This window comes from Amblyomma mixtum, chromosome 8 (genome assembly GCF_055824585.1).
Source record: "Amblyomma mixtum isolate Tamu chromosome 8, ASM5582458v1, whole genome shotgun sequence".
Classification (NCBI taxonomy): Eukaryota; Metazoa; Arthropoda; class Arachnida; order Ixodida; family Ixodidae; genus Amblyomma; species Amblyomma mixtum.
The window spans coordinates 123,913,429-124,490,144 of record NC_143019.1 but is presented as its reverse complement, the minus strand read 5'-3'; the positions used below and the strand labels follow the sequence as shown (position 1 = coordinate 124,490,144).

Sequence of the window (576,716 nt, the reverse complement as noted above, 5' to 3'; positions counted from 1 at the left end):
CCGAACACCGGGTAGGTTCGAAAATCACATCCGCTGTGATTGGATTGTCAGACTTGGCATGCACCCAAGTTGCCGCACCCGGTGGCAGAGTCACGGCGGTCGCCACAGTCACGGTAGTGACGTCGACTGGCTTGACTCGACAGGGCCACTTCGTTCCGAGGTAGCGCACAGATCCTGAAGCACGCTTGGTCGCCGACACCAGGGACTGCCACAGGGTGACACCGAGGCTGGAAATCCAGCTAAGCCAACCCGGCCCACACAGAGTTTGGCTCGCACGTGGTTCTGTGGTGGTAAAATTGAGAACGACTCCGGCTTGCTGGCACCACCCGCACCCGAGGACCACTGGCCAAATAGGGCTGTCCGCGACAACAAACTCGGTGGAGATGGTCTTTCCGAGTGCTGTCAGGTTGACGGTAACACGTCCGACTTGCTCCACCGGGGCGCCGTTAAAAGCTACGAGCCGGGTTTTGGCGACTGGAAGGAGCAGGTGGGGCGCGTTGACAATAAGCGATTTGTCGAGCACCAAGGCCGCTACGTGCCTATCAAGCAGGGCGACGTCAACGAGCACGTAGGGAGCTTCAGTTGTCATCGAAGCCGACGAAAGAAGGGGACGCGGCGAACTAAGGAGTGCGGGGACGGACTTTATCCGGGGGCACCGTTCCACCGAATCGTTTTCCGACGTCGGAGGGCCAGCACAGTCCCTCGCCTAGTGTCCCCTCAGGCCGCAGCGGAAGCAGGTCGTGCGGGTGTCATTACGCCTGCGTCGGGTAGAGGCCGCTGTGGGGACTGAGAATCGAGGAGCCTGCACCGGGACGCTGTGCTCGGGCGACGGTGGCGACCCCCGCGTGGCCAGCAAAGTCAATTCCACCTCGACGGCGAGCGCCATGGCGGCGCGGACGGACTCAGGACGCTCAGAGCGGACCAAGCGCTGCACCTCAGTGAGTCGGATGGCGTCGACGAATGCCTCGGTGCCGACCAGGGCCACGGCGTTCTGAGGCGCCCCCGGCAACGACTGCAGAGCCAGGCGCTCAATGGCGGCGGCGAGGTCCTGGTATGTCTCCCCGAGCTCTTGACGGCGGGTTCGCAGGCGACGGTACTGCACACGGGGGTGACCTGAGGCACTGTAGTGGTCGGCGAGGAGGCCCGCCAGGACAGTATAAGAGCCCAGCTGGTCGGGCGGCACGTTCTGCAGCAGCTCAGTCGCGCGGCCTCTCAGTTTGGCGACGAGCATCCGTGCCTTCATCTGCTCGTCCCAGCCTCTCGCCGCCGCAATACTGTCCAGCTGGATGCGGTGAGCATCCCACGAAATGGTGCCGTCGAACGTGGGCAACTCCACGACGTCCAATGATGCGCCCGCGCCGAGCACGCTATTGGCAGCTACGACCGCAGGTACAGCGACGGCAGAGCCGGGTACAGCGGCGGCGGGGACGTCCAGGGGCACCGGACCCGTGTTCGGCTCGACTGGCAGAAGGCGACGGAAGTCGCGCCGGATCGCCTCCATCTCCCCAGCCTGGGCAGTCAGACAGCCAGGCTTGCGCTGCGCGAGGACTGCACCGAGGCCGACGCCGCTGGCATCGGTGTGGAGTTCCGTCGAAGAACGAGGGTCGAAATGACGCAGAATTGGCGGAGTGGTCAAGAGGCGACGGAGTGTCGTGAAGGCTTCATCACAGGCTGGCGACCAGGCCGCAAGGTCGTGGCCGGAAAGGAGCTTGGTCAGAGGGTCGATGATAGTGGCGAAGTTGCGGACAAAGAGGCGGAAATAGGAGCAGAGGCCCACGAAGCTGCGGAGGTCTTTTACAGAAGTTGGTTTGGGAAATTCTGCTACAGCTCGCAGCTTTGCCGGGTCCGGGAGAACGCCATCCTTGGACACGACATGTCCGAGAATGGTGAGCTGCCGGCTCCGAAGCGGCACTTTTTTAAATTGAGTTGGAGGCCAGCGTCAGCCAGGCAGCGAAGAACAGTCTCAAGGCGCTGGAGGTGAGACGAAAAATCCAGCGAAAATATCACAACGTCATCTAAGTAACAAAGGCATATGCGCCACTTAAGCCCACGGAGTAGGTTGTCCATCATGCGCTCGAATGTGGCGGGGGCATTTCAGAGGCCGAAGGGCATGACATTAAATTCATATAGCCCGTCGGGTATGACGAATGCAGTTTTTGGGCGATCGGCCTCTGCCATAGGCACCTGCCAGTAACTAGAGTGCAAGTCCAATGTGTAGTGTGCCAAGTGTGACAGGTTCCGCTACCACCATGCGCCGACACTGCGCTGCGCCTGACGACGACGAAGTTATGCGCCGACACTACGCTGCGCCTGACGACGACGAAGTTCCCTCGCTCTCTTCTCTCTTGGTGCTGGCTACGCCCGTCTACGCTGCCAGATCCTGCACAGCGGTTCGGTCTCTTGAGGACGCCTAATAAACGCACCCCTACAATTCGTGGAGGTGCTGGGTTCGTCCCCTACCAACCTGGAACTCCGGAGCCGTACGCTGCCGCCTGTGTCAACCATGCCAAATGAGACTGCCCCAACACCGGCGGCCAGTTCAACCACCGTCATTTGTTCTGGCGCCATCCGGCAGCGTGACCCTGCCCTCTTCAGTGGCACTGCCGACCAAGATGTTGACGACTGGTTGTCATCGTATGAGCGAGTGAGCAGCTACAACAAATGGGATGACACTATCAAGCTGAGTAACGTCATCTTTTATCTCACGGACGTGGCGAACCTCTGGTTTCGAAACCATGAGGCGGACCTACCCACTTGGTCCGTATTTAAGAAGAGTTTTGCGGAAGTATTCGGCCGCCCTGCGGTGCGCAAGCTCCGTGCCGAACAGCGCTTACGGGACCGCGCTCAACACACCGACGAGACCTTCACAAGTTACATTGAGGACATCGTTGACCTCTGCAAACGTGTCAACGCCGCCATGCCAGAAGCGGACAAGATCCACCACATCCTCAAAGGCATCGCTGACGACGCATTTCAGATGCTCCTCGCGAAAAATCCTACCACCGTCAGTGAGGTTATTAAGCTTTGCCAGAGCTACGACGAGCTCCGCAAGCAGCGCGCTTCCACACGGCGTGCCGGTGTCTGCGACGAGGCCCTCTCTACACTGGCCCTGGGCGGTACTTCTCCTGAGGACTCCCCTCTTCTCAACCAAATCAAAGCCTTCGTTCGTGAAGAGGTTGCTCGCCAGCTGTCCCTCATATCACATTTTCAAGACCCCGCCCGCCAAGTTCCTGACACGACCCCGTCTTTGGCTCCTACCATTCGCCGTGTCGTGCAAGACCAAGTCGCTGACCTGCTACAGTCAAGCCCTGTGCTCCCGCCTGTGACAGCACCCCTGACGTACGCCCAAGCAGTGGCCAGGCCACGACATACGCCGGCATCCGATTCCTACCAGGCCGCCCCTTCTTTCCGTCCGCCGCCGCCGTCTGAGCCCCCGTCTCAAGCTCCGTTCTCAAGAGTTCGCCCACATCCTACGAATCCCTGGCGTACTGCGGACAACCGACCCATCTGTTACGCCTGTGGTCGGCCCGGCCATGTCGCGCGGCTTTGCCGCCAGCGCCTTCCGCCTTCTCGACCTGATCTGCGCTCCTACCCGTACGATGCCGAACTATCCTCGCCGAGAAGTCCACCTGGTCCCCCCTTTGTTTCCCCTGATCGCCAAATTTACACCACTCGCCGATCGCCTTCCCCTCGACGCCGTTCCCCTTCTCCGATGCTGCGAAGTTCTAGCTCCGCACTTGAGGGAAACTAACAGCCGCAGTTCCGGGGGCAAGAACTGCGCTTGTTTCGAACTCCTCAAGTCCTCCGAGTCGTCCCGCTAATGTAATCGTAGTGTTCGTGGAAGGTGCCAAGGTTCTCGCCCTCGTCGACACGGGCGCTGCAGTATCTGTTATAAGTGAAGCTCTCTGCCGCCCACTACGCAAAGTGACTACCCCACTTTCTGACTTTTCGCTTCGCACCGCCTCATCACAGCGCATTCATCCCTCAGCCGCATGTACGGCCCGTGTCCTCATTCAAGATGTTTTGTACACCATCGAGTTTATTGTGCTGTCTCACTGCTCACACGATATCATCCTGAAATGTGACTTCCTTTCGACCCATCGTGCCGTTATTGACTGCGCTCGAGCTGAAATCGCCTTTTCTCCGCTGTGTGACGCTCCCTTTTGCGACGTGCCTACGCAGTCTGCCAAACTTGTGGTCGCGACTGATACCGACATTCCTCCGTTTTCTGCTGCCCTCGTACCCCTCTCCTGTGCCGGCGTCACTCATTCAACTGTTTTCTTCACGCCTTCCGAAACCGCTTCCCGCCATCCCTGCCTCCTGCTTCCCTTTGCTGTTCTGACGATCGACCATGGACAAAGTGCAATTTACGTCTCGAACCCATCTTCGTGCCCGTCAGCAGTGCTCCGAGGTGAATGCCTCGGGCGTATTGAAGAACTTGATTCCTGCCTTCCCTACCCTATTCTTGATACCACCGCTTCCTTCGATGTCGATGTGCTCAGCTCCTGTGATGTTAAGAATGATCCACCTCCCTCCGACGTCTTCCACCGTGCCATTGACGCTGACCTTCCACCCGCGCTACGTGATCAACTCGTCGCCCTCCTCCAGCGCTTCAGGTCTTCTTTCGATCTTCCTCAGACTGCCTTGGGCCGTACGTCTGTCGTTGCGCACACCATCGACACCGGTACACACGCCCCTCTTCGCCAGCGCCCCTATCGTGTCTCGGCTTCTGAGCGCCGCGTCATTTCTGATCACGTGGACGACATGCTCCGTCGGGGTGTCATACAGCCCTCTCACAGTCCCTGGGCGTCTCCTGTTGTGTTGGTAAAAAAGAAAGATGGTTCCATCAGGTTCTGTGTTGATTACCGCCGGCTCAACAACATCACACGCAAGGACGTCTATCCCCTGCCACGAATCGATGACGCCCTGGACTGCTTGCAAGGAGCTGAGTATTTCTCCTCGCTGGATTTGAGGTCAGGTTACTGGCAGGTGCCTATGGCTGACACTGATCGCTCAAAAACTGCCTTCATAACACCTGACGGCTTATATGAGTTCAACGTCATGCCGTTTGGCCTTTGCAACGCCCCGGCAACTTTCGAACGCCTAATGGACACCATCCTTAGTGGACTCAAGTGGGAGAGTTGTCTTTGCTATCTCGATGACATCGTCGTCTTTTCTGCGGACTTTTCTTCTCATCTCATCCGCCTGGAGCGCGTTCTGACTTTTCTTACTGACGCTGGGCTCCAGATGAATTTGAAAAAGTGCCGCTTTACTGCCCGACAACTCACCATTTTAGGACATGTAGTCTCTAAAGACGGCATTCTTCCGGACCCCGCCAAACTTCGTGCAGTTGCCGAATTTCCGAAGCCCACCTCACTGAAGCAGCTCCGTAGCTTCGTTGGCCTTTGCTCGTACTTCCGTCGCTTCATCTTAAATTTCGCCTCGATCATCGCTCCTCTGACCCAGCTACTCGCAGGCAGCTCCAACCTCTCCGCTTGGACGCCTGCTTGCGATGACGCCTTCGACACCTTGCGCCGCCTTTTGGTTTCGCCTCCTATCCTGCGCCACTTTGACCCGACTGCGCCTACTGAGATCCACACTGACGCCAGCGGTATTGGACTGGGTGCCGTTCTCACCCAACGCAAACCTGGCTTCCGTGAATATGTGGTCGCCTACGCCAGTCGGACCTTGAGCAAAGCGGAGGCCAACTATTCTGTTACCGAACGAGAATGTTTGGCCATCATTTGGGCCATTGGAAAATTTCGTCCCTATGTCTACGGTCGCCCGTTCTGTATAGTAATCGACCACCATGCCCTGTGCTGGCTGGCCTCTTTCAAAGACCCGTCAGGCCGCCTAGCTCGCTGGGCTCTGCGATTGCAGGAGTATGACATTCATGTCATTTACCGCTCCGGCCTCAAGCATAATGACGCGGACGCTCTTTCCCGCTCGCCGCTACCTAGTGCTTCATCGCCTGCTCCTGTGTCTGCTTACGACTTGTCCTCGCTTGCCACTGCCGACATGTCAACCGAGCAGCAGAAAGACCCTTGGATCGCTAGTCTTATTAACTTCCTTTCGAGTCCTACGACTGATAATTCGTCCCGTTCTCTCTTACGTCAAGCCCGTCACTTTTCTATTCGGGACGGTCTCCTCTACCGTCGCAATTACCTGTTCGACGGACGCAAATGGCTCCTAGTGATCCCCCGCCATCTACGCACCGACATTTGCGCCGCTTTTCATGCGGACCCGCAGTGTGCCCACGGCGGCGTGTTGAAAACCTACACGCGTCTGCGTCTTGGATTCTACTGGCGTGGCATGTACCGCTTTGTTCGCCACTTTGTGCGATCTTGCCCATCCTGTCAACGGCGTAAATGTCCGCCTCACACCTCGCCTGCACCACTGCAACCGTTACCCTGCCCTGCCCGCCCGTTTGACCGCGTTGGCATAGACCTCTACGGCCCCCTCCCTCCCACTCCCGCTGGTCACCGCTGGATTATCGTGGCCGTGGATCATCTCACACGTTATGCTGAAACGTCTCCATTACCATCTGCCTCCGCCCGCGACGTGGCTTCCTTTCTTCTAAAGAACCTGATTCTTCGCCATGGTGCTCCTCAAGAACTGCTCAGCGACCGTGGACGCGTATTCCTGTCTGACGCTCTTGAGGCCCTCCTCAAGGAATGCCGCATTATCCATCGAACCGCTTCGTCTTACCACCCTCAGACCAACGGCCTGACCGAGCGTTTCAACCGAACCCTCAGTGACATGCTGTCCATGTACGTCGACGCCAACCACTCCAACTGGGACCAAGTTCTTCCCTTCGTCACCTACGCATATAACACTGCGACACAAACCACCACTGGATTCTCTCCCTTCTTTCTTCTGTACGGCCGCGAGCCCCCCTGCACGATGGATACTCTTCTTCGCTACCGACCCGACATTTCCGAGTCCACGCCACTGTCCGACGCTGCCAGGTACGCCGAAGAATGCCGCCAGCTTGCTCGCTCGTTTACCACGCAGACCCAGTGGCAGCACAAACATGACCGCGACACTTCCGCGGCCTCTACCTCCTACCCTGCCGACTCCCTTGTGTGGCTCTGGGTGCCTCCCACAACTCCCGGCCTTCCGCGGAAACTGCTGCATCGCTATCATGGTCTCTACCGGGTTCTCAAGCAAACATCTCCGGTCAATTATATTGTTGAGCCTGTTGCACCCGCTGCGGACTTGCGTCGCCGTGGCCGCGAAACCGTCCACGTCGACCGACTGAAGCCGTACTACGACCCCTCTGTTCTTCCTTCCCCTTAAGACGCCAGGATGGCTCCTTTTCACCCGGGGGAAACTGTAGTGTGCCAAGTGTGACAGGTTCCGCTACCACCATGCGCCGACACTGCGCTGCGCCTGACGACGACGAAGTTCCCCCGCTCTCTTCTCTCTTGGTGCTGGCTACGCCCGTCTACGCTGCCAGACCCTGCACAGCGGTTCGGTCTCTTGAGGACGCCTAATAAACGCACCCCTACAAATGAAGAGAACTCAGCGCCCTGCAGGCAGTCGAGGGCGTCGTCGATACGAGGGAGAGGGTAAACGTCCTTGCGTGTAATCTTGTTCAGACGACGGTAGTCAACGCAGAACCGGATGGAACCGTCTTTTTTCTTGGCAAGGACCACCGGCGATGCCCACGGGCTTTGCGACGGCTGTATCACGTGGCGCTTGAGCATGTCGGTAACCTGTTCGTCAATGATTCGGCGCTCAGCGCTGACACGCGGTACGGACGTTGGCGCAAAGGGGCATGTGTGCCAGTGTCAATACAGTGGGTAACGGTGGTTGCGCGGCCCAATGATGTTTGCTGGTAGTCAAACCAAGCTGCAAAACGGTGCAGGACGGCGACAAGTTCGGCCCTTTGGGTAGGCGTCAGGGCGGCGTCGACGGAACGGTGAAAAACATCGAGAGGAGACGGATTGGCGACGGAAACAGGCGTAATGGCACTGACGTGAAGGTCGGCCGAGCTATAGACGAGGAGGTATGCTGAGGAGGGATCGAGCACGGCAACACTACCAAAGCGATTGGCCACGGAGCAAAGTGGTAGGGTAGGAGAACGGGTTAGACACATAGAGCTGGAGCCACAAATAGTTGTCAGCACGGCATGAGGCAGCAAAACAGATTTCTGGTCAGCGCATCGTAAAGAGGGCGTATATGCGACAGTTGCGTCGGAGAGAGCAGCACAAGAAAGAGGCACGAGCACTGAAGAAATGGGCGGAACGTCAGTGTCCTGTGAGACGATCACAGTAGCGGCAGCAGCGTCGGGCACGTCCAAGGGAGCGTCACTGAAGGGCGATAACTCAAGCTGAGCACGGGCGCAGTCAATAACAGCGTGATGAGTGGAAAGAAAGTCCGAACCCAGGATGACGTCGTGAGATGAGCGGGCCAGGACGATGAACTCTATTGTGTAGGGGACGTTCTCGATAAGCAGGCGGGCGGTGCAGGCGGCTAATGGGCGAATGTCCTGTGCGCTGGCGGTTCGGAGAGAAACGGCGGGAAGAGGCGTCGTCACTTTTTTGAGTCTGCGACAAGAAACGGCTGCGCCCGTGTCAACAAGTGCTTCGACGGCGACTCCCTCAACGAACACGGTGATAATGTTGGCTGGCACGGATACAGGGCTTGAGCGAGTCGCTGGCGGCGCAGTTCTTGCCTCCGGAACTGCGGCCGTTAGTTTTCCGCCTGCGGGGCGGGTGGGCGGCGGAGCATCGGAGAGCGGGAACGTCGGCCAGGGGACGGCGAGCGGTGAGAGCGGAAACGGTAGCTAGACGAAGACGGATCGGGAGGCAGCTCATGTGACACAGGCGAGGAGGTCGGGGATAGATCGTAAGTCGGCTCACGCCTATAAATATACGGACGATAGTCGCGACTGCGGCACAAGCGAGCCACGTGGCCAGCGACTCCGCAGGCGTAGCAAATAGGGCGGTTGTCTTGCTTACGCCAGGGGTTGAGAGGCTGCGGCTGCGGTCTTGGGCGGGCAACCGGACGATAAGCGGTTGGTGCAGGTCGCTGGGGCTCGAACAGGTGATGGGGAGGCCCGTAGGCAGGAGCAGCAGGCGAAGGCCACGGTCGCGCCACAGCATCCGCGTACGTCAAAGGAGCCGTGATCAGTGGCAGCTGAGGAGGTGGAGGAGGGCAGGGCAGTACCTCGGCGACCTGCTCCAGTATGACACGCTGGATGTTGGGAGTGAGCGGCGGCGCAGGAGTAGGTGGGCTGGTCGACAAGCACAGCTGGCGGGCGACTTCCTCACGGACGAACTGCTGAATGTGCTGGAGGAGCAACTGATGGTCCAGAGCACCGTCCCGGGAAAGAGCCAAGCTGGAAATATTTGCCTCTTGAAAGCCGGCTCGGCGGGTCGAAAGGCGCTGTTTGCGCAGCTCATCGAAGCTTTGGCAGTGGCTTATCACGTCGGAGGCAGACTGGGGATTCTTCGCGACGAGCATCTGAAAGGCGTCATCATCAATGCCTTTCAGAATATTTCGGATCTTGTCTGCCTCGCTCATGGAAGCGTTGATGCGTTAGCAGAGATCGACTACATCTTCGATGTAGCTGGTAAAGTTTTCGCCGCTTTGTTGTGCTCGACTGCGCAAGCGTTGCTCGGCACGAAGCTTACGCACAGCGGGACGGCCGAAGACCTCCGTGAGGCTGGTTTTCAGATCCGCCCAGCTGGAGATGTCCGCTTCGTGGTTGCGGAACCATAGATTGGCAACGTCGCTTAAATAAAATATAACGTTGGTGAGCTTGACGCTGTCGTCCCACTTGTTATACGCGCTTACGCGTTCATAGGAGGCCATCTAATCCTCCACATCGGTTTCATCCGTGCCGCTGAAGATCGTGGGGTCGCGCTGACGGACGGCACCAGAACAGATGACAGCAGGGCCAGCAGGCTGGGCAGGTTGGGCCGGGCGGTTGGGCACCGTGGTAGAGCCTGGAAGCCTGGGCATGGTGGCGTATCTCGATGGTGAGAACAGACGGCACCTCCACCAAGTGTAATGTAGGACGTCTACGAAGGCGCTGCGTCGCGAACGGCTAGCGGTACGTCTCGGCTCAGTCCAGAGGCAGCGATCAGCTCACACGCACGAGCATCGGCGCCGCTGTCTTCGTCCTCTTCTTCCTCACGCCAGCCGCCCAAGGTTCGGGAGCCGAAGGCCTGTCTTACATTATAACCAATTACTTAAGTACTTGTTCTCAACTTCCTAGCAGCCTTACATAACATCCATCTTTCAATGCATACTTCCGCCTCGCTTGTTGGAGGTGCGGGGTTCGATCCCAAGTGTGGCCAGGGACCCACTGGTGATGAAATGGCTACAACAATTCTTTTGGCTAGGGCGCCGTGGTGGCACAGTCGTTATGACGCTCAGGTGCTGACCTGAAAGACGCGGGTTCGATCCCGGCCGCGGCGGTCGAATTTCGGTGGAGGCGAAATTCAAGAGGCTCGTCTACAGTGCGATGTCAGTGCACGTTAAAGAAATCCAGCTGGTCGAAATTTCCGGAGCCCGGCACTGCGCGTTCCTCATAGCCTGAGTCGTTTGGTACGTTCAACCCCACAAACCAAACTTTCTTCTTTGCGTGAAATGCTTGAGGAACGGGTCGTCGACACCACCTTGATTAGACGAACACAACCTGCGCCGTAAGGAATTTTTTCAACAGATGCCCTTGCGTCATTAAAATTGATAAGCATCACCATCATTGCACATATCTGGATAGTTTCTCATTACGTAAAAGAATACTATTTCGTAATGTCCGCGTTTACCGCTTCGAAAAACGTGACGACCAAGCGAATACAAATTACATGCTAAAAAAATAGGGAGCTGTAGTTCCGCATTCGGACCCACTCGGCGGCACAAGGATTGTTACTTCAGCACTCTCAGGATATGGCATGAGCCACAGCACGCCCTTTCGCTGCGAAGCTTGAACCACACTACACCCCGTCTCCTCACTGTCGTCAACGTGGAATTACTGCCGACGCAATACACACAACCTTGCTTCTGCTTTGCCCTTACGAATCCGTTATCCAAGGCACCTATTTCAATGTGTTTTTCGACCTCGCTACTAGCTTTTTCGTAGCCACGGAGTTTAAAAGACACGCATCCACCGTACTGTGCGCGGTATTTGTCATCCAGTAATTTAGAGTTCATTAACCCTGAATATCGCATACCTCTTGCCAACTTGAAAACAGCCGCTAAAATGCCTAAGCTTGCATTCAAAGGCTAAGTTGAGAGATGCGGGTTTTGTTGGCATGAGCCTTCTGCAAACCTCCACTGCAGGGGCAATCGTAAAAAGCACGTGCGAATAAAAGAAAACGACGAATACTTCAGGCGAGTGAACAAACACTTTAACAGGCAATGGTGTTCACACTGTTTGAAGAAGTCCTTAAAGAGGAGGGAGTATATGGATAAGGAAGAAAGAAGACGAATCAAACCAAAGTACAAGAGCGTATCTCTAGGAAAAGATAACATGCATCATCAGCCCGCTAGGGTAGGCGTGTTCAAACATTTTATGTCCATGGCAGGACAAAGGTCTCTAGTAATCGGCCACCAGTTAATTCCCTCCAGTCCCGCTGCCTGCAAGCTTACTTATCTCACTGATCTTAGAGTTCACCCCGTTAATCAAAAAGTCAATTGGTTACCATATCTTCGCACTCCATATCCCGCTTATGATCATTTCTGGCTGGTATCTCTAAGCCCTAAGCCTAAGACAATTATCTCGCGTTTGCGCAGAATGCACAATGTTATTTTCCTCTCTGTTTGCGCTACCTCTACTAAGTTTTTTTTTTTTCGTTCGGTAGCTTTAATGCCCCCATTCACCAATTTCACCGATAGCTGCCTGAAACCCTGCGTGACATTAATTGTAATGAACTGGAATAAAACACTCTACGGCCGCGAGTGGGTTTCGAAACCGCGGCGGTGCGAACAGATCAGCTTCGTCGGGCACTACATTGGACCACAACGCCATCGCCGCTGCAGACCACATCCAGCCTGCTTAGTGCCAGTCACTCGCGCTGTGCTTTTGATGTCATCGTCATCAACTTCCATTCGTGCGCAGTGGCTCTGAACACCGAAACTGAAGTGAAAACCGAAATTCCAGCGCACTTAATTCGCATATAGCCTAACTGCGCTAATTGCCACTTTTTGATGCAATAATAATCTCCGTGCCCCCCAATTGAAGCTGAAACCTTTAAGTCAATGTCCATGTTTCTACCATTCACGTGAATAATAGCGAGTTACAGCGAAAATTTACTTTCCTACTGGGGAAAATTTGTAAGCTGCCATTCATTATCTGTTAGTACCTGCCGAGTGTAGCGCTCTTTATTGTTATCATTCTATTTCAGTCTCATTACCTGGACCTGCAGTCATTACCTGCAATAAGTAGTTCTCTCTGTTTTCAGTCGATCGTCACTTGTCGTTGCGACTCTGCTGATCATTAAATTAGACCCACCATTAGGCTTAGAGTATTTTGTCCCTGAATCCTGTGCAGCCATTATACATGACAGGACAGTGTCGCCAGTATATCTAAATAAAATTAGTAGTCGTTGGGTAATATTTCTTCGTGGCTCTTCCTGATCCAGACCATTAGCTATCTTACAAATTCGCTCCCAATAACTGTAGAAACATTTTGACATCTTGCCTGATGCCGCGGCTGACTGGTAAGCCGCTGAGTGGGAAGAATAGGCTAGGGAGCAGTACGGGTCTGGAGTCTGCACCAGTCGGAGGCCTCGGTTAGGGTTAGAGAGGGAGCCGCGGTGCGTAAATGCGCCGGGTATCTCGGTAGTGGGTAAGGGTATCTCTGAATTTAAGCAGACGCTCCCGGGATGGTGGAGGGGTCCAACTCCAGCCCGTAAAGTGAGGCCTCGAGCGAGGAAGTAGACTGTTGTATCGTAAGAAAGGTTAATAAGAAATTAAACATTACACGCAGCATACGGACGAGCCTATCTGTATTCTCTTCCTTTCATCTTTATCACATAGACCTCCTCGTTACCCGGGGGGCCTGCGTGTGCGGGGGTCCAGATTAGGGTTACAAGGCGGGTGGGGTGCCAGAAGCGTAGAAGCCAAGCCGCGGTGCGGGATATCAGGCCTTTAGCGAAATTGGATAGGGCTGATTTCGAGTCGGAGAGAATTTTGGTGGCAGAGCCCATAAGCTCGTCGAATTCCATATCCTGTGCAGTCGCCATTTAAGCGAGAGGCGAGTGCTGAGTGAGGGAGAGCAGCGCCGAAAGCGAGCGAACGTCATCGGCTGACCCAAAGGGGCATGCCAGGGCGAAATATCCATGATTCGACCAATATAAAAACATAATACTAATAACTATAATATAAATAATAATTTATTGTGCCAAAAATTTTCAAAATACAAAAATTCACCCTGCCAAAGCCTCATTAGGCTTGAGTGGCAGAGCCCGACAGGCAGCGGAACCGCGCAGACATACACAAAGGCATAAAAGCACAATAAAAATTACGGAATATCAAATTAGTACCGTGGCGAAATAAAAATAGACAGAATACTCATGTTATATGCAAAAAAACCTCATCAGAGTAAATTACGAGGACCAAAAGTCATAATGTCATGACAATACCTCAGATCAATGCAAGAAATACAGCAGTAACCAATGAAATCACAGGATTAACTTTACAGCTGGTGTACAAAGTCGTAAACTCACTACTTATTTGGTAGTACTTAGTGTATCGCAGCATCGTTTTTATTTTATATTTAGTTTTTCCCCGGCGAACACTTCGAGGTAACCTGTGAAAGTAAAAGGGAACGTAATAATCCCTTACTCGTTTTCAATATTTGTAGACCGTCGGGGAATACAAAAAGGGTCCTTCGGTCGAAGAGGAACATACGGAATCTTATAGTCACAAAACCAAAAATTTTTCAGGACAATCGTTTCCATCAAAAGGCGATCAAAATCAGGTAGCGAAAATACCATAAAGACATCACAATTGGAATGAACGCCTAAATCATAGCCAATATTTTTTAAACAAAGACCGCAGGAGAGATCTAATCCTGCACTTCCAGTGAACTGCACAGTGACCATAAATCGTTATGTCATAACGCACTACGCTATAACCAAGAGCGTTTACAATAACTTTGCGTATTGAAAGCGGCATGTAGTACCTAATGTTGTAAAGCACACAGGATACGGTTCGGAGCTTTTTACAAACGTGGGAGAAGTGATCATTCAATGAAAGAGCACTGTAAGAGTATACTCCGAGGTATTTCACTGTAGTTGTATAGCTGAGGGGTACACATTGACATCAGAGAACAATCAGATCCGTGCAAGAACAGCTGATGGTTTAAATCTACCTTCTTCATCTGGCTGTGAAAGGATGCAAGTTGAGTCTTAGAGCTGTTAACTTTAGGTTGTGTGAGAACCAGTCCATAGCAATTGTTGCTGCAGCTTGAAGAGAAGAAAGTGAGTCAAAGTAGTTCGCCACTGGGATACGAGGGCAGTATCGTCAGCGCACTGATACAGGCCTACAGACACAGCTTTTCAAAGGTCAATCACGTAGATATTAAATAACTGGGGACTAATTATGAAACCTTCAGGAACGCTAGCTTTAATTAGCAAAGAACCACTCTTTGCCCGCCGAGACGAGACGTATTGCGTTCTCTGCTGTAAAAAAATGTTCCAAAAGTGAAAGAAACACTCCACGGAAGCCTAACCTGGACAATTTACACAATACAAACTATGGCACACGCTGTCAAAAGCCTTGCTCACATCCAGAAACAGCGCACACACCACTTGGTTACGCTCAAAAGATCGATTTAACATGTGAGAAAAGTCCTCCAAAAGCTTTTCCATCCCTTTACCTTGTACAAAACTGTACTGACGCAGTGACAGGATTGTGTGCTTATCTAAAAACTTGTCATGATTATTGTCAAAATAATCATAAGCGAGCCATAAAGAGAGTTACGGTAAAACTAAGCGCAAATGCTGCAGATTTCATGCATGAAATCATGAGGGAGCCACTAATGCCAGCCAAAGTAAAATCAGTTGGCACAACTTTCAGGCAATACGGCACAGCTGAAGTGAAGACCATCAAATAGAAAACCATCAGCATCAAACCGCGTTCTTCTAACGCAGTTCATCGCATCGGACCATATGAGCGTCTGTGTATTTTTATGTGTAGCATATTGCAGTCACTCAGTTCAGCACTTGGGCAGCCACCAAACCACATGACGTGACGTCACGTGGTCACGTCACATGGTGACGTCACCAAACCACGTGAAAAAAAAGAAAAGAGGAAGAAAAGGAAGGAAAAGAAAAAAAAAGACGGCTGAGCATGGTGGCGGTTGCCACCGCCCCGTTTCAAAGGGGGCGCTCCTATCCATCCATCCATCTATCCATCCATATGTCACGGAGGAAAAGCTGCTGAGAAAATCGAGTGCCGCCAAGCAATACCTCGCGCAAAAAGACCGCGCAATATGCAACGCATTCTTGGCTTAACCAAGCTAAGCCTGGGCATCTTTTTTTTCTTACGCATAGTATCGACGACAGTAAAATAAATTGTATGTACACGAACTGTTTACAAAAGCCTAACAAAGCAAGAACAAAACCATTTCAGAGCAAAACATTCCCAGGCAGTAAATCAGTGCATGGCAGGCAAGGCTGACCCTGCCACCAGGCAAGAATGCCACTCCCTCGACTATATGCGCCAAGGAGGGTTTCCTTACATTTATACTTGTTGTAATAAAAGCTTATTCCTTTTCACCATGCTGATTCTGCTGTGTTCCAACTCATACAGGGGGTGAAACACTTTGTTCAATATGCGCTTGCTCATTACAGAGGCTACATTTCGGCAAACAAATAATGCCATCCGGCCAGGCCGACGCCGACTGCCACAGCGCATTTCTCCTGCTGTTCTTTTATGCGAAGCATATTAACGTAGGTTTCGGGCCTTCGCGCGACGTCCGGCGGTGGCCACCATTGACCTCCAAGTGACCTTCAAGTAGGTCACGTGACATGACGTCACGTGATGACGTCACACCGGCCGCAGATGGAGCCTCATATCGCGCCGTCGGTCGCCTCCCGGCGGTGGCCACCATTCACCTTGAAGTGAGATCACATGATGTGACGTCACGTGATGACGTCACACCGGCTGCAGATGGGGCCTCATATCGCGCCGACAGACGTCGCCCGGCGGAGGCCTCCACGCTTCGGTTCGCGCCGTCGCGCGCGACGCGGCGGCGGCGCCACCATCGCTGCATCGCGTGATATGTGACGTCACGCCAGGGATGAGGCGGCGCGCGCCCGCCGTCGCGTCAGTCTCTGTGCCCGCAACCGCGCCAGAGTCTTTGCGCCGGGCGTGTATGCGGTCAAGATGCCTCCAAACGCTAAGGACATGCTTCGCATCCACTGGGCTTAACTTTGATAGCCTCCAATTTTTTTTTTTCATTTTTTTTCAAATGGGTGTCCGTTGTGATAGCTAAAGCAGGTGAGAATAATTTCGACTCCCAGCAACTGCGCCTCGCGTCGCCAGGGTACCCCGATGGCCTGGTACGACGCTTCGTGGGAGCGCCTCCTATTTGAGTGGTCGTGGCAGTGGGTCAAGAAAGGAGCAGCCAAAAAAGCCACATGTCGCCGTCATCCCATATGTACAGCCTTTGTCAAAAGTTTGGAGCCCAGGAGGTTTTCTTCTGAAGCACACTGTCTGGTCCGTAATGCATCTCCAGCGCTCCAAATTTGCTGAAGGTAAGAAGATTTCTGGTCCTGCCTCCAATGGGTAGGGCTACCACGAATGTTACAGGAGTCCCACTGCGAGGCTTAGAAGCAAACCCCCTGGGCTCTAAACTTTTGACAAAGACTGTACATTCCAGCTCTCATAAGCTGAATAAATTGGGCGAGACCCTAGGAGCAGTCGTCCGGCGGCGTCGTCGTCATCGGAGGCGGCATATCAGCAAGGCAAGTACCCCGCTTGCAGCCTAAGTCACATGACCTTGTGACGTCATCAAAGCCTCTCCACCGTGGCAGGTGGCTGCTATATTAAAGATTGGTCGTGAGTGTTTGCTCGAGAAGGGCAGTCTGCGTCTCACAAGCTCCCCCGCTGGCTGTGTTTGAAACAGCTGCCTGTCAGACTAGCGGCGCATCACTTATCCGCTGAATCCCTGCGGAAGGAGTGGTATGAGGACTTTTCGATCCATGACTGTAAAGCAGAGGATGGCCAAATCCACATATACGGTCATTAACCCATTGATGCTATCACGTCATACCCTTAGGGCGGATCTGAAGTGTCCCCACCGGTTTTACGCGACAGCGGACAGAGCTTGTTCGGTCTAAAAGCCGTCGCCGTGACACAGGATTGACATGAAGGCCTCAGAAACGTCACGGAAATATTCCCAGAAGTTTCGAATTAAAAAAGAAATTCGCCAGCTTCGGGTTTCAAACCCAGGCCATCTGCGTGCCAGGTGGGCAAGCAACGCAAATGTCAGAAAGGGTTTTTTTTTTCTTTACTGCCTGGCTTTGACACATAACATGCAACAAAACAGACTATCAACAAAGCACATTAAACGCTATGTACATACACACGGCGCTAGCGTGGTCAGCCAGCGTGAATCTGGCTTCGTCAGATTAAAATTCACGCAAATTGCACAGCTGGTCTAGTCTCGAGAGCCACTCCGGAGGCACCGCAGCGGCTCTCTGGCTGGCTAGAAAGCAGTCCACGCTTTCCCGAAAATAAGTTCGGGCAGCTCTTGCGTCGTCGTCACAATGATAGCCTGCCATTCTGGAGCGCCATTTAAAGTGCAGGCCTAACGACATTATTGAGTCAAACGGTACCCCATCCTCATTTTCTACAGATAAGTACCGGATGCCACACGGGTCAAGTGGTAATTCTTTCTTTAGGGTTCGCTGCAATACATCTCAAAAATAAACCCCTCCCCAACAGTGTAAAAACACGTGGTCAATTGTTTCCGGCTTTCTGCAAATTAAACAGTGAGATCCCCAGGGTAAAAACTATTCCTTTCCTTCCAAAAATTTTTTAACCGCTAAGGTGCCAGTGTGCAGCTTAAAAAAGAAGGTTTTTGTTCCTGGCGGCACCTGCCTTTTTTTAACCCTCTTTAATACATCTCTGCCCGGCCCTCCACTGTACAAGGCTCTGTACAAGGGAACTGGGAAAACTATATCCCACAAAGCACGGTACAGTTTCTTCCGTGTCACAGTCGACAGAAAATCATTTAAAAACAGCGCGGAAAGGAATCTCACACTCGCTACAATTTCCCGGTAAGAGCCGCTGATCCTAAAGTCAACCTACGTAGTAGAGAAAACATACTCCGGCAGCATGCGCAGCAGCCCAACTTGGCAAATGATGCGCAAAAACGGGTCTCTTGTGTCCCGAAAAAGAAAGAACGATTGACCAGCTGCCGCAAAAACAAACGCCTATAGTGGTTAGCATAGCTGCCTTTCAATGTCAGAAAGAGTTGTTTTGAAGCGAAAAGCTTCACTAGGCTCGTCAACACCGCGCTTCGCGTGAGCCGGAGGCCAGATTTGCCACTTCTGCGCATGCGCGAAACTGAGCGACGTCACGCGCAGCGCACGTGGCCGCCGACTCCGTAATAAAAACAAGAATAAAAATAAGCATCAGAAACGATAATAAAAAAGAAATGAAAGAAAAAAAATGTCAGAAACAAAAAATAAATAAAAGACAAACACTGCTCCAGAAAACTCTCATATCTCGGTGGACACGCGAACCGCGCCGTAAGGGAAGGAAAATGAAAAGAAAGTTGGTTTTTAGGAAAGGAAACGACGCCTGTCTCGCTCATATCTCGGTGGGTACCCGAACCGCGCCGTAAGAGCCTTAAGGAAAATGAAATGAAAATTGGTTTTAAGGTCTCTCATATCTTGATGTACACCCGAAAGAAATGGACACCGCAGTACATATCTCTAAAGCAACCATCTAAAAAGCACCGTATTCACTGCACGCGCGTCTCCTCCTCCGCCTCCGTACAGGCAGTGTGTGGACGGCCGAACGCCTCCACCATTATTGTGGTGCTCCCAGTGCATTGTGCGCGAACTGCGACAGCCATGACGTCAAACCAAGCGTAACTGAACCTTTTCGCTTTTATATCCAGGCTTAACCGCAGCTAAGCCACTTCCATTTTTTTTTTCCTGGTATGTATTACGCTTACGTAATGGATTGGTTTATTGGGGTTTAACGTCCAGAAGCAACTCAGGCTATGAGGGACGCCGGAGTGAAGGGCTTCGGAAATTTCGACCACCTGGGGTTCTTTAACGTGCACTGAAATCACACAGCACACGGGCTTCTAGAATTTCGCCTTCATCGAAATTCGACCGCGGCTGTCGGGATCGAACCATCTTCTTTCGGGTCATCAGCCGTACGCCGTAACCACTGAGCCACCGCGCGGGGCAGTTGAGTAATCTTCTAAGCACATGAAATATGTACAAACCATGAAGAAAACAGTCGCAAATCAACACGATGCATAATACGACACATCTAAACTAACCACGAGAAACGGCGCAAAACAAGGTGCATCAATGCTACATCATGATACGATACACCTAGGCAACGATTGTGGGGATGCATTCGCCCCCCCCCCCCCCCCCTGGTTCGCTTTCTCGCAATGCACCCCAACTGTGGGTAGGTCCCCCGCAACGCACTCTTCTCAGTTGGGTTACTTTAACTAACAGGGGAGGCCGCTCGCGTCGCAGCGACACTAGCGCCACGGATGGCGTTTTCCTGCGCGCTCGCGGGGGAGAGCCGGTTCGCTTTTGCTCGGGACCGGGAAACGCGCGTGGACGGTCACGTGTAAGGACCAGAATACATGGAGCGTTCTTACCGCGGCGAGTGCGCGATTTTCGCCCGACGGCGCATATTTGATGCCCGACGTCGAGAAAAACTCCCGCCGCCGCCGCCGATCAGGACCGGCTAGATTTTTACGCGCGGCGTCTGGTGAGACCGGAAGCGGCGGCTAAAGCGAGCCAATAGCAGCGCAGAAAGCCCGCTCTTCCGGTCCTCTGCCTGCCGTCGCCAACATGGCCGCCGTGGCCGCCGAGCTACGCAGTGTTTTTGGCACGGAAATGTTATTGTCGTGAAAATAAACGCTTCATCAGACTTCAAATGTCGTTTTTTTGGAGAACACGGCCGAATCTTGGATAGGAATGCCTGCGCTGCCTTCCTGAAGCGAACGTGTCGAAGACAACCGCAGCCGCTGGTGTCCGCGGCTGAGCGGGCGTCGGAAGGTACGCGACGGCATGCATTCTAGCACGCAAATCTTTACAGATACTTAAGCGCGCGTGCTAAAATTTGTGCAATGGTGTCGTAGTGAAACTTTCCTGATTTTAACAGAATGGTCAGCGTCGCCGCTCTCACAGACCTCCTTGCACAGTGGTGTTTGCCACTTGTTGATCACATTTGCTTTCGCGTCGAGGGACACGCGGTGGCGCGCCGCCGCTTCAACGCTCTTGTATCTCAAGCCGGGCGTCGCGCGGCCTTGACGTTTTCTGACGCTCGAATTTGGTCGAAAAAAACGTCGCATATATCCCGGCCTTAACGCTCCGCTCTTCGCCGGCGGGCGCCCTCGTGTGGAAACATGTTCCCCTCAGCTCGTCCCGTCCGGCCTCGGAGTTTTTCCCGTGCCCTACCGTGGGCGAACGTTCGCTCGTAACCGTGCTGGTGAGTCGGACATCCTCGATTCCTCAGTGTATTTTGGTTGCTAGCTGGCGTTATTGTTGTTATAGCAATAAATGCCTTGTTTGTTTCAGCCAGCGTGTCGTTCCTTTGTTCCCGCAGAGCAAGGCCCGCCGTGGTCGGCGTGCGTTCGGTAGCGCTCGCGACCACGGGTTGGGGTCCGCGCGGTTTTGAACTGGGTCTGCCGCGGTTAAACGGGGAGAACGTATTTATCATCCCCAATTCAACCCCACACGATGCACCATAAAAATGGCCATTAAGAGCACAGCCCTAGGAGTGGGTGCCACTCCGATCCAAATTATTTCTGGGCATACAATTCCTTTAGATGAAAAATCAGTCTACTCAAGTGGCCTTTGAAGAAACGACAGATTCACAATGTCGGTCCATCATGCGCGTTTTCCAGAGGCTGCGTTGTCCAATCAGAAAGAACATCTCTAAGATCTCATCAACAAATAGCAGTGATGTGAGTTATCGTACACGATGCGGTTTCAAATTAAGTCTTTTTTTTAAATATTTTTTGCAAAATATACCAAAACAGCATTGCAGCTTTGCATTCGATGAGACAATGCTCAATCATTTCTGTATCATCACAAAGCAGAAATTTACCATGGGCACAAAAATATCCTTTTTTCCTAGCCATCCTTTAACCGGAAGTGTCTCGCTCTCTAGCTAGTAGAAAAATGTTTTGGTAGGTCGCGAGAGGGGCATTTTACGTACTCTTTTGAGTACGTACTGTACCGATATACGAAAATACGTAGAATGGCAAATGGGCGCGGGGAAGAGCATACAGATTAAATCCTTGTACAACCGTTTCCTCGACACTGAATACAGGAACTCAGGGGAGAAACGAACAAGCAGGAAAAGAACAGCCAAATACACATCTTACATAAAGCTCCAAAAACACTGGCAATCAGAAACATTACAAGACACAATGAGGTTTGGTAAAACATGAACTACCGCAAAATTCCAAGTAAGCGCCCACCTAAAATTGGGAGATAATCGCGAAACATTAGGGGATGGGCGCTTGTTCTAAACAGGTTCAGGCGTGACAATGCAGAACGGGGACATGGTAGAATATGGCGTGAATATTGAGTGGTATTGCGTGAACACAACAAATGGGAGAGGACAATATTGTAACAGTTTATTAGAAGAGATCAAATACCGAGCGATTAAAACACAGCTAATCTTTGTCGCTGAATCCGTCGAACAACTCTTCTGACACCGAACAAAACACTAGTTCCGAGCACTCGTCGGTAAGCGTGCCGCGATCTTCAGGCACGGATGGCGATCCCATTCCCGCTAAATGTTGATGAAGCGCTCAGTCCTCGCTGCCGTTCAGGCAAGTGGTAATGCCGTAGCCCTATAAGTATTCCCGTATCACATCTTCCATACTGGTGCTCACACTCTGGACACGAAGTTCAAGACATCTTGCCACGACAGCTCCCGTCGGATCCATTTATTGGCATCCCTTCGAAACTGCTTCACCTAGAGATTTGGTGCCTCGTCTGAAAGAACTTAATGCCGCTTTCACACCCCTATATGACTTTTAGCTATAAGCGGTGCAAATATACCAAATAATGGGCACTTGATTTACCGTTACGGTGTTTTTATGAGAAGCATATTACTAGAGCTACACTACAGCCCGTCGAGCGCGGCGGTGGAGCTACCATTGACCTTTAGCGTGACCACGTGACGTTTAGCGTGACCACGTGACATCACGTGACAACATGACGTCACAGCAAAAGAGGGATGGGCTGCCGGCTCGCGCGGTCGGCCGCGGCGGTGGAGGCTCCACATCAGAGGCGCTGCAGCTGACCACGTGACGCTGCAGCAGCGGTATAAAGCTGAGCTTGCCTCGCTCTCCGGGCACTTACGAGGCGGCCAGGTGTTGGGATGCCGCCTAGAAGCAGGGCTGATTTGAACGAGAAGCGAAAGCTTCAGCGTGCCACAGAGACCGATGAAGAGCGGGATGAACGTCTGGCTGAGCGGCGTGCTCAATATGCGGCTCGGCGACAAAGTTCTACAACAACTGAAGAACAAAGCGAGGAACTTTACCAAGCCTAGCCATCATGCTTCGCATCTGACTAAGCTTAACCTTAGCTAAGCCTCAGCCATTTTTGAACTGCTCCTGGATGCGGGACATAATCGCATGGACGCTTGCTCGGTTCTTCAGGAAAATTCAATTTTCATATTACGGTAAATTGGCTTACAAGAATGCGCGAACTATTTAGTGTGTACATGAAAAACATGAAGCGTGAAAATATGGGCGGACGTACACATACAGGAGGATTAAAACAATGCCGCCAGCGCTTACAGGCCAGAAAATGTTATCGCGCCTCATAGATTCAAAAGACGAATCCCACACAAAAGTGGCGAAAGCCCTGTGAAAACACTGGATATCAAGCTTGTACAATTAATATTTTGAAGTACACAAAGGGTCATTAGTTCAAGCGTGTTAGAGGAGCACCAAATGAACGCGTTATAGTGTGCATGAGAATAAATCGTGTGGGTATGTGTACTGATGCTCTAGTAAACAAAAAAATTTAAAAGAATGAAAGGGCGCTTTCGAGTCTAGAAGCTTAAGCATTTTCCTAATCTTTTTTTTCAGCAACGGTCAATGCAATGCCACTCTGTAAAAAAAAAAAAAGCGCCGTTGCCTGCATGAAGGAACCTGACTGCGGACCTGCGGATGCGGACTGGCAAGAAAGCATTTGCAACATTCCATTGTCTCGCCGACGACCATACGTGTGCCGTACTGGCAGATGCGACAATGATCGGCTTGCAGAACATCAGCGCTTGGTACGGTCTGGTACTGGCAGCCAGCTAGGCGTTAATTGTGCGAGATGTAAAAAAAAAAGGAATGTAAGTCACTTTTCGGGCTCTTGTAAATCACGAAACACCACTGCAACGTGAAAAGACCAGAAATCATAGAAGCATTCGCCATTAAAAAAAAAAGGGGGGGGGGGGGGGGAGGCATACCTGTTTGAGCAAACCAGCGATATTTCTGCTACTGGTCGAAAATCGCCTTCCTTGACGGCTGACCCGTACTTCACTATTTCAGCCCTTTTTATGCTTTTTTCTGTTTTTTTTTCTTTTTAATACGTGCGCGCGCACGCGTGATAAGTTTGCTAACAAAATCGTCCACGCCCTACAAGCGCCGGGGTTGTGTTAAATGTTTGTTTTTGTTCAGTTTTCTCTGCCTAAGCCCTGCTGGTGCATAGTGAGGAGATAAGATACTAATCAATTTGTATGTCACATCACCTAGTGGGTGTGCGAGTTCACGCTGAAGTGCAAATCGGGGATCACCCGCTTCACAAGCCGCCCCGCAACGCAGCCTTTTTCATGTGGTATATAACAGAAGTCTTGAAACTCTGAAGGAGCATACCTGTTCATAGCTTATAATTTTTAATAGCCTACACGAATCACTTTCTACATATAATTAGGCGTGCAGACAACCCCCGATGTGCACGTGGTCACGGGGACGCGGATGTATCTCATCTGCTACTGGAGTGCCAAAAGCATGGCAGTTTTCTGAAGAGAGGCTTGCCTTTCCTTGATAGGCCTTTCAGTGTTCAAAAGGTATTAGGTTAATGGCGGACGCATACGCTACAGAAACGGGCAATCATAGAACTGAAATCTTTCCTCGAGGGTAGTGGCATCCTGGGGGCATATTAGATATTGCTTGCGTAAATTTCCAGTGTCCTGGCAATCATTTATATGTGTTTCTATTACGGATTTAATATATGTGATATCGTATTGTTGCAGCTAATTGTTTCTCTTTCATTTCCTTGATTTGACGATTTTGTACCGTTTATTGTGATTGGTGCACATCATTTTTTATAGTATATCACGATTTTATGTTTTTAGGTAGTATGATTTCTTCTAGTGTATATTTTCTCTAAGCATTGCTGGCGTGTCCGTTCTATGATTTGTCTTGTATATTGTGCTTGCTGTAGGTATGATTTCTTCAGCTTTATGTCACCATTTCAAGTGTTCTTCTCTCGTTATGTGCGAAGGAGTAGCCGGCGCCACAATCAAGCACCAACATCAACTTTTATGTCCATGTCAGTAACAAAAAATAGCAGTCAAAAGAAAGTAGCTTCGGTCTGACAATATGTCCCTTTTCATCAGAAATATGAAGATTCGTAAGCAGTGAAGCTACTGAGCGGAAAGAAAGCACGAATTCCTGCTAAAGCTAGGGCGTAAGTCTTCGGATATTGCGATAGCAGAGTAGAATGCGCGCTCCGGCGCCATGATCCCCTCCCGGTAGAAGCCGTGCCCACGGTACTAATGCAGCGGTAAGATGGTGTCCGGTATGTAAAGGTCAACACTGAGATCTCTGGCACGCTGTTTTCGTCCGCAGCTTTGCTTTGTGGAATGGGGCTGTGGATGTTCTTTTCGTTGCAATAAAGGGACACTAAAAGAATACAGATTCATGCCCAACATTCCTGGACAAAAGATTTGAAATATTTGGAAATTGTAAAAGTTCTATTATGGAAAAGGTAGTGGATCATTCTTGCGATGTGTAGCGAATTATCTTAGTTTTATTGCGAAAGCAATAATACGCCAGGTCCAACCGCTCGTAGCGTGGTCCGTGGACCTCCCTGCTCCTCGAGGAGCTGCCGCAGCGCATAACAGATGGTGTGACGTCAGCCTCTCCGTTGCTATGGCGAAGCGTGACGTCAGCTTGCTCTCTCCACCGCAGCCAGGAGGAGCCGGTTGGCGGCGCTTCTCGAGGAGTCTCGCCATGGAAGTCACCGACGAAGAGTCTATATATGAATCTATACTCCGTTTCATACATCAGGTGCAACGCTGTCAAAGCTAGCGCTCTTTTTTGCGCAACCTGCATCCGTGACAGAAAATAGTGCGCTGCTTGTGGTGAGCGAAAAATAACAAATGCTTTGCCGACAGGCTTCGTGGATAATACATTTGTCATCAGCGTGACAAAAAAGTATGTTATTGCGAGCGAATCGGTCGAGATCTGTGATTTTGTATTTTGCGTTTGTCGTCTTTTTCCATTTCACGTTTTCGCTGTCCCCGGTGACTGTCGTGTTTACTTTTTCCGTCCGCCTCCCTTTCACTTTTGAGAAAATGGCGTCCAGCTCAGCCAAGCAAGTAATTGCGAATGTGTTCTACCGCATCAGGATCCGTTTTCCGGAGAAGTCTGTTCGGGAAGTACTGAGTGCTGTGAGCGAGGACGCCGGAGTATCTCCCCGTAGCGTTGCCAAAATCAAGGCGGAGCCTCTGTGCGGGCCTGTGGCGTCTCCGAAGAAAAGACCTCGCGACGTGAAGATTTCAAGCTCACGAATAGTCAAGAATGAGAGCTTCACAGTCCATGCCATCCGTCTGAAAGTGCACAGTATGTACGCGAAGAGGGAAGTCCCAACACTGGGCAGTGTGCTAAAGGCTGGCAGTGAGGACGACGACCTGCCGAACTTCAAGAAAACCTCATTGTGGAGGTTGATGAAGGACATCGGATTCACATTTCATAAAAGAAAACGGAATCTTGCACTGATCGAGCGAAGTGACATCATTGCCTGGCGTCGCAGGTACCTGCGGGCGATCAAGGAATTCCGAGGACAGGGCAGGTACGGGTCGTTCCTTGCTTATTTTCTTACGCAGCACGTTTAGACTGGCTTCACATAGAGCTTGATGTTAGCTTTGCAACCTCGTAGTCGGAACAGTGAGTGTTGCTTCAGGATAACACATTTAGAAGAAATCGTCTTAACCACGTTGCTGTTGCCGACCTTTTGCGTAGTGGTGATGTTTCACGGCCAGTTTTGCGCAACGTTTCGGTGGGGAACGTGTCTGCATGGGTCAGATTAAATCGCTAAATCCCAATTGGTGCGGCAAGCAAAAACAGCAAAACTGCCAAAAATGTAGCACTGCAATGGGTAGTACCACCTCGTCGTCACCGTAGGAACGAATGGACACGTACCCACTGTACACTGCCAGTTGCTCCGGTGGTGCGAGTTACTGGCGCTACTGCTGCGAACGTTGGCAATTTTTGTTCGCAGTCGCCGCGAGTGAAGAGATTTCAAACGCTGTGGAATTCGTCAAGTACCCCATGCAAACATACAGTGAATATAAACTGGCTACTAAATGCCGTCTGGGCGTGAAATATAAGCCCGAACAAGGGAGTAATTAAGCTGAGATAATCCTTTTTCTCGAGTGTCTTTGAGCGGCTGTTTGTGAGACAGGGGTCATCAGTGCGTTTGTTGCAGTGCATTGCCTACTTACATGCTGCAGCGTGTTTGTTTAGCGCTTTGTGTCTCGTCCTTGTCTTTTCGTGGTCTGCATGCTCTGGCGCTATTTTCTTCAATTCAAGTATGCACCAACTCGCCCAAGAAGAAGTGTTAATGTGTTTGTTTACTTACAAGCATTGACTCGTGTACTCGGTTGTTTTGCATTTACAGGTGCATCGTCTACCTAGATGAAACCTGGGTCAACGCAGGGCACACAAAAGAATACGTCTGGCAGGACAAGACTGTAAAGTCATCTCAGGATGCCTTCCTGAAAGGTTTAACAACGGGATTGGCTGCGCCTTCGGGCAAATGGGCCCGTTTGATCCTTGTACATGGTGGGAGCAGTGCAAAAAGATTCGTAGAAGACACTGCTGACTTCTTCAGAGCAAAAAAGAGAAACCACGCTGACTACCACTCTGAGATGGATGGCAACTACTTTGAGAAGTGGTTCACCGACAAGTTTTTTCCCAAACATTCCGGCCAATAGCATTGTCGTCATGGGCAATGCTCCATATCATAGCGTGTCTCTTGAAAAAGCACCACTGGCTGTTTTCAGAATAAACCACTTCTCGCAAACACTGCAGGGTCAGCATTCTTTATTGTCCTGTCCCATTTATAGTTTGCTCTCTCGAAATATTTTTACCTAGCTTTGTACAAATTTTCTGCATTCTTAATTGACGCTCCCACAGCTTGGAACTCTTTTTACCTGGCTGCACAAAAATCCTGTCTGAGCAGCTTCTGCTCTTCTAGGAGAGGAGGGAAATCGAGACAAGCTGACTTGCCCCTGTATTGCCTTCATATACATTTGTGCACGACAACAAATCTAACTCTTGAGGCAGTACTATTTTCTCTCACTGTGTGGATCAACACTATGTTCTAAATTTAACACTTAACACTTGAAAACAGGCCGTATCGAGGTGGTGTGTGTAAAAATAATTTGACCCGAAAGTTGCAGACGGCCACTTGTTTATCGGGCCACGGCGGAGCACTCACCACTGTGCTATGCTTATTAATTAAACCCTACGAATGAGCGTCATCTTTCGCACAAACCTCTCGCTTGCATCTAAAAAGTATAGTCGCAATGCTACAGAATCGGGAAGAAAACCGCTTCTGGTGACCAAAAGCCGGTGCGAGCTCATTGACAACGAATTTCAGACAGCTGACATTAACGCGGTATGCATGAAATGAACAGATGCATGCAGTTCATTTCAGAACACGCCATAATATTCAAGTGATTCTGAACAAAACGAGTGTTCTCATTCAAGTCACGCGAAATTCAACTTGCGATGAAAAAAAAATTGTGCGAAAAAAAAGTTTCACCATCCGGGATTTGAACCCACCCTTGATGCGAGAAGTTGGCGCGCAGATGTCGAGCAAGTGCGTCATAATATGCTGCCTCTCAAAGAACTGCGAGAAGCGCATAACATTATATAGATATAGTGCTCCAGAACCCAGTGATGTATGGCGCGATAAAGAAAATTCTTTTTTAAATGAACAAAAGCGCTACTACGCGGCTTCAAAGCAAGCACTTTAAGGCGTCTACTAGTATGCCGACGCCCACCCCGGAGGCGGAGTGAGTGTAACGTCAAAGTGCCTCATTATTTACCAGCCGCCGCGGTGGTTCAGTGGTTATGGCGCTTGGCTGCTGATCCAAAAGACGCGGGTTCGGTCCCGGCCGCGGCGGTCGAATTTCGATGGAGGCGAAATTCTAGAGCCCCGTGTACTATGCGACGTCAGTGCACGTTAAAGAACCCCAGGGGGTCGAAATTTCCGGAGCCCTTCACTACGGCGTCCCTCATAGTCTGAGTCGCTTTGGGACCTTCAGCTCCATAAAACAAACATTATTTACCTCGACCGACATTTTCGGCCCGCGCTGTCTTCTCGTTGGGCTTTTTCGCGCATATTAGTATGCCGGCGTTTGATGCAGGCTTATTATTAAGCCGCCATTTTCTCTACATTACTACATCGCAAGCTTTGGTGAGGGACGCGGGGAATACGCGTGCCAATGAGGTCGACGAGCAGCTGTTGGCTCTGACGTCGTACGGAGAAACACAGCTGAGGGTGTTAGCGCCGAGGGTTGCGCCTTCGAAATCGCCGTTACTGCGACACGGCTGCTGATGTGTGCCTAGAAAAGAAAAAGTAGCTCTGTTCTTATCGAAAAATGAGCGAGGGCAGGCTGCCGTGCATGATGTCTACAAACAGCCCGCTAAGGCGCAACGATGTTCTGTATCTGAACTATCTCGACATGTACACTGATGACAAAGAATTTTGAAGCTTATTATTGTTTCCTATTTTTCCAGTTATCTGCCACGGCGTACTGTGGAACAACCTGTCGCTGTTGCTTCAATCATTCTTAGAACGAGATTAGAACTGCTCCGCAGGAGTCCAATTGTGCGCTGGTAATTTCGTCCACTTTCAGTATTACTATTTGCGTGGCATAAAAAACTGATGCAATTAAATAAGCTATGTTTTGCTAGGGTCTGAAATTTGCATTTCTTCCCTGGACAAAAAAAAAGTAGAGAATCATATCCAAAATGCGACAAAAGGTTTTAGTGCGCAAGCCCTGATGACCTCTCAACATGGCGAATGCCGATGTGTGGTGAAGCCTCTGAGCTTGATCACGTGACGCGGAAAATGGCGAGAAGTAAGCGAGTCTTTGAATGCGGGCAGCCTTTGCCACCCTAGCAAAATAAAGCAAGAATTGCCGCGACTGATTTCGAACCAGCGCCGGCGCGAACAGATCAGCTCCCAGCAAACCAAAAACCTAGACGTCTCTGAGAGGTTTTTGGTTTGCTGGGCTTCACTGGCCACTGCACGAGAGCACTACGCTATCTCTGCATCCTATCACTTCGTGTTAAACTGCAACACACCCTCTACTTGTGCATTGCAAATCATCGCCTTTATCAACTTCCATCTGTGCACAAGTGTCTACAGGAAAGAAAGCACGCTTTCAAACGCGCTTTCACATACGTGGTGTTGGTGTTCATCTACTAAAATCTGCTTTCCGGCAATATAATTTTGTCGCAACGACAGTTTTTTTTTTGTAGCGTTGTCCTATTTCTCTGTAGTCCTGTCGCTACGAGGGAGAAAATAACGCTACAGGAAACTCGGTTGTACCTGCAAAATTTCCTTTTTATACAAGACAAGTTCATTGCCAAAAATAATACAAAAATCGGTTGTAAGGACGGAAAATTTACTATTTTTTTTTTCAATACAGTCGAGGTACAAGAAAAGAAACTCAGAGCCTGAATCGCTTTCGGACGTTAAACCCCAATAAACCAAATCACACTTTGTTATGCCAACGCAAACAACATTTCGCCGTATACACGAAGTCTTCCTTCGAAGAACAGCTTTTGCCAACGTGCAAACGAGGCACCACAGGAAATGACAAGAGGCTTCCGCTCTATATACGCTTGCCAGAGATATACAATATTCTCCCGCTATTTACAATATCTTGATTTCACTTCCAGAGACTCGCTGGCCTTTTCTTCACGTCTTTTTAGATGTACGTTCTAGCTGTTTGACCTTTCGAGCTTCAGCCAGCTTGGTGCGCGCTCTTAAAGCGTTTCATCACTTGTAAAGCCGAGAATAACGAAGCTGTCGCCATATCGCACTCTACTGTTGCCACCTGTTTTCTTGAAATCCGCGTCGCGCTGACAGCTGCAGACATTTGCGGTCTGGGGTCATCGAATTTCTCGACGCTCGTAGCACGCCAACTGCTTGAGGCGTAGAGTAGAGATAGTCTGTGCAAGTATTCATGATTACCAACGGTGGGAGACGGATCTTGAGCAGTTCTACATTGCCGTTGTGATGGCTGAGAAACAAACTACAATGTGTTTAGACCACCGACACAGCTTCCAATACCAAAGGTAAAGTGGTTTGTGTGTTCCGAACAATTCCTTATTTATGTAATAGAACAGGTAACTTCTGCGATTACTTGTTGGTTTCTGGGCTGCGGTTGAACTGCTTTTTCGGAACAGTGAGCCCACAGCCTGGCGTCTTTTTTTTTAAGTAACAGCTGCTCCTAATGCAGAAGATACGTACAATACGGTGCTTTTCAGAACGCAGTTGCTGACTTCCTACACAGATCATAGGAGTGATATCAAACAGTAAATAGGTAAGGGGGCTTCATTGAAGGATAAGCGGATTTAATGACTTTTGCACGAAAGCAAATTTAAGATGTCATTTGCAAAAATAGGTACAGTTTTACGACTTCGCAAATGCTTTAGCTGGACGCAATATATTATGTTGGCTCTTGACAGACGCTGTGAAAACCGAAGCCAATTTGTTTATCACATTCGTAAAACTGAAGCCGCGTGTAGAGGCGAGAAATCCATGAATAAAATCCAAACATCGATCTAATAATCTAGCTGCTATCGCCCCTCGGTAATCTCTTACGTGCATTAAATACACGAATGGCTAATGTTCTTATGATACCTGCGTTTCCTAAGCAAGGTTTGGGAAGAACGTTGAACACTAGCGTTAGTCTTCGCTCCTACAGAAAAACTGCTTTACTTGCCGTGCCTGAGTTTTCTTACGGACAAGATCAGGGGCGCATATGTAACAGTGATGGTTGCCGTTCTGAGTCCGGGTAGGAACGCATCCGACGTGCACATCCTCTTTTGTTAAGATCAGAGTGATTTGAAACGTGGAACTAAGGTAGCCTCCGTCCTGGATTCTTTGTATCCAGTTTTAATTCTGATACAGCCGAGGAATATTGTAAGGCACCCTTATGGCAGTATTGAAGGTAATCGTCTACTTTTTCGATGTATAAAAAATTATTTTAAAGTGTGCCCATCGCTCTTATCGAGTGGTTAAGACTCCCATAAAAAACCAAAGGGGAAGATTTCTGACTGTAGCAAAAATAATAACACCGAAAAAGCGCAAGCATGTCGAGGGAAAATCTGTGAATCTATTGATAGTTTTAATAGAATCTTAGATATATTAAAAATTTGCGTCTATGAACAACTTGTCGCTGGAAAATGTATTTGCACAGAACTTCTGCGTGTGTGTGTGTGTTGTCTTTTACAGCATGCATATCCACCTTACGGCGTTCTGCCTGTTGTGACAACGGTTGCATTCATTTCTGTGAAGCGACGCGTTCTCAGCGCCGCACTCTAGCATTCGCGATATTAACGCATGCAATGCCTGCAGCTGACGCTGCTGTGAATGGATTGTCCTTGTTTAGTAGAACAGTTAGCACCGGTTATAACATTGCGGTTAGATGTAAAATCCAACATGTTCTTGTATTGATATACAAATCTGCTCTCCCGCTATCTTCCACTGCTCCTCCGAGTTCACATTACCTAATTCTTCGTTTTATATTACTTACTTGAGTCTTCTTTATCCCTAATCTCCGATGTTGTCTTATTTCTTTGTAATTGGGCAGCCACATAGTTACAATACATTTCACTACCAACATGGCGGTTCAGCAAATGTCCTCCACCTAATAATTTTCTTGTGTATTTTATCTGAACACCCCTACGCTCCACATCACGTAGTAACGGTGCCCCTTAGTCACTTTTTCCTCTTTTTTGCAAGAATGCGAATTTTGAAGGGAAAATTTACGCTTCACATCGCTTCTCACGCAATCGCTTTATGACATTTTTAAGCGGAATTCATATTCTCTCTCGCGTATTCCGAATCTTTGCTGGCTAACCACTCAGGCAAGGGTAAGCACTTTGTTTCTTGCAAACTTAAAAAACGCTGCGGCCAGCTTTTTCTTCATCAGCAGTATTTGAGGTAAGACCAGCTTCAATTGTATTATAAATTATCTGCTGATCTATTCACTCACCTAATTTAAAGTGATGCTAGCTCAGTTGGGCGTAAGCAAAAAAAAAGCGTAGAAGTGTAATCTCTGTTAGAGAAGTAAGCGCCCTTGTCGGTGCCTGTGAACTGTTATTTAATCATTTACTGGACGAGTTGTTCACGCTTGCACTTCTTCCAGCCTTACATCACGAGCATTTCACTGGTTCGTGTGGATTGCTGTCGTCGCATACGCAATGGGTCACTTTGCCACCAGCGAAGTGAGTAAGTCCTTGATTACCTTTCGACCTTTCACTGAGCTAATAGTTAGCCTATAATGAGCTTGGCGAACTGTGTGGAATGTGTGGAACTGTGTGAGCGGTTAGAAACAAAACCGGTGGTCGAATTTCTATGCAGGCGAAATTCTAGAGGCCCGTGTGCTGTGCGATGTCAGTGCGCGTTAAAGAACCCCAGGTGGTCGAAATTTCCGGAGCCCTTCACTACCGCGTCCCTCAGAGCCTGAATCGTTTTGGGACGTTCGACTCCCATAAACAATAAGCCGAAATACGGCAGTTATAGGAATGAACTCGTGTTTTCTTTCATTGTAGAGCGCATGAAAACTGCAGGAGTCGTACACAGAGGTCCTGATTGAGTAAACAGTAGATGTCGTACTTTTGAACTATTTTTAGTGCGAAAGCGCTTGAAGCCGCACTCCTCGAGTTTCAACTGTGTGTGTGAAGCCTCTAAGTAGCCCGCGTAACTGGCTCACTGGGTCTGTGGACAGTCACGCTGTGAGTAGGCGGTGGCTTCCACCTACAAATTTAGGCAATTATGCGCCTTTTCTTTTCTCAGCTCCAGCGTAAGTTTTAAATTCCGTTTATTTTGAGGAAAGGAAAGGGACATAAGAGGCTCGGGGCGTCAGTGGTCACCGCAATCACCCTTTGAGGTACGTGGTGTGTGTGTCCACCTGCAAAAGCCGTTCTTTCGCACATTATTTCGTGCTTAGCAATGCTAAACCGCCAGCCATGTTTTTTACACGTTAATTTTACTGCTCATGAGTTTGAGCAACACGAAAGCAGCAGCAGGTCGGCAGCGGACGACCAATCGCCGGCACGGTGAGTCTGGTCGCCGCACAGCCACTAGCCATCCTACTGTGCTGCATAGGCTCCAATGGATGTTGTAGGCTCCTGCTGAGTCGCAGAGATCATTTTGAGCCAATTTGTTGCTCTGCCACAGCAAAGCTGCTTTTCCGAAACGAGATTAGCGCCGATAAAGCTCTTCAGACGTACGAAGTTCGCCATCATCCTCCTGTACGATATAGACATGGGGCACGTTTATACGTACAAGTTAGTGGCACCGTTGGAGTTATCCTGTTGGGGAGGAGGAATAACCGCAAACTTGACAGGACTGAAGATCGAGACGAGGACAGGACGAGCGGTAACTAGCAACTGAAGTTTATTGAAAAAAGACATGTTGCAGCAAAGGTTGCATCTGCGCATAGCGTACGGGAACTAAGATAGTGACACGTGGAACACACAAGCTAATTAATGATATACATCGAAACGAACAAGAAACGAACAAAAAACAACAAAGAAATGCCCGTCACAGACTTAACAGAAACCGGGTCTCTTTATCTAAAAGCGCCACAGAAGGCTCACTCACACACATATCAAGCCCAAGTTTGCGCATGTGTGCCGCTTCTAAAATCTCTCTTTCGAGCCTCGACCTGCCCCTTCCGATGATGGTGGCTTTGTTGAACTGTGGGTAGCAGCCATCGCATTCCCTGCAGTGCCACCATCATCGGAAGGGGCAGGTCGAGGCTCGAAAGAGAGATTTTAGAAGCGGCACACATGCGCAAACTTGGGCTTGATATGTGTGTGAGTGAGCCTTCTGTGGCGCTTTTAGATAAAGAGACCCGGTTTCTGTTAAACCTGTGACGGGCATTTCTTTGTTGTTTTTTGTTCATTTCTTGTTCGTTTTGATGTATATCATTAATTATCTTGTGTGTTCCACGTGTCACTATCTTAGTTCCCCTACGCTATGCGCAGATACAACCTTTGCTGCAACATGTCTTTTTTCAATAAACTTCAGTTGCTAGTTACCGCTCGTCCTGTCCTCTTCTCGATCTTCAGTCCTGTCAAGTTTGCGGTTATTCCTCCTCCCCAACATGTCTGACCAACTGGCCCAAAGCTTCCCCTTGTTGAGTTATCCTGCTGCGACCAGCATCACGTCACTCATCATGTGCAACCATCGAAAGACGAAAAACTGAAGAGAGAACGAAAATAATTCTTACACAAACGGTCCCAGCTTTATTCTTTTTATCACAAGGATAGTGGAGCCCGCGGCTCGTGCTATTTGACCCTCTTCTGCTGCCAGTATGGTTGGCCGTGCCGCAAGCCCCGTGAAACCGCCACTGCTTACATCGTAAAGAGATGCTGAGGCCGTAGACCTTCTATATACTTTCCCCATAAATTACATTTCTGAGTTCTAAGAAGCAGCTCGTAGCTTTTCAAGCGTGTCTACGTGCGTTTTAACAATACGAACACGCGTTCGATGAATCCATTTCATTTATAGCGTTCACGACGCAGCGATGACATCAGTGTGACGTCGTTACAAACCTCAACAAGTACTTATATTTTTTGTTAATAAAATCAGGCTGCAGTGATGCTCGCGTCAATAGCGGCATGAATACTTGATGCTGTGATTCCACTCAGTTCAATATGAATAAAATTACATGTGAAGTAACACTGCGTCAGTTTAAATATTTTAGAACAGGACCGGTGTCATTCATAGAAGCTTCTATTTGTTTGTTTGAAAACATGATGTCTCTAATGCACGGCTCAGTGACATCGAGTTGGCGTCTTTGTAGAACACGGAGACTAAACTGAGACTCTGTTCACTATCCCTAGACGTGCAGTTGACGAAAACTGAACGGTACTTGTCGAAAATAATGGGTCCTTGATAAATGGTAACGAACCCATCCCACAAGCTGTGCAGAAGACGGCTTGAGTAGGCAGGTCATCATAAAGTGACGGATAAGGCAGAGTTTCAAGCAACAGAATTCATTTAAATATACAAACAGAAAGAAAACATGGGAAACCAGATGGCAGCGACATCGCGTGGGTACGGAATATCTGCAATCATAATACGCGACAACCCTCTGACCTTTCGGTAACCATACAATCACGCAACCACAATTAAATATGCATAAAATGCATGTTTGCCAGAGCTTGGACGAAGACCTAAGGAATAGCTAGTTATTTCACGTCCGCCCAAAGATTGGTCCGCATGTTCTTATGTCTTAACGGATGATTTCTGGTCGCGCTAATTATATTTATTCCTTTATTCAAGAACCTCACCGGTTCCACGCATAGAACTTTGTCTGAGGGGAGGGGTTGCAGTTTTTTGAGGCCAAGAGATGGTACAAAAGTGTACAAGTGCAAAAGTAAACAATATATACAATTTGAACAGCAAGCAGTTTTAAAAGATTAAAGAAAAACGTCTCATCTTGAGACAAAAAGAAACAGTAAACAATAAATAGCAGCGCTCCGGGGACTGAACTTGCACATCGTGATCGCATAATACCTAATCTATCATAACTGCATAATCAAAGTATAATAGATAAAAACGCTATTCCCTCTTGCTAAATAAACACCAGTGCTCATTGGAGCGCTACATGGAGCCAGAACCGTTCACCGGGGTGAGTTCGTCGACTGACCAATGCAGGCACCGGGCTGCTTCTAGCGATTCCTTCAGAGGATGTCACGAATCCGCGTTGACTACAAATAAGTTTCAAAAGCGGGCTGGTCTAGTTGATGAAGCGAACGAAGAACGGGAGGTACGTCTGGACAACCAGCGGCACAGACAACAAGAGTATCAAGCGGATGCTGCCAACGTCTCCGCTTCGACATCGGCCGCTGTTTCGGTTGTCTTTCGCTCCATATAACCTGGCTGAGCCGAGTTGAACCACAGCCATCTTGTTTAATGTCGAATTGTCGTGGGGTGGCGCACAACAAAGTCATGGCGTACCCGTCTGGCTCCAAGATAGGAGCTGGCCGCTGTCTAATTGAACCACGACACCGGAATATTAGATAGCTTTAGCGTACTGTGCACCCTGCTACCTTTGCTGTTACCGAATCACCGGGAGCCCGCAAACAGTTTTAGCATACCACAGTCTGGTACCGTAACACCGGGAGCCTTAGCAACAACAAGAGCGCCACCTTTTCGCGGACGGCGCCGAGTACGCCGTCGCAGCGTTGATGCTGACAGTACATTATTAATCTAACCCTAATAAAATGGTTCGAAAGAAGAAAGGAAAAGGCCCAGCCGGCGTTTTCTTTTTTGTTTTTGCATTTCTAAAATGAATAGCAGCGCTGAAAAAAGGAAGAAAGCATAGAAAGAAAAAACATATGATAACACATGCGTCGAACGGCTGACCTTTGCGCAGTAGATGCCAGTAGACGGAGGCCCAACCCCTTGACTAAGGCAGCATCTTTGTACGAACACGGAATTAATTGCACGCGTTTATGTTCTGGAACAAGAAATACACAAAAAATATTTACAAAGTACCGAGCTAGTTCCTGCGCTACAGGAGCCCAAGGAAAAACACAACTAAACACAGCTACCAAAGCTAAAAATTTAGAAACAGCACTTCTAAAAACGAACACAATCCGGCGTAAACTCACTTTCATCGTAAATCTCCTTCAGCTGCAGCATCATCTGCCGAAAGTACTTTAAGCAGGAAACGACAGGCTCAGCATTCCGGTCCATCATGCACGTTTTCCGCGGGTTGTGAAGTCCATGCAGGAAATTCACGTCATAGGGTTCGTGGTCATGTTTAATTACCCTAAAATACCGCTCACTGAGGGAACTTAAAACAAATTATTTCTTTAGGCTCTTCTCTAGTACGTCCCAAAACAAAATGGCACCTTTGCAGTGAATAAAGCAGCGTTCGATAGTTTCCGATGCAACGCATAGACGACCATTTACAGCAGAGAATTTTTTTTTCAATGCCGCCACATTTAACAGGCACAGCTTCTGTGTGCAGTTTAAAGAAAAACGTCTTAGGTCAGCACGAAACCCGTATTTTACGCACTCGTGTCAACATATCATAACCCTTGATAGCAAAGGAGAGTTCGTGATACGCTGGTGAAACAGCATCGTTATTAACTCCTTGTACAAGAGAGTATTGTGCGAAACAGAGTGTCAGTATACTCAGTAGAGAAGAGAACTGTCAAAAAAAAACACACCGAAGCAGAAACCTCCTGCATGAAGCCAGGTAAAGAGGGACATTAGGTAAAATTATAAGACAGCACTAAGTTGCAATGAAGGTTCACAAAGTTAATTTGGAAGAATGATCTGATAAAAGGATGGGAACTGTCACGAAAAACAATGAAATAACGTACATTAAATTGTCTCACATAAACGTGCACCAAACGTGGAAACCTCCTACATAAAACCAAGTAAAAGAGGGCATTTGGTAAAATTATAAGGCACCACTAAATTGAGATGCAGGTCCACAAAGTTGATTTGGAAGAATTATCTGATAAAGGGATGGGAAGTGTCCCGAAAAATTGAAGTAACGTGCTTTAAATTGCCTCACATAAAGGTGCACCAAACGTGGAAATCTGCTGCATAAAACAAACTATGAACATTGAGAGAACCATGCAATTTTATGTGGACTTTTCAGTTGGCTAGTAAGATGACGGGAAATATACTGCACGCATAGAACATAATGTACGCGTAGCGCCCTCGAGATCCTCGCAAATGCTCTTATAAGCCTCACACAGCCAAGTCGAACTTTATCATAGGTGAGGAGTCTTGTCTCAGCGATCAAGGGTGCAACTTGTTGTTTTTCTTAGAAAAAACACGGACGATCTATCAACGTTCCTGCCGTCCGCTGCCCTGTTCCTTTCAGACACAAGCCTTCCACAGAAGTTGTCCTACCGGTTCCGTTACCAGCAAGGCAGAAGCCCGTACTACGGTGTCACGAGGAAATGGGTAAGTATACTTCAGGTGATCGGAGGTATATATCAGTTATTCTGTTCAGTCCAGCTCAAACAGCTCATCTCAAGTATCTGCATAGAAACTGTAGTCTGACTTCGCTTCGCCGTACGAAGAATGCAGCTGTGAATGGCGGCTAAAAAATTCTTTTCGCGAACGTGGCCGTATTTCTCGTGAGTTGACAGTTTGAAATTATTCAATTCAAATTATTCAGTATTTTTGTGAATTAGAAACAACTTTACTAAGGACAGCCGACAGCCCTGAAAGATTGCAGTGTGGCATGAAACTCAAAAGAAAGTATACTAATAGACGCCACGTTCGTTTCACAATCCCTACACGTACCACATCCTAGCCGGGTGCAGTAGAAAATCGCCATGTTGAATATAATAGAGCCTGGTCGGCAGTATCCACTTCACTTTTCTAATTGAAACTCCCATTGAGAAAGGTGTTTAACTTGCTTGCACTTTAATGCGCGACTATGAATCGAACACTGGCTGTGTTTATGCAGGACCTTTCCGATCGAGAGTGGAGACATGGGCGGCGCTTCATCTTATCGGCTTGGCCCTGGATGGTGCTGCACTCCGTCGTTGGCCGAGCAATCGCCCACTCAGTACCGTCGGTAAGCGATCTAGAACTTCGGTCGACTAGACCATATTCCCAGCGTAAATTGTTTCCTAGCCATGTGGTGATCACACCCTGCAAAGCTGACTGCGGCAGCTTCGCATCAGTATTGAGACAAAATTTTCAGAGAGAAAAGAATGCGCTGCCTAAGAAAATTCTTAGAAAAGCAGCTTCCTGTAGGGCTATTCTATAAAGGTCAATTTCCTTTGAAAGCAAATGCAGACAAATAGTCAAATCACTACCGCGTGGCCTGGCTTCTCCCACATCTCTCACAAACAAACCACTACCAAACGGCAACGTTTGCTGTATTAAAGCCTTCTACCATTTTCCTTCACTCCATTGCAGCATCAGCCCCAAGACTGTATGGAAAAGATTTACCTTTACTACCTCCATTCTGCGGCTCGTTTCATAGCGAATTAACAGAAAACATGTACTCGCCAAATGTTGCACGAAAAAGAAAACCCGTGTGCTTTTCGGCACCCGTACGGGTGCCTCAGTAACAAGAAAAAAAGGACTGTACGATGCATCATATAGAGAAAACTTTTGTAAAGCAGTGGATACAGCTCCTAGAACGGAACAGAAGAAAAATTGCTGGTGCTTTAACATCGCTCAGCACGAAATATTGCGCGAAACCACAATTGTTGGTAGATGGGCACCACCGCCGAGTACCTGAAAGCGTGATTGAGATTTCCTCTGACCCAGAGAGGCAGTTATGCGCGTCTTCAACTTTTTCATCGCCAGTGCCAACTTAGCTGATGTACGGTGGCAGCCTATGCTCTAGTGCCGTGTTTTTGCCTTAATTAATCACCTAATTGGCGTAATTATTAGCCTAACTAATTAATTTGACTCTGATTACACCCCTTCATACATCCCTTCACATCAATGTCACACTTTGATTTTCACATTTAGCGCCAACGCCGCTTTTTCTTCCACTCACTATATCCCCGTCCAGCCTGTTCAACCGTCCGATGGTATTTCTGATAATTAATCAACTAATTAATCTATGCCAAACTTTTTGTTAGATTAATTATCACTCATCAAATACACTTCCATTCATTTCAAAATTCATTTTCACTCATTTGCCTATTTGTCCACTATTTTGCCGTCCACGGCTGTTTTTCCGTCCACTCACTATACCGACGTCCGCGCTATTTCGAAGGTTTTTCAACATTTCTGGCTCTAATTGATATCTAATCATCCCACTGACATCAAATTTTTTTCGCATCATTCGTATGATTCTACCTCTTCTGAGAACGAAACAACAGCTGCGGACACGTTTTGGGGACACAACCTCGCCGACACAACCTAGGCACGCTTTTGCATTAATGATTTTCTGTGCAAAGAGCGAGCCGGCTGAAGTACCAAACGTGTTCAACTGCCCAAAGCACGGAATTAAAATTCTAGTCGCGATAATCTTCAGGATTACGGTTACCTTTTCAACGCTCCAATGGTGGGTGCGCCCTGTCGACAATGTTTGTAAAAACTTCTCTTCGATTGCAGGAGTGTTGTTACAATGTGGGTGGCTCCTTCCAAGTCGGGTACTAACTCAAACTTATCACCACTCTCCCTTTGCTTGTCCTGAATAACTGCAACTTAATTCAGGTGACCACCGTAAAAATGAATATAGCGAGTGCACGGGTTCTTCAGAAGATAATGAACCGCTATATATTGTTAATATTCCTTATCTCCCCACGCCGCAACTGCTTTAAAAAAATGTCATTGAAATATGCATGTTTTTAGAATTTTGCGCTCGCTTGGCTAGTCGCCTCCTGCTTTCAAGGATTCATTAATAAGTACTGCACATTTGAGATCCGCATCAAACGTACTGAGCAGCAGCAACGCCGATATCCGGTTGATTTCATACTTTCGATATTGTTAGAAATTCAAACACTACCGCTTAGCATCTGCGGCTGACACAGGACAGGGTTTATTGGAGAGATATGGGAAAGGCCTTTGTTGTGCAGTGGGCGAAATCATGCTGATGTTGACAATGAATGTTATTGCAAGTGCGCCTAAAATGTATTTTATTAATATATACCTAAGCTGTATGTCTTTGTTACACACATAAGCACATTCAACGTTTGTTTGAATCTTGTATCACTTCTTTTCCTCATATGCTATCTTAAGATAGGACCTGTTTCCTCCATTTTGGCTCGCGTAACTGAGGCATGTGCACATTTTTGCACAGGCCTGGATGTACGTTGTTAATGCTTTGGATGTGCGTTACACATGCTCTGGATGTACGTTGATAAAGCATAGAAATAAGAAAAAGCACTACATTATAAAATTAAAAATGTGGCAAAATCACGGGTTCGAAGCCACAGAGTTGAAACCAAATAATTATGAAAAATAAAATCGATACAGTACATAACAGAAGCGCACAATGGAATTACAAAGCGCCTAAATAACCTAGCAATGCTGCTTGGAATTATGGCAGCATCTTCTGCAAATACAAATAAAAAGTTTATTTTTTCACCTTATTTAACTGTTTGAAGGGGATAAAAACATACGGATTTTAAGGTAGGCCGCTAGTGTGATGTTTGTATCTGTTATTAAAAACCTTTGCAACAAAGTGACCTCATACCTTAAAAGCGTTTCCTAGTTGACATAAGAAGAGTATCAAGATAGGTACACAGCACAATAGCTCCAAGCGAAGCACTTGAGTCACTAACCTTGTTATATCAGGTATCAGTTCTTGCGAACACCTAAAATCGGTACTCACGCGTAACAGCGTCTTTAACTCCTTGTGCAATGTCTGGCTTGTACGCAGCTGCTGCCGCACTACCACGTTGCCTTCTCACTGCTCTTCGTGTCGTTCAAGTTGAGTTGGATGACCGCCGCCTACTTCGTCGCCGAGCACGCCGTCTTTTTCGTACTCGCCTGGATGCGAGTGCCGGCACTGTGCTACGGACTGGCTCTACTTCTGGTGTCACACTACGACGTCTTTCAGCTGGACCTACTCAAAGTAAGTAATCCGACGAAAAGACATGCAGCTCCTCTGATGATTACTCAGGATATTTAACGCACGTACCAAGTACTACGTGCATGGATTTCATAGACAATTTTACTGTGGGCCCCACGTACCGTGAGGCAATAAATACTAAAAGAAACAGTACGTGTTGCTCAAATGTTCTTAAGGGTTGCATGGAAAATGAGTGTTTTGGAGACTGGAAAACGAGATATTACTCCACTAGAGTTCGTCTTTTGGCGACACTTTTTGAATCAAAATTTCAGCGCTTGGAGACGCTCATCAGATTTTATTCGGAAGGTTCGAGCACACTGGCATCTCCAAGACAGGTCATGTACCGCTAGTATTTTTTTCTGAATAGGTAGCATAATTGTATTTTTCGTTCGGGAGAGAGCTTAGGAAATAATTTCTGCATTTTCTACTAACTTAGTGAGGTGGCAGCCCCAGACGGTGCCCCTGCATGTTTATGGCGAGGAATAGTTTTCTGACTCCTTAGAAAGACGGCTGCAACGCGGATCCCTGTACGGGAAGACTGGTTCCTGGAGGTCCATTGTACACCGTCTCCACGGTCACCACCTGTCTACTTTCAACTTTTCTTGAGCCCTTGCTAGAAGTGAAAGCGCAAAGTGAAAATTCAGCTGAGACACTTAGGAGCGTTTAGTGTGAGAGTGCGAATGAATTAAACTGCTGAGTCATGCTACGCTGGAGAATGACTATTACTCATGGCTATGACTACGAGATATGACCATGCATAGTTTGTACAAAATCTATGCACGTCACATTATTACATTATATTCCTTTAAAGGGCTGAGTCATGCTAGTTTGCAAAAGTGAAGTGCTGAGTCATGCGTCATGACCAGATATGCATATTTTGTACACACTGTATACACCTCACACTACGTTTCTTGCAAAGGACTCAGCAATGATAAGTTGCATAATGACTACGATTCATGACTACGACTGCGAGTCATGACTTTCATTGGTCATAGTGCGTTAAGTTTCATCATTACTGACTATACATGTTCCCTAACATGGGGCATCGTACACCGGCGTCGTGACGACACCCGAATTTCGTGCCATAGACGGCGATAGGCGGCGGCTTTTTTGCTAATGCGACATATAATGTTTCCGCATTAAGAGCTCTAGATTTAGCTCGTATTGCGGCAATTCACAAGAGAGATGGAACATGTAATTCGCACGATGAAGGCCAGAGGAACGGAGAAAAAATTGCCGAGGATTACGCTAATTCCTACTGCGAAATTCGAGCGTAGCACATCAGCTGTTCCAGCCTTTCGATCGACCGAGGCAATCAATTTGAGCAAGAAATGTATGTACAATTACAGAAAACTTGATAATGTGACATATATTCCTTCTTCAAGAAACACTCCACTAATAGCTCTTGACTGTCACGAAGGGAGCTTTGTGGACAGAGAAATAGATCGATATATGCTCGACTTGCTGCACCAATGCCTGGTTCTGCGCTGCGCGGCGGAGAGATAGCAGCTACTTACTGATGCCGCTGACGCTGCTAGCGAGTGCTAGAGCACTGCACGGTGCTCAATTTGAGGCCCAAGCCCGGCCCGGGCCCGAGACCGGAAGCCCGAGCCCGGCACAGGCCCGCGGCTTCAAGCCCGGGCCCGGCCCAGGCCCGCTTAATTATCGCTCTAGCGAGCCCGGCCCGGTCCGTGAATCCCGGAGTGAAGCCCAGCCCGGGCCCGGCCAGGGCCCGGCCCGGCCCGTCTCACAGTAACGCTTGAGGCATACTCCTCACTCTGAGCAAATAGACTGCTACTAGACCGATAAGAAACTGGCCGACAAAGGTTCTGAAACCACAGTTTGGCTTGCAGAAAGTTGGTTCTTTTTGACCCAGAAGGAAGTGATTAAGAGTAGTGCTCGCCAGGCCCTCTATTGGACACTGTTCTCGTGTAGGTGCGCAAAGATAAACTCGAAGGTGACGAGAGCCAAATAAAAAGGGCTGCATACGCGCGTAATGGACTACTTTGCATTCTCCCATGATTTTAATCAGTTATATTTTGCCGCCCGCGAAGTATAAACATAAAAGCCGCCTAGCAAGCAGTAAGATGACATTTTTTTAGTGAACGCGATCTCACAGGTTGAAATCCTAGCCGAACTGGTCGCCTTTCAGCAGAAACGAAAAGCTAAAAGGCTTGAGTATTTCACGGTGTGTGTTTTAAAGACTATAAGCGTCCTAAACTAATATGTCTTTCCCGAATGCATTTCTAATACTGTTTAGGTATGTTTTGGGATGACGAACGTCAATGGCCAATTAAGACCGATTAAACTTTACTCTTGTTGGTGGAGCAGAAGATAACGCGCGAACCACGTGATAACTTACAGGGGAAAACATTTCTCATGTCAACCAGGCTGAAGAAGCAAGTAGGAATAGATGTGGTTATGTGACGAGATTCACAAACTCTCGCGAGCTTTTGTGGCTATTTCATGTACGAGACGTTCCGGTCAGCTGATCAAAAAGAAAACCAAACGCGCTTTAGTTTGTGAATTTTCTCACATGAGAAAATACAGCTATAAAATAAAAGCTATGTCTTGGGGGCTTAAGGGCCCAAGGGGAGTCAGGCTGTGAGAGACACCGAAGCAGAGGGCTCCGTATCATTCCGACTACCCGGGTTTCTGCAACGAGCAATTATACTACAAAGTACATGGCTGTCATGCTTGCCGCCTAAATAGCATTGCGGCCGCCGAGGCTAGGAGCAAACCCTGGTTCCCCGGCTCAGTAATCAAGCGCTTTGACCACTAAGCACCGCGGCGTGGAAATAAGGAAATAAATAAGTCAATGAATAAAGCTTAATTTTTTTCTCAGCGCGTACTATAACCCATAGCTCATCCGCGTCGCTGCTCCTATGCCGCAGTTGTGTACTACACTCTGCAGTAGTGAATGAATAGTCGGACACCAGCCGTTTCTATACGGACCCAAGCCCGGCTGGGGTCCGCAGCTTTAAGCCCGAGCCCGGCCCAGGCCCGCCAAAACAGATCATGTCCCGGCCCGGCACGGCCCGCGGGCTTTTTGGCCGGCCCGAGCCCGTGCAGTGCACTAAGCGAGTCAATTGAAGTTGGTTCGGCCTTTCGGCTTGGGATGCACGCACCGTGATCCGCTGATGCCGAAACGGCGCTTCGGCAACCGGAGAACACCACGCGCTATCGCGCGGTCGTCGCGACGGAGGAAGAGGGCGGGAAAGGGGGGGGGGGGGTTGCACGAAGTGGCGAACGGCTTGGGCGGCTTTGGCTTGGGCGTACGGGAGAAATGGCGCCAGGAGCGCACGCAGCAAGAGCGGCGCGCTGTCCCGGCTGCGGAGCTGGTTACCAGGGACAACGGCGACGCCGCGAAACCCAGGAACGGGCGCCAAAGAACTGCGCTATAAAATGCAGTCTTTAATGAGGTACTATAAAATGCACTGTTTACGCCCTCAAACAGTCAACACCAGGCGTACCGGAGCAAAAGGGCAGGTTGCCGTTTTCTCCCTTTCACTCCTGCCCACCGAGACAGGTGGTCGCCACATGCCACGATTGGCAGGTGGCTGTTGAATTAAATAAATATAAATGTATAAACAAAAATGTCATATTTAGGATACTTTCAGTTAATTCAATCAGTAATTAAAGGTCTTACGGCTGACGCTGTAGATTTCATGGTTGAACGCAGAGCTATATAACTAAGGCAAATCTATAACAGCTTTAGCTGAAGAAACATCACATATCAGAGAGAAAGTCTATTTCCGCTTTCTATATCACAAATGGGGTTTCGCGTAGTCGTCCGCACGGCTCGCCCATATTAACACGGACAGTCGATACAAGCGTAGGTAATTGTCCGCAATAGCCGGAGTTCCAGGGTTCGAACCCGGCCGCGGCAGCCACGTTTCGAAGGAAAGGCACCCATGGGCTCTGCGATGTCAGTGCACGTTAAAGATCCCCAGGTGGTCGAAATTATTCTGGAGGCCTTCACCACGGCACCGCTTTCTTGCTTTCGTTCATTCCTTCCTTCCTTCTCTCTTCCTTTCTTTCTTTTTCTTCCTTTCATTCTTTCTTTCTTTTTACCTTCTTGATTTATGACTTCCTTTCTTCGTTTTTTCTTTTTTCTTTCCAATCGTTCTTCATTCCCTCACGGCGTGGTTGAGGTGTCCAACATAGTCACAGCGCCATTTGCTTTCCTCAAGGGACAAAGTAAAGTAAGAACCCAAATTCAGAAAAAAAATACGCTAACCTAACGACCAGTAAATAGCACTTCATATAGGAACTTACGGCCGATTTATCTTTCTCTTCCAAATGCCAAGCATGCGCTCCAGCTCGTCGCGTTTTATTCCTTTCGTTTCGAGGCTAGGGTTCCAAGTTCAGGCTTGAAGCAAATTTCGGCGAAATCGTTATTGCAGTCATTAGTGGTAGCGGTCTATAAAATTGTGGGAGCGCTTAACGAACCTTATGAGGGCACTGCGATAGGAGTGTGCTGTCGATCCATTGGCCACGGGTGGATGCTGCTGATGTCGACGATATGCTCAAGTGAATAGCAGTTAAACACGAGGCGTGATCGGCTGTGGCGTAAGCATACTGCTCTCGTGCAGTGGCCAGCGGAACTGATCTGTTCTCGGCGCCGCGGGTTCAATTCCCACGCATGGCGCAGTCGCGTCCATATTTATATTATTAAGGCGAAAGCCTTTAATGTCTCATCGTTGTAAGCAGCAGTTGTCGACAGAGAATGTCACGCTTTTCAGTTGGTCGAAATGGTCGTGACGTAACAGTGCGCCAATTTCAAACGGGGCCAATTGTACTTTCGCTAGTAACCATGCAACCAATTGAAGGGATCATATAGTGATCCTCCAAATAAGTGGGACTGAGCTTAGTTAATTACCTAATTACCCAATTAGCCTAATTTACTTTTATAGTCAGGCCATATAAATAAATAAAAACGCGTACGAAATTGGTCGAGCTCGGGAATCGAACCCCGGCCTTCGGAGTGCGAGACGAGCATGCTATCCACATCGCCATGCTAGCTCCATGGTTTGGAATGAACAAAGGCGCGTCTAGTGAATACGGTGTCTTCGCTCACTCCCATCCTCCTCCCTTTCCTTCCGGAGAGGTTTAGGTGTCCACCGAGATATGAGAGACTCATACATTTTCTTTCCTCAAAAACCAATTTACCGACGAGCGAGGCGTAGAACCGAATGGGCGATGGCGTTCTGTGGACTCCCCGGCAGCGTTGCAAGACGCTGTCGCGTTCTACTCTTAGAGGCGAAGCTTAACATCTTAACCACACATCAGTGACCACACTTTAGGTCACAAAAGTGCACCCTCCTTGAATTTTGACCGAGATAACAGAGAATTACTGCGCCATTTCCTTTCCTCAAAAAGCGTTGCGTTCAAAGGCCAAGGCATCGCGCCGAACGGGTGGTGGCGTTCCGTGGACTCCCTGGCAGCGCTACAACACGCTGTCGCGTTCCACTCCTAAAGGCGAAGCTTAAGCATTAATTAGCAGTTAATTAGTATTCAGGCATTAATCAGTAATTAACCATTAATTAGTGATTTGAAATCACTTAGCAATTAGTACCCAATTACATGTGACGCCACCAGTGCCACAGAAGCAGTCAAAGTGGTGCGGAAAACACTTTCGCCTCTACGCACTTTAGACAGTCAAAGTGCCCCCTGAATTTTTTATTCTGGTCTAGTTGGCTTTAGGCACTAGAACAGACAATGCTTTTTTTTAAGATTAGAATCCTTAGTTCTAGAGCATTGAGGCTTTCAATCTCCCGATATCTTCCAATATGGCAGTGGACGGAGGAGATGGTCGCGTAGTGTCGGATTACAGTAAAAAAAACGATGGTAAAGGTGAAACTGGAAGCTTTTTTCTGGGACGAGCGCTGTTTATCACTTTATGGCATCGAACATTTATTAATAAATGCACACCAACATGCAACGACATTGTTTTCAGAGGTGATGGTTTTTGGTTTGGTTTTTTATTGGGTTTAACGTCCCAAAGTGACTGAGGCCATGAGGGATATCGTAGTGCAGGGCTCCGGATAATTTCGACCACATATAGTTCACAGTACATGGGCCACTAGCATTTCGTCTCCATCGAAATGCGACCGCCGTGGCCGGGATCGAAACCCCGACTTTCGGGTCAGCAGCCGAGCATCATAACCACTGAGCGGCGGCGGATGATGTTTTTTACAGCATGCAGACAATCGCTACTAAGAAAAAGCCCTCAGTTCACCGAGCTCGCCGAGTGCAGTCAGAAAGAATACAGACATGGACGTTCCTTAGCCACTTATTGGATTGTGTGGCAACGTCTGGTAGCTGCGGCAGTATTAACGCAGCGCGAAACTAACAGCAAAGGTTACAGGCCGATTACACATTCGTGTTAATACCGACAATGAGCAAACAGGTTTTCCGTTGTGCTTTTGCGGTTACTGGATCTTGCCCTCTTTACGGGTGCTTGGAAATCACGCGCTAGCACCTCGAAACTTGCGCGCTCCTTGCGCTTGGCCTCGGCCCATTTCTTCACCATGAACGTTCATGTGAACGCCCTGTGCCGCGCTTGCGTCTCAATCCGCTTTCGAGCCTTAGCTATTCGTTTCCGTGACGCGTCGTACACCCGAAAATCCGCCCGACGTGTTTCCATCATGCGTCTCACGCGAGCTTCAACCGCACATGCCAACTCCGAGAATAGCAGCGAAACGTTAGTGTTCCCCGCTTCATTGGACCCGCTTTGTCGAGGAACATCGAAAGTAATGTTCAATCGTCTCCGAAGGGAACAACCGTTCAGATAGGCGCCGAGGTGACGGGGCAGGTAGTGACTGCTCATTCGTTCCCCGACAATGGAAATAACTAGAAGAGTAACGACGTGGTGGAGTGAATTTGGAAGGTGCCCTCCGGTCATGACTAGCAGCTTTACAGTATCCTTAGTAATAAAAGTATGCAAAAGCTGCATCTCGCATGTACTAACTCATAGAGCAGAACGTGGAGGCTGATGAAAACAGTTTATCTAAACATACGACACTGCAGCGAGCTATGGAAAATAAAATGATAAGTGTAACATTTAACGATAATAAGAGAGCATAGAGTAAGTAAACAAGCGAGAATGAAGGATATCCTAGTCGCAATCAAGAAGAAATTGGCATGGGCAGTGCGCGTAATGGGAATGGTTCATTAAAGGGATATGGGAGGCATATGTGTGTGCGTAATGAGGACGTGGTTGATTGTAGGGATATGGGAGAGGCCTTTGTCCTGCACTGGACATAATGCCGATGTCGAGGTAGACTTGCTGCTCTTCAGGCCGAGCGGTTGACAGGTCATCTGCGTACGCTCCGCGTCCTTCGCTCTTCCTCGCATTTCCTCCTGAGCTCCGGCCGGCGTATACTGCGGACGTTTGATGTTGACTGCCACTACTGCGAATAGGCCGGGAACATACACGAGCTGGCGGTCTAAAAAAGAATAAAACGTTCATCTGAGAGGGTTGGGACAGGACTCGGATACCAACTCAACAAATAGCATTACTCCCCCTTTACCCTTCTACCTTCTATTTATTATTTTATTTATTTACAAATACTGCAGGTCCTTCTCGGGCCTTTGCAGGAGGGGATACAAACGATACAATACAAGGGGAACAAGTTAGGTACATATGAAATACAAAATAAGAATTCATCATCATAGAGCATCGTGGTGGTAATGATGCCAATTTAGGGAACGATAATAGCGGGTTCAGCACGGAAACAAGTATAGTTACAAAAAATACAAAGTGAAAGTCAGCATCATAGTTTTTTCGCGGTTTTATCAGCTTCTGTGTGGTAAACTACTCTTCATTAAACGGAGTAACCCATGCTCAAAGTTACTGCATCATTACCAGCCCTCTTCATCTCTGACTCGGTTTCTTTTCCTCTCTCCCCTTTATGTCCGCTCCTCTCTTTCATCCACGTGTAAGCTAGTAGACTGGTACCCCCTTTTGATTAAGCTCCCCGCCTTTCCTTCGCAACCCTCCCTCTTGCTTCCTCTTGGCCTTAATTGAAAGCTCCCGTTCTCAACTACTGCCTAAACAGAATGTTTGCCAAATGGGTCTGAGTAGAAGAGGACATGTGGACAGGACAATGCGCGTCCTCGAGACTGAGCAACCTGAGGAGAGGAAGGAGAACGAGGTCCATGTTGTCGATCCTAGCCTGGTACTGTGTAGATTCATGGGAACCAGAGATGTGGCGGATGCAGCCATTTTGGCCACATCTTCATCTCGGACTTCTTTCACACAGGCATCGCTACATCAAGAATATTTACCAGACACTATGGAATAACATTTCCAGTCATTGAAGATGGCTATAAAAATAGTTTGCCGCCCCGCCGTGGTGGCTCAGTGGTTTTGGCGCTCGGCTGCTGGCCCGAAAGACGCGGGTTCGATCCCGGCCGCGGCGGCTGAATTTCGATTGAGGCGAAATTCTAGAGGCCCGTGTACAGTGCGATGTCAGTGCGCGTTAAAGAACCCCAGGAGGTCGAAATTTCCGGAGCCCTTAACTACGGCATCCCTCATAGCCTGAGTCTCTTTGGGATGTGAAACCCTCATGAAGCCAAACCAAACCAAAATAGTTTGCAATTCTTCGTGAGTCTTGTTACTCGAGTTGACGACCAGTTGCTCTTGCCCCTTTCAGGTTCTCTTCGATAACCAGGGTGGCCACTGCTATTTCATTAGCGTGGTGGCCTTCTACTGGATGGTTCTCCGTTGCACGAGCTTCTGCTTGGACCATATGTCCCGAGCCAAGGAAGAGACAAGCGCCGGAAATTGGCCCGACTACTGGAAGACACTTTCGTATGCAGTCTACCTGCCTCCGCTCTTTTTGGGACCGGTCCAGAACTACGAAGACTTCATCACGTCGGTGCGATGCCTTTGGGTATTCTAGAGGTGGTATGGTTGCTAACAACCCCTTGAAACAATGCAAGAGCGGGGGCTAGTTGGTGCTTCATACTGATAATTTCGCGCTAAAAGGCACAGACACACGAAAACACAAACGGACGAAGCGCGTGCTTCGTCCGTTTGTGTTTTCGTGTGTCTGTGCCTTTTAGCGCGAAATGATCAGAAGGAACCCTTTGAAGTAGCGACCATTTATGGAGGAAGTTTCCTGTACAAAATATTTAGGCACAGTGTACACCGCTAATATTGTATAGAAGCATTGCCATGGCACACCTTTGACTGTGCAACTTTAACACCCGAATGCTAGAAATTTTGGCCGCGTTTCAAGGAAAATAAATCAAGGACAAAACTTTCTCTACTTATTTTGAAAGTGGTCATCATATTGCATCTACTTGTATTGCCGTTACTGCGAGACGCTTTCATATCAATAGGCAAGCAAATGTGTTATGGCATTGGAAATGGCGGTTAAATTCGCAAGAATTGAGTACATCCTTGACGCTCCGCGCTCGTTTTCAGATGTTTGCCCCGGCTCGTTTCGAGACAAAGCGGCTCCCTAATGAAGTCTCAGGAGTATGCCGTCAAAAAGTTTTTACGAGACCAACACTGAAAATCTCTTACCTTTTGTGTTAAAACTGCAGCACGGGAGGACGACTCTAAGCTTAAACAATAAATGTGAATCAGGGCGGAATAGTCGTACGAGGAGGTCCTCGCCAGATTCTTAAGCGTGGTGTAACGCAAACAACTCGGATCGTATTCAATGGCATACTCACTGAAATCCTTGCATCTCAAAGAAATAATTAGCTGAAATACGAATATCGTTCTTGTTCTCTCCCATTACGGGCCATGGTATTAAAGCAGAGTAGTCTCATTTGCGAGACTTGTAAATCGCTATGATGCCAGCAGGTCCCATTACATCTCATGTTGCTTTTTAGAAAATCTTATTTAATGACTTCTATCGATGATTGACAGATTTGCTTGAAAGGGTTGGGTGTGTTCAGATAAGTACGGTAATCTAGGTCCCATGACAATTTTTTTTCTCAATGAAATTTTTATGTACGGAGGGCAAATGTACCGACACAAAGGAATCTTACTTAGATTTTCAAGAAACGCTGCAAATTGTTTTGAAAAAATCGTGTATCACACTAGGTGCAAAAAGTACATTTTCAGATTTCGCAAAATCGCTAGTTTGGATTCCTGCAGAAACTAAAATAAACCTTTTTGGACCCTGATTTTTTCTTCAGCACTTTTATGAAAACATTTCTTTTGGAAGCAATTCAACAATGGTTCGTCGTTCCTATAATTTTGCAGCAAAAAAATTACAGAAATTGCTGTAAAAGTTAGGCATTCCAATAAGGGCAGCTTTTAGGACGAAAAGGGAGCAAGAAGAGTACGAACATCAGGCTCAAATTTTTTCTCGATATTAACCCGTTCATTTGCTGTCGCCGGACAAAACTTATACTTCTAGAATGTGAATACGATTTTAAATACTGCTGAAATTTTTGAGAATTCGAACATTTCGAGAAAGCCCGACTTATAGTATCGTAGTAGACTCGCAATCCGGAAGTCAGAGTTTTGAATTCGGGAAACTGAAAGTTTTTGCATTTATTTTTTAGCCTTTAAAAATATCGCCCCGTAGAGTTTGGCTGCGAGCGATTGCTCTTATCCTTCGGGCCCTGCCTTTCTGGTCCAGCAACCAATGCACTCAATCTAGGCTCATAATCACGACTGCTAAAGCTTTTGTTTGTTTCGTATGGTGGCATTTATTAAAAGAATTAAAAATAAAGCGCCCCGGAACGTCATTTTCGCAAAGACGAAAATATTGAAGTAAAATGACAAAGTAACCGAGCTGTACTCACTAAAGAAGGAGAGTGAGAAGGAAAGAGGGCCCTGTCTGCAGGATGTTTTGCAGGTTGTCTCGCTAATGTGGCATGGTTGGCCATGAGTTAGACAGGCAGAGCAGAACGGAGGGGCTAAAAGTTAACATGCAGAAAATCAAAGGAATATCCAACAGTCTAGCAAGAGAACAGCAGTTCGCAATTAGTGGCGAGGTGCTGGGAGTAGTAAGAGAATATGTCTACTTAGGCCAGGTATTGACGGCTGATCCGGATCATGAGAGGGAATTAACTAGAAAATAAGAATGGGGTGGAGCGCATAGGGCAGGTTCTCTCAGATCATGAATGGCAGTTTACCAATATCCCTCGAGAGAAAAGTATACAACAGTTGTATCTTACCTCTACTCACCTATGGGGCAGAAACGTGGAGGCTAACAAAAAGGGTTCAACTTAAGTTAAGGACAACGCAGCGAGCTATGGAAAGAAAAATGATAAATACGTTAAGAGATCGGAAGAGGGAGGAGTGGGTGAGGAAACAAACGCGGGTTAATGACATCCTCGTCGAAATCATGAGGAAGAAGTGGGTTTGGGCAGGGGATGTAATGCGAAGGCAAGATAACCGCTGATCCTTAAGGGTAACGGTGTGGATTTCAAGAGAATGCAAGCGTAGCAGGGGTCGGCAGAAAGTTAGGTGGGAGGATGAGATTAAGAAGTCTGAGGGAATGTGCTGGCCGCAACTGGCGAAGGACAAGGTTAAATGCAGAGACGTGGGAGAGGCGTTTGCACTGCAGTGGGCGTAGTCAGGCTGATGATGATGATGATGACCAACAAACTGTCGTGCGAGCGAGACGGCGCCGAAGCGGACGATCGGCCGACTATTTACGTCAGCACAATGTGACAGAGACGCAGACATCACGTCGCCACTGATTAATAGACAGAATCGTCGTGGTGTCGTGCTCGTGTGGCAGCCCCTATAGGGAAACCAAATAGAAAGTACACTAGTGACAAGGACGCGTGATGAGTAGACTAAGCGTGAAGTGCTCAATGTCGATCTTGTACTGTACGTCATATCTTGTTTTTGCTAATAAGGTAGCTGAGCACTATTTCTGTTTTTTTTTTCATATGTTTTTGTTCATACGTGGTGTAAATATTTATTTTTTTCAATATTATGAACAACCATTCTGCATGAGATGTGTATATACATGGGGTCACATAGTTTGGCATACTCTTTTGGATGTAATGCAATGTGCTTAAAGCCGCCGCGGTGGCTCACCGGTTATGGTGCTCGGCTGCTGACCCAAAAGACGCGGGTTCGATCCCGGCCGCGGCGGCTAGAATTTCTTGGGGGGAGAAATTCTAGAGGCCCGTGTACTGTGCGATGTCAGTGCACGTTAAAGAACCCCAGGTGGTCGAAATTTCCGGAGCCCTCCACTACGGCGTCTCTCATAGCCTTAGTCGCTTTGGGACGTTAAACCCCATAAACTAAACTAAACTAGTGTGCTTAAATCCAAAAAAGGACCAATATTTCGCATTTAACTGAAGTTTTAGAGCTGATTCCGCTCTCAGAGCTAAAGTAAATGGATGGTTTGGTTTGGTTTGGTTTGGTTTGGTTTATGGGGTTTAACGTCCCAGAGCGACTAAGGCTATGAGAGACGCCGTTGTGAAGGGCTCCGGAAATTTCGACCACCTGGGGTTCTTTAACGTGCACTGACATCGCACAGTACACGGGCGCGGGTTCGATCCCGGCCGCGGCGGTTGAATTTCTTTGGAGGATAAATTCTAAAGTAAATGGAGGGAAGAACGCAGGCATGACAGTCCGAGGAGCCGATTCCTGTAAAGTGCACTAGTTGCCAGTCGCCCGTAAGGGCTAGGTTTCGCTCGCCGCAATTTTCGCATGCTCGCCTTAAAAGTGCAATGAATCAAATGTTGGTTCAAGAAAATTAATGTTGACCTGAACGAGTGCTGCTTCTCATGAGTTCCCTGCTCACTAGACATGATCCCTGCACGCACCGTACACTGGTGCTCTTTCAAAAACCGGCACAGCTTAAGTTACGTAAACCATGCATTGGCTGCAACGACCGCCATCTTACACGGGTGACCACGAGAAGGCAGGGCAGGGCTTATGGGCCTCGGGTCACGTTCTGACTGACCTAAATTGTGGAGAGCCTGCAGCCATAGATTTTCTTTAAATTATGCAGAGTGTTAAGGACGAGGTAGCAGCATCCCACCGCTGCCACCAGTTTGTTACGGACGAGGTAGCATGGTCGTGTGCCGGAGAGGGAATGAGGGACGTCTGAGACGAGGCTGCTGGAAAAAGACAATGAAGACTTTATACAGGAATATTTACAAGTGAGCTGCAGGAACGCTGCATCACGACAGCTCATCGGAAGACCATGATGACAAAAAAACTCTTCGGCCGTGCCGCTGCCGGCTTTTTAAGAGTTCCCTTCCCTAGGGTCCCTAGATGGGGGCCGGGTTTCACTGGCACCAATCACAGACACGCACGCACTCACTCACTCCCGAGAGATCACGCCGTCGTCACGCGCTGGGAGAGGGGAACGATGCCATCCACGTAGCGCAGACGCCGGAATGTCCATGAGCGGCGTTCGCGCGCATTTCGAACGCGCGTTCACACTCGGTGTACGGGAAACGCTCGCTCAACCGGGCAGACGGACGCGGCTTCCGTGGCAATCCAGGCGCTCACCCAACGCGCGTCTCGGGGTTTGTCGGCCTTTCGGTGCTGCCATGTCGTTGTCTTCCCCACGACGAAGGCGAGACGTAACAGACTGCCCCGCCGGGCGAAGGAGATCCCGATGGACAGGGGACAGCATCCGCTGTCCGGAGGGATGTCGCTTGAGGCTGGTCTCAACCGGAGTCAGTTGTCTCTCGGCGGTTCTGGAGCTCAGCGCACCCCGAAGTCTTCCTTCGCATGTGCAGGTTCCCAAAGGGCACTGCAAAGTGACTCGTGCTCCGCTAGCGTTAGAACCACGCCGAAAACCCAACCGCTCAGTCAGCAAGCACGACACAATCCCCACTAAGCGATGCCAGGCTCTTTCCTCCTTACAAACCCAATCAATCCCTGGGAGTAGTTCCGCAGCACTGTGAAAATGCCCACAAATCGGCACATTACACCACAAAGCGCATCTCAAATTTAAAACAATAAACAAAACCAATCGGTTCAAAATCCTGCATCAGGAAGAAAAACCACCAGTAAACTGCAACTATGATGCTGACTCTTGCTCTAGGGACCTCAATTTAAGCTATCGGCATTACCTTTGAGACTCCCCTTTTTGTGCTGTATTCCGATTCGTAATGACCACAACATTTCATTCTGCATAGCAGCATACTGCCGTCACCTTGCATATCCCCGCAAAGATTCGCTCAACATGGGAGCCAAAGTCACCTTAATTTCCCAAATTCCAAAAACATCAAGCGACTCCAGGCGCTTATGCTAGTGGCCTAAATGGCCCGTCTGGCTGGCACTTCGCGTTTTAACGGACGCTGCTACACATGGGCACCACTAGTGCATGTTTCGAAGAAACTTTATCAAAATAAACGCTTACAATGTAAACAACGCATCAGAAACCTATTCCTGCTCAAAACTTTTTTTTTTCTGCAAATCTTTTTGTCTGCAGGAATGGTTTAAAAAAGAAAAAGCAAACAGCAGAGACATCCTCGGAATCCGCTGCTAACGAGCCGCGCCGCGGCTCAAAGGGGTCGCCTATTCTTCAACCGCGCCCTGCGCGGTCGCACACCAACAGTGGCTTTAGCAACCGAAAATTCACAAAATTCGAAGGGCTTAACTGCGCTTCGACACCTGCGAGCCTCAGACGCCACGCGACATTGATTTGTTCCGCACCCCGGCCGCGCGTCTCCAACACCTGAGCCGCGTCTGAACAGTTGAAAGCGGGGTGTTAACGGTCGCGCATGAAGGAAACGCCTACGAGAACTCCTTTCTTGATTCGGCAATGTCCTTCGTCTGGAGCGCGTTCTGCGGCGTTTTTTCGTGCGGTAGCTGTGCGTGCTCCTCTGTGGCCCGCAGCGAGTTTTACGCGTCCTGCTACCGCAGCGTCCCCACAGTTCGTCAGGTGGCTTTCGCGCTGTCTGTACACGCCGAGCTAGCCTTGCCTTTGTACGGCGCTTATCGCATCTGGCGTGCCGCGATGACAGTCTTGGAGCATTACATGGTTGACCGGCCTTCACCCTTACGATGCTTTGGGCCCGTCCTTTGTCCTTTCTGTCCAGACTGCCCTTTCGCATGGCTCTCCTTGCGCGTGGTCGCCTTCCGGAAACTTTCTTAGCTGTTCCGTCCTGCGCGTCTCCCTTTCTCGCGGGGCACTCAGCCTTCTCATCAGCTTTTTGACTCAGCAGCGAGCCGCCTTTTCTACTAGAATTCGAACTATCGGCTCGCTCTTTCGATGAGTCACTGCGTGTCGCAGCACTTAAGTGTCCCGACTGCCCTTCAATTTCGGCTGGGCATAACTTGCTACCCTGAGGCTTGCTAATCGATCCTAATACCCTAAAGCTCTTTCCCGGAACTTGAACTATGAGACGTTGTTCGGCTAACGTAGCGTTATTGTCCTGGGTACTACCTTCTCGATCGCAGCAATCAGCCTCCTTCCCGAAAAGTGCATGCTTCTCTGGGCTCAAAACCAACGCATTGTCCCTTTCCTTATTTTTAGCAGTGCCTACATTATCGCCCGAGCCCTCATGGCTGGCGGATCTGCACTCTTCCTCGTTGCTAGCCTTAGTGCCTACATTATCGCCCGAGCCCTCACGGCTGGCGGATCTGCACTCTTCCTCATTGCTAGCCTTAGTGCCTATATTATCCTCCGAGCCCTCATGGCTGGCGGATCCGCACTCTTCCTCATTACTAGCCTTAGTGCCTACATTATCCCCCGAGCCCTCACGGCTTGTGGATCTGCACTCTTCGCTAGCTTTTAGACCGAACTCATCGGTCCTCGCTGCCGAAGTGGCCTTTCTTTCCGGGACCAAACCTGTCCTATGTCGCCACTTCTGAACAGCACTCGTGTCATCCGGCGACTGAGCGGAGCTTCTAACTCGGTCCCTGACACTATCGCGGTGTAGCTTACCACCGTCAATTTGGCCTTCCAAATCTGCCTCCGCGGGAATTCGAAAGTATCGGAGGAGCGCACTTTTGGTTATCGCATAGTTGTGGGCATCCTCGTCAGACAACCTCGCCCAGACATTACAAGGTTCACATGGGAGGAATCCCATCAACACAATTGGCCAATAATCCTCGTCTAGCTGCTCCTCCATGCAAATTCTTTCAAAATTTTCTAGAAAAGTTCTGAAATTTTCCCCTGTTCTGAAAACTCTTAAGCGAGATCGCGTTCTCATACTCCTGATCGCGTTAAGTTCACGCGTGAGTTCCAGCATCTCTCTTTCGTATTCCTGTTTGCGCAGCTCTCTTTCGCGTTCCTGTTCGCGCAGATCTCTTTCGCGTTCGATCTCTATGTCAAGACGCTTCATTTCCGAAGCGTATTGACGCTCGCGTTCCTCTTTCTCTTGTTCTCTTTTTGCCAATTCTCTCTCCTCAATGGTCTCAAGGCATTCCGCAAGCTCGTCATCTTCAGCCTCTAACGCAAGAATAGCCTTCAGCAGTTCTGGTTTTCTGAGTTTGTCTGATACCTCCAGACCCAACTCTTTCGCAAGCTCCAGTAACTTTGGTTTGCGCAGCGTCTTCAAATCCATGGCTGCTCCGAGTGCTGCTTCTCTATCCGCTATTGTCTTGCTGCAACTAACCCAGCAGCAACGACAACCCAATTACCAGCTCTGTTTCTGACACTAACAAAAGCCTGGCAAAACTCAGCAGAAGAAAGTCCCGCACTCACCAAACCTCGCAGTCAAGAATCCAGCGCAGTCGTTCCGCTGCAGGCAACCAGTCATCACAAAGGGCTGTTGCACTGCCCCCGACTCGCCGTTCTGCTGCTCAGCGTCCCGTTGTCCGCAACTCTCCGCTGGCGTCCGATGTTTCGCGTCCCACCGCTGCCAACCAGTTTGTTAAGGACGAGGTAGCAGCATCCCACCGCTGCCACCAGTTTGTTACGGACGAGGTAGCATGGTCGTGTGCCGGAGAGGGAATGAGGGACGTCTGAGACGAGGCTGCTGGAAAAAGACAATGAAGAGGACTTTATACAGGAATATTTACAAGTGAGCTGCAGGAACGCTGCATCACGACAGCTCATCGGAAGACCATGATGACAAAAAAACTCTTCGGCCGTGCCGCTGCCGGCTTTTTAAGAGTTCCCTTCCCTAGGGTCCCTAGATGGGGGCCGGGTTTCACTGGCACCAATCACAGACACGCACGCACTCACTCACTCCCGAGAGATCACGCCGTCGTCACGCGCTGGGAGAGGGGAACGATGCCATCCACGTAGCGCAGACGCCGAAATGTCCATGAGCGGCGTTCGCGCGCATTTCGAACGCGCGTTCACACTCGGTGTACGGGAAACGCTCGCTCAACCGGGCAGACGGACGCGGCTTCCGTGGCAATCCAGGCGCTCACCCAACGCGCGTCTCGGGGTTTGTCGGCCTTTCGGTGCTGCCATGTCGTTGTCTTCCCCACGACGAAGGCGAGACGTAACAAGAGGTAAACGGGAGTGCTACTGTCTGCGTGAGCTCCCAAAGAGGGATTGATCAACCACAGGAATTCCGCGTCCGTGTATATCTCCTGTGGCGCATCTAACATTATTTGCACACAAAGGGGCACCTCTAAGCAGAAACACGACTGCGCTTTAAATCTGGTTATAATACATTTGAACTCACATTACTTGCTGTGAAAAAAAGGGGCTCGTGTAGTCAGGAAAACATATAACTCTTAGTGTAGGCCTCTGAATTCGGCAAGAAATGAATCTTTGGTACCTTTGTGCGTCAATTAAAATGAAACAAAGCGTAGCTTTTTCAAAAAATTATATTTTAGGCTAGCAAAACGTTTACACTTTGCTCACTAAAATTCTGTTTGCACTTGTTTGGGGTCTCCTGCGACGTAAACAATGCTCCTGGAGACGAATAGTTCGTTTCAGCAATGTTGTAGAAAAGTTAAACATAAGCTTAACACTGCCCCAGACTGGCCTTATGGATGAACAATTCATGCGGAAGTTTTTCGTCCCGGGAAATAGTCATAACTGTGCAGGTTGCAGCCACACTGACAGTCCCATGAAAGTTGTCTGACATTCCTTCGTACGCTTTCGACAATCTCAGGCAGAAAAGCCGAAGCCACCAATCACGCGGCGTGAGGTTTTCACCTGCGTTGCTGTCCTGTTGCGTTCAGCTGCCCACCTCCTGCTCATGGACCTCATGTGTCACTACTTCTACAGGTAAACTATATCACTGGCTAGTTTTCAAAACCGAGGTGATATTAGTAATAGTAAACCTTCAAATGTGGTTATCAATTCAAAGCTTCTTTTCCGGGCCTCGACGCCTCCGAAAATGAGCGAAAAGGAACACTTTGTGTTCTCTAAACATAGCAAAGCATTTGCAAACAATTAGAGCGCCACAAGGAGCTTTCAGTTAAGCTGCTTTTTTTAGAAGTGAACGTAAAATTCTATAGTTGGTTTCCTTCGGCGTTTTGAGAACTGTGCCCAAAATTAAAACCAAAAGAAAACTCGCTGCGTCATGTAGCATGCATCCTATGGGCGATGTATTTTTCCAACCAATCCTCGTTGTAATATAATAACTACGTGAGTGTGAATAAAGAGGTGGCCTACGCTATGCTACGCCTATTGAAGATCAGCATCCCTCGCCAAAAAGGGAGGAGCGCGGTCTGTACTTCAGAATACTGATGCTGCGTAACCAGTAATGAAATCGATGAGGCGGCAGTGATGTATTCCTGAATGTATGTTATTTTTAGATCACCTTTTTTATCGTAGTCTTGGCTCCGGGGAGCACAGTTTGATGGTTTCTTAGCACGCTATAGTACAAGGCTTCCTCTTGCTTTCTAGATATTCCGAGTATTTATTTATTTATTTATTTAACTTTTTATTTATTTATTTATTTATTTATTTATTTTATGATGCTGTCAATCCTTCAAAGATTTTTACTTGAGTTGGTTAGAAAGGCTTTCAGGCATTGAGTCAAGGAGGCATTCACATAATTTGCAATAATGGAACTAGGTTAACAGCATATAATCGGACAGATACTGCATAATCAACTAAGCTTCCTATTATGTACAGCGAAAAAGAAAGACAAGAACTTGAGTACAAAAAATAACATCATTCACTGATTCACACTATATTGTCGATGCCATTGACTTCGTACCACACAATGTTGTACGTATGTTGTCGGGCTTCTCCTTGAGACTACGAACCTTCGTGGTACAACCAATAGTATATCAAACGACAATGCGCCGATGTGTTGACAACACGAAACAGTCAGAAATCGTCAGAGAGTAAGCAAGGCTGTGGGTGCTTCTCTAATAGTTTTTATTCCGAAAAAATGATGTTACAGTTTGCAAGTTTCTGAAAGTTCGAATCAACGGAAGCGACTTGCATGATGGAGTGCAGAGGATCTCCTCCTTGACCGTCGTCGCTATCCTATATTTAGCAATTTAGCTAATTTTAAACATGTATTTGCGTTATTTGGGCCCCTTGCTCTGGCTAACTGTATTATCATCGCTATGCATTATGGCTTGTGTTATGAGTATTTCTAAATGATCTTATGCCTTAACACTACCTTGTATAGTTTGTAGTGCAGCAGCCGTGCTTGCTACACTCGCTACAGAAGCTTTGTTTCTCAAACCTAAAGGTTTCTTCACGCTTCATACTTTTTTTGGAATATTGTTTAGTTTGCATTTTCCTAACTTCGAAATCTTGTGTAGTGGTGCTGCTAAATACACGCGTTAGCTATTGTATTAAATAACACGTTGTGATATCATTTTGTACGAATTTGTAACCCCTCACTCACTTCTCTAATGCCCTGTCAAGGGCCATGAAGGAACCTGATATAAATAAATAAATAATTAAATAAATAAATAAAATGAACCTTCTGTGGAGCAGAAAGACTCCGCTTGAATAACGGTCGTAACACATTACACAAGTTCCTGAGCAGTACATTTCCAATATAGCAGTTCAGTCACTGTGCCATATTTTTTGCTGAGCGCTGTCTTGTTGCACGCAGTTCGGCGTTGAATGCGGCTCCTTACTTGGTAGCAAAACTGGACAATACGAGCCTGCTGGGCTACGGAGCCACACTGAACGTGATGTTCTTCCTGAAGTACCTCATCCAGTACGGCGTGGGTGGCGGATGTGCCCGAATAGAGGGCATTCACCTCCCGGCTCCTCCGAAATGTGTCGCAAGAGGCCACCTCTGTTCGCATTTCTGGAGGTGAGTTCCCCGCAGAGGAAACGTCCTTAAAACTGATGTCGCAGGAGGGCGACCCATCCTGCGTCTTAACAGGACGCACGTCTTTAATCGAGCTTTCCTCCTTCATTGTATATAATGCTTAAAACTGAGTTTTTTACAGCAACTACAACAATTCTACAACAATTTAGTTTTTTTACGATTCTGTTTTGTATTTCATAATACTTGCGCTGTTTTCATGAAAAAAATTTCCGCGGTAAAAAAGATCATCTGTTTATCCTGTTTCAACATAGTTCAGGGATCAAAATTAAACTTGTTAATTGTATGTCGTGTCCGGTCGCTGTGTTGAATGCAGCGAAAGACGCACACGGTACTTTAAGACTTCGTTTATTTAAAGCCGATGAGGGTGCGACCAGCGTCGACCGAGGCAGGAGCCGAACTGGCCGCCCGAAGAAAGGAGGGAGTGGAGAAGCGTCCACGGCAGGGAGTGGCTTCCCAGAACAGGAGGAGGGTGCGGGGGCGCACCGTGGGGGGGCATCCGGCGACAGCGTGCGACGAGGGGCAAGCGGTCGTTAGGAGGGGATGCGAGTGGTCGTTAGGAGGAGGATGCGAACTGTCGTTAGGAGGGGAATGCGAGTGGTCGTTAGGAGGGGGCGCACACACACAAAAGCAATAAGGGGACACAACACTTCCTTCCCCCTTAGAAAGTTGCCTGGTATCGTGCAGGGGGTCGGCGCTCACGCGTGGAGGCGCGCTGGCTTTGTGCGCTCGGGGGAGAAACACTTGTAGGCTGGCTGTTGTTCGCTGTGTCTCCTAGGTCTGTCCTGGGCGAAGTCTCTTCTTCCGGGAAGAGGTGCCAGGCTATGTGGGAAGATGGTGCACGTGTTCTCTCCGCTGGCGGACAGCTCTCAGACGGCGTCGTAAATCTACGCAGCTGGTTGAGATGTCGGCGTGCTACTGTGCCATGTATGTTGACGAGCCAAGAGCGCAGGCCTATGCGTCTGACAATTGTAGCTTCCTCCCAGCGTGGCTTTTTCAGAAACTGACGGGCGAGGACGCTCTGCCCCTCATTAAGCGTGCCGCAGCGCGGAATTGCTTTTTCTTCCCGGAACGTCTCTGCCTTTGGCTCGGGGAGGATGGCTGTGAGCTGGGTTCGCATTTCACGCTCGAACATCATTTTCGAGGGGGTCTCGCCTGTTGTGCTCTGAACCGTCGTGTGCTGCTTGAAGAGAAAGCGCGCAAGGCGGCGCTGCAGCGAGCCTGTCTGATCTCTTTCAAGGGCGCGTTTTAGCTCGGCTACGTAGCGCTCGGCTTGTCCGTTTGTCGCTGGGTGGTAGGGGGCCGATGTGACTGAGGAGATCCCGTTGTCGCGATAAAACTTGAGAATCTCTGCAGACACAAACGGTGTTCCGTTGTCCGACACTACCTTGCGCGGCAGGCCGAACGTTGCAAATAGTGATCGGAGGTTGTCAATGACTGCTGCCGAAGTCGTCTGTCCCATTTGCCTTATCTCAAGCCACTTTGTGTAGGCATCTACGACCACAAGGAAAGTGCAGCCCTCAATTGGTCCTGCAAAATCAATGTGCAGTGTGTGCCATGGTGTGTCTGGCTTTTCCCATTCTGGGACAGGAGCTTTCGGCGGGGCGCTCCGGCTGCTCTGGCAAGGCTTGCATTCTCGCACCACTGTTTCGATGTCGTTGTCAATGCCAGGCCACCACATGTAGCTTCTGGCACACTTTTTCATTGCAACGATGCCCCGATGTCCGGCGTGGATGAGAGACATAGCTTGTGCGCGTAGTTCTCTCGGCATCACAACTCGGGACCCAAATATGATGCAGCCGCGATGGGTGCTCAACTCTGTAGCTCGCCTGCGGTAAGCGTCGAAGTTGCCCCCTTTGAGTTTATGCACGTTGCCTTGTTGAACAGCTGTGTAAACTAGCCGGAGAGCTGCGCACTTCTGCGTAGATGCTGCAACTGTGCCTGCTGTAAGCGGAGGTTCTGGCAGTGCTTCGAACATCAGAACGTCTCCTGGTGGAAATGGTTCGTCAACAGTTGCGTCTAGTGGCAGACGGCTTAGCGCATCGGCGTTTTGATGTTTACTAACCATGTTCTGGCTCGGCGTCTGGTGTATGCCGCATATCATCACGCCTAGTGGAGAAAACCAGTTTCTCCCTAGAAGGCTTGATCCTGTGCCCTTCACAACAAGCAGAGGTAGCGTATGGGTCTGGCCGTTGTAGTTAACCTGCACGTTGGCAGAGCCCAATAGTGGCAGATTCTGTCCTGACCACGTTCGCAGGTGCGTGTCGTCTTGTTGCAGGGCGGGTGCGTCAGATGGCCATGAAGTTCGGAACGTGTCCTCACTGATCAGAGTACAGGCTGCGCCGGAGTCCACCTCGAACTTAATCAGCTGGTGATGTACGCTTACTTCTGTAAAAATCTTCGGTCGCGTGCCGAGATTCATGGTGTTCAGGTCGTACAACACAGATGGTGTTGCTGATGTTGTTCCATGGAGATCAGATAGCGGCGTATTCTCTGAGGCGTTGACGCTGTGATTAGGCTGGGAAGGTGACTTTATCTTGGCAAGTCTCCGTTTCGTAATGCATGCTCTTTCGATATGCCCTCGCTTGTGGCAAAAATTACACGTGGCTGACTGGAATCGACATCCCTGGGGGTTGTGTTGGTCGTCACACCGCCAGCAGCGTTGTGCCTTTTTGACCGATTTTACAACAACAGAAGGCTTGCGCACCTGGTTGCTTGTCTGGTGTACCGGCTCGGTGTTCCGGCGAATCCCTCTCTGCTGGTGACCGGCGCTCTCCGCTCGAACGGCGATGTCGTAAGCTTTGCTGAATGTGAGGTCCTTCTCAGCGAACAGGCGCTGCTGCAGTGACTCGTCACTCAGTCCGCACACAAATCTGTCGCGTAACATCACGTCCAAGGGAAGCATGGTGGTGTTAGCAGAAGAAGCTGCGTCTCCCTCCTGCCCGGTAGCTGTTGTCGACAGCGTTCCAAAATTGCAGCCGGCAGCGAGCTTCTTGAGCGCGGCTACGTAGGCGCTCACAGTTTCTCCTCCCAGTTGATCTCGTCGTTGGAAGCGAGCCCGGCTGTAGACCTCGGATGGCCTTGGGTCGTAGTGCTTTTGCAGCGCTTTTACGATGTCGTCGTAAGACACTGCCGCTGGTGTGCTTGGCTGAATAAGGGCGCAGACAGTATCGTAGGTCTGCTCCCCGCACAGCGTCAGCAGGTTGGCCCTCTTCAAGGCTGGGTCTGTGATGTTGTTAGCTTCAAAGTAGAACTGAAGGCGTCCAACCCACGATGACCACGATGAGCCGTTGAATTCTGGTATCTGATTGGGAAACTCTCGCGTAGCCATGGCTTGTCAATAGCGTTGCGTAGCGCGGGTCGAATCCACTTTCTCGTCGCCACTGTCGTGTCCGGTCGCTGTGTTGAATGCAGCGAAAGACGCACACGGTACTTTAAGACTTCGTTTATTTAAAGCCGATGAGGGTGCGACCAGCGTCGACCGAGGCAGGAGCCGAACTGGCCGCCCGAAGAAAGGAGGGAGTGGAGAAGCGTCCACGGCAGGGAGTGGCTTCCCAGAACAGGAGGAGGGTGCGGGGGCGCACCGTGGGGGGGCATCCGGCGACAGCGTGCGACGAGGGGCAAGCGGTCGTTAGGAGGGGATGCGAGTGGTCGTTAGGAGGAGGATGCGAACTGTCGTTAGGAGGGGAATGCGAGTGGTCGTTAGGAGGGGGCGCACACACACAAAAGCAATAAGGGGACACAACATTGTACCAATCGATCGCAAAATCAGGGCGCTATGTGAGGCGCCATACCTGATACAATTGGACAGAAAGCGAAAGGTATGACGGATAGCCGCTGAACTTGCTCGCAGGAGGCGGAGAAAGGAAGCCTAAAATGATTTACAGAGTGAATGTACTACCCACTGTCGTATGAGTATACGGCCTCTGCGCGAGCTCATCGAAAAAATTTCTGACGCTTTTGAAATCGCGAGAGCAAGAAAAAGTAGTATGCTTTAGTTACAGAAGAATCTACCAAGAAGATAGGGAAAAATAAACATGGTGAATAAGAACTCGGAATCTGTAGTAGAGCTTCTACAAGAATAAGGGGGATCTACAACAAGAAACTGTCGAATTTGTAGAAGAAAATATAACCTGCGCGGAGATGAACACCGTCTTCTCTGATATGCCAGAACGGAAAATTCACTCGCGTATTCATGATTGGCAAAACGAAACAAAACGTACAGGCCTTTTCAAATATGTGAAAATTTCTGCATTGCGAGGGTGCATACGTTTCAAAGACTCTGAAGAATACTGAGCACATCACCATGTCGTCTAGTGTTTCGCTATATTTGAAGAAAGAATTTGTGTTTTTCCTATATTTGACAAATCTCTAAATTTGTCACGAAGAAACTGTGAGCAGGTCAGGAGAACTGTATAGAGTCGAGCTCTTAGCGCTATGGCTATATAGAAGAGATATCTCATTTAAAGGCCAACTACGGGTGTGTTTTGAAATTTTTCAGTTGAAAATCACATCGCATTCATTACTCCGGTACAAAAAACTGGTTTCCAAAATACCAAGTAGAAATATTTCAACAAAACCAGCAAGCCGAAACTCTGTATCGGCCGTTCGATCACCTCGAGACACTCGCTCGAAACACGGTGCTGAAAGCTCGCAGCTCTCCCGTTGGCCACGCAATACAGACGATAGCGCCAGACTCCCCTTTAGTCAGAATCTTGCCGTAGTGGGCGGGTACTATGGCTTCCTTGCCTCTGTGGTAACGGAGGACTGTATTATGCAGGCGCGGGAGCAGGAAAGCGTACGCAGGCAGCGGTGCTATCGCAGTCCCTAAGCGTCTCGCTGTACTGTTCACCGTTTCGAAGGTTGCGAGCACAAAAACAAATGCTATCGCAGTTATTCCTGCACGTCATCACTAACCCATGGAGGAACAACCCGCTGAAGTAACCAGCGCCGCAAAGCTAGGAATAGCGCCGGGATTTTCACGCCGAAAACATACAAACTAAACTGTGCAAAGCATTAGGTATATTGAGAAAAGTACATTTTTTACCTGTCCCCAAAAACTAATGCTCTATAACACGCTTTTTGCACCTCATATCTTATATTGTCATCTTGTTTGGGGTACTGGCACCAAGAAATCACTAAATAGATTAGTTACATTACAAAAAAAATGCAGTTAGAGCCATTTCAAACTCTCCATATAATGCCCACACTTCCGACCTATTCCTTAAATACAAGATTACTAAAATTTCCACGCTTTATGAGCGCAGTTGATGGCATCTTTGAAATCTGAAATCCATAAAAATATAACAACATTACGAGCCGTTGCAAACTTGCAGATTAACATGTCATCTCGCTCCAGCCGCCACCATGAACATTGGCACGTTCCGCGATCACGTACTAGCTACGGTCTCCAGATGCTTCGAAACAGGCTGCCTAGTACACTTAACAAATATAAGCTAACGGAAGAGCAGCTGCGGGTTCTAACCAAGAAAAAATTATTCGACATTATTAACTAACCTGTACTGTAAGATTTGATTGTATTTTTTAACTAATGCACTCATTCACTGTTTTTGCACTTATCTTGTTCGTATGTTTTTTTTCCATTTGTTCCTTGTTATTCTTCCCATCATATATATTTTATGTACTTCTGAACTGCCGTGCTTGCTGCCATGTTGTCCGGGGAGACGGGGCCAGTCAAGCTGCCCTTGACGCAGCTTTTATCCCGTCACCCTCGCCACACCTCGTTAATGCCCTGTACTTGTTGTGGGAAATAAACTGAAACTGATACTGAAACTGAAAAACAGGGCCGATGCTGCACACGAAACAAGCGAGCGCGACATACGGCTCTTACAACGTATCGAGCTGCTAGAAAATTCAGGAACGATAGAGAGAGATGCTCTTACACTTTCAGTACCTTCTCGCTCTCTACAAAAGCCCCCGAATGAGAGAAGTTCCCCTGTTTAGTCGGGAAAGCAATGGCTCGCGCTTTCCATCCGGTGCCTGAAACATGAGGCGCAGCAGTTTAAATAGAAATAAAATCGATACCCGAGAGTATAAAATCTAAAATAATGAACACGAACTAAAGCTAGCGTAAAGATCAAAGCTGCAAGACGGAAACCGCATTACGATATGCCACAGGCATATAGCAGGTGGGGTTTTAACTGGGAAGGGAAATACGTTTTCCCCGTTTAAGCACGGCTGACACATTTCAAAACCGCCCACACCCCAACCCGTGATCGCGCACGCGAGGGCACGCCGACCACGGCGGGCCTTGCTCTGCGGGAACAAAGGAACGACACTCTGGCTGACACAGACAAGGCAGTTATTGCTACAACAACAATAATACCAGCTAGCAACGAAATACGCTAAGGGATCGAGGTGATCGAACTCACCAGCAGGGTTATGAGTAACTGTTCGCCCATGCTATAGGGGATACTCCGCGGGCGGGTGAGACGAGATGCGGGAGAACATTCCTCCCCACGAGGCTTCGCCCCGCTGACGAAGAGCGGAGAGCCGCGCCGACACGCCCGTACACGACTATCCCCAGCCGAAGAACCCAAGGGGCACAGCTAATCGGCCCAATACAGGAAACGTATTCGTAAAGGCCGGTCATACAAGGGGTCAGAGTGAAACCGTTCATTTGCAATATTGGTACGATTACCCGTGCTGCTTGGGAGAGAGCTCTCCCCCCGCGCGCTCGAGCATCAAGCACTCCGTGACGCTCGTGTCTCTGCGACGCTAGCGCCCTCCCTCGTAAGTTTACGAAATATTACTAGAACCAATTCCAATGGTTTCACCAGCGCTGAGTTAAGGTAACTAACTGGGGAAAGCGCATGGCGGGAAAGCAAACCACAGGGGACGAGCGGGCAAGGTCCCCACAAGTCAACAATTAAATCAACTTGCAACCATTTCAAACACAATTCAATTATGGCGCAGAAATTTAATAGAAACGGCGGCAGTAGTGAAATCGTTCAGGAGTGCCTTTACAAAATCTGGCACAGCCAAAACGTAACGGCATGCTTCGAAGCATAAATTGTATTGTCACTGAATTATACCACGGTGCTTTACACTCGCCGGTGCACTGCCCATGCACGACATTCTAGCGATATTGTTTCAGCCACAGTAAATTAAAAGCCCTAAAATCCACGCACGTGCTTACGCAGAGGTCTCATGAAACGTTATTGCACTCAAGGCGTCCACTCCTGCCGTTTTAATGGCGGTCTACAATTTAGATACAGAGGCACCAGCGTAAACATTCAGGCACTAAGGGTCCGGCGAGCAATCTAGTTGCCATCTTTTGCGTGTTTATTCAGCTTTGACTGCAGCAAGTGCTTTCCCTGACTGCTGATTATATATAGAATGTTTCACCTGACATAATCCAGGCTTTTAAGAAATGACAAGGTTCTGTAAGAAGGTCACACTATACCGCAGTTCTCTTGTTCACGACACCGTGATTGTAGTTGCCGCTGACTTGGTAATTAATTAATATAACTCAGCTAAGTTTTTAATTTTTAAATCCAGTAGAATTTTTTCAATATGAAATTTGTAGAGAAAATTATGAAATATCGATCTGAATCGTTTTCTTACAAATAACTTTCGCGTATAGTTTCGTTTTTCGAGCATAAATTAATTCCGCAAAGTTTAAACTTGTAACGGAGCTAGGCGCTCCCGCATCGGGATGCTACAAGCCTGAAACGTGCACCCACGGAACAAGCACGATTATACGAAGCCGCAATGAATGAGCGATGAGCGCAGGCGCCTCATTTTGTTGAGAGCCGCCGCGGTGGCTCAGTGGTTATGACGCTCGGCTGCTGACCCGTGGGACACGGGTTCCATCCCGGACGCGGTGGTCGAATTTCAATGGAGGAAAAATGCTAGAGGCCCGTGTGCTGTGTGATGCCAGTGCACATTAAAGAACCCCAAGCGGTCTTTATTTCCGGAGCCCTACGGCGTCCCTCATAGCCTTAGTCGCTTTGGGACATTAAACCCCATAAATCAAACCAATCAATTTGTTGTGATCACTATGCAGTTCGAGGTGCGCATCAACACCGGTGCCGTAGCAGGGCACATCATAAATAATTTCATCCACTCAAGCAAGGTGGCGCCTACGCTGCAGCATCATAATTCCAGCAAAGCGAAGCGCCCATGCTGATCTCTGAACCGTCACTGTGGCCAGGGGCCTTACATTCGTTTCGGCTGTCTAATCGGTTTGTTCCAACGGAACAAGCACGGAACAAGGTGTTTGCTCACCTAACAGTTCTTATATTTTGTGGGCTTATATTCAAGGTCGCAAAAACAAACCTATCTTAAGTCACGTGCAAGAAAGCAACTGAAATCGATAATTCTCAACTCGTTTTAAAAATTTAGATCAATAGATTTGCTCTATATTTTGTGACTGTAAAATTAGCTAATTTATTTAGGGTCACTAGCAAGCTAGGATCTCTTAAAAATGTGCTTACCTGCTCAGAACATCTGCCTATAAGCAGCCACCAGTCGAATGTCTGTAGAGCAAGTTGTCAAGTATTAGAGCTTGGTACAGGACAACTGGAACACGCTGTACATATGTTCAGTTCTGTGTTCTTGAATTCAGTTCGACATTTCTAACATCTGCGAACGCACAATCACGGCGACAAAGTAACGGTCAATCGTACTCTTTTTCAGGTATTTCGACCATGGCCTTCACCTGTGGATCAAAAAGTATGTTGTCTGTTTGCTTTAATTCAATAGTGGCAGTAAAATTACAGACCTTAGTAGTCAGTGAAGGAATGAAATATTTTTGGCAGGTGATAAAAAGATTGCGCTTTCTGAACAGAACCTTTCCGGCTTGTAATGTTTTTCTTTTTCATCTTCGTGCTCGCTTTCCAGTCCGAAAGCATTCTGCTAGTGTCGCAGCTATAGTCTCGTAATGAGAAGTGGTAGTCATGAAAAATTATTGAACAGCTGTCGTTACTATTCAAGTTAGAAATTTATACTCAGCTTTAATTATGCGTCTATTGTGAACTACACGTCCTGAATCGACCACAGAGTGAGTGAATGGTATCAGATAACATAAATTAAAGATTGAGGGAGAATGGAGGGGGGGGGGGGGGGGTCTGCGGAGGCCTGGCTGTTCCAAAAAGCAGCAGGAGTGCGCATGTGCACACTACAGGGAGTTGAACAGTAAATACACCCCGTGTAAAATATTTGGAGTTCCGGACAGGAGCTGCATAAATGCAGGTTCGAACTCTTCAGCGTATGGAGCCTACCCCAAGCTCTACTCGTTAAGCTCGAGTGACTTGAGAGTTCTCCGCTTGGCGGGACGTCTCTGCCTTGATCATACACCCTCTCTCTTAATGGTTGTAATAACACAGGATGCTTCATGCGCCCGTATTTTATACATTGCCTTACTCTCTTCACTTCTCCATTCAAGCGCTTCTTCCCTCTTCAACGTAGACAACGATATATCCCCTCTGCCTTACCAACCTGCCTTCCAATATTTTATTCGCTATTCTTTCTCGCTACCCTAGCTGGGTAAACGTTTCTCTTCGTTCTACCCTGCAGTCGTCGCTTCTACCCACGTGCTACCCACGCTTCTACCCATGATGATAGGAATGCCTTTGCGCTCGTGTATGTGTACGTGTTTCTCCCTCCGTCTTGTGTCATTCTGCGCAAATTTTTCTTGAATATGCCTTCATTAGCTTTGCTATTTTGAAATGGAGATTTTTATTTGACCACAGTTTCTCCTTTGGCATGTTCGTCAGTTCAAAATTGCTCAATCTTCGCAGGTACGTCTACCTGCCCGTCGTGGGGGCAGAGAGGACTGCCATGCGGAGGTTGATGGCAATCGCTATGTCTTTCGGATGCGTCTGGGTCTGGCACAGCATGACCACCGCCGTCACTTTTTGGGCGGCGCTGAGCTTCGCTGGCATCGCACTCGAGGTGGTGCTAGAACAAATCAAAAGACTCGACTGCTGCAAGAGATTTGATGTACGTAAGCTGGTGCTTGTGGAAACATTCCAAAAGAGTACACTTGTAATGCCAGTGCGTTAAGGAATGAATGTATATAAATCAATGGCTGACATTTTCTTCCGAGAGTGTAACGTCTTCTACAGCCGATTTCGCCGCATTAATTTGACGTGAAACTGCAAAAGACATTGCTTACGTAAGCCATTCTGTTTTGGTAACAAAACATCCCACCCATCAGCGGTCGCATGTGATGGACGAGTCAGCGCCTGTGCTATTTAGTCTCAATGAATGCTGTGGTCCTTTCGAATATTTTTTTTCTAAGGTTGTTGGGATCCATTAAGGTATTCGAGCCCGTGCTCAAAAGTTTCGATCTAAGAAATGGTTCTTGATCTACTACTTACACTGTGGGCATGTTACTGCCGGCGAAGATGTAGCCAACCAGCCAGAGCGACTCGAAATGCCATTTCAGCTTGGCACTCCACGCCTTTTTTGTTTTAAGAAAATCGCGCAGTTATCATAGTAGCAGTCGTTGTAGTAGTAGTGATGGTGGTCGTAGTAGTAGTGGCGGTGGTGTTCGTAGTACTGTAGTAATGATGGTAGTAGGTTGCTTTATGATTGGTTTATGAGACTTTAACGTCCCAAAGCAACTCAGGTTATGAGGGACGCCTTAGTGAAGGGCTCCGGAAATTTCAACCACTTGGGGTTTTTTAACGTGCACTGACATCGTACAGTACACTAGGGGTCTGGAATTTAGCCTCCATAGAAATCCGAGCGCCACGGCCGGGATTGAACTCGCGTCTTTCGGGTCAGCAGCCGAGCGCCACAACCACTAAGCCACCGCAGCGGCTAATGGTGGCAGTAGGAGCAGTAGTAGTAGTAGTAGTGGTGGTAGTAGTAGCAGTAGTAGTAGTAGTGGTGGTGGTCGTCGTAGTAGCACTAGCAGTAGTAGTAGTAGTAGTAGTAGTGGTGGTGGTGGTCGTAGCACTTGGTCGTAGTACCAGTCGTAGTAGGAGTAGCGATCGTAGTAGCAATAGTAGTACTAGTAGTAGGGGTCGTAGTAGCAGTATTAGTAGTAGTGGTGGTAGTAGTAGCAGTGGCAGTAGTGGTGGTGGTCGTCGTGGTCATGGTGGTGGTGGTAGTAGTAGTAGTTGCAGCAGCAGCAGCACCTGTGTTTGTTTTATCACAAGAAATCTAGGAAGACGGTTACCACCTGCAGCGCGAATACAGTCGACAGCCTACTGGGCAGCTGTACAAAACGGGTTCTCCCTGAACTTCGTATTGAAGGCCGCGGTCGTAGTAGCAGTAGTAGTAGTAGTGGTGGCGTTCGTCGTCGTCGTCGTAGTAGTAGTAGTAGTAGTAGTAGTAGTAGTAGTAGTAGTAGTAGTAGTAGTAGTAGTAGTAGTAGTAGTAGTAGTAGTAGTAGTAGTAGTAGTGGTGGTGGTCGTAGTAGTAGTAGTACCAGTAGCAGTGGTGGTGGTGGTGGTAGTAGTATCAGTAGCAGTGGCAGTAGTAGTGATGGTCACGGTCATAGTAGCAGTAGTAGTACTGTTGGTCGTAATAGCAGTACTAGCAGTAGTTGTAGTAGTAGTAGCAGCAGCAGCAGTTGTAGTAGTAGTGGTGGCGGTGGTCGTAGTAGCAGTAGTAGTAGCAGTAGCAGTATTAGTGGTGGCGGCCGTGGTCGCGGTCGTAGTAGTAGTAGTGGTGGTGGTGGTGGTGGTCGTGGTGGTAATGACATTAGTAATAGTGGTGGTGGTCGTGATAGCAGTACTAGTAGCATTGGTGGTGGTCGTCGTAGTATTGGCATTATAGTAGTTGTAGTAATAGTAGTAGTAGTAGTAGTAGTAGTGGTGGTATTGGTAGCAGTAGTAGTAGTAGTAGTATTAGTAGTAGTAGTAGTAGTAGTAGTAGTAGTAGTAGTAGTAGTAGTAGTAGTAGTAGTATAGTAGTAGCAGCAGCAGCTGTATTTGTTTTATTAGCAGAAATATATGAAGACGGTTACCACCTGCAGCGCAAACATAGGCGACAGCCTACCGGGCAACTGTACAAGACGGGTTCTCACTCAATTTCGCAGTGAAGGGCTTTGTACCTACTTCTTCTGCTTGCCTTTGACACCGTCTCAGCTCCACATCGGTGGCACGCACTGAAACCTTTCTAGTAGGCAGGGAAGTATGGAAAGGCACAAAAAAGCAGGCAGCGAGCTGCTATCGAAGCTATTTTAACATCTGTCTAATGTGGCCACTCGGGCGTGTTGGTACGTGTCTTGGCGACTGGAGCACAAATAAGAACAGCACGGGGATAGTCAACCACGGGCTTCGTCTTGGATTATTTGTCCTTTTTTGTTTTTAGCCTGCGTTGTTTGTCTTCAAGTAGTGCGCGGATTCTGCCGCCATACACAAAAGTTCTCGGAGGAGTGATCAATTTTTAAACTTCGACTAAATATTTCGTCTTTATCACTGTCATTACTCTCATGGGCACGGTTAAGAATATCAAGAACAACAGTCTTCCTCAATAGGCTTAATATCCCACTCCTCATCCAGCCACATTCTTACTATCCGTGCCGATTTGTGAACCCTATTTAATATCTCTATTTCACCTTCCGTTACCTGTTTATCGCCTTGATACCCAATAATGCAATAGGCCGCCGTTCAGACGCTTCATTCCTTTATTTCCAGCTTTTCTGTCTTTGAGTAACATTTCTTGGCAATGCCTGTAACACTTTTTCCAGAACCACGGCCCCACAACTGTGCAGTTTTTGGCCTCAAACTAAGTTTCAAAATAAACACTAGTTACCGCCTCAATAATGAGAACCAAATTCCTTTTATGCATCTTCTTCGATGGACATCCTCAAGCTGTGATTCATTGCTTTGGGTGCCCCTAAATGCTCATCGATCGACTACAATTTTCAATAACATTTTCCTATGTCGTTCACATTCATACTCACTGCTGTTTCGAAAGTTCGCTTACATCTAACACCTTGCTAGCGGCGCAAACTTTATTTTTCGCTAGGCTGTTTCTAGAACCTCACTTGAGATTTTTCTCAACAATGTCACTAACACTTCTTGTTGATGTCCCCACTGGTCCGTTCTAATTTACATGCTTATCGAAGCATCACCGATTAATTGAGCATCCTGTGTTGTTATCCTACATGCCATTGCCTTAACAAATCGCTCATTCTCGTAGGTCAAGTATCTGAACCCCGGCTTGGCCAGATTTCTCAAGGCCGTCATTGGATCACCCCACTACCTGCTCACCATATTCGCCTGCATGTTCTACCTCACCAACATGGAGATAACCACAATATTCTTCAAAAGAGCCATCCTGGGTAAGATACGTTTTAATTTCTTAAAAAAGAAAGTTTGTATACTGAACGAGAAAGCTTGGGTGAGCAAGGCTTAATGTGAGCATCACTTGTGTTCCTAAATTGTTGTGTACGTCAAGAGAAAGCCTTCCGTCGATGCTTGTTTTCTTGCTGGCGATTGATTTTTGGCGCTTTTATTAAAATTAGCACACACTTCCTTAATAGAGCGAAAGCTGCATTGGCTTTGTGCAAGGCATTTAGGGGGTACAACGGCAGTCGTAACGCGTTACGCATTATGCATTACCCGTAACGCTTTTTAGGTTGAGGTGTCCACCGTGAAGCGAGAGTTACTGCGCCGTTCGTTTGCTCACAATTAACCAGCGGCTCTCACTCCGGCCGTTTACTCTCTCCAGTTAACGGGAAAGAGTGAAAGCACACCGGTGCATTTGATCCACCACGGTGGGCGGAGACCAAAAACACTGTGTGGTTGAAAAAATTTATTTGACATTCACAAAGGGAAAGAGCAGTAACGAGACGCAAGAACCACGAAAGTACAGAACATTAAACAGTTTACACATGAGGCCTGAGAACACGAAAACATCACACCAGTAAAACACAGAATATGTCGCTATTTACATGCTAGTCGCTAGTCATAAAAATTATATACAAAAAGCCCAATGAAGACAGCAGTGATAAGCATGAAAGTATATGCAGTGCATAGTAGGAATGAATACATATACAGTGATTGACATCAAAAAATCGTAATAATCAATAATACACGGTAATTGCGACCTGGATGCACGAATCAGGCCGGTCGCAAAACGTCCCTTACGCGCCCGTCCGAAACGATCACGGAAGGGCAGGACCGCTGCCGATGGTACCCTACCTCTCCAAGCAAAAGCATCTCTTCTGAAAGGAAGCTTAAGAGACCCCATGAAGGCGCCCCATGAGCGGAAAAAGTGCAGGGCGACTGCGTTCCGACGCAACGGCCTCACAACCTCACAGAAGAATAATTCTTCCAGTCTGGTAATTGCCAGGAACATCGCAGCTATCAAAACACTATAGAACAGATGCTAAAGATGGACCTATGATTTCCCAGAACGTCAAGTAAAATTCGACCGGCAGACCATCTGCGCCAGGCGCTGATCCCCGTTTCATTGCATTCAGGGCAGTCTTCACTTCCTTCAAAGTCGGAGGGGAGCAAAGCGAGGCATGTAACGTCAGGAGTAACTTGGGGCAGCGCGGTCAACAAAGACAGAGAGAAATGAACTTTTTTTTTGAATGAGAGGAAAAGCTGGAGGGCTCGGCGCGCTCAACAAGAAATGTGCTACAGCAGCCGCTTCATCTGCAGCGATTGCTAATTGCGCCATAGCCTCAAAATGCGCCAGAAACCGACCACAATCTCGAATCTCGAATCGAAGGAAAAAACCTGAACGCTTTTCTCACATTTTTTTAATTTTGTTTTACTGTGGTTTGCTTAGTTGTACGTAGGCATTTCGTGCAGCACTGGTTTTGTTGACAGGCTTTGTGTTGCAGCGTCTCTTGTTTAGCGTGTATTATAAATGTCCTTTTCTGGATGCCACGCTTGCAATGTTCTTTCAATCTGTCTGAGCGTTATCTTTGAGATCCGTGAGAAGAGTATGTCAATGTGTGCCACTTATTCTCATAGAATGTTTTGGGAAAAAGTGTGTTCATTATGTGAACATATCCGGTACCACATATTTTGTTGTCATAATACCTGTAGACTTTCCTGTCCTCTCTTCGGTCTCTCACTCTCTTACATTGTGACAGCTTTGCTGATACAAGTAATAACTGAGCTTGATGGCTCGAAATTTTTAGAACGCAGCGTTTTCTAAAGAGCCTCTTGTTTTTGTCTTTTCGTCATCAGGTTTTCCCATGCCGCTGATTCCTCTGCTGGTCTCCCTGTACTTCGGTGCTTATGCCTCGCAAGATGTCATGGAGTGGGAGTCATCAGCTGCTGAAAAAAGCAGAGAGCCGAAGCGAGCTAGCTAGCACGAAGTGTATTCTGTGCCACCAAAGGCGTGCGATGTGTACATTCATACAAAGTACTTCTGACTCCAATATGAGGACATAACTTACCTGTATAGAAAATTAAGCAAGTGAAGATTTAAAACACATCACGCATATTCATAGTATATCTGGGCAGTTAAGTGTGTAAATGTAATGCCTTTTTTTTATAGTTACTATCGTTAAGTACTGGCGACAAAAGAATTTAAAAAACGAATGAGGAACACGAAGCGAAGAAGGAGGGCTTTCGCTGTGGGGTGGTCAACATGCGACTAGCAGTGCAGCGTGGGGCTAGAAGTTACATGTTTACACGTCGCGCCAATAAAGCTCCCTGAAGACATTTCATTTGCCAAATGAATTCGACATGTTCGGGCTGGCCATGACTTGCTTTTCTCTCTACTAAATGGCATTGGAAAGCCGATGTAGAGGACGATGCAACTGCCTGTGAAGCGCATTGGGCTAAATATTTGTGAAAATAAAAGCGCTGAGGGAAGCAAAAAGTCTAGACGCTTTCTTTCGCTGAGGTCACAAATGTGCTTTAGTAGAAAACATAAGACAGCTGATATGATCTGCGAGTAGTGGACATCGGGACGGCTAGAATTTTTGTGCCGTGCGCGAGTTAAGCTCACTGTGAGTGGAAAACACAGTGAGTAGTAGTGTACATATATTTCAAACAGGAAGACATGGACAATGATAGCGTAAAAGATGTGGAGATAAGGTAAAACTCCTCAAAGTTAGAGTATATATTCTGCTGAAGATCCCAAATTAGGTACGCCTGCAGCCATGTATGCAAGAACAAAGGCACCGTGAGCGTAATACCGGGTGGACTGGAGGTGTCCTCATTTTGGACACTTCCAGTAGGCAAACAGAACGCGTGTATACTGGGGTATGACAACCGTTTTTAGTCCTGTAGACTGTGTCTCGAAGTTTTCTGCTTCTTTTAGGCCTATGTGGACCGCCCATAAAGCGAAGAGAATTAAATATCATTTATTAGCTGTTAGAATTACAGTCGCTTTACTTTCTTGCACAACAAATTTCGACATTGAACGCAGAAAAATCATTTTCGCGCGAGATTGCTGCCGCTGGAAGAAATCAAAGTTTGGAGCAATGTGTCTGGGTGATCACCGAGATGTCAACTCGTCGCATCCAAATATTGCAGGGCAGCTTACTGACGAGTTTTAAGAAGTGCCGTCCGCATCAGAACCACATGCAGCCGAAGAAGGACTTCTTGAAGGACTAAAGTTTCAGGATGTGACCAACGTGTAAACAATAAAAATGAGACCAGGCAATGAGGAAATACCTACAAAACACGATGTTTTTACGTTTGCATCCAGCATCCTCCCAGACTCCGTGATAGAGGCTACATGAAACTTCAACTTTTAGGCAATATATACCGAATCCACGACGCTGATTGAAGTGCTAGCAGTACGGCCACAGTACTCAGAGCTGCTGGAAGGAACTAAAATGATCAAAGCGTGCTTCCCATGAGCATGACTCGGAGAACTTTGGAGTTCAACCACAACTGTGTGTCAGTTCTGAAGGCAGCCATCCTGTGTACTCACGCCTATGCCCAGTTTGGATACAAGAGAAGGAGATGGTTACAGTCAAAGTAAGAGAAAACATAACCTTCAAGTAACCACGGTAACGAGTTTGGTTGATGCACAAACCTGGCTACTCCGTTGTGGTGCAAAAGGGCGCAGCATCACAACGGCCTTCGGGGCCTGCCCAGGCCACACATAATCAGGCTGGAACAGGGCCACCCGTGTGCCAGCAGCTAGCTCTGCGCCACCACCCACAGCCTGCGCGGACCACCAGGTTAGCGGACCCCAAAGCCTCTCCCCACGCGGCGAGTGCAAGCAGAAACATACCCGCGCGTTGTGCACGGACGTGCAGCAATTCGAGGATGCGATGGACACAAGCAAAGGCAGTCCTGTGCCGTCGACGTCGGATGAACGGCGCGGCTCGGCACAGGAGAGAAGCCCCGAGTCACGTGGCCTGTGAACAAAACCTAGTTCTTTCACTCCACTAAATAATGCAAGATGCCTTTCATACACTAGAATTGCAGGGGATTTGTAAACAACCTAAATGGCATAAAAGACATACTAGCCACACTCCCACCTGTGGCCTTGTGCTTACAATAGAAAAACTTAGGTTCTAAACACAGACTAGGCAAGCAGACTCTCAGGTGGCGTTGCCATCATAGTTAGGAATGTAATTGCAGCTCGAGAATGTTGTTTAAAAGAAGACGAAGCTGGCAGTGGCGCGGGACGGAGCGCTCGCGCTAGGCCAGCGGCCACTAAATCACCTCTTGTCCATCGTTCATCACGCCTCATTCTTAGGCTGGCCGCCACGTAACAATATAAGTTTAAAACATGATTAGAAGCCGTGGCGGCCACCCTACACAGATTGAAAACAATTACGGTGTGTTGCGTATATCAAGAGCCACATCTTACAGTAACCATCCTTCAAATAGATCTTTTAGAGCAGCTACCAGAGCCGTTTTTGAAAGTCGGAGATCTTAACGTGCACTCATCTTTTGTGGAAGTGACAAAACCGACACGTGAGGACAAGTTATTGAGGTTCTTATATTGTGTAATAACCTGTGTCTACTAAACAGCAGAAAACCAATGTATTGCTCCCCTAGCTCAGGAAGAATTACCTGTGCAGATTTCTCTTTTAGTTCGTCCTCAATTTTTAAACATTCAAAATGGGATGTCTTAGACAACCCATATGGAAGCGATCATCTACCTGCACTCATCAGCGTAACATCTTCACCGGAAGTCTTAGCATATTCACCAACAAAACAACGATTTTGGAAGCTTCACCCATATGAAAATGGGTTATGTCTTTCTGGTTCCGCCTTAATGTTTTCCTTTTGAGCACAAGGAACTCAACAGAAACCCAATAGCTGCTGCCTTTTAGCGTCAGTCTAAAACCCTATGTTCAGTTGACATTTCACACCCTTTTTTATTGTCTTGAAAAATCTAAGAAATTTCTTTCGAGCTGCTAATGTTAGAACACGGCGTGAAAAGTCAACAGAAAGTCCGGTGTGTTTTCTCCATCATATATGGCCATTCATAGTGATCGCACTATGTGTTTCAGCTTGCAACACGTGAAACCGGAGCAGTTCATTACGGAAAGAAAATATTAGCAGCGAATATTGCATGCAATGCATGTGCATCACTATTACTGCTTGGTGATTTCTGGATAATAGACGTACATAATTAAGAAAGTATATATCCCCTCAAAATATATTTTCAAAATAGTTGTGGGAATGCCGCATGCTCTTGCATTTATACAATGCAGGCAGGTGACTTGCAATAACTGAAATCGTGCTTTGGTTTGGTTTATGGGGTTTAACGTCCCAAAGCGACTAAGGCTATGAGAGACGCCGTAGTGGAGGGCTCCGGAAATTTCGACCACCTGGGATTCTTTAACGTGCACTGGCATCGCACAGTACACGGGCCTTTAGAATTTCTCCTCCATGGAAATTCAACCGCCGCGGCCGGGATCGAAACCGCGTCTTTCGGGTCAGCAGCCGAGCACCATAACCACTGAGCCACCGCGGCGGCAAACGGTGTTTTGCGTTCGAAACTAAGAACTAATGCTTTGTCCAATGGGGATTTGCACTTTCATTTGCACGTGTGTCTACAGAGTAATCACTGAAAAGGAAACGAATGATCTTACCTGCGAGAAGAAAAGCAGATCTAAAATGTTAACAATCAAACTTTACCCTTCATGTAACAAGACCATAACAAACGAAACTAAACAAAACTGAACAATACAGCAGCATAATTCAGGACTAGTTAGGCTTCCTTTAACACGTCATTCAGCTAATTGTACTTGTACACTGCTAATGTTAAACAGTGATATCTCTTACAAACAAACTATGGCAAACATGGAGTTAAGGGACACTGTCCGCTGTGGACAGAACTGAGAACGCCACCAGCATCGTGCTTGACGAAATGTAAACTACATAAGCAGAAAGATGACACTGCTCACTTTACAGTAGAAAAATTATTGCAGAACAACTTTTTCAAGTCGATATTATCAGAGTTAACTGCACTGAAAAACAAGAGCGTCCTTAGTGACCTTCACTTGTCTTTGTGAAATGGAACCCTATTTCAGGAAATATGTTTTAACCAACGCTCATTAATTTCACGTGGCTAATACAGCGCACTAATGCTTAGATTAGGCTTCTGCTCTCCCTACTTACCTTTATTCTACACTGTACTACGTCACTGGTACGTATGCGACTTCTCTGCTGCAGCCGAATGAGAAAGCTCGCAGCGTCTGCAATCCGAAAGTATCTCGTGGCTGTGTCGTCTGCAAATCGTCTTTGCCGGGCCCAGCTTCGTCCACAATAAGCGAGGAATTTTTCGCTTCATATTGTATATACGTTCTCCACGCTGTCCGCATTCCCCAGCATTCCGTTCACGGGCTTACTTTTCTTTCTTCGGTTGCTGTCGCCCGCCTGAGGCCAGTTTAAAGGAGTATAGTCACCTAACTTTTGGGTGCGTGTTTTCTTCATTGTAATGAGGCGTAAGGCATTATTATACACGGATTACCATGTGGTATCCTCTTGCGACGGCTAAATAACTTATTTCTTTCTCGTGCTGTTTTGGTTTCGGTTTCAACAAGCGAACAAAGGCTGTGACGTCAGAGGTAATAGGTCACGTGAGGTATAAAAACTGCAATATAATCAGTTATTCTACATACTTTGCATTTCCGGCTCTTGAGGAAGGCTGGCTTCAGCAGGGTAGTGAATTAAAACGATGAAGCAGCGATTATTTTCCAGCTTTTTTCATGCCTCACGTGACCTAAAACATCTCTTTGACGTCACAAGCCATCGTTTGGCTGTTCAAACCAAAACTTAAACAACATGACAGAAAAAATTCGATTTTAAATACTTAGTGATCGTAGCCGAATACCACATGGTGATTCCTGCATACTAGTGTCTTGCGCATGATTATATAGAAGAAAACGTGCGACCAAAATGAGATGTCTATGCACCTTTAAATAATCCTCGCCGCCATGTCCCTGGCTAGTTGTCATCATGGACTGTTATCATCGAACAAGTTTTAGTGAGGGAAACTGGGTTACATGATGTAATATTACGATTCTCGGAGCAGTGTTTCCCTACAGCCTGCCTCGTCGAAATCCGAGGCGCTTCTTCTCAACTTGGTACCCGTAACTAAAGAGCCCAACTCGATCCCAGGTCCTTCGCTATGGTGGATAGACCATACCTTCGCTTTTCGTCCTCCTTACGTCTTCCTTCTCCCCTTCTTAGATCGCGTAATTTCCCCTTGCTGGCTCTAGGAGTGCGAAGGTAGTAGGGGATGGACGTATGCGCCAGCACCACCCAGTCAAAAAAGAATGAAAATCTCAATTGGAACCGATTGCACATTCCAAATGGTTCCATTTGCTTCCCGTTGTTTTTTTAGCCACCCGACCAATTGGACCGATTAAGTCTTCGGCAGTTGTTGCATTGAGAAAATATTCACAAAATCTCTAAAATACAAAATGTGAGAAATATTTCTACGACTTAAAATATTATTAATATGCCAAACGAAAACTGTAATGCACCCAAGGAAAACTGATTTGTTAGGACTGCAAGGAGAACTCTATCTGCCTGGTGCCAATCAACATTTTTACAAGTGAATATCACATGCTTTTATGGAAATCAAGGCCAATAGACACGCATACATCATACACAATAAATACGACACAAACACTAATAGCATACATAACCTCAATATGAACATCCAGAGAACACACTTCCGCTCCATTTATGTACCCATTTATTAGACTCATGCATGAGGCCAATGACTCTTGCCCACTGAACGTAATTATTTAATTTCGACCGCAGTGACAGTGCAAATGATGAATACAATTTTTCAAAGCTTAAGCTAGCTGACAGCTATCATAAGAGCCATAAATCTGCTGTGTTTGGCGAATATGCAAATGCTCACACGGATACACGGCTGCAGTTGAACAGATCAATTGGATGCAAGTGGTAAAACAAACTGGGCTCACCAGTTGGCAACTCGATTAATCCAAAAGGTTAGTCCATTAAGACTATCCGTATCCCAGGTAGCGCCAAAACATTAGAACGATGTTACATTACATTTATGTTTTGGTGAAACATTGTTAGAATGTTGTTAAGGTCCTTAATTTTTGTCACATACGTTTTTGTAATGTTACAAATAAATGTTGAAATAATACTTTCTAATATTAATTAAGCATTTAAACAACATAAAAAGCAGTGAAGCAACCCTGCGCGTGCATGCAGGCCCGCCACTGTATAGGTACACAGTTTCATCAACGCTTTGCAAACACCGGCAACGATGGCGACACTTCATCACCACAATATGGCACAACTCGTGCACGGCGTACACTCACCTCCGAGAGGATATATGCATTGGAGTCAAGCTATACATCCATTACGTATGGTTGTGTCATGAGTTATAGAGACGAACAGGTAATGAAAGCAAAGTTTTATAACAAAATAATGGGGCTGTGCATGCGTTCTATACGGTGGGCACTGTCTAAGAGGTTTAGTTTAAGTACTGCTAGTTGAAAAACATGCTCGCTGTAAGAACGCTAGGAAAAGATCTGGGACCCAGTGCTCCAAGAATATTTCTTTGTTTTATTGCTATGATCCAAACTTGTTAATAAAGTTCAGAAGGATAGATATTAAAACAATGTTCACTTTCTATTTTAAACAACTCTTTCAGATGTAATATATGCCAACTTTTAACATTATTATAACATGCCAATATATATCCTGTTGCTGCAACTTACATAACATTTTTATAACACTATGTGTACTATGCGATGTTAGTGCAGGTTAAAGAACCCCAGGTGGTCGTAATTTCCGGAGCCTTTCACAACGGCGTCCCTTATAGCCTGAGTCGCTTTGGGTCGTTAAAACCCATACACCAATCAACCTATTGTAATGTTCGATGCTACCTGGGATAGAACTCGTTCCAATTAGAGTCAGTTAAAAACTCAGTTGGTCCAATTGGAACCAGCTGTAAATCCAATTGGTTTTTTTGATTGGGCACGGAGTGCGGTCACACAGACATTGTAATCTCTTAAGAAGGTCCGCAGGGCCACCTCTGTATCCAATATTCGCTTTTTATCTTAGTCTCTTGAGCGGGCAGCTCGTGCCAGTCCCAGAAATGACTTCCTTTCAGGATCCGCGGATATAAATTGAAGATTGTTTTTTTTTTTTGAGGAAAGGATATTACGCATTGATTGTCTCACATCTCGCCGGACACCCGAACCGCGCCCGCGGGCTCTGCACGGGTACCAAGGTACGACGGCGCAACTTGCGGACACTTTGTGCGACAGGTATCTCTGCCGCACAAATGACCCGGTTGGGCCCGAGTACACGTACTCCGGCAAGCCAAATCAGCATTTAGACGCCCCTTTTGAGTTGCATGACCTTAAGGCGGCCCTGGCTAAAATGCGCCGAGGTGGGGCACCGGGTCGGGATCGCGTAACAGTGAAACTGTTGGCGGACCTCTCCGACTCTGCATACCTCCATTTGCTACAATACATAAATCAGATCTGGGATGGGTGTCCACTCCCACTCGAATGGAAAACATCGCTGTAACGTTCATCCCCAAAGCAGGTAAAGCCATGACTACGGACAACTTGAGACCCATCTCATTGACCTCGTGCGTGGGAAAGCTCATGGAGACGATGGTTCGGGATCGCCTCTCTCCATACATGGAGGGTAAGGGCCTCTTTGCAGACACTATGTTCGGGTTCCGCCCGCACATGTCTGCACAGGATGTCCTACTCCAACTACACAGGGACATAATACGACCCACAGCCATGCAACAAAACGACAAGGCCATTCTCGCCCTTAATGTTAAACATGGCACCATACTCTCTTACTTGAATACCACTAACTGCGGGGCGAAGGTCTTCGCCTGTCAGAGGCTTCCTCTCTGCGCGTCAGGCACTCCTCCGGATCGAGGACGAGGAATACGGCCCGTACTCTATGGGTACACGAGGTACACCACAGGGGGCGGTGTTATCACCGCTACTTTTCAACATCGCCATGATGCACCTGCCCGGCCGACTGGCTCAGGTGGAGGGCATAAAACACGCACTCTACGCAGACGATATTACAATATGGACCACCGAGGGGAGCCTTGGGGAGATGGAGGATGGCCTTCAGCAGGCCGCCTCCATAGTCGATGCATATGCTGCCGACTGTGGTCTCCAATGTGCTCCCGCGAAATTAGAGGTTCTACACGTCAGGACAAACCACAAGGACAGCACGTCTCTACAGATATCTCTGTCGGGCGGTCCCATCAGAGAAGTGGCAGAGCTCCGGATCCTGGGTCTGTTCATCAATAACAAAATTAGGCTGGACTCTACTATAGCGAAACTCAAGAGCATAGGTGAACAGGTAGGGAGCATGATCCACCGTGTTTCCAACAAGCGGGGTGGTCTGCGGGGCAGGGACGCGCTACGGCTCGCCCGTGCCTTCGTGACCAGCCGGATCCTTTACGCCGTGCCGTACCTACGCACCATCAAACAACAAGACGAGCGCATTGACGCCATCATCAGGAAGGCAACAAAGCGAGCACTGGACCTCCCGGTGGCTACCTCCAACGCCAAACTGAAGGCGTTGGGAGTGGTAAACTCCTATCAGGAGTTGCGGGAGGCCCACCTCGTGAACCAATATACGCGGCTATCGCAGACGGTTCCTGGGCGCCGCCTGCTAAACCGCTTACACATCCAACACACATGCATACCAGAGGGGACGGAGAACATCCCGGTGCTGTGGCGCCACATGCTCTGGGTCGCTCCGCTCCCGCGTAACATGAACATGGCTTCACATGAAGGCAGACCACAAGCGCGGGTTCGCACGCTTGAGAGGCAATATGGATATAAAGAGGGCGTCTACTACGTGGACATCACAGGGCCGTCGCCCTGCGGGATTCTTCACGGCTGCCGTAGTCCACCGGGGAATTAATGTCGACGGGCTGTCTTTTCGGGCCCCAAATTCAACACGAGCGGAGGAAGTCGCAATAGCTCTCGCTGCCGCCGATCCAAAATCGAGAACGGTTATCACAGACTCTCGCCGGGCCTCTGAACATTATCTTGCAGGCGAAAAAAATTCGCTGTGGCTTAGCTCGGTTAAGCCCGGTAATTGCGAAAGCAATATCCGTACGTACGCCATGGTACAGCTGGTAGTGTAGCTGGTGGTGGTGCTTGTGGTTAGGCTTGTGGTGATGCATCGGTTATATAATCCAATTCAATCCAATCCAATCACATGCAATCCAATCCATTCAAATCAAATCCAATCCACTCCTATCTAATCCAATCCAATGTAATCTAATGTAATCTAATCCAATCCAATAAAATCCAGTCCAGTTCAGTCCAATCCCGTCCAATCCAATCTAATCTAATGCAATCAAGGTCAAATGAAGGTCAATGGTGGTCACCGCCGCGGCACCGTGGTGGTCACCGGCCGCGGCACGGCAAAGGCGTGAAAGCTAGTGCAAGTAGTATTGCTTTCGCAATAATGTCACCTCTTGCCTCCCAAATTCTAAGACGCGCTCCCGCCGATCCAACTCGCACAAAAGTGATCTGGGCTCCTGGCCACCAGGGTCTACGAGGGAATGAGGCCGCTGATGCGGCCGCCCGAGCGCTCACACACCGGGCTCCTCATCCTAGCTCTCCTGGCTCAGAAGCTCATAAACCGCTTCTGCGGTTCCGCGAAATCCTAATTCATTATTGCGACAGCCACCGTCTCTACCCGGCACTTGCCAAGGGGCTGAGTAAGGCGGAGGAGCGAACTCTGCGGCGCCTGCAGACAGGAACTCTTCTCTGTCCTGCCATAGCAAAACACTTCGATCCGGACACAGATGGGCGCCCTCCGCACTGTGGAGAGATCTGCGATATCTTTCACATGGTGTGGGCATGTACTCAGAATCCTCACCTTCCCCCTTCCCCCACCCCCAGCCGAGAGGCATGGGAGACTGCCCTCCTCAACTGCTCCACAGTCTCAAAGGGCTCTAGTAAAGCGGGCGCGAGACGGGGCCTCGTCGTGCGGTGTCCCGGGCTAAGGATACCGACCATGCAGCAGGGTTTTTTGACCCTCAAACTCTCTTTGAATATTAAAGTTTTTCACCACCACCACCACCGCCCTAAGGGAAGGGAGGAAACGGCGCAATTCGGGTGTCCCCTGACTAGTTTTGGTTGATTCGTTGCGGTCGCTGGACTTATCTGAGATTAAAACGCGTCGCATATGACTTCCACAACCCGTCGGTGAACGTGCCTTTACACGCGCGCTAGAGCTAGGTTGGCGAATTTTCATGCAGTAAGCTCACACTTGGGCATCAACCACACTGAGGACAAAGCACGTTCTTCTCTCGATCTTGATTGCCTATGAGCGCGTTCCCTCAGTGTGGGGAAAACACTTTGTCCCTTAGACACAACGGGCCGTTTTATCTGACGAACCGTACACTTCAAACTTGCAAACTTCTGAAGTTTACGAATCCGATCTATCACGAAAGAAAGATGTGCTTTGCGTGTATTCTCAGAACGACGCTCTTCTTCGCCTACACGCATCCTGGCCACAGTGTTGTCCCTCTGCCCCTTTCCGGACCGATTAGCTAAGGATAGTCTCCTTACAGGCGCTGCAGTCACGCCTACTTACCACCTTTCAACTCTTAAATGGGGCACTGTGGTACACGCCGATGATATATTTGCGAGCGCCCCAGGGTGGCTGCGGTTTTCGATTAATTAATTAATTGGTTTTGGAGGAATGGTGCAGTATCTTTCTCACACCTCGGCGGACACCTAGTGATAGAAGAAAGAGGTGCCGTAGTGGAGGGCTCCGGAATAATTTCGACCACCTGGAAATCTTGAACGTGCGCTGCCATCGCACACCACACGGGCGTTTTTTGTGTTTCACCTCCATCGAAACGCGGCCGCCGCAGCTGGGTTCGAACCAGGGAACTCCGGCTCCGTCCGCGGTACAGTTTTCTATTATAAATACGCTGGCCGAAGCTAATACCGATTGAGAACTATTGTTACACCAGCCTGTCTCTAGAGCCGAAATAAATTTGATCGAAGCGGTTAGCATATCGCTTATTTTTTTCCCCGGACACATATGAGACCATTCGGCCGCTGGAAACGAAACCGAAACGCATAAAAAGACGGCCAGTCACATAATATCTAGCAGGCATAAACCAAACCCAAATTCTACGCGGCAATTTATGTTTTAAAATATTGCGCATAAACGTGTACATAATTTAAATTTTTTATCTGCGCTGCCTTTTGTGACTTTTAGGAATTAACGAAGTACTAAACACCGCCGTGGCTGGTGCTGCTTTCCTACGAAGGAGTCTACAAGGGAGTGGGCAGAGTAGGCAGGCTTTTTGTCACAGGATGGCGACTGGCGGGCGAGGCGCGTAGACAGTGATGCCAACCCTAGAGATTTATCCCTAGATCTAGGGGTTTTTTGTTTGTTTTAGGGATCTAGCGTCTTTTTTGTGAAATCTAGGGATTTTGAGAGGCCGTAGAATTGCTACTCTAAGCGGCTTAATGGCAGGTGTATCCGATTATTTTGCACTTGGAACAGAAAAAAAATGAAAAATGCTAATGACTACTCCTTTATTTTTAGTATTCTGCTGAACCGAGAGAGGGCGAAAGCAGTTCTGCAACGCGAAATTATCGACTGCTGCACAGGGAGGAAAAACGAAACCATGTGAATTTCAAACTGTTTAACGCGCGTGCCATCTCTGGCGCTTCGAGTGACTGCTCCTCTACGAAAGACTATGGGTGCGTTCCAATTCTCCCGAGTAGACGTCTACTTAGACGTCTTGCCGGACAGCCGCCATTTTGAGACGCGTTCCATTTCTCACAAAGCCGTCTAAGAAGACTGCTTCGCCGAAGTCAACATCGATGCAGGCTAACTTCCTGTCTAAAGATGGCGGAGCATTTGGTGCAGTCAGAGCTGAGTGAGCCGTGCTCTTGGCGGGCAGTGGAGGCCCGGAGACGCACCATCTTTCAAGTGTCAGTCATTCCGTTAAGTTGATTTTTATAGGAACTGGCGGCAAATGAAGCCGTCTTTGTGGACCTACGATTATATTTGTGAATCGCGCGAGAGGAAATCGTGCGGGTGAGATCGTCTGCTATGCAGGTGAGATCGTCCGCTGAAGCGGTAGCGATGAACGCACCATTATTGCAGAAAAAAAAATAAAATAAGAACTAGCAAACTACTAACAGAGCGTTTTTAACTTGTTTTATTAAGAATTTTAAAGAACATAGGGGTGCAACTATTCGCAAATGTTAGTTCAGTTTATATGCCGCAAGGCGGCGCGTGAAGTAGACACGTTCCAATATGTAGACATGTAGACGGTTTCCTAGACGTCACACTAGACGTCTTGTTGGACGTCTAGAGAATTGGAACGCACCCGAAGTTGAATTTTGACTTGTAGTGCCTGGATCAACGCGCTACGTTTACGCTCACCGCTTACCTTTACCAAAAAGTGCCACAATTCACATTCTTCACGTGTGCTAGACCACTTGATTTAAACGTGCTATTCAACCAAAAACACATTCAAAGTTATAAGGAATCACTTTCTGATTTTGTAATTACGAATCTTACGTCTGTATATTGCTGTGTAACTATAACAAGGCTACATTTTTGGTTATGTCAGTTTCTCGGGACGTCAATCCTTAGTAGATCCAAAACTATTTGACGGTCTTTGATTGGGACTATGATTAATAAATAACTGTGCGGTGAAATACGCCATTTCACCGCTTCTGAATATTCTCTATGAGGCGAGAAGGGGTCTTTCATTAATTCAAACATTTTCGTCTTTCTCCCCCGTATTCACAAACCACACTTGCCCTTATCTTTAGCGCCCCTTCACTTTTCTGCTCCTTAACGCGTTTCAGAAACAGACCTTACCCTTAACGGTCCCCTTTAGCCCAACTTAAAATTCAGGTAAAGGGAGCCATTTAAGGTGCCAACCCAGGCACCTTAAACTGCTCCTTACCACAATTCAACATGGCGGCGTGCTACGATGACGACTTCAGTGATGCTGAATTCCAATGGCAGATCGAGACCGCTCCGTCGGATCGCATACGGAGCGCGTAGATTTGCCACCTCCCATTTTGCGATTGGAATGCTAGTACTCCCTCGATGGATGGATGGATGGATGGATAGGAGCGCCCCCTTTGAAACGGGGTGGTGGCAATTGCCACCATGCTCAGCTTTTCTTTATTTATTATTTTTTTTGTTTACTGTGTTGGCAATTCTCATTAAGATTCTCCATCAACTTTGCCTACGGTTTCCTACTATTCTAACCTTATGCCACATCTCTGCTTTTCAGCCACCAATCCTCCAATCGCTTTTTGCTGACTTCCACTGCAGATTTATTTACATGACCATTGTTATCTTTAAACCCTAGGGCCTCAGAAAGAGTGACTGTGCCTGCATCGACATCCGGATGGATACCATCACATTTGATTATGAGGTGTTCAATTGTTTCCACAGATCTACCACACACTGCACATGTGTCATCTTCTTCGTTAAATTTCTTTTTGTAGCTGCGCGTTCTAAGACACCCTGATCTAGCTTCAAAAAGTAGGGCACTGCCTCTTGAGTTATCATAGAAAAATTCTTTCCTGATCTGCCTTTTCCAGAATCGATATAGTTCTACACTATGTTTCTTTTCCATTGAATTCATCCAATTTTTAACTTCCGCGTTTTTAACCTGTCGTTTAATGCTCTTTCTTTCTCCGTCCTCATGACCGGCATACTTACTGGTTAGTTTTCTAGTTCTTTTCCGCCACTGTGAGTCAACGTTCTTTCTGTATAAATATTTAAATACCTTAGCTGCCCATCTGTTATCGTCCAATTTCCTCAGGCGTTCTTCATATAGTATTTTACTCTTAGCTTCCCGTGCCTCGAATGATGCCCAGCCCATATCCCCTTGTACTGCCTCGTTTGTGGTTTTGCCGTGGGCACCTAGTGCTAATCTTCCAACAGCTCTCTGATTTACGTCTAATCTCGACTGAACTTCTGCCCTTAAGCACAGAACCGCATTGCCGAAAGTAAGTCCCGGCACCATTATTCCTTTCCAAATACCTCTTAGTACTTCATATTTGTTGTACCCCCATAATGCCCTATGTTTCATTATCCCGGCGTCTCTTCGTCCTTTTGCCCTAAGAGCCTGTTCATGCTTTTCCGTGTATATCTGCCCTTCGTTTAGCCATATCCCGAGGTATTTGTATTCGGCCACTTTGGGTATTTCGTGGCCTTGTATTGTAAGCACCTGATCAGTTGTATCGTTAAAAATCATCACACCTGATTTAGTTGCGCTAAAACTGAATCCTAGAGCGTCTCCTTCGTCTCCACAGCAATTAACCAAAGTTTGTAAATCTTCCTGGCTATCTGCTAACAGTACAATATCGTCCGCATACATTAAACCCGGGAGTCGCTGCTCAACTACATTTCCGCCTAATCTGTACGATAGATTATAACCCAGATTACTTTCTTCTAGCCTTCTTTCCATATTTATCACGTAAAGCATGAACAGCAGCGGTGATAGAGGGCAACCTTGCCTTAATCCTTTGTGCACCCCTACAGTTGTGGTACTTTTTTTCCCTTCCCATGTAATTTCAACTTCATTATCTCGGTAGATTTCCTGTAGAAAATCAATTACCTCATCACCAATACCTAAATCTTTCAATATGCTCCACAGGAGTTCCCTGTTCACGTTATCGTATGCACCGCTTATGTCTAGAAAGGCTATAAACAGAGGTCTATTTTCCGCCTTAGCTATTTCTATGCATTGGGTAAGCACGAACAGGCTATCATCTAACCGCCTACCCCTTCTGAACCCATTCTGAAGTTCTCCGAGTATCCTATTCCCTTCTACCCATGACTGCATTTTTAATTTCACCGCCTGCATTGCCAGCCTGTACATAACAGATGTTATCGTAATCGGACGGAAGGATTTTACGTTCATCTTATCTCCTTTCCCTTTATAAATGAAATTCATTTTACTCTGTCTCCAGCTGTGCGGAATTTGCTGATTTGTTATGACTGCCTCCAATGCTTTTATCAGCGCGTCCTTGCTTCTTGGGCCAAGTTCATTAATCAGCTTAATTGGAATTTCGTCTATCCCTGCGGAAGTGGTTTTAGGGATATTCGCTTCCGCCTTTTCCCAGTTAAGACTAGTCTCTCTAAGACTAGTCGGTCTTCGGGAGCGGGACGCCAGCGCCGCAGCGGCGAGCCGCGGAAACTAGGCGCGCCGCCGGAGCGGACGCCCTGCTAGCTTCGTGTTCGAGTGCGACAGGAGTTGCGCGAGGCGCGATCTCCGCGTTGACAGACGCCGTCTCGGCGAAACAAAAAGGAGGTAGTACGAAGGCCGTAATGTAAAACCAAAGCGTATGTACAGGATGGTCCACTCTCCGTGAACACGCGAGTGTGCGGCCGCGGTCTTCGGAGAGCCAGTGAGTCTGTCCCTACCGTTCACGAAAGAAGTGGCGGACGACGCGCAGGCAAGTTGCTCGCTGCTCGATTTTCCAGCCTTGCGACTGCGAGACGCAAGCCGCTGAACCAATCAGCGAGACAGTCGAGCTTTCGGCAACGACGCCGCCCGCGGACACGCCGAGCGACGAACTGCCGAGCGACGAACTGCGCTGCCCCCCCGGCAAACGTTTCTCCCTGGCTGCCGTAGTCGTCGCTAAGCCTAACTGTTTTTCATCGATGCCGCAGCTGAGGGCGCTTCGGAATTGGTCAGCGTCCAGAGACCTTGTAAACGTGTCGCAGCCGACAGCTTCCCGGATTGTAACTCGATTTTCGAACATGATTGTCGAATCGACGTCGAGAAGCAAACACTCGCAAATAGGCGGGCGACGTGAAATCAACAAGAACATTATTGTGACGGCTACACTACAGGGTGGCCTGCAAAAGAAGAAAAAATGTCAAAATTGGAAAATTGTTTGCCTAAAATCTCTCATGCTTACTTGCAAGCGTGCTAGGAGAAATTTTTATTCACTTTTTGTCGTAGGAATAAATTATACGTGTATCTCCAGATGATTCCAACATAAAAACGCGAGTAGCCTCGCTCCCATATCACCAACATTTTCGGATAGGAGCCCCTTTTCGTAAGGCGCCCTTAAAATCGCGTAAGGTTGGTTTTTGAGGCTGACTTCAGCCTTATCTTACGTTTCAACTTAGGCCGTCCTTGCCGAAGGCCCACTTAACGCTTTAAGGAAAGGAACATTTGTGAATACGGGGGTGTGTGCCTCTTAAAACAATCCTTAAAACAACCCTTAATGGTGTCTGAATAAAATACTTTCATGTGTTGACGGGGCTTAGCAGAAAATGCCAGATCTTTCAACTCGGTATCAACTGCATTCATTTTTCAAAGGGCTGCATAGGTTCTTTGCGCGTAAAGATAAGCCGGCTGAAGGAGCAGCTCAAAAGCCGGTGCGGTGAAACGGGAGCCGTCTGCTCGTGAGCGTCGTTGCTCACTATCTTACTCTCCAGTGACCACACGGCTCTGTAAAAGCTGGCGCCATCTGTGGGCCCTCTATGTAAGGTAAATCTACAAAAAAAAAGGTGCAATTGTGGCTAACACGCTTTTATTCATGTCTGACAAAATGTATAACCAATAGACGAAACAGTGAACGGCGCTGAGACTTTGTTAAAGCTCAAATGGTCGCATTAACAATTAAACCATTATAGGCTAGGGATTTTTCTTCAATCTAGGGATTTTTGAGGGTTCGATCTAGGGATAAAACGTTGACCTGAGTTGGCATCACTGCGCGTAGATCATTTGCTGCTAGCGTTGCATGCACGTGTTGTCGCAGTTCACTTTTTGAGCGAAAAAGTTCGTGCAGCACAGCCTTTACATGGCAGCTGCCTCTGCATGTTCAGACTACCGTGAAAGCAGGGTGAAGCTTGCTAGAATGTTTGTGTTTGCCGGTGCTTTGTTGGTGTTGGACGCTGTGTAAGAACCGCAGATAAACATGGTACTCTGCTCTTCAGTGTTCGTGACAAAGACATCACTTTGCCGCACAAGTCCATGTGTTTGCCGGTGCTTTGTTGGAGTTGGGCGCAGTGTAAACCGCAGAGAAACGTGGTACTCTGCTCTTCAGTGTTCGTGACAAAGACATCACTTTGCCACTTTGGTTGTCACTGCTGAAAATGGAGCCTCCGTGAGGCGAAGTCCAGGTAAGTGCTAATGCTTGCTGCCTGCGATACAGACAAAATGCTTGGTCAAGTGTGGCAGCGCCTCTCGCTAACTTTAAGGAACTTTTTCAGGCGCTTCGTTATACAGCTGCCGTAAATATTACTGCGACGCTGTTTTCCGCAGGATTCACCTTTGGTCGTGGGAATTATTTTTGTCAAATCGCCGCTCATTACGGTACTTGCATTGCGTTCCAAGCTTTTATTGCCGGAATTGTGTTCTTCAGCAAAGCAACGTTCCTTAGGCGGAGATAGGAGTGAGGGCACTGCGGCCGGCTTTAGACGCCAGGTAAACGGTTGGCCGCTTTTATAACTTGTGCATTACCATTATATTCTCTCCACCCATTTATGAACGCTTGCGTTTGCAAAAGTGTTTTCATCTTCCACAGCCATGTTAGCAAGCCTGGCACAGAAGCGGCTAATATTGGTAATGAAAACATGCTAGCATTGTTTTTAGCAGAGCAATGTTTGCATAAGCGTGTAAGCTGCACCAGAAAGTGATGGCTGTGGTGGGGGTGAAGCACCGAGGAACCAAAACGCTCTCTGGTCGAGTGGTACGAAAAGGAAACGACGCAGACAAGCGCTAACTCACAACTGGGGTTTATTGCTGAAACACACAGTTTATAGGTGTCACTTTAAAAACACAAAAACATAAGCACGCAGCCCCGCCTCGGAAGCCCAAGTCAGAGCAAAAAAAAGAATTGTAAGCATCAGGCGCCACTCATCGCTGTGGAAGAATCAGTTAAAAAATCCGTTATCAAAAAGTATGTCAGTGCAATGCTGAGGCTAAGAAATCGATTTCACAGTCCTGCCATGTTAACAGAGGGCTCGCTGATACGTAGATTCTGACATTTCCTAATATGATATGCCTCCATTATCTCGCGTACGCGCTGATCGCGGTGTCTGAAAATGCGATTTCTTTTCAGACATCGTGATCAGCGCGTACGCGAGATAATGGAGGCATATTACATTAGAAAATGTCAGAATCTATGTGTCAGTGAGCCCTCTGTTAACATGGCAGGGCTGTGAAATCGATTTCTTAGCCTCAGCATTGCATTGATATACTTTTTGATAACGGATTTTTTAACTGATTTTTCTACAGCGATGACTGGCGCCTGATGCTTACAATTCTTTTTTTTCCTCTGACTTGGGCTCCGAGGCGGGGCTGCGTGCTTATGTTTTTGTGTTTTTAAAGTGACATCTATAAACTGTGTGTTTCAGCAATAGACCCCAGTTGTGAGTTAGCGCTTTAGCACTATTGTTACATCATGAACGTTATCTAACTTGCCCAACTTTTGGCTTTGCTTAGTTTTCAAACCCCCTTTGATTCACTAGTTTTAACTGAGGTAAAGCCGAAAGTTCAGTGAGTTGGTACACGATGATGTAAAAAATAGCAGAAAGGAAACACGAAAGTTTGACAGGACGCAGACTGAAGTCATGACTAGTGTCAGTCGCTGGTCGCCTTGATCGATCACACCCGTTCCAACTGAACACGTTTATTCAAGGCAATTCTCGGATACATGATCTCCATCACATGACGGTCGGAGTCGCTCTCCCTGCTGCTCCCCTCTTTCTCTCTGCCGCCCTCTCTCCAGTCCCGTCTCCGTTTTCACGCGGCCGCTCAGGTCACGCGCGCGCGCCGATCCAGGTGGCCGTGGTTCTCACCTTCTAGCTCTCGTGCCAGCTAGGCGTCCGGAGATAGTGGGAGAGTCGAATGCTTACACTAGGCAGTTCTAGTGTCGAATTTGTGTGGTCGTTTGTTGAAAGTGTAGGCTATACTTAGGTCTAGGCCAGTTGTCAGCATGTATGGCTTATGAGGGTTTAACGTCCCAAAGCGACTCAAGCTATTAGGGACGCCGTAATGAAAGGCTCCGGAAATTTCGACCACCTTGCGGTCTTTAATGTGCACTGACATCGCACAGTACACGGGCCTCTAGCATTTCGCCTCCATCGAAATGCGATTGCCGCGGCCGGCATCGAACCCACGTCTTTCGGGTCAGTAGCCCAGCGCCATAACCATTGAGCCGCCGTGGTGGCAGTCGTCAATGTATTTAAGCTATCTGCTGTCTAGCACTTGTGATAAGCAGTTGATGGGGCTTTCGATCAAAATAAAAATTTAATTTTGTGACTTTGATAGGGGGCTGCTGGAAAGTGGCTTTAGCATTGCGCATTGGTGCATTTAGGGGTGGTGGCGAAGCGAACCTCACTGTGACTGCTGTTACTTTTTCATTACCAGCTGTTGATTTCCTTTTCACTGCAGTAGCTGGTGCTTCGACTGTGTGTACTTGGCCCCCCGCGGTACATTAGTGGAGCGGGAGAGGTTGTCTTTTACAACCTCACACTATATTCTGTGTGTACTTGGGAGCGAATGTATTCGTGTCAGTAAGACATGGTGCAGACACATTGTTCAACGAGCGTGTGCTGACAATCTAGCGCTCAAACTGGAGTGGTTTTTCGTATTTTTCTGTTGTTCCTTTTGGGACAGAGTTCTGGTCTGTTCATTTATGGTGACTCCCCAGTATGTTGTTGCCTCTTGCTCCCAGGGACCAGAAACACGAGGCAGCTGTCTGAGTGAAGGCCCAACATGGGGCATGGTGGTACAAAAACAACTGCGATGATGCTGCGGCAACGGGGGCAAGGTATGAAACGTCTTATTTCCTATACTGACCTGCTTTCATTGATCTGCAAGGCTTTATTGCAACACATAAGCACGGTAAGTGCTACTGTGTCAAACCCACTCCTCCAATGGCATAAGGCCTTGACAATTGGGGATTGTAATGCCATGGTGCCTGAGCCGGGTTTAAGTTTTGGTGCGTCAGTATAGGCACCCTGCACATCTAACTCCAGTGCAACGCACGTGCATCCCTGTCAGGAAGGTGGGGGCAGTCTGACAGCTCCCGCTGTGTTGCACACGCCTCCACGAAGCAGTTGTGCACGTCCTTCCCGAGCACGAAATGGCACGTAACAACAGCAGGACACATTGCTGTGCTGTAGGATGCAATAATACGTATATAAATTTGCCTGGGATAAGGTTTTATGGATTTCCAACACGACATTGGGAGACTGCCCAGCTTTCACGACACGCAACACACGCATGCAGTTTCTCGTCAAACAATGGTAAAACCCGTGCGGAAGATGCTTACTTGACTCATGCATTTCCTCCTAGACAGGCTTTTGACTCATGGCACATTCAGCAGACGCGGAGGAATGCTAATGTCTCTCTGGGAACCCTTCCCTCTTCTTGCAGCCACGATTTCGGGTCATTGATGTGGCTCTCAACAATATGTGGGCTTAAAAAGCCACACCGCAACTCGCCCGCAGGCACACCTGAGAAGCCCAAATTTAGCAGAGCAAAGAATCGTTTACCTTAGTTCCAGTTATGCATGGAATCCTTGCTCGATTCCATGCGCCTTGTCGTCCAGCGTCTTTTTTGACAGTAAAGGCAAGTTTTCACGGGCAACGGCAACATGTTCCTGATAAATCTTTGCTTCCACATCTGAACGACTGGGTGATAATTTAGTACAATATTCATATATCCTAATGCGGAAGATTCAAAGCACTCGTACTAAATGTGTAGAAATTAAACCAACCTTGCAATGAAATTCCGCTTCTTGAGCACAAGCTTTCTGCAAGAATGCTGCTTGGAATATCTGGGATACTCCTTTTTTGTAAAATCCCAGTCAAAAAAGTTTTGTTTTCCGTTCAGGAGTTCCAGTGCGCACAGGCCCTTTGCCGCCGCTTGCATCCTCTTCTGCTTGCAAAAGCTCGTTCATTGGGCATCTCATATCACCAAAATACTGACGCACGTGTTGTAGCGATAATGACCTGGAAGTTGGTGAAAAAATGAGAAATTATTAGTGGGAGATTATGCAATGGGCCATTTCATGGGCCGTGTCCATTTCAATGCGTAGTTTGAACAGGGCATTTCACATCAAACACCGAAGGTGTGGCAAATGAGAATGTTATGCAGTCAGGCTTGCGCCGTTCGCTCAAAAACTAGAGTTTTCGAATTACCTTCACTGTTATGCCGCCTAATGGCCGTCTTCGAAAGTTTAGGGTAAGCCTTTTTAATTGCAGGAACACTCCAGGCTTGCGGGTGGCTTGTTTTGGAGAGCGTTTCACACCGCTCAAAAAACACTGCAACGGCAGCAGCGTGTTTACATTTCCCTGCGATTCCTGCCTTGCAACTGCAGCTCGCGGCAACAAGCTGTCTGCTGGAAGATAGCTACATAAAAAAAAGTGAGTGAGAGTGCAGCACTAACAGACATCAGATACAAATATTTCTTACCATGAATTTTATGGTTTTTGATGGTGCAGTGATGCTTGTCTGCGCAGTGCACCAGGCTGCTACTTCGCTCCCGTTGCACGACGCCACCTCTTTCACATTGTGTACATGGCCGGCTTCAAAAAGCTTCGTTCTCCTTTCCTGATGTACGCCTCTCGAAAGGGTTTTTCAGCCTCATGAATGGGTCGAAATCCCGCCTCTACATTGAGCGGCATGCCGCTAGCAGTCGCCATCCCTTTGAAGTCGCGGGGCGAGCGTTCCTGACAGGGACGAGGAACTGGCCGCGCGGGGGAGCTGAATGCAACCTTGACGGTGGCAGTGCTTGGCGGGTGCAAGGTGCATACAGGCACGATGCACATCCAAGTTTGGGGCAGTGCTCGCATCCGGTGTGAGGCTGCGGCTGGATATTGGCACTGATGGCAGTCAGTCGAGTAGCATTTTGCGGCCTGTTGCAGAGTCATTTGCTATTCTCTTCTGGGCACCTGTGGCCTTGCAGGACGTTCCCTGTCCTAGCTAGTGGCAGGAAACTTTGTATGCGTGCCATTGTCTAGGCAGTGCAGACATCAGCGCCATTTCCACCTTTAGTGGCTGGCAGACAGCTAACTGGAGCGTCGTATCCCTGTCGTGGCAGGGGTGTGTTTGAAAATGGCGGGATGATGCTTCCGCAGGCAGTTCCCCCTGAAACTGAAGCTGGTTCAGAATCTTCTTTTTATTCACTTTGTATTGTTTTTAACTAAGTCCATCTAAAGCTCACGTTTCTGTGCAGCGGTCTCAAACCAGCACATATGCTGGTTGGATAATAGCGCAGAAATAAGTATCGTGGAGAAAGATAGGCGCAGCCATAAAATAACAGCGGGGCCATGCGGTATTACTTACGTGAGTTCAGCCACAGACTATACACTTTAAAAGGCTTCGTTGACTGTAGCAATTGAAGTGAAGAGGAATTCGTTAACATGTGGGCTCAGGTTTCGTGAGCCTTTTGTTTTGAACTGAATTAATTCATACTAGTGGTGGTTTATATATCGCGCTGTTCTCTGTGACTTGCTTCATGCTCGTCAGATGGCGCTTCCTTGCTGCTTTTTTGGATGGAGATGTACAGTCCCGGGTAAGAAAGATTAGCACACACGACCGAACACCAGAGCGCCGGAATGACAACGCGTGGCGCTGCGGGTGGCGAAGAGGCTGATAACGAGAGTGCCGGGCCGTTCCCATTCTACAGTATTAGGGGGGTTCAGTGGACTGCCACGGACCAGCGAAATTACTGGCTAAAAGCAGCGCTATCATCTATTGTTCCCGCAAATTCCTTTTGACAAACCATCGCAGACATAAAAAAACAGTAATAAAAAGGAGCAATCTTTGCTTATGATAACCGAGCCAAAATAAATGCCGCAAGCACAGTCATGTAGGGTCGGCACTGCAACGCTCTGGCGGTGCACGTTTGATAAAGCTTACTTCCTGCCGTCTCCCCCTAGGCTGCAAACATGGAAGCGTACCGCAGCGCTGCGAGGTGAGATATACGAATTCTAATCGCCAGTGATCTGTGCTAATATTTTTTGCTCGCGATTGTACAGCGCAAATATAGACGAGGACACAAGGAAGGCACATAGAACACACGAACTCTGACTTGCAACAGTTTATTTTCAACCTCGGACGTGTATATATAGCTGAAAAAAACGGGCAAACATCACCATGCGCAGTAGGTGACACATTCATATGTTGACGCAAGTATACCCAAGCAGTGCGCCAACAATAGACCGACGCTGGCGTAATAGTGGTCAAAACCGGCTGGAAAGTCGGACCTACGTTGGCATTGGGGCAAAAAGAGACTTTTTCCAACCTTGGCCTGATGTTCAGGCCAAGACTGGACCTATCTAACTACCCACACTGGCCCGACATTCATGCCACGATCGGACCACTGTTCAGCCTATCTGCTAACACAGGCCCAACATTTATGCCACTATTGTACCCACGTTTAGCCGCTCTACCAACGCTGGCCTCACATTCATGGCACAATTAGGCCACTGTTCAGCCTTTCTGCTAACACTGGCCCGAAGTTCATGCCATTGCATTTCTAGTTCAGTGAATATTGACATTCCAGTTAATGTTCGCATTGGGAAAGCCATGGGTTTTGGCATTGCAAAGCTGCCATCATCTCTTCCATACACATGCACAACAAAATGAGGCAACGAAAGAATCCAACTGAGCAACAATTTATTGAATATTAGGCACCGTGCCTGGTTCGAGCAGGACAACGGGTGGGCTTAGGTGGTGACTGGGGACGCACAGGTGCAGGAGTCCTGTGAGGCAGCGATGGCCGTCCGGGATTCTGGGAGGTGGGGACCGCGTGGGGAAAGGAAGGGAACTGTGCTCACAGGGGTTGCCAGGTCGGCAGCAGTACCTGGCAGGAGAGGTTCAGCAAAACGCCTTTTTCGTTCACCGCCTTTTCGTCCACCGAACCTGGCAACCACTTCCTTATGAACCCCTGTGCTTCTAATACGTCCACCCCCGTCTTCTCACAGATGGCATCTGCATAAGATAAGCATACATTTTAGGCCAGCGGAAAAGGTTTGCGCGCTCGCAGAAATCAAGATTATTTCACCAACAGAGAAAACAGAAAAGGTCACAAGTACTACATGTTATTACACACAGTGAGTCCCAAAATGAAAGGTCTACAGTATCCAAATACAACTCCAGGAAAAAATCCACCTGAAAGCTTTTCTAACCAACCGTATAAATCTGCGGCGACATCACAGTCGACCACTTTGCATTACTAACATGAGGGAGCACAAATGGCTGGCAGATACAAGGCACGACTGCGATCCATGACAAGAGATGGTTGCACTGGTGTGAGGGCTTTCTCTGAAAGGCATCTGCTGACTCATATATCTTCAGATGCACACGGATGAAAACTGCAGATGTCTACCCCCATAAAAAATTTCAGTAACAAAATATTCATCTGTTATGAAACAGAAAACTGGTAAAGTATCAAGTGAAAAAAAAAAGAAAACAAAGTGCAGCAGAACCTGTTACATTTTCTTCCACTCATCTTTTAAAATTCAATTAAAACCTGCTGCAATCAGTAACAATGTACCTGTTGCCACCTTGCACAGCTTCAAGGCAATAAATGATCTCTTCCCCTTGCGTCCATGGAGGCTGTACAACCTTTGTACAGCCACCCCCATGATGGCTGTCATCACAGCTGCTTTTGCTCTAAAGAAACACCACAGGTGCACGAGCTATTAGGCATAAGCATCAACTATAATTTCAAATTTCATTTAGTTTTGCAGAATCTAATAGCTAGGACAGTTGTGTGCCTACTGTATCGGTGACCTCTAAAACTGTACGGTGCACGCCAGCCAGTCTGGCAACGTGCTCGGGTACTTCCGGTGAGCGGGCAATAAACGTCAGTTGTTTCATGGCTACCGCACGTGTCGGTCTCTTGTATACATGGTGTCAGAAGTGGGGTCCATGCAAACGCGAAGTTGGCCGTGCGCCGGGCGCCATTTGGACGGGCGCCATCTTGAAGAGTCATGCTGTATTCCCGCTTCAGTTTTCTGATGCCCGTGAGCAACTTGGGATACTGCCGGCGAGCGCACTCGGACAAAGCCTCATCTTTTTTTACTGCTCTGATTCTGTTGACAAGACCAAACTGCTCACAAGCCTGCAGTCCCAAGATCGCCTGACGGCCCTTCTTCACAACAAAGAATTCCACTAGTCGAGTGTCGGCGCCAATCCGAACCGGGAGGCATACCTTTCCCATGTGCACGATTTCATTCCCGCCGTAGCTGCGTAGTACGGCCCTGGCTGGCTCTGGCTGCTGCTTGGTTCCCAGGGCTTCAAACAAGCCGTGCGGCAGCAGGTTGGCCTGCGCGCCGGTGTCGACTTTCAGCCACACTTCCCGTCCCGAAATACGAGTCACTACCTCCCAGTCGCGCGCATCAGCAGCGCTCGCTTTCTTGCATGCTGTAGATACGTGCAGCACGGTAAAGCCGTCGTCGTCGTCCAGCCGCTCGACAACCTCGTTAACATCCGCTGCTCTTGCTTTGCAGCAAACTGCGAAATGATTCTGCCTTCCGCACCTAGCACATTTTTTCTTATATGCTGGACACTCGCGAGGCCTATGCGAGCGGTTGCAGTAGCCGCATTTCTTTTCTTGGTGTCTCCCTTTGCCGCAACCCAGCGCATTGTTCCTGTGCTGCTGATGCTTGTTTTTCTCCTCACCCACTGCGTCGACGCTTTTGTCTTCACTCCACACTTTGCTTTGTGCGGCAGCGATTTCCTCAGCCTTTGCCCACTCGACGGCTGCGGTGAGTGTCAAGTCCTTTTTGGCTAGAAGCTTTTCCCTCAGTGTCCTACTAGATGTGCCGTACAATATTTGGTCACGCAGCATCGATTCCCGAAGGGTGTCAAAATTACAGGTCTTCGATTTCAGTTGCAGGTCTCGATAGAAATGCTCGAACGGCTCACCTTCGGCTTGCGTGCGGTTTCGGAACACGTAGCGCTCGAACGTCTCATTGCTCTGCGGTAGGCAGTAAGCTTGCACTAGCTTGTCGTAGTCCTTCTTGTCTTCAGCGGTAAGATCGAAGGTGTTGTAAACATCTATTGCCTCTTGACCGGGGTGGTGAAGCAAAATGGCGGCTTTCTTGGCGTTGCTGCGTTGTCTTCCTGGTTCTGTTGACTCAGTGGCGATGAAGTAGAGCTCTACCCGTTGCTTGAATCGAGTCCAGTTGTCCGCCACATTATCATCAAACCTAACCCAGAACTGGTAGAGTGCCTAGCCCATTGCCAGAAGCCAGCTACGAAAAAGGAAGTCCAGAGGCTGCTTGGAGCAGTCAACTATTTCAGCAAGTACTTGCCGAACTTAGCAAGTCAGGCAGAATCACTTCGTGGTCGGTTGCGGGAGGACTCTGTCTTTGAATGGACTAGAGCGCACGACATCGAGTGGGCCCGTCTAAACGAAATGCTCACGCAAGCTCCTGTACTTGTTATATTTGATCCATCTTTACCTACAAAGCTGTCCACTGACGCATCCGCCTTTGCATTGGGTGCAGCCCTTTCCCAGCAGCATGGTAGCGACTGGCGGCCTGTGGGCTATGCGTCAAGGGTCCTGACAGAGACCGAGCGCAGATACGCACAGATTGAAAAGGAAGCCCTTGGAATAGTGTTTGGCTGTGAGAAATTTAATGAGTTTGTCTTGGGCCGAAGAATCACTATAGAGACCGATCACAGTCCATTGATATCTATCTCGAAGCAAGGACTCGGAGACATCCCGCCTCGACTTCAAAGGCTCTTCCTGCGACTGCTGAAATACGACTACCTGTTGCAATTTGTTCCTGGGAAGAAACTGGTTATTGCTGACACTCTTTCCAGGATGCAAGGGAAACGCTTGTCAGATAACTTCTCAGATGACTTGGAAGTACACGCCATAAGTGTCTTGGAGGACCGGGTGAGCAAGAGAACAATGGACAAATTGAAAGATGCCACGGCTAGGGACCCGGAGCTGCAGCAAATCATGGCAAAACTGCAGGCGTCACAGTCTTTGAACGGGGAGTGGAAAACGCACACCAGTGAACTGTCAGTGGTGGAAGGTGTGTTGTTGAAAGGTACCAAAGTTGTCATTCCTTCCGAGCTTCGAAAGGAAATGCTTTGTCGGTTGCATCGAGGGCATCTGGGCATAGCGAAATGCACATCACGAGCACGCAGCCTCATGTACTGGCCCAGAATGGCAGCTGAAATAAGTGAAATGGCTGAGCGGTGTCCGACTTGTCAGATACATGCTTACAAACAGCCTGCTGAACCACTGCTGTTACGGGATACGCCCAGTCGCCCCTGGTACAGGGTGGGAGCTGACTTGTGCGAGCATGCTGGGAAGCATTACCTTGTTGTGTACGATGCCTACTCTAACTATCCGGAGGTGGAGGAGTTGAACGGCACCACAACTACTGAGGTCATAAACAAACTATCTCGGATATTTGCACGTTATGGCATCCCCCACGAGGTCTGCACTGATGGAGGTCCCCAATTCACAGTCAAGGAATTTAAAGACTTCGCAGTGATTTTTGACTTTGAACACATCATTTCCAGCCCTTATTATCCGAAATCGAATGGACTCGCGGAGAAAGGCGTACAAATAATCAAGAGGCTACTCAAGAAGGCAGGATCATCAAAGGAGGAGTTTTGGCTTGGCCTCCTCAACTATCGTGTGTCTCCGCTGGAAGACGGTGTCTCACCATCCAAGTATCTCATGAGTCGCGACAGCAGAACGCCGCTCCCTGACCCCTGCTCGGATTCAGCTCAGCAGCCCTCAAAACCTCGAAAACATAAGCAGGATACGAGCAAAGGGCAGCAGCTCCCGCCATTACAGCCTGGAGACAGCGTTCGGATTAGGTCTGGAAGCAAGTGGGGCACAAAAGCTATAGTTTTAGATCTTGTGGCCCCCCGATCATACAGAGTAATAACAGAGGATGGAAGCGAATTTAGAAGGAACCATCAAGACCTGCGAAAAACGAGAGGTTTGCAACCCAACATCACAACAGCTTCATCCTACAGCACGCAACGCTGGAGACGTGGAAAGTCATCCAGTGTTGCAGAGAGCGACAAGACCCCAACAGGCCCTCATGTGTGTTGACACTCCGTTATCGAATGCAAGATCAACAGTCCCAGCAAGGGAGCTGTGTACACCACCTAGAATACTAAGACCGCCTACAGCATCCTCGCCAGCAGCAGGAGAAAGGGGTTCCGCAGAGTTCGTTTCTCTCACACCTCCTAGACCAGCTGGAGTGTTGGGTGCAAGCAACAAACAGGGGAGCAGCCAGCGGTGCAACCTCGAGGGGGAGGAGCAGAGACTGCTACAGAACACACTACATCCTCTGGACCGACTAGAATGGTTGGTGCAGAACTAAGACGGTCCTCAAGACTCAGAAGGCCTCCCTGCCGGTTGGCCTACCAGAATTAAGGCGCCCCGTCCTGCATATCACCCGCTCCCTATTGTGGAGGACTTACTCTATAGTCACCTTCTCAATGTTTAAAGAAAAGAGGATGTATCGGTGACCGCTAAAACTGTACGGTGCACGCCAGCCAGTCTGGCAACGTGCTCGGGCACTTCCGGTGAGCGGGCAATAAACGTCAGTTGTTTCATGGCTACCGCACATGTCGGTCTTTTGTATACACCTACCTGTCAACAGCCCATGCGAGTACCTACAATCATAGTGCATAATTTCTGTATGATACAATAGCTTGCTTACTGCTACCAGCAGAAAGCACCACCACCAATGCGGACATTTTTTTTTATTGCGAAAGCAATAGTACTCCCAAGAACGGCCTTTTGCGTAGTGGCGGCCATTTTGCACTTTTGACCTTTAGAATGACCCCTGACGTCATACCATGCCTATTGACGTCACAGCGTGATGTCATACCAGGAGCGAGAGACGGGCTACCAGCTCGGCTCGTCGGGTAACGGCGGCCGCTTGGCATGGCTCGCCGCGCTGTTCCCGCTAGAGGTGCTGCATATGCAGTATAAAACACCCGCTTTCGCAACCTATCAGGCTTAACCACAGCTAAGCCCCCGGCAATTTTTTTCTTTTCATTGTACTAAGAGCAGAGAAATTTTAGCGATTAAGCAAAGGTGGTCTACCCCTATCCATATCTATGCTTTGCATCTTGGAAATTATTATGTTATAACTATAATGCTTTTAGCAGATGTATGTGCTGGATGTGTTTTCTCTGCACAGCCGTTGCGGTAAAATTGGTTTGACCCACTGATCCACTGAAGTTCTTCTGGCAGACCTCACTGTGTGCTTTTTTCCAATCTTGATGTTCATCCTCACCTTCTTTGGGACCATAGTTGCAGCCATGGCAATAGTTGCACTGCACAGCAAAATCCAGCACCAACCCAGTTTCCAGCTCGATAGCAATGCCGAGCCCAAAGTGTGAGGTGTGGCCGCATTTATGCCAAGTTCCGTCATAACTTACACACACGTTCAAAAGTTGAGTGGAGCCAGCAACGGAGTTGATTTCCCTCACAGCGGCTCCGGCTTCGCGCATGACATCGGACGCAGCTTCCATAGCGGCTCTGTGCACCTTCTCCGCTACTGTCTGCTATGTTTTGTGGTGCATGGCCATAGGCGCGTCCATACCCGCAAAAAAGTTTGCCATGGTTTTGTAGTTCATGCCGCAGTTACGGCTTGCAACCACGAGGTGCAGTGAAACCTCAGGCTGCTGACTGGACTTCACAGGTGGAGCATGCGCGGCCTTCTTGACTTCACCACACCATCTGCACATCACGACAAACTCCAGATTCGCACCCGCACCGATTTCTTCCGAGTCCAACGACTGTCCGTGACAGTGCGGGCACAGCAGCCATGTTACCACCGCCTTGATGGCTGTAACTTTTACAAAACGGTAGCCGCTGGGCTCCCCTCGCTTTCGTCGGCAGGACCCTGTACCTTCCTTTCAAATGTCGTCAATTGGCACTCACCACCATCAGCAGAACCGGTAGACATTTCCATAGGTGACGAACCACCATCGCAGATTGAAGGGTTCGCATCTGCCGCCGGCATGGGCTTCTCAACGCAAGCGGCAATTTCACACATGTATCCACATGGCCGCAAAGTGTGTGACTTCAGCAAGAGATGGTGCGGGTTGCACGGCGGGTGAGTAGCCCGTCGTTGCGAAGTGTTTAGCGGTCCAGCGGCCGACTATACGGACGCTTCTTCGAGCAGCGCGGCCCTGACTGGCAGGAGCTCCTGCGAACAGTGATGGGAGTATCAAGTATTCAGATACTTATGAGGACCAAATGTGCACAAAATGTCCCCCATTTGTGTGGTAAATCTCCGGTTCGCCTTGGACCATATTCAGTCCATCTGATCCGTGATGGTAAGCAAACGGGATACACTGTTGCATCTTTTGGTGGTCGTGGTATCCCTCGGTCAAGAGACTTCACACTGTCCAAATACGTCGTGATGGACACACGACGACATTGCACAATGTGATGCGCCATGACTTGAGCGGAGCCTTCCTTTGCACAGGCAAAGCCTCCACACAGGAAGAGGGCATGATCATTCGCCTTAGATGTCATGGGCACAGGGAAGTGTTGTCGAAAAATTGATTGACCACCACTCCGGGAGTTTAAAATGGTGGAAGAACTCAACCGGATAGAAGAAGGTGGTCGTCAAGGCGCTTTGAATAGGAAGGCCTGGTGCGCCAATCTGAGCATGGATTGGCTCTGCTAGGCTGCCGGACAGACAGGTTATTCTGTGGCTCTGCAGCAGGCTAGAGGCTGGGAGGGTGACGGTTGAATCGCAGTCGCCTCGAGCATACCAGCAGCACATGCAGAAACTCTCGGCTCTCTCTTTTTCTCTGTCGAGCGTGATTGGACTGCTCGGTAGCGTGTTGGTGAGGCAAGTCTCAACGTCAACACAAGTCACTAGATCTTGTCCACGCTCAGCCTTGTCCCTTACGGTTCCAGGCATCGCGAAGAGCCCAGAAGTGTCATCCACGCGCCCCCGAGTCTGGATGACTCGTCTCAGGTGACTAGGGCTTGTGGTCCCGTGCAATTCTCTCTGTAGGGAGGAGGATACAGAAACACTGTCTATTTCCCAACCGTCCGTAACGTGACACGCCGTCGAAGCTATTTCTTGTGTGCTTGACGCGAACGGAACGGAGGTGTCCTCAGTGTCGAAGGGTTGAACACCCATCGAGGAGGTCCATAGTGCTGGTCCTGCGCTTCCCTTAACCTGAGTAACCTTACGCACGAGGTCATGCTCTGCGTAGGTATAAGACGAACCCATTTGATAGGCTGTCATAATAATTCTTCAGGTCCACTTAACTGGCAGAGAAGGCGGTCGGATGTCGCCTCGCGCTCATTAAGGAGTGTGATGTTAGTTACGAAGTGTCGGCTACTGCCTAAACAGTAACACAGGTTAACAATTTGGGCACAGGCAGGCGCTCACTTGCTGGCGGTCGCCCAGTGCTGTTTGGGCCTCTCGCTTTCGTCGTGCGTTTTCGCTTCCCGAAGCTTGTCCGTGTCGAAGCCTTCGTTGCGGGCATCTTCGGGTCACACCACCGGCCACCCAATGATCGCAATAAGCTCACAGAAGGAAGATATAGCAACACATAGCAAGCGTCGAGCGCAACCAAAGCGGGAACGACTCCAAATGGCGCGAAAACAGCGTTGGGTGGCCACGTGGTACATTTCCGCGAATCCGAGCTCCTGTTTCGGTTTGCCACCCACTGCTTCGGTTCGAGGTCCTGTTTCGGTTTCTGCGGCCTGTAATATGCCTTTCTTTTTTAGTTCTTCGATAGTTGCCTTGCATAGTCTCGATGGAAAGTATTCCGTCACTAAACTGCGCGAAAAACAAACTTTTATATCACAGGCATTCACTTCACATTCGGTTTTTTGCCCGCACCGCGGCCGCATCTTGAAAAGAGCGTTCACAGACGCCTTCAACGGCAAATGCGCCCCACCGCGTCGTGAAAAGAATTCATTTTCTTCTTTTCTACTGCTCCGATAACAACCAAACTTGGTGAGAATATTCTTCATTAAACCAGCAATCCAAAACAACTCAAGCTTTAAAACACATTTTTTTTCCGAAAATCGGTATTTTAGCCCCGCATCCCCCCTTAAAGCTGCCCTATTATTTGGAAAACCTAGCCCACATTAAAGACGCACTGAGAAAGGACCAACTTCCAGCTGTGTTCACAGAAGTTCTTGCTACAGTATATTAACCGAAAGCTCAGCTTCATGTAAAACAGACCTTACAACATCCTTAATGTTAGACTAGGAGGTGAAGTATTGAATCCAATGAAGCCAAATGCTATTCCAGTATACTACACAGTCGACTGCTGAATTAAATTAAACCAGCACAACAATAAATAGCAGACAAATGTAAGGAAAATGAGGGTCTCGTTATGAGATACATACGAAGAAAGGGAGCCACTGGCAACAAGAAAAGCATAGGGTATTTTTTTTTTTTTGGTGTTGATCGATGTAAAACAATAATGTAATCACAGAAATATTTGACTGAGAAATAAATTGAGAAATAAAATTTTTAGGGACCAAATCTGGTATGCAACGACCGGCCACCGGCAGAGCTCTGGAAAACTGCATCGAATGACATCGGGTGACACTATCTGAGAGTGACTGCCCCAAAAGAGCCTGTGACTGCACCGCCAAATACCAATCTACTGTGACAGGTGCAGTGCTTCACACAGAACTACGTACAAAAGTTAGTGCAAAACACAAGACCATCACAAGAAAGGTGGACAGGATAACGCGCTACTGACAACTAATTCTTTATTGAAAGAAACACGTAATATATAGGCACACTGTCACACCACCTATCAGCTGCAGCAAACGTCAGAACGATGTAAAGGGTCATAAAAGTGGTAAAAGACACAAAGACTTAAAACACTAAAACTTAAAGCTTAATACACTTAAAAGCTAAAAACGATAAAAGCGACGGAAGAACATTAAAAAGCATGACGCGTGGTGTATAGGGCCAAAGAAGCATGACTGAATGGAATCCAACAGGATGATAACAAAGCGATATTGCATAAAAACCTAACAAATACACTAAAAAAAAACACCTGAAGCAAGAAAACCCTGATAAAAAAGGCCTGTGCACTGAACACTTCAGATTGCATCGTTCTGATGTTTGCTGCAGCTGATAAGTGGTGTATCTTTCGATAAAGAATCAGTTGTCAGTAGTGTCCACCTTTCTTGTGATCCTCTTGTGTTTTGCGCTAACTTTTGTACTTAGAACTATGCACTGACTAGCCCAGCAACAAGTGTTACTGAGTACCTTTCACACAGAACCAGCATCAGTAGCTCGCTTTGCTGTTTAGCGCTCCTTCTCGCCTAAACGCTGTGATGCGACAGCAGTCTCACAGGTGGCATTTTCTTTGCACTGCGTGGCTGAAACATGACGCGGCAGCTGGCACTTGCCATAAGCCATAAGCCACATGTTCAGCACTGCTACCGAGCCCAACAAATTGATAGGAGCCAAAGAGCAGATAAAGAGAGTCCCCTAACAGCTGTCTCAACACGTGATGCAGTTTTTGCGAGCTCTGCCACCGGCTGGGCATTGTGTACCGCTGTTGCTTCCAACGGTACATCTCACCACACAAAGAATTGACAGGGCGTTCCAGTGAATGCTCTCAAAAATTCCTAAAGAAGCACAAGTTTGAAATGGAAAAAAAAAAATTTTTTTTGGAGGAAGAACCTCTCGGCATTGGTGGACATAATTTACTGCATCCTAGTTATACAGGTAATTAAAAACTCGCTAATTAACTTTTTAATTATTACAGTTCAATGGTTACTGCCAAAGGGGAGTTCGAAGTGACCGAGGTGATGGAATGTCAGCCTTTGAAACGAAAAACTGATTTCCAAAAGCCCTGCAACCTGAGAAACTCTAGTTTTTCCAAGCAAAACTGAAATTGAGCGCTGATGACGTGCTGCAGTGGCTACGGTGCCCAGTTCGAACTGCAAGCGGTATTGTGCCACCTCATATACAGTGTTCTACATCACATCTCGGTGTAAGGAAAAGGATAGTCATTGCCAAGTGCAAGGTCATTTTTTGGAGCAATGGAGTGAAATAAGGTGCACAACACACCAAAGTAGAGCACACAGTAAAGTTTGGTACCGTAGTCCCTGCAACACGTCATCAGCAGACGTTTTCATCTTCACTGAACTTCATGTGCACCTCTTGTGCTAATTTTCAGTTTCGTCTGGAAGAAATGTCTGAACTCCTGAATTCCTACAAAAAATGCTTTTATTTATTTTAAAAAATATGTGGCAACGTTCATGGCTTCGTGCTCCCCACTGGCACTAACCACTGAACTGCGTGAATTAAAAAGTATAATACGTGGGTTTCAGTTAATTGTATAATCAGAAAAGGTTTGCAGTACAGTGTCTGCTACAACTGTGCGTGTGTACCTGCAAATATTTTTCCTATTTTGAACTCCCTGTTCTTGGGAATTCCTGAAAATGTTCGCTGAAGCAACCAACCAGTGTGTATATCAGCAAGCAACTTTCATGAACAAGGCATTTACATTAACAATACATACTGTGACAGCGCACTCAAGCACAACAGTAGATATTATACTTTCAACTGCGCAAAAAAACACGGACACAAGGTAGAAGGCACGACACGAGCGCAGACTATCAACTAAATTTTTATTTCAGGAATCAGGTGCTTATAAACGCTCAAAAAACCCGGGTACAGACGCATAGAAACAAACGCAACACAATCACGAACTTTGGCGCATGCACTGTCAATTACTTCAACAAGACAAAAACCAAAAAAAAAAACAAGGAAAAACCAACAGGTGGCATCTGGTCAGGCCAACGTTCGTTCCGTACTTCCTACTCGTGCAGAGATAATTGCCTAGAAAAGGTATCTCCTCATCCAGCAGGCCAACGGATGTATCTCCTTTTTTCTTGATGAGATATGCTTCCACTATCTCCCTGCATATCTGGTCTCGGTGTCTGAATAAGATTATGGTCTTATTCAGATGTGGAAAGCATCCCTGGCAATTCCTGCAGTGCAATGCAAGGTTAGACGAGACCGCGCTTGGTAGTTAGTACCCAGTTAATACCCAGTAAGAGTACCCAGGCTTGGTAGTTCAAAGGTGAACTTCAAGCCGTCGCCCCTTTCTCTGAAAATTTTGACGACGTCCGGAACCACCCTAGGAGAACTCAACAGCGGGAAAACCATAAAATCGTCCACATAACGGAATACCTTTCCTGCAAGATCAACAAGATCTTCCGCCAGTTCCTGATCCATTCTACTTAAGAAAATGTCACTCAAAATGGGCGCAACTCTAGAGCCTATGCATACTCCCGACCTCTGGACAAAGACTTTCCCACCCCACCCAACGAAAGTAGAATCTATGTAAAAAGAAAGCAGCTCAAGGAAACTTTCCACTGATATGCCACATTTGGCCACAAAAGCCACCTCGTCGTTGTCCAAGACAATGCAGTCTTTCACTTTCTTTATGAGCTGAGCGTGGGGTAGAGAGTAAAATAAGTCCTCTACGTCTATGCTGAAGGCAAAGTACTTTTTTTCTTCTTCCAGCTCGGACAGGAACTTGACAACGCTTGCAGAATTCTTCACGAAGAAAGGGTCCGAAAGCGTAAGTGAACCCAACTGTCGCTGTAGGAACCCTGAAATGACATGCTGCCAAGTGTACCGCTCTGACACAAGTACCTTGTGTCCGTGTTTTTTTGCGCAGTTGAAAGTATGAATCCCCACCAACTCGCCCAGTTTTCCGACCTTATTAGTAGATATTATTTAAAGAAAGGAATTGCGCTAAAAAGACACGGACGAGAAAGGACATGGACGGGCGCAAACTCGCGACTGATTTTATTCAGAAAGAACACAAAGGGGAGGAAGAACAGCTACTTCTGGTCGCCCAGGCGGTCGACATGCTCGGCCTGTAAATTATGGCCGAATAAAGGTCTCTTACTACTACTACTACTATATACCTAGATTCTTATCCAATCATTGCCTAAGCGCACGTGCCAGGAAAGTTTTCTCTTTCTTATACAAGTTGATACTATAATCGCTTACGCATTCATCACCTGAATTATCAATGAAAAAAGCCTCTGCGAGTTCACGTGCTACCTGGTTACGACTGTGCCTTAAGATGTTGGTTCTAGCCAGCAAGGGCTGGCATGCTTTATCAGGCGTAGCCAAAGGGCATGCGCCGCAATGTAAGGGCAAATTTGACCCTTCTCCATTATTCATAAAAAGCTGATGTTCCCTTAGTCATTCATTTATACAACGGCCCGTCTGGCCGATGTAAACTTTTCCACATGTCAGGGGAATTTCATATACAGCCCCGACAGAACACCTGACAAACTGGGTGGTGTGACGCTTCATTATATCTATGAAGAGCATGTTATTCACAGAGCACGACATGCGACTGCTCTCGGAGCTCAAGATTTCTTCACAAACCGTCTGAATTACATTATGCATGCAATTCGTTGGTAGGCATTCATTTTTCCCAGATACGAATTATCAGAAACATTAAATCACCAGTCCAGCAGCCACGCTGTCGTCCTGGATGGGAGCTTCCGCAGTGTCCAACTCCTCGGGTGTGAACGCGGGCAATGCAAGGGGGGGAGGCGGTGGCAATGGGGATACAGGCCGAGTCCTCTGCTCCAGCTGCCGGTCCGACCGCAGCAGCACGTGATCCTCCAGCCTTTGTAGCCGCTGCATCAAGTCGCACTGCTGCTGTCCGACCTCCAGCACCAGACGCATTATCTTCAGCAGGGTAGCTGAAACTAAAGCAACCAACAATTTCAGTGAGAGCAGGGTTAACCTGGGCGCAATAATATCATTTACGCACTGAGGTGCAATAAAGAACAGTATGAGCCTAACAGTAGGCAGCAACACACTCTGTACTATGCTCCTAAACTTCCACCATTTTGGAGACACTTCTAATTCATGTTCTATTCCTTGCTAGCCTAATCTAAATGCCATAAATGTCACCATGCAGTGACAGACACCCAGGTCAAGTGGAGCTGCTCTGTGTGTGGTAGCTAGCACAGAAGCTGCGGCCTTGTTGTGTAAAGGACTTCTCAGTCTATGAGCTTCGCCAATTGTTACATTGCTTCATAGGCATTTCCACTGCTATTGCACCGTGGCAGAGATGGCAGCTGTTAGTTGCAAATGGATTCTGCCAGTCTCATGAGAAGCGTGTGCTAATAGAAGCCAGAAAGCAGTGCAGGCCTGTGCCCTTAATATAGCATTGCACCATTTCGAAAGTATTGTTTACGGCCACACCCACATTGGTCAAAATGCTGGAGGGAGACATCTGTTCTAACTGCAGGTGCCTGCAGGGATCAATGCATTACAACTGCAACAAAGATAGCCCTATGGAATTATAGCCCTTGGCTGACAAGCGACACGCAACAAAGAGGTGGACCAAACGTTTCTTGCTAGGCACAGGAGGTGCCAAGCCGTTGAGAAATGTGACAAGGTCACATTTATCTCATGCCATGCATCCATTTTGCTGCAGGCAAGACAAGACTAGGAGCTAGCTGATGTGCTCCAGAAGGCAGTTAGACTGTTCAGTTCTTTCCTAAGCAAGAGGTCCTCGTTCAGAGCATGCCACTCTTATTGGCTGCTTATCTGCTTCAGCACCCTTTATGGGAGCTTTGTGATATCGCAGTTAATGTTCTTCAGCACATTTCGCTGCATCCAAGGCACCGCATTCACTTCCAACCGCCGCCGCGGTGGCTCAGCGGCTATGGTGCTCGGCTGCTGTCCCAAAAGACGCGGGTTCGATCCCGGCCGCGGCGGCTGGAATTTCTTTGGAGGAGAAATTCTAGAGGCCCGTGTACTGTGCGATGTCAGTGCACGTTAAAGAACCCCAGGTGGTCGAAATTTCCGGAGCCCTCCACTACGGCGTCTCTCATAGCCTCAGTCGCTTTGGGACGTTAAACCCCATAAACCAACCAACCACTTCCAACCATTAAACATTTTAAATGCTTTCAAAGACAATGAAAAGTTACATTAAGGGCCTTGCTGACCTGTGTGCCTCTGGAAGCGACCAAATTATGCCGGAGAGAAAACAAATGCACATAACATGGGACCACTGCGTTGAGTACAATTTGTAAGAGTGGCTTCCTGGTGGTGATGTAGGCAGAGAGAGGCAACAGTGACTCCAGGATCCAAAAGAACCCAACAAAAGCACAACATATAGCTCTTGGGAAGGGCACACAACAACCACTGCAGTATGAATCACAAAAGGAGAAAGCAATGGAAGTACTAGGTGGTAAATTTCAGTGCCACTTCAGTTCAGTACAATCGAAAATACATGTACAGTACATGTGATAATTTTCAGAGTGATCCCTTTCAAAGCACATAGTTTGAAAGCAGAAATGTGCTCCTAGCACCGTTGCAAGAGCCACTAAGGAGAACTCCATGCAAACATCTTCCTGAATAAGTATATTCTCTAGATCTTTCTGTGCCTGTTGACTGCTGCTCGGCAGCAGCAGGTACAATGAGAATTGTTAAGTCGCGGCGGCTTAACAATTCTCATTGTAATTGTTAAGCCGCCGCGGCTTAACAAATGAGAATTCGCGGCTTAACAAATGAGAATTCATGTCTTACGTGGTGACGGCAGCTGTACATCGTTGTGGCCCTCATTTCCTAAAAAAGAATTGCACATGAACGTCTTGTTGAGTATGCAAAATAATTTCTCATTAGTAAAGAACTATGAGAATTTCAATTACCAGAAACTGCCGAGCTTTCTAGGGCCGAAGTAAATTCGTAGCGCCGCACCTTTTTTTCGGCACTCTTGTAGGATCCTGCAAAGATTACAAATCAAAAACCAAACTCTTGAGCAATGTACATGAAAATTCTACTTCATACGAAGTAAAGCAACATTTCTCACATTGCTGGGAACCATTGACACCACACTACACACACACTCAGGAAAATACTGTGAATGTATCGTGCTGGTATTTCAAGATGAACATCTTAGAGCAGCCTGATTGTTAGGATAGACAAGGAAACGCTCCAGCTTATTTCATACAGCACTATTGCCAAACGGGCGAGTTGGCGGTACATATTGAATGCCAACAGCGCAAACGACGCAGACAAAGTAGAAGAAAACACAGTACGAGCGCTTTTACTCACAACTGAAATTTTATTCAAGGAAAGTAGTACATTTTATAGAAAAAGTGGCCAACTTATCAGCTAGTAAACACAACCCATGTTTCTATGTGGCATCATGGTATGCAACCTCACTGTCATATAATGAAATAGATGGCTTACTGACGCATAACCTTGTTTTTTCCTCATGTGATATGCTTCCATAATCTCACGTGTTAATCGGGACGGGTGTTTGTAGAGGATATCACAGTAAGGCAGTGAAGGAAAACAAGATTGGCAGTCTCGGACATGGTCAACTAGATTATTAGATTTGTTAGCTTCCAGATTATTTGCATGCTCTTTCAAACGTGTATTGATGCAACGCCCCGTCTGCCCGATATTTATTTGTCCGCATGACATTGGGATTTTGTAAACTACCTCTTCTGCGCATGGCACATACATTGTTTCGTGCTTAACCCCACAAGTTGTTTCAGATTCTTTTCGTTGCTCAGCCTTTTTTTCCAAAACAGCACAAACCCTTTTAAGTTTCTTGGGTGTGGAAAAAACCACCCCTACGCCATACCGTTTTGCCACATTTTTAAGATTATGTGACAGGCGATGTACATAAGGGAGAATGGCAAACTTTTTTCTTTCCTTCTCTTTTCCAATTATATGGCAGTTTACTGTGTTTTGCATTCCACCCAATTATATGGCACATTTCGGGACAACCAGGTCACACTGCAAGTCACGCCATTATGCACGTAGTTTAAATATGCTTGCTTTTTGGCATTTGTAATTTCCAGGTAGCAAACAGCATATATAAGGCCAAGGTACAGTGTGGCAATATCGCTTCCGCGTTAATCCCTTCTTGAAAAGCAAGAGGTTCTCATCAACGGACACATCCTGTTCTGGCACATAGGCAGCAAGGAAGGCCTCGTTCAGCCTTGCGGTTATGGGCCACCGTTTTGATAGCCCGGGGTGGGGAAGGGTAGCCTCATCCACGGTTTTCAAGTTGGTGAAATGCAGACAGCACATCAACGCGCGGAAACGGTTCCTGGTTTTCCTGAACTTTGCTGCGTCCAAAACTTCCTTTAGGTCTCTCCGATTTGGCTCGCACTGGCTGCACTAGTTCTGATAAGTGCCAGCAACGTGCAGCGCCAGTTCAAGTTATGGGGTCACACCACGTCCAGCTGGCCGGGAAGGCGAGCTTCCGTGCCGGCTACACGCAGGCGTTTCTCGTACGCGAGACTCGTGTCCCCAACCTGTGGCGCAGAGTCACAGCCACGGCGGGTTCAGACGGAATAGGCAACGACAGAGTATGCTAGGAAACAGTTTATTAACCTAGCGCAAGGCAAAGCACACTGCGGAAGAATGTCCGATAATATAAGGTTCAGTAGCTTACCAAGTCGTCGTCGACCGGCGTTCGATAGTCCGGGAGTCGCGGGTAGGAAGCGGGGTCGGCGGGGCAGTCGGGCAGTAACGCTGCGGCAAGAGAGAGACGTTCCTGCCGCGAGCTCTCCCTTTTAACCTCTACGACATTGCCACCCCCTTGGGCAACCGGTTGCACTCAAGGCAATGACCCCTTCCCTACACAGCCAGTGCGTAGGCGTGACGTCACGTCCGAGCTGGAAGTGAGGAGAGTGGCCGGGTGCCCCCCTCTGCCCACGTCCGGCGGCGCGCGCTCTCGTCACGCAGGGCGGTGAGGGATATCTGTATATCCCACATCCTCCCCTCCTTAAGAAGCCTCCCGAACAGAGAAGCAGGCGCAAACATCGCTTTATTAAATTTCAGTAGACCAGATGTCGAGATCCATATTGAGGCCGTCTTCGGCGGACTCGGCCTCCGCCGCCCCGTCAGTCGCCGGCGGGTCCAGGGCTACCAGCACTGGGGCCGACTCAGGGTCCGGGGGAAGACTCGAGCTGTCCCGAGCCATGGGCGAGGGAGCCCTCGCGGGCAAGGGTGGTGGGGGCCGTGCAGGGAGCGGGGGTGGCGCTGGCGTGGCGGGTGGCTATGTCCAAGAGCCACTCCGCGAATCCGGCGTCCTGGCTTGCTCGCTCCACCATCCGGCAGGCTGCTTCGCTGGGGCCACCCGCCGGTCTTCTGCCTGGGCCCCCTGTGTCCTGCGATAATGCAGGGCCCCGACCTTGTGGGTCCCCTGGTGGATCACCACCGCCCCGCACGGGCACAGCTGGGCGTCCGGAGGCAGGGGCAGGGACGCGCCCCCTGCTCTCTTGTCTGCGTCCACGATGGTGCGCCCCCGGAAGAGGTTGAAGAGCCTCCCCGGGGGCATGTTTCGTTTGGCCCGCTCCTGCCGCTTCCACGGCCGCCACGAGATGTATCCCACCAGCGCGTCCCGGCCCTCCTGATGCGTCCAGGTCGCTTGCGTCTGTTTGAATCACAAACTCCCTGTTTAGGTCGGGTAGCTGCAACTCAGCCGTGTCCAGGAGCACCTTGGTGAGGTTCCGCAGTGCAGCCTCTTGCTCGTGACCCCAACTCCAGCGCTCGCCCTTTGTCAAAAGCTTTGTCAAAGGTGCCTGCAGCTCTGCGCAATCTGGGATGAACTTCCTCTTTGGTGCTCTGTCACCCTCGGTTGGCGCTGGCAGGTGCTCGGGCAGTTCATCTGTCGTGCTTCCCCTGTTTGAAATGTACACAAACAGATGCCACATCACTTCCAGGGTTTTGCACAAACTATATGCAAGTCTTCCTCACCCTGGGTTTCCACTTGGGAGTATTGTTGCCCCAGGCTCCAACAGCAATGTGGGGTTCACGCTGTGCTGTTTCTCAAGTATGTCAGCCAGCTCTCTGTGTGATGCACAAATGATTAAGCCACTGAGCAGGTCAAGAAACAATCTCAACTTATTGCTCGTATTCACAGCTGACACGATGGTGCCCAGATGCACCATTATCCTTTTTTGACCGTTTATATGCCCGGTCCAGCGATTTCCATCTATTTTGGACATGAGTGGCAGTCAGGTTGCAGCTGAACTCCTTGTTTACAAGTTCTGCAAGCTTCAGCCACAAAAGTTTTCGCGTTCTAAAACAAAAAGAGAGCATAGTTTAGAGCAAAACACGTAATTCAACTTTTTCACAGCAGCTCTTGCCATGTCCTACATGCAAGGGCTGCACAGTGCTTCTTTAGTATTTTTATACTGCAAGTTCGCTGCTATCAGGTATTCTATAATCAGAATATTTGCATTTCGGCTGCCACACACTGCCAGCACTCAGTGTATGGTGAATAAGCTGCAAGGCATATACCGCGGGGTAATATGGAGAACACTGCAGCAACATTGAGACTAGAAATCCAAGAAACTGTGCCCAGTGCCACTGTAAGTACATTTCTCTCTTGCACAAACTGTTATTTTGAACATGAATGATATCATACCTGAGGGCTCTAGCTTTTCCAACCAAGTCCTTCATCTCCGAGTATTTGGAGAGGAAGAACTTGGTTTTTCGGCTACCCCATAGTTCTGTGTCTTCAGCGGACGCTGCTTGGCAAAGAGGGGCTAGCGGGAGCCTATCGTCATTTTCGGTGGCGGAAACTGGAGTCGGAGGCTGCGCTGGAGGGGGAACGTCCTCATCGCTGGCCGCGAGCCGCAGCGTGACGCACTGCCCGACTGCAAAGACAAAGACCAACATTTGAAGTGTCTAAGCAGCACACCATGACATTCCAGAATGACAAGCAGCAACCCAGTAAATGGAGCCCTTGAATTGCTCCTTGCTCCTTGAATTGCTCCTTGAGTCCGGGTTCATGGGCGAGCTCGATAGCTTTCATGCGGATAAGCTCTGCTCTCACTGGCGAGGATGTGGCACGATGCTCGCGGACGAAATCTGCCACCTTGTCTTCGAGCTCAGGGTTCACCGTGCGGCGCCCGCGAAAGGACGTCTTCCGCACGTTGCAGGATTATTACTGCAAAGGAGGCCATCATAATAGCGCGGTCTGCTGGTTTCCATGCAGAATCCCGAGCAGCACAATATGCAACCACGTGACGGTTTGTCTCCATCAGGATTAGGTCAATGATGCCCCAGTCAAAAAATGCATGGAACTAGATGAGGATATTCTCGTCAGGTCCAGTGAGGTCAAGCTTTGTAGTCGAAGGCAAATGATTGGTCAGCATCAGTGCTAGAAAAACATCTGTGCTCGCATAAGGGAACATTTGCCCGACATGTTTAGATGTCTACTCTTTATTGGAGTGGGCGACACTTATCAGTTCCTTTAGCACGACCATTCTTTCGTCGTGTCATCTTTGCCTGGCAGCCTCCGCATCTTCGGAAGGCCTTCTACAGCGGTAGCCTATTCCAAGGCACCGCTGAGTTTGGCTGCTCGGTGGGCATGGATGACCAGTTCTCTCTGGAGAACTGGGTTGCCGCTGGAGAGCAAACTCTTCCACTGTTCCGCACTTGGATTTTGTATTCGATGGGAAGCCTCATTTCTTTTGCATTCGCACATGATATGGTATAGGGTGGGTTTGGCCCCACACCATGGGCATATGTCCCTGTATTGATCCGGGTACATTTCGCTTAGTATATGTAAGTTCGGAAAGATTCCCGTTTGCAGTTTCCGCCAGTTGGCTGCTTCTTGTTAATTTAAAAGGTTTAGGGAGGGAGGATACTTTGCCCTCATTCCTCTGTAACAATTCAATATCTCCGAATATTCCGGGACTACACGCAAGAACTCCTCAAGGGCCGCGTGTCGAAGCGCTCGGTTCATGTGTTCGCGAGCTGCTCCTCGGCCCTCTGGTTGCCCTCGATTCCAGTGTGTCCCGGTATCCAGAAAATAGTGTGTCTGACTGGTTCTTTGGGAAAGTCTGCGTGAAGGAGAATGCGAAGTGCTTTCAGACTGATTCTGCTGTTCATATTGTAACGTTGTAGTAACGGCAGTCCAGTGGTCAGGAAGGCATCAACAAAACTTGGAAACGAAGCGCTTCATTTGGGCTGACTTGCGCCCGCAAAAGAACTGAATCACTCGGCGGTGGCGTAAGCACCAAACGTGCTCGTCAGTCGTCGAACTACTAATGCCCGCCGCTCGCGGCATTGCTTAATTTAAAGCCGGCAAGGAAACTTCGAGATAACAGGTCGAGATCATCTAGAGTAATCTGGAAACGCGTAGATGCAGCTCGGCATGGCTGTGATCAATCGAGATTAGTCCGGTCGCTTCTTGTGTCACGAACACAAATGATAACACCCCTTTCCTGCAGCCTTGCGCGAACGAACGGACACTACAATGATATGTGGCATTACCCCCCTCCCAAAGAAGCATCGTCTCAATGCTTTAAAATGAAAATAAACACAGAGAATGCAAACTTCGAGTCCTTTAGCGTCCATAATAAGGTTTAAGGGTAGCGGTAAAAGCTTCAAGTCTGGCCGTGTCATCGTCGTCGTCGGTGTTGTCGTAGTTGTCGTCGTGGTTGTCGTCGTGGTTCAGGCATGATCTTGCGTTTTCATCGATGGAGGATCTTAGTTCTTGCGCTCAGAAGTAACCTCACCTCCAGAGGCTGCTTTATTCAGTTTAACCTTCGTGGGCTGGGGGAGCGTCCACGCACCGCGTAACCTTGGCTAGGGGATACAAAGCGCGGTGAACATGGTGACGGGGAACGTAATAGGCGGCTCGGCGATGAGCATCCTTCCCGACACAAAAACTCCTCGATTTCGGCTGGTCGCTGGCCGGGTCAGGGTCATGGAGCATCGTAAGAGAACCCTCGCGTGCCCAGTCTTCTGTATTGGCAGTGCTGGAGGACGTGACCGGCTTCGCCACAGTGGACGCATAGTGGGTGGCGCTGGTTGGGAGTTCTCCACTCGTCGCATTTCCTCGGCTGTGTGCGATGCTCGTAGGACGGGCGGGTTGGGGCGAGAGGGCGGCGGTCCAGCGCAGCTGGCTGAGGGCGATAGGGGCTTGGGTCCCGTCGTCGAGGTGCAGGACGGCGCACAGCTGCGGCGTAATTCATGGCTGTGGGCTGCAGAGGCTGCGCGGTTGTCGGCGTCACACCCAAGGACTGTTGAACCTTATCCCGGATGACGTCTGTGAGCGATGTAAGATGCGGCTGCGTTCCTGTTGGCAGCAATCGTCGGTGCTCTTCTCGCACAACTTGACGGACAACCTCCCGGAGGTTATCGTTGTTAGCGGTGTCCAGGCAGTTTGCTGAGAAAAAGCGCTCCTGGCGGTCATACTGGCGGGCTCGGGCATCAAGAGTTTTTTCCATCGTGGATGCCTCTTCTATGAATTCCGCGACAGTTTTCGGTGGGTTGCGGACGAGGCCGGCAAAGAGTTGCTCTTTAACTTCTCGCATGAGCAGCTTTACTTTTTCTTCTTCATTCATGTTTGCGTCGGCACGCCGGAAGAGACACTTCATTTCCTCAGTGTACACTGCAACGGTCTCGTTTGGGTGTTGTATGCGAGTCTGTAGCAGCTGCTGGGCTCTCTCCTTTCGCACGACGTTCGTGAAGGTCTTTAGAAGCTGCTCCTTGAAGGTTTCCCAGTTCGAGAGGCTAGCTTCCTCATTCTCAAACCAGATTCTTGCTGGTCCCTCCAAGGCGAAGAAGGCGTACCTAAGTTTCGTGGCATCGTCCCAGTTGTTGAAGATAGCCACACGATCGAACTGCTCCAGCCATTCTTCGGGGTCGGCGCCAGGCGAAGCGTCGAAGGTTGGTGGCACCCAGGGCTGCTGAAGAATGATTGGAGTCATCGTCTGGGGCAAGCTCATGGTAGACGTTGCTGCTGGCTTTCGCTTCCGGGTAGGGTCCGGCAGAATCCCGAACTCAGGTGTGTCCCCTTGCAGGCGTCGGCTTGTGCGGTGGACTGGACTCAGGTCCTGCGGTAGATGACTGAGAGGGCTGGCGTCACAACTTGTAGGGGGTGTCCGGAACATGAAAGGCTACCCAGCACCTCCACCAGATGTAACGTTGTAGTGACGGCAGTCCAGCGGTCAGGAAGGCATCAACAAAACTTGGAAACGAAGCTCTTCATTTGGGCTGACTTGCGCCCGCAAAAGAACTGAATCACTCGGCGGTGGCGTAAGCACCAAACGTGCTCGTCATTCGTCGAAGTACGAATGCCCGCCGCTCGCGGCATCGCTCAATTTAAAGCCGGCAAGGAAACTTCGAGATGACAGGTCGAGATCATCTAGAGTAATCTGGAAACACGTAGATGCAGCTCAGCATGGCTGTGATCAATCGAGATTAGTCCGGTCGCTTCTCGCGTCACGAACACAAATGATAACACCCCGTTCCTGCGGCCTTGTGCGAACGAATGGACACTACAATGATACGTGGCAATATAGTTACGTTATGCCTCTTTGAAGTCTGTGACTATTACTAGGGGTCTGTTTGCACGATATCCCTCCACGGCCGCTAGAGCAACAGCCACTTCTTCTCTCTCGGTTACTGTGCAATACCATGCCGATGCGCAGGCGATTTCCTGATAGTCCGAATTTATCACTGCAGCTACGGCTTTGTGCTCTGACTTCCCCCTTTTGTAGGGGTATTGCGCAGCGTCGATGTATACCGTATTCGCCTTGCCTGCTAGATACTTTTCTACATATTTTGCTCGGGCGTTTCGCCTGCCTGCGTGCAGGTTCGGATCCATGTTTTTTGGCAGCGAGCTTACCTTAAGCGTGCAGTGGATATAGTCTGGTATGCTCGCTGTTTTTCGTTCTAGTCTTTGAATTTCTGGATACCCTAATTTTAATAGGAGGGCTCTGCTAGAGGGAGTCTGCCGGAGTCTCTCTCGCTGCGTTGCCAGTTGTGCTTCCCTGAGCTCTTCGAAGGTGTACAAGACAGCTCTCCACCTCCCATCCATAACAGCAACGGAGAAGCTGCTCAGCCTTGGTGTCGCTGGCTGAAGCTGTGGCTCTGCTTGTGACTCGCTGCTGGGTTCCTCAATTTCTTCCCTGTAAAATGCATGAGAATGACTTCCCTTCATGTCTTCACAAATAAAAACAACTGAGGCAGTGTCTTCTTGTTAAGGGGGCAGTAAGGACTTTACCCTGTGTCAGCAGCACAGTTGGTGAAATGTGGGGCTGTTTTTCCAGCACCTCCGCCAGCTCACTGAAAAATTTAAGAAGCTTTTATAGCTGTTTGGAAAAAAAAAACACAAAATTGAACTGAATTTACTTGCCTCTCGCACTCGCATGATACTCGAGAGTGGCCCGATGAGTTGTTTTTTGCTTTTGCGTTTTTATAGCTTCCCTCTAGCGATTTCCACTTATTTTCTGCCTGAAGTGTAATCACGTTTCTGCCAAGCTCTGATTTATAAGGTCTGCCAGCTTTGTCCACATGAGCTTTCTCGTTCTATATATGTTGGAGTAATGCATGTGCATGCAAGAAGCCAAACAAATTAAGGCATGTTACTGCTAAATAAATACAACTTTGTTCACTAATACCTGAAGCCGTCTTTTTTGCTCCCCAACTCGGTGAACTCCTTGTACTTTGCGATGAGAAAGAGCACCTTAGGCCTTGGCCAAAATTCTCTCTCTCTATTGGGCTGGGTGTCGGCGCTCGGACTAGGATCTGGCATCGCCAGTTGAGAATTAATGTCTGCGGGGCCGAACCTCTATCCTCTTCATTATTGTTCGGAATGTCGGCTGCTGGGGCCATAGCCCCTTGGCTTCCGTGCAGCTGGGCATTTCCAGCTCCGCCGGCCTTGTTCACAGAAAGAACGCTGATATGGAGGCCATCTATGAAAAATAAAGAGCAAAGAAAGAAACAGGATCAGCAAGCCATCGTGGTATGAACAGCAGCGCGAACTGCACGCCCGAGAAAGTTACCACGCACGTGCTGTTATCACCGTCACGTGTGCTCAAATGGTGACACTCGCCTTTCGTCTCGTAAAGCCATCCTCCTTGCTCCCCGGCCGCATGGACACCGTTTTCGTCTATGACGGAGAACGCGTCCCTGTCTTGGTCATCGATAAACAACTTCATGCTGTCTGCAACAGCCGGATTCTTTCACCTTGTGATCTCGTGCACTGAAGAGAAATAACAGTGGTGCAAGTGTCAACACGCGGCGGCGAGAAATGATTAGGCCTCACGCTCACGGCGGCCGCACACTAGGAAAAAAAGAAAAGCATGGAGGCAGTCAATGCACACCGTGCTCACATGGTCCCCCGATGGATATCTTGGCTACCTCGATGGCTGTTGTGGCTATTTCGATGAGTTACATGCAGTGGAGAGGTTGCTTTGCCCTCGAGCTTCTCAAAAGCGCATGTATTTTGGCGCACTGTAGCCAAAATTTGTTGGGCCACAGCGCCGACGTTGACCACGTTTCCGATATTCTAAGAAGTGATGTGGATGTTACTTACAGTGGGCTACATGCCTCTGAATAATCAAGGAGCCTATCAGTAATGGTTGAAAAGTTAACTATTTCAAAATTAGACAACCGGCCTTAGCTGTACTCTGATGTACTGCATCGCTGAAAGTATCCTACAGAGGTGCTCTTCTAACTCAAAAAGTGTATTTTTAAAAATTGCGGAAACTCTTAGGTGAAACACCCTGTATACCTTAAGCACCTGCCATAAGCAAGACACATTCCTACCTCACCATCATTCATGAAACAGATGCAATGAACAACAGTGTCCCCAGCAGTTTGGTTAAAGCGTATGAAGAAGCACTGTGCTAACTCAGCCGTGCAGCCAGAAACGCCCCTTTCTTGCAGGAACTAACAGTGACAAATGCCTCCAAGCATTTCTGACACCGCCTCTCCCGTTTCTAAGAAACAAATGTGGTGACCTACGAAAGCTATAAAAAAGCGAGGGAGGTATGGGCAAAATTTTTGCCAGATGGCCCCATCAAAAATGCGTGCCTTGAAATTCACGCTGGAGTCAATTTCATGTCACCGTCTTTCAGTGCATGAGCATGAACTAGCAGCCACCAATTTTCTTCGGGAAGTCTTGAAAGGAGCAATGCTTTGGAAGTTACGGTCTATACGCAACAGGCATGACACAAAGGCCTCAATGGTGCTCTTTTTTTTTGTTTGTTTGACAACTGTGCCACTAAGCATAAGTTTAGACTAGGTATGTGGATGAGAGCTGACCCATTCACCAAGTGGCTGGTTGAGTCCGACCATTACATGCCGAAAAAAATTGGATGGTTCTAGTTGTGCTTGACTACCATGCAGAGAAGCACTTGCTGCTTTCCCTAACTGCAGTGACCATGCTCTTCTGCTGCCGAACGTGATGACCAAGACCAGCCCCTTGACATGGACATAATTCATGCCCCCATTGTGTCGTATGGGCAGCACCTCGACCGCGCGTGACCAGCATATGCAGACAGCAACTGATGGAGCAAGTGCCGACGTCCCAGTTCAGACCTCTCTGTTACCCACTGAGATAAAGGTCACACACAAGAAACTGACTAAGAAATCCACCGAGGTTTTTCTTCTATAAGGCAGGGTAAATTTATGGACCTTGGAATGATGGAAGACACTGTCGAACACCCATGTTATCAGAAGCACGCGGATTTGTGGCAATGCGCCATCGATGCACACCCGGCTAGACGTGATGTCACCTGGGATGACTTTTAGTGCATAAGCACTAATCCAGTGGATACCAACGTCGAGCAAAATTGTTCGTTTTCTGTTCACAGCTGGCCTAACGCAAGCACTCCGTCCCGTGACACGCACTCATCGTTGTCTTCTATATACTGTGTAGTCCGCTTATAGCGTAAGTTGTGGGAGTTGCGAAAATCTGCGCTAGAAGTGGTACAACGTTATAACCAAAACATCGTGTTTTTAGGATCTTAGGCATGCGAAATGGGCTACCTTACTTACCTTTAAAACACAATTTATTGCACATTTCACACGCACACACACACACAAAACAATTGCAACCCAGCGCCAAGAATTTTTGCATCGCAAGTGCATTATGAGCGAAAGAATGCGGTGATTTTCGTCTGTCGAGTGTTTTCTCACTGCAGTTCGAACGATTTCGTCCTCAACAAGACTTAAACACTGAAGCACTTAGTCGCTCAAACTGTTTTTTGTGCAGTACATTTTCACTTTGGTCAGGTATTCGAGCGCGTCCTTGCATGGCACATCTGGCATTGGGTCGACATTCTCCTCCCCATCCGGTTCATCTTCGGTCGCAAGCTCCACGCCACTGTGCACCGCTGCGACAATCCATCATCCGTGCTCGCTTCCTCGCAGACAGCCAGCTCATTTTCATCAGCATTGACGTATTCTTCAAAAGTGTCTGGTTTCCCTCAACGAGGCCGAACCACACGATGCAGTGTTGACTGCCTCATCGACGATGTCGCTCTGCTCATCGGCTTCAAAAACTTTGGCATTACGTACAAAGCCAGCCTTCCGAAAGCACTTGCTTACTGTTTTGGCTTTCACCTGCCACCACGAAGCAACAACCATATCGATTGCACCCCTTAAAGGGCTGCTCTGGTGCATGTTCAGCAGAACTCTTTCACAAATGCGTTTCTTGTACAGTGCTTTGCGTGGCGATGACGTCCTGGTCAAGGGGCTGACTTTTGGCGGTACTGTTGGCTGGCATAATTTCAAGTTGGCAGCAGTTAACCCGGTCTGGGCGTTATCAGCTGTGCAATTGTCAAGGGTGAGCACAACCCGCCGCTTCTCTGCCACCATAACCTCATCGAACTTGCAAAGCCAGCTCGTAAAAAGCTCTTGCGTCATCCATGCTTTTCTGTTTGCTTTGTACATCACTGGCAGGTACTCACACTTTTTGAAACAGCACGGCCTCGCCGATTTGCCAATGACGAACAGGCTACGCTTATCGGTGCTCCTTTGAAGCCTTGTGGCCCGAGCCGGGTTCGCCTTTCAGTGCGAGAATTCGGTTGGGCAGCAGGTTATAAAATGAGCCTGCTTTGTCGGCATTATAAATGTCTCTGTCTGTGTATGTCGAGAGAATGGTTTCTAAATTTAAGGTATGTCACCACCTTTTTCAAATATTTTAAAATTTTGACCATTAAATTTTTGTTTCACATTGACCTTATAAAGCATCGGTTTATTCAGTATTCAAAAGCCAAAAAAGTGAAAAAAAAAACCATGCTGGCAATTGTTATTGACAAAAAATTTGCCCAAACTTGGCTTTTATGCGAACATACATAACTAGCGAATGAAAAGCAGGAATTGTAAACTTTTTGGAACATAAGTAGCCAACTAACCAGACTGTGCAACCAACTAGGTTCTTTGCCATCCGAATCTGAATCGTGCCTTCATACGTCCACATGCATTTTCAACTATTCTCCTTGACTTGGACAAGTTGTAGTTGAAAAGAACCTGCTTCAAACCGCTTGGGGCATTCGGATATGGCTTCAGTAAATGTGCCGTGAGTGGAAAGGCTTGGTCGCATAGTATGATTGGTGTGACTGGAATCCCTTCGGTGAGAGACACGGGAGAGTTGAAGCTGTTGCTTTCCACAAGTTCCTTCAACTTTGACCGGCCGTAAACATGAGCGTCATGGCATCTTCCCGGGCTCCCGGCGTTCAGGTACAGGAAGCGGTAGTTGTGGTCAACAATTGCCAGTAGTATTATGCTGTACCTGCATGTGAGAAGTATTTATCAGCGTGGCGCAGAAACTATCTGAAGTGAATTAAAAACTTTGGACATTGCATCAGCGTGAGGTTTAAATACTGACTACAGGTGTATACACATATATTTGCAATGCTTTTCATGTTGACGCTATATTTCTTAGCTGCAATTTCAAACAGAAGTAACTAGAATTTCAATCTGAGGTGGTAGGTTTGCTGAAAATGTTTACTGCACTTGTGTGAAGGAAGAAATACGAGACAGGCACTAGCTCTTGCACGCCATTCTTTATTAAAAAAAATAAAAAGGGCCTGTGCGCCAGTCATCACATGCAGAGAAAAAGATGACCACACCTATCAACATGCTGATACAGCATTCTTGATTTGAGTGGGAAAGTTGCACACACGTCAATATTCCAAATTTGAATTTTTAAAGAATGCTCAATTTCGTGGCTCCTGCTTTCAGGCCTACATACTCATTTGTGCAATAGAGAACAACCATTTACTGGTTGTGCAATTCTTGGTCATTTTGTCCTTGCCCTGTTCAGGTATTCATTAATTTAAAGGCAACAAAACAAATACATTCCAGCCCTTACAATTATAGTGGTCGGCTGCATCTTTCTTGGGTGGAGAGACAGCGAAGTGGCAGCCGTCTAGTGCGCCGATAGCCTGCGGAAGGCCGGGGACTGCGTAGCATTCGCGCATGTGATTCGCCATCCCCTCCCGCCGTGACATGTGCAGCCAAGTGCTTTGTAAAATGTCCGCAACTGCTTTACAAAACTCCCTATAAACACAATGTTCACAGTGGACCGGCCGATGCCGAAGAGGCGCGTGATGGTCCGGTCCTCGGCACTGGAACAAAGTCGGTACAAGCCCATGGCTACGTGTTTTTCTGTGGAAATCGGCTTTCACATGTTTGTCTCTTCCCGCTGCAACACGCACTGCAGCGATTCCACAAGGTAACGGAACGTGGCAGGACTGACGCGGAACTCTTGCTTGAAATGGTTTGCACCTAGGATTGGCAGGGCTTTTCCTCAAACCAGTTCTCGTTTCTTGAGAAGGTGAGAAGGACCATCGCTCGCAGATAGTCCCCGTTGAAGTGCTGGCCCAAACAGGGACCGCCGTAAACGTATTCGTTAGCAAACACAGCTCCAAATCTCTTGTGGTCTTTGTGCACCTTTCAATAGCAACCTTCAGCCACTTGAGCTGGTTTCGTCGCTTCATTTTTATGAGCCGGAGAAGAACTAATGCTTGTTTGCACTGCCCACCAACGTTAGAACTCCACCAACGTCTTCAGCACCTGCTATAACGCCGCATTCCAGAAGCACGGCAGTATTCCTAGCAGGTGTTGGTGAAAACATTTTTTAAGAAAGGACAGGAGGTATGTTTGGATCAGTCCGTAAGGGACTGATCCTTACGAACACTAGGCGGAGGTCCCTAGTATGGGACCCCAGTGGCGGTGGCCGCCATCCGGGCGCACCCGACTAAGGCTTGTTGGGCCTGTAAGTCGTGGCAGCCGAGCAGGGTCGTATCCCGTATGCAATTTTGGTAGATTCACCACCCCAAGGGCCATAAGCCGGCTGTTTCAAGTAGTGATGGGGAGGTCAAGGGCGCGCTTAATAATTTTGCAAAGGATGACCTCAAGCGCATTCTCCTCTTGTTTCCGTAGGGCAAGATAAGGAGTTGAATAGAGAATTCGACTGGTTACAAAGGCGTTTGCCAGCCGCAAGGCATCCTTACTTTGTAACCCCCCGCGTTTGTTGGAAACCCGTCGGACCATGCAGCCCACCTGGTCCCCCACCTTACGGAGTTTGGCCAGTGTAGTGTCTGGCTGTCTGTGTTTGTGGATGTAGAGTCCGAGTACCCGTATCTTGTCAGTTTCGCATGTGGGACCACTCTCAAGAGAGAGATTTTAGTTGTAGACTTCTGTGAGGGGCAGAGGTGCACAAATTCCGATTTTCGAGGGGAACATTTGAGACCGCAGCGGCGGGCGTAGTGGTCTACTATCGTCGCCGCTGTTTGCAGGCTGGTTTCAATGTCTCCTGTGCTGCCCTGCGTGGCCCACAGAGTGATGTCATCGGCGTACAGGGCGTGGTGCTGCACGCCGGCGACACCACTCAGCTGGGCCGGCAGGTGCATCATGGCCAGATTGAAGAGCAGCGGGGAAAGTACCGCGCCTTGAGGGGTTCCCCGCGTGCCGAGTAGGTAAGGACCATGGTCTCTATCTTGAATTCGAATGTAGGATTGACGATCCATTAAAAATTGGCTTATGTATTGGAATGTGTTGAGGCCGCAGTCGGTCTAGCTTAGGTTAGTGGGTATGATCTCGTGTGTTACATTGTCGAATGCCCCTTTAAGATCCAAGGCGAGTAATACCCGGTGATTATGGGGGCATTCGAGGTGGTCAAGGACTTCCCGATTGAGTTGCAGGAGGACATCCTGTGCGGATGGAATCCGAACATGGTGCTTGCAAAGACATGTTTGTGTTTAAGATATGCAGATAATTGATCCCGCACCATTGTCTCCATTAGTTTGCCCACACAGGAGGTGAGAGAGATGGGGCGAAGGTTACCTGTGTCAATTGGTTTGCCTGCTTTAGGAATAAAAGTGACAAGGAGCCGTTTTCTAGTCTATTGGCAGGGGGTGTCCCTGCGCCAAATTGCATTGATGTAGTCGAGGAGGGACTGATATGCCAAGTCCGGCAGGTTAGTCAAAAGCTCGACGGTGACGTTATCGCTTCCTGGCGCAGTGCCCCATTTCATTTTGGTGAGAGCCGCCCGCAGATCATGCGGCTGAAAAGGTTGATCCACCTCCGTGTTCTCTTTGCCTGCATAAGAGTACGCAGATCCACAGGGGTCTTGAGCTATACACAGATACTGATACCAAAGTGTCTGTGTCAGTTGAGTTGTGTTGCCAGGAAAAGCGTGCATGGCTCGCTGCAAATGTTTCTGTGTTTCGGTTCGTGTTTGGGTTGGGTCGATTAGGGCTCGAAAAAGATGCCACGTGTTATGGCTGGACATTTGTCGCGCGGCCGTGTTACATCTATCCATCAGTTGGAGTCGGCGAGTTGGGCCGCTTACTCTACCGCTTTCTGGGTAAGCTCGGCAATTCGAGCTTTAAGCTTTCTATTGTGTTTCTGGCGTCACCAACGGCGGACGAGGCTGCGGCGGGCTTCCCAGAGCATCAGTTGGAGTCGGCGAGTTGGGCCGCTTACTCTACCGCTTTCTGGGTAAGCTCGGCAATTCGAGCTTTAAGCTTTCTATTGTGTTTCTGGCGTCACCAACGGCGGACGAGGCTGCGGCGGGCTTCCCAGAGGTGTAGAGACCGCCTCTGAGAGCTGGATCTGAGTTTCATGCGAGAAAAGGTGCGTCAGCAGCTGTTGGGACCATGCTGGGTAGCCTTGCTCGCAAATGGGTGTATTATCAAGCGAGTGAAAATTTTGCCTGAAGCGCCATTTGTCTTGAGGGCCGGGAAGTGGCCAGTGTCCCTGCCGCTGGGCGGTGGAGGCGCCGTCTTCCCGGTCGCTGACTTCACTGACGCTGGAGAAGCCGACGACGTTTTGTGGTCCATGCCGTGAACACCACGCGGCGTTCCGCTACTGGCTCCTGAATGTGGTGGGCTTTGGCAATTTGCCAGGTCGCTGGTTTCCTGGGAGCTCTGGGCGTTTAGCCTTGGGGCTGGGCACCTTGTGCTGCTGGAATTTTCCCGTGCAGTCGCGGGAGTTGGTCGCATGGGCTTTTCCGCAGACTGCACAGGACAGAGTACATAAATGCGGTGTCTTGACCCCGTTGACGGTCGGCACCGTTTGGCCACATAGGCCAAACTTTTCATCCGGGCAGGGGCATGTGTCCACCCGGTCGCCCACAGTGCCGCACTGCATGCAGGCCGGGATCGTTTTCTTGTACGCACGCAACAAGGGTGATTTAAGAGTTATAATGGACATATCGCGTCACCAGTTTTCTCACGAAGGTGAGCGCCGTGACGTCTGATTTATTTATTTAACAATACTGTCAACCCTCGTGTGAGGGTCCTTACAGAGAGGGTATAAAAATTTCATAGAAAAGCAGCACTATTCTCAAGCATTGAATACATTAGCATGACACGGTACATCATTCAGTCAAGCATCAAGCAGATGGTTATCCAGAGATCGTTCGAATGCATGCACATCACTCGGTTCCACAACACTCATTGGCAAATCATTCCACATTTCAACTGCATGAGGGAAGAAGGAATGTTTGAAAGTTTCACTACGAGCGTTGTAAGGCTGAATTATCTGACCATGATTTGTTCTAGAACTGCGTTTGCCTGGTGCTTGTATGTATGTTTCCTTCTGAATATTTATCTGTCCTTGGAGCATCTGGAACAATAACTTCAGCCGATTTTTTTGTCGTCGTGTTTCTAATAAATCCAGGTTACAGGAAGAGAGCATATCCGCAACTGAGCCAAGCTTGCCAAGCTTGCAGATATTGGCAAGCTCTCCAGCACGCCACTGGATCCTATTTTGTAGGGACGCACTGGTCTCGTGCTTGGCCACGGTGATGACGCCGCGGCACACGTCGCCAGTGAGTTTCAGCTGGCCGTACATGGATAGCTGGCCCTTCGGTGTTGTCAGTTCAAATTCCCGTAGAAACTTGTCTGCGACGTGCGGCTCTCGGGTGCCTGCGACGATCAGGTTTTGCTCCCATGAGGGGAGCAGGCTGAGGGATGCTGCGGCCTGCGGCCTTGGTGCCTAGGTAGGCCACGAATGTTGCCCCCAGCTCGCCATTTTGGTATACATCCTTGAGAGCGACGGTCACCCGGGACTTCGGGATGAAGCCGCGGAAATGGCTTTGGTTTCCAAGAGGGTCCGGTCTTAGATTGGGGTCGGCCATGAAGCGCTGCAGCGCGCGTAGCAGCGTTTTGCCGTGTTGAGTGTCCGGCCGGTGTGGCGCCCGTTTTCTTGTCACTAGTGTTCTGCTTGCGGGAGCGGCGTTGGGTGAGCTTGAGCTTGAAAAGCTTCATGTTTTTGATTGGCGCAGAATCCGGAACCTCGGACCAGGCCATAGTGTCCAGGTCCGGGTCGTAGCCACGTTGTACTGCATTTTCAGAAGCCATCTTGCCGCGGGTGGGCAACTCACTCACGTCCAGGCACCAGCGTAAGCGTCAGGCCTAGCACCGTTGCCACGATACGCAAGTGAGGATCACTCCTGAAAGGTCTAAATATAGGCCCACCTGGGTGCGAGTGGTATCCTCAGGTAGCTTTCAGGTTCACAAAGACAGGTGCAGCTGTGTTGATGGGGTTCCGGTCGGAATTCCGTGGCTCCAGCCAAAAGTTGGCAGAGCCGATGTGCTGCATGTCCTCTCGCTGCGCGTGTTCACAGCACCCGCCGTATTCCTAGCAGTACGGAATGGCAGGCGAGGAAGGAATTGTGTGCGACTTTGAGCTTACCTCGATTTGGTTTTTTAAGCAAATTGTTTTTCAATTTGTGCTGTCGTACAGCGGAGCGATATATTTTTGAATAGCCTTGGGATGTTTATTATTGTATTACTAATAATAAACAGCAAACATGTTAATAAAAAATCATTTTTAACTTATTTTATCATTGCAGTTTACTGATGGACATCGTCATCAATTGCAAATGCCATTCTGTATGCCCGTGTGGATAGGAAACTCCAGATTGCAGTGACATTCGGTGTAAATGTCATTCGCTGCGAATGACATCGCATGTAGCGTGTGGCAGGAGTATTGCTCTGCATCTCCCGCAGAACAGAATAGGCGTTCATACCCTGGGTTGCGCTTTGAGTTTTCCGGTGGTCTGCGTGGGCTCTCCGGACTTTGGTCCAATGCCGAGGGTCATACTTGCATGGGTGTATGTCCGTGCCATGTACTTGAACCTCCATGCTGGCCACAGTAGGGGAGGTTGTTGCCATAATTTTGGGCCTGATGGTCCCTTGGGGCTCACTCAGACCTCAAGAAGGGTTAGTAGAGAGCGTTCACCTTGATGAAGGCCTTGGTGGTGTTGTGGGCACTCGTGATGCCAGTGAATGGCAATTTTGGCAGTCTTGGTGCCGAGACGAAGCAAAGCGCTATCGCACTTGCGGACCCCTAGTAGCTGCGCGTATGTACACCACACGTGCCAGCTGCTGTGGAGAGAAGTGGCCAGGGTAGTCGCGTACATCGCACGCTGCAGAGAGGATGAGGAGGGTAGTGATATAGTGCCTAGATTATACTCGCTAGTGTGCTGAGGGCGTGGGCTCGCGTGGTCGCCGTGGTGTCTCCTTCCCAGAGCCACCACAGGGCGGCGCTGCCAGTCGTTAAGGTGCCGCTGCACGGCGTCTGAACTTCAACAGTTTTATTCGTTGCCTTTGTGCCTCTCTGTCTTCGTTTAGCCCCTTAACATAAAACGTGATGCTTACCAAAACAAAACTTGACAGTTGTAGCCTGTTTGCTGCCTCTTGTTCTGGGCAACCAAGTTTTGGCAAGGCGACTGAACACAGCTTACTATCAAAGTCAGCCAAGCTCTCTTCGAGCAGAGCATGTTTACTGAAAAAAGAAGTAAATGCATCCTCCACGCACTTTATTGCTTCTGAAAGGGCATGGCTAGGGTACACCAGGCCACCATCGTCGAAATGTCCGTGAACCAGTAGTTAAGAACCAGGGTTGCCTCATTTTGTGTTGTACAGAGACAAGCCGCACAACTAGGGCAACAGTTCTTGGCCACAGTCTTCCTAGTAACATACCCAGGAACATGTTACGTCAGAGAACTGTGGCTGTTCTTTTCTGTATAGCCAGAGTGGTCACTTTCAGCCACAACAGGATCATTCACTTCTTCGGCCTCATCGACCTTTATAGACGCCAAGAGAGTTCTGGGGGGTGTGCCCTTCAATGAGTTTCGGCTCAGCAATGCTTTTACTACGTCTGGTGCACAGCTTCCTCCCCTTGGAGATTTGGCCAGGTCGTAAAATGCCATTAGATTTACGGTCGCCAAAAATTGTGAAACAACAGTCGGGTGATCATTGCAGCCTGGCGACTGCCTGATTATGCCAAAGAAGTTTTCCAGTTTGCCCTGGCTTAAACGGCATGTCAACATGTATGGCATGCCAACATGTCAACATGCCTTCAGTTGAGTTTAAGTGGGTTAGCAAGTCGAGCGTGCTCTTGACTGTTTAACCCAGCAGCTATGCTTTCAGAAAGAAAGCCATCCCCGACTGACTCAGTGCATTGTTCCCATTTATCCAAATAATTTATGAATTCACCCAAAAACCCTTGATTGCCACTCTTGAGCCTTAGTGCTTTTGGCTATTTTCGACGTTATTACACGGATTAGTCTGTTAAACCACAGCAAAAAATCTCCTGTTGGTTGCACTGTTTGTTACACAGAGGATATTTTCTTATGGAGGAAAATGCCTTTAATCACTTCATCCCCGAAAAGTGGAAACACAAGGTCGACTTCCATTTTTTCAAATGAATTTGGTTTTACGTGTGTAATGCTTGGCGTTACCTTGAGCTTTTCATGTTCTCAATCCGTTTTCTACGCGACCTCAATTATACCATGATGTACATGTCCAGAGGGTGTCATGTAACTCTTGCTCACAAATGCATTCCTCACATTTTTGGTTAGGTGAGGAAAATCAGATACAAGATAAAGTTGCCTTCTTGGGTCGACTGGGTGCTTCGTGCTGCTTCTCAATCGGCGAGCAGAGCCTGTTGAGAAAACATTGCAGCTAACTATCATCATTCGTAAAAAAAAAAAACTCTCAATGACATGCATAGGCAAAGCATTGTGGTGCATTGCGCCCACTAGGTTTAGGCAAAAATCTGTTAAAAAAAACCCTTATCGACTCGACGACGGTTGCCTCAAGTCATGAATGCGAGATTTCTAACACTGGGACGATGCATGTGCCCTCACTCTAGTGGAGCAATTCATGCATGCGTGCATGTAGTACTCATACAATAGCAGCCAATAGCAGCCAATGAAGGGTAGCCCTCTGTGAGAGTCTTGATGTGGTCCCCATTTCCAGAATGCACTAAAAGGTCACGTCATGCTTCATCCAGTTACAAGTAAATTGACGCTGTAGCTGCCGCGGTGGCTTGGTGTTAGAGTGCTCGGCTAGTGAGCCGGAGTTCCTGGGTTCGAGCCTAGCTGTGGTGGCCGTGTTTTGATGGAGGTGGATCGCAAAAGGCACCCGTGTGCTGTGCGATCACAGTCCCGTGAATGATGTGTGCTTATCTTAAGGGGCGGATAAGGGTCTTGAAAACTTTTTTATTTCTTAATATATCTTGCTGAAAATTGGCATGCAGATATATCTTTGAATGCTGATTCCAAATATATATTCAGATTTTAAATATCATCTAGAAATAAAGATATGGCAGTATAATTTTTCCCGTATATGTCTTTCCTTACGGGCCTTTATGAGGGTCCATTGCACATCGTGAAGGTAAAGAAATTTTTAAGAAGTCATTATATAGGTCATGAATGAATAACAATATTGGAAGAGAAAAAACAATGTGGGAGTAATAAGCTTACATCTGACCTAATTGCTAGTTCTTGAGGTTTAATGAAAAACAAAGCTTTAGGATGTAGCTGAGGTTTTACTCAAGAAAATGATACCAAGTTCATTAAAATCCGTGCAGAAAACATTATGGAAAGTTCCGTAAGGCAAAGGCATTTGACCAAAGAACGAAGCTGAGAAAAATTGCATTCCAAGTTTTACTTACTCTGCCACTTTTGTTTACTGATCATATGGAAAAAATTAATGCTTTAGCATTTAGCCCAGTTATTGCTGAACACAATAACACCAAACTTACTGAAATCTGTTCAAGTAAAGATTGTGAGAATCTTTATATGGCATTGGCACTTGACAAAAAAAGAGCTCAGAAAGTCACTAGCTACTTTCTTTCAATCTTCCATACATTCACAAAAGTCCTGGGTTCTGTCAGGCTTGTGCTTCTTGGCCATCCTCTTCCTCACCCTTTCTGCATTTGTGTGGCCCTTGTCAGACCTGCACAGCCTTTATCTTTTTCAAGGCTCCTGTGAATGAGGCAGCTCCCAGGACTGTAACCAAGCTGCGCTGCAACAGCTCTGCTGGTTGCTGCCATTCCTTGGTTGAAGCGAGAAACTGCCCTTTCAACAGCCAGCAATGAGTCGTGTGTGTTCTCGGAGCTTTGGCTCCAGATGACCGAGTGTAGGCATTCGATGGCGTTCTGTGTCATGCCATCTTTGCAGCACTCCAAGAGGTCCTCGTTGCCCAGCCTTGCAAAGATGGGCTCAAGTGCAGTGCGAACGTGGCCTGGCAGAGGGTTTTTGTGTGGTGGTGGCTCCACTTGGTTCGCCAAAGCACGATGGAAGGCACACTACGAATCAACCCCTTGAGGACAGCAACTGTGGTCTGGGGCTTCATCTGTCGTTGTGATGTGCAACAGCGTGGCATGCACTGCCTTTTTCATGTCTGCAACATCACGTCTGTGGCTCCCCGCAAGGCGTATCCATAGTAGTTAGTAATCTTTTTTTTTATCTTATCTGGGGTAAGGTTGCCCTTTCCACCAAGAGATTCCCCTTGTGCCTTCTTCTCAACCAAGTTGCAAAGAGCCGTGTTTATCCGCTTGTGGACGTGGTTCAGGCAATCCTTCTTTTCGATGGATATATATCCATACACTCCTTTCTGGGTCAATGCATAAAAGGTGCGGCTATCACCATCAGAAAGTATGGTTGTGTACTGCAACCCATTTTTTTCCAGAGACCTGTTAAACAAAGTGATAGCTGCTTCGCTCTCTACACGGCCGTCATTGCAGTCAATGTTTTTCATGCACTTTTGGTTGGCAGCCCAGTCACCGTAGCCATCATCACTGGGATCAGGTGCCCCGTGGCACCCATGACAGAACCTTGAAAGCACAACATGGTCCAGTACTAGGCCAGTGTGCAGCTCTATGATGCAGCCAACTGCAATATCTGAATTGTGGCCATGTGTTTTCCATGTGCCATCAAATATTACATCTACATTTCCTGTTGGATTGAGGAACTTCTCGTAGAGGTCCTTCACCACTTTGATGCTTGCTGCTTCAGTAGCAGTAGCTACTGCCTGGCAAGCTTTCACCATGGTGTCCATGTGCCCCTGAAAGTCTTGGGGTGAATACCTCGGTGGGAGATGTTCACTGTGGCACAAAAATCTGCTAGTACAGTCACCCCCTTCCCTATACCTTGCATACCCTTCATTGCACGCAAATTGATCTCAAACGTGATGTTGGATTTCCCGGGCACTCGTGGCGATGAGAAGTGCCGCTCCGCGAAATCACAGTTTGAGCATGTGAGTAGCAACTTCACTGCTAGACCATATTCTCGCTCGCTGCATTTTGCGAGTTCAAGAGTAGCCATCCCACGCTTCCTGCAACTTGTGGACACGAACAGCTTCTTCAGTAGAGCCAGATCGTCGTCTTCACTCACTGTGCTGACGTTCATAAGTTCGAACTTGCGGGAAGGCGCGGACTTCTCCTCCAGTGAAGTCTTCATGTTGTCTGCGTATGTTCCGCGCCCCGCGCAATCTGCCTCCTTGAAAAACACTGTGTCCAAGTGTTGCGCACGCGAACTCGGTTTAGCCGCGTCTGTCGGCACTGAAGCGACGTGCGGAAACGCCAAAGACGTCGTTAGGCTTAGGTGAGCCGGCTCGGCTGCTTCCGATGACACGGAACTCGAAACGACTTACTGCGTATCAAAAGTTGACATTTTCGACGGGCTTAGTCCAGGCGTGTCCACCGGCACTGCAGAGACTCGTGGTAAAACCGAAGTTGACACCGATCGGCATGGTCCAGCCACGTCCGCCAGCAAAGTAGACGTTGTCGACGGGGTCGGTCCAGCCGCGTCCACTGACGAAGCTGTTGTCGATGAGCTTAGTCCAGAAGCATCCACCGACGGCCACCAGCTTGCGGCAACACTGTAGCTGTAGTTCTTGACGATGTGGCACTCTTCTTATTCCATGCGCATCTCTTTTTGCTGACTGCTTTTTGCGTGCCATTGAGACGTGCGGAACAGACACCAGGTCGGCAAATACACGTACAAGCAAAAAATTCGTGGTTAAAAGAAGCGATTCAGGTTAAAAGACTCGACTCAATAGTCAAAATATTTGCAAGAACGATGAGAAAAAAGGCAGATTGAGAAATACTAGGAAACAAAGAGGAGCGTGAAAAATGCCATGTGTGTGCGAAATCAGACGACGCGAAGTCAAGAGTGCGTCCACGAGAGGCGAGCCATGCGTCACGGCTAATCAGAGGGCTGCGTCTAGGAGAAGCGCGTGCTTTACCCAATCAGCGGTTGCCTCGCGGTGATTCCCCCCTTGAGAACGGACGCCGATGGCTCTGCCGTGTGAGGGCCTACAGTGTTTTGAGAGGCGCCAGAATAGAGGGTGGGAAACCAGCTTTCAAATGAGACCAAGCTGGCGCCAATCGGTTCGCGTCGCACGGAGTTGCGGCGACTTGAAAATGGGGAAACTTTCGCGCTTGGTGTTCAGTTTGTTTACCGACGTTTCTAAATTGCCGTTTTTTTAATACTTTGAGCAGGAATTGAGCTATAATATTTTGTAGGGACATAGTTGGGATATTAAAGACTTCAAAATTGCCATTTTTGAGCATTTTTTGCTACTTCAAGACCCGCATTGCCCCTTAATCAGGTTGCAGGCCACATCCGCCACAGAGGACCTCCAATGCACTGATCAGTTCTTCAGCTTCGAGTCTTGTAAGCACGTGCTTGCTGTTTTCCTCTCCGTGAAAATATACTGTAGTCATCACAGAGCTGCGTTCGGGCATCACACTTCCAAACATTGCCATTCAGTGTACAAAGTGGCAAAGTTATTTTTCTCGGCCTGGTAACATGCATAGGCTGCAGAGGCAGCTGGAACTTCAGACAACTTAATCCGTGTTGAAGGGATGAAATTCACATCAATTCAACAGAGCACAGCTGCTGCTGTGGGCATGGGTTGTCGCTCGGCTGTTCTGATGCTGGCGACTCCTCGGATGCATCGCCGAGTGTGCTTGACGATATGTGGTGACGTCTGCGCCGGCACTACGCTCTAGCCGTCTTGCGGCAGCTTGGTCACTAAGGTTTCTCGCTTTCCTTTCAGTGTCTTTTTAGGCAGGAAGTGCTTTGGATAAATGTCGAATACCATTGGTACTGCGTCGGGCTTGAAGCGCGGTCTCTCTCTGGCGAGCTCTTTGGCTATACTGTCCTGGCGGAGTCAGCTTGCGATCCTTCCTCTTGATTAGCTGCTCCCACTCCGTAAGCCATGCAGGGACAATTTAGTAGCAGTGAATTGTTCTCATTGAATCGGCGAGTCAGTTTTGCAACTGCGGACACCTCGTTTTCACTGAAATGCCTGTTCGCCACTCGCCGAAGAACGCTGAGGTAGAAATCGTCGACCTTCATTTTTTGGTCACGTCCTATGCCGCCGCGGTCATTAATCGATGTGGTGTTAGGAGTGGGAGCGTTTACAATTCTGAGCACTTCTGTCCTCAGCCTGACATTTTTAGTCACTTTTATTGCGTCTTGTGATATTTATTTATTTATTTCGCAAGTACTGCCAGCCTTCGCAAAAGCCGTTAGGCAGGAGTGAGCATACATAGTAAAAATGATACAAGAATGCAGAAAAGAAGCATAACGAGACGAATAAAGAACAAGAACTTGGATGTTATGTGGTCGCTTGGGGATGACATGTCTGTGCTGTGGTTGTTTCCACATGCTGAGCACTGCTGAGCACTGTAGAACTTGGTCACCTTGGTGCAGCTTCAAAGGAGACTAGAAGGCCTAATCTTGGTTGCTGTGTTGTACCGCACTCTTTTGCAGCCACCAATGTGCAGTAGTGATGAGTTGACCACTGGGATGATACAAAGAGTAATGTACATAAGGTTCACCGTAACCATTTCTGGATTGAGATGCATGTGCTTTGGGTTGGTGCAACTCATGCGCTAGCATTGACTATCATGGGCCATTATTTTTGGGTGTTTTCACAGCTGCCATTTCAAGCATTCCTGCTTACTTGCGTAATTGCTAAAAAAAAATATTCCAACGAGGTTAATTTTAAAACAGTTCGAGATTGTCTCAGCAGTTATATTATCTCACGACGTGGCTAGAAAGTGCAAAGCATCCAAGAGACTGATCCGTATGTTGGCTTCGTTACGGTCAATTTTCGCCTGCAGACACCTCACTAGAAGTCCTTTAAAATGATGTTTCACATTTCGAATTATCCCAGCGTCCAGTGGCTGCAGATGGCTGGTAGTGTTTGCTGGCAGGAACCTGACTGTCACGTTATTGAATGTCATTTCTTTTGGGTGGGCAGGGCACTGGTCCATGAAGAGCAAGTTTTCCGGTTTCTTGATGCCATTTTGCAATCAAGTCTTGTCAAGAACTTGCGGGAAAAATGTGCTGTCATCCGCACCTTTCGGTTACGTTTGTAAAAGACAGGCAAATGTTCTGCCGATTGGAAATACCTCGGTTTCTTCGACTTACCAATGACGGTAAGCTGGAGCTTCTTGGATCCATCAGAATTGCATCAAAAGAGCACTGTTACTCTCTCCTTGCTTTTCTGGCCGCCGTGGCGTGCCTGGCCTTTCACACACAAACTCCTCTCCGGTCGAAGAAGACGCCCGCCTCGTCGGCACTAAATATATCATGTGGCGCGTACTCCGGAATCGGCGCCGGCAGCGTGTCCAGCCACTCGTCAACAGCTGCCTCGTCCACTTTCTTGCCTTCACCTGAGACGACCCGGTAAACAAGTCCGTGTCTCTCTTTGAACCGGTGCAGCCATCCACCAGACGCTTGGAAATGTTCAATTCCAAGCGAAAGTGCGATGCTGTCGGCTTTTTCCGCAGCACCTTCCCGTCCATGTTGACGCCGGCCGCCATCACTTCGCGGAAACAAGTCAGCAGGACCTCTTCCAGCTTTACATGGGTCATCGTTTTCGCCTGCTTGATGTCCACACCGAAGTGCTGCGCATTCTTTAAGATCACCTCTCGCTGCCCAACAATGGTATAGAGGGTTGACGGTGCTAGCCCTAGCTCTTTTGCTAAGTCGACACACTTCTTGGAGTTTTCTTCAACCTTCTTCAGCACCTCAAGCTTCTCCTTAAAAGAGAGGGCTTTACGCTTCCGCGACATGTCGGCAGCAGCGAACGCTTGCGTCCTTGTCACGTTTGGGCAGTTCACGTCACAGCGAACCACACAAAGAAGCGGTGAATGGAGAACTGCGGCAACCAGCAACACAGGCTTCCTGGGAGCAGCTGGCGAGACGACTTTTTGATGGACCAATGAGCTGCCAGCAAATGGATGACCGGGCACGTGACTCGCCTTGGCCGCCCTCGGCTCGTCGGGTTGTTACAAGTTACGAAAGGGAGGAGGGGGGGGTAAGGTGGCTAGCAGGGTTGGAGAGGAGAGGCAGCGGCTGCGGTAGATACCCTCTCTCCCTCTGAGCGCCATCGTTGGCTCGGTTTGCGCGTTTGTATACAACGTTCGTTCGTATCATATGCGGCGGGGGGTGGAGAGGAGTCAGCGGCCTGTTGAGACCAGCCGTGCCGACCCGCTCGCATGCGTCGCTGGTTTGCGTGTTCATATCATCCGTGGCGGGTTCAGAAACTGCTCGTATCACCCCGAATCTTAACGTATTCTGTACAATGTAGTTCTTTCAAAACATTCTTAAAATTCGTATTAGCCGTAATCGTATCATCAAGATTCTACTGTATTACCCTGTCAGCAAAACAGGTAAAATTAAAATGTTGCTCACGCATTTGCTTGCAAGCATGCAATTAAAGCATGTGTGCAAAGCACTGCACCTTATTACTGCGTTCTACTATCGTGATGGAAACGCGAACAACACAATGCCTACGTGCTCCGCTGCTTGAATTTTTTTTTTTCATCGCTCTTTTCTGTGTGGTAAGAAAAAGACATTCAATCTGTGATGCAGCATGGATGACTCTAACATCTTTTTGCTGCCACTGACCTAGAAGCATGATGGAAAGAAGTGCAAAAAGCGTAGTGCCTAGGCTTTGCTCCTTTCGCATTTATTTCCATCGCCCCAGTACCGGTGCTTTCGCACAAAGCGGTACCTAATGTAAATTAGCTCTGTTAAAATTATCTTAATGCGCTGATATTGCACTGTGCGCGCAACAGTTGATCCCCTGAAGCATTTTTTTTTCATGCAGAAACTAAACCTTTGCTTGTAAGGCACGCTATGGGCATGCATGCAGGTTAAACTAATTTTGTAAATTTCTTGTATGCATTGCCTTATGGCACTATTGTTACCGCATTTATGCATAGTGCAAAATTTTATCTGCTATGGCAAAGAGTGGCAGCATAGTATAGCTGTTTATGATCTTGGCATTGAGTGAAACATGTTACATATAAAACTGTGACTTGCCACATCGAGGATAAGGCCATATCAGGTAAGGCATCAATGGAAAGTCCTCACTGCTCAGCACTAAGGATGGTTTTAGTCCCACTGAGCCCACTGTCTGCTGGCGGAATTCCAAACCTGCACTCGCCCAGTAGGTGCGTCAACTTCGTTTGTAAAAAACTGTCATCGCATGCGTCCCCACAGTGACCAATGTCCACATACACGTCTGAAATAAGGCAGTAAGGTGGAACGAAGCTCATTTAGCGTCTGATGTAGCTCATGACTTCCACCTTGCTCCTTCTGTAGTCACTATTGCGTTCCAGTGTGGTAAAATAATTTCTGTGCTGGATTATAGTTTGACTGAATATACGCACCATACACAGTCATGGCTCGGAGACTGAAATCTGCTGCAATATAATTTTACGCCATCAAATAGGTTTACTGTGGTCCTGCCTGAGTAAACCATTGTAATCACATTCTTGTCACACTCTGCACCTTAATTCGTCATGTAGTTTGCATTGAGCTCACTTTCAATGAATATATTGAGTGAGTGAGTGAAAAACTTTATTGAGCTCTAGATTTGCTGGTCTTCTGCGGTCTTCAGATGGCTTTGTCCATCTTCTTGCACAAAGGTCGGCTGCCCTTAGTCCAGGGCTCCGCTGGATGCTGCTACCAGTTGTGCTCACCGAATCAGACCTTCTTGGTTGACCTGGTGATCGCTGGAGAGCACTCCCTCCCATTGCTTCGCACTCAGGCTTGGTACAACGGGTACCGCGTCTATCTTCTGGCATGCCCACGTTATGTGATAGAGCATAGGGCTTTCTTGGCACCAAGGGCATTTGTCATTGTACTGTGTGGGATACACTTTGCTGAGTACAGTTAGGTTCGGATGCGAGCCCGTTTGTAGCTGCCTCCATGCGACCGAGTTCTCTCTGCTGAGGGAGTTGTGCGGTAATGGATACCGCTTTCTGCAGCCCTTGTAGTAATCTAGTATCGCCGAATAGCTTGGGGTACAGGTTCGTTCCCCTCGAGGTCACCTACGTTAGATGCTCGGTAATAAGTGTACCGTGGAGCTATCCTGTCCGCCTCATGGTTCCCTGTTACTCCCGTGTGTCCCGGCGTCCGTACTATCGTTTGCCTAATTGGTTCTTCATTTGGTTGTTGAATACTATTTTCATGACACTCAAAACTGACAAGACCTCGTCAATGCCTTTCATAATGTGCCCAATCTTATCGGCCTCAGACCACGTCTTCCACGTAGCTGGTGAACGTCTCACCTGGCTGCTGCGCCCACTCACGCAAGCGCTGTTCAGCGCGGAGCTTGCGTACACCAGGACAGCCAAATACCTTGGCGAAGTTCGTCTCCAAAGTCGACCAGGTGGTGATGTCCGCTTCATGGTTGCGGAACCAGAGGTTGACGATGTCAGCCAGGTAGAAGATGACGGTTTTTAGCTTCGTTGTGTTGTCGCAGCGGCTGTGCATGCTTACCCTCTCGTAGAACACCAGCCAGTCCACATCATTGTCGCCAGTGCCGCTGAAGACAGCTGGGTCCCACTGCCGTGGCATGCCGGCAGCGGCGGTGCTGTGTCTCTCGGCATTTGAGTTGTAACGGTGCCGTTTCTCAGCTCCAAGATCGGATCAGAGTCCACCTTCACCTCTTGCAATGGGTTTTTCGGGCACAAAGCGCAGAACTGCTTTCACTGACAGTCAGCGGTTCCAGCACCACCAACCCGAAGGGCGCGCTCACCGAGAGCAGTCCCGCTGCCGCGCGGGCACTTCTTCATCGTTACAAAATTATTAAGAAGGACAGTTTAACAAAAGCGTCCTCTTGCAATGAATGCACCATTCCTCTAACTTGCATCACACGCTGCATTGAGGAGTGCGCTTAATGATTTCTTTTAGTTCAAGTGTCTTGATTAATTTGTGGGATATTCAATGCTCATGTTTTTTGTCAATACATCCAATGCAGTTTGGAGAATTCCATTCCACAAGCGTGTCTGCGGCAGTCTAAAAGAGTAATCCAGAGGCAATATTATATGAAGGCTGTCTGAAAAGTGGCAGCATAGTGATGCATAAACACCCTTTAGTTGGGAAACGGGATCTTTCCCTCATCAGTACAAAATATCTAAGGAAAAGAAAGATTGGAGGAGATGCAGAGTTGCACATATTTTGAAAGTCACCATGCAGGGAGCCTTGGGAAAGTCAGTAGTATAACAAGCAAGGTAAAGAAAAGCAAGCTGTATGCTTGTCAACATAATAGACCTCTGCTGTAAGAAAGGGGCTGCAATAAACTTTTTTCCATTCTGGAGTTTGTCGAAACCTTACATAGATCAGTTGGAGTCTTTCCCCACAATGCAGCACAAATTTCTCGAACAATCATTTCAGTGGTTGGTCGTCTCATCAGGAAATTGAAAGACAGGCTTCTCATTGTGTCGCCATTTGCGAAAAATCTAATAAAGCATATTCGCATCAAATATGTTTCAAAAGATAAATGAGGGGTGAGGGATGGCTGTTTTGCTGCTCATGGAATATGTTTACCTAGTATTTTTTTAAGAGGAGGTGCTACTCGAAAAAAATTGTTTTTAAATAATTCACCCAAAACAATGAAACTTCGTGTGCTTACACTATTTTTCCTGTTCTCTTCAGAAAACTAATTAGTCTTTTTGTAGCATGCGTACTTTTGCTCAATGTTGCTAACGAGCATAAAACGAAGGCCTTTTTCACACGTGCTTTTGCGTAGAAATTTTTTAACTAAAAATTAAGAGCAATAGCTTATTTTCTAGCTTACTAACTTTAGAATGCAGGCAGATAAGTAACCAAAATTTAATCATGAAATTTTCTAGTATGAAAAAGAAAATGTGATCATTTGTAGCATTATTTTCCTTGGGCTCATTACTGTTGTATCAAATCTTTGTCAGCTTGCTTCAAAGATATTGCAGTTCTGAATGGATACCTGCAAGCTACACATTCTAAAGAATGTATGTGCCAAGTTTCATTGTGATTTGGAAAAGTAGTACAAAAAACCCTGTGCGCAAAGTTGAAAATCTGCTCAAAACTGCAAAATGAGAAAAACGCATTTCTAAGTTTGAAAACTCTGTATTCGACCAAAGGATGCTGAAATGGCATGAAGTTTGGCAGAGAGAGGCATGGGCTGTACAGCAATCATACCCCATTACTAGGACTCCCCAGCACCATAGGTCACTCCCTTGTGGGCCTCGCAAGTAGAGTTCTCAACCCAAGCCTTCTTCGCCATGCTGCGGCGATGAGCTCGTGTTTCAGCAGTCTGCCGTTCAGACATCTTTTGGATGCACACCTCGTCTTTACACTCACTGGGCACAAGATGTTCCTTAGGTGGAACAGCTCCAAGGTCTTCCAATACTTGCTTGAAGCTTGTGTGTCCACCACAAGACCGCAAGGGCTGTGGCTCTCTTGACGGCAGTCCGCGACGCAAACCTTGTCTTCGGACACAGCAACCAAATTTTGCTGTTCAGACTCTCTGCTGCAGCTTGTCCTCTGTAAGCCGCTTATATGTAGGAAGCAGCGCCTTCCCCTGAGCTTTCGTCAAGAGGGGTGTGTGGGGGCGGGTGGAGGCTCTCCAAGAGTTTCCGCTCGCTCGTGTTTGCACCATCATGATGTGCCCTCCGGACAGAACTTGTGGCTACTAGCCCCAGCACTAGAGCAGGAATGGAAATACGATGCCCAAATACTGCGGTACATTGCACGAAGATCACCCCTCTTGTGAGCTACTGCTATTTGATAATAGGTCTGCAGCTTTTGTATTGTGGGATCCTTTAGCTTTTCTCTGCGTGGAAGTGGAGTCTTCAGTTCCCAAAGGACTGTCCCTAGGCGCTTTGCAACGTGATTGGTGCAGTCCTCTTTCTCTGTGGTTGTAGCACCACACACTTGAGCTTCGGAGACAGTTGTACGTGCCTTGCTATCTCCGTCGCTGAAAAACTTTGTGAAACGCAGTGGCGTCTCATATGACAGCGTTCTCTGCCAATTACAAAGTGCTCCCGCCTTTTCCATTCCATGTGATGAGCATTCCACATTTTTGTCGCACACGGGGTGGTGGAACGCCTGCCAGATTTCTTCTTCATTGCTAGTACTTTGTGCTGACTGTATGCGAGGCGAAAATTGGACAGTACTTCAAAATCGAGGCACAGGCTACTGTCAAGGGCCACAACAGTGCCCACACCTCCTTGTGCTACCTTAACGAGCTGACCATTCCCATTTTCGAAAGGGAAAGTTGAGGTTCCCCACAAAGGACCTAGCATTTCTACACTCTTTGGAAGATGGAGCAATAGGCGTACATTATAGGTTGCAGCAGTAGGCGCATATAATGTGTACATTCTGCTGACAAAACATGACAACAGGCTCTCTGCTTCCTGTAGGTCAGCATCAGTGACAGAGGCTTGCAGTAGTAGAAAAATTCCCTGACAAAGCATACAAAAGTGATCCAAGTGCGCAACTGGCAGTGCCTCCTTCAAACATGGCAGTGAATAGTGTAGCAGCCAGTATAGCCACTCGGTGGCCTTCCAATGGGCTCTGTCACTGAGCGGTCGTGGGAGCCGGCAGAATGAAATGGGAGGCTTCATTTTCGTAATGATGGTGTCCAGTACATGAATGTATCGCCCAGTGTAGTAGGGCTGGCCAGTTGCCGACAACCACGCAGTGCATGAGATCAGGTGCCATACACCACACAAGGTTGAAGCCGTGTAGTTGACTGAGTGGTGAAGGCCCTTTTATACCTTGCACTGCCTCATCTCGCCGATGCACTTCATATCTTCAAGCATGCCTCTATGGGTGCGAAATGGTGCTGCTGTTCTGCTTGGAATGTAGTGAAGGGTTCCTGAAAAAAAAAAAAAAACGTTAAATTTCAGTTATTTTGCATCAATGCATGCCTATTATTGTAATCTTACTGGCACATAGTGACGCTCTCCAACATTTTCCAGACTGAAACTCTATCATGGAGCTAAATGTAAATTTCAGTCAAGAATGTGGCACATCAATATCAGTGCACTAAAAATAACACTGCTGTTTTCCCCCAAATGCCATGCGCAATTGGCATATGTAAAAGTTCAGTAGAAGTTAAGGGATAAACTTTGTACTTCCATTTAGCAAAAACAATATAGATGCCGGTAGCTTACCTTCTACAGCTGTCCCGTTTTCAAGATGACTGGAGCATACGTAATAGCCATTAAATAGTTTCGTATTTAATAATGAACTCTTGCGTAAGAGTGAGGGCAGCAGCATACTGCGTCGACTTTTGACATTATGGTCGGTCCAGCTTGTTCCCACGTTATGGAGCCAACTTTGTTAAGGGCTTCTACAAATGCCTTCATAAACAGCACTTCTGGAGGATGCTTGCTTCTAAAGCACAAAGCGGCAACAAGGACATCTTGAAAGTGGATGTTGAAAAGCAGTTCATTTATGTAAAGCTGGATCGGCCACTCAGTGCACTTACTGGAGTTGAACACGGGGGCCCATCACTGTTGGGTGTCACTGTAATGTCAGACCAGTCCATGCTTAAATGACGCCTGATGCTTCGATACATGCGTCCATGAGTGACATCACTATACACACCATACGCTCGTGATGTGACAAGGGTTTTGTCAACCATTCATGCAACTGCTGTGCATACTGTCCCGTTTTATCACGAACCTACCTCTTCAAGTCGAAGATGAGGAAGAAGCTGCCACTTCTGATCATCTCTTGAGTGGTGTAAGTGACCTGGCATGTCACACAGGCAAAAGCTTGCGATGCTGCATTAACAGCCATTCTGACAAAGGAAGCCAAGCATGGTTAGCAGAAGAAGTGTATGTCCACGGAGTTCTTTCTGTCTTTCCACAGCTTTCTGAACATATAATAATAATAATAATAATAATGCCTTTATTTTCCATCACAAGGATGAGGGAGGCAGTGAGAAAAAGCTAGGGATGTAGCTTGACGAGCTCTCGCCTCCCCAAAAATACATAGAAGTTGTACAGGAAAGATATGCAGACATGTGATAAGCTTTGCTGGTATGCTGTTATGCAGACAGCATAACAGCATACCAGCAAAGCTTAAAAAAAAAAGAAAGAAAAACCCAGCAGTAATACTAAAGAAATAAAGGAAGCATGAACAGAACCTATTTTTTGACACAACTGTAACACTTTGTAGCGCGTAAATATCAAACGTAAAGACAAAATTACATAAAAACTACAAATTGCAAAATTGTAATCACATAAATTTAAACACAATTACAGGAATTACAATTCAGAAGTTACAAAATCACAACCACAAAAAAATTATACAAAATTACAGAAATTACAATTCAAAAGTTACACCCGGTTACATATACTTGAAACAAAGTTTTGCAACTTTTTTTTTTTTTTGAGTGCTCAGCAGTCATGTTGTGGCTATGGCAGAGCTTGAGATAGTGCGGTAGACTACACCTAGGCATCTGTTTGCCATAACCTGTTCTGTATGCATAAATGTGCCATACTCTAAATGTGCTTACTCTTTGGGACTACTTCAGTTTCACAAAAAGTGTGCACTAGCGTGAGTAGGCCTTCCACTTGCGGCCATGACGGTCGTGAATGGGCGACATACGTGAGAATGAGGAGTAGCGCTTGTGCTTTTGTTAATGCCTGGTTTGGCAGGCTTTCCCTGGAACATTTTTTTATAAAACTTTACTTTATTGTCATCTGGACCCGAGTAATTCTTCACGTTCCAAGTCCAAAATGTCGCTCTCGTAGGTGTAACCTTCTTCACCCATGCTTGCATTAGTCTGTCACTGATGCATCCTGTGGCTTCGACGTCTACCATGGTGAATTTGTAGCCGGAATGAACTGCTCCCATTATTGCTACCAAAAGTGTTTTCAGAAAGGAAACGTACGAACTAGCTCCACCATCGGGTTCATCAGGACAGACTACATTGTCATCTGTGCCACTGAAAATCTCAAGCGTGTAGCAGAAACCACTCACTCCTGAAAGGACATACACTTGGTAGCCCTACTTGTTTGGCCTATTTGGAAGGTACTGTTTTGCTTTGTGCCTTCCTTTGAAAGGTATGATCTGCCCATCCACTGTCGGGTTCTCTTCTTTTGGGATATGTCTCATTGGCTTGAGTAACTCGGCAAGAAGGGGTCGGATCTTTGCAAGACAATCTCTGTTTTCGTGCGTCATTGTCTGATTGTCTTTGAAATGAATATTGGCCTTGATTTCTTCGAATGGTTTGCAGGTGATTACGTATGAAGCGCTCGGTACGTTGAATTCTCTGCTCCAGTAGTACCGTGAACCTGGAAGCCGCGTGATTGACATACGACAAGCTATGCCAATGAACTGTTCTAGTTCTTCTGCAGTCAAGCGCAAAGCGGAGTTGGGAGAGTTTTGCGTACAGTACAGGTTTGACAGCTCCACAATAAGGTCAGCGAGAGAAGCGGTAAAAAATGCTTGAAAAATTGGTAGGGAGTTTCCGTACCCATGATATGCCCTGGCAGTGCTTCCGATCCCTTGAAAGCAACAGTTGTTGTCTCCGTGGATTTTGGTTTCCTTTCCTGCCCGCCAAATGTGATGCAGTAGGCCACTGCCAGATGGCGCAGGTGTCACAGAAGTGGTAGGCTGACTGGCTGTTCGAAGGCACAGCTGGGGCGCTGAATGATCCAGTGGATCACTTTCTTCGGGGTCCGTTGCCTCGGGTTCCGAATCCATGTCAGAAAAGAGCATGCCGCCTGCACTGGGCACATCTAAAAAAAAGAAAATTTGTAACAACAAAAAAGTGCAAGGAATAGGTATAAAATCCTTCCACATTCCAACAGACCACTGCACACCAAAACCAAATATTATGATAGCAATGAGGTGAATCAAGATACAAGGTACACAAACGTACAGTAAGGGTCGTCATTGCCACTGAGTTCAGTCTTCACTATCACTCGGTATGCATCTGACGCGTACCGATGGTCGCTTATAGAAAAATCCGGGATCCATCCAAAAAGGTAACAGAAATGCTTAGAATGCATTGAATAGAATCAGACTTCAATAGGAATACATGTAGAAAGAGACTATGCACAACCTAACGCGCCATGTTACCGTCTGGTCACATACAGGATTTTGAGTGCCTTATTTTCACCTGCGAAGCTACTCTCTTCAACAAAAGTTCCCGCGTGGATTTTTGTTGTGTCAGCATGCTACAAGTATGCGTGTAGTTGAAAGGCAGCCCCAGACTCATGCAAGTTCAAAGCACGGTGCCCTAGCAAAAGAAAGACGAGTATTATGCAATATTGCACCATGTCACCATACGGTCACGAGCGTAAATTTCAGTGTAACAAGTTCGTAACAAATGCCGCGAATTTTAAATTAGGCGCACGCATCTGTCGCTCATTGCTGCATTTGCACATCATTTTAGCATTCCAGATTTCAGGGCATGCATAAATTTAAAAATAAAAATAAAACTTACCGTAAATAGCACGAGCACGTGCGCTCCAGCCTCGACAAGAAAACTGCAGGCGCCACTCCCTCGCGGAGAAAATGGGAACCAGGCACATCGAGAAATAGCTGCGTTACCAAATGGTCGCTTGGCGTGTTAGTGAAGAGGTATGCGTGCATGAGCATCGGTGGTCGGGTAATGTGCAATACGTTACCAATTGGTAATGTGGCCCCATAGAGGCTTAGTCGCCCTAGAGAGAGAAGAAACCTTTATTTAGCCGGATAGTTAAGTAGCGCCTTGGTACACTGCCTTATTAGACGGCCAGCAGGTCAAGCCTACTGGCGATCTCATAGGCGCGTTTGAGGGTCCTTCCTTCCTTCTATGTCCAGGTCTGAATTGCTTCATTATTATATGAACTGTTAGTGTATACATCCACAAAAAGTATTAAATGCATGCAGTTGTATATCCTCGTGAAACCCGAGTGACGAATTTCTACATGTAGATCAAGAAAACGCATTCATTAGACCACTGAGGCTATCTTATCACGATAAAAAGTTTTTTTTTTGATGAACTTTTTGGTTTGCTTACCAAAGCATGTGCAATAATTACACATTGGGATTCAGTGGATGAAAAAAACATGATGAGAGATTATGGGTAATGAGCATAAAAGGCTTTTCTTCTGCCCTTCAGTGTTATCTCTAGGTATGAAACTGTTTAAAAGAGTTTCTCGAAACTTCGTGCGTTCAGTACAGGAGGGGTTACGGCATCTCGATGCAGACTTCTCTAATGAAAGTTCGGGCATGTGTGTTGCCCCGGCTGTCCGCAAAGACACGTTAGGCAATGGTATTGTCTTACTGGCAGGGCGCTTCGGTGGTGGCTCATCATCGTCGTCGCCCGCATCCAATTAGCGAATCATGAGCAGTTAGCAGTTTGAAGTCCAGTAGACTAAGTGTGTTCTCGCAACTCGTGTGAGTTAACAGTCTTCTTTATACTGCAACCATGCATTAACTACAGCCACGTCCGCAAGAAAACAAAGAGCACAAACAGTCCAGGGCGTAGTCCTTGCCTTGCTTGGGTAGAGACTCGCCAGTCTATCGCAGAGGTCAACGCTCGCCAATCTATCGCAGAGGTCAACGCCTCTCGTATTCTTATTGTACTCTTCGACGATAGCCGGCTGAGGTTTATCCTTAGACTCTCCTTCTTGCACCATCTTTTGCATTCTCCTACTGGCTCCTTACCAATGTATGAAGAAGCGAACGTAATGGTTCTGAAGACATAAAACTCTCATCACACACTTCTAGAACGTAATGGTCTTCTTGTTAACCCACTTAACGAGGCAAATGCCATCAGCCACATTGACAGCTTGGCAAAAAGATCCGCGGCTTTTCTTCACCAAAGCTTTGTCATCGGGTAGCTTGGAATCCTTTGGTATGCGATTCTTCATTATGGTGCCAGTTCCACGCAGGCCTTGGCTCGAGAGGTGCCGAAGCAGGGGTGCAGTAGTGAAACAGCGGTCAAAAAATAAAGAACTTGCTTGTTGGCATGTACTTTGGCAATCGAAGCACAGCACAAGAAAGTACAAAGAAAGCCGTAATTACAAATATTGCTTACATATCAATCGGAAATAACTTTTTGAGTAAAATGGCATGGACGCCGTTTTCGAACGCACCCAGCAAGCGCTCCGCGGAATTGCCTTCTCTCATTCTTGGCCAGATGGCAGCACATGTCTGTGCAATACATTGCACAGGAGGACTTTTGCGTGTACCGCCGTTGCAGCAGGGCCTTGATGCTGAGACCGAGTGTGCAGTAAATTGTAAGCTGAGTCTCACTAGGATATACTCACCGGCATGTAGCATTCATTTAACTCATTCCACAGCACTCGCCAAGTGCGGTGAATCACCACCCTGCATGCTTCAGAGCCAATCCTAACTGCCAGTGCTATGTCTTTTATAGCACTCCCAAATGGCAGGCACCTGCAGACCAGGACAAAAACTGGCGAGTGAGCAATAGTGCAGTTTGTTTATTACTGCACATAACTGTGATGGCCAGCCTGTCTTCAGAGCATAAAGGTTCTCGACAAATAAACGCCTGTGTCAGGTGTTTTGGCACGATGTGATGCAGTTCATCAAACTTCTTTGGACTCATGCGATAATATTTGAAGAAAAGAGGAGGAGCATCCCTCATCACTTCGAACTGAAAAGAAAAGCATGATTACGGAAAGTTTCAAGAAATGTCTGCGAATACAGTGCACATTATGTGAGTGTAAATAACTCCATGGTATTAGGCGCACTGCAAATGGCTCACTCATTTCACACAATGTACAAGGACCTCCGACGAAGTCTAAGCACGAAAAACCTCTTCCCAAAGGCAGCAGATCTTTTTGATGGATTCTTGAAACTTTTGGTTTGCTCTGAACCTCTACTCCACATTCTTCTGTACGAAATGGTAGAGCTGATCAAGAAAGAAAGTTCTGAGCCGTTTCGTGCGGAGCGATGTGCATCCTTATCTGAAAGGGGAAATCTCTTGATGTTGAATGTCCAGGAAATTGGACGTTGTTGAGATAGGTGTGGACACAGAGGGCTCCGTCACGGACTCATCAGCAGAAGACCAGGCACCCTCTCGGGCCAGAACCATAACAGTAAACGGAATCACAATTTTAATGACTGACCATTCTGGTCAAACCAGACAACTCAAAATTCTAGAATTTACGCATTGTTATTAGGTCCTGGTCTCAGCAAAAACAACAGTGTAGTAGGACTTCGTCATAGGGGTGTGTGGCGAGACAAAATATGGGTGGGGCTTCGCTGCAAGTTTAAAGTAGCAGCTCACTTCTTTATTCCCTTGTCAATATCTGCCAGCTTCTCCACAATGAAGTGGTTGAGGTTCTTTGTGGCAGCTGGCAACAGCCCTGCTGGTACATTCTGCCTTGTCTGCCTTGTCTATCAAGATGACGTGCAGAAAGAAAAATCGTCACTTGACTGCAGAGCTCGAGACATGCAAAAAGGAACTGGACAACAAATTGCGCCTTTGCAAGGATGCAGAGGCTTCGAACCAGGTTCTGATGGGCCATCTCAATGATCTTCAGCTGCAGGTTGATTCACTAATGGCTGACAACGCCCAGTGCCACCAAAATGTGCAGCGCCTCGTTGAGGAGCACTCGAATGTGCTCGAGGACGACAGAAGTCTGATATTTCAGCGTAGGAGGAGAAGGACCAGCTCATTGCACAACTGCGAGTGCTGGCCAGCAGGCTGTGCGACCCCCTCTGACTTGGACGATGGGTCGGCCGTGAAAGTTTTTGAGGCCTTAGACAGTGCCGTGCAGCAGCTCAGTGATGAATGCAGCTCCTTGCACGCGAGAGAAAGAGATTCGAAGACCACTATTGAAGCTCTATAGCCTGGGGCCACTCAGTTTTTATCTGCGGGTTACCTACTTTTAAGGTTGCCGTGCATGCTAGGTACCGGATAGAAAGCTACCAGGTACAGCACAACTGGATCCCATAAAAACTTACGAGTCCAAATGTTCTACCATGTATTTCATAACTGGCGAATGTTTCTGAGACTACCTTTTATCTTGCATATAACGGCTTTTTAAAGAAGTTGAGGGAGAAAATTTGCAGACAACTGTGTAGTGTTTGCCAATAATTTATAATTATGTAAGGCATGCTATTATGTCAGCTTGGCTTTGCTTATCTGAAGCTGCTGCTAAATCGTGAACTGTTTCTATGAGCTGAGCTACAGTGGAAAGCCCTTACCTAAACCCATGTTGTCTGGTACCAATTAATGCGTTGTCATTCAGAAAGACGGATATGTGTTTGAATATTATGTGCTCGAGCAGTTTAGCACATGTGCAAAGTAAAGAAATTGGTGCGTATGATGTGAGGAGGGACTGATTTTCTGTTTTGGGTATGGGAACGATCTTTGTGTATTTCTATTCAGTTGGGAGTTCCGCACTTGACAATGACTTCTTGAATATTAAAGTTGGATATTTTGAACTTTATCAACCACATTTTTTGGCAGTCGAGAGCTCCTTACACAGATGCACACATGCATCCGTGTGGAACTAAGAAACATGGCTAATGCTTAATGCACAGCATGTCGATACACAATCCAGCATTACACCACAGTGTTGAGCTGGTCATGTTTGTACTGCTGACCTCTTTCACCACACATTGAGGCCATGCTGTTGTAATAAACACATAGAAATTAGAATAAACTAGCTTTTATTGTTCTACTTGCTGAAGAATTTTTCCAAAACATTCACCAACTTCTCTTTGGCCCGAGCTGCTTGCAAGGTCTCCCGCAATAGTTTCTTTTCTTGCAGGAGCTCTCCCCACAATTTACAAGTTTTATACCAATTTTAAGAAATATTCAAAATGTCATGCAAAGTACAACAAAAAGCAACACTCCACAGGTAATGGTGAAGTCTTACAAGGAAATCTAGGAAGCATCCTTCACACATCACTTCTCCAAGCTGCCTGTCCAGCATGGTGATGCCCCTCAGTGAAAATACTGGGCAGTGGTCCTGTCTCTGGTTCTAAAACCACTTGCCGAATTTACTAGTGGCACTGCGGGTGGCTGCTGGGCTCCTCCAGAGACAGGAACAGGCGGAGTATAATCACGGGTGGCATCGTGCCGTGGAGAGGGCGGGACGGGGTCTTTGAGCAGCCTGCCCAAGTTGTGTAGCGCCGCACACGCTGTGATCACAATAGGCACCGTGCCCGTCTTTATCTGAAGTGTCACGTCGAGGCATGGAAACCTTCGCTTCCATACTCCGAAGGCTCGCTCGATGGTGCAGCGTGTTCTTGCCTGTGACTTGTTGTACCTGTAGAAAATAAACGTTTTTGTTCATTGTAGTGCTGCCTTGGCCTTGTTAAAAGTACAGCTTGAGCTTACTTGTACTGTGGACTCCCTGGCGGCGCATCATCTTTCAAAGGAGTCATCAGATATGGTCTGCACGCATAGCCCATGTCACCAAGCAGGACACCGGGGATATCACCCTGTTCATGTTACACCCTGGCCCGACTGTTGTCAAAAATGCGGCTGTCATGAGCCGAACCGGGCCAGCTGGCAACCAGGTCCAGAAACTGGAGCTTGGGGCCTGTGATTGCCTACAAAATAAATAAATTAGCACTAGTAAGATTGACTTGAGCTGCACTGCGGCCAGAACGTTATTACGGCATATGGATTTTGGGCAGCTGAATAAAAAATGAGGTTCTCGAAGTCTTAAGTAAACCACTTGCAAATAACATCAACACTGGCTGTTTGAAGTAATCTGTTTTTGTGGACATTGCGTAAAAATCTTTCAGCAAAAATGCACAATTGTCACGTGCTATTACGTTGTAATCGTGTCTGTCATATTGCTGAATGCATGTGGTGCATATGCAGAACAACTCACTACTTTTATAGGTTACCTCTGCATTGAAAACAATGAACACAAATGCTTGTTTGTGATGAAATAGGACCAGGCAGTTATTGTCAAAGCTTACTATCTTTACCCGGGAGTGAGGCCTGCAACACTCGACATGCTTTGCATGAAAGCAACCCCTCAAACTTTTTCAAAGCATGCTGCAAGCAGGACTCCCCCCATGGAGAGCGTTTATTAAATTTGCCCCTAGCTACTCGCGAAACCAAACATCAAGCCGCCCACAATATCATGGCAACGTGGCATCTATCAATATGACATGGAGCAAATAAAATCGTCACTTGACTGTAGAGCTCGAGAACTGCAAAAAGGAACTGGACAACAAGTTCCACCTTGGCAAGGATGGAGAGGCTTCGAACCAGGTTCTGATGGGCCATCTCAATGATCTTCAGCTGCAGGTTGATTCACTAATGGCTGACAACGCCCTGTGCCACCAGCGCCTCGTTGAGGAGCACTCGAATGTACTCGAGGACAACAGAAGTCTGATATTTCAGCGTAGAACTGAAAAGGAGGAGAAGGACCAGCTCATTGCACAACTGCGAGTGCTGGCCAGCAAGCTGTGCGACCCATCTCACTTGGACGATGGGTCGGCCGTGAAAGTTTTTGAGGCCTTAGAGAGTGCCGTGCAGCAGCTCAGTGATGAATGCAGCTCCTTGCACGAGAGAGAAAGAGATTCGAAGACCACTATTGAAGCTCTGAGTGAAGAGAGAAATGCCCTAATGGCTGAAAACAGTAAGTAAGTAAGTGCTTTATTTTTACGTTTGCAAAATACATTTGAGAACGGACAGGTTCGAGGAAAAAAGCTGCGGAAGCAGCTTGACAAGTCCTAAAACCCGTTTGTTGGCAGCAGCTGCAGTGCGGGGTGGCAATGCTTTCAAAACAATAAAGCACAAAGCATGAAAAAAGAAACAAAAGAAACAAAATAACAAACAAAAAAGGTGAATCTGCAAAGCTATATAGGTTAGTATTTAAAAATACAGCAGCATGAATATAATCACTCACTCAGTCACAAAAGAAGTACAATAGGCAAGGAACATACATAGTACTGGTTTGCGATGACTAACCCAATGGTTGATAAACACATGCTCAATATTAGTGGCAAAAATAATTGTGTAGAGTAGACAATGAAACATGTACAACATCAATATTCTCTGAAATTAGTGCATTGAGCAAGGCAGGTAGGGTGTAAGCAATCATTTGCTTACCGTAATTTGCAGTCCTTGCAGAAAAACAGAAGGACTGCAATGAGCTTCAGCAAGCAAAAGAACATCTTGACTATGACCTCATAATTCAGAAATTGAAATAGGTGCTATAAAGCAAAAATAGGCGCTTTGATTAATACTCTTTATTCATAAGTACAAGATTTGTAAGTCAAGCATGGAGCGTACGCCATCCTCAACTGAAGCAATAAAGCGCATTCTCAGGTTTTCGAACTTGAAGCTCCTTCGGTTTTCGCTAAGCATAGCTTTGTACTTTAAAAGGGTCCTTTTGACATCACATCAACTTAGTGACACGAGCCTAAACATGACAGTTGATAAAGGCTTAGGCCTTCAGGTGATGTGGCCGTATTGTCTCCGCATAGAAAGTCTCTGATTTGGGAAATTGTTTCTAGGCATCTATTTTTTTCTGTTTGGAAAATGTACACATGCCAAGGTTACCAGATACATTGACATTTACAAGAACACATGACATTAAGCATTTAAGGCGAGCCAATTAAAGGGATATCATAAACATCTCTAAGTAACTAACAGGAAATGCTCATGGGCGATATAAGACAGGAAGGCATATTTACCTATTGACAGAAGAGCGAAAAGGCAGTAATTTTACATTGAAACACTGAAAAGGAGACCTTAGCACCAGTTTGGCCTAAAAACCAGGACAAGACGACCGTTATTTACAGAAATGAATGGACAGGACCATTGCCGGAGAAACTCGTAGCCAACAAAGCGCAAGAAGAAGCACAGCAGTGTCTTCCTAGTGTCAAGGACAAGTGAAGCGAAATGGTGCAGGAAAGCGGAGAAGCTCACTATGCTTTTGAGGCCAGTTTGCAAACTGTTGTGAGGGAAGCGTTGCAGCAGCGCATGCGGATCCTTTGGCACTTGGAAATAGACCTCAGGAAAGAGGTGGCTTCGACTGTGACTGTTGGATTTTAAGACAACTAGCCCGCTGCACAGGAAAGGCAATGAGCGCAGGCCTAGGCCAGCATCGACGAATGCCACCAACACGAGTTGCAACTGTCAGTCCTACAAAGGATGGGGATTGTGGATCCTCGAATGCTGCTAAGGGGCAGCCTGGTCCTTACAACTAAGACCGTGTTACTCAGAAGAATTAAGACAGGTACACATAACATGTTGATTGCTTTGAAACAGGAGATCCAGTATAAGGAGCGCGAAAAAGCAGACTGTGGATCATTGCTTGACGAGAGGGCATCTCGCGTGTCAAGTATCTCGGCCAAACTGTGTCATGTCAAGAGTACCATGGAACAACAGGTGCGACTTCGTCATGCAGCTGTAGTGCGAATCGTGGACATCACTCTTAGGGAGTGCAGTAGCAATGAGTGGTTCCAGGGCTTGCTGAAGAAAATATGCCCATGCTACGAAGTAGATGCAGCACTTTCGGAAGAAATCGAGGCACTGAAGGAAATCATCACTCCTTCTTCCTCCAGTCTTTTTTACCATCGATAGTTCGATAGTGACTCAACAGTGGGGTAGCTTGGCTGATAGTCTCAAGCTCCAGAGCACTGGCTCCGAGAGGTGACAGAATCACATGCTTATCATAAGAGTTTGCACTCCATGCAGCTGTGGTCAGAGTGGTCGCCATGAGTGGTTTTCACAGGCACAGGCAGAGTCTTCAGTTGCCTCTCTGGTGCAGTATTGTGCCTGCATAAAAACAGTAACAGTGGCAACGTCATTTGAGCAGGCCCGTGGTTTCCCGCTGCTCCGGCCACTAGATGCCACTTTGGCTGCCACTGATATGGCGGATATCGGAGGAAAAGATATGCTGTGGTTGGTGCAGTGGAAACAACCAAGCGTAGACTGACGTTGTGAAGAGAAATCTCTATGAAGACTAAGAAAGAAGACTGTAGGGCCTCCTGCAAAACTGGCTAGGACACTTGGGGATTTTTTTTTTTCTTGAAAACTGCCGGATACAGAGGGAAAGCCACATATCCAAATCCATGGCTGCTGGCACTGCATTATCGGTGTTTCAGTGACTATATGCTGGTGACAGTAATTGCAATGAGTGCCTAGTTTCGGTGTGAAAGCTAGCAGAAAAAGGGCTAGATCCAGTAGCACTCCAATTTTGAGAGTTTTTGGGTTACGCTACACTAGTCTTGCTGTCATACTGACACATGGAAAAAACTGAGGATGAAAATATTTTGCTTGTTTTCTTTCATGAACATAATTAAAGATGAAGACATTTGCTGATGCACCTGGGAGGGTGAAAAGTTCAGCATATGGTGGTTCTTCGTGCGTTTTTTGAATTTCTTCCTGCGTCATAGGTAGAAATCGTGGCTTGGGGTGTTTTCTTGGAGAGCCATCCGCAGTTCCCTTCTGTAGCTTGAACTCAATGTCCTCGAGCATGGCAGGCTCCATATTGCGCTTGGTGCCACTATTCCACAGCGAAGCTTTGTCTATGCATGAAGTGCGTGTTAGCCCTTGTGAAACGGCGATCTGCACTTCGCAAAGCAGGGCGCCTGCATGGCTGCATGTTTTGCCGTTGCCAGCCATACATGAGCACCCTGCAGTAACCACTTCTCCCATGCGTTTAACACATGCCCAGGCATTTCTTTACATTTACGGACTGCTCTTAGCATTTACGGACTGCGATGGGCACACTGCTGCCCTGATATAACAAAAATCAGCAGAGATTTTGTCGATTAATACTTTGCCTACATATCCACTCTGCACATAATTGTAGGACTCCAGTGACGTGTAAGTAAAAATTTCAGTGCCAAAAACTTTTCACTGTAATGTTTGAGCCCCTGGTGACATGACAAATGCATAGAAGAAGAAAATGCATTGTAGTGGTGTTATTTGAGTGGCATCACCATTTTGTGTACAACAAAAATGCAGAAGCTGCTTGTATCAGCTGAGTAGACACTGGTAGGAATAAACATACTAAAATAGGTGCCCCAGCAAGTCAGGACAGAATTGACAGATGTGGCATGCATGCATGCTTTGCAGGGGGCTAATGCTCAATGCAGAGCATGTCTATACACGATCCAGCATTACACCACAGTGTTGAGCTGGTCATTTTTGCACTGCTGACCTCTTTCGGCACACATTCAAGCCATGGTATTGTAATAAACACATAGAAATTAGGATAAACTAGCTTTTATTGTTTTACTTGGTGAAGAATTTCTCTAAGGCATTCACTAACTTCTCTTGCAGAGCAATCTGCCTCTCCCTTTGCTCGTACTCCTTGGCTCGAGCTGCTTGCAAGGTCTCCCGCCACAGTTTCTGCTCTTGCAGGAGCCCTCCATAAATTTCATACAGAGCACCTGCCCCCCTTTTCCTCTTTCTGGAGGGAGGCTGGGCTGTGGCTGGTGTCACACCTGACGATGTGGCTGGTGCGGCAGCCAATGCTGCGGCTGGTGTGGCAGGTGATGATAGGGCTGCTGGTGACCCGACTGCTGGTGGTGTTATCGGCTACGGTGACCCTGTGTCGAGGTCATCGCAGGGCAGCATGTCGTGCACCGCCATTGTGGTGGTGACGGCTTGAGCGGTTTCACCTTGTTCCATCTGACGAGTGATCTGCGTGGCAGTCATACTGTTAGGCAGGGCAAGAACAGAGTAGGTAGCTAAAGGTTCCTTTTGCAAAACTCCACAGTTCACGTTTTACATCCATTACATTCTTAAGCAGCACACACACCTCACCTTACTGACATGACTATGCTGAAATAAACACTGCTTAGTGTTCTCACATTGATTTAAGGCAAACACTGTTATGCTGGGTTCACAGCCATTGCGATACTGGCAGTATCGTGCAGCAGTAAATTTCCTGCAGAAAGCTACAAATAAAAGCCTTTCTGTGAAGGCATGCTGGCTAAAATCAGTTAAGGTGCCGCAGTTTCTGCAGCTGTTATGCTTTATACCTGCTGACTGCAATTTCCTTCTGTGAGTTCCCAGCATTAACTTCAAAATAAGCATTTGCAAAGCACTATTAAAGAAAATGAGCAAATTTGATTAGCTCTTGCACTACCAAGCATGCTGTGCAGCACTAATAGCTGCTAAAAGCTGCAATAAATACTATAGCGTACCTCTTCAACTGTGATGTTGCTTTCCTGTGCCGTTGAGGGATCACTGGCCGGCAGTGTACCAAGAAACTGGTGTATTCGCCAGAAGAACTCCCACGTGACTGCTCCTGAACCAGTGGTCCTATTCCTCAGCCACAATCTGAAAGTGTTTGCAAGGGTGTCTAGGACAAAAAAAAAAAAAAAAAAATTGGAGGACGCTTCAGTTTCGCCTGGTACTAGGCGACAGCGCCTTGCGGTGCTGCAGGCCGGAACAGGACCGTCCCCCGCAGGCTGGAAGGCACCTCCACGGCAGCCGCAGCGCGTTCCAGTGCTGCCCTGCGTTGCTATTGCGCCTTCGAGGTCTTAACCCGCCATGGGATCAGGCAGGACCCTGCGTGTGGATCGCCGCATTCCGCGGCATTTTTCTGCAGCGCGCTCGCTGCTAGCAGACAACACGCTTTCACGCCTCGCTGGTGGCGCCGCCACAGCCGCAGCCAGGTCTTGAGCGGCGGGTCTCTCCGGGGGGGGGTGAGTGGGGCGCCGCCGGTCATTGCTGCAGCATCAGCAGGCTGGGAGCAGGTGCGAGGGTCCTCCTACGAGAGGGAAGGTCCTGGGGGGGAAGGCTGCGTGCCCGCTGGCGCGTCCGAGATGGCAGCCTGCTCGATCCGGTCAAGCCCTCCTCTCCCATGAATGCGGGAAGGGGAGGCGTTGGTGGGCGGGGGTCCCAGTGCCTCGTGCTTAGCTGCGTTGTGGGCGCTCGCGCTCTGGGCTCCCATGTGTGATTCTAGCAAGCGGCGCCATTTTCTCAGAACCGACTCGTCCATGTGTTGTCCTCTGCTGTGCCTTGCTCGGGTGAGCTCGTAGCAGCGGGGCTGTTGTTTGCCAAGATGGGTTCCAAGGTGGCTGGCATGTTGGCAGGTTGGCAGGGGGTGATGGGAAACTTCCTGTGGCAAGGGGGGCGGGGGGGGGACGCTGCTGGCTGGCTCTCTTTTCGACGGATGCAAAAAATTTTTGGCAAGGAAAGGAAACAAACCTGCCAGCCTTTGTAGTTATAGTAGTCAGTGGCCTGGTCTTTGGGTGGCGGAACAGGGAGATGGCAGCCATCAAGGGCGCCAATGGCTTCAGGGAAGCCAGTGTGGGCGAAAAATTCCCACATATCAGCGATTATTTCACTGGGACGCATCATCCGAAGCCACTGGCGTTCGAGCAGGTCGATCACGGCGACGCAGAACTCTTTGTGCAGTACGTTTGCAGTGGAACGACCAATCCCAAATAGGTGAGTGATTGTTCTGTCTTCCACGCTTGAACACAGGCGGTAAAGCCCCACTGCGATGCAGTTCTCTACAGAGATGAGCTTCATTGTGCTGGTGGTCTGGTGTTCGAAAACAGGACGGCAAGACTCCACTAGGTATCTGAACGTAGCGGGGGTCACAAGAAGCGCACACCTACAGTGAAACTTGCTCAGAATAGGCAGTGTTTCTTCGAACCACCTTTCCTTGCGTACAAAACGCTGCCGTTCACGAGGGAGGTAGTCATGGTGAAGTTGTTCGCCAACAACTGGTCCTCTGTATTTCTTGCAACGGATTCGGCAGCTTTCAGGGACTCCTGAAACTGATGTTCTTGACGCTGGTGCTTCCACTCAGATAGGCCACTAGAACTTTCTTCCATTCCATATCAGCAGGACCAGATGCAGGACCACTGCCATCTGCCATATTAACCGTAACTCGGAAGCTTATGCTTACATAACGTCATGTCACAAAATTTGTTTTTATCCAGCCGCCATTTTCGTATCTCCGAATGCACTCTGCTTTCCCATTTCGCACCACGCAAAGTAAAGTGCACGCGAGGGGCTGAAGTGCACTCCCTGTAAGTGCTCTTTATTGTGCGCGCTTGACGGGGGCTTAAATGTTGCGTTAGGGCGTCTCAAAACGCGTACAAGGCTGCGAACTTTTTACCCCAACAGACCACATGTTTGTTATCCGCGCGCACAGAAGTCACTTACCGGTACGATCTTGTTTCGACCTTATTGTGAACTTGGGTGCGAGTCCTGTAGTAGCCTGCTTCTCGCAGACGGTGTGCAATTTCTTCATACACGGCACCGTTCCTTTTCTGGTGACGCAAGTCGGCGAGGCAGTCTTCCCACAAGTCTATTAACATTGACGTTTCCCGTTCTCCCCACAACTGCCGCAGCACTGACGTCACGTCAGAGAAAAATAAAATAAAACAAAAGGGCTTAGATAGAAAAAATAAGGGGGACGTAAAACACCTTGCACCAACCACAGGTACAATTAAAAACCGTAAGCAGAGCTACTATGCTTAGACAGACGAAGACAGCAATCATGGAATAAATGAGAAAGTGGTTAAAGAAACATTCTTCTCCTAAACTTTAATGCAGCAGTAAATATTACCTTGTAGAATTATTTAAAAATTGTACGGCTTTGGTTTACAGCACATTAATTTCATACTCTCTCTCACAGTAACAAGTGCGCGAGAAGCAAACACAATGAAAAAGCTCACCCATTTTGATATAGTCCTCGCATGGTATGCGATAGTTTTTCACAAAATTTTCCTGCCCTTTTTTCGTATATTTTCTGCACATTCCGAAAGTGCGCGTTGGCGCCGCTCGAAACAACGCTAGCAACATTGGGAAGCGCTCGAAGGACCTCGAAATCTCGACAGGGTTCTGGGCTGCTCCGTTGACTCGATCGACATTCAAACTGCCCGTGTAGCTGTGCTCGATTGCCTTTGAGTCAATAGACTATCGGTTCGAGGGCCTTCGAAATGCCCATGTGACAAGGGTATTAGATTAGTGCCAAGTGTTTTTGGCACGTCGATCCTGGCCAAAATTTTTTCTTGCAGGCCCACATTTAGCCTGCACAGCTGCAGGTGCAATTTCGATTTCAAATTCCTGATTTCTTCAGTTTTTTTACTTCTTCTTTCAACATTGTAGTCTCATGGTAGGCTGTGCGACTACTATGTTCAAGCCTAGTTTTTTTCCATGCAGGTTTTCATCTTCCACTGCATGCCTAAGCTGCTTTTTTTTGCGTCTAGAATTTCCAAAAGATGTCTGCGCCCATCCATCTTTTATTCTCGGAGGAGGCTGTGCAGGAAAAAATCACTTAGTCATCTCTCAACTCCCGGAAAGAAAACATAAGTCACAGGCACCAGACAGAACCCATGCAATCAGGTACTTACCTCTTGGAGTACGTCATCTTCACTGTCACTTCAGTCCAGCAATTTATTTATTCTGACTCTGCTGCGGGCAACCTTCGAGGCCACATCTTGTTCAGACTCTGAAAATTATGTTAATCGAGGAGAAAATAAAAAAAAAAGACAAACAAGAACAAACCTTGGCCTCAAAGCACTGTGTTGGAGCCATTGAGAAGGCTGCTTGCTACTTCACCGACCGGGCCGTCTTTGTGGCAGTTGAGAAACAAGAAGACTTTGAAAGTAAATGTGTTACACTTTTAAAATATCTAGTCTTTAATGTAACCATAACTTAATGATAGGTAACAACAAAACCTAAACACTGAGACGTACCAAGCTAAACGATGAAGATGTAACTGTATCGATAACCAAGCTAAACAATAAGATTAGCTGTACCTCTCGCTATGCACATCCAGTCATAACTGAGTCAAGCCACAACCAATATTTTCTGGGGAACAATTTGGCTCTGCCATCATGCAAGGCACCATAAAATAAATCACTACATATTCAACAAGCCAGTTCAAATGAACTTACCGTCCAAGATTAAAACGCGCGAGCGGTAATAATCGGAACTGCCGTCCGCCACTGTCCACTTCACGGCATAATATGCCCTTGAAGGAAAGTCTTTTTCGTTCCGAGGTTGGAATTCTTTGATGTCATCAATGGAGATGACGGTATACTTTTTATCATCTTCATAGCGCACATAAGCGTGGGTGATCACCATTAACAAAACAGCTAGGCACAACTAGCACAAAGGCTGTGAGCCACAAGAGACAGAATCGACCGAAAACACGTGGCCTGCAGTGGGATTTGGCAGTCAGTTTTCCACTTTACAAGTAATAAAGTAAGAAACTTTAGTGCAGCAAAAGTTTCTCAATGTGCTTTAATTTTACAAAAAATTAAGATTTTATTCATACATTTCCGCTTTTAATAGCATCATAGACAATCAAAAAGAGCAGAACGATCTATCCTCCGGATAGATTGCTTAGCTCGGCTGAGGCCTATCCAGGCCAGGAACTTCGCAATCCCCGCTCTGAAGGAGCTGGACAGGAGGTGGCACGAGGGAGGATGCGGAGGTGTGCGAGTTCTGCGGGCATACCCTACACTTGAACACATACTATGGAGATGCCCCAGTGCCCCAGGATATGGCAGAATCAATAATGCAGAGGAATGGGAGACCATACCCAGAAGTGCCGACCTTAGCATACAACGATACGCTACCCGCCTGGCAGCAGAAGCTGCGCGACTATATCGTTGCTAGTCTTCCAGCTGCGGCGCTGCCCCTCCCGGACGCCTGCGTGCGGACCCGGAGGGGCACGGGTCTTCTTCTGGCGGAAATAAAGCTTCTTCATTATCATCATCATCATTGACTAGATCTGCTAGACAATTATTTTCAAGATGGCGGCTGTCAGCTGTGTTTGTCTGGGTGCTGCGCAGCCACAGTCACAGCCTCCGACATAGCCACATCCAGCTGTCTCTTCACATAGCTTGTGTGAAGATTTGACAAAACAATATTTGTGTGCACAAATAAGGTCAAGTACATCAGCTTGCCATGTGTGGGTTGCTCCTTTACAGGACAGGCAGTAGGATTACCTCCTGTGGCTTTGGTTTGGGGTATTTGACAGTCCACCTAGCTGTGCCATCCTGTGTGTCGCTGCCTTGTTTAGCTGTTTTCATTATAGTGGCTGCTAGCCAAGTCCTGGAACAGTTGCATGAAACATTTTTTTATAAAGCCATGAGATGCAGATGTCAACATGCAAAGTAAACGCTAATTTTTAAACTCCAGCTCTCTAAGCAGTGCCTGGACTATGGCTTGGATTCATGCATAACTTGCCATGCCATGACAAATCAGTCCCTCATGAATACTTTGAGAAATGTTGCAATGCACATTGCATACTTGTTTCTTTCTGACAGAAGCAATTTTCTCTGCTTATATACACTCAGCGGCACCGACGCGCAGATGGAGCAGAAGCTATCTCTACGCCGGGCCGATCGTGGCACGTTGGCAGCCGTCGGTTTCATCGGCTGCGCCGGAGCGTCGGGACTATCGAAGGGATTGCTTTCGCCAACGTGACATAGTATGTGTGCGCGTTACGTCGGACTTTAAAAGCACCCTAAAGCTAGAATGTTTAGTTTACCTTGCCACCATTCATTCAGAGGAGTACTGACACTACTTGGGTGCAAAATGGATGCTTTGGAAAGCTTCTAAACTATATGTCTGGAACTTCGTTGCCAGCTGTCCAAATCTCTCACGAGGGCCTTGGAAGTCACTACCTCCTTCAGCTTCTGGAAAGCCTTGGACTCTAAATGAAACGTGTAGATGCACCAGTCCAATGCATACACCAACCATATCTATGGATAAGCAAACCGGCCGCTGCGCTTGTGTTATTCCACTTAAGTAGTAACGTTACCTATTTCAGCACCAAGCTAAGCTTTATATGTGGCAGCATTATACTACTTGCAGTTATTAGTCTGACTGTGACACCAGAAATGTGGCTGTTTCTCAGTCTTCTACTTCTGAAATCGAAAAACATAACCTGTCCATGCTATTGGAGCCATAGCGATAAAAAGACACCAGAGTAAACATGGAATCCCTCAGACAGCATAGCCCATATGGCTTCAACTGCAATCAACCACCCAATATTTCTTAGATGTCCGGTCGCAGTGTGTTCTCATGCCACTCTTTGGTACAGCTGAAATGGTTCTCACTGTTATATTTACATCAAAAGACAGTGTACCTTCACTGAGCCAATCCCGTGGTTCAGTGTCTCCATGGAGACAGGATGGGAACAGCTCATCTTAATGACTGAATGCTTCTGGTGTGGTTTAACGGAAACTTCCACTTGAGGACAATCAGTTCCTTGTGGCCCTCTCTTGAGGTAGCTGACCAGTGGAACAGAAAGCTTGACGAAAGCTGGGAAACAACACGAGCACTGACTTTCAGCTCTTTTTCGCGCTGTTTAATATGGATTGACCAGTAGGGTGGTTCCCAACAGCTTGTGTCCACACCATGATATCTATGGAGTCATTTCCTTTTGCCATACCAAGCTATGTTTTATTGACACCTGAAAGAAATGTTTAAAACAAATCATTGTACACATCCTTTGCAAAAATGCGTAACGCAAGTAGAAATATTCTCATCCAGCAATATATATAGTCTACACAATACCTTTAACGACATGCCAGACATCGAATTCATGCACGTTGTCCGACCTCTCATCCCGGAGAAAACATCTGCTCTTGGTGTCCCGGTCAGTCACTATAGACGCTTCGTCGATATGTTGATTATCGAGGAATTCATGGCAACGTTTCAGGCCTTCCAACTCCATCTCACAGCTTCCAGTAACCTCATAAGACTCTAAAAAGTGACAAAAATTTAATATCTATTTACATTACAATGGTATGTCCTCTGGAAACAGAATGAAAGTGAAGTAACTGTTCACTGCACAAAACCATCTTCTTGCGCTGGTTTTACATATATAGCATGCTATATTGGATTGGATTGGATTGTAAAACGTTTATTGCCAACAGTCTGAAGGGCATATAGGCCCCCCGCCTAAACGACGGCCAGAAGGTCTTGGCTCCTGGCGGCGTCTTCGGCCAGTTGGACGACTTTTGTTTGAGTCTCCGGATCGGAGCTGAGTAGGAGAGCCTCCCATTGTTCAAGTGACTTTATTTTTTGTCCCTCCAGGGGGGCAAAAGGGCATTTCCAGAGAATATGGTTGAGATCCGCTTTGGCCTTACATTGCTTACACTCGTTTGAATATTGTCCCGGATAATAACGACTACACATAACCGGGTTCGGAAACGTATAAGTTTGGAGACGGCGCCAAGAGGTGGCCTGACTCTTTGTCAATGATTTATCAGCAGCGGGGTACTTTGTTCGATTGAGCCTATAATGTTGTGTGATTTCTCTGTAACCTACAAGGCGAAGCCCTCGGTATGGCCACTGGCTCGGAAAGCAAGACCTCGAGCCAGTTCGTGAGCTGCTTCATTTCCAGCCAGGGATGCGTGTGCAGGTGTCCAGACTATGCGAATTTTGCGGTCGTCCCTTGCAGTCCGCAGGATTCCGTTCGTCAGAGGGGAGACCCTCCCCTTGGCAAAGTTCATCACTGCTACCTTTGAGTCACTGACTATCGTTGACGCATCCGTGCCCACTATTGCAAGTGCGATGGCGGCTTCTTCTGCAATTTCGGGACTGTCCGTCGTGATCGAAGCGCCGGCTCGGAGATATGTCTCGGCGCTAGCTACCGCTATCACCATTCTCCCCCTCCCGCAATTAGCTGCGTCCACGTAGGCCACGTCTTCTATCGGATAGTTTTTGAAACATTTGCCGAGGGCTTCAGCCCGTTTCTCTCTGCGATCCTTGTGGTGGACGGGATGCATGTTTTTCGGTAGTGGTGGGATCATCAGCCTATCGCGCACGCTCTTAAGCATGTCCACTTTCGGACCTCGCTGACTCTCGTAATTTATTCCTAGTTTCGCGAGGATTTGCCTGCCTGTAACGCTTCCCGACAGCCTTTCGTACTGCGAGACTGTCACGCCTTCCACAATTTCATCCAATGTTTTGTGAAGACCTAGTTCTAAAAGTTTTGCGGTGGGGGTCCGAATTGGTAAACCCAGCGCCTGCTTGACACTTCTGCGAATGATCCCTTCCAGCTTGGACTTCTCCGCTGCCTTGAGATTAAGGAAAGGAGCTACGTAAGCAATCTTACTTATTACAAAGGCTTGAACTAATCTGATTAGATTCGTGATTAGACTATGCGGATGAGCCGCATAGTCTGTTGCACGCATATCTCCAACTTCTTTATTGCTTCTCCATTGAAACCGTTGTTTTGAATGTACAGCCCTAAGACTCTAATCCTGTCCACCGTCGGGATATCGAGTCCCTGAGCCTTAAGAGATATCCGCGGGGGATCCGACCGTGATTTCCTCTTTGGTTGGTAAAAAAGCATTTCCGATTTTTGCGGGGAGCACCTAAGCCCCCTATCATTTACATACTTTTCAACTTCTCCTATGGCCATTTGGAGAGTCTCCTCTATTTGACCGTCAGTTCCTTTGCCAATCCACATAGTAATGTCATCCGCATACATGCAATGACTGAGACCTTCATGCTATAAAAACACGCTGAAGTTTGAAGAAACCTCCACAATCTCAAAATTGCAGTATTTTGTTGTGCTCAAGGTCCAGAAAGGAGTATGTGCCCAACTTTGCTCTAAATCCAGGCGAATTGGCTCGGCCATCGCCAGCAAGTTTCACCTCTTGCTGTTCTACTCCCGCAAGCAACACTTGCTGTTCTTTTTTCCATACCTTGAAAAATTCATAGAACAGTAAGTACTTCTAGTGAATTATTCAGAACACACTATCTGTCACAAACACACTTTCACATATTTATACTCGGAGAACGACGTAATCGTGCGGACAAAACTTGCGGACACTTTTTGCTGATACATTTTGCTGACGCGACAGAGCCATACAGTGCTCCTGCATTAAATGCAAGACGAGCCATCTGACTCTCTGCCTACAGTTTTGGAGCCCACTGTAGTCTCTTCTAATTTAGTGTGCTTCTTGGTCACAGGAGCCATACCCTACCTGCTCATCTACACTGGATGTTAACAACGTCCTCACTCCATAAACTTGTACCCCAATGAGAGAAGAAAACATTATGGCTGAAGAAAGCCGTAGGTTGAGCTCGGATAGCTGCTGAAATTATGTTAATGTCCTTTTTTGCAATGCTTTTCTAATCTTGCATAAAAACTTACTAAATGCTTCGCGAAACTACATTTTAGTAACACAAATGTAATGTCCGGGTCGTATGTCCGGGTCTGAGCTGAGCAGCAGAGTCTCCTTCATCGTCTGGAAGCAGGATTTCCCGTAATTTTGGACAGTAACTTTGTGGATGCAATGCAGAGAGGCCACTTTTTCAGTCATTTTCACCGGTCCCGTGTAGTCCACGTATTGCTGTATTCCAGCTAGCACACGCTAAAAAAAGGGTGTGATCTTAGCTTTTTTAGGGGGTAAGTCACTTGTCGCTGAGCTGAGAGAGAGAGTTTATTTAGCAAGATAGTTGGCTAGGGCCTGGTTACACTACCGTATTAGATGGCCAGCAGGTCAAGCCTACTGGCGATCTCATAGGCGCGTTAAAGGGTCCTTCCTTCCTTGTATGTCCAGGTCTGAGCTGAGCAGCAGGGTCTCCTCATCGTCTGGAAGTGGGCAGGCAGGGGTCCGTCGGGGCAGCTTGCATGAGGTCAGTCACAAGAGAGAGCGTTCCTGCCACGAGCTTCTCCTTTTAACCGCTCCGGCATTCCTTTCTTGGGGCAACCGGTTGATCCCAAGATCCGAACATAAGGCATTCACCCCTTCCCTATGGGGCCAGTACGTAGTCGTGACGTCACGTCAATTTTGGTAATGAGAAGTGGCTGGAGTGCCTTCTCTTGACATGCCCAGTGGCGCGCGCACTCATCTCGTGACTCCGGCGCGGGGTATCCCACATCCTCCCCTCCTTAAGAAGCCTCCCGAACAGAGAAGCAGGTGCAATCTGACTCTATTAAATTGTGGTGGACCAAAGGTCCAGGTGCATTCCTAGACTGTCCTCGGCGGATGTGGCCTCCGTCGCTCCGTCGGTCGCCGGTGGGTCGGGGACCGCCGACTCGAGGTCCAGGGCCGGGGTCGAGTCATCCGGGCTGCAGGCACAGCTGCCGTGGGCGAGGGAACCGGCGCGGCCAAGGATGGTGGGCCCGGGCGGGGAGCAGGGGTGGCACTGGCGTGGCGGGCGGCGACTTGTAGAAGCCACTGTGCAAACAAATTAGAGGCAATCTTTGTTCATAAGAAGTCAGGCCTATTTTGGGCCCATGACTTCCCCACTTTTCATGCCCAAGCATCATTGAAAACAGGCCATACGCACCTGACATGGATGGTGCGGGAAATAGAAGTAGCTCTACTGGGTATGCAATTCTAGGCACCTTCTTGGCTGCCTTCCATCTTTTTGGGGAGCTGTTCTCATCAGAATTGGAATCTGACAAAAACCTTTCTCGGTCTCGGACCACGCGCCTCTGCCCATCATCTGTTGATGCCAGGCCGGAAGTAAACTCAGCTTTTCCTAATCTCTTCCTTGCGTTCTCATATGATGTTATAAACAGAACATAAATCTTCAGAATATCATAAATATATATATATATACTTATAAAGTAGACTGACACGCTTAAAAACATAACAAAAGGTTTACGGACGTTTGGAATGGGGACCAATCTTCCTCTGAAGAAGACTGATCCCCAGTCGGAACATCAGCTCTGCAATCAACTCAAGGCATCATCAGCCTTTAGTATTTCAAGCGATGTACACTCTACCATGATATGCATGTGCATTTTAGGCGATAAACATAGGGCCACAGGGCAGCAGGCTGTGCAGAGTTCAAGGCCAAGCCATCCTTCAGTATAATTTTAGCAAAGCCTGCAATTACTTGGCCACGGCAACAATGTATAGATGGGAATGAAAGGCAATTACTCCTGTGTGTTTGCGCAATGCCAGTGAACATTACAGATCCCCATTTTCCATCAAAGTTCGTTTTTGGGTTCTGGGCTCGGCGCGTCGTGGCATCCTTCGCAGGCATGATGGCCTTCACGCGTAGTCACCGACTACAGCCCGGCCATCCAAGCCCACAACAGTCCCCCTCTGCATTACTTCGTGGACAACTCTGAGTACCCCGTGTGCGATTTTGTCGTCTAGCACAAATGATCGCAAACAAGCATTGCATCGGTGCATCTCAAACAAAGCTGTGTACTTTCACAGAACAGCGAGAATTCTGGCCGTTCAAACCATTCTCCAATGCGTTAAGTAGCTCGTCAACAAACTCTGACAGGTATTCATTTGCATCAGGCGGTTTTGATGACCCCGTGAAAACGCCAACAAGAAAAGGGGTCAGTCTTTTGCAGTTGGTTATCAAGCATAATATCGGCCCAATTTTCGGGCGAGAGCTCTTAGCCACTGGAAGACCATCAATGTTGAAAGACAGAGTTGATGGTACATTGCCTGCTGTTTTCAAAGTTTCCAGTAGGCCTCTCAATAAGCCAAAGTGACAGTAATGCCCGGGCCTCCAATGTTAGAGCTGTCTTGGAGTTTTCATAAGGGCACGGGTATCACGTGGCAAATCTTTGAAACAGTGGTGGTTCTTCAGTATCTTTAGCAATGAGGTAACCGCCGTTTGTTTAATCTGATGGGTCATAGCCTAGACCTGAAGTTCTTTGGCAAAGCTGTTATCAGAACTGCCACTCTGTTTCCTTCCTTGTGCATTGTTAACCAATCCCACAACACTATTGTCATTGGCCTCTGTAAAATCTGGAACAAAGATGGATCCCCAATTGTCTGTCAGTGCACTTGTATGTGTCATGGCACACATGGCTACACCAGGAAGGGTGAAGTTTCGCTTGATCCAGCAAATCAGCATTCGGAGGTACTGTATACAGTCTGAAGAGTCTGTGTATCACACAATGCCATAGCGACACGTCTTGCTTGATACCAAGATTTTTGCTCATCTGCAGACTTGTGCTGAGCCTTCGGCATAGTTTCTGCGTAAAAGGGTTTGCCTTTTGTCAAGACCTGATTTGTGACATACTAAACCACGATCCTAGGACAGGTGTAATTTTATTATTGCGTCCAAGCCGATGTAGAAAAATTAAAAAATCATTGGACAGTACTAGAGCAATGCTGCATTTGTATGTTATGAGTTTTCTAAAGCATTTCAGGGTTTTTTCTTTAGAATGAAGAAACTCACGACCATCATCATCATCATTTATCAGCATTGGCGCTGCTCCTTGACCGTTAAAATGCTCCGAAGGGCGATCACGCTGTGAACATGCCATAGCCCTAAGCCATCCCCTAAATGGCTGAACAGAAAAGAAAGTGTCTACTCTACTCTCGGGAGCGGCTTTGGCTGGTTGCATGGGCTCAGCAGCCAGAAAATTGTGAAGCACGGATGCAGTGGCAACATACAGGGATTCTCTCTTTGGTTCTGCTTGCAACACAGTGTGTAGGAACTGGAAGTCCTTTGAGAGGATTCCGAATGCATTCTCGACGACGCGACGGGCTCTTGATAATCTATGGAGACAAGAAGCATACAGTTACACCGTCATAGTCCTAAGGAATTACTATAGAAAGAATTCAGTGGAAGTACGAACATTTTGTTAAAAGATAAATTAACAACAAGAACTCTTTAGTATACTAATACCTGGAACATTCTTTGGGCCTGACAAGGGAAAGGCATCGTCTCCGACAATGACTGGGGGAATGAGGAGATCTGGCTGGTCACCAACCTTGACTGCATCTGGAAGCCTTGCTTTATTGTTGCCAATTGCTTTTTGCAGCAGAGTGATCTGCCACACTCCAGCATCACCTTGAGACCCCGGAGCACCAATGTGAACGTATCTGAACCTGTAATTTGCATCAACGAATGCAAAAAGCACAATGCTGAATGTTTTCTTATAGTTAAAGAATAATGACCCCGACGTCTTCAGCTTCATGACGCATACGTGCTTCCCATCTATAGCGAGCGCCAGTGCAATTTGGAAACTGCCACTTTTGTCTGAGTTCTTCTATAACGACTTCTCATTCTTTACTCTTTGGTGCTCTCAAAACATCTCTTTTCAGTTCAGCACATATCGCTAACAGGTTTCCTCCAATATGGAGTTCACTGTAGGGTGGCCAAGTCTGAACTGGCAGCGCAGCAAATACTGCATTTCTCCTGCACACACACAAAAAGAAAAATGCAGTTAACAGCTGCCTACTAAAGGCCCATTCACACTTGCTAATCGTGAAGGGTGTGTGACCAGCGTCCATGTTTTAAACTCTTGGTAGCAGAGTAGTCGGAGCCGCACAAACAGTGTAAGCATGCTGGGGGAGAGAGTACGCAGGGGTTGCTGCATTGACAGCAACTGTGCCAAACTTATGTACACAAAATTCTTAGAGATCCGTATAAGACAATGTCAGGCACTGATTCAACTTTTATACATTTAAATAATTCATTACTTTTTACTCATTTAGCATTAAGTTATTCTACAACAGAATATACTTTGAACAATGAGAAATAGCCTACAGGGCAAGTTATACATGTGAACTTTTAACCACGTCTGCATATATATACACAATCTGCAACAGTGTCTAAAGTTACATATGATGAGTTATGTCAGATTTAGGTTGCAGAACTTTTCTTTGCATTTGTTGCCTAACCAACTGTAATGCTGTGCCACATTGTCTGTCATCACATAGTTCAAAAGCCTTCTTATGGCAACCGTTATATTTACACCTCCAAGACTCCTCAATTCTGAAAGCTGAAAAAAAAAGAACATAGTTTTGGTCATGGCTAAATATTAAGGATGTCTAATTCACTTTTCTCTGAAAAACGAGTGCAAATATTAACGATGCTCCCACTACCAAAGTTTATCCAGGTCTTTGGGCTGTAGCTGTTCCATCTATTCCACGTTCCAGATTGCTCGGATGTGCAACTGGTTTGAAAAAAGTCAAAAAGCGGTATTTCTGCCATGAGCAGTATTCTTCAGTCTTGATTTCACATGCAACTCTGCTGTTATCTTGATTAGAACTGTTTATGCACAAACAGCTCGTCATCACTTGTAGCAATGTCAGATGTGAACTGCGATTTTTCAAGGCACATTGTTGCATTCTCGTGTGATGCTTAAAAGAAAGGAATATTGTTAGAGAAATTTCTCAACACAGGACCCAAATGCAGCTAATCTACTGTCTAGACACATTGCTGAAATGATAGTACTGGTGAGCACAACTCTAAGCTTATTATGGTCAGTTAGTAATAAGAAGTTGTGGAATAGTATATTGCACATGCCAGTTTGTACAGTCTCTTTTTTTTTTCGGTTCCATGATTATTCCCAATGACTATTCTTCTTCAAGGACACTCGCACAGGTTATTACATGCATTTGCAGTGGTTTGTCTTATGTAACATTACACTTAAATAACTTGAGACCACCAGCAACGAATCATTCAAGAACTTACAAAAGACTCCTTTCACTTTCACTGGATGTTGTGCCCAATTCTCTTGTGGCTCTGCCGATAATCTGACAAGTTTGTTTATCTTGGCTTTGCTGCCTGTCCAAATGCACGTCACCATCGATCCAAGTTGAGGAGACAACTTCTATCTCTGTACTTTCAGTAAATTCAACTATTGTGAATGACGTCCGAAACACATAAAAATAAGCATTGTAGGATGCAACTGAAACACTGAAACACTACAGACTGCATCAATACACCTGTTTAGGTCAAAAAGAAATGTCCTGTGTATGTGTGTCACTGACACACAATGAACCATGGCACTCTGGAAAATTGTCTCGATCTGAACATAAAAAACTGGCTTCCATGTACAGCAGGAGTTGAACATGCAGTAACTGCAGTGAGGACGTCGTTCTTGAAATGGTGTCCTTCTGTGGTATGGCAGCTTTTGTACACACTGGTATCAACATATACTGAGTAAAAATTGGCAGTTCATTTCATTGTATTAAAAAGAATGCCAAATAATGGGTGCATATAAGCAGATTTTAGTGAAATGAGTATATAAAATTGCGCTTAATTTCAAAGTATCACAGTGAAGAACACTGTAACTGCAGTTGCAGTTCAGCGATAAAAATATTGCCTCTAATGACCAATAAACTACCATTTAGGAAAAGGCACAAAACATTTCACAGTGCTAACATGAAAACACGATGGCCATGGAAATACTTGCGAGGCACAATACATAAGAAACGTGTTTATAAGAATGCAAAATTGGCACCAAAAAAATACAAGAACATAGCTTCCAGGCTTGCTAAAAACAAAAATTCCACTCTGAATAGTTTCAAGTGGAACCAAGACAAGATTAAGCGAACTGCCTACCAGTTAACACATAGTACCCATTATATATGATCTAGGCCATGAACTCCGAGCTCTTGGTATCGCACAGCACGCGCGGGCGTTCGCATCGGCGGCGCAGCGGAAATGCGAATGAGGACACAACACAGAACAGGACGATTTGCCCGGAATCAAACATTTATTGGGTTCTCACAAATCGCTGGCTGCTTGATCTTCGACAACAAAGAGGGAAAAAATGGAAGGTATTCACCTGACATCCTCTCGCTGTCGCGGCTCGCTGTTTTCTCTGCCGGCTGCAGCCGGTCCCCGCCGATCTCGGCGCACTTGCCCACTGTCCCTTTCGGCCAATCAGCGGCCGCTTCGGCGGTGCCTGGCTGTGCGCACTTGTGACCAGTTTGGGGAAAAGAGCAACGCAGTGCTCTCAAGTGGATCATCTGGTTCCTCACCCGTGAGGAGGGGAGAAAGCGTCCACTTTCCCCCGTCTCCACGGCGCGCCTCACAGGCCAGGGAAGGATACGGCATTCCGAAATTCCCACAAAGTGAATAAACTGGATGCACCTGCAACAAGTTTACTGGTAAGCAACAACAAGCATTAAAAGTAAAACTATGTTGAATAAGCATTAAGAACTAAAACTAGAATAATAAATATGACTAGAATAAATAGACTGTTTGTGCTTAACAAATAGCACAAACCATGTAGCACACATATACTTGGATATTATTTGGTAATCTCTCAAAAACACTGCCAAAAATCAAATGCACTTTAGAAATACAATATCAAAATAACACAATATCACCAGGTAATTGTGATGTAGTTGAAAAATCGTGGCATTGCAAAGAAAACCTGCCACACACAAGCCTAAAATCAATCTATACGAAAGCTTAAATGCAAGCATAAACTACGAAAAGACATGTGCTCACGGCAACAAGCAATGACACAGAACCAGTCGGCTAATAATTTACAAAAGCGGTTGGCTTTTACAATAAAGGCTATTCAGCCTCTCTGTAAAACTTGGCAGCTGACTAATATTGTTTGCCAAAAGATAGCTCAGTTTTCTGCAAGCTTGCCCCTCATTATTTCATGCTAAAAAGCACAGCATGCATAAGTCATCACAAATGCCGACACAGATGGCCAAAATCCCACCGATAATCTCAAACAATGTATCAAGAAGCACACATGAAATGCGACTTGAAAGCTCTTACAGCATAGCATGATCTACATGAACCATAAGCGAACAGCTCAGTACTGTGCGGATAACCATTTGAACATGAAAAAGAATCAATCCCCTAAAACTTAAGGAAAAAGGTAAGAAAAAAAGTGCAGAAAAGCACAATCACCAAGCTTTCAGTTGTATTTACCACTGATGACAATGCCTGGCGCATTAAAAATGATGGAAGGGTGACATTTTCTCACTGCGGTGTCGACAGTAGATGGTAGAAGTCGTGTGCACTTAAAAAAAAAAACCATGAACCCCTATTAGCACACTTTGTTGCCTCAGTGTGGCCACAACATTAGCTTTCAGTCAATGTTAAAGCAACTTCTGGAGACAATATTAATGCAACATGGCTACATTGTTTTCCTAATATTGATACTTTTTATTTGCACACATGCAATGTTCCCACGACAATGTTACTGCAATATTGCGGCAATGCTGTCACAGTGTTTCAGAAACTTTCAGACTGCATTCTAAATCACTGAAATATAGAATACAAATACAAATAGCGTATAAATACAAATACAAGGCTCCATAGCCCAACAAATTGTTTTTTCATACTTTTCAGACTGCTTACTCTAAACAAGTCCTTTTTATGTAATATTCATCAGCTCTCTACCAGTGCTCTTGATCATTTAGATGCTACAAGCTGCCGTAACCTGAAGATACCACGCACGTAGTTATTCTGACAATTAGAATGATTTTTATATATGTGTGCACACCACAAACAGCCATCATTTGTTTTTGGTAGCGCTATTTTATTTGTCAAAAACTTGATCAACTAGACTAGCATGAAGCTTCACAATAATGTTGGTTTGATGCAGCAGCGTCAGTTTCGAGTGAAAGAATAAACACTGGTTCCTTGCTTACATGAGAACTGGTGTAATGCCTGCCCACAAAGTGCGACATTAAGTGCAGGTTGCTGATGCTGCTCAAAAATATGGGTCAAGGATGAGGAAAAGTACAATAAGCATATATACTACTTGCACTAAGATAGCTTCCAAATTAACGAAACACTTCCTATTTTGTCTGCCCCAACATAAAACCAGAGGTTACTACACTCCAGTAATACGTGCAATGAAATGCACATATTTATTTATAAGGAAATATTTTGTGTTGGCTCCTCTGAATTATTGATCTTATAACTGCCAATCATTAAAGTACTGAATTGTCTCGTATCGTTTCTCCTGTGTTGATTGCGCATAACATGCCATTCAGCAATAGAAAGGTGTATTTGCGATTCTGTGGCCTGCACAGAATTACTCCTCAGCGTTTCTGAAAAACAAATGAAAAAAAAAATGAATGAATCATCAAAGGCTACATTGGTTGGCTTGCGAAAGAGGGTTAAAGTAAGATAAGGAAAGGCTTGTGCTGAGCAACAGCCTCATCACACACTGCGGTAAAATGGGCAAAGCTGAAAACCAGCAGGGTGATAGCATGCCAGGAAAAAGCCTATGCTAACAATATAAAAAAATATACTGCTTATGTTTCTTACATAGGAAATGCATTCAGTGCTTCAAGCCTATGCATCGTTAACTGACAACTAGAAAGCATGTCATGCTGAAATGCGAATGTGCGTATTGTTAGGAGGGGCTCCATTTCCGGGTCGGGGAGTAAAAGTCATCCAGCTAGATCCCAGATGGAACATCACCGGGGCCAGAGGGGAACAGTCAGTCTCTGTACCGAATGAGGTGATGATACGCGATCGGGGCTTGATAAAGGCTGACTGATTACGACTATCCCAGATGGGGAGCTCCTGATAGCAGCCCTTCACCTCTCTCAGGGATACAGTCACCGGCGGACATGTGATGACATAAATGACCTCCCCCTTCGTGACGGCCGTGACCCCGGCTCGTGACGCGTACAGCCATGCAAACTCCTCAGGAGCTGTGAATCCAACCGAAGTGAGCTGTCGCAGAGTTTGCTGTTTCGCCTCACATGCTCTTTCATGGAAGTGGCGATATAGTCGATGCAGCTCTGCCCCGATGTGTCTCTCCACAAACAGGAGTTTGGAGTTCATATACAGAAACAAGTCAACATCACCGGGCTCGATCGGGTTGGCTTTGAAGAGAAACGATGTTGACCCAGGTTCACGCATCATCACAAAGACCTTAGGGTGCTCCGTTCGATACGCATGGCTATGGCACAGTATCGTTTTGTCCTGCAGAAGAACGGCCATGGCCTTGCTACTCGAGTTCACCAACAGAAGCTGTGACCCTCCTCGTTCACTGGCGATCAGTCCAGGACCCTCGTGCAGCACGATGAAGTCTGTCTCACTACAATGCTTCTCATATCTGTTGGCTGTCCAGTAGATATGTCCTAGGTCAGCATCAAACGCAGCACCTACCTTGTAGGGGTGCGAGAAGCCGCCGGGAGTTCGCACTGATCCGGACGAGATGTCAAGGGGAACGGTGAGTTCCACTAGCGTGATCTTGTACGAGCTCCTCATGACAGAGGAGGTGTATGTCACGCCGCGGACCTCAAATGACGCACCATTACACTTGTGTGACCCTGGATCAATGGTACCTAACTCGGTGAGTGGGTGGACGGAGGACGAGTTAACCCTGAGCCCCGTAATCTGATGTCCGTAGCCAACCATTAGGACACCCGTCGCGTGGGCGAGGAGACATGACTCGCGCGAGACGTCTCGTAGGAGCGCTCGACGTAACAGGCCTTGACAAGGACAAGGTCGGCAGTCTTCTCTTGTAAGACTTGGACCTGTACCTCCTCATACCTGGGGTTCTCCTCAGGTACCGTGCATGGCACCACATTGGACAGCGACACTGCTGTTATATTCGTAGAGGGGCTAGTGCAGTCATACCCGATAACGGCCCCTCCGGACGTTATCTGGGCAGCGAGCAGACACAAAGCAAGGAAAATCCTTGACATAATTGCATCGACCCGCCAAGGTTTTGGAATTTTAAAACATGCAAAAAGATAAAGAGCAGAAGCGACGGTTATAGGAGCGAGCTTTTTGTATAGGAAGCTCTAAAGCAAGCATGGGGGCTCTGTTCAGTAGCTCGGCCTATATAGTGGGAGCATCACTGCAACGTCCCCCTGGTTATATAAAAGGTTAAATGTGATTACAGTTCTGAGCCGAAAAGCCTCCAATACAATGGGCTTTTCAGCTGGGACCCTCCGAAGGGTGCACGGGAGCTCAACCAATATGAGGGGAGCATCACCGTGGGTCACAACCCCGTTACACCGGGCATTTTGGGAGGTGCCTGTCCCCTCTTGACAGCTCCCTTGACAGATCAGGGTATGGGGAGGGATGGACGGGAGCTTCAGGCGGTGATGGGGCATGCTACACATGAGAAATATATAAATATAGCACCTGTCAGCATGTTGAGCAGGTGTAGCCCAATGAATGGCCCTTTTCTCCCAGAGAAACGTCCTGGGCCAATGTGACCCACATGTATCCGCGCATAATTTTGCGGACCGAATCTTCAACAGATGTGCCACTGACTCGAGATAAATGGGCCATCTAGAAAGAAAGACATCCACATAAAATTTCTTGCATGTGTACTTGCAAAGCAAAAATTTAACTTACGAGCTCTGTCCTGTTTTTTGGGTCATGAAGCTGCCACTCCAGTTCTTCAAGGCTCTGATGGGTTGACAAAGGAAGTAGCTCAAGGATTGCCCTGCTGACAAGTTCTGCACCTGGTTGCTTATTTTGTGTGATGGATTGCTCCATCCTCTTGCAGTCAGCGGCAAACCTTTGTCCCGGTCTAAACGTTTGCTTCGCTTTTGGCAGGTGAGCTCTGCAAGCCAGGGGACAGTATCAGCCGGAAAGCGGCTCGTATCTTCAACGGCTATCACCTTCGCAACTGCTTCGGGTGACTGATCTGCGCATGCGGCTCAAGAAAGCTGTTGTTTCGACATCGCAAGCCATCCTTGCCTTCATTCGCTCTGGACCTGCCAAAGATGTCCCCCTGGCGCTGATCACCGACTATTTAAAGACCGTCAACTTCGTGGACCGTTGCAGTCAGCGGCAAACCTTTGTCCCGGTCTAAACGTTTGCTTCGCTTTTGGCAGGTGAGCTCTGCAAGCCAGGGGACAGTATCAGCCGGAAAGCGGCTCGTATCTTCAACGGCTATCACCTTCGCAACTGCTTCGGGTGACTGATCTGCGCATGCGGCTCAAGAAAGCTGTTGTTTCGACATCGCAAGCCATCCTTGCCTTCATTCGCTCTGGACCTGCCAAAGATGTCCCCCTGGCGCTGATCACCGACTATTTAAAGACCGTCAACTTCGTGGACCGTTGCAGTCAGCGGCAAACCTTTGTCCCGGTCTAAACGTTTGCTTCGCTTTTGGCAGGTGAGTGTTGGTTACACCTGTTGTAATTCATCACTTTTCGTGTTTTGCCGCTGACTGCACCATGTCTTCTTTGTGTACTTCTTGCTCAAAAGCCATACCGAAAGATGGGAAATTTATGACTTGCTGTGCCTGTGAGGGCGAATTTCACTTGGGGAAAAACTGCTCGTCAGTTACTGATAACGCCTACAAGAAGATGAGTACGGTAACACGTGAAACATGGAAGTGTCCTTCATGCAAGGATGATTCGGTGGCGCAACCTGACGTAGCATCCAACCCCGATGGTGGTTCGTTCTCGCAGCAACTGTCTGCTCTGAATGTGAAGCTGGATACTTTGACTACCACTGTATCAGCACTGATGGTGAAAATGGAAGAACTGTTGTTGGTCAAGGAAGCTAGTGAAAAGGTTGCTTCAGCAGTCGAGGACATACAGTCAGCTATTGACTTCCTTTCGTCACGGTATGACTCTGTGCTTGCTGGAGTGACCACTAATCAGGCTGAGCTTGCAGATCTTCGGTCACAAGTTCAATCACTGTCTTCAACAGTAGTTTCCCAGAAAGAAGTGATTGACAGGATGAGTGGAGAGATAAATGATCTCGAACAATACAGCAGACGATGTAACTTCGAGATTCACGGCCTTCCGGTCAAATCTGATGAAAACTTGCACACTTTCTTAAGTACCTTAGCAGGCAAACTAAACATTACCGATTTTCAACCAGCAGATATCTCAGCAGTTCATCGGCTACCGTCCAGAGGCGACTATATCCCACCGATCCTAGTACAGACTCAGTCGGTTTCTGTTAAGCAGAAATGGCTCGGAGCTCGGAAGGGCCTTCCTGATTTGGTGCAAGACGACCAGTCTCCTCGGCTGTTTTTTAACGATAACCTGTCTCGGGTTAATCGCGAGCTGTTCCGACTAGCAAGGTCTCGGGGCAAACAAAAGGGTTTTGAGTTCGTCTGGACCAAAAATGGGAAGGTCCTTGCAAAGCGGTCCGAAGGCGCACCTCTCATTCGCATCAACAAGTTTTCGGATCTTGAGAAACTAACATAACCATGTCTGATACAGGTTTCGTGAAGTGTTCCGATTTTTCTGAAGTCCGGAAGTTCTTTCAGTATCAAACAGGCAATTCATTTCAGTTTACTCATGTTAATATTCGCAGTATACGGAAACACTGGGACCATTTTTGTGCGTTAATTCACCCTTTTCACTTAAGTTTTGACGTCATTGCTCTCACGGAAGTGAACGCTTCGTCAGACGTGTTACTACAGTTCTCGCTGCCAGGCTACCAGTTATATTCTTACACTCGTTTACAAAGAATGGGAGGAGGAATCGCAGTTTTTGTTAAGGATTCTTGGTCCGTTTCTGAAATTAGTGTTCCTTTCACTCAAGCAGAAGTAGTTGCGCTCCGCCTAAGTACACCTTGGTTGTCGCTGGTTCTTCTCACAATTTACCGCCCTCCGTGTTGTAACGGTCGAATCTTTTTAGCTGAGCTAGATTTTGCATTATCATCGTTCTCCCGCGAAGAACACGTGTGGATTATCGGTGATATGAATATCGATATTTTACGCCCCACTGTGTCAACGGTCGCAGATTATCTGGACACTTTATCAAAGTGGGGGCTAGCGACTACAATCCACAGCCCTACACGTGAGGAATACTTAGCTGGGCAGCTGGTCGCGTCTTGCATCGACCACATCAACGTGCGTTCTCAAAACCTGTCGGTGCGGTCTGCTGTGGTTGAGGTCAAGCTTGCAGACCACTATTTCATTTGTTGCTCGTTAACAGATAGTTCCAGCCATCCTGCATCTATGCACAGCCAGCAAAAGGTCTCAGTACTTGATTATAAGCGTCTTGACGAAAGAATAGCAAAGCATGATTGGGATTCTTTTATACACAGTGTGTCCCCTGCGGACCTATATGATCGGTTCGTCGATGTTTTTCGTTCACACAAAGCAGAATCTTCCCGCATGGTGAATGTTAAACAACGAAATTTAGACAATAAGTGGATGTCTCCCGCAATATTGGCAGCCATTAAAGAGAAGGATCTGCTCTGGGCTCGATCAAGACGTGCCCCAAACTGTTCTCAGCTACGACTGCAGTTTAAACATGAACGAAACCGTGTCAACGCCATGATCCGTCTGGCCAAGCGCAACCACTTTAGGTCTCAGTTTAATGACGCACGTTTTAACAGCAAGAAAACATGGTCATTGGTGAATAGTCTGAAAGGAGGGAGCGCTGCTATCTACAATGATACATATTTCATCTCGCATTTTCATAAAGATGGACAGAGCATTGCGAATGACTTCAACAATTTTTTTTCTCTGGTCTCTGGTGCATCTCGAACCCCTCCTACCGACTGTCCTATGCCTCTCAGTGTGATGGAATCTGCTTTCCTTCCTGATATTACTGAAAGTGATTTAAGGTGTATACTTTTCAGTCTTAAACGTAGCAAATCTCCTGGTCATGACGGCCTCACGATTTCTGAATTGTGCAGAAATTTTGAAGTAATTAAAGGTGTTCTACTAGTTATCCTTAACACTATCATTTCTACTGGTATAATACCTGCTTCAATGAAAACTGCTAAAGTTATACCTTTGTACAAGGGTGGCTCCAGAAACATTATGAGTAATTACCGACCTATCTCTATTCTACCATGCATTGGCCAAATTTTTGAGAAGCATCTATTACTCACCATGACGAATTTTTTGAATACGCACAGTGTTCTATCACCTTGTCAGTACGGCTTTATAGCAGGAAAAGGAACAACGGTTCTTCTTGAAGAATTTTCTGACGTGCTAAATTCAGCTTTTGATAAGAATCAAGTCGCATGTTCTCTTTTTCTGGACGTTAGCAAGGCTTTTGATAGCATCTGCCACGTTCTTTTGCTTGATAAACTTTCTGCGCTGGGATTTCGAGGTTCGTTTTTGGAACTGCTTACTAACTTTTTACAAGATAGGCGCCAATATGTGTCGATTTCAAGATTCCATAGTGATTTCACGGCAATTGCCTCTGGAGTCCCGCAAGGTTCTATATTAAGTCCTTTATTATTCAATCTATACGTTAACGACCTTGCTAACAGTGTGCCATCTTTGCTGTTTCAGTATGCTGATGACACTGTTATTGTTGCATGTGCAAAGAAATACACTGATGCTGTTACAGCCTTACAGATAGCTGCTATTAAAGCCATGGACTGGTTTAAGTTTAATCTTATTAATGTTAATACTTCTAAAACAAAACTGATCTGTTTTCATAACCCATTAAAACAAGTTGAATTAACTGACCTTGTTTATTTGCATACTTCCTCTTGTCTTAATTGCAACTGTGTACCAGTTGAATATGCGCATTCGGTCAAATATCTTGGCCTGACCTTCGACAGTGATCTCTCTTGGAAATCGCACCTTTCTTTTGTTTGCCAAAGGCTTCGTGCTGTATCGTGTGTCCTGTATAACATTAGATATTTTATGCCTTTTTCTGTCCGTAAATGTGTTGTACATGCTCTAGCCTATAGTGTACTTAGGTACGGAATTACTGTTTATGGTCACTGCACGGTTCGCTGGCAACATAGGGTGAATTCGCTTTTGCGTTTGCTTCTAAAGAATATTGCTTACGACCTGTCCATTGGTAATGACATTGATATTTTTAGAAGACTAAAGCTTCCAAGTTTTAACTCTTTATTAACAGAAACTATTGTGCTAAAACACTTCTGGTACAGTCAGTTCACCGTTCCATATGTCCCTGCTCGGGATTTAAGACCAAAACACCGCTACTGCATTCCTCGCTCCTCAACCCGGTACGGTAAGCGCACACGTCATTACTATGTACCTGCCTGTTTCAATAGCTTGCCTCCTACTGTACTCCGCATGAAAACTAAATACACCCTGAAAAAAACTTTGCGGTATGTCTCCGTGTTGCTTCCTGCCCCGTAGTTATTTCAGCTATTTACTGTATTAATTTCAAATCACTGTAATCTTTCTTGATGTTGTAATAGTTATATATTTGTTTCATTCTGTTTGGTGACCATTTTCTTTTTTTCCAAAGTTCATTGCAACGTCTCTATTTTCCTTTGTTTTGCCAATGTTAGCTGTCTGCCAGGCGCTGCCACTCAAGCCCTTTGAGGCTTTGGTAGGCCTGATTTATGTTGTCTGGCAATTGACGTGAATAAAAGTTCTATCTATCTATCTATCTATCTATCTCTGCATGGCTTTTTCTAGACCATCTACCTGAGCTCTTAAAGAGAATTAAAGCACTGTCCTTGTAGAGGGACAACTAGAGGTTCATCAGGAAAGGCGGTACTCTCTCCATTCGAAGACTCTAGGTGCGCTAGTTGCCGCCTCTTCCGCCTTTTTTGAATTACTTCAGCATCTGAGGCCAGATCTGACGTAAATTCTGCCTGTTGCTCTTTCAGTCTTGCACTTTCATAGCTGCCTAAAAAGAATGAATGTAATATTTAGGGGTGTGCGAATATCAAATTCTTCGAATACGAATACTTGGCTCCGAATATCGAATCGAATATCGAATAATCAAGGACAGACGCATTTAACCACTACAAAACATTTATTTGAGCACCCAAGAACATCATAGTTCACCTATCGATGATTAAATGAACACAAAAGGTGTGTGTGGCTGCACAAAAAGTATCAAAGTCTCGAACATTATTCTTATAAGAGTGGAAATATTAGAGAAGATGGCTGGTACACAGCATTGATTAAGGCTAGCTTGCCGTCAGCACGAACGCGCGTTGCTGGGATGAACATAAAAGGTTGTCGTGAAGGAAAACCCGCTGCTCCACATGGTCAGGCAGAAGTAGTTCCCTTCTTGCTGAAACGACTCCTCCAGCCACAGAAAATGCCCTCTCACTTGGCACTCAACTGGCACGTATTGCGAGGTACTTCGTGCACAGCTCTGACTACACCAGCTTCGCAGGTATAGCCACAAAGAAGCTCACCAGCGCTGTCAGCTACATGGCCCTTAGAGGTCCATGCGCATTGCTCTGGGCGCCGCCCTGTTGTTATATCTTTGTCGATAGGGCTTGCGGACCGAAATGAACGCCGGTTCTCACAATGAATATTCGGCTAGATACGAATATTCGCGTCGGGTCGAATATTCGAGACAACACGAATACTTGGATTTCGAATCGAATACGAATACTAAAAATATAGTATTCGAATTATATTTGAATATTGCGAATATTCGCACACCCCTAGTAATATTCATTGCCCAAAAAGAAATGAAATGCAAAGCACTTGTTTTAAAGAGACAAAAAAAATGTGTAGAGCTGTTGAACACTTAGTGGTGAAAGAAATAAGTTTAACATAAAAATGCCATGTCAAAATTAATGTTTTGTATATGCATCTACTTAATATTTGCCACCTCCACTAGTTTCGACACAGAAGCAAACAGTTCTGATGCTAAGAGTAAACAAATTGCAGATACCTTAATTATAAGGTTCAATGAAGATAATTTTCACGCCCAAAGTTTAGCTCATAATACTGCCAAAAAATTTACCTGATCTTACTGATAGTACACGAACTTAAGCTACCAACTTGAACATGTTTTTTAAAACTTGGGCAAGAAGCTTACCACATGTCCATAACACTCGACATCCGTAGCTTTTCCAGTCGCTTGGTGCCGGTTGTTTTGCATAACTCGCTGTGCATTCCAGGAGCCACCTGGGAAGTGGCTGGTAACAACTCGGAGGCCATTTGCGAGGAAATTGGTCTTGTGGAGAACCGATTTTCAGTTAAGAGAAGTCTCATTTAGACTCGGTCAGGTTCATTACTGGCTCATGAAGTGCGAAAATCTTGCAGTGGAAAAGCAGCTGTGAAGCAGCTCAACTAAAAAAATTAGGATTCTTTTCACCTCTGTAGCAAATCTGCATCCAAACTATGCTACATATGTAGCTGTTTTACTTGGTGAAGTCTCCAAAACTGAGCAATTCATTCACCCTTTTCCCAATACCCTGCACATGACTATGTTAATTATATGTGATAGGAAAGCTATACTGAAATATGATAGCAAGGTCGTGTGTGTGGTTTATAACTCAGCATATCATTTATTCCAGTTTTATTTCTCAAGCATGCACTTTCATTTATTTGGTAAGATATTGAGCAAGGTAATAATGCCTGGAGGTACAAAAATTTTCTCCATTTCTTATATACTTAACTCCTTTCTAACCCTCTGCATATATCTGGTAAGCAAAGAGCAGCAAATGGAGTGTTTCTTAATTGGCATGGTGTCCTTCTGATCGGTATTCTCTTTCACCTCGCTGCAGTGGTTAGCGTGTTTGACTACTGAGCTGGGGCACCTGGGTTCGAATCCAACCCTCACAGCAATGTTTCGATGGAGGTAAAATGAAAGGCGCCCATGTACTGTGCTATATCAGTGCATGTTAGAGAACCTCAGGTAGTCAAAATTATCTGCAGCGCTTCACTATGGAGTCCCTAACCGAAGTAGCTTTGGGACGTTAAACTCGATAAACTAAACCACCTCTTCCTTTTAATCTTAGAACGGGTACGTACATGCGCGAAGACGGGGCACAACAAAGGAACACACACGGCATATACAGAGCGTCTTCTTCGCACAAGTACGTACCCGTTCAAAGGTGAACCAACTTGCCCAAACAAGTTTTCCTTTTAATGTCAACCTCCAGCTGGCAGTAAAGTTATATCATTAACGAGAAGCAAATTTCAGAAGTGCACAAATTTAAGACAGGAAATGATTAACAAGGTTGCAAAAAAGAATGGCTGCCCTTGCATTCAATCCAAAGACATGGAGTTGTATTTTTATCTATTTCTACAACTTTCTGTGCACCCCACCTTTCAACTCTCATAACGTGTGTGGTACCAAAACATGAAGAGGCAGCATAGTTTTCAGTCATAATGTTGACTCTCGTCTTGTCACAGCTGTACAGTCAGTTTTTTTCAGGCCTTTGGTTATTGTTCACTGCGGAACACATGCCCAGAGATGCGAACTCTGTCATGTTCCTCAACAGGGCCAGTAATTTCGTAGGGGACGTGATTCTCAAATAATTTCAAGATAGACCCATCCACAATCTTTGGCTTATCGAGGACTCTAGGCTCTCTCTTAGATGTTTTAGTGCACTGCAGAAAATGTCTGACTTGAGGGCTTGCAGAATCTTTGCATGCATGCACTTTATAGGCCATCACTACCCGTCTTGTCACTTGGGGCACCCCATAGCTGAAGTGATAAGGCCCTTCAGCTTTCCCATGCCCGATTCGAATCCAAAACAAGAATGTGCCAAGAGTGGCTCGTGCAAAATAACTTTTTGCTAGATGGAGTAGTGAGTGCACATTGGATGTCATTTCCTTCTCTTTGTACAGGACAGAAACTGTACACCAACAACAAATTCCCTTCACAAGAGAGCTAAAATGTTCAAAATACTTACTTGGCGAGAGACCGTCCAAACAGACCAAGCAGAAGTACAACAGCCATTGCTGAGACTCAGTCGCCTTCCAAAATTTTCTCAGAAGGATAGATTTGGGCAGGCTTGTTTGCCGGTTTGATGTGGCTTCGGTCGGCTCACGCCTGAGGATTCCGTGGACTATGACAAAGCAAAGCTTGCCTTGCTGCAGAGGTTTAGGTTCACTGCGGAAGGGTACCGAGAAAAGTTTCGCCAGAGCAAGCCCCAGGATGGCGAAACGGCCTCGCAATATGCTGCGAGGTTGTTTCGTTTCTTTGACCATTGGGTCGAGATGCAGGGAGAAGGCTGCACTTTTGAGGTGTTTCACGGAATGGTCATGAGCAAGCAATTCCTGAACAACTGTCATTCCCGTTTAGCCCTTTTCTTACGTGGGCAGGAGGGCAAGACAGTTTTGCAAGCTGGCGGAGGCTGCCGATCATTTTCTCGAAGCACACAGGCAAAATAACTTGTTGGTCTTTAAAGAGAAGGGGGAGCACACGTTGAATAAGACCAAGGACGAGGTTTCAGGTCCACAGTCCTGCCTTCAGTGTTTTCTTTGCGAGAAGACTGGGCACAAGGCGGCGGATTGTCGGACGAAGCCGAAGCAATCGTATTGCACCTGGTGCCGCGAGGTAGGACATGATGCCCAGTCATGCAGAGCTAAGAGACCAGGAGACCGTGAGGAGTCATATGCCCTTCCACCCCTGTGAAAGCTGCTATGCCATGGGGCACGGCGAGGTGTTCGGCCAGTCTGGTTCGGCATTGTTGTGCGTGAGTCCCTTGTACCGGCAGCGGCACTCACCGGAAAAAAGTTATTCTTGGCCAATGGGACCCGTGTAGAAGTTCCGGAAGCAGAGGTGGTGATTTCTTCACCATACTTCTCGGGTAGGGCCATCGCGCGGTGCTTGTCTACACCCTTGTACGACATCATAATAGATAATGTCCCTGGCGCTGAAGCTCCATTCTCGGTCGACCCGCCAGTTCTAACTGGTCAGGCAGCTTCCCTTGCCATGACGGGTTCGGTCGATGTTCCTTCCCTTACGGGAACGGCGAAGGTTTCAGAGTAGCAAAAGCCCCACTCATAACACACTCCACTTGTCACGGCCGGAGTTTCGCCTCAAACAGGAAGAAGACCCGACCTTAGAGGTGTGTCGCAAGAAGTTGGTGCAAACATTTCCTGGCAAGGGACAGACCGCCCATACTTATCATCAGATGATTGTGTTCTTTTCCAAACATACCAAGTGTGTCCCGGCCGAGTCGTTGAGCAAGCGGTGGTACCGAAGTGCTTACGCACGCAAGTCCTCATGTTGGCACATGAGAGTGCATTATCCGGTCATCAAGGGATACGGAAAACGATAGGTAGGTTGCTCAGTGAGTTTTATTGGCCCGGTGTACAGGCTGACTTTAAGAGATATGTCAGGTCGTGTGATACGTGTCAACGGACTGTGTCGAAGGGAAGGGAGAACAAAGTAAATGATGGAGTTGTTCCATCAGCGCCAGCGGACGACGGCTGGCACTGAGTGAATAACGTTGTAGGATGGGAACATTTAAAATCATGGTGGAGACTGAGGTTGGTTTGGAGGAACCGGTTTCAAGAAGGAAAACGGAAGTACTAGCTGAAAGAGTTCTTGGGACGGTGAAGTGGTTTAATGTGAAGAATGGATACGGATTTATAAACAGTAATGATACAAAAGAAGACATCTTTGTCCATCATACTGCAATAACAAGGTCTCGTGTGCCAGCAGGCAGTTGCTACCACAAGAGACACAATATTCTACTATGGAGCGGGAATGTTTAGCGCTCGTGTGGGGTGTAGCCAAATTTCACATTTTCCTATATGGCCGAACCTTCACCGTTCAAACTGATCATCAACTGCTTCAGTATTTGGCACAGGCCAAGCACTTGAATAGTCGCGTGCTCAGATGGAGTCTCTTGCTACAAGAATACTCCTTCTGTGTGGAGCACATCAAGGCTTCCTCCAATGTCGGAGCCGACTATTTAAGCAGAGCATGAGCCCACACCTGTTCTTGTTGGCATTGTCTGTGTTTGTTCATATTTGTTTCTGAGTGTGGTTCCTCGCCCCAGTATGGACGGATTATGTTGACTATTCATGTGCTCTCTGTTTTCTGTGCGCGAATGTCTGTGTAATCTTTAAACACTGACAACCGTCGTATTGTGTGTGGTGTGTAGTGTGCACGCTGTGGTGTGGTGTTCTATGGTGCGATCATCGAACACGTCTGGGGTCGCTCTCCTGGAGTTGAGTTCTTTCTCTTGGAAACAACTTCCGAAGGGGGGGTCTTCTATAAGGAGATAGCGCCACCCAGCGTTGGTTGTGGGGCCGAAGACAAAAAAGCATGGGTAGCGCGTGCAGAGGAGTACTGCGGAGCGGGTGGAAGAAGAATATGTTGCAGAAAGAACGTGGGGCAGAGAAGAGAAGAGCATGGTCGGCGACGGACGTGGACGAGTTCTGCTGGCTCCCCGAGTTCCCGGGCTTGGGCCTCAGCCGCAGACGTCCAGGCCACGAGGCCTGGACAGCCGTCGTCGAGAGCCTCAGCCAGCAGACCCAGGCGCCACTCTTCCCCTCCCATCTGACAGCTTCTCCACACGGGCCGCCTCTGGTGCCTCCATGGCGTACCCTGACCCCACAGACGCTATTTCCTGCGGCAGCGTTGAAGGCCTACGTAGAAAATGCTCGACGCTCGTGTGAGAGACAAGTACAAGTCTCCGTCTATGATATCACACTTGGAGCATGAGGCAGGTCGTTCAGATATTTTTTGTAGCGACGTTTTTAGTGACCTAGAAATTTCTTTGGATGACAGGATTGAATTCAGCTGCTGCATCACTGGGAGGCTGAGGAAAAAAAAAACACCCTGCTCACTTAGGGCATCTGGAGCACACATGTGTTTGCACTGCATACATGTAAGTTGTAGCTCTTTCCTCGTCTTGAGGACCCCGTCACATTTGCCTAGGACCGACATACAGTCGGGGCAGTACAAATGGAAAGTCATACTTTCCTAAGATATTCCAGCAAACTTCTTGAAAAGAAACTTTGAATCTGGCTTCTTATAATAAAACTCATGAGCTTCATTAAGTGCTCTACCTGTGTCCACGAAAGACCACGAGTGACCGCGAAGTCCGTCACCAGGGTCACGATGTCTTGCGGTGAAAAATCAGAGTGAGGAGGTGGCGTGCATCCGTCATGCTCTTCAGCACCACAGTCTTCATTTACATAGTCGTCTTCCTCAAGCAAGCTATGAGAAGCTTCATAAGGATCGTTAGCCACGTAGCTTTCCGCGCTGGTTTTGTTCGGGCACAACTGGTACTGCGTGGTCCTCAGCAGGCTGCTCCTTCAAAAGACGGTTCCAAGTAGAGCTTCCGCTGCTTGGGCGGCTTCGACATTTTGGCCACGTCACGAATCAATGCTCGTCACTTGGAGGAAACTTGTTTATCACATACTACGGTCGAAGGAAAGATGCCGTGAGCAAGCACGGAAACGGAGGAATGTAGCAAGCATGGCTTGAGACTAGGGTGTAAACAACGCCTCTGGATTCGGATTGAGCTTGCTACAGTATGCGGCTTATCGATAGCTCTATACTACGGGTCTTTTACCATTAGCCATTCCTAGATCTCGTCTTCTCCGTTATTACTAGGTAGTTAAACTTTTTAGGCCCTTTACACCACTGATCACGTTCCTCATTTTTATTAAATCCCTCAGAAAACATTTTCCATACCTTGTGCTTGGCGCATGATGGCCTTAGCTGCCTATGTGCCATAAAACCCAACACAACACATACTACGGGTCTATCCCATATTTATACGCCTCAAGGTGGTTTGTGTACGTTCAGCAATGACCCATTTTCAGTACAATTTTGTAATAATTATTTTGGAATATTACGGTGCATGTATTGATGATGTATTAGCGGGCGCTTTTCCGCTAGGAGCGGCTGCTGGCAGCTGTTTTAAAAGTTCATATCCGCAGTCACATCCATATCCACAACCAGTTTGTGTGACGGCTGCAGATTTTTCACTTATTTTTTGGTTATTACCATAGTGGCGCCAGATATTGTTAATTTCTTGCAGTCATTGTCAGATTATTTTTGGCAAGTGTTTGAAATGTACGCACTAGTCCGATTCCTGGAAATCCAGGATAATCGTAGTCACGTGCATGTGGACAAAATACATGCCTTCAGCCCTGCGCATAAGAAGGATTTCGACAACACAGCCGTGTACAGAGTGTTTTCGGAGGACAAAAATGACCAAGAAAGCACTGGTCACTACTCTGCCCAAATCCTTCTGCTCAGCGGTAAGCAATATATATTTGTTCTTTCGCAAAGTAGGGCATTGCAGTATTTATACCATTTTCACATAAATCGTGAGCAATATGAGAGGGAACAAGCATTAATTTATTGATTTCTTCATAAGTATGTATGGCCCCAGCTTCCTGTAGACGGCACCTCCGGCCTGACCCGACCGGGGGAAATCGGCAGTCGCCTTTTCCTTTCCTCCCCTTTATCTTTCACTTTCCTGTCTTCTTTCTTGCAACTTTCCTGTATCCTCTTTACTTCTTAGTTTTTCCTTTTTTCCTGGCGGCTAGGGTTAACCTTGTGTGGCCAACTAACCTGAGTTGTGTCATATTTGGTTATAGTTGGGGTGTACAGCTGGCGTGGGCAGGGCTTGCTTGCGAGTTCCTTTCGTGTCCCCTCGTTGGGGTCCATGGTGGGTGGCTGGCACCATGGCCGAACAACACATATTTTTTATGGCTCCCCCCCTTTCAAAACCTGATCGCTCTCTCAAGAGAGGGCGGACCGAAGCAGATGACTGTTTTCAAAAAAGAAAAGTATCTTTTCCAAAATTTCATGTCATTCATAGCAAAGCAAACGCAAGCAAGAATAATATCCCCATTCCAGGTCTCAAAATGCTTGACGGATGTTTTAGGTCTTGGCTACAAGGTGTCAAAAATGGCCAGTGGCGACTTACTTCTTGAACTGCGCGACAGCATACAACACTCAAAAGTTGCAACAATTGTATCCATTGGGGACATCCCTGTCTCTGTGACCCCACATCGGTCTCTGAATACTGTACGAGGCGTCATAAGTTAATCTTATGTTAAGGACACTTTCGGAGGATTTGGCGAGGCAACTGGTCAAGGCTATGGGTCTATAACTGGTAGGAGCGGTTGGCGGTTTCCCAAATTTGAGGAATGACACTATAACGGCTCTCTTCCATTCCTTAGGTATTTTACCTTCTATGAATATTTTGTTAAAGAAATTTAAGCCTCAGCAGGTGCCGGAGTGCTGTGTGGTGCTACGCCCCTGTGCACCACATCAGCAAAGTTTGACTTCGCTGTGACGGTGAAAGTGTTCGTGAGTGCGAATCGCTTTCTTGCTTCTCTAAATGAAATATTTTCCTTTGTCTTTATGGTGATTATCTCCTTTTCTTTTTTCCAGGACGGACACGCCCTGGAGTATGCTTTATGGTCTCCTTCACAGTTTGCGCAGCGCTGGGCTGCATCAAATTGATCAGATTGGTGACCCTTCGAGGCACATTTTGCGCAAGTGTTGCGACCGCGGCAACTTTGTGAGCCGTGGCCGAACCTTTGACAATTGAAACATCGGCGAGGGTTGGGCATGTATGGTCTTAACATTAACTTTCAGATATCCTACTTCGACTGTGTCGGGCAGTGTGCTGGTCTTGAACGTGAGGATCATGTGTTCTGTGTCTATTTCCTTATTATCCTTTCGGATCTTGATTTGGTGAACGTCAATGCCAAGTCAGGCATGTTACACCAACTCCATGCAGGCACATTCATACAGCTTGGTTAAAACGGGGTTGTGCCTATGTCTGGTGGTCGCTTACAACCAGCAGATCGTTAATTTAACTCAGGATTGGAAGTTAATAAATATGTGCAAGATATTAGAGGCACATGGAACTGTACTCATTTCTCTAAGTGATTGATTTAGATAACAAGACAGTCCACTTCTAGAAACTCATAAGAGCTTCCTCAACTTGAGCTTCAGTGGCTCATCATCATGGTCTTGCTTGTATTTTTGGAAAGGGACATAACCTGCTCCAGTTGTGTGTAGAAAGCCTAGCCGTCTGATGCGACGCGTGAGGTGTTAAGGCACTACTCCTGCTTTATAAAAATGTAGCAGTCCTTCAAGGATGTCTTGCCACAGGCTCTCATTAAAGTAAGTCCGCTCCACAGATAGGCAGTGCTCCAGCTCGGCATGGCCAGTCCATATCACAAAGTCGCATCATGGCTTCCTTGTTATCCCCAGCTGGCCTTGAATTTGGTAGAAGTAGGTGTGTTGCCATTTTAAGGTGACTTCTCCATCAACTAGTTCTGCATAGGTTTTTATCAGTGCATGCGTCGCACACTTTTTTCCAAGCTTTTGAAGCAGGACATTTGACATCAAGAAGCCGAACTTTATTGCCGTCTCTCACCACAAACGGTTTGGTGATGCTGCTATGAATGGACAGCAGTCATGAACATGTAAACCTGTTCCAAAGATCTCAATAACTTTATCGAGGAGTCTCATGCATTTCACATATTGACCTACAGCAGTGGCTTCATTTTCAAGGCCGTACAATCCTCGGTCACCGGGCTTCAGTGCTGCTTGTTTTTGTGGGTACAAAATAGCTTTCACAAGCCCATCAGGCTTCCTACAATGTATTATTCATTTAAAGTTGGATGCTGTCAGGCGACCAACTCTCTCTTCTATTTAGACAGTATTATGGCACTGGCCAAGGGTCTCCTCGCATATATTTGCCCTCCTGTCTGCTGACAATGACATTTGACTTTTCACGAACTGATTGACAAAGTCCAAACACTTCTTTGAGTGCAGATCTTGTCCTGCAACAGTAGTATTAGCCAAATCAGTGCCAGTTTAGTAAACAAATAGCATAAGAAAATAAAGCAATACACTTCTTACCGGTCCTTTCAGAAATCTTGGTTGCTCCTTTAGAAGTATTGGCAGCAACAGTAGCAACACCAACTCCAAAGCAGTCTGTTGACTAAGAATTTGTTATAGAACTGCTCAAGATTATGAACATGGAATAGATGTACTTACACTTTTTTGCATCACCTTCCAATTTTTCCAGTTCTGCTTCAATCTCCGCAACAGTGGTTTTAGCGCAGCGTCGAGCCTTGGCAAGCTCAAAACACCGCTCACCATACTGATTTATAAATCCGAGCAATTTTAGCTCCAATTTTATGTTCGTCACAGTGGTGAACTCCTCATGAAGCTTGAATGAGAAAAATACAATTTTCAATGAATTACTAGAAAACAATTCAGCAGCCGTAAGGTTAAGACAGAAATTGAGAATCAATAAGCATTCTGGCGTGGAGAGAATACAACCTCATAAAGAAACAAAGGCAACAGTTGTATCCTCCTCACCATTTCAGCATTTGCTAACCTTTCCAGTACTTCAGCTGTTGGTGGCTGATCGATTTCCTCCTTGAAGGCCTGGTCTGCTTCATCGAATCACGAGGCTTCTCTATGTCGGGCAAGGGCCGGTTAACCTCCTTTATCATGAAATCAACATGCTCCTTGATGGTCAATTCATCATGGTGAATTGCTGCATCTGCATGATTTGCAGTCTAAAAGGTAAACAACACAAAGAGCTGTATTACCATCTTTGCGAAAAGCAACAAGGATGCCCTTTCCGATTCTCATGCTGTCAGGAAACCCAGAGGGGTACAGAGCGCGCTCACGTCACGCTTCGTCGCTGGCCGCTTTTTGCGCTCTCATGGCAGCCTGATTACTTCTCGCAAAGCCGGCACATGGAATCATGAAGAAAGAAGCAAACAGCACATTTCGTTGAAAGCACGATTTCCACCGTATATGCGTGCCCTACAGTTCCATAACGCATTCCAGCACTTGGTGCTTACAAGCGTATTCCTGCTCAGTGCTCTGAATTGTCACGCGTTAATCCGCAAATACAAAATATGCAGGCAAGTGAAATGTAAACACAGCCCAAATGCGCCAATCGTGTGCGATTGGCAAAGTGTGCTTACCGGTCTTGTGGCGCTCCCGCTTTCCCTTGGCACTCTGCTTCTTCCACTTCTGTTTGAGATTTGCCCAGCATTTCTTGAGCTGCAGGAAGTCGCGCCGGGTAACACCGTGGTGGGAATTGAACAAATTCGCCACCTCCTTCCATGCTTCATTTTTTTTTGCTAAAGACGCGACGTCCGTTTTTTTACATTCCAAAACATGTGCGCGCTGCTTCACGATCGAGGTTAGCAGCGACTTCTCTTTCGCCGTGAATCGCAGTGCTGCCTTGCGTTGCGAGGGCGCATTGTCTATCGCCGACAAAGGTACCTGGGTCAGCTGCAACATTTTCTTCTAGTGCATGCGACAAAACCACGAGGAAAACTGCGTGAGCGGCGTGTTTTCCTTAGCACATGGCTGAACACCTGTGACGCACGTTGCCAACCGAAAACCTCATTCGCGCCATAGACGCGGAGAGCACTGATTTGCAGTGCCCGCCGGAAGCTTTTTTCTCCAAAAAGCGCTCATACTATTTATGTGCCTGGGAATGTTCAGTGAACTATATACTTTTTTGGTCACGTAACATGCGTTATGGTAGGGAATGAATTGTTAATCTCGATCACAGACGACCAGTGTGTCCTCGCATCGAAGCACGCCCTCGACTTGACGAAGCAAGTCAGGTTGAGCATCTATGAAACACGAAACCGAACTTGAGTGAAGTCGACTTGGTGCTTCAAGTCGACTTACCGTAGTCGAGTCCAAGCGCGATACAAGTTCTAGTGAAGTTAGATTTCTGCATTCGGGGGTTAGTCTTACAATGACATCGGTGCTTCTAAATTAGAAGACAAACAGTAGCGCAGTGGTTTGTCTTCTGTCATTCTTTGGCATCGTATTTTGTGCTGCTGGAGTGAAGATAATCAAATGAATACATACTTGTGTGAAATTTCCCGGCAACTGCAGAATGTGACGATCTCGGAGATGATGGTGTGGCTGTCGTGGGCTTTGGGGCAAGTGTCTGCCTATGCAAATGAAGAAGCAACAGTCAGCGGTTCCTGGCATGACAGCAAAAAGGACACATTTATGTGTACTGCTGTGACTTTGTCTTAAGTTTGCATGTAGAGTAGGCAACAGCCATTTACAGAGCACAAGGCTCTCGGTAACTGTAAATTTCTGCTCGTTTACGGTAAACCAGTTCTAATTCCATGAATACTTATGGAGGTCATGGTAAGTAGCACAAGCCGAAATTTAACATTAAACTACGTTCATACACTCAGTCGGATTTCGACCTCACTATCGCAAACCTCTTTTGACGCAAATTATTAGTACAGCTGTATACGGCATCTTATGAACGTCTACAATTTCACTACTTAAGGTTTAAAGGCTGTACCATTAGTTATTAGGCCGGCAACAACTTCTGCATCCAGTGCAAGACTATCTTGACCAGGCCCTGCTATACAGGACTGTAGAGGACCATTGTCGCTGGAAACGGGGCTCAGGCATGCAGATGGCGATTGTTCCGATGAAACGACCACAGGGATTGTGTGTGAGGATCCAATACCTGCGAAAGCACCGGTGAAGCAGAGTTTAGAACCGAGTGAATGACCAGTTCTTTACGTGAAGAACAAGCTTCTGCATTAGCGTACATACAAAATTGGGGTAACAGGCGTTTCGCGTAACGTTAAACATTAATACACCATTCGCAAATACACATTTGATGCACATTTAACGAATGAGACAAATGTTGCATTGTTCATGGATTCTTTTTGAGTTACCAAGAGTATTTTTGAAGTGCTTTAGTTAACTCCTTTGTTATGTTTTTTCAAGCATGATTTTAGACAATTCTTTAAAAGACCAAATCTTATTTTATGCTGCAGAGCTTGCTAAGAAACCAAATGCCTGACTACTTTATGTTTCTTTATTTACCTTGGCTATCTCTATACATGTTTCTTCTGAGCATGTGAAAGAAACAACACAAGTCTACTCTCACCGGTGGCAGTTGCAGACGGGCATAGAGAACTATTACCGGAAGTGCTTGGGACCGACCTGCTTTACGCAACTTGTTTCTCTTTTCTTCCAAAGACAGTGATGCCTGGCACTCCCGTGCAACGTGACCCTTCGAAGCACAAAATGCACAGGCCTCAGTCTGTTTGGGTTGGCCAGTTAAGAGAGATGCTGCTGAGCCCCTGAGAGTGGCTGACCATTTGGGAGTTCTGGCCCTTTCCTTCTCTATTCTGGTTTTGTGACTGGCGTCATTGTTTTCCCATTGGCCAACTTGAAGTGCTTTCTCTCTACTCTCGACTTCCAACTTCAGGAACTCTAGCAATTTCTCTATCTTCAGATTGTCATTCGCTTTATCTGAAGAGCGGCACTTGTGATACTCCACGACGAAGGCAACTGGTTGCATCCTAAGCAGTGCAGAGCACAACATAGCTTCGTAACTGCTACTCTGCACGCCTAGAGTCGTTAGTGCGGCCATATTACGCTGTAGGTGATCGTATAGTCGTCGTAAAGTGCTCACCTCGTTTGCATTTCGTACCGGTGGTAAGTCGAGTAGCTGCGTCAGATGTTCTTGAATCAGGACATCAGGCCGACCGAAGCGTTCTTTGAGGAGGTCGATGGCGGCGTCGTAGTTTTCTCCTGTCGCCTGAATGCCTGCCACAGCTGACAATGCCTTGCCTGTAAGCGTTGATCGCAGGTAAAGAAACTTCTCGGGGTTGGTGTGTGCAGCGTTGTCGTGAACGGCGTGCCGAAACTGTTGCCAGAACGGCTGCCATTCTGTTGTGGCACCACCATATCGTTGTAACTCCAATTTCAGTAGTTTCACTTTTGATGCAACGCCTATTCCTTCTTCCTTTTGGGGGCTTATCAATCTTTCGGCCACCAATCTCTTTTGTTGTGCCTCCTTCACTTCCTGTTCCAGCTTCGCCATGTATGTGATGATCTGGTCGTTTAACTCGACGGTGCGCATGTAGTCGTCTGGTGCGACCTTCTCTATGGCTGCATCCACTTCCGTTAGTTTTTTCTGCAAGGCGTTTAACCTTGCCAACAAAACAGTGAAGCTCTTCTCGTCTGCCTCGCTCTCGAGCGACGAGTCTATGGCAGCGAGCAACGTTGTCACCTGCGTTCTCAGAGTTGCCCTCTTCGGGCTGAGCCGCTTCATAACTGCGTCTCAGGTTTCGTCGCGGAGAAGCGCCGCTGGGCCTCGCAACGCAGTTGCTGGGCGTGCGCTGCTTCGCATGTCTGCGGTGGCTGCCTCGTTGGTGATGCTGGTGGGTCGCGTTTCTTTGCGGTTCACAAGTCCATTGCTGATAAACTGGATAGACTCATCCCGGGTTTCGGCACCAAAATATAGAAACTCAGGGGAGCGAAAATAACTACACGCACCACCATTGGAAGTGAACAGAAGACTAATGTTTATTGCATTGCAATTGCCCGATATGGGTTCGGAATGTCCATGGTTGCCCGTAGGCAAAATTACATCCGCCGAAGTTAGAGTTTCTACAGTACGTTTTAATCACTGGGATTACGTCGATTGGGTCCTCTGGTAATCATAAATTATTGCTAGAAAAAGATAATGCAAAGCTTCATTGGCTGGGCAATTTGTCAAGCGTTTAAATATGCAACTAGCGCACACTGAAAATTACCTTGAGCGAGCTGACAATCGCAGTATCCTGTAGTAGGAATAGCCATCTTCTTCAGTGATCTCGAGGTCCATGAAGTCGTCTGCGGCGAAATGGTCCCCGCAGATGCGGTACACAGCGTACAGCTGGGTCGGCGGGTTTTCTAACATTCTCTCACGATCCGAGTACTTAGGGCTATGTTTGCCTGTGAAAATGACATATTGCAGTGTATGTGTGCATATATATATAAAATATATAAACAAGAAAGGGCTTCTTAAAGGCATCACCTTTCCGATAGTCAAATAGTGACAGTGCTGTGTTATTACCTTGAAGGGAAAGACCCCTGAGTGCTGCTGTGCCCCAAATTGCCACCAGGAGCTCCTTTACAAACATACTGTCTTTCTCCAACTGTTTGATTCTGGTCCAAGTGTTTTTAGCAATGAGGATCCCCTCCCCAATGTCAACCTGCAGGTATAAAACAGCAAATTTGTATGCATTCTATGCACATCATTAATTATACTCTATCATCCAAAGTGCTTGAAAAGGAGTATTTATGTTAACTTTTGGCAGTCTTAAATGCAAAATAAATTATGCCGGTTATTTTCAAAAATGAACAAAGATGTCAGTAGCTTGCAATTGCTTCACAGAAGCAAATGAAAAGTGCATTATTTAAAAAACACATTATTTCAGCACACACAACACCACCTACAAGCAATGAGATACAGCTATCTATGCCTATTTTCCAAGCCGACAACTGCATTAAACTTTGTCCAGCTATCATTATTCAATAATCCATTATTTCAGGTTTTTGAGAAACCATCCAGGTGTACCATGTTATGTTGAGTTTCAAACAGAAGAGTGTCCTCTGTATTGTTGATGGCAGCAGTCTCTGTAGCTGGAGTGTTGGCTGCTGCTGAGACTGCCGAGATCTTGCTCTCAGGAGCCGGAGTTAGACTTTTCAGGGCTGGGATATCATTGTGGTGCACACATGAATATGTCACATGCATGAAGTAGCATATGTAAGCTGTGTAGCAGAGTGAAACTGCTCTGACGTCACACAGCCAGTGACTTAGTATCGTGAAGTATCAAGTCACACTCTAGTGTCTTCATATGCCCACTTCCTATCTGCAATAAATACTGCTTGTCATCGACAACCGGCCTGCACACATGGTTTAAAATATCTATAGATATTTCTGCTGCCCAGTATACACATCAGTGGTGGCCACTGCTTTTGAGCTTCATTATGTGAGACCAGGGAGTAAAACTTGAGCATTATTTTTTGACCTCACATTCAGACGGAAATCAGATGAGACTATCGAATTTTTTTTTCAGACGTTTTCACTGCAGGAACAACAGACTTCGCTTTGCCTTCACAATTTTATTCCCTTTTTATATAAACTCTAGAAAGGCCAGCTTGCACAAAGATACTAATTACTAAGTTGGTCATCAGTTACATTTGTGCCATGTATTACGATTTTATTGCATACATTACCCTCTCCACATCGAAAATAGGTTATTGTTAGGAAATGAAATGATGCAGTAACTGTCTCACTTCTACTGAACCATGCTGTAAGGCAAGGGATAAAGGAGGGAGTGAAAGAAGAGATGCCACAGTGTAGATCTCCGGAATAATTTCGATCACCTGGGGATCTTCATGTGCACTGACATCGCACAGCACACAGGCGCCTTCTATGTTTCTCCATCGAAACGGGGCCACCGCAGTTGGGTTCGAACCCCGGCACTCCGGTTCAGTAGACGAGCGCATTAACCACTGAGCCACTGCATGCACCATTTCCAAATTTGTGGTAGGTATGTCTGCCTTTGTTTTTGTGCCCGTAAAGCATTCAATACCACAGCTGCAGTGCCAAAGCCTGTGAAACAAGTTCGTTTATGTGGGTAACACTTATTGTAATCATGTTACCAAAGCATCCCAACAGTAACTCTTTTGTTACATCTGTTACAATGAAGTTACATCTAGACAACAAGAACCAATGAAACTAATTAGTACTGAAAAATCAAAACAACATACCAAGCTCGTCCATTCTCAAAATCACTTTCTCCTGAAGTCGCTTATTGAGGCATCTCAGCTGTTTAACTTCTGCATCTTTCTCTTCAGGCTTTCAATTTTCATTAATGCATCCGAGAGTGCCCTCTGCTTACTTGGTCCTGAATGTGTTTCATTAGGTTTTTTTTTCAATAGCCTGGAAAACACTGTTTTTGCTGGTGTGTTTCCTCATCTTAGGTTGCTATAAATGGACAAAACAGAAAAAGATTACTCAGTCTCACCGACCAGAATATGAGCCCAATGGTTTCTGTAACATGGGAGGATGCATATGACCTCACGTTCTTCTTCACTAGCACTAGAATCCACAATTCGCATGAAACGGACAAGCTGTTTTTTTGCTTTCTTCTCCACATCTGCTTCGGAGTCTGAAATCTTTTCACAGAGGCAAAAATAAATTGCAGGCTGCAATTTAGATACTGCAACATGTAAAAATGCACAAAGTTTCGTTTGGAGTGTGGGATTGAATGAGCTCCCGGACATCTGGTGTTCTCTACTTCCACTGACACTATGAAATACAGCACCAAATAAATGCACTTCCTAGTAGTACAGTTGTTAGACAAAGAGCACACATGCATTATTTTCTTCCCATACTAAAACCAAATTATGCTTCGCATTGTTAAGGACGCAATATTCCTCTGTAATGCTCACTTCTGAAGGGGTGAACCTTGATTTGGACATTTTTAGTAAACTATAAAAATTTCAGTTCAGAACCACTTCTTAAAAGTGTACCCGCGGTTCATTTGACAACTCTATATACTCGATCAGTTCAGCTTTTGACCAAGGTTTAACCTTTTTCCTTAGTTCATCACGTGCAGCTAGGCCTAGGAGGTTCGGGCTGAAATTGTGGATACAGTATGGCCCCATTTTTCAGGTATTACCTTAGCAAGCAAAAAAAAAATGCAAAGTTATTTGACCCGATTTCCACTGCATATGTGGTTATCAAACAGGCAAATACGGCTTATGCACGCAACAAAAGCGGCTCTGTGGCATCCTAATTTTACAGTTAAGACCTGTTATTGCCCTCGCGGTCGGCCGCTTGTGTTTTTGTGCAGTTGTAGGGCAAAAGTTCTGTGTTTTCTCGGTAGCCGGCAAATTGGTATTAGAGTGGATGGAGGCTTCAACTGTTTTCATTGACCTGCTTTGCCTGACAGAAATATATTTTTTTTTCCAGTGAACCCAAATCCCGCAAACTTTTGTTCATGACCACACATGCAGCATAGCTTTGCACGCAGCTTAATCTGTGGCCAAACACAGACAAAGGTCGACACCGTTGAGTTTTGCGGCGACGTGTGCACATTGTTTGAATTATCGCGTATTCACTCATTCACACTACGCTATCTGAGACTAGCTGATCGATCGTGCAACCACTGTGCATTGAAATATAGATAGTTGCAACCCTAAAACTTTAAACGCGCACCGTAAAATGCTTCTCTCGGCTGAACCGCTCGCTTATTCGCGCTGAAGTTGTCGCAGAGATTGTGTACTACAGTCCTGGTTTTTCAATACTAAGTTTCAATGATTTACGTTCCTGATTTGATCAGAATTACAACCGTCTGCAGCATTGGCGACAGATAAGCAGCTTTCGCGTGGTGCGCGTTTAGCGTTGAAACAGTCACTGTTTCTATTTGTTGCTCTGCGGAGATGCAGTTGAAACCCCTCACATCGATGACAAAAGTGACAGTTCGAACTTACCTCCCAGCAACAATACTCTTGCACGATAATAATTGTAGCTCACGTCATCTTGAATCCATTTTACAGTATAGTAGGCTGACCTGAAGTCAGCGTCGTCACTGGCCCTATATCCTCTGATATAGTCAATGGGGACAATAGCACAACGCTTATCATCTTCATAGCGTACGTACGCGTGCGTGCCCATGGTTCTGCCTAACCGATGGGCACGAGTATAGGCACGAGACTGCACTAACATTTTTTGACAAAACGACCATCATGATTCTGATGGCCCCTGTTACAGTGGCGATGGCGATGTGGATGATTCCAAATTGAAGCGCCAATCCTGCTAAAGAGTTGTTGCTACACAAATTTGAATTAAATCATGGCTTTATTTTTATTCCACATAAAAATTCACCTCAAATTCGCACTTAGTATGTTTTTGAATGGCTAGTTTGATAAACATGCAAAGACGGCTGAAAGAGCCGATTGCAGCACATAGCCAGCCGTAGCCGTACCTGCAGCTTGCGGCACGTTTGCAGTAATTTTCTGGAAGGGGATACCGTTGTCCTATAAAGAAAGTTCGGAATCGCAATGAAGTGCCCCAAAAGGAAGCAAAAGCGAGGACAATGTAAAAAGTATTTAAATCCCAATGATGGTGAGTGGCGACACCACGGGGTTAACCCGAGCATCCGCAGGGACATCCCCTCAGGGGGATGATGATGAACAATGCGTCACCACGGACCCGAGCATCCGCGCTTAGCCGTGCGTGGCATCGCCGTGTCCGGGGAAAAGGGAATCCTGGTGGTTGAGCCGATGCCGAGCGTTTGGACCCTTAAGGCCCCTCGGCGGAGGCAACACACCACTTTGGCCCCAGCTTCCTGTAGACGGCACCTCCGGCCTGACCCGACCGGGGGAAATCGGCAGTCGCCTTTTCCTATCCTCCCCTCTATCTTTCACTTTACTATCTCCTTTCTTACAACTCTCCTGTATCCTCCTCTTTTCTTCGTTTTTTCCTCTTTTTCCTGGCGGCGAGGGTTAACCGTGTGTGACCAACTACCCTGAGTTGAGTCATATTAGGTTATAGTTAAGGTGTACAGCTGGCGTGGGCAGGACTTGCTTTCAAGTTCCTGTCGCGTCCCCCTGTTGGACTCCATGGTGGGTGGCTGGCACCATGACCGAAAAACCTCAATTTTTTATGGCTCCCCCCCTTTCAAAACCTGATCGCTCTCTTAAAAGAGTGCGGAACGAGGCAGCAGACTTTTTTTCGAAAAAGAAACCTACATTCACAAAGTTTCATGTGATACATAGCAACAGTGACGAAAAGCAAGCTCGAATAATATCCCCATTCCTTGTAACCAAATGTTTAACAGATACCTTAGGGCCTGGCTACAAGGTATCCAAAATGTCCAGTGGCGACCTACTCCTCGAACTCCGTGAGAGCATCCAATGCTCAAAACTCTCAAACATCGATTCCATAGGGGACATCTCTGTCTCCGTAACTCCCCACCGATCCCTCAACACAGTCAAAGGCGTAATCTCAGAGGCTGACTTCATCCATCTAACAGAAACCGAAATGCTTGAAGGACTTTCCGATCAAAATGTAATTGAAGTGCACAGAATCAAAATCCGTAAAGACAACAAAGAAATAGACACCAAACACATGGTCCTCACGTTCAACACCAGCAGTTTGCCCGAAACGATCGATGTTGGATACCTGAAAATCACCGTAAGGCATTACATACCCAATCCCCGTCGCTGTTTCAATTGCCAAAAGTTTGGCCATGGCTCACAGAGCTGCCGTGGCCGCAAAACCTGCGCGAAATGCGCATCGAAGGACCACCAGTCTCAGGAATGCGACGCAGCACTACGCTGCGCAAACTGCGAAGGCGACCACGCTGCGTACTCCAGGGCGTGTCCGTCCTGGAAAAAGGAAAAAGAAATCATCACCATTAAGACCAAAGAAAACATTTCATTCAAAGAAGCGAGGAGGCGTTTTGCGCTTTCCCAACACATTCTCCTTCACAGCGAAACCTAACTTCGCTGATGTGGTGCGCGGGGGCGTAGCACCACACAGCACTCCGGCACCTGCCGAGGCCAGTTCTACTGCGCCTGTGGCAGGGCCACCCACGCCCCAGGCAGGGACAGCGAAGGCTGCTCTGCCAACTCCAAGCCAGGGAGTGCCGGCCCATGGGTCGACATCCCGCAGGACTTCCCCCCGTCGGGGGAGGCCTGACACTCACCCACCCGCGGCTTCCCCGCGGTCGTCCAGCACCTCTTGCGAGGTAATGGACCAAACTCCCAGCCCGCCTGCTTTACAGCGGCGGAACAGCTCCCTTGAGCGGAAAAAAGACAGGACCGTCATAACGGCCCCAGAAAATAAGTAAACTCTCAATCACTCCGATCCCAAACATAAATATGGCTTTTCTGGTTCAGTGGAACTGTAGAGGAATGTTGAGGAACTACAGTGACATAAAAGATATTCTAGGGTCAATCTCGCCCGTAGCTTTATGTCTTCAGGAGACCAATCTTGGTCCACAACATGCAAATATCCTGAAACACTATAAAACTTTTAGACGCGATCGTGAGCAGGCAAATAGACTCTCTGGAGGCGTCGCGATTGTTGTGCAAAGCGGCGTCCCTGCTCGAGAAATCACACTCAAAACAAAGCTTGAAGCTGTTGCGGTCAGTGTTGTCAGCCATAAAACAATTTCTATCTGTTCTGTATATATTCCTCCACATTTTACATTAACAGTCCACGATTTACAAGAACTTGTCAATGAACTTCCAGAACCGTATCTAGTAGTTGGGGACTTTAACGCTCACTCCCCTTTTTGGGGAAGCGAGCACCGTGACTCTAGGGGTCAAATAATTGAAGATTTTATCCTCACAAATAATGTATGTCTTTTAAATACAGAAAAAGCCACATACTGCTCCCCTGCCTCGGGGAAAATGACCTTTTTAGATTTGTCTTTTAGCTCACCTTCTGTTTTTAATGATTTTAACTGGGACGTCATTGACAATCCATATGGCAGCGATCACCTCCCTGTACTAATCACTTTAACATCCCCACCGGAAATAATCCCCACAAGGCCACGTCGCTGGAAGCTCCACCTCGCCGACTGGTCACTTTTTAGAGCAAAGGCAACTTTAGAAAATATAGTTTTAGAAAATCTTACTATCGACCAGATAAACGAAAAGTTTACTAATTGTATCATAACTGCCGCACTCACAGCTATTCCTCAGTCGTCAGGAGTGACACGACAAAACCATAAAGTATGGTGGACAAAAGAATGTAAAGAAGCTAAAAAACAACAAAACAGGGCTTGGGGTAAATTCCGTAGGTATCCGACACATGCTAATCTCTTAATTTTTAAAAAGGCAAAAGCTAAAGCTCGGTACGTCCGTCGCAGTGCCGAGAAAGCTTCATGGCAGAATTATGTTTCATCTATCAACAGTCAGATCCCATCTAAAAAAATGTGGGAGCAGGTTCGAAAACTAAACGGTAGCTTTTCACCATTCACAATTCCGCTTTTAACAACACCTGGCACACAAACAAGCATAGAGGAACAGGCAGACATATTGGGGGAACATTTCACTGCAGTTTCAAGTTCATCACACTACACACAGTCCTTTTTAAAATACAAAAATACAGCTGAAAAACAGCGGCTGCCAACAACTGGAGGTGCAAATGAAAAATACAATAGTCTAATTACCCGCCAAGAAATCAACAGAGTACTGTCTGCCGGAAAAAAAACTGCTCCAGGACCCGACCATATACATTATGAAATGCTTGCACATCTTTCTGAGCCTGCCATAGAAGCACTTTTGAGATTATTCAACACAGTTTGGATGTCAGGGAAAATACCTCTAGCCTGGAAGAAAGCTATTATTGTACCGTTTCTTAAACCTAGTAAACCCCCAACCTCTCCTAGCAGTTATAGACCCATAGCCTTAACCAGTTGCCTCGCCAAATCCTTCGAAAGTGTCCTAAATATAAGACTAACCTTTGTTCTTCAATCCTGTGAACTGCTTGATATCCATCAGTGTGGATTTAAAAAAGGATGCTCCACTACAGATCACTTAGTCCGCCTTGAAAATACTGTCAGAGAAGCTTTTATACACAAACAACACTGTCTTAGCGTCTTTTTTGATTTAGAAAAAGCATATGATACAACCTGGAGGTTCGGGATTCTCCAGGACTTAGCTGAGCTCGGCATCCGTGGCAGAATGCTCAACTCCATTAAAGACTTTTTGTCTAACCGCTCATTTAATGTCCGCCTAGGCTCGACCCTTTCGAGGGACTTCATTCAGGAAAATGGAGTTCCTCAAGGGTGCATTTTAAGCACAACTCTCTTCGTTGTAAAAATGAATTCTATTAGAAAAATAATCCCAAGGTCCATTATGTATTCAATGTATGTTGATGATCTGCAGATAGCATGTACATCTTCCAATATATCCACATGCGAACGACAAGTACAGCTTACAATCAACAAAATGGCAACATGGGCAGACAAGAATGGTTTCCAGTTCTCAACACAGAAAACAGTGGCCTTACTTTTTTCACTCAAACGAGGCTTGCACACAAATCCAACATTACACCTTAACCAAACCGAGCTGCCTTTCAAAAACGAACACAAATTTCTAGGCATCACCTTCGATAAAAAACTTACTTTCCTGCCTCACATAAATGCACTGAAAAAGAAGGCGTCGCGAGCACTGAACATATTGAAAGTCCTATCACGCAAACGCTGGGGTTCTGATCGGGTATGTCTTCTACACATTTATCGCTCTGTAGTACGTTCCGTTTTAGATTATGGTTGCATAGTGTATGGATCAGCAAGGCCATCGTACTTGAAGCGACTGGATCCTGTGCACAATTTTGGATTGCGCCTTTCAACTGGTGCGTACAGGACGTCACCCATAAATAGCCTGTATGTCGAAACCAATGAACCACCACTTGCAGACAGACGAACAATGCTCACATGCTCATACATTTTAAAGATCCGTTCCCAGCCTAAACACATCTGTTACCCACTCGTTACAAAGTGCCCATCCCGAACACTATTTACCAACAAACCTCTAGCAATCAGACCACTTCTTCTCCGCTTTGAAGAGAAATGCCAAGAACTAGACATAATAAACGTATTACCTAATATTGCCTGCAAACCTGATCCACTCCCGCCTTGGTACTGCCTACCATCTGTGTGCGACTTCACATTAACACAATTTCAGAAAAAACATACTCCACATGAACAGATATTACAAGAATATTTAGCACTCAACGAAAAATACAGAGAATACGAAGCATTTTATACCGATGGATCAAAATCGGCGCAATACGTGGGAAGTGCTGTAGTTCAGAATAATTGGGAAAAAATAGTACGGCTACCTGAGTGTACATCCATTTTCACCGCCGAGTGTTACGCAGTCTTGGTGGCTGTAGAAAAAATAATAAATGAGAACATTCAGAACAGTATCATTTACACTGATTCTCTGAGCATACTAACCTCACTTCACCATAGCAATGCAGTGACACCACTAATCGGGGATATCATACATAACATAACAAGCGCCACAATACAGGGACAAGACATAAAATTTTGCTGGGTTCCCAGCCACATTGGAATCGCTGGCAATGAGAAAGCAGATGAATGTGCAGGAAAAGCTCGAAACAAAGAAATAAAGAAAGTGTACATTCCCTACAAAGATGGTATGAAGTTGGTACAGTGGAAATTAAGAAATAAATGGCAGTCGCAATGGAATACCGAAAGAAATAATAAGCTACATTTAGTAAAACCCATTCTAGACGAATGGAAATCATGCTCACACCAAAAACGATTCATCGAAGTTATTTTATGCCGTCTCCGTATAGGACACACATCTCACACACAACTTCCTGCTAACAAAGAAAGACAAACCTGTTTGCGAGCAATGCGGACATGAACTTACCGTAAACCACATACTACTATCATGCACAATACTTGAATCATTAAGAAAAAAATATTTTGCTACATTTTACAAAGAACATATCCCATTTCATCCAGCGTTGATTTTAGCTGAATATGCACTCGTTAGTATACTTGATGTTTTTAGCTTTTTAAGGGAAGCCGGTCTTCTTCAAAACCTGTAATTTTCTGACCCTGTGCTTCTCTACTTAGAACGATACACCTCAGCCACTTTCTCAGTCCTGAGAGGGAGGCTGAGGTTTTTTATCTGAGTAGTTGGGGGCCTCGAGATCCTTGGCAAGCCAAGGATGTCCACGGAGGTCAACCAACTTTTAAAAGCTTCTACAAGCAGCCATTTCTAAAAAGTTTGTATTTAATCAGCCAGGTAATAAAAATAACTTTTAGGCCCTTTACACCACCGTTTTTATCAACTTTGTTTTCACACTCTGCTCAAGCATATTTTTTTCCATACCTTGTTCTTGGCGCATGATAGCCTTAGCTGCTTATGCGCCAATAAACCCAACACAACACAACACAAATCCCAATGAAACCTTCAAGCTGCCGAAATCGACGCGCACCTGCTACAATCGCGCAGTTGCAAACAAACAAGGCATGAGTATCGAATGCATACCACATGTGTCTACCACGTGTGCTTGAATGGCAATTTTGCCTTTATCGTAAGCATCATTAGCTGTGGTACCACCTATGTTCTTGTGCGCCCAATAAAATGCAGTGTCGTGAAGTATGGCACTGTTCAGTTCGACCACCTGTTCAAAGTTCTTTCATTCACTAGGGACCTAAAACTTCTGCCGTTTTCTTCAGTGAGCAACATTTGTGTCTTTATGAACGTAGGAAGGGTGTTTCTTTCATCTATACATGGCTTTTACACTCTTTAGATGATTGCTTATTGCTGGTTTGGTTTGATTTTTGCGGTTTACTGTCCCAAAGCAACTCAGTCTATGAGGGAAGCCGTATTGGAGGGCTTCGGACGATTTAAAGCACCTGGAGTTGTTTAACGTGCACTAACATCACACAGCATATTGGTGCCTAGCGTTTCGTCTCCTTAATCATTGAGCCACCGTGGCAGGGGTTTATTGCTGGAATTTAACATCCTGCAACTGAGCGGTGATAGAGGCCGTAGTATAGGCTTCTAAGTTTTAAGTAATTTTTTCATTTGGGAATTTTATTTTGTTGTAGCATTGTACAAACTGCGGGCTATGTGTGCCCACCGCAGTCAAAAAATGACCTGAAATGTCATGTCTAAGAAGAAAATGCTTTAGGTATCGTGCTGCCTTGTAGGATCTAGTGTCTGTGTCGCAAAATTCGGCGCAATTTTCGGAACAAAGAAACAAAAACAGCGCCACGCGGACGCATCTCGCCGGCATGTGCCGAACGGGGCAGAAGGAAACCCCTGCTGAGTGCCTAGCCTGTGTGCGTGGCTCCCCTCCACCACCGCTCACCCACACGGTGTGCGTGGAGGGAATGAGTCATCCATGCCGATTTCTCTCGAACGTCCGAGTTGCTTCTGCTGCTAACCGCGGGAAAAGGGGGTAGCCTTGCGTGCACTAAAGGCCGGACTACATGCAACGATTTTTTTCACGAAAAACGCGCGTCAGAAAGCGCCGCGGCGGCGCTGCAAAGAGAGTTCGCTGCGCATGGATACATGGAGCGGAAAACCGGCGGACGCCGCCTCAGTGTGGGCAGACGAACTGAAAATATTTTCGCCAAAAAGAAATAAACAAATGAGCTTTAGAAACCATTCTTCTTTGCTTATAACAACTAAGTACAACAGAAACATTCTAAACATTTGTTTACAATTGATGTTAGCCGCTTTTAAGAATGTTTCGGTATTTTTGCGCCTGTTTAAGCGGAGCGCGCGTGCTGGATGGCTACACTGTGCAGACAACGAGGTACAGCTAGTACAGCGGCGAGCTTTTTGGCCCGATCTTTCGTCCTCTTGACTTCGTTCGCTTCTCTATACAATCACTTTGGGTTCGGAGGCACTGCGAGAGGAGCAGAATACAAAGAAGTGCGCGTAGCTTGGCCAGACTACTCGACTCTCCATGGGGGTACTCCGTCGGCTACTTCTTCTAAAGAAGAGGTTGCTCCTCGCGAAGGCGAAAGAACTCGAAGAGAAGAAAAGAAGAAAAAGGAGATTTTGGGTGCATCCCGTATGGGAGGCACGAAAACAGTAGGGCGAGTACCACACCTCGGTAAGTACGTTTTGGCTGATTGCTAGCGACTGACCGATTGTCCTCTCTTCTAATGCTCTGGTGCAGGCGGAATCGTAGCTCATCTCTCCACTTAAAATTTTTAACTTTACCTGCTTGCGCGTGGCATGAGCTTGAGATTTTCGTCCGTTTGGAGAACATCACAGATCAGACAGCTCTTGCAGCATGTTTTCAATATGCGCGTTCAGGGTGTTAGCTGGGCATAGTAAATATACGTGGATTACATTCAAGTATGCGCAAAAAAAAATTGAGAATAGCTTTGTATAGGCCGCGATTGTGCTCAAAAAATGAGAGAATAGCCTCGTATAGGCCGCGATTTCAGGGATTCCATCCTGGTGTCTTCCAACGTATATTTTTGAACCGTCGGTCACGTCAGCCTCTGCGTCCGTTCTGCATGGGCCATGAAACGCAGTCGGGAGGTCAGGATTCTCCGCGAAGGCGTTTATTATTTCACAAGCAACACCTGTTCGCTGCACACCGCGCCCGATCCCACGCTACTGACAAGAATGGTAAAGGAAAAGTTTTCCTTCGAGTGGCAACAAAGGCTGTACAACCCTTAGGAAAAACAGGCATTAAAAAAAAAAAGCTGCAGGTCTTCGTGTGATTTTGCTTGCCAAGAGCCCATTGAAGCGAAATGAAAGAGTAGGACGGAAATTTTAACGTTTTCATGGAAGAATGGTATACCGCTGACAGTTTACTTTTGTTTTCTGTCATTATTTCAGTACAAACTCATGAGGAAGGACCCGGAGATGTTTTTCCAATACTATAGGATGACTCCGCAGCAGTTTGACGAGCTGCATAGGATCATCCAAAGGGATTTGGAGCACCAGTTCCTTTGCAGGGAGCCTCTCTGTTCTGTAGAGAGGCTGGCCATCACCCTCAGGTATACTGCAGCGCTTGTGACACCTATGTCGTCATGCATGTTATTAATTTTTCATTGTATGCAGGTACCTTTCCTCGGGAATGGCCATCAAACAGGCGGCCATGGTGTTCCGAGTTGCACCGTCAGCCTGTCGAAAAGTGATTCACAATACATGCAGAATTATCTGGAAGTATTTGGAGCCACTGTATGTTCCGGTGAGTACTGCTTGTCTTATTTTACTGCTCCCTGTTGTGGAGCTTGAGTAGAAAATGTTGAACACACACACATATATATATATATATATATATATATATATATATATATATATATATATATATATATATATATATATATATGCATATGCATGCACTGCATTCTGAAAAGCCATCAGTTCATTCTGCCATTCTAAAGAGCCACGTGAAAAGTATTGTAGTGGCTGGAATGAAGTAGTATGAAAAGTGAAACGAGTTTTGGCTCATGATTAGCATGCAAAACTAGATTCTCCACAAATCTCTTCTTTTTTCTTTCTGCTATCTAGGAGCCAGGGCCTGAGCAATGGCAAGCTACTGCAGATAATTTTGGCAGGTGGTGGAACTTCCCCAACTGTGTTGGTGCAGTTGACGGGAAACATGTACAAATAACGGCGCCACCACTTTCTGGTAGCAATTTTTATAACTATAAGGTAAGGTTCATTTAGTGCATTTGTTATATTATAACTTCTCCAGACTTTGTATCCATACAGGGGTGTTGATGCATATGTTGTGTTATGCATTTTCAGGGCACATTCTCCATAGTCCTCATGGCTATCGTTGACGCCAACTACAGATCTTTAATGATTGATGTTGGCGCTCCTGGGCGGCACAGCGATGGAGGCGTCTTCAAGGAGTGCAACTTTGGGAAGAAGCTCGACCGTAATGCTGCCAACTTGCCGTTACCAGCACGCCTTCCCAAAACACACAGTAGCTCCACATGTCTTCGTCGGGGATGAAGCTTTTCAACTGCGGAAAGATATCTTGCGTCCCTACCCCGGCAAGAATGTGGAGCCTACAAAGAGGGTGTTCAACTACAGGCTCAGCAGAGCAAGGTATTGAATGACATTCTGTTAGTTGGGCATGCCTTTCTTTGTCCGTTATGAGAAAAGAAAACAAAATGCTCACCAGGACTATAGAGTACATAATTTCTAGCATTGTTAGATGAGTGATATTCAGATATGCTCCACCTGGGCTGTACATTTGGCTTCTGCAATTAGTTACTTGATCCAGTGAAATTTCGTTACGTTTGATACTTCTACCTGGAACGCAAATAACGACTATGCAAACCTTTATTGCAAGGTGACAGATTATCATGGATTTACTGTCTTTATTGCAGACGCATTGTGGAAAATGCATTCGGAATCTTGTCAGCACGCTGGAGTTTTGCTGGGCCCGCTGAACATGATAGCCTTAGCCGCTTATGCGCCATTAAACACATCACAACACAAAGAACCTCCTGCCTCAGAATGCAGCTTTTGCTGTCCTCGTGTGCTGTGCGCTGCACAACTTTTTGTGTGCAACAAAAGACACCTCATATTGTCCACCAGGCTATACCGACCAAGAAGATGATTACGGAAATGTCATCCCAGGTCAGTGGAGGTCAGAAGGCGAATCCGGTGCCCTTCTCGACCTGGAACCCACACAGTCGAGGAATCATAAAGCAGCCGCTGCCCAAACCAGGGACATTTTTGCCCGCTATTTCATGGAAGAAGGTGCCGTACCATGGCAGTGGGCGCACACCGGGCTTCCAGCACCTCAGAATGTGTAGAAGGTCTTCGCACATTATGCAACCTCTTTCTGTCGGTTCGGTTTATTGGAGTTTAACGTCCCAAAGCTACTCAGTCTATGAGGGGCACCGTAGTGAAGGGCTGCGGAAATTTCAAGCACCTGGGGTTCTTTAACGTGTACTGACGTCGCACAGCACACGGGCCTCTGTATGGTGGTGGTGGTAAAACTTTATTTCCCACAGTAGGGGTCCTGAAGGACACTCGGCTAGGCGCCAGGTGTAGAGGGCAGCTCCCACGTAGGCACAGAGAGCCCGAAGCTCTCCGCCGCCGCGCGGGCCTCCTGGACAGCCCGAAGCTGGTCGTGAAGTGAAGCACTCTTTAGTACTTTGTCCCAATGTTCCTTGTTCTGGGCGTAGGCGTCACTTGATGCACAACCACACAGCATATGGGTCAAGTCTACACGTTCACTGCACTGGTCACACACATGTTGTCCGTCGTAATCTGGGTCGATGTGCTTCATGCGCCAGGGGTTGGGGTATGCGTTCGTTTGGAGCAAGGGTAACGTGACCGACTGGCTGCGGGTTAATTTCTTATCCGGGAGGGGAAACGCTCATCTGCCTAGATAAAAGTGTTTAGTGAGCTCGTTGTACGTGAATAATTGATCCCTGAACTCGATATGTGGAGTAGCGGGGGAAACCGGAGGGACGCGGCCGATGAGCCCTTGCGCCGCCTCGTGTGCGATCTCGTTGAGATTCCGCAGGCCACCCCCTAAGCTGCCCATGTGTGCCGGGAACCATACGATGGAGTGATCGGTGATGTTACTTCCGCCTAAGATTCGTAGCGTCGTCTTGTCTATTCCGCCCTTGGCGAAAGCTCGAGTGGCTGCTCTAGAGTCGCTGTACACAGTTGTCAAGCTCGAGTCTTTGAGAGCTAGTGCTATCGCTGCTTGTTCAGCTACCTCTGGTTTCTTCGTGAAAAGTGTGAGTGAGTTACGCGTTCGCCTGTGTCCGTCAACTACTGCTACCGAGTAGGCATGCTTTCCCGGTATGTACGCTCCATCCACGAAAGCTGTCTGGTCTGGAAACCTTGCCGCATCCGCAGCGAGGGCTTTGGCGCGGGCGAGTCTTCTTCCTTGATTGTGGATCGGGTGTACGTTTCTTGGGAAGGGGAACACTTTAATTGCTTCTCGCACGACTTTAGGTAACTGCATGACGTTGTCCCTTTCTGCTATGGTGTTCAGGCCGAGCTTGACGAGAATCTCTCTGCCCGCTTTAGTGCTTGATAGGCGTGCGATCTGTGCCGTGTGCTGTGCCTCGATGATTTCGGCAAGGGTATTGTGCACTCCTAGCTGTAAGAGAAGATAAGTGGAGGCATTATCGAGAAGCCCCAACGCTGTCTTGAAAGCTCGACGTATGTGTACTTCGAGCCTTTTCCGATGTACTTTTTTCCAGTTGAGCATCGCAGCCACGTATGTGATGTGACAGAGTACAAAAGCGTGGACCATTCTAATGGCGTTGTCCTCGCTCAATCCCCTGTGCCTATTCATGATGCGCCGAAACATCCGGATCGCGTTTGCAATCTTGGTCGTGATGCTGTCCAACATTGCCAAGTTGGACCCGTTGCTTTCGATGATTAGTCCTAGAATTCGTATTTTGTCAACCGCAGGTTTGCGATTTCCATCCCTGTCGTGTAACTCTATGCATGGAGTGGGGTGTCTGCGCCAGTCGTTGGATGGGTGCCCTGGTCTTGGGGGGTGGTAAATGAGCAGCTCCGATTTTCTGGAAGAGCAGTGAAGTCCCATTGGGGCGAGATGGGCCTCGGTAACCGTGATGGCTTTTTTTTTTTATACTGCAGTCATAGAGACCAAGCAGGGGGGCAACATTCAAAAAGCAAAAAAATAATATCAAACACTACGCAAATCCAGCGTTCCGGCAACAAACAAAAAAGAAGACAAAACAGAGGGCAATGATGTTAAGTTTACACATACAATAGGATACTCTTTTCAAAAGCAGCGGCATCCTGAGCCGAAAAGACATTTGCTGGCAGTGAGTTCCATGTTGTGATTGTTCGGGGAAAAAATGAGTTTTTGAACATATTTGTGCGTGCAAAGTACGGGGTAAGGTTATGGTTGTGGCTATTGCGTGTCTGTCGTGTAGAACGGGGGGATATATAGGGAGCAGCATTAATATTAAATTGACTAGAGCAAAATGAGTGCAGAAATTTAAGCCTTGCAAGTGCTCTCCTTCTTTCTAGAGTGGATATGTTCTTCGTAGACATCAGAACGGATGGCGAGATAGAGCTATGGTAAGCATTAAAAATGAAACGGACGGCTTTTCTTTGAATCATTTCAAGTTTCTTTATATCCTTTTTTAAGTGCGGATCCCATACGACAGAAGCATACTCAAGTTTCGGACGAATTAGTGTGTTGAAGGCAAGTTGTTTAAGTTCAGAGGGAGCGTGTTTTAATTTGTGTCTTAGAAGGCCAAGGTTTCTTGAAGCAGACGAGCAAATGTTATTAATGTGGCTGGACCATGAAAGGCGATTTGTAATGGTGACTCCAAGATATTTGTATTCGCTCACCTGTACCAGTGGAAGATTGTTTATTGCGTAATTAAAATTGTATGGCGCTTTCTTGTTAGTAACCTGAAGAAGAACCGATTTGTCGCTGTTTATTTTCATGGACCAAAGGGTGCACCACTCTTGGACATTATTAAGATTTGACTGCAGTCATTCTTAATCGGTAGTGCTGCTAATGTTCTTAAACAGAATGCAGTCATCTGCGAATAGTCTAATACCGACTTCGGACGTATTTACGGAGTTAACCAAATCATTTATATAAATAAGGAATAAAAAAGGCCCAAGTACGCTGCCTTGAGGTACACCAGAGGTAACGGGTAAAATACCTGAATGAGATTTTTTAACATCGACGAACTGTTTTCTGTTGGAAAGATAGGTTTTAATCCATTCGACAAAAGCTGTTGGAAGACCAAGATGTTGAAGTTTAAAGATGAGCTTATTGTGCATGACGCGATCAAACGCCTTGCTGAAATCTCAAAAAATGACGTCAACCTGTCCAGCATTGTCAATCGATGAAGCGAATTCATGAACTGTAGTGACGAGCTGAGTAACCGTAGATAAACCTCTTCTAAAACCATGTTGAAAGGGAGACAGGATGTTATTTTTTTCCAGAAATGACATAAGATATTTAGATATAACATGCTCCATAAGCTTGCAGGTACCTGAAGTTAGCGATATGGGACGGTAATTGTTAACGTTCAAACGATCACCTTTCTTAAAAATTGGAACGCGAGCTAAGCGCCACTCATCAGGGACAACAGAATCTTTTAATGAAAGTTCGAAGAGGTGAGTTAAAATGTGGGCTAATGGTTCGGAATAACGACGCAGAAACTCATTAGGGATATCATCAGGCCCCACTGCCGATTTCGTTTTCAAGTTTAGCAGCATGTTTAGTACGCCTTCATAGCTTATAAAGTCACCTGGTATATCAGATCCGGATTCCTGAAGTTCCAAATCTGGATCACTCGAGGCAAAGACAGAATGAAAGAAACTATTGAAGTGATTTGCAATATCCACAGGAATCTCCGAGACCATGCCGTCAATAGATAGCTGATTTATCTCATCTTTAGAATCACGTAGGTAACGCCAAAATTTCTCAGGGCTCTCTCTTAAGAAGTTGGGCAGTGCCTGCGAAAAGTAGTTTTTTTTTGCTTCGGAAAGCTTAGAGGCTAGCTGAGTTTTCAGCGTTCGAAAACAGGTAGTTCTATGACCGCTTCGTTTAGCACGTTTAATTTTGCGATGCAAATGAATGATTTCTCTAGTAATCCATGGATTAGGCTTATTTGTACGTACACGCTGGTTAGGAACAAAATTTTCAATGCAAAAGTGAATAGTCTCCTTAAGTGTAGTCCATATTGCTGTGACGTCGCTAGGCAGGTTATCACATAAATCCCAGAGTTTGTCTATAGGATCGCAAGATCATCGGCACGTGAAAAATTTTTTACAGTGTTATTGTTCGCTATCTTATGGTTTTTCTGGGCATCAAGCAGCAAAGACAAATGAACGCTTTTGTGATCAGAGATACCCGTGTCAACATACACACTGTATTCAGATAAACTAGCGCTGACAAATACCAAATCAAGAATTGAACGAGCGTTACCCACTTCTCTAGTGAAATGAGAGACAGTCTGCACCAAATCACACATCAGCATAATATTCAAAAGAGGGTTGGTTGAATCATTAAAAACACAATCAGGGTTAGCCCAATCAAGTAAAGGAAGGTTGAGATCACCAGCGAGAATAAGACGGTCATCTTTGAACAAAGACATATGATCATAAAGCTCAACCAAGAAATCGGGGGAGGCAGATGGGGGTCTGTACACTGCGCAGACTGTGAACAAACTACCCCAGCAGTTTACCTTAACAAATAAACTCTCATGGTCATCTATCTGGTTAAGAACAGTGCCATTCAAACAGTTTTTTATTATGACGGCTACGCCCCCACCACGGGTAGGTCGGTCTCTTCGGAATATTTTATGTGACGCGGGGACAATAACACTGTCAGTGATGCCGTCATGCAACCAAGTTTTTGTAATTATCATTATGTGGGGATCATGGGCCAAAATGAGGAACTCAAGTTGGTCAACTTTATTGGCAATACTCTGTGCATTCAAGTTCACTACCCGTAACTCTTTGGGCGCAGTGGATGCATTCCGTCATGTCTGTACGGCGTTCTGAGAAGGAAGCGCGACGCGTGTGTTCTTAACTTCATCCCAAACGAACAGGCTACCGTCAATCTTCAACTTATCATAAGCAAGATACACCTTTTGTTTATTATCTCTTTCTGCCTTCGAGCTTTCCCATAGAAGTTTGCGTTTGCGCAGCGTGTGCTGGCTGTAATCGTTTTGCAGGTATATATTGCTACCTTTAAGCTTGCTTACGTTCCGCCAGACGGCTTGTTTTTCATTAAAATCTTGGAAGTACGCAATGACTGGTCTGCGAGTTCCGCTGAGCCCAAGACGGTGAATGCGAGCGACGGACATGCACTGGACGCCCAGTTTTACACCAAATACATCCGAAATCACCTTAGTTCTCAGTGTTTCTTCACTTTCATCCGGGGATTCATCAATGCCATACACAACAACGTTAGAACGATGACTGCGGTCCTCAAGATCCGTTAATTTGTCCTTTTGCCAAGTAATAATGCTCTGAAGGGAAGCGGTAGAATTTTCTAAAGTAGCAATCTCAGGGGACTTTACATGCATTTCTTTCAGCTGTCCATCTAAAGAACGCAACTGAGAATCGACATCACGCAACAGTTGCTCGTTTTCTGACACACAGGTTTTAACGGATACAAGCTCTTTAAAGATTCGAGTCTGACCTTCCAAAATACACTGAAACATATCTTCGACTGAAGGTCCAGCGTTTTGCTCAACATCGCCGCAGAGTAGCATTTTGCACATGAAGTAAAATTCATACACAAGGTTCATATAAGTGCGTGGGCACGGCACAACAAGAAAAATTTCGTTGCCAGATCGAACTTTTGAAAAGGAACAACTAACCTGTGTTGTGAAAAAGAATTTCGTGGTAAGCGACATGATGCCAATCGCTTCGCCGCGCCCACTGCCGAAGAAGTGCTGTGGAGGCTCTTTTATAGCTGGGTTCAGTGTCGACATAACGGATGTGCGAATGTCGGGTAGAAAAGTATCCGGTTTGCTGGCCAGGAACGGAGGATGCGCAGAAAAGGCAGCGTCCACAGCGCAGCTTGAAACCTTTGGCCATGTACACATGCCGTTGACAGTTGATGAATCGGCGATCACACACAGGAGAACCTGTGTTGTGAAAAAGAATTTCGTGGTAAGCGACATGATGCCAATCGCTTCGCCGCACCGAAGCTTGCATGCAAGCTTCCAATTCTGCATCGCTCCCACCGGTGCTCCAGATGGTGACATCGTCTGCGTATATGGTGTGCTCCACACCAGCAATTTCACCCAGTGCGCGAGAAAGCTTTGTCATCGCCAAGTTAAATAAGAATGGTGAAAGTACTGAGCCTTGTGGTGTTCCCTTATCGCCCAGTTCAAAGCTCTCCGAGACGTGCTCGCCTATCCGGAGAGTTGCCGTTCGATCCTCTAGAAATGCCTTGACGTAGCGGTAGAAGCGTGTTCCGAGATTGTGGTCAGATATGGCTTTGAGACTGGCTTGATGTTGCATGTTGTCAAAAGCTTGTTCCACGTCGAGTCCCAGCAGCGCCTTGGTGTCTTGTGTGGGGCGATCCAACAGACTTTTCTTGATTCGTAGCATAGCGTCTTGCGTTGAGAGACCCGGCCTGTAGCCTATCATATTGGAGGGGAAGTACTCCTTTTCTTCTACGTATTCCAATAGTCTATTAAGTATGACGTGTTCGGCTAGCTTTCCTAGGCAAGACGTTAGTGAGATGGGCCTTAGGTTTTGTAGGCCGAGCGGCTTGCCTGGTTTTTGGGATGAGGACCATGTTTGCATGTTTTCATTCGGCAGGAAGATGGCCAGTTTTCCAGGCTTCGTTGATTTGTTGCGTTAGGAACGTGACCGAGCTGTCCTCTAAATTTCGGAGAGCCCGATTTGTGATACCATCAGGGCCTGCTGCAGAGTTACTGTTGAGTTCGTGAATTGCAAAGTGTACTTCGCTTTCTGTGAAGTCCGTATCTAGCTGCGAGTTTGGAGCACCGTCATAGTTCTTTGTATGTCCCGAATACATTTCCCTTTGGTTGCGCCCTTTGATTAGACGTGTGTTGCTCTTTGTATGAAATTTATGTTCTACATAGCAACAGCTCTCGTAACTAAGTGCTCAACCATTGCTGCCTAGACAATCATGCTTCGAAGCATATCTTTTTGCTGTATGTGCTTTAATTAGCTGTGTGCTGTACTTTGTATAATAATATCCTAAGTGTTCACTGCACTGGGAGGCGAGGCCTTGTCAGGTGTGTTTGAAATGCATTTTGCCTAGTCTACCTTCATACAATGTTCCCCTTGTAATCTTTCTTGTCCATGATATGTACCCACTTTCCGCTAAATATGAATACAAATTAGACCTGCTGCCACATTGACCATCAAGCTTTGTAAGGTTTAGGTGGTGTTCCATATCAAACTGAAACGCAAGACAATGAATTGCAGTTGCTCTTTGCTGCCTGCTATTCTGTCCGCTCTGGCACATTGTATTCGTTCGACAAAAACTTATTTATTGAATAAGACAAGCTGTCTGAGTAGTTGGTGTTGCATCATTTCCAGCAGCACGTAGCAGCATGAGCGTAATGCACTTTCAAAACACGAAGGCAGAACAAGCCCTGAACTTCAACTTCAATTCGGAGAATTGCCAAAACACTGCATATATACTCCCAGAAAAAGAGAAAACACCCAGCATGATTACAAAATTTTTCTTGCAATCCTGGTGGGTGTTATGTTTTTTTCAGCGGGTGTATATGCAGTGTTTTGGCAATTCTCCGAATTGAAGTTGAAGTTCAGGGCTTGTTCTGCCTTCATGTTTTGAAAGTGCTCTGTGCTCATGCTGCTACGTGCTACTGAAAATGCATTATTTATTGAACTTATTTTGCGTCTTCAAAGGTGTACTTTGCAATAAACTGTAGAAGTTCCATTTCCATTTCACGTTTGTGCTTTCTTGGGCATTCGCGCAGCTTGTGCGCCACAATTTGTCCATACAAAGAGGCCTGGTCCCTATCATCTTTGATCAGCTGGTCCACCCTCTGTATGTCGTCGTCCAGCCTCGTTATTTCATCCCGGCGCCTCTTTCTTGCGGTCCGCTGCCCTTGTCGAGGGGTTGCTGAGGCAGTCTGTGAGGAGCCATTGTATGTGCTCGGCTCCGGGCTGTCTCTGCCGAGGACGCTGCTCTCCTGTGTCGGTTCTATGAGAAAAAAATAGAATTGTGGAACTGAATCTCTGCAAAGCATTGTATATTATGCCGCAAAACAGAGTTCAGAAGAGCAAAATGACTCTCCAAGAACTTGTGCTGCTTCCAGACATGAGCCCACAGGGGCGAAGATAAAGTTCGGCCATGCTTACTGCAGTAACATGCAATGGTAGTTTTCACTTAAGATGAGCTTGTGGCGTTTTTGGATGGTCCTTGCGAAAAGCTCAAGTGCATTTTATGTCTCTGTATGGCTTCAGTATTGCCTGGTTCTATTGCATATGTGGACCCTCTGATGTCGCACCTTTGCTTAGACCAGCTTGTGGTGTTTCTGGATGGTCCTTGCGAAAAGCTCAAGTGCATTTTATGTCTCTGTATGGCTTCAGTATTGCCTGGTTCTTTTGCATATGTGGACCCTCTGATGTCGCACCTTTGCTTAGACCAGCTTGTGGTGTTTCTGGATGGTCCTTGCGAAAAGCTCAAGTGCATTTTATGTCTCTGTATGGCTTCAGTATTGCCTGGTTCTATTGCATATGTGGACCCACTGATGTCGCACCTTTGCTTAGACCAGCTTGTGGTGTTTCTGGATGGTCCTTGCGAAAAGCTCAAGTGCATTTTATGTCTCTGTATGGCTTCAGTATTGCCTGGTTCTATTGCATATGTGGACCCTCTGATGTCGCACCTTTGCTTAGACCAGCTTGTGGTGTTTCTGGATGGTCCTTGCGAAAAGCTCAAGTGCATTTTATGTCTCTGTATGGCTTCAGTATTGCCTGGTTCTATTGCATATGTGGACCCTCTGATGTCGCACCTTTGCTTAGACCAGCTTGTGGTGTTTCTGGATGGTCCTTGCGAAAAGCTCAAGTGCATTTTATGTCTCTGTATGGCTTCAGTATTGCCTGGTTCTTTTGCATATGTGGACCCTCTGATGTCGCACCTTTGCTTAGACCAGCTTGTGCTGTTTCTGGATGGTCCTTGCGAAAAGCTCAAGTGCATTTTATGTCTCTGTATGGCTTCAGTATTGCCTGGTTCTTTTGCATATGTGGACCCTCTGATGTCGCACCTTTGCTTAGACCAGCTTGTGGTGTTTCTGGATGGTCCTTGCGAAAAGCTCAAGTGCATTTTATGTCTCTGTATGGCTTCAGTATTGCCTGGTTCTATTGCATATGTGGACCCTCTGATGTCGCACCTTTGCTTAGACCAGCTTGTGGTGTTTCTGGATGGTCCTTGCGAAAAGCTCAAGTGCATTTTATGTCTCTGTATGGCTTCAGTATTGCCTGGTTCTTTTGCATATGTGGACCCTCTGATGTCGCACCTTTGCTTAGACCAGCTTGTGGTGTTTCTGGATGGTCCTTGCGAAAAGCTCAAGTGCATTTTATGTCTCTGTATGGCTTCAGTATTGCCTGGTTCTATTGCATATGTGGACCCTCTGATGTCGCACCTTTGCTTAGACCAGCTTGTGGTGTTTCTGGATGGTCCTTGCGAAAAGCTCAAGTGCATTTTATGTCTCTGTATGGCTTCAGTATTGCCTGGTTCTTTTGCATATGTGGACCCTCTGATGTCGCACCTTTGCTTAGACCAGCTTGTGGTGTTTCTGGATGGTCCTTGCGAAAAGCTCAAGTGCATTTTATGTCTCTGTATGGCTTCAGTATTGCCTGGTTCTTTTGCATATGTGGACCCTCTGATGTCGCACCTTTGCTTAGACCAGCTTGTGGTGTTTCTGGATGGTCCTTGCGAAAAGCTCAAGTGCATTTTATGTCTCTGTGTGGCTTCAGTATTGCCTGGTTCTTTTGCATATGTGGACCCTCTGATGTCGCACCTTTGCTTAGACCAGCTTGTGGTGTTTCTGGATGGTCCTTGCGAAAAGCTCAAGTGCATTTTATGTCTCTGTATTGGCTTCAGTATTGCCTGGTTCTATTGCATATGTGGACCCTCTGATGTCGCACCTTTGCTTAGACCAGCTTGTGGTGTTCCTGGATGGTCCTTGCGAAAAGCTCAAGTGCATTTTATGTCTCTGTATGGCTTCAGTATTGCCTGGTTCTTTTGCATATGTGGACCCTCTGATGTCGCACCTTTGCTTAGACCAGCTTGTGCTGTTTCTGGATGGTCCTTGCGAAAAGCTCAAGTGGATTTTATGTCTCTGTATGGCTTCAGTATTGCCTGGTTCTATTGCATATGTGGACCCTCTGATGTCGCACCTTTGCTTAGACCAGCTTGTGGTGTTTCTGGATGGTCCTTGCGAAAAGCTGAAGTGCATTTTAGGTCTCTGTATGGCTTCAGTATTGCCTGGTTCTATTGCATATGTGGACCCTCTGATGTCGCACCTTTGCTTAGACCAGCTTGTGGTGTTTCTGGATGGTCCTTGCGAAAAGCTCAAGTGCATATTATGTCTCTGTATGGCTTCAGTATTGCCTGGTTCTTTTGCATATGTGGACCCTCTGATGTCGCACCTTTGCTTAGACCAGCTTGTGGTGTTTCTGGATGGTCCTTGCGAAAAGCTCAAGTGCATTTTATGTCTCTGTATGGCTTCAGTATTACCTGGTTCTTTTGCATATGTGGACCCTCTGATGTCGCACCTTTGCTTAGACCAGCTTGTGGTGTTTCTGGATGGTCCTTGTGAAAAGCTCAAGTGCATTTTATGTCTCTGTATGGCTTCAGTATTGCCTGGTTCTTTTGCATATGTGGACCCTCTGATGTCGCACCTTTGCTTAGACCAGCTTGTGCTGTTTCTGGATGGTCCTTGCGAAAAGCTCAAGTGCATTTTATGTCTCTGTATGGCTTCAGTATTGCCTGGTTCTTTTGCATATGTGGACCCTCTGATGTCGCACTTTTGCTTAGACCAGCTTGTGGTGTTTCTGGATGGTCCTTGCGAAAAGCTCAAGTGCATTTTATGTCTCTGTATGGCTTCAGTATTGCCTGGTCCTTTTGCATATGTGGACCCTCTGATGTCGCACCTTTGCTTAGACCAGCTTGTGGTGTTTCTGGATGGTCCTTGCGAAAAGCTCAAGTGCATTTTATGTCTCTGTATGGCTTCAGTATTGCCTGGTTCTTTTGCATATGTGGACACTCTGATGTCGCACCTTTGCTTAGACCAGCTTGTGGTGTTTCTGGATGGTCCTTGCGAAAAGCTCAAGTGCATTTTATGTCTGTATGGCTTCAGTATTGCCTGGTTCTATTGCATATGTGGACCCTCTGATGTCGCACCTTTGCTTAGACCAGCTTGTGGTGTTTCTGGATGGTCCTTGCGAAAAGCTCAAGTGCATTTTATGTCTCTGTATGGCTTCAGTATTGCCTGGTTCTTTTGCAGATGTGGACCCTCTGATGTCGCACCTTTGCTTAGACCAGCTTGTGGTGTTTCCGGATGGTCCTTGCGAAAAGCTCAAGTGCATTTTATGTCTCTGTATGGCTTCAATATTGCCTGGTTCTATTGTATGTGTGGGCCCTTGGGTGTCGTACCTTTGCAAAGAGGCAGTAAGGAACTTGAGTGCACATTCTTACCGTCACAATCACCGTAGATGGCATTTAGGACTGCCTCAGCAGTTTCTCCGCAGGCTTCTTCGTCCAACTGTCGGCTGTTGGAGAAGGTGCTGGAATAAAAAAATGTTACGTGCAGCTAATCAGCGCACGCTACTTTTCATACCTCAGCTTTGCAAACATTCCTTCATGAACATTTGGAGGCACAGCAGCTGCAGTACTGTCCAGTACTTATTATTGCAACTACTGTAACTTTGTATTTGTTTAACTCCTTTTACATCATCCGGTTATGTAACACGCTTCTCTGAACCTCAATGGAAAAATAAATGGTTTTGAAAAGTGAGCATCATGCTATGGAGACATACCTGCCGATATCCACCTGGTCCTTGAGAAACATGTGCAGGTGAAAATATGGCCACCGTACCTGCTTCACTGCACCTGCTCCAGAGCCACTCGGAGCGCCATCCTTCCAGGCGCGGTGTTTTTTCGTGAACGTGTCCCTAAGACTCTTCCACCGCGCCTGGACATTGGAGCCTGCAAGTATAGTTTAACGCATTTTTTATTCACCTCAAATGATGAAGAGGGCTGAGGAAAAAGCCTCATGGGCTTGACCAGCCGTTGACCTGTTTACACAGACAACAGGCGAGAATTTGTTATTAAGGCGAGATCACACTGACAGAAAATGAGTAGAAAGCCAGTGATGCACACATTTCAAGAAAATAAAACGAGCCAAGCTCCTCTTGTAAATGCTGATAATAATCCAAAAGCTCGTGGATCAGCGCAGTCAATACATCAACATTATTTTCATGTAACATGATTGAGTGTTTGGGCAGTCGATAAGCAACCATTTGTTGCCCGTAATTGGTCCTAGCAGTTTTAATATGCCTCGGTGGGTGCTGTGCGATATCAGTGTTCTGTTCCGTGTCCGATAAGTTAACATTTCAATGTATTGAATGCTTTGAAAGAGCTGTTCGTGTTGAAAACTATAGACAGAAAAAATCATCATCCTGGTCGCAGCGAAGCAAAAGAATACTCTGTATATAGCTATCTTTACAGCATATGAATTCTTTCTAGGTTGCTTACATCATGGAGTCCCATACAAGGGGACAGTAAGTTGCATGAGAGAAGAGCAGTTTATACACAAGTTTCATAGATTAAACCCAGGTCATCACCACAATGCCATCGAAAGTGCAAAAGCTATCCTGAATATTTCTCGCACCACTTTCAACAACAGCTGTCTCATTAACATGCTGCTAGCTGACCTTCACCTCGTCGTGGTATGGTTACAGTCTGAAATATAATGCATATTGTTGCAAAGCTTGTGTACCAAATAGAATGGCTACACGTTTGCGTGTAAACAACCATGTGCGGCCAACTTCGCTGTGCACCTATGATCTGGCTTGTTCAGACAGTGCGCGATGTGCCATGGAACAAATGAAATCTTTTTGCACCTGCTTTCCTTGGTACACGATTCTCGGGCACAATTCTCGTGTGTATTTGGGCCACGATTCTCGTATGCATTTTTGGCTTAAATCAAATGCAAGCATTGTGTCTGAAACGCAGTACCTTAGATTTCATTCGTTAGCTTAGCGACGCCCGCTTCAGCACTCTGAACAAGCGGGCTCGCCTCTGTACATGCAAAAAAATTCTCAGGCAAATAAGTGTCGCAGCACTATCATGTCGCAGATGAGATTCATTGAATCGTCGTAGCGTCCTCGAGACCTCTACAACGTGCTTCCTCAGGCATCGCCGTGCACGAGCGTGCATGCTCTGTGCTCGGCGGTGCGCTAGATTTCTGACGACGGCAAGCATGAAATTCGTTTCTAGCGAGCATAACGATCGACGAAAAACGAACATTCATAGCAAAGTAAACATACCTTCTGAATCGCATCCTACTTCGGCGACGACTTCGGCCCATGCCAGCCCTTTTTTTCTTATGTCCTTGTAGTCTGATCTTGCTGAGTCCCACAATATGAGATGCCTCTGCACAGCGCTTATCAAGCGGTCGTTGAACTCGAGGCGAGCTGCCTTGGAAGAAGACATGGCCATTTCGATAGGCGAGCACTCGCGCACGAAGCACAACAACACGAGACCACGTGGGCGACGCGAGCGAGGAGCGGAAGTGTCAGCCAGCCTGAGCGCCGATTGGCTGCTCCTGCTGGCCGCTTCCGGCGGCCGTCAGACGCCGCGCGTCAAAAATCTGGCTGGGCCAGATCGACGGCGGCGGGCGTATTTTTTGACGCGGGCAGTGCCCCCGGGAACTGCCACCATTCCAAAAGTTCCCCCGCCTGGCAACAAGCTGGTGCAAGGCACATCCGGACCAGCGCCACCGGCGGGCGCGTTGCCCGGGCGTGTCTCCAAGTCCCCTCCATCATCAAGTCAAAAGTCGTCACGTGATCCAGGCGCACCCTTATTCCAGAACGGGGATTTTCCGCCTCTCGAGGGCCGTCCACTTGGCACACCAAAGAAGACATCACAGCCAAAGGTAGGCAGCCGAGACGGGCCTCCTCCGTCCCCCCGCATTCCCCTACCTTCTTCCCCACCAACCCTTCCTCCTCTTCCCCCCCTTAACTCTAAGGTTGCGGACCTCCGCCGTGAGCTCGAGACTCTCCGGGCTCAAAATGCTCAACTCCAGGCCAAAATTAATGCGCTAGAAACGGTTCGGTCCTCCCCGCCTATTGCCCAGGTAGCTCCAGAACCGATGCAACAAGTGCCGGTGGACCCGACACCATCTAGCTCTGACGCGCGTTTCACCGCCCTCAAAAACGCCCTTGCCGCATTAGCGACTCAGATGTCAAATTTCGGCCAAATTCAAGAAAACCTGTCCAAGTCAGTCACGGCCACGGTTACGGCCACTGTGACGGCCAATATTAAGACGTGGCTGGAGTCAAACCCCAGGCTTCTACGCCGAATGGGGCCCCTCAAAGACGCAAACAGCCCATCAATATTCAATCGCCCCATCGATCTAACCGAACTCAAGGAAGAGCCGGAACCGATCCAGCCGCAGGTGACTGAACCTGTGCCCGCTCTCCAAGGCAGTCTCCCTTCAAAATTAACATGGCTGCGTCCCCTCCCAACCAACACCCTAAAGGGCGCCGCCCCCCGCAAAGACCGCAAGTTTTTTCCCTTGTGCAATGGAATTGTCGGGATTTCAAAAACAGGACCAAACGCGCCCACTTAAGGGCGTACATTGACAACCTCGAACACCCCGCCGCAGCCCTTGCGTTGCAAGAAACCGGAGATGCGGTTAAGCTCACGGGCTATAAAACTTTTCAAGGAGACCCGTTCACCTGTATCCTAGTCCATAAGGGTTACACAGCGCAGGAGGTTGATCTCGACCTAAATCTGGAATATTCGTACGTGATGGTCTCTGTCCTCCCCCTGCGGCGAACAGATAGCCCCGCACACATACTTAATATCTACTGCCCCCCGAAACTCAAAAACATCACTTTTTCTAACATCTTTAGCGCAGCGCTAAGGATCGCGGGTCGCGACCCCCTCATGATAGTGGGCGATTTTAACGCGCCCTGTCTCATGTGGGGTTATTGCAAGGAAGAGACGCGTGGTCGTAAGTTGGCGGAACTTACATCTACGCTGGGCATCACACTCTTCTAACCGACCCGGTCCACCCAACACGTGTAGGGAACTCCGTCACTCGGGACACCTGCCCCGACCTTACCCTCGTGAAACACATCCAACACGCAGAGTGGATCAACACCGAGGACGCCCTCGGTAGCGACCACTGCATACTGAACACTGTCATTTACACTCGGCCCTTACGTCGCCCCCTTGCGCAAGCCAAACTTCCCGACTGGAACGCTTTCCTCCAGGCCCTCCGAGTAACTTCTCTCATGGAACAGGACTACTCCACTTGGGCACACGGACTCATGCAAACACTCCGTTCACAAGGAAAGCATATCCAGCTTACGGAGCGTGCACCTGACGTGGATAAGCACCTAATGCACCTCTGGGAAGCTCGCCGCAGCCTCGCTAAGCGATGGCGGCGGCAGAAACACAACCGTAAACTCCGCGCTCGCATCTCTGACCTCACCCAGCAAGCTGCCGAGTATGCTGCCCAGCTCGCAGACACTAACTGGGTAGATCGATGCAACAGCGCAGCAAGACAGATGTCCAGCCGCAACACTTGGCGGCTCTTCAGGAGTCTCATAGACCCCACACAAACACGCTCGGAGACCCAGAAAGACATCAATCGCGTGATACACAACTTTCAAGGAAACACGAAGCAGCTAGCGAACACCTTGCGCTCACAATACCTCAATCAGGATCAAGACCCGCGCGGGCAGGATTATTCGTATGCAGGCTGCGATAATCCGGAACTGGATCAACTTTTCCAGCTTCACGACCTTCGCGCGGCTCTTGCCAAAATGCACAGGGGGACGGCGCCCGGGAGGGATAAGGTCACAGTCAAATTATTAGCGAACCTTCCTGATCGGGCTTATGAAACGTCCGGCTCCCGCCCTTTTTTTTAAATTCTGCCTCGTACGATGGGCGGAGTCGACCAACGCGTGAAGTTCCTTTCAGCCAGCTCCGTGGAGGCTTTGCTTTCGCTTTATTTTGTTTTTTAGGTTTCCATGAATAAATAGTTTCATTCGCAGATAATATAGCCGCAAAATAAGCTCGCAGAAATAAAAATAAGCGCGGACTATTTGCTACTACGGACTACTACGTATTACTCCGCCGATGTCAGAGCGGCAAGCCGCCACGGGACTGGGTGAAAGGCACTCCACGCGTTGGTCGACTCCGCCCACCGTACGAGGCAGAATTTAAAAAAAAAGGGCGGGAGCCGGACGTTAATTCGATTTAATTAGGGAAATTGGCCACTCAGGGCAGTAAGTCGCAGTTTCTAAGAATGCTAGGAACGTGTAGATCGAGTTCCCGCGGCAAAAAGACAAGTTCAGATTCCTCTTCAGTGCACCTTTAAGTTCTTTTGCGGGCGCAAGTCAGCCCAAATAAAGAGCTTCGTTTGCAAGTCTTTCTGGTGTCTTCCTGACCGCTGGACTGCTGTCACTATAACGTGACAATATGTTGATACCAACGCGTACAACAGCTGCCATACCATAGAAGGACACCATTTCAAGAACGACGTCCTCACTGCAGTTACTGCATGTTTAACTCATGTTCTTGCATTTTTTTGGTGCCAATTACGCATTCTTATGAACACGTTTCTTATGTATTGTGCCTTGCAAGTATTTGCATGGCCATCGTGTTTTCATGTTAGCCCTGTGAAATGTTTTGTGCCTTTTCCTAAATGGTAGTTTATTGGTCATTAGAGGCAATATCTTTATCGCTGAACTGCAACTGCATTTACAGTGTTCTTCACTGTGAAACTTTGAAATTAAGCGCAATTTTAAATACTCATTTCACTAAAATCTGCTTATATGCACCCATACTTATATGCACCCATCATTTGGCATTCTTTAATACATTGAAATGAACTGCCAATTTTTACTCAGTATATTGCCACGTATCATTGTAGTGTTTGTTCGATCCGGAGAGTTGCCGTTCGATCCTCTAGAAATGCCTTGACGTAGCGGTAGAAGCGTGTTCCGAGATTGTGGTCAGATATGGCTTTGAGAATGGCTTGATGTTGGATGTTGTCAAAAGCTTGTTCCACGTCGAGTCCCAGCAGCGCCTTGGTGTCTCGTGTGGGGCGATCCAACAGACTTTTCTTGATTCGTAGCATAGCGTCTTGCGTTGAGAGACCCTGCCTGTAGCCTATCATATTGGAGGGGAAGTACTCCTTTTCTTCTACGTATTCCAATAGTCTATTAAGTATGACGTGTTCGGCTAGCTTTCCTAGGCAAGACGTTAGTGAGATGGGCCTTAGGTTTTGTAGGCCCAGCGGCTTGCCTGGTTTTTGGGATGAGGACCGTGTTTGCATGTTTCCATTCGGCAGGAAGATGGCCAGTTTTCCAGGCTTCGTTAGGAACGTGACCAAGCTGTCCTCTAAATTTCGGAGAGCCCGATTTGTGATACCATCAGGGCCTGCTGCAGAGTTACTGTTGAGTTCGTGAATTGCAAAGTGTACTTCGCTTTCTGTGAAGTCCGTATCTAGCTGCGAGTTTGGGGCACCGTCATAGTTCTTCCTTTGTATGTCCCGAATACATTTCCCTTTGGTTGCGCCCTTTGATTAGACGTGTGTTGCTCTTTGTATGAAATTTATGTTCTACATAGCAACAGCTCTTGTAACTAAGTGCTCAACCATTGCTGCCTAGACAATCATGCTTCGAAGCATATCTTTTTGCTGTATGTGCTTTAATTAGCTGTGTGCTGTACTTTGTATAATAATATCCTAAGTGTTCACTGCACTGGGAGGCGAGGCCTTGTCAGGTGTGTTTGAAATGCATTTTGCCTAGTCTACCTTCATACAATGTTCCCCTTGTAATCTTGTCCATGATATGTACCCACTTTCCGCTAAATATGAATACAAATTAGACCTGCTGCCACATTGACCATCAAGCTTTGTAAGGTTTAGGTGGTGTTCCATATCAAACTGAAACGCAAGACAATGAATTGCAGTTGCTCTTTGCTGCCTGCTATTCTGTCCGCTCTGGCACATTGTATTCGTTCGACAAAAACTTATTTATTGAATAAGACAAGCTGTCTGAGTAGTTGGTGTTGCATCATTTCCAGCAGCACGTAGCAGCATGAGCGTAATGCACTTTCAAAACACGAAGGCAGAACAAGCCCTGAACTTCAACTTCAATTCGGAGAATTGCCAAAACACTGCATATATACTCCCAGAAAAAGAGAAAACACCCAGCATGATTACAAAATTTTTCTTGCAATCCTGGTGGGTGTTATGTTTTTTTCAGCGGGTGTATATGCAGTGTTTTGGCAATTCTCCGAATTGAAGTTGAAGTTCAGGGCTTGTTCTGCCTTCATGTTTTGAAAGTGCTCTGTGCTCATGCTGCTACGTGCTACTGAAAATGCGTTATTTATTGAACTTATTTTTCGTCTTCAAAGGTGTACTTTGCAATAAACTGTAGAAGTTCCATTTCCATTTCACGTTTGTGCTTTCTTGGGCATTCGCGCAGCTTGTGCGCCACAATTTGTCCATACAAAGAGGCCTGGTCCCTATCATCTTTGATCAGCTGGTCCACCCTCTGTATGTCGTCGTCCAGCCTCGTTCTTTCATCCCGGCGCCTCTTTCTTGCGGTCCGCTGCCCTTGTCGAGGGGTTGCTGAGGCAGTCTGTGAGGAGCCATTGTATGTGCTCGGCTCCGGGCTGTCTCTGCCGAGGACGCTGCTCTCCTGTGTCGGTTCTATGAGAAAAAATTAGAATTGTGGAACTGAATCTCTGCAAAGCATTGTATATTATGCCGCAAAACAGAGTTCAGAAGAGCAAAACGACTCTCCAAGAACTTGTGCTACTTCCAGACATGAGCCCACAGGGGTGAAGATAAAGTTTGGCCATGCTGACTGCAGTAACATGCAATGGTAGTTTTCACTTCTTAAGACCAGCTTGTGGCGTTTCTGGATGGTCCTTGCGAAAAGCTCAAGTGCATTTTATGTCTCTGTATGGCTTCAGTATTGCCTGGTTCTTTTGCATATGTGGACCCTCTGATGTCGCACCTTTGCTTAGACCAGCTTGTGGTGTTTCTGGATGGTCCTTGCGAAAAGCTCAAGTGCATTTTATGTCTCTGTATTTCTTCAATATTGCCTGGTTCTATTGCATATGTGGACCCTCTGATGTCGCACCTTTGCTTAGACCAGCTTGTGGTGTTTCTGGATGGTCCTCGCGAAAAGCTCAAGTGCATTTTATGTCTCTGTATGGCTTCAGTATTGCCTGGTTCTTTTGCATATGTGGACCCTCTGATGTCGCACCTTTGCTTAGACCAGCTTGTGGTGTCTAAGTATGGTCCTTGCGAAAAGCTCAAGTGCATTTTATGTCTCTGTATGGCTTCAGTATTGCCTGGTTCTATTGTATATGTGGACCCTCTGATGTCGCACCTTTGCTTAGACCAGCTTGTGGTGTTTCTGGATGGTCCTTGCGAAAAGCTCAAGTGCATTTTATGTCTCTGTATGGCTTCAGTATTGCCTGGTTCTTTTGCATATGTGGACCCTCTGATGTCGCACCTTTGCTTAGACCAGCTTGTGGTGTCTAAGTATGGTCCTTGCGAAAAGCTCAAGTGCATTTTATGTCTCTGTATGGCTTGAGTATTGCCTGGTTCTTTTGCATATGTGGACCCTCTGATGTCGCACCTTTGCTTAGACCAGCTTGTGGTGTTTCTGAATGGTCCTTGCGAAAAGCTCAAGTGCATTTTATGTCTCTGTATGGCTTCAATATTGCCTGGTTCTATTGCATATGTGGACCCTCTGATGTCGCACCTTTGCTTAGACCAGCTTGTGGTGTTTCTGTATGGTCCTTGCGAAAAGCTCAAGTGCATTTTATGTCTCTGTATGGCTTCAATATTGCCTGGTTCTATTGCATATGTGGACCCTCTGATGTCGCACTTTTGCTTAGACCAGCTTGTGGTGTTTCTGGATGGTCCTCGCGAAAAGCTCAAGTGCATTTTATGTCTCTGTATGGCTTCAGTATTGCCTGGTTCTTTTGCATATGTGGACCCTCTGATGTCGCACCTTTGCTTAGACCAGCTTGTGGTGTCTAAGTATGGTCCTTGTGAAAAGCTCAAGTGCATTTTATGTCTCTGTATGGCTTCAGTATTGCCTGGTTCTATTGCATATGTGGACCCTCTGATGTCGCACCTTTGCTTAGACCAGCTTGTGGTGTCTAAGTATGGTCCTTGCGAAAAGCTCAAGTGCATTTTATGTCTCTGTATGGCTTCAGTATTGCCTGGTTCTTTTGCATATGTGGACCCTCTGATGTCGCACCTTTGCTTAGACCAGCGTGTGGTGTCTAAGTATGGTCCTTGCAAAAAGCTCAAGTGCATTTTATGTCTCTGTATGGCTTCAATATTGCCTGGTTCTATTGCATATGTGGACCCTCTGATGTCGCACCTTTGCTTAGACCAGCTTGTGGTGTCTAAGTATGGTCGTTGCGAAAAGCTCAAGTGCATTTTATGTCTCTGTATGGCTTCAATATTGCCTGGTTCTATTGTATGTGTGGGCCCTTGGGTGTCGTACCTTTTGCAAAGAGGCAGTAAGGAACTTGAGTGCACATTCTTACCGTCACAATCACTGTAGATGGCATTTAGGACTGCCTCAGCAGTCTCTCCGCAGGCTTCTTCGTCCAACTGTCGGCTTTTGGAGAAGGTGCTGCAAAAAAAAAAGGTTACGTGCAGCTAATCAGCGCACGCTACTTTTCATACCTCAGCTTTGCAAACATTCCTTCATGAACATTTGGAGGCACAGCAGCTGCAGTACTGTCCAGTACTTATTATTGCAACTACTGTAACTTTTTATTTGTTTAACTCCTTTTACATTATCTGGTTATGTAACACGCTTCTCTGAACCGCAATAGAAAAATAAATGGTTTTGAAAAGTGAGCATCATGCGATGGAGACATACCTGCCGATATCCACCTGGTCCTTGAGAAACATGAGCAGGTGAAAATATGGCCACCGCACCTGCTTCACTGCACCTGCTCCAGAGCCACTCGGAGCGCCATCCTTCCAGGCGCGGTGTTTTTTCGTGAACGTGTCCCTAAGACTCTTCCACCGCGCCTGGACATTGGAGCCTGCAAGTATAGTTTAACGCATTTTTTATTCACCTCAAATGATGAAGAGGGCTGAGGAAAAAGCCTCATGGGCTTGACCAGCCGTTGACCTGTTTACACAGACAACAGGCGAGAATTTGTTATTAATAAGGCGAGATCACACTGACAGAAAACGAGTAAAAAGCCAGTGATGCACACATTTCAAGAAAATAAAACGAGCCAAGCTCCTCTTGTAAATGCTGATAATAATCCAAAAGCTCGTGGATCGGCGCAGTCAATACATCAACATTATTTTCATGTAACATGATTGAGTGTTTGGGCAGTCGATAAGCAACCATTTGTTGCCCGTAATTGGTCCTAGCAGTTTTAATATGCCTCGGTGGGTGCTGTGCGATATCAGTGTTCTGTTCCGTGTCCGATAAGTTAACATTTCAATGTATTGAATGCTTTGAAAGAGCTGTTCATGTTGAAAACTGTAGACAGAAAAAATCATCATCCTGGTCGCGGCGAAGCAAAAGAGTACTCTGTATATAGCTATCTTTACAGCATATGAATTCTTTCTAGGTTGCTTACATCATGGAGTCCCATACAAGGGGACAGTAAGTTGCATGAGAGAAGAGCAGTTTATACACAAGTTTCATAGATTAAACCCAGGTCATCACCACAATGCCATCGAAAGTGCAAAAGCTATCCTGAATATTTCTCGCACCACTTTCAACAACAGCTGTCTCATTAACATGCTGCTAGCTGACCTTCACCTCGTCGTGGTATGGTTACAGTCTGAAATATAATGCATATTGTTGCAAAGCTTGTGTACCAAATAGAATGGCTACACGTTTGCGTGTAAACAACCATGTGCGGCCAACTTCGCTGTGCACCTATGATCTGGCTTGTTCAGACAGTGGTCGATGTGCCATGGAACAAATGAAATCTTTTTGCACCTGCTTTCCTTGGTGCACGATTCTCGGGCACAATTCTCGTGTGTATTTGGGCCACGATTCTCGTATGCATTTTTGGCTTCGATTGAATGCAAGCATTGTGTCTGAAACGCAGTACCTTAGATTTCATTCGTTAGCTTAGGGACGCCCGCTTCAGCACTCTGAACAAGCGGGCTCGCCTCTGTACATGCAAAAAAATTCTCAGGCAAATAAGTGTCGCAGCACTGTCATGTCGCAGATGAGATTCATTGAATCATCGTAGCGTCCTCTAGACCTCTACAACGTGCTTCCTCAGGCATCGCCGTGCACCACCGTGCATGCTCTGTGCTCGGCGGTGCGCTAGATTTCTGACGACGGCAAGCATGAAATTCGTTTCTAGCGAGCATAACGATCGACGAAAAACGAACATTCATAGCAAAGTAAACATACCTTCTGAATCGCATCCTACTTCGGCGACGACTTCGGCCCATGCCAGCCCTTTTTTTCTTATGTCCTTGTAGTCTGATCTTGCTGAGTCCCACAATATGAGATGCCTCTGCACAGCGCTTATCAAGCGGTCGTTGAACTCGAGGCGAGCTGCCTTGGAAGAAGACATGGCCATTTCGATAGGCGAGCACTCGCGCACGAAGCACAACAACAACACGAGACCACGCGGGCGACGCGAGCGAGGAGCGGAAGTGTCAGCCAGCCTGAGCGCCGATTGGCTGCTCCTGCTGGCCGCTTCCGGCGGCCGTCAGACGCCGCGCGTCAAAAATCTGGCTGGGCCAGATCGACGGCGGCGGGCGTATTTTTTGACGCGGGCAGTGCCCCCGGGAACTGCCACCACTCCAAAAGTTCCCCCGCCTGGCAACAAGCCCTTACGTCGTCCCCTTGCGCAAGCCAAACTTCCCGACTGGAACGCTTTCCTCCAGGCCCTCCGAGTAACTTCTCTCATGGAACAGGACTACTCCACTTTGGCACACGGACTCATGCAAACACTCCGTTCACAAGGAAAGCATATCCAGCTTACGGAGCGTGCACCTGATGTGGATAAGCACCTAATGCACCTCTGGGAAGCTCGCCGCAGCCTCGCTAAGCGATGGCGGCGGCAGAAACACAACTGTAAACTCCGCGCTCGCATCTCTGACCTCACCCAGCAAGCTGCCGAGTATGCTGCCCAGCTCGCAGACACTAACTGGGTAGATCGATGCAACAGCGCAGCAAGACAGATGTCCAGCCGCAACACTTGGCGGCTCTTCAGGAGTCTCATAGACCCCACACAAACACGCTCGGAGACCCAGAAAGACATCAATCGCGCGATACACAACTTTCAAGGAAACACGAAGCAGCTAGCGAACACCTTGCGCTCACAATACCTCAATCAGGATCAAGACCCGCGCGGGCAGGATTATTCGTATGCAGGCTGCGATAATCCGGAACTGGATCAACTTTTCCAGCTTCACGACCTTCGCGCGGCTCTTGCCAAAATGCACAGGGGGACGGCGCCCGGGAGGGATAAGGTCCCAGTCAAATTATTAGCGAACCTTCCTGATCGGGCTTACGAAACCCTACTTGAATATATTAACGTCATTTGCACCGGGGACACTTCGTTGCCACCGGATTGGAAGACATCATTGGTAACCTTTATCCCAAAGGCGGGGAAACCGGTAAACAAAGACAACCTCCGGCCCATCTCCCTCACTTCATGCGTAGGAAAACTGATGGAAACGATGGTCCGTGACTGCCTCTCAGAATATCTCGAGAGCAAGAGCTCCTTTGCCGACACCATGTTCGGTTTCCGACCCAGTAAGTCCGCACAAGACATCCTCTTACAGCTTCATCACGAGGTTCTAGAACCCATAGAACACGCACACAACGACAAAATAGTCCTAGCACTCGATCTCAAGGGTGCGTTTGACAATGTTAAACACGGCGTCATACTAGAGCACCTTAGCGAGACCAACTGTGGCCCTCGTACATTCAACTACATCAAAGATTTCTTAGCAGACCGCTTGGCTTATATACGTATACAAGAGACAGAGTACGGCCCGTTTGAGATGGGAACGCGGGGCACACCACAAGGCGCTGTGTTGTTCCCGCTCCTCTTTAACGTTGTTATGATGCATCTCCCGGCACAGCTAGCGGGTGTCGGCGGTGTTCTGCTTTGCGCTGTACGCCGATGACATCACCATCTGGGTCACTACGGGAAACATAGGAGAGATGGAGGAATGCCTGCAAGCAGCGGCGAGCATTGTTGTACTGCGGCCTCCAGTGCTCCCTGTCCAAGTCTGTATTTGTGCATATTCGATCTTTTCCGGAATGCAAAATCTCCGTTCAGCTTTCCCTCCCAAGCGGCCCCATCCGTGAAGCGAATGAGCTACGAATGCTCGGTCTCTTCATTAATCAACATCGTAAGGGAGACACAACTCTTGCCGGACTCCGCAAAGTCGGCGACCAGGTGGGCCGAATGGTTCGCCGCGTTTCCAACAAGCCAGGAGGGTTGCGAAGTAAGGATGCGATGCGGCTCGCGCATGCCTTCGTAACTAGTCGAGTACTGTACTCGACTCCTTACCTCTGCTTACGGAAACATGACGAAGATCACTTGGAGATTGTACTCCACAAAATTTTCAAGAGAGCCCTCGACCTCCCGATATCCACTTCCAACGCGCGACTCCTCGCGTTGGGGGTGGTGAACACCTATCGAGAACTCCGCGAGGCGCATCTCGTTAACCAATACACGTGTCTCGCCCAGACCGTGTCCGGTCGCCGCCTCTTGGACCGGTTACATATCAGACATGATCACCATACCATGGAACGGGTTCGAGTGCCAGAACTGTGGAGAAGCGCCCTCTACATTCAACCCCTTCCGACTAAGATGAACAAGGAGGACCATTATGGCCGGCGCCAGGCGCGGGCGAATGCCCTGCACCGCCGCTATGGCTCAAAGAAACACGTCTTCTACGTCGACATTGCAGGCCCCTACTGCTCCAGGGGGGAATGGTACACGGCTGCAGTCATACACGAGGGAAAACAGGTGGACGGCCTCTCGTTCAGAGCGCCCAACTCAACGCATGCGGAGGAGGTGGCGATCGCCCTCACAGCCTCCCATCCCGACTCTAAATTCATCCTCACAGACTCTTGCGGAGCCTGCCGTAACTTTGAGTTCGGTTGGATCACTCCGCTCGCTCACCAAATTTTACACCGCAGTACTCGCGACGGCGATCCAACTCATCGCTCAATCATATGGGTCCCCGGCCACCAAGGCATGCCAGGTAACGAAGCCGCCCATGAGGCAGTTCGCGCACTCACTCACCGGGCACCAGGCGTCCCTTGGGAGGAGCTTAACCCAGATCACAGCCCTCTCCTTTCTTTTAAAGAAATTACTGAGCACTATCGTGCCGAACACCGGTGATACCCAGTTCCTATGAAAGGACTGGGTAAAGCTGGCGAACGAATTCTCAGGCTCTTTACAAACACCCTGCTGTGCCCGGCGGTTCTCAAACACTTTAATCCTTCTTTTGATGGCCGCTGCTCATTCTGTGGGGAGGTGGCCGACACCTTCCACATGGTTTGGGCATGCAGAAAAAATCCTTCTCTCCCCCCAATCACCCCTTCCCCTACCCGAGAGGACTGGGAGGCGGCCCTGCTCAGCTGCCAGGAACTATCGGCCCAACAGGCCCTGGTTCGGCAGACTTGTGTAGCGGTCTCGACCAACGGGATCCCGGAATGAAGGACTCCGCCTAGTATTGTAAGGGGTGAGACCCATTAGGGGCCTCTGCTTTTCACCACCACCACCACTGAGCTTGCCACGCTGAGTCGAGGGCATCTCCTTTGAGTCCGAGACCGCTGCCCCCACACGCTCTAAGGGTGTCTGGGAGCTTCACGCTTTAAAAGTGCGCGAAGTGTGGGTGGCATATATTCTGGCGTCCGTAGACAGGACGTTTGGTGTTTGTAAGCACAGAGAACGGAGAAAGAGTCTGAAGGAGTTTACGAAGAGGTCGTAAACGAGTGTTAGCAGCAGAGCGATATTGTGAGGTGCCGCACTGAAGCGGTTAGTGAGGTTCACCGTGTAGAGGTATCCATTGCCTTAAATGTAGAGTTTGGTCTCCAAATATGAGCTTTAAGGAGCTAAAGGAGCTAATAGAGGCCGGTCTCCAGATGGCGATGACCGGAGCCGAACTGCGAGAATGGGTGGACCAGGAAAGAGAGAGGGCTCGAGAAGAAAGAGAGAAAGAAAGACAGCGCGCTAGAGAAGCCGCTGAGAAAGAGAGGCAAAGGAAACGTGAAGTCAAGAGAGAAAGCAAAAGGCGAGAAGAAGCGGCCGAAAGGGCTTTTGGAAGAGAGATGGCAATCCTTCAGAGGAAGCTTGCTGAAATGCGGCGTTTGAGGAACATCAGGGATTCAGTGGAGCTTAGCCCCGGAGAGGCCGGGTGGAAGACTAACGAGTCTGTTTTGTTGATAACCACGGAAGAGGTTGTAGCCAGCTCCACAGGTCAGAGTGAGGTTGTAGAACAGCCTGTTCCTGCAACTGAAACCACCGAGAGTGAAGAACAGACCGGAGTGTCGCTTCCTCAGGAAACTGAATGCGTAGCTACTACCGAGGTAGTAGGCACTGAGGTAAAGGCCGACCTGACGCTTCAGCCAGAGGTCATCTTAGGGAAGTCGCCTGATGACGACGATGAAGCAGTTCGGACTTCCGTCAAGAATTCCGAGTGCAACGCATCTGAGTCTTGCAGTGCAGACCATGAGAAAGTTGTTAAGGGACACAGAGTGTGAAAGCTCAGACGTTGTAATAACGGAGGAGAGCGACCTCAGTGAAGACGCGGAAACCATTCCGAGAGAACTCGAGCAGCGAGGAGGGCTTTCCCGATGAGGAAGGCGAGGAAATTTCTGCCTATGAGGAAGACGAAGAAATTCTTGCCGCTGAGAAAGGAGAAAGTGCAGTACAAGGAATGGAGCACCACTGCACTTAAACTGACGAGCTCAGGAAAGTATCGGAAAAAGCTGAGGAAGCAATACTGAGGGACAGTGAGGAGAACGATTCTTCAAGGCATCCTGAGCCATGTTTAGAGTGCCCCTCACGAGAAAGGCTCCGAAAGAGGAAGAAAAGGAATAAGGACTTCGAAGGAGATGAAAGTGCAGTCCTCGAAGAACAAAAGAGACCTGAACCAGTGGCTTCGAGAGAGAACAACTCGGATGACGCAGTTGACAGTGAATCGGGCATGGCCCCTAGAAGAGCTTGGAAGAAAGTAAAGAGAAAGAGAAGCGAATTGAGCACCATCGGTACAGGTGGAATTGAACAGGACGGGCCTCGCAGAAAGCAGAGGAAGAGAATGGAAAGAAAGAGAACTAAGCTGAAGACAGCTGAGTCGAATGCGAGCGAGCCGCACGAACACCGCAGCAAAGTCAGAAAGAAGCCGAGACGGACGAGTCCAGCGTTCAGCAAGGACTCATACTGGAGGCGCAAACAGAAGAGCGCACGCCAAGAAGGAGAACACGAGAAGCGGAGCCGTCATAAGCGAACTGAACTGGCGTTAAATTTGTTCGCAACAGACACGCTAACCGCAGGAAAAGGGGAAGAGCTGGAAGACTGGGCGCAAAACCAGACAGCAGTACGAGTAGGAAGCTCGGCCAGAACAGCGTTCGGAAGAGAAGCCCCAGCATGAGGGGAAAGAAGGGCAGAGCCCGCAACCGGAAGAAAGGTCAGACTCGCGTGCGTAAGAGAGCTAAAAGCGCAACTGAAATCTTAAGCGAAACAGTCCTGTTCTGAACCCAATGTGTAGGCCAAACGTGGAAGTATAGGCGAAAGTATGCCTCATACTTGTGTGCTTCCTGTTTGCAATGTTGTGATAATGTACTGCCGAATCGCGGCTTGTTTTGAAGCGCGCTCATGACATTGCATTGTTACGTATGTGGAAACATCATTGTATTGATGTATGTATTTTGGCATTCGCCATTGAGTTTGTGAGCGCATGCATGAGCGCGCGAATTGTACCGCTGAACTGCTGCGTGTTTTGAAGTGCAATCTGTCCATCGCACTGTGTTACGTATGTGGAAACATCATTGTATTGATGTATGTATTTTGGCATTCGCCATCGAGTTTGTGAGCGCATGCATGTGCGCGCGAATTTTGTGTTCTGTGAATATTGTTGCACAATATTCTTAAAGGAAGGGGCAGTGTCACAAAATTCGGCGCAATTTTGGGTACAAAGAAACAAGAACAGTGCCGCGCGGACGCGTCTCGCCGGCGCGAGCCGAACGGGGGAGAAGGAAACCCCCGCTGAGCGCCTAGCCTGTGTGCGTGGCTCCCCTCCACCACCGCTCACCGACACGGCGTGCGCCGAGGGAATGAGTCATCCATGTCGATTTCTCTCGAACGTCCGAGTTGCTTCTGCTGCTAACCGGGGGAAAAGGGGGTCGGCACTCGGACGTCGGCGACGGCGCCATGCCAGAATAAGCCCGAATCTTCGAGAAGAGAACCCCGACCACTGACCAATGAGGACGCGCCACTGGCGGGAGGAAGGAAGGGGCAGTGCCGACACTGAGTGTATGTGCGCGCCTACTTTGGCACGTAGAACAAACAGACGCAGAACAAGTCTATAAAGAAGGACGTTGACCGCTGTCAGATTAGTCCGGACCGCCGTTTAAGCTTCGTCGAAGCGCGCCCGTACGACTCCCGGGGAAAACACCACTCGGCCAGCCACGGACCAACCAGGCAACGTGCGCCACTCTGCGGGACGGCATCGTCGAGGTCCTCGGGTCGTCGGACTGTCGCAGTGCCCGGTGAACAAATTGTGTTTTGTTTGTTTGCCTCTGTCTTGTGTTGTGTACTTTAGGTGCAATAACCATTTTGTATTGTATTCTCTCTCAAGTTTAACTTTGCAGGAGCTGCATTGTGTTGTTAATCACTTTGTATGTGTTTGTACTAGTGATTGTGAAATCGTCTGTATCGTCTCATTGCTGTATAAACTTTGCTTTGTCTGTGAACCTTTGGCTCCGACCCATTCTCTGGCTGGCGACCGGCGAAAGCTGGGCACCAAACGACCAAAAACCTCTTGTCACTTGGTAGCTGGTCCCCGCTGAGCTTGCCACGCTGAGTCGAGGGCATCTCCTTTGAGTCCGAGACCGCTGCCCCCACACGCTCTAAGGGTGTCTGGGAGCTTCACGCTTTAAATGTGCGCGAAGTGTGGGTGACAGTCTCTATAATGGAATAAGACAATTACAATATTGTGGGTAGTAAAATGGGCAATGAAAAGTGGGATTTGAGGCATGCAATGAGAGCCCGAGGGTTCTGCAGAACCCATTGTGAGAACCGCTAAGATTAATACAGTTCCATTGTACGAGAGTTGAAATCAGGTTGAAATGTGATCCATTTAGCAGAGCATGACAGTTTATTCTGTATAGTGTAAGACCTTGCACACTTGCTGCCCCCACTTTAACTTTGAAGTGTCTGTTATATTTTAACTGATAGATATTTACATGCTGAAAGCTATTCTCTGAACTGTAAGATGCAAGTCTTTTGGAATAATTTTCAAACACATTGCATTCTTTAATTTGCACTGGTAACACAACACACACACAGTTTTGTGTTTAATCTCCACTGAAATGGGGCCACTGCTGCTAGTATTTGAGTCCATGACTTCGTGTTGAACAGCCATATACTGTGGCCATTTTGGCACTGCTGCAGATGTGAGGGTTTGCAACCCAACACTGTGTTGCAAGTGTACCATGACAGCATATGATAGGAATATTGTCCCAAAGCAGCGCTGGGCTTGAGATATGCCACACTTATTGACTGCCTCATATTACTTCAGGGCAAGGGCTCTGTAATGTACACAAATAGCAATCCTAGCAGATTCATAAGAAAGACACATTACGTGTTTCGAATATGTGTTGTCGCATTGTAAGATTTCGAATCATTCTTACCAACTTTCTGTCCTCTCAAGCATATCTTTCCCATTATTTAAAGTGAGTGTGCTTGTTAAGTGCTGCAGTGGGATGCCTCAGGGACTACACTACTGCTGGAAGCAAAAGCGTGTTACATAACTTAGGGCAAATATTTTTTATTGCTGTCGCACAGAGGTAGTCACTGGGCTCTAGGAACTGTTGGCTTTCATCTCAGTGAGACTGAGTTGCATAATTTGAACTGAAATGCACCTGAACTTTTTGGTACTCGGCCTCTGTGTGCTTGGATGTCCATGCACTGGATTAATATTCAGTAGGCACATATCAGAGTTCGTATTATGACTTGCAGGTATATTTTTCTTTGGAATAGAATTCTTTCGCCAGTAAGGAAGCATTATTGTGATTGTATTCAAATATTTATGTTCTAAGTGCATATCTGAGACCGTTTTGACCTTCATGCCTTTCATCAGAATGTGTGGTTTGCTTGTAGCCTTCCGCTGTGTGCAGTGCACTTTACCTATACTTTGCCCTCCTTATGAAGTAAATATCAGCCAGGGACAGATTTACGAGGCGTGTCCAAAAAGTAAACATACAAAGTCCGAATACTCGTGGGCGGCTTCAACAGCGTGTGCGGCTCACGCGACCGTATAGGGCCTTGCGAAGACGCCGATAAGAGCCTTGGTATATTGTCCCCTATCACTGAAAGCGCAAGCCTAAGTGAAGATGGATTGTCATGCACCTTCACATATATATTAGAGGAGCCTTGCATTCATGTCTGGATAGGATTTACGTTTTCGCAGATCTCCTTAAAATGGCCATTTCATTCGATGTCGTATCTGTTTCTTTCTCCGATCATGGCATGGTCAATGCGTGGATTGGCAAATGTGCCCTTCCGTAGTTTCAGCCTCAGTGGGCACCATGGAAGCTTAACCCATTAGGGCCCAAGAAAAATCTAACAGAGGGATTTTCCTCATTTTTAGCACATAATGCTCTCTCATAAATAAAAACAGACTGCTTAACTTTGATTACCTCTGCTTCATTCGTTCTGAAGTTACGTACGTGTACTTTTTATAGTACGCTGGGCCTTCCCCATAGCACCTGTGGCTACTGTGCTCCCCTCCTACTTGTTGGCGGAAATTTTGCTATTATGTCCGTGATTCTTATGCAGGGTGATATAACACTTCTTGCAGGCCCTCATAAATCTGGTTATACTGGCACGACAGTTATTCTAATTTATGCTGGAATCTTTCTCCTTTTCAAAGAAGCATCGTACACGGTTTAGCCAGGATGTCATCATCATCATCATTTATTTGACCCTTAAAGGCCTCTGTTAAGGCATTACATAGGGGGGGGGGGACAAAGCAAATACAACTGAGAATACGTTAATACAACAACACAACAAAACACAATACAATAAAATAAATGATGCATCACAATACAACGTTGGTCAATAATCAATGGTGAAACGCTGAATTAGGCGGTAACAACAACAAGCAAAAGAATAAGTGTAACTGAGTGCGGTTTGAGACAAATGGGCAGTATCTTTTATTCAGTACAGTGATTAATTAATGCCTGTCGAAATTTGGTAGCGTCGCACTCGTTAACAATGTAGTCGGGTAGCAGGCTTCAATTTTCTATTGGAGTTTGAAGAAAATATTTATTAAATGCCGAGGTCGATCCATGTGTACGTTGAATGCTGAGGAGGTTAAACAGGCGGCACGATGTTGTGATCGGAGCTAGTAATAATATGTCACGAAGATCAGGAAAATTGCAATATAATTTGTGAAAGAGGCAGAGTCGTGCGATTTTCCGTCGGAGCTCTAGTGGCTGAATGTTAAATGCAGATTTAATCCTGGTGATACTGTTGTGTCTTTTGTAATTTGAGGATATAAAATGGGCTGCTCGGTTTTCAATGGCTTCTAAGGTGTAAATAAGTATGCTTGGTAAGGATTTCATATAGCCACTGCGTAATCAAGTATGGTACGGGTGAATGTTTCGTATGCTAATTTTCGAACAGAAGGAGGGGCTAGGTACAGGGATCTTCGGATGAGGCCAAGCGATTTTGATGCTCTAGATGCTAGATGTAAGATGTGTTTGGACCAGGTTAATTTCCTGGAGACAGTGATTCAAAGGTACCGATATGATTGGACTTGGGTTACCGGAGGAGGAGGATATAGAAGAGGAAAGGCAGGGAGGTTAACCGAAATAATAATCGGTTTGCTACCCTACACGGGGGGAAGGGGGCTGCAAAAAGCCGAATCGTGGATGAAACACAGGAAGGAAGGTCATTAATGAACATTAGAAAAAGAAGTGTGCCAAGAACGGAACCTTGGGGAACTCCAGAGATAACGTTAGTAGTACCTGAAGGATGGTTGTCGATTACTGTGTATTGGGAGCGACCTGTTAAAAAGCAACGTATCCATGGTAAAACGAGAGGATCAATGGACAGTCCAGAGAGTTTAGACATGAGGCGAAGATGGGGCACGCGATCGAAGGCTTTAGAAAAATCTAAAAAGGTAATGCCAGTTTGGAATGAAGAGTCCATATTTAAGTGGAGGTCACTGGTAAATTCAAAAAGCTGAGTTTCACACGAGAAACCGGAACGAAAACCATTCTGCTTAGTAAAAAAGAAATTGTTCTGATCGAGGTGCTATGCGACTTGTGAATATATGACGTGCTCTAGAAGCTTGCAGGCAATGCATGTAAGAGAGATTGGGCGATAATTGGAGGGATCTGATCTGTTACCTGCTTTAAACACTGGCACAACTTTGATTATTTTTCAGTCTTTCGGAAGCAAACCCGTTGACAATGACTTCGAAAATCACTTGAAGGAATAGGCTAGAACTTTCCTTAGTGCTCTTAAGAAATTTTGCAGGAATTCCGTCAGGGCCTGGTGCGTTCGACGTTTTAAGCCCATCAATTATTTTCACGATGCCTTCCGCTGCAATGTGAATGGGGGCATTTTGGCAAAATTTGAATTTGGAACTTGTGGTATATTTTGACGGGGCTCATGGGTGAACACCGATGAAAAATATGAATTCATTGTATCTCTGCGGAATTCTGTGGGAACAGATACACCACGTTTACAAACATGGTGGTGTCTCGTGAACAGTGAGTGCGTGGTGCCTGTATGGACCAAAATTTCTTAGGGTTATTATGAATAATGTATGGCAAGTCCTGATGAAAGAATTTTTTATTACTGTGTCGTAATAACCCTGTATATTCGTGAAGACATGCCAGGTATTTTTGCCATTTAGAAGTGAAAGTAGAATTTTTCGCTTCACGGTATAGGCGTTTCTTTTTATTCGATAATCTCCTTAGTGCGTTGGAATCCCACGGTTTCCTAGCATCACCGCGACTACGTATGAGGGGCACATAAACATCAATGAGCGATAAAATTTTATTTTTATAGAGCAGCCAGTTTTGATCTATTGTTCGAGCAGGAGAAGAATTTAGGAAGTACGAAAAATATTTATTAACCTCGGAATTAATCTTAGTGAAATCGGCTCTTTTGTAACTACGGATGTATTTTATTGACGGTTGTTTCATAGGGATTGGAATAGAGAGATCACACAACAGCAATTTATGATCACTGAGGAAATCAACACATGACTGGTGGTAAAATCTGGATTTGATACAAGGATAAGGTCAAGAACATTAGTTCCCCGGGTTGCTATTTTAACCGTTTGCATGAGGTTAAATGTGAGTACTATGTCAAGAAATTTGTTGTACTGGTGAGAAGGTGCATACAGATTGTTCCAGTCAATGTCTGGGAAGTTCAAATCTCCACAGACCACATGTTCAGCATTTGGAAAGCGAAAATGCAAGTTTGAAAGGACACTGCAAAGATCGTCAACAAAGGAACTATCGGAATCAGGCGCACGGTAGCAAGCTGTGAGGATAACAGTGCTAGAAGGTAGAGATATTCGGACGCATGTTATTTCGTGGCTACAAGTAATCTTTACTGGAAATGAAGGTATACTAGATTTTACAAAAACCAGCACTCCACCTTCTCTGCGCCCCACCCGATCAAGCCTATGAATAGTGAATAAGTTCTCATGTCAAGTAACTCGCTGTTATCAACGTCAGAACACAGCCACGATTCCGTGAAAATGGCAATGTCGGTGTTGTTGTCATGAAGGAGGGTTTCAATGGCCTCTCTTTTTTTATAAATAACTGCAGATGTTTGTGTACATTACTGACATGACCTTATGAGCAGGTATTCTATTCCGGCCCGACTGTTGGTGAGGGGGAGTGGAAAATGGAAGCGTAGCCGTCGGCAGTGAGCGCTACGAGCGCTAAGACAGAATCAGATTCGGCATCGTAGATAAATTGCTTTTCATCGCTGATAAGTTTGTCGAAAGGCATTTTGAACTTGCTTTTACATTCCTTGCAAAAAGCGTACAATTTCTGGCGGGCTAATCGGACTCGTGCAGAGTAGTCTTCACGTATTTCATAGGTTGAATTTTTGAGCTGCGGTATAGGTGACAAAATTTTGGTCTTATCTCTAAAATGAAAAAACTTAGCCATAATTGGACGGTTCTTTCCAGGCTTGAATCGGCCCAGTCTGTGAGCGCGTTCAATCGCGGTGTCACTGATACTGATGTCTAGCTCCTGTGAACAGAGTGATATTATATGCAGTTCTGATTGTGTCCATGTTTCGTCATTGGCACCTGGAATCCAAAAGAATATTAGATTAGACCGTCGAAGTCGATTTTCCGCGTCATCACATTTGTCGTTTAGCTGTTCAATGTGCGTGGTCAATTTCGCGATTAATCTACGAACCTCTGGTTGCTGCACGTCAAGGCGTAGGCAATGACGAGTAACGCTCTTACCAAAGCACAAATAGCCATGAGGCTCATCTCTAGCAATTGGGTAGATTGTTAAAGCGTTCACATTTGCAAAGTGGAGCTTTCGTGTCACAGCCCGCCCCACTTTTTGTTCCTGATGCCTATGTAGTAGCAGTTTACGGCTTGATCCGAAATGTCGACACTTGCCACATGACTTTTGTTAAAGGAAAGTAGTTTTGGCGAACAAAAGTCCTGTTTTTCGTGCCCTCTAGGCAGCTACCGCATTAGAAAACATGTAGGCTCAATGCTGTTATAGCTGCAGGCCATACTGACTACACTGTTGTCTTTATACTTCAATAAAAGCACGTAACCTACACTATTGCAGCAACAACCAATTCTTACTAGCTGGTTCTATTCCGTTGCTTTCTTTGGGCCCAGTGGACACCTCCTAAACCTGTTTTGGCGAACGGTTCCTATAGCCAGAAATTCCTCCCGGCAGAGTGCTACCAGAATATCTTGACTAGGAAAGGAATTTCTAGAAAACATAAAATAGTCACTAAGCATTGAACTCACCTTAGGCAACGGCAGGACAACGCGTGCTTACAAGTTTCTTTGCCGAACTCGAGGACTTTCCACAGTAGGTGTGAAATTCATAACATTAGCAGTCTGCTATGCAGAACATCGAGTTCTTATAACCAAAACTTTATTATAACCTATTATTCTTACGTTGTGTTTGGCGCATGATGGCCTTAGATGCCTATGCGCCATTAAACCCAACACAACACAATTATAACCTATTAAAATCACACCATCATCTCATTCAGGGTACCTAGCGACAAGTACAGCAATCTCTGAGGCCTCGCTGAGCAGACAAATTGGTTTTTTCCAAAGAAGTGCAAGGAACCATAACATCTATGACCTGGAATAAATAGGCGCCGTTGTGCACACAGGATGACCCAGCGTACTATAGAAAGTACAGCAGCATGTAGTTCACCATAGCACAAAAAAGCCAAAGATGCGGGACAAACAAAGCATACATTGTTTACTTTCGTCTTCCGTGCTGCTCTATACTTGAAACGAGTGTAATATGTACGTAAACGTGGCCGCGAGAAAATCATAAGGCAGCGACTACTGGTGCAGTTCATGGGAAACAAAGATCCTGAAGTTTCACCATGGAAAGATATGACATACTGAAAAGAGGAAACGCGCCTTCTTTGTTAAGGGGCGTCGGCCGGTCCTCTGGTGACAAAAGCATGACCTACTTGAAAAGAAAAATTCAATGTTTTGTGTTGCAATCATCAAAAAATTTAACTACTTTTGAAAGTACGCTGGGCGCTAATGGTTTAATTCTTTGTTGCTAAATGAGGAAGACTTTCAGCAGCGAGTCAGAGAGCTTGGGAACCTTGCTTGACCATGACTGTCCCATTATTTACAGCTTAGGAGAAGTTTAAGCAAGAAGTTTGTGGCTTAGCTATTGACATCGGCTCCACGAGGTCTTAAACGAGGTGAAGAGAAACAGTTGTGCCGGAGCCTTTATAATTTGCACGAGCTTGAATGCAAGGCTCCAGACTTGTACACTGAAGAAGTCGCAGCTGTTAAGTTTCACCTTCAGATGTTCGATGCGGAACTCTTTCGGGTGGTCCATGTAGATCTCACAGTAATCGTGCTTTGCTGTCTGAGGAGTCAAGTAGACAGGATTTACTTGATATGCGTCGCCACTTTACTGCTAAGTGAGTCTCAGAGCTCTACTGTACAGGTGGTGTCTTGATCACAAGCAGAGATGCAATAGTTAATGAATTAGCGAATCACTACGCCTCTCTTCTTGGTGCCACTTCAGGCACCGTTGATGATGTTCATGTCTCGCGCTGGCTATATATGATTACTCCACTTTCAGAAGATGAGTTCGCGGCAATAAGTGGTCCTTTAACCTTGGGTGAATGGAAATATGCATTTGATCGATTACAACTTTCTAAAACCCCGAGCCGCGCCGCCGCGGTGGCTCAGTGGTTATGGCACTTGGCTGCTGACCCGAAGGACGCGGGTTCGATCCCGGCCGCGGCGGTCTAATTTCGATGCAGGCAAAATTCTAGAGGCCCGTGTACTGTGCGATGTCAGTGCATGTTAAAGAACCCCAGGTGGTCGAAGTTTCTGGAGCCTTTCACTACGGCGTCTCCATAGCCTGAGTCACTTTGGGACATTGAACCCCATAAACAAAACAAAACCTAAAACCCCGAGCCCTGACAGCCTGTGAGGGGAATTTTACAAGACATATAAATGTGCTTTATCTCGTCCTCGAAAGTTTTGAGACTGATATTGATGTGGGGTTTTTGCCCCAAGTGACTTGAGTTGTCAGAAAACCGGTTACTGGGTTCATGTAAACACCGCAGAGTCGGGTCCGGGAGTCGAGGGAGCTAGTCCAATTAACTCCGCTGTAGGGGTGGGTTGACTCGCTCGACCCCAACGGCAGATAGCATGTAAACCGGATCGAGGAAGCGCTTACCTGCAAATGATTTTATTTCATGCGAAAAACAAATTTGTTCTCTTGGGAATCGCCTGTGCATGCTTACAAGACCATTACCAACGAGGGATGACTGGCATATTTTATCAGGCAACCCACGTGTTCGATGTAAGATCTGACATCTGTTTTTCGGACAACAAAATTGATGGAGCCCTAAAGCAAACATCGTCCGCTCGTGCTATCTCAGAAGCCTCCACAAACTCTCGCGTTATTTGACATTTGTTTTTCAAAAGCGTTTTACATCTGAAAAACGGGACGACAGCCTTCCTTGCTTTTATAGTTTTTGTCCTTGCTGTACTTGAAGCAATGGATACTCATGTGCCCCCTCTTTTGTTTTCCACATTCCCAGTAAACCATAAAACGTCACATAGACATCGGCGAGATATTTACGCTGTACATTAGACACCTCCATTAGACATCCATTTTAGTACCGTTTACGAAAAATCTACGTACCTACAACATGAAAATTGGGGTCCAGTTCACGTTGTAAGTACATACTACAGACATCACGCTCGACATTTATCAGATATTTGTGAACATGTAAGTACGTCCAGTCTACATAGTCTAGACGTCTATATAAAGAGAATATGACTATACATAGATCAATACCCAGGTGAAAATTTCTAACTGGTTCCAGTCCAACTGTTTTAAGGGACACATTTCCAGTTGTTGCAAATGGAAATTTGTTCCTTAAACCAGTTGTGACTGAAACCAGCTGCAATACGAGATGCAGCTGACACCTGTTATAATTCCAGATGGAAGTGAGACCTACTGCATCCCAGCCACAGACTTCCCTATGGAGTCGTCGGGACGTCCAAGCACTCCAGCTAACTCAAATACAGTTGAGTAAGCGAGTACATGGCCATCACAGGAGCCCAAAATACTGCAGATGACTTCCGAGTGCATCAGTGTTTTATTGCGCTCGGCGCTTTCACTGAATCTTCTCGTTGAGCATAATCGTCAGGTTTACAGCTGCGGTGGCATCAACACTCTTCTGCCGAGCCCAATAAGTCAGGGTTGCTGCAAAAGAAAGCATAATTGTTCACTTTTATAGGTGACAAGAGAATAGCACAGCAACCACAACAAACAAACCCAGTAATTTACGCCACTTTTACCAACGCAAGTCTATGAAGCGTCAAAGGTTGCCCTTGCAGCACTAAAAGGCAGTCGTGCTGAGCGGAGTGTGCTTGCACACGCACTTCGGCACACCATCCGAACGCATGCCCACATTTCGGTATAGAGACCAGTTGCATACATCACCAGCCTTTGTTTCAATACACACCGAGTTTGGCAAAACAGCCAAACGAGTGAGCGTAAAAATATAACGTGCCGATAAATGCGTTAGAATTTTTTCATTACGAACGCAAAATACCATAAAATACACTTCAATGAGTAAACTGAGACTTGGTACGCACCAGGAAAGGTCACGATTCCAGCCGGTGAAAACGACTTGTAGTCCTAATTCATACTGACGGGTCCACTTCGCCGAGTAGTAAAAGCAAGCAAACTGTCTTACTTCAGCTCCATCAAGGAAAGAACTGTTGAACAATCTCGCCAGCAATAATAAAGGAATAATTAATTCTGTGTCGAGGTTCTTCAAACACAACGTTCCCACGGAACACGATGAGAAATCGCACACGCCGTGCGCTCTACCACTGCCACCATGGCTGAACCTAGCCTCGTGCGGAGTGTGCGAAACTGACACATATTTTGTATCGTCTCTTTTTTCTACTTAGTAGCAGGCTTGCTGTGGCACGAAAAATAAGTTAATAATTTTTAAATTGTAGCATATTACTTTTTTCACAGCTGCAATCGCCATGCGCAGTTTGCGCTATTATTGATAAAATACGATACGACCTACAAAGCGATGGCGGCGTAGACAATTAACCGCGCTTTCCCCGCCGCCGCCTGTCCGCGGCACAGAACAGGCATATGGGCAGCGCATGTAGCATGAAGGCAAAATAACCAATTATCATTAGGGTAACGGGCTGGATTCAGAGAGAATGCAAGCACAGCACAGAGGACCAGGGCAGGTGGGCAGATGAGGTTCGGAAGTTCGCTGGGATAAGGGGGCCGCCGCTGGCACAGGGTTAACTGGAGAAATTTTTGGCCAGCAGTGGGCATGATTACAGTGTGGACATGATGATAAAAAGTGGGACTCAAGAAGTTTATTCTCAAGAAATATGAGGTCACACATTCAGCTACACAAATGCCTAAGCTTTCCTCAGCTCAACATTCCAATAGTTAGTTATCATTGCTAGCGCGATTAGCAGATTTAACACATTTTTGAGAAAAAATAACTCCCAAAAATTAAACTGAACCAATTTTTGTACTTTAAATAGTTGGATAAGTTGAATAAAACATGCTTAATCAGAAAAAATGGTTATTATATAGTCCTGGCTGCTAAATAACAAAAAGTTTTTTAGTGTGTCCTCACTTTTCAGTGTGGTTGAGATAGCTTGCAGGCTGTAGCACAAGGTATAAATTGAATGTAAGAATAGTAATGAAATAACAATGCGAATCCTGACAAAAGTGACTGGCATTTCAAACCAACTGCGTACAGTTGAGTCAGAAACCTGATGCGTGTGCATTCAGATTTGTATTTTCAACTTCCCGTATTTTTCTTCTTTTAGGTAGGATAATGTTGCCGCGAAGCGAGCACGAAAAAACAAAAACACAGGCAGCGCTGGTCATGCCTCCAATTTGTAGTCAACAGCGATTTCCAACTTTAAATGCAGTAAGGCAAGACGAAATATCGAACGATTGAAAAATATGGAATTCTTAAATTATATATCTCACTTACATACCCAGGACGTGACAAGTAATATCTACGAAGAGTCTAGGTTAAGGCAGATATTATGTCGTGGGTACGTCTCCAGCTTTTTCACGAAAAAAGGTTGGTAGATAAGACGTCTGAGAGATTTTGCTTTGGTACATAGACGTTCAGACTTAATCTGGGCATCTATGGCAGGTTTGTGGTTTGCTGGGTTGTAGTTATGCTCTCCTAACCTCTCTTTTAGGCATGCCCCATTGACCTCCACGTGAAATGTTGACAGAAGGAGAATCACAGCCATTTGTTGACACAGTTGAATATTTTGCAAAGGCAGATGAACTCTTTATTCATGTAAAAATAATTCGTTGAATATTTAAATCTGTTCATTTCATTAAAAGCCTTGAAGACGAACGCGATCAAAAGCTTTGCAGGAAGCACGAACATTGCGGCAGCCTGTAATGCTGCGTCTATTGCGGAAAATATATTGTCACCGATAAACGGTTGAAGCACACAGACCAGGTTTATTTAGACGTGCTGGGCGTGCAACACAGCAGGGAGCTCGAGCGAGGAAGATGATAGTCTTCTGACCTCTCGAATGCCCACCCAAGACATGGCAAGTCCCAGCTAATACAGTTCGGCCGCGGCAAGGCGCCACTGATTGGTTCGTACGGTGATATTGCTCCCCCTCTCTGAAGGGCACCGACTCGGTGCCTCAGCAAGGAGGAACAGAAAGAGAAGGGACGCCGCATGTGTTTGGCGGCAGGTGTAGGCACGGCTAGCGGGCATGGTACGGCTTCATCAGTACGACATGGACGACTTCGGTGGTCGGCCGTCTAGAGGAGCGAATTGTTCCTTAGGGGAGAACTTCATAGTTCACCTCACTCACTTGGCGGAGTACCTCGTAGGGGCCAAAATATTGGCACAGAAGCTTTTCAGGGCGCCCACGCATGCGGATTGGGCTCCAAACCCAGACTTGTTCGCCGGACTGGTAACTAACAGCTCTGTGGCGGAGGTTATAGCGGCGAGAGTTGGCGGGCGGCCTCGGCGTGACGAAGTGGGCAGCACCCATAGATCTGGACATCTGGGGTTTTCACGCACCCTCCGCCGCATTGAAGAAAAGTATTACTGGCACCGACTAACTGCCGATGTCGCACATTATGTGAAAACCTGCCGCGATAGTCAGCGACGAAAGACCCCTCCAACCCGACCAGCAGGATTTCTGAACCCCATTGAACCCCCCTCAAGGCCCTTTCAGCAGATCGGCACGGACTTGCTTGGGCCGTTCCCGACATCAACATCTGGAAATAAGTGGATCATTATAGCGACCGACTACCTGACCCGCTACGCCGAGGCAAAAGCCCTACCGAACGGAACAGCAGCAGAAGTCGCCAAATTTTTCGTGGAGAACATTCTTCTGCGACACGGCGCCCCCGATGTGCTCATCACTGACAGAGGAACAGCATTCACGGCGGAACTGACGCAAGCCATCCTCCATTACAGCCAAACCAGCCACCGGAGAACAACTGCATACCACCCGCAGACCAACGGACTGACCGAGCGCCTCAACAAAACCATCGCCGATATGCTCGCCATGTATGTCGATGCCGAACACAAGACCTGGGACGTCATCTTGCCTTACGTAGTCTTCGCCTACAACACTGCAGTGCAGGAGACCACACAGATGACGCCTTTTAGGCTCGTCCATGGCAGAGAGGCCACGACCACGCTGGACGCCAGGCTGCCGAACGTTACCGAGGAAGACAACGTCGACGTCGCCGCCTACCTAAAACGCGCAGAAGAAACCCGAAGACTTGCCCGATTAAGGATCAAAGACCAGCAGCGGACCGACGCCACACGCTACAACCTACGAAGACGCGACGCGGAATACAAGCCAGGAGACCGAGTCTGGGTTTGGACGCCCATTCGCCGCCGAGGGTTGAGCGAAAAGCTTTTGCGACGCTATTTCGGCCCGTACAAGGTTCTTCGTCGGCTAGGTGAATTGGACTATGAAGTCGTCCCTGACCAAATGACTGCATCCCAGCGACGCCGCGTACGACCCGAACTAGTCCATGTCGTACGCCTAAAGGACGCCGTATTTCCACATGCGGTGTTTATTTTTGCACAATCCGTTTTTCATTGTTGATAGCCGCATTATTTTCTAAAGCATCGAGGCGATGCTTCTTTGAGAGGGGAGTAATGCCGCGAGTCTTTGTAGCGTTTGTTTGTTGTGTTTATTTGTTCATGCTTCAAGGCTGCCGGCACGCCGCTTTATCGCTTGGTTTGTGACGCTAGACGCGCCTAGAATTATCTCGATGGATCGCATCCGGACGGAGCCGACTCTAGTTTGTGCCAGAATGTTCTAGTAACTTCTAAAGCTTTATCTCGAAGATTCGCTGTCTTCTTTAAAAAGAGCACGGCCGACAGCGGCGGGCATTCTGTTCGACGACCACCGAGCACGCTTGTTGCTACGCCGCCGCCGAGTGATTCAGTTCTTTGCGGGCGCAAGTCAGCCCGAATAAAGAGTTCCGTTTCGAAGACATCCTCGTTGTTTTCCTGTTCGCCGGACTGAAGTCACCACTACGTGACAATAACAAGCCGCAAACCACCAGGCCACTGCTGTTGCGTTTTGAAGAGATTTGCCAGAATCTCGGCGTACTGAACACATTACCCAGCATTGCACTAAGACGAGATCCACTGCGTCCATGGTACGAATTTCCTGCGATATGCGATTTTACACTTACACAATTTCACAAAAAGCAAACTCCACAGCAACATATAATACAAGAATTTCTTTCACTGGGAGAAAAATACAGTGGTTTCACGGACTTTTATACTGACGGTTCAAAAACGGATACCTACGTAGGAAGCGCAGTGGTACGAAGAAATGAGAAGGAAATAATAAGACTTCCACAGTGTGCATCTATATTCACAGCAGAATGTTACGCTGTATACATAGCCATAAGAAAAATAGTAGCAGAGAACCTCAGGAACAGTACTATTTACACAGACTCCCTCAGTGTATTTACAGCTCTCCACTCCAAAAATGCAACCACTCCGACGCCTGGTGACATACATAACATAGTAATAGCCACAGGTCAAGGAGAGAACATTAAACTCTGCTGGGTCCCGAGTCATGTCGGAATAAAGGGAAACGAGAGAGCTGACTTCTCCACTGCTCAAGCTCGTGGCAAGGAAATAAAGAAAGTAAATATGCCCTTTATGGATTGCATGAACTTAATACAGCGTAAATTGAGAGAAAAATGGCAGTCATTTTGGAACAATGAGGTAAATAATAAGCTACACTTAATAAAGCCAGCTTTAGGTGAGTGGCAGTCCTGCACCCATCAGGAGCGTTTCAAAGAAGTGGTTATCTGTCGCCTTCGTATAGGACACACACACCTCACACATAATTTCCTACTAACAAAAGAAGACAAGCCACAATGTGAATTATGCCAAGATGAGCTAACAATAAACCATATATTATTCTCATGCAGACAACTAGAAAGACTGAGGAAGAAGCATTTTACAGTTTTTTAAATGAACACATACCATTGCACCCAACATTGCTCATAGGTGAACATGCACTTGTTGACATTTCACAGGTTTTTAAGTTTTTAAACATAGCAGGTGTTTTAGACAAATTGTAGAGGTAATAAATAATGGTGAGCTTTTTACAATAACCAAATTTTTTGAACCACACCCCAGCCACTCTCTCGTCATGAGAAGAAGGTTGAGGTCTTTATTCGATTTGTCGGGAGCCTTGACATCCTTGCACCGCCAAGGATGGTCGCAGAGGTTACCGGGCCTTCTTTAAAGCTTTTATCATAAGTCACTTCTTACATTTTGTCTTATTTTTTACTAGCTAGGTTGCACGGATGAACTTTTTAGGCCCTTTACACCACCATTCATTTAAACTTTTTTTTAACATCCTATAGAAAACAATGTTCTATACCTTGAGCTTGGCGCATGATAGCCTTAGCCGCTTATGCGCCATTAAACTGAACTCAACTCTATTCCGCATTGCGTCTTCGTAGGTTGTAACATCTGGCGTCGGTCCGCTGCTGGTCTTTGATCCGTAATCGGGCAAGTCTCCGGGCTTCTTCCGCGCTCTGAAGATAGGCGGCGACGTCGATTTATCGTCTTCAGTAACGTTGGGCAGCATGGCGTCCAATGTGGTCGTGGTCTTCCTGCCATGGACGAGCCTAAAAGGTGTCATCTGGGTGGTCTCCTGCACTGCAGTGTTGTAGGCGAAGACGATATAAGGCAGTATGGCGTCACATGTCTTGTGTTCGGTATCGACATGCAGTTCCTGTTCACGAGGCAATCATTCTGTACACAGAGCGATGACAATCGGCGCTTGAACGAGGCTGGGGATGAAGAAACCTTGCATTCCAAGTACTCGAGTAGGCTATTTACGTCGGTGTCCGAGCGTTGCTACGGTGCAAAACAGCTGGAGCTCATGGGTTCCAGGAAGGCGTCCTCATCGTCGCCCGGCGGCTGTGCGTCTACACCGGCCCGTAACACGCAGCTGGCATGAGAGTGCTTGCGTCCGGACTTGTAAACGACGGTGACGTCAACCTCCTGAAGGCGTAGGCTCCATCGAGCGAGGCGGCCGGAGGGGTCCATCAAACTGGCAAGCCAGCACAGTGCTTGGGGCTCGCTGACCACCTTGAACGGTCGTCGGTACAGATAGGGTCGGAATTTCTACGTAGCCAGGTGATGGCAAGGCACTCTTTCTTAGTTGTCGAATACTTAGCTTTGGCCTTGGACAAAGAACGGCTAGCATATCCGATTACTTTCTCTAGTCCGTCAGTTTTCTGAACGAGGAGGGTGCCTAGGCCCACGCTGCTTGCGTCGATATGAATTTTAGCCACGGCGTTCTCATCAAAGTACGCGAGGATCGGTGGGGACTAAACGATGCTGAAGTTTCCTGAAGTTTCGATGCTGAAGCTCGTCTATCGGCCGGAGGTGGAAACAATGCTACAGCAGCTGTTTACTGCCAGTCTGGGCGTACTCTCTTCTTGCTTACAGTGCGGCCTAGAAACAGGAGCTCTTCATAGGCAAAGCGGTAGTTCTCTGCTTTCAAGGTCAGACCGGACGACTTGATTGCCTCTAGTACTTTTCGAAGCTTTTTTAGGTGTTCTTCAAAGTTTGAGGCGAAGACAACGACATTATCTAACTATACCAGACACATTTACCGCTTCAGTCCTGCCAGCACTCTGTCCATTACTCGCTTAAACGTCGCTGGTGCGAAACAAACACCAAATGGCATCACCTTGAACTCTAAGAGTTCATCCGGAGTAATGAATGCAGTCTTCTCGCGATCTCTTTCATCGACTTCGATTTGCCAGTAGCTGGTCCAGGGTGTAGTCGATGCGGGAGAAAGGGTAGACGTCCTTCTTCGTTATATTGTTCAATTAGCGGTAATCCCTACATGTAGCGTTCATTGAATACGAGAAAGCATTTTACTCAGTGGATCCGCCGCGGTGGCTCAGTGGTTATGGTGCTCGGCTGCTGACCCAAAAGACGCGGGTTCGATCCCGGCCGCGCCGGCTGAATTTCGATGGAGGAGAAATTCTAGAGGCGCGTGTACTTTGAGATGTCAGTGCACGTTAAAGAACCCCAGGTGGTCGAAATTTCCGGAGCCCTCCACTACGGCGTCTCTCATAGCCTTAGTCGCTTTGGGACGTTAAACACCATAAACCATAACCATTTTACTCAGAGGAAGCCTCAGCTGTCATGAAGGCATACACAATATCTATAGCGACTGCGCAGCTACCTTATACCCCTGTCACACTAGCAAATTTAATGTCATTCGAATCGAATGACATTAGCACCTAATGTCATTAATCGGCTGCTACACGGGAACATGTAATGCCATTAGGTTCGAATGACATTCGCCATCGAATGAGTTAGGGGAACTCATTCGCATTCGATCTCGAACCGAATGCGTACTCTGGACACCAGATACGCAGCAGGAACAAGCGACGTGAAAAAATAATGTGCACACTGCCAATCTTAGAAAGTGCATTTATTTAGTTCTGATAAAGAAAGGTAATGTTAGTGTGAATCTGTTCACACTACAGGCTGTCGTGGATAGCTATTACTCTCGGTCTCAGCAGCAGCCAACAGCAGCGGCCGAGCGTGAGGCAGCGTCCTTCCCGCGACCGTCGGCATTTTGGGTTGCGTGATTCTTGCTGGTAGGCGTGCCATGTTTGTTAAGCTCGAAGGTACTTAAAGACGTAACTGAGCAGTTCACCTTTAGGAAGTCATTTCCAAGGTCCGCGCGTGTCCGCGCGCCGCCATGTCAGCCATTTTGTTTGTTTACATTTGTCGGATTTGTGGTTGACTTTGCACTTGGCTTGGCTTTTGTTGGCTAAAGTGATGCAGAATGGCCGGAAATAATATTTTAAGCTTATAATACGGCACACAAATGTTCTCACTCGCTTTTCAAACACTGCACAACAATTTCAAACATCTTTTATGCGCGCTGATGTCGTTCAGTTGGACTATGTTTTCTTCACTGATCGTCGATGCCACCATTTTCGAATGACATTATTTTTTTCCGTGTAGCACCGAAAGCGACCAAATGACATTCGATGCATCGAATGCCATTAGGTTCGAATGACATTAAATTTGCTAGTGTGACAGGGGTATTAGTTCCCTATAAAGTCAGGAAAAAAATTCTAGTAAGGACGGGTGTCAGGTAGCGAGACACGATCTCGCCAATTATATACACCACCTGTTTACAGGAGATGTTTCGAGGTCTCCATTGGGAACAGTGCGGGTAAGAGTTAATGGAGAATACTTGAGTAATCTGCGGTTCGCTGATGACACTGCCTTGATAAGTCACTCAGAAGATGAACTGCACAGCATAATGAACCACTTAGACAGAGCATAACCGTAGGTCTGAAAATTAACATGCAGAAAACCAAAGTAATGTTCAAGAGTCTCGCAAGGGAACAGCAGTTCACAATTCGTAGCGAGGTGCTGGAAGTGGTAAGGGAATACGTCTACTTAGGGCAGATAGTGGCCGCTGATCGGGATCCTGAGAGGGAAATGCTTAGAAGGATAAGAATGCGTTGGAGCGCATATGGCAAGTTCGCTGAGATCATGAATGGCAGTTTGCCAATATCCATCAAGAGAAAGGTACACAACAGCTCTATGTCACCGGTGCTCACCTATGGTGCAGAAATGTGGAGGCTACAAAGAGGGTTCAGCTTAAGTTAAGGACAACGCAGCGAGCTATGGAAAGAAAAACGATAGATGTAACGTTAAGAGAGCAGAAGCAGTATCTGTGGCTGAGCGCCGCGTATGCTCAGTGATAAGTTGATGAGTAAGAAAACTGAGCTCGAAGGACGAAAGCTGCGGGTTTTCTTATCCCTGGAGTTAACACGAAGAGTGCGCCAATCAAAGTTTGGAAAAGTAACTTTACACAATACGCCGAAAACAGGTATAGACATACACACATATTAATCACTGAGAATTCTACGAAATTCACCCGTAGATTCCTCAGACATGTCCGGCGGCCTGCAGAAAGCACCAATAATGACATCAATAAAGCGAAATTTGCACCGCGTGTAGAGACATTCAGGAAGAGTAACAACCGCAAGGGCAATACGAAATATCTTTTATTGCGTCGAGAGTAGATCGATTTTTCTGCCGCCTTGTCATCGTACTTTCGTCATCGTACCTGCTTAAAGAAACGGTTACGAGACACGCTATTTAATGCGCTTTCATGCTCTTTAATAAGGCGCGTATTTATTGAACGGTCAGTCAGCCCGGTATATGTACTGCCGAACGGAAAGAGTATCTCATCAGCGACATTGGTTTGGGACATGGAATGTCTAATAACAAGCCGCCTGAAAATGCCAACTGCCTTTTACTTTTTTTTTCAACCACTGGGCGTTTTGTTTTTTCTATCAGTGCTAGAAATAAAAATTCTGTATTTCACTCTGGTCGCGCTGCTGTATCTTCCTGACCATAGCGCTTTATTTTCTTTCAAGTACAAAATTTCCTAATTAGTAAGCCAAACTGAAGACCTTCTCCAATAAAACTAAAAAAAATTTTAGAAGAACTTGTTGTTGGGCTAGTTGGTAGTTATTCATCATTAAAATCAAAGGCGCCAAACCATACACACACACACACAAACAGGAGAAGAAAGAAAGACGAGACAGAGCGCCACTCACAACTGATTTAATGTGCAGAAAGACACGTACATATATGTCACTGTCTGCGCATGCGCAAGGAAGACATTCAGCTTCGTGAAGATAAGCAGCGATCAAAAAACGCTTTTTCAGCCTTATACAGGTTTATCGATGTTTCGCTGACGCACAAGTTGCCCCTCTTTTCGATATGGAATGCTTCTATCAGTTCTCTGGCTTTTGTCACATTACTCTTTGCCAAAATCCGCACGTCAGAAAAGCATGAACTGCCTGAAAACAATCTTTTACAGTTTTTAGATTTAAACATTGAGTTCTGTATGGATCAGGTGTGTTGGGCTTATGCTCCACGTGCAAAAAAGGGGCTTCTGCCATTCGGCTCTTCGCATTCAAAACTAGTTAAAAGAGGAATTGCTTCACTTTGCCTTGAGTCTGCTCAAGGGAAGTCATGTGTTCACAAGATGCGACAGAGTTTTGATAATCAATTGGTTAGGCTGGCTTCAGCCGGGTTCCCTGGTTCGGTCGTGACACAGGTTGCCGAAAGCCTCCTACGGAAGTTGAAGAAGAAGGTAGTAGGAGTAGGGGAGGAGGTCCCTCGAGAAGAGGTGAGACCGGTGGCCGTGCCGTATGTGCACAAGTTGGCCCACAACCTGAAGAAGGTTGCGAGTAGGCATGGGGTGCCACTCCTTTTTACCGCTCCCCAAAAGCTCGGAAGCCTTTGCTCTCGAATAGCCAAAAGAAAAGAAAAAGCAAAAGAAAGTGGCTGCGGTACCAGGCATGGGCGACCGTTCACGAAATGTGCGGTAGGGGTTGTGTACGAAGTTCCCCTCTCCTGCGGCAGTTCCTACATCGGACAAACCGGGCGATGTGGCAATGAGCGGATCAGAGAACACCAAAGAAATGTAGAACAAAATAAAGATGGCCCCCATTTACCCATGCACATCAGAACCTGCCCGTCGCGCACTTGTGAACCATGCTTTTCTGACGTGCGGATTTTGGCAAAGAGTAATGTGACAAAAGCCAGAGAACTGATAGAAGCATTCCATATCGAAAAGAGGGGCAACTTGTGCGTCAGCGAAACATCGATAAACCTGTATAAGGCTGAAAAAGCGTTTTTTCATCGCTGCTTATCTTCACGAAGCTGAATGTCTTCCTTGCGCATGCGCCGACAGTGACATATATGTACGTGTCTTTCTGCACATTAAATCAGTTGTGAGTGGCGCTCTGTCTCGTCTTTCTTTCTTCTCCTGTGTGTGTGTGTTTGTGTGTATGGTTTGGCGCCTTTGATTTTAATGATAAAAAAAATTTGGCGGGGGCTTAGCTTTGGTTTGCCTGGTAGGTTGCGAAAGCGCGCAGCGCCTCCAACTGAATGAACGCAGTGCGCCGCGTCTACAGGTCACGCGTGGCTACCGGCTTTTTGAGGAAAGGAAATGGCGCAGTAATTCTCTGTCATCTCGGTGGACACCCTAACCGCACCGTAAAGGAAGGGAGGAACGCCACCACCCGTTCGGCGCGATGCCTTGTTGTTGTGACTGAAAGAAAGAGAACTTGTAGAACGCCGTACGGTTTCCGCCCCCACCGGTCCGCACAAGATGTCCTGTTGCAACTTCACAAGGAGATTCTCGACCCGTCGAGCACCCCAGCAATGATAAAGCAGTCGTCGCACTTGACCTGCGGGGGGCTTTCGACAAATGGACCCACGAGATCATCCTATCCCACTTGTCGCAAACAGACTGTGGGCGCAATACTTTCAATTATATCAAACAATTCCTTACAGATCGCCAATCCTATATCCGGCTGCAAGACACAGAATATGGCCCATATCAACTTGGCACACGAGGGACCCCACAGGGAGCTGTCCTCTCGCCATTACTATTTAATCTGGCCATGATGAAGCTCCCTACCCAGCTGGCAGAGGTCGCCGGTGTGCAGCACGCTCTGTATGCGGACGACATCACCCTCTGGGCAACACAACACTCGGTCGGAGACATCGAGACCAACCTGCAACAATCGGCAGCTATTGTGGACGAATACGCTCGTCGCTGTTGTCTTGAATGCTCCCCGAGCAAATCGGAATTTGTGCACATACGCCCCAACTCAAAGTGCACAACCAAAATTGCCCTTTCCCTACTTAGCGGACCGATACCTGAACACGAGGAGATCCGGGTACTGGGGCTTTTCATTCATCATAGGCGCAAGATAGACACTACCCTAAACAAGCTACGTAAGGTGGGGGACCAGGTGGGTCGGATGCTCCGCCGGGTGTCCAATAAAAGGGGGGGACTACGATGCAAAGATGCCCTGCGGCTGGCTAATGCATTCGTGACCAGCCGGATTTTATATTCGGCTCCCTACCTCCACCTACGCAAATGCGACGAGAATGCCTTAGAAGTAGTTCTCCGCAAGATTTATAAGAGAGCGCTCGACCTCCCCATAACGACGTCCAACAAGCGTCTCCTCGGTCTGGGGATGACCAACACCTTTGGGGAGTTACGAGAAGCTCATCTTAACAATCAATACTTGCGCCTAAGCAAAACACCTGCGGGGAGCCGCCTTCTGACCCGCTTACACATATCATACGCAACACATACAGAAGAACGGGTCCGCATCCCTGAAGCCTGGCGCTTTTAACTCCAGGTGCGACCCCTTCCGAAGAACATGACTGCAGACACCCATGTTGGTCGCCGTCTCGCGCGGGCGGAGGCTATTTCTCAATAATATGGCCATAAGCCAGGTGTCTTCTATGTGGATGCGGCCGGCCCACACCATGGGGGTTGGTACACGGCGGCCGTCATCCACCAAAACACTACAGTTCAGGGCCTTACTTTCCGTGCCACAAACATACAGGCGCGGACAAAAGTAAACGGAGCACGCAATTGTCTTCGAATATTTTTCACGCCTCACCTAATTTAATTTTCCAGCAGTGGTACGCGCATGCTGGTAGCGGAGGTTGGTGGGCTTTCTTGTAGACAAACAACGCTTCTGCATTACCAATGGAGAAAGCGTGATTGCACTTCGAACGCAATAGCGTGCTCCGTTTACTTCTGGCCGCGCCTGTACATTTGCGGAAGAGATCGCCATTGCACTGGCCGCCGCAGATCCAGAGTCCCGAGTCATTATTACGGACTCCAGGGGCGCCTGCCGCAATATTGAGCAAGGGTATATTCCAGACCGTGCTTTCAAAATTCTCCACGCATGCGAATACACAGGGTTTCCGACCCATCGTACCATCGTGTGGGCTCCGGCTCATGCGGGTCTTGAGGGGAACGAGGCAGCCGACGCTGCCGCCCGCGCGCTTACTCACCGGGCGTCGCCTCATCCGCAGCCTGATCCGGAATTCAATTTCAATCCGGCCATCACCTTTAAAGAGATCACCTCTCTTTATCAAAACTTTCATGGTCTCTATCCCCCTCCCTGTAAAGGCCTCACCAGGGTGGAGGAGCGCTGGCTTCACCGCCTCTATACCAATACTGTACTGTGCCCGGCAGTACTTAAGCACTTCAATTCTTCCTTCTCGGGCGCGTGCCCACACTGTGAGGAGGAGTTTTCGGACACCTACCACATGGTGTGGGCATGCCCTTCCAATCCTGCCTACCCACCCCACCTCCACCCCACTCGAGAGGACTGGGAAGCTGCCCTGCGCGGCTGCTCCGAACTCCATGCCCAACAGGCATTGGTAGCTAGAGCCCGGGCCGCTGCGGAAGCTACAGGGATCCCGGACTAGGGATCCCTCCTAGTGTTTGTAAGGGGCGGGCCCTTCCGGCTCGCCCCATCGACCTCTCACTGTAAATAGGAATAAAAGTTTTCCTCCTCCTCCGGTCTCGCCATTCTGCGGCATAGGCGCGTTGCTTAGCCAACCGCTCTTGCCTTCCTCTTCATCTGTCTCCTTGGCACGGCGCCGGCGTTTGCGCGCAGCACGTCGCTCCAGCGACGCCTTGTACAACTCAGACATGACTAAGCGGAGCGCGCCTGCGGCGCCCCGCGTATCCCCTCCTAGCGAGCGGCCTCACGCGGCGGGCCAAAGAGGCCGTCACGTGGTAGCCGCCGCGCCGAGCGAAGGAACGACTACGGCCGAAGCGACGAATTCGGGCCCCTGCTCTCCTCTGGTCGTGACGTCACGCTGTCACGTGGTCGTGCCACGTGACAGCGAAGGAACGACCTCCGCCGACGGCAGAAAAGTGCTAGCACTATTGCTTTCGCAATAAAAAGTAATTAAAATGAAGAAACAAATTCCAGTGACAAATTCTTCTGCACGCGGAGCGCTCGTTAGGACTCGTTAGGACTCGCGAGGGCTCGTTAGGATTAGCAGATTGCGCGCTTTTGAGGTCGATATGTGAACAACCTTGTGGCACAGCGCATTTGCGGTGTGGCCTCTGAAGCACACACAGGACATATATAAGTCAAGTGGCTGATTACTAGTGAGCGTCACGTGATCACATCAAACGATGCACTCTCCAGCGGTAAAAAAAATGCTCCGGCATTCGCACGTGCCCGCGCCACCCAGCGCACAGCGCCCCTTCTCTCTTCCCATGCAAGCTTTTCTCGCGCTTTCCTCCTCTCTGCATAAACACCAGTTCTTGGTTAGTTGGATAATTTTTAACAAAGCAGAACTTCTGCACGGCTAAAGAAAGACGAACATACAGATTGATAACTGACGGGACGGGCAAATAACGGTGCCTTATAAGATACCTTATAACAGACGCCTTAGCATGACATGACAGCTGCAAACTGTGCATTGGAAGATTTCAAACGAAGAAAGGGCCGAAGCAAATTAGACAACGCCTGCCTGGTTAGATTTCAGCACGTGCTTGATAGCTGTAGAGATAAAACAAAGGCCAACCCGTCCATTAGGAAAGAACCGGTTGGCACTGCAGCATGTGGACGGCTAGGCTGAACGGCGTTCCCAGGCGCGCCAACGAGAAGCCTGTGTCTATCAACGGCAAAGTGTACTCGTTCGACATCTTCCACGGCAACAAGGAAGGAATGCCGGGCAACGGGACTGAAATGCGAAGCAGCCTCATCGACGTCTACGTCTTCGACCCCGCATCCTGCCAGTGGGATATGGTGCAGACTCGGTCGCTCCCCGACGGCGGGCCGATTAACCTTTTTGGCCACAGCGTTGTAGCCTACGGCCACTGCGCCTACATATGGGGCGGCTCGCCCGTCAAGCCTTGGATTAACGGCCTATACCGCTTCGACACCCGCGCCATGACATGGAGCCGTCCGGAGATGTTTGGCGATGTGCCGAGACCGCCCATCGCCCACTCGTCGTGCGTGGTGGATCGACGAATGTACATCGTTTGTGCCTTGAACTGCCCAGACCTTGTACGTTTTGTTGACTTGGAGAGTCTAATTTGGTATCGTGTTTCGACCATTGGGAGGGCTCCTGCTCGTCGCGTCTTCCCGACGGCGTCTGTCATCGGGACACGCATTTATGTGTGGGGTGGCAGGCTGCTCGTCGCGTCGGTCGCCGACCGCTTCGACAATTCCGTGTACTATCTGGATACGGCCACCTCGACGTGGGTGCGCCCGCTTATGGAAGGCGCGCCCCCAAAGCGCCGTGTGCAACACTCTGACTTCGTATGTGATGGCGAGCTTTATATTTTTGGAGGCGATGAGCCAGAGCTCGATACCCAATTGGCAGACTTGCATAAGTATGATGTCGAAACATCGTGCTGGACTCAAGTGACGCCACGTGGTTCAGGCCCGTCTCCCAGGAGGTCTGCCCGCTGCTGCGTGATGGGAGAGAGGGTTTTTGTTTTCGGTGGCTTCGGCCCTGTACCTAACCGTACTGACGGTGCTCGTGTCCAGGACTTTAGAAAAGATGTGCTGACGGATCTGCACTTTTTGCACTTAGCTCCGACACTGAGAAACCTCAGCCTACTAGCAGTTATCGATGCAGGTCTCTATGTACGCGAGTTACCGGAGGTTATTATAGAAGACATCAGCGCCATCACCTCACGTCAGCAGTAGACGGCGGTATGGGGTGGCACTTGAAACGAATCAAGCGCATTCGACGAAGCCACGGACGGCGGTGGTGTGATGACAGCGTTAGGTGACAATGGTTTAGGCTGCAATCATTTTTTTTCTGCGAAATCAGCACCACCAAGGTGTAGCTGTCGTGCAGCTACTGGACCGGTCCGAGCCGCCTGAAAACCAGGAGCTGTGGTTCTCCGCTGTTGCGCGCGATTTGCGAGTGCCTCGCGTACCACGGGTGTGTCATTCACGCGAACTGCAGTGCCCGGCCGCTAAGCGTCGTGGGCAACAAACGGGTCGACAAACTTCCCGCTGTCAGACATCAGTGGTTCCTGGAACCTCCAGCTCGAATTACAAAATGTGAATGCAATAATTCATGGTCGCCTCCGTGTCACACCCTGCCTTACGCATGGTAAAACTAGATCGTGCTTTCATCATTGGCGCAAGCTTCACGGCCTGCCGCCAGAGCGTGGTGGTACTAAAGGGTGTGCATCGGTTGTGTGTGGCCTTGGGAAAGGATGTTGCGTCATGATTTTGCAACAAGTGTCGCGTGCCGTCAATTGCAGTGCGATTGAGACAGTTGAACACTCGTTTCTTTATTGCACCGTTTTTTTCTAGCGGGAAGTTCATGTGGTTGTATATACTGAAGCGGGTACTAGTAGCGGACACAGAGAAGGACAGACAACGAACTGACACTAAGCGTTTTGTATACAGTGTGTGCACAATCTTCCATAGGTAGAATATTCTAGCAGAGGGGGAGCTACATTTGTGCCTTGCTTCCTGCAGTGTCGGATTCTAAACTGTGTTTGCTTTCTAACGAGTGACTTCCCGAAGGACGACCATTTCATACACGCTGCGAATTTTATTGCTGCTAACATCTTGGTTCCTGCGCTGGCGTGACCAAGTCTGCTTTTAAGTGTACAGATGACAAGGAGAAAATAAATTTCAAAAGCCAGATGTCTGATGTCATGCGCTAAAGAGGTTAAAGGCTTTCGCATGTCTAGACAAGAACGAGAAGCCCACGTTGGAAGTGTTCTGACAGAAGTTAACCGCAAGCTAGTCGGGATGTAGGAAATTGAACAGAAGCTAGATATTTTACTTTCCGCAAATAAAACAGTCAAAATGATGTAATAGCCTCCTAGATGCCTGTCCGATAAATAGGACCAGGTTTTCATGCTGAGGAAAGAGAGCTCGGCGGTGACTGAAGCATTTAGAAATAAATTCGAGGCGGATAGCACCAATGAGGATTTTCAGAAGCTTAATCAGCAGTCGATTAGCCCAGTCGAGTATAACAGGTGATATAGCCTTGAGCCTCGAGGATTTATTCATAATTAATATGATCGTTTTCATGTTATTAACCTAGAAGCTGAACGAGAATATAAGAAGCTTCTTTGGTGTGCATCGAAGGCCTTCACCTCACGGCCGTCTTGGCGAAACGCTAGCCGCTCTCATTTTCCATTCGCTTTGTGCCTTTCACTACACGGAACTATTGCACTGGTAAGAAACAGTGGCTGAAGGTCGCAAAGTCTCTTCTTTTCTCGAGAATTTGCCCTTACTCAGAGAGGAGCGGCTAGAAAAAACGAAAACAAAGAGCCAAAAGAGGCACCATCATGATGTGTGATAGGTTCAGTATTGAAACGTTTTTTTTGTGCGAAAGACTGGGTAAGCGGCTGATCAGTACTTAACGCGACTCATATTTTGATTAGATTTATTGGTCTACTTCTCTGTGTACGATGCTTTGATTTGCTCGGGTTTGATGCGAAGAAAATCTACCGCTCACTGGTGGCGTTGCCCAGCAGCAGTGGTCCTAAAACCCTATGGTGACGTCACTATGTTCTCGCATGAAGCCTGCAGTAGACTATAAGTGATTGATGCCTAGAGCAAAGAAAAATCAAATTTGCGAAGGTATACGGGGAACTATTTGCAGACGACTGTGTAATCTACCGCCCCATCCATAACACCTCTGACTCTCGCTTACTTCAAGACGATCTTAAACGTGTTGAAGCCTGATGCAACACTTGGTTAATGTCCTTAAACACTCAGTGGCTATGGTGCTCAGTGGCTATGGTGCTCGGCTGTTGTCCCGAAAGACGCGGGTTCGATCCCGGCAGCGGCGGCTCAATTTCTTTGGAGGAGAAATTCGAGGCCCGTGTACTGTGCGATGTCAGTGCACGTTAAAGAACCCCAGGTGGTCGAAATTTGCGGAGCCCTCCACTACGGCGTCTCTCATAGCCTTAGTCGCTTTGTGACGTTAAAACCCCATAAACAAACAAACAAACACTAATAAAACGTCATTGCTTTCTTTCTATCGGCGCCAAAACTATCAACCCTTCAAGTATGAAATAAGTGCATCTGAAATAGCATCTGTTCAATCGTATAAATATCTCGGCATCACATTTTGTAACACACTTAATTGGTCAGCACACATAACAAACATAAAAACGAAGCGAATCGCACTCTTGGCTACCTCCGTAGGAACTTGCGACTCGCTTCTGCTTCAATTAAAACATTAACATACCTCACATTTGTCCGGCCGAAGTCGGAGTACGCATGCTCAGTCTGGGACCCTCGTCAATCTAACCTTTCGAACACCCTCGAATCAGTTCAGAATCGCGCAGCTAGATTTATTTTTTCGGATTACTCGTATCACACCAGCGTCACTGCACTTAAATCTGAGGCTAATCTTACTAATCACGAGTTCAGACGTTGCATCTTTAGGCTCTGCCTCTTTCATAGATTTTATCACAGCCAACTTGATGTTTCAGCTATCTTGCCAGCTCATCGCTCATCAAGCCGTACCAACCATCCCAAAGCAGTATACCCTCCCCCAGCACAGACTACAGCTCATCTGCGCTCATTCTTCGTGCAAACTGCTCGAGACTGGAACAGCCTGCCAATCGACTCCGTGCACCACTCCGATCCACTGCACTTCAAGGCTGCCATCCAATCTCTCATTAGTGAAACATTCAGCCCATCCCTCATGTAATACCTCATTCCTGGGGCATTTGAGGTATTGATAATAAATAAATAAACTAAACCAAGGACCTTCATATGCGAGGCGAACACTCAACGCATAGGCCACAAAACCGCCTTACTTCTTCGCGAATAAAGGTGACTTTAGCCAATACGTTTCCTTACGACTCTAGGCTTCTCAGTAGGCGTGTCATAGAAAAAAGGATTTTTTAACGAACCTCTCCACACAGCTCACACTGAGACAATGCTTTCGCATTGAAAGTAAGCGGCGTAAGTAGTTGTAAGTGCCCTCCATAATTTTTCCTTCGCGATCACGGTACAATAAGCCGCATTGTATAAGAATTGCAAGGTCGGCTAGTTGGTTGATTGACACCTTGGGTGCTGTAAAAAAGGGCAATAAGGACGAAGGAAAGGTTGACACGACGAGCGCTGACTCGCAACTGAAATTTTATTAGTAAGGAAAACATCGAAGAAAAGAAAGACGCTACACTGCGCGTACGCCAGCGTGAAAAAAAGATAATACGATTAAAGCAACTCTGGAGTGATAAGGCGGTAAATATACGTGAATTATTTCTAATGTTGCGCAATGGTAGGCTTACCGACTCATTGCCCTCCCAGTTCTTTCATGTGAAAAGTTTCGACAGTTTCGCGAGATAACTAATCTCGGGGCTGGTAGATGACGCGCGTGTATTTTAATCTTAGTGAGTGCCTACATCTCGACAGTGCTCGACCAATTTTGACCAGTACCTTATTTCTATGGGCATCTCATGTTCGCATAAGTGCACATTCAAACACCGTCCAGTTTGGCCTACGTACACCCCCTTGCAAGATAGCGGAACGAGCCAAACGACGCTGACATTGCACTGAACGTACTCGTTGGTGTTCCGCACACCACACCAAGCTCCCTCGATCGGGGCTTTTCTTTGCACAATCGAACAAAAACGTTCTTGCTTATTAGGAGCACTAAAAAGAACCCTAACGTCGAACGGAGAGCACACAAGTTGACGTACACGCTAGGGAACGTGGACTTTTGGTTTGACGTTGGGATTCTAATAAACAGTAGCGTGTTTCTTCGATTAGGCGAAGAGAAACGCGGATGGAGGGAACTAGAAAACCTGGGTTCTCGCACTGGACACAACCAATAAGGTGATCCACAGAGTGCCAGTAACTTTACGGAAGCCAGGACAACATCACAAAGACTACGGCGCCTAAACTTAGTCTTTATACCGTACAAATGTACAGCAGTTACGAGAAATGTTGGTACAAAAATTCGGCAGAGACACTCAAGACTGCTTACGTGTGAGAGGGTGAAATTCGGCAAGCTAACTTTGTGAACACATTTACTGTTCATAGCACACGATCACACGCAACTGGTCGCTATAACTACTTGCGGTGAACTTACGTGGCAGCGGCAATCTCATTGCTATGCAGCCGGCAACGTCCGACCGTGCATGCCTGTTTCAAGCCTGCGTTGCGGCGCCACTGTGCCACTTCTGCTCCCCGCGCTGCGGCGTGATATAACCGGAAGCCACACAGCTTGCAATTCACCTCTAAGCCGTAGCCGCGACGCAGCGCTAACTTCGTGAACGTCGTCGCCGCATCAGATTGCATTCGGATGCACTGACCGTCTGCATGGGGACATCTTTTATGGGCGCCATAGAGGGTTACAGTCACACAGGTACAGACGGTTTTTCGCTGAATGGGGCAAGTAAGGCTTTCGCTTTGCAAAGTCACACTGACAACCAAACCAAGGTTACACTGAGTAGATACACTGCAAGAACGCAGTGCATTTGCCGATTTTTGGAAGAGGCCGCCGCGGTGGCCCAGTGGTTATGGTGCTCGGCTGCTGACCCGAAAGACGCGGGTTCGATCCCGGCCGCGGCGGCTAGAATTTCTTTCGAGGAGAAATTCTAGAGGCCCGTGTACTGTGCGATGTCAGTGCACGTTAAAGAACCCCAGGTGGTCGAAATTTCCGGAGCCCTCCACTACGGTGTCTCTCATAGCCTTAGTCGCTTTGGGACGTTAAACCCCATAAACCAAACCAAACCTTTAGGAAGAGGTGTGCCAAAGGTGGTGTGATGCAAATCCAAAGAATAAAAATAGGGAGAAATATGTGTGAAAATATGAACAAGAAAGCCGTTCAGTCACTCCTTCACACATAAATTTGGCAGCACACGCGACCAATATCCGTGGTCCCTGAAACACTGCTAACCTTGTCAGCAGCCAGCGCTACTTTCTTTGAGCATTTGGTATGTTACTTTGGCTGACAAGCCGGACGTGTACACAACAGACAACAGCTTTCTGCGCCTTAGATACCTGTAACTCTGCAGAATGTAGTATTCTCCCAGTACATATTTCGTATTTTTTTGTACGCCCGCAGCCTTCTACTGGAAGACATCGACCATAAACGTCCTTGCGTTGAAACTTCAAAAATTTATAAACCTGTCGAAGCTCCTTCTGGAGAGCCCACCTGCAGCTGTGCATTCAGATCATTTAACAGAGCGCCTCTTCGACTGTGGCTTTTCAGTGGAGCTTTCGCCTGCAGCCAGGGAAAACATTAACACGTTGTACACAGTTCGGACTTTCGATGGTGGATTGAGAGTACTTTTCAGCTTTGTAATTTTAGAGCTTCGTTTCACACGACTCAAGAATTTGCAGTTTTACACCACTGACCTCGCTCGTGAGCGTGAGAGGCATGCCATTTGAAGCTGAAAGACTAAGGCTGGGTGTAATTACGGGGGCCTCTAGCTGCAACACGCAATTTGGCAGATGCAGGGGCTGATGCATATGGACGGTCGTTGCCTCACGACCGTACAAGTCCTCCATACTGAAAAGAAATCATGATAGGGTATGCATAGCCACATCTATGGTCTCCTTGGTCATTACCTTTTCGAGAAGGATGTATACCGCCGCCATGGGCGAAGAGAAATAGTCCAAGTACCCCTCTGGTAAGCTGCCTTCTAGACAGGGAACAAAATAAATCACAAGCCACGACTTCCACTCGCTCGCATTCCACAGCGGTCTTTCCTTAATGCTACCGATAATTAATATTTCTATAAACGTCTGCAGAAAACAATTTCCGTATGCCTTGAGTTTGGCGCATGATGGCCTGGGTTGCCTATATGCCATAAAACCCAACAGGACACAGAACGCATACTTATAGTGTACAAGAACACCTTTATGATGAGAGTAGCTGCATGCGTACTAGCCGTTGAACGTTTTGATAGTGAGTACAGCTGCTCTCTCCGCGCGATTTACCCAGCAGCATTTGAACTTGTCATTTCTTGAGTACTTTTATCAGTCTGATTCCCACTTTACTGTGCTAAGCAGAGTCACTGTGACAACACTCAAGAAGGACAGCATATTCGGGCGGCTATTTTCCAAAATACAGGCCACACAGATTGTTCAGTACTGCGCTTGTGCCAAGTTGAAGCTGTTTGCATGCATCTTAATCACGCGTCGGTTCACGTCTCGCATTTTGAGGGTTGCTAAAGAAAGCTGCTCCACGACCCCACATGGTCCTCTCTACTTTGTCTGGAGCTTCCTAGCTAACCGTGTTTGCTCTTGGCAGCTTTCAATGCACACGCTGCCCCCGCATGGAATGGTGCGTCTCGGGAACCGCGACATACGCCTCTTTCTTCCTCGTCCAACTCAAGGAAGTGGTACTCCAAGGGACCAGTTACCCTGTCGCCGCCTACATCGCACCGCCGCCCGCAGCTGTACGTCGAGTCATCTCGCAGGCCTACTGGGCGGAAACCCCGGAGGAGATGCTACGGGACCTCCTGACCCGCAACCCGGACGCTGATATGGCAGCATGCGAGGAGGATCCTCTCAATATCAATCACTTTTGCGCACGGGCCAGTCCCTCATACCATACGCTACATGAGTGTGGTGTATAGATGCACTGCGTACAAGGGCAGTACAGATGCCTGCACCAACTGTCGCCGACTGGGTCACAGATATGAAGTCTGCCCCAACCCCAAGACTGGTCTCTGCACGCGGTGCGGGGACAAGCATGCCCCGCAAGCTGTTCTTTCCTGCATCCCGATCTGCATTCTCTGTGGGGGTGAGCCCCTCACGTGTACGGGCTCATGCAAGGCAAGACATCCAACTCCGAAACAACGCAGCCCACCGCCAGAGAAGACTAAGGACTTTCCACCGCTGCAAACGATCCTTCCCACTACCTCTACGTGGGCCTCCAAGGCCGCCAGGACTCATACACCGACCTCCCAGGACCGGGAAGTGACTGCTCAGCGGGAAAAGGCAGCTCAAGGCAGCCATCTCTACCTCCACCCCCACTGTACCCCCAACTCCTCCACCCCCATCCTCTCCACCCACCTCGCCACCTTCCAACCTCCTTCGAAAAAGAGGAGGTTTGTGAGAGGCCACCACAACTCATAGACTTGGAAGTTAAATTTCAGGACTTCACCGAAAACTTAGGAGCCAGGTTCGCAGAGCGCATTACTGCACAGTGCCAAATTTTGATTGAAACTACCATTACCCGTTTAATGGATACTGTCATCACTAGCATCATGGCCAAGGTGGAGGAGCGTTTACCTCACCTTATTCCTAGCCTCTCACCGGCATCTCCTCTCACAGTGCCATCCCCCACACCCCTCCTTCGCCCGTCTACCCTACAGCATGGCTCCTCCGATGGACCATAATTATTTACCGATTCTTCAATGGAACTGCAGGGGCTTTCGGCGTAAGCGCGGTCCTATGCAGAATATTATCGCTACTTCCTCATCCTCACCAGACACCATCGCAATTCAGGATGCAAACGTTTGCAAACAACTTCCCGGATACGCTCTTTTCCCCTTGGACTTTACTGATCTTCCTCGGGTGGTCACATACGTCTGTAACTCTTTGCATTACATGGAACACAATTACCACACCTATCGCTCACACCTTCATCGAAATTTTACCATTAACCCCTGCACACTCTCCCTTGTTCGTTCTTAACTGCTATCTTCTACCACGACAGCCAGTTAATCTACTCCCTCCGATCCTCAAATCCGGGACGAAATTGGCTGAATCAAATCCCCTACTTATTGCCGGTGGCTTCAACTGCGCCCATGTGCACTGGGGATATCGGCGCACAAACCACAGAGGCATAGTTCTCTGCAATAAAATGGTGGTGCTCCGCTTGTCCATCTTTAATGATTTTAGCCTTCCTATGCGGACTGGTAACAGTGTTACTACCGATACCAGCCCAGATCTCACGCTTGGAAGAAATGTGGCCCACCTGCAGTGGGAAAGAACGCAAACCACACTAGGCAGCGACCACCTAATTCGCATAACACTAACCGTTGCCGAGCCAAGGATGTCCGCGGAGGTTACCCAACCCCTAAAAGTTTATGCAATCAGACATTTTTAAAATGCTTGTCTTTCATCAACTAGGTAGTAAAAGTAACTTTTAGGCCCTTTACACCACCGTTTTTATCCGCTTTGTATTCAAGCTATGCTCAAACCAATTTTTCCATACCTTGAGCTTGGCGCATGATAGCCTTAGTCGCTTATGCGCCATTAAACTCAACACAACACTAAACTGTCGCCGCCCTCAGCGCAAATTTACCGTTAGACAAGCTAATTGAGACCGGCTACGAAAATTTCGCCAGGAACATGTACAGTCAACACGGGTACCCTTCGACCTAGACACCTGGACTACCCAGTTACAGGAGGACATTCGCCAACATACCCAAACGCTAGACACTACCCCAGACACCCCCGTAATTGACAGTAAGCTCGTGCACCTCCATCAAGCTCAAGAACGCATAACACACAGGTAGAAAACTCAAAAACACAATAGGAAACTAAAACTCAAACTCGCACAGCTTCAGACCCAAATAGCACACCACAGTGCCACTCTTAGCAAAGCTAACTGGAATCAGATTTGTGACAGCCTCCGCGGCAATCTCTCCACAACCCGTGCCTTGCGCCTCTTACGCCATATGCTAGACCCCACGCAATCTAAAACCCAGACACGCCTTAGCATTCACTGCCTTACTCATAACCACAGGCAGGACACGAACGCCTTTTTCGCGCAGGTGAAAACAACATATACCACCCCAGGTGACCCCTGCAAGCACCCTGAGTACACGGGTCCACCTCTAACCCAGCTTGATGCCCCTATTACAGAGGCGGAATTTCGTACAGCCGTTTTGAAATTACGCAATACTGCACCCGGGGAAGATCAAATTACCAATGCTGCCATCCGAAACCTTGACGATGCCTCCATATCTCATCTAGTCACCCACTTTAACGAGCGCCGGAGGTCAGGTACCCTCCCTGCCACCTGGAAGCAAGGAAAAATCATATTTATTCCTAAACCCCACAAACCCAGCAACATAGAGAATATCCGACTAATTTCTCTGTCATCTTGTCTCGGCAAGGCCTTCGAACACATAATTCTTGCCCGACTAACCACGTACATGGAAGACAACCACATTTTCCCGCACAGCATGGCGGGTTTTCGTGCGCATTTATCTGCACAGGATGCCCTACTACAAATTACACATTACGTGCTTGATGACATGATCCCTCATCTCACTAAAGCTATTCTGGCAGTTGACCTCACAAAGGCATTTGGCAGGATTCGACACGATGCCATTTTGCGAGAACTGCAGGCACTACAGGTAGGCTCAAAATACCTACAACTACGTTCGCGACTTTCTCTCTGGCCGCACTGCCTCCCGGCACATAGCTGACCTGAGCACACCACCTTATACACTCGGCGAGCATGGAACACCCCAAGGCGCGGTCCTCCCCCCCTTTCTCTTTAATATTGCTCTCATCCCAGCCGCCGCGGTGGCTCAGTGGCTATGGTGCTCGGCTGCTGACCCGTAAGACGCGGGTTCGATCCCGGCCGCGGCACTGGAATTTCTTTGGAGGAGAAATTCTAGAGGCCCGTGTACTGTGCGATGTCAGTGCACGTTAAAGAACCCCAGGTGGTCGAAATTTCCGGAGCCCTTCACTACGGCCTCTCTCATAGCCTCAGTCGCTTTGGGACGTTAAACCCCATAAACTAAACTAAACTAAACTAGCTCTCATCCCCCTAGCTCATAAACTCGCTCTCATCCCATACCTAAGGCATACCTTGTACGCTGATGATATTACCGCATGGACCATCCATGGACTCTTCAATTAGCACTCATGGACTCTTCAAACTCTTCAATTAGCAGCTGACACCATCTCCACTCATGCGCCATCTATTGGGCTCGAATGCCCCCCTCTAAATCCGCGCTTCTCCTCATAAGACTGAAATCTGCCGCTAACTCGTCCATTCAAATCGCTTTACAAGGAACCCGTAACCCCATCACCCCCACCCTCCGTATCTTTGGCCTTCACTTGCAGGATTCCGGACGCAACGATCATACCCTTAAAACACTCAAGGCCTCCATTCAATCCGTGCTGCATCTTCGCTTCGTGTAAACCTTTGTGCAGGAAGAATACGCGGCGTAGGACAGCATGAAAGTAGTGCATCCTTTTACACTGAGCGGTATTTTATATGCCACCCGATATCTTAAGCTGAACCGCATGGAAACAGAGCGAGTGAACGCCGTGATTCTTCTAGCAACAAAGGCAGCCTTAAACCTACCTCTCAGCACTTGCACAGCCAAAGTCTTTGAACTAGGCATGCATAACACCTTTCAGGAACTAGTAGACGCGCACCTTCAGACATAGCATCTAAGACTTGCCGCGAGCGCAACTGCCGGGCATAACCTCTCTTCCCTTCGCATCAACATTCCCGCTAATGAGACATCCCTTATAGCCATTCCTCGACACATTCATACCCCGTTCGTTTCGAAACCCCTTCCTCGGAACTTTCATCCCCAGTACCACATCCCTCGCCGCACTGCTCGCGCTAAGGCCCTTCACTAGTATTACGGACAAGCACAGGGCGCCATTTGGGTAGACGCCGCGTGCAAAACGCATGAAGCTGTGGCAGTTGGTTACAATCCAGCCCTAGCACAGCCCCTCACACACCGCCTTCCCTCGGGCTCTACGCCTGAGGAGGCACAGGAAACCGCCATCGCCCTAGCCCTTGTACATTCCAATGGAAACTACATATTTAGCGACTCCAAAACGGCTCTGTTCAACTTCGCGAGAGGCAGGATTCACGCCCCTGCTTGGGAGTTGTTGAACACCCCAACCAAAAACTTACCACGCAGGGTAGAGCTACAGTGGGTGCCAGCTCACTCTGGGAATCCAGCAAACGGGGCTGCTGATAAATTGGCCCTAGGTTTGATTTGCCGGGCTCAGGACGGCCTCGGTCCAGGCTTCTCGAGAGAACGGGCGCACACCTTTGCAGAGCTCACGCAAATGCCCCGCTTGGACCGTCGGACATACCCTCCTCCACACCCCTCCCTTACCCACTCCCAATAGATCCTCTAGAGACGCCTCCAGACCCGCTCTCACTCATCCCCTCAGCTGCTTTCTCACTACTGTGGCACCTCCCCTGCATGCTCCCTGTGCGGCGACCCTCACGCCACACTCTCCCACGCCACACTTTCCCTCCCCCGCAGGGAAAGCCCGCGTTATCAAGTTGGAAGGACTGGGAGGTCGTGCTCTCGTCTCTGGATCCGCCATCGCAGCTTGCTGCTGTGCTTCGGGGTGCCGACATCATGAACAAACACTACATGAACGTTCCGACGTAGAGTGGGACCGCGCGGTGGTCGGGCACAAGAGGGAGAATGGGTTGTCGCCTCTGCTTTCGTGTGCTGCGGAATTCTATGCAAAATTGCAAAGTCCCAGTCACACTGGTCACGCGATACAAAATGCGACTGGAACCCGGTGGTGGTTTGGTTTAGTCGCGCCACCGTGCAGTTGAAAGCATGATGGCATGGTGTTGTCTGCTTCTTATTTTAAGCAGCTCACATCCTCTCCTTATTAGCTGTGACACGAAGTAGGTTCCTCGATCTGTTAAGAGTTACCTTGGAGGCCCATGTCGGAGCTTGATCTGTTCAATAAAGGCTCGGGCAGTCGTGTCTGTCTTTTGATCTGGGATTGCCACCGCTTCCGCCTATTTTAAAAGGTGATCTACAAATAATAGTGTGCACTTGATTCCGGAAGTGATCGTGGGCAAGAGGCTACCTATGTGCTTACCTGTCCGCTCGAAGGGAGCCGAAACCTCAAGGAACGCCTGAATTGACATATAGCCTGCGACCCTTGGTTGTTTTTCTCTCGAGATGGGAATGACACTTTGCGTAGTATTTCGTAACGTCGTGTGGCATGCCACTACAGAAGTAGAACCATTCCACCCGCTTGCGCGTCTTCGCTACGCCATAATGGCCGGCGCGGTGAGCATTGTGAAACGCGCGCACAATCCTTGCTGTCCACAACCTAGGTATGACGACCCTCTCCGCATCGCCTCCCCGAGGGTTCAAGCGCCAACTGTAGTCCTTCGTCTTTTACAATAATGTCCTCCTGAAGAAGAACTTTGCGTCCAACAGGACAGTACATCTTCTTGTCGTGTCTAAAAATCTCAGGCAAGAAATTATGCTTACATGTCAAACGATGAGTCGACTGCAGGGGCATCTCAGGATTGCTCGCACGTTGCACCGCATCCAGGAGAAGTACTATTGGCCGCGGCTAGCTGCCGACGTTTCCGGTTACGTGAAAACGTGCCGTGAGTGTCAGCAACGCAAAGCGCCTCCGACTAGACCAGCCGGACTCCTGAACCCCATACCACCTCCAACTAAGCCCTTTCAGCAAATAGTGATGGACCTCCTCGGCCCCTTTCCTGCTTAGTCACCAGGTAACAAGTGGATCATCGTGGCCACCGACTACAAGACCCGCTACGCCGAATCAAAAGCGTTGCCTAGTGGTACCGCAACAGAAGTCGCCAAATATTTCCTCGAACTAAACCCCCTGCTACACGGCGCCCCGAAGTGCTCATCACAGACAGAGGAACGGCGTTTACAGCGGACCTGATGCAAGCCATGTTAAATTACAGTCAAACAAGCCATCGGAGGACAACTGTCTGTCATCCGCAAACCAACCGACTCACAGAGCGTCTGAACGAAACCATCGCAGACATGCTGTCCATGTACATCGACGCCGAACACAAGACGTGGGACACCATTCTGCCCTACCTGATCTTGGCCTATAAAACTGCCGTCTAGGAGACAACCAAGTCTATCCCATTCGAACTCGATACGCAGGAAGCCCACGATAACACTCGACGCAATGCTCCCGCACGTTTCAGACGAAGACAACCTCGACGTTGCCGCTTACCTTCATCGCTCCGAGGAAGCCCGAAGACTTGCGCGGCTTCGCATTGAGACCAGCAGCACACCGACGCCCGAAGCTACGATCTGTGGCGACGAGACACGCATTACAAGCCAGGTGATCGTGTTTGGATATGGAGGCCAATTCACCGTCGTGGATTGAGTGAAAAGTTGCTGCGATGCTAGTATGGCCCGTACAGTGTTCTCCGTCGCATCGGTGACCTCGACTATGAAGTCATCCCCGACGGCACGATAGCGTCTCAGCGACGACGCACACGCCCGGAAGTCGTATATGTCCTACGCTTTAAACCATATTATGAACGCTAAAGGACTCGAAGTTTGCATTCTCCGTGTTTGTTTTCATTTTTAAAGCATCGAGACGACGCTTCTTTGCTTTGGGAGGGGGGTAATATCTCGTATCACTGTAGTGGCCGTTCGTTCGCGCTCAAGGCCGCAGGAAAGCGGTGTCATCATTTTTGTTCGTGACGCTAGAAGCGACCGGACTAATCTCGATTGATCACAGCCATGAAGAGCTGCATCTACGTTTTTCCAGATTACAGTTGATCTTTACATGTTATCTCGAAGTTTCCTTGCCGGCTTTAAACTGAGCGATGCCGCGAGCGGCGGGCATTCGTAGTCCGACGACTGACGAGCACGTTTGTTGCTTACGCCGCCGCCGAGTGTTTCAGTTCTTTTGCGGGCGCAAGTCAGCCCAAATAAAGAGCTTCGTTTGCAAATCTGGTTGGTGTCTTCCTGACCGCTGAACTGCCGTCACTACAACGTGAAAATATTACTTCATTGTCTTGTACAAAACTCGAGAAACGATTTACGCGCTGTTACAGAGAGCCGTTACAACCCCTCAAACCCTTTGGAATCCAGCTTGAGGGAGGGAGTTAATGCACTTCACGGTATTTCCTGTTTCTGATTTCTTAAATCAAGCAATTTTGTCAAACGAGCGATATTGCCTTATTCACAGAGCACATTAAGCTTTGCGTTTCATGCGTAATAGGCATAGTTGCTTAGGGGCATAAAACGCAACTCAATACATTAAACAAGGTCGCTGGCCAAATGCCTGCGGCAGTTCCTCGTTACGAGTTTTTGCCTTAAGAAATAGCAAAGCGCACCCGTAAGAAAAACCCACAGGAGAAAGACAGGGGATAAGTGCTGTTTGCGGCGCCACATAATGTCGAAAAATTTTGCCAATATTGGGAAGTACGTGAAATGATACCAGGACACGTGACCCTAATAAGCAGATTCTCTCTGCACCGCGAAAATTAAGGCACGTGGCACAGTAGGAGCCCGCCGCAAACATGATCTATATTTTTATAGGCGGCCGTGTTGAAGTATACGTGATTCTGCGGCCACACGTGTGCTGCATACGCAGTTCCTGCTTTCTTTGGCGAGACGCCTCGTGTCTCCATCATGAAATATTCCCTACAGGCACTGAACGGAGTTGAAAAATATTTTGCATTCGTATATGTAACTACCGCGCCGATTCATGAACCGCTGTGGAACAAAAAATACTCCCATTTTCCTGTTTTTCATTTTACCACGCGCTGTTAGTCCACGGTGTGAACGAATTTAGCTCCTTCGCATTATCAAGATCACCCAGACAAACACTACGAACATGGGCACGAAGAAGAGCTGTTATGTGACTTATGTATTGATCGATTTATGGAATTGGTGGTTATAACAAAGTTCAGTCGCTTTGAATGACAAGCCACATGGGTGGCTCAGCGGTTATGATACGCGGCTGCTTACCAGAAAGAAGCGCGTTCGATCCCGGCTGCGGCGGTAGCATTTCGATGGAGGCGAAATGTTAAAGTCCCGCGTGTACTGTGCGATATCAGTGCAGTGTATACAATCCCAGCTGGTCGAAATTTTCTGGAGCCCTCCACTAGCGCGTTCCCTATACCCTGAGTCGCTTCGCGACGGTAAACTCCGTAAAAACAGCTCTGAATGACTTGGTTAGCTTTCTCTGCCAGTGTGCCTGGAATGGCTGTGCCATGCACGCGTGATCACGAAGTCGCATTGTTGCCGGACGACTTCCGCCCTACTCCGTCCCGTACCCTCGAAGACAACAGTAATGGCGTCACTAAGGCCGTACGCGAAGAAAATGGTGTTGTTTTTTGAAATCGGAAACAAAAATCTGAGCCAAAGCGCTTCTTGCATGTCGACTTTTTTGTTAGTGACCAGCCTTTCGCCTATTATCCTACGTGGACGGTCCCGAAGTGCAAGCATTAACGTATAGCGTATTTTCAGATTGGTTTGCGGCAGCGAACCCAAGAGAGCCTCTAACACAAGCGAATGCCGACCAAGCGCTCGCCTTTGGCAACTTAATTGCAACTTTCCTTCCGTCTTCTTCTCTTGGGCTCTCCGCATGGCAGGCTAGCAGCGCAATTCCTTGTTTGGCGTGTTCTCCTCCAGACGTTTCTTGCAGAAGTTTGGCGGCGACGGCAGGATACAGCAATCGAATTCAGAGTGTTCGTCTATAGCGCTCGCAGCACCGTCGTCGGCATACGGGACGCACGCCGAATTCCGGAGTGGTGCAGGTTTGACGGAAGCGACAAAGTGTGCAGGACGCGGCTGTTCCCTCCAGGCCTAGGCAATTAAGATATAATGCACTGATATTCGTTTCAATCAATTTATGATGCTTGATCATTCCCGGCAGAGTCTGAGAAATCGGTTCCATACTGTATGAACTGCTGTCATTCCGCCCACGGCTATGCTTTAGCGGATCTGTACTACTTTTCCCCGTCGGGCTTCTAGGTCTGGTGTTGTCGTTTCATGCGCAGATATTTGTTGGAGACAGTGTCTTATTCACCATGGGGCAGACTTGTGGGCTTCTCTCGCTCCTGCTGCTGTACTTCGTTTCTGGCCGCTCTAGCTATTTGAGCTATATTTGAGTTATTTCGGAGCTTCGTGAATATGTCACCTTGTTTCAGCTGCTACGTTGAGCTTCTGACGAATCAATCTCGTACCTTTGGAGCATTCTCAGTGCCCAAGCTTAGCACGATACTGCTGCCTTACCCACTTATGGCGAGACGCTCATCTATCGCTCTCTTCCGCTCCCTATTGCCTCGACTTTGGTTGGAGCATCCGGGCCTGGCAGCGTGAATTGACCGTTCATGCGCTGTCTTCCTCCCTCTTTTCATTCCCATGCTTTTTATCGGGTACAAAGAAGAAATAATAATGAAAAAAAAAACGAATGCAAGCTGCAAATGTACGCTGGTTCTCTATGAAAACATTAGAGCTCTAAAGCCTCATAAACTTAGAGGGCAGGCAATGAACACCGGCTCATACTGGAGAGACTGCAAGTGTCGGTGATATGTAGTCAAAAGAGAAAAATAGTAATAGTAGAAGGACTCCTGTGTGATGGCCAAAGTCTTTCTCATTTAATTTTTATCTGCTTGTCGATTTCTGTGCAGTTGTTCTTTCCGTTTGTGAAATTTATGGATAGAGGCAGTCCGCGTTCTGTTGTCTAAGGTTATGATTTATCTTCGCGTTGAAGAAGGAGAGCTCGTGTCTTTTCGCTATATCTCAACATGGGCCTCCTCCTAGGACACCAGCGTAAGGTGCTCCAGTGTGAATTTTTTCCTCCTGCGAAGCATGTTTCGATCATGTTTTATGCTTTTCAGCGCAAAAATGATCTCCGTTAGAAAAATGATTCCGAAAACCGCTGTGTATTTAGCTTATGCTGATGTCTTCCAAATTACATGCTCTTCCTCCAGCGTACCAACCTGTAAGAGGCACGAGCAAATGGCGGTCAATAAATTGCCTACTTTTGCAAACAGAATTTGGTTCATGTTTTCACCTACAAAGCACAGTGGCTGTTGTTGCGTAGACCTACAAACTGTTAGCACCCTGTGTCTCAATGACACTGCACTACCTCTAAAGGAACTACACATATCTTTGGCGCAAGATTTGATAGAAAACATACATACCTATCTCACATGAACAACTAGAATTAAAAGCTTCCATTTATCTGAACATCTTTCAAGGTTTTTCACCGAAACCTCGGTTGCCTGATTGGCATGCTTCGGATGCATTTATCGTTCCTTACCGCAGCGTTGGCCTAGCGGTTTGGGCGTCCGCCTCGGATGCGTGAATTGCGCGGTGCGATCCCCAGTGCCGCCGGGTACCCATCGGTGATACTATGGGTATAAGCTTTCTCATGCCTGGTGTCGGCTTCTTAAGGGGGAAACGTTTTGAAATTAAACATTCCAAGCACAAAAAAGGCCACAACATATAAAGACAAAGAAAAGGAATGACCACTTAGGCGGAAAGGAGCTTCGGAGCTCGTGATCGCCTAGGTTCCGGTGAGTGCAATGAGTGCCGGACTGTTGTCTTCCTTTAGTACGGCACTGAGGGGGACTTCACCGTACTTCTTGGTGCGGAACTTTCCAGACAGGAATTTTCCTCCGCCTACTTCGACTGTGCGGCAGGTATCGCGAAAGATCGCTCGAGCGTCGGCGATATGACGCTTCCACCGTAGTGCTCTAACGCGAGCGCGTCTGTCGTCTAGCTTTTGGGATAGCTTTGTAAGACGCATGCGATCGTTTCGCGCCTTTTCTCTGTCGCCTTTGAGAAACCCTTCATAGGTTTCTCCTCCTTCCTGCCATGCAATAAAAGGAAGCGGGCACTGTCCCTTACTGCTAGGCTTGTTCGTCTCCTTCGGCGAGCAGCACACGGCCAGAGTATTGTAACCTGACCGCTCATGGGAATAGCCACCCTGGCGAGAAGTTACTAACTACGTCATTTGCCGGTTGTGCGCTTGGCTGTGCGGAAACGGCAGTCTCGCAGCAACCGGCTCGCTCTACCCTCACGTATGCCCGTACACCTCTCTGCACTCCTGGCTGCTGCTCCGAAAACGGGCCATCCGTTAAGGCGACCGGCCCCGTGTCGGCCGCTTGTCGCGGTTCTAGCCACGCGGGAACTGCGGCTTCCCCACGACCCGCTGGTTCCCTTAAGGAGCACAACTGCGCTCCATTCTCTCTGTCAGGCTCTACAGCCGACGAGTCCGAGCCATGCTCCTCGACTCCGACTGGTCCGTCGGGCTCTGCTTTTCTTTCCTCATCATCACGAGGGTCGGGGCGCTCCACAGCTCGCCGAACGGTCCATCGCTCAGGAGCCGTGACATAGCCGGGATCTCTTTTCCCGAAAGTGTGCCCCAGTGTCCCGTCCTCCAGGTCAGGCGACACTGTTGCCTCCAATGTGACGTCTGAGGGCGGTGCCGGCATTCGGCTGAACAGCTCTTCCAGCGTGTTCGCTCCAGGCGTTTCCGAACTCCCCTCTACCCCGATTGCATGGCCGAGCTCACCACTTCGTCCTTTGACGATACAAAGTTCACCCCCTTTGAACGTGAGCTCCCCATGCTCGGGAGGCGTCGGCAAACGCACCTGATCTGCTGCCGATGCCACTTCTGCTTCCGCCCTGCAGTCGCCTTGCCGGTAATCTCGTTCGCCGGCGTCAAGCACCTTCCGTGCTGCCTCACCTGCTACTTCACTTTCATTACAAGCAACATAAAGACCAGCGCTCCTCCTAAGCCTGCCCCCTACTCGGAGAGCCTCAAGCTCTTTCTGCAGCTCCAACATCCTGCGCGCCGAGCGCGCTTTGTCTAGCTCGTCCTCCTGACGACGGCGCTCATCCTCTTCGCGACGACTCTCGCGCCGTTTCGCGCGCTCGTTTCTGAGGAATTCCTGAAGGGCTACCCCCTCGAAGCCCAGCTGTCTCCCGAGAGCAATTATCTCCTCCAAATCTGCCATTGCGCCAAGGCTCTGGTTCTCAGTTCTCGCAATGCCTGAGATTATTGCCTGGATGCTATGCCTCGCGGTCAAGGCCAATCGTGGTCAGCCAGTCCTGTCGCGGACGCCAGTTGTCACGATATGGTGGGCGGCTTGATGTTTGATTGGCGCCGAAGTTATAATTAATCGGGCCAACCTGCCCACCACTGCACTCTCCGTAAGTCAGGAGGGGGTGGAGCGACAAACTTCTCCACCCCGCGTGCGGAAGATGAGGTTAGACTGCTGACCGGCGATAGGGGCCACGCCTGATTAGCCGTTGACCGGAGGCATGAGGCGTAGGCAAGTTTCTTTAGAAAGCCCTTTACTCGAGCAGACAACCGCAACCAAAAGTGTACAAAACAAACCCAGCAAAACAGCGGCAATACAGAGACGCGACACGAATTACAAGCACAAAATCAGAAGCACACAAACAACTATTAACAATAAGAAGGAAAACAACAGGGCGAGAACTATACAACAAGGTTACACGATTAAAGCAATGTACAAAAGAATAGGACGAGAACAGCGACAGAACAAAGAAAAGAGTGGAGCGAGTGGTGAGAAACGGTGGCTTAGCTGCGTAGTGGCAAGGTCCGGTCGCAGGGAGCGTCAGGCTGCGGAAGCGCGCGGTGCTGATGGGGGGGGGGGGGTTCGGATACGGGCGAACTTGGGCCCCGGGTTACGCGTCTTCCACGCGTCTTTCGGGGCCGCCGTCGCCGCGCTCTACGCGTCAGACACCGCCTAGGCTCGCTTGCCGAGCACTTCCCTGGCTGACCCCGCACACGTCGGCACGCACCGAAATCTCTAAACCAACTAACTCGGTCGTGATTTTCCCGCCACCGTGTTCACGTGACAAACCACAAAAAAACAAATAAAAGCAAACGAATCCTCTCGGCCCCGTGCACCAACGATTTACAGATGTTGAGAAGGGGGGAGAAGAAACATGAAGAAACTGAAGGGGATGCGAAGGAAAGGTATGGTCCTAACGAGGAGCGATGTTAACTTCCCAAGGTTGGGACGGGTGCTAGGGCATTCACCGGCCGCTTCCCGTCCCCCCTCGTGAAAGCACTCGCTTCCCGGCGATAATCCTGAGGAGGGGGGCGGCGTAGTCTTGACCCCCCCAGCGTCGCGAGGGGTCAACGCCCACGCGGGGGGAGGCAAAGTCATCGCCGCTGCGTCGCGACATGCCCGCATACTACCGGCGCCGTGGCCAGCCGTGGCCACTTTGGTCGGAGAAGAAAGAAGAAAAATAAAGCATGCGCGCACTTTGTGACAGTCACAAATATTCATGATTCGCTTCACTAACCGCTCCGTATTAGACTCTTGTCGGGATTTCCCTGCCCTGCAGCTGCTCATGTAAGATGCAGGTGATGGCGAGCTGAGATAGCTCCACGGGTTTGCGAGCAGATGGTGCTGGGCCCACTCGCGTCTAGCCTTGCGCGGCGCTGCGCTGTGTCCGGTTAAAAGAGGATGGCGGTGGTTGAACCCGATGGCAAGTCCTTTCTAGACTTTTCTGATCCGCTCAGGCAACACACCACTCTTGCCCTCGCTTCCTCTAGACGGAACCCTCGAACTTAACCGACAGGGGGAAATCGGTAGTCATCTTTTCTTTTTTAGTGAGAAATACATTATATGCCTCGTTGGCAAGGAAACCCACTGTTCTCGCCCTTGACAGAAAAGTGGTCATCAAAAGCCCTAGATAACATCAAAGTGCTATTAAAGAAAAATGGAAGATGTTCCTAAGATGCGGAGAATTGAACCCTGGCTTTCAGATTGCCAGGTAAGCATGCAGCCCATAGGCACAAAAAAGCTTTATTTTAAACATGGTAGTTGTTACGCTGAAATTACGTTGTATTCCACTGAACTACTTACGAAGCGTGCCTTCTTGGCGAACAAAGGTGAACCTAGTATATACGTTGCCTTACGGCCGGATACTAATGAGTATGTGTTTAGTTGGAAAGGAAGAGAAAAAATTTGCCGACGATTACTTTACTTCATAATGCGAAATTTGAGCGGAGCTCATCAGCTGCTTCAGCTTTTCGATAGATTGAGGCAAAGAATTCGACGGCGGCGACGGTATGGTTCTGCTTCGGCGGCACGCACCTCTGGATTCTGGCGGCGACGCCGCTGGGCCTCTCGTCTGGCAGCTCGTTTAGCAGCAACGGCAGACGAAGGACTTCCACTGGTTGCCTCGATCATGACTAAGAAAGAACTGGCAGATAATAAAATATTTATATAGGTAGGTGGCTCGCAGTGAACCCTTAGGTCCAGTCTCTTTTACATTCTGACAGTGAAAGCGCCCAAAAAAAAAACGACAGAAAAGGAGAGACGTAGAGAGCGCTTTGTATGTCTCTCCTTTTCTACGTCCTTTTGAGCGCTTTCACTGTCAGAATGGAAAACAAACTCGCCCACTCACTTGCATTACTCTTTTACATTCTTGGCAAGGCAGTCTAGTCCTTCCGAGGGACACCGTTCCTGGTCTTCCTGTGGAGCCTTCTTTGCTACCCTTCAATTGAAGGCTGTGAGCTCCTAGAAGGAACGGAAGGCTCCAGCCCGAACTTGGGACCCTTCTCAAGAAAGCTTGATATGTTGGTAGGAATGGAAGCACCACCCAAGACACTTGTCCTCCCCTTCGGTGTTAAGGGGTTCAGGAAGACCAGGACGGTGTCTCTTGGAAGGACTACACCGCCTTGCCAAGAATGTAAAAGAGACTGGACCTAATGGTGATGAGGGTTGTTTGCGGATTGTTGTGAAATTCTCTGAGCAAAATGACCTTTGTCTTTTGCAGGAAGATAAGATGGGCGGCTTTGCTGCCTCGTCAAGGTTCATGTACTATGAAAAAGCTACACTGGCCGTTAACAAGAACTTCACTCGTGTGAAAAAAAAAGGGCAAACTAGAATTAAGACTAAAGGAGTCGAGTTTTACATGCGTTGTGATCTTTAGAGGCTTGCAAGAGATATAACTGTCACTTAAAGTGGAGCGTTGTATGTTTTCTTTAGCGTTACGTACAAACTGGATACTCCGTTTAGTACCATTGTGAATGAAGGCAGCACGTGACAGCACTGTGTTTGTAACTTTAAAAGGGTTAACTGGTGAGTTAGTTGGTTTTCAGACATAATAAAGGATTTTTAGCGCAACGGGGACACAACAAAAGAAAGACGACAACACGGGCGCTTACTCCAACTGTTTAATCAAGCGACAGCATACGAAATATATAGCCCTCCCAGCGCATGCGTACAAGGCACCCAGATACACCATGCATCAATCTTATCGTACTAGGCGCGACAAAAATTTTTGCTCAGCTTGATATAGAAAAAGAGAAGTGTCACTCAGACCCGCATGTTTTATATGAAGGCTTCCAGAATTTCACGAGCCGTCTGATGTCTACCTCTGCCCAAAATCCTCACCTCGCAGAACCGGGTTTGCAATTATTGCAAGCCCTACAGTGCTCAAGAAGTCGCTGGCCCTCATTATTTTCAATATCTTTTGCGTGTTTCCTAAGTCGGTCATTCACGCATCGTCCCGTCTGTCCAATATAGAATTTTCCGCAGGACAACGGAATTTCGTACACCACGTTGGTGGCACACTTCACGAAACGCTGGCCATGCCTTTTCTGGCAGCCGATCGTTTGGCTCTCGCAAGTTATCCGACGGCTGAGCTGCGCAAGCTTGCGGGCAGCAGAGAATGCAACCGGTACTTTAAACCGGTTTGCCATTTTTTTTCGGGCTGAGAGTGACTTTGTGGATGTAAGGTACCACTACAGGCCTCTCATTTCCCGCCGGCTCATTTCTGACAGCGCCAGCCTTCATCTTCTTCAAGAGCGTTTCCGCCACAGGGAGCAGGACCGACTCAGGGAAGCCGGCTTCAACAAGCCTGTCCAATTGATTACTAAAACTAGCTTGCATCTCATGCACGCACGATTTCCGGGGCGAGGACTCCAAGAAGAGGGTTGCGATGCCCCTCTTCACAACCTTTGAGTGGGCAAGTCAGGAGACCCTTTTAAGCACGAGGGGAATAAGCCCAGCAAACGTGTCCATCTAAAAACTTTAGCTGCAAATCTAAAAACTGAAGCATGCCATTCTTAGGTAGTTCAAAAGTAAAAGTTAGCCCTTTACCGAGTTTTCTAAAATCATCTAAAATACTATTTATCGTAGGCTTAGTCGGCTGAGTCTGTTGCTTGTTTAAAACAATTAAAAAGCAGTGCATGTTGCGAGAGAGAGGTTTGATGAGAAGTTCTCGGTGGAGCCCCGCCATGTGGAGCTGATATGGGTGCCTGCGAACTCCGGGAATCCCGGTAACGAGGCCGCCAATGCGTTAGCCCGAGGTTCTTTAAACCGGGCACCGTCAGCCTCCGATCTGGGATTCACGCGGGATCGCATGCACTCCTTCAGCGATCTGACGCAGGCCTTTCGGGCCGCGCGCCTGCTCTACCCCCCACCCCACCCCTCCCTAGACAACTGCCACCAGACGCTCTGGCGACGGCTCCAGACGCGCACCCTCCCGTCTGCAATCCCGATATCACTCCACTAGCCCTTTAGCCCTCCCTGTGCCCTCTGCCAGCATCCCTCCGCTACCCTTTCCCACATCCTCTTCCTCTGCCCGGCGGACCCTCCCCCGCGGGGCCTGGATCACCTCACCCATGGAGGAAGGAAAGAGAGAGGAGAGGCCGTCACGTGACATTTTGTGAAGCCGGAAACCAGCTCGACGCCATCTTGTCCGGGCTGACGTCATCGCATAAGTCCCGCCCTCGACTACTGCGCGCGCGTTTCAAAGCCAACGAAGGAGCATGCTACCGCAGGGGCACAGATCCCCGCGCTGGTGGCGCTTGGCTGCTTACCGGCCGGTTTAGGGCACCCTATGCCGGTGTTCGTCAGCGGAGAAGTTAATAGAGAGTTTTAGTATAGCGTCACCCTATCGCTTTGGGTCATAGGGGAATAGCGGGACGCTACTGCGCATGCGCAGAGCGCTATCGGCCCTTGGGTGTTTGGGTGAGCGGGCGACGCTAACGCTAAATCAGCGAAACAGCGTGCGCCCGAAAGCCGCTTTACGTTCGGCCAACATGGCGGCGCATCTCGAAGCGGGCTCTCTCGCTTCATCACCGATTCGTCGTTGCCGCTACTCTATGGCTCACCCTCACGGCAAACTAAAGGCGCACGAGGCTTTCGCTTTGGCTGAAGTTGCCTGAGCCACAAAATTTTAACGATAAAACACGCAAAATTTTCAGATTGCTTCCGTGTTTACAGAGCTGCTAGGCTTAGCGAGTACGCGTCGACTGACGTCAGAGAGCGCGGGAGGTTTGAACTACTGATCTCCACTAATACGTCGAGGGCTGCGTACTCTCGACCACTTAACGCGACCTCTTACCAAGCTCTTTCCGGCGAATAAAATGTTTTACAATCAATCAATTTGCAATTTTGATCTCAAAAAGGAGTCACAATTTTCATTTACACAATGAAAAGTCAGCATATATATTAACTTATTTGTTCTAAGAGCTTCTCTTTCCCGCCGTTATGGCGCTGCCTTCAAGCAACGCAAAGCGACCGTCCGCGACCCTATTCTATAGACAGAAAACGTGAACCCGTTCCCCTGACGCTAAGCGCATGCGGATAGGGTCACCCTATTCGCCACGACGCTATTCTAACACTCTCTAATAAAGCGGAAATACCCGTGTGAGACAGGCGGCTACTTTCAGTTACTGCTTCGTACTGCGTCGTCTCCGCGCCGTCTCCAACTGCTCGGCCCTGGTCACAATTAGTAGCAGCCGAGAAAAATACTTATCTCAGCTCTTGCAAGCGCGGGAAGTGACCTTCGCTTTCAATTACTGCGGTGGCCCATCTTACGGTGGTTATCTGCGGCGGCCCCCCTTTGGCAACGCCCGTCCCTGGGACTGTGAAGTTGAAGGCTGCATTCGATGAAACTAGGATACTTGCTTGTTTAGCTCAGCGCTCGAAATTAGCCTTCACCGGGTGAGGTGAAGGACACGCTAGAAACGTGGGCCCCTCGTCGCGCGAAACCACACGACGGCCACCGATGCCCGGGAAGGGCATTCGTCCGGTATCGAAAATCTCCTCCCTGTTCCTCAACTCTTGTAAGCACGGGAAGTGACCGTCGCTTTCAATTACTGCGGTGGGCGAAGGACAACTAAGCACACGCGAGAAACGCGGGCCCCTAGCCGCGCGAATTCCACACTAGCAGTGGTGTAGCCAGAAATTTTTTCCGAGGGGGGCACATGCTTTATTTATTTATTGGAAACGAAAATAATGGAAACGAAAATAAATGTGGAAACGAAATGTGGAAACGAAAATAAGAGTGCCCATTTATTCTTCACCGTCGCACGGCGTATGGCACTCCTTTTAATTCTAGGCGCAGTTCACCCCATTATTAACAGACCTTTTTACGTCAGTTTACTTTTTAATCCTTTGCATTCTCCTCAAATGAAGGTATCGCGAAAATAAAAAGTGCTTTTTTTTTAAAGGACCTGCAGCCGAGCGCAGGTTTGCGTATGGGGTTGAAGTTTTGACAAATGTCATATATTTGCAGGTGACTTTGTTATAGAGCAGAAGCTTTTGTGTTGTATATTGTAGCGTGCAACGCCAAAAAGAACACCCGCGCAGAGACGAAAAAACCTGCGGCAGTCACCCAGTGGTTCGAGCGCGCGCGAGAGAGCCAACTAACTTCTTCCTCTTCTAGCGCATGCGCTACTTCTGTCTCTTCTTCGAATGCATGTATCACTGCCCCCCTCTTCTGCAGCATCGACACGATGCGGCTGGGAGTGAAAAGTCAGCGAAAGGGTAGAACACAGCTGCAGTGGACCGCAGTTCAGTCAGGTAGCCGGTCGTGGTAAGGCTTCATGCGAACAACGTGTACGACTTCAGTTCGGTGCGACCGGCGCGATGAACAAGCTGTCGGGGCGGGAGCAACTGCATAAGTCACATCACTGATGCGGCGCACTACTTCGTAAGGGCCGAAGTATCGGCGCAGCAGCTTTTCAGAGAGCCCGCGGCGACGAACAGGTATCCAAATCCACACAAGGTCGCCGGGAGCATAACTGACGAAACGGCGTCCACAGTTGTACTTAGTGGCGTCAGCCTCCTGTTGACGGTGGATGCGCAGGCGGGCCAGTTGACGCGCTTCCTCAGCACGCTGAACGAAGGTATCTACGTCGATGTCAGCGTCAGAGTCGCAGTAAGGGTCGACGGGCAACATAGCATCCAACGGAGTGGTCACCTGGCGACCGAAGACAAGCTGAAAGGGGGTCAGTCGGGTTGTTTCCTGCAGGGCGGTGTTGTACGCAAACGTTACGTACGGCAGAATGGCGTCCCAAGTTCGATGCTCGACGTCAACGTACATTGATAGCATGTCGGCTAGTGTGCGGTTGAGTCGCTCTACCAACCCGTTTGTCTGCGGGTGATACGCCGTAGCACGTCGGTGGCTCGTGTGCGTCAGAGTCATCACGGACTGGGTTAAGCGGGCCGTGAAAGCAGTTACCCGGTCAGTAACAACAACGGCGGGTGCTCCATGACGCAAGACAATGTTGTGGACGAAGAACTGCGCCACTTCAGCAGCAGTGCCTTTGGCAAGAGACGTGGTCTCAGCGTACCGTGTGAGGTAGTCAGTCGCAACGACTATCCAACGCTTTCCAGACGAAGACTTCGGAAATGGGCCAAGGAGGTCCATGCCCACTTGATGGAAAGGGGTCTTCGGTGGATCGACGGGGTGAAGAAATCCGGCCGGTTTCAATGGAGGAGTCTTCCGACGTTGGCATTCACGGCATGTTTTGACGTAGGCCCGCACCGATGGGAGTAACCTGGGCCAATAATACTTTTGTCTAATCCGCGCGAGTGTACGGCTGACTCCAAGGTGGCCGGCGGATGGTGCATCATGACAGGCACTCAAGATCTCAGACCGCAGCTGTGATGGTACGACGAGTAGGAACACTTCTTCGCTGTTGGCAAAGTTGCGCTTGTAGAGAACACCAGACCGTAAAGTGAAGGTGTGAAGCCCTCGAAGAAAAACACGCGGAATGGGAGCGTCACTGCCTTCGAGGTAATCGATGAGCGGCGCCAACTCCGTGTCCGCCCTCTGAAGCTGCGCCATTTGGGTGGTACTAACAGAGCCCAGGAAAGGAAAATCATCGCTGGTTTCTTCGGTATTGATTGGGATAGGCGCGCGCGACAGACAATCCGCATCCTGATGCTTGCGGCCAGACTTGTAAACTACTGTTAAGTCGTATTCTTGCAAGCGAAGCTCCATCTAGCCAAGCGTCCTGAGGGGCCTTTGAGGCTCGCCAGCCAGCATAAGGAGTGGTGGTCGCTTACCACACGGAAGGGTCGTCCGTAGAGGTACGGTCGGAACATGCAGATGGCCCATATCACTGCAAGACATTCTTTCTCCGTCGTAGAATAATTGGTCTCGGAGCGCGTAAGTGTCCGACTAGCATAACTGATGACCCGTTCTGCACCGTCTTGCCACTGGATCAGTACTGCACCAAGGCCAACATTGCTGGCGTCAGTGTGGATGTCCGTGGCAGCATGCTCGTCGAAATGGCCGAGTATCGGAGTGCTTTGCAGACGGCTGCGAAGCTCGACAAATGCAGCCTCTTCGTCGGTCCCCCACAGGAAGGGCGTGTCGTCACGGGTCAGTGCGTTCAGCGGTTCCGCGATTTTCGAGAAATCTTGAATAAAGCGCCTATAATAGGAGCACAGGCCTAAAAACCGGCGAACGGCCTTCTTGTCAGTTGGGCGTGGAAAACCTGAGACGGCAGCAGTCTTGTCAGGGTCCGGGCGAACACCTTGTGCGCTGACAACGTGACCAAGAAAGCGAAGTTCCTCAAAGCCAAAATGGCATTTCTCGGCTTTGATGGTGAGTTGCGCGGATTTGAGCGCTTGTAGCACAATGCGCAACCGCTCCAAGTCTTGGTCAAAGGTGGGCGAAAATATAACGACATCGTCCAGGTACACCAGGCAGGACTGCCATTTCAAGCCGGAGAGGACAGTGTCCATCATGCGTTGGAAAGTAGCCGGTGCTGAGCACAGACCAAATGGGAGCACTTTAAACTCATAGAGGCCATCAGGCGTCACGAAAGCCGTCTTCTCCCGGTCTCTCTCGTCCACTTCGATTTGCCAGTACCCGCTTTTAAGATCCAATGACGAGAAGTATCTGGCGTTCCGCAATCGGTCGAGCGCGTCATCTATCCTGGGCAGCGGGTAAACGTCCTTTTTGGTCACGCTGTTAAGTTTCCTGTAGTCCACGCAGAAACGCAGAGTATTGTCCTTCTTTTTGACAAGAACCACAGGCGATGCCCACGGACTGGTGGACGGCTGAGTGACATCGTCTGCAAGCATCTCGGCAACCTGATTCTGAATGGCTTCTCTCTCCACCGGGGAAACACGATATGGGCGCTGGCAGACGGGTCGCGTAGTCTCGTCAGTGATGATACGATGCTTGGCGAGTGGAGTTCGGCCGACCTTCGAGCACGTAGCGAAACAGTCCGCAAATTCTGCCAAGAGGGCCGACAGAAGATCCCTCTGAACCGACGGCAAGGCAGGATTTATTCTGACTGACTGAAGAACGTGATGTGGGCCAGCATACTCCGGAGAGGGTCCTCCCACGGTGCACAAACCTGGAACCTCAGCAACGTCGTGGAGGAAGGCAATAGCCATGCCTTTGGCCAGGTGCTGATATTCGTTGGCAAAGTTAGTCAGGAGGACGTGAGTGCGGCCGTCACGTAGTTGGACGAGACCTCTTGCAACGGCAAGTCCCCGCTTAAGCAGCAGTGGACTATGGCTGTCCGCTAGGCCCTCGTAGTCATGAAAGAGGTCGTTCCACACGAGCACCAGAACACTGCACCGCGGCGGCACCGTGACGTCGTTCTCGACAATGCGCAGAGCGTTGCTGCAGGGATCGCGGGAGTCAAAGCGCGCCACGGCCTGTTTGGTCGAGAACGTGACACGTGCCTCCTGAAAGTCAATCACAGCGCCGTTCGACTGCAGGAAGTCGATCCCCAGAATGAAGTCTCTGGAACACTCGGGGAGTACGACAAATTCACCAACGTACGTAAAACCACTAATCCCAACTCTAGCCGTGCACTTGCCCACAGGGGAAATTAGGTGGCCACCAGCGGTGCGAATGGGGGTCCCCGTCCACGGTGTCAGAACCTTCTTAAGTTCTCCAGCGAAGGCACGGCTCATAACAGAGTAATCAGCACCGGTATCGAGCAGCGCGGTAATGTCAGTGCCATCAATTGTCACACGCAAATCGGATGCAGCGTATCTGATACTGTCGCTGCCTCTCTCTGTCCGGGTATCGTCGGCTCGAGGGTTCCGCGATGGAGGATCTTGACACGTCCCGACGTCAGCGGCCTTGCCTCCAGAGGTCGCTGGTGTTAGTTTTCCCGACGCGGACTCGGCGAGCGACGGCCAGCACAGCTACTCTGGCGGCCAGGGCTGGAAGAGCGATAACGGAGAGGCGAAGGGGAACGGGACTCGCGCCTTCCAGAGTAGGCAGGGTTCTGGCGTGCCCAGAGATGCTGTGCAATCTCATGCGGTCGTTCACCGTTCTGAGGGCAGGGTGCGTCGGGATGGAAACCGCGAAGGCCCACTTGGCGGTACGGACAGGCGCGGTAGAGGTGACCAGGCTCCCCACAGTGGTAGCAGAGAGGCCTGCGGTCCGGTGTACGCCACAAATCCGACTTGCGAGGGCGTGGCCCAGCTGTAGCAGATGCGGTTGCAGAATACGTGGCGATGTTACTCACGGAGGTCGACGGGGTCACACCGTAGCCAGGCACGCTTGCGTGACATGTGCCGATGTTGCTCACGCCAGGCGTTGGGGTAATGGGACCGTAGCCTGTCGTGCGACGTACAACAGATGCGTACGTGGGTCGGTCATCGAACCGGGATGGCGCTTCGGGGACAGGAGGTGCCTGCGCAGCCTGTCGCACCTCGTCCCTGACAACTTCGGACAGCGCTGCCAGCGGCGCAGGTGCAACCTGAGGCAGATGGATCCGTTGCAGTTCCTCCCGGACAACGGAGCGAATTAGTTCACGCAAGGTGTCTGCACTGCCGCCGAGACACGACGAAAAGCCTTCGGGCACCATGCAGTTGATGTCCCGGTTGTACTGGCGGGCCCGTTGTTGCAGCGTCGTCTCCATCGTGGTCGCCTCGGTTAGAAATTCCGCCACCGTGCGGGGTGGGCTGCGCACGAGGCCCGCGAACAGCTCCTGCTTAACCCCACGCATGAGATGGCGCAGCTTCTTCTCCTCTGTCATGTTGGGGTCGGTGCGCTTGAAAAGACGGGTCATGTCTTCGGTGTACATGCGCACGCTTTCGTTCGTGCGCTGATTTCGGGAGTGCAGCGCAGCTTCAGCCTTCTCCCGGCGGTCAGCGTTGGGGAACGTAGCCAGGAGACTCCGGTAAAACGTCTCCCAGGTGGGAAGTGTAGCCTCGTGGTTTTCAAACCACGTCCGAGCAGACTCTTCCAGGGCAAAGTAGACGTTATTCAGCTTTCGCTCGTCGCACCAGCCGTTGTAGCGTGCGACCCGCTCGAACGTCTCCAGCCAGTCCTCAGCGTCTTCGAACACGTCACCGTGAAAAGATGGCGGTGTTCGCGGTGGGTGGCAAAGGATCGGCGCCAGGGGCCTGGTGTCAGCGGCCATGGCAGTTGGACCCGACGGTAGAGGCTGGATCGGCGGCTGGGTCCTGGTGTCAGTGGCCATGTCGGTTGGACTCGGCGGTCGAGGCTGCGTCGTCCTTGTTGGCGGGGGAAGGGGCCCAAATTCAGGCGACTCTCCTCGGAGACGGCGGCTGGGTCGCTGGTGAACCGGTGTGAGGTCCGTAGTGACGCTGTACGGAGTTTGCAGGTCGGGAAGCGTACCCAGCACTGCTCCACCAAACTGTAGCGTGCAACGCCAAAAAGAACACCCGCGCAGAGACGAAAAAACCTGCGGCAGTCGTTGTTGTTGTTCACCACATGGGATGGCGCATACCCACAGAGGGGGATCGGCCAAGAAGAGGGGTGCATAGAGAGTTTTTGAGATTTTTTGCTTGTTTGTTTAGTTTTGTTTTCTGGGGAAAAATAAATAGATAAATGAAGTAATAAATAGAAATAGCAGAATGCTGGGGAAAAGAATCTTTATGAGAAAGCAGGAAGACTAAAAAGAAACAGGGCAAGCATAACGCACGCAGGAGCTGGACTCAGCAAGATCTCTAGCAGAGGGAGTTGATTAAGAAATAAATGAATGAAAAAAAAAAAATAATAATAATAGTAACGGTGGATAGAAAAAAAAAGTAATGATGAGTAAAAAATTAAATAAATAAATAAAGAATAAAATATTAGCAAGGTAACCGTTTAGATTCCAGTAAAAAATTTTGAATGGCGGTAAAAACAGACCTGTGGCTGTAACCGAGAATGGTGGCCCCAAATGACAATATGATCGGGCTGCTCAAACTAAGGCCAAGCTGTTGCAGTGGTTGCTCTAAATATCGATGTCTCATCATGGTGAAGCGTCGACAAAACAACAAAAAATGGTCTATTGATTCTTGTTCACCACAGAATGCGCAGACGGGAGAAAGCGCCAAACCAGACCTGTGCAAATAAAAATTTAAGGGGGGGATCCGGCAGCGCAGCCTAGTTAGAGAGACTTCAAGCTGTCGCGAATGGCATGATTTCCTGCTCCACGGATACTGAAGATGCAGGAAATCATCAGATCTTAAAATTGATCCTGATGTCATGCCTAACAAAATGCTTCTCCGAAACCTCGCTGCTGTGATGTACGCTGTAGCCGGGAGAATAGGTAGCACGGGGCCATTGAGGGACGCTTTTGCCAGGCTATCAGCCACTTCATTGACTGTCACACTGCTATGACCCGGTACCCATATCATATGTAAAAGGCTCAAATGGGGAGGAAGTAATGATAAGAAGGTGTTGAGGATTGGAGAATCCGTAGCTGAGGCAAGGGACAAGCACAAAGAAAAGGAGTCAGTAATGACAGCCACTGCGGAGAAAGAAGGGTCTAGTTTCCGAAGAGCAAGCACCACCGCCAGAAACTCCGCTTGGAAAATTGGGGTGAAATCCGGAAGACGCACAGAAAAAGACCAATCCAGAAGCGGGCAATATATTCCCACTCCTGCCTTTTCATCACATTGGGAGGCGTCAGTAGCAATCATTATGGAAAAGGGTAGGCTTTTTAAATGGTCTTCTAATAATCCATTTAAAATGCTTGATGGTAAATGCTTTGCATTCTTCGGGAAAATGTCATCATAGACAATTTTCACGGCAGGCCCACTCTTCTGTGTCGGAAGTATGTCAGACAGGAGTACATTTAACGGGTGAAGTAAAGATTGAACCAGTACTACCTGCGGTGTATGAAATCGAGGCCAGTGGATTCCAAAAAAGAAGGTCGGCTGGCAACAAAACACAGACGAGGAACGGTGGAAACTTGAGTCATATATCGTGAGGTACGTCTGAACAGTGAGAAATTTAAATCTAGATACTAAAGGTGGAATTCGAGCTTCAAGGTAAAGCACGTCGTTGGCTACAAATTTAGGGAGGCCAAGGCACAACCGTAGAGCTTCCCGCTCTAAAAGAACAAGCGGGCGAATTTTGTAAGCAGCTGAACCAGAAAACAGCACTGATCCAAATTCTAACATTGGTCGGACGTACATAACATAAATCATTAAAAGTGCATCTCTCCGCATTCCAGACCGGGGATTGCTTAATCTACGCAACATGCCCACAGCACGAGTGCCTTTCGCTGCAACATGGTCAATGTGAGAGCGCCATGTGAGCTTGTCGTCATAAATGACACCAAGATATTTTAAAGACTGAACTTGGGGAATAATTTGTTGCTTGTAAGTTAGAGAAAGAGCAACAGGATCTTGGAGTCGGAAAACAAGGGTAGCGCATTTGCTAACATTTAAAGTGAGTCGTAGGCCACCCAACCAACTCTCAAGCAAGTTCAGGTAAGATTGCAGACGCACGTAAAGAGATTGAATGTCAGGAGCAGCCGAGAAAAAAGCAATGTCGTCCGCATAGACGTACGTGCGAATTTCGTGATGACTGGCAATTGAGCTCAGTAGAATGTTGAAGAGTATGGGTGAAAGGATTGCCCCCTGAGGAACACCTCTAGTTTGTTTATACCATCCAGAGTTGACACCATGGAGTGTACAATAAAACTGCCTCTTATCTAGGAACGCCGAGAGCCAAGCAATTATGTAGTGTGGAAACTGCAGAGTCTGCAGTCTTTGCAATAATATGGTGTGTTCCACACTGTCGTAAGCTTTGGCTACATCTAATGTAACCAAAGCAGCATGCATTTTTTGACGCCGCGCAAGGAGGATTCGACTTTCGAGGTCAACATGGGCATTCCATATTGAACATTTTCGACGGAAACCGATTTGACAGTGACTGAGGATATTTTCACTATCCACAAACTCCGAAATACGTAGGAGCAAGACCCTTTCAATTAATTTAACCACATTGGATGTCAATGAAATAGGTCTAATATTTTCCAGAGAATAGCCGCCGCCATTATTTTTAGGTAAAGGAATCACTTTGGCGAGTTTCCATTCAGGAGGAATCCAAGCATGATTGATGGAATCATTTACTAGCTGTAATAAAGAGTTAGGATACTCCTCAAAGAGGATCTTTATCATTTTTGAAGTTACCCTATCAGGTCCAGGAGCAGCTGATGGTAACCTCAGCACTACAGGCGAAAGTTCTGAGAGGGTAACCTGAGGGACAAGCTTAATCTGATCCACTGACGCTACACACACGGAGTGCAAAGGTAGTGCAGACGAGAAACGCTTCTCTAATCCTTTGGCAATGGTTTCAATGGTGTCTGTTGCTTCTTGCGGAGTCAAGACACATGAGGGAAAATTACCTGGGGCCGGTACCTTTTTCCGCGAGTGTAAAGATCTGAAAAGTGCACGTCGGTTTCCTGATTTCGTCAGGAAATCGAAACGCTCAGATTCATAATCGTCTTTAGCGCGCGAAACCGTGCGTTTAAAAGTGGCTGCAATATACTTATAATCATGCCAATTTTTCGGGCACTGATTGTGGAGGAGCTTCTTCCATGCAGCCTTTCTGCGTCTGTAGTCCCGCGTACAGTCTGCATTCCAACACCTTGTTGAATTGGTCCCTTTTGATGTACGCACCAGGAATTCGGACTTTTTGCGGCATTCCTCAATAGCCAAGCAAATGTCTTTTGAATTATGATCGTCTTCAGAACTTAACGCTGACGCAAGAGAAGAGCGCAAAGTAACCTGGAACTGGTTATAATTAATATATGATCTCAACTGTGAAGACGCTGGAGTTAAGCGGCAGTTAACCTCAAAAATAATAGGTATGTGATCACTAGATGTACCACAACCAACTGTCGACCAATTCAGAACAGGAACACAAGGGCTGGAGAAAGTTAAATCTAATACAGATACGGTTTGAGCCCGAAGAAAGGTCGCCAAACCTGAATTCATGCACATAAGGTTGTTATCTGTAACCCAATCCCAAAGGCGTTTGCCACAGGGATCTGTCTTATATCCCCACGATACATGGTGCGAATTGAAGTCGCCTGCCAACAGAACTGACTTCTGGCAATTGACTAGTAGAAGATCTAGAGGCCTTGAATCCTGCACACCATTAGGAAAATAAGCATTAACTAATGAGAAGGGATAGCACCCAGGAATTACAAAGTCTAAAGCCATCATCTCACAGTCTAGAGAAGAGAACTGGAAAACAATTTTGGCCCTGTGACAAAATTTTGAAGAAACCAGAATGAGCAACCCCCCTCCTCTTGACTGGCGATCTTGGCGAAATGAGGAATAATTTTGTAAATGGAAATGTTTTTCAGGTGAAAGCCAGGTTTCTTGCAAAATGATTATGTCTGGATTAAGTTGTGATGAAAGGTAAAGTAAATCTGTTGAAGCTGAAATGAGTGATCGACAGTTCCACTGGAGTATTCGTAACACCCCTATGGTGGCGCAATCTGAGCAGCAGCAACTGCCTGCTGCAAAATATTTTCCTTTGGCTTAGAGCCCAGCTGTTGTTTCTTTGATTTCGGATTTTGAGGAGAAGACGGGTTAGACATATGGGAGCCACTGCATTTGAGGACTCGCGTATCTGTATCCATCATCTCTGCATCATGAGTGACTGGGACATCATTCGAAACGCCGGAGCTAATAATAGGAGCATCAGGACGAACTGGTTCCTGGGGTAGCGATATGACCGGTAATGAAGGTTGAGAAAGCAACGATGGCAAACGTGTCATCTGTGAAGATATTGCAGATTGCATGGCCTGAGTAATCTGCGTAGCGAGAGCGTTTGAGATGCTCTCTGTGACAGTTGATACAATCTTTTCAATCATTTTCGTCATTGAGGCTTCTACAGCAGTCACTATGGCCTGCGAGACAGATGCATCGAGGGCGACACCTGAGCGGGCTGCCACACCCGCATAGCCGTGCGCTCTTTCTTTAATTTCAATTATGGCTTCACGCCGCGAACAGCGTTTGCGGTCAATTAACTCAACAATTTGAGATTCCTGAGCCCGAGAAGGGCAATCCAGGGAATTTGCAGCGTGATCACCCCCGCAAAGGCAACACTTAACCTCCTGTTCGGTGCATGCAGTCGATGCATGGTCATTGCCGCAATTGCAACATCGCAAGGTGGACTTGCAACCACCAGCACTATGTCCATATCGCCAGCAGTTGTTACATTGCAGTGGCTTTGATGGAAGGGGATCGACCCGGAAGATCAGTGGCCATGCTTTAATTTCTGACGGGCAGGAAGTACCAGCAAAAGTGGCAATGACTGATTCGGTTGGTATACGCACATTATTCACCTCCCGGCTACATCTGTACACAGCAACAACGCCTGCCGCTGAGAGAAGGTCGAGGGTCTCCACCGGAGACATACAGGAGTCGACGCCACGGACTAGACCTTTTGTGCAGGCGAGATGGGAAGGAATAAAGCTGTTAACCGGAATAGATCCAAAGGATGCGCAGTGTAGAAGATCCTTTACGCAGGATAGGTCTTGGGAACGGCACAGTATCCCGCCGCGTCCAAACTGCCTCACCTCAGAAATTTCCTCATAGAGGGACGTGGCTGCCTGGAGAGCAGCTCGAACAGACCCTGGGTTGGACATTTTGATGGCACCACCATCCTTCGGCACCAGCGCCACAGGAATGCTGCGGACGCCTGTGCGTTGAAAAGCCTCCAGAGGCATCTCATTAGGCGATAGGGAAGCCGACCAGGGGGAGCTCCCCCGGCCGGCAGACTGCGTAGACATCAACTCAGTTAAGCGAACTGCGTGCGTTATCTACACAAGACAAAATGCGCAAAGGCGCAGGGGGAAAAACAAAAACAGGACAAGCCACCCAATACTTAGCCGATCCGCCGACGTTTCAAGGACGGAGCGGGCCAGCTCATCTTTCTCTTCTTCTTCAACTCAGGCAGTCACCCAGTGGTTCGAGCGCGCGCGAGAGAGCCAACTAACTTCTTCCTCTTCTAGCGCATGCGCTACTTCTGTCTCTTCTTCGAATGCATGTATCAATATGATGTGAAGATATTGTAAATAGCCACGTTTTTTCGTGCGAGTTGTTTTTTTGTGAGAAAATAAATGTTTTTTACAAATGAAGTTCTCGGCATCCTGTGTGCATTCGTATCTTTATGTAGATATTGCAGTGAACAAAACTAACCCTTCGCCTTAAAAAAAAATTTCTAAGGTATTGTTTAAGCGCAGGGTCTCTATCTTTTCATTTTTACCGGCGGCGTATAACAGGGGCGTGCAAGCATGCAAAGCGAGCGCAGCGGCTTCCTTTAAAATATCGCCCTCCACCGATGTCATGGCCCCCGCTGCTCACACAAGCGCAATCGCGAAAAACGAAAATAGTTACACTAACACCAGTGACGATCACTAGAGCGTTGCAAGAGTACGCCTAATAGCAACGAGGTTTCACTGCCGATGGAAACGGGAGCGCGAATGGCACATGCACACTGCACGCACAGGACGCGAAACGTCCGCGCAATACGCCGACGACCTCTCTAGCGCAAGGCGTATTGAATCACTGGTAAACGAACAGCGCGAGTGCTCCTCAGTAAGCAGCGGCGGTCTCCCGACGGCTCCGAGGAGTGACGCAGTTGACGAAATGCCCGTGCGATCGTGGTCGAGCACGTTGAAATCAATGCACGCAACAACGAGAGTTTTGCAGCGAATTCCGCCTGAGATATGAGTGAACGGCGCCAACGTAAGCTTGTGAGCACGATCAAAAACAAACTCGAGCAGTTGAGAAAAGTACGCCGCACCGCAACTGCTACGCCGCGGTCGTCTGCTACCGCCCGGCTTGCAAGCAGCAACTACGACGCCGTTGCTAAGCTGCCCGGACTAGGTGGCCTCCCGATCGCGAAAAAAAACACGTGATTTCCTCCACATTTTTCTCCCATGGTGTTGTGTGGAAAGGGCCTCTCCTCTCTTTTTCCTTCCTCCATGACCTCACCACATGGGAGGCATGGGAGACCCTGCTGCGCTCTGCGGACCCGGCCAAACAGGCCATCGCAACCAGCCGGGCTGCCGACGTCATGGTCCGCAGCCACATGAACGTTTGAGTGCAGGGGGGCGTGTCGAGGCCCAGGGGCCTGTGAGCCCCAAACTCCTCTGCTTAAAATAAAGTTTTTATGATGATGATGATGTTTAAAAAGTCGTCCACATAACGGAACACTTTTAGGAGCTTGTCATTGTTAGTATGGTTAAAACCATCGTGTAAAGAGCGAGCGATAAATGATAAAAAGATGTTGCAAAGTATAGGGGCCATGCAAGAGCTGACGCAGATGCCTTTCTTTTGCAAGTAAGGTTGCTCGTCAAAAAGATAAAAGTGCTACTAAGATAAAATTGTAAAAGGGCTAAATTATTTTCTACCGTGATACCAGCAGCATTTTGAAAGAGACAGCGCCGCATTCATCAATGCATGCTTTAACAGAAGCAAAGAGTTCAGGATGCGGCACTGAATAAAACAGGGTTTCCACATCAACAGAGAAGGCAAAGTTTAAGTCATTGCTATGTTAAAAAAACTGGGCTACACCCCCTGAACTTTTTGTGAGGAAGGGATCAGTAATAACAAGGCCATTCAAACTTCGCTGAAGGAACCTACTGACGCAATGTTCCCAGGTCCCACCTTCGCTCACAATTGTACGGAAAGGGGCTTCGGGCTTATGTGTCTTAATGCTGAAAAATACATTTAAGGCCCTGCTTCCGCTATTAGAAATATCTTAAGCAAGTATTTGCAGATCCAGACGTATACACAGTTCTATTGCTTTACTTTTGGTCCTTGTTTGGCGTTTATTTTACAGCTACAAAGTTTTTGTTTATGGCCTGTGCTGCCTTATCCTTGTACATTGCTTTTGGCAAAACTACAAAGCCACCAACCTTATCAGCCTGCAAGAGACAAGGGTTATTATCCCAGAAGATCTTGACAACACCACGCAAAGGGTCTCTAGAGCAGTTCGGTTCAGTCCGTCTAACATTCTTAGCAAGACAGTACATTCCGTCCAGGAGGCAGCGTTCTCGGTCCTCGGTGTTTGTAAATTCCTTTTAAAAAGTTTAAATGTCATTGATTTAAGTGACCCCTTAGTGGTAAAGAATTCCACTGGCATTGCTCGTTTCTTTCAAGAAGGATGGATAGCTGGGTGAGTTTGTAATGATACATCGTGGGAGGGAACAGCGCGAACAAGACGACAGACGAAGCAAGAGGACACAAAGACGAGCGCTGACTCGAAACTGAATTTTATTTCATACGGAAGAAAGAATCACAGTGTATCAGCCAGCCTTCTTTGGCATTAGTTGACAAAGAAGTATCGTTTTTAGATAATTCGTGACTTGCTTCATTTCGGTTCTCAGGGGTGCCTCTGTTCGGAGTTCACCACGTGGCATATTGTGCGTTTGGTGATCTTGATTCCGCTAGACCAATGCTCGTTGCTCTGTTTGTTCACGTGATTGTGATGTATATATGTTTTCTTTTTCTTTTTTCACTAAAAAATTCAGTTTCGAGTCAGCGCTCGTCTTCGTGTCCTCTTGCTTCGTCTGTCGTCCTGTTCGCGCTGTTCCCTCCCATGATGTATCGTTTCTTTCAGTATCCCATCGGTGTGTATTATGTCTTCTCTATAGATGTTCCCCGCAGGGAGGCGTCTACAGCATGCAGACGTTGGTGAGTGGCGACACCACGGGGTTAACCCGAGCATCCGCAGGGACATCCCCGCAGGGGGATGATGGTGAACAATGCGTCACCACGGACCCGAGCATCCGCGCTTAGCCGTGCGTGGCATCGCCGTGTCCGGGGAAAAGGGGACCCTGGTGGTTGAGCCGATGCCGAGCGTTTGGACCCTTAAGGCCCCTCGGCGGAGGCAACACACCACTTTGGCCCCAGCTTCCTGTAGACGGCACCTCCGGCCTGTCCCGACCGGGGGAAATCGGCAGTCGCCTTTTCCTATCCTCCCCTCTATCTTTCACTTTCCTACTTCTTTCTTACAACTCTCCTGTCTCCTCCTCTCTTCTTCGTTTTTTCCTCTTTTTCCTGGCGGTGAGGGTTAACTGTGTGTGACCAACTACCCTGAGTTGAGTCATATTAGGTTATAGTTAAGGTGTACAGCTGGCGTGGGCAGGACTTGCTCGCAAGTTCCTGTCCCGTCCCCTTGTTGGGCTCCATGGTGGGTGGCTGGCACCATGACCGAAAAACTAGAATTTTTATGGCTCCCCCTTTATCCAAACCAGATCGGTCTCTCAAGAGAGGGCGGAACGAAGCAGATGTTTTTTTCCAAAAAAGAAAAGTCAGTTTTCCTAAATACCATGTCATCCATTGTGAAGTACAAGATAAGCAAGCTAGAATCCTGTCCCCCTTCCTAGTGTCAAAGTGTTTGACAGAAGCCTTGGGCATTGGCTACAAGGTATCTAAAATGGCCAGCGGTGACTTACTGCTCGAACTGCGTGACAACGTCCAACACTCAAAACTCGTAAACATTGTATCTGTTGGGGGTATTCCTGTCTCCGTGACGTCACACCGATCTCTGAACACCGTCCGAGGCGTTATATCCGAAAATGACTTTGTCCACATCACTGAAAAAGAGATCCTCGAAGGTCTGAGTGACCAAGACGTGATAGATGTTCACAGAATCAAAATCCGGAAGGATAATAAGGAAATAGACACAAAACACATGATCCTGACGTTCAACACCAGCATACTGCCCGAAGCAGTCGAAGTAGGATATCTGAAAGTTAACGTAAGACCATACATTCCCAACCCTCGCCGATGTTTCAACTGCCAAAGGTTCGGTCACGGCTCAAAAAGTTGCCGCGGCCGGAAAACGTGCGCGAAATGCGCTTCGAAGGATCATTCTGATCAATGTGACGCAGCCCCGCACTGCGCAAACTGTGATGGAGACCATGCAGCGTACTCCAGGGCGTGTCCGTCCTGGAAAAAAGAAAAGGAAATAATCACCATAAAGACAAGGGAAAACATTTCATTTAAAGAAGCGAGAAGGCGTTGTGCACTCACAAACTCATTCTCCTTCACAACAAAACAAAACTTCGCCGATGTGGTGCGTGGGCGCGGCGCACCACACCAGGCTTCGGCACCCGTCCAGGTCACACGCAGTGAGCCTGTGGCGGTGCCATCCGCGCCCCAAGGCAGAGCAGCTAACGCTGCTCCGCCAACTGCAAGTCAGGCTGCGCAGACCCCCGGGTCGGCGGGCCTCAAGACCTCTTCCCACAGGTCGAGGTCAAACTCGAACGCGAACGTGCCTTCTGCACGGTCGTCCAGCGCCTCCGCAGAGGCGATGGACACGGCCCCGGGCAGCCCCGCGCCGTCCACGTCGGACGGTCGGCGGAGCTCTCTGGATCGATCAAAAAAAGACAGGCCCCGAGTCACGGGGCCATCAACAACTTGATCTACCTTTCCACCCTATAGAAACACAAAATTAGGATGGCTTTCACAATACAATGGAATTGTAGAGGACTTTTAAACAATTACAGGGACATAAAAGACATACTAGGAGCACACGCTCCTGTCGCCTTATGTCTACAAGAAACAAATTTAGGTCCCCAAAAAAATAACTTTGTTAAGAATTACACTGTTTTCCGCCCCGATCGGGAACAGGCGAGCCGACTATCGGGAGGCGCAGCCATCATAGTGAAAAACGGTGTCCCAGCTCGAGAAATCACACTCAAAACAAAACTTGAAGCTGTTGCGGTCAGTGTCGTCAGCCATAAAACAATTTCTATCTGTTCTGTATATATTCCTCCACACTTTACATTAACAGTCCATGATTTACAAGAACTTGTCAATGAACTTCCAGAACCGTATCTACTAGTTGGGGACTTTAACGCTCACTCCTCTTTTTGGGGAAGCGAGCACTGTGACTCTAGGGGTCAAATAATCGAAGATTTTATCCTCACAAACAATGTATGTCTTTTAAATACAGGAAAAGCCACCTACTGCTCTCCTGCCTCGGGGAAAATGACCTTTTTAGATTTGTCATTTAGCTCACCTTCTGTTTTTAATGATTTTAAATGGGATGTCATTGACAACCCATATGGCAGTGACCACCTTCCTATACTAATTACTTTAACTTCCTCACCAGAAATAATCCCAACAAAACCGCGGCGCTGGAAACTTCACCTCGCCGACTGGTCACTTTTTAAAGCAAAGGCAACTTTAGACGATATAGTTTTAGAAAATCTCACCAGCGACCAGATAAACGAAGAGTTCACTAATTGTATCATAACTGCCGCACTCACAGCTATTCCTCAGTCGTCAGGAGTGGCGCGACAAAACCATAAAGTATGGTGGACAAAGGACTGTAAGGAAGCCAAAAAACAACAAAACAGAGCTTGGGGTAAATTCCGCAGGTATCCGACACATGAAAATCTCGTTAATTTTAAGAAGGCAAGAGCCAAAGCTCGGTACGTCCGTCGGTGTGCCGAGAAAGCATCATGGCAGAGTTATGTTTCATCCATTAACAGTCAGATGACATCTAAAAAAATGTGGGAGCACGTTTGCAAATTAAATGGAAACTTTTCACCCTTCACAATTCCTTTTTTAACAACACCTGGCACACAAACAAGCATAGGGGAACAGGCAGACATACTGGGAGAACATTTCGCTGCAGTTTCAAGTTCATCACACTATACACAGTCTTTTTTAAAACAAAAAAACACAGCCGAAAGACAAAGACTTCCAATTAGTGGAGGTGCAAACCAAAAATATAACAGTGTGATTACCCTCCAAGAAATAAATACAGTACTGTCTGCTGGTAAAAAAACTGCTCCAGGACCCGACCAAATCCACTACGAAATGCTGGCACATCTATCTCAACCTGCCGTAGAGGCACTTTTAAGGTTCTTCAACATAGTTTGGATATCAGGCAAAATACCTGAGGCCTGGAAAAAAGCTATTATTGTACCGTTTCTTAAACCTAGTAAACCCCCAACCTCTCCTAGCAGTTATAGACCCGTAGCCCTGACCAGTTGCCTCGCCAAAACCTTCGAAAGTGTCCTAAATATAAGACTAACCTTTGTTCTTCAATCCTGTGAACTTCTTGATATCCACCAGTGTGGTTTTAACAAGGGATGCTCCACTACAGATCACCTAGTCCGTCTCGAAAATACAGTCAGACAAGCTTTTATACACAAACAACACTGTCTTGCAGTCTTTTTTGATTTAGAAAAAGCATATGATACTACCTGGAGGTTCGGAATTCTTCAGGACTTAGCTGAACTTGGCATCCATGGCAGAATGCTGAACTCCATTAAAGACTTTTTATCTAACCGCTCATTTAATGTCCGTCTAGGCTCGACCCTTTCGAGGGAGTTTATTCAGGAAAATGGAGTGCCTCAAGGGTATATTTTAAGCACAACTCTTTTTATTGTAAAAATGAATTCTCTTAACAAAATAATACCAAGGTCTGTTATGTATTCACTTTATGTGGACTACCTCCAGATAGCTTACACATCCTCCAACATATCAACATGTGAAAGACAAATACAGCTAACAATAAATAAACTGACAACATGGGCAGACAGAAATGGTTTCAGATTTTCCCCACAGAAAACAGTGGCCATTCTGTTTTCACTCAAACGAGGCTTACAGGCAGACCCCACCCTACACCTTAACGAAATAGATTTACCAGTAGAAAATAAACATAAATTTCTAGGCATAACATTTGACAAAAAACTCACTTTCCTGCCTCATATTAACACATTAAAAAAGAAAACTTCCCGATCACTGAACATACTCAAAGTCCTTTCACATAAACACTGGGGTTCTGACAGGGCAGGGCTTCTAAAAATTTATCGCTCTGTGGTACGATCCTCATTAGACTATGGTAGTATAGTATATGGTTCAGCAAGGCCATCGTACTTGAAACGACTGGACCCAGTGCACAATTTAGGTTTACGTCTTGCAACTGACGCTTACAGGACGTCACCCATTAATAGCCTCTACGTTGAAACAAATGAACCATCTCTTACAGATAGAAGAAGCATACTTACATGCTCATACGTCCTAAAAATCCGTTCCCTACCAAAACATATCTGTTATAAAATAGTTACAAAGTGTCCATCCAGAACACTTTTTAATAATAAACCACAAACTACCAGACCACTCCTCTTGCGTTTTGAAGAGATGTGCGAGAGTCTCGGTGTACTGAACACATTACCTAACATTGCGCTCAGACGAGAGCCACTACCTCCATGGTAAAACTTCCCTGCAATATGCGATTGCACTCTCACACAGTTTCACAAAAAGCAAACCCGGCAACAACATATAGTACAAGAATTTCTTGCACTGGAGGAAAAATACAATGGTTTTGCGGATTTTTATACGGACGGTTCAAAAACAACCACCTACGTAGGAAGTGCGGTAGTACGAGGGCATGAGAATGAAATAATCAGACTTCCACAGTGTGCATCAATTTTCACAGCCGAATGTTACGCTGTATGCTTGGCCGTAAAAAAAAATAGTAAATGAAAACCTCAGAAACAGTATTATTTACACGGACTCCCTTAGTTTACTTACAGCTCTCCACTCTAGAAATGCAATTACTCCGATGCTCGGTGACATAATACACAACATAACAAAAGCCATAGCTCAAGGAAAAAACATAAAACTTTGCTGGGTGCCGAGTCACGTCGGAATTAAAGGCAACGAGAGAGCAGACCTCTGCGCTGCGCAGGCTCGTAGCAAACAAATAAAGAAAGTAGACATTCCCTTTAAAGATTGCATGAACTCGGTACATTGTGAAATAAGGAAAAAATGGCAGTCCGCTTGGGACAATGAATCAAACAACAAACTACACTTTGTAAAACCAGTTTTAGGCGAATGGAAATCTTGCACCCACCAAGAACGCTTCAAAGGAGTCATTATTTGTCGTCTTCGTATAGGGTCGACGCACGCATCTGACACACAATTTCCTACTGTCAAAAAAAGAGCTACCTTTTTGCGAAGAATGCGGAGTTGAAGTTACAATTAACCATATTTTATTCACTTGTATGAAATTGGAAAAACTAAGGAAAAAGTACTTTGCTCAATTTTATAACGAATACATCCCTTTTCATCCCGCACTGCTTTTAGGAGATGATGCAATTGTTGATATATCATGTGTTTGCAGCTTTCTTAAAGAAACTGGATTTTTTAAGTGTCTCTAAATTTTTACCCACAGGTCTGTTTTAATTCTATACACCTCAGCCACTTTCTCACGCCTGAGAAGAAGGCTGAGGTTTTTAATTTTCGTTGGTTGGGAGTCTCAGTGTCCTTGTCCAGACAAGGATAGCTACTGAGGTTTCCCAGCCCCGTTTAAAGCTTTTACTAGTAACCATTTTTAAAATTAGTGTACATGTTCAAAAGATAATATTAATGTCTGAAGGCCTTTACACCAAGGATGACTTTTTACATGTCTCTAGTATTCAAAAATAAACTTTTACAATCCCTTGTGTTTGGCGCATGATGGCCTCAGTTGCCTATGTGCCATAAAACCCAACACAACAACAACAACAATCTCTATAGATGCGGAAGAGTTCTTTTATGCTGTGCCTCATCCTGAACTTTTCGCTGCCGTCAAAGATTGAATAGATGCAAATGGTGCTGTTGCGTTCAAAAATACAGCAGGCATGACGACGAATAAATTTTTAGCACTTTTATAGTTTTATCTTTGTAACACTTTCATCAAATTTGACGACCAGCTTTATCTGAAAAAGCAAGGAATTTGTATAGGTTCATGCATTGCACCGGTTTTGTGCATTTTTTTAAATTATATTTCGATCCCTCTTTACACGATCGTTTCAATAATTTTAACAGTGACAAATTCCTTCAAGTTTTTCCTTATATGGACGACTTTTTAATTGTATTGAAAAATAAATGTTTCATTTCAAATGAGCAAACCAAGATGTCTGTTCTCGATTATTTTAAACTTCTTGGAAAAGGACTAACTTTTACTTATGAGCTTCCGCAGGAAAGCATTCTCCAGTTCTTAGACTTGCGTTTATTAAGGAAAGGCTTGTTTGCCGGTCGTATTCCCATCGTACACAAAAAGAGCTCTTGCCATACAGTTCTGCCTATTCCAATTTAGTACAGATTCCGCGTTGCAGAGATAGTGTGTTCATGAGATGCAAGCAAGTTTCGATCATCATTTGGGTAGGCTGTTTTCAGCTGGCTACCCTGGGTCGGTCGTGGCGTCAGTGGCGGAAACGCTGCTGAAGAAAATGAAGGCCGGGATCCGCACGACTGCTGCGAAGGCCCTGGACAGTAAACAGAGACCGGGAGTGGTTCCCTACCTGCACAAGGTCACCCACGAGTTGAAAAAGGTGGCGTATCGATTTGACGTGCCGGTGGTTTTTTCAGCCCTATGAAACTCGCTCAAATTCGAGGTCGCGTCACATGCGAAGAGAAAAAAATTGGCAGAGGCTTAGCTTGGTTAAGCCCGGAAATTGCGAAAACAACTTCATCCGTTTCTTCAGCCCGCATCCGCCGTGTCTACCGCCGTTCTGCGCCGACGGTTGGTTGGTTGGTCGCGAGTGAGAGAAGGATGAAAAGGAAAGTGCACGGGCCTGCCTACTGGCTCCAGCCGAGCCACCACCGCTGCCACGTGCAGATAGAAGAGAGTTGAAAGATATGTAGAAAGATAAACACGACTCATTAAACTTGGCCCTGCACTTGTAGATGCACCCGCATCAAGCGATGTTGACCGGCGTGCTCGCCAGGCTGCTGCATACGCACGTTGTTTAGCTAGCCGTTCTTCCCGTTCTTCGTCTGTTTCATCAGTGCGGCGCGGTCGCTTGGCCGCAGCAGATCGTTCCAGCCTCGCCTTGTACACATCATCCGACATAGCGCACTGAGAGGAGCGCAGCTGCAACCCCCCCCCCCCCCTCCCAGTTTTATCTCGATTTAGCGAGCGCCCTCTCTCGGCAGCGGCGCAGCTGGCGTGTAAGGCTGTACCTCCGCCATCGATGGCGCGAGCTGGGGCCCCGTCTCTCATTCTGTCATGACGTCACACGGTCACGTGAGGCGTCGCTGTGTAAGGAGGTGCCACGACCATCGATGGCAGAAAAGTGCAAGCAGTATTGCTTTCGCAATAAAAATGGGGCTGTCACAAGAACCACCGAAAATGTTTTGTTAAGTGTGTCATGAACGCTGTATATAAGATTCCCCTGTCTTGCGCCAAAGTGTACATCGGCCAGACGGGGCGTTGCGTTAACGACCGACTCAGGGAACATGAAAGAGACCTGGCTAATAGGGAGCGCCCGAATCTTGTTGATCACTGCATTGCTTTCAGAGCTTGCGAACCACGTTTCCGCTGCGTGTCAGTCGTAGGCAGAAGTAATCAAAAAACCGCTCGTGAAACCTTGGAGACATTTTTTTATAAGGAAATCAGGATCAGATTGTGTGAGTGACATTTCAGTTGCCTTGTACAACGTTGAGGTGAATTTTGTATCACAAGTGCGATGACTTCCCTTCTCTGGCTGTTCCCAAGTGACTTGTTAGGCTGCGCCCGCGCAGGCCTGTGGTTCGTGCCTTTAGGATCCCCTAGGGTCCTTAAGGATCGGTTACTACGATATATGCATCTCCAATGGTCAGGAGATTTTGTCAAAGATAGTCACGGCAAACATGACAAGGTTGGTTTGGTTTATGGGGTTTAACGTCCCAAAGCGACTAAGGCTATGAGGGACGCCGTAGTGAAGGGCTCCGGAAATTTCGACCACCTGGGGTTCTTTAACGTGCACTGACATCGCACAGTACACGGGCCTCTAGAATTTCTCCTCCAAAGAAGCAAACATGACAAGGTCTGGGATTATGAAAACAGGGGCCTGCTAACACCCTGAGGCTGTTCTGCTCGCAAGTTATCTATCGCAAGTTATCGCAAGGGTCAGCAGATTCAAACGTGGTCCAACATGATCCCAAAGCAAGCAGTTCCTTCCACAACAGAAAAGTTGTATGATGCAATAACCTCATGCAGTTTGTCATGTAATTATTATACAAATGTCATTAATTTTAGCAAATCACAAAAAATCAACAAAATCATACAATATCAACAAATTGTATGACACTTGTTTCATAAAGCCTGCATGAGGTTATTGCATAACACCTTTTATCAGCAGGATCCCGGTGCATGTAGAGGCAATCAGTAGGAGCGTCATTGTACGTATTAAATATCAGTGTTCAGTACTAAAAGCTATGTAGGACGTTAGTTTTAAAATTCTAGGAGTGCTGCCAGCCTTGGCAGAAGGCCTTAGGCAGGAATGCAGCGCACATGGCAGTTGAGACAGGCAAAATAGGTAAGACAGGTGTAAAACAGGCAAGACAGGTGTAAAACAAGAAAAAAAATCCTCAGTCGGCTATAAGAGAACCTGTTAAAGAGAATGGGGCTGAATAAATTCAAAATGCGTTATCTTCTCCTTCAGTAACGGTCGCATCCAGAGAGGCTAAAGAAAAATCAGCAGAAAAAAATTCGCTGTGGCTTAGCTTGGTTCAGCCCGGTAATTGCGAAAGCAATATCCGTACCTACGCCATGGTACAGCTGGTAGTGTAGCTGGTGGTGGTGCTTGTGGTTAGACTTGTGGCATGCATCTGTTATACAATCCAATCCAATGTAATCTAATCTAATTTAAGCTATTCTAATTCAATCCAATCCATCATCATCATCAGCCTGACTACACCCACTGCAGGGTAAAGGCCTCTCCCATGTCTCTCCAATTAACCCTCTCCTTTGCCAGTTGCCGCCACTGTATCCCCGCAATCTTCTTAATTTCATCCGCCCACCTAACTTTCTGCCGTCCCCTGCCGCGTTTGCTTTCTCTTGGAATCCACTCCGTTACCCTTAAGGACCAGCGATTATCTTGCCTTCGCATTACATGCCCTGCCCAAGCCCATTTCTTCCTCTTGATTTCAACTAAGATGTCATTAACCCGCGTTTGTTCCCTCACCCACTCCGCCCTCTTCCGATCTCTTAACGTTACACCTATCATTTTCCTTTCCATAGCTCGCTGCGTTGTTCTTAACTTAAGCTGAACCTTCTTTGTTAGCCTGCGCGTTTCTGCCCCATAGGTGAGCACTGGTAGGATACAGCTGTTGTATACTTTTCTCTTGAGGGATATTGGTAAGCTACCATTCATGATCTGAGAGAGAACCTGCCATACGCGCTCCACCCCATTCTTATTCTTCCAGTTATTTCCCTCTCATGATCCGGATCAGCGGTCACTACCAGCCCTAAGTAGACATATTCTCTTACTACTTCCAGCACCTCGCTACCAATTGCGAACTGCTCTTCTCTTGCAAGGCTATTGAACATTACTTTGGTTTTCTGCATGTTAATTCTTAGCCCCACTGTTCTACTCTGCCTGTCTAGCTGATTGATTATGCTTTGTAGTTCTTGTCCTGAGTGGCTTAGCAAGGCAACGTCATCAGCGAATCGCAACTTACTCAGGTATTCTTCATTAACTCTTATCCCCAACTGTTCCCATTCCAGTCCCCAGAATACCTCCTGTAAGCAGGCAGTGAAGAGCATTGGCGAGATCGTGTCTCCCTGCCTGACACCTTTCCGTATTAGAATTTTATTGCTGACTTTATGGAGAACTATAATAGCTGTGCAATCGTTATAAATATCTTCCAATATTTTCACATAGCACTCTTCCACACCCTGATTCTCCAATGCCTGCATGACAGCTGAGGTTTCCACTGAGTCAAATGCTTTCTCGTAATCAATGAAGGCTATATATAGGGGTTGGTTATATTCTGCGCATTTCTCTATCACCTGATTGATAGTGTGAATGTGGTCGATTGTCGAGTATCCTTTACGAAAGCCTGCCTGTTCATTTGGTTGACTAAAGTCCAAGGTTGTCCTCACTCTATTAGCGATTGGCTTAATAAATACCTTGTAGGCAACGGACAATAAGCTGATCGGTCTGTAATTCTTCAAGTCCTTGACGTCTCCTTTCTTATGAATTAAAATAATGTTAGCGTTCTTCCAAACTTCTGGTACTCTCGAGGTCAGAAGGCATTGCGTGTACAGGGTGGCTAGTTTTTGTAGCACAATCTCTCCTCCGTCCTTCAACTAATCTGCTGTTACCTGATCTTCACCAGCTGTTTTCCTTCTTTGCATTGCTCCTAAGGCTTTCTTTACTTCCTCCTTCGTTACTGGCGGGATGTCCCATTGCTGTGCTCGACTGCCTCCCTCAGTAACTTGATGATTACATTCGCTACTGTATAGATTTGTGTAGAACTCTTCGGCTAATTCAACTACTTTTATCCATATTGCTGATGACATTGCCCTGTTTGTCTTTTAGAGCATACATCTGGTTTTTACCTATGCCCACTTTTCTCCTCACTGATTTTAGGCTACCTCCGTTCCTTAGAGCATGCTCGATTTTTTCCAGGTTAAAATTTCTTATGTCGGCTACTTTGCGCTTATTTATGTCCTCATGCTTTGACGTTTCTTAATCAGATCTTTAGTCTCCTGAGATAGCTTGTTGGTATCCTGTCGAACCATCCTACCACCTACTTCTGCGGCGCACTCTGTAACGATAGCTGTGAGATTATCATTCATTGTTTCAACACTACCGTCGTATTATTCAGTTAAAACGGAAAATCTGTTCTGCAGCGCCATTCTGAATTCCTCTACCTTCCCTCTTAATGCTAACTCGTTAGTAGCCTTTCGCTTCACCAGTTTCCTCCGTTCCCTCTACAAATCTAAGCTAATACGAGACCTTAATTACCATTCTGTGGTCGCTACAACGGACCTTACCGATGACCTCCACATCCTCTACGATGCCAGGGTGAGCACACAGTATGAAGTCTATTTCATTTTTAGTCTCGCCTTATTTTTAGTTTCACCTCCAATCCAATCCAGTCCAGTACAATCCAGTCCAGTCAGGCCGCCGTTCATGTGCACCGCCGTCGCACACGGACGGCGCGAGATCGCGAAGCAATATTAAGCAGCTGGTGGTTGGCACAGCTACTGCTTTCTAGCGATGTGAGTCGAGTCTAATCTCTTCAGCGTAACGCTACAATCGCGCTCCAAGCGGAGAGCGCAGGAAATAGGCGCCGGTGGTGGCACCGCCGCGGCTTGCGACGGCGCGAGTCGGTCGCCCTTCTCTTCGGCGTGACGTCACAAAGCACCTGTTGCGCTCCTAGGGGAGAGCGCAGGAGTTAGGCGCCGGTGGTGGCACCGCCGCGGCTTGCGACGGCGCGAGTCGGTCGCCTTTCTCTTCGGCGTGATGTCGCACATGACGTCACACAGAGGTCAACTAAAGGTCAATGGTGGCACCGCCGCGCCACGGCAAAGGCTGAATGTGCAAGTAGTAAAGCTTTCGCTTTAAAAAGCCACACTTATCTTCCAACGCGCTTGCAAAATACTTAGGATAGATGAATGTTTCACCTTTGGCGTGAAACATTCGGCAATCGGGCATCCCGCGAATCAGCAAGGCGTTCCATTCATTGAATGTTTTAGGAAGGAAAATCTTCTTAAAGACATTGGTTTTTCTCATATTGTTGCAATTTTTAGGAAATATTTGCACACGTACTCCACCGAATAGCAGCCTTGATTTGAGAGTTCCTTTCTATGCCAAGTTTATTTTCTTACAGAAGATTAATCAACTTTCGTCCCTCGTGATACCGTCGCAATTGCCAAGGGTATCAGCTTTTTGTAAGAGAGCAAGTGCTAAAGTATGCCAACTATGTGAATTCTGCACGAACCTAGCGGCTTTTCATGGCAAATCATTACTACTCCTATAAAGAGAAAAATCAACGCTGTGTGTGTCAATAGTCGTAGATAGTACAGAGTCCCAGCAACAAGAGAAAAAGCGTGGCACCGTCAAGCGGCCGTATGCCGCACACAGGGCACCCCTATTTAAGAGTATCGTATATATGTCGTTTGTCTATATACTTGCCACTTGTGGACCTCCACATTGCGTCAGTTTTCCCGACATTCGTGCCAAAACTCTGACGCAACGGTTTGTAGCACAGCGTTTTGGGTCGTGTCATCCAATTTTTTGTTGCTATACCTTACATGTAGTAGCCAAGTTTGAGCTTAGACGGCGGCAGGCATTAGAAAGGACGACATATGCACTTCAACTTCGTGCTTTCCCAGACTTTCGTGCAAAATTGAGGCAACCGTTCGACGGATTGCGTTCCGGGTGGACTCATACGCGCGTTCCCGCACGCTATGAGTCTTAGGTGTACCTGCCGAGTTTTTTATTTTTTGAGTACGGTATTATTCATCTTAATATACTAGTCTCGCCGTTTGAATAATATGTAAAAGTAGACGATTGTGCGTGCACCGACCACCGGCACCCACGCTTAGCCGTGCGGGGCATAGCCGTGTGCGGGTTAAAGGCTAGATAATGGTGGTTAAACCGGCGGCCAGTATTTGAATTTTGAAGGCACCATGGCGGAAGTAACACACCGCTGCGGCCCCTGCTTCCTGTCGGATCAGAGGAAATCTGCATCCCAAGAAGTCCGCGGTCCATTTGCCTTTGCGCATCCTCCTCTCCATCTTTAACTTCTCGATTTTCTATCTCATAATTGTCCGTTCTCCTCCTCCCTTATTAATTTTCCTTTATTCCTAGCAGCTAGGGCTAACCTTGTGCGGCTTACTACCATCGTACTCGGCGGCATTCTCGGTTATGTTTAGAGTGTACAGATGGCGCGGCAGACTTGCGAGTTTGTCCCCGTCACTTATTTGGACTCTGTGTTAGGTGGCTGCCACTGTCGCATAAAAGTATCTTTTCTATGGCTAGTTCTTTTTTTTAACTGATCGCGTCCTGAACAAGGGCACATCGAAGTAACTGCACAGTTCTTTATGACGAACAAGAATAACCTTGCGAGACTCCATGGTGTTCGTAACGAACGATATAAAAATACTGCACGGCATATCTCCCATTTCATTGTTTCAAGGACTCTAACTGACCCCATGCGCCAGGGATGTAAGATAAACAAGTTAGTAAATGCGAATCATCTTCCGGAAGTCCTTTACACCGAGAGAAGCTTGCAGGAGTAACAGCCTTTTGCGATATCCTCATGGAAATTAGCCCTCACCAATAATTGAATACTGTGCTTGGCGTGTGGCTTGGTTCGACGATGACCTGAAGTAATGAGCAAAAAACTGCTCGATGGACTGAAAGAGCAACATATGATGAATGGGCGCAGAATCAAAGTCGGATGAAGCGAGAAATAAATAGCCAAAAAAACTTAGTCCCAACTGATTTTGTGCAGGTACATAAAAATATTAATAATCATCATCAGCCTAACTAAAGCTTCTCAAGAGTGAAGGCTTCTGCTATATCTCTATCCATTTAATTTTGGTCTGTGACAGCTGCAGCCGCCTAATCCCCGCAAACTTCTTAATCTCATCAGTCCACTTAACTTGCTACCGCCCCTTGATGGGTTGGCCTTTTCTCGAATCCAGTCCGTTACTCTTAAAGAGCATCGGTTATCTTACCTTCGCGGTACATGCTCTGCCCAGGGCTATTTCGTCCTATTTATTTCGGCTACGACTTTATTAAACTCTGCTTGTTGCCTTACGCACTCTGCCCTGTTACTCTCTCTAAATGCTGTACCTATCATTTTCCCTTACATAGGCCGCTGCGAGGTCCGCAATTTGAACCTATTTTGTTATCCTAATAGGTGTGTACCGGTAAGATACAGCTTTTATATACCTTTGTCTTGAGCGATACCGGTGAACACCCGTTCATAATGTGTGAGAACCTGCCAAATGCACTGCACCCCATTCTTATTCTTCTAGTTATTTCGCTCCCGTGATGGGGATCGGCGGTCAATACCTGCCATAAGTAGACGTATTCCCCTACCACTACGAGCATCTCGCTGCCAATTACAAACTGCCGTTTCCTTCCGAGACTCTTGTACATTACCTTGGTTTTCTGTTTATTAATTATTTAGGCCAAGCGTTCTGCTCTACCTGTCTAACTCATTGATCATGCTTTGCAGTTCATGTCCTGATTGAGTTAGCAACCCTAAGTCATCAGCTAATCGCAGATTATTGAGGTATATTTCATTATCTCTTGTCTCAAGCTGTTCGCAATTCCGCCTCTGACTACTTCCTGCAAACAGGCGGTGAATATCATTTTCTAGATCGTGTCTATCTGCCTGGCATCCTTCCTTATTGCAATTTAATTGCTAACTTTATGGAGGGCTATGATAGTTGTACAGCCGTTATAGATATAGTTTACGCTTTTTTATGTAGGGCTCTTCTACACTCTGATTACTCAATGCTTGCATGACTGCTGACGTTTCGACTGAGTCAAATGGCTTCTCGTAATCTATAAAGGTTATATATAAGGGTTGTTTGTGCTCTGCTAATTTTTTTTATCATCTTATTCACACTGTGAATGTGGACTTTTTTCGAGTATCTCCGCGCAGGGGGGCGTCTGCAACATGCAGACGTTGGGGAGTGGCGACACCGCGGGGCATCCCGAGTATCCGCAGAGACATCCCCGCAGGGGGATGATGGTGAGCAATGCGTCACCACGGACCCGAGCATCCGCGCTTAGCCGTGCGTGGCATCGCCGTGTCCGGGGAAAAGGGGATCCTGGTGGTTGAGCCAATGCCGAGCGTTTGAACCCTTAAGGCCCCTCGGCGGAGGCAACACACCACTTTGGCTCCAGCTTCCTGTAGACGGCACCCCCGCCGTTTCCTCTCCTCCCCTTTATCTTTCACTTTCCTGTCTCCTTTCTCACAACTTTCCTGTATTCTCCTCCCTTCTTGGTTTTTTCTTTTTTTCCTGGCGGCGAGGGTTAACCTTGTGTGACCAGCTACCCAGAGTTGAGTCATATTTGGTTATAGTGAAGGTGTACAGCTGGCGTGGGCAGCACTTGCTTTCAAGTTCCTGTCGCGTCCCCATGTTGGACTACATGGTGGGTGGCTGCCACTATGACCGAAAAACTAAATTTTTTTTATGCCCCCCCCCCCCCCCCCCCTTTTAAAACCAGATCGCTCTCTCAAAAGAGGGCGGAACGAGGCAGCAGACTTTTTTGCGAAAAAGAAGCCAACTTTCATAAAATTTCATGTAATACACAGCAACTGTGACGAAAAGCAAGCCCGAATCATATACCCATTCCTTGTTACCAAATGCTTAACAGATGCCTTGGGGCCTGGCTACTAGGTATCAAAAACGGCCAGTGGCGACCTACTCCTTGAACTGCCTGAGAGCATCCAATGCTCGAAACTCTCAAACATTGCTTCTATAGGGGACATCTCTGTCTCCGTGACTCCCCACCGATCTCTTAACACAGTTAAAGTCGTTATCATAGAGGCTGACTTCATCCATCTAACAGAAACCGAAATGCTTCAAGGACTCTCTGATCAAAATGTAATTGACGTGCACAGGATCAAAATCCGCAAGGACAACAAGGAAATAGACACCAAACACATGGTCCTCACATTTAACACCAGCAGTTTGCCCGAAACGATCGATGTTGGATACCTGAAAATCACCGTCAGGCACTACATACTGAATCCCCGCCGCTGTTTCAATTTTTCAAAAGTTTGGCCACGGCTCACAGAGTTGCCGCGGCCGCAAAACGTGCGCGAAATGCGCTTCGAAAGACCACCCCTCTGAGGAATGTGATGGAGTACTACGCTGTGCATACTGCGAAGGAGACCACGCTGCATACTCCAGGGCGTGTCCGTCCTGGAAAAAGGAGAAAGAAATCAAGTCAACTTCAAGTCAAGTTAAGTCAACTTTATTCCAGACATGTAAAGAAAATCACATGGCTGAGGAGGAGGGAAAAAAAGCCACAATATTGCGGCTTAACAACGTTCCCTTCCCCTAAACTACATCGGCGGCAGGGATAATGAAATTTCTCTAGTGCTAATGAAAGCATATAATGCATACATACAAAGCACTTAGTTCACAATTTGAACAGAACAAAAAAGAAATCGAACAAATGAGAATGTATGTACGGTTTATACGCAACCGGAAAAGCAATCAAGATAATATATCTTACATCACATACAAAAAGAAAAGGCATTTCAGAGGAAGCACGTACATTGCAACACAAAGAGCAATCAAGGCATCGCAAAGGCAAGGCTAGCAAATATTACAAAAATAAAGTTTTCATCTGTTCGTTCGAAGGCAAACGAACGGAAGAGCTGGGTAGGCGAAATTGATTAAGCAAAGTAGGTAAGGCGTAATTTAGTGTCTGAAATCCGTAATTAGTGCGAGGACGTGGAACATACCAAACTTCATGATGGCGAGTTAGATTGGAGTGCGTATTTTCGCGCAAATTGATAGTTTGTTGTAAGAACGGCATTCGACGTTCGGACAAGGATTTGTACAGTTGGAGGAGGCAAAAATCATAAAACGAGGAAACTTTAATTATATTATATTTTGAGTATAAAGGCCCAGAAGACGAAAAAGATGGCACATTTGCTATTGCTCTCAGCGCGGTTTTTTGTACCGTTAACAGCTTGTTTCTATTGGTGGCTGTAGTGCTACCCCATATTAATAGTGGTTTCCATTGGGCGAACAGGAGCACTTTTAACTGCGCTCAAAGTGCTCTCGCTAGTTCCAGCGCCTACCAGTGGTCGAGCAGGTGCAGGAGCGTTGTGTTCCTTTGGCTGAGGAGGAGTGCTTTTGCGGCGCCGAGAGCAGCCGGGAGCATTTCGGGGTGCTCCGTCGCCAGCGGCGGAGTAACAGGGGAACGAAGGAAGTCACGTGACCTTTTTGACGTCACTTCTGGTTTTATCTTTGGGAAGGCCGAGGAGAAATGGCGGAAAGCGGTAGCGGTGACAGTCGGCCGGTGCCAACAAACATAATGTCAGAAGCTAAGCGCCGCCGTCTTGACCAGGAGTTGTTGCTACTTTTTGATGAAGACAGCAAGTGCAGCGTCGACTCAGACACAAGCTCGTCTTCGGACAGCAGCAGCAGCAGCGATGACGACGATTTGGCCTTGTACGAGGAGATGTTCCAGCAGCTGTTTACCCCGCCGGAGAAGCGACCTAAGGTCGAGTCGTATCTGGAAAAGACGGTTGCCGCGTATTCTGACGAAGAGGTGAGTCCTTGTATCCCATTTAAAACGGGCGATCAATAAGATACCTGCGTTTTTTTTTTTACTCTCCAGTTTCGCAGGAACTTCCGACTTTCGCGGTCGGTTGCAAATGCTCTTGCAGCTGAGTTCGCGAAATCGCCACACTATCCCTCAAGGACCGATCGCGGAGGCCTGCCCCCAAAGTCGCCTCAAGAGCATGTGCTGTCCTTTTTATGGTAAGATATTGCAATTTTTTAGTAGCAAAGAAAAAGCAGCTGTTATTTAAGATGACTGATTGAAGAAATTTAGGAGCAAAAAAGTCTCGGCGCAGGGTGCGAAGCCTGAAATTGAATGCAGTAATACGTCGCGTGATGGAGAGTTTACCAATCGATTTCTCGCTAAATGCTTATACTGCCTGAAAATTGCGTTTAAATGTCACTGCTCTTCCGCAAGCGCCAGGCTCAACTGATCGCATTCTTCCCACGTACGAATTTAAATGTATGGGATCACAAATTCGACTTGCGCAGTTTTTTATTATTTCTGTTCTTGTCTGTGCTTCCGTTGTGACATTCAGTGGGAAAATATCGTATGGCAGTACCAAATGTGCCTGATGAACACGTGAAGCTTGTTCAGACAACTGGGCAGATGTGGATTTTTTTTCTTTACGTCGCTGCAATGCTTGATGGTTAGATGAGATGCCAGTTTCACGATTTCGTGTTATTAGAAAATTGTAGCATTTTTTTTGTAGGTACGCTGCCAACAAATCCTGCATACGGGATGTTGCAGGGCGCTTTGAGCTCGGAGAAAGCACGCATCACTGGATGATGTACCGCGTCATGGCGTTTCTTCTCGACATCGCCCCACGCATCGTGACCTTCCCAGATGACTTGGAGAAGCTTGCCGATGAGTTTAAGCAGGTAATGAAAAAAACGTCCTGCTTTCAGTTTATACTGTGCGTAGGAGTTGCACTAGTGTAGACAGTTGGGCTTGTTAGTGTGAGATCATCTCAAAAACCAGCCGTTACAACACATAAAGGAAAGAAGGCCTTTGTCCTGTCGCCTTCTTTCCTTCATGTGTTGTATGGGCTGGTTTTCAAGATCATAGGAGTCGCCCTTAATCAAAACAGCATTTCACTTGCCATATATATTACCTTCAAAGAAAGCTGTGTGCTTTTCTTCACGAAACACATATAACTTATAATAAATATAGTATATACAGGATACCCTTGAATTTAGTTTGAACTGTAAAGTTGTGACAGGCAGTGTCGTCTCATCATTTCTGCTGTAAGCTGCATGAAGACGTTGAAGAGCTTGCGAAAGCAATGTTTTCAGTTCTATCACTTCAAAGAGTTGTTAAGGGCTTACTTTCATGTACAAGCTTATATTCTGATAGATTTGAAGACTTTGAGCACGACTTCACTTACTACTTTGTTGGGTCTTCTGTGAAAATTTTTACATTTATTCTTTCTCAACATCTAGATTTCAGGGTTTCCAGACACTATTGGCTGCATCGATGGGAGCTATATTCCTGTTAGGTGCCCTGCTGGCAAGGTGCGGTCAGTCTACGTAAACAGGCACCATTATCCATCCTTGACGCTGCAGGGAATATGTGATAACCGCAAGAGGTTTCTTGATGCCAGCACTGGTGCACCTAGCAAAATCCACGACTCCAGGATCTTCCGACTTTGAAATGTTTCAAAGGGACTGCCTCAGCTCTGCGCCGGGAAATATCAAATTCTTGGGTACGCTGCGTACCCATCTCGAGAGTTTTTGATAACGCCCATCCGAGACTATGGAAGCCTTGATGCCTCTGTCAAGGCCTTCAACACTAAACTTTCGTCTACCCGAGTGCTCATTGAAAATGCTTTTGGGGAACTGAAGGGTAGGTTCAGACAGCTACAGCGTTTGGACCTCATGACAGTTGACAACATGTCGAAATTTATACTGTCGTGTTGCGTCCTCCACAACATCTGTATTGATAATGGGGACTCACCTGATAGCCTACTTCAGGACATGCGTCTGTGCTCCCAGGATAAAAGTGATCAAACCCCTTCTGCAGTTGAAGTTCACAGTGGCACGTCTAGAGAAGAGAGCCTCTTGCGGGCACTTGCAGAAGTCAAACGAGAAAAAATCAAGGCCAAGATGGGACTAAAAAGGAGGCAGCCACAAAATCTGCCATAATGCAAGCAAGCACAGTGCTAAACGTGAAATAAAAGTTGAAGCAATACTTAAACAAGCCTTGTTTTTGGCCGTGCACAGCAGGTGTATGAAATAAACAGTCATCAAAACATGTTCATTCGAAGTGCACTGTCTTTATTGCCTGAGCCCCAGGGCCTCGCGGATGAGCTGAAGTTTGTCTTCGTGCATCTCGCGACGTTCCTGGCGTTCTTGAATGCGCTCAGCTCGCCGCTCAGCACGCCTCTTCTTCTTTTCTTTTTCCCGTTCTTCCCTGCGAGCCATTCGCTCTGCACTAATAGCCCGCATTTGGTCAAAAAAAAATGCATCTGTTGCATACGACTGGTGCTAGCGCGGAATTCCCTTTTCTTGACTTCTGCCGACCCTTTTGCGTTGTCCCCGCTTTCTGAACTGTTCGTCGCAGTACTGGAGCTCTCGGGTAGAGGTGAGGGCGGATCAGCTGAACTGTCAGCACTTGATGATGTCGATGGCTTGTAGGTCACTCCAAAAGAGTCCCTTTGAACCTCTGGTTCAATCTGAATTTTTGTCATTTCATCGTCAAATGGGACAGGACAAGGTGAAGCACCTGATTTGTTATTGTTATCACTTGCCTTTTTCTTTTGCCTCATCACCGTTTTGTAACGATTTTCACATTGCTGTGGCGTTTTGTTGCATCCAAGCACAGCGGCCAAATCCTGGGAAACCTGTTTGAAAAGCATCTTCTTGTTCTTTAACTTTTTGAAAGGGCCAACCTGAGGAAAGTATTTGTAATAGTAATCTAACATCAGTTTAGTTTCTCCTGGTGTCCACTCAGGAGCTGAAATAAGGATAAGGCCAGTTTACTAAAAGCGTAAAATGTTTCAAGCAGTGCAGTTGGCACAAGCTCACCTCCACCGCCTCTCTTCACTCCTGACGCTGGCTGCAGTCCCCGCTCGCCGGCATCGGACCCAGCGGTGTTCTCTGCACGTGAACATGCAATCATGTGCGTCCGGAAGGGGGGGGGGGGGGGGGGGGCAAAGGGCCCCCTCGGGAATTACGGGTATCATTCATGCACTAGTAGAAAACAACTACACTGCTTGATTAGCAAGCTTAGGTGATATTAAGTTATCAGATTTTGCTTATTGATTTCAATTCTTTGTTAATTAATAAATTCTAATGTTTGTTCTCCAAGCCTAGAACTAATTTGCTGCTTCTAATTTTTGTTTCATGTGCGCAGTTTAGACCACAAATAGTTTCTTTTTGGTGCTAACCTACTGCCTCCCCCATACCCGGCCATCGGGTGCACCCCCCCTGGAAAAAGTTCTGCGGACGCCCTTGCATACAATTGGGACTGCGAAAACTCTGCCAAGCACCTCCTTTCTGCGCCGCAACGTAACCACAAAAATTTGTCAGTTGGCCCACCCGCATAATTAGATGAAGGCAAGCAAGCGGATTACTATCGCACCTTGGTTAATAACGTATTTAGTCAAACAGGCATACACAGGAATCTGGGCGCATCGACAGATAAAAGGGGCAATAAACTGCAGAAGAAGGCTTGACAGTATAGCGAGAAAGTGCGGCGCCGTTCTCGTCCGTCGTTGCGTCACGCCGCGACTCCCCCGTTACCCGAAATAGTCCATTCGGCGCGAGAAACTGTGAGCAATGAAAGAAATGGATGAAAACAATCGTCAGATATGGCCATGCATAGTAGTTATTGTCATTTACCGTCGGGTCTCTCTTCAATGTTCTCACGAGAGGCCAAGGCATCGATGGCAGCTGTGGTGAACACAAAAGAAAGCGCTGGTATTAGCGCTGTTATATTTCGCAGCCAATTTTTAGGATAGACGACGCTTACCTGGTGTAGCAGTTAGCGGTGAAGCATTTACCATGGCCATGAACAGCCGCTGCGCTTCTTCACCCATCGCAAGCTAAAGACGGCGACAGACACAAAACTGGCGCGGATTGTTGACTGCCGCGAGCGCGCGACGGGATGCAGACAGCGCGAGCGCGGGAAAAAGTTTGGTCACATGACACTTGGCGTCACGTGCTCTCCCTGCTGCTCTGCTCTCGGGGCAGCGTGCATGTTCCATTCGCGAGACGAGGACCCGCGTACCCTCTGCTCTCGTGCACTACTCCAGCTGCTCGCTGCTCTCGCTCCTGTTCGCCCAATGGAAACCGCTATAAGTTACAATATCTTATATTGGATTCGAACAATGCGATATACAAAAGAAGCTTGGTTCTCTCAGGTAGAATATATTGCAGTTTTCTAAGAATTCCATCACCATTAAGACCAAAGAAAACATTTCATGCAAAGAAGCGAGGAGGTGTTCTGCGCTTACCAACACTTTCTCCTTCACAGCAAAAGCAAACTTCGCTGATGTGGTGCGCAGGGGCATAGCACCACACAGCACTCCAGCACCTGCTGAGGCCGCTTCCATCGAGGCTGTGGCAGGGCCATCCACGCCCCAGGCAGGGACAGCGAAGGTTGCTCTGCCAACTCCAAAGCAGGGAATGCCGGCCCATGGGTCAGCATCCCGCAGGACTTCCCCCCGTCGGGGGAGCCCTGACACCCACACACCCGCGGCTTTTCCGCGGTCGTCCAGCATCTCTTGCGAGGTGATAGAAGTAACCCCCAGCCCGCCTGCCTTACGGCGGCGGAACAGCTCTCTTGAGCGGAAAAAAGACAGGGCCGTCATAACGGCCCCAGAACATAAGTAAACCCCTTGTCGTTACTACCCCAAAACATAAACATGGCTTTTCTAGTTCACTGGAACTGCAGAGGAATGTTGAGGAATTAAAATGATATAAAAGATATTGTAGGGCCAATCTCTCCCGTAGCTTTATGTCTTCAGGAGACCAATCTTGGTCCACAACATGCAAATATCCTGAAACATTATAAAACTTTTAGACGCGATCGTGATCAGGCAAATAGACTCTCTGGAGGCATTGCAATTGACGTGCAAAGCGGCGTCCCTGCTCGAGAAATGAAACTCAGAACCAAACTTCACCAAACTTGACGTTGCGGTCAGTATCGTCAGCTATAAAACAATTTGTATCTGTTCTGTATACATTCCTCCACATTCTACATTAAGAGTCCACGATATAGAAGAACTAATCAGTGAGCTTCCAGAACCATATCTACTAGTTGGGGATTTTAATGCTCACTCTCCATTTTGGGGAAGCGAGCGCGGTGACTCTAGGGGTCAAATAATCGAAGATTTTATTCTCACAAATAGTGTATGCCTTTTAAATACAGGAAAATCTACATACTGCTCGCTACCTCGGGGAAAATGACCTGTTTAGATTTGTCGTTTAGAAGACCTTCCGTTCTTAACGATTTTAAATGGGACGTCATTGACAACCCATATGGTAGCGATCACCTCCCTATACTAATCACTTTGACATCTCCACCTGAAATAATCCCCACAAGGCCACGGCGCTGGAAGCTGCACCTCGCCGACTGGTCACTTTTTAGAGCAAAAGCAACTTTGGAAAATATAGTTTTAGAAAATCTCACCGTCGACCAGATAAGCGAAAAGTTCACTGATTGTATAACTGCCGCGCTCACAGGTAATCTTCAGTCGTCAGGAGTAGCACGACAAAACCATAAAGTATGGTGGACAGAAGACTGTAAAGAAGCTAAAAAACAACCAAATAGAGCTTGGGGTAAATTCCGTAGGTATCCGACGCATGAAAATGTCTTAATTTTTAAAAAGGCAAAAGCTAAAGCTCGGTACGTCCGTCGCAGTGCCGAGAAAGCATCATGGCAGAATTATGTTTCAACTATCAACAGACAAATCCCATCTAAAAAAATGTGGGAGCAGGTTCGAAAATTAAACGGCAACTTTTCACCATTCACAATTCCTTTCTTTAACAACACCCGGCACACAAACAAGCGTAGAGGAACAGGCAGACATATTGGGGGAACATTTCGCTGCAGTTTCAAGTTCATCACACTATACGCAGTCCTCCTTAAAATACAAAAACACAGCTGAAAAACAGAGGCTCCCAACGAGTGGAGCTGCAAATGAAAAATACAACAGTCTAAATACCCTCCAAGAAAAACTGCTCCAGGACCCGACGAAATACATTACGAAATGCTTGCCCATCTTTCCGAGTCTGCCGTAGAAGCACTTTTAAGATTCTTTAACATAGTTTGGATATCTGGGAAAATACCTGAAGCCTTGAAGAAAGCTACTATTGTACCGTTTCTTAAACGTAGTAAACCCCCAACCTCTCCTAGCAGTTATAGACGCATAGCCCTGACCAGTTGCCTCGCCAAATCCTTTGAAAGCGTCCTAAATATATGACTAACCTTTGTTTTTCAATCCGGTGAATTTCTTGGTATCCATCAGTGTGGATTTAAAAAGGGACTGCACTACAGACCACCTAGTCCGCCTTGAAAATACTGTCAGAGAAGTTTTGATACACAAGCAACGCTGTCTTAGCGTCTTTTTTGATTTAGAAAGAGCATATGATACTATCAGGAGGTTCGCGATTCTTCAGGACTTAGCTGAGCTTGGCATCCGTGGCAGAATACTGAACTCAATCAAAGCCTTTCTGACTAAGCGTTCATTTAATGTCCGCCTATGCTAAACCTTTTCGAGGAATTTTATTCAGGAAAATGGAGTGTCTCAAGGGTGCATTTTCAGCACAACTCTCTTCGTTGTAAAAATGAATTCTATTAAGAAAATAATCCCAAGGTCCATAACATATTCAGTCTATGTTGACGATCTTCAGATAGCGTGCACATCTTCCAATATATCTATATGTGAAAGACAAAATAAAAACTGGTATGGCGCAAGAAACGGGGACACAGAAGGCACACAAAACACAGGACTGACGCCAACTTTCAACTGGGGTTTATTGCACCAAGCCTGCCTTTTATACCACAACCAAGCCATATCAACGAAAGCGTAAACGTTGTACATATAAAACGGCAATTCATGCGACCACTGGCAATAAAGTAACGCTGATCATAACAATCTAATCTAAACAGAGCTTGGGAGCCCAACTTATTTTCTGGCCAGCAGAAACACATCAACCAAGGCAAAAAAGAAAAAAGAAACAAGGCACTGGGGCATGACAAATCCACACTAACGAATTATGAAACGCGTGATGAAGGCGAAACAGAGCAAAAAATCGAACGACTATGAGATAAAACCACGTGAAAAAAGATAACCAACAATAACCCGGCAAAAAACATGACCAACAATAACGCGGAAAAACATGACCAACAATAACAATAAGGAGGGATGAAGTCTGAAGATACAGCACCTAGCGTCAAGTGATAAAAACTGAAGATCATTCCTGAAGAACAGTCGTCTTAGCGTCTAAGAATCTAGAAATTGTAAAACACCGAAAGAAAGGACGAAATAAGAGCACAAAACCAAGGGAAATCTGCGAACTACAAAAAACCTTCTATAAAAGACGTCTCGGCGCTGCTAAGCATAATGGAAGGCCTGCTAACGCATTTGTTGCCAGCTTTTTCGATGAAATATGCCTCAACAACTTCTTTCTCAGTTTTATCTTTCCCACTCTTTAAAAATCTAGCTTTCTCGAATTCGGGACGGCAATTAGAACAGCTCTTGCAGTGGTCCACCAGGAAGCTTCTTTCGTTGTTGCGCAAGTTTCGGGAATGCTCACTTGCACGCTCATTAAAACAACGACCTGTTTGCCCGATGTAAACGAGGCCACAGCTAAGCGGTATCTCATAAACCACTTGTGTCCTGCATTGCGTGAACTTTTTTTTTTGGGGTGTTTTATGGTGCAAGCCGGCCGCTTTTCTCTGTTGGTCATGGCACAAAGTCTTGAAAGCTTACAAGGCGCGGAGAATACAACTTGAACATTATGTCTGCTCGCTATTTTCTTAATGTTATGCGACACCTTGTGAATATACGGTATTACTGTTACTGATGAATGCGATACCGGCTCCCTGATGCAAGTGAGTTGCTTGAGTTTCTGCAAAAGCATTTCGCACACCGCCGAAATTAGACAAGGCGGATAACCTGCCTGTTATAGCCTTTCAACTTGAGTGCGAAAGCTTGTGGACAACATGTGGGGGCAAGATTTGTTTAAGGCAGATTGCAGGGAGTTAGAAACAATCGCGCGTTTTACAAGCTTTGAATGAGCGCTGTCAAATGGTAGCAAGCCTTTCTTAGAACGCGGGTTGTACAGCCAGCAAAGACCTTTGTCCGGAAACATTAACTTGATATCTAAAAACTGGAGTTGGCTGTCCGTAGGGACCTCCTTGGTAGTTGGCTTGGCTCCTTCAGCTTGGCTCCTTGTGCTCAGCGTCAAGAGCTACTTGCCATGGTAAGAAGGGTGGCTAACAGTGCCCCAGACCAGGAAAAAGGAAGAGTCATAAGCGACGGCGTTGCTTGCCTGAAGGCCACAGTACATGGCGGTCGTTCAAAAAAGCTGCCATTGCAGAAGCTTTCAACTGTGCTAAAGGACAATGACCTCGTACCGCTACAGGCTGATAAGGAGGGTGGCTTTGCTCTCCTGTCCGCTGGTGTATTCCGTGATAAGGCATTGGCTGCAATTCACAAAAACTTCAAACAGGTCCCGTTTAAAGTTCGAAAACAAAAAGGAGAAGCTCTTCAAATCCTAGAAGATTTGCATCTAGAAGGCATTAAGAAATTGGCAAAGGGTGAAAAGAGAGGATTTCTTGAAGTGTTCTTCACTGTAAAGACCCACAAGCCTGGATTCCCGCTGCGCACCATCGTGTCAGAACAAGGAACTTGGCAACGTCTCGTTAGCCGCTACCTCCAGACAAACCTTGGCACCCTGGTAACCGACGACCCTTTCGTTGTGCGCAGCTCATCGGACGTTATTAAGCATTTAGAAGCTTTGCCCGCCCACAAGTACACCGCGTTCTCCATTGACATAGAGGAACTGTACTATTCGGTTCCTCACCAAGGACTCCTAAGAGCGGTCAAGGATAAAATCCTGTCTACAGGAGAAGTTCGCTTCCAAAATGCCGCTGGAATAAGCACTGATAATTTCATTACGCTATTGGAATTCTACTTGAAATCCACCGCAATTTCCTACGAGGGAAAGTTCTACGTCCAGAAGAAAGGAATCTGCATCGGCTCTTCTGTTGCACCCGTCCTTTGCGACATCTTCCTTTCAGTGGTAGGAGCGGACATCAGCAGAAATATCAGTGACCCTCATGTAGTTTCCATACACAGGTATGTCGACGATTTCTTGGTCATTCTGAAGGACATTCCGGAACAGGATCTAGACGCTGCCGTCACGAGGACTGTGTCCGTTTTTTCAAGCCACGGCCAGGGTCTCACGTTTACCAAGGAGGTCCCTACGGACAGCCAACTCCAGTTTTTAGATATCAAGTTAATGTTTCCGGACAAAGGTCTTTGCTGGCTGTACAACCCGCGTTCTAAGAAAGGCTTGCTACCATTTGACAGCGCTCATTCAAAGCTTGTAAAACGCGCGATTGTTTCTAACTCCCTGCAATCTGCCTTAAACAAATCTTGCCCCCACATGTTGTCCACAAGCTTTCGCACTCAAGCTGAAAGGCTAAAACAGGCAGGTTATCCGCCTCGTCTAATTTCGGCGGTGTGCGAAATGCTTTTGCAGAAACTCAAGCAACTCACTTGCATCAGGGAGCCGGTATCGCATTCATCAGTAACAGTAATACCGTATATTCACAAGGTGTCGCATAACATTAAGAAAATAGCGAGCAGACATAATGTTCAAGTTGTATTCTCCGCGCCTTGTAAGCTTTCAAGACTTTGTGCCATGACCAACAGAGAAAAGCGGCCGGCTTGCACCATAAAACACCCCAAAAAAAAAAAGTTCACGCAATGCAGGACACAAGTGGTTTATGAGATACCGCTTAGCTGTGGCCTCGTTTACATCGGGCAAACAGGTCGTTGTTTTAATGAGCGTGCAAGTGAGCATTCCCGAAACTTGCGCAACAACGAAAGAAGCTTCCTGGTGGACCACTGCAAGAGCTGTTCTAATTGCCGTCCCGAATTCGAGAAAGCTAGATTTTTAAAGAGTGGGAAAGATAAAACTGAGAGAGAAGTTGTTGAGGCATATTTCATCGAAAAAGCTGGCAACAAATGCGTTAGCAGGCCTTCCATTATGCTAGCAGCGCCGAGACGTCTTTTATAGAAGGTTTTTTGTAGTTCGCAGATTTCCCTTGGTTTTGTGCTCTTATTTCGTCCTTTCTTTCGGTGTTTTACAATTTCTAGATTCTTAGACGCTAAGACGACTGTTCTTCAGGAATGATCTTCAGTTTTTATCACTTGACGCTAGGTGCTGTATCTTCAGACTTCATCCCTCCTTATTGTTATTGTTGGTCATGTTTTTCCGCGTTATTGTTGGTCATGTTTTTTGCCGGGTTATTGTTGGTTATCTTTTTTCACGTGGTTTCATCTCATAGTCGTTCGATTTTTTGCTCTGTTTCGCCTTCATCACGCGTTTCATAATTCGTTAGTGTGGATTTGTCATGCCCCAGTGCCTTGTTTCTTTTTTCTTTTTTGCCTTGGTTGATGTGTTTCTGCTCGCCAGAAAATAAGTTGGCCTCCCAAGCTCTGTTTAGATTAGATTGTTATGATCAGCGTTACTTTATTGCCAGTGGTCGCATGAATTGCCGTTTTATATGTACAACGTTTACGCTTTCGTTGATATGGCTTGGTTGTGGTATAAAAGGCAGGCTTGGTGCAATAAACCCCAGTTGAAAGTTGGCGTCAGTCCTGTGTTTTGTGTGCCTTCTGTGTCCCCGTTTCTTGCGCCATACCAGTTTTTATTTCATTATGAACCAACTCGCCCAAACTAGAGTTTTACGTGAAAGACAAGTACAGCTTACAATCAACAAACTGGCAACATGGGCAGACAAGAATGGTTTCCAGTTCTTACCACAGAAAACAGTGGCGTTACTTTTTTCACTCAAACGAGGCTTGCACACAGATCCCACATTACACCTAAACCAAACCGAACAGCCTTTAAAAAAGGAACACAAATTTCTAGGCATCACCTTCGATAAAAAGCTTACTTTCCTGCCTCACATAAACGCACTGAAAAAGAAAGCGTCGCTATCACTGAACATACTGAAAGTCCATTCACGCAAACACCGGGGTTCTGACCGGGTATGCCTTCTACAGATTTATCGCTCTTTAGTACGTTCCGTTTTAGATTATGGCTGCATAGTGTATGGATCAGCAAGGCCGTCGTACTTGAAGCGACTGGACCCTGTGCACAATATGGGTTTGCGTCTTTCAACTGGTGCTTACAGGACGTCACCGATAAAAAGCCTTTACGTGGAAACCAATAAACCACCACTTGCAGACAGAAGAACACCGCTCACATGCTCATACATTTTAAAGATCCGTTCCCAGCCTAAACACATCTGTTACCCACAAAGTGTCCATATCGAACACTATTTACCAACAAACGTCTAGCAATCAGACCACTTCTTCTCCGCTTTGAAGAGAAATGCCAAGAACTAGACATAATGAACACATTGCCTAATATTGCCCGCAAACCTGATCCACTCCCGCCTTGGTACTGCCTACCATCTGTGTGCGACTTCACATTAACACAATTTCGGAAAAAACATACACCACATGAACAGATATTACAAGAATATTTAGCACTCAACGAAAAATACGGAGAATACGAAGCATTTTATACCGATGGATCAAAATCAGCACACTACGTCGGTAGTGCTGTGGTTCGGAATAATTGGGGAAAAACAGTACGGCTACCTGAGTGTGCATACATTTGTACCGCCGAGTGTTACGCAGTCTCAGTGGCGGTAGAAAAAATAATGAATGAGAACATTCAGAGCAGTATCATTTACACTGATTCTCTGAGCATACTAACCTCACTTCACCATAGAAACGCAGTCACACCAATAATCGGTGATATCATACACAACATAACAAGCGCCACAATACAGGGACAAGACATAAAATTTTGCTGGGTTCCCAGCCACATTTTAATCACTGGCAATGATAAAGCGGATGAATGTGGTGGAAAAGCTCAGAACAAAGAAATAAAGAAAGTGAACATTCCCTACAAAGATGGTATATTGCTGGTACAGTGTAAGCTAAGAAATAAATGGCAGTCGCAATGGAATATTGAAATAAATAATAAGCTACATTTAGTAAAACCCATCCTAGGCGAATGGAAATCATGCTCACACCAAAAACGATTCATCGAAGTTATTTTATGCCGTACCCGTATTGAACACACACATCTCACACACAACTTCCTACTTACAAGAGACGACAAACCGGTTTGTGAAAAGTTCGGAGATGAAGTAACAGTAAACCACATATTATTCTCATGTACGAAACTTCAATCACTAAGAAAACAACACGTTACTACATTTTACAAAGAACACATTCCTTTTCATCCAGCATTGATTTTAGGTGAAGATGCACTTCTCAGTATACCCTGTGTTTTTAACTTTTTAAGGGAAGCGAGTATTTTTCATAAACTCTAATCTACTCACCCTGCGCTTCACTACATACAATTTTACACCTCAGCCACTTTCTCAGTCATGAGTAGGAGGATGAGGTCTTTATCTGAGTTGTTGGGAGCCTCGAAACCCTTGCCGAGCCAAGGATGTCCGCGGAGGTTACCAAACCTTTAAAGGTTTCTGCTATCAGACATTTTTAAAATTCATGTCTTTCATCAGCTAGGTAGTAAAAATAACTTTTAGGTCCTTTACACCACCGTTTTTATCCACTTTGTTTCAAACTCTCGTCAAGCCAATTTTTCCATACCTTGTTCTTGGCGCATGATAGCCTTAGCCGCTTATGCGCCATTAAACCCAACACAACACAACATTTTTTCGAGTATCCGTTACGAAAGCCTGCCTGATCATTTGGTTGACTGAAGTCTAAGGCTGTGCTGATGCTGTTAGCCAATACTTTAGTAAATACTTTAGAGGCAACCGACAGTAAGCTCATCGGTCTGTAATTTCTGAAGTCCTATACATAACCTTTGTGATGGATTAAGATAATGTTAGCGTTCTTTCAAGCTTCTGGTACACTCGATGTCATAAAGCATTGCGTGTACAGGGTGAGTAGTTTTTTAGCGCTATCGCCTCTCAGTGCTTAATCAGATCTGCTGCTATCAGTTCCTGACATGCTGCGTTTCGTCTTTGCATTGCTTCTAAATCTTACTTTACTTCCTCTTTCGTTACTTCCGCAATGTCCCATTGGTGATCATTAGAGACCAGATTTTAGGCAAATGCCTATTTTTTTGAGCGCTTCGTAGGCGCGCCATTTTTACATATGAGCACGAATTAGGTGTTGACAATATGTTTAATACTGTTTTTATAGTGCCTATAAATGCCTATTTTGGGTGTCAGTGCCTATAAATGCCTATTTCCGAGGACGGTGCCTAAAAATGCCATATTTTACAGAAATGGGGCCTGAAATAGGCTGTGGTTTTGCTTTCGGATTCTGTTTGTTTTCGAATCCATTTCGGTTTTGCGTAGAACGCACACGTGGCAAGATTAGATGACCTCGTCAGTTGGCTGTGGTGAACACTGCACCTACGCCGGCTGTGTACACAATGCCAACCACGTCAGCCGAAAATATCGAAGCAACCTTTTTCCTATGTTCTGCCATTTTATCGTGGCAGCTTGTTGATGAATTTGACTGTTAAAGTGGAAGTTGACCAGATGGCACCACATTTCGGAAAGTATACGGAGTAAGTTATAGGTTCGTCCAAATAATTCTCAGTTGGTTCCTATTGAAACTTACTGTAAAATGTTCCATAAACCTGCTGGAAACAGTTTAACTGATTTTTTTCTGAAGAAAATTTTTTTTCTTTCTGAAGAACTCAGAAAGCACTTCAAGGACGTTAATGAACTTATTGCTACAGTCAAGGGTGTGTTTTTGAAAGCACCTTCTCGTGTGTGCGCGTTTAAAGAGCAGTTCTCGGAACTGCGTCTCCCGCAGGAGCCTATCATCACACGTAGGGGAACGTGGCTGGAAGCCGTTGAATACTACAACGACCACCTTTCTGACCTGAAGACCGTCATAAATAGTTTCTCAGGTGATGAGAGTGCTCGAGTCAAGAGGGCTCAAGCTGCCCTCTCTCAGGACAACCTCCAAGGAGACCTCGCGTACTTGTCCGCTAACTTCACTTTTCTTGCGAGCACTACAAAAAAATTGGAATGTGGGGGTGTAATGCTCACTACAACATTGGACTAATTGAGAATGTGCAGAAACGAATCGCTGCTCTTCCTCACGGAGAAGTTGCCGGGAAAATCCGCGCAAAGTTGCAGTCCGTCTTGGACAAAAACGAGGGGTTCTCAGTCCTCAAGCAAATTTCAGGAGTCCTTACCGGTGAACATTCTATGATACAGAACAGTGTAAAGCCATCAAATGTTCCTAATTACAAGCACGCTCCTGTAACATCCGTTGACGTTGAGCGTTCCTTTTCTGCGTACAAGCTTGTTCTTACTGATTATAGGCATAAATTTGAGTTGGGTGGTTGGTTTATGAGGTTTAACGTCCCAAAGCGACTAAGGCTATGAGAGACGCCGTAGTGGAGGGCTCCGGAAACTTCGACCACCTGGGGTTCTTTAACGTGCACTGACATCCCACAGTACACGAGAATCTATAATTTCTCCTCTGAAGAAATTCAACCGCCGCGGCCGAGGTCGAACCCGCGTCTTTCGGGTCAGCAGCCGAACCATAACCACTGAGCCACCGCGGCGGCTATAAATTTGAGTCCATCAACCTGGAGATGGTGCTTGTCTGCTACTGCTTCCATAGCTTTAACAGTGATTTCTAGATGGATGATGTTTATTTTACCGTGGATCCTCGTGGATGTACGCAGGCCCGTGCAGAACTATGATTCTTTTTGGCATATTCAGCATCAAGCGTCACTGTGTAACATTTTCTAGCATCTCGTATTTATGGTTTCCAGACCCTTCTAATGGCAAGCACCATTTGATAGTCGCGTGGCTCCATACACGTGAAGCCACAAACTATAAAACACTGTTCAATGCCTGTGTGAGCGAAGACTGAACTCATTTGTCAGATGCTTTGAATTGACAATGTTTCTATCACTTTCTAAATTCATGGCCTCCTGTTAAGGTGTTCATTGTTTCTACTTTTGCACGCGACAAGCGAACTGTTTGTTTCGAGGTGTACCAAAGTGTTTTAAAACGGTTGGCAACTGTCCCTTTTGCTCTGCTGAAGCATGTGTATTGTACGAAAAGTTGCGCGACAGCCTTAAAAAAACGGCTTCTAATGTTCGCACCTTGCTTAAGGTCTCAAATCATTCTTGCTGTGTTTTTGTTCGATGTTACGGCAGATATTGCGCGCTGAAGTTCGGAACTGTGTGCACTTTTGATAAAGTTTATAGTGCCTATTTTTCTCCGTTAGGTGCCTAAAATGCAATTTTAGCCGCCTATTTATGGCGCCTAAAACGTGCTTTTTAGTGCCTAAAAATCCGGCCTGTAGTGATCATACTGCCTATCTCCTTTAAGTCGCTGTTAAATTAGTTACTGTATAGATTTGTGTGAGCGCTTCGGCCACTTTTAGTGTGTCATCCATGTTGCTAATGTCATTTCTTTCTTTGTTTCTTATAGCATACTTGACTAGTTTCCTCTTCAGTGCTTTTAGGTTACTTCCGTTCTTTAGATCATGCTCCAGACTATGCATATTAAACTTCGTTACGTCAGTTACCTTGCGGTTATGGATTGATTTTAAAGCTGTGCCAGTTGTATTTTGTGTTGGGGTTTGTGGTCGTCGTCCTGAGTTAAATCTGCATATTTGTTCTGAAGCGATATCCTGAATTCCTCTACTTGCCCTCTTACCGCTTACTCGCTATATGGACTTCCGCTTCACTAGTTTCTTCCGTTGCCTCTTTGAAGTCTAGGATAATTCTTCACCTTACCATCCTGTGCCCGCTACAACGCACCTTTCCGAGTACCTCCACATCCTGCACGATGCCAGGGTGAGCGCAAGGTATGAAGTCTGTTTAATTTGTCTCACTCATGGTGAGACGTAAAAATCACTTGGACGATGCACCCTAACCCACAACGCTGCTTCATATTCCGATGGTACAGCCGAGGCTCTCGGAGCTGCCGGGGCAAATTTCAAGTACAGAGTGTGCCTCCCAATAACTGAGAGCTTCAACCAAATCTTGTGTAAAGTGGGAGAACAGTCATTTTGCTTACTCACGCGCCTGCCCAACGTGTAAACAAGATATTATCAGACTAGAAGTAAAAGAAAACACATTTTTGCACAGTCCTGTCCTGTGCTACGCAGGCACAGCGGGGCTACGTAGAATGGCACAAAAAATTCACGCTCCGAGTAACGGTGTCGGAAACAGCCTCCTTCGTTTTGCACTTAACGCAGCATAAAATGGCCTTTATAACCAACTTTAATTGAGGATACCATTGGATAACTTCGATGACAAAAATACATCTTAGCCACACTATCATCAGTGGCCCTATGTAATAAGAAACAATTTTATGTCCCCAGCACAGAAATGTGCTAATGAATTAGTCTTTCCCCGTGACCGAGAGAAAGCAAGCCGGCTTTCAGGTGCCCTTGCCGTCATAATAAAAAATATTACGTCGCAGCTTGTGATCTTGTACTAAAACTAAACTCGACGCTAGCACACAAACGACGCTTGCTAGCAACAAAACAATTACAGTGTTCTTCATATACCTACAACCACACCTCAGAGCAACTGTACATGAATCAGAAGACCTTTATTGCAGCTATCAGAGCCGTATTTGGTAGTCGCAGATTTTAACGGCAATTCCTGCTTTTCGGCAAATGTAGAAACTGACTGAAGAGGCCAAATAATAGATTTTATTCTGTGAGTAAAGAAGTCAGGCATACGCGAGAGATGCGTGACCATCGCCAAGCGCATGCTACTTGGACTGGCTGATCTTGGACTCTTTGGCCTGGTTGCCGCTCAGAAGCTGCTCCAAATAAACTACACCTTATATTTGGTGTTGCAAAAAAAGTATTTGGTGGAGGTCAAAGCAAGCTTGTCAGAAGTCTTCGACCGTACGGCTGCTAGAAATCCGCGCCGAAGACGGCTTGCGTGCGCGTTCTGAGCAAGGTGGCGAAAACTTTACAAGCTACATCGAAGATGTCGTCGACCTGTGCAAGCGAGTGAACGCACAGATGTCAGTAGCCGATAAGATCAGGCACATTCTCAAGGGCATCGATGACGAACCATTTCAGGTGTTGTTAGCACAAGACTTACGCACCATCGTAGAAATCGTCACCTTATGTCGGAGCTTCGAAGAACAACGAAAGCAGGGGGCTATGACTCACGAAAACAATATGCTCGTCGAGTCGCTTGCTATCCTCACAGATTCAGGTGATCAGTAATCGGTCCTGCCCAACATCTAGAGCTTCATCCTTGAAGAAGTTGATCGACAGCCCTCACTTATTTCACGCAATCAAGAATCATCACCACACCTGGCTCCGAATCTGCGGCAGATTATCCAAACAGGTCTCAGAAGCTCTTCCTCAAGCCTCTCAGCCCACACCTCTCGCAGCCCCGCTGACATATGCGGACGTTGTTGTAAGAATTCGATCAGCAACCGAAGCTCCCTCTCCTTGTCCCGTTCGAGCGCCTGCAGCTTTTATTCGACCGCCTCCTCAACTAGGAAATTCCTGGCTAACACCTGACAATCGCCTGATCTCCTACTTCTGCGGCTTGCCCGGTCATGTGGCGCGGCTTTGCTGTCGGCGTATGAGCGTTTCCCGACCGCGTCCCGTAGTTTACGGTTAGTTGCCCTCGCGTAGGTTCTTACCTCGTGCTGAGCCGCCCCTTGGCCGTTCTCTGTCTGCTGACCGGACCGCCTTCTCCGGAGGCCGTTCGCCGTCTCTACTTCAGCGCTCCTCCACTCTGATGTGACTGCGTATATAGGTAACTCAAGAAGAAAACTAGGTGCGCTAGTTCTTTAGGCGAGAACTGTGCAGTCGAAGAAATTTGTAAGGCCCTGTTTCTCTGCCGCAAACTTAATAGAAGTTCCTGTAGACGGAGTATCCGGAATGGCGCTTGTCGACACCAGTGCTGCGGTCTCTGTCATAGATGCTGCGCTTTAGAACTCTTTGAGCAAATTGAGGACGCCCGTTTCTGGCCTGTCGTTACGAACTGAAAGTGCGCACCTCATCGAGCCGTTAGCAGCGCGTACTGCTGCATTTGCAGCCCAGCGCAAATGTGGCTTCGACGAATATGTAATTGCATGCGCTTGAAGCACGCTTACCAAGGCTCAGTCTAACTAGTCTTTGACTGAAAACAATTCCTCCTCAAGGTTTAGGCGTAGGCAGGTTTCACGCTGGCGCCTACGTCCGTGTTTTCGAGGTCGTTACGGATCATGACGGCCTTTGTTGGCTTAAGTTCTTTCCCGTCGCCCGGCCCGAAGGACGGTGCGTCTCAAAGAATATGACAGCCACGTCGTCTACAGTCGATCGCCAGACTCAGGACGCCGATACGTTGTCTCGCTACCCGCTAGCCGCCGAAATTGCCAGCCTCTCCGAAAGTGAGGCCCCTATGCTCTCTCCCGCCATCAGTGACCTGGATTATGAACAGCGCAAAGATCCACGCCACGGGTAACGGCTCTTCTCGACTTTCTCTCTGACCCATCGGCGGTTACACTATCGCGTGCCCTGCGCCGTCAAGCTTCACGGTTTGAGATCTGAGACAGCTTGCCTTATCGCCGTAATTATCATGAAAATTGCTACTGGTCATTCTAAGAGCACTTGATGCTGGGCTAGTTTGTTTTGGAGTCATAATTAAAGAGTTTTTAGGCGCCAAAAAACAGACAGGATGAAGCGCCACACTTCCAACTGATTTTATTGCATGCATGAAACGTACTTATATAGCTTGTCGTGAGATGCGCAGGAGGTTCACCTAAAGCTCAGGAACGACATGATAAGGCGCGCTCCGGGAATTTATTTTCACAGTTATACAATACAACTGATGTGTCGCTTACGCACAAGTCGGCTTTCTTTTTGATAAAAAACGCTTAATTCTATCAACTCCCTAGCGTTAGTGTCATTGCTTTTGCCCAGAATGCGCACACCAGTGATTTGGTTTGGTTTATGGGGTTTAACGTCCCAAAGCGACTAAGGCTATGAGAGACGCCGTAGTGGAGGACTCCGGAAATTTCGATTCTTTAACGTGCACTGACATCACACAGCACACGGGCCTCTAGAATTTCTCCTCCAAACAAATTCAACCGCCGCGGCCGTGATCGAACCCGCGTCTTTTGGGTCAGCAGCCGAGCACCATGACCACTGAGCCACCGCGGCGGCGCGCACATCAGTAAAGCATGGCTCACAATTGTGGGACGGGCACTTTCTAATATGCTTAGTTAGATGTGTGCCTTCCTTTTTCTGCTCTACGTTTCTCTCATGTTCCCTCGTTCGCTCATTCAGGCAGGTGCCTGAATGAGCGAACGACCTGCTGCGTCCTGTCAGCTACCTATGTGTCTTGCCTGTTTTTCGCGCCTAAAAACTATTTAATTATGTGCTCGTCATTCCTCGCCATTTATGGTCCTACATCTGCTCACATTTTCACACTGAGCTGCAATGTGGTCACGCTTGTCTTTTCAAAACGTGCACGCGCCTCCGCCTCCGATACTACTGGCGCGGCATGTAGAACTTCGTTTTGAAGTACGTACGTTCGTGCCTCGCCTGCCAACACAGCAAGACGCCCAGTAACTGCATTGCTGGTGAATTCCAGCCGCTACCCTGTCCACCTCACCTTTTCGGCCGCGTTGGCGTTAATTTATGCGTGCACCTCCCGTGTTGGTCAAATGTTTAGGGGAATCCTCCAAGGTGGAGTAGACTCTATGTTGTATAGCTTTCCTTGTAGCCGTGTAGCTGCGCTTGGGCCCCTCGTGTAGCTCAGAGACAGAGGCTGAGTCTCCCTCTCTTACGTCATCGAAGCTCTGCTGTGCGATTTCAACATCATCCATCAGATTAGCATTGCTTACCACCCTCAGACATGCGGCCTTAGCCCCTCCATTCCCATTGATATTGTTCTCCCGTACCATCCTGCACATCTGAATGCACCGGCCCGTGGCTGTAGCTCCGTGGCTGTGCCAGTCGGCTGCTCACACCAAAGACACGGGTTCATTCCCGGCAGCGGAGGTCGAACTTCGATGAAGGTGAAATTCTAAAGTCCTGCGTCAGTGCACGTTAAAATCATCACGTTAAAGAACCCCAGGTAGTCGAAATTTCTGGAGCCCTTCACTACGGCTTATAGCCTGAGTCGGTTTGGGACGTTAAAACGCCATAAACAAAACGAGAATATAACTACCGAAACACAACGACAATTAGTAAAGTTGTGGGTGACTAGAAGCGAGCGAATCAGCCGGTACTAGAGAGCGGATAAGTGTGTCGCACATGCCAGTTATGGAAAGAATAAACAGGTAAGCATACCTCATAATTTTGATTGTAAAAACTTTTATTCTCCGGTAACAGCTTGGTAGAGGTCGCGTTAAGTGGTCGAGAGTGCGTAACGCTCGACGACTTTGTCAGCACACTCCACCGCCATAACTTGCGTTCCAGGGTCAGAGCTAGACAGCACGGTCTCCTACCCCTTGAGGATTGCGTGACGTCGGGATATTGTAAACTGAAGGCAAAATGATAGCCTTCACGGAGCTACGAAGCGAACAACAAAATACATCTGGGAAAGCCAATCATAGCATAATGAGAGGCAAGTAGATACCTTGAGCGCTTCATTAACGGAATTAATTTATATTGTGTTCGCAGCAGACGCACATTTGAATGAATGAATGAATGAATGAATGTTTATTTCGCTTTTTTCCATTACAGAAAGCGTGGATGACGAAATAAAAGCGGTTCACAATAACCGCTTGACGGGCTTCGTCACCCGAAAAAGTCGACGATGACAGCAGCGGCAGTTCTTGCGGCATACAAATAACAATTCACATCTCAAACAAAACAGATTGTGCTATAATGAAGGTAGGGGGTTAGATATATTAAACAGTGACAAGGAAAGAAAAAAAACGGTCGACATATGTATTTCAGTACTAATACAACCTAATCAATAAAAGTTTCACGAAGTGCACGAAAAGACATTGTGTTTATATTGTTATAAAGAGAAGAGTTCAAACATGTTGGTAGTATATATTTCAGCATAGCAAAACCATAGTTTGTTCTACATCTGGGTACCGAAAACATTTCAGCGTTTCTAGTGGTGTACGGCGTGTTGTGTGGTACCAGCTGCACAATACGGGACATCCCCGCAGGGAGGCGTCTGCAGCATGCAGAAGTTGGTGAGTGGCGACACCACGGGGTTAACCCGAGCATCCGCAGGGACATCCCCGCAGGGGGATGATGGTGAACAATGCGTCACCACGGACCCGAGCATCCGCGCTTAGCCGTGCGTGGCATCGCCGTGTCCGGGGAAAAGGGGATCCTGGTGGTTGAGCCGATGCCGAGCGTTTGGACCCTTAAGGCTCCTCGGCGGAGGCAACACACCACTTTGGCCCCAGCTTCCTGTAGACGGCACCTCCGGCCTGACCCAACCGGAAGAAATCGGCAGTCGCCTTTTCCTGTCCTCCCCTCTATCTTTCACTTTCCTATTCCCTTTCTTACAACTTTCCTGTATCCTCCTTTCCTCTTCGTTTTTTTCCTCTTTTTCCTGGCGGCGAGGGTTAACCGTGTGTGACCAACTACCCTGAGTTGAGTCATATTAGGTTATAGTTAAGGTGTACAGCTGGCGTGTGCAGGACTTTCTTTCAAGTACCTGTCGCGTCCCCTTGTTGGACTCCATGGTGGGTGGCTGGCACCATGACCGAAAAATTAAATTTTTTTATGGCTCCCCCCCTTTCAAAACTTGATCGCTCTCTGAAAAGAGTGCGGAACGAAGCAGAGTACTTTTTTTTTCCAAAAAGAAACCAACATTCGCCAAATTCCATGTCGTCCACAGTGAAGTGCAAGATAAACAGGCCAGAATTCTATCCCCCTTCATCGTATCGAAATGCTTAACAGAGGCTTTGGGCCCCGGCTACAAAGTATCAAAAATGGCCAGCGGCGATCTATTGCTGGAACTCCGAGATAATGTTCAAACTTCCAAACTCGCAAACATAGTGTGCATGGGGGACACACCTGTCTCCATCACAGCACACCGATCCCTCAACACTGTCCGTGGCGTCATCTCAGAAAATGATTTTCTACATCTCACAGAGAAAGAAATGCTGGAAGGCCTTTCCGATCAAAACGTCATTGATGTGTACCGAATCAAAATCCGCAAGGACAACAAAGATATAGATACCAAACACCTGGTCCTGACTTTCAACACATGCACATTGCCAGAAGCCATCGACGTTGGATACCTCAAAGTAAATGTTAGACACTATATCCCTAACCCCCGAAGATGCTTTAACTGTCAGAGGTTTGGCCACGGCTCACAGAGTTGCCGCGGCCGCAAAACTTGCGCGAAATGTGCATCAAAAGACCACCATTCTGAGGAATGTGACGCAGCTCTACGCTGCGCTAACTGTGAAGGCGACCATGCTGCGTACTCCAGGGCATGTCCATCCTGGAAGAAGGAGAAAGAAATAATCACCATAAAGACAAAAGAAAACATTTCATTTAAAGAAGCCAAAAGGCGTTTTGCACTTACAAATACATTCTCCTTCTCAGCAAAACCAAACTTCGCTGATGTGGTGCGCAGGGGCGTAGCACCACACAGCACTCCGGCACCTGCCGGGGCCAGTTCCACTGTGCCTGTAGCAGGGCCACCCACGCTCCAGGCAGAGACAGCGAAAGCTGCTCTGCCAACTCCAAGCCAGGGAGTGCCGGCCCATGGGTCGACATCCCGCAAGACTTCCCCCCGTCGGGGGAGACCTGACACTCACACACGCGCGGCTTCCCCGCGGTCGTCCAGCACCTCTCGCGAGGTGATGGACGTATCCCACAGTCCGCCTGCTTTAGAGCGGCGGAACAGCTCTCTTGAGCGGAAAAAGTGCAGGGCCACCATAATGACCCCAGAAAATAATTAAACTCCCAATCGTTCCTATCCCAAACATAAATATGGCTTTTCTAGTTCAGTGGAACTGTAGAGGAATGTTGAGGAACTACAATGACATAAAAGACATCGTAGGGTCAATCTCGCCCGTAGTCTTATGTCTTCAAGAAACAAATCTAGGTCCACAACATGCAAATATCCTGAAACATTATAAAACTTTTAGATGAGATCGTGAGCAAGCAAATAGACTCTCGGGAGGCGTCGCGATTGTCGTGCAAAGCGGCGTCCCTGCTCAAGAGATCAGACTCAAAACAAAACTGGAGGCAGTTGCGGTCAGCATTGTCAGCTACAAAACTATAACTATCTCTTCTGTATATCTTCCTCCACATAGAACATTAACAGTCCGTGACCTACAGGAACTCATCAATGAACTGCCAGAACCATATCTGGTAGTCGGGGATTTTAACGCTCACTCCCCTTTTTGGGGAAGTGAGCGCTGTGACTCTAGGGGTCAAATAATCGAAGATTTTATCCTCACAAATAGTGTATGCCTTTTAAATACAGAAAAAGCCACATACTGCTCCCCTGCCTCAGGGAAAATGACCTGTTTAGATTTGTCTTTTAGTTCACCTTCTGTTTTTAACGATTTTAGCTGGGACGTTATTGACAACCCTTATGGCAGTGATCACCTCCCTGTACTAATCACTTTAACATCCACACCGGAAATAATCCCCACAAGGCCACGGCGCTGGAAGCTTCACCTCGCCGACTGGTCACTTTTTAGAGCAAATGCAAATTTAGAAAATATACTTTTAGATAATCTCACCGTTGAGCAGATTAACGAAAAGTTCACTAATTGTATCATAACTGCCACACTCACAGCTATTCCTCAGTCGTCAGGAGTAGCGCGACAAAACCATAAAGTATGGTGGACAAAGGAATGTAAAGAAGCAAAAAAACAGCAAAATAGAGCGTGGGGTAAATTCCGCAGGTATCCGACGCATGAAAATCTCTTGAATTTTAAAAAGGCAAAAGCTAAAGCTCGGTACGTCCGTCGCAGTGCCGAGAAAGCTTCATGGCAAAATTATGTTTCATCTATCAACAGTCAGATCCCATCTAAAAAAATGTGGGAGCAGGTTCGAAAATTAAATGGCACCTTTTCACCATTCACAATTCCTTTTTTCACAACACCCGGCACACAAACAAGCATAGAGGAACAGGCAGACATATTAGGGGAACATTTTGCTGCAGTCTCAAGTTCATCTCACTATACACAGTCTTTTTTAAAATACAAAAACACAGCCGAAAAACAAAGACTTCCAACTAGTGGAGGGGGAAACCAAAAATATAACAGTGTGATTACCCTCCAAGAAATAAATACAGTGCTGTCTGCTGGTAAAAAAACTGCTCCAGGACCCGACCAAATCCACTACGAAATGCTGGCCCATCTCTCTCAACCTGCCGTAGAAGCACTTTTAAGGTTCTTTAACACAGTTTGGATATCGGGAAAAATACCTGAAGCCTGGAAAAAAGCGATTATTGTGCCGCTTCTTAAACCTAGTAAACTCCCAACCTCTCCTAGCAGTTATAGACCCATAGCCCTGACCAGTTGCATCGCCAAATCCTTCGAAAGTGTCATAAATATACGACTAACCTTTGTTCTTCAATCCTGTGAACTTCTTGATATCCATCAGTGTGGTTTTAAAAAGGGATGCTCCACTACAGGTCACCTAGTCCGTCTCGAAAATACAGTCAGAGAAGCTTTTATACACAAACAACACTGTCTTGCAGTCTTTCTTTATTTAGAAAAAGCATATGATACAACCTGGAGGTTCGGGATCCTCCAGGACTTAGCTGAACTTGGCGTCCGTGGCAGAATGCTGAACTCCATTAAAGACTTTTTATCTAACCGTTCATTTAATGTCCGTCTAGGCTCAACCCTTTCGAGGGATTTTATTCAGGAAAATGGAGTGCCTCAATGATGTATTTTAAGCACAACTCTTTTTATTGTAAAAATGAATTCTCTTAAGAAAATAATACCAAAGTCTGTTATGTATTCACTTTATGTGGACGACCTCCAGATAGCTTACACATACTCCAATATATCAACATGTGAAAGACAAATACAGCTGACAATAAATAAACTGACAACATGGGCAGACAAAAACGGTTTCCGATTTTCACCACAGAAAACAGTGGCCATTCCGTTTTCACTCAAACGAGGCTTACAGGCAGACCCCACCCTACACCTGAACGAAATAGATTTACCCATAAAAAATGAACATAAATTTCTAGGCATAACATTTGACAGAAAACTCACTTTCCTGCCTCATATTAACGCGTTAAAAAAGAAAACTTCCCGATCACTAAACATACTGAAAGTCCTTTCGCATAAACACTGGGGTTCTGACAGGGCAAGCCTTCTCAAAATTTTCGTTCTGTGGTACGATCCTCATTAGACTATGGTAGTATAATATATGGTTCAGCAAGGCCCTCGTACTTGAAGCGACTTGACCCAGTGCACAATTTAGGTTTACGTCTTTCAACTGGTGCTTATAGGACGTCGCCTATGCCAGTCTTTATGTTGAAAGTAATGAACCATCACTTACAGACAGACAAATCATGCTCACATGCTCATACATTCTAAAAATCCGTTCCCTACCGAAACATATCTGTTACGAAATAGTTACAAAGTGTCCATCCAGAACACTTTTTAATAACAAACCAAAAACTACCAGGCCACTCCTCCTGCGTTTTGAAGAGATGTGCGAGAGTCTCGGGGTACTGAACACGTTGCCTAACATTGCGCTCAGAGGAGAGCCACTACCTCCATGGTACAACTTTCCTGCAATATGCGACTTCACTCTTACACAGTTTCACAAAACGCAAACCCCACAACAACATATAGTACAAGAATTTCTCGCACTCGAGGTAAAATACAATGGTTTTACTGACTTTTATACGGACGGTTCAAAAACAGAAGCCTACGTAGGAAGTGCAGTAGTACGGGGTCATGAGAAAGAAATAATCAGACTTCCACAGTGTGCATCAATTTTCACAGCCGAATGTTATGCTGTAGGCTTAGCCGTAAAAAAAGTATTAAATGAAAACCTCAGAAACAGTATAATTTACACAGACTCCCTTAGTTTACTTACAGCTCTCCATTCTAGAAATGCAATTACTCCGATGCTCGGTGACATCATACACAACATAGCAAAAGCCATAGCTCAAGGAAAAGACATAAAACTTTGTTGGGTGCCGAGTCACGTCGGAATTAAAGCAACGAGAGAGCAGACCTCTGCTCTGCGCAGGCTCGTGGCAAGCAAATAACGAAAGTAGATATTCCCTTTAAAGATTGCATGAACTCGGTACTTTGTGAAATAAAGAAAAAATGGCAGTCTGCCTGGGACAATGAAGCCAACAACAAACTACACTTCATAAAACCAGTTTTAAGAGAATGGAAATCCTGCACCCACCAAGAACGCTTCAAAGAAGTCATTCTTTGTCGTCTTCGTATAGGACACACTCACCTGACACACAATTTCCTACTGACAAAAAAGATCAACCTATTTGCGAGGAATGCGGAGTTGAAGTTACGATTAACCACATTTTATTCTCTTGCACGAAATTGGAAAAAATAAGTAAAAAGTACTTTACTCAATTTTATAACGAATACATCCCTTTTCACCCTAAACTGCTTTTAGGAGATAATGCAATTGTTGATATATCACATGTTTTTAGCTTTCTTAAAGAATCAGGATTTCTTAAGTGTCTCTAAATGTGTTTTACCCACTGGTCTGTTTTTATTCTAATGCACCTCAGCCACTTTCTCACTCCCGAGAAGACGGCTGAGGTCCCTATTCCATCGGTTGGGGACGTCGAGATCCTTGCACAGCCAAGGATGGCTGCTGAGTCCGACCCTCTTTAAAGCTTTTACTATGTCACTTCTAAAATTTTGTCTTTTATTTTTCTAGGTTCCATGAATTAACTTTTTGGGCCCTTTACACCGCCGTTCATTTAGTCTTTTGTATAACATCCTATATAAAACAATTTTCTTTACCCTGAGCTTGGCGCATGATAGCCTTAGTTGCTTATGCGCCATTGAACACAACACAACACAATACGGGACAAAAAGGGGTCATCTCTTGCAGTCTGCTTTTTTGTAAAAACAGGCAAACCTGTACTCAAACAACCTAGGAACTGGAATTATTTTGTATTTTATTCGAATGGGACGAGTTGGGGCGTCATAGCAGGAATTTGTAGACTCGTAGCATTTTCTTCTGTTCAAGAAAAAACTTTTGCAAATTGGACGCTGTAGTATTTCCCCATACCAAATAGCAGTACCTTAAGTATGAAAAAAAGAATGCATAGTAAAGGTCATGTTTTGTCTTTGTAGGTAAGATATATTTATGGCGAGAGACGATAACTAGAGAAACCGGTGTGTGCAGGATGGTGAAATGAGCGCACATTATGCCACATCTTAACGTCATGTACAAAACTCGAGAAAGCAAGGCAAGAACAATTTTACGCGCTCTTACAATGTGCCCGTACAACCCCTGAAATCTTTTACGACCCAGCTTGATGTTATGACTTAATGCACTTATCGGTGTTTCCTACTTCTAATTTCTTAAAAGAAGCAATTTCCTCAAACAAGCAATAAAAACCATATACAAAGAGTGCAATATGCATTGCGTTCCATGCCCAATAGGCATAGTTGCCTATGCGCATAAAACACAAACCAATGCACTAAAGAGGTCTCTGCCGAGGAGCCAGCGGCAGTTCCTGCTTACGAATTTTTGCCTCTAGAAATAGCACAGCGCACTGTTTTCGGCGCGAGTATGTTGAAAATTCTGCTAGTACTGGGAAGGGCGCCAAATCATACCAGGACACGTGACCCTTATAGCCGGATTCTCTCTGAACCAGGAAAATCAGGGCTCGGCGCACAGCAGGAGCCGACCGCACGCATGATCTATATGTTTATAGTCGGCCGTGTGCGCTCATACATGCTTCTGCGGGCACAGGTGTGCCGCATACGCGGTTCCTGCTTTCTTTGGCGACATGCCTCGTGCCTCCGTCGTGAAATATTTCCCACAGGCACTGAACGGCGCTGAAAAATATTTTGCATTCGCATATTTAAGGACCGCGCCGATTCATCAACCGCTGGAGAAGAAAAAAACTACCGTTTTCCTGTTTTTCATTTTACCACCTGCTGTTAGTTCGCGGTGTCAACAAATTTAGCTCTTTCGTATGGCAACATGCACGGGGACAAACACTACGAACATGGGCGTGAAGAAAAAGTGATGTTATGTGACTAATGTACTGATAGATTTATGGCATTCGTGATTATAACAAAGTTGCGTCGCTTTGAATGACGAGCCCACGGGGATGGCTATGCGGTTATGGTGCGCTACTGCTGACTATAAAGAACTAGGTGCGATCCTGGCCACGGCTGTCGCATTTCGATGAAGGGGAAATGCGAGAGTCCCGCGTATATTGTGGAGTGTCAGTGCACTCTAAATAATCCACTCTAAGAACTGTCCCGAAGTGCAAGCGTTAACGTATTGGTTTTCTGCAGCGAATCCAAGAAAGCCTAGTAACGCAAGCGAATGCTGACCAAGCGCTCGCCTTAGGCAACTTAACTGCGATTCTCCTTTCGTCTTCATGTCTCGGGCCCTCCGCATGGTAGTCTAGCAGCACAATGCCTTGTTTGGCGTGTTCTTCTCCTGACGTTTCCCCCAGGAGTTCGGCGGTGACGACAGCATACAGCAATGAGATTCAGAGGTCCTCTATAGCGCTCGCAGCACTATCTGCCGTATGCATACGGGACGCACGCCGAATTCCGGAATGGTGGAGTTTTGACGGAAGCGACAAAGTGTGCAGAACGCGGCTATTCCCTTCAGGCCTAGGCAATTACGATAAAACGCACTGATACTCGTTTCATTAAATTTATTATTTAGGATGCTTGATCTATCCCCGTAGAGTCGGAGAAAGCGGTTCCATACTGTATGAACTGTTCTCAGTTCCACACACAGCCATGACTTAGCAGTTCTGTGCCACTTTTCCCGGTCTCGCTTCTAGGTATGGTGTTTTCCTTTCAGCCGCAGGCTGTTGTTGGAGACAGTGTCTTATTCACCATGGGGCTGCCTTAAGGGCCTGTCTCCCTGCGGCCTCGATACTTCGTTTCGGGCTGCTATAGCTACCGCATATTCGACTCCTTTCGGAGCCTCGCGAATATGTCACCATGCTTCAGCTGCTACGTCGAACTTGTGAAGAATCACGCTCATACCTTTGGAGCATTCTCGGTGTCTATGCACGCTATTCACGCTATTATGTCTGAGCACGCTATTGCCGTCTTACCCGCGCATGACGTGACTCTCATCTATCGCTCACTTCTTCTTCCTATTGCCTCGACTTTTGTTGGGGCATTCGGGTCTCGCGGTTTGAATGCTCCGCTCATTCGCTGTCTTCCTCTCTTTTTTTTTCATTCCCATGCTTTCCACCGGCTGCAAACAAGAAATAATAATGAAAAAACTAATTCAAGCTACAAATCTATGCTGGTTCTCTGATTGAAAGACATGGAGCTCAAAAGCCTCATAGACTTGGAGGGCAGCCAATGAACACTGACTGAAACTGGACAGACTGCAAGTGTCGGTGATCACTGATATGTAGTCATAAGAGAAATATAGTTATAGTAGCAGGAATCCGGTTCCATGCCCAAAATTCTTTCCCATTTAATTTTTATCTGCCTGTCGATTGCCTTGCGGTTGTTCTTCCCGTTTATGTAATACATGAAGAGAGTCGGCTGCTGACCCGAAAGACGCGGGTTCGATCCCGGCCGCGGCGGCCGAATTTCGATGGACGCGAAATTCTTGAGGCCCGTGTACTGTCCCTTAGCGAAAACTAATACGTTTGGAATGTACGGTTGGATATTTATATTGTATTTTAAACATATTTTCATGCTTGGTATTCGAAATTTAAGAATTATTCTTAAAATTTGCCAAAAACACCTGACTTAAAGCATACTTCGAGGACGTTTCTAATACGTGAAAAATTTTGTATGCTGTTTCTGTATCTTGCCAAAGTATTAAAAGTGTACTTTCCCAAATAGGAAATTAATTCGTCCAAAGTGTACTTCAAGTCTAACAAACGGGTAGTCCTTTTAAACGTATTTGCCGCACACTTTTAGCTGCCGTACAACAGTCTAGTGCTCGAAATCGAGTTTGGGTAAATCACATTTGCATGTTGGCAATATATTTAAAGCGCCGTTTCGTAAGTACGCAATAAATTTGTCAAAAGTATACTGAAATTCTGACAAATGGACAGTCCGCGTAAGCATATTTGCATGGCACTTCAAGCTGCCGTGGAAAAATCAAGGGCTGGAAATCACGTTTCGGAGAACAATGAAAACTCTCCCTTTCCTGTCGTCCGTTCGTTTAACGTAAATTCTAGCAGGAAGGTAATCACCCCTTTTTTATATTACATGTGGAGAACGTGGTAACATTATACCGGCGAAGGCGCCTTGGGTACTTCCGGACCTGAACATGCCTGCGAAAAGGACCTGGACTGGCAAGGCCGACCGACTTCTGCTTTACCGCTTCCCAGCACTGCTTTACCCACAGGTCGACGTCTGCTTTTTACTCAAGCGCGACCTCCTGAACTTAGATTTTGATTTTTCCTGATTAGCCATCGGACTACGACCTGAACGCGGACTTAGAGTACATACGTGTAAATATTACATAGTGCTCTCCCCTCCCCCCGCCCCCCCCCGGCTGTAATTATTCTCCTCCCCCCCCCCTTTCCTATTGCTTCATCTCTTTAACTTTATCGACCACGGGTCTAGGAAGGGGGCCCGTTAGCACCACCTCACGTGCCAGCGTGTAGAAGACGATGAAGGAAGAGCGCTTCCAGTGAACGTCCATGGCCTCGCAGGGCTGATGCGTCGGTCAGCTTCTTCACCAAGCATCATGGGGTTTTCTCAATAAATGTGCATCGCTCTCCCACACATAGATGTCATAGAAAAACCAACGCAGGAAGAATGGGGGCAGGTCTGCCCAGCTCCGACGGTACGGCCCAGAAGGCCCTCCTCACGAGAGCCTTCACCAACGGAGTTCCAGAATTAGGACACCGCCTGTCAAGACATCCTAATAGCGTTAATGAAACATTTTTAACACCATCACTAAGCAATTCGACCACTCCTCCACTGTGAAGAAAAATACTAGCAATTTGACCCAATGGACGCAACGTATAATAACGCCAGGAAACATGAGCTACTGCCAGATTTGCACTTCCTGCCTTCTCTACACAACACAATTTCAAAGGAAACAAACGCCACATGAACACATAATATAAGAATATTTAGCAGTGAACGAAAAATACGAGGGATATGCACGGCATTTTACGCATGTGGTTCAAATTCAGCGCAGTCTGATGTGTAGTAATTAAAAAAAATGAGGTAAAAAAACTGTAAGGCTATCTCAGTGTGGGGCGATTTTCATGGCTGAGTGTTACACAGTCTCTGTGTCTGTGGAAACAATAGTAAACGAGAACGTTCTGAACTGCATCATATTCACCGGGCTTCAACCTAGAACTGCAGTTATGCTATTAATCAACGACATCATACACAACAAAGCAAGAGACACGACACAGGGACGAGACAACACTGTGTGGTTCCGTGCGGCGTCGGAATCAGTGGAAATAAGAAAGCAGATTTATGGGTGCACAAGCTAGCTCGGCACAAAGAAATAAATATGTAAGCATTCCCTACAAAGATGGCATGAACTTGGTGCAATGTAAGCCAAGAGATAAATGGCAGTCTAAATGAAATATTGAACCAAAAAGTAAGCTACAAATAGTAAAAGCCATCGGCGGAGAATGTAAGTCAAGCTCTCAATAAAAATGTTTCATTGAAGTCATTTTATGTCACCTTCGTATTGGAGACACGCACCTTATACGCCGTTTTATTCTTGCAAAACAGGAAAGTTGAACGCGCGAGCTGTGTGAAGAAGTGATCAAATTGACGAGAATTTTATGTTCATGTACACCGCTTGAGAAACTAAGAGAAACATGTCTCTGACAATTTTTAATCCGAAATCACTATCTCATTAGCAATCCTGAAAAAGGCGATATTTGCCTGAAGCCACTCAGGTACGTGAAAATTTAACTAAGTGTTCGGCGTATTTTCAGGTATATGAGGGGCTGAACTAAGAGTTGGTCGTACGTACCGGGGTTAGAACCGTACCGCGGCGGCCGCGCTTCGATGGAGGCGGAACGCAAAAGGCGCCCGTGTGCTGTGCGATGTCAGTGCCCGTTACAGAACGCCAGGTGGTCGAAATTATTCCGGAGACCTCCACTACACAGCAACTACTCCTTTCTTCTTTCCCTCCCTTCTTTTAACCCTTTCCTTAACCTTTCCTTTCCTTTTAACCCTTTCACCTTATTATGGGTCTCTCAGTTTTTTTGCTTCAAAGAGGTCTAATAAGTTACCACGAACTGTTATGTCAGATACGCCGTTCGTTCTTAAAACCAGTAATCAGAACAGGTGAACCCTAGCATAACAACAAAAACTATAGAAAATTGCAAGCTTTTTTGCTCTATTGTTCTCAGTGCTTGTGTGTTCTTTTTTGGGCTACTTTTGTATCTTTAAGAAGCTCCACTGTTGTAGTAGCTTTGTTTAACTTTGGAATTCCTCAAACAACTTTTCTGCTGAGTTGTGGTGCCCCGCATTTGTTAAAAAGCAATGTAAAACCAGGAAGTAACGATGAACACTTCTAATTTCCTCTGTCTTTTACATATTATTCTAGGTACTGTTTTTTTCCTGATAATGATAATTTTTATGGCACGAAGGCATCTGCGGCCAAAGAACGCCATGACACAAGGTTGCTTCTTGTACTAAATGCTGGGGTCAAAGACCCATTTCACAATTAAGCTGAGCACCAGGCCAGGGGAAGCTTGTACCCCTTGTAACACCGGTGGGTACCCGGCGGCACTCGGGATCGAACCCGGCACCTCCCACATGCGAGCTGGATACTCAAATGACTCGGCCACCGTTACAGTGTTTTTTCTTAACTATTTTCATCTGCATTGTTGTGATGGAATTTTTCATTTCAGCTAGATATGAATTTACTTTAGTGGTCGTCCGGTGTTTTGTTTTCTAGAGTGCAGTCATCTAAATTAGTGTTATTTCCATACACACTTTTTGAAAATATCAATAATAACTAAAGAGAAAACAGCCCAAAAACAAACTTCTGACTAACGTCCGCCGGGGCCTACCTGCAATTAGGTCGCATCCGCCCGCCGCGGGGACTCAGTGACTTTGGCGTTCTGTGCGGATCTTCAGGTAGCGGGTTCGACCACAGCTGCGGAGGGCCGTATTTCGATGCGCGCGAAATAAAATAAAAAAACATTGGCACTTTAGCGTCCCTCATAGCCCGCGTGTCCCTTCGGGAAGTTCAACTCCACAGTTTACTTAATTTATTTAGAGCACACCCCTGAATGTTACACACAATACAGTCGGCAGAGAAGACACACCGCTGTCCAAAAAAATGTGTCATTCTTAAATACGGGTTTCAGTTTTGACGATAACTTGTGGTCGGACAGAGTCAAACACTCTTTGGAAATCGAAGAAAATATCTATACAGCTAAGCTTTGCGGCTGCGTTACCGTAGATACATTCCTGCGGAAACCGTGCTGCCAAGAATCTATAAGGCTGTAGTCCTCAAAAATAGTGGATATTTCTTAAAAAATTTAGTGTTCCTTTATGTTGGCGCTAGTGCACAACAGCGAAATTGGCCTGCAAGACGGAAGAAATAATTTCGTTTATGTCTACGGTACCGGTGTGATTTCTGGAGATAAGAACATCCTGCTGGGCTGGTTAGTAATTGCTCATCTTTGGTTAAAGGCGCGAAACATGCACAGACACTAGGAAGGTATGGTATGGTCTTAATGGGGTTTCACGTCCGAAAGCAACTCAGCCTATGACGGACGCTGTAGTGAAGCGTTCCAGATAATTTAGACCACCTGAGGTTCTTTAACGTGCATTGACATCGCTGGCACACGGGGCCTCTAGCACATCGCCTCCATCGAAATGCGACCGCCGCAGTCGGGATCGAAACCGCCTCATTCGGGTCGGCAGCCGAGCACCATTACTACCAAGCCACCACAAGGAAGATAGAAGGGACACAGCGCCACTCACAACTGCTTTATGTGGAAGAAAAACGCACAAATATATACCCGTCATACACGCAAGAAAAGCATTATGCTTCAGGTTTGATATATTAAAAAGGGGTGAAGTAGTTCTCGAGATTATACAAAGATATGGACGTGTCGCTGACGCACATGCTTCCTTCCTTTCTGATAAATATACTTCTATTAATTGCCTAGCTTGGTATTTTAATTGTTGACAGAGTTCGCGCCCCAGCAAACATGGCTTTCTAGAGCCATGTTTTTACAGGTAATAAGGAAGCATGTGCATCAGCCACACGTCTATATCTTTAGTATAAGGCCGACAAAAACTACTTCACCCGCTCTTTATCATATCACACCTGAAGCATAATGGTTTCATTTGCGTGTATGACGGTTATATATTTGTGCGTTTTTCTTCCAAATAAAGCAGTTGTGAGTGGCGCTCGGTTCCATCTACTTTTCTTGTGTTTGTATGCTTCGCACCATTATCCAAAGATTTCTGCATGCTGCCAATAGTTTCTAAGCGCTGCCTGCGACAAAGATATTTTAAAAGCAATGTAGACTGAGAGCACGGTTTGCACGCCCGAAAATAAACTTTCTTGGAATTTCATCAATTTTTTGCGACTTTTTAAGTCTGAATATGAATGGCAGTTTGCCAATATACTTCAAGAGAAAAGTCTGCAACAGCTGTATCTTACCGGTACTCGCCTATGGGGCAGAAACGGGGAGGCTAACAAAGAGGGTTCAGCTTAAGCTAAAGACAACGCAGTGAGCTATGGAAAGAAAATTGATAGTTGTAACGTTAAGAGATGGGAAGCGGGCGGAGTAGGTGAGGAACAAACTCGGGTTAATAACATTGTAGTCGAAAGCAGGAGGAAGTAATGGGCTTGGGGAGGGCATGTAATGCGAAGGCAAGATAACCGGTGGTCCTTAAGGGTAACGGAGTGGATTCCAGGAGAAGGCATGCGCAGCAGGGGGCGGCAGAAAGTTAGGTGGGCGTAAGAAGTTAGCGGGGATACGGTGGCCGCAGCTGGCACAGGACAGTGTTAATTGGAGACATGGGAGAGGCCTTTGCCCTGCAGTGGGCGTAGTCAGGCTGATGATGATGATGATGATGAAGTATGAATATTGAGCAAAAGGGTCAAAATATCTTGTTGAAGCATAAATATACATTTTAAATAGCGGCAGGCAGGGAGGGTCTTTACCATGCAGTGAGAAGTGCCGATTACTATGCCACCGGCACATAAAGCGTGATTTGTGATTTCTTGGTCATAGTTCTATCTACCATGCACTTGTAGGAGAAAGGGTGCTTTGGTGAGCAATTTCTTTAATTATGCAGGACGCAGAGTTTCGCCCGGTTGGCGTGATAACATTGTACGTGAGCTTCGTTTATTAAAAAAAAATTCCGCGTAAGTACATGTTGTGTCCCCTTATTGCTTTTGTGTGTGTGCGCCCCCGCATCCTCCTCCTAACGACCACTCGCATCCTCCTCCTAACGACCACTTGCCCCTCGTCGCACGCTGTCGCCAGATGCCTCCCCCATGGTGCGCCCCCGCACCCTCCTCCTGTTTTGGGAAGCCACTCCCTCCCGTGGACGCTTCTCCGCTCCCTCCTTTCTTCGGGCGGCCAGTTCGGCTCCTGCCTCGGTCGACGCTGGTCGCACCCTCATCGGCTTTAAATAAACGAAGTCTTAAAGTACCGTGTGCGTCTTTCGCTGCATTCAACACAGCGACCGGACACGACAGTGGCGACGAGAAAGTGGATTCGACCCGCGCTACGCAACGCTATTGACAAGCCATGGCTACGCGAGGGTTTCCCAATCAGATACCAGAGTTCAACGGCTCATCGTGGTCATCGTGGGTTGGACGCCTTCAGTTCTACTTTGAAGCTAACAACATCACAGACCCAGCCTTGAAGAGGGCCAACCTGCTGACGCTGTGCGGGGAGCAGACCTACGATACTGTCTGCGCCCTTATTCAGCCAAGCACACCAGCGGCAGTTTCTTACGACGACATCGTAAAAGCGCTGCAAAAGCACTACGACCCAAGGCCATCCGAGGTCTACAGCCGGGCTCGCTTCCAACGACGAGATCAACTGGGAGGAGAAACTGTGAGCGCCTACGTAGCCGCGCTCAAGAAGCTCGCTGCCGACTGCAATTTTGGAACGCTGTCGACAACAGCTACCGGGCAGGAGGGAGACGCAGCTTCTTCTGCTAACACCACCATGCTTCCCTTGGACGTGATGTTACGCGACAGATTTGTGTGCGGACTGAGTGACGAGTCACTGCAGCAGCGCCTGTTCGCTGAGAAGGACCTCACATTCAGCAAAGCTTACGACATCGCCGTTCGAGCGGAGAGCGCCGGTCACCAGCAGAGAGGGATTCGCCGGAACACCGAGCCGGTACACCAGACAAGCAACCAGGTGCGCAAGCCTTCTGTTGTAAAATCGGTCAAAAAGGCACAACGCTGCTGGCGGTGTGACGACCAACACAACCCCCAGGGATGTCGATTCCAGTCAGCCACGTGTAATTTTTGCCACAAGCGAGGGCATATCGAAAGAGCATGCATTACGAAACGGAGACTTGCCAAGATAAAGTCACCTTCCCAGCCTAATCACAGCGTCAACGCCTCAGAGAATACGCCGCTATCTGATCTCCATGGAACAACATCAGCAACACCATCTGTGTTGTACGACCTGAACACCATGAATCTCGGCACGCGACCGAAGATTTTTACAGAAGTAAGCGTACATCACCAGCTGATTAAGTTCGAGGTGGACTCCGGCGCAGCCTGTACTCTGATCAGTGAGGACACGTTCCGAACTTCATGGCCATCTGACGCACCCGCCCTGCAACAAGACGACACGCACCTGCGAACGTGGTCAGGACAGAATCTGCCACTATTGGGCTCTGCCAACGTGCAGGTTAACTACAACGGCCAGACCCATACGCTACCTCTGCTTGTTGTGAAGGGCACAGGATCAAGCCTTCTAGGGAGAAACTGGTTTTCTCCACTAGGCGTGATGATATGCGGCAAACATCAAAACGCCGATGCGCTAAGCCGTCTGCCACTAGACGCAACTGTTGACGAACCATTTCCACCAGGAGACGTTCTGATGTTCGAAGCACTGCCAGAACCTCCGCTTACAGCAGGCACAGTTGCAGCATCTACGCAGAAGTGCGCAGCTCTCCGGCTAGTTTACACAGCTGTTCAACAAGGCAACGTGCATAAACTCAAAGGGGACAACTTCGACGCTTACCGCAGGCGAGCTACAGAGTTGAGCACCCATCGCGGCTGCATCATATTTGGGTCCCGAGTTGTGATGCCGAGAGAACTACGCGCACAAGCTATGTCTCTCATCCACGCCGGACATCGGGGCATCGTTGCAATGAAAAAGTGTGCCAGAAGCTACATGTGGTGGCCTGGCATTGACAACGACATCGAAACAGTGGTGCGAGAATGCAAGCCTTGCCAGAGCAGCCGGAGCGCCCCGCCGAAAGCTCCTGTCCCAGAATGGGAAAAGCCAGACACACCATGGCACACACTGCACATTGATTTTGCAGGACCAATTGAGGGCTGCACTTTCCTTGTGGTCGTAGATGCCTACACAAAGTGGCTTGAGATAAGGCAAATGGGACAGACGACTTCGGCAGCAGTCATTGACAACCTCCGATCACTATTTGCAACGTTCGGCCTGCCGCGCAAGGTAGTGTCGGACAACGGAACACCGTTTGTGTCTGCGGAGATCCTCAAGTTTTATCGCGACAACGGGATCTCATCAGTTACATCGGCCCCCTACCACCCAGCGACAAACGGACAAGCCGAGCGCTACGTAGCCGAGCTAAAACGCGCCCTTGAAAGAGATCAGACAGGCTCGCTGCAGCGCCGCCTTGCGCGCTTTCTCTTCAAGCAGCACACGACGGTTCAGAGCACAACAGGCGAGACCCCCTCGAAAATGATGTTCGAGCGTGAAATGCGAACCCAGCTCACAGCCATCCTCCCCGAGCCAAAGGCAGAGACGTTCCGGGAAGAAAAAGCAATTCCGCGCTGCGGCACGCTTAATGAGGGGCAGCGCGTCCTCGCCCGACAGTTTCTGAAAAAGCCACGCTGGGAGGAAGCTACAATTGTCAGACGCATAGGCCTGCGCTCTTGGCTCGTCAACATACATGGCACAGTAGCACGCCGACATCTCAACCAGCTGCGTAGATTTACGACGCCGTCTGAGAGCTGTCCGCCAGCGGAGAGAGCACGTGCACCATCTTCCCACATAGCCTGGCACCTCTTCCCGGAAGAAGAGACTTCGCCCAGGACAGACCTAGGAGACACAGCGAACAACAGCCAGCCTACAAGTGTTTCTCCCCCGAGCGCACAAAGCCAGCGCGCCTCCACGCGTGAGCGCCGACCCCCTGCACGATACCAGGCAACTTTCTAAGGGGGAAGGAAGTGTTGTGTCCCCTTATTGCTTTTGTGTGTGTGCGCCCCCGCATCCTCCTCCTAACGACCACTCGCATCCTCCTCCTAACGACCACTCGCATCCTCCTCCTAACGACCACTTGCCCCTCGTCGCACGCTGTCGCCAGATGCCCCCCCATGGTGCGCCCCCGCACCCTCCTCCTGTTTTGGGAAGCCACTCCCTCCCGTGGACGCTTCTCCGCTCCCTCCTTTCTTCGGGCGGCCAGTTCGGCTCCTGCCTCGGTCGACGCTGGTCGCACCCTCATCGGCTTTAAATAAACGAAGTCTTAAAGTACCGTGTGCGTCTTTCGCTGCATTCAACACAGCGACCGGACACGACAGTACATTAAAGACCTGATAAGAAGCCTGTCATTCTGTCGACAGCTCCCAGCACAGTCTCAGCTATGGGAACATCTGAAACTAGAACACGAAAGTACACAAAGGACTGCAAAGAAGGGCAAGTCAAAGTCGATTGCCACTAAAGGAAATGCCACTGTCGGCTTAAATTATTGCCTAGCAAGTGTCTAGAAACTTTATGGTGACATAGATTTAAATTTGGGGTTCCTTTATGTATTCTTCAATACATTAGATACAACGAAGGGGCGAAAAATATGTCTTGGGAAGCCAACTAGTCAACGGTTAAAAACAGACCACAAATATTAACTCACATCAGCACCAGCTTTCTGCCTACGTGCAGAAAACTGCAGTATAATCAGCGCAATATGAAAAGCTGAAAATTCTGTGGCCCCCATTTTTGAAAACCAGTCTAAGAGGAGCGGTAGCAGCGATCTGATGTACTGTTCTCATTTGATTCCTCGTGCTCTTGCGGCAAAGCATTACTGTACACTGAGGCAGGGAGCGCACTACGCCACAACTTGACTGTTCAAAACAGCCACGTGTTTTTGCAGCTGCACATACATTGCTGGTGAAGTTAAAAATACAGATACATGCTTCACGTGCACTTCTTCAGAAGCGAAAACCAAAAAAAAATTATTTGATCCGGGTGACTCGCTCCTTCAGTAACAACTGGATGGGCCCAGGTTGCAAATGTCCTTGACACGTGCAATGCGCAGCACCAATGAAAATGCTGACGCACTTTGTAGAAAAGTTCATGCGTATAGCAGAATGATGCGCAAAAAGCCTGCATATAAACTAGCTCTGCCTATGCAGTTTTGGGCACATGCTGGAAAGAGTGTTTAGAGTGCTGATCAGCCTTAAAGTGTAATACAACTTTTACCATTCCATAGCCACTACAGAAGCAAAGCTTGAGCAATGGCGCCGTTTGTCGTCGTGGTTGCCATACTTCTGGCATACTCGCCAGCTGCCTTTTCATCGTCACAACGTAAGAGTCGCTTACCTGCAGAGTAGTGCATGACGTGTTCCTTCCGTTTCGATTGCGTTTCTCCTTATGTAGCCTCGTATATCAGGGAAACATCTTGGAAAGTGAAATTCGGGTGATTATTTTTGTGTCTTTGTGAACAAGTGCTATACGATGAACACCTCGTAGGTCTTTCTCAGGTGACCGCGCTCCACCATAAGTACCTACTCAACATAACCTATTTCCTTTTTTTTTTTACCTATTTTGTTTTCGTAGCATGGTGCCTAATATTGTGAAGTTGCTGTTCAGGAATTATGACCTCCAAGGCCTCTTTGTTCGGACAATTACTAATACTTTGCGTTCTCTCCGCAGCCTCGTGCATCAACATAACGTTAAGCAACGTATTTGGGATTGGAGACGTAAGTATATTGCGAGTGTTGCTATATTTAAGGCCTGAAACACTTGTCTCAGTGCCTCGCGTGTGGTTGAAGCTGTTGATGGAGCTCGCGCATCCTATCACAGAAAAACATCCAAGGGTTGTAGTTCACAAGAGCTTTGCAGTACCTATGTGCAGAAGTGCCAAAAATCTTTACACTGTGCAGCTCTACTCAACCTGTGTTGGGTGCCAACATACGCACGAGCACAAAGAATATGATATGCGCCCGAGATAAAGGTACTGAGTTATCCATGATTCGAGTCTGGCGTGGTCGGCATTGACGACGCTGTTGACAAAAGACACTGCAGCCCATCATCGAACGCAATTAGGGAGCTCACTATATCGATCACTTGGGAGCCTGCGTGGCAAAAGATCTCGACGGCGTCTATGCTGCCAGTTGGTCTGTGTTTACGGGAATCCTGCAAGGTGGAATAGATTTGTAATAAGATAGTAATTATTCCTTGGCATCCGCTCAAGCGTAGCCATGCGGCAATAAAGGAAATAAGTGTCTAGCGTTCCGTCCAGACGGAACATTTGCTGCTGCTGCAGTTCCGTCCAGATGGAATGTATATGCTGCTAGAGTTCCGTCCATACAATAGACAGTTTTTGTTTCACATACGTAGAAGCTTCACGTAAGTACAGCGCTTACGGGTTACCAGTGCGCATGCGCAGAACGTGAAGTGTCTGCGTGGGTCGCACGGACGTACGTGAGATTCGGATCTTTGCGTTGCGGTCTTGCTTGCGTACGTGGCGTTGGGAAGATGGCGGCGCCCTGCCCGCCCGCTTCACAACGATAACAGCTTCGTCGCTAATCCCTCGACGTGGTATCGTGTTGTAAACTGCTGTATTTGCCTTCAGTTGGTCCATTCTTGCTCTCGCATGAAGTTTTATGTGAGAACTAGCTTTTGTTTTCAAGAGAGAAATCCGTTTCTGCAGCTCCTAAGCCTGACGGAGAAGCGTTTGTGGTCGTCATAGCAACGAGTGTGCCGACGGTCTTGCGAGACCACGCGAAGCTCAAAACCTCGCGGTATATCGCGAGACCTTCGGCACGGTCCGCGGGAAAAGCAAAGCGGTGCACGTTTTGACTACATACGCACACGTCGTCAACATGAGTGGGACACCAGCGCGCCTTCGTTTCTCGAAAAGCAATGATTTAAATGTGCCGCGGGACGTAAAGGAATGCAATCCCTTTGAAGACATACAAATCAACAACGTACAAATCGGTGGAACGAAATCGCTCAACGTTTGCAAGAAAAAAGGGGGAAAGTATTATAGTGGCTTGGCCTGGCTCCGCTCCAAGCAGCTCGATTAAACAAAATTAGTTTTCTTTATCTGTACTAGATGGCGCGGCACAACATTCTAGCGCATTTTTTAGGTTCTATGGCAGATCTACACAGTTAGCGTCCCGTACGTGTAGCTAAAACTGTACGAAGCGACACGAGCGTACGCTACGTAGACTGCTCACGGTTACGTCCGTGAAGGTTCTACGTACGTAAAACTAAAACTGTCTAATGTCCGTATTGTCCATACTATACAAAATGGGTGATTTCTACCCACATAAAGCATTTCTTTGCCTCTGGAATAACCAGTTGACAAAGCTGTATCCAGATGTTCTCTTTACGCGTGTATACGGCACCAAAATATCTGTCCGCGTAATGCGCTTAGTTACATCCTCGAAGGTGTATCTTCCGTGCATGCATGCAGGATCGGGGAAATGACACTGTTAGAAGCAAAGTGCAGAAACTCTTCGCGAAGTGATGTGAAGCCCTGTCACTGTTTGTGCGGCAAGATGACGTAGCACGAGAAAGACTAAGACGTACGCAAACGGTCAACAAGCATTATGCAAACGCACCAACAAACCCAAGATGAAACTAGTTCTATTGCTCTTTATCACTGACTGCTTGGAAAATAAAATGATACAGCAGAAGATCCTGTCACACATTAGGCGGAACAGGATTGCCACTTTTTTTAAATGGACATGCAAAAGTCTGCAAGCAAACTGGTTCCCCACCCCCTAACGCCAGCTTTAATTCCGTCTGGACATAACTCTTGTTGCAGATAATGCTGGACGGAACTGTATGGTGTCAGATGCAGTTCCGTCTGGACGGAACCCCACCGCTACATGCAGTTCCGTCTGGACGGAACTTTAGCGCAAATTGTAGTTACGTCTGGACGGAACTCTAGCCACAGCCATAAAGGAAAGCTGTAGAGCTTGCCGTATCGGTTAGCTCAATTGGGACAGCGACTGCGTAGGTGAAGCGGTGGTCCCAGGTTCTAACCCCAGACCAGAACGCATTTTTCTGCGACTACAAAGTTTCTGTGAAAGCTATATGGCATTCCTATCCACCCAAGCGCAACCATACAGATACGCTTGGGTGAATGCCAACTGGTAATTACTCTCTTATTGCTGGCAGCTGCTGTAGATGTTCATGGTGCAGAATTGATTGTCGCGGCAAGCGCTTTTATTTTTATACACATTAGCGCATCTTAGTACATCCTGCGGGCACAATGCTGATTGCAGAAAATGCTGGAAACTTCCGGCTCGTATGGTTGAGTTATTGTTTAGGAAGGGTGTCGCGGGGTTCGCAGAATAACAGATCCTGCTTTTGTCGAAAGCAGGGCAGATCAAATATACGGTGCACGACACTACTGTACCGCTCTTTTTTATATACCTTATAGGTTGCGAGATTACGCCATCATTACTTTACGTGCTATTCCTCGCTTTAGTCTGGATATTTGAAGCCACTCTAATAACTACTGTTTTTTTTTTGCCCCCCCCCCCCAGTGCCTGGGTGGAAATGCAGACTTTTGTACCACGACATCGGTAAGTTTAGTGTTATGTGAGATGTGGCTTCGGAATTTCTTGCTTGTTATAAATGAATGGAATGGTCAAGGAAGTGCGACATTGCCGATGAACTGTATTTCAGTTTGTTAGAAAAATCTGTTTTCTCCCACCTTATACGCAGATGCAGATCCCGGAGTTCATTCAAAAGCTAGTTGGCGTAAGTACCATACCCAATAGAAGACTTTTGCGCTTTTCTAGTATGCTTCGTATAAAAGCTCGCAAAGGTCATATTTATACAAGTCCATCTACGGGCACTTTTTACACTGCTTTCTCTAGCTTTTTGGTGCACGGCTGCTAAAATATTGACCAAAATTTCACACAGGTTTCTGCTTTATATTACCTGGTGCCTCGCCAATGCCAAGACTGCAGGTGTTGAACGCAGGGCAGCTCAGAAATATTTCTTATAATATTTTGCATGTTTCTCGTATACTTCAAACATCCGCCGGTAGATCAGAAATGGATAATAATTAGCATTACTTCTGTAGGTACTATACAATATATTTAAGCTTGCCGGATGTAGTCTTTGAGAAATTCCATGCGAGTACATGCACCTAAGCTATTATCGTGAACTTTATGTGGTGAGATTTGGGCACAGCCTCTAAGAATAATTTTGAGTGGTCCCGGAAAATAAATTACAAGCAATACTGAGGTTGACACTTCCAGCGCGAAGATGGCGCAAGAGAACGCACACAAGAAGCACACGCACCACCACTGGTGCTCCTTCTCCCCCTGCGTCACTGATATTTCACTCGCTGATATTTTCAACCACAGTAGACGCCTCCTCTTGTTCCTGTGACAAAGGACCGAAAAGGCGGTGTGCCGAAAAAGCGCCTAAAACTGTTTCCGACGCGGAAGAAACGCAGGCCTTTTGTATCCTCTAGGAAAGCTGAAATCTGCTACTTGTAATCCGTTTTGAATTACTCTTCAACACTCTGATTCATACAAGAAGAGAATGTCAAAACGCTTGTAGAAAACGAGGAGGGAATTTCAAAGTAGATGAGTGACTTTCATAACTTTTTCTTACATTTCCGTATGCTATGATCCGTCTAGTGCACACTGAAGGGCATTGCCACGGAAGGAACACCGGAAGAAGTTGCGAATGCTTTGGGTGGAATTGTATTAATTCTTCTCAACAGCGTTGGCTTAGGTAAGTGAAAGTATTTATTTGCGGATATTGCAGATGCAGGCCACTGATACTTCTCTCGTATAAAATAGGGCAGCCTTGTCTGCAAAAGTGGTATGGCCGCTTTCTAACTACGCTTTTCGCGCAAATGTGAAAGTAACCAAAGAGCCAAGAAGAATCACTTTTTAATGTGAGGTCGCCTTCATAACCGTGCGTATGTTTTTATAGACCATGCATATACTTCAGGGCTTCGTGAATGGGACCCAGAATGTGAGTAGTCGAAGTAACAAAAAGGGGAACAACATAAAGGTAACATAACGTTCGTGAGTCTCGAGCGTGGAGAAGTTCAGTTTTGAAGCATCGAGCGAAATCTTCTCAGAACACTAATATTTGATCATTGTCAGCGCTATTTAAAATACAATACAATACAATCTGCAGTCAACATCTGAATGATGTTTGGAGCTCAGACAAAGTGCCAGAAAAGGCTTGACTGGGCCTGCACAACAGTACACAGCACACAGAGAGAGCGCAAAAAAATATAAAAAACAAAGACAGTGATCTTAGCCTGAATATTTCTATAAGGTGAAAGTGTGGCCTAGCTGGTATTCCATGATGAATTGCAACCCAACACAGCAAAAAAAAAAACGAACAGAGACACGTTGACACACAAGCGCCGCCTTCCAACTCACTTTTATTACATGACGTAACTACGTATACTGCTTTCAAAAAAGACAACCAAAAAAGGAAGCTACATGGTGCATCGACTCGTCAAGGAAGGCAACTCTGCATTTGTCAGGAAGACGGAACGCGCACTGTTCTCGTTTCTTTCTGTGTTGCGCTGCAATTCGTCATGAGTATTTCTTAAACGCAGTGTCCAATTTCACGCTACGATATTAGAAAAAGAAGCTTTTAAAGAAACATTAAACGACGGAAAAACCTATATGTCTAACATGTGCGTACATCAGTAACTACAAGTCGCAGTAATAAAATTATCACTCTAACACGAGAAATGTACTTGACGAAGACGTGCAGTCACCGAAACAAGGTAGCGTAGGGATTTTTTTTTAATTTGCAGTGTTAGTCGATTGGAGATTTTTGCGTAATTATATAAAGATAACTGAGTAGAAAGCAGAATAAAACCCAACACATGCTTCAGATGGGATCCGAGCCCACAACCTCCTGATTTCGTGTCCGGTAGTCTACCAACTGGGCTACGGCGATGGCGGTCCAATGCTCTGCTTTCAAGGGCATGTATGTGCAGTGGAACCGAACCTTTCGAGCTGCGGGACAGTCATCGCCGTACCTCAGTTGATAGAGCACCGGACGGCAAAATTGGGAGGTCGTGTATTCAGATCCCACAGGTGGCATGTGGTTGTTTTTCCTTCACCATCGTAATGAGTGACGTTTAAAATTAATACCCAAAACCTGCCATTGATAAACACCACAACTTATTAAAAAAATCTTGTATGCTCTGCGGTTTCTGCGAATGCTCGCCTTCGTCATGTATATCACCACGAGCCCCTCATTCCCTTCCCTTGTGTGCTCAGTAGAAATGTAGACAACTTTTGACTAACATGCAATATGAATTAAGTATAGCGAGAATAAACGAGTGACCAAAAGGAAATGCGCGAAAAGAGCTACAAAGGATAAGTAAGCATATTCCGGTCCGATACACATTTATTCCGCCGGCACTTCAATGAAATATATTCTATATCCGTATTATCATCCTTTGAGAATTCATTTAACAATGTTACAAGGTTAAGTTGTAAGATAACAAAATTTTGGCAGTGAACACTGCCTGGATATTGTGGGCGGCTTGATAGTTGGTTGACAACGAAATTATAACTAATCCGGCCAACCAGCCCACCACTGCTCTCTGCGAAAGTTTGGAAGTGGTGCAGCGACAAACTTCGCCACCCCGCATGTGAAAGAAGAAGTTGGGAAGGCTGACTGGTGATAGGGGCCACGCCTGATTAGCCGTTGACGCATGAGGCGTAGACAAGTTCTGTTACAAACCCTTTACTGAGGCAAACATTAATAGCGAATTGTTACAAAGCCCAGCCTAGCAAAATAGCGCCAGTACACAAGCGCGATGCAAATAACAGACAAAGAATGAAGATGCAAACAAACTATTATCATGAAGAGGGGAACATCAGATCGATAACTATGGAACAAATTTACAAGATTGAAGGAATACTGTAGAAAAGAATAAGACTAGAAACAGAGAGTAACAAGATAAAGAAACGAGTTCAAGAGAGTGGGTAGGAAAGGTGGCTTAGCTGCAGAGTGGCGAGTTCCGGTCGCAGGGAGCGTCGGGCTCGTTTGTTTCAAAGTCACAAAGTTGCGTTGGACCTAGAGACGCATCTCGAACCCAGCTTTCAATTTCAAATAAAGGAAAATAGTGTAAAAATCGATGACTATCCGAAAACCTAGTGCACTTTGGCAAGTTCTGTAAAACGGCTCAGTGTCTAATCGACAGAGGCTTCAAGACAACAGTTGATTCGAGGTAGACTATTCGAAGTACTAAACTAGTTGACAAATTTTGCTAAAAAGCTCAGGAGGCAATTACTGCTTGTTTCTTTTATCCGCCGTATGCAACGTACCTCCAGTTAGGACAGCATTCACCTGACCATCATTGTTTTCTTTTTCAACTTAAGATTTTCGGAGCGAACCTGTTTAGTGTGGCATAACACACTTTCAACGTGACGACCTCCTCCTCTGTTTACGTAGCTTTAAAAATCATAGCGCAAGGTTGGTAGAAACTCACAGCACTCCGTTCTTCGATTTGTTAACGGAGTTTCACGTTTTTGCTGTGAGGGCCCGAGGTATATCGAATTTTTGTACCTATTTCAAATTAGAGGACCCATGCGCGCTTATAGCGATTGATACCATGCAGGCGATGTGGTGAAAGATGTGGTACCGACTGGAGTGTGGTGCAAATCTTGCAAACGGATGTGCAAGGACCCTATTGTCATCAGCACCGGTAAGACAGGACTCCTCGGCAAGGTAGGCAAACATTGCTCAACTGCCGCCATTGGCAGGTGCTCATAGTGGGTAGTAGATTCGCTGGCATGAAGTGCTTTTTTATTATAGCTGACCGATGCCATGAAAAGTTGCTCGGAATCATAATGTCACCGGTAGAAGGCCATTTTTGATCCATCAGGTTTCATTGACGATCCAAAGTGACGAATTAGAGATGTAAATATAGGACCTACTCTAAGAGCTCAAAACCGTTTCTGACCAGGAAGTTAGCAGTTTGCGTTAAATAGTATATACTGAAAGTAGGAGGCTATCAGTAAAGTTTATCTGCGGACGATTGGCAGCAAGCGCAGGGAACTAATTAGCACAGCATCCTCAGTATTTTGAATACAGCTGTGTTCTCTTTTTCTAAAATATATATCGCAAAGACCGGAATAGAAGTGTTTCTATTCCACACGGTTGAAAAACGTTTTTATGCTGCTACCCTGTTTTGCTATTCACCGCGGAGCTTTCTCCCGTTTATGTGAGGCCAGGCGTTCACATTTCTTACACACAGCATATTCCGAATTTTAATATCTCAGCTGATTGGAAAAGCGGGCTTTATAATCCTTTCCACGTTCTTAGATAGCCTAACCGAAGCCACCCCTTCGGTAAATAGTTCAGGGACAGTCAATTTCATAGTCAGTGAACCTAAAAGGAGGGCAGCTCTCTCAAGCTTAACAGAACCACCATCACGTCATTACGGTTTTTTGAAAACGCTGGAATTAACTTTTACTCCTTTCACAGCCTTTTGCTTTATACAACAGCCCGCGAGGGAGAGAGAAGCAGGGAAGAGAGTGGCTCACGCTTTCCATCTGGCGTCTAAGCCTTCTAGAGCGCGACTTGCTGAAGGCCCGAAGAGAACGCTCTAAGGAACTCTTGTCGCACACGTGGCCATTCCCACGGAAGTAAAAAGGAATATTAACCGCCAATCCTGTATTAGGTGTTGTTTCTAATCATAGAATGCTTTAAAGCCACGGCAGTGAATTGCGGAATGCATTTTCGCTATGCCAGAATTTCCTCACCCTTCGCGCTCTTGGCAGGGGCGTATTCGTCCACGGCTGCACGAGGCGGGGTAGTCGTGTCACAAATGTTCAGTAGTTATGCCTCAGGGTCGAAGACGGAATAATAGTACCGTTCTGATGATGCAGCAGACCTATGCATCAGATGCACATAGATATGCTCCATAAACGAAACTTGTAACGTTTCTCGCGACTTTCTTTTTCCGAATGAATGGGGCTGGTGACTGTAGTACAAGAACGGATTACATTTGCTGCAAAGCGCTAGTGTGCAGTTATGTGAACATGTTTTTAAACCCAGCAATAACACTCTGCAGATTAGTAGTTCCTTCGTATATGGCCATCATGTGACGTAATACTTCTTGCACATCCCAGTGTGTCCACGATGGAGCTGTCCTATGTCAAAAGGGAACCGTTGCTGAGGTAAGACAATGGCGGCTCTGTTGCCTTGCTTGCCTACAATGCACTTTTTACCTTTGGCTCGTACTTGCCATTCTTCTGGCTTACCAATTACGACGTTATCCGCAAGTGCGCATTGTTCAGTACCTCCCCGATATAATTTGAAGGCCGCTTCGACTCCTCGTCTTCGTATGGGGGTGTCGTATAATAATGTGATGATTTCCTTAAGCTATCGGAGACTGGAACAGTCAAGCATCCAGGATTGTATATATAGTATCCAATGATGTTTTTTTTCTTAAGAATTGAAACAATTTGTTCAAACGTAGCTTGGATCTCCACCCCCCCCCCCTCCCCCGCTTGCTGTAATGCCGTACGGGGTGATACTGGTAACAAATACATAGAGAATAACTAATGAAGAGACGCAAGCACACATTTCGCCATCTGCGGAAGCTGCCGTCAACTAGTCTTCATTATGTTGTCTTGACAGTAGCTGTTGAATTCATTATTTTTAAGGTATGCTTTCGAGTGTGTTTTTGTGGTTATTTACTTGAACTTCTCATGACGCAGGACCCCACTTACAAGGAGCTATTTGAAACGTTGACCGTAAGTAACAAAACCTTCTTCACCCTCGGTTTGGAGTAGCAGCAAAGGGCAGAATCTATTTCAAAGCATGTGGTAGCCATTATTCAGTACTGAGAATTGTTGTGCGAGCACATTTACACAGCTGAGAAAGCTAAACACTCACGAAAAATGCGTTTTGAGTTCAGAATGTGGAGTGCCATTGTCCACTTTCCCTCAGTAGAGTTATTCCGCGCAGTAGTACCACAGTTCGATGTAGGAAAAGCGCATCCGGGGTGTTTATTAAGGACAACCTCCATGGGGCCAACTTTTACTGCAAAATTCTCCGCGTGAAAAATATAGCGCGGCACACTGGTGTTGATTTCAGTCTGTTCTCCGCGGGATCAAGGAGCGAACGCCGCTGATGTACACCGCAATCTGCCAGGCGCAATTTGTAGCTCGCTAGCTGAACCACATTATCTTCCAGTCTCTGAGGGCAAACCCAAACTACCGAATGTGCAGCCGCAGCAGCAGCGCTGTCATTATGCGCAGTTGGCCCAAAGCGCGAAAGGAACGGCTAGGCATGCGTGCGAGCATACAGGACACAAAACGACAGAACAGTGCAAACAGAAAAATGGCAGACGCTCTGAGGGTCTGATGCGATGAACTGTGAAAGCAGAATGTGCTTTTAAGATGGTGCTTCTCCATTTGGTGCTTTCCCATTTCATGTTTTTCCGTTTGATGTTTTTTCATTTGATGCCTCTCTCCTTTCTTTATTTCTGTATTTATTCAGAATAGCATACAGGGTGCAGAAGCGCTTTGAGTAATGGGACAGAAAAACGACAAAAGCACATATGAACAACAAGTAAAGTACAATCCGAAATGCAAGGCAGAAAGAATAATGAAAAATGTTGAACAGGGAAAGTCGAAAACACACACAGGTGCAAGTTACAGTTCTCAAAAATACATGGCTCCGGCGGCAGGGCTGACTGCAAGGCCGCATCGCGGCGCTGCTCTCACGGCCGGCCTATCGTCGGGCTAGGGTGCCCCGATTGGCTGCCGCCGTCGAAGTACCCGACGTCGGGCTAACTCCGCGCTCTCGCTAGGGGGATGCAGAGTGCGACGACGAAGTTCGCCTGTTTTGAGCAGCTGCGTCAAGCGCTTTATAACCAAATTTCATGCGCCGCTTTCGTCTGTTCCGCCGCTGACGTTGGCAGCGAAGGAGAGCACCTCGATGCACGCGTGTCTTTACCGGCGCCGTTGGAGGCGAATGGCACACAGCAGGTGCAATAAGGCGCCGAAAAAATACGGCAGTCAGCGATGTCAGTGTTCTAATTTTGCAGCGACAGCTATTAAACGCCTTTCCTGGGTTTCGCGCCTTAGTAGAATGTTGTGTGTCGTTGTCTGCCATCCTTGGCGTAACCGATGGGTGCATTGCGATGGGAACTACTCGGTGGGTGGTTAGTTTGCAAGGATGACGGAGAAAAGCGTAACTGGTGAATGGCTACCAGATGAAACATCCAGAAGGTGGTTATCGTTGAAGGTGGAGGGTATCGGGAGTGCGGAGAAATCCCCCAATCGGAGGATGGTGGCCCTGGAATGATGAGGGTATGGCGAGAGCGTAAGAGGGCGCAACCGGTCGCTGGTTGCCACGGAAACCTCCTGGAGGGTAGTTTGCCTGGAAGGTCGAGGAGGATTATCATGGCAGGACACTTTATGGCGAGAGCGTAGGAAGGCATAACCCAAGGGGTTGATGACAACGGTAACCATCCGGAAGGTCATTACCGTGGAAGACGTGTGGTATGTTATGAGAGTGGAAACACCCCTATCGGAGGATGACTGACGCAAAAGGAGGAGGATGTGGGGAGAGCATGAGAAGGCACACTTGGTACGTGGTTGCCTTGGCAAACGTCGGGAGTGTATTTACCCTGGAAGGATCAGAAGAGATATTGCCGTGTAAGGAGGGCACGGCAAGAAGAGGTTATGGCGAGAGTGTAGTAAGACGCACCACGGTAACCACCCGTAACGTGGTTACCGCGGAACGAAGAGAACAGATATTCCGACAGCGGAGGAATCGAGCAAGCTCAGTCTGGTACACCTGCTGCGGAACTTGTCACCCTAGGAGAGAATCGTGAGCGGCGCTGCGCGTCTATAGCGGCCGAGTGGAGAGTAGACCTACAATAACCATGAGTATGTGTTGAAAACTAATAACAGCACCGAAGAACTATGCAGATGTGTGGTAGCTCTCATGTTTTATACCACAACATATTGTGGAGCACAACCACGTTAACAGCTGTCGTTGAATCTCGCATTAAGCCGTGGTAACCGTCCTGTCAATATTTATGACCGTCATAATTCCTGAAACGCGAAGAAACTGCCTTTTGCTAGTTATGACGACCGAATGAATTAGCGCTGGAACTCGGTAGATGGGATGGAGGGGTGGGAGAAAGCCTCGTGTGAGGCATAGCTTCTTAATTTCGGGCATCAAGGTAGGGTTCGCTAAACCAGCCTGAGCAGTGCCGCGTTGTCCAGTCTTGGAGGCAATGAGTGAGGATTATGAACTCTACCGCACGAGTAGACCTCGTCGCCTTGCGCTGAAGTCTCCATCCCGCGCAGGTTGATCGCGGCAGCAGCTAAGTGTTGTTGCAGTAGACCCTTTCTTTGAAACAGTAGTCGAAGAACACTTCTTGCTCCTTATTCGAGCTTTATGCCAGATATTGGAAAGGTAATTGAAAACTGCAGAACCCATTCGAGTCGTATGTAATAATTTTGAACATGCGTTATTTGAGTCGTTCAAAGAATCGAATAGGGAATACATGATTCGGCATAAGAAAATTTCGATTGTTCGCGTCCCCCTAACAAGCGAAAAATGCTCAGGCGGTACGACGGGCTAGTTGGTCACTGTAGCTTGTGTAAAGAATTTCAGCGCATTAAAATACAGATGGAGGAGAAAATAAGAAATTCACACATGCAGTTGCTTGTGCGTGCTTGTGTTCCTTACATTGCCCTGCGTCTAACTTCTAATTCGCTTAAAATACGTGCACACAAAATCTTCCATTGAGAGCTGAGAAAAAAAAAACGTACTGGATAGAATTCGAATAAAAAACTCATTGATTCCATTATCAATGCATGTTTAGAACGTAGCTTGTAGGCGTTTCTTGCTTAATTTAACCTGCACACAATGCTCTAGAATGCAAACGTGAAATTTGAATAGTTTGCTTCGGAAACCGAAGCAACAAATGCTGAACCAAGGCATCCTATTATGTAACCCACGAGCCCCACTGTTTTCTTCCCTATGTAGGCTTAATTTTTACAGTACAGTCAGCGCGCATCATTTTTGTCTACTTGTTTCGACAATGTAAAAGAACAAACACATAAACGCAGTGCTAGCAGTGCTAGCTTCAAATCTGCCTGTGCGAAAAAGTAATGTCGTGTTTTTTTTTAGAAAGAGCTATAAATCAGAGTTATCTGTTTCTGAAATCTGTCAGTTTCATCTGTGCGTGCTTTTTGATCTCGTCCGATCAGACACGTTTAAGAACGGCCTGGTAATCTGCGGAAAAAGAGTCCCCTGAACTGGCATGCTATTTTTATGATGCATTGCAATGTACCCGTGAACAGAATCGGTTAATCCATTGCCGTACTTGCTTTGTTGTGGAGAATTTTCCTGCTTTTCAGTGTGACTATAGTTATCTGCACCGTGAGCTGCCCTGGCGAAACCTGTTCTTGGTCTGTTCCAGTGTTTCTTGGATGCGCTTTCAAAGCAAGACCCGGTCACCATCACGATTGGACAGATATGTGACATTCTCAAGCTCTTCAAGCAGGCAAACATCGGAGTAGACATACTGACCCTCCTGATTAAGGCTGGGTTTGTTGCCTTGATAGGCATCGTATGTAAGTGTACTTTGGCCTTCCTCTCACTTAATATATATCACTTCTTGCTACTCCGAGGTCCTCACATAAGTGTCCTGAACAATGAATGACACTCATAATGGCTGCTTTATTGATTGATTGATTGATCATCTCTTTTCTGAAAGGAGAGAAAAGTGCATCTCTCAGGACGAGCACATAATCCGAGGCTCCATTGCTGCGGCCACCTACGCCTCCCAGTTCGGAATTTTAGGCCGAGTGAGGTGAAACTGGTCCGTCGCTTTTGTCAGGGGTTGAGTGTGATGCAAAAAGGAAACAATTGTACAGTATGCCGGGCATTGCAAAGCCATGCATTACACACTAAAGAAAGAGCAATGAAGAGAGTACTGCTTTTTTTTTTAACAAGCTTTATCGCACTTCGCTAGGTAATCATTTCAACACAACTATTCTTTCGTCTCGAACCCGCAAAACCATTCGTGTAGACCTTAGTTTTGATATCAAAAAAGAGTATTCGTTAATTTTACACCAAAGGCCCAGAAATGGGGCATTACATGGGAGGGAAGGTGAATGTTAAGAAGAAAGTAGCAGCCGATAACAAATGACAGAAAATGTATAGCAGGCAAAGTCGAGTTAGTTAACAATTCGGCATAAAAGAAGATTCATGAATTGTGAAAACACGTTGGTACCAGGGACTCTTTAGCATAGCATAGCAATAGCAAAGCATGAGCAAAGCAAAAAGGTATCGGCAAAATGTAACGGCATTCATAACGCACATAAGAATCAAGCACTGTACGACGCATTTCGAAAAGACGATTATTCGGTATGGCTGACTATGCTGGATGGCAGTGCATGCCATTAATTTATTGCCAATACCAGGGATGAGTTCTGACATCTCAGCGTGGGAGTAAAGATCGGGCGGACTTTATGCGCATGATCCAGAGGAGCTGAGGAATGGTAAACAAGAAAGACATGATTTCGGGAGAATGGCTGGTCTCTGTAGTATAAAGTATGAAAGTACGAGTACCGAGCAGGCTCTACGCGGAACAAGAAGTTCATTCAGGGCATGCTTCAGTGCTGATATGCTTCAGTGGAGTGATTGAAATAAGAGTACGAATCTGGCTGCTTAATTCTGCACTGCTTCCAGAGCATTTGTAAGAATCGCGTGAGAAGGATGCCATATAACACAGGCGTATTCAAGAGAAGACTTGATTAGCCTGATGTATGCGCGAGGGGTGAACATCGTTTCAAAAGACCATTTTTAAAAAGCTTTGTTAGTTAGGCATTCTACGTGAGCATACCAGGTTAGGTTATGATTGAGAAATACTCCTAAATATTTGATGCGTGGCACAAAATCAATTCCGTACTTAATTAATTGCACCTCCAATTGCACCTCCATCAATTGTAGGGGTGCGTTTATTAGGCGTGCAGGGTCTGTGCAGGGTCTGGCAGCGTAGACGGGCGTAGCCAGCACCAAGAGAGAAGAGAGCGGGGGAACTTCGTCGTCGTCAGGCGCAGCGTAGTGTCGGCGCATAACTTCGTCGTCGTCAGGCGCAGCGCAGTGTCGGCGCATGGTGGTAGCGGAACCTGTCACACTTGGCACACTACATGTGTAATTATTTTGTGACGTTTCCGCTACGGAAGAGAATCTTTCATGTTTAGCTTTACTTGCATTAACATCCATCTGCCGTGGTGAGCACCATTCCGTTATTTCTGCTTAGTAGGACTAAAGTGCTAGGACATCCGTCGGGGTCGTTATTCGCCTGTAAATTAGGCAGTCATCTGCGAAAATTCCTACCGATCATGTAATATTAGAGGCTATGGCATTTAAGTAAGCTAAAAAAATCAAGTGCACTAATACTGAGCCCTGCGGGACACCGGATGTAACGCGAATGGGTTTAGAAATAAAGTCCTCACTTTTGACCAACTCGTATCGCTCGGTTAGAAACTGCTCGATCCATGCAATTGTTTTATCGTGTAACTGGAAATTACGGGTCTTTAGTAGTAAGCGTTTGAACAACACGGTCAAAAGCTTTTGGAAAGTCGATAAAAATGCATGTGTGAAATAGGACATATGGAGGCATTAATGAAGGTCGTTCACAAGCTGAAAAAGTTGCGACGGGCATGATCGATTTTGTCGGAAGCCATGTTGGTTCTCGAGAAGTTACTTAGGTACAAATGGTTCATGATATGGGAAAACAAGACATGCTCTAGTAGCTTGCAGCAGGTACAAATAAGCGAGATAGGTCTGTAGTGTCTTCGATAGTTGTTGCTACCTAATTTATGTACAATGATTGCATAGGAAAAACTGTTTTCGTAGTGCCTGTGGTGGACAGAGACAGGGTCCAGCAATAATCTCTTTAAATATAAACACGTTGTTATTGTCACGGTTGAAATACAGGGCATAATTATTGTAATATATTCTGCTGTAATCATAACCCTTTTTTCCAATCTCTTTCCTTCACTCAGCTCTTCCTGTAGTACGTGTAAATTTTAGCTTTTTAAAAGAAGCAGGTCTTCTTGGGAAACTGTAAATTTTAATCGATTGTTTCGCTTTTTATACAATACACTTCAGCCTTGTTCTCATCCACGAGAAGAAGTCTGAGGTCTTTATTTGATTGGCTGGGAACCTCAATTTCCTTGCCCAGCCAAGGACCGCTGATAAGGTTACCCGGCCTCCTTAAAAGCTTTTACTTGTAGATCTAAAATTTCTTCTCTCTCTTATTATTCGGTACAAGAAACTTTATACCCTGTACACCATTTTTTCACATAAAAGCACAAATCTGCATAAAAGAAATATCCTATACCTTGAGCTTGGCGCATGATAGCCTTAGCTGCTTATGCGCCATTAAACCCAACACAACACAACACAACACAAAGTTCGTGTAAATGCCGCCTTACAACAGTACCCTCTTTACTACCCCGGGAATATTACCGCGTGTGAATACAACGTTCATGCCTGTATAAATGAGTAAAACCGCGCACATTATTGCGCAATGATAGCAGTATGGTAGTTTTAATGAAGGCTATGGCTGGAGCGCGGGCTAAGAACAGCATTTCCTGAAGAAAGCAGTCGCAATTTAGAGTACGTGGCACATTAGTGAAAATAAGCACGACAGAAAGCGAACGAAGAATCCAAGTGTAAAGCTAATGTGGCGACCTTGCGCCCATGACCGCAACGAAGCAGCAAGAAGGCACGATGACCGCAGTAAGCCTATATAATGCCAGAATATATGCTTCATTATACACATAAGCGCCGGCCGTATCGAGAGCCACACCGAACCCGAGCTATTCTAGGGCCCATAATTTTGCCTTCACACGTACCTGCGACACAGACAAAGCAGGAAGATGGGATTCTTGACAATACAAAAAAAAAATTAACAAAGGGCAGGAAGAGAGCCTCTGCCCACTAGCCAACATTTCTAGATAGGAACTTGTCTGGGCGACGTGTTCTTGCCGAATTGGGCTGGGTGGTGGCCATAGAAATTCGGCCACTTGGCGTTGGTTTTAGGCAGGAAAACCGCTGGCGGCCAGACACTGATTAACTATGAATTGCAGCATTTCCGGCAACGCGCTGCTGTTGCCAGGAGAGTACCAAACATTTTGGCTTCGGTAGAACATGATCGCGATAATTCCGGAGGCAGCAAGCCTCCACTCACATGGTTTTATGACTTGCATTTGTCCAGAATTCATGGGAAGTATGAACTGCGGCGCAGAAGAAATGGTCAGGACATAAGCCCGTGGTAGTGAAAACTGAATAAGAAAATTCGCGGCAGTATTTGTAAATGACGTTGGTTATTCGGACCTTATTTAAGCAAGATATTCATGATGAGGGCTTAGTCGAGCTGGTTGGTGCATGTTCATAGAACAGAATTAACACCGCTAACATACAGGACGGAAGAGAACACAGACAAATGCGATGGTGCGTGAGGGAGTCTCAGTCCGGACCCCGACTGTTCGACAAGAGAATTTCGCCCGGCCAAAGAAAAGTCTTCATGTAGTAATTTTGGCTACCTAATAGAGGCTCTCTTCTCGCTGTCGGTTAACTTTTTTTTTTTTTTTAAGAATTTGATCTTCCTGCCTTGTCTCTACCGCAGATGTGTGCGAAGGCGAAATTAATGGTCGTAGGATAGCTTTATGTTTATTTTGACTCTCTAGACGGCGAAGCTTGTGTTTCAAACAAGGCTGATATTCTGGTAATATGCTGTAGAGACATCCATAGTGTGGTCAAGAGCTTTGGTTTGGGATTATCTGGAGTGTTTTTTATTGGTAAGTTGGAGGCTGCCCACGACATTTGCATAGGTTATTTTAGGTCATTCGTTCAGTTCATTATTTCTCCTGCAGATAGCATGCTTATAACTATATTTTGTTCACTTTTCATTTTCAGGTTGACAAGACTATCCGGAGCGGTCTGTCCACAAGTATCACGTAAACCCAGAGGATGATCGAATGCGCACGATGTTTTTTTTTTGTGAGAAGCGTCACGAAAGAACTGAAAAGAGCACCTTCTGCCTTTTTTGTTAATGCACTAATGACATGACAACTTTTTGCACTCTCGTCGGATATTTTTCAGTACATGTTTTTTTGCGGTGCTGCAAAAATAATAAACAGAAATTAATTTCTCGAGCACTCAAGTGCGATCAGTCTATTTCATTTTGCATGTTGTGTTCCCAAGTAGTAAGCAGTAAATTTATTTTTTAATGCCATGCTCGTCATACAGGTTTGGTTATATAACGCGTATAAAGTATACATCCCATTCGCCGAAAGTTGTCAATGCATTAAGGCAAGCAGGCCAGTTCTGCGTGCTATATTATATCTGTCCATATAGTACGATTTTAAGATCCGTTGCCTCTCTCCCCTACGAAAAATACCACAAAAAAATTCCCGAATGGTCAGCTGCAACAGCTGGTGTGGAGTTGCTACACGGCGGTTTCCCCAGCATATGCAGGGGCATCCCCGCAGGAGTCTCTTGGGAAACAGTGCGCCAACACGGACCCAAGCACCAAGCCGTGCGTGGCATCGCCGTGTCCGGGGAAAAGGGGGTCCTGTGGTTGAGCCGATGCCGAGCGTTTTGACCTTTAGAGCCCCTCGGCGGAGAATTTTCTCCCGCTTCCTGTAGACAGCACCTCTGGCCTGACCCTGCCGGGAGAAACCGGCAGTCGCCTTTTCAGATCCTCCCCTCCATCTTTTACTTTCCTGTCTTCTTTCTCACAACGGTCCTATCTGGCAATCTCCTCTTGGCTTTCGTTTTTTTTTTCATGGCGTCGAAGGTTAACCATGTGTGGCCAGCTACCCTGTGTTGTTTGGAAACAATCAGTGCGAAAGAAGAACGGGAAGGAAGCAAGACCTTTTGCACTGGTGTTTGCCAAACATACACCCTCTCCAACTTGCCCAGTACAGCATTCTTGAACCCTGTGTTGCGTCATATTTGGTTATAGTTGGGGCGCACAGATCGCTTGGTCAGAGCCTGCTTGTTGCTTGCAAGTTCCTGTCAAGTCGCCTAGTTGGGCTCTCTGGTGAGTTTCTGGCGCCATGACAGAAAATCATTTTTTTATAGTTCCCCCCTATCCAAATATGATCGCTTTCAGAAGAGAGGGCGGCATGAAGGAGCTGACTTTTTGCAGAAAGGAAAGATAAAGTTCCCGAAATTTAGTTTCATACATAGTGAATGAGAAGAAAAACAAGCAAGAATCATATCCTCGTTCCTACTATTAAAGTGTTGGGACTTTGGCCTTAGCTAAAAGTATCCAAATTGGCCAGCGGCGACTTATTGCTTGAGCTGCGTGACACTATTCAGTGTTCAAAACTCTGTGGGGTTACTGGCACGGTTCGGACCCTGAACTCAGAGCCAACGCCACTCCGCTAGCTCGACCACACCTGTGGCCGCGAAGAACAACACCACCGAGGAATAAGCCCGCAGGCAAAACGTTTAATTGGGATCTCCCAATGGCTTTCCTCGGTCGCGCGCAGGCAGCAACGGCAGGCAACAGACACAGGCACAGGAGACAGGCACAGAGCAGTTCAGGTCACCTGGGCCGCCGCTGGTGTCGCGTCCGCTCTCTCTCAAGGCTCGCTCTCAACTCTCCGTCAGACTGTGCCCGTGCCGTCAGACTGTGCCGCCGAAACCGAGAGCGGCGGGCAAGGAGGGCTGCCCACGTGACGACGCGTAGTCGCGGGCGCCTCCCCTCCGCTCCCTCCGCCGCTGCGCCTAGTCGGGGGCCGCCAGAGGAAGAGCCGCGGTAGGCCACGAGAGAGAGAAGGGTGAATCCGGCGGTCGAGGGGCAACATGGATCCCCACACCCTCCCTCTCTCAATAGTGACCTCCACCCGCTGAAGCGAACTCGGCGGATCAGCAGGTCCATGCCGCCTTTCCGGAGACTGGGCCCCGGGATGGTAGCTCTGCGCCTGGGGCGCGCGCCAGACCAGGATGGCGCCCGCGAAAGCCGGCCTGCTTCGCATTCAGGCCGCCCATCGTCAGCGCGCCCCGCGCTGTTCCGGAACCGCCGCCGATGCCCCGTGCGATGGTGTGGGGGCGAAGTTCGGCGTCTCGCTCCCCGGCCGCGCGCCGCTCTCCGTGGCCGTCGCTGAAGCCAGGGCCGTAAATCAGGGCAGCCGGTGGGGGCTCGGTTCCTCCAAGCGGGCGTCTTGCAGTGCTCCGGGTACAGGAACTACCCCGGCTTGTGTATCCACACAGGCAGGGTGGGCACGAGACCTCTCGCACCAGGCTTTGCCGTGGTCGGCATGGGTCACATTCGGCGATCTCGCCCAGTTCGGATATTGTGACATCGGGGGCAAGGATCTCCTTGCATTAGGTCCACCGTGCGCGATCTCGCGCGTCTGGCGTTCCTTCGCCGTGGTCTTCATGGGTCACATTCGGCGATCTCGCCGAGTTCGGATATTGTGACGTCGGGGGCAAGGACCTCCTTGCATTAGGCCCACCGTGCGCGATCTCGCGCGTCTGGCGTTCCTTCGCCGTTTGCTCGATCTCTAGCTGTTTTGGCCAACCGACGCCGCCGTGTGCGTGATCTCACGTTTTCGGCATTCTCCCGTTGCCCCAGCGAGCTCGCTGGCTTCGGGTATTATAGCGATGCCTGTAGAGATCTCTCTGGGCTTCGCTCGCCTCTGCACAATCTTGCGCGGGTGGCGTTTCTGCTTCCACAGCGACCTCCCTCTGGAAGTACTGTTTTAGCTCTCCCACGTGAATGGGTCCGCTGATTCGGCCCGATCTCGGGTCTTTCAGCCGGTAGTTCAGCCGCGAAAGCTTCTCAGCGATCAGGAAGGGTCCCACCCATTTGGGCGCTAGACTGGCCGCGAAACCTGCGGCTGCATCGCTGAGTGCGTGATTGCGCTTGAGAACGAGGTCTCCCATCTGAAAGTCCACGTCTCTGTGTGCGCGATCATAAGTGGCCTTTTGACTTGCCCTGGCCTTCGCGCGGCTGCGGTTCGCCTCCTTAATGGCATTTGCCAAACGCTCGCGCAATCGCCTTGCGTAGTCGTCAACATCTGCCGTGACTTCGCGGACACTCTCCGACCCTTCCATGAGAATTGTGTCCATAGGCGTGTTCAGCTCCCTGCAAAACATGAGAAAAGCCGGCGTGAAGCCGGTCGAGTGATTTGTGCTCGTGCGCAGAGCGAAGGAGATGGCGTCCAAGTGCTCGTCCCAATCATTGTGCGATCTCGCATATGCGCCCAGGAGCGGCTTGATATCTCGATTTCGGCGCTCGCTCACATTGGACTGGGGATGGTAGCACGTGGTTTTCTGCTGCCGGACACCCATTGCTGCACACGTATCACGGAAAACTTTCGATGTGAAATACGTGGCATTGTCAGTGATCAGCCGCTTTGGGAAGCCGTAGCGGCAAAACACTTCACACAGCTTTGCCAGGATCTCCCGGGCAGTAGCTTTTCGCAGCGGGTACAATTCAGCGATCCCACTGAAGTGACACGTGACTACCAGCACGTATTTCTACCCTCGTTTGCTGCGCGGCAGCGGCCCCATCAAATCGCACGCCAGGATCTCCCAGGGTTTGGTGCTTATGACGGGTCGGAGTAAGCCGGGTGCCTTTCCACCTCTAGGCTTTCTCTCTTGGCATACGTGGCATGTTCGTACATATCTGCATACGTCAGCCTTCATTCCCGGCCAGGTAGCAAACCGACAAAGCTTCTGCCATGTCTTTGGAGCGCTCCCGTGACCGTCTGCGTCGTGATAGTGCCGCATAGCGGCGCGCCGCAGTTTGCGCGGAATAACGGCTTTGAAACTCTCATCCGAGGCCTCTTTGCCTGGCACGTATTTTAGCAAAGCTCCATCATGGTCCAGCAGGAAGTTCTCCAACTCACTCGCCGCAATACCAGCGACACTAGAGTTAGCGCCAACCACACTACCAGCGGCTTCACAGCGCAATTTGGCCTGACTCGTCGGAGTGTCTGTCTCTTCACTAAGACTATTGATCAACTCCTGACAGAATGAGTCTTCCTGCTGAGCCCTGACAAGCTCTTCTCTGCTGAACGCAACCTCGAGAAGGATCCCCGCTCCAACGAGGTGCACGTGCTCTTGGGGCTTCGAAAACGGGGCACTCCCCACAACGAGCTCCTTCCGCAGAGGGGGAGACAGTTGCCACTCTGCCTCCTCCTCGTCCTGGCCGGCCGGTTGGGTGTCAGTGACCGGCGCCCGTGACAGCGCATCGGCGACTACATTTGCAGTGCCTCTGCGTAACGCACTTCGAACTCGAAGCGTTGCAGTGTCAGGGCCCATCGCACAAGCCTTCCGCTGGGCTCACGCAGGCGTTTCAGCCAGGTTAAGGCCATATGGTCGGTCTCGACCGTGAACTTTGTTCCCTCTACGTACATCTCGAACCTTCGAAGTGCGTAGATGATGGCCAGGCATTCCTTTTCTGTCGCTGAGTAATTGCGTTCTGCCGGCGTCAGGGCGCGGCTCGCAAATGCCACAGGTAGGAGTTCATGCCCCTCCATCTCAAGGAGTACTGCTCCCACCCCGATATCACAGGCATCTGTCTGGATAACAAATGGGCGGTTCAGGTCGGGCAGCTTCAAAGCCGCCGTCTCAGCGATAGCGTGCCAGAGCTGATGAAAGCTCTTTTCCTGCTCGTCTCCCCATATCCACGGAGAAGACTTTCTCAGCAATCTTGCCAAGGGCGCTTGCAGTCGCACACAGTTAGGAATTAAATGGCGATAGTATCCCACCATGCCAAGGTAACGGCGAACACCGCTCACATCTTTAGGCGCAGGAAACTCCAGGATCGCCCGAAGCTTCTCTGGATCAGGATACACCTGTCCCCGTTTTAGTCGATATCCAAGCAAGCTCACCTGAGCCTGGCAGATTTGCACCTTTGCAGGATTGAGCGTGATGCCAGCCGCCCTGAGATTTCCCAGGACATCTCTCAGGTGATCGAGGTGCTCCTCGAAAGTTTGAGAGTAGACGATCACATCGTCCAGGTATGCGAGAGCGTGATGCCATCTGGCGTCTCCGAGTACACGGTCCATCAGCCTTTGGAATGTGCTCGGAGCTCCGGACAAACCGAAAGGCATTCTCGTGAAGTGAAACAGACCTCTGTGACACGTGAAGGCCGTTTTGCACTCATCGCCCGGTCGCATTTCGACCTGCAGGTACCCCTTGCTTGCGTCAAGAATCGAGAAGAACTTAGCGCCACCGAGATTTGAGACGATCTCGTCTATTCTCGGGAAGGGGTACGCATCTTTCTTTGTGACCGCATTCAGCCGCCGATAGTCAACGCACAAGCGCCACGTGCGATCTTTCTTCGGCACAAGAACCACTGGGAACCCCCAGGGACTGGAAGAGCGGCATATGAGACCAGCATCGAGCAACTCCTGGAGCGCCTCGTCGATAGCTTGACGTCTGGCAGCACTGACGGGCCTTGGGTTACATTTCCAGGGCAGCGCGTCACTCGTATCTATGCGGTGCTGCACCAAACTAGTGCATCCCGGCTGGTCCGTGAATATCTCGTCAAAGTCATACAACAACGACAAGAGGCGGTCACGTTCGAGCTGTGTCAGCGCACCGGCATCTGCCAGTAAGTTGTGCATTTTCGCCCCCGATCTCGGAGGAAAACCGTGCTGACAGGCCGCCGCTGCCGATCTCGGCATTGGGCGGGGAAACCCGCTGTCTCTTAGCTCGCCGACATCTGTCGGTACAGCCTGCTTTCCCTTCTCCGACCTCGGAGAGGGCGCATTGGAGCGGGCCGCTGCTGCCGATCCCGGCATTTGGCGGTGCGGGCTTTGCTCGTGGGAGGTATTTCGCTCCTCCGCGGGCGTGTCGGCCGTGCGTTCTGACAACGATCTCGTTGCAGTCGGCTGGTCGACAAAGGGCCTCAGTGGGGCGCACGGGTTCTCCCGATATCCGCCACGGGCGATGTCTACAACCAGTCCAGTTTTCGCCAAGAACTCTCGGCCTAGAATAACTGGCACTGTGAGACCAGGCAGGTGAACGAAACGCATTCTGCGCACACGCTGATCCCAGCGCACTGCGAGGCGAACGTCACCACAGGACCGCACCTCTCCGCTAGCTAGCTGGAGTGGCGTCCTTCGCTGTCGCAACCGAACGGATCTCCGCCGGAGCTGGGAAACGACCTCGTCTCCTATTAGCGAGATGCTTGCCCCCGTGTCCAGCAACGCCTTAAAGGTTCTCCCCGCAACTGCGAGGTCCATGAAAGGAGCAGGCGTGTTAGTTGGTTCTCCAACTTTGAATGCGGACGTGACGGGGATGGGCTCCCGAGCGTTGGTAGCCTCCGCCGGTGCTGCTACCGGCGGCCTGCCTCGTTTCCCGATCTCGAGGGGCAGTGTCTGGCTATGTGACCATTCTGGCCACAATTAAAGCAGCGCACAGATCTCCATGCTTCTCGCTGCGACGCTCGGGGGGTCTCAGTGGCACCTCGGCCATCCAGCCGTACACGGATCTCCATGGGTGCTTTCTGAGCAGGCTTGGGCTTTTGTGGCGGTACCCCGCAGATCTCCGGGGGTTGTGTATCAGCACTCCGCAGCCCGTACCTGTAGGGATCCAGAGCACGATCCGATATTTCGAACGGCATCCGCTCGTTCGTGAACGCACCTGCCATGGGGGTGATCTCACCCCTTACCGCTGCAACGACGCTCCAGGCACACCTAGGCTCGAGGCACTCCTCAGCCGGCGGTGGGGGCCGGTATTTACGGGCCGCTGAAATTTGAGCCTGGACTCGGCGCGCTTCAATGGCAAGCTCGTTCAAATCGCTGCATCTGCAGCCCCTCAAGTAGAGGGGAAATGTCGGATGGCTCTGCCGGATGACACGTTCCACTCGCTCCGAACTCGGAGCTCCTTGGTCTGCATATTCATACAGCTCTTGCATCGCTCGTACGAACTCGAGAAGCGATTCATCCGGGGCCTGTGTCCGCAGTTCAAGCTCTCGTCGCATACGCAGCTTGTAATCGTATGGAAGGAACTCCTCCCTGAACAAGCGTCGAAAATCAGCCATGTTGCCTGCTGTGTGGCCAACCATCTGGTACCACCGGGCGGCTTGATCAACGAGTGCGACGGGGAGAACTCGTCTCAGAATCTCGCTCTCGCTCAGGTCACTCGCTAGCTCGTACCGGCGCAGGGCCAGCAGAAAGTCATTCGCACTTTGCTTGTCGCTGTAGCCACCGTAATTCGGTATCGGCACTCCGATCCGAGGGCCGGGCGAGCGCGCTAATTGCAACATCTGCTGCAAAGCGTTTGCGAGGACGTTTGCGATGTTCTCTCCTTCCGCCGGACACACTGCGCGCTCTTCAGCCACCTGGCTGGGTGCGCGTCCCACATTTGCGGGCGTAGTTAGAGCGGGGCCAACTGGCCAGCTTTTGTCTGAGGCGGGGAAAGGGTTGCTTTCGCCAACTGGCGGTGGCTTGTAGTGGTGCTCGGGACCTCCCGGAGCAATGTGCGCTGCGTCACCCTCTGCCATCTGGCGGGGAGCGCTGCCCGCATCTGCGGGCGTCGACGCAGTTAGACCACCTGGTCTGAATGCGTGCGCAGGAGTTGAAAGGAGCGAGTAGCCGGCGCCAACTGGCAATGGCTCTACGAGCAGTCCAGGATCTCCTGGGTGGAAGCTCGGTTGGCGAACCGCATCTGCGGACGCGCCTGAGACGTAGCGGAGCATTTGGAAGCCATTGCCACCTGGCTTGGACTTTCCTTGCTGGCCGGGATCTCCCGGCGCGCAACCAGTTGCGCGACCCGCATCTGCGGGAGCGCCTGGGGACCCGTTCAGCAGAACGGAACTCCTGTAGCCACAGCCATCTGGCTGCTCCAGCTCGGAGTATTCACCAGGAACTGCTGGCGCAATATTTCGGACGCCAGCCGCACCTGCGGCTTCATGCATAGCGCCCCACGGACCTTGCGCTACCGCATCCGCGGTTGGTTTAGATGTGGCCAGGGAAACGATGCTCGAGATCTCCCGTGCTTCGCCGCATACATCGGCCAACATCATTAGGTCCGGCAGCCCGTAGCGCGGGCTGGTCATGCTGTTCTTCGTGAGCTAGCACCCCACCTGGAACTCCAGAGGGGCCCCACGTTGGTGCGCCAAAATGTGGGGTTACTGGCACGGTTCGTACCCTGAACTCAGAGCCAACGCCACTCCGCTAGCTCGACCACACCTGTGGCCGCGAAGAACAACACCACCGAGGAATAAGCCCGCAGGCAAAACGCTTAATTGGGATCTCCCAATGGCTTTCCTCGGTCGCGCGCAGGCAGCAACGGCAGGCAACAGACACAGGCACAGGAGACAGGCACAGAGCAGTTCAGGTCACCTGGGCCGCCGCTGGTGTCGCGTCCGCTCTCTCTCAAGGCTCGCTCTCAACTCTCCGTCAGACTGTGCCCGTGACGACGCGTAGTCGCGGGCGCCTCCCCTCCGCTCCCTCCGCCGCTGCGCCTAGTCGGGGGCCGCCAGAGGAAGAGCCGCGGTAGGCCACGAGAGAGAGAAGGGTGCATCCGGCGGTCGAGGGGCAACATGGATCCCCACAACTCTCAAACCTTGTGTCCATAGTAGACATCCCTGTCTTTTCCACTTCGCACCGGTCTCTATATACTGTCAGAGGCGTGTTCTCGGTAATTGATTTTGTCCACTTGTCTGAAAAATAAATGCTTGACGGTCTCACTGGCCAAGATGCCATAGATGCTCACTGAATCATGAATCGAAAGGAAAACAAAAAAATAGCAAAAAAAAACCACTTGGACCTCACATTCAACACCAGTACACTGCGTGAAATCATCCAAGTGGGCCACCCGAATACCAACGTAAGGCAATATATTATAACCAACCCGCGCAGGTATTTCAATTACCAGAGGTTTGGCCACGGCTCACAGAGTTGTCGTGGCTGCAAAAATTGCGCAAAATGCTCTTCAAAAGATCAAACATCTGAGGAATGGGACGCCGCCTCGCGCTGCGCAGACTTAGAAGACCATGCTGCATACTCCAGGGTGTGTCTGGCTTGGAAGAAAGAGATAATCACTCACAAAACTAATGAAAACATTTTTTTTTTCAAAGAAGTAGGAAAGCGATATGCTCTAACAAACACGTATGATCACTCTGAAAACTAATGACAATATTTCTTTCGATGAAGCAGGAAGGCGATTTTGTCAAGGAAAAACATTCTTCACTGATGTGGTGCGTGCGCGCGGCGCACCACGTAAGGATTCGGCACCTGTCAGGGAAACACACAGCGTCTAAATTGAAGGATAAGCTCTGAGGGCGCGAGATTGGGACAACGTCGAACTTAAGACTATTACGCTACGAACGCAGTGATAAGGCGCTGATAAGCCAGCGGGTCTATTGTCACGCGGTACTCATAAGGAATCGACCGAGTGTACATTCTGTGTAACCCCACTTACGTCTAGCTCCGAATTTTCGCCGTAATAAAGGAAGTCACCTTACTACAGACTTCGGGCTGTACATATGCATTTTGTGCTACTGTCAAGTTCGCTCTAAGTTGGCTAGACTAAACCCCTTATTAAGCTTACATAAAGGAACTGCCACCCTATGACAAATACTGAACATTTTCTTGACACAGTTCTTGATTTAAGTGCCATTACGTGCAACATGCGAAGGCAGCCCCATATGTAAGCATTTTTAACATTTTTTTTTTGTTCATTGTGGATATAAGCGCCACTTCTGCAGCAATGCTCCCAGAGCTCGCAGTCAACATAATTTATTGCAGCAATACGGTAAGTTTCAAACCTCCGGCTGTTTTATTTGCTAACGTGTGTTCTCCGCACCTCTCATGCCAGCCCACTGTGTCTACGTTTACACGAAGGAAATGGCTACGTACCATGGAGACACGGACGCTATGCGTTCTTGTTGCAGTGCTCTGTACAGACTCGCCTGGGAAAAAACAAAGAAAAACTGGACCTGGTGCTCCCATGAGGATCCGCAAGAATAGTGAATTTACACCTCAATGACTTTAACTTACTTAGATAAGAAAAAAAATCGCTCGTGCTTCCAAATATGGCTAAAATGCATTACAAGTGGCGACCTCTACTCAGCTCATAATACACTTATGCCAACACTTAATTCAGTTCCTGTGATTATTTGTCCAGTACGCCTTCATGCATAAGGCATGCTACATACACTTCAGTCAAGTAGGCTCAATCTGTGCAGGAGAGCCCACATTTGTCGATGGGCCCACCAGCAGCTATGGCCACTGGTACGTGGCAGCTTACCACGGAGGTGACCGTGTCCGCTGGGCAGACAGAACTGAGTTGGAGTAGAGATCGCAGTAACACAAATACAAGAGCTCGGTACTAAACCAGGAACAACAATATGGGAATGCTCGTTGTCTTACATAGCCATCGCTGTTTCCTCACACACGCAACTAAATGAATCTCCTCACCTTGCCACAACCGCAATTGCAGGCAAAACGTGTTCCGCCCATTTCTACCTCACACTGCAGCAATCTGTTACATCTGGCCCCAGCCACTGGGCTTGCAGTACAGTGGTGCCCAGAATTATTTCAGCTTCTGAGGTTCCTTTGGTTAGTATGGCTTCCTGTGGCATACATGGTCACTACACGCAAGTCAAGTAGATTGACCGGGTGCAGGAGCGCCCGCAGTTGTCGACGAGCTGGTCAGCAGGCTTGCGGACAACGGCGGGCGGCAGCCTGCCTCGGAGGTGATCGTGCCCACTGATCTACCGGTTAAGCAGATATATTTTTTTGGGGTGACAGCAGCACTTGCATGAGCATGTAGCCGTAAAAGTACTCACTGAACTGAAATGTTTAGCCACACTCGTGAGCAAGTGCTATGACGTACCCGCCCTCTTTATATCCTACCTCTTCCTTCATCGAATGCTCCAGCTCAATGGAGTCTCTGAGGTACTTGTATAAATAAAATATATAAGTAAATAATACTTCATAATCTGCAAAAAGCCGTAAGGATACTGTGAAATATTGCTAACTACTGACATGTACTTCCAGAGGTTAGAGCAATCTCAATTTTCCGGACGTCTATAGGGATAAAAGAAATACTAAGCATAAATGCCAATCCTGAGCTTTCATCTCGACCTTAGAGTAGACAATATGCGCAGTGCGAAACGCCATCTCTTAGCGCTCCGAGAACTAGGCCTTCCATGTTGGATCGGTAGAGCAAACGAAACCGCTGCTCAGCGTTGTGTTAAAACTGCTGAGCTTCGTTTGAAAGGTGAATTTCCGATTCACTGTTGCGCTGCGCTGTGCCCCTATGCGAAGATACTACGATGCGTGCCGGAACCAAGTGCGTATCAGCTTCTCGCTTTTTTTTATTTATTTTTTACTTGTTGCCAACGTTTTAATAGCACCAAATGCTATTAGACGCATCATATGCGTCAGCACGTCGAGCACCACTTAGCTTTCGCGTTCTGCGCTGGTATTTCGAAAGCCTTAAGAGGGCCCGGGATTTGCTTTTAAATTAAGATGCGGATCACAGTCTTTGTTGACTGTGCGCAAAATTAGGCACCGATTGTGCGCATTTACTAATTCTCCGATAACATGGTCGGTCGGACGTGAGCATATCAACTTATGCTTGAACAACGCAATAGACGGGGAAATTTTTTCAGCCGGCCTGTGTTGTTGAAACATGTAGTCCTGTCGCGAAGAAACGCGTTCATTAATCTGCCGCAAATCGTGGTCATGGTCACTAAGTGGACTCCATCAACAAACCTCGATCGCTGTTGCCATTGCCAAATAAGTGCGCGCAAAAAACCAAGCGCTGATTACTGCTTTGTTTCCTATGCGTTCAGTTGATTTCTTCCCCTGTTCACTTCGTTTTAGAAGTGCGGGAAAACTCTCTCGACCGAAAGGTTGTTGCGTGGTCCCACGCACTGTTTCCCTCTAATGTCGTAAGGTCGCGCACTCATATGTTACACACGGCAATGCGTTCTTTTTATGTAATAGACACTACGTATAAAAACTGGGGTGTAAATCTTTTATCTTTTCAGGACTCTTACTGCCTTTATCAGCGCCGATGAAAGTGTGTTCAAAAAGTGTATCGTGTAGCTATTTTATTGTGAAGGAGGGACGCATTTCTAAGCTATAAATTACGTGACAGTGTCATGAATAGCGCACATCTGCCGTCCCATTTACTTAACTTCAACATCATTTAAACTTCTTGAGCATATAATACACGAACAGATCTCTCAATTTCTGGACACATTTCATATTTTATCGAATACGTAGTACGGTTTCACAAACACATCTCTGAATTTCTGGGCACATTTCATATTTTATGGAATACGCAGCACGATTTCAGAAAAGGTTTCTCCACATCCACACAGCTAGCCATTACCGTACATGATTTCGCAGCTTCAATAAACTCAGGTAAAAAAATTGATGCAATTTCAATAGACTTCGCAAAAGCGTTCGATGAAGTTTCGCACAAATAGCTACTTTTTAAGCTAGATGTAATATTAAAAGAAAACACCCAGCTTGTAATTTGCATTTCAGCCTTTTTTTTCAGAACAGACAACAGTACGCTTCTTTCAATGGTAATAGTTCGTCTAAACTTTCAGTCGATACTAGCGTGCTGAGAGGCTCCGTTATTGGACCCCTGTTATGTTTTATATTTCTTAATGACATTGTAAATAACATTTAGGTTAAGGTTAAATTGTACGCAGACGATTGCGTCATTTATTCTGAAATGAATAGTATTAAGGATCAATTACAGTGAAATGAGGTGTTCGCAAAAATAGTTTCATGGTGTGAGGGCTGGCAAATGGAGGTCAATTTTGCAAAAACTGTATTTTTGAAAATTACTAGCAAAAACAACCCTTTACATTTTACGTACTCAGCAGGTAATTCTTTCTTATCGAAAGTTGAACACTTTAAGTATGTGGCGCATGAGAACCAGGCAGACATCAATGCCCGGTGTCTACAAATATATATTTTTAAGCCTACTTCGCCAGGTGGAAATCCAGACTGTGTGCCGATCTCTTCTGCCCGCGCGCACGCGTATGTTGTCTCTACTCTTCTCCTTTTTCGGCCGGACCATCGGAGAAAACGCGTGGCAGGCGGCTACAAGTATCTTGGTTTATGGATTTCCAGAGATCTAACCTGGGAAAAAAATGTTAAGTAACTAGTCAAAATAATTAAAAACTTCTTTCTGAGGCGAGCGTTAAGACTGTCCACACCAGCTGTTCGGCTTCTTGCCTATCAATCAATAGTACTTCCTAAATTAGAATATGCGGCTATTATCTGGTACGCCTATATTGAAAAACATTAACCAGATAGAAAATCTACAAAAAAGCCTATTCGCTTCATCTATAAGAGCTTCGGGCACACTTCAATCACAGCACTTTTAGCTAAGGCTAAACATCCAACTCTAACCTACAGAAACAGAGCTTTGTGGCTAAAATTTGTATACCATTTAATGAAAGGTGATTACAAAGTAGACATTTCACATATAATCTCCTTTTCTGCGTTATACGCTACACAACACAGATACGCCCTAACAATAAGTCCGTATTCCACTCTCAATGACTGTTTTAAATATTCCTTCTTTCCTAGGACAATTACTGAATGGAATGAGCTAGATAATGATACAGTCTTACTTCCCTCTCTAAATCTTTTTCTCCCACCTCGATCTGTTTAACCTCCAGTTTAACCATTCTATGTTTCATTTTGTCATGAATTTATTCGGTTTCAACTGATGCTTAGTGCTCAAGTAAGCTTTTTACACAAACTTGTTGCCTATAAAATGTTTGTAATAATGTATTCCACCGTGCTGAATTTATAAATAAATAAAATAAACAATTATAACGTCTCAGGCCGTCTAATTTTACTGCCGTTGGGCAAGCTGCAACAGTTTGCTCCGCGACTAAGCCATATGCCCAGCTTTGGGAGCAAGCCAGTTCAGTGTCGGAAGCAACCAAACATGCGAATTTTACACCTGCACATAGAGCTCCTCCAGCGTATCGAGTCCTTGCAAGCATCTACTGCAGTAGGCTCTTTTTCTAATCAAGCGCGCTCTTCATGGCAGCAAGAAAGGATCCGCACTAGACTCATTGCTGCTGTAAAAAGAGCTTGATAGATCAAGAATTCCTCACTTCGCAACTTCTTTCCTGGTTTTCCTCTCAACATCTTGTTGCAAAATAGACACAATTCATTTTCATAACGCAAGCATGGAATTTGAGAAAAAATAAACTGCGCCTTTGCTTGCAATATTTTCAATTCTTTTCATGTTGTTAATATCGACTACTAGCAACGCAATATTCCCTCAGAGTTTTACGCAAGACGCGGTTTCAACGGGGTGTACGCCTCGTTGAAAGTGTGGCGATAACCAGTACTGGCATCGGCGCTGGGCTCTGAAACGTTCACTTTGAAAACTGCAGATGTGCTTTGCACATTGCAGTCAACGGAAGGGCATTATGCAGCTTGTAGATCCTCTTGTGTGATTATGCTGCAATGCATGGAGCTGCTCGCGTCGGCGCGCAGGAAAGTTCGCATAGTCACATAAGTTGGCCAACACATCTGTGCACTCAGCGCAAAATAACCACTCGCTACCCTACCAGGTGAATTTGCATCCATTGAAAAAGCGACGATAATGCGTGATGCTTGAACCGGTGCGTGATGCTTGAAAGGCGCGCATTAAAAGGACAACTGGGCATTGTCGACTTTCCAAACCAGTTCCCTGTGCCAATTCTTGCCATCATCAGCGTTGCACTTCAAGGCAAGCTAAGGACTCGGTAAGAGCATGCTGTCGGTGAATAAAAGGACAAACATTTGAGAAAAAAACATGAGCAGTGCAGGCAGCGCAGAAGTTGAAGCTTAGATTTTGAAATTACACTCGCAAGATTTATGACAGCTATAGGGGTATCAGGAAAGTACGGATAGCAAAAGACACACCAGCTCAAAGAACTCGACCGAGTTGATATAGAAGCAGGAAGCTGTGGGCGCGGTGTTGGCAGGCCGCCGAGCAGGTTTGCAGATCGTCTATTCATACTTCTCAATTAATGGCCTCACCTCCCCCCTCCCCCGTCAAAAAAAAAAAACTGAAGCCTTACACCGTGATTCAAGCTAACTGGTGTCTGTAATTTATATCTGGGACCTTTTGTTTCTCGGTTTTATATTTCTAAAGCATGATACCCCTATTTTGGGTATCACATCTGGTAATTCAGGAAAAAGTTCTGTAATTTCGCTTTTTCTCAGGTCATCTTTCTTACAAAAGACTTACTAAGCTTTCATTTTCTTGCCAGAAATAAGGTTTCCTATTGCTCGTTAATTATTTCAAAAACATACATATCAGTTTCCACTAAACGATCAATACCAAATCAGATGTGTTCCCTCCTTTGCCAGAGTTATTTAGTCCAGTATATTACTAATCACGTGCGCATGCATGCAAAATTTTTGAGCAGCACTTTTTCCTCCGTGCAACTACAGCCTCTCTTCGTGCATTGGAAAGACGCTTTTTCAACAAAAGCCTGTGTACATCATTTTGAAAAACTCTAGTATTACTATGCACTGCTTAAGCTTTGACAGTTGTTTCTGGAACTTCTCATTCTGAAACCTGGAAGCATGGCCTGTCAGCAGCAGGCAACATCTCCGCTAGCTGAAAAACGAATGCTTTCAAAAGCTGCTTAGGCCACTGGTGCAGTGATCAGGGCTCTTGATACGCCACTTCGAGTTCTTGGTTCGCCACGTAACTTACAATCACATTTTTTTCATGCTTTGTTACTCTGAATTAAAAACGCTCTCAAGCTTACAAGCAGTAGAGAAAACAGAAACGGTCATGAAAGGCGTAAGTCACTCATCTTGTATGTTTAGAAAGCAGAGTGGTGAGGTACATGTTTATGCAAGTGTAGCTCTAACTGCAGGATCCCTTAATACACTCCAAAATGCCTATTTCTGTACCTTTCGCCCTGAAGGTCTCCGGAAATCAAGGCAGATAGCTGGGCTGCTTGGTGTTTGGATTGAGACTACATAGTAGTAGCGCTAAAAAACAGGGACGACAGGGTAGAATGAGACAACACAGGCGCTAAATTTGTAGGCGACAATCAGGAGAAAAAAAAATCAACAAAGAAATCGCATGCGCGACGGCAGTTCCCGATACAGGGAAGGCAACACTAGCGCCTGTGTTGTCTTCTTCTACCCTGTCGTCCCTGTTTTTTCGCCCTACTACTATGTCCTCTCTGGAAATTAAGCAATTTGGGTAAAAAAGGAAAATTTTGATTTTCAAAGTTTCCTGAAAACACTTGAATATTTTCTTGTTGCCAGATTTCACTTCTAAAGTTTCCCAGTGAGCATGAAATTTTCCGAATGAAACATCACTGACTGGCAGAGGGCGACGTTCAGAATACAAACACTGTTTCGCATACCAGCCCTGAATAATTCATTGCATAATGCTTTCTGGAGTTGCCTGTTTAATGTTGTCATGAGGTCAAGCCTTGCCCGCTCGCGGCGGAGCCTCCCTTCACGCTGGTTGACTTTTCCTTCTAGCTCCTTAACTTTGTTGCCCAGCTCAACAACTGGGCTTACAGCTGGGAACAGCAGCTCTTCCTGCACTGCCTGCTGGGCAAGCACCATCACATGCTTGCCAACCTTCACCTAAAGCACAGCCAACCATACTGCATCCTTCATCTCACCAGGTTTATAAGTGTCCAGAGGATATTGCTGCCCAAACTTGCATCATCTGCAACTTTCCTAGGAGAGCTAAGCGTATGCCTTTGATGAACAATGCCCCCTTCATCTGCACACTAGGTCTTGCTCAGATAAGCATGAATGTTTTTCAGGCTGCTGTGTAAAATAGAAAGTGCTGAACATGCTCGTGCTAAGCTATAACCGCCAGATCCTCAATGAATACTCTCAAATGTAGAGAATTCAGTAGAAGAAAGTTACCGACAACCCTTTGCCTCAATTGAGTTTCGTGTGCTCTGCTGAAAGTTTTACCAGTCAACGCTAACAAAAGGGAGACCTCGCCCTTATCCCAGCTACTGTGGTATCGGCAGAACTTGTAGTCCCTGAAGTTACTGTGGAAGTCATCCTGAGCATCCACCGAAGGATGCTTCCAGATTAAATTCCGCTACAAAACAGACGGATGCACCGACTTTGGGAACATTCTTGCAGCTGCTACAGCGTGACGTGCACCGCCTTACACATATTTTTCGCCTATGCCAGTTAGTGATCAAAGCGTTTTTGCACCGGAACTGAAGTTGCTCTGCTCGCTGTCGTTGCTGCCAAGTGCCTCACTGAATTTCTTCCCATCGTTTATTGTTTCCTTCTTTGTTACGGTTTCCTTTGCTGCGTTGAAGCATATTGTCACGTGTAGTGACGGCAGTCCAGTGGTCAGGGAGACACAAGAAAGACTTGCAAACGAAGCTCTTTATTTGGGCTGACTTGCGCCCGCAAAAGAACTGGATCACTCGGTGGCGGCGTAAGCAACAAGCGTGCTCGTCAATCGTCGAACTACGAATGTCCGCCGCTCGCGGCATCGCTCAATTTAAAGCCGGCAAGGAAACTTCCAGATAACTGGTCAAGATCATCTACGGTAATCTAGAAAAACCTAGATGCAGCCATTCATGGCTGCGAACAATCGAGATTAGTCTGGTCGCTTCTCGCGCCACGAACAAAAGTGATAACGACCCTTTCCTGCTGCCTTGAGCGTGAACGAACACACACATCAATGATACGTGGCATTACCCCCCTTCCAAAGAAGCATCGTCTCGATGCTTTAAAATGAGAATAAACACGGACAATGAAATCTTCCAGTCCTTTAGCGTTCATAATATGGCTTCAGGCGTACGACATGTACGACTTCCGGGCGTGTGCGGCGTCGCTGAGATGCTGTCGTGCCGTCGGGGATGACTTCGTAGTCGAGGTCACCGATGCGACGGAGAACCTTGTACGGGCCAAAGTAGCGTCGCAGCAACTTTTCACTCAATCCACGGCGGCGAACTGGCGTCCATATCCAAACACGATCACCTGGCTTGTAATGCGTGTCTCGTCGGCGCAGATTGTAGCGTCGGGCGTCGGTGTGCTGCTGGTCTTGAATGCGAAGCCGCGCAAGTCTTCGGGCTTCCTCGGCGCGATGAAGGTAGGCGGCGACGTCGAGGTTGTCTTCGTCAGAAACGTGCGGGAGCATTGCGTCGAGTGTTGTCGTGGGCTTCCTGCCGTATACCAGCTGGAATGGGGTAAACCTGGTTGTCTCCTGGACGGCAGTATTGTACGCGAAGATCACGTAGGGCAGAATGGAGTCCCACGTCTTGTGTTCGGCGTCGATGTACATGGAGAGCATGTCTGCGATGGTCTTGTTCAGACGCTCTGTGAGTCCGTTGGTTTGTGGATGATAGGCAAATGTCCTCCGATGGCTTGTCTGGCTGTAGTTTAAAATGGCTTGCGTCAGCTCCGCTGTAAATGCCGTCCCTCTGTCTGTGATGAGCACTTCGGGGGCGCCGTGTCGCAGGAGAATTTGCTCGACAAAAAATTTTGCGACTTCTGTTGCGGTACCATTAGGCAACGCTTTTGCGTCGGCGTATCGGGTCATGTAGTCGGTGGCCACGATGATCCACTTGTTACCTGATGATGAAGTCGGAAAGGGGCCGAGAACGTCCATTCCTATTTGCTGAAAGGGCTTAGTTGCAGGTGGTATGGGGTTGAGGAGTCCGGCTGGTCTAGTCGGAGGCGTTTTGCGTCGCTGACACTCACGGCACGTTTTCACGTAATGGGAAACGTCGGTAGCTAGCCGCGGCCAATAGTACTTCTCCTGGATGCGGTGCAACGTGCGAGCAATCCCGAGATGTCCTGCAGTCGGCTCATCATGACATGCCTGCATAATTTCTTGCCTAAGATTCTTGGGCACGACAAGAAGATGTACTGTCCTGTTGGGCGCGAAGTTGTTCTTCAGGAGGAGATTATTGTGAAGGACGAAGGACGACAGTTGGCGCTTGAACTCCCGGGGAGGCGATGCGGTCTTGCCTTTCAAATAATCAACTAGGCTTTGCAACTCAGGATCCGAGCGCTGCTGCTGCGCGAAACTGCTGGCGCTTACCGGTCGTAGGAAAGCATCGTCGTCTTCTTCTTCCGGTGCTGCGTCTACGGGGGCTCGCGATAGGCAGTCTGCATCGGAATGTTTGCGGCCAGATTTGTAGACTACAGTTATGTCGAATTCTTGAAGACGCAGGCTCCATCGAGCAAGGCGGCCGGAGGGATCTTTCAAATTGGCCAGCCAGCAGAGAGCATGGTGATCGCTCACAACCTTGAATGGTCGTCCGTATAGGTAGGGGCGAAATTTCGACGTGGCCCAAATAATGGCGAGACATTCTTTCTCTGTCGTCGAATAGTTGGCTTCGGCTCTCGACAGTGAACGGCTAGCGTACGCGATAACTTTCTCCTCTCTGCCATTTTTCTGAACGAGGACCGCTCCTAAGCCCACACTGCTTGCATCGGTATGAACTTCGGTTTCGGCGTTTTCATCAAAGTGCCCGAGCATAGGAGGGGACTGTAAGCGGCGCTTCAGCTCGTCGAAAGCTTCCTCTTGCGGCCTTTCCCATTTAAAAGGCACGTCAGCCTTGGTAAGTTGGGTCAAAGGTTCAGCGATGCGCGAAAAGTTCTTGACGAATCGCCGGTAATAAGCGCACAATCCAAGGAATCTGCGTATAGCTTTCTTGTCATTAGGCTGTGGAAACTCTGCGATCGCAGCCGTCTTGTGGGGGTCTGGGCGAACTCCATCCTTGCTTACGACGTGACCAAGGAACAGCTGCTCCTCGTAGGCGAAGTGGCACTTCTCTGGTTTCAGTGTCAGGCCTGAAGCCTTGATCGTTTCCAGCACTATCCGAAGCCTTCTGAGGTGGTCTTCAAAGTTTGAGGAGAAGACAACAACGTCATCTAAGTAGACGAGGCAAATCTGCCACTTCAAGCCTGCGAGCACCGTATCCATTACTCGCTGGAACGTCGCTGGTGCAGAGCAGAGGCCGAATGGCATCACTTTGAACTCGAAGAGTCCGTCTGGCGTGATGAACGCAGTCTTCTCGCGATCTCTTTCGTCGACTTCAATTTGCCAGTAGCCGCTCTTCAGGTCCATCGATGAGAAGTACTTAGCGTTGCATAGCCGATCCAGTGTGTCGTCGATGCGGGGGAGGGGGTAGACATCCTTCTTCGTAATGCTGTTCAGGCGGCGGTAATCGACGCAGAAGCGAAGGGTGCCGTCTTTCTTTTTCACTAGGACAACTGGTGCTGCCCAGGGGCTCCTTGATGGCTGGATGACGTCGTCACGTAGCATTTCCTCAACTTGCTTGCGAATAGCTTGGCGTTCTAGCGGCGATACGCGGTAGGGGCTCTGTCGCAGTGGTCGGGCGTGTTCGTCTGTGACAATGCGGTGCTTGGCAAGCTGGGTTCTTCGCACATTCGATGCTGATGAGAAGCAATCGCTGTACTTTTGAAGGAGACTGCGTATTTGTTCTTGTCTGCTCCGTGGTAATACCGGGTTGATATCAAACGTTGGTTGATGGCCTTGGTTAGATGGTTCTAGGGGTTGGTCGGGTAGGGCACATATGTCTCTGATGTCTGCCAGCTCGTCGAGGAAAGCGATCGTCGTACCTTTGTTTAGATGTCGGTATTCTTCGGTGAAGTTGGTTAGCAGCGCCTGGGCTTGGCCATTTCGGATTTGGGCGACTCCCCTTGCGACGCCCAGTCCTCGATCAAGGAGTAACTGGGTGTTCCCCTCGACGACGCCTTTGGCAGTTTCGACGTCTCCAGTACCTATGCAGGCGAAGACACTTGATCGGGGCGGCACGCTCAGTACTTCGTCAAGGACGTTTAAGGCAACGCGATGAGTCGCTGTCGTCGCTGCAGATATGGCTTTGTCCGTGGAAAGCTTGATCGACTTGGATCGAAGGTCGATGATCGCCCGATGTTCATTCAGGAAGTTCATTCCTAAAATGACGTCTCGCGAGCATTGCTGTAGGATCAGGAAGGTTGTCGCGTAGGTTCTCCCATTTACAGTAACTCTCGCGGTGCAGCGTCCTGACGGCGTAATCAGGTTACCACCTGCGGTGCGGATCAGCGGGCCATCCCAAGTTGTTGTTACCTTCCTGAGTCGGACAGCGAGTGGCCCACTCATGACGGAGTAGTCAGCTCCGGTGTCCACCAAGGCAGTAACCGCGTGATCGTCGGTCATAACTTCAAGGTCACTTGTTCGCGTTTTCGCATTGCACGTTGTCTTCGGTGTACGATCTCGGCTTCGTCGAGTAGTGAGGCTGCGGTGGGCGTACTGCGACGTTACTTCACTGGGAAACGGTAAAAGCTTCAAGTCTGGCCGCGTCGTCGTCGTCGGTGTCGTCGTCGTCGGTGTTGTCGTCGTCGGTGTTGTCGTCGTCGTCGGTGTTGTCGTCGTAGTTGAGGTATGGTCTTGAGTACTCGTCGATGGAGGATCTTTATCATTGTGCTTAGAAGCAACCGCACCTCCAGAGGCTGCTTTATTTAGTTTAACCTTCGGGGGCTGGGGGAGCGTCCACGCATGGCGTAACCTCGGCTAGGAGATACAAAGCGCGGGGACGATGGCGACGGGGAACGTGATAGGCGGCTCGGCGATGAGTATTCTTCCCGACGCAAAAACTCCTCGATTTCGGCTGGATGCTGGCCGGGTCGGGGTCGTGGAGCGTCGTAAGAGAATCCTCGGATGCCCAGTCTTCTGTATGGGCAGTGCCGGAGGACCTGACCGGCTTCGCCACAGTGGAAGCATAGTGGGCGGCGCTGGTCGGGAGTTCTCCACTCGTCGCATTTCCTCGGCTGCGCGCGTCGCTCGTAGGACGGGCGGGTTGGGGCGAGTGGGCGGCGGTCCAACGCAGCTGGCTGAGGGCGATAGGGGCTTGGGTCCCGTCGTCGAGGGGCAGGACGGCGCACAGCTGCGGCGTAAGTTATGGCTGGGTGCTGCAGAGGCTGCGTGGGTGTCGGCGTCACACCCAAGGCCTGTTGAACCTCGTCCCTGATGACGTCCGTGAGCAATGAAATTTGCGGCTGCGTTCCCGTTGGCAGCAATCGTCGGAGCTCCTCTCGCACAACTTGACGTATAACATCCCGCAGGTCATTGCTGTTAGCGGTGTCCAGGCATCTTGCTGAGAAAATGCGCTGCTGGCGGTCATACTGGCGGGCTCGGGCATCCAGAGTTTTTTCCATCGTGGATGCCTCTTCTACAAATTCCGCGACAGTTTTCGGTGGGTTTCGGACGAGGCCGGCAAAGAGTTGCTCTTTAACTCCTCGCATGAGCAACCTTACTTTTTCTTCTTCCTTCATGTTTGCGTCGGCACGCCGGAAGAGACGCTTCATTTCCTCAGTGTACACAGCAACGGTCTCGTTTGGGTGTTGTATGCGAGACTGTAGCAGCTGCTGGGCTCTCTCCTTTCGCACAACGTTCGTGAAGGTCTTTAGAAGCTGCTCCTTGAAGGTTTCCCAGTTCGTGAGGTTAGCTTCCTCATTCTCAAACCAGACTTTTGCTGGTCCCTCCAAGGCGAAGAAGACGTACCTAAGTTTCGTAGCATCATCCCAGTTGTTGAAGGTAGCCACACGGTCGAACTGTTCCAGCCATTCTTCGGGGTCGGCGCCAGGCGAAGCGTCGAAGGTTGGTGGCACCCGGGGCTGGTGAAGAATGATTGGAGCCGTCGGCTGGGGCAAGCTCATGGTGGACGTTCCTGCTGGCTTTCGTTTCCGGGTAGGGTCAGGCAGAATCCCGAACTCAGGTGCGTCTCCTAGCAGACGTCGGCTTGCCCGGTGGACTGGACTCAGGTCCTGCGGTGAATGACTCGAAGGGCTGGCGTCGCGACTTGCTGGGGGTGTCCGGTACATGGAAGGCTACCCAGCACCTCCACCAGATGTCACGTGTAGTGACGGCAGTCCAGTGGTCAGGGAGACACAAGAAAGACTTGCAAACGAAGCTCTTTATTTGGGCTGACTTGCGCCCGCAAAAGAACTGGATCACTCGGTGGCGGCGTAAGCAACAAGCGTGCTCGTCAATCGTCGAACTACGAATGTCCGCCGCTCGCGGCATCGCTCAATTTAAAGCCGGCAAGGAAACTTCCAGATAACAGGTCAAGATCATCTACGGTAATCTAGAAAAACCTAGATGCAGCCATTCATGGCTGCGAACAATCGAGATTAGTCTGGTCGCTTCTCGCGCCACGAACAAAAGTGATAACGACCCTTTCCTGCTGCCTTGAGCGTGAACGAACACACACATCAATGATACGTGGCAATATTTTGTAAGAAGCCATCACGAGCTGAACTGGCAAAAATAATCTGATCGCATTGATGATCAGGCAGTTGGAAGCAGTTAATGTACATTTATAAGCTTTCGGAAGGCAGCGCTGATTCGTCAGTCGGGCATCACAATTTATGCAAATGAAGAAGAGTCACAGGCGACCGTTCAACAAAACGCAGAAACGAAGGAAATCCGGTAGACAGACTTAAGACTGCTTTTGTATGGGAATGCGAGAACGTTAGATTTTGCGCGGCCGAGTTTCTTCTAATAATGTTCTTTCTGCGAGATGGTTCGTCTGCCTGGTCTGTTGCGCACCAAAATCGGCACCTGTTCGGAACTTCGAGCAGCACACAGTGACTCCAGTCAAGCGCAAGCGCAGTACAGGAGAATCAGATGGAGTCGTGTCTCGGGAGAGCGGTGGTGACGACCCTTCAAGGCCAAACGCGCCGCATACATAAGAGGGCGCAGCGAGAGAGTGTCTTCCGCCCTGGCGATCCCATCTTGACTCCGACTCAGGGGTATCCATTAGATGATGACACTACGCGCGTGTCGCTTTATCTCCCCACCTTCGGCCTCCTAAAAGGTTTACTGAGGCGGTTTTCGAATCAGCAAACCTTCTAGGGTTTTGAAGTAGTGTCGTTGCTAATCACGTCTGTGAAGTTAATTTTTCGATTTCGCTAAAGCAGTGGCGCAATCATCAAATGAAAGCGCGATGTTCAAATCTCCCGCGTCTCGCGAGAGCGCAGGAGAGAACAGCGGACGGAGAAACTTTGTCCATGTCGGCCATCGTGACGTCACGATGAGGAGCCGGGGACACTTCGCTCCCGAGCGAGCTTTCGGCGAGCGTTGTTTCTCGTGCTGCGTGCGTTGTCCCTTGTACTGCGCGCGTTGTGATGTACAAAGTGTGTCAGCCGACCTTGAGCATCAGGTTCAACACGAAGCACTGCTCTGCGTTCGTGTCCACGAGCAACTACCACCGCGACTGTGTCGTCTTCCACTGTTTTCCACAAGATCATAAGCTCGTTCGTGATTGAACTGCGCTAAAAAATGGGGACAGAGACAGAAAACACGTAGACACACAGAGCGCAGACTTCGAACTTTTATTCGAGAACGCTTCGAAAATTTATTTTTATACGCTCAAACCACCACATGACACAGCCGGAATCAAAGGAAACAGATAAGTTTAAGAGATCACTGTACATAAAGCACTGACCAGCTGGAGAGCCAACCAAAAAAACTTGTGTGTGCATGCTTACACAAACTAGCAAAAAAGGAGGAGAAGATAAAGAGACTGAACGTGAAAATAATAATTCAAAGGGAATGAATGATGGAAACGACAGAACCATGTATTACGAACGAAAACTTGCTAAGCAAAATGGATGAGACGGGAACCAACAGTAACTACAGTAAAAGATGTAGGGTCAAAGCACTGAAACTTAAGCAGAAAAGAAATAAAAAAATAAAATCGAAACGATATGAATTATACAAAACAAGATTAAAGGTAAAGAAGTGTCTGTCAGCAACGAGGCTAAAACCGTGAAACCGAGAGCGGAATACGGACACAACATTAAACAAAGGTAAAGGCGACGCGAGGAACAAATGGCTAAAACCAGGCTAAGACCTATGAAAGATGGAAGGAAGTAAAAAGACTTAAGGTGGAGGGTTGAAATGGACAGTTTTAAGTGTTACTTTCTAAAAACGAGATTTCTTTGTCAGAAAGCATAATGGACGTTCTGCTTACACAATTATTCGGATTATTTGCGATTAGGAAGGCCTCAATTATTCCACTTCCTGTTTTGGTTCTATCCGTGGCGAGGATCTTTGTGTTGTCGAGATACGGGCGACAATGACTTTTTTCGCACTTCTTACAATGTAAGGCTAAACTGCCTCCCAAGTTGGTAGATAGATTGGGAACATGTTCAGGCGCCCTCGCATTGAAACACCGCCCAGTTTGGCCGATGTACATCTTTCCACAAGATAATGCAACCTGATAAATAACTTATCTGGCACATTCTGTGTACCCAAGGCTGTGATTTAAGGTACATCTTTGCTTTCTATCGTCTCTGTTCATGATTGCACACACTTCAGCGAGCTTACACGGCGCCGCAAAACGAGTTGGTCACCGTATCTTCATGGAACTATCTTTTATAATTTGCGACACTTGGTGCACGTTAGGCATGACACACACTGATTTTTGTTCTTCTTCCTCCGCTTGGCGGTTCGCATTCTTCATCCTCTGCAGCATGCTTTCCCAAACGCATGTTATCAATTGCCGCTGATACCCAGCAGTATACAGCTTCTCAATCTGACGGTTAAGACGAACTCATTTAGTGCTCACATGACTTCTTTAGGGTAGAACGGCAGGCAAGGTGAACGATGGCTCTTTTTACCAACTTTGAATATGCACAATCAAAGTGTAGTAACTGCTTGTTTATTCTGCGGTTGTAGGACCAACAGAATGGGAGGGCGTAAATTCTAGATTGATGTCCAGAAACATGGTTTAGTTACCTTTAGGCGATTGATGTGTGAAATGAAGCCCTTTTCCTTCACAATTGAAAACATTAAGGATGCTACTAACTAAATCAGCCAGACTAGAATTAGGAGTTTAATCATGACTAAGAAGCACCAACTAGACCGCCAGAAAACCCTCCTTGATCATAAGCTCTCAGCGCAGGCGCTCACTGCTGTGACGAGAGAGAATTGAAGCCGACCAATGCAAGCGTACTCTGCTCGAAGCACTTTCGTCAGAGCGGCTGCATGGAGAGCTTGTCCTTAACATGATCTCTAGAGATGTCTGTCAAAAAGGCACGGCTGAACAATTACACAGTTCCTTCAGTTTTCACGTGTTCGAGATGCGTGTCACCACTGCCAAGAAATTAAATTGGTAAATCGGTTTTTGAGGAAAAGAAATGGCGCAGTATCTGTCTTCCATATCTCGGTGGACACATGAATCGCGCCGTAAGGGAACGGAGGAAGGTCTTAGTGAAAGGGAGAAAGAGGTGCCGTAGTGGAGGTCTCCGGAATAATTTCGACCCCCTGGGGATCTTCAAAGTCCACTGACATCGCACAGCACACGAACGCCTTTTGCGTTCCGCCTCCATCGAAACGTGGCCGCCGTGGTCGGGTTCAAACCCATGTACTCCTGCTCGGCTACTCCTGAGTAATGACTTTGTTCGTGAACCTCATTATATATCGCGTCGCTGGGATCATCATCATAAAGTCTGCTTCGATATATCGAACACACAGGCTTTCCTGTAGTCATTCGTGCCTCGAACATCAACTGAATAGAACCACCTTCCCAGTAACGTTGTTTTCATCAACGACCACTCAAACTTTCGTACCGCTCTGGCTAATATTGTATATTGACAGGATTATACATATTGTGTTGTTGCTCATTGTGGTTCATGTGCGTCTCGCAGTACCTCTAGCATTTAGCTTCCATCGAAATGCGAACACTGTTACCGCGATCGAACCTGCGTTTTCCGGGTCAGCAGACGAGAACCACAACCACTGAGCCAAAATGGCGGCTGCTAACCACAGAGCGGATCTGTGTGGCGCATGAGCTTGCACTATGAAATGAAGAGAATAAATAAACACCGAATATATTACACGAATTGGCTGCACAGTAGCTTGAGCAATCGCTGGAAGACCGCCTCGCAGAATGTAGTGAAGTGATTTCGTAAAGCACATGTTGGCTGAATGTAAACCATGAAGTCATCAGGAGTTTTATCGAACGAATTTTATGACACATTTGCACTGAAAAACACATATTACACACAACTTCTTACTGCTGACTGAAGACAAGCCTGTGCGCGAAATATGTGCAGGTGAGCTGACAATAAACTACATTTTTTAATGCGCAGAATTCGCACAAGTATGGAAGAATAATTTCCTCTGAGTTCATTGAATTTTCGTGCTTCTTTAAATCTAAAGGAAGAAGTTATTTAAACAATCTGTATATTTCAAAAAAACTGTGGTCGATTGGCCGTGGTTAGGTCAAATACGAGTCAAGAGCGCTTGCACTTTGGGTTCGGTTCGAGGCTTCGTTTTCTAGATTAACAGGCTTCGGAGAAAGATCAGCGAAACCGTACTTAAGCTCCGACCTTAAGAGTGTGGTGGGATAGCATTAACGGGTTAATGCTCACATATACCGAATCGGTGATACTTCACTTAACATTCATAGATCGCGGGAAGTCATCGTACCAAACCTGGCGCGCGGGATGCAGCGGTTGAGCGACGCGTGACTGCACTGCGATGGCAAGTCATCGGTGGGGCTTGTGAGACCCGCATTGCTCTTGTGGGATGTCGTTTCTACTGAAGAACGGATCCCAACATAAAAATGTAACCACTGTTTATTAGATTAGCGGTGGCGGTGGACGAGCATACCAACGCTACTCTCGTCTCGGTAGCGGAAGGAAAGAGCCGCCCTTCCCAGCCGGGCAGCCTGTTTTTGTAGCCACCGTCGGCGACGCATGCCTCGGGTGACGCAGCGGTGGCGCTGTGTTTTATCGGAAACGCAGTCCAGCGTGTAGCCGTGTTACGCTGGGCCGGTTGATAACAAGGCGGAGGTTCCGCAGAAATATGCGCAGAGTGTGTCGATACATCACCCCCCCCCCTGCGGAGTGGAGAGCCCTAAGGGCTTGTAAAAATCTGTGCAGCGTATCCGACGTCCATAGCGTGTAGTGACAGAAGCAGGCTGCGATGTCGGGGGTCGTGGATGGACGCCAGTGGTTGCACTGGTATTTCCTTGTTCGACGGAATCAATGTAGGCTGGCTTCAGCCGGTCGATAGAGACGCGGACGGCGTTCCTATTAACGCGCAGGGTGAAGGTTTTCTTCGTCGCGACGGAGAACTGGATAGGGTCCGCTGTAAGGTGGCTGGAAAGGCCTGCGGACGGTGTCGGCGCGGAGAAAAGTGTGCGTGCACGTTGCCAGATCCTTGAAGACGAATGGGGCAGCCTTACAGTGGTGAGCTGCGTGTTACGTTCGGAGAGCAGCGATGGTGCGTCGGAGTCTGGCGACGAAATCGGTGGGATCTGATATCGCGGTGGTGGATGGCGGTGAAGCAAGAAATTTGCCTGGGAAACGGAGTGGTTCCCTATAGACAAGTGCGGGTGTAGCCTGAATGTCCGGCTTGAAGGTGGCGCGAAGGCCAAGGGCGACGGCTGGAATGGCTTCGAGCCAGGTTGAGTCCGGGTGGCACATGATGGGTGCTTTGAACTGTCGGTGGAAACGCTCGGTCATCCCGTTGGCGCAGGGGTGGTGGCTGGTGATCCTTGAGCCCTCGAACCCGGTGGTCAGAGCGAGAAGCCTGAAAAGGTGCGTTTCGAACTGTCGTCTCTGGTCGGTGGTGAAGCGGCGAGGCGGCCCGAAGCAAGCAATCCAGCTTGCCAAGAAGGCCGAGGCGACGTCATCGACGGTGATTTCCTCGAGGGGCCATGCCTGGGGCCATCGAGTATACCGATCGATGGCAGTGAGGCAGTAGCGATAGGGTCCAGCTGGGAGAAATGGCACTATGATATGAAAGTGGACGTGTTGAAACTAACCAGAGGGTTGGGGGAATACTCCGAGCGGTGAAATGACATGCCTGGTGACTTTAGCGCGCTGGCATTGAATGCACGAGCGCGCTCAGTTGCGACAATCCCGCTGCATGGAGGGCCAGACATAGCGGTCAGCCATGAGAACTGCAGAGGCGCGTATGCCGAGATGACTGAGGTTATGCAGCTGGTTGAAGAGGCCACAGCGATGGGAAAGCGGCACGTAAGGCCTGCTTCGTGCTGTTGACATGTCCCAGTAGATAGTCGTTGTCGATCCGGTGTGTGGGGACTTGTTGCAGCTGTAGTGAGGACCCGCCCTTAAGAAGTTCTTGCAGTTCTACGTCCGTAGTCTGAACCTCGGCGAGCACGGCAGCTGTTATCTGCGAAGAGGTGATAGCTGCCACACGTGAAAGCGCGTCGGCGACCACGTTGTCCTTCCCGCTAACATGCTGGATGTCGGTGGTAAACTGGGCAATGAACGAGAGCTGGTTCTGCTGGATCGGCGGGAGTTTGTCGCGGCGTTGAGCGAAGGCATAGGTAAGAGGTTTGTGGTCGGTGTAGATAGCGCTGTGCTGTGCTACGAGAATGTGGCGAAAGTGTTGAACTGCTTCGTGTATCGCCAGAAGTTATCTGCAGTAAGCTAGCGAACTCGACGAGGCGGCGGTAGTGGTTTCGTTTGTGGGACTGGCCCCGCAAAAGGGGTCGTTTTCCGAGCTGAGAGTTTCTTGGAGAAGAACGCCAAAGGATGCCAGGTGTTGTCTACGCGTTGCATAAGGGCGGCGCCGACGGCGAAGTTAGAGGCGTCCATGAAGAGCCTCAAGGGAGCGTCTGGTACGGGATGGGCAGAAGCATGGCGGTGCAGAGAGCAGCTTTGCATTCTTCGACAAGTTGCGTTAAATCCGGTGTCCACGTGGCGGTGTCGTTTCCTCGTAGGCCAACCAAGGCATCATGGAGGGGAGCCTAGTAGTCGGCTGCGTGTGGCAAGAAACGCCTGTAAAAGTTCAGCATGCCGAGGAAGCGGCGAACGTCTTTAGCGGTCGTGGGTTTGGGTTAGTTTTGCAGATCTGAGATGCGTTGAGGCAGAGGTCGAGTTCCCTCTGAAGAAACCTCATGGCCGAGGAATTTGGCTACTGAAGCGCCGAGCGTGCTCTTTGGGACATTGACGAGTAGACCGTGGTCATCGAGGCGTTGGAAAAGTAGACGAAGGTGCGTGTGGTATTCGTTGGCGTAACGGGAAGAGACCAACATGTCGTCAAGATAGACGAAGCAGAACTCCAGGCCGCGGACGACTTCGTCGATGAAACGTTGAAAGGTTTGTCCAGCGTTCCTCAGTCCAAAGTTCATGAAGGGAAACTCGAACAAGCCGAAAGGGGTAATGATTGCGGTTTTCGGGACGTCGTCCGGGTTGACGGGTATCTGCGTGTAGGCCTTCACCAAGTCTAGCGCGGAGAAAACGTGGCAGCCATAAATGCGATAGGCGAAGTCCTGTATGTGGTGAACGGGGTACCTGTCCGGAATGGTGCGGGCGTTGAGGGCACGGTAGTCCACACAGGGCCTCCAGTCTCCGGTCTTCTTCGGGACAAGGTGGAGTGACGAGGCCCATGGGCTGTCGGAGCGGCGGGCGATTCTTTCACGGAGCATGGCTTCGAACTCTGCTTTGGCTATGCCTATGCGCATGCGGTCCGGGGCAAGGCGACGGGCGCGGCAGAAACCGGGGGGGCCTAGGGTGGTCCGGATGTAGTGCACAGTGGTGTGCTGCACATCACGTGGAAACCCGCTAGGGCGCGTCAAACCGGGAAATTCGGCGAGGATGGCGTGGTACGGTGAATGATTTTCTACAGCGAGTAATTTGATGCTTGGCTGGTGGGTAGTCGTTCGCTGTCCTGGAGAAGAATGTCCCGTTATCGCGTCGATGAGACGGCCGTGGTGGCAGTCCGGAAGGAGGTTGTAGTGAGCCAAAAATTCTGAGCCGATGATTGGCTGGATGACGTCGGCGATGACAAAATTCCAATGAAGGCCACGGCGTAGGTATTTAAGCTGGACGTGCAGGCGGAGCGAGCCGTGAGTTGATTGTGGACCGGTTTGCCGCGGTGAGCTCGAAAGACGTAGGAGGGGGTACCTTGAAGGTGGGCTCGTAGGTAGCAGCAGATGTCGGAACCGCTGTCGACAAGGAACCGCTGCTTTGTAATTTGTTCGGTGACGAAGATGCGACGGCCTCCGGGTTTAGCAGCTCGCAGCCGTGTCTACGAGCTGCCATTGGCGTTTCCCTGATGTCCAGCAGAGCACAGTGGTCGCCATTTTCGTGCTCTGTCCTCGAAGCGTCGATGGTAGTAGCACCGGTCGTCGTCACCAGGCTGCTGCGACGGGGTGGTGTTACGGTACCGGCTTTGCGGATGGCGCGTCGGCTAGTGTTGATACAGGCGTCGTTGAAGGAAGCAGAGCTGTTGATTGATATCGTCGATGCGGCGCCCAAGCTCTGTGGCGTTCAACGGTGCGGCGACAGCCTGGATGGCGGGCGGCAACTGCGGCAAAGGGACCTCGATGACGCGGTCTGCGATCTCGGTAAGTTGGTCGCGAGGTAGTGTAAGCTGGGCCTGCAGAATTGCCTGGACGTGCGGGGGAAGTCGTTGAAGCCAAAGTGCTCGCACTAAGGAATCCTGAACTTCCATGTTGGCTGCGCGAGCACGCATGTGGGGGAGGAGCTGCAAGGGTTGCGTTCGGCAAATTCTGCGGACTGAAGTCGTCGCACCTTCTGGGCTTCAGAGAGTGACAGGCGGCGGATGAGTTCAGTCTTGAGGTGTTCGTAAAGGTTGACCGTTGGTTGGTTGGCAACGATATTCCGAACCTCGTTGGCATAGCGGGCATCGAGGTGGGCGACGACATGATCGTAGCGGGTCTGGTCTTGCATGATGTGTGCGAGGGAGAACTGGGCCTCGACCCATAAGTCGGGCGAGTCGGCCCAAAACGGCGGAAGCTTGACAGCGACATGCCAAACCTCGTGCGGGGCAGCGTGCGGGATGCCGTCTGCCGGTGTTTTGATGTCCTCGGCGGAGCCGGCGGGATGCTGCTGCATGGAAGCACTAAGTTGGCCGCGCCGTTCCTGAGGCTGTTGCTCTTGCTTGTTCATGGTGGTGCGTTATTGTCCGTTGTCCGGGTCACCAGATGTGGGTTGTCATTTCTGCTGAAGGGCGGATCCCAACATAAAAACGTAACAACTGTTTATTAGATTAACGGTGGCAGCGGACGAACATACCAACGCTACGCTCGTCTTGGTAGCGGAAGGAAAAAGCCGCCCTTCCCAGCCGGGCAGCCTGCTTTTGTAGCCACCGTCGGCGACGCATGTCTCGGGTGACGCAGCGGTGGCGCCGTGTTTTATCGGAAACGCAGTCCAGCGTGTAGCCGTGTTACGCTGGGCCGGTTGATAACAAGGCGGAGGTTGCGCGGAAATATGCGCAGAGTGTGCGCCACACTCTTCCCGAGCAACCTCTCGCGAACATTCATTAAAATAACTGCCACACACATGCCACGGTGGCACTTTGCTCAGAATACGGGGACCACACAAACTGACAAACAAAAACTTTTTATGCGAAGCATACTACTTTAGCTACCACTTCAGCCCTTCACCGTGGTTATGCGCCTCCAAATCACGTGATACATGACGTCACACCACGTGACACGATGACGTCACGACAGTAGAGAAACGGGGGCCAACCTCGCGCCGTCGCTGTGGTTGTGCGCCTCCAAATCACGTGATACATGACGTCACACCACGTGACACGATGCCGTCACGACAGTGGAGAAACGGGGGCCCACCTTGCGCCATCGCTGTGGTTGTGCGCCTCCAAATTACGGGACACGATGATGCTTCGCATTCTCCAGGCTTAACCAAGTTAAGCCTCAGCCATTTTTTTGACTGAGTGAAAGCTTTAGTGTGCGCACACAAAAAGTTAAGTCTGTATAACACAACAGATATATATATATATATATATATATATATATATATATATATATATATATATATATATATATATATTTCAACCCAGAGCTTGGCCAACGAACAGACATTAAAATCAGGGGGGCATCGGGGGGTTTCAGATTCCCGATCGTTATTGACAAGGGATATGACACCAGGGCCTCCAGAGTGCGAGGCTAGCACGCTAACCAAACCGCTACACCACCTCGATGGTTTCGAATGAACAAAGGCCCGTCTAGTAAATACGGTGTTGTCTTAGAGCGGTGCTTTAGAGACATTACTGTGGTGTATATTAGCAATTATGAGCACCAATGTTACCGAAGTCGCAGTTAAGCGAGTAGCAAAGTACCTTTCCGCTACTTTTCCTCTTCGCTCGGTCCGCCCGTTTCGCCATTAGGCGGCGCCCACTAAAGCCGCTCCCTCCTCCTCCTCCTCCTCGCAATGTACGCCACTGCCCCAACAGATAGCGCGCGACGGAAGCGCTCCCCGCTCGTCTCGTGAGGGCGCAGTGGGGGCGTTCGGGGACGCAGGAATTATGCGGTGAGCGGCGAACAACGCAGCGCACCTCGAAGCTTGCGGCTTGCTGTCCGTTCGTTCGGCGCGGAAGCTATGCTGGCGTTTGTGGCATGGAGTTTGTTGAGAACAATGTTTGCTTTGTTTGTTGGAGTTTAACGTCCCAAAGCAACTCAGGCTATGAGAGACGCCGTAGTGAAGGGCTCCGGAAATTTCGACCACCTGGGGTTCTTTAACGTGCACTGACATCGCACAGCACACGGGCCTCCAGAATTTCGCCCTCATCGAAATTCAGCCGCCGCGGCCGGGATCGAGCCCGTATCTTTCGGGTCAGCAGCCGAGCGTCGTAACCACTGAGCCACCGCGGCGGGGCTGTTGAGAACAATGCGCCGACAAACTACAACTGCAAGTTGAGTTTAGGTTAGAAGTGTGAAAAAAAGGAGAAGAGGAAAGTGGAGGAGAAGGCGCTATGGCGAAGCGTAAGGGTCCTGCTAATTTTTTAATTCTCTTTTCAGTGGTGGTTGGCACATTTCTTTTCTATCACTTCAAAATTTTACGGTTAGTCTTAGTAAGAATCACTGAAATGTTTTCTGAGACCCGAAACAGCGAAAACTATAAGTCGCAGCACTACGCAAAGGCTGAAAGGAAAAGACAAATCGGTTCCCTGAAACCACGAGTCAATCCAGAGCTGGCCTCTCACAGCGAAGGCTAGACAAAAGCGACACGCAACATCAACGACGACTCTAGCAGAGCGTGGGGATCGATTCTTTCAGGTCTGTGTCGTAAACTGAGCAAACAACGACCTCTGAAAATAATTTTAAAGGCCTCCAGCCACTTTCCTTCCTTCTATTGGTTTATTTCTCTCTCCTCCTCTACTCGAATCAATGGACAGCCAGATTTTAAGCGCTGCCCATGACAGTCTTAGCAGCTTATGTTCCATAAATCCGTTATAACGAACTAAATAAAACATACCACCAAGTGTTAGTGTTACTGGCAGTACACGCTTTCTGAGCACGTGCGGAAACCTGTGGTATATTTCGAGGAAAAAGCAAAGGGTTAAAGTTCTTTCCATAGCTTTTGGAAACAAGTCTACAGAGCAGCGGCAGCTGCGATGCGATCGTTTATGTTCATTTCATTCTCCGTGCTCTAACGGCACCCCTTTTATGAGTCATTGGCGGAAGCGCGCTATGGCCAATCTCGGATGTCCAAAACAGCCACGTGTTGTAAAACCTGCGCATATGTTGCTGATAGAATAAAAAATACATTGGCACATGTTGCTGATAGAGTAAAAAAACACATGTGTCACGTGCACTTTTTTTGGAAGCGAAGAGCAAAACAGAGTAATCAATCGGAAGCATATATTGTCGAGGGAAATGGACGCCCTTGAGTTAAGATCTGCTTACACCCAGATAAAAAAAAAAAAAAACCTTGACACGTGCAATGCGCAGCAGCGATCACGAAAGCGACGCACATGACAGAAATGGCCATGCGTAGTATCGAATGATGCGCACAAGGCCTCCATATAAACAAGCTCGGCCCATGGAATCTTGAACACATGCAGGAAAACTGTTTTAAAGTGCATATCAACTTGCTGGAGTGGCACAACTATAACCTTTTCGCAGTACGTACAGGAGCCAAGCTTTAATAATGGCATCGTTTATGGCCATGGTCGGCGTACTTCTGGCATGCTCGCCGGCCGTCTTTGCATCGTCAAATCGTAAGACTGGCATACCTGCATAGTTGCAGAGTAGTGCACGACCTTTACCTTCTATTTAATTTGTCTTGTTCTTCGTGCATGCTTGTATAATAGCTAAACATTTTAAAAATGGAAATGCGGGTTAGTCTTCTTTTGCCTTCTCGACAAGTGCTGAACGAATTGTTGCTAATAGCTCTCCCCTGATGGTCACTCTCAACTATAAGCAGCAATTCAAGCACATATATTGCTTCTTTTTCTGTATTTATTTGTTTTTTCTTGCATGCTCCTTATGGTTGTGAGGTGGCTGCGCAATTATTTTGACCTTCAGGAGATCTTTGCTTGAATAATTATTAATATTTTACGTTCTCTTCACAGTCAACTGCGCCAATTTAACGATAAGCAACGTATTTGGAATTGGGGACGTAAGTACCTTTTGTTCGTTGCTATAATGGACACCTTATACACCTGTCTGAGAGCCTTGTGTGTGGTTGAAGCTATTCACTGAGCTGACACGTCCACTAAAAAAAAACATCAAACAAAACGTTGAAGCGTAGAAGAACGTTCCATTAGTTAGGTGCAACAGTGTCAACTATTTTTAGAGTGCGCAGCTTTATTTGACTTGCTTTCAAGCTCAACATGGGCACGAGCACAAGTAAAATGAAATGCGCTAGAAGGTAAAAAGAGACTCACAGTTTACGACAACTTGTAGCTAGCGTTGTTGGCATGGACAACGTCTTGCTGCTGACGAAAGACGTTGCAGCCCTGGAGGGAACGCGATTCTGTTTTATTAAGCACCTATCTACTTCGGGCCCTTAGGCGACTGCGTTGCCAAGAAGCTAAACGGCGGCGAAGCTATCAGCTGCTGTCGATGTTCATGGTGCAGAAGTATTGGGTTTAAGCGCAGCGCTTTCGTGGCCGCACAGCCAAGTGCATCTATAGTACATCCGGCGGACACATTTTTGGTTGTTGTAATGCCATGAAAGCTTATGCGCAAAAAAAGACGACACGAAGACAGAAGACACGGCAGGAGCAGCGCTCGTCCGGTCGTGTCTTCTGTCTTCGTGTCGCCTTTTTTTGCGCATAAGCTTTCATGTCATTACAAGTATCAAGCCAACTAGCCCGGCAAAATCTCTTGCCGAAGTTCCTTTTTTGTTGTGTGCTGAAAACTTTTCGGTGTATGAATAAGCTAATGCTTCAAAAGTGGGTCGCGCAGCAGAGACACCATCAGGTCCTGCCTTGGCTGGCCCAAAAACAAACCAATTATAAGCAGTCGTTAATAGACGGGATTTATATCGTAATCAGTGCACATTTTTTTCCTGCTTTACTCTGAGACAATATGTTTAAATGCATTCTCTAATAACGGATATTCGTCATTTTTTCGCCAGTGCCTGGGTAACAATGGAGACTTCTGCACCTATCCCTCTGTAGGTATCCTGTTATATTACTGCATGTTATAATGTTATAAGGAACTACATGTTATTATTTATACATAAAAGCATCTGGGGCGCTATGCAGGATGCTCCGAGTTTGGCGAAACTCGAGATCTCCCCAAGCTCTGGCGATGCCCTCGGGTGAATGAACTAAAGGTATCAGGGCATAATTCATAAGTCAGCGTGCCTCTAGTATGACCAGATTATCTGGACTCAGACTGTATTTATCATCACGTGGGCGTCACCAAATGTGCTTAGCGGGTTGTCGACAAAGTATGCCTGCGTGGTAACACTGGTGGTGCCTTATTTCATTTGTTTGTCGTTCCAGCGAGTGCATTACCTGTTCAAGCAAGTAATGGAAAGAATGTTCTTAATGAATTTTTATTATGCTTTTACGGCTCTTCATAAACATTTTATGCTATTCAAGATGCGCATTGAATGCGGTCTAGAATAACGTAATTCTTTACATTCTTTCTTCTACCATGAGGGAATCTATGGTGTGTCAACAACTGTGATGGCTTTGACTTCATGAAAACATTTCAGGTAAGGCGGAGGATCCTGCTTTCACATGACGTGGCAGAGGGCGCAGGTAATTTGAATGAAGCGGTGATTCTATAGGTCAGCTTTTAGGGGTCATATGTGAACAAAGGTACCTAAGCGACTACGGTCGCGATGCAGGAGCGGCGAAAAGTTGTCGGTTTCTGTGCACATCGCCGATGTTTTTTTCCTTTTAGCAACAGCTAAGCGCCAGTTCGGCATTTTACTAACAGCAGCCACTTTCGCATGTTGCATCGGTTGGAATTGAATATATAGATGGAAAATCGACGATTCGAATTAGGCATGTATGTATTAATCTCGCCATTCCACTTCCAAAAGTCACAAAACGTACTTTAGCGTGTTAACATCCAGCTTACTGTTTTTCGCCGCTTCTTTGGACTTTCGGGGCCAAAATTGTGATCTTAAGTATCGCGCATTTGAATAGTTTTTGAGCTTACGCCAAGTGAAATTGTGTTAATGAAGATTAATTACAGCCTAACTACAGCTAATTTTGTAATAAGGGATTGTAGGCAGTTACGGCTGATGACTAGCTGGCTTCTAAATATTTTTGACCTATTTTATTCGTAGCGCCGTCCTATGTTGCAAGATTACGCAAAATAGCCACACATAGAATGACCGGAAATTTAAGATACTCACCTCTAGTCATATAATATTAAATTGAGGTTTTAGCTGTTTTCCACAGGCCAACCCTCGTTTAGCCTTTGCTTAGGTCGCATACTCATTTCACAATAAAACTGTCCCATAGCAAACTCCTTGGTAATAAAAGAAACAACGCTAGCAAGCTATGCTGCCCTAAACAAACCATTGCTTTATTTATACCTATACTCGCCTTCACGATTCAAATTGTTTTTTCGTTAAAAATGAACTACCCGAAACCTTAGCTAGCAGTGACTGGCATACGTTTTTCAGTTTCCAAGCGTTTGATCGGGTCGATAAATAATTTTTTTTCCCCGTCTAGCGCCTGTGAAACATTTAAGGTAGTGATTGTACGGGGTTTTTCCACGTGCCCCAGTTTTCCTGGTTGAGGCAAGGTAACCTTGTTGATTGCTTGATCACCTCTAGATTAGATTTTGAAGGAACTCCTATTCAAATGTATGTGTTTTCGACACATCAAACGACGTCTGTCATGCTGCCGCGAAAATTTAAACGTTCCTCATTATAAGCACGGTCGTTCGTAGTCTTGGGAAAAGCGATCCACCACTTCTGCACAGCTGGTCGGAGATATTCCTTGTAAAGCGGCTCAAGTTGTCTGGTGAGCTGCAATGTACCGGTCTGAGCCGACTATTTCCTTTAAACTCCCGGTGCTCTACAATAGGAGTGCACAGAGCACTTGCTTTTCGGCTGTGAGCGATTAAGGCCCGCATCGCAGTGTCGGCGGACATGGCTCGTCGCCTACATCGACGCGCAGCCAGCGCATCGATGTGTCCGACAGCCGAATATGAGGCCAGCCTGCTCCAGTCAGTCATAAACATTTGCCGCTGCTCGAAGCGATGGCCCAAGCTGCTACTACTGCTGCCGCCGCCATGACAGTGCCGAGCTGAATTCGGGGGCTTTGACCGTTGACGAGCTTATCCTGAGTTGGCCTACTGCTTAAAACTGTTGTAGCACCCCTCGAGCCGCGCTCTGGTGGCGGGACTCGGCACGGCGCCGGACAAAAAAGAAGAGTTTGGCGCAAGGCCGCTGCAGCACGAGCAGCGCAATAAAAAAGTTTGAACCTCAGTGCTGTCGGGGCTGGTTCTTCCACGCCTTATCATCGACAGATTTGGTTACCCGGCATCGAACACGCAACCAAAACCTCCTACGTGGATTCCGCTGGCTCTTCCAACCTTTCTAGAGGCGGCGACACATCCCAGGAGGCTCCTTCTCGCGGCGCTTCGTTGGCCGCGTTCCAACCAGTCAACCTGCCTCCAGTTTGGCTCAATAGCCCCCGTTCCTGGCTCTTACAGGTTGAGGCGCATTTCTAGTTGCGGCGTATCACCTGCCAGGAGAACAAGTTCCTCCATCTGGTGTCCTCCCTGCCTCCTAACGTAGCCGAAGAATTAGCGGCCGCACGTCACCGGACACGGCCCTACGCTTGGACACTTTGAAGGTGGCTGTCGTCGACAGCAAGTCAGCGTCCGAGCGCAGCAGGCTCCAGCAGCTCCTCACCACTACAGAGCTTGGTGCCACCCGTCCTTCGCAGCTCCTCCGTCGCATGCGCCAGCTGCTTGGATACCCCGCCTCCCAGCAGGACACTCCTCTGTGTGAGTTGTTTCTCCACAGTCTTCACCACAACATGGTCCTCGTCCTCGCGGCCGCGGAAGATGTCTCATTGGAAAAGCTCGCCGAACTTGCTGACCCTGTTGCGGCCTACTCATGGCACGTCACCCTTAGCGCCGTGACCATTCTGCCTCTAGCTACTACCGCAGCCTCCCAGCTTGTGAGCATAGAAGGTCGACCGGATGCTCTTGCCAGGCGGCTCGATGTCGCTCCCTTGCCTCGCCGTTCTCTGCCGATGTTCAGGTCACGCCACCGCTCCCTCGCAACTTCGGGCTCCCTGGAGCCCCCACCATCCGACACGCGGCCAGTCAACTCGCCCGCGGCTGTTTACTGGTACCACCGCACCTTCGGCAGCTCTGCCCGCAAGTGCATCCACCCTTGTCCCTGGTCGGGAAACGCTGCGACTGGCCACGTACATGCCGCCTCTTTCACGTTTCCGACACAATCACTCGTTTTCGTTTCATGGTCGACATGGAAGCCGAAGTCAAGGTCATAGCTACCTCTTGAGCTGATCATCGTCGCAACTGAGGGACCTCCGCGCTCCAAGCGATAAACAACTACCCCATTCGCACGTCCCGCCAAAGGGCCCTTACGCTTAACCCTGGATTGCGCCGCACGTTTCGTTAACTTTTCACTATCGCTGACATCTCGCAAGCTGCTCTCGGCGCTGATTTCCTCAGTTTGTTCAACCTCGCGGTAGACATACCAGCTCATGGCCTCACAGATCTCCGCAAGCACCTCTACGTCAACGGCGCACTCTCTACCGCTGCCTCGACGGGGCATCAAGGTCTCGTCGCCGTTTCGCCGCATGCGAAAGATCTCACTGATTTTCCCAGCCTTACAAAGCCACACACAGGAGAATCACTCGTGAATCACTCGATCACCCACCACATCGTGACCTCTGGACCTCGGGTTTTTGCACGCCCTCGTCACCTGTCTGGAGGACGTCTCGCTGTCGCTCGCCGTGAGTTTCAACCCATGCCTGAACTCGGCATCGTGCGTCCTTCCTCCAGCAACTGGGCATCGCTACTCCACATGGTGCCAAAGAAAAATCAGGGCGACTCTCCACGACACCATGCGGCGATTACCGCGCCCTGGAAAAATCCGGGCGACTGGAGATTCCTGTGTGGCTTCACCATCAGTGGCCTTGCTGGATAGGGAGATAACCCTTTCGGCCAGTTTTCTTAAGGCGAGCAGGCGATATGAATCTTTGGCGTGATATCAGCGTGACCGTTGAGGTTGTCGTGGTTTTGTTTGTGCGCAGTTTTTTGGAAGTGTAATTGACGGTTGCATCACGGTGCACGCGAAGGGACAGTGGGTGATTGTGTTTTGGGTTATTTTCGCGGTTGTTGTGTTTTTGTGCTTGTCTCACTGTGGGCCGAAGATACTTATATAGGCCTCTTCATGTGAATAAAAATTCAGTTGATAGTCTGCGCCCGTGTCGCGCCTTCTCGTTCTGTGTCTTCGTTTTTTTGCGCAGTTTTCAGTATGAATTCCTACCAACTAGCCCAGTTTACCGTTCTTATTATCGACTGGAGACCATGTGGCGATTACCGCGCCCTCAGTGCCAACACCTTTCCAGACCGCTATCCTCTTCCTCACATTCAGGACTTCACATCGAACCTGGCTGGGTGCACGATCTTCTCTAAGATTGACTTGGTGAATGCTTACCATCAAATTCCCGTGGAGCACGTTGATAATCCGAAGACGACTATTTCCACGCCATGCGGCCTCTTTGAGCATGCTAGGGTGCCTTTTGGATTGCGCTACGCCGCACACACTTTTCAGCGTGCTTACGTCGCCAGCTCATCCAGTTCTGAAAATGAAGCTTACCCGCGCACCCTCTTCCGCCGACTTGATGAATATGGGCTCGTCATGAACACGAACAAGTTACTCTTCGGCATCGAAGAGTAACTACAATACAGTTTCTAGGCCAACTTGTCTCTGCACAAACCATTCGACCTCTCGACAGCAAAGCCAAGGCTACGCAAGATGTTCCGCCCCTCGCGTCACTTAATGAGGTCCGAGAATTTTTGGGCCTTCTGAACTTTCATCGCCGTTTCCTCCGGAAGTGCATCCATTTCCTGAAGCCTCTGACGGACATTTTGGCTACCAAGAAAGATACTGCTGCGCCATTTGAGTGGACTGATGACACTGCATCTGCATTCCCTGCTGCCGAGAAGGCGCTCGACGACGCCACCTTGCTGATACATCCAGTTCCTGTCGCTCCACTCCTCTTCGTCACCTATGCATCAAGTACCGCCGTAAGCGCTGTTCCCGAACAGCACCCCTCCTCTTTACTTGGCGGTCTCTTGGCTTTTTCTCACAAAAGTTGAACACACCTGAGACTTAACAGAACACCTTCGCACGATGTACCTCACCATAATGCATTTTCACCACTTCCTGTAGGGGCGAGACTTCCACGTCGTCACAGACCATGAGCCCTTGACGTCTGCCTTCCAACCGAATCGCGGCAACTACACTGCACGCGAAATCCGCCAAATGAGTTTTATCTCCGAGTTTACAGGGGATCTCCGTCTCGTCCGCGGGCCAGAAAATGCGGCAGCTGATGCACTTTCATTGCGTCCAAATAACCAGTGGACATGGAGGAGCAAGCGGCTGCACAGCGCAACAACCCAGAGCTGCATCGTCTTTGCGCCTCACCCACATCCCTGTCCTTCATTAAATTCCGCTGCCGTTTTCCTACAACTTCATTACCTGCGAGACATTCACTTGTGTAACGCGCCCTTACGTACCTTGCGTATTTTTAAACAGCGCGCGACGCAGAAGCTGGTCACATCTCGCCTTCTTTGCTGGTCGCCACCTCGCCTTGCATCAATGCCGACGTCCTCCTGGGCATTCGCTCACCACTGAAGGTTGACCTAGGCTGCTCTTCTGCTGGGGCTAGTCCATGGTGTTCTCCTGCGCCTCCCTGGGAAATTTTTCTCTCCTGCGTCTCCTCCACGCATACACTATGCTTCCATCTACCTCCGAGACCGGTGCAACACATTTCAACACATTACTCCTGTCATGCCTGCTGCCCGTCCCCCTGAGTCCGTGTTTGTAAGCCAAGATCTGGCAGACATGGCGGGAGCCATGTCTTTGTCCGCTATGATCACTTCCGTCCACCCCTAACGCCAGCCTACCATGGATCGTTCCGTGTGCTCCATCGTGCCACAAAGACCATCACGGTCGATATCAATGGCCGTGAAGACATCGTGTCTGCTGACAGACTAAAACCAGCCTACGTTGCCGTTACTCTGCATGTGGTCCCTCCAGTTACTCTTGCTTCGACTGTGCCACCATTCTGCGCGGCCTCCTCCGAACACGTCTCCTGGACACATCCTGTGGCGTCCGCTCTACAAGGGGAGCACTGTAGTACCCCCCGCTCCGCGCTCTGGTCGCAGCCAGGGCACAGCGCCGGAAAAGGAAGAAGAGATTGGCGCTATGCCACCGCAGCCCGAGCAGCGCAATAAAAACAGTTCGAACCTCGACGCTGTCGGGGCAGGTTCTTCCTCCGCTTAGTTCTGACACTGTAATAGCTTCACAGGCCTGGTTTCTTATACTTAAGCGTGTTCACGATACGGTTTAATCACACCATCGTGCTTGCTGGCTAGAAAAGAGCCTCGCTGACAGACATCAATAATCTTGGCCGTCGAAATATAACAGGCACAACGGACGTCATCGCTGATGAATCTGAGCATCACTGTCGAAAACATAAAGCGTTATCTGTCCTCGCGTTCATAACTAAGAGTGCGATGGCATAAAAGCACCACAACCTGATCTAAAAGCACGCAGTACAGATGAAAGCTGTCGGCGCGTCAGGGCATCTGATTGCTAGGCGTTAAACACGGATGACAACGATGAAGGAATAGTCCTGTTGAGCATACGCTATTCTCCAACAGCATCGTATCACAGAGTTCTGTCAGCTGGCATGGTCGTGCTCTCATCGAAATTAAAGAAAGTGTTGGGGAGAGAATGCACCGCGTGCGCACCGTTGACATCTGACCGTTCACTCGACCGTTCACATCCCACGCATATTGCCGCAGACAGGCTTTTGACAGGCTGGAAAACGGCGTGGCAGACGACTTCCGGCGATTGTGTATATAGATATTGAATAAATCACGATATTTCTATTTGCAATATCGTGTTGGTAATATTAAGTGCCGCGGGCATTTTGCATCGCGCAGTCTGATCTGTTGCAAACGTGGGCGCGGCACGCGTAGTGTGCGCTTGTTTTGACATACGCGGCTTTATATCGACATTTTATTGTCTGCTGCTTTCGTACGTTCCACGCTACTTTCTTGAACTGACTGTCGTAGCGCAAATCCGAGGAAAACTCAGGCGAGCACAGAACACGGTGTATCCTGCATATACGTCCTATTACAGATTTGCGACGTCGACTTCGCCTTGTATTTCATTTTCTTTCAACGTGTGTCTTCCATCCTATCTGCAGATGCCGTTCACGAAGTTCGTCATTAAACTTGTTGGGGTAAGTGCTATATTTGATAAAACACTTTTGCAGTTCGTTATAGTTGTTTTCTGAGAAAGTTCGAAAAGATCGGATCGGATGAATTTTTCTGCGTGTGCCTCCTCATAAAGACCACCATATGATGCAGTTTCTGCCGCATGTTACCACATGCCTCGTTACTGCCAAGACAGCAGGTGTGGAATGAAATGCAGCGGAGAAATATGATGCATGTACACTCTATAACATGTTTCTCATATTCCCCAGGCATATTGTTGTATATCTCATACGAACATTAACTTTCATTACTTTCAGAAACGAAAACAATGACACAAAGGTGTAAAAAATACGACAAAACATTTTCTAGTTCAGCCTTATTGGCTGATTCTTCTGTTGTTTAGTAGTTTTGTAGTATTCTTCTGAGGTACTGTAGTTTTTTACTCTAGTACTGTTATGCAGATGAAATTCTGTTCCTGCTACACAAACTTCTGTTGTTACTATAAGTTTTCGTCCTAAATATGTGACAGACTTTTCTGCTTAGTTTGGGCATTTACAGGACATTCTCGTTTATATAGTGCGTGCTAGTGCAAGCCCCTCAACTTTTATGAACTGTATTGTTATGAAATTTGGTGCCAGCCTCCAAGAATAATTTCATTTGGTACAGAAAAAAAAATTCAAAAAATGTTGCGATTACGGAGCCAGCACAAAGAAGTCCAGGACGAGACTCACGAGGAGTACACACACCACAGCGGGTGCTCCTTCACCTCCTGCCTCGCTATGTCTACAGCGCCGACTGATATTTCCAGCCAAAGTAGACGTCGCGTTTTCTTTCAGTGACAAAGGACTAACAAGACGACGGGCCGAAAGAGCGTCTTGAAAATCCGGAGGCAGAAACGCAGATGTTTCATAAATTCCAGTGCAGCCCAAATCTGCAGCTTAAAATCTCATTTTGAATTTCCCTTCACCGCTCCCATACACACAACAACATGCGCGTATAGAAAAGGCAGACGCGGCATGGAAGAAGGTGACCGACACTCGTGACTTTTTCTTACTTGAATATTTTCATTTGTTTAGTGCGCACTGAAGGGCATTGCCACACAAGGAACGCCACAAGAAGCTGTGAAGGCATTGAAAGGAATTTGACTAATTCTCTTGAACACCCTTGGCTTAGGTAAGTGAAAGTATTCCTTCCCAACTACTCATTTGAAAACGGTTTGGTTTGGTTTGGTTTATGGGGTTTAACGTCCCAAAGCGACTAAGTCTATGAGAGACGCCGTAGTGGAGGGCTCCGGAAATTTCGACCACCTAGGCGGCCTTGCCCGCTTAACCCGGAGAGCCTTTGGAAAGCTATCCTTCTAGGAAGTTGGAAGAATAAAAGAGCGAATAAAAATAACACTTTACGCAAGGTTCCTTGTACATTTGCATGTATATTTTTCCACACAATGCACATACCGTCGAGCTGCTTCTACACAACGTAAAGTTTTAAGAATCAGGATGGTGAAATGGGCAAAGAAACTCACGCCGTCAGAACTGTGGTATAATGTTTCTTAGTCTGGATTTAACAACTTTACCATTGAAGACTCAAGCGAAATGTTCTGCAAATACAATTATTTGTTCATTGTCAGCTGCCATTTGGTAATGGACACCTCGCGTGTTTTGATTAGTGGAGCAGTGCTGGCCATTACAATAGCAGAAGTATTTTTCTCAATTAGGTAAATTGTTCAGTTCCTCGTGCAGAGGTTTTTCCTAAAAGGCGTTCTGGAGGTATTAGTGAATTTTTTGGGAAAATGTTCAAGGAACGGACGGAAGCCTGAAGCTATACAAGAGAAACGAGTGAGGCGCGCCCCGCTCGGAAATGCGGCCGAGCCACATAGTGGCAACACATGTCAGCAGTGCTGTGTGACTTTGTCTTGGCTTTGGTGCGAGTGGTCCTGGCGCTAGAGCGGCCTCGCAGAGAGGAAAACGCTGCAGACAACGCATCGACCTTGTTCGCGGGGCGACAAAATATTTTAAACCCACTCCGCCCGCGGTAACATCAACAGGACCACTCGAGTGGTTGGTTGCCGTGTGATTGACATTTCCTAAGATATTAATATGCCCCCCCCCTACCCGCTCCCACCCCCGCTTGGGGCGAACTTTCATCATCACATAGATAAATAAGGGCAATAATCGGTGAATATCCCACGATCAAGCGCACTGTGATAAGTTCTGCAAAACTGTTGAGTGCCTAATTAATAGCGGCTTAAAAGCAGCAGCTGATTCGTAGAGGACGGTATGAACTAGCAAAATTATTTCGCAAATTCTGTCAGGAAAACTTGCAGGACAGTGACTGCTTGCTTCTTTTATCCACCCAATGCAAAGTACACACAATTACGACAGAATTATTTTGAACAACATCATTTTTCTTTTAAAATAAACATCTTTAAATCCATTTAGGAGAACGCTGTTCAGGGCTAGTTGGTTCATGATCGAAGAAAAACGAAACTGCTAAAAATGAGCAGGACGAAAGCCAAAGGAAACCAAACACTCTGCGCCCGTGGTGTTTAATTTAGTTCCTTTGTCTTTCGTCCTCGTCATTTTGCGGAGTTTTTCCTTTGTTTTAAAACTACCCCGTTTTGGACAACCTTAACATTCTTTTATCCCAGAGCGCCTTGACGCCGAACAGCTGTCATCATGTTGTGTTTATATTTGTGCGTTGATACGTCAAGCACAGCTAGCGTAGTAAAGTTGCTGAAAACGGACACTATTCCGTTCATCAACGTGTAAAAGCAGTTTCGCTGGTTCTTTCGCAATTTTAGTATCCTGATCAACATAGAGTGTTCATGTGGGGTTTAACACGACTGGTGTCACGCAGGCGATGTGCTGAAGAAAGTGACAGGGACCGGCATGTGGTGCAGCAGCTGTAAGCGGGTTTGCAAGGATCCTCTGCACCTCAATCAAGGTGACACAGGACTCCTCGCCAAGGTAGGCCATAATTGTGGATTCTAGATAATCTAGCATCAGGTTGTGTTAAAGAAACGGTAAGAGATTAACGCTGTTAAACCGTGTAGACGTGCTGAAGCATGCGTTCATTCTTCTCCTCTTCTTTCTAGCACCTGCATGTGCACGCAACCGCGTTTCTGGTTCTTCATCTTTACACCCTCTCTACATCGTGCCAGATTGCTCGGAGGCTTCACATAAGATTCTTGGATGGGTTTGACACCCATAATTAGTGCTTTCGCTCTAAAGTAGCCGACAGGTGTCGTTATCATGAGTAGGTCTGAATCGCAGAAGAACTGAGGATTGGGCGAGTTGGTGGTGATCCATCGTACAAAAACCAGCGCTTACGAACAAGGACAGAGGACAAGGTGAAACAGACTGACGGCGCTGAACTTACAACTGAATTTTATTCATACGTACGCAGTCAATTTATACATTTACACAGACATGCGCAAAGACATCTTGTCAAACCCGGATACACTGTTGCCACTCACAAGCGTAAAAATAGAGAAAACAAAAAACATCAATAATCCATTCAAGACACGTGCGTCATTACCTCACCCTCCCTACCCAGAATGAAGCAGGCTCATTTCGCTCCCTGACAAGCTAATCGAAGATTTGCTTACGCATCCCTCGCCCTTCCTGATGGTGTGGAATGCGTCCGCGATCTCCCTCGTGCGCTGATCGTGATGTACAAACAACACTTCCGTGTCAAGAAAATACGGAACACATTCACACGTGAGGCAGTGTTGTGCTACATTTCTATTATCTTTGCTGCTGACCGAATTGGCATGTTGTGTGAGGCGAATGTTGATACACCGGCCCGTCTTGCCGATGTACACACGGCCGCAAGACAAAGGGATAAGATACACCACTCCCTTCCTACAGGCAACGTACTTGTTTCCATGCTTAACTTTGCAAACGTTCTTACTATCCTTCCCCTCGCGTTTCTTCTGCACTGCAGCCCCTACTTTTGCTAGTTTATTGGGAGCAGAAAAAACCAGGCTTACTTCCTATCGGGCCCCTACTCTCTTTAGCCTGTGAGATACTGCGTGAATGTACGGCATAACTGCCACATTTCTTTCTTTAGAACCTGTACTAAGTTCTGAGGAGTGGCCCGACGCCTTCACCTTTTTGGATGTCTTTTCAGCACAGGACACGATAAGGGCCTCCGGGTACCCTGCATCCCTGCACCTGCTTGCCTGCGTGAGGAGGCTGTTTCCCATCCTATGGTGGCATGATGTAGTCACAGCCATACCAAGGCGGCTCTTAACAATACGTGTTTTTACAACTTTAGAATGGAAGGAGCCATAGTTGAGCAACGGTTTCGCGCTCCGAGGGGAGTACTCCCAACAGACATGATTCGGTTCAAAGGTTAATTTCAAATCTAGAAACTGCAAGGATCCCTGTTGAGGCACTTCATGTGTAAACTCTAGTCCTGAAGCATTGCGGCCAAAAACATCAAGGACCGTCAGTCTGTTTCACCTTGTCCTCTGTCCGTGTTCGTAAGCGCTGGTTTTTGTACGATAGGTCTGAATCGTAGTATAACTTAGATCAAAATCTGTTTCTTCTACATCAGTGGCCAGTGATGACAAAGAGTGATGGATTAAAGAAGAAAATAAGTGAAATTCTCTGGAGCGCTCAAAACAGTTTTTGAGTGGTCAACAGTTTATATTGAACAGTATACACAAGATAAAGTGTTAGCTTTCATTTACTCTCTTTTGTTATTATTTCTATCCTTGGCCACCTTCGCGAGGCAAACTCTGAGCTGTCATAAACAGCTGCAACTCAAAAGAGACTTTATTAGTGCCCGCGTGAGGAGTCCGTCTTATTTCTCTGTTCTTCCGTTTAGCTGACTTCTACTTAGGAAAGGGGACAGCGATGCGTGCTTCCCGCGGTAAACAAAATGTGAACGAACGCTTCGGGAGAATTTCACACCTCAATGAGCAAATTACAAGGGGTATGTTACTCTTTGCTAAACAAAGGTACAAAGCCACAGCTACTAACCGGTACATTTTACGAGTGTTTTCGAGAACCATTGAGGTAAAGGCGAGCGATTATGATTCAACTTAGGCCAGCCATACGGCGTACGTTTTTCTCACGGCACCATCATCACCAACACATGAAGAAACACGACGCCAAAATTAACAACGGCGCAAAGCCGGACAGAGCACCTGAGGCAACGGGGCCAACGCATCTCAGGCAGCAAGCGTAGAGGATTGGCGGTGGTTGCAACGGCTCGCGCGGGTCGAAAATTAGAGATAAGGAGACATCTGTTAACACCTTTAAGGAAGGTTTTCGCCATTAGCAAGAAAGGAAATGGCTTCAACTTTCCATCCGATGGCTGTCTTCTAGAGCGGAACTTGCTCAAGTCTCGTATAGAACGCATTAAGGAAAGCATGTGGCGCACGCGACCATATATCCACGCATGTCGCTAGACAAACCAGCTCCCAATTGCTCCTTTGGGTTCGCTTTCTATGTATATCAAATGCTATAAAGCGACAACTTTGAAGTGCACAATGCAGTTTCGCTATGTGCGAAACTCCTGTCATGCTACGTTCTTCGCAGGGGCTCCCTTTATCGACAGGTGTTCGAGACGCAGCCGCAATGTCACTGTTGTCTAATAGTTAGGCGTCAGCTTCGTGCGAAATCAAAACACTTTTGTGAAGCATTGACAGCAAGCCTACCATGAAGGCCACATGGGGATGCTTCGCAAACGAAGCTTGTTAAGATAGAGGCCATAGATACCGATATAGGCAACATCTTTCCGGTCTATTCGCCTGTAAGGGGATTAAATAGGAACCGAAAGAAAAATGTTTATCAAGACACATCGCACAGCAGCTCATCTCGGTTTAGGGCTACCAACGAGGACGTTTCCTGAGACCGAGTATATCACTCGCATAAACCCTGTGAGGCGTATAAACGTTTCTAAATAAGGCCCAATTATAGCTTTTGTTTTTCGACAAAAACCATGAAGAATGCACGAAGGATACGTAAGCACAAAAATTAGAAAAGAGTACCCTGAAAGACCGCCTGCATCTAAGTTCATTGACTCTAAGCACGAAAATGGTTTTACAGAAGCTAAACGTCTCTAAAAATTTGTTCGTGTACTGAAATACGCAACAGCAGCACATTAACATTATTTATTTTCTTATAACATATACTGGTGAGAGCCGCGGCAGGCAAAATAGCGAAATCCAGACAATTTCTAATGCTAGTGAAACGTTTTCCGGAACTCTATCGGCAAACCGCTTTGATATCTTTTACATAAATCAATTCCTAACTGCTCTAGAAAGCGACAATTCGAATAATTTGATACTAATCAAGGAAAATTTCTTATTTTGATCCCCGGGTAATGAACGCAAAGTCGAGTAGCCTGTTTTGAACTTGAAGATTTGTAGTGCTTGCGACGATGAAGACTTATAAGTAAAAGCAATAAGTGTGTTACCTATACCATAGCATCGCCTTTCACATGTATGTTCAGCTTGGTGTTATCAACAGCATTATTTCCAGGAAGAACGAAAGTTACTCAAGTGATTTTTATTATATAAAGGTTATAATAAAAAGTGTTAAAGGAGGCTGACTTCAATACTTCCAGTTCTTTCGAAGCCGTTTGGAAAACTTATGACAGTAGACTAACGAATATTTTATGTAAATGTTCATCGCTAAGGAGTTTTCGCTTTAAAAGCGCTGTTTCAGTTGAGTACTTTCTTTGGAATCACTTTTTGAAACTCCTTAGCTATGAATATTTTATGTAAATATTCATTGCTAAGGAGTTTCAAAAAGTGATTCCGAACAAAGTATTCAACTGAAACAACAAGCAAATAATTATGGTACACAAATGTTCGTCTTTGTTAACATTATGAATTTACTCATATCTGTCGAATGCATTTGATACCCTCTGTCAAAGTATATTAATTCACAGGCGTCTTCTTAAGGCGTGCATGACATAGCGCATGTCCTGCTCACATGTTATTTAAGCCATTGAAAGCAATGTATTTCATTCGGTGATCACTGCTCGGAACCTATGTATATTAGTGCAGGAGTACCACAGGGAAGTATTTGGGATCCGTCTTGTTCTCTCTAGACGTCACTAATTTGCAAGGTATTTTCTCTGATCCTCAGATCAGCCTCATAATTTACGCGGATATGCCAAACTCCTCATCACAGGAAAAAAAAAGCTGAAAAAACCGCTACCAAAATCTTAAACACGCTGTTGACTACATGGATCCCAATTGTTTACTTGGACACAGCGCAAAAACTAAAGGGTAATTGCTATGCATGCCTAAGAACAAAACTTCTTTGCCCCAAATAGATATTGGCGCCATTACCATTGATGCCGTAGACTACATAAAAACACCTAGGACACAGTTCTTTTCTGATTTAAGTTGATGCTGGCGCATAAATGTTATACATAAACAATATGCAATGTCATTGGCCGACTTAATAAAAATAGATCCACAATACCGGAACTAGCAAAACTTTTCAATTTTAATTGTGCAAGCATGAGAGTTGGGGCTTGGTGCCCCAGCAGCTAGCGCCGACGAAGAGGAGGAAGAAGGAAGCCGACGCAGGCGAAGTTCGGGTTTTGCGCCACCGAACGCTGGCCTGCTGAGCAGCACCGCTGAAACAAGGGCTGTGGCCGTCCGTACTGACTGTGGCTGTGTCGTCCCATTACAATTGTTTATTATTATCCAAGTTAATTTACGGACTGATGGTTGAAACAAATATTAGACGGTTACTCAATTTGAAGCAATTAGTCTTGAGAGTAGTTACAAATGAACTTTTTCACTTTCCCTTTGTGGAGTTGTTTGACCTTTTTAATGTAGCCAGAATGAATGATTTGCATAAATATCACTCAGTGAACTCATGTGGCACTGCCAATAGAGGAAATAATTAATTCTTTACAATCTATTAAAGCTAACGTCAAACTCGTTTCTTTATCGTACCCGCCATCCCGAATACTGCCACGTTCCTGAACTCCGTGACATACTCCCAGCAGTACTAAACTCTTCCATCAGTGCTAACGAGTTTTGAACCTAAAGAAATTAGTATTTCTGACATGTCAAAGGAAGTCGTTCGTAAGATTTTGTTTGGGCATGATCATGTTTTAGAGTTTGTTTGTTTTTCTACTTTATGGTTGCTGCTTCCGACTTTTCTCTTGCTCCTAACTGATGGTCTGTTGCTTTCTGCAATATCTTATACGCACTGTTACCTATTTTTGTGCTTCTATTATGTTTGTGCAGCAATTTTGTATTATATCTAGTTTACCAGTGTATACAACGCAGTAAGTGCGTATGTTTTTCAAATGAACTCTATGTACATATGCTCGTTTTGAACTTCTTTTCGATGTGTGCGTAGCTGCTGCCGTCACTTGTAGAGGCAGCCACCTCCTCAAGCTACCGCGAACGGTGCCTTTCATGGCTGCTTCTTCCTTGCACAAAATGAGAAATAAATGAACTTAAGTTAAAAATTCTTGCGCGGTTTGCTATAAACCAATGTCACTGACAGCAATTTTAGACGAATGGAATGCATTAGCTGCAGGACTGGCAATATATGTACATTTTTAAATCCAGTTACTACGTAATGCAAATAAGTATTTCTTTCTTAATGTCCGTCATTGGACGTAATATTTCTCGCACTTTTCAGTGCATCGACGATGCAGGTGTGTTCTGCCAAAACGGTGCCCTCGCTGAGGTAAGACCACGGTCAGTTTTGTACTAGCTACATTGCGTTTTATTTATTTACCTCTGGTTCATACCTGTCCTCTTGTTGGCCCCAAAAATTTGGCATTTTCTACAAGTGCGCACTGCTCAGTATTTCCCTGATATGATTTGAAGGCTACATCGGCATCTTTCCTTCATTTGACGTTGTGTTATCATAATGTGATATTTAACAGTGGCAAGCAGCTGCAAGCATATATTTTCTTATTACCGACAAATAGACGGCTTGCATGTAACTTGTGTTCTTTAATTAAGTTATTTCAAAAGCATCCCTTTAATTCTTAATTGTAAGGGATGCAACTTTCAGGGAGTGTTTTTATGGCTACTGACTTAAATTCGTCATTATGCAGGACACCATTTACGAGGAGCTGTTTGAAACATTGAAGGTAAGCGGCAAAAATTTATTCAACTTTATCTGGAATATCCCCAAAGGCCTTCCATTACGCAAAGGCATATAGTAAGCAAGATTCAGCGATAAATGTTTTGGTGCGTGCACATTTCAATAAGCGATTAAGATAAACAGTCATGAACAAAGCATGTTGATTAAACAATTTTGGACGCTATATCCATTCTGCATCAGCAGTCTTTAATTCCGGGTGGGAATAGTACAGTGCTGGCAAGGGACGAGAATCCTACGCAGTTATCTGGGCGAACTCCCATGGGATCTCACTGCGAGAAATTTAGCACTGTGCGTTACGATGAATACGTCCATCTATTTTGTCCATACGAGCAAGCAACGAACTGGTGGATGCAAAAATCCATTTGTTCAGGCTGAGTTTATACCAGCCGCTACGCCGGCGTCTTTACGTGCAGTGGCTGCAAAACGCAGAAGGGGTTAGGTATATGCACGCGAGCACGTATCACGCAACAAGTCTCAGGGACACCTGATGAGAATATGTGTTGCAGTGCGAGAGCATCAGAAGCTATTGATGCAGTTACATCGAGTTTCGCGTTATTCTTTCGTAGCTGGGGTTGAGAACCCCTATATGTCTGTCTGCACACAACCAGACATCTCTTCAAGTCCTCAAACTGGTGGTTGTATGTTTGCCTGAAGGTGGTAGATGTGGCGGAACGGATGCAATGAAATGCATAAAAAATAGTCATAGTCACTTCGGATCTGGTGACACCACTTACGGTACTGGAAATTATGTTAGACGGAAGGGAAACAGGTTTTCCACAATGTCGAGTGCGGAACCTGCCGGCCGTGGAATGTTCAGCTTTGAGGACGTTGCTTTTCACCTGTTCTAATAAAAGTTACTTGCCGCGAAACAAGAAACTTTAGAAGAACGTCATTGACCATAGGGCAAATGAGACCTGGTATATGCCAATGTCAGCATTAAGAGCAGAACACTCTATGCTTGTAATTCAGAGTAGTAAATGCGCAGAACAGATGTACGTGAGTACATATTTATGCGCGCTCAATAAAAAAAGATTTTCCAAGTGCTAACCAACCCTTAGGAAGCCGAACGCGATGGCGTTAGTGGTCGCCGGAGAAAGCGTCTTTTTTTCAAATCTCTATATTCGCTGTACGCTCGCGCGCTGGCTATTCTACTCGCGCTCGATGTGAAGAGGCTCCGCTTCAGCTTTTCTCTTTCGCAAATGCGCATTCTCTTGTTTCCTAGGCCGCTTTTCTTCAGCCTCTCTATTTCGCAGCTCTGCATCGCCTTGGCGTTTACGTCGCATTGCTGCAACCTGAAGTGCTAATAGAGACGCATCTTGGTTAGCGCGCAGCGCACGTTTACGCTTAGCCGTCGTCTTTCGAAGGCCGGCTTACCACGACGCCACGAAAGAACTTGCTCTCCACTCACGAATCTCCATTACTCGTCGCAAGCATCACGCCTAACATAAATGAGAGCTGACACTACTGAGCAGCGCTCCTTCGCCGCTTCTCTAACCCCCCCCCCCCCCCCCCCCAAGCCACTTCACGCACCCTGTCACATGACTAGACGCCTCAACCGCAGATCAGTCGAAACCTTCCACACGCTCTGACTGCAGCGCAACCCCCCCCCCCCCCCCCCCCCCCCCCCCCCTCCCGCGCCGACACCTCGTTCATCTGCATGTGCGTCTGGTGAGCGGCGTCTCCATCTGAGTGGTTGACAGCGGTATTACGTCACGACGACTGCCGACAAATCCTGAAAAACAGTGAGAGCGCACACGGCTTTTCCCCTGAACGTCCGCTCTAAGGCTATCGTGTTAATACATGCTAGAAACGCGCAAACAAGCATGGCGCTGTTAGTTGCGGACCGCCAAATGTACGTTTCACTGAAGGAATAAAAACGTGTTATTGCGCCTTCCACCGCATGGAGACGTAACGAATCATATCTGAATAGGCTTCGTCTTATACAACTCATTATTATTGCAGTTCCTGGCGTTCGAAAGTTGTAAACCTTAATCCAGGAGAGACGGGGTGAAGTTAAGAAACTGGTGCTCTTCTTTCGCATAAGCTAGCATGTAAGTAGCGCCGAAGCCCTTGAACGACTGGCCACGAAATATTGTGCGATTACTACAGGACTGCTGCTCGTATGCAGTTGTTAGTACAGGTGCAATAAACTTGTTTTGCTCATTTTCTTTGTGAACTACCGGAGATAAACAATCTGGCTATGGTCCTTTTTGTTGTCCGCCGTCTGGCAGCACTGCGCGACGTCACCAGCCTAACTATGGCCACTGCAGGACAAGAGCCTCCTCGATATCTCTCCAATTAACTCCGGCCTATGCCTGCGGAGGCCGGAGACTCCCTAATCTTCGCCGCAGACTCCCTAATCGAATCCGCCAACTCAACTTTCTGTTCTTCCATGTCATGGTTGCCTTCCCTTGGAATTCTCTCTTTCACTCCTGAGGAACATCAGGTGCTTTGCTTTCCCATTACATGACCGGCCCATTTCTTCTTGATTTCCACTGGGATGTTATTTACTCGCATTTTCTCCCAACCCGGTCTGCTCTCTTCGGGTTAAACCTAACATTTTGCTTCGCATATATCGCTGCGTTGTCTTCAATTTAAGTTGAGCCCTTTTCTTCACGTTAGAGATCCCCAGGTGGTCGAAATTATTCCGGAGACGCAGTGACGTAGACTATGTTACTGATCTGGGTCACAGAGTCACACTCTTCCACATTAATATGCTGAAGAAATATGAGGAACGAACGACTTCTGTGCCGAATATAGAAGGAGCTGCCAGTGCTACTGAGGAGGATGGGCAAGGCGTCGAAGGAAGTATTCCACGTTCTGAAGAGACTGCCATGCCACAGTTATCAGCAGCTTCCTTGGCTAATGAGGATGACTTGAAGGATGAAGAAACATTCGGCGAGGATGTTCCATACCCAATGCTGCATCAAACTCAGGTGTCCGCCGAGATATGTGAGACAGATACTGCGCCATTTCCTCTCCTCAAAAACTAATTTACCAGTTTTTTTATTTATTTGCATTTGTCTTCACGTTGCCACCTCAACCTTATTCTCCTACTTCTCTGTCGTCGTCCGAATCTGCGGTCATTAACTGCGCGAAAGAGATGTATGTTTTATTTTTTGCGGGTGTTTAACGTCCCAAAGCGACTCAGGCTATAAGGGACTCCTTAGTGAAGGGCTCCCGAAATTTCAGCCACCTGAGGTTCTTTAAAGTGCACTGACATCTCACAATACACGGGCCTCTAGAATTTCACGTCCATCTAAATTCGACCGCCGCGGCCGGGATCTTACCCGTGTAAACGGCCGAGCGCCATAACCACTGAGCCACTACGGCGGCCTCAAAGTAGATCCATTTCCTCACCACTTACAACGCTTCGCTGCTATTTTAATCTGCTGGTCTGTTCCCAGAGTGTTGTGCTATATTACCTTTGGTTTAGGATCCTATTTTTAGAACAACCATCCAGCTTTCCCTTCCCAGTTCCTCGATCATGCATTCAAATTGCTACCCTGTGTTACTTCGCAAGGCGACGTCATCAATTAATTGTAGATTACTAAGGGCTCGATCATTATCAAGTCTGACTACGCCCACTGAAGGGTGAAGGAATCTGGCATGTATTTTGTATTAACCCGGTCCTGTACCAGGTGTGGTGTTATCTGCGGAAACTTCCTAATCGCATCCACTTATTTTTCTGCCGCAGCCCGCGCTATGTGATTCTTGAGGTATTCTCTATTAACTGTTATCCCCAATTCTTCACAGTAAAGGTATCAGAAAACCTACTGTAAGTATGACGAAAATAGTACCGGAGAGATCGTGTTCTCTTGCCTGACGCGTTTCCTGATTGGTATTTTTATCACTTTTACTTTAAATGACTATGGTCGCTCTCAGAACCTTTCAGAACCTTTACATGAGACGTTTTATATCCTGGTTACGCAATGTCTGCATAACTGCCGAGGTTCCGACTCAGCCAATTCCGTTCCAGTAGTAAATGAAGGCTGTATGTGTAGGTGGGGCATATTGTCCGCACTTCTGTATCAAGCGATTCATGTTGTGTGCAGGCGCGGTCATAAGTAAACGGAGCACGCTATTCCGTTCGAAGTGCAATCACGCTTTCTCCATTGGTAATGAAGAAGCGTTGTCGATCTACAAGAAAACATACCAACCTCCGCTAGCGGCATGCGCGCACCACTGGTAGAAATTTCAATTATGTGACGCGTGAAAAATATTCGAAGACAGTTGCGTGCTCCGTTTACTTTTGTCCGCGCCTGTATGTGGACGATCTCCACTTATCCTTTTCGAAAGCCAGCCAGGTCCTTTGAATGACTGAAGCCCGAGGTCCATCTCAATCAATTAGAGATTACTTTAGTAAATACCTTTTAATTAACGAGCAGTAAGCTGATCAATATGTATTGTGCCAAGCCGTTGATGTTTCATTTCGTTTGGCAATAAGATGACATTATAGTTCTTCCAAGATTGCGGTACGCTCGAGGCCATGAGGCAATACGTATACAGGGTGGAAAGTCTTGCTGGCCCAATATCCCATTCATCTTTCAAAAACCCGCAGATACCTGTCCCTTTCTGTACTACCTCTTTCGTAACAGATGGGATATTTAATTTTTGCGCGCGACTGGTTTCATAACTAATATCCTGATTACTCCGGCTACTGTAGAGACCTGTGCAGAATTCTACGGCTATTTCAACCATCTTATGCACATAGATTATGACATTGCCATCCCTGTTTCTAAGGACGTACATTTTAGGTTTTTCTTTAGCTAATATATAGTTCTTCAATGCTTTTCCTTTTGATCGCTTCTAGGCTACCTCCTTTCGTCAAAACCTTTGTATTGGCGTGAGGTTGCGTTGCTGGCTCTGGTCACCGGGATCAGGAAGCACTCCAGGCTTAATTATGCACTTGCATCGATACTTACATATATTTTGTTGGAAGAGGGGGGAGGGGGGGGGGGGGGCATGGAGTGTTGCGCGGCACCGGGATTGCAGTCACAGTCCTCTTCCATGTCAGACGGATGCTCTACCTGTACGCCAACGAGTGCATGTGCAGCAAGTGCTGCCCAAGTTTTGTTACTAAGGCTACGCTGGCGGTCATAGCAGCGTTCGCTTCTCCAGTGCAAGAATTATGTTCGCAGTACGCGCGCAGATATCATCTAGAAATAAGGCATTCGATTCTAAAAGCGCGTAATGAAAACTTGTATGGAAATATATGCCCAACTGTGAATAAATTACTTGTCCTCTTCCGCTCTCCCGTTAAAAATTGCTTTTGTTGCGTGAATAGGAATGGATGATTTTTCACACCTCCCATGGACTTTTTCTCAGGCGCATAGGGAATATAACTTCCTTCATGGAGTTGCTGCGGTTAACTAGCGTAGTTTTTCTTTCTAGCACACAGGAACTTTTAAGCTACCGTTTCGGAAGTAAGTTTAGAACTATTCAAGGGTCTAATCAGGACACCACATGAGTGTATTTTACTTACTTGGGAGGCATTTTCAGTGTTGTTTTTTTCACCTGGGAGCCTGTCTTGAACCTGCTGCGTTCTGTGTGGCCTTGTGGAAAAGCCTAAATGCTATGAAATTAAAGAAAAGAAAACAGTGATGCTTGTCAGAAATCTACAGAGTTTTTCTTTGTGTCTGCTGGTTGCGCTCAGGTGGATGCAGTCATTACTCTGCAAATGCAATGCACCGAGACAAAAAAAAACTAGCGCCTACACGTCATATACAGCGCTTCGCACAAGTCCGCGACGTCAGATGTTTCTTTAGGACCTATGCCTGAGCCCTGTCGCGTCGCCTAGTCTTGAAGGCTGTGAATTATCATTGTGAACGCCACCACAAGAATGTACAGGGTCCGTTAAAAGTTCCCAGGCCACATGGTCCGCTTTTCATCGGTATATCCTGGCACTTAAGATTCCGATAGAGCTATCGAGGTTCTCAGATGGTAGAACGATCCTTCTTCTATTCTCTACAGATATTTTGAGCTTCGAGGGTATCTCAACAGCCCGACCATACTGCTCAAAAGCAAACCCTGTGGCCTTGGAACTTTTGACGGACCCTGTACCTCGTCGCGGTGCTCAAGCCTCCATCATGCCCTGACCGATCGCGGCAATATGCTGATTGTTGAGAGTAGACCCTGCTTTTGAAACAATGGTCGCAGAAATCGGCGTCTTGTTTTATTTGAACTTTGTGGCAATTATTCCAGAAGCATTAAAAATTTCACAGCTCGTTCAATTTGTATCGAATAAATTTTAACTTGCCGTACCGGATTCGTTCAGGCATTTGAATAGCAGGATATTTGATTCGGCATTCAAAAATTTCTGATAGGGGCTCACATGCATCAAACAAAAATATTCACGCAGAACGAAAAGCTACTTGGTGGCTGTAAGTTCTGCGGATAATTTCAACGCATTATTAGTTGCAAGCCGGGGAAAGGAAGGAAAAGGCGCACGCAATTGCACGCGCATCCATGTGTTCCAACGGCAGGATATTGTTCATAATGCAGTGAAATGTGCGGTTTTAGTGACCCATTATATTGTGTGTTTCGTTCTGGACAATATCCTTGCCTTCAATGTTAGCAGAGTAGTTTCCGCACTAAGCTGCCCTGTATGAAATGTGTCTTTGGTCTGTTGCAGTGTTTGTTGAATGCGCTTTCGAAGCAAGACCTGCTGACCGTCACAATTGGTTTGATATGCGACATTTCCACGCTGTTCAAAGTGGCCAACGCCGGAATAGACATACTAACGCTGCTGGATCGGATTACGTTTACTGCGTTAGCAGGACTTACATGTAAGTGCATTGTGTTTGTAGTATTGCTTGGGCTCTTGATGCTTGCATTTCAAAAATATCGCTCATTGTTACTCTGAGGCACTCAGATAAAATCCTGAATAAATATTCTGGAGACCGGTTTTTGCAACCATCATGTAATTACATATATTGTAGTGCTAAAAAATAAAGGCAGTATTTTTTTCTGTTTGCGCCAAGAGGTTCCTCTTGGTCCGTGTAACTAAATTTAAATTTTATCGTAAAATTTTTTGTTTCGTAGAATTGTACGCAGCCAAGTGCAGAATAATTTCGCGGTTTACTGCATTGCCTTGTGCTGCTAAAGATAGAAATTATTTTTAAAGTAGTATTTTTGCTCAAGCTGTCGTCATCGACTCAAGTTTGAATAGGGACCGACTGGTTTATTTCGATATCAAAAGCGTTCATTGATAAATAGTCTGATCATGCGAAGGTAACTGCAACATTGATGCCAGTATAAATGAATGAAATAGCATACATCATTGTGAAATTATTTGCTGGCAAGTTTAATATAGGCATCAGCTAGATAGCGGGCTAAAACAACATTTCTCGCAGAAAGCAGCTGCAATAAGCAGCTTTTGCCACAGAGCTAAGAATCATCTCAACAGAAAGCGAATGAAGGATTCAGAAAGGAAGGTTATCGGGCGAGCTTGCACCCAGGACAGCAGGAAGGCAACATGGTGGTAGCGATAGCTATACGGGCGCTCGCCAGTGGTGAGAAACAGGAAAACCATGCCGGCCTGGACTCTAAACCTGACTCGAAGCTTTTCGTGAAGCGCACTTATGTTCTCCGGATCAGTACAAAACATTGCAGTTTGGGTAAGACGTGATCGCGACATTTCACAACTAGTCTAGACTCCACTTCAACAATTCTGTGATCTGTACTTGTCGAGCATGCATCATAAGGACAATGCGAGGCGAACAAGACAAGGAGAGGCCATGAACTTGCGGTGATGCAAAATGAATAGAAAAACTCGCGGCAGTAAACGGTGAAGATACTATTAGCTTCCCGGAATATTTCGAGTGGCCGTAACGTACTCCTACCGACACCTGTCAACCCAACAAAAAACGAAAAAGGGGTCTGAGAGGAATTGCAGTGCGCTAGAAAACACTTCTAGAAGAGAGCTTGTCGACAGTGTTTGCCCAGACAAAGACATATTTTCTTGCTGAAACTTTGGCCTAGCGGCCGACGCTCTCTTCGTGCCCATTATAAATTTTATTTTGGGTTTTCAAGAATCCGACCTTCCTACCCTGTCTCTATTGTAGATACTTGTGAAAGCGAAATTACAGGTCGTAGAATGGCATATGGTTCTGAATGACCGTCTAGACTGCCAGCCCGTGTGTCTAAACAGGCTGACATGTAGGTAATATGTTGTGATGAGAGCAGTAGTGATGCCTATATCCTTGGTTTGCGATGACTTTGAGTGCTCCTCTTGGTTTCTTTTATGGCAGTTCAGCTTATTTTTCAGCTCTTTAATTACTTCTCCTGAAGACAACATGGTTGCAACTACAGATTTTTCTTTGCTTCTTTTGATTTTCAGGTTGAAAAGACAACCCGGATTGGTCTGCCCACAAGTATCACGTCAAAGCAAAACACGCTTCAATAGCGCACGATGTTTTTTGATAACACGAAAAAACTGAAAACACCACTTCAGCCTTCTTCTTCAAAGATATAATGAGCATACAGCATTTCGCACTCTGGTTGGAGTTATTTCTCTTTCGCTTTTTTCTTTGCACTGCATGCTACAGCAGTGATAAATCGAACTTGATTAATTTGGCTGCTCAAAATGCGAGCAATAAGTTTCGCTCTGCGTGTAGCGTTCTTGCGTAGTCCACCGTAAACTTTTTGAAGCGATAGCTTCACTACGCCATACGAAGCCAAGGCCAACGGGTAAAGCCGAAGCCGCTACTACGTGTGCGACACGCAACAGGTGCGCCGCGTGTGGCGTCACAGGCTCCCCGCCGCCGACTACGCAGCCTAGCTGCGCGCGTCGTGCATGCGCAGTAGCTACAGATGGGCGTGATCGGTCGGCCAATTTTTAAACACAGGGCGCGAAGCGCTCATTCTTCATATGTACGATGGGTGAACAGCTTTACCGCGTGTAACCATGTACATGAAGCCATCGAGTACACACCTGGTTTAGCCGGAGTTAAACGACCAGCAAATTTTTTCGTTTAGTGCGGAGCTTTTAAACGCCCGTTCGTGGGTTGAGCCGCGTCGCCGCTGGCGGTGTAACCAAGACAAACAATAAATAAAAAAACTTGGAAAGCAGTGCAGTCTGCTACATTGGAGAATGGCGAAAACATTTGTGTTTGACCGTCTGGAACTTCTTTGAGAGTCATCGTCGTCGGCAGACCCTTTGATGACGTCAGCAACTTTCTTTTGCAAGACATCGTTGTCTAACATCAGTGCACATCCCCAACACACTTTATCATCATACATGCCGCGACGCGTTCACTTCGTGCCCCTCTAACACGCTTGAACCAAGGACCCTTCGTCTGTATATCCTCTTTGTTTGGTTTGGTTTGGTTTATGGGGTTTAACGTCCGAAAGCGACTAAGGCTATGAGAGACGCCGTAGTGGAGGGCTCCGGAAATTTCGACCACCTGGGGTTCTTTAACGTGCACTGACATCGCACAGTACACGGGCCTCGAATTCCTCCTCCAAAGAAATTCAGCCGCCGCGGCCGGGATCGAACCCGCGTCTTTCGGGCCAGCAGCCGAGCACCATAGCCACTGAGCCACCGTGGCGGCTGTATATCCTCTTTGTGTACATACAGAACTTCGTGTAGTAAATACCATTTCGGAAAAAAAACACCCTTTGTTGCATATGCTCTGCGTGCTAGCCTGGCACGCAGAGGGCCTGGGTTCGAACCTCAATGTCAATGAATTTCTTTATTCGAATGAAGCCACGTAACAGCTACCACCTCCCGAGAGCAGATTTCGCGGACAACGTCATCGGACCACTTCCGGGGACGGGATTTCCTTCGCGTGGGACATATAATGCTTTCGCATTAATAAATAGAACTAAGCTTTGCCGCGATTGGGATTAGACCCTGCTACGCAGAGAAGAGATCAGCTTCGCTGGCCACTGCACGAGAGCACTCGGCCATACCGGCATTTTTTTCAGGATGGTATTTATTACACGCGTTTATATGCAGGAAAGAGCTATGTACATTATTTACAAAGTATTCCGCCAGTAGCCGCGCAAGTTGAATGGAAACACAGCAGCACACAACTAAAATACACGTCTTAACTAAAAAGGGGGCAAGGAAAGACGATAATAACGGGAACCGTCCGGTTGATTGTGACTGTCTTCGTAAGTATCTTTTAGCTGGTGTACCATTCGGCTGAAATGCATGCTGGAGGATAGGACAGGCTCAGCATGCCGCTCCAACATGCGCGTTTTCCACAGGCTGTGCAGTCCGAGCAGGAAAATCATGTCAAAGGGTTCGCGGCCATGTTGGGTGGCCATTAGGTAACGCACACTGAGAATTCAAAACAAAGCCTTTCTTCATTGTCCTTTGTCGAATATCCCAGAATAATATCGCGTCCTTGCAGCCAAGAAAGCAGTGTTCGATGATTCCAGGTGCATCACATAGGCGAAATTTAGCAGAACAGAATTTTTTTGTGAAGCCACGTTTTAAAAGGCAGAACATCGGCGGGAAGTTTACAGAAAAACGTTATAGTACAAGGCGACATCGGCTTTTTACCTACTCGTCTCAGCACATCACAATAAAGCTAGAGTATAGAAAGCGATGCAATGCGGGCGGAATGAGCACGAATATTAAACCTTTGTAACAATTTTTGAGTCAGAGAGGTATTAAGTGCTCATAAGAAAAGCGAACTAAAAGCGAACTCTCAGAAAACGCACTGAGTCATAAACTTCCTTCATAAAAGCATATGATATTAGCCGCTCGATAAAATTAGAAGAGACCGCTAAGTTGGGAAGAAGGTTCACAAAGTTAGTTTGCAAGGATATTAAGTTGATAATAAGTAGATGAGAGCCGTAACGGAAAAAGAAGGAACGTGGAACTAACTGTCTCCATAGAGGTGTCAAAACTATACCCCAGTAGAAACGGCCCAGAATGGGTTATTGCGCCGCATCGGTCAGAACTGGATTACCATATCAACTTCGCAAATGTTCGGTGAAAGCTCTGCATGTAGTGTCTCGCGCAATGAAGTGCCTGCCAAACGTAATGAATTTCTCTTGCCAGAAACATGTTCCAGGCCGGCACTCGATCAAAAATTGATACGCGGTGTGGAAGAAAAATCTGAGCATAGCTCTGAAGGGCCGGGACCCGCTCCATCTAGTAACGCCCACTACACTTCAATTCATGAAGGAAAACTTCAAGGTACCTGAGGGGGGGGGGACATGAGACCGTTGAATTCCAGCATAATGAGTCGAAATTGATCCTTATGAACCGAACCACAGACCTGAACATTTAGAGCTTTTTATTTGAGCGCCAGAGACAATGCACTTGACACTTTAGGGCACCTGACACTTTAAGCTTGTCGATGATGCTTGCAGATCCGTAGGCAGTTGTATAGTAACAGGTGACATTTGCGAAAATGGAAACTTGGATACGGGAGAGATGTGCGAGGTAGATACGTTGGGGAAAACTGAGGGGAAGTAAGAGTTCATTACGACAGTGCGTTTGCCTGATGGAACCTCAGAACTGTCAGGGTTAAGCAAAGAGATATGAAGCGTAGGCTTATTGCCAGGCCTTAGAAGCTTTCAGAATTTCTTAGGATTGGAGCCAATAATGTGCAGCAGGTCCTAGTGGCAAAACTTTATTTTGGAGCCTTGCAAAGTCTGCCTGAACACAATGCAGAAAAGGACGATTTGCCAGGAGCCAAAGGTCTATTCGGTTCTCCCAGAATCGCTGACTGCTTGATCTTCGACCTTTCCCGTCTTGCTTGGTCGTGTGGCTGACAGGGCAAGATGAAGAAAACAGAGGAAAAAAAAAGAGATATTAACCTGACGTCTTTTCGCTATCGCGGCTCGCTGTTTTCTCCTTCCGACCGCAGCGGGTCCCCGCCGATCTCGGCGCACTTGCCCGTTGTCCCTTTCGGCCAGTCAGTGACCGCTTCGGCGGCGCCTGGCGGTGCACCCTTGCGACCGGTGTGGGGAACAGCGCAGCGCAGAGCCAAAGTGCCCACTTAATTTTTATATCTCGTTAAGCTACCACTCGCAAGATATCACAGGTGGAATCTCTGAAGTATCTAAACGTTATTATGATGGCTGTAGGACTGGCGGCCCTACATCAAGACTAACGTTGAGAAAGGTAAGCATGCACTAGGTAGGCTGCTGTGAATAAGTAATAGCGAATTTGGCACAAGCAGCGAAACGCTCCTACTTCTTTACAAAGCCTATGTCAGATCCATTTTAGAATTTGGCTGCATACTCTTTTCTGGCTGCCCTAAATACAAGCTTTCTCAATTGCTGCTGGTAAAAAGGCGCGCAATACGCCTCTGCATAGGTCTCCTTTTAATCAGTTTCAACCGTAGCCTGTACCTGGAGGCGCGTGTTCTTGACCTTAACTCCCGTTTCCACCTTTTAACTGTCAGGGCTTTCTTGCGGGCATTCGAGTATGCTCCTGGTGTAGGCTGCACCTATTTATTTATTTATTTATTTATTTATTGTTTATTTAGGAGTGCGGAAAACACAAAATGCAAAATACGCAACAAGGTAACAAAACACAGCAAAATGTACAAAGTGAGCGCAACAATAAAGCTCAAATCACAAAAGAAATTTGAAACAAGAAAGGACAGGGTAGAAATATTCAGCTAGTATGCGTCTTCGATGGCAGTTACAAAACTTTGAAATGGGCAAGAACGAATGGACCCAGATAGAGAATTCGAGGCTTCTATTGAACGGGGAAAAAAACTGAATTTGAACAAATTAGTATGCGCAAAATACGGTATCAGAGTTAGCTCGTGGTGACTTCTTGTAGATGATAATGGTGCAAAGTTAATGTAGTGGTTATCTGAGAGCCTTACCGATTAATCGACAATACAATGTAAGAATTTTAGTGATTCAGTGTTGCGGCGGGCAGAGAGCGTAGGCTAAATGCAATGAAAGAAGTGTAGAAGAGGGTGAGAAATTGCGATCATAACGATGACGTATAGAACATACAGCTTTTTTTTCTGTACTGCTTCTAACATGTTAATTTCAAGCTGCTTGTACGGGCTCCACGCTACACCTGCGTAATCAAGAACAGGGCGGATTAGAGTTCTATACAACCGTACCTTTGTGTCGTTTGGTGAATTGGGTAGCGTGCGTCGTAGAGAACCTAGTTTTTAGTGCTTTATTACATACATAATCAATGTGATTAGAGCAAGACATGTTATGTGTGAATATGGCACCAAGATATCTATACTGAGAAAACCTACGCACCACACGGCCATTGAAAGAGTAACTAAAAAGGGAAACGGAACACTTGTTACAAAAAAACATAAGGACGGTTTTGTCGAAATTATTTCTCATTTTCCAGGTGCTACACCAACTACAAAACCTAGCAAATCACTCTTTTAGATGACGATGATCATTAGGGGCATTAATTACTTTGTATAAAACACAGTCATCAGCGTAAAGACGGATTTTAGAAGAAATGTTCTGTGGCAAGTCATTTATATATATTAAAAAGAGTAGCGGTCCAAGGACGGAGCCTTGAGGCACTCCTGACGTTACACCAACAGCAGCGGAATGGGAAGAATTTTAAGATACGAACTAGGAACGAGATGAGAGAAAGCTAGAAATTGAATCAACCAAGTGAGGATTGATTAGCACAGCATTAAGTTAGCAAGAAGTTTGGAATGTAGAATAGTATCGAATGCCTTCGAGAAGTCTATAAAAATCGCATCAACTTGGTTGCCGACATCGAAGTTAAGCGGTATGTCATGAGTGAACTCTGTTAATTGTGTTAGCGCACTAAAACCGCGCCTGAACCCATGTTGAATGTTCGATAAAAATTTACTGGATTCAAGAAAAAGCATGATGTGTTTATAAATGACGTCTTACAACATTTAGCATGACTGTGATGTCAAAGAAATCGGTCTATAGTTCGACAAGCACTGCCTGTCACCGGATTTACAAAGAGGGAGCACTTTGGCTGATTTCCAGGAAGAAGGGACGGTAGCAGATGATAAGGACTTATTGGATATGATGGTCAGGTATTTCGATGACCACATGGAGTAACGAACCAGGAACGCATTGTATATTCCTTCTGGGCCGGTACATTTCTTAACGTCGAGATTTAATACAATATTTAGGAATCCATCAGCGTTTACCACATCACTGATTGCTAGAGGAGAAATAATATTGGTGAGTGGCGGAATGACGTTGTTACCTGGAACGAACACTGAGTGAAAATAATTGTTGAAAGCATCCCACATTACTGCCGGCTCACTGATGACGTCATTATCTAATCTGAACGAAGTGGATGAAGTATCTCGAGGTAAGATGGATGACCAAAATTTTCGAGGGTTAGTTCTTAACAGATCGCGCAGGTGGACACAAAAAAAGAGGTCGTTCGCCATGTGCAACTTAAGATTAAATTCTTTTTTTTGCCTTGTGAAATCTGTATAAGGTTCTGGGATCGTTGCTTCTTCTAGAATGGCTTAGGCAATGAACGCGACGAGATAAATGCAAAATGTCTCTAGTCATCTAAGGAAAATTAGTATTTCTTTTCTTAATTTATATAGGAACAAAGCGTTGGACGCAGTCGTTGACAAGATATTCAAATTAATAGCAGGAAAATTTACATCCTGGCTTGCTGAGAAAGGAGAGAACGTATCGAAACGATTAGCTAAAGCATCAATAATGGCATTGTCGTCAGCACGAGTGAAGTCAGGAAAAGTGTTAAAGAAATAGGGCGATTTGGAGATTGGACAAGGTATTGAAACTAACACACCTTTATGATCTGAGAGCCCATCAGTTCCCCATTTTTGTCTCCCACCCGGCTCTCCTCCTCATTCATCATTGGCCAAGGTTCCGCCTTGCTCAAGTTGTTTTTACGCAAAACCTTTTGCGAACATTGCTGTGAATCTCAGTTTTGTACGTATAGTAGGTTTACCCTACGTGCCATGTGGATATTGCTTTTGATTATATTTTCCCCCTAATGTGAAGCATCTGCCTGCCAGGGCACAAAATGGTCTCCTCTCTTATCACTCTGGTAACTTCCCACACCCCACTTTGATTTCTTCTGATGCGTCCGGGGCCGGTGAGAAGGCAGTGGTTGGTATTTTTTCAGGGTCTCTCTCTTGGAGCTTTTCGGTTCGAGTCCCGGATTACACACCCATATCTCTAGCTGATTTCAAGGCTTTTGGGCTGGCTGCTTTGAAAATTCCCTCCAATGTTTTTCAGGGGACGGTCCTCTCAGATTGTCTCTCTGTTTTGTTGACGCTGGAGTCCGCACGGGACGCTCTTTTGAGCCGCTCACTGAAGTCTTTTATTTCTGGTTTGGTGCAAGAGCTGCGATTCGTTTGAGTTCTAGGCCACTGATGTATTTTTCAGAATGATGCACCAGACTTCTTGGCAAAATTAGCTCTCAATGCACCTGTCGTCTGAAGCGTCCCTAATCATATACTTTTTGGAATGTCTCGTTTTCAGCGTTTTCATTATATAACCACACGTGCAACGATCACAAGCTCTCTACCGTTCGCTACCAACATCTCATGTACCCATGGAAGGTTCGTGCGTCTATATCCCGGTAGTGTGGGGTAGCGATGCCTCTAATGCGGTGCAGTATACCCCGCTTAAATCTTTACTTATGCAGATGTGTGTTCTGTCCCAAACACCTTTGCGCGGCTTGCGGAGAAATAGAAACATTGGAGCATTTCCTACTCTCTTGCCAGAGGTTTGCACATCAGAGGACGCATCTCGAAATTCCCATCACAAGTTTGGGACTCAATTTGCTGTTCCCGCTTATCTCCTTAGGTGCTAGAGCCAGACGTTTTGCATTCCAGAAAGTTTGCGAATACCTCCACAATCAAAAATAGCTACCGGCAGATTCACTTGCTAACGGTACCCAAAATTTTCGGATTTAAGAAAGGTCGTTCAATAATATTGTTGTATTCAAGTCTCTAATCATCTCTCCCATTTATATTTTATTGATGTTATTTTTAATTTTCTCTTTAAATATTCCGACTTATTACCCAAATCAAAGCCATTAGTTTGGCAAAAGTTTGCCCTGTTCTTTTGGCTCTCTTTACTGGACCCTGGCATATCGTCCATCGTGGGTATATGCCATGTCACTGAGGCAACAACCTTGGCCTCGGCCGGACTCGGCCGCCTCACCTCTCTTCTGCAAGCCTTCTAATAAACGTTGCCGCGGTCGCCTCGTAGGCAACCTAAAAACATACCTGCAAAAACTCGTCCAACAATCTGGTACTGTGAAAATCTAGTTTATTTTCCGTTCGCTGCGTCCTCTATTATTGGTCGCCGCTCCTACTGACGTAGGGCATGCGATAACACGTCAGGTTGGTTGTGTCAGGAACACGCCAATGATACCAGTTACATGCACAAGTATGTCTCGCGGCATTATCGCACTACTGGACTGAGGGTGACGAACGACGGAGCAGAAATAAGAAAATGGAATGAGAAAATGAAAAACAATTAGAAAATAAAATGCATTTTTAGAAAATACTGTCCTAGGAAGGTCGTACCACCTATTAGTCTTAGAGATGGTGGGAGCTGCACGCGGGCTCGTGCTAAGCCATTTGACTACTCATTTTGTCCCCACCTTTACCAGTTTTCTGGATGATGATGATGATGATAGCTTGCTATTAATTCACTGCGAACAAGTGTATATATGCGCAGGGTGTAGAGTGAATGTAAAGAAGCAAAACTGATGAAATGAACGGTGGCGCAACAAGGACGCTAACAAGAAAGGGACACCACATGCGCACACTACCAACTGTTTATTGCATGGAAAGATGGTATATTTAAACATACAGCTCAGGCATGAGTCTCGTCGCATTATCGCTCTGAACCCAACACGTGCAAAAAAAGCAGCAACGTCAGGAAAACAGACAAGAAACCTTTAACCCCTGCAGAAAAAAACGAACAGATTGTGATAACAGAAATTAGAGAGGCCATCTCGCAGCAAAAGCAGTGTCAAAGAATCGTAGCAAAAGAAGAGTCATACATGAGAAGCAAAAGCAGTCTGAAATCAAACACCGAAAAAAAAGTAAAAAAAAACAAATGACAATCGTAGCAAAGGCAGAGTCAATCACATGAAGCAAAAGCAGTCAGAACCCGGAAAAACAATAAAAGGAAAAGACGAAAACACTAACAAAATTAACAACCTGCCTAAACAACCAACAGACGGCCGCTAGAAATGCAGGGCTGAAAAGATGCACAGCATATGACGTCAGAAAGAACTATCAAGAAAGGACACTTCATTTCAACGTAGGGATACGGAAGAGTCGCTAACACAAGTGCTTCTCTTCTTTGTCCTTGTTGCGCCGCCATTAATTTCATAATGCACCAACTTGCCCCTCCGGGCATTCTTCTGAAGCAAATTTGAGCATAGAAAGAGGAGATGGTGTCAATAGTTGCTTCGCGGCTTAGGAAGCCTTCTTCATGAGTCTATTTTCGCAACTGCACAGCACGTCCGGCTTCACAGATCGCTTTTTGGTTTTCATGCGCTGGGTTCAGATGTTTATTTTATTTGTGTTGGTCGGCACGCTCAGTGTTTCTCTTTGTTTTACCTCGCCCTCGGTATCTCTCTAGCTTATGTTACGTGCTGTCTAACGCATAGGAAAAAAAGGAGCCCTCTCCGAACGAAGTAATTGTAAACGTTAAAAGTACTGATATCATAACACTACACTGTTTCTTTACGAAGCGAAGATGTTTTTATCCGGTTAATTGGCGCTAGATAAACGCACGCGATTCTTTGAACACCTGACAGTGCTTGCATGTGGGCGTCGTTTTATGGCAACTGTGAGCCCACACAAATTTTAGACAAATGAAATAGCCGCCTTAAACCCATCGGGTTTGTGCCTTGTATACTCTTTGAATGCATGTTGCACTTCCGCCCCTGTCCTCTTACCCCCACACATCCGTCATCTGAACAGAAAAGTTTCAAGAAGTGAGGGGCTCGAGAGCGGCTCGTACGTCTACAAGATATTTACTATCGAAATGGTTGCTAGGAATCTGATAAAAGAAATTTTGTTGTGTTTCGCGTACACAAGGAAGGAAGGGAGAAGGTGCCGTTAGTATCGGCTTGGTGAAAATCAGTAACTTATCCAACAGAAACTTCCAGACGCCTTTCGAAGGCTGTCTTCGGCCGTGGCGTCACCGTGGCGTGAACTTGATCCTGAGGCCCGCTCCAGGCCGCAGCACCATTTCCAACGAGAGCGCCACCTGGTCCCGCTGGTCAAGGGACTGTACACTAAACCGACGGAGGATGTTGGCCACCACGATCTTCTCCTCGGCCAGCGCGAACCTCTGGCCTGAAACACGCCGAAGGAAGAAATGCAGCTTAACAATGGCACTGATCTCTAATCTGTACTTAAGGCCACAGAGAATGGTTGGGGTATTCAATTCGTTGCGAAAGCACGGATCTTTGTTTCGTAGAAAACGACGATGAGCGGGCAGTGTTGCGGGCCGGAACGATCGCGTTAAGCGAACAATGTGTACAGTCAGCGGACGATTTCGGTCGGGGTTGGTACCCACCGGATTACTGGTTACACACTAATATCCGATCTGGAATAACGAACAGCCACATGCGCTGGTCTTCAACTCTGAGTCCTTGTTGGAACAAGGACTGTCGCGGAGGACACCCAATTTGTGAAAGAAATTACACAATGTGTTTGGCGCATGATGGCCTGAGTTCCTTATGCGCCATTAAACCCAAAACAATACAATATATTACAATACACGTTAATTTCACTAACAAAGAACATGTTTCTTGTTGGTACAAGATTGAACAGAACCGAAGTACAGCTCTTCCTTGGAAAAAAGTCATCCTTCCTCAAGGTAAGTAGCACGAACAGCGCACGGCACGAAACCAACTCCGTTGAAGCATACGAATGGAGCCTCTTTTGATTTTGCCCAATCATTTGCCATGACTTCCATATTTGGTGAGTGCTCCAGCGTGAATTCTGCATCGCTCACTACATGCCAAGCGAGTGAAATGCAAAGCATATGTTGCGGAGAACTTTCTTTTTGCGAGGGAGTTTGATTTTGATAATTTCCTTCAAATATATAGTCACATGTTTCAACAGATCAGTACAACAGAGAACAGAGACTTCGATATGAAGAGGTTTAGGGCGGATGAAAGATCGCTGTTTTTCACGAAGGAAGATGTTGGCGGCATGGAAGCCAAATCAATATAAAATCTCCAACTGCGGTTGAATGAGAAAAAATGCGGCCTTCGGCGCAAAATTGAAGTATAAACAGAAATGAAATCAACAAAAACGCGACCTTGTACGACATCTAGCCCCCGAAACGATCTTGTGAGCTTTAAATAGGCAATTTCACTCAGGATTTCCGGTGTGTTGGTACCGGTTGGGGCGCTGTCTTTCATTCCTTCCAGTATCCCTTACCTCATGGCTTGATTGAGGTGTGAACGTGGATTTCAGATAGTTACTGCGGCATTTTTTCCGCAAACCAATTTTCCTCAAAAAAAAAGCGCTTTCATTAAACTGGCATTTCCCTGCGCAAAACGTGGCCGTGTTCTGTGTCATGTCAATGCACGTTAAAGATCCCCAGTTAGCCGAAATTACTCCGCAGCCCTTTACTACTGCCTCTCTTTTTCCTCTCTTTTTCTTTCACTCTGTCGTTCATCTCCGCTGTCACAGCACAGTTGTGGTGTCCATGAAGAGTGAGGCAGTTACTGTGCCATTGCTTCCCTCGTAACGAATTTATTATTCCCTGCTATTTTTCCATCATACTCCTTCTATGGCATGTACTCTTGCTGCGTGCTGCGTAAACACTAAGGTACAGCGATGCAAGTCCATGTTGCGCGAAGCAAATGTGCATCGAGTTGACTTAAATGGATGACGGTACGCCAAACCAGGCAACGTGCCAGTAACATCCGTAGCTGCTAGATTACGTTTCCGCGCCGGCGTCCTTCTTCGGTACCTCATTGGTTGCCTTGCAAATGCGACTTTCCTTAAACAGACTCTGAGGAGAAATATAATTTGTCGGCAGTGTCCGAAATACATCAATACAGGTGCGGTAAATACAAAAATGGAAGATTTTTAAGCAAGAAAATAGGGAAAAACGGCAAACAGTTGTCGCCATCAACGGACAATTTCGAAAGTAAATTGCGACCGTCGACACCTATGTTTGGGCGTGAATCAGTAGTCAAAGCTACAGCGCCAATCATTTTACTATGGAGGCAATCCGGCCTTCTCCCTAAAGACGACGCTATTTAGAATCCACTATCGAGAAGGGTTTCAGTTTGAAATTTCTACGCAATGAATTCGTCTTTCGTTGTTGGGGCATCGTGAATGAAGTCAGAAAGAACCAGCGAATCAATTTTTACCGAGAACAACAGTAGGATTGCGCTATGCTCATTGTCCAAGCAAAAAACAAAAGCCGGTCTATATTGGCTTGAGGCGTTCTGCAGTTACAGCTTGTGAGACAAGTGGTTTCAAGCAGGTCGTCGAATTTGCTGCTCGTTTGACAGAAACTGTGGACCCTATCCCATTGTCGTTCGGTGCGGCGTATATAGGGTAGTCGGTGCGACTAATAAACACGCGGTTTAAAGAACGCGTCTAGAGTCTCTAAAAGCACCCGTATGAGCGGAGATGGTCGTGCATTGAAGGTCTTCAGCTGAGCTTCCCTCCTCTTTCGGCACAGCCTCAGAATACAATCCTCAATCGCATGATCTTCTCGGGCTTGCACGGGTGCGCATCTGGAGGGAACGCGAGTGAGGCGACCAATTAAATACAAGCTGCTTGTAATCTGACGTAATACTGGCATCAAGTTAGGCACTAAATATCTCTTTCGTCGATGTGAAATAAAAGTCCAGCCGCGTATTAGACGCTGCAGGAGTTAAACCCGACAGGATAATTTTATTTTCTTGCAACAAACCCCACGAAACACTACGTAGAGCAATATAAGCAGACAAGGACATGGCGCTGACTCAAGTGAAAATTCAATGTAGGAGTCTGGCGTGATATACACAGCAAGGTGGAAAATAAAATAAACACGGCTCAGGTTCACAGGAAAGGCGTGGCTAAGTAATCCATATGCGGTCACCGTCATCGCACACGCTCGGCCAAGAAGTGTGTCTATGATTTTCCCCGAATTTTTTAATCACAAAGGTTTCAATAACCACCCCACTCGCATTATCATTGGGCTCCGCATTGACGCCTGCGTAAAGCGTTTGCAGTCCCTACAGTGGGCAGCAAGTTGACCTCTGACGGCTATGTTTTGTGCGGAAGCACTACTTCAAGACGTCTAACCGGCTCATAGAGTTCGTGTGAAGGCTGACCTTGAGGGCAACCTTAGTCAAATGGTCAATAAACAAATAAGACATATATTGCAGCGACTGGTATTCGAACCCACGGCGGCGCGAAAAGACCAGCTTCGCTGGCCCCTGCACGAGAGTACTATCCTATCGCCGCAGACGATCGCTCCTTCTGTGGAACTGCAACCCAGTCCCGCGCTGGGCCTTGCGCATCGTCGTCTTCAGCACTTAATACTACTATTAAGCTAATACCTTCGCCAGACATGCTTTGACGCAGCAAAACAAAACCGTGAGCCAACCAGTCTAAACACATGCTTTCGCACGTCTACTCGCTCTAGATAAGATATGTTAAAGCCCTACCATTTTTTGCGCATCGCCATGCTTTTCGATCAGTTCTTCATTAAGGCATCTGTCCGTTTTCTTTTTGTTTCTCATTTACCATGATTGTGGCACACAGTGCTCAACCTCTGCTCTACAAGGTTCACATGGACCGCGGTGATTTCTGGTGCATCCTAGGGCCTATAGCTCTTCGAAGTTCTCTTCCGTTTAAGTTACATGCCAAAAGACAACGTTTAGAACGATTATATTGGGAGTTTTTTTGAGATTGCAAACGAAGTGCTGAATTTATGAAATAATGAGAATTCTTGTCTTTTTTTCTTTCGCCGATCTCTACGACTATTTGTGCGGTTCTTCTTTAGTGTGCTGGTGTCCGCAGTGGACCACAACTGGGTTTAGTAACCTGCGGCTAAACGGTGCGAGGACTGCTTATCAAAGCAGGGGCTTTGAAAGACAGGTCATGAGTTTTGAATCGCATTCCTGAAGAAACTTACAGCGCCCCTAATCAAATCGGAACAAGCGGTGCCATCTGGGAAAAAAACATTTATTAACTCCGGACTCAAAACACCAGCTGGCATGATGCAGTGAGAAATGGAGGTTGGCGCGTGAGAACCATATGATATCATTATTGGGAGCTTCATGTATTTGAACTGGTGCCTTAATTAGTCAATGAGCAACAGCAATAACTGACACCGTTGCATGAGAAAGCCAAGGGCTTGAGTGCGCCACCTACCGATGCAGTTTCTTGGCCCTGCCGAGAAAGGTACGTAGGCGTACGATTGACGTCCCTTGGAGTTTTCCGGGAAGAAGCGCTCCGGGTGGAACTCTTCGGGCTTCGGGAACACCACCGGGTCCAGGTGCAGAAATTACGTGGCTGTCTGGATGATTGAGCCCTTTGGAAGCATTGTTCCGTCTGGAAACACGAAAACAGTCAATTGGGAGTCACGGTTGCGAATAGCATAGCGAGGCCAGTGTAAAAAATGGCTGAGGCTTAGCTAAGGTTGAGCCTAGTCAGATGCGAAGCATATTGATGGCTAGGCTTGGTAATACATGGGTTTCCTTGGTTGACGTTCATCCCGCTCTTCATCGGTCTCTGTGGCACGCTGAAGCTTTCGCTTCTCGTTCAAATCAGCCCTGCTTCTAGGCGGCATTCCAACACCTGGCCGCCTCGTAAGTGCCCGGAGAGCGAGGCAAGCTCAGCTTTATACCGCTGCTGTAGCGTCACGTGGTCAGCTGCAGCGCTTCTGATGTGGAGCCTCCACCGCCGCGGCCGACCGCGCGAGCCGGCAGCTCATCTCTCCTCTGCTGTGACGTCATGTTGTCACGTGGTCAGCCGCCGCGCCTCTGATGTGGAGCCTCCACCGCCGCGGCCGACCGCGCGAGCCGGCAGCCCATCTCTCCTCTGCTGTGACGTCATGTTGTCACGTGGTGTCACGTGGTCACGCTAAAGGTCAATGGTAGCTCCACCGCCGCGCTCGACGGGCTGTAGTGTAGCTCTAGTAATATGCTTCGCATAAAAATTGCCAGTGGCTTAGCTCTGCTATGCCAGGATATACATAGCCTGAGGTATTGGTATATCTTGTTTAAGCTTGTTGTTATTAGCTTGGTTACCCCCTGCTAAACCTTGAAATTCCGGTACATGCAACTGTGACTAAATTAAAGGCGAGACATTGTGCAGTATCAATTGTGAAGCGTTTGTTTATTTATTTATTATGGTTTCTTTTCTTGTACTCCTGGTCGGTGAAGCCATAGGCAGTCGGCGTTTGTTGTGCTCATTGGCGTTAGCGTTGACAACGCCCTGCACTCCGATCATTTTAAGGAAAGGAAGTGCGCATAATGGCACCCTGGGTCAGTGCACGCCTGAATCGTGCTTATAGGCGCGTAAGGTGATGAGAGAGAGATGTGGGCTGCAGAAATTGACAAGGTTGTGCCAGGAACGCGGCGCTGTAGCCATAGCCCGGCGGCGTTTATTGTGTTTATTGCCATTGGCGTTTTTCCTCCATGGATCACGGCGCAGTAGCTGTGTATCCCTCCACATTTATGCACGTGGCGCAATCTACTTGCGCATGCGCAGTAGACCGCAGTGGCGAGCACGCGCGTGGAGGAACGCCAGCTGTGCGTAGTGACGTCACTTGCTCCTCGCGCATGCGCAGTATGGTCGAGCAAGAGAGCACGCGAAACAGCGAGACTGTGGCAAACGTAGCTCATGCTACGAAATGAGAAAGCTATGTGCAGCCATTTGTCTTTCGTGGCGGTCCCTTCAAGGAAAAGGAAGCTCGCTGAATCGCTAAAGCACCTCTGGAGGAACCAACTGCGTTCGCTCAGTGGCCATTGCGAGATCTAAGATGGCTGGCAGGTTTGATCCCTGCTGCGAAAGCTGTATTTGCATGGAACCGAAATAAAAAACAACTTGTGTGCTATGCGATGTCATCGTGCTTCGAAGAACCCCAGGTCGTCTAATTTAATCAATAGACCTCCACTATGCAGCTTCTCATAGCGCATATGTCGCATCTGGGTGTTATATAGCCTCCATTATAATTTTTACGCTTGCAGAATACTGCACTAAAACAGAGCTTCTCTATGTGGAGAATATGAGCAAATGTTTCACTCCGAACAAATTAATTAAATCTTTTTCCTGACTAGTTCATTTCATTTATTTCAACCTTAAAGGCCCGAGGGCACTACATGAGGAGGGGCTACAAAAGATATAAAAGAAGCATAAAAAAGCTCGCACAATGGACACACACTACAAACTTCAAAAGCTAAAGAGAAAAAAAAATAAAGAAAAAGGATAAAGGGATTACATGCTCAGTGAAAGCATACAAAGAAAAAAATTCGCTGACGGCAGCGAGCACAGATGAAAATCATTGAGCAAACATGGTAAAAATGACGAAGTATTCACGTATTCTGAAGTTCATGGGCGAGTTCTGTACGAAAGCACTTTGAATCGTTGCATAAAACTATGTCTTTAGGTAGGGCATTCCAGATTGTTATTGCATTGGGGGAAAATGAACTATTCATTGCTAATGCACCGGTCTTGATACCGGCTATGGTGTGGCTATGACTAAGGCGACTTGAAGTTCTTTTCGAGGATTTTAGAAGTGCGTGTCTTGAAGCTGGATGGTGGAAGAAGTTGTGAAGCAGAGGCAAAGACGTTAGATTATGAGGCGTGATTCAACTGATGGGAGGGAAAGAGAGCATTTGAATGCAGTTATACTAACTTCTTTGGAATATTCTGAGGTGATAAACCTGACGGCGCGATTTTGGATTGTCTCGATTTCGGCGGAAAGGTATCCTTAAAATGGATGCCAGTACCGTTTTTTAGTGGGTCACGTCGTGGTTCCTGAAGCGCTCACGGTGAGTGGTCCTGTGTTACGTCGCGGGCTAGCTGCGGAGTTAGGGTTTTCGAATACGCAGTGTCAGGGTCGTAAAAATGACATTTATTGCCGAGATAAAGCTTGTCAAGAGCAAGTTTAAACGCGCACTTTTGTGGCCGGATGAACTGAAGTAGCTTTTAACGTGCTTGACGAGTAGGAAATTCAGTCTTCTCTGATGGCGTAGTATGGCCCCTTAAGTTTTCGCCCGCAGGACAGTACATGTATTTTCTCTGTGGTTTTGAAATGTGCGAATTTTACAACGATGGGGCGTTTCTTGTCGTCGGAGTGATTTCCAATTCGGAGAGCACATTCAGTGCTGTTGCTGTCGAGATGAAGACCGAGGTGATAGCTCACAGGGTCACAATTTTATTCTCCGATTCTGCCCATGATTCGTTGTTTGTGTCATCGAGGCCTGAAAAAAGCAAGTTGTTGCGGCGCATTCGGTTCTTGGTGTCATTGTTTCCAGCTTTCAAGACAGCGATTTCGCAGTGTATTTTGTCTGTTTCGTTTGAGGGTTTGCCAGGATTCGGACGATGGTCTGATGATTCAAGTTTCTCTAGACGGTTACTTAATGTTGGTATTTCTTTTTCGTGCAGGGCTAGAGTGACCTTGAGGTGATCAACTACAGAGCGGATTGCTTCAAAACCTCCTCCTAGCTTTTGCATGCGAGTGTCGACGGAAAGGCGGTCGTTATTTGGGCCAGGACCGGGGTTTAGTTCGACGTCACCGGATAGTAACAGCATATGCGAAAAACACCGCGCCACTTCGAGTCGTAGGGGCACAACACCAATGCTAAAAACCGGTTGCTACTTCGATATGTGTTACAACGGTTTAGGTAACCAACCTGAAACGTCAGGAGTGCGGTGAACATTCTGCGTGGACCGGTGTCGTGCCCCGTGTCGGCCGAGTGGGTCCGCTGTTTATGCAGGGCAGCGTCGCGTCCCGTGCTTGTTGACGTAACGAAAAGGGGTAGTTGCCAGGTGGGATTGGTGACTGTCGCCGAGACTGGCGTTCCGAGGGGAGGACGGGCATTGTCGGGTCCAAAGTTCCGGGCCGGTGTGGTGCTGCTGTCGGATGGCAGCAGGAACCACCAACCGGCAGGTGACCACTACGTCAGCACCTGAAACGTCAGAAGTGCGGTGAACATTCTGCGTGGACCGGTGTCGTGCGTCAGAAATCTCGTGGACTGTACAGTACTTCTAGCTAGTTCTGTTAAACATTTTCGGTTTGCCTTGTGCTTTTTTTCAAGGGACATTGCGAAACACCTTATGATGTTCTTTTTCCTGCCACTTTCTATTCCGGGCGCACCTCATTAATTCTGGAAAGCATAGATATTAATCGGCTGAAAACTCTTCAAGGATATAGTTCAATTTTCCGCTGCAATGCAGATTACAAGGTTTCTCCAATGGTTGTTTGTGGTCGTCTACAGCTAGTTTTCACAAACTTAAGAGACTCGCATCTAGTCTGGAGTACTAGAGGCCGCATTATTCCAACACATTTTTACATATCACGTTCGGTATTGGAGGCAGTATTAGATGAGAATGGCCATGTAGCTCGTATTCAGATCGACGTTGTGAAGACATTTGATAAAGTTCGTCACGATTTCTTGTTTACGGTCGCAGAGAATGCAAATATTGGTGTTATTTTACTTAGCGGTATTGCCAATGTTATAAGTAACGGTAGAATGTCCGTTGTCGCCTGTCTTGTTTGCCCTTTATTTTGAGCCTATTTCCCTCAGTATTATCAACTCCGTAGCTGTCCATGTTTTCTCTACGGCTAAACGTAGAATTAAGACTGTAGTCTATACTGGTGACGTCGCCTTATTTTTCCTGCGAAAGCAACACTACGCTATTTGCCGAGCCATTTCGCGGAGCCGAAGAAAGGCCACACTGCGCATGCGCGTGGAGCCGTATGGCATGCGCGCCGCCGTCGTCGCTGCGCGGATGACTCAGGGGTGCCGCCGCCGCGCTCGCCAGTAGTGCATGCGCAGTATAGCGGCGCACAGCTAGCGTGCCGGGGCCGCCGCCACTGCCACGCGCTCTCCATCGCCTCTCTCCTCTCCGATGCGCAGTAGCGGCGCACAGCTAGCGTGCCGGTGCCGCCGCCGCTGCCGCGCGCTCTCCATCGCATCTCTTTCTCTCCTGGCTGCTTTCGCAATCCTCCAGGTTTCAACAGAGCTAAACCACTGCCAGTTTTTTTGTTCACTTCAGGCTTTACATTTGACTGAACGGTTTCGGAAAGTATTGGGTGTGACTCTAAAATTACATATATTCAAAGTAATTTGGCTGGGCCGTTGGGGTGCGAAGCCAACTCATTTCGGTGGCGTAAGATGGGGCTGTGACACCATTCGGTACCTTGGGTCCATCTGCACCAGGTTCGCAAAGTAGGCACTCCTGGTTTTCATAAATATTGCCTACGAAACGGGCTGGGAACTCTCACTGTTTGCTCGGTTACAGGTCTGCAACATTGATTGAATTGGTTCCAATGCTTGCCTAATATGTCCTGCAGACGCGAAAAAGAACGTGCGGGCAATGCACAGAACATTCGCAACATTTCAGTGGCGCTCTCAAACGAAGGCCAAGAACAGGCAACCTGTTTTTCTCCAGTGGTGTAGGCCTTGTTCATTTTTTTGCATCAACTTGTATCGCGTTTTATTTTTGAAATTGTCAAATCTCCTCTTTTTAGTTGCAGTGCTTTATTGGCGTCTTAGCGATCATTTGTCTTACTGTTTCACACTGTCCCCTGAGGGGACTCTAGGGCAATTTTTTATAGAAGCTGTTGACATCCTCAATTTTACCACTAGGCGCTTTTTTTAACTGACCTGAATAGCCTCTTTAGAAGGCATCTGACTTACTGGGTCTTTGCTCCTTATACCTTTTCGTTGGCAGCATTGTTTTATTTTGATGCTTGATTCTATATTATTCTGGGATGTTTTAAAATGAACTCTTAAGAAGGAGATTGAAATGACACCGTGCAGTATTACAGTTTTGCCTCTAGCGGAAAACTGTGTTTTGTCTTGTGGTCTCTCTGTCTTCATGGGAATAATTAGTCAGTGGAATAGCTGTATGATGAACTGGCATTCCGTAGCACTACGACTGTCGAAATTTTGTCGAAAGCGACACAAGAGAGAAGTCGTAGTCGAGGGCTTCGGTTACTTTCTACTAACTGGGGTTCTTTAACGTGCTCTGACATCGGACAGTATACGGCCTTATAGTACTTCGCCTGCAGAGAATTGCTGTCGCCGACGCCGGATTTGAGCCCGCGTCTCTCCGAACAGCTGCCGAGCACCCTAACCACCCAGCAACTGAAGCGAATAAAATTAATTGTGAGAACAGTCAAAACATAACACCTTTCCTAACTGCTTTTTGTAATCATAGCCCCTGAGCACGTGTAATCATCGTGCCTCACCTTGAGGGCGTACTCGAGGTACTTCATCTGCTTCAGGTCCTCGGAGGTGACGCGACGCTCTCTGTCCTTCCGAAGATTAGGTCCAGCTCCTCGTGAAAAAGTAGCTGCTCCTTCGGATGGTGTCCAATGAGATACAACGCCCAGCTGATCGCCGCCTCCGTCGTTTCATGGTCCTGGAAACGAAAGTGCACAGAATTAGCGTGGTTCAACCGGGTTCCCGTTTACAAAGTTTATTTTATAGACTGCGCAGCAGATTTCGCGTCCCGTAAGTCGGACGGAGCACTCTTTTTGAAGTAGAGAAGCGCAGATTGCGGGGCTAGCTGGTTAATCATGTTCTATGAAAAAACCTGTGAAAACGAAAACGCAGGACAGAAACGCTCTCTCGCCGTACTTACAACTGAATTATTTCTTGCTCATCCACTTATTCACAGCGATTTCCTTGCGCAAGCGCTCATGCAAATGAAAAAAAAAAATTAGGGGGACACTTTGTTGACCTAAAGTGCGGTGAGGTGAAAGCCTTAAGCGCGGTGTTGCTGCTTGTGTCACTGGTGTGTGGTTAAGATGTTAAGCTTCGCCTCTGAGAGTGGAACACGACGGCGTCTTGCAATACTGCCAGGGAGTCCACAGAACGCCATCGCTATAGTTGAAAACTGAAAAATAGTCGCTGGGTAGTTTTCACGGTCATGCACCGCGCTATATTTGACTAAAAGCCAGAGCAGAAAAGTTGAACACAACCCTGATGGTAGTTTGGAATGGCCGTGTTCGCCTTCATATTCACTTCATTAGGGCTTGGCTTTTCAATATGACTGAGGAAAAATGTAGTCTGATCAGCTCAGTCAAGAGCTCAGCGTTAACACTATGTTCTATCACGGTACCATGTTCATGCAACACATAATCTGCTCCAACACATTGGGAGAACCACACTGAAAAAAGGCCTGTGAGAATTAGGCCTAAGCGGGGGCGATAACGGGGTGGCGACACTAGCAAAGAAAAGTCAGGTATCGTTAGAACACTGGAGGCTTCACAGGAGCAGTTCAATTATTTAGCGTACTGTAGCGGAAAACGGCGACAAGCCAATATCTTGTACTTCGGCAGGCGCCCGTGAAGGAGCAGAAGTGAGCAGAGATCCAGCGACAATGGTAACCAAGCGGTCTTCACTCACCGCCATTATCAGATGACTGACCAGAAGCAGACGAGACGCTAGGTGGCGGGTCGCATTGCACAAATTGATGTTTACCTCATTTCGGCAAGTGTGGAGTATTTGGCGGAATTTACTGCCTTTCTAGACTGGTTGTAAATGCAGGTAAATCCTCATTTTTACTCCATTATTCCTTCATGGGAGTAAAATGGAGGACAGTCTACCTTTTTACTCCACACTCATGGACTAAATGTTTTCACAAATGGAGTAAAAAGGGTGGCCGCCACCATTCATACTCTCTTTTGGGTTTATTTTTGTTTACAGTGTACAGTCGCGGGTAAAAAAGATTAGCACACGCGACGGAACACCGGAGCCCCGGAATGACAACGCGTGGCGCTGCGGGTGGCGAAGAGGCTGATAACGAGAGTGCCGGGCCGTTCCCATTCTACAGTATTAGGGGGGTTCAGCGGACTGCCACGGACAGCAAAATTACTGGCTAAAAGCAGCGCTATCATCTATTGCTCCCGCGAGTTCCTTTTGACAAACCATCGCGGACATAAAAAAAAGGTAATAAAAAGAGTCCATCTTTGCTCATGATAACCGAGCCAAAATAAATGCCGCAAGCACAGTCACGTAGGGTCGGCACTTCAACGCTCGGGCGGTGCACGCTTGATAAAGCTTACTTCATGCCGTCCCCCCTACGCTGCAAACATGGAAACGGCCCGTTAGGCAGGTCTGCGTACCGCAGCGCCGCGTGGTGAGATATACAAATTCTGAACCCCAATGATCTGTGGTAATATTTTTTGCTCGCGACTCTACGAGAACACTCGATACCTTGCGCGTGAATGAGTGCAGCGTGTGGAGGCATTTCCGGTACTCTCTGCCCATGGGGGTCCACCTGGATATGAAGTGGAGTATGGGCCTGAATACACGCTCCACGAACAGCTCGCCCACCCTGAAAGAGAAGGAGGAGAAAGGCTTTACGAATCATAAATTCGTATGTAGGGTTAGACGTATGTCGACGCAGAGCTGCGCCAGCTGCTATGAATAGTTGCCATAGAAACATTGCTTTCGTTTTATAAAATGAAGTCGGGAAAAAGAAATGTTACTTTGGAAATGTCGTAGCAACACAAAATGCACTTTATGACAGCCATATCAGTGTCAATAGGCCTTTCATATCCTGCATAATGGGCAAGAGGGAAGTTCCATCAAACATTTCAAAATCCTGGCACTGACTGCAATGCTTTGCAAACAGATTTGGACCGGTGACAGGAAAATTCGATGCTTTCGTACGTGTTAAGTTGGCAGTTTGACTTCGAGAAAGAGCATTGCCCTATCGCAGCGCCGAGTCGTTACTGACAACAGGGCTGAGCAGCCATGAGCGTCTTTCGAGGAAGTAAAAAGGCGCCATGCCTTCAGTGTTTTGAAATCGCAAACTCGACGCCAAATGACTTCGTTTCTTCAGCGCTACGGGAGTATTATTTTGCTCGTTATTATCTTCCTCTAGGTGTTACACATGCATAATAAAGCTCAATTTCATCAAGGACCTTTGTTAAGGGAGCAGCGGGTGTTTATGAAGTACGAGCCCTAGGCATAAGTTGTATATCTTTTTGGCCAGTGTTGCAGAGTAATGAATACCTGCGTAGGGGAACACATAAATGTTTATGAGTAAAACTAACCTGCTGATATGACCTTTGTCGGTCGACCGTAAGAAATGAAACAAATGCGATTACCCTTCCTTTGTTAACAGCACATAAATACGAAGTGGCGTCAGAATTGCAAATCAGTAAGCAAAAGCATTCATTTGCTCTCGAGAGAATTTGTGATTGTGTCCAGGGCTTCAGCGACCCCGACTTACAAATACTGTACCAGCAACGCGTGAGGAGAAGTCTTCTTTCCCGCCAGCAATGAGCGAACGGGGGCAAACAAAAGGAAACAACGCTGAACTTTCTTTTCGCCCGGTCATTCATATGCAGGATGCACTTGGGACCACATGTAAATAGTTAAAGTAAATGCCCTGTATGGTGAAATGCTCGCTGCTGTAAGGCTAGCAGACTTTTTTTTAGATGCTCTGAAGTTTCCCCTCTTCGTGGTACCCCACTACGAAGGTTGCGTGATATGCGCTTAACTTACCTTTTCACTGCGGCGACGTAAGGGCTGTGCTCATCGGCCTGCGCAGATATTGTCGCCCTCATAATTGTCTCTGTAAAACAAGAAGCAATAGCCCAATACTGATTTCAGGGCATAGCACTGTGAAAAATTATTTATCGGTACACCCCAAGAACGAAAAACAGATGTGTCATACGCCTGTAACAACACTAAATGCTAAGTGTTTTAGCTAAGTGTTTTTTGCATGAAAACTAATTAGAACACAACAGTGATTGAATTTTGTGAAGAATTTGCAATTATTTCTTCATTCTTGTGTTGGTTTTTACTCTTTTTTATGTCAAACAAATCTTTTTTTTTTCAGATTGGGCCAGTCCACCCCAACTAGATCCTAGAAAAATACACGAGTTTTCTATCCCCAGAAACCGCAGCGCTATCCAACTTATGTGACATGTTTCACATGCAAGTGAGAGCAGCTCTCCACCAGCAGTTATACCAGTACACAACAGCACACCAGCACAAATAGCAGACCTACATCACACGTTCTACAGAGGTCACATCACGCTTCGGATAACCAACGGATGCGAAAGCTACATAGAAGACAGACTCCAAGAAGCGGTGGACAACACTTAGGCATGCACATGGGAATCCGGCCTCACTTGTTCAGAGCAAAAATCTGAACCCTTCGCTATAAGACAAACAAAGAGGTAGGAGAACTACAACTGTCAATGGACGATCCGTCAACGACTTACATACCATGAAAGTACTTTGGTTGTATTTACAAACAAATGTAAAGAATAATAACACACTCACTAAGCTAAAATGCACGGTAGAATTCACGGCGCGATTAATCCGCCACATAGCTAATTGAATACAAGGGATGAGAGAAAGAGATTTATCGTGACTAGTGCAGGCCTTTGCGCTAAGCAGAATACTCTGTCCCACCTCTTATCTCAAATTTGTGAAAGCAGAAATGGACAAATTGGATAGCAGATACGGCAGGCCTAGAAAGCCGCCTTAGGACTCCCACTAAATACCTCATCCGAAAGGATTATGAGGTTAGGAATACGAAACACCTACAATGAACTGCAAGAAGCCCATTTAATGGCGCAAACAGCGAAATTAGCCAATTCCAGAACGGGCAGGAGTATTCTAACCAGGCTTGAAATTAACTTTCAACCTACTAATCAAGACGCTAAAGTAAACTTGCCGCGCGAATATAGGGCAGCCCTACTAATCAAACGACTCCCCAACAACTTTCACCCCATACACGATAAGGGTAGAAGACAAACACGAGCCAAACCCTAAGATAATAAATATCGACGGTGCGCCGGAACATGTTATGTAGATGAGGCAGAATACAAACGTATGAATTCCTTTGCAATTTTGGCTGTGAACAATAACGGTGCCCGCATCGTCTCGGCAACAATCAAAACGAAATCATCTGAAACAGCAGAAGACGCAGCAATAGCCCTTGACCTGGCGCATACCCAGATGAGCATCATTCTCAGCTGTTCCAATATGGTTATCAATAATTTCGCAAAAGGGCGAATTAGAAGCTCCTCCCTTGGAATCCACAACGCCCCAAATTCTCACCAAATTATTCCGAACTGATACGGGTCCCAGCCCAATCGGGGAATCCGGGGAACGAGGCAGCGAGGTTTCTTCGACCGGGCAGTGGATGAATCTGGCTCCCTGAACTCCTGAAAATCCTGGCTGAAGAACAAGAGGTTACGTGGCGTCGTCTACAGACGAGATCGATACACACCCCATCACTCCTGGCGCACATTTATCCTGATCTATACAATCCGAACTATAAACACTGCTTCCAACGAGCCAACTGCGATCATATTCTATGGGATTGCAAAATAGAGCCACATCCTGGTGATCTAGTTACTGCTCCTTCTCACGAGCGGTGGGAGACCGTGCCGGCTAGCTGTGACCCCAGAACGCAAGTTCTGGCGGTGAGTGGGCTAAGTCGTCGAGGAATATGTACTATGGACTACTCAACGCTACCTCTTAGCACCAAGCTCTTTCCAGGGAATAAAATGTTTTACAGTCAACCATATTACGTCAAGAGCGGACCAGGCTAGACGGGCTACCTCATTACGGGCAGGTAGGAAACCCGCGGCAGTAAGTGCAGATGAACGCGCGGTTTTTGCTAGATGAGAACAGCCCGAAAAAAAAAAGAATAATGCAGCTTAAACGTTTGCCTCAGTGATGAGACATTCTATGCGAAGACAGGCGCAGGAAGAAACGACACGCACTAGACGAGCAGATGTTTAAAGCTGGCGGCAGTGTTCGTCCTCTCCTCTTCTGTGCCGTGTCGTGCTAACCACACTAGCTAGACACGACACCGATGACCCGACGCGATTCATTCGCCATCGATCGGGGTGCTTGTCTGCAGTCTTTGTCACGCATGCAGCGCTCATAACACTAGACGAGTCGTCGCGCTGTGACGGAAGTTAAGGTCAGTGACGCAGAAAAAAAATGAAGGGTTGAAGACTATAGGGCAAATGTTTGCCAAGTCGGCTGCAGAGCAAAAACATCGAGCTGAAACGAGACGTGCGCCTTAATACAACTGTGCTTCTACGCATACTGCTTATGAGGAACATGAACAAAAGAAGCAAGTTTTTTTCCCTTTCACCCTTTATTACTCGCCAGAAGTCAACACAGGCCAAAGCCTTATATTTTAATAGGAGGAGGCTTAGTTTAATTAACCTTTGGCTTTGCTCCCTGCGGCGGCCGTGGAAAGTATAATCTCAAGTTTTGCCAATAGGAAACGTTGCTCTGGTGTAGTTGTGTGAAAAGCGAAATGAAATTGGGCTACTTTGCATTGCAGTACACGCATCCTACGAGCGAAAATCGCCCATTTTGTGCGAGGTCAAGAGACCGGCTTCCCAGCGTTCTTGAAGGCGAGGACTAGAGCACTCATCGGCGTCGCTTGTGGAAAGCAGAGTAAACAACTTTGGTTAGTGGAAGTGGTCAGCGAATATATTTTTGGTTAAAGTTAGTGGAAATGAAGTATCGGCCACATCGCAAGAAGCAATAAACGCTGAGCCTGTCGCAAGCCCCGCGTGGTTCTATAGCGTTTTCCAAATAAATGACCCGAAAAGTAGGCGATTCCTACTGTGCTATTGCCCTGGAAACGTAAACCTTCGGTGGTTATAAATGTAAACCAATATTCACCCGAAAAGGGAGATGATTTTGTCTTGTGTGAAGTAAAGGACATGCAGTAGATTTACCGAAGCGGGTGTGTAAAGAAACAGTTGCACTATCATGCTGTCGTTTGATGCCGCAATCATCTCACCGCAGCCTCCCGGCGCGGCTGAAGTGTCCGCCTAGAAGTGTGACAGTTACTGCGCCCTTACCTCCCGTCAAAGTTAGTTTTCATTCTTCGAGCACTATTTACTTTGAAACCGATGCTAGCGCTGAAGGCTGTAGTACAACCAAAGGCTAGCTCAAGGGCACGCGTAACTGCGGCCGTATAGCAACAGATTAGAAACATACACCGGACACCGAACTTTGACGTAAGGCTATGCTTTTTCATAAAGATAGTGCTAAAGGATCTTACCTTGTAAAATTTTAAGAAGAAAACCGAAAGAAAGAGGGTGGTTGGTGGCTCAGGTTCAGGACACTGTTGTGCTCAGTCCAATTCTGCAACGAAACACCAGCTGAATAGGTCGATCCTTTCGTGCGCGTCTACCAGGAGTGTCGAGCGGAGTCCCCTGATGGGCCGCTTATGTAGAATCTCGGCTGTGAGCTTTGCGCCGAGTGTAGCGGTGACGTCATGTGAGAAAGGACAGCGATATGATTGCAAAACCCAGACCGTGGCGACCTCTAGTGGAGGCAGAGCTGGCTCAGCGACGTGGTGCAAGCGCTCCGCAATATTTTGCGGGAAGCACTCTCCGAGTATAGCGCATGACGCAAAAGATATAGGGTATTGAATTAGACCAAAACAAGCCTCTTTCGCCCGACAGCCTTCAACCTCGCCCGCTTTTCTCTTATGAGAGAGAGAAAAAAAGAGAACATGACGCGTTTTGGAACGGTTCCAAGATAGCCTCCGAGCACGTCCCAACTGTAAACACCGAGAAAACTGGAAAGAATAGCAAAAGTAGCGGTAGCTCAAACTTTCCTCACCTCAGCTGAAGAGATTGTATTACTATTGCATCAGCTATAGTGATGAGGTATCCATGTCATACAAGGTATTACGTGGCGACTTTAAAAATACTGCGCATGTTATGTCAAACGTTACCTGGCAGTGTAAAATTTAACGTACTACTGAACACAACATTCTAGTTTTAGGTGCTCCAACGATCTCCTTTCTTCATTGCAGTTTGCGGACTTGGTTAGCGGCAGCCCAAATCGTGTACTTATTTACTGTTTTTTGTGAACCTTCGTACTGTTTATTTTATTTCTTGTATATAGGCTCCGGCGCGTGCATTAAAATGTTATTCGCACTAACAGAGCACAGATTTCACTGCAATAATTGTAGACGGCTGCAATTGTTTCTCTCATGTTATAGGTTCACGTAGGAGGGGGCATCCTGAATGTGCTTCGTCATTTATTAGAGCGAGGCCGTGCAGAACGGTTACTGTAATCTGGCCCAGGGTAGTTCAACCCTTACAAAAATGCACATTGAATTACGAGTAAACGTCAATGGACTATTCATGGAATCTATAATAAGTCAATGAATACTCAAATCCTACCGTGTTTAGTCGTTAAAATGTCTGTATGCTCTTGACGGATATGACTCATTGGGAAATTGAATGAATGCAACTTTATTAAAACTGAAGCAACAAAAAATCTTTGTATAGCCAATTTCTCAATGATTACATAACCAACCACAACCACAGCTCAAACTTTCCCACCTCAGCTGAAGAGATTGTATTACTATTGCATCAGCTATAGTGATCAACTTTATTAAAACTCAAGCAACGAAGCATCTTTTTATAGCCAATTTCTCAATGATTACATAACCCACCACAACCACAGCTCGAATTTTCCTCACCTCAGCTGAAGAGATTGTATTACTATCAGCTATAGAGATCAACTTTATTAAAACTCAAGCAACAAAAAATCTTTTCACAGAAATTTCTCAATGATTACATAGCCAACCATAAACACAGGTCAAACTTTCTTCACCTCAGCTGAAGAGATTGTATTACTATTGCATCAGCTATAGTGATGAGGTATTGATGTCATACAAGATCGTGTGTGGTGACTTTAAAAATACTGCGCATGTTATGTCGAAAGTCAGCTGGCAGTGTAAAATTTAACGTACTGCTGATGACAACATTCTTCTATATAACCAAGCTTGAATAGAGGTAGCAAAATTAGTTTTCATGTTTGAATTAAATTGCGCCAAGTAGCACAGAGATTCCATTGCTTCAGTTAAGGTGACAGCATATTCCTCTCGTGGGAAGTGCCCCGAATACTGTTTGGTGCGCAATATACGTTCTCTTAAAACTGCATTGACAGCAACATTCTACAGATTATAAGGTAAACCATACGTATCTTCTCATACGAGTGTACAACATACATGGAGATGGAACTGTCTAGTCGGACATGTAGCGCAGCTGAGATAATAGAAAATGCTAATATGCATAAAAAGAGGCACTATATAGCGCAATGGATATCTGTGGACCTTTTAAGAGCGAGACCTCATCCAGGTGGCTCAGGATTCACGTTCGCTGCTCATGTTCACATCGACTCATGTTTGCTGCAGCAGATTATGCAACACCCGACCGAACGGTACGCGCTACTCGCTACTGTGGCAGGCGTATACTCAGCAGGAATCAAAAGCTACTGAACAGACAGTCCTCCAAAGCTGAACAATGGGTGCAATCGCCTCGCAGTAGTGCGTTAGAAGCTCTAAACAGGAGAGTAACCAGCTATATGCACGCGTATTCGTGTTAAGGAAGGAGTGATACGGCTTCCCCAACGAGAGAGCTACTACTCGATCATCTGTGTAACCTTGGTAACGCTGCTTACAGCTGCAAAGTATTTTTGGTGGCAGGCGACCGTAAAGAAACGATCATTGCTGTATGTTGAAAAAAACTAGCCTCACAAAAGGGCGCTTTGTAGCTTTTTCATACAGCCCTTTCAATTTAAACGGTTTCAAGGAGCCCTAAATAGTGCAGTTATCGTGAATACTAATGAGAACAAGTGTTGTTGTGCGTTTAAACTTTTCCTCTTTAAACATTGGCTGATGTTTGTGCAAAACGCCTTGAATATAAATACGAATAAGTGCGGGGCATTGTGGATATTGAACCTTTCACAGAATGCACAGCCGGAATTTATGCACGTGCACGATGATGTGATGATTATGTTATGTGATGAAATTATACCCGTGCCCGTGCGTGATGATGAAATAATATTGAAGAGCCTGAAGAGCCGTGAAGAGCCTGCTCTTCAATAGTGAAAGCGCCTGACTAGAACTGTCATTGAAGAGAGTTTCTCCATGGTTGTGATGTGAGGCTGTTCTCCTCGGTGCCCGTTCAACGCGTAATGGAGAGCGCACGTATGTATTGAGTTTTAACAAGTGTGTTTTTCTAGAACTCGTTGTTAAGATCATTGCCTTCCGGTCTCTGCTTTGAACCAGAACGTCGATGGCATATGTTGGCGTTCCCATTTGAAATAATATACGCACGTCTCTTCTCAAAGAACGTCATAAAATACTCCCGCCTTGATGCTCGCGCTGAAGGGCCGCATTTTGAGGCGATATTAAAGCAGGAGGACAACCCTGTTATCTTTGTGCTGTAATGCCGGCGACACGTGTTGTATAGTCCGTTCCAAGAAAAGTGTCTTATTTTACTTGAGGGGCAAACTATAAATGACATTAGAGTGCATTAATCGTTTATTTACATTATAGTGTTGTATTACATGTGTCTCTGTGCGCCTCATAGACAATTTTAGCAGAAGGATAATCCTGTTATCGTTCTACTCAAATGACTCTTCAGGAATTGTTCCAACAAAGGCGTATTGTTTTACTTCAGGAGCAAATTATAAAGGCATTGTAGTACAGCTATGAATGCAGCTCAAAGGTGGAAGAGTAATCGAAGAGTCAGCACTACTTGGACTCACTTTGCTGAGAACTTCTTTCGTAAGCAGGCACCGCTTTTGTTTCGGCTACATTAGCTGGAATATCTTTACTTCCCCTATTAGATCTAAGTGCTGAGTAAGCACTGTCTGCTTTTAATGCAGTTTGTTTACAAAAAACAGGAAGTTGTGAGTCGAAAACGGTGCATGCGAATTAGTCTTATTTGCATCACTTGGCATACTCGCCGCAAATGACGCCCTCCGTGAATTCTGGTGATTTTTTTTTTCATTTTAGATTGCCAAATCATAACACCGTGCTAGTAGAGTGAATATATTTGCTCTAATACACATATACAAAATTGGAAACTTGTAGTGGCCTGATTGACTCAGCCTTTTGGCGAGCTACCTGCTGGCGTGGTTATACAAAACTAATAAAGAACAGCATACGAGACATGGATGCATGCGGCTCTTACAGCTTTTTCCATGTCAGTTTTCCAAAACCAAGGGCTCTGTTGAGCGTACTTAGAACTGGGAAAGAGCAGCCACAAAAAAACCAACCGGAAAAAAGACATGCACAAATGTTTTCCCTTCTTCTCATGCACCTAGAGGCAAAAGTCGTAGTGAAAATTGGTACAGCAATAAAGAGACGTTAGACTTGACTTGCACTGTGCGCACCCATTTTAGAAGAAAGTAGAAGTGCTTGTGGAACACTAGAAAACTTCCTTCTCTTCCATATCCAAACCATATCCATTCCATATATATATTCCTTCTCTTTCAAACTGATGACACAGTAGTAGAGCGGGGAAGTAGAAACAGTAGTCTAACAACCAGCACTATCTTGCATTGATTAGCTTTCAGGACAAACTATAGTGCGCTTAGTCGCATCATGATGCAGAACCGTTTGGGTTACATTTCCTGCTTTGTCATTTTATCATTTCAGTGTTATCAATTTGAAAAATAGCAGTGGTTAGTGCTGCTTGCTGTACTTATGTTGTTCACTTTTAATTCAATGTTTTTGCCCTGTTTCATGTGTTTCTTTGTACTGCGGTGTCTTGTAGTGCATCATTATACTTTTTCGTTTCTGCGTTCTGTCTCCTGCCTCTTTTTTTTTCCTGTAACGGACCCGATGACAGGTGCCAAAGTCTCGCTCTTCTTGCTTTCTCCTCTATCTGTGTCCATGTTGCTAGAAAAAGAAATGGCTGGCGGGTTAGGAGTGCTAAGCACAAAATAATGTGCCAAAGGGCGTTTTTTTGCAGGTAGACGCCCTTAGCATGTACCTAAAGCGCGATTGAGGTGTCCGCTGACCTAGGTAGCCAGTTATGTACGTCTTCAACATTTTCATTGTCAATGTCAGTTTACCCCATGCACGCAGGTGGTCTATGCTCCGGTGCCGTGTTTTTGCAGCAGTACTGTCAACGCCAAAGCGTATTGCTCTAGTCCCTGTTTCTGCCAGAACGTTCTCCACTCGAACGCATGTAGCGCACATTTCTCAGTCACTACTGACGATATTGCAAAGCGCGAATATTAGTTTCAGGGTAGTGTTATACGATATGGTTGATGCTAAACACATAAACCATGATGTTATACACACCACGTATCCTGGCACACATCTTTCAGCAATCACTTGATATGGCGGAGATTTCTGATGATTTGAAGCTTGCTCATGTTTTACCCATATTTAAAGGATGGGATAAAGATAACCTGACTACCATAGGCCCCTATCTTTGACATAAGTTGTTTGTAAATTATTAGAACATGTTATATCATCACACATATTGAAACATATCACTGAGAATCATATCCTTTTTCCGAACCAGCCTGGATTTCAGCGCGGGCGTTCTTGTGAATCCCGGCTGTTCCGACTGACTACAGACCTTCACTGCAATCTAGAACAATTAATGCAAACTGATGCCATTTTCGTCGATTTTTCAAAGGCGTTTTATCGTGTGCCCCATAATCGCCTGATATATAAAATGAACAGCATTAACACAAATAATAAAGTTATTAAAGACCAGTACAGTACCTCGACGACAGATTTCAATCGGTCATTATAACGACGTTAAATCCTCTCCTCAGTCTTTCAAATCTGGTGTCCCCCATGGATCTGTTCTTGGACCAACATTATTTTTAATATACATGAATGATAATGATAACTCATAAAAATGCACTGTGGTACAACGCTCTCATAAGAGGGCTTTGTAACAGAAAGAGACGCTTTTACCGAAATGCAAAAAATGTAACTCCGTTTCTAAGTGCGAAGCTTATCAAGCGGCAAATAGCGTGTATGTATCGGCAATGAAAAACGCAAAAGCTCATTTCCAACAGCACACACTGCCTAACATGTTCACAAATGATCCCATAAAGTTTTGGCGTGCCATTAATCCCAATAGAAATCATTCAATGAAATTGTTAGATGAAAACGGGTCAACTATCGCTGATACTGATTGTCCTAAAATTCTAAATGAAACATTTTGTAGCAATTTTGTTCTTTCTTCCAACGCCACGTTTCCTACAGTGAAGGAATGCCAATTCTCAATCATGGATGCAATATCCATCGAGCCCCTAAGAATAGAAAAATTAATAGAAAATCTTAAGACCTATACGAGCCCTGGAACAGATTTAATTAACGCGAAGTTCTTGAAGAGTACTAACCTTTATTCCTCAATCATCCTTTCCAAAATTTTCCAGCAGTCACTTGAGACGTCAGTGCTTCCAGCGGACTGGACGATCGGGAAGGTGGTTCCGTTGCACAAGTCAGGTAGTACTAATTCCCCTCTTAATTACCGCCCAGTATCACTAACCAGCATACCATGCAAAAGCTTTGAGCGCATTCTATACACTAACTTAGTTACCTTTCTCGAATCGAACTCCTTCTTCACTAACGCTCAACACGGCTTTCGCAAATCATTCTCGTGCGAGACGCAGTTACTTACCTTCACGCACAAACTTCACGCTACTCTGGATCGTCGTTCATATGCGGACTGTATCTTTCTAGACTTCTCCAAGGCTTCGAGAAGGTTAGTCACAAACTACTTCTTTTTAAACTTAGCAAGCTAAATCTTCTCCCAAATGTTTTAGCATAGTTAGAATATTTCCTTTGTAATAGAACACAGTTTGTAATGGCTAATAACATTTGTTCTCCGTTCACTTCCGTGCATTCTGGGGTCCCACAGGGGTCCGTCCTTGGGCCCCTTTTGTTCCTTATATATATTAATAACCTTCCTATTTCCGTTACCTCCCACATTCATTTATTTGCAGATGACGGCGTAATATTTCGTGAAATTAACGACCCTAACGACACTCTTCTTTTGCAAAACGACATTAATGGAGTTCTTGAGTGGCGTAAAACGTGGTCAATGGAACTAAACAAAACCAAATGTAAAGTACTACGTGTGTCACGAAATTCTACACACCCCACCTCTTATCATCTAGATAACATCGAACTTGAACAAGTGTCTTCATACCGCTATTTAGGCGTTCACATAACAAGTGATCTAACTTAGTCTTTTCACATCAATTCAATGATTAACAACGCCAACCGTGCCCTCGGCTACCTTCGCCGTAACTTTTTCTCTGCCCCCACTTCCTTGAAACTTCTCCTCTATAAATCTGTCGTTCGTAGTAAGTTGGAGTATGCTGCGTCCATTTGGGAACCCTTCACGGAAAACTTGATCAGTTCCCTCGAATCTATTCAGAATAACTCGGCACGTTTCATCCTTCAGAACTAAAACCGTACCGCTAGCGTAACCTCTATGAAGACTACATTACAGTTACCATCTCTTGCCAGCCGTCGAAAGCACGCTCGCCTTTGCTTAATTCATAAAATAATGTATCATAACCCCAGAATGCACCGTGATCTTATACTTCCTCCGTCATATGTTTCATCACGAGTTGATCATGCGCATAAAATCGGCATTCCTTTCTTTAAAACAAAATGCGCAGCTGAGTCTTTCCTTGCACGAACAGCAAAGGACTGGAACCACCTTCCCGGAAGTACAGCCTCCATCATCTACCATCAGCGTTTTTGTTCCGCCTTAGCTATCATTGTATAATTAGAAATGAAACTCCCCTCTTCAATGCCCTCGGGCCTTGAGGGTAGAATAAATGAAATGAAATGAAATGATATTGCATCGAGCATTACATCATCAAAACGATTGTTCGTTGATGATTGTGTAATTTACCGCCCAATCTCTCATCTCACTGACTCTGTAATGTTACAGAACGATTTGACTAAATTAGATAGGTGGTGCTCTAAATGGAAAATGACCATGAACACCAAAAAAACTAAGTTAATGCGTTTTAGTACCCGCTGTCATGTTTTTTCAGACACCTACACCTTCAGTAATACTGAAATGGAATATGTTAAATCTTTCAAATACTTAGGAGTGTATTTAAGCCCCAATCTGTCCTGGGGCACTTATATTAATCACGTTCTGAATGACACATATAAAATTTTAGGTTTTACTCGCCGGTCACTTTGCAAAGCTAACAAAGATACACGACTAATTGCTTATATCACGCTGGTCAGACCGAAGCTCGAATTTGCGTCATACATTTGGTGTACTCATCAACAGTACCTTATTAACAAATTAGAAACACTGCAAAACAGGGCCAGTCCATTCATCGTGCGTCAGTGCTCGCCTTTCTCAAGCGACACCGTAATAAAAGAGAACCTCAACCTCCCTACGTTGGAAAGCCAACGTAAGCTATCACGTCTAGCTTTTTTTTCATAAATTGTACTTTAACCCCCAACCCTACTCCGTGCCGCTAACTAGGCCTGCCATGCGCACATTTCATCGACTCGACCGCAATAAAAAAATCGAACCTCCATTTGCGCGAACAGACGCAGTAAGATTTTCGTTTCTTCACCTGGCGATAAGAGAATGGAATGCTCCCCCCCTTTCTGTAGTTAACACTATTGATCGCGACCAATTTCTTTCAGTACTAAAAGATAGTGGGGCAGAGTAGGTGTGTAAGATTTATCTTTTGATTTAGCTGTTGTATTTTGTTCTCTGTATATATTTCTATTGGTAGTTTGTTCTTTGTATTTATGAATTGTATTTTGTTCATTGCATTTTTTAAGTGATGTTCTCCCCCCTATGTAATGCCCACGTGAGCCATTAGGGTAAATAAATGAAAAAAAAACGATATGCAATGCACTGAGCGAGAATGTGTTGCAATATGTGTTGCGTGTTCGGCTGCGGCGACAGCGTAGTGCTCTCGCGCAGTTGGCAGGAAAGCTGATGCGTTCGCGCCGCCGCGGGTTGATATCCCAGTCGCGGATATTTATTTCATTTATTTTCATTTCTTTGGTTCACTTCGCACAAACCTATAAACAGCGTAAGCATACAAACATAGCAAGACCTTGCTCGGGGTTTACTAACCGCCGCGTTGGCTCAGTCGTAACTGTGCCGGGCTGCTGACCCGAGAGACGCCCGTTCGACCCCGGTCACGATAGTCAAATTCTATGGAAGGAAAATTCTAGCGGCCCGTGTACTGTGCGACATCAGTGCACGCTAAAGAACCACAGGCAGTCAAAATCTCCGGAGCCCTTCACTACGGCGTCCCTCATTGCCAGAGTCGCTTTGAGACGTTAAACCCAATACACCAAACAATGAACCATGGGAACAATGCTTTCGCGCTAATAAACTACACTGAAGGTAGAATTCTAAATTGTACAGCCTCAGCTTGGAGCCGCTCCCTTCTTTTTAACAGACACCATGAATGCTTACGACTACTAATGCGAACAAATTACCTTCTCATAAATTTGGTTCACATGTGCACTACTGTGCACGACATGCTTTGCTCTCATAAGTGCGCCTTTGTGGTTTCTTTACAAACTGGGCACGCATCCTTATTGGTTACGGACCAACGGCTTTCTTGTTTGACTTCTATTATTTCAGGGAAATCACATTTCTTGTCAAGCTGCTGATGACTTTTTCATGGAGAATTTATTGCGCTTCCTTAGCAGTCAGGGCTTTTTCCTTGTTTTAGTTAAGATACGGGGACTCAGATGCGAGACCACCTGGTAAAGCATCTGCAGGTAAAGAACTATTTCAGGCCTCAGTGCTCCGTCATTTGCTTTTGATTTCCATCGGTCGTGCCAGATGTCATATTTTGGGGGAGAGTCTCAGCCACAGCTTTCGCCATTGAAGTAGAGTAGCGCAATGTGTCGGTCATGCCAATTGGTCGTTAGGACTGAGCACACCACCTTTATTTTGTGAGCAGAGCAAAGCTGTGATCTTAAGGCCACTCGAACGGGAACGGACACCTGAAGTGGTCTTTTTACATAACCAATGTTAGGCGCCGCTTGAAAGTTTTGTTAAACTATGGAGTCGAATTCGTGTTTTCGGCCCCAGTAAAACTCGCTGACTGCACACTCAGTGAGAAAATACGGAAAAAGCATGCCAGCACCTTCATGAAACGTGAAAAGTGGTCAAAGAAATTGTTCTTTTGCAGCAAATCAAGGGGGTCGTAATGTAGACTGTGCTAAGAAATAATGAAGCGCTCAAGAAAATTCAAATGGCCTACACTTATTACTATGTTTCGGATCTTTGACTTGTTATACACATTTCAGACAAGGACAGGTGCTGTGCAGAAGGAGAAACTAGTCACCACAGCTGCTGCAAGAGTTCTGTAAACAAAAGGCGCGTAGACTACCCAAGTGACAACTTAATCGCTGTGTAGAATTGTAAAATTGACCATTTGACCATTTAGTCTTTCCCTACAATTGCAAAATGACTATTTTGACTACTTCATTGTAACATGTACTCTCTTGTATCAAAGGCGGTGTTAATGGTGACACTTGTCTAATTGTTTCTGGCACATTGCTTTGTTTCCATTTTTTGTTGTAATTCTGACCATGAACACCACAGGCTACACATTCCGGTGTCGTTGCGTGCAAGGAAGCGGTTGTAAGTCCATCGACTCCGCTTGTGTGCTCTTCGTTGGGGACTGTTGTTTCATGCTGCTGTTATGTCTGATCAGCAAACTACCTTACCAATAGAGTTGACTTGTCTGCACAAAAGGGTTTGTGCCATATAGAAGTATTGGGAGGCATAAATGTGAGCGACCCTGCAATATGCGCCTACATAGAATTACCTATAAATCGGCTTGAAACTTCACATGTCTTTCTGCTTTCACTCAAGGAGAGACTAAGTTCTTTGCCGCACTTCATATGGATGGCTGAGAGACTGCCAGTGGTGGCTCAAAAAATGCTGTCATATAAAGTTCCATTTACTTCAGACTGGAAGAAATATGCACAAGTAGGTACGACGTTATAGGCATTTAACATTTACTGCAGGTTAACCAGCATCAGTGCCTCCCTTGATAACGACCTGTGGAAGAGCTGGCATCGGAGAATGGACCTTAGCAGGCCCGGTCTGCTCAGTGATACATACGCAAGGCCTTTAATGCTACATACTATTGTTATATTTTATTGTTCGGTTCTACACATAATAATCAGTGATTTTCATATGGATGAAGTCATTTTTCCTGATTATTTGTGGAGTTGAAGTTGCAAACTTGAAAAGACGAAGCACGCAATTACGTTTTTTTTTTCACTTCTCTCTGCTGCAAGAACCTACTACTATTCCAAAACCACCACAATTTCAATTTGGAAATTTTGTATTCATAATAAACGATTAAACGATTTATTATTTCCATGCTTCAAGAGTCATTAAAGCGTAGTACAATATGACCGTGTAGAGTCAACAAATGCAATAAAGTGTTCATTCCCGGCTGTGAATATTGCATAGAATTTTTATGCATGTGTTTTTTCCTGCAGGTGCATTCGTTATGTTTTGAGATGAGAAAAGCTTTGTACAACACACCATGAAGCGAACCGGAAATGATGCAGAATGTCGCAATAGGGCCGCCACTGCCGTCTGGTCAAGACAAGTAGTTGCACAGCGCAACTTCAGTGGCAAGTGCTCGGGGGGGGGGGGGGGGGGGGTGACAGTGGAAGGCAAGGAAAATGCTCCGCAGAAGGCACTCACTGGCGTGAAATGGATGCCCTGACAGGTGATAGATCGATTTAGCGGGAATTGGTTGGTTTATGGGGTTTAACGTCCCAAAGCGACTAAGGCTATGAGAGGGCGGGAATTCGAGCAGAAATGTATTATTTACACCGTCAATGTATACGAGAACTGCAATTCAGGTCCATTAGTGTCTTGTAAGGCAGCACAAAGTGAAGGAGAATGACAAATATACGAGACGAGACCTTGTCACCAATACGTGGCAAATCCATGGCTGCATTTATTTGACGGTTTGTGTATTGAAGGTTAATTAATAGGCACAATTGTTTGCTTTTCTGAGGGGTATTAAAAGCAGCTTAAATGTCCGGGCTGTGAAAATTGTACGGCAGTGCATGATCTGTGAAACTAGCCAGGAGTTAACCAGTTCTCTTGAATGCTTATCTATAATATCATATCTTATGTTATCATACCTTAGCTCAGATATCATATTTATCAAATAAATAAGCTTAGATAAACCATAATATAGAAAAGAATGCGGACGTAACATGCTAGTCATATGGTGTGATTTCCAGATTGCAAGTGTTGAGGCATAAGAGATTCTGATACAGTGTGGGCATTCACGGGTGTTGTCACATATTCCATCATTCTTTAGAGCTCCAGTTGTCTCCACTTAATGCATGACATAATTTAATAACCCATGTGACTTATAGCTATAAATGAGAGCATTTTGCAACAAAATAATCTTGATATGAATGCTATCTCACCTATTATCTAGCTAGTATTGATGCATTTTGCAAGTAATGCTCTAAATTACTTTTAGCTACTTCAGTTTGCAAGTCAAGAGATTTGCGGCTACTCTTTACTAAAGCATAAGTGCGCTAGAGCCATTTTTGCAAGGTATTTGCGCTTCTTGCTTTGTAAAAATAGTTTTGCGTTAAATATCACTCAGCATATATCGGCCACTGTTGTCTTACTTGAAGGAAAATCCCATTGAACCGCTGTAGAGACTCAGCTGGAAGCTCTCGATACATCTCGTGTCTGCATGGTGCGAGGTGCTAGCATGATAGAATGCTTTTCAATGTCTCGGAAAGTCTGATTATATTCCGTTGGAAGGTCTGTCAAGCTTAATAGAAGCTGCAACACCAAAACTACGGCAGAAGCTGAGTTCCCCAAGCAGTGACAACCGACTTCTGCTGCAAGTATTTGCATTCAGTTTTGAATGAAAAGAAAAAGCACGCTGAATGTAAGTTCGGTGCGTTAACTCAAGAGCCTTGATTTACTTTAAAGCAAAAGCCCCAGTCGATTCAGTCCAGATGCATTGCGAGTTATATTGAGTGTGAAGTAGACGCTTGCGCCCAGAGCTAAATTTACATACATACATACATACATACATACATACATACATACATACATACATACATACATACATACATACATACATACATACATACATACATACATACATACATACATACATACATACATACATACATACATACATACATACATACATGCATGCATGCATACATACATACATACATACATACATACATACATACATACACCTATTCTTTATTTCTCTAAAAGAGAAAAAGGCAGATGATGATGAAATGGCAGATGATGATGAAAACTTTATTTGGAACAAGGGAGTTTTGGACACGCCGTTCCTTGGGCCCGCGCACTGCCCCACTGCACTCAAACTTTCATGTCCCGGAAGCTCATGACGCTGGCAGCCCGGAATGTGTCGATGGCTTGCTTGGCCGGGACCTCGGAGCGCAGTAGGGTCTCCCAAGCCTCATTTGCTAGTTGCCTTAGCGTTGTAACTAGCATACTGGTGTACTTTGAAATAAGCACAACTTTCTTCTGCTGTTCTTCAGGCATTGCGGCTAGACACACCTGTCATTAAGACAACAATGGTACTCGACTTTTTCACAAAAGAGGCATGCTATGACGCAAGGGGACGGCAGCATGATTCTACTGCTAATTCTGTCTGCCATTAAAGCTAAGGATGCTTTTGGAGAAATGTAAAGTTTTCTGCTTCTTTCTTTCAATAAACGCTTGCTGTTTGCGTTCGAGAAGAACACAATTATGTGACTATGTGCATTCTTCTTTGCATTATAGCGAGAAAAACTACGACACAATGCGAGCGTGTGTCGAACTTTGCCAAACTGCATGCGGGCGCTATCTGAGGAAGCACTGCTGTGGTCGAGACATGCGTGGTGCGCGCTTCGTCACTGTGTTGGAGATCGGTGCGCTCCAGTGCGCCTTCCTCGACATAAGTAGTTCGTTGTCAGGCGGTCGCACGCAGTTTGGCGCGCTTCGGCAAGCACTCGCACCGCTATCTAAATTTTGCTCATGACAGTATGTCCTAACATACAGCATCATTATATAGACATCTTAGGCAGCAAATTCCTTTATGGATACCCCCTTCGTGTGATGATGGATACCCCCTTCGTGTGCACCGCCAACGCCAGAAAAATGAAACCGAAGCTAGACAAAGCTGGTATCAGCCGGCAGAACCACACCAGAGAGCACCAGATAGCAACACCCACCACGTGTCAAATGAGAACGCGTTTCTAAAATCCAGCTCTGGGGACAGCATACACGGTTATACCAGGAAATACTGCACGGGGTCACACCAGAGCCCGTGGCTGTGAAACTGGGGTGGTGTAAACACTACACACGCGGTGGTGCTTTCATCGAGTGTGCAGTCACAGGGAAAAAAAAACATTTCCGCTGATAAACTTAAGTGAAATTGACGAGTCAAGAAACCTTGAGCAGAGCTGCACCATATAAGGAACGGACATATTTTTCCACTTTCCTTTCGTGCAGAACTACAAATTCATTGTAAATTTGAGAACAGCATGCACCCATAGTGAATGCAATATATAGCTCGGAGTAAGGCAGCAAGTTATTATATACCCAATACGCTCTCGACTGGATGTATTTAAATCTCTCACTAAACCGTCAATTAAGTGTGAACTGCTGATAAATTAAATAAAAAGATGAGCATAAAGCAGACAAATAAATACGAATTGCGAATTAATAAGAATGCTATTAAATGCGAATTAGAAGTTAAAAAAAACTCTGCCTCTCCCGTAACCGAGAGTAGAGTAAGCATTAAATGTTTACGGGCATAAGACGAAGCATACGCGGCAACGACGAGACGCAGCGTGACAAGAATCTACATGTATATGCAGCGCGTTCGAAACTGTCTAAAGTGCGTAGAGGCGAAAGCGTTTTCCGCACCACTTTGCCTATGTTAAACCGGTGACATCACCACTGCATTACGTCACACGTAATTGACGACGAAGTAATGACAAATTACTAATTATGACTTATTACTGATTAATGACTTAATACGAAGTAACTGATAATTAATGGCGCTTAAGCTTCGCCTTTAGGAGGGGAACACGACAGCGTGTTGTAGCGCTGCCAGGCAGTCCACGGAACGCCACCTTTGCCGGCACGGTGAAGCCAAGATACGTCCACTACAACTCTGAAATCGTCTCAGTCCAGCCGTATTTACGCACTATTCCGGCCTGCAGCTTGTGTGGAACTCTCGGCCATCGGGCAGACTCTTGCCCCAACCCAGCACAAGATAAGTGTGGCCTGTGTGGACAGCAGGCACCCATAGAAGAAGGGGTGCGGGCTCCTCACGAGTGTATGCCCAAGTGTGCAGTTTGTGGTGGTGGCCATCCCACGAACTCGCGGGACTGCACTGCAAAATACCGTCCCAACAAGCCAGCCGCCTCTAAAGGCGGGAAATCCAGTGTGACGGGCAGGCAGCCACGTCACCCCGGTAACGTCGACAGCGACGCTTCAAAAAGACAGACGCCTACTAGCGGGAAGGACGTCAAGGGCTGTCAAGTGCCAACACCGCCCCCACACGGCGGCCAGGAGAAGCAAGCCCGCTCCCAAGACAAGAATGGCGCGGCCGGTTCCTCGGCCAGCGCTGTCAAAAATGGCAAACAGGTGAGTGGTTCAGGCAGGGTTGCCTCCTCCTCCCACCCCCTCTCCCCTCCCTCTCGCTCGGCGGCTGACGCTGAGCCCCACAACCTTGTAGCTTCTCTCCGGGCTCAAAACGAGATGCTACTTGCCAAAATTGAAGCCTTAGAGGCTAGAACAACTCCCCCTCCCCCTAGTAACCCCGACACGGAGGCTATGGAGAGCGAGACGGCGGCGACATCAGCTCTGGAACCTTCCCTTGCCGAACTCGAAGCCCGTCTCAATGCCAAATTTGACACCTTGTTGGAGACAGCGATGGAACGCCTCATCGCTCGAGTCATGGAGGCTATCGCCTCTATGATCGCTCAACACGTCGCGACTAACCCCCGCCTTTCTCGCAGAGCCGGTCCCCTTAAGGACTTATCTGGTCGGCCCTTCAGATTGTCCAGCCGAGTCAATGATCTCTACGATGACGAAGACAGCTGCCCCCTTCCAGGTGCTGAGCTTCAGCCCCTCCATGCTGAAAAAAGTTGTATGATGCAATAAACTCATACAGTTTATCATAGAAATATCATAGACTTATCATACAAATCATAGAAAAGTATCATTCAAAGGTAAAAAGGTAATAAATTTGTGTAAAATCGTACAGTCATCATAGAGATGTCATAGAATATCATACGAATTGTATGATATACCATACAGATTGTATGATATTCTATGAAGAATAGCCTATTAGGTTATTGCTTCATAGAATTCTTTTTCAGCAGGGCTGGTATCTGGCTCGGGCGCAGCCTCACTTCCACCTCTCACCTCAAAATCTGAGCATGGCGGGACACCCTCGATGTAGGCGCTCCCCCCTTTCCAAATCGGCTTCCCCCATTACGAGTACTCAAAGGAACTGTCGGGGGCTCCGGTTCCGGTCCAAGCGCGCCGACCTCCGGCTTTTCCTATCAACCTTTGAGCATTTGCCAGTGGTGGTTGGCCCCCAAGAGCCAGGGAAAGGCGCCACACTAACAAATTATACAACGTTCCAGCAGGACCCCTCGTCTTGTCAGTGCGTTCATAGAAATTATACAGCCAATCAGGTCGACTTAGACATACAACTTGAATGCTCCTATGTAATGGTGACCCTTCTCCCACTCCGCAAGCAGGACCGACCGTTACACATACTCAATATGTACTGCAATCCGAAATTGCCGATTGTATCATTCACGGACCTCTTTAGCCGCGCGCTGAGAGTTGCGGGACTGGACCTCCTCCTGATTGTGGGCGATTTCAACGCTCCCTCTCGGATGTGGGGTTACTGCCGCGAAGAGAAGCGGGGATGCAAGTTGGCGGAGCCTGCGTCAACGCTGGGCCTCACTCTTCACACTGACTCCATCCATCCAACTCGTATAGGCAACTCCGTGACTAGGGATACGTGTCCGGACTTGACCTTCACCCACAACATTCAGTATGCAGACTGGGTCAACACCAAGGAAAGCCTCGGCAGCGACCACTGCCTCCTGAACATTACGATTACGACCTATCCTTTCGCGCAACCAACAACACAAGCCCGACTCCCAGATTGGACCATGTTCAGGCAAAATTATAACACCGCCACACCAATACATGAACAAGGCTACCAGTCTTGGTCAGAACAATTGGTCTCTAGCGTTCGCTCCTCCGAAACTCAAATTCAGCTCTCAGAAACGGTCTCTGGTGTGGAAAACCGCCTGCTCCACCACTGGGAGGCCCGGCATTGCCTCGTCTGTCGGTGGCGCCGGCAGAAGCACAACCGGAAACTTAAGGCTCGCATCGCCGAGCTCACTCAACGAGCGGCTGAGTATGCGGCCCAACTCACCGACTCCAACTGGGTGGCACGATGCAACACGGCCGCGCGGCAAATGTCAAGCCGGAAATCGTGGCGACTTTTTCGCGCCCTAATTGACCCCACGGAAACACGCACGGAAACTCAAAAACACCTCCAAAGAGCCATACACAGCTTTCAGGGCAACAAAACTCAGTTGGCGCACAAGCTCCGGGACCAGTACTTGTGCACCACCTAGGACCCCCGCGGGCCGGCATACTCTTATGCAGGCTCTGAGACCGTTGAGCTGGATCAACCGTTCCAGCTCCATGACCTGAGGGCGGCCCTGGCAAAAATGAAACGTGGCACCGCTCCGGGTCTGGACACAATTACAGTCAAATTGTTAGCCAACCTCCCCGAACCGACATACTTGTCTTTACTGAATTACATTAACTCAATCTGGCTTGGGGAAGTACCACTCCCCATCGACTGGAAGACCGCCCTGGTGACCTTCATTCCTAAAGCTGGAAAGACCATCAACACGGACAACCTCCGCCCCATCTCTCTGACTTCCTGTGTGGGCAAACTCATGGAGACGATGGTACGCGACCGGTTGTCCGAGTTCATGGAATCCAAACATCTTTTCGCAGGCACCATGTTCGGGTTTCGCCCACACAGATCTGCGTAGGATGTCCTGCTACAACTCAATAGGGCTGTCCTCGACCCCGTCGAATGCCCTCACAATGATAAGGTCGTACTCGCCTTGGATTTGAAGGGAGCATTCGACAACGTTACACACGAGATCATTCTCACCCACCTCTCTGAAACTAACTGCGGCAGAAACGCCTTTCAATACATTCGGCAATTTTTGACAGACAGACAATCTTACATTCGAATCCAGGATAAGGAACATGGCCCTTTTCATTCAGGAACCAGGGATATACCACAGGGCGCGGTGCTCTCTCCCCTTTTATTCAATCTGGCTATGATGGTGGTGGTGAAAACATTTATTTCGAATGAACTGGAGGTATGTTTGGATCAGCCCGTAAGGGACCGATCCTTACAAACACTAGGTGGAGGTCCCTAGTATGGGACCCCAGTGGCGGTTGCCGCCGCCCGGGCGCGCCCGACTAAGGCTTGTTGGGCCTGTAAGTCGTGGCAGCCGAGCAGGGTCGCCTCCCAGTCCTCCCGGGTTGGGTTGGGGATGGGGGGAATAGCGGGGTTGGAGGGGCAGGCCCACACCATGTGATAAGTGTCAGAAGACACTGTACTACAGTGTGGGCAGCTGCCGCTAAAGGAGGGGTCAAAATGTTTTAGCGCTGCCGGGCACAGCAAAGTATTGGTGAGAAGGTGGAGAAGGAGCCGCTCATCCGCCTTCTTCAGGCCTTTACATGGGCTAGGGTAAAGGCGATGACAATTTTGATAATATGTTGTAATATCTTTGAATGTATAGACCGGATTAAAATCGGGTTTCTGATCGGATGGGGAGGAGAAAACAGCCCGGTGAGAGAGCGCGCGGGCGGCTGCGTCTGCTGCCTCGTTTCCTGCCAACCCCTGATGAGGAGGGGCCCATATGAGGTAACGGTGTGCGGGGTCCGTATCCCGTATACAATTTTGATATATTCGATAGGCTAGGAAGGGAGTGCAGCCTTGTTCGACGTTCCGACAGGCCCCTCGCGAGTCGGTGATTATGTATTTTGAATTGGAATGTGAGGCCGCGAGAGCAATCGCGACCTCTTCTGCTTGTGTTGCACTGCGAGCTCTAAAAGTTAGGCCGTTAACTGTGTTGCTGTTGTGAACTACCGCGGCCGTGTACCATCCCCCGTGGTGAGGGCCGGAGGCGTCCACGTAGTATACACCTGTTTTGTTGCCATAATATCGGGCTAGCGCTTCCGCTCGTGCCAGGCGCCGACCATTATGGTCTTCATGTGACATGTTTGCTGGAAGAGGCCGCACGTGGAGGGCACGTCTCCACAGTTCCGGGATGCGAAACCTGTCTTCCATTGGAGGGGTGTGTTGGATATGGAGTGGAGCAAGAAGGCTGTGACCCGACTCCGTTAGCGACAAGCGCGTGTACTGGTTTGTAAGGTGCGCCTCCCGGAGCCCCGGAAAGTATTCACCACCCCAAGAGCCATAAGCCGGCTGTTTGAAGTAGTGATAGGGAGGTCAAGGGCACGTTTAACAATTTTGCGAAGGATGACCTCAAGGGCGTCCTCCTCTTGTTTCCGTAGGTGGAGATTAGGAGTCGAATAGAGAATTCGACTAGTTACGAAGGCGTTTGCCAGCCGCAAGACATCCTTACTTCGTAACCCTCCGCGTTTGTTGGAAACCCGGCGGACCATGCGGCCCACCTGGTCCCCCACCTTACGGAGTTTGGCCAATGTAGTGTCTGGCCGCCTGTGTTTGTGGATGTAGAGTCCGAGTACCCGTATCTCATCACTTTCGCGTATGGGACCACTCTCAAGAGAGAGAGATATTTTAGTTGTGCACTTCTGTGAGGGGCGGAGGTGCACAAATTCCGATTTTTGAGGGGAACATTGAAGACCGCAGCGGCGGGCGTAGCGGTCTACTATCGTCGCCGCTGTTTGCAGGCTGGTTTCAATGTCTCCTGTGCTGCCCTGCGTGGCCCACAGAGTGATGTCATCAGCGTACAGGGCGTGCTGCACGCCGGCGACACCACTCAGCTGGGCCGGCAGGTGCATCATGGCCAGATTGAAGAGCAGCGGGGAAAGTACCGCGCCTTGAGGGGTTCCCCGCGTGCCGAGTAGGTAAGGACCATGGTCTCTATCTTGAATTCGAATGTAGGATTGACGATCCATTAAAAATTGGCTTATGTATAGGAATGTGTTGAGGCCACAGTCGGTGTGACTTAGGTTAGTGAGTATGATCTCATGTGTTACATTGTCAAATGCCCCTTTAAGATCCAAGGCGAGTACTACCCGGTCATTATGGGGGCATTCGAGGGGGTCAAGGACTTCCCGATTGAGTTGCAGGAGGACATCCTGTGCGGATCTGTGTGGGCGAAATCCGAACATGGTGCTCGCAAAGACTTGTTTGTGTTCAAGATATGTAGATAACCGATCCCGCACCATCGTCTCCATTAGTTTGCCCACGCATGAGGTGAGAGAGATGGGGCGGAGGTTATCTGTGTCAATTGGTTTGCCAGCTTTAGGAATAAATGTGACCAAAGCCGTTTTCCATTCGATTGGCAGGGGGGTGTCCCCGCGCCAAATCGCATTTATGTATTCCAGGAGGGACTGGTATGCCAAGTCGGGCAGGTTCGTCAAAAGCTTGACGGTGACCTTATCCCGTCCTGGCGCAGTGCCCCGTTTCATTTTGGCGAGAGCCGCCCGCAGATCATGGAGCTGGAAAGGTTGATCCAGCTCCGTGTTCTCTCTGCCTGCATAAGAGTACGCAGATCCACGGGGGTCTTGGGCTGTACACAGATACTGGTCCCGAAGTTTCTGTGCCAGTTGAGTCGTGTTGCCAGGAAAAGCGTGCAGTGCTCGCTGCAAATGTTTTTGTGTTTCGGATCGTGTTTGGGTTGGGTCGATTAGGGCTCGAAAGAGACGCCACGTGTTTCGGCTGGACATTTGTCGCGCGGCCGTGTTGCATCTATCTACCGAGTTGGAGTCGGCGAGTTGGGCCGCGTACTCTGCCGCTTTCTGGGTAAGCTCGGCAATTCGAGCTTTAAGCTTTCTATTGTGTTTCTGCCGTCGCCAACGGCAGACGAGGCTGCGACGGGCTTCCCAGAGGTGTAGAAGGTGGTTATCCACGTCCGTGACCGCCTCTGAGAGCTGGATGTGTGTTTCATGCGAGGAAAGGTGTGCCAGCAGCTGTTGGGACCATGCTGTGTAGCCTTGCGCGGAAATGGGTGTATTATCAAGTGAGTTAAAATTTTGCCTGAATTTCGTCCAATCTGGGATATGGGCTTGTGTTCTTGGACGCTTGAGGGGGCGTGTGCGTAGTGTAGTGTTAATGATGCAGTGGTCGCTACCGAGGGTCTCCTCGGTGTTGAGCCAGTCTGCGTGTCGTATGTTGCGAGTGAAGGTTAAGTCCGGACACGTATCCCGTGTCACGGAATTTCCTAGCCGGGTTGGGTGGACAGGGTCCGTGTGGAGGGTGAGGCCCAACGTGGACGCAAGCTCCGCCAGCTTACGCCCGCGCGACTCCTCCTTGCGATACCCCCACTGCTGACTGGGAGCGTTAAAGTCGCCCACAATCAGCAGGGGATCGCGGCCCGCTACTCTTAGCGCGCGGCTAAAGAGGTCCGCAAAAGTCACTCGCTTTAGTTTGGGAGAGCAGTACACGTTGAGTATATGCAACGGTGGGTCCCTGCGGCGGACTGGTAGGAGGGTCACCATTACATAAGAGTACTCTAGTTGGAGGTCGAGATCCACTAGGTTGGCTGTGTAGTCTTTGTGAACGAGAAGACAAGACGCGGGGTCCTGTTGGAACGTTGTGTAATTTGAAATTGTGGCGCCCAGGCCTGGCTCTTGGAGGGCAACCACGGCTGGTAAGGACTCGAAAGTTTCAAGGTAGAGGCGGAAATTGGCCCGCTTAGTGCGGTCCTTAAAGCCTCTACAGTTCCACTGTGTTATTGAAGTTGACACGGCCGAATTGGATATGGCGGAACTCCTTTGATTAAGGTGTCTCGCCATGATTTAAAATTCTTGGGGGGGAGGAGGAGGGATTGGCTGCCTCTGAGCCAGCTACTTGCGCCATCAAGGGGGTGATGACGGAAGGAGCGGGGCAGCTGTCCTCATAAATAAAGGCGACACGAAGAAAAAGAACAGTGCCGGTGGTTCCTTTCTTGAGACACCTTAATAGGCGGTGTGATCTATTTTAATACAGAGCACATTTAGGCGCTGCTGTTCGACGAGTATCGTCAACTGCCCCGATGCGGCCCCTCATAATGAACAAAAGCATTGCACCTTTTGTCGAAACTAACATCACCATAATGTGCAGTTTGTCACTGTGTACGCCGACAGTCTAATAGACGCTAATTGCATTCACAAGAAATTAGGCCTGCTAATTACGAAAAAATTTATTCTGCAACATTCCGGCTGAAACATTTAAAACAGTAACCAAGTTTAGTCCTCACCAAAAATGGAAATGTACTATCAGCGTCAATTGAAACACGAACAAGCCAATTGAAACGCGAACAGCACAACTCGAAGATATTATACTAGGGAGGCAAAATACATGAGCAGCTGATTTCCGCATCGAAGCCGGAAAGACCGCTCTTCTGAAAGGTTAATAGCCCACGGCTGTATTTCATCTCCAGCCTCTAATATGCTTGATTTTTTGTGGTCGCGTTTCAGGTGTTTTGTTCGCGTTTCATTTGACGCTGATAGTACATATATGCGAACATCAATCTCCAATATAAGCCCAATCTTACCGTTATCTAAGCATAAAATATGTAAGCCACGTCTTCTATAAGAATAACTATATGAATAACTTCCAGCGCTAATACAGACTTCCTGTAGCAACGAAGATACCGTGTTAGATAATTAATCATTCATTACAATCACGTCATTAAACAAAAATAGGAGCGGACACTTAAGGATATGACGCAATAGCGATAAATGGTTTGATTCTCATATATGTAGAAGGTCAGCCTCGACTTTACATTCATCGATCAATGTGAATCCTCACACCCCTCATGGTGCAGTGGCACAGCGATTAAGTGATGCGCCACTGCCCTGCGATGGCAGATGCCTCCAGCGGTGAGGTTTGTGCGTCGCAGGTCGCTCTTGCCGAGCGACCAATCAATAACATAACTGCCACCTGCCACGGTAGGCGGTTTGCTCACTATACAGTGGGCAAGTTATGACGACGCCGCAAGGTAACGTCACCTAGCTGTCCCCTCTGCTGCTTTGGTTGCCCTCGGGGGACTGCCTGCCAGAACCATGCTGGTGATTTTCGCTCGCAACGCCGACAACGCGACACGCCGACACCGAGATATGTGAGATAGTTGCGGCGTCATTTCCTTTCGTCAAAGACCAATTTCATAGTCGCTACTGTGCTTCCAACCCGCGGCGGCGCGATCCGATCAGCTTCGCTGTACACAGCATGAATGGAGTTTGCTACCGTCGCAACCGATCACGATTCGTGCTAAACTGCCGCACTGTAGCGCTATGCGTTACATGTCGTGGCTATCACCAACTCCCATCCGTGGGCAAAAAACACTATTAGCATGCTAAGACACAAAATAAGCTAGACACCATGAAGCGTCTGAGGCTGCCACGAAAGGTAAGGAAACGCGCATAACTGGTTCCCTGGGTCAGTGGACCCCACCTACGGACATTGAGCCACCTGGCGGTAGTAACACGGAGATTTGCGCTGCATGCGTTGTCTTTGGAAACGTTGTGGCAGAAACGCGGCACTGCAGCAATACGGGTTGTTGTTGAGAAGACTGTGGCGGAACATTGTGGCGGAGCTACGGTCGTGACTCAACGATTAGCAGTGCTAACCGCTAGCCAAGTTTTTTTGTTGCGAAGAAGTTCACCTTTGCCATTATATATATCATGCAAACAGTATTTGGTATAGAATATTTGTTTTCTAAAATGTGTGGTGTTTATTTTTTTATGGTTTTTTGTAATGGTTCATGGTAAGCTGTTGTGGCTGCCAAAATTCTTAGCGAAAAATCGAAGGCCTCTGTTCGGAATTATATTATGGCTCTTACCACGCTGACCAGTGCAAGGCGAGCAGTAATAAGTGGAGCAGCTGAGCAAGGACAAAGCATGAAAGGAGCTGTGTACCTTCACCTTCTTTAGTAGGGTGCTAAACTTGTGCGTCGGAAATCAACCACATATGTTCAGCTATTGCTAACGTGTTTAAGACGCTCATTTGAACATGAGTCCCACACCATGATGACAAAGTGTTTATATGTTTTCGCTTGATTTCAGGTAATATTAGTCACTATGTTCCCAATTGTCTGCTAGCTGCTCTTCCTTGTGAAGGAAGCTTGAACTGATATCAAGCTTAAAACACCTTCAACTGCTCAATTTTGGTACAAGCATGCGAACATTATTGGGAACAATGTTGAACCTAAGGAAATGAACGATGCTAAACATTAAACCTAACGTGAATGCGTTTCTAAAGTATTCATTTTTTCTCCGCAAAGTATGGAGCATAAAAAATATACCATACTATTGCTGCCCCTTGGATATGAACCAGGACCCTGAACACAACCAAAAAGAGCAGCCTTGTTTCCCAAAGCCTTAGAGCATTTGGATATCCCCAGACCTTTTCTCTTTATTAAAAGAAGGCTGAAAGAAACTCTAAAATATAGCGCCTCTCATAAATGAGCCACATATTGTGATCCAGCCAAAGCAGCGCACTCCGCAGGGAACAATCACGTCGAAATTCAGAGAGGCGCACACACGCATGAAGAAAACTCAATCAGTCGGCAGGGTTATGAACAGGACTTCCAGCCTGAATGCATGTCCAGGCGAACTCTCACGCGAGCTGATAACAATCTTATCTACAAAAAAAAATATACTGGACACTTAAGCTCCGCCCTAACGGTATAAAGCGACCGCGTAATGGGCGACTGCTCGGCTACCGTAGTCCTTCATAAAGTCAACAATAAAATTCCAATAAGGGCGGGTGTCAGGAGACACGATCTCGAGGTCTGGATTAGAGACAGTGGGGGATAATAGTTAGTGGAGAGTACGTAAGTAATTTGCGATTCGCTGATGCCATTGCCTTGATAAATCACTCAGGAGATCGGATGCAAAGCATGAGTTATACTGACGGATCAGTACGGTCGGTGTTAAAATTAAAATGCAGAAAATAAAAGTAATGTTCAACTGTTTCGCAAGGCAACCGCAGTTCACAGTTGGTAGCGAGGTGCTGGAAGTGGTAAGGGAATTCGTGTATTTGGGCATGTAGTGGCCGCTTATCCGGGTCATGAGAGAGAAATAACTAGCAGAATAAGAATGGGGTAGAGCGCATATGGCAGGTTCTCTCCAATCATGGATGGCAGTTTACCAATATCCCTCAAGAGAAAAGTATACAACAGCTGTATCTTACCGGTACTCGCCTAAGGGGCAGAAACGTGGAGGCTGACAAAGTGGGCTCAGCTTAAGTTAAGGACAACGCAGTGAGCTATGGAAAGAAAAATTATAGGCATAACGTTAAGAGAGCGGACGCGGGCAGTGTTGGTGAGGGAGCAAAGGAGTTTTAATGACATCCTAGTTGAAATCAAGAGGAAGAAATGGGCTTGGGCAGGGCATGTTATGCGAAGGCAAGATAACCGCTGGCTCCTAAGTGTAACGGAGTGGATTTCAAGACAAAGGAAGAGTAGCAGGAGGCGGGAGAAAGGTGCGCGAATGAGAATAACAAGTCCGCGGGGTTAAGGTGGCCACAGCTGGCAAAGGAAAGGGTTAATGGCAGAAATATGGGAGAGGCCTTTGCCCTGCAATAGGCGTAGTCAAGCTGATGATGATGATTCATGCCCCTACAAGCGGAATTGGTCATTCTCGGGTGTGCATCCATAGATAGCTTGGAGTCATCACACCACTTTCGACTTAGTTATGCATGGGATAAGCAATCCGTCACGGCCCAGCGATGCAGTGGCGGCCACAGATGGAGCCAGTGCGATGCGTGTTTCTCTTCCCGAGCGCGCAATCATCATTTTAACTGCCAGCTGCCACAGTGGTTAGTTTCGTCTGAATCCTGTGGGCAGGTTCTCATTACGCCACACGGTAAGGCGACCGAGATGGCCTTCCTGGTTGCTTGCCCGGCGTTTTTCTCTCACAATGCCGACGGCACCAACGACGACGAATTTTTTGCACAACTGGAGCTTTAACGCTATCGTGTTAAAAGGCGGAATCCCGCCTTCGCGGCTATGGTCCGTTTCCTCTTTCGAGGCGGAAAACATTTTTCCCGAGGAGCAGTCGGAATTGTAGACGGCGTCCCCAAGAGCACGTGGTTATGCCATAGCTTGGGGTTGGACTTTTCAGTTTTTATTTAACAACGGAAAAAATTTTTTTGACGGGGGGGGGGGGGGGGATATTATTTTCTATGCATGAAATACTGACTATTTTAGGTGATTAAGAAATATAGCACATAAATCTAGTGAAAAGTCACTTAAAGTCGATCTCGGTGTTTTCTCATCCTCAACGCGCAAATGGTAATACATGAAGCTGTGCTTGCAGAAGAAATTTCTATCGCTGCTAAAATAGTAACCCAAGTTAAATGAGATTGCCGGCAAGCAGAAACAGAAGTGGAAGTTTCTTTCTAAGATCTAGGTTGGATGTTATCATTATGTTTTGCTGGGGTGAGCGTGAGCCGAATACACTTTTCGGTGATGCCCATGCGTGGATTCGTGTCAGTGTGTCCAACACGCAGCTGATTAACTTACTTAACTGACTAACTGCTGTAAGCACGTGATGACAGTAAACTAGCGGCTCTGAGCTTGAAGGCGGCGAGGAGGTGATGGTCTCCGGACTGCAGAAGCGTGCAAGCTATAGCGGAACAATACTCAAAATAGTACAACTGCGCTGTTTTTGCAACAGTACCATCGTTGCATCGTGCTCTTGACTTTCATGGTTAATTTTCATCTCTAACTGAGTGTAACACGCATGACAACAACCAGCTAGCTATTGAAGGTAAACAGCGCAACGACGCAGACAGAGTGGAAGAAAACACAGGGCAAGCGCTGACTGGCAACTGAAATTTATTCAAGGAAAGCAGTACATTTTATAGAAAGAGTGGCCAACTTATCAGCGAGTACACAGATAAAACCCATGTTTCTTAGTGGAATCGGGGTATGCAACCTAACTGTCATATAATGAAATAGATGGCATGCTGACGCATAACCTTGTTTTTTTCTTCATGTGATATGCTTCCATAATCTCACGTGTTAATCGGGACGGGTGTTTGTAGAGGATATCACAGTAAGGCAATGAAGGAAAACAAGATTGGCAGTCTCGAACATGGTCAACTAGATTATTAGATTTGTTAGCTTCCAGATTATTTGCATGCTCTTTCAAACGTGTATTAATGCAACGCACCGTCTGCCCGATATATATGTTTGTCTGCATGACATTGGGATTTTGTATACTACCTCTTCTGTGGATGGCACATACATGTACATTGTTTCGTGCTTAACCCCACAAGTTGTTTCAGATTCTTTTTGTTGCTCAGCCTTTTTTTCCAAAACAGCACAAACCCTTTTAAGTTTTTTGGATGCGGAAAAAACAACCCCTACGCCATACCTTATGTACATCGCTTGTCACATAATCTTAAAAATGTGGCAAAAAGGTATAGCGTAGGGGTTGTTTTTGATCAAACCGCGATCATTTTGATCACGGTTATTTAAAGCGGAAGCAATGTCGTGAGTAAATTCAATGAGCTTAGTGACAGTGGAAAAACCAGATCGAAAACCGTGCTGACACGACAGTGTGACAGTAGATTATGACAAGTTAAGAACTGAACAATGTGCTTGTGAATAATGTGCTCAAGAAGCTTGCAGCAAGTGAAAACTGAGGATATGGGTCGGTAATTACTAATTTGTTGTTTATCGCCAGATTTAAACACCGGGATGACATTGGCAATTTTCCAAGCCTGGGGAACGGAGGATGTGTCCAGTGATTTGTTGAAAATTACTGTAAGATAACGGGCACTCCATTCCGAGTACCTCTTTAAAAGCATGTTAGGTATGGCGTCTGCTCCCGCACTTTTAGTTGTGCCAATTTTTACTAACAGATGGTGAACCCCAGCGTAACATACTACGAGGTAGGGTAACTGGTGTTCCGAGCTATGAATGAAAGGAGGATTGGTACCATCATCAAGATTAAAGACAGAGTGAAAGTAGATATTGAAGCTTTCAGAAATGGTTGCGGGTTCACCGCAAGGCTGCTGGTTGATAATGAAGGATAGAGGATACTGAGCTTTCGTCCAGGCAGTGCATCACAGAAGTGTTACAATGTATGCCGTCTACATTTCGTGTAGTGTCGCCTTTACTTACCCACAAAGGTAAACTTTACGGGCTTTCTTAATTGTTTCTATCGCACCCGAAATGTGAAACAGGAAGACTAAGGTGCCAAATAACTAAAGAACACTGTGCTCTATATTTGCATCGAGTCGTTGATAACATTAAATCCAAGGCTGGGACCATTTTTTCCCGATAATCTAGAAGAAAACGGCGGGTCAGCTACGACAGCGCAAGAAAAATAACCACTTCCTTGTTCTGTCGTAGTGGCGGCCCAGATCTCTCGCATCTGTAGCGACCGGCGCGGCCAGCGCCGGCCAAGTACCGAAGATGAGGAAGTTCCGCCAGCACGCGCTGGGTGAACGCCCGGCGACCTTGGCATCGGCCAGACTCTGCCACCGCCCCTCTCTTCGGCAAGCCTTCTAATAAATGTGGCCGCGGTCGCTTCCTAGGCAACCTCCAAACGGACTACGAATGAGAAAATGAAAAAAAAAATTGGGGAAGTAAACTGCACCTTTAGAAAATACGGCTGTCGGAAGGTAGTGGCGCCTATTACGGCGTTACGACGGTGGCAGCCCCACGATGCTTTGTGCTAAGACGTTTGGCTGCTCGACGCGTCCCCGCCTTCACCAGTTTTCTTGATGGTGATGATACTTTTCGCGCAATTCTTCGCCAACTGGATGATAGGTGCACAATATATAGATTAGATATGAAGAGAAAAAGCGGGCAGAGAGAGAGAGGAGATGGTGTCGATGAGTGCTTCATGGCTTTAAAAAGCCTTCTTCTTCAGTCAGTTTTCGCTACTGGACAGCGCGTCCGGCTTCACTCTGAGCTTTTTGGTTTTCTTGAACTGCACTTAGATGTTTATTTTATTTTTTGTTTTCCCTCCCCCTCGATATCTCTCGAACGTATGTCACGTTCTAGCTGCTGCATTAAAAAAAAATGAGCGCTGCTCGAAGGAAATAATTAATCGATGCGTAACATGCAAGTCCTAAATGTGCCAATATCATAACACTTTCGAGTTCTTTGCTCGAGATAAACGCGGATGATTCCTCGAACTGCCATCGCTTCTTTCATGTGGGCGTCGTTTGTTGGCAAAAGTGCACCCAGACATGTTTTGCACAAACGAAACAGCAGCCATTAACGCACCGGGTTCGTGCTTTGCACTGCTTGAGTGTACGTTAGACTTGCGCCACAGTGGTGTTACTAGCACATAATAGTCAATCTAAACACGAAAATTTTAAAGCCTCCTCGTGCCTATGGCGCATGAGTTTTAAGAACATAAGGGGCTCGAGAGTAGATAGTACAACCACAAGATATGTACTATCAAAAACATAATCAGAAATGTGGTAAAAGATACTTTGTTGTGTTTCACGTACAGAAATACCGACAGCAGAAGGCACCGTTCGTATCGTCTTGGTGATTGTCATTTATTTATGTATTCATTTATTTACATTTCTGCAGCGCCATGAAGCATAATTTCAGAGGGGAATACATACATAAACAATCAATCGTACAGCATGTGCCAACTTTTTGTACAGGATAGGAAAAAATGGATGGCAGAGGATGAAAAAGAGCGTCAACAGAGCATTCACATCAGTCAATTGGTCGCGAATGGACAAGAAGAGGAAAACAAGAGGAATTCTTGTGTTCCTGTGTTCCCCTTACAATTTATCAAAGAAAGTCATTCACTGAGCCAGCAGCAATACCAGAGACCTTTAGAAGGCGCTCTTCGGCCGTGGCCTCACCGCGGCGTGAACTTGATCCTGAGGCCCGTTGCAGGCCGCAGCACCATTTCCAACGAGAGCGCCACCTGGTCCCGCTGGTCAAGCGACTGCACCCTGAAGCGACGGAGGATGTTGGCCACCACGATCTTCTCCTCAGCCAGCGCGAACCTCTGACCTGAAACACGCCGAAGGAAGAAATGCAGCTTAACAATGGCACTGATCTCGAATCGGCGCGTTAAACTAGTGAGAACGTTTGCTACATTGGAATAAGTGCGATAGCACGGAATTTCGCTACGCAGGAGACGACGAAGACCGGGCAGTGCCACGGGATGGAGCGCTTACGCTACGTGCCATCTTTTCAAAGGCTAACAACACAACCACAACAACAATATAGGCAAACAGACAACGCACGATTTTTATCGAGGTGGTATTTGTCAGATTAGGCTTAAGCACTAATACATGGTCTAGAATAAAGGAATAAGGAACAGGCATGCGGCTCGGTTTCCCGCGTCGATTTCGCTAACAAAGAACATGTTTATGTTGAGTAGAAAGCTAGGCAGAACAGAGCTAGAGCGCTTGCTTGGAAGAAAGTGCCTTTTTTCCCCTTCAGGTAAGTAGCAGGTTAAGTAGTAGGTGCAGTGAAAGCAGTTAAAGCACGCGAACGGTGCACCTTTTGATTTCGCACGATCGTTTACCGTGATTGCCATATTCAGTGAATGCTCTGTGAATATTCAGTGAATGCGTTGTTCACTACATGACAAGCAAGTGGAATGCAATGCAAATATTGCGTAGAACTTTATTTCGGTATGCGAGGGAGTTTAATTTTGATAATTTCCATCAAATATGTGCACACGTGTTTCAACAGATGAGTAAAACACAGAACAGAGACTTGGATATGAACAGGTGCTCGGGAAGACGTCGTTTTTCACAAGAGGACAGTAAAAAACACCGAAAAACGACGTCTTCGTTAACAGCCGCAAATGCAAGGCATTGTTCAGAGGCACCACAATATTGGCACATGGAAAAACCAAACTTCAGAGAGAAATCATTGAGGCATTTCACATTACTAACTCTGGAGATAAATGCATTAGTACTGCATCTATGTTACTTCTTAACGAAGAAGTGACTTTTCTAGACGGACAGGTGTAAATTTTGCTGCGCCTCAGGTTTGCATTTTATTTTGAGGCGTACAGTTGTTGGGTGGCCTGGCCTTCGATTCTGGTTTGAATTCTTCGATGCAATGCGTTTTTTACCTTGTTGACCGGCAGTTTTTAGTGTTGTGTTGTGCCTTTTTTTACACTGCTTTTGCTACGGTGATTTGTTTTTGCGCTTTGACATGCCTTTGGTCTTTGGTTTTGACACTGCTTTGCAACGATTTCTTTCAATGTCACCTTTCCTCATATTTCACCGCATGATTCTTCTTTCCTTCTTTATAGCAGTGCAGGGGGCTGTTGGAACTTTTGACGTAATCAGGCTGCACCTGTGGTGGCGGTCTGCTGACGTGAAATACGCATGCGCCGGTTTTTATCGCTGTGTTCGACCTCTAGGGTATAAACGTGTAGCTCTCTATGAAATAAACCAGTTGGAATTTGCGCAGTGTACATGTCGTTTGTGTTTCCTCGTTTTCGTCTCGTCTTTTCCGCAAGTACGTACCCCTTTCAATCTTCGGGAAATGCACCCTTGCGTTAAAGTGGCGAGACCATGCGAACAGTCAAAAGTGCGTGGCAGTGAATTCTGCCTGTTCAGCGCCTGTTTTCAAGATGAGACACGGTGCCTGACGTAATATGTTGACTGTCCGCCTTGAAAAGTTTGCCAGGCATGCCTTTTTAGACAGAAAAATCGCAGTTACAGCGATTCCCGTGGTCTCTTCACTTCAGTGCACGACTGTATGTTTCGTATCATGAGATATCAGGAGTCTCGCCGCGCACTGCGTTTGAGACCAGAGTTAACAGCCCCTCCGTTTTTGTTCCACCCGCTGCGTGTCTGCGGGCTCTGACTGTGGCCTTACGTGCAGCGTCCCGAAACGACGCTCCGTCTCTGCCGCTTGCATGGCCGTCCAACGCTGATTAGTTATTCAATTTGGAGCGCGTGGTCGCTACCCGCGTGCTGCGATGAGATCACGTGACCTGAAAAAGCTGCTATGTATAATGCGAGTCCTCCTCTTTCCCACTTTGACCGCACTGACACAGCTGCAGCACGCCTTAAGCGGAGAGTTGCGATGCAGCCAAAACACAAAAGGTGCCGAAGTGCTATGGGAGATCTGTAAACGTTAAGGACCCCCGAGTGGTCCAAACGACCCATCGGAACCGAGTGGGCGACACCTCTTTTTCTATTCCTTCTTGCATTCCCTCCATGATCCCATCTGGATAGTCTTTCTGAGGTGTCCATACAGATGTCAGACAGCTACTTCGGCATTTTTTTCCCCCGGAAAACCAACTTTCCTGAAATAACATTTTCTTTTCACCTCGTGTTTCCCTGCGCAAAACGCAGGGAAACACCACTACCGTCCACTACCGCCTCTATTTTCCTCTTCCTTCCTTAACTCCCTCGTTCTCTCCACCGTCACAGCGCAGTTGTGGTGTCCATGAAGAGTGAGACAGTTAATGTGTCTTCCCTTCCCTCGTAACCAATTTATTTTTGCCTGCTCTTTTCCCGTCATACATCTTCTCTAACGTGCCCTGTTGCTGCATGCTGTGAAAGGAATAAATTACCGTGATAGAAGTCAATGTTGCACGAAGCAAATGTGCATCGAGGTAGATTAAATCGCCCACCCTACGCCAACGACACCACGAAACCTGGTAACGTGCCAGTGACAGCTGTAGCTATAATGAAATGCATGTCAGCACCGGCGTCCTTCTTAGGTACCTCATAGGTTGCCTTTCACATATTACCTTCCTTAAATAGGCACCACGGACAAATGCAATTTGGTTTGTATCGACAAAGTATAGCCTTTTAATCAAAAAGACGCGGCACTCACCATGAATGGACCATTTTATGCAAGAAAACACCACAAAACGAAATGCACGAGTCGTCATCGCCGGCCGCTTTCGAAAGTTAAATGCGTCCGTATCATCGATCTTTGGGCGCGAGTCCAGGAAGTCTATGCTACAGTACCAATCATTTTAAAATGGAAGCAGCCCGTCGACCTCCTTAAAGACGGCTCTATTTAGAACTGATTATCGGGAAGGGTTTGCATTACAAGTATTCTGAGCAATAAATGCGTATTTTGCTACCGGAGAACCGTGAAAGTAGTCAGAAAGAACCAGGTAATAAATTTTTAGTCAGAACAACATTCGGATTTTGCTGTGCTCATTGTTCGTGTAAGCAACAAAAGTCATACAAGATGACTTGAGGTGCTCTGCACAAACAGCGCATCAAACATGCGTTTACCAGTAGGTTGCCGAATTAGCTGCGCGCTACACAGAAAGTGCGCACCTGATTCCGTTGTTGTTCAGAGTGGTGTACAGCTTTCCTATTTTTTTTTTTAAATAAAGCGAGAGAGCGAGCCTGCACACCAATCATGCCGCTGGAATCGGCGTCGTCTGCTCAGGTGTTCTCCTTCGTGCGAAGCAAGTGTTATGTCCGGGTTCTGACAAGGTTTGTTTGTTGTTCTATCTCCTACAGGTTTGTGTCTCTAGATTGGTGCAAGCGGTAACGTTCCAAGCGCGACACTAGGCCCTTGTTGCATTTGTGGCTAGCGTCTTGAGAGAATTTGTCTTAAAAAAGGTAAAGCGCCATTACCGAGGGACCCATTTTTCTTAAGTCACGATTGCAGCTAGGTTCTTGGGCGGGCTAGGACATTCATCGCAAATCTGGGCTCTTATCAGATATTACACGCGCTATTTGCTGCTGACATAAACAATTAGTCGCATCATCTTGGCGCTCCGATGCATAACAGCTGATGATCGGCAGGGTCTGCTTCGCACTATCAGAAGAGCCCAGCAGACGACGCTTAGTCACTCCAGCGGCAGGAAAGGCGTGCATGTCCTTAAAATCGCACGCTTTCTCCTCTCCTTCTTCCGCCGCAGCAGCACCGGGTAGTCAGCGCTTGCGTCATTTTATTTTTAAAAACTCGGAGGGTGTACATAAGGCAGACGTGGTAACTCATAAACATGCGGTTGAAAAAACGATTGTATTGTCTCTGCAAGGTCATCAGCTGGGCTCCCCCCCCCATTTCGGCAGAGGCCCAAACTACAAAACTTATTCGCATGATCTCCTTGCAGCTTGTAGGGTGCGCATCAGGGAGGAACATGGCTAAAGCAAGCAAGTAAAGAAAATCTACTTGCGATCTAACGTAAACTGGCATCAAGACAGGCTTTAAATGTCGCTTTCATCAACGTGAAATCAAAGACCTGCTGCTTATTGTACAATTTTATTTTCTTGCCGCAAACAGCAGAAAACGGTACGCACAATGAAAGAAGCAGCCAAGGACACGGTGCTGCTAGAAGTGGAAATTTAATGCACGAGTCTTGCGTGATATACGTAGCAAGCTGCGAAAGAAAAGAAACACGGGGAAGGTAGATACAGAGAGATGGGAAAGGCAGGGATGTTAACCAGAAAGGATTCCGTTGGGCTACCCTGCACAGAGGAAGGGAATTTGGGATTAAAGAGGGATGAGAGAAGGAACGGGAAACAGTCACAATCTCTCAATCAAAAACATGGGGAAAGTTAACAGGAAAGGTGTGGCTAGGTAATCGATATGTGGTCATCGCCGTGGCGCACGCTCGGTCGGATATGTCGGCTCCTTTTTGTCTGTGGTACCGCGGGGGTACTTATATAACTATAAGGCGTTCTTTTCTTTACCGCAAATACTTGTATAATCTTCCCAGTCGCTTGTTCTACTCCGCTACGACACTCGCGTATATAACGTTTAGAGTCCCTGCACTAGGCAGCATGTTGGCCTCTCACTGTAATTTTTTGCACATCCCTGCTTTTTTCGAACCACCCCTCTTCAAGGCATCTCCCCATTTGATTTATGTTTTATTTCACTCAGCATAGTGGCATACACTGCACAACCTCTTCTCTACAAGTTTCAAATGGATCGCGGTGATTTATGAGGCGTCCCTGGAGCAATTACTCCTCGAGGTTATCTCGCGCTCATTGTACGGTTTTATGGGTGGAGAAAAGACGGTTAGAGCGATTATATTGCTAAGTGAAATACGGAAACTGAAATCATGCCTTTATGAAAAAAAATGAGCCTTTTTATCCGTTTCTTTCCGCCGATCGGTACTACTTTTTGTCTGTTTCTTGTTTGCTATGCTGGCGGCCACAGTCGGCAGCAACTGTGGTTAAAAACCTTTGGCCCAAAAGACGCTTTCGAAGAACACGGCATGAGCTTTGAATCGCATTCCAGAATCACAAGCTGATGATTCCTGTGTCTTTAAGCTTGACGCCGGCTCACGATTTCATCTGCCATCTAGGGTAATGCGACGTCATGGGACTTTATTCCACCGGTTACGGCTTGGCGCTGCCTATATGTTGTGATGTGCACACCACACTGGGGAGGAATTTTTGGAACGCGGCGTGTCGGCAGTGGTGCGTCGGACAGCGGAGCGCCGTAAGTGCCAGCCCCGCGTTGCGCGCGGGCGCGTGCGAGTGGTGTGCGCGAGGCAGGCACGAGGAGCTTAGAGCTACTTGTCAGCAAACCGAGGTGTTGAGGAAGACACCTCAGCACAAGTCTGGTCGTTCAAGCGTGGAAGTGGCAGCGGTCGGACGTTGGGTTCGAGCTGCCAATGACTTCCCTTGGATCACCGACGCAAGACCATTAAGCCTCATTCAAGCGTGGAGGTGGCAGCCGTCAGACTTCGGGTCTGTGCTGCCGTGGACCTCCCTTGAATCAACGACGCAGGCCTACTGCGATCGCCACTTTGTTGCCACGGTTTCCTTGGATAGGCTGCACATGCCTACGGTGTTTGCAGAACGCCATCGACAGGACCCGGCTACAGTTCTCCTGCTGCAGCTGCCCAGTTCTTGGCGGCGACTGACAAGAGTTCGTCACCGTCTCCCGTGTCATCTCCGTTCCTCATCTCCTGGCTCTCTACCACCGCCTCCCTGAACGCAACGCCAGCGACGCATCGAAACTCGCCAACCCGCGTCTGTGCTTCCTGCAAGGCATGCCCGCACCACCTGGGACGCCGTGTAGCCGGTGAACTCTCTCCTTTTTATCTGTTGTGTTTCGCGCGTGCCTAGTGTGTGTTTTCCTTAGTGTTTTCCTTCCTTTCATTGGCTCCTTTCCTTTAAAATATAAACACGGCTTCGTTTTGTTTTGTTTAATTCGTTTCTTTTCTTTCTTCGAACCTGCACGCGAAAGCGTTCCCCTTCAGCAGTTGGGGACGCGTCCATCCGATTCGCGACATATGTATACAACAAACACTACCTTTAGAAGATCCGAATCGAAACTAACCCAAATTTCCTACAGTGCCACACTCCAGACACTATTGGACACCTTCTTTTCGAGTGCGCGAACTACACTGATGAGATGAGAACATTGGAAGCGACCGTGATACAACTGGGCTCTCGCCCTATCTGTGAAGGAACTCTTCTAGGCGCCAGGTTGAAACATCCTGATAGGTGGTGTAGGTCGAAGGCCGTGCTCAAGTTTTTATGTTAAACAGGCCCGGATACCAGTCTGTGACCGCCTGTGCACTACCTACATGGTGTACGCAGTTTACACGGTTTACATTTCTGTTTTCATGGAGCCCCTACTCCAGTAAGCGTTAATGGCATGTGTCGGTGTGTGTGTTCAAGACATGAACTTCAGGTGCGTGTATTCATTGCGGTGCGAGTGCCAGCGAGTGTTGGTGTGTGTGTGGACATCACCCATTAAACTCATTGTATTGTTCCATAATCAACCTTCATTCACACTCTCCCTTTCCTCCCCTTTTCTTTCCCCAGTGTGGAGTAGCAGACCAGGTCCATGTTACCACCGGCCGACCTCTCCTCCTTTTTCTCTCATTAAAATTCATTTTTCTCTCTTTCTCTCTCTCCCAAATATGCAGTAGATAATTGTCTACTTCACATTCATAGATCCCTGGGAGTGCTCATACCCCTCCGGGCGCAGTGGCGCAGCGTTTAAGCGATGTGCCACTGCCCTGCGGTAGCAGGTTATCTCAACGGTGGAACCTGTGCGGCCGATGTTGCTCTTCCCGAGCTACCAGTCGATAACCTGACTGCCACCTGCCACGGTGGACAGTTTTCACACTATCCAGTGGGCATGATGTGATGACGCCGCGAGGTCGCTTGGCCTAGGCGGCCCACCCGCCTCCCAGGTTGCTGTCGGGGGCCACCTGCCACAGCCATGCCCGTGACTTTTAGCTTACAGCGCCGACAACGTCACCCCGGGATTTCTAGAGAACGGGGCTGTTAACACTATCGCGTGAAAATTGGGAAATGCGGTGCCATTGGATAAGAAGACTAATTATCTCTGAGCTCAGAACACCACAAGACACGACGTAGTAAGAAATGGACGGTGAGGCGGGAGAATAGTATGATACCGTTATTGTAGGCTTCATGTATCCAGGCTGGGGCGCTAGTCAGTATGCAACAGATTAACTAACACCGTGACAGGAGAGTGATAGAACTGAGGGTTGGAGTGTGGTACCTACCGATGCAGTTTCTCGGACCCGCCGAGAAAGGGATGTAGGCGTACGGGTGGCGTCCCTTGGCGTTTTCTGGGAAAAAGCGCTCAGGGCGGAACTCCTCGGGCTTCGGGAACACCGCCGGGTCCCGGTGTAGGAAGTACGGGGCTATCTGAATAATTGAACCCTTTGGAAGCGTTGCTCCACCTGGAAACACGAAAGCAGCCACTTTGGGGGTAATATATGCAAACATAGTATCACGAGGCGAGTCTATATTAAAAATAAATGCATGAGCCTATTTCTGTTCCCCTTTGGTCAGTTCATTGAGAGTACGGATGGCTTTATAGAAGCGCTGAAGCATTTACGCCACGGACGGGGTAAAGAAGTTGCTCAGTCCCTGAAGTACGTCTTTAAGAACCAACCGCTGTGGCTCAGGGGCCTTGGCGAGAGGCTGCTGATCTCAAGATGACACGTTCAATACCGATGGCGGAAGAGTTGTTTGATGAGAGCGAAATACAGGAACAATACCGGTGTGCAGTGCAGTGTCAGCTCACGTTGGAGAACCCCAGGTGGCCTAACTTATTCCACCGCCCTCCACTGCGGCGTCCTTCATAGCACATCTAACACATCTGTACGTTGTACCGCGACAAATTGCAATTTTTTACGCTCGCAGGAGTCCATAATCAAAGACAGCTTCCCTACATGGAGCACAGGACGGAAATTTTTAGTCCGAATAACATTTGTTATTGCGGTTGCCTATATTTAAAACGAAGCCGTTGCAGTGGATCAGCGGCTGCTGTTTTTGCTTGATTAGAACATGGTCAACCGTTCGAGGTCTTTGGCGACGACCCCTTTTCAATAAAAGCAAAACGTTACAACACGCGCGTACAGAGATTCCTGTTCACAACAAAAATAATTCGACTTTTTGCGGAAATAACTGCTGTGTTCTCACTGTGGCGTATATCACAAAAGATTGCTTTAAAACTTAGAAATAAACTCATATATTAATAATTCATTCCTCGTTTCTACGGGATAAAAATAACGTATTCTATCCTCAACAGCAGCAGCCTGACTGCCTGCCTACGGCCACAGGAAGACAAAGGCCTCTCCCGTATCTCTCCATTTAACCTGGTCCTGTGTAAGCTGCCACCCCCTTATCCCAGCAAACTTCCTAAAGTCAACCGGCCACCTAGCTTTCTGTGCTCTCTGTCCGCTTTCTTTCTTTGCAGTCCTGTCCGTTATTGTTAACAACAATCGGTTATCTTTCTTGCCTTCGAGCTACATGCCCGGGCCATGCCCATTTCTTGCTAGGCAAGGGAAGTAAAGCCGCGTTCAGACTACAGCTGCATCTACCTTAAGTGTCGTACTTGTCTCATTTCGCGTAACTGCTAAAGCTTCCGTTTAAGTACTTAAAAACCGCCTATATTCCCACTTAGCCTCTTCGATATAATACGTTTTTTACGACCGTCCAATCACCGCTCTGGGATAATTCTGTTTCGCATTTTTCAACACGGCGCCGGTTAGAAAACGGCTGTTAGCGGTCGTCGAGGCTCTACAAGCTCAAGATTAGTTGTTTGTACCGATAAGTTTTAAAGCGCGAGTCATAAAGTATACCGGCCTGTGCCGCACGTCTTCAATGAGCAGCTCATCACTGCCCAGAGAAGACGCTTCCGCGCTGTGCATTGTCAAGCTGCAAGACACAACCCAATAAAAGTGACACACCACAAACACACGCTACCACAGAGAACAACGGTGCAACCTGCAGTGTCGGATCGCACAGAATGGCGCCGCCGAGTCGCTGAGTCGCCGGTATTGGAGGCAAGCAGTCTGGGGAGGCCGGAATCTCCGTGACCGGAAAGTGAAAACCGAAACTGCTGTGCGCACTGGCCGCGCAGTGACAGTTGCATCAGTTCTTGTCGTAAAGGTAGCGGGCCCAAGAACATTTACGCCCACGCTGGCAGCAAACGTCGCGTACTTTCCACTCAATACAACTATAGTCGGAACCAACTCACAGCTTTTTTTGCGCTTGCGCTTACGATCCGTACCGACGATCCGTACCTAGCGCATGTAGTCTTAACGTGGCTTAATGAAAAGGCAAGATCAGCGCTGACGCGTGCATATCGCAGCAAGCACTCTTCTGTGGCGCACTAAATTCTATGGTGGAGGTGTGCACCTTGTCGGCAGATTGTTTATTTTTTTCAAGTTCTTTTCCGCACACACATTGCGCAGATAAAATATTTTCCTGTCAATAATTAAGTGTCATAGCAAGTCGTCCAATTCAGATACCCAACCGCTACCTCTAGCCATGGATCCAAGAATCGCAAATACAATTCTCGGAGGGTCTACTAACAAAGCAAAAAAACCAGCAAAACAGAGGTATGTTTCTCACCCACGGTAAAAGGTGCCATGCAGGTTCTGCTCATGAGTGGCACGGACGGGTATATGCGCTGGCTTTCCTGAAAGCAGAACGAAAAAAGGACAAAAGGTGAACGCCATTTGAGTTTGGTCCATCTGGCGGACTGCTGTTTTCAACAAATTAATGTAAACGGTGCAGGAAACAGCACGAAGAACAAAGAAGCAATGGCTGTCCTTCTTGCACCACGCGGTGAAGTGGAAGGAACTGCATACTGCAGTGCCATAGCGCCGGTGGTTTGAATTACGCGCCTTAAGCTTTGTAACAAATCAGCAGCGAAGCCAGATTTCCACTGAACTGCCTGCGTGCCTTTGTGCGCGGAGTTCGGTACTCTGCGGAATAAAGCGCCATATTTCCTCGAAATGAAGAGGTTTAGAAAATGACTTTTTATCTTGATTTCAAATAACGTGGGGGGACGCTTAAGCTCAGCCGCCTTTATGGCTATGAGGTGACAGTGGTTCCCCTCGCCCACGCAGCAAAGGGCACTGTCTCCTTCACAAACACAATCGTTACGTGAAACACTACGTAATATGGATATAAAGCCCTGCTTTAACCAACCCGTACGAATGGGCCTGCGTGGTATAGCGGTGGAGTGTCTGACATGCAACCCGACTGTCAGGGGTTCGAATCCTTTGTTGGCTACATAGCTGGGGTTATTAGGAACACAGGAATAGGTCTGCTGCGTAGCGGCTCGAGAAAGGATGCTTGTCACGTGAGTCGTCTGCTCTGTGTTTACACGACGGTGAGGAGGAAGACAGCAGGTGAAGGCTCGTGCGCTCGGCGCCTCGCCCGCGGTGACCATAAGGAGACCATCTTCATCACACTGACGGCTTCTACGAGTTCTCGGCGGTCCTATTTTGACTTCGTTCTGCCTGAGCAACGATGAAGCGTGTTGTGTACACAGTACTGGCAGGTCTCAAGTGTCAAATTTTTCTCGTGTTTTCGAATGGCGTCGTAGTCTTCGCTTCGAACTTTGACGATCACCCAAGTCCAGGATTCGTGGACATCAGTTTCAATTGTGCGGCAAGTGGTTGGTTTATGGTTTATGGGGTTTAACGTCCCAAAGCGACTAAGGCTATGAGAGACGCCGTAGTGGAGGGCTCCGGAAATTTCGACCACCTGGGGTTCTTTAACGTGCACTGACATCGCACAGCACACGGGCCTCTAGAATTTCTCCTCCAAAGAAATTCCAGCCGCCGCGGCCGGGATCGAACCCGCGTCTTTCGGGTCAGTAGCCGAGCACCATAACCGCTGAGCCACCGCTTGTGCGGCAAGTGAGGAATATTATAAACTACAGGTATATTAATGTTGAAGGTAATAGTTCATTCTTGCGATACATAAAAAACAAAGTCTCTCTCTTTAGGTTCGTCCATCGCTCCAACCTAGCAGTTAAGACGACCATAGAAAACCAATAGCGAACGTTTTTGACGGCAACAAAACGCTTACAGCAAAAAAAAAAAACAAGCGTGCCGGGGGGTAGATATGCAGATATATAGATTGTTATATTGTTACCTTACGATGGATGAAAAAACTGAGTTCATAAATAAATTGTCGTTGAAAATATGCATGTCTGCAATTTCTGGGTATGTAAAGGTGTTTTTAGCTTTTCCTCACATGCGTAAAGGTGCAGGGTTCAATCCCCAGTGGCGACGAGAGCCCAGCTGTGATACAATGTCTCCTGGTGTTACGAGCCTCTGAGGGAATCGGTTCTGAAAAAAGTTTCGGTCTCCATCTTATATAAAAAAAAACAGGGTCTTTACTTCACAAGGCGCATTTCCCTTCCTACAGAATCGCTTGTCCGTCGAAGGGGATGAAGTGGACCAAAGGTCACTTTCCAAGAATTTAACACACATGAGCAGAGGACCAGACGGGGACAAGTGCCGCTTTGCCAATAGTTCCCACCACCAGGCCAGAGGAAAAACTTTTATCCATTGTATCACTGATTGGTACCCCATGTGGCCGACCTCGAAGCTCCCGCATGTGAAGCGGGTGCTCAGACCACTAGGCCACCGGTTCGGGAAATCTGCTAGCTGCGACGTGCATGTAGTAGCGTATAACTACCCTCGTGTCTTTAAAAGTCAAATGTTGCTCGTTCTCACCCTTGTCACCAAGAATTTTCTGTATATCGACCAAAAATAAAAAGCCCATTTTCTTTTTTCGGATTCCAGCTGCGTCAGTCTCATTGAATCCACGTTGCAGTAGTCTGCGTTTTTAAGAAAGCCCAGGCGAATAAGATTTGTGATTTTTTTTTCTTTTTCTACGCTTTATACTAATAGGATGCTAAAGCTAAATAGCTGATGTCACTGAATCGCCTCTAAAATCACTTTTTTACAGCGTTTACTTTTGATCGCAACTTGCTACCCATATCCTTCTCAGACAAAGTGAATCGATGCCCTCATTTTCCTATGCGCGTGAATAGCAGTGCCGTGTCGTTCAGGCGGCGGAAGTAACTCGTCAACCAAGCCAACGATAGGAAGTGCGCGAAAGAAGTGCAGCAACGCCTAAATGCAGATTTGAATGCGAGGGCATTAACTTTCTTTGAGAAGTCGAAACGGAGCTCCGCGTCCGGCAAGAGGTGAATTTTTGAAGAACTGACTCCTCGAAACGCAGCCGAAAAGGCAAAGGGGCGGACGTGCCAAGAACAACTACGGCCATTTCCATTACTTCCATCGTTCGATTTGGAAGCAGCACTACGTCGGATACACCACTCTTTGTTGTCACCTGGCTGCGTTAGCTTTGCGCTCTGAGAACAGAACAACTCGGCGAGGCGATGGTAGCAAGTGCACTCGGTGCACAAGGCCAGGCCGCCGCTGAAGGCCATGCTCAATTTAAAGCTTGGAGCGAAGGCACAGGAAGCACCTGCTACAATCACGGACAGAGTAAAACAAGTCACGCATGGCTACACACAACAGATTGAAATCTGTTCAGATCCCTCCTGAGAAAAAAATGACAAAGCCGCGAGCAGGACGCTTTGAGCAGGAAGGAACGCACATTGGAAAGTTTTGCGGCAATATTTGCCTAAATGAATTTTATTGTTTGGTTCATTCACGAGGCTTAACGTTCCAAAGTTACTCAGGCTACGAGGAACGTCGTAGTGGAGGGCCTCGGAAAATTTCGAACACCTGGAGTTCTTTAACGTGCCCTGACAACACACAGTACACGGGCCTCCAAAAAATTTCGCTTCCATAGAAAGCGACCGTCGCGGCAAGATCGAGCCCGCGTCTTTCGGGGTCAGCAGCCGAGCACCATAACTACTGAGCCGCCGCGGCAACTATAATTCATTGCGAGCAGCCCAAAAATGACACATCTTTCCTAACTGCCCTTTGAAGTCACAGCCTCTCAGCACGTATAACCCCTAGTGCCTCACCTTGAGGGCGCACTCGAGGTACTTCATCTGCTTCAGGTCCTCAGAGGTGACGTGGCGCTCTCTGTCCTCTCCGAAGATTAGATCTAGCTCCTCGTGAATCAGTTGCTGCTCCTTCGGATGGTGTCCAATGAGGAACAGCGCCCAGCTGATTCCCAGCGCCGTTGTGTCGTGGCCCTGGAACGGAAAGCGCACAGAATTCACGCAGTTATGTTGGGCGCCCATCCCAGGCTACTCTCTAGATTTCGTACCCCGCACCTCCTACGGAGCCTCCCCTATTAAATGAAGCGATGGGGGACACGCTTTGCTAGGTAGTCTTTTTATTTATATTTCTCCAAACCAGCATCGCGCACCTGACACATCCATTCCCAGATTATGACGAAATGAAACCAACAAAATGCTACCTCTACATTAAGCTCTCTGATGTACCGTACCGACATTCACGTTTCAATATAAGCATTTTGTTGGCGCCGCTAAAATGTTAGAAATTCATATGTCCCCACATTGCAACAATAGCATGTGGTAAATTTTGCGCAATTAGTCCAAGTTGTGCGAATGATGAAATGGAAAACCTCGAGCCAGCTGAAAGGCACAGGAAGAGTGAGCATTTTTATCCAAAAAATATGCTCGTCATCTTCGTTCAGCAGTTGTCAAAAAATGAGCGATGAGGATTTGTCCGACATTGTATGAAAATCATCAATTCGCGCCTTATTTTTTCGCTCAGTTTGCTAAAAGCGAAGCAAAATAATCCGAGCGAGAAGCGCTGGCTGCTCAGTCTGCTGACATCAAACTTTACATAAAAGCTCCGCGTAACAATGAACAGATTGCATGGAAATGGTATGTCGGGAATCGGAGACCCTGCGCAATGAAGGTGTAGCCGTCCTATCTAGAAATTTATTCTGTTTCAAAACGAAATTAATCAGTTTTACGCTCTACAGATTTTGAATCCTGTTCTGGTAACTTTTCAGTGGCGTTTTGTTAAGCCGCCAATCCTCCTGTCGTTTCATATTGATGGCTATCTCATATATGCATAACACCTTAGCTGTTTCCGAACCCCGGAGTTTCGGGTATGTGGAATATGCGGCGTTGATATATCGGTGGATACTGCTACATTCTAGCAAGATATGCTGTACTGTTTCTTCGGGTTCACTACAAAGTGCCAAAGTGTGTTCATCTTGCTTATATATCTTTTAGCTCTTCGCTTTTTTTCAGAAATCACCGTACTCTTGTTTTTGTACCCTGCAGCTATTACAAACAAGTCTCCGCCTTTTTAGTTCTCGCACAGCTTGATCTTGGCATTCTGCTTTGCTGCGACAGCTCTCTCCGTTTGTAGTGATTAGACCATTGCTCATAGAGCCCTCCTCTCCTCTTTCATTATAGCATTTTCGCACCTCCATTTCTCGAAGTCTTCCATGGCTATCACATTACGCAGCCTAATCTCCTCTACTTTAGACAGCTTTTCCCCATCCCTTCCTCTTCGGTGCCAGTGACACTATGGTGCTTGCTGTGAGTCATCACCGCTGCTTAGCTTAACGGCGTGCTGCTTTCTTCTTTTATTCCTTTCATTTTGTTCTGCTACTCCTGTGCCTGGGATCAGTTTGCATCGATCGGATAAGGTAATATAAGCCCTATGTGTAGAACAGAAACACGAAAAAAGTGTTATCCCTGATCGAACTTTGCTTTTGTTATCAACCCTGCGCGGAAACTTTATGTTCATCCGTAAATATTTATCATCATCGGCGTTGTTCTTCTGCGTCGGTAACACCACTTCCTGGAAGTAGCAATAAAGCCTCCTACAGAACTCATACTATGCTTTCATACTCTACCATCAAGCTCTCCTTTAGCTTTTATCTTGCGATTCCGGTTTTTTGCACTGTCCGAGTGAGGCATATGACAATACGCGATTCTTGTTGACAATATAAATATACTCGCAGTTTGCGATAAAGCGCATACTTTCGAATGCTACATCTTTTGGTATTTGTGGTGGGACAGCCAAGATAAGACTCCTCGGTTCCATCGGTATTTCTCAACGTTCGTGGCAGGCATGACGAAACAGTAAGTGATGCCCTCAAGAAAGATAGAAAAACTCACCAAGAAAAGAATATAAATACGGCGCTGTAGGGAAGGTCGCCGACTAACGCACACGAGAAGTAATAGCTGCCTTAGAACTTTTCTGGCAACCTTTTTTATCTTTATAAGGTTCATCCAGAGACTGATGTAGAAGAGGCAATACTAAACATGCTATTTGCTAAGCAGACACCTAGCTGCAAGACACGCTTGGTTTGTGCCGTGCCAGCGCACCTCGAACATGAAGGTGTCGACCTCTTCCCGGATGTCTTCCTCGGTGATGTTGTTCTTGAAGTGTTCCAGCAGAAGCAGATCCATGAAGGGCCAGACTTTCTTGCGCCCCACTCCGGAGCCGACGTGTTCGAGGCTGATCAGGTCACAGTCTACTTCTTTACGCAGCGCTTGTTTGCGTTCGGCGATCAACTGCGGCAGCACAAGAAACGAAGAATAGCAACTAAGAAACGTCTGTGCATAAAAGCACTGCATTCAAAACTTTTCATTTGATGTTTATGCGAAATTAAAGAAAAAAGAATGTTAATTCGCTATAGATGTTGCTAACAGTGTTAAATGTAAAGTCGTAAGTCTACCAATGTATTCATAGTAAAATTTAGGTGGCACCTGTTGTAAAGTGTTCCACATTGCTACCACTTCGATGGCCATTTTTATGAGCATTTGCCATAAGATAGCAATACTGAATTTTTATCCCAGTGTTCGCCCCCTCTCCGCGTTTTGCTATTAGTTACCTAATGAGCATTCTGTTGCCTGAAATGTTTCAACTGGTGTGTATCTATATCTTTCTGTATTCTGTATTGATGTGTTTTACTTTGGTCTGCTTATGATGTGTAATCATATGCACACTTGTGCTGCTTGTGCTGTCAGGGGGGCATAGCCTAGTCAGGCCCCATCAGGGCCTTTTGCTATTGCCTCCTGAGCCAATTTGTACCAAATTGTCTCAAATAAAAAAGAAACAAAGAAAGAAAGGAAGAAAGAAGGAAAGAAAGAGAGAAAGAAAGAAAGAAAGAAAGAAAGGAAGGAAGAAAGAAAGGAAGAAAGAAAGCAAGAAAGAAAGCAAGAAAGAAAGAAAGAAAGAAAGAAAGAAAGAGAGAAAGCAAGAAAGAAAGAAAGGAAGAAAGAAAGAAATGCACTTTCGCTGGCGCAAGTACTAGTCTAAATAAGTAAACGAGTAAATTAAAGAGTACCAATAACGAAGCGACGGCTAACATGAGATGTACATAGGAAGGCTGCCGTTATGCCGCAGCGTAAGAGACACAGTGAAAACGACATGTGCAGTTGAACCTGTGCAATATTTATAGTTTTTTTTCTGTTCTAGTTCAAAAATAACGCGGGGACAAGACGCTCTAATGCGATGCAATAACGTTAAGTTAATCTTTCTGTTAATGCCCGTATACTCGCATTTTAAACAAGGATACGTTTAGTGCTGAACGTGCGTAGTACGACTATAGTGCAGTGAGATACGCCATTTCCGTTCAAAAATCTTACGCTTGATACTGGAATTGTTCTCTGGTGACTTAAAAATTGCTTGAGTGTGTGCAAACTAAAAGGTGGCGACAGAAATGTTCCCGCTTCGTATTCCTCTTCAGAAGTTTTCAGGAACCTTCTTGTTCCTGCGCTGTTTCTTTAGTTATGATGTATTATCCAGTCTTGTTGGGGTACTTAACGGCAGATTACGAAAGTTTTTCAAAAACATAACTTTATAGCTTCTTCACAGTACAGGTTTTTTAAGAACATTTCCACCGAACAAGCACTGCTAACAGGTTGCGCTTCGGAGGATCCGGGTCGGGGTGGCCCTAACTCCAGCCGTGACACGAAAGTGGCCGCAATTCGAAGGTGCATATCCCCGCCCCGGGTGTCCAGTCTGCAAGAACCGAAATCTTGAGGCCGACATTCACCACCTGCTGTGGGTTTGCCCGGCGCAGAAGGCGACGAGAATTCGGCACCTGACGGCAGCGGGTCTTTCGCCCGAGAATAGTGCTTCATACACCGCTTGGACACAAGGACCTCATCATCGTTCACTGCTTGATTTCATAAGGTCAGCGAACCTTTACTCATTTATTTAGGCATCCTCATCTATCATTATACACCGTTTTATGCCCTGAGGCAATCAAAATCGCATTAAAAAAAAGTTACAAGGCTACGATGTACGCGGAATACACCCAGATCTGCTTACTGGCTATTTAGAAAACCACTGGCAGCATGTTTACATAAATGAGAATTCTTCCGATAATGTAGCCATCACTCAAGGTGCTCCGTAAAGTTCTATATTATGACCATTATTATTCGAAGTGCACAATAACTATATATCCCATATATTATATTCTCCCGACCTTGCAATGTACGCCGACGACCAGAGCGTTTCTTTTACTGCCTTTTTAAAAATACCTGTCCTACAAAGTAATATTAATATTACCTAACTAATTACTAATAATATTACCTAACTAGATTATATGCTTGTTTGTAGTCAAACAGCCTCACCCTAAACCTGCTGAAAACTGCCCACAATATATTTAGGCCTGCCAACACAATTGACCGCTGAGTAATGATTCTCCAATACGGGAGCACAGTAACCGATAAAGTCACCAGTCATAAATTCCTGGCTGTCTGGTTTTCCAAGACAGTTTGCTTGGAATATTCATGCTTGTCATATTGTATTTGATCTATATAAAACAACTAGTTGTCTTTATGAAATCGTCCATGTCATAGCAGGATGATTTAAGTTATCTAAAACTTAAATCTGATTTTGCTTAAAGGAGATCAATTATATTTTTATCGCCTCTTCCAACATATATACAAAACCGGACTCTATAGCACCATTCCATACAATTATTTAATAGTGTACCACCTTTGAACCATACCCTGCCATTGTGGAAAAAGTATTTTCCTACGGGAAAGAGTTTATGAACGCTATTTTTTATATATATTGCAAAATTTTATTATAACAATGACTTTGTCATCAGGCCTCCCGTCTATAGGCTTGCATGTTTTGCTATTAGCGTTTATAATATCGTCAAAAATGTTCCGTATTTGTTTTCTTTGCCAGTTTTAACTGCTCGATACGAGCGATGGAAGAAAATTAAAAGAAAGATTGAGCTACTCATCCAAAGAAAGGACTGTTAATTTCAATATTTCTATAAAAGTACGTTACAAAATTCCAATATTAAATTTTTGTCGAGGAATGCTGGGAATGAGAGGAAACTGTTCCCTGGTACTCATACCAACAACGGGAAACAGAAAATTAATTGTCAAGCACCTACCGCCCTAAAAATGTTTTGGTTTGCACATGAATTCCCGGGAACATTTTAATGAAATTATGAAAGGATAATTGATAAAAAATTTGCCCGTATAATCCCCAAACATTTATGTTCTGATGTGCTTACACCATCATAGCACATTTGTCACGTGTTGTAGATTTTCATGTGATAGGTATGACTACCGTAACACTGTCTTGTATTTTTCATGTATTCATTTCTGTGTAAAGAACAAATCAGCTTTGATGCAATGCTCAGTTGCTCTTCTGCGACCACTACTCCAGCAATCCGCTAGCCAATTTTTTCTCTATATATGCTTTTTCCACTCCACTGTAGTCCACACTCTGCAAGGAAGCTGGGGCCTTGTCAGGCGTTTAAGGCCTATTGCGTCGCCTTTCTCTTTCTTCGTTAGAAAGAATATAAAGCCTTTGATTTCGTGCGAAATATTTAAACCTCATAGAAGTTACATTCATATCTGTAATGGTCACTTCGCGAGTGCGGGGATAAATTACTCCGCCCCAAACGAAAGGTGTAAGATCACCTTCAAGCGTGATCACAGCGTTCATCAAGGCGCTTGCGTAAGGCGTCGAAACGATGTCATTTGCAGGATATTTAGGCGTATTCCTGTTCCCTATACTTGAACTACCTGACTGAACATGTACTTTTTGGAAAGAATGACAACCCCATGCCACGCATATAAATTAAAGAAAATACAGGACCCTATCAATCAGTACGCCTTCGCAAAGCCTTTGTTCTTGTGCGTGGGCACTGTGTACCTTGCGCGAGAAGGAGTGCAGCGTGTGGAGACACTTCCGGTACTCTCTGCCCATGGGGGTCCACCTGTATATGAAGTCAATTTGGAGGATGGGCTTACAGACGCGTTCGACGACGAGCTCGCCAATCCTGAAAGAGGAGCAGAGCGCACTGAGTTACAAATTCATGAGTGGGGTTAGAAGTGCGGCGCTGTAGTGGTCCACCAGATGCTTTGCTATGTACCTTTGCACCAGTACGTATGCTTTGCACCACTGCCTTTGCTATGTAAAGCGAAAACGGCAGCAGGAGAGGTTACCTCGAAAATGCACTACAGTTGTAGATACGAATTGCGCACAAAAGACACACACAGGAAAAAAACACGAGGGAGACTGAAAGAGCGCTCTTCCAGCCTCCCTCGTGTTTTTTTCCCTGTGTGTGTCTTATGCGCGCAATTCGTACCTACAGCAGTATGCACCAACTTGCCCAACAAGAAGTTCTTCTTAACTACATGCACTACAGCAACAGAAAAGGCATTCTAAGAAGGTCAAATGAGTTTACTAGGCCTGTTATATCGTGTCATAATGGTGATGAGGAAAGTGTTACTAAAGTGTTGAGAATCCTGGCATCGACAGTAGTACTTGCAACTAGAACTGGACAGGGAGAGGAAAGTGCCACCTTTTGTTACGTGTCTTGTTTATGGGCACACTTCGAAATAAGGAATGGCCCTTTCATGGCGTCGAGTTGGCACTGACAGCAGGACTCGGCAATCGTAGTCAGCGTTTAGCAACGATAAAAAAAAAGAGGCTTTCCTATCACTGTTCTGAAATGTTGAACTCGAATGTTAGTATTTCATTTCTTGAGTGCAGCAGAACTATTAAGCTACTCGGTGATGTTGTCATTAAACTGTTACACAAGAATCTTAAAGATTAAGTTCGAAAATCAAGATCGGTAACTGTGGAACTGTGGCTGTTTACAAAGTATCCTTGGGAAGGATCGTGAAGTTTTTAGGCCAGAAAGAAGAATATTGTCTGATAAGGTGAACAGATGTATACTTGTGCGAAAAATGAAAGCTGTGATCTCACATCTGGCGCTGTCCGCAAGAAGCGCAAGAAAGGGGGTTACGCTCGCTATTTTTACCCGCCATTGATGCAGCCTTCACGGGGTGGCACATGCGAAAGGTGCAAGGATTTGTTATGGCAAAACATTTGTTGCTCTAAGGCAAATTGTATTCCTTCATTGATATGATTTTTTTTTCCTATGGGTAGCCTGTAGCCAGTGTTGCGCGATTTGAGCGAATGACTTACCTGTTCACTGCTGCGATGTAAGGGCTGTGCTCGTTGGTTTGCGCATATACTGTCGTTCCCATAATTGTCTCTGCAAAACGAGAAACAATAGCACATCCCTGGTTAAAACGCATAGCACAGTGAAAATTTAATGTCCTCTTGGTACGTAAAAACTAATTAAAACAGGTATGTTTCTTTCTGCGTTACAAAATTCAATGCATTAGCGAAGTGTTACGAATAAAATAATATTTAAAAGATGAGAGTGTTTGAATGTGTTCGTGCATTTGTGCTGTTGTAATCGGTTATGAGTTATTTTGTACCACTTTTCTGTACAATACATAACTAAACTGTTATTCTTTAAATGTGCCAAATTTCACTCAACACGAGCGGAGAAAAATGTGGGAGTTTGTTACCCGCACAAACCGTACCACTATCCAAGTTTTTATGCGATACGTTTTAACGCTCATTATAGTAACTCTCACTAGAAGGTAGCGAAAGCTTTTGCACATATTTTGAAAAATAAGATACGTATACTTTCGGAGTTGATTCTTTTGTTTGTAATAGTGTGGGATTACCGAAATTTATTTCCCAAAAATTTCTTTTTACAGTATTATTGATGCTCGTTGATTCAAATCTGTTAAAAATAATTCTACAGAGAATTAAGAAAAGCAGCTATAAGATCGTATCGTTTTGTAGTCATGAGCATTGCTTTATTTCACTCACTCAAGTCATTAAATGAGGAGAGCAGGTTTTTGTCACAAGCGTAGGTGTGAGAACATTGCTTTACATTTTCGCATTACTTTGACAGTGGTAAATAGAACTGGCTCAAATAAGTAGGAACCAGAATATATTTTAATTAAATATATTATAAGACATTGATAGAAAGGACGCAAAACGACGTCACAACAGCCAGACCTGTCGTTTCTTGTCCGCGCCTGCCGTTTGGCTAGTGATAATAAATTTAGGAAACTAGTGGCAACTAACCCTACCAAACGCTTCAACGTTGAATGTAGCAGAACAGTAACCTTGCTTTTTCGGGGATGAGGCTCGCGATCTTATTATTATTGTCTTCTTCCCGGCATAGATCTTAAGCCAATGCGTATTTCTGCTCTGTCAACGATACAGTAGCAACGCTTCCGGTTTCGCTTACCGGCTCGTCTCACAGATTTTAGATAGCAGTTTTTTCTTAAAAGCTTCACAGAATGCGACTGGTAGGTAATGCAGATCCATGAGAAGTAGAGACGTAAAATTTGCGTGCGGTTAGTACCCCCCCCACACCCCCCCCCCCCCCCCCACCCCCCCGCCCCCGAACAAAACACGAGAGAACGATTCGCCGTGCAAGTGGATTCAGGCTGCGGTCTTACGTGTTCGGAACAGTACTAATACAATGCTCCACAGAAGCGGATGGAACGGCTGTTGTTAATGACGTTCTTATCCGCTTTTATTGTCTTTTCTTAATCGCCGCCAGGATGCGCGACGCTGAACAAGAAGCTCGGGATTGTACCGCTGAGAGAACAGAATCATGATTCCCTGATCTCTTCGTATCAGCCCCGGTGGTTGATACAGTAGTCGCGGGGATCCAAGAAACGAAACCACTGTCGAAACAGCCCGAGCTATGAGGCCAAAGATTAGATGTCTCTCATGAGTTCATATGGCTCATTTTGACCTAGGGAGCAGCAAGTTAGCACTGCACGCAGCTTTTAAAAGCGTTGTATCGTTCCCTTCCTTCTGATACTTTTTGCTGAAAAGAAGGCGTAGATTTTCTTGTTATTAAACCGTGAATTTGCTTTGGCACCGTTTTTGTCTTCTACCTATTTAAAAAATGTTCATTTTGTTATTTTCGATTTTCTTAAAGTTGCATACCAACAGTGTACAAGGGCGTTTGATATTGTTCGCATAATTTATTTCTCATAAGTTATTTCTCTTATGCTAATTAGTGTGTGACCTATAGTCAGATCAATTCAATTACACAATCCCTTTTGGCGCATGAAGTGATCAAGTACTTTAACCGAAGGAATATAAGAATTGCTGACCTCATTTTTCCCCCTTTTTGCTCGTGTCACACCGTCCTCAAAGCAGCAAATAAAGAGAATTATTTGAATGTTTCCTTGATAGTTTCAGTGAATAAAGTTTTGGTTTTGAATAATATCACGAACCAACAGCTGCTATATGCCCAGCAACGCGATTTTCGGCCTTATGAACAGTACAACGACCTGCACAAAAAGCGACTCACCGCATATGATGTCCAGTGTGCACAGAGCGACCAAAGGCACGACGTCAAATGTTTTATTCGTACGGAATAGTTCGCGCAGTTTCATGGCGAGTACCATAGACTGCGAATTTATGGTGGGCATGAAGTCTTCCAGGATTCGGAAGTGGAATGATTGTGTTAAGAGGCGCCTCCTCGAACGCCATTTTTCTGCAGGGCTGAAACGAAGGAAAGATTGCAAACACAAGCAGCGTTAAGGCTTTGGTCGAGCTTTAAACCAAGTGATTAGGGTGAGCTCACAGTGAAATAGTATATATATATATATATATATATATATAGCGAAGTATACGTTTCTTTAAAAGAAACATTTTTATTTGACTCGACGCACCGACCGGTTCAGGGCTGCAGTGGTATCGGGTCCGATTGTGAGCTGTAGAAGCGACCAAAAAGGAAGGTAACACGCAAACACCAGCAACATTCCTACTGTCCTGAGGACGACCGCAAACATCGACAATAAATGCGTCTGTGAAAAAGTGCCTACTTCACTCAACATATATATATATATATATATATATATATATAGGTCCGGAGAACATGAAGTGCTTGACTGCTTAAAAGAGTGCATAGCGAAGTATACGCTTTATTATACAACGCTTTCTCGCTCACCTCTTCAGCGTTCAACGCCTATGACAAGCGAAACACCAGAAAAGACAAGTCACTCTTGAAGATCAGTCTTCCGATCGAAACCTCGAATCAAATCAATGTTCCTTGAACGAAGTGCATACTTCTTTAAAGAAAACATATAAGGGAAGGTGTGTGTGTGTGTATGTGTGTGCGTGCGTGTGCGTGTGTGTGTGTGTGTGTGCGTGTGTGTGCGTGTTTGTGTGTGTGTGTTTAGTGAGCACAAAGATCCGCGCATTTGTAGTACTGAATATAGAGGGTGGTGAACTCTCTCTTTCTTTTGTTAGGAGAAAAACACCCACACACATTACGAAGTAGACCGGAAAAGTGCCGCCGTCTATTAGAGGGAAAAAAGCAGGGTTGTAAAACAATCAAGCCACAAACGGAGGTAACAGACATGTAGCGGACGCAGAGAGGAGTGAGTTTTCTCCGAGAACACGCAAGCAAGAAAGGCTTCCTTCGACGGGAGTGAGAAGTTCGAACACAAAGGAAGAAAATAATGAAGAAAAAGCGAAGAAAAGAACAGACAAGAAAAACACAAGAAAAGGATAAACTAAAACCGGGCACAACAGTGCGCATAGCATGACGCGCTCCCCAGCGGTGCAGATGTTGGGGACCGTTGGAATGGCACGGCAGCATTCTTCAGAGCAGCATGGCTAAATTCGCCTGGCTGGTTGTGCAGGTTCTCTGCCTCGCCGGGCCGCCGCCTGGACCCACCAAGCCTGGTCTGGCTGGGCATGCGCCGTGCGACAACGGATGCTTGGGCCTAAAGTCAGCGATTTTTCAAGATGACCGACACGAAATTCCAGCTGCTATCATCAGATCGCATCACCGAGCTTCTGAGACAGCGACGTCACCAGACAACGCTTTAAAACCACCGGACCGTCCTGTGAACTTCAGAGGGCACGGAAGCATTCTTCAGAGCAGCATGGCTCAATTCGCCTGGCTGGTTGTGCAGGTTAGTTTCTACAATCCATATTGTAGCCTTCATACCAGCCATTACGCACTTGTGGTCCTGCTGTGCCCTCAGAAGTGTCTTTGCATGATTGTTGATTGCTGGTCAGCTCTCTTGATTCTTGTGTGCGGGGACGTTGAGCCCAATCCAGGTCCCGGACAGAAGGAAACATTGAGCTTAATTCTGGAAGAATTGCAGGAAATGAAGGCAAGCAACGAGAGTCGCGATGCAACCCTTTCTGAGATAAACTCAAAGCTAACAAAAATAGACGAGGTTCTGGAATTATGCAAAGCTAACGAAGGAAGGATACGGCAACTTGAGGAATCGGTAAAGCATTTGCAAAAAGCCTTGGCAACGCAAGGCAAGAAGATGGTGGATTACTAGGACCGCGCTCGCCGGAACGACGTTGTGGTGTTTGGTGTAAAAGAAAGCTGAAAAGAAACCAGAGCTGATTTAGAAGAAAAAGTCCTCCAGAAAGTATGTCAAGATAAACTAGGCGTCTCGGTGAGCACAGTTGAACGGATCCACCGAATTGGCAAACCCCATATGGATAGGCCTCGTCCAGTAATTTTTCGCGTGTTTAACTACAACGAAAAGCATGCAATATTTCAAAACTGCTCCAAGCTCTAGAATTCTGGGGTGTCGGTGTCGCACGATTACTCATACGTCACACAGAAGAAGAGAACGAAATTGTGGCAGTCCTTTGAAGATGATCGTCGCCCTAACGATAAAGCAAAGCTGGTTCATGACAAACTGCTGATAAACGATGATCTTTATGCGTGGGACGATGAAAAGAACTGCAGGGTGCTGTTGCGTAGCACGAAGCAGCCGGAAGAGCCATGACGCCTTGATAACGGGTTGACCGAGCAGAAAGATTTTCGCCTTATTTGTTTGAATGCACGGAGTGCGTGCAACAAGCAGGAACTTCTTGAGCATGCTTTACTTTCTTACGATCCTCATGTAGTGGTTATCTCTGAAACTTGGCTGCAGCCTCATGTGCTTGACAGTTGCATTTTCCCACCTCCTTACACTCCTTACCGTAGGGATCGCTTATCGAGGGGAGGCGGAGTTGCGATGATTCTGGTTAAATATGGATCATCATCTCATGCTCTGCCTCCTGTCGACAGTCACCATGAAAGTGTGCTGTGCCACATTGACTTTTGTGGTAATCCTATTGTTACCGTTGGTGTCTACCGGGCGCCCGGAGTTCACCATGACTTTATGTTAAAACTTTACGATCAGCTAGGTAGATACCGAAGATATAACATGATAATAGCAGGTGATTTTAAACTTCCACATGTTGTCTGGGAATCGCTGACTGCTGGCACACATGAAGTACCAAGTGCAGACACTCTCCTGGACATGCTGTTAGCTTATTATCTTAAGCAGTTGGTTCTAGCCCCCACTCGTGTAACTGAATCATCAGCTTCAGTGTTAGATCTAATCCTCGGTACAAATGGCATAACAAACTGTACTACCGAAGTGCATGATGGAATCTCGGACCGTAAATTGGTATTTTTTTATTGCTCACTACCACGCCAATCACTGAAGATTGCTTCTAGGATCGTAACGGTAAAAAATTTTGCTTTAGCGGATCATTCTAGCATTGTTTCCTATTTAGAAGATTCATTGCAATCATTCAATAGTGGTGATGTTAATGCACTTTGGGTAAGGTTTAGGACTCTCTGTCACTTCTGTCTGCACAACTTTCTTCAAGATAGAAAAAAGAAGGTAGATAGGAGAAGCCCCTGCATAACCAGAGATATAATTCACGTTAAACGTAAGCTGAAACGATATCGGAGACAGAAAAGCGCTGCCATTTCTGTCATTAGCAGTCTAAAAGCTATCCTTGCTTCACAGTTACAAGAATCAAGACAGCACTACTTTGGTGAGACGCTTGGTCGTTTCGTGACTGAAAATCCCAGTAAATTTTGGCAGTTTCTCTCCAACAAGAGAAGTAGAAAACTTGTCAAGATTACCGTCAATGATTCTGCCATTACAGAAAAAAAGGAGATAGCTGATGCTTTTAATTCTTATTTCCAAAGCGTTTTCACAAAATCTAACACTCCGTTAAAAGATCGTTGTCTAAGCCGCCGCGGTGGCTCAGTGGCTATGGTGCTGGTCCGAAAGACGCGGGTTCGATCCCGGTCGCGGCGGTTGAATTTCTTTGGAGGAGAAATTCGAGGCCCGTGTACTGTGCGATGTCAGTGCACGTTAAAGAACCCCAGGTGGTCGAAATTTCCGGAGCCCTCCACTACGGCGTCTCTCGTAGCCTTAGTCGCTTTGGGACGTTAAACCCCATAAACCAACCAAAAGATCGTTGTCTGAACAGGCTCGAAAGAAGTGTCACTATTAGCAGAGAAGGAATAGTAGAACTACTCCGGCGGCTAGACCCCAAGAAATCCCCCGGCCCCGATAATATTCCCGCTACCTTTCTTAAAATGTACGCTGAAATACTAGCCAAGTTTTTGATAATAATATTTAACAAGACTCTTGAGTCGGGTACAGTATCAGATGAATGGAAAATTTCTCGCGTAGTTCCGGTTTTTAAAAGCGGCAGCCGACTGCAAGTGGGTAATTACCGCCCTATTTCATTGATTTTCACCTCCTGCAAAGTGCTGGAACACGTACTCACCAAATACCTCAACAATTATTTAGAACACACGGGAATAATGACCAAAGGGCAACATGGCTTCCGTCCAGGATTATCAACTACAACACAGCTATTGGTCACTGTAGATGAACTTGCTAAAGTGCTTGATTGTGGTGGCCAGGTCGACATCATTTTTTTTAGATTATTCCAAAGCTTTCGATACAGTACCTCATGATAAACTAATAATAAAAATGAAATTATTAGGCACTCCAGATCAAATAATAAATTGGGCCACATCATACTCATCAAAGCGAAAGCAGTTTGTCGACATCGATGGAGCAACCTCTCGATTCTTAGAGGTTTACTGAAGTGTGCCTCAGGGATCGGTTCTGGGTCCAGTACTATTCAATATCTATATAAACGACCTCACAGAAGCTCTCGATCCCTCTGTGTCCGTAAAGCTGTTTGCGGACGATTGTATTATATTTAAGTCTATCAAATCTACAATATTTAGCTAAATGGTGTAATGACTGGGAAATGCTTATTAACTTTGACAAAACAGTTTCTCTCTGCATCTGTAAAAAGACCACGCAACATAATTTTTCATACAACATTAATAACATTGCAATGAGAGCTGTAAAAGAATATAAGTATCTAGGTGTCACTATAACGTCACGGCACAAATGGACGAAACACATCGAAATTATATGCTCCTCCGCCCGCAAAAAGCTAGGATTTCTGAAGCTTCAGATGAGCGGTTGCCCTAGTGCCCTAAGACTGAAGGCATATAAATCTATTGTAAGGCCAAGTCTCGAATATTCCTGCATTGTATGGGACCCCTACGCGATAGATGAGATCCAAAAACTAGAAAGAATGCAACGTCTTGCCGCACGATTCATTTACAACCGTTACAGGCGCCTAGGCTCTCCTTCCGCCATGTTGAAACTCGCAGACTTAGAACCACTTGCATATAGAAGCAAGAAAGCCCGTCTCAACTTCCTTCATTCATTATACTTTTCTCGACTTGGTATCCGACCTGAAAATTACACCGTTAATGATTCTACACGAGCCTCGCGCCATAAGCATGCCCTTAGCCTGAAACCTATTTTTGCACGCACGAATACCTACAAGTTTCCTTTTTTTCCGGGAACAGTTTCTCAATGGAATGCTCTACCGGAGAACTCTCCGTTGCTTTGTAATCATTCTTGATTTTCACTGCTCGTTTTACCTGTACTGTAACCACGTTTTCAATTGTACATTTGCGTTGCTTGTTTTGTGGTATTTATAACGTTCGGTACTATCGCACCTGCTTTGCTTTTCGCTCCTGTATGTATTTCCCTCTCCTGCGTGGAAATACAGTATATCCGCAGTATTCAATAAATAAATAAAAATAATATAGGGCAAGCTGTCAAGACCGCGTCATTTGGCACTGCTCGAGACCGACGAGTGACCGGTACGACGACGGCGTGCTTTAATCGGTTGAAGGAGCCGTATCTGGCTGTCACTGAATAAAGAGAGACGGCGGCTCATCGCCTCAGCGGTGGAAAGCGGTCGGCCGCTTTTCCGCCGCTGAGGCGACGCGCCGCAGTCTCTATTCAGTGCCAGCCAGATACAGCTCCTTCAAGCGATCACAGCCCTGTCCTATCCCAGTATCTTCCACGACGGCTAGCCTTCGCGCCAGCTTCGCGGCTTTGGGGGAGAGAACTGTCTTGGTGGCGCACTATGCGAGAAGGCGGATGAGCTGAAGCAGCCACAAGCGGCTGCAAGCGGCCTCAGAGATCAGAGCGAGCAGCTGCTCCTAGAGTTGCTCCGCGCTTTAGTCGCTCCACATGGCCATCGCTTCTACGCAACTGAATAAAGGCGTCTAAAGGGCTCCCATTTGAACCGAGCATTGGAGTTGGCATTGGAAAAAATTACCGACGATTACGTTACTTCGTAATGCGAAATTTGAGCGCAGCAAATAAGCTGTTTAACCTTTTCGATAGATTGAGGCAAAGAAATCGAGCAACACATGTATGCGCTATCACAGAATTTTTTTTTATTTTTCACACGTATTCCTTTAACAAAGACTCCACTAACAGTTCTTGACAGTCATGAAGGAAGCTTTGTGGTCGGAGAAATAGACTGATATATTTTCGACTTGGTACACCAATGCTTGATTCTCAAAGACGAGATCTATACAAGTGCCTCGCGAGGTTGTCACAGCCGTGGGACGCGTTACGAGCGAGAGGAACGGGATGTTCTCCCGCATAAGTGTTAGGAAATTGCTGTTTGTCTTTATGTCAACATTAAAGTCCCCCACTACTAACATCGGTGTGGATCGATGGACGGTTAATGCGAGTTGCAGGAAGTGCACGACGTCTTTCGTGAGTGCGGTAGGGGCGAAGTAGGCAGCTACTACCAGCAAGCCGTTGGGCAACTTTGCGGCGCACAGTTCGCCAACTTCATGTGACGTGCCAAACATTTCGACTGGTATTGCAGAGAGACCTGTGCGCAAGTAGATAGCGACTCCCGCCGCTCTGTTGTGGTCTCTGCGAGCACCACAGCAGTATAGGAAATGTATGATTTGGAGAGGCTCTTCGGGATCCATCCAGGTTTCAGCAAAGCAAAGTACAGAGGAATGGCGCAGAATGTGATCGCGGTGTACGTCCTTGGCGTGTGCGGCAAGGGAGCGTACGTTAAGAATGTGGTTGTGAATGATGAATCAAGCGCTGCCAGCGAATGACGCGTCCATTGGCTGTCTGCGTGTGTTACTGATGTGTGGTTAACATGTTAAGCTTCGCCTGTAAGAGTGGAACGCGACAGCGTCTTGCAACGCTGCCAGGGAGTCCACAGAACGCCATCGCCAATTCGGCTGTACGCCTTGCTGGACGGTAAATTTATTTTTTGAGGAAAGGAAATGTATCTCTCTCGCATATCTGGGTGGACACCTGCACCTCGCCGTAAGGGAAAGGGGGAAGATGGGAGTGAACGAAGACGCCGTATTAGCTAGACGCGCCTTTGTTCATTCCAAACCATTCAGCTGGCATTACGGAGTGGCTAGCGTGCTCGTATCGCACTCCGGAGACCCTGGTTCGATTCCCCAACTCGAGCAATTTCGTTCTCGGTTTTATTGATTTATGCGGTCTAACTAGAAAGGTTAATTAGGCTATTTCTTATTTATATTATTGTATTTCTATCCATCGTGTTCTGTCATTAACCTGTCAATTGTTGGAACTGTCTAGGATGTTCGACACAACGTATATGAAACGAGCAACGTCTTACTGAGTCGGGAAGTGCGTGGTGGTGGAGGGAACGCGGCTTCGTACTTATCTGTTTTTTTCAGCAGCGTCTCCTTCCGAGGACGCTGTTGTCGCTGCGGCGCGCGTCTTTCTTTTCTTTTCTTCTGACCTCTTCATTCTCCTCTATATTAATTAGGCTAATTGATTAATTAAGCAATTAACTAAACTCAGTCCAACTTAGTTGCAGCATCACTATGCGATCCCTTTGATTGGTTGCATGGTTACTAGCCAAAGTACAATTGGCCCCATTCGAAATTCGCGCACTGTGACGTCACGAGCATTTCGACCAATTGAAAAGCGTGACATTGGGGGCGGAGCTGGTTACGAGGCCGACGCCGACGCCGACGCCGACGACGACGCGAAACCCAGGAACGGACGCCAAAGAGCTGCGCTCTAAAAAACTAAAGGAGGCATTGATTAGAACCGTGATGCTACAACATAGGTGTCAGCACCTTGGACTGCAGAAAATTATCGGCGCTGTGCCGTGGATCAGTGACGGAGTGTTCAATAGCACGTTCAAAACTGCCCCGATTGAAAAAACTTTGTTACGCAAAGCCCGAATGCATGAAGAGACCGCCAGTCAAAGTGATGGTCCCTGATGAACACGGGGCCTTCATTGTATTAGAATCATGAAGCTGCAGGAACAGGAGAGGCAACTTAGTTCGTAGGTGGCGCTGCAAGGATCCCATTGAGCTCCCAAAACTGCTGCCGTCGGCTGGTTGGTCACGGCAAATGCGACACCATAGTTTTGATGTCATGTCATACCAACACCCGCAAGCTGCGTTGTTATTGAACCATATTCTCAACAATTAGAGGATTCTGTGTGGCAGATAGCGCTCTGTACCGAGGCCATAGCCACTTATATTATCCATGCCCGCACAAAGGAGCCGAGATGAAAGGATGCGACCGTCGCACTAGTTGCCTTGGATACGAGTACCTCATCACGGCGAGCGCCGAGACTAGACGTCGGCCCTGTAAACCGAAACCAGGCGCTCTCAGGCGTTCGCTTCGGAGTCTATACGCTGCATGCGTTGCATTTGGTTCCTCGGGGCGATCCCAGCATTTCTAGGTTTCGCGTACTTTAGCGGAGCTGGAATAACACCCTGCAGAATAATATATTAGTGCAGAAGCATTTCTAGGCTATGCCGGTGGGCTCTTGTCACAAAAACGTGTCCGCAAGACGTCTCCACAGGAATTGTGACGTTCTCAGAAGAGGTAGTATAAAACGAATTGTTATGATCGATGGAGGGCAGTGTGAGGATGCTGCGCAAAAAAAATAATTCTGTTGATACGATGACAAGTTAATTTATTAGAGCCAATAATATCGAAGAAAACGTCGAAATAGCGCGGACTTCGATCAAAATAGTGGACAAGTAGGCAAATGAGAGAAAATAAAATTTGAAATGAAGTGAAATGTATTTTATGAGTCATAATTAATCGAAAAATTTTTTTTTAACTCACATAGATTAACCAGGTACTATATTATCAGAATAAGACTATTGGACGGTTGAATAGACTGGACGGGGATGTACTAAGTGGACGGGAAAACAACCACGGCGCCAAATCTGAAACACCAAAATGGCTGATTGATATAAAAGAAGGTATAATGCAGACAACTACGGATATCCGTGGTAGGCCCGAGTAAGGTCCGAATCTCCATTGCCAGGCTGGTATGTTCGTAGGGTATCTCTACGGACGTCCATATGCACATATACGCATCGGTGATTCTGTGTACGTAACATAACAGTAGCGTAGAACCAGGACGACGGAGAAAAGGGGAGAGAACACACACCTGGTTCTGCGCTACTCTTATGTTATGGATCAATACCGGCTTGCCCAAATTTCCGCTGTGTACGTCCGAGGGACATTCGTTTCCGGATGGCCGGCGGGCATCCTGGGGCGGATGTCAGAGGAGTATGCGTAAATATCCCTTTGGGGATGTTAACTACGACATGGCTTAAGTACTTTGTTTACCCTCAGAAAAAAAAAATTGAAAAGAAGTTATATTTTTCAAATGACAAAATTCATACAATCACATTTCTACCAACAATTAGTTGAATATTCATATTAACTATGATCACTCGAATATGGTGCTGATGTCAAAGAACCTGAATTAAACTAATTGCGTGACTTTCATCGCCAGCGCTCATAAATAACGCCCTTTTATAACCGAGGCATGTAGCCATGCATGCAGCTTTCCATGAAAACAAAATCGACTGATGTCTTATCAAGGATCGCGGCAGAGCGACAGACCTAAGAGTCGATCTCATCCAATCCGTCAGCCAGCAGTTCCGGCGCGACCGTCTCGTCGTTTTTCGCCGCGTGGTGCTCTTTTCGACCTTTACTTTTGCTGCAATGTGCGGTTTGCTTGTTCTGTGGTTGCTTGGCTGTGCTGTGGTACAAATGTGATGTGTCCCCTACGCTCTCTTTTGCACCTGGAGTTATCGTGAACGTTATCGTTATCGGGAGTATGATCCGTTGTCGTACTGCACCTGACCCTTTGCTTAGGCGCCGATGCTTTGTTACTTCGAATGAAAGAAGCGGCCTGGTGTAATCACCTGCGAGTAATTAACTGCGCTTGAAAATTTGTTTCAGGAAGTTGCTGTGGTATGAGTGAAGTGCATTAACGCAGTTGCCTATATTGCACAACTTGTTTCCACTGGAAGGAAGATACAACCACGATGTAATAGCTGCCGCAAACGTGTTTGCTCGCGTTTGCGAAGAAAAGTTGGGACGGGATGCAGTTTCATGGCATGAATCTTACGGCAGTTGTAAGTAAGTTCATAATTGCGATAAAACAGAAAGCACGGAAAGCATAGTGTCAGGACGTTGTTTGTTCTGCTGTGATTCGCGACCGCGTTTTTCTTATTTTGCTATTGCCTTTGGAGTGCGGATGGGGCCCGCCTGCCGAGTGTATTGGTACCTAACTTACGCCACGTCGTGGAAATCACAGGTGAGTTGAAAAAGTAATGCAAAAGTTTTGCTGCCGTCGCGGCGGCTCAGGGGTCGAAACGAAGGCCTTTAGGACGCCTTCAGGTCACTTGCATTCTATCTGATTTCCAGTGCACCATCACCAACGAGGGGTTTCTGAATGCTAGGCAGCTGCTCCGTTGTCCAATGATAGGTATTTTGTTCCTCAGAGTTTCCCTTGGCCGACCAATGTAGCATTCGCCGTTTTTTTTTTCTCTTTCCCGAAATTGACGCCAACCTGCACGACGCATGAACCAATATGCGAGTAAATATGGCGTAGTGCGCTTTCGTCTACGCGCAATATCCAATAATAACGCGGGGGGTGGCTTTTAACTTCTATTTTAAAGAAAAAAAAGGTCGTGTTACATTCCAGTACATACGTTATATCTTGCCAGGCCACAGGCCACTGTGTTCCTGCCACACCCACATGATACATGACAATTTTTTAGATTTCACGGGGTTTATTGTGAGCGTAGCTGTTCTTCTAGACCATCCCCATCTTTTGATTTAGCATGGCTCATCCGTGATGACTCCTGCAATGCCTGTGCGGTCTAGTACTGGGCGCCTAACGTACTACTGAGGTTTAAATGGAGGCTGCCTGCTCCATCCAATTATTGCCCTTAGGAGTAGATTTTTGTCTGGCGCTCTGTATCCGTTTATGATCGGCCGGCACCAAAAGAGTCTGTTGCAGAGAAAAATGTACTTAAAAATTGATCACCTTTTACCCGCCCCCCAATTCACACTGGTGACATGAAGACCGAAAAGCGCTCAGTAATCACCGTTCTAAAGTGAATGGCCATACAGCCTCGCCTCGGGGATCCGGTTTATGGTTTATGGGGGTTTCACGTCCGAAAGCGACTCAGGCTATGAGGTACGCCGCTGTGAAGGGCTCCGGAAATTTCGACCACCCGGGGTTATTTAACGTGCACCGACATCGCACAGTACACGGGCCTCTAGAATTTCGCCTCCGTCGAAATTAGACCGCCGCCCCCGGTATCGAACCCGCGCCTTTCGGGTCGGCATCCAAGTGCTATAACCACTGAGCCACCGCGGTGGATAGATCCGGTTTAAAGCTCTCTTGACGTAACCGCAGTTTTAATTGAAAGCGGCAAGTGTCGGCGATACATTTATTCGGTTTTTCGGCGTTTTGTAGCCTATAAGAGCCACGCGTTCAGTGAACGTAGGCTGTTCGTCGTTTGAATGCGGTAACATCAATTTGTCCTCAGCCTGCCTTGCTAAAGCGCTGCACTACAGCCGCCAGGAGTCCAACAACGTACATCGGGAACACCGCTACCCGCGGCTGGCTACCTTTGAGGTCCAAACGGGAATGACAGTTTATATGCGCCCATAGATAACGGAAAGAGAATGACGGTCTGTACTTTTCTCTACCAACTGATCATTTTCAATCGATAACGCATATTACAAGGCCATTAGGTTTGCGTTCAAGTGTTGTGGGGCCGAATATTTCGAACATTTTAGAACCCGGAGCAGTGGTATCGTTTCTTGCAGGAACGCTCTTTGCTAGATCATCGCAGTCTAAATCTACTCAGAGAAAGTCGCCGTGGGCACTGAGAACTGATGAGGCTAAAAAAACTTTTTGGAAAATATAAACTTCACCTTTAAGGGTGTGACGCCACAGCGGTAGAGAGACGCGTCATCGCTTCCCCCTGCCCATGCAGACATGGAAACTGCTTGCTCTTTCACAAACATAATCATTAAGTGAAAAACCACACGTCATACATTAAAATACCTGCTTATTCAAGCCGTACGAACCTGCCGTCAAGCATGTGGTGTCCGAGGTCACGCTATCCAGACTCATATAGATATTGCACGTTTGGTGTTGAAGTCAGTAACATATAAGACCGCCCACGTTGCTCTAATTCAGATTGATCTTGCGAAAGCCTTTGTTAAAATGCATCAATATTTTGTTTGCAGTCTTGAAACGTATAAACATTGGGGACGTTTGCTTGCGTGCCTTAGACTATGCTACAAATGGTCCTATACAATTAGTTAATCGCAAATCACGAACTTATCGAACCGATTCCACTAAAGCAGTCTTGTCGACAGGGTTGCCCAATACCACCTCCGTTATTCCCTATAAATCACGCGCCCTTATTTTTTAGCGCCGTCAATCAGTATCTATTCAAGCATACTCATTTGATCAGTTTTTAATTAAGATTTTTAGCCTGCGCTGATCACATTGCCCACTTCTGTGTAGATAAAATAGTGTGCTGGATGTTTTGCATTTAACTGCGCAGTTCTGTGTAGACTGTAGTGCACATCTAAATGTGGTCAAGTCTAAAAAGTTCTGGTTGGGTTACTAAGGTCAAAACCTGCTCTTTTTTTTTTGTGCCATAAGCTGGTAGTCATATTCCCTACAGAATGCATCAGTTCCGGAATTGTGGGACTTATTGGGAGTCACAAATTCTACCTATGACAGGGATCCTATATAAAGTTAACGTAAATATAAATCAAGGAATCTTTCGAAACAAAATGTCGTATAAATCCTTCGCGGTCTTTAAGCCTTACCTGGTGAGTAGCCCCGTTCCCAGCCAGCTGTGTAGCAACTGGTATTCTGGTCCTTTTGTAAGGATTTTGTTACTTGATAAAACCTCCTGAAACACGACATCCACTGTTAGCATTTGTGCAATACAGAATGAAAGCGGTCGCTTCTTCGAAACACCTACGCGTGATTTCAATGCAACCTTTGGAAACACAGGCGAGAACACCGTAGGGCAGTCTCATTTCATTTGCGTGCAGCCTTTGCTAAATTAAAGGGTCCAAGAGCTTTAAATCTGAACCACGTTGTAGAGGTCGCAATGCATCATCACCATGGATTATAAATTTCTTGAAGGTTACAGGAACTCTTTCTCATTGCTCGGAAACCTAGGGCATCCACTGATGCTATGGAAGCCTCATCATACGATTAAAGAAAACTCTTTCGTTTCTAATATGGTGAATGGTTGTTCAAGCACTTCAAGCACGTTTTGTGCATGTACACGTCATCTATTTTCAGCCCATAGGCATTTGTCCTTCCGTCTACAGCCTTGGAACGCTATCGAAAATAAGAGCTACGGGATGAATGCGCAGATCTCAGTAGAAAGTAACACATGCATTTTCGGTGCGCAACTGGAAGCATGCTTGTTGACGTTTCTAACCGCTGGGCTATCTCTACGCGATAGCGTAAAGCCTGTTTCACATGCAAGCGAAAATAGTAGCGAATCCTGCCACCGCGGAGGAAACACCTGTTTAAGTCGTCGCTGCGATGAGCGGCCAGCTTTCAACAAATGGGAAATATCCGCTGCGACGCGCCGCTCAATCGCTCAGTCGATTGCATGTGAAAAAGCTATAAGGAGTTCGTTCTGCGGCCAGGCGTCCTTCGGCGCTAGTGGGAAAAAATCCCAGAAGTTTCAAGTAAAGCTAATGAATTCAGCCGGGGGACTGTCAAAATGAAGCCATGATCGGAGAGGAGTTTCCTCTATTGGGGGATTTCATAATATAGAAGTAATAAAAAGATAATCGCTGCCATCGTCGTGATAGAGGGGCAGGAATTGAACGCGTTGTCGTGTGTATGACTTGGCGACATGTATATAAGGTCTTTGTATGAATATGTAGTGGCCTAGTATGTCGCAAAATGTAACCTAGACAGTTATCGTGCGTGAGTACCGCTAATAGGCGCCGTCAGTGGGAGCTGGACGTTGCAACATGCGTGGAAAGTTTCCACAGCGAAGGAATAAAAGGAGAAGGGCCTATCGCGTCTATGCTTAAGGCGAAGCTTATCGTCCTCCAAACTTTTGTATTATTTTATCGACACAGTCAACATTCGGTAGGACTCATCAAAAGTAAATGAAAAAAAAAACAGTTCCCTGGCCACACGTACGAAGAATAAATCAGAAAACTGGGACCAAATAGCAAGGGGATAACAGGACACATTAAAATGACAGTAAGGATGATGCGAAATGTTAAAAAAAACTGAAGTGAACATTGCGGATTGTCAACATTGGGCTAACGTTGTTTTTGTGACGCCAAAGATGCGGGCTTGGGAGCCACCCTGACACTGGGTTTCGCGCCTCGCCTACTCCTAGAAATTGTGGGTTAAGCTTACGAAAATACAAAACGAATTTGTCCCACATCACCGGCTCCGTCATGACCATCATAAATTTCTAACGGGATTTCGTCGTCTTTCTACGTGCCTAAAAGCCTAATAACCTGCGAATCTAGCGATAGATATTTTAAGATTTTTTTATAAATGAGCCGAATGCACTAAACGCAAACCGATAAAAATGCCCAAAGAAACCGTGGCCCTATACAAGCTGTTGTATTATTTGCTTCACACCTTAAAGAAAGTTTGTTAAGGCGTGAATTTGGGCCTTGGTTTTTCATGACAGTAGCTATCCCAAGAAACGGGACGAGAGGGCGACACCCCACGAGTGCCACTTACAGCAAAGGCTTTATTGCAACGGGGCAATAAATAGGAAGGTTTCACGCGCATAAAAAAAAACAGAAAACTAACATCTGCCTCCTCGGCAGTGAATAGTTACCAGATGTCTGAGAAGGGCATCTTTTTAGCGAGAAATCTAACAGAGGGAGAACTAACACAATCTGCGCCCCTTTTGTTGATTGCGAAAGCTTCAGCAATTTCTCGCGTAAGCTGTACCCTGTGATTGTTCAAGATCGTGCAGTGACACAGTTCCGGCTCAAACGCGCTTTCTTGTCAATAACGACAATGCAGAGTGAGGTTGCTCTTGCGGCCGAACTTCTTAGCAGGTAAGCACGCTCCCTGGGACGGTCATTCCGCGTCCGTCCACACGTGTTTCACTTGCGATGGCTTTGCCTGCTATTCCTCCGTTGGCAGTCTTGGCATTCAGGATCGGGGATGCGCTCGGGCGCCAACGACTTCATCGAGGCGGATGCGGTCATTAACACATCGGCCGGCTTGGCCAATGTATGACCGGCAATGTGAAAGCGGGATATCACACACCACACCTTCCTCGCACGGTATGACACGCGTCTGGTGCTTTCTTTCACATTCCCCCTTCTTTCTTTCACTTCCTTTTGAAAGAAAGCAGGCGGAAAGGAGCACAAACCCGCCGCATTCCACCTTCATCGATGATCGGCCTCATTAAACCAGATCATCGTGGACTGCAGGTACAAGGACTGCAAGTAGATGTCCGCCAACCTGCAGTCCATGATTTTCAGCTTCAACGAGAACGGCTGTGTTCACAAAGAGGGTGTTTGCATTGAATCGTGTCGCGTCTTGCATCACAAATTTGGTCGCGTCTTGAATCACAAAAAAAGCGATACATTGGCGCGCCGGCAGCTTCGAAGAATGAACAAACACTACAAAGAGACGCCGCGGTGGCTCAGTGGTTATGGTGCTCGGCTGCTGACCCGAAAGTCGCGGGTTCGATCCCGGCCGCGGCGGTTGAATTTCTTTGGAGGAGAAATTCTAGAGGCCCGTGTACAGCGCGATGTCAGTGCACGTTAAAGAACCCCAGGTGGTCGAAATTTCCGGAGCCCTCCACTACGGCGTCTCTCATAGCCTTAGTAGCTTTGGGACGTTAAACCGCATAAACCAACCAAACACTACAAAGATTCACGGCAACATTTGCTGGAGGTATGCGCCCCGCTCCCAGAAAGGCTTCGTACCTTACCACTGTGCTCACTCTCAAACTGACTAAGCGTGGTATAGTAATCACTGCTATGAAAAATGCCCTCAGCAGGTCCTCTCGCCACGAACTGAAACCCAGCTTTGGTGCCCCGGTAATCCTGCTGAGTACGGCAGGGTTCCCCCAGCACCTTCTTCGCAGCCTGTCCTAAAAGATTTTGGGTGAATTGTGTCGTAAACTGACCATGAAACAAAATGAAAAAGGTACGGTGGGGGTGGTTCTCTAGGTCCATGTGTTTGCGCTTAAGCTGAAGAAGATTGGCGCAATCTTTGGAGTTCGAGCCGTTAAGAACTTCGGCCCCCAAGAGCACCCTCACACTGCACTGCCGTAATTGCCAAGAAGGGGCGTGTTAGCGCGACTTGTGTCACTGCAAGCTTTCGAAGGATCACAGGGTAAATCTCACGCGATAAATTACAGAACCGTTCGCAACCAGCAAAGGCGGCGAAGATTGTATTAGCGCTCCCTCTGTTAGTTTGCTGGCTAAACAGATAGCCTTCTTGGTAAATTCTGACTGTCGTGGTTGTGGATCTTTGTTTTCTGTTTCTTTTTGCGGGTGCAACGTCCCTGTTTATTGCCTCGTTACAATGAAGCCTTAAAGCCATTATTGATGGTAGCGCTCGTGACGTGTCCTTCTCTCGTCCCGTTTCCTGCCCTAGTTGTTTTCACGTTGTTGTTTTCACACCAACCCTACACCACTATGTAATGAAAAATTATGCAAACAAATAATATGAGCATGAAAACTTTGAATACGATTCTTTTCAATGTGAAACTCTGGATTTGACCGAGAATTGTTACGAAAACTTTCTTTCTACAGTTGCTTTCAAGCTCTGGCTGCCAATAAAGTGCTTAACAAAGACGATGTCATGATCACACCAAGCACAATTAGAGTGTTTATAGTGCGCAGTGAGGAGTTCGCTATGTTTCAACACAAGCAAGCAAATGCGAATAGCGAGCTTCAGTCGCTAGCACTGACACGACAGTCGTCTTTCCTCAAGTTCGCAATTTTCCAGCGGACATGTACACCTGGTAGAATGTGTAGATTTGGGTCTTTTTTTATATTTCATTAAATTTGCGCTAAGTTTTTTTAGACGTTACTAGCCCCCTTTCTTTCTCACAGCTGTTGTAAAAGTGAGGGTTATGTATGAGCCTTCAATTACAGCAAATTTTGCCTTACTTTCGGCTTCGTGATTCGACTCAATCAGAAAAAAAACTAATTTGTTTATTATTTATGAAGTACCTTAAGCGAACACACATGCTAAGAAATTCACCATGGCGTCTCCTAGACGCTCTTGCTTTTCGTTAGCGGCATGTTGCCGAGAAGGTTTACTATGCTTGTTTTTGCCATCCTCTTTCTTCTTCGCCATTTTCACGCCGCCTTAACATTGTTTCGCGAGAGGTGACCACATTCGTAACATTCGATACAGTTATCGGCGCGTGCCCCGCATTTTCTCGAAGCTACACTATTGCCTTCAAATTGAGTGCGGCCAGACAGTGGCGGCAGTTGTGACTCGCAACCAACGAACACATTTCCTCTTTTTGCGCTGCCGTGTTGTTTCTGACTGCGAGCGCAAGTTCGTTCGATAGAGAGTTCGAAAGTTGCGCGTATTAGGCTATCAGCGTAGATTGTGGGCTGTTAAATATGTCAGAAAGCCGTATATGTTTCCCGGGAAAGAACTTCGATATCTATATTCTCGTAGGCTTTCCACGAAGCGCGAAAGGAGTGTGGACTATCAAGTTTGTTACCTGACTGACCATGTGGTTTTTCCGATCCCGTTTTTTTTTATTTCATGGTAGATATATATTGGTTATGGGAATAAACTGATACAATTGGCAGTAGTGAGCTCTTGTGTTGTGTTTTATACAGTGCTTGCTTGGTGCGCTGCCTTTGCCTTGAAGAATACTTCCCCTTTCGCTTTCCTTACGGAACATACAAGGACCTTTCTTGGCGAACGGTTATTCTGGTCAGGTTGGCTAAGGCAGCACCATGCTTTATGGCCATATCAGGTCACGCGCGCTATGGAGTCCACGGGTACATGAAGGAGGTTTTAAGGAGTACAGGAAGCCCAGCAACACTGGAAAAGTAGAATACGAGGTTTACCTTTGTTAGGCTGTACGAATGCAAGTGTCGTTGGGCCTGTGAGGTAGTGAGACTCCAATTTCGTCACGAAGGTTTAAGTAAATTTCAAGTGAAGCATTTACCGCAATTTTGGAATGTCTGTTCCTCAATGTCGAAATAAAAGCACACTCGTTAACACGCAATGTATAACGCAAGGACAGCGTCTCTCAAAGTAAGATAAACCTGAGAGAGACTTAGGCATGCACATGCGTATTCAATGAACATTTTACCTCGACGTACTCTGCCTTAAAGACTTCTAACAAAGTCGTGAAGCCAAAGAACACAATGTATCGTCCGTACTTTTGAAAAGCAGCATGAAATCCCGAGATTGCAGCAAAGACCACTGAAAGGGAAAGCAGACAGGAAAGGGAGCCAAAGCATTGGCAGTTACGGCGGTATAATTGCTAGACGGGCAGGTTTGTAAATATCCATGGTGAAAGACTTTGCACAGCAAAACCTGCACATACAGACAAATAAAGATGCAGCGCACAACTCAGCGGAATAACTAAAAATTCAAGACCAGTCAACAGCTTTCTACAGCTTCTTTCATTCTTTGCGGGTGTTTAATTTTTCATCTCGTAAATAGTGTGATTTAACAATACTCCTTTGTTTCAACGCGTTCATGAGTTACGACACAATTTCCCGCCCAAGAAGCAAAGCAAAAGGCTAATAATACATTTTGATAACTTTTGCGGCCTGCCAGAAAAATGACACACCAAAGCACGCAAATGAATACGGAGATTTATCCACGGAGTTTAACCCATGTACATACTATTTTTGCTTGAAAGGTTACTGGGGAAAACAGGCGCTCGAAAAAGACTAGAGGAAGCGGTCGTAATATATAAAGGTAAAAAGAGAAGTGGCGATACAAGAATATTTTGAAATTTTATTTATTTATTTATTTATTTATTTATTATTTATTTATAGAATACGGCAGGCCCTAATATAGTTCCAAGCAGGAGGGGCAAAATACTTTAAAAGGAGCGCGGCAAATTACATAGCAGAAAACCAACATATGAGTAAAAGGACGTTGTAAAGGACAAGGAAACTGCGAAATAACTGATTGCATGGCGTTGCTGCGAAGGTCAGGGGAACATATATGACAATCATTTCATTGTGGTACTGGGACAAATGCCTTCTTTTCTCACTGGTACTCTTGTTCTCTCCTCAGAATAGGCTCCATTCATTCTAACACTTGGCGGTTGCCAAGAGGTTCATGCGCAGTAACTCTGCACGCAGGAAGCCTCCACATTTTTGCCAGGTTTGAAAATAAAATATCAAACTCAGGGCTGCTCACGGCCAAAGAGACTCTGCACAAGGGCTGGTAGCAATAGGGCAGCGTGCGTAACTCCTATGCCAAAGGATTAAAGTTCAGTTTTATATCCACCCCCAGAGGACATAAATTCCCCAGAGGACATAAATTGGAGGGCTCTGATCAAGTCTCCTACGCTGAGCTTAGGGCGGAGGTCGTTACCACATTTGAGGGAAAGATGAATGTCTCGCTTCTGCGGCTTCGACGCAATGCGACCAAACTGTTGTTAGGCACAATGATTGCCTGCACTGGCATGCCGCACATTTGACGTAACATGAAGCGAGGTCTGTATGCTGGGCACTCTGAAGAAAATCGCTCGATACCTACGGTAGAACGCTAGCTCTTCTTCGAGGTCGAACGCTCACAATGAGAGCTTCTAAACACCACCTAGAGAGAAAGCTAGCTCCAGTGTCTATGCCAGTTTATTAATGGGTACTTAATCCACCATGGGAATGCCAGGAAGATAGCGGATCGTACCTGGCTTGGCAAGCGTTAGTCCTAATACATAACTACGACTGCAGAAATACACATTTTCGCTATACCTCTATCGCAAGGAAGCGTTGTTTCACAATCAGCATGTGCTGTAATAAAATACGCTTACGGTATATTGCAATCAATAAGCAGAAAAGCAGATAGGCATAAACTACCACCGAATTTGCTTAGGGTACGGGATGGCTTTTTCTTTGCCATGGAAAACAATGGAAAAATATTTTTTGAGATTTAACAGCCACTCTTCGGAACAATTAGCCTTTTGAAATATTATTGATGCTTAGAAGCTTCCGTTTTCGTGTTGTGAAAAACAAACGCTTCATTGGTGTCTTTTGTAATTGCTGGTTGGCGCCCCGTGTTCGTGCATAGGCTATGGTTCCTGACCTAAGAAACTTGCTCGAACCCTCACTTTTTATTGACAAACTAGACTGAACTTGCTAAGTTCCGGCACTTTAAAATTTCCTGGCGCTGCACTTACAGACTTTGCCAAGAAGAATACGAATTAAGAAGCGGAAACCTGTGCTACTTCTAAGTGACGCCGTATTCCTCCTGACAAGTGCAACATGCGGTATTTTCGTGAATTAGTTTATGAAGTGGACTTCGTTCCTGCATGCAAAACACGACAACGGCCAGACTTAGAAATTAAGCAGATGAAATCCTGGATGAGTACGGTAGTATAAGTTCCGCTTGTCGATGTACTTTGCGCTTTTGAAAGATGTGTCTCCGAGACTGCTACAATAAATGTGAAACATCGCCACAAAATACTCCACTGAGTTCTCAATACACAAAAAAATTTTCTACCTTCTTTCAACTGTCAATGCACAGGCAGCAAAGGCTTGCGGTGGATAAAGCCAGCTGGCTGTGTAAATGGCTCCAAGCCGTGATGGTAACGGGCTTCAGACCAAGCCGGCCTGAAGCCTGTTAGGCCTGAAGTCCGGACACTGAGCTCAGCTTCAAGCACCTTCGGGTGCTTCGCATCTCAAATGAACTGTGTGCGTAGCTGGACATTAAAGTGCACAAAACATCCGTGCGAACGAAACTGAACAACCAAACCATAGCACAGTCAACAAGCCATCAGATCTCAATTCGAAGCCGCTATCTTCCCGGCATGCCTCGGGAATCCATGGTGGATGAAGTGCAAGACCGCCAGCTTTCCTTCTGGTGAATGTGAAGAAGCTCTGTGCTAAGACTCCACAGCACGTAAGCTGTCTTAAGTGCCCTCATAATTCTTTTTTTCACTCCCATGTTGCTCTTTTGGCGCGGTTGAGGTGTCCACCAAGAAGTTGGACAGTTACTGCATGTTTTAATTCCTTGTAACCGAATGTGTTGTTCGCTAAAATATGGGAGCCGAACAAGTCTCCACGCTGCTATTTTCAGCAAATAAAACACAAAAATTATCTTATTCCGCAGAATGAAACAGGTGTCGATACAGGAGCCGTTAGCAAAGCGGCAACTCACGGGTACTAAATCCAACCTGGATGTTCGGCTGATAGCATGTCCTCGCTATGATCCACAGGTGTTGGAAAGGGACGTGCTCCCGTATCTGTGGCACGCCTTTGAGCTGCTTCACAGTCTTCGAGTGGATCCTCCTGGCAGCCCACAACAGGATTGCGATGAGTAGCGCGACACTTGCCAGCGTGATTGCTAAGACCCTGGCGGGGGCAATCATCGCTTGAGCCCAGCAGCCGGGCGATAACAGGTGCTCGATGTCCGCCATGCACCGCATAGGCATCGTAGCAAATAACAGCTGCAAGGAGAATGCACCAAACACAGTATGAGTGAAAAATGTCTTTCAATTTTCACGAAAACAAGCATGGTGAGAGAAACCGCATTCCAAGAGCCCTCGTCATTTTGGCGCCTTTTTTATGCAGGGCGATAGATGAGTGGCTACAGCATTCCCGGACCTGCCTGGGTGACTTCTTCTGATTTACTTTCGTTTTCCTCCTTCCCCTGCTTTATGTGTGAACTATGCCGTATCTAATTACGCACTCATGCAGCTCTTAATATGTCCGTTCTTCCTTACGTATACTTGGTCTGTTTGGACAGTTTTAATAAATGTAAGGCCAGCCGGCTCAAATGTCCGTATTGATACACGTTATGTGCTCCTTGCCTTCAGCATTTAGCCGAAGAAAAGAAACAAAGATACATGCCGAAAGTTTACGAGCAGAGATATATAACGCGTTTAACTATTCAGTGTATGCAAAAATTTTACAGTTCTGCTGATAGAGACGCGTGGCGGGCTTTGCGCCGTCCCCCCGACTTCCACACAGGTATCTGTGATAGAGGCATCAGAATGCCGCGCATACGAAAGACTAGGTGATGGGCTAAAAAAAAAACGAGCAAAACGCGCAACCTCAACTACCCACAATCGGGGCCCTCACCGTTAGTGCCTTGGTTGCGCAGCAATAGATGCTTGTGCACAATCATACCTGCGCGAAATCCGCTCAACCACCACGAAATACTCCCTACCGTGCAGTGCATGCACGCGGCCAATGTAAGCTATTGTTTTAGTTTATGGGGTTTAACGTCCCAAAGCGACACAGGTTATGAGGGACTCCGTAGTGAAGGGCTCCGGAAATTTCGATCACCTGGGATTCTTTAACGTGCACTGACATCGCACAGTACACGGGCCTTTGGAATTTTGCCTCCATCGAAATTCGACCGCCGTGGTCGGGATCGAACCCTCGTCTTTCGGGTCAGCAGCCGAGCGCCATAACCACTGAGCCACCGCGGCGGACCCAATGTAAGCAAAATCACCGAGTACCAATTCATTACCAGGGCAAAACGCCTGTTTAACAATGGTGCGGGTGTCATCAACTGCGCAGGTACAGGGTCGGTCAAAAGTTCCCAGGCCGCAGGGTCTCTTTTTCCGCATTATATTCTGGCAGCTAAGATGAAATTAAAGCTGTCACGCTTCTCAGAGGTGAGCATGATGCTTCTCCTACTGTCCACAGATATGTTCAGCTTCTAGGGAGACGTAACTTTCGCACTGTACGTCTTAAAAGCAGACCCTGTGGTCTGGGAACTTTTGACCAACCCTGTACCATCGCCGCCTGTTCATTCATTATACTTTTAATTCCGCAATGCGGAGCCAATCACAAACATCACAGAAAGTTAATGAACTTAAAGGGTTTGATCACTTATTGTTTCTTCATTTAACAAATAAAAGAAGAAATTTTTCGTGAAAACGATAACAGCACAGTAAAGTTCGGATAATTTTTAACGCTTCTAATTTTGAAAGGATAATGAAACTACAGTATACGGCAAAAAAGAGAATCATTTCACGCAGATTGACCAGTGCAGGAAGACTAGGTGGCTTCGCACTTGTTGTCAGCTTTTTCATCTGATCTAGCTTTTATACTGCATTTTATACTGATGGGTCAAAAACTCATGCTCATGTAGGAAGCGCAGTGATACAAGGAAAAAATAAAAATGCAGTACGACTGCCCTCATGTGCTACAGTTTTCACCGCTGAGCGTTATGCCATTGGTGTTGCGGTACAGAAATAACAAATGAAAACATCAAGAACAGCATCATTTATATAGATTCACTGAGAGTCCTTACAGCATTAAACTCCAAAAATGCCACAGACCCACTGATAGGAAGCATCATTCACAATATAGTAAAGGTCACAACACAAAAACATGTTATAAATTTCTGCTGTGTTCCCAGTCAGGTTGGCATTAGGGACAATGAGAGAGGCGACATGTGTGCTGCACAAGCCAGAACCATCGAAATAAAACATGCGAATTTGCCTCCTAGGGACTACATGAAGTTAGTACGTAGCAAACTAAGAGCCAAATGGAAAGCTTCCTGGGAAAATGAATGAAACAACAAGCTGCATAGTGTAAAACCCAGTTTAAAAGAATGGAAATCAAGCCGCCATAAAGAGCGTTTTATCGAAGTAATTTTATGTAGTTTACGCATAGGTCACACACACATCACCCATAGCTTGTTATTAACAAAAAAAGACAAACCTGTGTGTGAAATGTGTGGTGAGGAGCTCAATAGTTAATCGCATTCTAATTTCTTGTTCGCATTTCGACTTAGAAAAAAAGTTTTACTGTATTTTATAATGAACATATCCCATTTCATCCCGCATTGCTTTTAGGCGAGCAAACACTCGACACGTTTTCACTTGTTTTTAAGTTTCTAAAGAAAGTCAATGTTTTAAATCTGTTATAATGTAACCTCTATACACTTAAGATAACATCATCTAACCTTGTGTTTGGCGCATGATAGCCATAGTTGCTTATGCGCCATAAAACCCCATGTAACTAATTAAATCTGATCTAGCTTTTCTTTCAATGACTCTAATTTCAAGGGGGATTTGGCGCCACTGTACGGCAGTCGCAAGCAAGCGAACAGTACGGCAGCCTTGCAGAGGACATCGCGAGCGGTTCGAGCTTGAGAGGTCGTCATATGAAAGGTGGAAAGAAATACCAAGTGCAGATCGGATGCCCGTTTTGTTCAAGCATGCGAGCTAAACCGCTCGATAAAGGATAATGAACGAAACAAGGATGAAATGAAATTAGGATAATGAAAGACTAATCACTGAAATCAAAAAGCGTAACTTAAGGGAAAGTTGGTGAGACATACTGTGCAAAGACTGGTGCAGCAAGAAACTCCGCGCACAAGACTAGCAGAAGTTGGAAGTTAAAACTTGTGTGCGTTTCTCTACCCGTGCTCGTAGTTTGTTGATGCATCAGTCTAGGAAAAGGATAATAGAGAGAGATAGAGCAAACCTTTAATAAACAAATATAGAGGGTGAGCCGGCGCAGATAGTGAACGCAGGCACCTTCTTGGTCCGCGTGCCTAGTCCGGGGTGCCGCAAGATCCCGCCGCCTCGCGAGCATGCGAGGGCAGCTTGCGCCCCAGAGCAAAGCATAACAGATAATACTACAGATTGAGAGGATGGCGCGACTAATAATTGGCTGGCTAAGGGGATTCAGCGCTATTTCCTGTTTGAGCTGCTTTGTCACTAATACTGCACCAGAAAAGAGTGAATCGCTGTTTTGGTTTTTGGAAAGGCAATCATACAAGTCAGATATGACACCTATCCACCGACGAAAAACCGGCGCTCTCAATTGAAATGCTCGTCTACAGTTTTCGACTCGCACAGCTTATCCCACCAAGCCAGCAAATGCGCTAACGTTACCAGCGACATAGATCGTCGCACAGTGGCAGAAGTTAAGCCGAGCGATGCAACAAAACAAGGATGGAAGGTGTTTCAGGACAAGCTATCGGCGAGTCCGCTGCAAGGCGAAATCGTCAAGACATATTTGAGACATCAACCTGATTACAGCTCCTGTTCAATGATTATTGCTTGTGCGAAAATTGAGCAAAACAAGCGTCTACGTTTCATGTTCGCCCTTTAATAATTGCCAGCTGTAAAAATTTGAAAAAGCATTATATTTTAATTGAAGGTGGCCCATTTTAATGAATCTTGGGCTCTCCTGCACCATGCGGTATTGTCGAGAATGGACCTGCAGCCACCTACAGTAGGCGGTATTTTCCGTATTAGTACGTGCATGCTACGAGCAGAAAGCGTCCATTTTGTGTTGCAGGGCGGTTTCCCAGGGAACGAAATTTCTGTGAAGCCCTTCGGGACGATAGTACTTTCTCACTCCTTTTTTTGCCCTTCTTCAAACATTCCCTCGCGGTGCGCTTGTGGTGTCCAGTAAGAAATGAGGCACTTGGTGCTCAGTTTCCTATCCTCAAAATCAATTGTAACCCGCCCGCGGCGGCCGCGTTTCGATGGAGGGGAAACACAAAGGTGCCCGTGTGCTGTACGATGACAGTGCACTTAATACCGCCCCGGCGGTCGAAATTATTCCGGGTCCCTCCACTATGGCGCCTCTGTTCATTCACTCCCGCCTTCCTCCATTTCCTTACGGCGCGGCCAGGGTGTCTCACGACACCCTAGCCGAGTCGTGAGAGAGTCGCTGCGCTATTTTCCTTTCCTCGAAAAGCCCCGCCGCGGTGGCTCAGTGGTTACGGCGCTCGGCTGCTGACCCGAAAGACGCGGGTTCGATCCCGGCCGCGGCGGCTGGATTTCTTGAAGGCAAAATTCTAGAGGTCCGTGTGCTGTGCGATGTCAGTGCACGTTAAAAAACCCCAGGTGGTCGAAATTTCCGTAGCCCTTCACTACGGCGTCTCTCATAGCCTCAGTCGCTTTGGGACGTTAAACCCCAATAAACCAAACCTTTCCTCGAAAATCAATTTTCAATTTTCTAATTTTTTTCCAACACTACTTTCTTTGAAAGCGACATTGATGCGGCAGGCTGTAGTGGCTCCGAAGGCCAGCTCAAGCGCACGGGTAACTTCTGCAATGCATCAACACTTTACAAATGTAAGACACCCGACACGGCATTTCGACGTGAGGGCTATCATTTGCCGAACAAATAACATAGAGCAAACAGATCTTACCTCGTCAAATTTGAAGAGGAAAGCCGTAACCAAGACGACAGTCGGATGCCCGCGCTCAGGACAGTTCTGCTCACTACAAGCATGCAGCGGAACACCAGCACAGCCGGGTGCCTCCCTTGTAGTACACGGCAGCCAGGAGTGTCGCGCGGAGTCCGCTGATGGGCCGCGTATCTAGAAGCGACCGTGAGTTGCGTGTAAGGTAATGTCGCGGCGTCCCGTAAGTAAGCGCCCTTATGACACGGCGAAGCCTCGGTCGGTGAGGCGCGCCTATGCGGCTGTCTGCTACTGAGCACGGCGGGGCCAGCAAAGCGACGCAAGGATTTCGAAATGAATTGCAAGAATTGCTCGCCGAACATTGCGAGCGCCGCCGAACGTAGTAAGTATTGCATCAGGCCTAAACAAACCTGTTTAGCCCAATATCCTTCAGCCGTACGGAAAATTCTTTAATAAGAAAAAAAGCATATGCTTCGGTTTGGAACGTTTCCAAAACAGGACTCGAGCGCATGCCAACTGTGAACGCCAACAACCGCGGCAAGAAGAATGAGAGTTGCGGCATCGTTAATGTTCTCTGCCTGTTCTCAATGCTCTAGTGAGGACTTTTGTTACTTCCTTTTTGCGCAGAGGGGTTGCAGCAGCCCAATTTGCGTCGTAAATACGTCCCCGCTCCTGTTTTTTCTGTTTGTTTTATTTCATGTTCATAGATTCCGGCACGTGTGTAACCATTTTATTAACCGCACCGGAGCACCGATTTCTATGGAATAATTGTAGACTCCCCCAACCGTTTCTATCGGGTTCGAGATTATCTAAATGTTATACATGACTTATCTGGAGTGTGCTTCGTCATCTTTAAGTTAAACTATGCCCAGAATGGTGGCGATTGCAATTTTTAACGACCCCGCCGAGTTGGTTGGTCGCGGCTGCAGGGTAGTTCATTGCGCAGTTCAGATTTGAAGCCAGTCTTAAGTCTGTCTCCGTTCTTTCATGCCAGCCAAGTGATGGTTTCATCAACGCGAGGAAGACCATATTTCATTACTGCGAGTTTCTTGGCAGACAAGTTGGCGTACAGGCACCGAAATCTTTATTAGCTTACGGGAGAGAGGGACAAAATGCGGCACAAATTTGCTAATCATCGCGAATATTTTGTGCTCAGTGATAAAAAAATACAAATGCTGCCAAATTATTATCTACGGTCATAGCGTCACGCTCACCAGATATGAAATGTGCGCCTAAATAGGAACACAGTATGTTTTAATGAAGTTTAAAACCTCAAAGTGTCGCATTTCTTCCCACCCCATGGGGCAAACTGAGAGAGTGCAGCGGGCAAAATGAGACTTCCTTCTAAAATCGCCATATTACTCAGCCAACTTCCCTGCTGTATGTGATCTCACACTAACACACATTCGTAAAAAACATACACCTCAAGAACAAATTACACAGGAGTTCTTAGCACTGAACGAGAAATACAGTGATCATACAGCATTATATACAGATGGTTCCAAAACAACGCTTTATGTTGGTTGAGCTGTAGTTCAAGACAAACAAGAAAAAATAGTAAGGTTGCCTCAGTGTGCATCAGTTTTCACCGCCGAATCTTACGCGGTATCTTTAGCGGTGGAAAAAATACTGAAGAAAAACATCATTTTTACAGACTCCCTTAGCCTAATTACATCACTACATCCCAAAAATGCAGCAGAGCCTTTAATACGAGACATAGCCCACAATGTAGTAGCTGCCAAAACACAAGGGCTTGAAATTAAATTCGCTTGGGTACCAAGTCACGTAGGAATCTACGGTAATGAGAGAGCCGATGTGTGTGCCGCTGCCGCCTGTAATGCTAAAATACAGAAAGTGAAAGTGCCGCATAACGATACTCTAAGATTTGTACAAAAAAAACTAAGAGAAAAATGGCCGGGAGCATGGGATAATGAAGTAAACAAGTTACCCCTAGTAAAGCCAGTTATAGAAGAATGTCAAACATGCAGTCATCAAGAGCGTTTTATTGAAGTAATTTTATGTCGCCTTCGTATTGGACACACGCACTTAAAACATAATTTTATTCTTACAAAAAAAGACAAACCTGCATGCGCACAATGTGGAGAGATTGTCACCACAAACCACATATTAATATCCTGTGCAAAACTTGATTAACTTAGAAGAAAGCATTTCCGACAGTTTTATGAAAAGCACATCCCACGACACCCTTGCTTACTCCTAGGAGAAAATTCACTACTAAAAACCTCCTCTCTTGTTTTTTCCTGAAAGATGCAAACGTCCTAAACCTCTTGTAGGCTAAAAAAATAATCTTTAAACTTCCTCATACCAAATAGACATATTAAAACGTGTGTTTGGCGCATGATGGCCTTAGCTGCCTATGTGTCATAAAACCCAACACAACACAACACATATTACTCAGCCTTGGAAGAAATGCAGAAGTCGGCTCCGTGGACATCCATACAATGTTGGCGAGCCAATTCGAATGACATACACTGCCTAAGACTGAACAGGACACTTTTTTGTTCCATGGCCCTCTAGAGCCTACGCAGTTCATCCGCTGGGTTCTGCGTGTAGCCGGGCTGCGTGACGGTTTTGAATTTCTTGCCTTCGTTACAACTTTTTTGTCTTTCAGTGCCGCAGTTTTTGTTCTTTCGCTCATCTGTGCTGAATGACATGCGATTTGGTTCGATTTGTTGCGCGTGAGCACAAAGTTGTTAATGTGATTTTAAGTCACGCCAAAAGGTAGGCCATTGTCAGAACGCGTTGTTCGTACGTGGCGGGCAGAACACGGCGTTCCAGCTCGCAAGAGTTTTTAGGCAGTTTTCGTTCTTCATATCCTCTCATTTCCTTTACTATTCTGTGGCGGGCGCCCTAGGCACACATATGCGCTTGACGGCACCTCCAGTGCTGCCGCGCTTCGATGGAGGCGGAAAGCAAAAGGCGCCCGCGTGCTGTGCGCCCTAAGTGCACCTTAATGATCGCCAGGTCGTCGAAATTATTCCGGGCACCTCCACTACGCCACCTCTTTTATTGCGAAAGCACTAAAAGAGAGAAGCAATAAAAAGCCCTGCTCCTCGAGGAGCCGCCGCCGCGCCTAACAGATGGTGTGATGTCAGCCTTTCTTTTGCTATGAATGGCGACGCGTGATGTCAGCTCTCTCCTCCGACGTTACGCGCTCGCGCTGCACTGCCACGTCATGTTGTCCAAAGCGGAACCCTCTCTACTCTTACGCCACTTTTCCACCGACGTCTTCGCCGGCTTCGGCGCGCTCTAACGGCGCTGGCGTCTAAACGGAACATGTGCCTATTCTGCGCCGGGCGCGTCGAAGCCGCGAACGGAGAATGCACCGCGCGCGTCGTGTGCGGAGCGCGTAGCCGATACACGTAGGTAGAGGTGTGCGCCGTGACATCGACGCGCCGCCGCCGCTGACGATGCAAATAAATTGAAATTGATCGGCGCGCCGCCGCTGTCGCCGCCGACGTTTCTCTCGGCGCGCCGTCGCGGCTCACAGCCATCGCTTGGTCGTTGAAACCGAAACAACATGAACAAGAAATTTAATTATAAATTATTTAGCGTACCTAGGCGAATGCCTCGCCGTGGTGCATGTATTCTAATGCCTAATGCACCAATTAAAAGCAGTAAACACGCAATTAGATTAGTGTCTATAGTCGTTTAACAGCCTGCAGTCATCGGACAGACGCACTGACTCCAGGACCCTTCTCGTTTCAGCCGGGAGCACCTTTCTCTCTCAGTTGAGCGCCACTCTTCGACAAGCCTTCGCAAAAGCAGGAGCACACACGATGCCACGTGGCGCTGAACATGCCCGGGCGCGTCGTGCGGCGCCGCGTTGAAAGGAGCCCCGGCCTTCGGTGCGTACGGAGCATGCTGCGCGCGTCCTCCCATCAATCGCAATCACGACTTGAGGGATGTGGCAGAGTTGGTTGCGGGTGAAATCGGCGATTAGTCGGAAGACGGCATCAGCGCTGGAGATGCTACTTGCAACGAGATAGGAAGTTCTGGCTCTGATGTGTTTAAGATGCCGGTTAGAAGTTTTCGCATTATTCCGCTGCATTCGAAAGTGAAAGGTAGTTTTGCTTGGAAACATTTTGGGCACTCAACATACCTCAGTGAGGGAAAGCACAATGGAATTGGAACCGACTACTACTGTGAAAGCTGTTTGGCTGTCATCAGAGGAGGACGACTGAAAGCCTTTCGAATCATAAGTAGTGCGCCTTTTGTTCTTTATGGAACTACTTGCTAGGCCCTTTTGCGATTTCACTGTGAGAATTTTAATATTCACCTGTATCCTCCGCAGCAGCAAGGTAAAACGCTACGCTAGAACAGTATGCACGTCTAACATGCAGAGACGCTTGATAGACGCTCACAAACTACAAGACGACTGCAAGAAGGGGGCAGCCAAGGCAGCCTCGACGGTCAAGGATTATTTCCGGATGGTCCCCAGGCGCAAGAGAACAAGTGCAGTCTTTGTCAAAAGTAACCAGGCTGCATGGTTTGCTTCTTGCTTGTACAGTGGAGCCCTTACAGCTTTCCTGAAGTTGAAACGGTCGTTAAAGGTAAGGACTGGGGGCCTTCTTACCTTCCAATAACTTTTGATGTTTAGGAAAGCCACAAGGGCTCCACTATACAAGCTTGAAGCAAACCATGCAGCCTGGTTACTTTCGACAAAGACGGTACGTCATCAAGAAAGAGATTGCTCGCCAGAGGTCTTGTCCTTTTGATCGCCAGAGACCTGCTGCCTTTTAACATAGTGAAGGTAGAGGGGTTACAGGTGGACTATAATGCACTTTAAGCATTTGCGTTTCTTTTGTGATATTATAAGGGTGAATACAGAGTGAGTTTATTTCTATTCTGTAGGACATCTTCATAAAGTACGGAGTGATCAGAGAGCTTTAAGAGCTCCCTGACCGAAAGAGCTTGTCGAGGGCAGCCCTGGATGAAGTGTACCGTGCCATGCACGGACAGGTGAAGAAGATGGTAACTGAGGGGTCGAGGTTCTGTGCCGTCACGTACGATCTGTGGACCGACAGCTACTGGCGGCGAGCCTACATCACGTTCACTTGTCATCATATTGACGGTATGCTTAGCATGCTGTTTTTAGAGTACTGATAGCAATAAGCGCGTGCCTCAACCCATGTATTAACTTGCAGCGCGTGCCTCCACTATACTTCTCTAAACTTTTTATTCACTTTAAACTTGCGTGACTGTTTGAGAACAAGGCAAAAACAAAACAAATATCCCGCATGCTTCGTTCTGGCTTCTACATTCAAAATATATATTTATTATATCACGAAAGCATTATGATCGCAATAATACAGGGCAAGTGTAGCGAACGCTGAAAAAGTGGTCAGTTTTAATGGGAAGGAAAGAGGGCCGGGTTTTGACAGAGTGATTGAAATGATAACAGAACAATTCATGTAACAATCCTGAATTAGAATATTTTGATCTTTTTTAGAGTGTGCTGTTTCAGTGTTTTTATTTCAGAGAACTGCGAGCTCGTATCATTGACTCTGAGCTTCAAAGGTGCCTCGAAGAATTCAACATGGTGGGAAAAGAAGTGTGTGCAGTCGGTGACGCCGGCTCGAACATAAGCGCGCAGCAAATCTCGCGCAGACGGAACATCACCTCTGTATTGAGCACGGCCGACACAACCTGGTTGTCAAGGGCGGATTCAGAAGCGTCCCGAAACTCAACAGCTGGCTTGTCAACTGGCGTGACATTGTGAAGACGGTGCACTACCGAACCTCCGACCTGGAGGAGATGGCAGACTCGGAACTGAATGCGGCAGTGCTGTCGTTGGTCAGTACAGCCGAAGCGCTTGAACATGACGAATATGATCCTGTACTTGATGGCTGTCAAATCAGCGATCATGCGTACAACGCCACTCAGGTAGCACGGGTAGGGGCAGTGACAGTTAAACTGGACACACCGACAAGGTGGCATAGCATATTAACTATGTTCGAGAGCCTCGTCGCGAATAACGCTGCGCTCAGGAAGTTGTTGGCTCGGCTAAGGCGCCGTTCCCTAGTGTCGAAGACTACTGTCTAAGTGAAAATATTGTGCAATTCCTAAGCCAGTTTGAATGCGTGGTGGAGAATCTTTCGTAGCAAGAATCGAGCACGTTTAATGTGCTCATTGTTATTCGAAGCGAGCTTTTCGCCTCACTTCAAGACGACATGTCCGGTAGTAGCCTAGTGCAAGAAATGAAAAGAGAGATGCTGCAGAAATTTCAACACTCGTTTCCTCTAACTGATGTTATGCTCATTGCATCGCTTCTTGATCCCAGGTTTCAAAACTTAAAAGCTATCGAAGAGTACGCAACGCAAAGGGAGACGTCCAAACTTGAGTTTCTAGCGAAGCAGGTGCGTCGCTGTGTCAAGGAGTGCGACGCCACAAAGCCAACTGTATGTGACGCGCGCCCTAATGACATCTTTATGTCCTTAGCGCGTCGCCATTCCAGTGCACCACAGCACCGGACGAGCCAAATCAATGCCGAGAGTCACGCACTTTTAAGCAAACCCTGCGCGCAAATGCGCGACATTCTAAAATTGTGGAAGGGGGCTCAGAACGAGCTACCATGGCTCTCGTGCCTGGCTAAAAAGATTCTGTGCATTCCGGGCACTAGCACACCGAGCGAACGAGTGTTCTCGGTGGCTGGTCTCGTACTTCGATCTCTAAGAGCCAATTTGCACCCACTCACTGTGGACAAACTCTTGTTTATTCACGATAACTATAGCCTTTGTAAATCGTGCCTCTAAACTACATTCTGTCCAATCATGGTTTTGCTCACAGTTTGTTCGTTTGCGATGTGTTTTATGGTGTATTTTTCTTATATATATCCGTAAATGCTGTCTTTAATATTTAAGAGTTTTAAACTATTCAATTTTTATTACTTGTCATTTTTATTGTTTGCAAAATATTAAACCCTCATTGGGCTTCGAAATAAAACTATTTCTACATCTCTACTGCGCGATGCTGTTTCTTTGTAGCATCCATATATATCACAAATATTGTGTCATATTTGTATATTGTACAGTTGCATCATATAGTCACGTTGTAGTGGCTGCAGTCCAGTGGTCGGGAAGATAGCAACAAGACTTGCAAACGATGGTCTTTATTTTCGCTGACTAGCGCCCGCAAAAGAACTGAATCACTCGGCGGCGGCGTAAGCAACAAACGTGCTCGTCAGTCGTCGAACTACGAATGCCCGCCGCTCGCGGCATCGCTCAATTTAAAGCCAGCAAGGAAACTTCGAGATAACAGGTCAAGATCATCTACAGTAATCTGGACAAACGTAGATGGACAAACGGGAAGAGGTGAATCCGTTGGAGATGCGGAGTTCATTGGAATCATCATATACATTGGAATTGTTGACCTGCCACGACTATATTTATATTCAACTAATACTCTTGTTTGACCCAGTTGGTTTATCTTTGAACGGGTGCGTACTTACGCGAAGAAGACGGGACGCAACGCAGGAACACACACGACATATACAGAGCCATTTACCTAGCTTGGCAGACGGTGCTGGCGCTCTGTACATGTCGTGTGTGTTCCTTTGTTGTGTGCCGTCCTCATCGCGCAAGTACGTACCCGTTCCAATATACCTTTATTGAAATACAGGAATAATCTATTCTAGCTTTCTGTCAAAAAAATTGTATCCTGAAATTGGTTCTTCGCTTTTTTTTTGTTTTTTGCGCGTAGCGGACCCGGAGGGCTCAGTCGCGGCAGCACCCATTGGCAAGACTTCGAAAATGTCCTGGCTTTTTAACTATATAATTCAAACTTCATCCATCCTGATGTTCTGGAACTTGCCGAAAGTGCCATAATTTGATCTTCTGGCTTTCAGGGAGCATCTCATTCAACAAATTTTCGGGTATGATGTGGCAAAAAGTCCACGCCCCTAATCCTCGCATAGAATCCATTCGTCACCAAACGAAAGAAATGGAAAAAAAAAGAAGAAACTGCAATCTCTGCTATCAGGGGTCAAAACAGGAATAAGAATCAAACGTTATGTGAAGCACCTGTCAAGTCTACCTGTGCTTCACATATTCACCTGACTGCTTTTCAGAGTGCCATCAAAGTCATGACTTCTGACTTGACCGGCCGTGGAAAGTGGAATAATTTTTCTTCATATCTGAAACTGGGAAGAATGACAGCGACAAACATGTGCAACAGTTTGTATTTTCCAGTTTTCCTCTAATCAAGTTGTGGCTTAGTGCAGCCGGTAATTTTTATTCTTGCTATATACTTTTTTTGTGTTCTCTGCATATTTCACAAAGGAACGTTCATGTTTGTTTCATTCGGAAGTGTTACTAGCAATCTACAATTTTATGCATTGCATTATGCGCTCGGTTTGTCACTTCTCGTGAAAACAAAAATTTTGTTTCGGTACACTCCAAATCGTCCATTTTTCTAGCAGACTAAGATGTTGAAGTCGCCCCTGTGGCTAAGCGTGAGAATGGGTCGAAGGCATCAGCAAGACTGCAAGTGATAGCAACGTCGTCAGTACGACTGAAGTCAGGAAATGTATTGAAAGTGTAACGGGGTGCAAAAACAGAACAGTTGAACGAAGCAGCCACCGCCTTATAGTCTGAAATGCCCTCAACAACGTAGCAATCGCAAACCCTTTCACAAAAATTGGATCCCGCAAAAATCAAGTCAAGAACCGAATCCCTCCTTGTAGATGCTTCAACTATTTGTTTAAGGCCGAACAACAAGGAAGGATTTTTCAGCTCACGGCTTATACTGGCTTCCCGAGCACAAAAGAAAGTGTGGGCCAATATATGCCTGGAGCGCTGAACTCACCCACAAAAATTAGCTTTGACAAGTTGATCTCGTGTGTGTTTAAATAATCATTTACAGTGTGCAATATTTGGACAGAAGAACCAAGAGGACGGCAAATAATACCAACTACAATGGACTGATTGCTAAGGAATAATTCACACGAAATGGATCCGAATTCTGGTGGGACCGGTAAGACTGTGAACTTGAGTTCAGAGCTAAAGATAAGCGTGACACTATCCGATTTGCGATATTGCCTGTCCGTCCGCACCGACACGTTGACAGGAGGCGTAAATTCGGAATCGTGGATGCCATCGTGCAGCCACGTTTTCGTGATGCCCAAAGCATGAGGGGAATAAAGGCTTTCGGAGACAAAAATCACGCATATTTATTTGTTATATTTCTAGCGTTAATTTTTAAAGCAGAAAAATCTTCATGAGCGCATTAGGGTAGTCACAGGGCAGCAGCCGGCCATGACGGTGGTGATGTCGGCCGTGTGGCGGCAGACGGCGAGCCAGTGCATGTAGGACAGAAGCTATGGTTCTTTTCAAGAGTACCCGAAGAGGTGTTAAAAACGTAAAAATCTTTTTCAATGAAAACGTGATCGAAGCGCATCTTCACCACACAGCTGCCATCAAGAAACGGCTGTGACGCCTCCTAAAGTTTTTGCGAAGTGAGCTTTAAGAGAGTTAGCTTCGAAACATTATAGTCAGTGTTTTTAATTAGATAAGCATTGTTTAGTATCAGAATTTTCTCGGAGTAATCCAAGATACTAAGGATGACAGGGCGCGGGCGTTGATCAAGCGGCCTACCCGTCCTATGGCACCGTTTAATTCTCGGGCACTCAGTCTTCAACTCCTCGGAAATCAGATTTGAAACTTTGCTAAATACAGCCTCGCCACTTTTATTTGAATCATCAGCGTTTCATTTCGCAGAGATCGATTTTCCAGATCATCATTCTTAGGTAGCTGAGTCATGGCATCATTTAGAGAATCAATATCAGTACGTATTTCGTCGCACAGCCGCTGAGGGCTCAAGTGCAGCCACACGAGATACAAGAGCTTCGAAACGATCACCTACTGATTTCTGAAATGATCTTATATCTGCAACATCACGCGTTAACCGTATCCGATCGTCTAGTCACTCGGAGAACATTTTACTGTTCTCGGAACTATCTGCGGCAATAACGCCTGTCTGAGCGCATGTCTGAGCGCTTGACGACAGACAACGCGGATTCTATTGAGTTTTGAACGATGACGTACGGGCACGCACTTCCTTGGGTGGACCGCGGTTGAGTTTCACGTCACCGCTTAGAAGAAGGCGACTTAAGCAACGCGCCATGCGCGAAAGAAACAGCAGTATATGGGCACTAAAGCAACAGCAAACACCGGCGGTATGATCAAATACAACGAGTAGCTTTGCGGTAAAATACATGCGCAAAGAAGAGACAGGTAAGCATCTTCTCAGCACACCTGCTCTCAAGCCCACTGAAGAAGGGTTCCGGGGACACCGCTTGGCTACTCTCAAGTAGATGACGTCACAGAGCAGGCGCTGTCGGTCATTCGTTGTTCCAAATGAGCGTTGGCATACTCATGAGTACGGTGGTCAAAAGCGCGCAGTGGGATGACAGGCGCACCGTCGAACAAGTCAAACCTATCACATAAGGCGACAAAGCAGTCCAAGCACACACTGTTCATGTGATGCACATGCCGACCTTCTAGATAGGTGGACACAAAGAAGCGCTGTAACCAGGCGAAGCAGCACAGCACGCAGCGAGTACAGCCAGGAAGCCACAAATTTTCTCTCGAAAAATTGAACAGAATAAAATTTCATAGATAATAAATTTAAACGTGTCCTCGTGCAAGGACAAATTACAGTTTCCAGAGATTAGGACGCAAGATTGCTGAAATAATTAATGACAACCACATATTTACGCTCCTTGCGCATAGAAGTTCTACCCGAAAATGGAAAAGGGAAATTAGAGAGAAGATAACAAACGAACTTTAAGATCCAATGTAAAGGCACTGTAATTGCTCTTTGGTACATGTTGTCAATTTTTTCCTATGGTTGTGCTGTGGGTAAGTAATAATTATCTTTACACGTAAACCTAGTGCTTGTTAATCACTCATTTTTCTATTGTGTAAATCGTGATTTTGCCTCTGCAGATGCAATGTCTCTTTTGTTTTCTTTGTTTGTAGCGAATGATGTACGCGTAGCGCTGCCTTGTCAGGCAATGTATGCATTTTCCCGCGAGAACTCAGACAATACATTTCTTGTCGAAAAAAAAAACCTGGAATGAAAGAATGAATGAATCTGGCCCCCTCGACTATCAATGAATGCGCCCAGAAGGCACGCGTTACGCAGAAGCGGTGGCAGTACCCGCTATACAAAATGTCTATTATCTTCGGGGCAGATATCTAACAATAAAGGAGTTAGTGCAGGCGTCTTTATTTTCACAGGAGATGCGACAACAGCGTTTGTTCCCTCTTTCGTATGTATATCGCCTTAGTTCTTTTTATACCCTAACTACAGCCATAAATTACTTTTGCGTTGAAAATACCTACTCTCTGTCTCGTCGTACCTCCTCTCCGCGTCTAGAATGCTCCGTTTGCGTAAGGCCTTCCCAGAGAGTGCGTTTGCATAACGCTTTCCCAGAGAGAGTGCGAGGCAGCGTCATACCAGGAAGTATCGGTGAAGGACGACCGCTCTTCATTTCCTGAGCTGCGAACGGCGTCGGGGGCAAGAACCACTCACACGTGACGCAATCAAGGTCATGGCGCCGCGCCAGCGCTGGTTGTGCCACGATCGCCGCGCGCGTTTCTTCTTCCTGGAGCAACTCCACGGCCAACCTTTTTAACGCGTAGCGATATAGGCCCTGTGATGCAGAAAAATCGGCGTCGGAGTTGCCGTGACGAGAATATCAAGACTAACTGCTAAGTCGATGCGACTCTATGCTACCGGCGAAGCGCTATGCGCTTAGTGCTACATAGCCGACACGCTGCAACCGAAGAGACAGAGGGAGCTGGTATAGGAAGACGTTTATTGGTAACCGGCGAGCGCTTTTAAACGGTAGCCGAAGGAGAGAGAGGGTGCACGCGCTGCCATGCGCCCGTGCCGAGCCGGCGAAGCCGACGTACGACGATCTGGCGTGATAACGATACAGCCCTTCCTCCCCTCTAAAGCGACAACCTGTCTGGAGGCTTCCGGGTGCGGCCAGAGCGTCGGGGTGGAATTGGTTCTCCGGAATCGTTGGCCATTGCATCACTACCCGAGGACTGACGGGATTCTTGGTCGTGTGTGGACAGCGTTTCGCAGGGTGGGAAGACAGCAGCCTCCGAGGCTTGCCCAGGCTCCAGCTGTGTTTTGCCGACTTCCTTCTCGACTGCCGTCGGAGTTACCCGTGGTTGCACTTGATCCACATAACCTCGCTGCATTCCCGTTGGTGTTTCTTACCGTGACCAAGCGTTGGCCCTGTACTTCCGTGATCGTTCCGGGTAGCCACCTTTCGTGTGGGTGTCGAGCCCAAACGTGCGTTCCTGTCGCGAGAGGCTGCTATTTGCAAGTTGGCTCCCTGCTTGGGGTAACACTCGCCTCTCGGTTCTTCTCTGGAAGATACGCACTCAGACGGGTTCGGGGCTGAAACCTCAGCAGTTCTGCCGGTGACTTCAGATCCCGGGTTGGTGTGGACTTGTGTCGTAATAAAAGTTTGGCAATCGACTTAGTAAAGTTCCTTTCTGATTTTCTTTTAAGCCCACTTTCACGGTGCGCATCGCGCGTTCCGCCATGCCGTTCGATTGTGGATAGTATGGGGCTGTTGTTACGTGGCGCACACCATTTTCCCGGAGGAACCGCGGTGTCACGGTGCTCGTAAAACGTGGTCCGTTATCGGATACGATAGTCTGAGGGAGGCCAAAACGCGTGAAGATGCTCCGAAGCACATCTACTGTTGTTTCCGCCGTCGCATTTCTTAGTGGCACCGCCTCGATTCAGTTCGTCTCAGCGTCAACCAGGACAAGTACCATGTGCCCTTCGATGGGACCCGCGAAATCTATGCGTAGACGCCACCAGGGTCGGTTTAATTTCAGCCAATGTGCCGGAACCTGGGTCGCGGGCATGATCAGGTACTGCACACACTGCTGGCAATCTTTTGAGAGTTTCTCGATGTGCTTATCTACACCAGGATACCAAAAGATAGAGTGGGCAAGGCTCTTCATTACAATTTTGCCGGGATGCGTGTCATGCACCTCTTTTAAAACAGCTTCCCGCGCTCCTTCTGGCACAACTGCGCGATGGCCCCAGTACTTAACTCCGTTACTAACAGCTAATTCATGCCGGCGCATGAAAAACGGCTGGAACCGTAGTTCTTCTTTGCCCAACCGCATTGGCCAACTCCGCAAGACCCACGTTGTCACTTCTAGCATTTCAGCTTTGCTGGTGTGCTCTGCCATTTCCTGTGGGGAAAGCGCGAAATCGTCCAATGCCTGCGCATGCAGAACATATTCTGCCAGCTCGCTGTTGCCGTCTGTCTCCTGCTTGGGCAGAGGCAAACAGCTTAATGCGCCCACATTTAGCTCCCCCTTCCGATATTCGAAGTCGTACTGATAGGCTGCTAACGACAGCGCCCTACGCTGAATTTTTGCTGCCGCCATGCGCGCGACTGCTTTGTCGGGATGCAATAGACCTGTCTGGGGCAAACTCAGTAAACCATAAACCTCCACATGGACACCAGCGAAATAGTTACGCTACACATTATACACCTCCACCAGAAATCCATTTTAGTACGGTTTACCAAAAATCTACTTACCTACAACACAAAATTTTGTCTCCAGTCCGAGGTATAGTACGTAGTGGAGACATCCAGCTCGACATTTACGAGAGATTTGTGCATGTGTAAGTACTCCCAGTTTACGTAGTCTAGACATCTATATATAGAGAATATGACTATACGTAGACCAATACTTAGGTGCAAATTTCTAACATGTTCGAGCCCAACTGGTTTAAGGAACACATTTCCAGTTTTTGCAACTGGAAACTTGTTCCTTAAACCAGTTGCAACTGGAACCAATTGCGACTGGAACCAGTTGCAATCCCAGATGCAGCTGGCACATGTTTCAATTCAAGATGCAACGGGGACCTACTGCAACCTAGTCAAAAACTTCCCTGTGGAGGCGTCGGGACGACCAAGCACTCTAGCTAGCTCAAATACATTTGAGTAAGCGAGTACATGGTCATCACGGGAGCCCAAAACACTGCAGATGACTTTTTAGTGCGTCAGTGTTTTATTGCGCTCGGCGTTTCGCGCTTTCACTGAACCTTGAATTTTCTCGTCGAGCATAATCGTCAGGTTTATAGCCGCGATGGCATCAATACTCTTCTGCCGAGTCCATTAGGTTAGGGCTTCTGCAAAACAAAACATAATTGGTAATTTTTATAGGTGACAAACAAAAGACGAGCACAGCAACCACTACAAACAAGCTCAGTAATGGAAAAAAAAAAACAGCGCGAAAAAACGGGGACGAAAGGAAGAAACACAGGAACAGCGCTTGTTCCTGTGTTTCTTCCTTTCGTACCCGTTTGTTCGCGTTGTTTTTTTTTTGCATAATGTATCACCAACTCGCCCGCTTAGCTATCCTGTTGAAGCTCAGTAATTTACGCCGTTTTTACCGACGCAAGTCAATGAAGCGTCAAAGGATGCCGGATGCCCTTGCGGCACTAAAACGCAGTCGTGCTGAGCGGAGTGTGCTTCCACGTGTACTTTGGCACACCATCCGAACGCATGCACACATTTTGGTAGTAGTGGTCAGTTGCATACATCCCCACCCTTTGTTTCAATGCACAGCGAGTTTGGCAAAACAGCCAAACGAGTGAGCGTAAAAATATAACGTACCGACAAATGCTTTAGAGTTTTTTTCATTACGAATGCAAAAATACCATGAAATGCACTTCAAAGAGCGAACTGAGTACGCACCTGGAAAGGTCACGATTCCAGCCGGATAAAACGACTTGTAGTACTAATTGGTACTGAAGGGTCCACTTCGCCGAGTAGTAAAAGCAAGCAAACTGTCTTCCTTCAGCTCCATCAAGGAAAGAACTGTTGAGAAATCTCGCCAGCAATAATAAGCGAATAATGAATTATATGTCGAGGTTCTTCAAAACATAATGTCCCACGGAACACGATGAGAAATAGCCCACGCCGTACGCTCGACCATTGTCGCCATGGCTGACCTAGCTCATGCGGTGTGTGCGCAACTGACGCGTTTTGTATCGTGACTTTTTTACACTTAGTAGTCTGCTTGTTCTGGCACGAGAAATAAGTTAATAATTATTAAATTGTAAAATTTTATTTTTTTCACAGCTGTAATCGCCATGCGCAGCTTGCGCGATTATTGATAAAATACGATACGAACTTCAACATGATGGCGGCGTAGACAATTTCACCATGCTTTCCGCACCGCGGCCGGTCCCCGAAAGTTACGGCATGTCTCAGTAGTCACGCTCTCAGCAATAGAAGTTCGTTTCGGTAGTTGGGCAATTATAAATAAATATATATAATGTTACCATGCTCGAAACGCCTGTGTCACAACCGGCTGGACATAGAAAGAGAGCGGGCTTAATAAAAAGAAAGAAAAACATTGCTAACAACGCGGCTACGCAATCTGTTCGCTGCAGCACGAACCATGCTAAACACACAATGCAGAGTTTTGAGGGAAGTGGCGTTATTCGCCAGGAGAGCGTCTGCGGGCATTTTCGCATGTCCGTAGTGCGATTGGATTGACGTTCGCCGATAAGCCGGCTTCAATCTAATTTCACAGTACGTTCATTTCTGCGCCGAATGACGGTGAGATGTGCTGAGCCGCAGCAGCATATATTTCGTTCTCGTCATCCCTCAAAGCAGCGAAAAAACTTCCCATTTGGTTTGTACCCGCGACTAGCTCTGCCAAGTTTTTTTTTTGCTTCCCACTTTACCCACAAATGGAACCACTTACTTTCCATTTGAGCCCCAGTTCCCCCCATTTGGCTCTCGGCTACGATGTTTCCCAGCTGGTGGCAAACTGGAACCATTTGCCTCCCCCGTGACCCCGAACTGGGACCATTTGGGTTCCAACTGAGTTCCAAAGTGATACCAGCTGGCTTCCAATTGGAACCACTTACCGCCATATGAAGCCAGTTACTCCAAGTTCAATTTACAGTTAAGAATTTTCTTAAATACTTCTGCTGTAATAACTGAAAAATTCTTCACCGAAAAAAATTATTGGCGCCCTCGTCGTACTGTTCCCTGGGTCACCTCTTGCCTAGAGGCTTCTGATATAGCATGCTATGATAACACTAAGTTGCAAGAGCATTGTAATGCAAAGAGCATTTTGCTGCAAGAGCATTATAATTCAAAAAGCGTTATGTTCGCTATGACAGCAGACTCTCAAGGGAAGAAATGCCCCAGGGGCAGTGGGATGAAGACCTTATATTTTTGTAATGCAGCACGTAAAGCATAGGTGCTTGCAACTCATTTTTTACGCCATCACGCATGCGTTAAGAAAAAAACACAATTGCGGTTTTTCCTTGACCCATGCCGGCTTTGGTATTGCAACTGCGATGTTGTTAACTAAAGAACATCATAGTCGAAATAACAGAACAGGCGTATGGGTAGCGCATGTAACCTGAAGCCAGGATAACCAATTATCATTAGGGTAAAGGGCTGGATTCAGAGAGAAAGCAAGCCCAGCAGAGAGGATCAGGTCAGGTGGGCAGATGAGGTTCGGAAGTTTTCTGGGAAAAGGTGGCCGCCGCTGGCACAGGACAGGGTTAACTGGAGAAATTTTTGGCCAGCAGTGGAGAAAGGCTGGTGACGATAAAAGGTGCGGCTCAAGAAGCTTATTGTCAAGAAATATTAGATCACACAATCAGCTACACAAACGCCAAAGCTTTCCTTAGTTCAGCATCCCAGTAGTTAGTTATCATTGCTAGCGCGACTAGCAGATTTAATACATACTCAGATAAATTAACTCCCGAAAATTGAATTAAACGGATTTTGTACTTTAAATGGTTGGATAAGTTGGATAAAATATGCTTAATCAGAACAAAAATAGGTTATTATAGTCCTGGCTGCTGATTAAAAAAAGTTTTTCAGTGTGGCCTCACACATTAAGCTGAGGTAGCTTGCGTTGGCTGTAGCCCAAGGTGTAAATTAAAAGTAACAACAGTAATGAAAAAACAATGCGAATCCTGGCCAAAGTTACTGGCATTTTAAACCAACTGCGCATAGTTGAGTCAGAAACCTAATGGGTGTGCATTTAGATTTCTCTTTACAGGTTCCAATATTTTTTCTTCTTTTTAGGTAGGATAATGCTGCCGTGAAGCGAGCACGAAAACACACACAAAAACACAAGCAGGGCTGGTCATGGCTCCAATTTGTAGTCAAAAGCTATTTTCAACTTTATGAGCAGCAAGCCAACACGAAATATCGAATGATTGATAAATGTGGAATACTTAAATTATCTCTCACATTCCCAAGACGTGACAAGTAATATCTACGAGGAGCGTAAGTTAAGGCAGATATAATGTCGTGGTTACGTCTTCAGCTTTCCCACGAGAAATGGTTGATAAATAAGACGTCTCAGAGATTACGCCTCGGTGCGTAGACGTTTAGACTTAATCTCGACATATCTGGGAGGTTTGTGGTTTGCTGGGAATGGTGAATGACGAGTGTAAATCTGTTGACGAACAGATAACCCCGAAACTTGGTAACTCCTAAGACTAACGCCAGTGCTTCCTTCTCTAGCTGTAAATAATTGCGCTCTGGTTTCGTGAGCGTTCTTGAGCGAAATACAATGGGATGATCTATGCCGTTGATGCGATGTGCCAAAACTGAGTCCAGTCCTACTGCTGATGCGTCGCACTCAAGTCTTAGGGGCTTCAGCGGATCGAAATGAACGAGGAAGTTTGCGCTGCACGAAGCGCGCTTAGTTTCCCGAAACGCAGCTTCCTGAGCTGGCCCCCAATTCCACGAGACACCTTTACTCAGCAAGCGATACAGTGGAGCCAATGTGGAGAATAAGTGCAGCAGAAGTTTACAGTAACACGTAACCGGTCCTAAGAACGGCTTCAGATAGCTTACCTATGTAGGCGTCGGGGCCTCCAGCACTGGTTCCAAGTTGTTATGGAGCGGATGAATGCCTCTTGCATCGATTCCGTGGCCCAGGAATGAGGCTTCTTTCTCGCGGAACCGGCACTTAGCCTGGTTTACCTTCAGACGATTGCCTCGTAGCCGCTGGAACACCTCCCCATAAGAGAAATGTCGTGCTCTTTTTCCGCGACTATGATCTAGTCCAGGTATGCCTTTACACCTGGTAGGCCCTGAACAACAGGTTCAATGAGACGCTGGAACGGAGCGGGGGCCGAGGAAATGCCTAAGGCTGAGCGGTTGTAGCAATAAAGACCTTGCTGGGTATTCAGCACCGCTAGCTTTGTGTCTTCCTCGTCCAGGGAAAGCTGGTTGGACGCGTTGCGAAAGCCGGGAGTGCTTAACCCCTCGCCTCCGGACAAAGCTGCAAAAAATGTCATCAATGTTTGGCACGGGGCACTCCTCAAGTTGTGTCGCTTGATTGACCGTGAGCTTGAATTCCCCGCACAGCCGGATTTTCTCCGTTTTTCTTCGCCACAGGCACTACTGGTGTTGCCCATTCTGCTGCGTTGATCGGAGATAGCACTCCGTCCTCAACCAGGCGATTTATCTCGACGGATTCCTGCGCCCGCATGGTATAGCGCCTTCTTTAAGGCATAGCTTCACGGGTGGTCCTTTCAAGCACCCCAGGTTTTTTCAGAGAGATGTGAAGAATTGTTTAGACTTCCTTTAACATGTTGCCAGCGTGAACAACATTAAGGCCTGCAGACACTCTGTCCTGCAAAAGGGACACGCTCGCCTTGAAAACACGTCCATCGAGTTTTGTCTGTAGAGGAGAGGATCTTGACAATCCACAACAACCAGTGAACTGCTCACCATCGCTGTACCAAGTTTCACCTCGATATCCACCTTGCCGACAACCGGCAGCGGGCCCAGCCAGCATTAAAGGCGAAGACAGGTTTTATATAAAGCGGGCCACCATGTGCGATGCTTTTTATAAACACTCTTGGCAATCACGTTGATCGGAAACCCTGCATCGACAATCATGCGCAGCTTGCTACGCTCCCACGTCAACAAGTGCTCAATCGGTTGCACCATGTCCTTGTTTGCCGAACTGTGTGCGACGAGCTCGTGCAACATCTCTTCGCTTTCGCACTCCATCTCCTTGACAGCGTACGTTTCTGAGAAGCGTGAACGGCCCGCCTTACAAGCTGTGGCCAAGTGTCCCCTTTTGTCGGATTAGTGGCAGATGGTGTTACGATGTCGGCACGCAGCCGTTCCATGAGCCTCCGTGCATACGTTACACAGAGGACTAGACGCTCATGAATCGCAGCGTTTCTTCCAGAGACGCCCTTGCCGCACGACGTTGACGCTTCCACTTGGTCTGCCCGTCTCCCCCATGCAACGTGCGTGTTCGTTCGCTTTCTCCGCAGCCAGGGCAAATTCTTCAGCTTCTGCTGGTGTTAACTGTTTACGCGCCAGTAAGCAACGGCGAGTCTCTTCATCCCGGTTTCCGCAAACGATGCGGTCCCGCAGCATGCGGTCCAAAGTTGTGCCAAAGTTGCAGCTTTCAGCGAGGCACCGGAGCTCGGCGACATAATCTCGGACACTTTCTCCGTCTAACTGCCTGTGCATAAAGAACGAAAAGCTTGTCGCTGTTTCGTTGGTCGCCGGGTTGTAGTGCTGTTCTAAGCATTTCACGCCATCCGCATACGTCAGGGAGTTGGTGAAAACTGCCGGCTGGCGTCCTTGCAAAACGAGGACGACGCTGTCGCTCAACGACGAAACCAACATAGTACGACGCTTGCTCGCATCCGTAATCTCGTTTCCTTCAATATAGGCTTCAAGCCGTACCCGATACGCGCTCCAAGTGCTCACCGTCTCTTCGAAAACAGGGTGTCGCGACGACATCCTTTGGGTCTGCAGTTGAGGTCTGGGTGCGCACAGATTTCCATCCTCGTGGCCAGTGCTGTCGCCGCGACGGTATCCTACCGGCGAGACGTTTTGCGCTTAGCTCCACATAGCCGAGACGCAGCACCCGAAGAGACAGACAATCCACTGAGGCAGCTGGGTTAGGAAAACATTTATTGGTAACCAGCCAGCGCTTTTAAACGGTAGCCGAAGGAGAGAGAGAGGTGCACGCGATGTCCTGCTCACGTGCCAAGCCGACAAAGCCGACGAACGATGATCTGGCGTGATAACGATACAGCACTAACCACCGGTTCCTGACGTCACAACTATATGTCCTGCCGCGGGGAATTCAAACACCCTACTTATATCACCCTCTTCCTTCACGTATGTGTATGCTGCTTCGTTAACTCGTGGTAGCGGCACGGCGCCAGCCTACTCGGATTGGTCGCAAATGCTTTAATTGCGTTTACAAATGCGAAGTAAAGCATTAACGGCGGCGGAAAGTAAATTGGGATGATTTTGGTGGGATTCGAACCCAGGATCTTTAGATTGCGAGACGAGCATGCTGCCCATAGGCCATAAAGTTCTTTTTTCCTTTATTTGGTCAGAAACGCAAATTTCTTTCTTTTATTGCATATTTAGACAGCTTACAACAACAGGTAAAAGCATAGCCCAAAAACGCTCGATGGTTTAAACGGACTAGAGGTGCACATGGTGAATGCGTTGTGGTGTCTTAAAGAAGTGTAGTGATATTTGCATTGTTAATTATGAGTATGCTTAGTTGTAATTAGGCAATTCAACAAGATGAATTCGATTTTTGGGATTATTCATTGTAGCGCAACGGTTTGACGCCTACGCATGTGAGATGTATTGATGCGTAGCGTGTCATTCGGACGTCACTAAGCGGGGGAAAAGAGAGAGGTATAAGTGCTCTGAGGGGTCGCCGAGTGTGCCGCTATGCCGTGGTGCGATACGACTTTGATATTAGGTCTCGTCTGTCCGGGGGAAAGTTTCCATCCGTCACGGACTTCGCTAACAGGCCCTGCGACCTCGTTAGTCTGAGCAGAAAGCGGAACCCTTCACTACGGCGACCCTTATAGCCTGAATTGCTTTGGGACGTTAGACCACATAAACCAAACCAAACCAAACCATCTCTTTCAGAGGTATTAAAATGGCTCGATACATGTCTATTAGAGTTTTTCCTCTTCTCATATGGGCAGTCATCCTTTACTTATAGCCTGTCCTTACTGAATCATATAAACTTGTTCCTCGTTCATAGACAGGAAGTGCATATCTTGGACTTAGTTCGCGCTTCATTCAGCCAACGATTCAATGTCTCGCGGCACCGAACTCTCCTTTTGGTTTGGTTTGGTTCACGGGGTTTAACGTCCCAAAGCGACTAAGGCTATGAGAGACGCCGTAGTGGAGGACTCCGGAAATTTCGACCACCTGGGGTTCTTTGACGGCACTGTCCTGATGGAGCACGATGCATTTCGAGAGGGTGACACAGCTTCACTTTGTCTCCAGAACATTAACAGTGTTTCATTCGCGGTCCTCACGCTAACTGCGTCCCACTCGCTGCAAGGTATGCGCTGCTCCTTGCAGCTTCCTATGACTGTTACGCTGCTGAATGTAAAAGTGCCTGGGAGCAAAGCCCTCCTCGCTGAGACTCCACCTCGTAACGCCAAGCGCTGACGCGGGATAATTCAGAGGAAGCAGTTCTGGCACAGCTGGATTTCTTACGGAAAGTAGAAGGAAATTTTTGGTTATTGTTTATTGTAAATGCGATGCCAGGGCAACTTGTTTATTTAATAGTAAAAATTAGTAGTGAGGTAGGCGCTGATTGCCAGATGTACATACACTGAAGCCACTTATTCTTATATAGCTTTGGCCATCGACATAGAAGTAATGCATAAAATGATAAATCATGATGGAATTTACAGACTAACGTATATTCGTAATAATTCGTAGCGCGTTAGGTGCGCAGTAATATTAATAATATTTTATTGGAAGGTGCATGATAATGACAAGCACGCCTAGGAATCAGTGTGGAAGCTTAGCTGAGCAGTCAGCTTCGTTGTACTAGTGTGAAGCCGGGCAGGAAACAAACCTAAGACTCGAAGCACTAAGCATTTATATAGCAATGAATTAAAGAAAATAAATTGCCTGCAATGTGGTCACACTTCGACGCAAATTCCACTGGAGAGCATCAAGAGATAATTTTCTACTTTTTTTTACAGTCATTGAGAACTCTGTTCCACTGAAAGTGGTTCACAATGACACCCGGTTTTTCAGTTGATTAACACAGGACATCGGGACAGGACGAAAGGAATTACATGCTAGGGTCTCGAGGTCTTTGCCGCGTTTTGCAGTCGGTTGTGACGGGTGAAAACCATGGCCAGGAAAAAGCGTGCGTTGTCGAGGAATAACACTTAGCGAGAAATAGAAATTCTCACGTAACATATTCAGTCATGCTACTTATCGAGGTTATCTTTTTTTAAGCGGTACGGAGATGAGCTTGCGGTAGCTATAGTACGCTTGAGGTCGTTATGAAAGGTATTTATTCTCAATTACCTCTGGGCGTAAAGCTCGTTGAAAGAAAGCACTGGATGTATCCTACCTTCTTGTTCGACGATGAGATAGCTATACGAAACACTGCAATCATTCCGTGCTGTAGTAAGACTTAACCATATATACTTTGATCATATCTCCTATTCCTGTGCTATAGACTGAAATGTTGATGAAACGGTTCAAAGTAGATACTATTGAACGGATATTCCTAGTATATATTTTTTTGCTCCTAAACCTCCCAACACGCTCATGACCCGAAAATTGCATTGAATGGTTCATTCCACACAAACATACCAATTACGGTCGCCACATGTTCAGTCATTACTTGCCATCAATATCAAACAAGTTCCTTTTGCCTGAACCTTCTTGATACCATTATTCCGAATTTTAGCATGCAATGTTTTTTTGTGTACTTTGTCTCATTTGTTCGTTCCATTGCAATGAGACCGTTTCTGCTGTTGCCAATACATGAAAATCTAACAATTCTTTACATCTTGCACGAAGGCTCTGGCGCTCAATCAGGCTCCACTTCCAGCATATTTCAACACCTTAATCACCCAGATGATGAAAATTAGGATCTGATTTGGATTCTCTTTGCGCGGTTTCGGTGATCAAAAGAGCATGCCTTCTCTTCTTTAATTCGTATAAAAAACCAACGGCGCTTACTTCTTGAAATAAAATTGACATCAAAGTAGAGGGTGTTCTCATTACTTCATTGGAACCGTTTTGTTCGCAATACCTTCCTCAAACCATACGCTGCAGAATAATAACAATCCGAGCTGACTGAAGCATTCCGAAGATCTGCACGCCGCTTCCGATGGTGCAACACGCGCAACTCATTGCTAGCACGCCGTGTAGTGCTCATTGCGGTGGTGTATCGGTGGTATTTCTTGGAACCTTCTGAGGACGAAACGCAAAATTAC

The 576,716-nt window shown here is 47.2% G+C and overlaps 3 protein-coding genes and 6 pseudogenes across 11 annotated transcripts; 4 read left to right on the top strand and 5 right to left on the bottom strand.

Annotated features, from left to right (window-relative positions):
• Window positions 1–30,579: 30,579 nt before the first annotated feature.
• Window positions 30,580–78,041, top strand: LOC149334217 (protein-cysteine N-palmitoyltransferase Rasp-like). Its single transcript, XM_089555089.1, has 12 exons — window positions 30,580–30,784; window positions 32,863–32,945; window positions 38,578–38,660; window positions 39,172–39,282; window positions 42,055–42,249; window positions 50,907–51,131; window positions 60,223–60,338; window positions 62,137–62,343; window positions 71,020–71,055; window positions 72,123–72,324; window positions 75,484–75,625; window positions 77,490–78,041. Exons 1-12 carry the CDS (start codon window positions 30,726–30,728, stop codon window positions 77,612–77,614), a joined length of 1,584 nt encoding a protein of 527 aa, XP_089411215.1. The 5' UTR covers window positions 30,580–30,725; the 3' UTR covers window positions 77,615–78,041.
• A 16,425-nt stretch (window positions 78,042–94,466) lies between these two features.
• LOC149334214 (uncharacterized) lies at window positions 94,467–386,333 on the top strand. 3 transcript variants are annotated; one of them, XM_089555087.1, is made up of 11 exons: window positions 94,467–94,859; window positions 97,418–97,513; window positions 368,838–368,884; window positions 371,687–371,725; window positions 371,868–371,903; window positions 372,797–372,893; window positions 375,766–375,875; window positions 377,282–377,329; window positions 377,873–377,908; window positions 381,601–381,754; window positions 386,115–386,333. In XM_089555087.1, exons 2-11 carry the CDS (start codon window positions 97,459–97,461, stop codon window positions 386,117–386,119), a joined length of 627 nt encoding a protein of 208 aa, XP_089411213.1. In that variant the 5' UTR covers window positions 94,467–94,859; window positions 97,418–97,458; the 3' UTR covers window positions 386,120–386,333. The 3 variants fall into 3 exon arrangements, with proteins under 3 accessions (XP_089411213.1, XP_089411214.1, XP_089411212.1); XM_089555088.1 differs by lacking the exon at window positions 94,467–94,859 and adding an exon at window positions 96,142–96,869; XM_089555086.1 differs by lacking the exons at window positions 94,467–94,859; window positions 97,418–97,513 and adding an exon at window positions 368,002–368,489.
• LOC149334216 (uncharacterized) lies at window positions 330,699–332,714 on the bottom strand (annotated as a pseudogene).
• LOC149334215 (uncharacterized) lies at window positions 349,327–355,984 on the bottom strand (annotated as a pseudogene).
• Window positions 386,334–417,356: 31,023 nt separating the features above from the next.
• On the bottom strand, window positions 417,357–418,153 carry LOC149334213 (uncharacterized; annotated as a pseudogene).
• A 2,931-nt stretch (window positions 418,154–421,084) lies between these two features.
• LOC149334211 (uncharacterized) lies at window positions 421,085–447,296 on the top strand (annotated as a pseudogene).
• On the top strand, window positions 424,560–427,294 carry LOC149334212 (uncharacterized; annotated as a pseudogene).
• An 8,359-nt stretch (window positions 447,297–455,655) lies between the features above and the next one.
• On the bottom strand, window positions 455,656–470,633 carry LOC149334210 (cytochrome P450 4c3-like; annotated as a pseudogene). The gene is made up of 5 exons (XR_016285203.1): window positions 470,572–470,633; window positions 469,273–469,393; window positions 467,301–467,473; window positions 461,249–461,381; window positions 455,656–457,210 (listed from the first exon to the last, which is right to left on the bottom strand). The product of XR_016285203.1 is annotated as a cytochrome P450 4c3-like (transcript).
• Window positions 470,634–503,643: 33,010 nt separating this feature from the next.
• Window positions 503,644–573,239, bottom strand: LOC149334209 (cytochrome P450 4c3-like). Of its 6 annotated transcripts, none has more exons than XM_089555079.1 (12): window positions 553,398–554,569; window positions 548,427–548,715; window positions 545,398–545,510; window positions 539,912–539,997; window positions 526,927–527,120; window positions 524,715–524,784; window positions 523,434–523,560; window positions 519,626–519,814; window positions 517,328–517,501; window positions 513,937–514,003; window positions 511,575–511,754; window positions 503,644–504,145 (listed from the first exon to the last, which is right to left on the bottom strand). In XM_089555079.1, exons 2-12 carry the CDS (start codon window positions 548,698–548,700, stop codon window positions 503,988–503,990), a joined length of 1,632 nt encoding a protein of 543 aa, XP_089411205.1. In that variant the 5' UTR covers window positions 548,701–548,715; window positions 553,398–554,569; the 3' UTR covers window positions 503,644–503,987. The 6 variants fall into 6 exon arrangements, with proteins under 6 accessions (XP_089411205.1, XP_089411209.1, XP_089411211.1 ...); XM_089555082.1 differs by lacking the exon at window positions 503,644–504,145 and adding an exon at window positions 508,199–508,460 and having other exon boundaries at window positions 553,398–554,593; XM_089555083.1 differs by lacking the exon at window positions 539,912–539,997 and having other exon boundaries at window positions 545,468–545,510; window positions 553,398–554,562.
• Window positions 573,240–576,716: the final 3,477 nt, after the last annotated feature.

What these genes read in the sequence shown, in the direction of transcription:
- LOC149334209 (XM_089555079.1), bottom strand. Translation starts at nt 548,700, where the DNA reads ATGCCTATGCGGTGCATGGCGGACATCGAGCACCTGTTATCGCCCGGC. An exon ending in CCAGGTTGGATTTAGTACCC is followed by an intron (nt 545,511 to 548,426) that starts GTGAGTTGCCGC and finishes TTTCCCTTTCAG; the next exon opens with TGGTCTTTGCTGCAATCTCG. An exon ending in CACACTGGACATCATATGCG is followed by an intron (nt 524,785 to 526,926) that starts GTGAGTCGCTTT and finishes CTCGTTTTGCAG; the next exon opens with AGACAATTATGGGAACGACA.
- LOC149334214 (XM_089555086.1), top strand. Translation starts at nt 368,420, where the DNA reads ATGGCGCCGTTTGTCGTCGTGGTTGCCATACTTCTGGCATACTCGCCA. An exon ending in TGCCTTTTCATCGTCACAAC is followed by an intron (nt 368,490 to 368,837) that starts GTAAGAGTCGCT and finishes TTCTCTCCGCAG; the next exon opens with CCTCGTGCATCAACATAACG. An exon ending in AGACAGGACTCCTCGGCAAG is followed by an intron (nt 375,876 to 377,281) that starts GTAGGCAAACAT and finishes TGCACATCCCAG; the next exon opens with TGTGTCCACGATGGAGCTGT.
- LOC149334217 (XM_089555089.1), top strand. Translation starts at nt 30,726, where the DNA reads ATGGCTGAGAAACAAACTACAATGTGTTTAGACCACCGACACAGCTTC. An exon ending in ACGGTGTCACGAGGAAATGG is followed by an intron (nt 38,661 to 39,171) that starts GTAAGTATACTT and finishes GTGTTTATGCAG; the next exon opens with GACCTTTCCGATCGAGAGTG. An exon ending in CTTCACCTGTGGATCAAAAA is followed by an intron (nt 71,056 to 72,122) that starts GTATGTTGTCTG and finishes CAATCTTCGCAG; the next exon opens with GTACGTCTACCTGCCCGTCG.